The sequence below is a fragment of the Dermacentor albipictus genome, chromosome 7 (assembly GCF_038994185.2).
Source record: "Dermacentor albipictus isolate Rhodes 1998 colony chromosome 7, USDA_Dalb.pri_finalv2, whole genome shotgun sequence".
NCBI classification, from domain to species: Eukaryota; Metazoa; Arthropoda; class Arachnida; order Ixodida; family Ixodidae; genus Dermacentor; species Dermacentor albipictus.
The window spans coordinates 115,777,064-116,353,779 of NC_091827.1; the positions used below are offsets into that span (position 1 = coordinate 115,777,064).

The window sequence follows — 576,716 nt, forward strand, 5'->3', positions numbered from 1 at the left end:
ATGAACCAACTAGCCCTCATCAAGATCTTACTTCGCAATCGGCTCGTACATGAAGGGAGTAACGCCGAACTCCTCAGAAAAACGCAGTCTCTCTAAATTTTCCATCACCGTCTCAGAAAAACAGCACCAAACTACCTGGCACCGCGCTTCATGTGTAGCGGCAGCGGTCGGTTACTAGAGGTGACGTCACGAGGCGCACCGACCAATCACAGACGGAAACGAGACGCGCGAGCTGGGCGTGTCCGCTGCTGCACTTTTCTTCAAAATAAAATACATTTGCGCTTTCTTTCGCTCAATTTCGATACGATACTCGAATTCGGAGGGTTGAAAACCATTATGTACAGATGTTCACTCATTTTTTCTGGAAAACCTTTCAGCTTCCCTTTAAAACAGGAGTGTGAGTTAACGCATACGGAGAGGAAGGGGGCAGCACTAGGGCACATAGGAATGCGTAAGAATGGTGAGCAAGTATATATCATAAATGACGAGTTTAAGTAGCCGCAAACGGGGTGAGAGGGGAATCTGTGTGTCGCTATCGCCCTCTGCCGTACCACCCGCATGCGCCATCCCGCTTAGCTGCCGCGCCCTACGCCAGATGGCGTGGAGTGATTCTGTTCGATGCTTCCCGAGTGCGAAGCGTTGGGACGCTCGGAAAAACTATTATGTAGCAGGTATTGAGCAACAGAAAGCAGTATCGGAAGTTTTTCATGTTTCTCTACAATTTTTATTGAAACGTTTCGTCTAACTATAATATTTGACACGTTGAATAATAAATTAAGAGTAAATATGTAATTAGGCGGAACGAAAGAAAGAAGACTAATACTATCTTTAAGCGGTGCCAAATAACATTAATAACATTGGTTCTGTCCAGCTACGTGGCAATTGCATATTTTAAAATCTTGCTGAATCATAGTTTGGCACCTGTATACTTCATTGGAGAGTTTACTCACTAGAATGAAATGGCCGTTCCTCATAGGTCTCCCTATCAGTGGTGAGTGGAATACGGCAAAAAATAGCACCCAGTACGATTTACTTCACAGTATAAAACGATACTGCTGCCCATTTTGGCGGTGAGCATTCTACCGCCTGCGGCATGCGGTGCGCGTTCTTGCGCGTAATGTTGACGTGCCCTTACACACGATGCGCGGACCACACATGTACTGCCCATATGATGACAGCACGGTGGCGCCGGCATCGCGATCGCGCCTCGCATGTTCATACATTGTTATCGCAATAAAGCTTTCAGTTTCATGTGCGACGTCGCACGCAACAGTCTTCGTTCAAGCACGGTGCTGCTTATCATATCTTATGTTGCGGACCTTGGGAACTCATCCGTTTTTGGAGTCGTCCTGATGTAGCTTCGTGCTAGGAATAGTGTCAATCTAAGACCAACAGCAACATTTCAATAACAAGTGTGTAACAGGTCCATTTTGTTATTGACCTCACCATGGAGACAATAAAATAACTGAGTTGTCTCGTAGCAACATAGCAGATCCCTTTACCACGCGGTGAAGAGCATCGTCAAAAAGCCAAAAAACGACACCGTGACAGAAGTGAATCACGTATGTTAAAGCTGGCAGACGTCACCACAAATACTTCGTGAGACGTCAGCTTATTAAAAAAGAATGGGTATGAAAAGTTTAATCCACTCTGGAAGCCTGACAACAGTTATGGCGTCTATGTCCAGTGATGCGTCTATTTCCACGCACTCCTGTGACAATCTTTTACACAGATTGACATCCAATGTAACGCGAATCTTCTCGCTGCCAGCATCCTCCACGATAGGTACTGCAAATGATCATTTGTAAGAGCTAATAATACAATGCTTACGCATATACCTGTTTAGAAAGTCACCGGGATCGGGAATTGACCAACTGGCTCTTTAGATTTTGGTGGTATACATGACGTCTAATGCACCTCCGTTAGCTGAAACCACAACCCTATCGCCTGCGGTTTTCGAAGTCGGCGGCTGCTAGAAAGAATAAAAGTTTTACTGTTTTAACGAAGCAATGCACCGATGAGAAGGCGGCATGTTCAAGTTATAAGGGTAGGGGGGGGGGGGGACAAGAAAAAAAAAACAGCGCTCTTTTCCTAAGGATCCTATCTATTTTTCTTATTCAAATTCGTCGTCCATACCTTATTTGGCCTGTTCCGCTTGATTTCTCCGGTGTATTTGGGACCAGGCCCGAGCAGCTCTCCCTAGTGCGTAAAGTCGCCCGTTTAGCACCGGGAGATGAAGCCGGAAGAGTGATCTCCGAAGGCATCGACGCTCTAAAATGCTGTAATCCTCAACCTTAAAGGGTATCTGTACGTTGCGTAGCTTCGTATTTACTAGATAACTTGTTGTGTGTAGTTAGCGCCTGCGTGTGCCTGTTTTATCTTCTACGTCCTTGTGTTTTTTGAGCCACAAGAAAAAGTTCATTATGTTACACCAACAGGCCCAAATATCTACGATGATGGACGTCCATAACTATTGCGCATGAAGGGTCTGCCGGAAGCTCAGAACTAAGTGTTAGAGCTAGTGAATATGTAAAGACTACCCGGTTAACATGCATCGGCACTGGAAAGAGTCTCATGTGGTTTGCTTATCTATACATTGGTGTCTACTGATTCCAAAGATACGCTACCGCACTACCAGTGGGCAAATCTGAAGACGTGGACCTAGTATCTGGTGGTTAGCTACCTCTGACATCAATGTTGGAAAGCTCAGTCTGTGATAGGCGCACTGTCGGTTAATGCTATAAAGTTATTGGCGATGTTGAGGAAATTAACGCAAATAATACGAAAATAGCCCTGTACACAATAACAAATGCATGCTAAAAGGTTGACTTGATCAGTGAGCATATTATTTATGCGGCGATGAGTGGAACAATTAACTATTCGCTGAGGAAACCTGAACATAGGTGCTGTGTTTTGATTGTTGTAAAGTCTTGGCGATTACGTCCGTCCATTTTGTGGTGGCGCCATCGCGTTGCACGCTTTGTGAGTAAGGGCACATCGTGTTTATGCCACTTTCGAACCACGCGCCCGCGGGCTGCCGCTTTCTCTCTGCCCTCCGAGGGAGCAAAACAGCAGCGGAAGCGTAAGACACTTTTTCTTCTCTCCGCCCCCAAGTGGGCCAGCGGCGCACCGGATTGGTCTCCTTTGGCTAGAACTCGCGTCCCCACTCTCCTGGAGGCTCTAATCTACCATGGTAGTGGGGCGTAGGGAGAAGCTCTCGTGCGGCGAAACTGCGCGTATCTAATTGCAACTCTCCCGGTCACTCCTCTACTGACCGGCCTTGCCGAAGGTCTCCGACTCGAAGGGGGTGCTACCTATTCGATGTTTCTGTTCTGAAATCTACGCCAAAGAGATGCAGGTCACTTCACGTGCGAGGCCATATTGCGCCAGGTCACTTCGGATGCTACAGCTGTAAACATATGGTCCTTTTAGCAGGTTTGTTGGCAGCCATTCACTTGTATAGCGGCATGTGACCACGTTTTAATATACACTCTAGTATTGTTTCTTATCCTTGAATTGCGGGAGCCCTGCTTATGCACACCGCGACTATAGGGTGTAGCAGTTAGTCAACGCCAAGTTAGGCGCCAAATGAACGCCTGCCTTCTATCAGTCTTTTCCTTGTGCGGTGCTGTGTCGCTCCTATTTGAGAAGAGACATGCGTTCGCTTCGGATACACATGCGCACATGAGGCTGAGATTAGAGCTCACATCCTCGGACTTGTGCGGCTGTCTAGGTGCCATCCAGTTGAGCAGCGCTCGATAGAGACAACAAGATGCATGATTTACCACACACTCAAGGAAACTAAACTACAAGCGGTCATTTGTTTTGTTTTCCGGCCGTTGGTCGCACAGTGCGTAGAAATCAATCTGTAATAACCCGTAACGCTATGAGAGATATACTAGTATGTTAATTTTGGCACAACAAATCGGCCCAATAATGGCATAAACCTTATTTCTATCAATTTTATTGCTAAGGTATGAATACCGTAGTAGTGATTTCGAACATGTACTGAACAAAGTTTATTTCACTTGTAATTTTCACTCGATAACTTTGTCCCATAAACTTTGGTGCTGGTGAAGGAATGTGGCTGCTCGCATTTGCGAACAACGCATGCTGGCATCGCCGCTGCTGTTGACATGAATATTAACCACTTTAGCCTCTTAAAATGATTGTAATCGGGTAAGTTTGCGTCAAGGGCGAAACAGACGATTTGCACGAATGAAGCCAATCCTCGCGTATCTTGAAGATTAGTTGTTACCGCGCCACAGGCTCATGACAGTGCGAGTGGTTCCGGTCGCAGTCATAATGCGCTCTTGCAGCTTCGCCATCATATCTGGTGTAAATACGATGCCGTGACTAAGGTGCGGCTTGCTCTCTTCCCAACTCTTGGTGAATACCCTGCCGAATGCCACCGAATTTTGGGTTTTTTGCAAGCGTTTGACCCAATCCGGTTTGTCTTCGTCAGATATGGCGGCAGCTTCCTTCGCCTTCTGCTTATCATCTCGGTCCACGCATTCCCAGACTCCCCGGTGTCGCGTCTCTGCGCAGATCTTCTCAAGTAACTTCCGATTCCGTCTCAACTTCTTCCCGTGCTCGCCTTCTTGGTCTAAAAAGTCAGCGATCCTCAGGACTGACGTCTTGTTCTCTTCGACTAGTTCTTCGTACGTGAGAAAGAGCACGTTGTCGTCGAATCTCCTCTCGTACCAGGAGAGGAGGTCAGTGAGATAATCACCGCAGAGTGCACGGCCTTCGACGAACTTTTCGAAGAATGCTGGGAAAGATTCGAAGGCTTCGTTAACGGTTCTGCCCTGAGAATTACAGAGCTGCTCGAAGAAGAAGACACTGCAGTCGTACGGGTTTCTTGCGACGTAAATGTACTTTGCGGAGTCCGCTCGAGGAACGAGGTGAAACGGCAGATGGGTGCGGATGCTTCCGGGTCTTGGCATGGCCTGTGCAGCCTCGGAGCCCTGCAATAGCAAATAAATGAAGATAAGTACATCGTAAACGCATCATTCTGTAGTTTCTTGTAAGAATCCCTAGGGCAGTACAACTACCAACTGCCAGAACACTCTCAAGCTTGTGTTGTGACAAGAAGAAACGATCCTGGTTGATTAAGAAATAGTGCGGTATTGCCAAAGGAAGTCACACTGACTTCATAAAGGACGAGGTAGCCGTTAAGGTGACGGGCTCAAAAGTATTTAATTCTTCTGTGATGGGACATATGTGTAACACCAGTTTTGTGGCATTTTGAGTTCAGAAAAATGACATTTCTGTTTTCTGTTTAATTTCTGCTTCCTTTGCAGTACAAAGAAAAATACATCTGCGCATCTTAATAAACACTACATGGATGGAAGCACTCTATGCAACCTCAGTTATTATGGTATTCGATGAATTGCATTTACCTTATGAAGAATTACCTGATATACCGTCTACAGTATGTAGCCTTCAGTAACAATGTGTCGCGAAAACCTAGAATAGTAAGAGAGATACCACAAGGGTCAACAGTTTGGCCATTATTGTTGATATTATTCACAACGATCTATATGAAAGTCCAAATTGCTAGTATTTTATTAGGTTTGCTGGTGGTGCCAACGTCTTTTTCGTGGCCAGAACACTTCCGCAGCTTAAGCAATTAGCTAATCAGTATTTAAATCTACTATCAATTTGGCTATGGAAAAATAAACTACAACTAAGTGTATGTAAAACTAACCACATTATCTTAGGACGAGGAAATACCTCTTTGAACGAAGATACAGCATTATCATTTAATGACACTAGGAGAAACGCGGTAGAAGTAAAGCAATTTTTAGCTGTCGTGTTTCAGGACTAGCTGTCTTAGAACACACATGTAAAAAAAGGTAACGAAATAACTAAGTAAGTCTGTAGGCTGGCTCTTTGAATTTAGTGGGCTGCTGTCACAGTGGTTTAAAAAGCCCTGTTGTACGCTATTTAATTTCATGTGATCACGTTGCCACTCGCTATGCACCAAGTAACCAGAATTTTCCTAACATAAATGTCATAGAGAAATGGGTCCTCGGAATTTTAGATAACAATAACTGATGACCGCAGGACTCACGTATTCATCAATTGCTTCTTAAACATGAAATTGTTAACGTAACTTAGGTATATATTTACAAACGAATAAAGCATGTAAAAATTGATTATATAGAAATATACCTCCACCACAGTATGCTCGAGGAGAAACACCGTGAGGACACCAGAAATCACAACTAATTCTTGTACACAGCACATAAACTACCAAATTCGCCTTCCTAAATGGAGCAGAGCAAGAAACTAACTTCAGTGAACGATAAATGAAAACATCTAAGTAGTTGTGTGTTACAATACAATTATGTGAAATATATAGGGTTTCTTTGTGTTTCTCTTTAATGTTTATTTATATTCTCTCATGTGTGCTTTAAATAATATAATTGCATGCATGAATGCATCCTATGCTAAAACTATTGTTCGATGAATTGTCTGAGATATCGTGTGCGAGAATTTTTTTTCTCATTAATGTTAGGTATTTGAGCGCATTTACACAGTGTACGTGAACAGTGCTTTATATATTTGTAAATTCCGCGTAGCTGCTTACTGTTTGCAATTTGCATTTTTAATTTGTAGATAATGGCATATTTGTGTTAGGATTTACAACGGAAGTACATCACGTTTCAATGCTCGTATGTCTGTTTGTCGGCTTGAAATGTTGACTGGAGCAAGTTCCCCCCTCAACATTTCAAGCCGACTGGAGCAAGTTCCCCCCTCGGGGTGTGCGCATTTAGCTCTTGTTCCACTTTCTTCTGTATTTGGAAAGAAAGATTAAACTTCTTTTATTATTCCGCATAACGGGGCGCTAAGTAAGCGGGCGCAAGTCGACAATGATAGCATTCAGGGCTCACGTTGTGGAAGTAATTTTGTTAAGAAAGCATGCGTTGTTTGGTACGAGTTGCTCCTGGGTGATGACGCCGGGTGCTGACGCGAGACAAACAGCGCCCGTCTTTGTATGTTTGCGTTATTTTCGTCTCGCATCAGACGCCGCTCGCCCCCGTCCTTTGTCAATCTGTCTGTGAGGGATAAAGTACACCGGGAGCCTGTGCTTTTAGCTCGGTTTACGCTGCCGCTAAGGCCAGCAAAGTTCCTCGACTACCTCACTGATCACATCGTTTCACTTTGTTTCGATTTTAGCAGTCCACTCTGCTAGACAAATTCTACATTCAAATATATCGACATGAAGAAAGGCAAACGTCTTCGCGTTCCAATGAAATTACCGATTTCGGTAAGTGATTGTCTTACACAATTTGGTGTTCAGGTAAATACACTATCCTGTTTAACCAAAATGACAAAAAATCCGATCCTAGTGTCCGACACAAGAAAACAGCGGAACCTCCTTTCATTGCGATATCAATTATGCGGCCGCCACAGGTGTGTACATGCTGTCGTCATAGCTGCTGTGTTTTGCCATCACCATGCTATGGGGGCTATTTATTCGTGCTGTGCCGCGTGTGATGGCGCATGCCCGGCGCACGAGCTGGGAATTGAAGGTCAGGTGATGTGCTGCGGGTGCAAGGGTCAGCAATTGAGCTCGATTGAAAAGGGGCTCTATTCTCGACACGCATGGCGGCTGCACGGCCGTCATTATCCGCAATGTTTACTCTCTGATTGGCTGTGGAGAACTCACGTGCCATAAAATTTGTGCCGGGAAACGGAAGTTTTGCGAAATGCCATTTTGCGTTTTCATCAAGATGACGAAACGTGACGTGGAGCTGCAAATATTATGGACTAATACATTTTTTTTGGTCCTTGGCAGATATATTGCGATGTTAGCGCTTCAAAAATAATGTGAGCGGTAGCGTGCAGAAGCCAGTGCAATGCATCTGCAATTGCGCGAATATGTGGTGGCGATTCAAGACATGCGCCACGCCAGCTTGCTGATTGGCTGAAGGAATATCTCATGAGGAGCGTCACAGGAAGGGCTGTTTCGTAAACGCCATTTTGACGATGCGTGACGTTGCACTGGGCTGCCATTGCTGAGATTTTCCGCCATAATTTTTGCTGCGACGAGCCGCGCGAATTATGCTAATGGGCAGCCATATGCAATGGCAGCCGAGAGGAATGCGTATGGCCACATTTTCCCCGTCGTTTGGCACCACGAAAATCTTTTGTTCATAACGCGTGCTCATAGTATTTGCATCGCTCTCGGGTGGTGTTGGCATTTGTGTTTGGGGCCATCATTTTTTAAAAGAACGCGTTTATACGAAATACTATTGGTTGAACATAGCAAACTTTCGGCAATGTTGTCCACTTTTCACTGCTGCATTTGTATTGTAATGAAGATTAATGCCTTTTCGCACAATCAAAAGACAACGGCCTCTTTCTAATTTATAAAAAGAAATGTACGCAAGGCGGCGCCTTGAAGTTTCCTCCGTCGGTGCGAGTAACTAGCGAAATGAACAAGAGATGGCAGCGCCGGCGCTTGCCTCTAGTAGATATCTCTGGCGCGCGCAACGCTATCGGTGATATTCGGCCGTTTCTCAGCCAGCCGAGTCGGGCTGAGTCACTTGCGTTTCGCGAGATAGCGATAACGTCGCGTGCGCGCATCACCACTGGTAGGTCGTGTATGTTGCCTTAAGCAAGAAAAGAAGCGCGTTGGCGCCAACATGCGATGACTCATTCCGTTTTCCGGGGACACGCATCCTAGCTATTGAAGCAGACGATGGCTTGTACGCTGCAGACGACGGAAGCGAGAAGCGTTTTCGACGGAATAATCATACGCTTTGAGATAGCTGCTTTATTTTTACTGCGGAGGAAAACTGTTTTGCTTTACCGATAACGCTATATTCAATGCCTCCATTTCAATTTCTTAGGCGAAACGTCAAGTTGGCGTCACGTTACGTAAGCAAAACTGGGCCACCAGCGCCATTTTGTTTGCGTCGCGCCTACGTCACGCACCGAAGAAAATGGCGGAATGTCCAGAATAGCGCCCAAGGTGAATCGAGAAGAGTTGTGCCTTGATGTGTCATGTGTTACCGCTGGCTTAGATCAGTGGTCACGCAATCTTTCAGTCTCCGAGGTTGCACAAGGAAATCCTAAAAAGCGCGCCAGCACATAACGATCGTTTCGAGACGAGCGTGCGTGGTACCAGCTGCCGAAACAAGTCATTCCGCCAGCGTTACCCGGCACTGCTGGCGCTCATCGAGTGAAATCGTTTATTGTGTGTATTTTGGTGGAGGTGACATACGTGCGTTATTGAGCGAATGTTTACTGCCGATTTGCACTGCGCATACCAACACAAGGCTTCGCTTAATATAATACAACTTTCAAATCATTGCCAGTGCTTCGCCCTTCGAGTGAAACTCGGAATCAACTGACCCAACAAATGCGAAATCAGTTCTGTGAATCCCGCAAGGTGCAGAGAATTTTATAGAACGGGATGATAATTGACACCCGCCAGCCTTGAAGTACGAATCTGTAAAGGACCTCCATACGCGTTTCTCAATAGCAAAGCCTCGCCGTTGAAGAAAAATTATTTCTGTTCCGGCAATCAAACCAAGGACCAACGCCTTTCCTCGACTGCTGATGTACCATCTGAGCTAACCAGGATGCTGGCAGCTTGCAGAGCAACGGCTAATTAGTCTTCTAATCAAAATATTCGGACACATCGCAAACAAGTTTTGCGAAAGCCCGCAAAGTGGAGAAAAGATTATAAAAGCGAAAAAAAGAATCGCGAAGAATTTTTTCTATTAGTGCTTCGGTGTGTGGAATTTGCCATAAACCTGCGATCCATGAGCCTGTAGTTGGTTAGCTGAGATGGTAGAACGACCATCCCGGAAAGGCACTCATCTCGTGTTCGAATCATGGTCGAGGACGAATTCTTCTCGTAAACTCTGAAGTTTTCTTTCTGTGAAGCCCATATGAATTTTCTTTGTACCTTCGTGCTACAAGACGGGCGGATGTTATTTCTTTCCTTTCAAGCACAAGGTGCAGCAAGCTCCTTCATGTTCTTCTGCAAACTGCTCTAGCCATTGTACAGATAACCAAATCTTTTCCTATTTGGAAGGAGTGTGGGCCACAAAATAACAATATCTCAGATCCAGCTCCACACGCATGAGCACAGGGGCTGATTGCTGTACAGATGCATGCATGTGTGTGCGCTCCGCAACTCTGTTTTGATTTTTCGGAGCCAGTTCAAACAAAAGACATTTATTTAGAAAAAATTACGAAGATATGATTCACGATTCACCCCCCCCCCCCAAAAAAGAAATATTTTTGATATCTGAAGCTAAAACCTTGAGCGAGGTTTTACTTTAGGTCCCTGTAATTGAGATCTGCGGCCTGTTGGCAATGGTATACTGCGTTAGTTATCAAGTTGCCAGATAGAAACCGGCAGCCATTCAAAACAGTCACTGTTTTTTGGAAATGTACTTCAAGCAGCGGTGTGACATATTTGCATTAGCAGAGTTCTCGACCCGGACTCCCTAAGCTGCTGGTTATCAGTGCTTCAAATTTCCCCCACCTCGATCCACTAATGTATGCGAGAACGATACCGGCGCACCGCACCGGACTGCGGAGTGTTCACCTTCTGCTAATTGAAATTGTGCGTTATTTCAATGAGTAAATTACCATATGAACTCTAGGCATCACACAATATTGGGGCCGTTACGCATGCCGGCTATTAGATGATGATGATGAGCCAACATTTATTGAGCCCAAAATAAATACGTGGTGCACGCAGGCACCAGAAAGGGTGGTTCCCTTGTTACGGGACCCATATGTTTCCAGCAGCTCCTGACGCTTCTCCGCCAGTGCGAGCTGAATCGGTAGGGCGCGGCTGGATAACAAAGTCTCCTATCGCTCGAGGGGTTGGGGATTGGGGGTGTTGGTAGGAAGGGGAGGAGGGGATCTTGAGTTCTGCGCACTTTGCGAAGACGTGTGGCAGACGTGTGTCTCTTTTGCAAAAAGGATATGGCACAGAACCTATCCCTAATGTGATTGTTCTCTAATAGCGAGCGATATGCCGGCTATTAGAGAACAATCACATTAAGAGATAGGCTTTGTGCCATTACATGTGCCTTCCATGCCATTAGCCATCACCGAGACTTCGTAGGACACGACCTTTAGTATTTGTACGTGATGAATCAGCCATGCGCAAAGGAACCACTCGGCTTCGATAAAAGAAATGTTCACTGTAGACTCTGAATTCACACCGCACGCTACAAAAGATTATCTCCGCGGTTATTACGATGTGCGTACTTCGTTCTCTGGTTGTAATATTTTCCTGTTTAAATAAATTTATATTTTTCCTTTAGCTTGAGGGCTAGCTTCTTCTTATGTTAGCGATTTCTTATGTGAACGTATGATACAGAACGGAACAACCTACCGCAGATGTTGAATGCAACAGCCGTTCGGGAAGTTTTGATTATCGTCGAAGGAGTTACGGCTACGAGAAATCTAAATGTTCGAAATGACAAATCATGGAGCGAAGTGCCACAAACTGCTACCCTTAGCACCAGGCCTGCTGCTTTCGAACTCTCCCCTTAAAACCCTCCTTTTCTTGTTCTATTAGACTAAGATGAGACATCTAGCACCCCGTTAGATGTCTCATTCATTTTTTGGTACATAACATTCACGCCTAGAAGCTCAGGACAATAAAGGTGGAAGGGAGAATCAAATGTCAATTCAATATTTATATATCTCTCTCTGTGTCTCTGGTCTAAGGACCAGTCTATCAGGTGGTCGTAATCAGTAATCAAAAGAGAAGGTGTTTTGTTTTGAGGCTTTATAACTGAAGCCGCACGTTCGATTTTGTTAGCCAATCAATCGGCAATGCCAGAAAAGGTACAACAAGAGTATAACCTTTAAACCTTACTCCTGCGCTCATCGCATGCCGACGTTAAGAGAAAGCAGGACCGTTTAATTTCTTTCTCAGTGTTCAAACAGCTTGCTTTTAGAATGAACGTATTATTAGTGTTGTTGCATTTGTTTCTTGTTTTTATCTGCAGTGACTTTATTATTGTGCATTTGGAATGAATGCTTTTGCTACAATGCATGACTGATTTTGTAACAGTATTGATTAGGCGCAGTCTGTGATTAATGTCATTCCTAAAATCTAATGTGGATTACTGCGTCTGATTTTTGCATTCCTTTCTTATGCTATGCCTGAATTTCATTATGTGTTCGTGCAAAAATTATTACGTTTATTGAACCAAATACTGCAGCTGCATTTGCGGGAATTTACGACAAGAGCGTGGTATCACTTCGTCCGGCTTTAAGGACCACTTGAAGCCCAATCTCACTCACTTTAGAGTGAATGCTGTGAACGCCAAGAATGTTCTCGTTTTTGTTTTTGTTGATACTGCCCTTTCCCGTAAGGTTGACGATGAACGCCGTTGTTGTGTTGTCGTCCTCAGGGCACCTCCTCCTTCTCAGCCTTACCCATACCAGAAGAACAAAAGCACAATAGATCGTTTGGATTGATGTCCCCGTTTCCTCCATCTTAGTGCAAAAGCACGTCGACACACGGAGCAAACAACAATCGTGACGGCACAACATACCTGTCTTGCATGAGAAAAAACCGGTATCGGTTGCAATGTAGCAAAATACTGTCACGGCGTCAAAAAGTAAAACAAGTTACATGTGATACGAACTTGCACTGACATCAGCGTGGTGGCCGGATTTGCATTCAAGCACGGTGAGAAGTTAAGTGATGATGTCACGTGGTAGACTGTCTACGCTGCCCACCGCCACTACTGACGCTCAAATTCGCATCTGTCGCGAAGTACAGCCAGAAGCCGTCTGGCTTGGGTCTGGCATGGGACACGGGGGCTGAGCTGTCTATTACGTGCGGCTGTAGCTCTGAGCGCTACCATTGGAGAAGGGACCTGCCGGTGCGATTACTGCCTCAGCTCGATGCAGTACTGCATCAACGCGACAAGTTGTCGAAGCATGGGGATCACGCCTGGCTCCAAAGCCGGAGGCGTGGCCGCGTCCAGGGAGTCGGAGACGTCGGAGAACGACGACTACTGGACCGTTGACGGTAAAGGAGCGGCCAAAGCACGCAAAGGCAAGCTGTCGCAGAAAACAGCTCGGAAGAACCCCTCGTCGGGTCCTTCCGAACCGAGAACAAGAGTGGCAAGTCGTCCTCGTCTGAGCCCGAAGAGGGCCTAGTCTAGGATTGTGCCGGCGGTTCCTCGGTGCCGGCTGGCGGCAATGGCAGCGGAGACGATGACGACGATTCCGAAGAAGAGGAGTTCAACGATGGCTGCGACGGGAACCTCGTGGGAGCTTGAGCTCAGTTGCCTACGATAGTGGTAGCGGCACCATTCGACCGAGGATCATCACCGTCTGCTATCTCCCCGTACTGTTAACTGCGTGGTGCAGTGCCGTGGGGTCTCTGTGCGGTGGAATGGCAGCGAGCGGGAAGCTGCTACTTCCGGCGACCTTCTGCGTGCACTCATAAGAGTGATGTCCAGGAGGAATACCGGACCAGCTGTGCTTGCGGTAATGGTTTAGGGCCTTCTGGTTCCTGCAAGACCTCGACAAGTCGGAGGCTCCACCACCTGGTCTGCCGCATCTTCGTGAAACGTACGTCCGGGAACCCAGCCAGGTATAGCGCCCTCGGATTCCTCGAAGACTTCGGTGACCGAACGTTACCTGCTCCGCCGATCCTCGTTCAGTACGGCAGTGTTCAAGGTTTTCCTGCCACCGGGGCCGCGATGCCGTCATTGCAAGCCGCCGTGGGCTAGTGCCATTATAACTTTCGCAGTGGTAGGGGCGGTATGGAAACTACAGCATCGGCGCCAGAATTCAAAGAAGCAGACGACAAAGTTACTCGTGAGCGCGAACGGTGGTTCGAAGCTCGGCTTGCCGCTCTTGAGCGCTACCTGCCAAGACTGGGGCCTGCTGGTTTGGACTGAGGGACTGCACCATCCCAAAGGATTTATAATTTTTTTTCAGAACGTTGCCAGAAAGTGCTGACTTAAAGAAATTGAAGTACAATATCTACAACTCTGCAGCAAACCAATACTGAAGTCCTCTGACAGCATTTGTGGCAGCATGTGAAGCAGCAACATGATATATACCACGAAGCTTACGCGACGATGCTAGGGCTACTGCAAAACTTCTGCTCACGAAGTCCAGGTATATCTCACAGCGATACATAATGTACAAAACGTTGTTTTTGTCCGCCTAAATGTTATATAAAGTGCAGTGAAAAACAGCGAACAACGTATGTTGCCTAAGCAGACGTTACAAAAGTAATTTTGTTCTTTTCAGGGCAACTGCTTTCCGAATGAGGCAGGAAAAGGTGCGGTCGAGAATGTGTGAAAAGTGTGAAGTCTAAAATCAATGGATCAAACTTTCACTAGTGTGATGTTTTCTTTATGGCAGTGTTAAAGGGTTGTAAATTTGATGCTTGAATTTTTCCTAATCTTAACAATATTTGTGAGACAGAATATTCATTATCTCTAAGAAAATATGTAATCAGCACTCACTCAAGTTGCATGCTATTTAAGAGGTAATGAACCTCATCACATTCAGGACAGTGCTTGACGATGCAAAACGGAATTTTGTGTTATATTCTTTGTAAGTAAAGCTACTATAACAATTGTTACACTTTATCATTTCATTAAGAACACATTACGCCAAGAAAAGTCTAGTCATTGCATTCGAATTGAAGAGCGGAACTGCGCAACATAACATTAGCAGATCGTGAGCTCTGTAGAGCGACGTATCCGCCTCTTGTGACTGTACTCTGTTGTATATCTGCAAATTATTATGAAGATGCTTTTGCAGGGGTAGCGGTCATTTACCACAAGTGTAGCAGCGTTGCCGCGTGTCACATCACGCTCGAGAGAAAGTATAACGTTAACGGCACCCTGCGCCTTTTCTAACGGACTGAATGCGATACCAGTAAAACGCGGAATGAATGCTGGCTCCGACACACGTTTTCTGGTCTTCCAGCGACTCGCTGCTTGCAAAGTCTGTCGTAACTAGCCTGAGGGCACTAAAGCATATAGCCAGCGTGTTTACTACATTCAGCCATGTACTGCTCACCGATCGACATGACCAAATGGCTCCCTTAAATATGCAAGCAAACACGCCACGCGACAGCAGCCCCAGTGCACCATCACGGAAAACTATCATGTATTAGGAGTTTTCATTTTTAAAATTTGCAAGTAATCGAACCGCCCACCCTACTCAGTTAGCATGTCGAAATGCGGCAAGAATTTAAAGACTATCATTGAAAGTATAGAAGGTATATACGATCCGCTATATATGCACAGTACACCTTGGTAAAAAAACATCATTTGCTCTTGACTGACTGCCTGTTATTAACAGGAACAAGGCTTAGTTTAAACGCGGACGTGCCCAGGAACGACCGCATAATGGAGTTTGTTCTTGTTCGACCAGCGACAAGTCACCTTTCCATCCCCATTCATTTTGCTTTCCTCGTTATATTTCTGCATTACAGTTTCAATTGGCTTCAGTGTATCTTGGCTTTCTACCGTGCTGCCCTAATAAGTTCCTTTATAACACCAAGGGCAGGATTTTGAGAATGAACAGCGTGGTCGAAAGCGCGACCGTTTACGGCCGGAGTACGTACGTTTTTAGCCATCTTGACGTAAACCTTGGACGCAACTGTACAGAGAACAAGGCCACGCTTACCTGCATTTCGAGGTGCGGTAGATGCGCCGCATGATCAATGAGCGAAGCTGGTGGAGCGCTCTCGTGGAAGATGTAGTAGATAATCTCTTGCACCCAGTCGCCACCGCTTTGGGGGAAATGTGTGACGACGAGGATGTCGTCCGGCGCAGGCTGGTAGCACAGCGCCGAGCGGACACTGTCCTCGGGGTAGAATTTGCTGATCGCAGCGCCATCCGCCACGTGATGGCTGCGGCTCTCGGGCATGGTTTTCTGGTAACATACGCAGTTTATAGCTCATATTTGTGCATATTTGAACGAATAATTCGCAGGCTTATAAATTAAATTCATAAGGCCCGTCAAGCCATACTATTTTACCACGTGAGACCTTTCAAACAGAAGCTCGAAAATTTCATCCAGATTCTAATGCCGGAGAAAGAAGACATTTTTTTTGTGCTCAATGGCTAATTTGAAGCAAGAGGAAAGTTATGTTTTCGTGGATTTCAGTGCAAGTACATGCTTCACCCACAAAGAAATCACATCTGCTGGTCGTGCTTTATGATGCGAAACCTCTAGTGATAATTTTCGTGTGACGAAGCTTGGTATTTGAACATCATACATACTGCATGACTGACTTTTCTAAAACGTAAGCACGCTGTATTAAGAGCTGCTTTCAAAATAGACAGCGCAAAAGAACAGATAGTGCAGATCTCACGCACTGTGAGAATCAAGGTTAGGTGAACCATTCCGTAGGTAGTTCGCAATCTAGTATTGCTTGTGGTTCCACAAGGCGATAGCAGATGGACCAACGTGTTTTACAGCATAAGCTATTGTGGGCTCATTCTACTAGCCGTTTCGATTGGCGCTGTTTTCTGCCGCCGCCATCGTAATATGAAATGGGCCAGCAAAGAGGCCCTATGTACTTCCAAAAGGTGTGAAAAGTCGCTTATACCGCTTCGCTGTCTCTAAAGTATCAGTTATCTCCCCCACTATCATATGTCCGTGAATCGGTTTCTAATGCTGACATACCTGTCTTTTTAGTCGAACGACTTCTGCGGCTTCCGAGGTTAGTTAGGCGGCCAATATCTATGTAGAAAGTTCACTTGCAAGTTTCAACAAATTTGATTATTCCGCAACAAGCGAAATCAAAATGTGGTTGCCCTTTACCAAGAGGAAAGCAGGTTTTTCTAATGACTAAGCTAGAAGTGCCAAACACGGTGTTCACAAACATCGTCTGCACATATAACGCCTAATTGTCGGCGCAACCTTCGGCAAGTAAGACCCTAGCTTTTATAAATTTAGTGATTCAAACATAAGCACTCCCACATCCTACATAAACATCGTGTTCCTGACGAATAGGCTCTGTTTTACATTACGTTCTGAGCAAAGGAAGGTGTGGTTAAAGAAAACATCTACAATCAATTAGCCATCGTACCTGGGTATAGAAGTACGGATCCTCCTACGAGTGAAGTGAGCGTACGTCTTGACTGAAGCCCAAATAAGAACGGACTCTTACTCCCTGTCACAGCTTCACGGGCACACTAGCTTTAAAGGTAAAAAGGACGCGTGAAGAAGCAATATTTCAAAAAACCGCGCTGTGTGAGGCGCACATGTGGCAGAGACAGAAAAAAATGAAAGCCAGGAAAGCGTACTGCCACACTGCAACTGACACGTGCCCTTCTCGGAGCAAGCCGAGGTTGACAGCCGAGTAGTTAATCAACAAACGTTACAACTTGCACGTGAAAGAATCGTTTTTTTTTATTTGAGTCCTGACTGTCACATTTTTGTTGCTATGACCCCGGTGAGCCAGTTCGTCGGTCAAAATGAGCCGTCACAGCTATATACGTGTACATTCGGCCCACATAAAGCAAAGCGCAATAAAAAATTACTTGCATTTTAGGCTTAGAGACGCCATTGAGAAAAATCACTGCGGAGCATTTCATTTTCTTAGACACCGGTAATATGAGTCGTTAACGGATTGCACGCGCGTTTTCAAGCATCAAACGTTACGCGCGTGAAAGAAAGGTTCCTTTTAACTTTGCCTCCATTTACTGTTGAAGTTCCCGTTGTAATTCGACTAATAGATCCAGTGAATATACATTTGACCCTGCGTTTTGCTAACATCGGTGCTAAATTTCTGAAAGAAACACCAATTCTTGTGATTTCAGTATAATAACTAAAATATTTAACGAATACCTCGCCACATGTTGCCATTCCAGTATGAGAAAAATTAAGCTAGGGATTCCACTCCAGACGTTAAGTATTCGTCATTCTGTTGCTCTGTAATGCTTACTACACAAATATATTCACAGCGTAACGCCATCCCACTGCCACTTGAAAAACCATTACGTGCATCCAGGCGCCCTCATAATCACCTCAGCATCAAACGCATATTTGGTAAAACTAAAGCTTTCAATTCTTCGGCTTTGCCACAAGCCATCGCACTTTGGAACGATTTTCTAGGTGCTATGTGCACATTTTATGAACTGAGACTCCATAGTGATGCATTCTTTTGTTCTGCTTACTGTTACTTTCCTGTGTTCTTGTTCATGCTCATCATGTATTTTATTGTAAAATCCCCATCACAGGCTCCAACCGGAGCCTGTGATGTAAATTTATATAGAAAAAAAATGTGCTGTTCAGTCACCGTAGCCCGTTGCGTAGCCGGGTGCTGTGGAATTCACCCGGCTACGTTTCCGCGTATGCTATGGGAGTGCCCAGCACACTACACACAGACTAACACCACGACTCTCTCGTCGAGGTTGCAGGAGGCTCTGCGGAGCTCCGCCCTCGATGACCAAACCTGGGCGACTCAGCACGCCCGCGAGGCGGCGGCGAGGCAAGCCCTCGACGTCCCTTCGTGGGAGGCGTAGGCCCGGCCATCGTAAAGTGCTGGTTCTACAATAAAAGTTTATTCCTCCTCCTCCTCCTCCGTCAGAATGAGAAATAAGAATAATTGTTCCTCTGCACAAATTTTGCAGCAACACATCATCTACAAATCATTGCATCACATCACTATCCAATAGCTGGTGCAAATTACTAGAGTGTAGCATTGTTGGTAACAGTGCACATATTCATGAGTTTAATTTATTTTTTCGCCACCACAACACGGATTTGGTAAATATGTATGATATAAATGCACATTATTAACATTTACTGACAGACTACATCAGATCAGTGAACTTTCTTCCCGACTGCGTGTTTTTAGATTTGTCAAAGGCCTTTGACGAAGTGTGTCATAAACGTTTGCTTTAGAAACTGACCAAATTAAAACGCCATCGTAACCTTGTAAAGTGGATAGAGTCATTTCTCATCAATCGTGACCAGTTCGTAGCAGCTAAGAGTCTCAACTCACCTTATAGCCACTTTCAGCCAGGCGTGCCCCAAGGCTTCGTTCTGGTACCTCTATTATTCTTTATCCGTAATAATGACTTACCTTCAGCGATAACATGCGATAAACATAATTTCAGATGAATGTGTAGTCGTTAGAGAAGTAACTAAACAACATGACAGCACCTCGCTTCAGGCCGGCCTTAATAAAGTCAGCAATTGGTGCCGATTGTGGCAAATAGAACTTTACGTCAACTAGTGTAAATTTGTGAGGGGATCCCGATCTATCGATAACCCACCTGTGTACTAACTGAGTAACATTGCTCTATAAACCACAAGTTCATATAAGCAGTTAGGCGTGCATATACCATCGAAACTAACGTGCAATCATCATGTTGAATACATTATTAACAAAGACAACCGCTTGGTGCCATACTTCCACCTAACTTTTCTCGTGCTTCATGACCTGTAAAATTAGTTTTATACATTCGTGTTAATGTCGAACTCAGAATGTACTGCAGCTATATCGGACTCCTTCGACGAAAACTTAATCCATTCCCTTCAACTAACCCAAGAAAGCGCAACTCATTTTATTCTTTTGAACTACAACCATACTGCGAGCGTACCTTCAATGAAATCAAAGCTGGGCCTTGAGTCACTGGCAACACGTCCAAGGATCTCTCGCCATCATTTTTTTTTCATAGGCTGTATTGCACCCTACTCTTTACCCAAAATCCACGTTGCTACTATATTACTTATCTCGCCATACTGATTATCATCATAAAGTTAGAACTTGTTCACGTAACACAATACGCTTTCTTACGCTTATTGTTTGCTACGTACGTCCAAAGAATGAAATGAAATGAACTTCCCGCTGATATTGTTTCTATTACTACCAATGACATTTATCGAAAAAGACTAGCTAACACTGCATGTTAACAAGTATTTGTAGAGGAGTGCTGGTTATATTTATGTTGCTTATATTTTGTCATGATAGTACTGTATCTATTACCATTTCAGCTAACATTGTTCCACCGAATACTAGAAAATATTCCGTGTGAACTGTTAATATATTTCCTCCCTATTTCTGTGTGACCCACTCCCCTGTATAACGCGAAAGGGCCCTGAGGACAAACAAACAAACAAACAAACAAACAAACAAACAAACAAACAAACAAGCAAATATATAAATAAATAAGTAATTTCTGTTGGCTTTATATGGTCATGAATAACAACATCGAGCCGCTCTCTTTCCCTTCTGCTCTCGTTTATATATGCTGTAACGCAGCTAGAAAAAGAGGTTGAAGAACGGAACGAGGACAACCTAAGGATGTGAATTCGCGCTACAATCATAACTAATTCTACACAAAATAAAAAGCGAAACCGCTTTTTACCACAAAAGAAAAGCGCCTCTATGCCATGTAGCTAGCCGTAATGCCATCGGACGGGCGTTGTTTCTTTACGCCTTGATCAGCAGTCGCCGAGTTCCAGTATGCTGTACGTGAGTCATTTCTAATGCACTCGATGGAACTGAAGAAGACGTTCTGTGGTCGGTAGACATCGAAAAGGAGGTGTCGTCGTAGTCCGATAGCGACTATCCGCGAAGGTTGAGCTGTGTGTGCGTCTGTGCGTCTTTGTATGTTCAATAACGTTGTTTCAACGCGGTACAAGTCGACTCAGGTTTCATTAGCTGATGTTTGTAGTACAATAGTGGTAATATATATATATATATATATATATATATATATATATATATATATATATATATATATATATATATATGTGTGTGTGTGTGTGTGTGTGTGTGTGTGTGTGTGTGTGTGTGTGTGTGTGTGTTACTCGGGTCCTCACCAAGTGCTTGCCGCTTCTCTGAATTGAAAGGTTGTGAAACAACAAAAGTCGAATAAAACACGGAACAAAATACACCACGCACGAACAGGCTTTCTCTGCGAAGGAAACAGCGGCCTTCAATGTAAGCCAGTGGAAAAGGCGGCTCCAATTCTTTTTTACAGTTTTGCCTTACTATTGCTTTCCTCTCTGAAGCCAGAAGCACACACGCCTCACATTTATAACTATACACATCCTGTCTACTTTGCATGATATGACCTTCCTTGTACATTTCCGGCCCATCTATTTCGGGCAACAGCCGCTTCTGTTCGGTATCCCCGGTGAATCACGTCGCGTCGCAATTGTCGTTTTGTACGATGTATAGTTACAGCCGAAGGAAAGCCTGCGGATTGTCGAAATTCTTGAGCAGTAACACTTTTCTATCCATCTTGAAATGAGATGGTTGGAACGTCTTGCTAGAAAATTTCTCCTAAAGAAGGACATTCCTGAAGGCGTGGTACGCACTGTGGCATTCTTCAGAAAAGTCGCATTACCGCATTCGGGAATGGATGCTGCAAGGGGTCTTCCGCTGCTTGCCTACACCCCAGTGCCAGTTTCCTAGAGTACCGCCATGTCCGAACTACCGTCCCTATCGAGCGCACCCTTCATGTAATTATTCAGGCGTCATTGCACGTTTTCGCCGCTGCAATGCAACTTCACTGTGCCGCCTTAGAGTATATTGCGACTTTTATGAAAACTGCAACATTTTAGTAGACGCTTTATTTGTTTGAGAGAGTTTAGAGAAAAAAACGTCTTGCATCCGGGGCTGATGTGTGATACCTTTCGGAAACAATGATCACAATGCTGGAGTTTCTCAAAATCAAGTTTAGACATGATGGAAAGCCATATCTGTTCGCGTCGCTCCCTAGTTCAGGGAGTGTTCTGTACGGGCCTTGCTCTGTACCTCGACCCACCTTCCTGCGATGTAGGCTAGCAAAAGAGACGCGCCTTTGGTAGACCTACCAACATTTTCTTTCTTTTCTCACCCTCCAGAGCGTGACAACAGCGACGCAATGGTAGCAGCAGCTGGCCTAACAAGTAATTTTGAATAACTTGCCCGCCTAGACCAGTAATCGTAATTGAAGCTGTCGTGAAAAGCTGACTTACTATTACAGTGGGAAATGAACACTCACAGTCATAACAGGAAATCCTGTTAGCCTAAGCTTTTGCGTATATTGTTTTACGACTCTCTCGCTTTATTCGCTTGGGCCTTTAGTTTATGGGATACCGCCAGATAGATAGAACAACTTTATTGGAGAATAAAACGCTGAGTGGTTGCAGCCCCTAGACAAGGGCCCCACTGGCTTCCGCACGCCGTCTTGCTTGTCGGATGATGGCCATTTTGACCTCTTCCTGTGAGCTGGACAGCGCCGCCTCCCATTGTGTATGATCCGTAATTTCTGTGTTTGTCTTTTGTGTATATGCCGCGCATGCCCATGAGATGTGGTCTAAAGTTGGCGTGGCTCCGCACCATGGGCATGTGTCCGCATATCTTTCAGGGTGAATTTTATGGAGAATGTGCAGGTTGTTATATGTATACGTTTGCAGCTTTCTCCATATAACCTGTTCTTCCTTACTGAAATTCTTATCTGGGGGTGGTAGTTTCATTCTATTTCCTCTGTGGTAGTTTTAAATTTCAGAGTAGTTCTGGTCAATCGGGATCAGGTCTTCAGAGGCGTCCTGTGAGCACCCGTGGTGTGTAGCATGCCCACGAGCTACTCTGTCAGCCTCTTCGTTTTCCTTGATTCCCTTATGACTGGGTGCCCATATAAGGTGAAATCTGGCTCGGGGTTTTATATCTCGTATAATCCGTTAGGCTGCGGTGCATACTCGTCCCCTGAGGTAGTTTCTTCATGCCGCTCGAGAGTCTGATAGGATGGTTATTTGTTGTTGGTTTGGTTCCGTCGCTTTGATAGCAAGGGCTATTGCGGTTTCTTCTGCTTCCACGATAGTGGCGTTGCGAGTGGAGGCGCTAATGATTCCTCTGCCCAAATAGTCAGTGATAGCAGCTACCGTTCTTTTCTGCCTGCCTGGGTATCTTGCCGCGTCCACGAAGCGGGGAGTTTGGTTTGTCGCCGTGTGTTTTCTCAATGTATGCAGCTCTGGCTTCTCTTCTGCCTGCATGTAGAGTTGGGTCCATATTTCTGGGTATTGGCGCCACTTTGATGCTGTTTCTGATTATTGTGGGGATGGGTTTAGCTTGGTTGCGTTTTTCTAGGAACTCGTGATACCCGAGTCTGGCAAGGAGTTTCCTACCCGTGGTCGTTTGTGCAAGTCTGTTTCTTTGAGTTATCAGTTGAGATTCTGCCAGTTCTTCGAATGTATTATGAATTCCGAGAGACATGAGTTTTCGGTTAAAGCGCATTGCGGAATTTGTAGGGCGATCTTGTATGCTATCCGTAAGCACGAATTGATCGCATCCCTCTCTGTTTTCGTTAGCTCGTAATACGGCAAGCTGTAAATGAAGCGGCTAACCACCAGACTTCTGATTAGGTGAAGGGTGTCTGATTCCTTCATCTCCGTCCTTTTAGTGGTTACCCGCTTTATCATTCTTGAGACTTGTGTTGCCGTCTTGATGAGGTTAAGCCCGTGTTGGCAGTGTTGATTTGATTGTAGCCACATGCTTAGTACCCGGATTGTGGTCTTCTCAGGTATTGCATCATTGCCAAGTCTGATTTCCAGTTTAAGGTCAGGGTCCGTCGGGACGTTACGATCCCCTTTCCCTCTCCAGACTCGTATAATCTCAGATTTCTCTGACGCGCATTGCATCCCTCTGTCTCGCAGGTATGTCTAGATTTCACAGGCAGCTGCTTGTAATCGTTCTTCTTTTTCACGTAGCGACCCGGTGACACACCGGACTGTAATATCATCCGCATATAGGGCATGCTGGATACCCGGGAAGGCTTGTAGTTTCCTTGCAAGGCCTATCATCGCCACGTTAAATAGCGTTGGCGAGATCACTGCGCCCTGGGGAGTGGCCTTGTTGGGTGCCTTGAAGGTCTTCATTTCTACTGCGCCAAATTTAATCTCAGCGGTTCGTTGGTTTAAAAAGCTGCGGACATAGTTGTATATCCGCTCTGCGCAGTTTGTTTCAGCCAGGCCATCGAGTATTCCTTGGTGGCTTACGTTATCAAAATCGCCCTTTATGTCGATGGCCATGACAACGTGTTCGCTTGATCTTGGTATATTTGCTAGGACTTCTTCCTTCAACTGTAGGAGGATGTCTTCAGTTAAGAGCTTGGGTCTGAATCCAAACATAGTGTCTGGATTGATTTCATTGTCCTCTAAGTAGTTTCGTAATCTAGAGTTCAGAATTCTTTCAAATAGTGTCCCAGACAGGAAGTTAGGGAGATTGGTCTAACGTTACTAATTGTTAATTTCTTGCCAGGCTTGGGAATTAAAACTATTTGAGCGTGCTTCCACTCCCTTGGAATAGTACCATGTTGCCAATGTACATTTATAAAGGTAGTATATGCCTCTAAAGCCTCATCGCTTAGGTTTCTAATCATGGAGTTAGTTATCCGGTCTTTGCCTGCCGCTGTGTTTCGGGTCATTTTCGCTATGGCAGCTCTAATTTCTTCGATGGAGATGGGTTCATCGAGATCAGGGTGAGGCGCCCCCCCCCCCGTATTTCGCCTCACAGGGTGCGGGAGATGGGTCTGTTCCGAAGCACTTGTTATATAGTTCTTCTTTGAGTTCTTGTTCCGTCCCTGGGTAAGTATGGATTAACCGTTCCACCGCTTTACAGGCCCTCGTTCTTGGGTTTGGTTGGTTCCATAATTTCTCTTAGTATGCGCCAAGTTTTTGCGGTACTCAGTGTTTCATTAAGGGAGTCACAGAAGCGTTCCCAATTGGACGTAGCTAGTTGCGTTGCGTACTCTTCCGCTTTGCGGGTGATTTCTGCAATGCGTACGTTTAGCTTCCGGTTCTGTGACTGTCGCTTCATTCTTTTTGTTAGTCATCTGCGTGCCTCCCAGAGATGCAGTAAGTGAGCGTCTATCTCAGGTATCTCACATGTGCGGGCTAATTCTTTTGTGACTTTATCCTTTTGTGTTCTTAAACTTTCACACCATTTGCCTAAATCATCGATTGTGGTGCTTTGTTGGCTTTGCATCCGGCGGTATTTCACCCAGTCGATAATTTTGGCTATTCCTATGTGTCGTTTGATTTTCCCAGTCCGAATTGAGGTGCTGATGATCTAATGGTCGCTGCCTAAATCGTTTAGGGTGTTTGTGCATTGCGCATCTTAACAATTCTGCACTATCGTGAGGTCAGGGGTGATGTCCATGCTCACACTGTTGCCCTGTCTAGTGGGCACTGCAGGATCCGTTATAATTGTCATGCCGAGTTGTTCCGTTTGTTCTAGAATGTTTCTGCCCTTAGCGTCCTGTTTTGGGTATCCCCAACTAGAATCTTTAGCGTTGAAATCACCTACTATTACGAGTGGTCTTCCCTTTACCGGCGGGCAGTTTCCTGGAGGAGGCTGTCAAACTTTGTCTTTCTCTGGCTTGGTGGACTGTAAATGTTTAGTATAAAGGCGCTCTTTTTTCAGGCCTTTATATATGATTTCTGTTAATAAATGCTTAACATGCGTGTCAGTAAAAGGATCATGTTTGATTGCGGTGATCGATTTCACTACCAAAGTAGCTATTGCTTTCTCCGAATCCGAGTGTGTGTACACCTAGTATCCTTAAGGTTTGGAGGGATCCGACTTCCTGAAGCGCTATGACAGCTGGTGGCTCACTCTGTGAGCTTACCAGCTGTGTCAAAAGTCCCCTTTTCCGCCGGTATCCACGACAGTTCCACTGCCAGATTTCGCAATTTTCTGTTATAGTTGGTTGATGTTTAGGTATGGTTGCTTTCCTGTGCAATGGCTACTAGCCCTGGTCTGGCCTGTGGCTTCTCGGCTCTCTCTCTAATGTTAGCTACGGTAATTTGCTTACGCACCGTTTTCATGAGTTCAATTTGCAGAGCCTGGAGTTTTTTGTCGGACTTCACTTCAAACTCAGTCATTTGTTGCGTTAGTTGTGTTATTTGGGCTGACACCTGTTGGGTTATCTGTTCTGCTAATGATGGTAACAGTTGTTGGAAAGTCTCTTGGATTTGTGTCTGGAGTGTTTCGACCGACTTAATCTAGGGCGCTTTTGGGGTGCTGCTACAGCTTGCCTCGAAGCTTGGTCTGACTAGACCGGTTTAGCCTGTGTGTTCTGTTGCTGCGACTGCATTTGCTTTAGTAGCGCATTCTCACGCTCTAGGTCGCCTAAGCGAACTCTCATGAGCTCTAGCTCTCGTTCTAGGCACGGTGTCTGTGCAGTGGTTTGAGGTGTGGGTTGGGAGGCAATTGCTGACCAGCTCACCTTGTTTTTGTCGCCTTCATTCTTCGGACATTGTTTCTTGTTCTTCTGATGGTTGGTGCTTTGCTTCTCCTCTTGTTTTCTGCCCTGGGAGTTGGATAGGCCTCGGGAGGTCGGCCTGGTGCGCGAGCGGGATCTCTCTCTCGAGTCAGAGTTCTCTCGATCCGAACTGAGCCACCTCTTCTTGGGGGTCCCTGTGACGTGGTTATGTTGTCTCGTGCGCTGTCTTCCCCTTTGCGGGACGCGCTTAGTTTTTTGGTGCACTCTTGTGCCGCTGTAGGATGAGCTCCCCCGCACAGGGCACACTTGGGCTCACACTCATGGTCCGCTGGTGGGTCACGGAGGCCACATTTCGCACAAGCTTTGACAGTTGGTGTTGGACAGACATCCGTCCTATGTCCTTGAATTTGGCATATCTTGCAGTATTCTCGAGTGGGTTGGTAGGGTATACATGGCGTCTCGTCACCGTAGTAATATACGTAGCGTGGCACGATGGGGCCATCGAACGTCAGCACTGCCATCCTCGATTTGCCAAGCATACGGGCGTAGAGTATTCGTACCCCTTGCGTCCGTACTCTTAGGTTGTTGATGAGTTCGTCTTCTGCAGTTCCAGGCTCCAGTCCATGTATGACTCCCTTACGGAGGTTGTCGGGATTGGAGATGTGTGTGTTCACAAAATGTCGGTTGCCTCGCAGCTCCAGCTCCTTGATCCTCAGGATCCCTTATGCTGTTCGTTCTTAGGGTGTGCTTGCTATGACGATGTTAGAGCCCGGCCGTATCCGCAGCAAGAAATCGTCTCCTGTGATGTTTGCAGGTCCGCCACACGCCTGGACTATGGCTCTGGATACCTCATGCGTCCGCACTTTCCGAATCACCAATCCTGGCTTTGGTCTAATAATGATTTTCATGTCATTCTTGGGTAGAGGGGGTGCTTTCCGGCGTGAGTGGCCCCATTCCGCCATGCGTCGCCTCATAGCTCGCTCTCCTGCAGGTAGTATTGCGTCACGGGCCCCGTCACTTGCTCCTCCGGAGCTAGGGCACCACCGTTGCTCTTGTGAAAACGCCACGCGCCAAGCGTCTCCGGCGCGTTGCTCCACCCCTGCTTTGTGGTTGGGGTGCTTGACCCCGCCATTCGACTCGGCGGTCCGCACTTCTTTTCTGATTTTCTTGCGAGTTCGTAGTGATAGTGCAATTTGCCACTGACCTTGCTTGCTGATGTCCTCGGCGTTCCCAGAGTTGGTGGTGGACTCCTAGTAATTCACCTCGTCAGGCGAGAGAAAGTCGTCATCAACACTCGTGACTGCCTCCGTTTGACGTTCGGAGTCCTGGTTCGTGTGCATTGGGGTCTTTGGTTGGTCCTCGTCCATAACGGGTGGAGTGCTGCTCGCCACGTAGCGGTTACACCGCGTACGGGCTCCTGGAGCCGCGTTCTCCGCACCAATTGTTAGGGTTTGCATGGCGAGTCGACGTGCAGGCGATGATCTTCGATTTCGGAAGAGTCGGAATTCGCATCACCAAAAACTTGCTATCGGCAACATCCTTACGCCTTTCGGTATACCTGGTCCAATTTCGGGAGTTGTCCGTTGAGTTTGGCCGCAACAGGATACAATCGTAAAAGCAGCCGTTGAGAGCGCGTCCGCACTGCTTGGCGCCACCTGGCGTTCCGGGATACCGACAGGAAATGTCTGTAATGCTCGTCTTGCAGTAAACTTAGTAACGACGTTATGAGCCTTTCGTTTTTCCGACGCACAAGAAATCATAAATAGTGCTGTCTCTTAGTGCGACCAATTCCAAGTGCGCTCAGTAAGTAGTAGTTGTCACTCGGCTAGTCCGGTCATGCTGAACACTTTCAGACCATCACACGTATGGCCCACGTGCCCAAACGCACGCTACAAATGCGGGCGTTGGGTGGCCCTCCTTCGCGTGTCCCAAAATATAGGCTGTGGTGCTAACCTAATATAAATGTCCCACGGCTTTATCAGTCATGGTGCATTAATTGTAACGCTCACCGTGAGTGCCTCAGCAAAAGCTTTTAACGGCAGAGCGGTATATAACGCGGTACATAATGCGCGGAGGGCACTGAGCGTTCCGAGATGAGTGACAGCTGAGGACCACGTTTAAACCACATACATTGAAGAGCACAATAATGCATGACCGATTGACGCGTGCCTATATTGGCGAAGAACCTTTCTTGATATTTAAATGGAAAGATCGGGGACCGAGCTTCTGGACATGTATTCATATTCAAAACAGCCCATCAGAGTTTACCGCCAATTTCAGTTCCGTCTTCCCTAACTTTGCAGAGCTTGTCTACTTTAGCGAAAGCAGACATAGTTAACGCGGCGTGCATTTCTCAAGTAAATGACCATATGTGTTAAGTTCTGAATATTTATTTGTACGAAATGGCTAGCATCATTTAAATGTAATATGGATTTATTTTTGCACAGTAAAGCTCCTGACGGCAGCTTTACACTTGCTTTACAGTGAAACAGGCAAGAATAATTTCTCAGCGGTTTTTATGTGGTGACGGTAGACTCGTTGACATCAAATTTTAGCCAGACAACAGTGAGGAACGTAGCATGCGTCGGAGCCTTGAATCGGCCGTATGACCACGGCATAGGTGAGAACGTGCAATCGACGCCGTTGTCAGTGAGGCCCGCACAGTATAAGTCAGCTCGCTCACTCGCTTCATCAAGCTAACGGTTGTGACTTCCGGATGGGCTATACTTCGTGGTTTTCATGTAGGCGTTGCATATGCTTGTTTTGTACGTTTACACAGCCACTTGCTGCTGAAGAAACCACCAGTTTCACTAGAGAGTAGACATGCGGGACAGCAAGCGACGAACATTGATTCGATTGACTACGTAAAGCGTGCCATGGTATTGCTTGTGCGGAAACATCAACGGGCAAATAAAAAAAGTGATGCAGATCCAACGCACATGTTGGAATGTACGTGAAGCGAAGGTTTCACGAATCGGGTAATGAAATGCTATAAATACGTCCATGTTATTGCTGCGCCTTTGGCAGAAATGTCAAGCACCTAAATTCTTCGCCGCACATTTAGGCTGCTATTGAACAGTGAGCCCCTCAACTTCCTCAAAGAGCCCAACTACCTCACCGAGAGAGAACGCGGTTTTCGTTCCGGTTGAAGCGGCGAGACAGTATTAGCGACCCTCACGCACTTCTTGAGCGACCATGTGGACAACCGCACCGCGCTGGATCTGATTCAGCTCGATTTCAGCAATGCATTTGTCGTGCAGGATGCCGACACTGTCCTCCCAAAAGTGAAGCAAGCGGTCATTGTGGGACCACTACGCGTCTAGCTATACCGTGGCCTGCACTACCGGAGTCTGAGCGTAATGTATCGTGGTGCCAGCTCCCCCTAGTTTGCGGTCTCATCAGAAGTCTCTCAGGACTGAGTGGCTGAACCAGCGCCATCCCTTATCTATGTCAACGACATGCAACAATCCCAACATTACCAACTTGTGCAGTAGGCCAGCAACACAACTATCCGACAGTGTGAACTTACAGCTGTTTATCAATGACATTGAACACTGGGCACTCACAAATCGCACGACGCCAAACAGTTCAGAATGTCGAGTCACCTGCTTTACTACAAGCAGGTGCGCACAAACAAGATAGTCGAGCCTAAATCACTTACAGCAACCGATAACGCCACCATCTAGGCGTCACGCCTTCGTTCGGAGTTCTCATTACACGCGGTCCGCGACGTCAGAACAGCTTGGCAAACCTTGGGCTTCGCACTTCGTGTCACGGTGCCGAGGTGTGGCGCTCCAAGTCCACTGCACCACGTTGGTACTTGCCCTGCTTTAATACTGCCGTAATGCCTCCCCCACATAAGCGCAATCTAGTTGGCCAACTTGATGGCGTCTAGCGCCGGACTTTAAGAATTATAGTGTTCAGACCCACGACAAGGTAGGCAGGCTGCACCCTGGAGGCTTAGCATCTTTGAGGTGGCGGACTCTGGAAGAGCATTGAAGCACGTTCACAGTCCACATGGCCTGCAGACTTCTTGATGGCTCCGTCCGCTACTGTGAGCTGTCTACCTCAGTGCGCGTTTTCAAATGATCCGGACAACCAGAGCCGCTTCACGGTAAGCCAATCAAGCATCGCGAGTCTGTGTTCCTCGATTCCTGTCAGAACTTTCTGTCCCTTCCGGTGGCCCTGCATCATCCCCTGCCCAATATACCTGCAGAGTCTCCGGAAGTCGTGAAGGCAGTCCCGCATGTTGTGGTTAAAGACCGGTGATAACGTTGCGCTTCATTCCCCCTTCTTATCCCTGATATCACACAAGTCTTGTTTTCCTATGACTCCGCCTCCCTCCGTCACTGACTCGCTGCTTTTCTTCTTCTCCCCTCCCATCATTGCTCACTCCATCAAGACCGGCTTCTGCCCCTTCTCGCACAATCCTGTCTTTGCATTCCATTCTACTTTTCTCGCATCCCATAGTCGTTCACACTTGTCATTATTTCTTAAATTGCTCATTTTATTTCTATATTTTTAAGCCTGTACTGGGTGGTAGGCTTCAACGCGCTCACGCTCGAATGATCTTTCCTATCTGTTTTGCCTAACACACCATCAAGTACAGGCTCGCTCTTCTGCGAAAAAAGTGAGGACACTTAACCACTGCTTAGCGCTTCTGTAAATGCGAAGGTATTATTGTCCAATTGAACGGCGCTGAAAGGTCCTTGGAGTTTTCTGCCGATAGTACTGTACCAAAGCACAACGTGCTGCCCGATCCAGCAAGCAGCATCAGTGTGTGGTGCCAACACCACTTGTAACAGAAGCGCTGATGTCTATGTCATGACGCATCACAGCGATGACCTCTCCCCTCAAACAACACCTGGTGCACTCTTGCTACTGCACGTGTCCTCGTTCGGCCGCTCTGCCGAGCTCTACTCCTTCGACGAGCGCTCGTGGGCAGAGCTAGAGCGAGGGTGGCGTAACGTCGTGGCGATGCCCTCTCACCTACAAGAATACCTGGTGCACAAGCATGGAAGCAGATGTGTCCTTTCGGCCATTCTGCTCTTCGAGCCACATCTCCTCACGTGGCGTCGCAGCCAATGCGAACTCCGTTGAGGTGCACTCGTGAACTCTATTGGCATCGAATGGCAATGCGAGCTTAAGTGTCGTTTCGGTGATAAAAATGACACTCGCCGGTTTTTTAAATCAATGGGCCAATTGGTGTTTTCGTATCTGTAAACTTCAATTGTAGTTACTTTTACCAAATAAAATCCGGCAGATTCCACGCCCTGTGGGAATCGATGTTATGCGAAGTAGTCTGCGGTGAGCCTACCAAGTTAACGAAACGACCACGAGAGTACCACGACGTATCCAACTATTTCATGACCTAAATCACGAGCATGTAATGACATTATTTGTTTGTCATAATCTATTATTTGTTTGTCATAAACTCTTGTCGTACTATGCCAATTGTGTTACATACCAAGTTAACAAAATGAGCATGAGAGCACCAAGACATAGGCAGCTGTTTCATGACCTACATGACACACATATCATGATATTCCTGCCATAACCTATAATTTATCTTCGTCATACACTCCTCACATCGTATACCGATTTTCGTACCTAGAAAGTTAACGAAACGACCATGAGAGCACCAAGATGTAGGCGGCTGTTTCATGACCTACATGGAACATAATATTCATGTCATGATCCGTTATTATGTTCGTCATATGCTTTTGTCATACTATGTGAATTTTGGTACGTACTGTTCGCTCGGGGCCGTGGCTTTAGGGGCAATGGCCAGCTAAGGCTCTCAGAAACGACACGGAGTCATTGTCACTGTGACGCAAAGTCACAGTGTACATTGAATGATGTATTTCATTGGCCACTGTGGAGCGTTGGAGGAAACGCTTCAAAGAAGGACGTGAAAGTTGCAAAGATGATCCAAAATGGGGCCAACGCCACCGTGCAATCCCTCCTCCTCCCCCCCAACGCAATTGCAAAGGCTGATGAGCTGAATACACAAGAACGAAGGATAACCATTGATGAAATGGTAGAGCGTGTGAACGTCAGTCATGGTTCGGTTCACACTATAATTCATAAACATCTTGGTTATCGCCTCTTGTGTGCGCAATGGATGCTCAAGATTTTGAACCACCACCAGAATACGGAGAGAATCGGTGCTGCCTTGACTCATATGGTGCGGGAACACAATGTGGGTGACGTCTTGTCTGCAATTGTCACCAGGGACGAATCATGGTGCCACTATTACGAGCCTGGAACACGACGGCAATGCTTACGGTGGAATCATTTGGATTCACTGTCCCCAAAGGAAGCAAAGGCCGTCATTTATGCCGGAAAGGTGTTCTTGACTTTTCTTCGATCCTCAGGGGCCATTACTGACCGAATTCGCTAAAGCTGAAGAGACTATCAATCATTTCCGGTTTTGTGAAACGCCGGATCTGCTGCGTGTTGCAATCAAGAACAAACGAAGTAGAAAATTGACAAATGGGGTCATTTTTCTCCACAACAATGCCCGTCCCCACTTCGCTGATGCGGTTAACACAAAACTGGCAAGGTTCAAGTGGGAAACGCTGCAACATCCGCCATAGAGCCCAGAACAGTCGCCTTGTGACTTCCACAATTTGGGTTAATTCAACAAACAGCTCAAGGGAACCAGATTCGCGTCGGACGATTACGTAAAGGAATAACTTACAGGCTTTTTGAAGCAGAAACCTAAGGAGCTTTATGAGACGGGCATCACGCGACTCGTTAGTCAGTACGGCAAATGTCTCAACGTTCGTGGAGACCACATTTAAATAAAGGGCCCCCGTTTGTCATACATTCGCATCGACTCACATTCATTTACCTGGCCCTCGTATATTTCACAGAACTCCTCATTTTTGTATGTGCTGTCTGTTGCGACTTTCGGTGTTATTACTCGGTTCAATTTCGGTGCAATTACTCACAATACACAAGCGGTGACAGCTCCTCCTGCGCAATAGATTGCAACGAAGGAGAGCGTCATTGAGCATTTTCTGTGGCCGTTGCACATGTACAGAAGCGTAAACAATTTTCTTGAATGACAAATTTTCATTAAAATATTTGTCAACTTCCTAATTTCACGGCCTTTACATTTGCCATATCAGCGGCATGGACTGCTTGGCTGGCTTCGAACTGATATAGGTCTAAATTTTGTGGGATATTTTCTTTAATTATGAAATATACAAAAAAATGAAAGTATTGATATCACTTACTTCAGGCACAATTTTTGAACACACGAGTATGTTCTGTTATGAAAAAATACATATTTTACTTGTGTTGGCAGTGCATAGCGTTCAAAAATTCATTTGCCGCATCTTTGGTAATTGCAATCCAGTTATATATAATGAACTTGCTCCCTCCGCAAATTCTATGAGAAGGAGGCGGAGCTGGAATGTGAGCCGCCCCACCCTGCCCCCCCGAACGAAATTTCTAGCTATGCAGTTGCCTACGAACCCCTGTTACGGGATTCATGGTTAGGAAAATTCAGCGGAAACAGAAGTAAAAAGAAGGAAATGCACGACACAAGCGCTGACTTGAAATGTGGTGAATCAAGACAGCTAATTGGGCTTGTTGGAATGTTGGCATCATGACCACGACATTTCAGCCCAAACACATTTCCACATGCATTTTCTTCATTGTCCGTTTGTTTGCGCGGCATTCGCGTAGCCATGCATCCAACAGTCCAACAAGACCATTAAGCAGTGTTGATTCCCGTTAATGTACCCTAATCACACGCGAAAGTATCCCCCCACTGACTACGACACAAAGACAACAATTTGTCACGAGAAAACCAACAAGTACGGCTAACTGCTAAAAGCAGTGGGGCACGCTTGACTTTTATTTTATTTTGGACTACCTTACCGGAAATACGTAGAACTTCTTGGGTGTGCGTCGGACCTGTGAGCTTTCTACGCTGTTGCCGCACAGAACGGCAGGCCTGTGCGGAATCTCAAAGCCGGTACTCGCGTACACAACACGCTGTCGCGACTGAGCACGCGGGTGAGTTTTTCGTTCGCTCCTGCCAGTGTCGTTGTTCAGCAGCGTAAGCAGCAACACCTGGCCCTGTTGTTGCGGAGGCTGAAGTAATCTGGTAGCCGTGCTACACTCGATGCGCAAGCCTTAGTGCTAGTCTCGGTCGACGCTACTCAAAAGGATCTCTCAACGTGCCCGAATACTAAATACATGAACCTTTCAGGTTGCCTGTTAGACAGCTAGACTGCCTAGCTTAGCGGTGATAAATGATCTAAAAAAATTGTGGCGGACATTTGGGCATCTGCACCAATGTCAGTCCGGTACAATGCGAAGACATCAGCATATATCGAACGAACGAAGAGCTTTGTGACTAAATTTTTCACATAATGGAACACGTCAAGTTCTACCTGATAAGGTCCACGTTACAAGGCTCTCTCTTTTGAAAAATCCCTCACCCAGTGTCCAATGCCATGCCGGATTATGGGGCTATGGTCGCGCCCTCGATACTGGAGCGTTGGACTGGCGCTTAATACTGGAAAGTGCTGGGTACTGGTGCGAGAAGCAGCTCTAGAGCGAGAAAAATACGGCACCTGGCTGCCGTATATATTTCTTGAAATACTGAAGCAAAAAAAGAAAGAAAGAAAGCAAGGAAGAAAGGAATAAATAAATAAATAAATAAATAAATAACTAAATAAAGAAAGAAAGAAAGCAAGTAAGCAAGAAAGAGCATTTTATTACAACAGAAAAGAGAAAACGTAAGAACAGTTACGACCAACAGGAGCCGATTCTCTTACAAGCCCAGTAATTTATCAATACGCAACGGCGGAAAACGCTCACATATAAATAACTTACCATGTCAGCACCCAGGCGCCGGTTCAATTGGTGCTTAAATGTCTCGCGCAGATATGTTAGATGCACTTTTGCCTCGCAACTAAATACTGCGCATCCGTCAAACAAAACAAGTTATTAGTCACATTGAATAATATACCTGCAAGTGCCACACCACTAATATTTTTTTTACCATTGCTATTTTGCCCTCAAAAAGAATGCAGAACCTCTACTGGATTTGTCTAGGCATGCGTGACCATATCCCTAAATTTCAGTTCACGCACCCTAAATTTCAATTTGGCCCGCCCAAAAATTAAGTTACTCCACCCTTCAATTTGAGTTGGCCTACGTCATAATTTCCTGACAATTGCGTCCGTTCCTGAGAATTGAGCATGCTCTCAGGCAAGAAGAATAGGCAAGAAGCAGATGTATGCCTTAAGAGACAAAGCCCGCAATATCATTACAAATATGGATAAGATAGTTCCAATGGCTGAAGAGTTCTATAGAGATTTATACTGTACCAGAGGCACCCACGACGATAATGGTAGAGGGAACAATCTAGAGGAATTTGGCATCCCACAAGTAACGTCGAAAGAACTAAAGAAAGCCTTGGGAGTTATGCAAAGGGGGAAGGCAGCTGGGTAGGCACCCGCCGTGGTTGCTCAGTGGCTATGGTGTTGGGCTGCTGAAGCTGGGTAGGATCAGATAACAGCAGATTTGTTGAAAGATGGTGGGCAGATTGTTCTAGAAAACCTGGCCACCATGTATACGCAATGCCTGATGACCTCGAACGTACCGGAATCTTGGAGCAACGCCAACATAACCTTGATGCATAAGAAAGGGGGACGCTAAAGACTTGAAAAATTATAGACCGATCAGCTTACTGTCGGTAGTCAACAAAGTATTTACTCAGGTAATCGCAAATAGAATCAGGAACGCCTTAGACTTCTGTCATCTAGAGGACCAGGCAGGATTTCGTAAAGGCTACTCAACAAGAGTCGCTATTCACACTATAAGTAAGGTGATGGAGAAATGTGCAGAATATAACGAACCCTGATATGTAGCTTTCATTGATTACGAGAACGCTTTTGATTCAGTCGAAACCTCAGCAGTCGTGTAGGCATTACGGAATAAGGGTGTAGACGAGCCATATGTAAAAATACTGATAGGTATATATAGCGGCTCCACAGCCACCGTAATCCTCCATGAAGAAAGCAACAAAATCCCAATAAAGAATGGCATCAGGCCGGGAGATACGATCTCTCCAATGCTATTCACTGCGTGTTTACAGGATGTATTCAGATACCTGGATTGGGAAGAATTTGGGAGAAGAGTTAATGGAGATTACATTAGTAACTTGCAATTAGCTGATGATATTGCCTTACTTACTAAGTCAGGGGACCAATTACAATGCCTGCGCACTGACCTGCACGGGCAAGGTAGAAAGGTGGGTCTAAAGATTAATGTGCAGGAAATTAAAGTAATGTTTAACAGTTTTCGAAGATAACAGCAGTTTACGATAGGTAGCGAGGCACTGGAAGTGGTAAGGGAATACATCTACTCAGGACAGGTAGTGACCGCGGATCCGGATCATGACACTGAAATAATCAGAATAAGAATGTTGTGGGTTGCGTTTGGCAGGCAACCTCAGATCATGACCAGCAGGTTTGCCATTATCCCTCAAGAGTAAAGTGTACTACAGCTGTGTCTTACCAGTACTCACCTACGGGGCAGAAACCTTTAGGCTTACGGAAGGGGTTCTACTTAAATTGAGGACGACGCAACGAGCTATGGAAAGAAGAATGATGGCTGTAACGTTAAGGGATAAGAAAAGAGCAGATTGGGTGAGGGAACAAACGCGGGTTGCTGATATCTTAGTTGAAATCAAGAAAAAGAAATGGGCATGGGCTGGACATGTAATGAGGATGGAAGATAACCGATGGTCATTCAGGGTTACGACCTGGATTCCGTAAGAAGTTTGAGAAGTTTGCAGGGACAACATGGCCACAATTAGTACATGACCGGGGAAGTTGGAGAAGTATGGGAGACGCCTTTGCCCTACAGTGGGCGTAATTAGGATGATGATGATGACGGAACACTTTGTATGTCTCTCTATGCAACACTTTTGTATGCCAATTTTGTGTGCCTTGTACAAAACACTTTTCCTTGATTTTGTATACCCAGGTACTGCTGTTTTTATAAGTTTTCAACAGTTAGAATATTCTTACAACTAGAAAATCAACATTGATGTACGATGCTTCATCGGTACAGTTTTCTTTTCCACTTCCTGGCAAGGGATGTAGCGCTTATGAATGTTCTTTGTCTAGCTGTTTCACTTTTGTAATGATATATCATGGGCTGAGATTATCAAAAAATAAATATTAAATAAATAAATTAAATTAATATTAATAGATAAATTATGCCTGATCGAAGACGGGTTGCTAGCGTGTAGACGGACTCAGCGCGTACGCCAGGCTTGATGTTTTGTGGAAGGAAACTATTTCGGTGCGGGCGCCTTGCGAATGCTAAAATGTGTGTATTTGAGCCTCACCCGAGCTTTCCACAGCGAAGCTGTTGGCCTCTGTTAGGTCGGAATGTTTGTTGCCCACGTCCATGGGTAAAAATGTGGGCCGGTCCTAGAGGTAGTAGAATACTGGGCCGACCCGCGGTGGAGGCGAAGCAGGCTTCAAACACTCAGCAATGTAAATGAAAAGTGCATACGTTCTTTGAAAACATGCATACAACATACAGAACAGCTGTCGCTTCAGGAAAGAACAAACGCAAAACAAGCATCAGAACCACATAATTGATGATAAGGCGCTCCTGATAACAATACCAACCACGTAGTGCTCCCCGCATACGTTTCCTGGTAAAGATTACTGTTGCGCAAGCTTGCATATTGACGTCAGCTTGCAACATGGGCAGTGTCATAACTAGCCTTTCGTATATGAAAAAACAAGGCTAGCAACTGATTTCATTGCTGGTGCAGTACCGCTATGGGTAGGCAAGCATGGTTTTCACTCCCGAGGAGCAAGCAGCATGAATACGAGGAGCTGCAAAGGGGAAAAGAAACGTCGATGGGACCAGCGCCGACCAATTGTCAAAATAACTATTACTCAATTCGCTCTAAATTATCATTACCAACCAACAAAGATTACCAGGACGAGGATTCGATTCTCTCACAATCCCTGTGAATTAAAGTTTGTGAACAGGGATGAAGTACCTCAGACAGGCTGGCCAACGTTTCGATAGGAGGACCTATCTTCGTCAAAGGCGGCCTCGTCATCCTCGGCGTGTTAGTTTTAAAGGGTTAGTGCAGTGACGTCACGTGCGGGTGTTGTCGCTGGCGGCTGGTTTTAAAGAGAGAGATTACAAGAGGGAACAGGCGCTGTCGTCCGACGTCTGTGAGCCTCATTCTCAAGACGACGGGTCAAGAGCGTGAGAGTGGGCATGCGGGGAGAAAAGAAAAGAAATAGAAGCACAAAAAAAGCGAAAAAAGGGGAAAAAAGGGGGGGGGGGGGCAAGGCGGCACCAAGACACAAAAAGGGGGGGGGAGTGAAAGAAAAAGAAAGAGAAAAATGAAATTTTAAGAAATACGCGGCCTTGGGAGCGTGTTGGGGATGCGAAAGGTTAGGAGGTATTCAGGGGGAGTCGGCGGCATGTTTTTGAGGCATTAGAAGGGCCGGTCAAGTGGTCTGTGCGCGAGGCGCGAGTAACACAAGAGACAGAAAAGAAGGAGAAAACCCAGACACACACACACACACACTCAAAAAAAGCATGAGTTGAAAGTGGCTTGAGTAGCATAGTAGTAATAGGTCGAGTAATTTTGAAATAGTTAAGGTGGCGACGAGGAGTCTGCGGTGCAATGTATGGGGTGACTGAAAGGCAGCGGCATGGTCTTTCAAGGGGCACTGCCCCACGCGCTTAACATAGGTGTCGTTACGGCGGCATCCAGAAGGCGATATTCTGGGTTGAGGCGCCGAAGAAGGCATATTGACTTCGGAATGTGTTGTCGAGGTGGTTTAAGAAAAAAAAAAGATTAAAAAAAGGGGGGGAGGGGGAAGGGGGGGCGAAATCGGTATAACAAACAGGAGGGTCACGCGTGCAGAAGCGGGCGGGGGCAAGTGTACATGGATGAAGGGGATCGTACAGTTGGTATAGACGTAAAAACCTGAATGAGTACATTAAATTGAGTAGTAGGCAGAAAAAAAAAATTTTTTTCCTTTTCTCGAAATGGAAGAGTAGGTGAGGTTAAGAATTAAAGTTGACTGGTGGCCTAATGTGTTTTGTGTATTGGTTGATGATATGAGAGTTTCAGATTTAAGTTACAGCTTTTAAAGATTCTAAGTTGCCGCGTGCCAAATTAATTCCTGTCGGGTGTAGGCAATTAAACTTGTGTATGAGGTATGATTCCGTATACTTCCTTTCGCGAGGGGAACGGAAATTTGTTTGTAGTATATAGAGCCTTGCTTTGTCAAACATATGTCCATGTTCATTAAAGTGGCTGGCTACTGCTTTGGGTAAATTGTGTTTTGTGTCCGCGCGGTGACCATTGAGTCTTGTATTGATTTGTTGTCCAGTCTCACCTATGTATTGTTTGCTACAAGCAGCGCATTCTAGACAGTAGACTGCGTTGCTTGATGTGCAGGTGAAAGCCGAAGTTACCTTGTGTGTGTAATTCGACGCTGTACTTTTTACTGTAGTAGTGGATTGAATGTGTTTGCATGTAGAGCACCTGGGGCGGCCACAGGGATTGGTTCCCAACTTCTTCTTTTTCTGTTTGGCGTGCACAAGAACATCTTTAAAATTAGTGTTGCGTCTGTAGGCCACTCTGGGAGGGACGGGAAAAATCTTAAGTTTCTGGTAGCTGGTGAGAATCGGGTAGTATTTACTTAGGATGTTATTCACGTTTGGGAGTGCGTTTGAGAATTTAGTAGTAAGAAGAGGCGTTGTTGTTCTTGTGATCCTCGGGCGGGGCTTGAGGACCTCGGCTCGATCAAGTTTGGTTGCAGCGATGTAAGCTGTTTGAAGGTCACTGTTTGGGTTGTTCCTGTTTGATAGCGTTTCTTTAAGGTGATCGAGTCTATCTATGTAGTCTTGGTTTTTAACGCAAATGCTGCGTAGTCGTGTGGCTTGGCCTTTAAAGATGCCTTGTCTGCAGTGTCTGGGATGGTGGCTGGTATATTCTAGGTACTGTTGTTTGTCGAAAGGTTTCCTATACAGCGTTGTATTTAGTTCACCATTGTCAATGTATATTGTTGTGTCTAGAAAGTTTATGCGCTCAGTTGAGGATTCTGATGTGAATTTTATTGTTGGGTGAACAGAGTTCAGAAAGGCTACATATTTATCTAGACTGTCTTGACCGTGTCCCCAGATTATGAGTATGTCGTCTATGTATCGTAGGTATGTGTGGGGCTTGGTGGTGCAGCGCGATAGGAAATTTGTTTCTAGAATCCCCATAAATATGTTCGCGTAGGTTGGTGCAAAAGGCGTACCCATGCTTGTACCATGTATCTGTAGGTAGTAACTCTCTTCAAATTCGAAGTAGTTATGTGTTAGAACTAATTCAAGGAGAGACAGGCACAAGGAAACACAGTGCACAACACTCTACTGAAGTCTACCTGTCTCTCCTTGAATTAGTTCTAACACATAACTACTTCGAATTTGAAGAGAGTTACTACCTACAGATACATGGTACAAGCATGGGTACGCCTTTTGCACCAACCTACGCGAACATATTTATGGGGATTCTAGAAACAAATTTCCTATCGCGCTGCACCACCAAGCCCCACACATACCTACGATACATAGACGACATACTCATAATCTGGGGACACGGTCAAGACAGTCTAGATAAATATGTAGCCTTTCTGAATTCTGTTCACCCAACAATAAAATTCACATCAGAATCCTCAACTGAGCGCATAAACTTTCTAGACACAACAATATACATTGACAATGGTGAACTAAAGACAACGCTGTATAGGAAACCTTTCGACAAACAACAGTACCTAGAATATACCAGCCACCATCCCAGACACTGCAAACAAGGCATCTTTAAAGGCCAAGCCACACGACTACATAGCATTTGCGTTAAAAACCAAGACTACATAGATAGACTCGATCACCTTAAAGAAACGCTATCAAACAGGAACAACCCAAACAGTGACCTTCAAACAGCTTACATCGCTGCAACCAAACTTGATCGAGCCGAGGTCCTCAAGCCCCGCCCGAGGATCACAAGAACAACAACGCCTCTTCTTACTACTAAATTCTCAAACGCACTCCCAAACGTGAATAACATCCTAAGTAAATACTACCCAATTCTCACCAGCAACCAGAAACTTAAGAAGATTTTTCCCGTCCCTCCCAGACTGGCCTACAGACGCAACACTAATTTTAAAGATGTTCTTGTGCACGCCAAACTACAGAAAAAGAAGAAGTTGGGAACCAATCCCTGTGGCCGCCCCAGGTGCTCTACATGCAAACACATTCAATCCACTACTACAGTAAAAAGTACAGCGTCGAATTACACACACAAGGTAACTTCGGCTTTCACCTGCACATCAAGCAACGTAGTCTACTGTCTAGAATGCGCTGCTTGTAGCAAACAATACATAGGTGAGACTGGACAACAAATCAATACAAGACTCAATGGTCACCGCGCGGACACAAAACACAATTTACCCAAAGCAGTAGCCAGCCACTTTAATGAACATGGACATATGTATGACAAAGCAAGGCTCCATATACTACAAACAAATTTCCGTTCCCCTCGCGAAAGGAAGTATACCGAATCATACCTCATACACAAGTTTAATTGCCTACACCCGACAGGAATTAATTTGGCACGCGGCAACTTAGAATCTTTAAAAGCTGTAACTTAAATCTGAAACTCTCATATCATCAACCAATACACAAAACACATTAGGCCACCAGTCAACTTTAATTCTTAACCTCACCTACTCTTCCATTTCGAGAAAAGGAAAAAAAAATTTTTTTTTCTGCCTACTACTCAATTTAATGTACTCATTCAGGTTTTTACGTCTATACCAACTGTACGATCCCCTTCTTCCATGTACACTTGCCCCCGCCCGCTTCTGCACGCGTGACCCTCCTGTTTGTTATACCGATTTCGCCCCCCCCCTTCCCCCTCCGCCCCTTTTTTTAATCTTTTTTTTCTTAAACCACCTCGACAACACTTTCCGAAGTCAATATGCCTTCTTCGGCGCCTCAACCCAGAATATCGCCTTCTGGATGCCGCCGTAACGACACCTATGTTAAGCGTGTGGGGCAGTGCCCCTTGAAAGACCATGCCGCTGCCTTTCAGTCACCCCATACATTGCACCGCAGACTCCTCGTCGCCACCTTAACTATTTCAAAATTACTCGACCTATTACTACTATGCTACTCAAGCCACTTTCAACTCATGCTTTTTTTGAGTGTGTGTGTGTGTGTGTCTGGGTTTTCTCCTTCTTTTCTGTCTCTTGTGTTACTCGCGCACAGACCACTTGACCGGCCCTTCTAATGCCTCAAAAACATGCCGCCGACTCCCCCTGAATACCTCCTAACCTTTCGCATCCCCAACACGCTCCCAAGGCCCCGTATTTCTTAAAATTTCATTTTTCTCTTTATTTTTCTTTCACTCCCCCCCCCCTTTTTGTGTCTTGGTGCCGCCTTGCCCCCCCCCCCTTTTTTGCCCTTTTTTTCGCTTTTTTTCTGCTTCTATTTCTTTTCTTTTCTCCCCGCATGCCCACTCTCACGCTCTTGTCCCGTCGTCTTGAGAATGAGGCTCACAGACGTCGGACGACAGCGCCTGTTCCCTCTTGTAATCTCTCTCTTTAAAACCAGCCGCCAGCGACAACACCCGCACGTGACGTCACTGCACTAACCCTTTAAAACTAACACGCCGAGGATGACGAGGCCGCCTTTGACGAAGATAGGTCCTCCTATCGAAACGTTGGCCAGCCTGTCTGAGGTACTTCATCCCTGTTCACAAACTTTATATCACAGTGTGCCATCCCATCTGTCAGCCCCTTTCTTGTTTTCGGTCTCACAATCCCAGTAATTTACCGATACACAAAATTTTTGTCCCGTACTAAACGTTTCCTTTGCATTTGTCAGGTTCTCCAGAACGTGCCACAGCATAAACAGGTAAGGATGCTCCTATCTCCAACGGCGCTGTCACTTTCGCAACTATGCTGAAGACTCATCTACGCATGCGGACCACGGGTAGCTGTAGTTTCCTCATATCAAGCCATCTCTGATTTCGTTGGCTCTGAAAATGCCAAAGATGTCGCCATGCTCCGGTCAGAGGTTACTTCTTCATCATCATCATCATCATCATCATCATCCTGGTTACGCCCGCTGCAGGGCAAAGGCACCTCCCATACTGCTCCAACTACACCGGTCTATATACTAATTGTGGCCATGTTGTCCCTGAAAACTTCTTAATCTCATCCTCCCACCTAACTTTCTGCCGCCCTCTGCTACGCTTCCCTTCCCTTGGAATCCATTCCGTAACTCTTAATGACCATCGGTTATCTTCCCTCTGCATCACGTGCCCTGCCCATGCCCATTTCTTTTTCTTGATTTCAACTAAGATGTCATTACCTGGCGTTTGTTCCCTCACCCAATCTGCTCTTTTCTTATCCCTTAACGTTACACCCATCATTCTTTTTACCATAGCTCGGTGCGGCGTCCTCAATTAAGTAGAACCCTTTTCGTAAGCCTACAGGTTTCTGCCCCGTAGGTGAGTACTGGTAAGACACAGCTATATACACATTTCTCTTCAGGAATAATGGCAACCTGCTGTTCATGAGCTGAAAATGCCCGCCAAACGTACCCTAGCCCATTCTTACTCTACTGATTATTTCAGTCTCATGATCCGGATCCGCAGTCACTACCTGTCCTAAGTAGATGTATTCCCTTACCACTTCCAGTGCCTCACTACCTATCGTAAACTGCTGTTCTCTTCCGAGACTCTTAAACATTACTTTAGTTTTCTCCAGATTATTTTTTAGACCCACCCTTCGGCTTTGCCTCTCCAGGTCAGTGAGCAGCCATTACAGTTGGTCCCTTGAGTTACTAAACAAGGAAATATCATCGGCGAATCGCAAGTTAATAAGGTATTCTCCATTAACTCTTATCTCTAATTCTTCCCAATCCAGGTCTCTGAATACCTCCTGTAAACACGCTGGGAATAGCATTGGAGAGATCGTATCTCCCTGCCTAACGCCTTTCTTTATTGGGATTTTATTGCTTTCTTTATGGAGGACTACGGTAGCTGTGGAGCCGCTATAGATATCTTTGAGTATTTTGACATACGGCTCGTCTACACCCTGATTCCGCAATGCCTCCATGAGTGCTGAGGTTTCGACTGAATCAAACGCTTTCTCGTAATCAATGAAACCTATATATAAAGGTCGGTTATATTCCCTACATTTTTCTATCACCTAATTGATAGTGTGAATATGGTCTATTGTTGAGTAGCCTTTACGGAATCCTGCCTGGTCCTTTGGTTGAAAGAAGTCTAAGGTGTTCCTGATTCTATTTGCGATTACCTTAGTAAATACTTTGCAGGCAACGGACAGTAAGCTGATCGGTGTATAATTCTTCAAGTCTTTGACGTCCCCTTTCTTATGGATTAGGATTATGTTAGCGTTCTTCTAAGATTCCGGTACGGTCGAGGTTATGAGGCATTGCGTATACAGGGTGGCCAGTTTCTCTAGAACAATCTGACCACCATGCTTCAACAAAGCTGCTGTTACGTGATCCTCCCCAGCTGCCTTCCCCCTTTGCATAGATCCTAAGGCTGTCTTTACTTCTTGTGGCGTTACCTGTGGGATTTCGAATTCCTTTAGGCTATTCTCTCTTCCACTATCGTCGTGGGTGCCAATGGTACTGTATAAATCTCTATAGAACTCGTCTGCCACTTGAACTATCTCATTCATATTAGTAACGATATTGCCGGCTTTGTCTCTTAACGCACACATCTGATTCTTGCCTATTCCTAGTTTCTTCTTCACTGTTTTTAGGCTTCCTCCGTTCCTGAGAGCCTGTTCAATTCTATCCATATTATAGTTCCTGATGTCCGCTGTCTTACGCTTGTTGATTAACTTAGAAAGTTCTGCCAGTTCTATTCTAGCTGTAGGGTTAGAGGCTATAACACATTGGCGTTCCTTGATCAGATCTTTCGTCTCCTGCGATAGCTTACCGGTTTCCTGTCTAACGGCGTTACCACCGACTTCTGTTGCGCACTCCTTAATGATGCCCATGATATTGTCGTTCATTGCTTCAACACTAAGGTCCTCGTCCTGAGTTAAAGCCGAATACCTGTTCTGTAGCTTGATCCGGAATTCCTCTAGTTTCCCTCTTACCGCTAACTCATTGATTGGCTTCTTGTGTACCAGTTTCTTCCGTTCCCTCCTCAAGTCTAGGCTAATTCGAGTTCTTACCATCCTATGGTCACTGCAGTGTACCTTGCCGAGCACGTCTACATCTTGTATGATGCCAGGGTTCGCGCAGAGTATGAAGTCGATTTCATTTCTTGTCTCACCATTCGGGCTCCTCCACGTCCACTTTCGACTAACCCGCTTGCGGAAAAAGGTATTCATTATCCGCATATTATTCTGTTCTGCAAACTCTACTAATAACTCTCCTCTGCTATTCCTAGAGCCTATGCCAAATTTCACAGTTCTCCTCAGTGGGCCTAGAAAAACTCAGAAGCTCATAGAAAATGCTCCTGTGCTATCTCGAGATGATTTCTGCCAAGTCGCCAGGGTGGGAAACGAGTCTCAGGGAAATAATTTTCACAAAGGAGCAGTTACGATTTCAACGCGCAATTGAGATCGTAAAGAAGTCCGGCGTTAGAAATGTTTCTGTTTGTTCCCACCCAATCATATGAGTGTTCTAAATCATTGTGCAAAAGTCAATTATGAAGAAAGAAATAACATGTGTCGATCGAGGCTGCCAGCAGCTTCTTTCAATGCAAGGACAATAAATCGATGCTATCGTTTCTATTAGACAGTCATGAAGAAAGTCAACACGCCACGTCGTCTTCCGTAGGAATAACTACTTGCTAGTAGTGAGAACTAAGCTCGGGATGCTATGGTTTTGTTTAAAAACGCAAGAGGCTTTGTTTCCAAAATTAATGCAATGAGAAGTTCATGCCTATGCAATCGCGTGCGGTCTGTTTTCCGGAAGCCTCTACATCACGGCGATCCATATTTCTACATAAAGGGAAAAAGGAAAAACAGCGCCAGTCTTGACAATGACTTCACTAAAACATGCTGCGAGTGCAATTCAAGTTGGGTTGTAGCTTCGATATAGTATTTTTTGCGATGATGCTTACCTTTTTTAACTGGAAATATACTATTCCCGGGTAAAAAGCGTATTCAATGAAAGCAGAAAAGATAGCTTCCGTTCAATTTTTCATCGCCTTTTCTTTATTATACTGATTCTGTTTTCTTGTGCTCATGTCTCTTAATACATGGCTGTTGAATAGTGAGTCAACATTTATTTGGGCGACGTTAATCTTGAATGAAAATAGTACGTTCTAGTAAATTTTTAACAAGGAACTCTTCTCCTATATAACGCATAAGCGGCCCACACCAACGCCAGGTATTCAGAAGATATTACTCAACGCTCGTCCACAACGTCATGATGTGGTTGCTGCCTCCAGCCGCAATATTTAGGCGCTCTTCGAGCTTCTTGATCATGTCAGGTGTAAATATGTCTTCTCGGCTTAGCCGCGTTTTGCCTTCATCACACTTCATGCCGAACAGCCGTCCGAAGGTCACTGAGGCTTTCTGCAGTTGCTTCACCCAGTCTGGTTTGCCTTCATCAGGCAAGGCGGCTGCCTCCTTCATCTTCAGCCTCGTGTGCTCCTCCACACACTCCCAAACACCCTCGTATTGAGTCTCGGCGCAGATCTTCCTCAAGAACTTTCCGTTTCGCCTCAGCCACTCACCATACTGGCCTTTCTCGTCCAGGAAGTCGGCAATCCTCAAAACTGTTGTCATGTTATCATTTTTCAAATCTTCATACGTGAGAAATAGGACGTTGTCGTCGAACCTTCGTTTGTACCAGGACACAAGGTCGGTGAGGTAATCACCACAGAAGGCTCGGCCCTCAACGAACTGATCAAAAAACGAGGGGAACATCGTGAGCGCCTCGTCCACGCTCTTCCCTTGGGCGCTCGACATCTGTTCAAAGAATTGCGCGCAGCAGTCGTACGGGTTTCTCGCGACGTAGATGTACTTTGCGCAGTCTGCTTGAGGAACAAGGTGGAAAGGAAGGTGGGTGCGTATGCTTCCGGGTCTCGGCATGGCCTGGACAGCATCGGAGCCCTGCGACAGTGTTGGAATATACGAATGCCGTAGATTACTAAGCGTAAAACACTATTAGAAGCAAATAAACATTAAAACTGGTAATCTCCAGTAGAGCGGCTGACGTACTGAACACATTCCTAATTGAATGGCAGGGACGCGGAGAGGTAACTTGAATAATGGTACAGTTGTGCAAACGGCGCTCAACTCTTATTACACCAGCAATAAATTCAAAATCAAGAAACGGGCTGACAGATGGAATAGCACACTGTGGTATGCAGGTTATCAACAGGGATAAGGTGCCTCAGTAAGGCTGGCCAACACTTCCATTGGAGTACTTATCTTCGTCAAAGCTGAAGATAAGTCCTCCTATCGAAACGTTCACCAGCCTTTCTGAGGCACCTCATCCTGTTTATAACCTTTATACCACAGTATACCAGTAAGAACCTCTTCATGGCAGCAGGGGGGGGGGGGGGACACATTGTTGTGGGGCTAAAGAACATGCACATTAACAAGGGTAGAAATGGTGGCTTGTCGGTGAATAGTCAGGAACACTTTTTACGCAGCATGAAACGTAATACGGACGGAAGAAGATACCTAAAGAAGAAAAAAAAGAACAGCACTACCAGCAATAACAATGTTTATTATGGAGACAAGACCGCATATACACTACAGGCACCGTAGCAGGCATACATCACGTTGAAGCGCTAAGAAACATGCGCGATTAAAGTCAACTATCGAATCATATTTGTGACCAGGGTTAACCTACCAAAACCAATTGTCAGCACTGATGCAGAAAAAACTAACTTCATCAGAGACAACGCTATCGACGGCTTGTAATGCACAAGTCACCAAGTGTGTCTATACGCTCTGCCTCAATAATTAATCAGGCGAAATCTTCTTCATATCCAACAACAATGACGCCTTTATCAAGGAAAGTTTGGCAACGACATGCTTGTGTATAGAGGTCGGTAAGCTTATCACGTGGCAACTTTTTGGTTTGTTATTGTGCTCTCTCAACCACTCATTTATGAACCTACTGCTTTAGTCCACGAATTGTTTCCCCGAGGAGAGCAGAATACCAGAAATTACAAATGCCTTGCAATCTATGAAATACTTTTCATTCGGTTTTGCGCAATGAACTTTTTTTTTTTGTCTTAGGAAGATTTCTCTTCACACCGGGCCTTTTAGGCTTACTGAGTACCAAAAAACCACCCTAATGTTATCGTGGAGTGCCGCCACCTTGAGATTATGTGAAAGTTCGTGAGTATAGGAAATCACGGCTGTGCTTCTCGTTCCTGTACTTGCACCATAGTGAGTGTCAGATTCGCCTGAATTTCAGCGATTGCATTTCAGCTGCTTCTCTGCTACAGGCACTAAAGCATGGTCTGGATAGCCAGCTTCATTCAAGCGTGAAGTCTGATTCTGCAAGCTGTACTTTATTAGATGAGGGCAAGATTTCCTTAATTAGTTGCTGCGGCACATTGTCACAATGCCTTTCTTGGTTAGTTTTAGGTGGTTAAAGCGATAAGGGAATATTCATTTTTTAGCCCTGGAGCTTGGCACCAGCGTAACTGGTTGTCGGAACAAACGAGTTTCAAGCCCGCAAATCTAATGGTTCCTTCAATCGGCCATTCAAGTGCCACTTCAAGAGTATTAAGACAATCGCGGAACACATTAAACACTTGCTTGATTTTGTTTTGAAAGCTTTCCCATGAAGAGTCAACAAAAATCTGGCGCTCACCTAATAAGGCGTAGCTTCATGAATCAGACTTCATGCTTAAGGGTGGTCTATCTAGACATTTCGAGACCAGAAGCACCTCAAAATAATTCGCGGAAGTTCAGGCCAGACTGACACTCAACACCGGCAAAGTGCACGAACGAGAAGCAAAGCCATAATTTCCTGTATTATCTAACTTTCACATAATCTCAAGAAGCTGGCACTCCGCGATAGCATTCGGATGCTTTTTCCAGTAGCCGAGGACTTTGGAAGGATCTGTGCGAAGAGGAAGCCTTCAAGGACAGAAAAATTTGAGTGCTCAAAACGCATAAAAACAAGTTCGTAGATTGCAAGTCATTTGTGATTTATCGTATTCCCCTCTCCTCTGGGAAACAATTCATTGGCCAAACCAGTAGGTTCATACATCAGCGGTTGAGAGAGCGCAAGAAGAAAACAAAAAACAAAAAAAAAAGCTGCCGCCTGACGGGTTTCCCGCCCTCCATACCCAAGCATATCGTTGCCGACCTTTGCTTGATAAAACCATCCTTATTGGTCGATATAAAGATCTCATCCTCATAATACTTGAGGCAGAGCATATAGACGCACTTGGTTATTTGTGCGTTAGAAGTCGTCGAGAGCATTGACCCCTAAGAAATAAGTTTTCCTGCGACAGCGGTAACGATTTCCTCTGGTAAGTTGTCGCTGACCATAAATATGATTCGATAGTTGACTTTCATCGCGCATGTTTGTTAGTGCTTCCATGTGATTTATGTCTGCTACGGCACCTGTAGTGTACATGCGGTCTTGTCTTCATAACAAAGATTGCTATTGCTTGTAGCGCTGTTTCTTTTCTTTTTATATATGCCTTCTTGCGTCCATCTTACATTTCCCGCTGCACAAAAAGTGTTGCTGATGAACTTTAACCCGTGGTCAACGTGCCGCAAGGTTTTATAGAAAATGCGTGGCAGACGCTGAGAACCAAATAAATTCAGCAGTAAAACGGGATAAGCTTGCGAGATAGACCCATGGATAGGAATTCCGCATCAACCTGATACTTTACCTGAATAGACCACAATTTGACAAAAGTGATTTGGGTGCGTAGGAAAAGAAATAAATTGGTGTGTAAACCTGCGATTTGCGAGCGGCCGCTGAACCTACCTGGTTACTAGGTGTGTAATATTCTTAAGCTGCATGATCGCTAATATTCCGTGCCCAAACTGCGGTTCTTCGGTGTATCTTTTTTTTGGCTACGAAAGTATTGCTCATGCACTGGTCTCAGTTTTCATTCGTAGCACAGTGCTAATCTTAAAGTTTTATCTAAAACAAGAATGGCAGGTTTTCTATTACTTCTCCGTAATTCACCCGAATGAAATTAGTTTTATGTATTGCTGGTACCATACGTGGTAAGGCACACCCTATTAATTATGTATATAAAAGAGATTGATTGTTCGACCTAACAAGTGCACTGGTCGGCGCTGTGGAAATAGTCAGCACGTTTGTGGTAAAGCACAGAGAAAAGAGAACAAAAGATACGGTTCATGAAACGAAACAAACACAGAGGGTTCGCATGCGCCGCAGTCAGTACACATGTTTCATAAATAGTTCGTGATATGTCATTGGAATTGTTGCATGTATAAGTTGCGCAAATTAGCTTGTGATGATGACGTGGCAAAGCATTATGCGCATTGTATCGTAGCAGAGTGTATGCCACGCGTGGGCACGCCAACCTGCCACATGCACGTGCGCAACTACAGTCACAAAAAGAAAATCATGTCAAATAGCCATATTGCGAAAGCTTCACCTGCCTCGCAATGAACCCGTTTACCGTCCTCGATACGTAGTGTTCAGTACTTGTCGCGTGACTGTGCAATTCACCTGGCAGGATGATTATACACTGCCATTTGCGATTAAAAAGTGTCTGGAGTGAAGAATGAGCTCAAGGGCTGGTTGGTTCGGCCCACTTTATCGCTGCTTTATAACGGTACCGTTATAAAGCAGCACCGTTATAGCGGTGCTGCTTTATCAGCACACCGCTATAACGTGGAACTTTGTTTGCATCCCTAGACGCCATTTGCTGTGATTTTTACGCTGTGAGTAGAGTAGTGCAGAATCTGTTAGCCCATAACTACGACATACAAAAAGAACACCTATGCCCTCCCCCCCCCCCCCCTAGGATCGCTGTACTAGGTCATGCATTCCCTTAGAAGGAACGCTTGCCGAAATATCTCATTTGTCAGAGTAACACTCGGTGGCGGTTTACATTACCATTTATTTTTGTGCTGCTCTCTCCCTTGTTTTGCACGCTATCTGTGCTTTATCCTACTGTCGTTTGCCTTTTTACATTCCCCTAGCTCTTGGGTTTCTTCGTCGTTTGTTGGTCGGACTATACTATTTCAGCTTCCCAGGTATCTGTTCTTAGACCCCTTTTTCACCGATATACCAAACAGCCCGCAATGTTCATCTTCAGGCAACTATCTTTGTCACCGAATAAGAACGATAAGGCAAAACTACACCACTTGCATAGCATGAGGTGCGGGTATCGAATTGAAAGGTTAATGTGAAGCCTGTGATATGCAAAATAAGGCACAGTCAGCAGAGATTGCTTGAGTCAGGCTATATTTCATGCACTTAATCACGGTATGCTCAAACCAGACTTTTTTCTGTGTTAGGCATATGGTATTCATACTGAACATTGAAAGAAAAGCCTTTAATGGTCTGCTAGTCGCTCAAAACGCGTGCACTGAGTGGACGTCATGTGATCTTTAGAACTGATGATATCATATTGACTAGCTTTTGTTTCGCGCATTTATTTACCCTGCGAAATACTGCTAAGAAATACCAATTTTCTTAACAAGAAGGATGCTTTTCTGGAATTTACTTTGCGGTGGGCTAAGCTCATGAAATTTATCACCTGAAAAATGTGAACCGATGCTCATCCGCTCGTTCAAAGCAAAGGACCACAATGTCTACCTGACCACATACATATAGGCAAGGCTTCGACATCATTTGTGGTATTTTAAAACCATGTTGGCAAGTTCTAACTGAACGGAAGTCAATTCAACTAGCATAGAATTAAAGAGTTGACACCAGCTGGGTTCATTTTTGTCTCTTTGACTATCGCGATCTGTGAGAAGTCTTTGAATAAGTGAATGCGTGAAAATGTCGACATTCACTTCTTTTATTTACGGTCGCGTTAAACTCCGGCATGAGTAACGGTAAAAGTTCTGCGGGACGATTAAGAACCCAGTATTCAATGCGCACCTTGAGACTCTTCCGAGGCGCGAATGTTATGGAAGAATCTAAGGATGACGGTGAAGTCCGGATCATATCAACGTCTACCATCATCTGCGCAGCTTTCTTCAACCATATATATCGCTCTTTAGACGTGATGTAAGGGTTTTTTCGGATGCAGGCCTTGTGGAACCTTGTGAGGCTTCATTCTCTTCTGATAACTTGCAAATTTTACAAATTCAGTACACTTAGTTGAAGCATCCCCCACACACTTGACAATCCACAAAGGCACTCTGTCTACTCAGCAGTGCTCTTTGCCTTGGTAGTCGTTTGAGTAAGACCACGGCATATCCATATAGATGATCTATCTCATGCCTATTTGTAACTCGTGGAGACCGAAATCATAAGTCATAAACAGGATAGCCAGTACCTAAGTATTACCTTGGTTAAGGTAGAAGTCGTCGTTAAACACCTGCTGATTAGAGGATACCACTTTCGCCTTGCAACCTTGAATACGTAGCTCATTTAACTATACTCGTGGACAACTTTCAGTGGCAATGAAGGGAAAGCTACCGAGGCTAAGTGTGCACAAGTGACAGCGCTTCCGAAAAGAGTCCCACGTTTTAATCTGCGTCATAAGGCAGGAGCAGAGAAAACAAACACTTTATTAGCAATAGTCAAATAAGACAGAATACACCACTTAGTGTAAATGTTTACTTATTTTTCGGCTTTTCCCTTCCGCGTCAAGGAAAACGCGATACCGTGGCACGTGGAGGCTGCGTCAATTCAGCCACTGTTCCAAGCAACCAAAAGCCCTGTCAAACGCTGCCGGACTACTTGGCGTGGTAGCACTTGTGCAGCAGGCACGAGCCCGTAGCTTTCACTTCATTGCCACAGAAAGTTGTTGGCGAGTATAGGTGAGTGACATCTGCTTAGCATCTTGGAATTTATTATAGACTCAGAAATGCCACCGTCTACCAAACCTACCACATGTCTTCCTTCCACTTTGATGAAGATATGAAACAAGCTAGAGGAAGTTAAACAGTCTTGTTTTGTTCATCGGATCGGTACGATCATTCTCGTTTGTTAGTTTTTGTGGACGGCGGGAGGCCTTGGGCATCGTTGCCTAGGTTATTCGCCCGATTGGCTGTAGCACATCAAGTTGTCTGTGTGACTTCTACGGTTGCTTGGTTCTGGCTGATTACGGCTGCACCAGTTCGCGTCAGTCAATCTTAAGCGATTGCTCGAGTTAGACTTGATTTGATACCATCAAGTACATGGTTCTTCTGAAACCACTGTATGTCACCTATAAATTCAGGGGATCAATTCAGGGCAGGAGAATGCAGTGTATGCATCAGCAAGGCTACCACTTCAGAAATTGAAAGAGTAGGCCCAGCTAGCATGAAGAGGCGGCATTATTCTAAAAAGTTGTCGACGAGCAAACTCTGAACCTAAAGTAAAGATGTCTAGAGACCAGATTGTTGGCGAATTCATGTTTATGGCCGCGCGCCATGTACCCACCATTTTGGTGTATGAGCAGAAATCATGGGTTAATGAGCAGTTTATAATTGGTTTTATAGTGCTTATAACTGCCTATTTACGTCATTTTCGCCTGTATATACATATTTTTGCTTTTAGCAACAAAAGTGCTTTTTCGGGGGCATCTTGTTACCGCGATACCAATTATAGAAACACTGCCAGCCAATTTTCTTCGCCGGCAATGACGTCAATGTCGCCGTAAGGTTTCATATAAAGTGTAAACGCGATGATATCGTGGCCGCCCGCTTTATGCAGTAGGTGCGAGTTAATGCTCATGGTGTCATAACAAGTTCATTGTGAGAACTTGCTCATAGTGCCAGAACAAATGGATCGCACTTGTTGGCTGCAGTATGCCTATTGACACAAAAGCAGTGTCTCGTCTTTTTAGCTAAATCCTGCTATCGATGAACGCTACGTCATTTTCACACCATGAAAATGGCCCGCACGCTTTTATAAAGTAGAATAGGTCGTTGCTTGAGAACAGCTTATAGTGCTTATTTCTGCCCCTGTATTAGCTAAAATGAGGCTTTACGTGCATGTCTTATGCGCCGAAAACCTACATTCTTAGTACCTAAAAATCGAGCTACTAGTGATGTCCCATCATTTACTAGGTTGCTCGGGGATGTCGCCAGGAATTGTTCCACCCACTGTTTCCAAGAGTTGCCTGCTTCTTCTATAATGTAAGCTGGCACCACTTTTGTGAAACACATTTGACGTAAACAAGCATGTTAGCAATATTGTCTCCAGAGCGCGCCTTCTTGCTAGCAACATATTTAAATATGCAAGCCATATGTTCGTACTTGATGACCTGCTGGCCAACGCACTGAGCTGCACAAGTTTATTTGTGATCTTTTCGGCACTTGGGTACCTAATCAGCGGAGTCGCCAGTTGGTTCTTTTGCACAATTCGCCGTAGCTTGTATCTCGAAAGCTTTGATAAAGAGCCTCACCTCTTCCGTCCCAGACGGAATGCTTTTGGTGCACCGGTTCAACAACTAGGTCATCCAGTTTCTCCAAGCGCAGGGTAACCTTTACGTGATTCCTTCGGTGAAGTACAGCACTACCCGCCTAAGACTTGTCCAGAACTAAGCTCACTAGTTTTGTCTAGCTCAGTTCGCGGGGTGACTCCGCAGCTACCTTATTTCGGGCTTAGTGATCGGAGAATTTATCATTCTCAGCACAGATCTCACCAAGGGAGAACGTCGCCCACATAATAGATTCGAGAATGGGCTGCGTTACGATACGTGGCGTTCCTAGCTAAAATAATAGAATACAAAGCCTCACTGGGAACCTAACGTCTATCATATGTGTCTCCTATATTCCGCCTTTGTGTTCTTCACTTCCTTCGTCAAATCCCAGCATATTTCCACCTTTTACTGAAGGACTCATACCGTGTCAATTTATTAATTTCGTCAAATGTTCTGAGCCATTTCGAGCAATGAACCAAGTTAATTTGTCACATACGAAATTGAAGAGTGCAAGCAGAATCCCTGTAACCATTGCTTTGGCCGAGCGCTCGATTCAAGAGTACACAACAAAGCATTTTCACGCTAAGTTGATATGTATAAGAAACGCAGACTTGAGCAGTTGCTAACAGAGTTAGATTAGCAAGGGCAAATGGAATGACGTGACCTAAGTGAGGAGAATGTATTGGATAGACGAAGATTTCGGAATAAGTCTGGACCAGATTTTGTGGCTGTTTTCACGTCATTTAGTTGTTTCAACCAGCTCAAGTTCAGACGCTTCTGTTCAATGATACGTTGCACTAACAGGAGGTTGGACTACTTTGCCCGAAGAGGAGCTATTTGAGCGACTTCTATTATTACGAAGTAGTATACAAGTTTTCGTTACAGTACGTTTCTCTGGTGTAGGACAATTGATGAGTGCTCACAAAACCAACCTTACTGTGGACTATCACACAAGTCGTTTAAAACCTAGATGCATAACATGCCTTTTATTACGAAAAACACAATCATCGCCTATATTTTGCGACTACAATAATGTCAAGCTTACCTGCAATTCGAGGTGAGGTAGGTGCGCGGCCCGTTCCATAAGAGGAGACGGTGGCGCCCTCTTGTGGAGAATGTGGTAGATTATCAGTTGCACCCAGGTGTCTCCGCAGAAAGGAAAATTTGTCACGACGAAGATGTCGTCGGCTTGAGGCTGGTAGGACAGCGCCGAGCGTGCATTCTCATCCGGGTAGAATTTGCTAATGAAGGAACTGCTCTCGCTCTCTCGGTTACTGTTCCCTGGCATGGCTTACTGCAAGACAAAAGAGTTAGTTCAAATTGCACCAAACAAAGTAAAGATAATCAGGCTTTTTATAAGATGTGTGATAATCTACTGCCTCCTTACAATAAGAGTATATTACATCGAAGGTACTAGTGGTACTAAAATAATTTTAACATGCCATACACGTGTTTTGACAGTGTCCTGAAAAAAAAATCCTATTTCATTTTGTGTGATTGTATCTATAGAAAATGTGGGAGCGACTCTTTGGGTTGATGTGCAGACGAATCTTGCACTACCACATTTATTACGGGCATAATTAAAATTGGTTGGAAATGTTAATCACCACCTAAATAAATTAAAAACACGAAAATTTGTGTTCACATTAACTCAAAGAGTTCCTTCTTTCCTATACACACAAAAACGGCAAATGAACAATTTTATTTTCAAGGCACTGTGAAAACACGCAAATAACGTTTAAAGTCTATTTGCATTGGCACCTTCGGTATTAGCAGGCACTTGTTTCCACCCTGTTTCGAGTTGCTCTATTTATTTTTTTAAGTTTCCCGCTGGTACAAGCAATCTTATATTGGGACAAAATTGGCTGTGTTACGAATTTCTAGTGCACAAAACGACAAGAAAGTGCACTATTACAGCTTCTGCAAGAAAAAAAAGAAAACGAAAGCGCATAGAAGCGCTGTACCTCATTTTTAAAGAGTAAATATGAACCAGACAGTAACATATTAAGCGAGGTACCTTATGAGCAATGTGTGGTTACGAGAAGGTTTCAAGTGCAGCAGTGAAGTAAGCGCTTCGGGAAAAAAAAAACGCATTAAACACGCGCTCGGAAGCCTTCTGTGCACTCTTAACTGCCCTGTTTTACCGAGGTGTAGAACATATTGCGGACGTGCGGGCCAAGTTAGAAAAGGTGTGTGGAATATATTTCACCTTTTAGACCTAATACGGGTCGTCGTACATAATTCTGAATACGCGTTTTCTGAAAATTCCTTACATCATGTGAGCTTCGTAGTAGGCATCCACGATGTCAGAGCTGAGCTAAGCCATTCACCTTAGGTATATTTGTTACGTATAAGGTTAGATGAAAGTGACGTACAAGGAAGATTCAAAGTCATTGGGATAACTGGGACCTGTATATGTAATCGCTCTGGAGTGTTATAAGCTTTTCCCAACTAAAAACTGCTATGCGGAACTAATTGTAACCGAAATAAGATTTACTAAAAGCAGGTGGAATATATGTGCGGATGTGCAGGCAAAGTGACGAGTGTAGATAATATACAGATTTTGTGCAGCAATCTTTCAGGAGCTGCTCGAAGACGCGATACAGCCGCTATTCACTGTTTTCTAGGCATCCGAATGAACTCTAAGACACATTCAATGTATATTTCGTCAAAAAGGGCATGTTCAGAATGTTTACAAAATCGAAGTTTCCTTATTAAACAGGCAAAACCTGTTTGAATGCGATTAAAAGTTACAGGTTGGGCAGTGTCACTTGAGCCATTGGTTTGGTAGAAGCATGGATTCAGCATGGATTTCAGTAAGGACGCTCTTGTGAAACACAATTATTTGAACTCATACCTGACCTTCATCAAGCTGTTCATGACTGCATAAAAATCGATGCCATATTTATTGACCTTAAGAAAGCATTCAATAATGTTCCCCATTCTCGCATAATGATGAAACTTATCCGGCTTAACATACATGGTAAAACTGTTAATTGGATCTCAAGTTTTTTCACCAGTCGCTACGAATTTGTTTCCGTAAGTGATCAGTTTTGCGATTTAGCGCAAGTTAAATCTGGCGTTTCTCAGGGCTCCATACTTGCACTAATTTTATTCTTAATTTACAATAATGACATCAGTCACAACATGACTTCAACATTTCGATTGTTTGCAGATGACTGAAATGATTACCTCTGAAGATACTGAATGGCAAATTTTTTTTTCTAAAAGAAAAACAACGACATTTACCGCAGCCAGTAACGTTCAGTTCATATTTTATGAACAATATGTGCATACAGAATGTGTCTACGTTAAAATATTTGGGAGTCCTTTTAACTTCTAACCTTACATGGAATGATCACATCGAAGAAATAATTTCGAAAGCAAATAAAATACTTCCATTCATTAGGCGAAATTTGGATTTAGCAAATCATTCAACTATTAGCTCAAACAGCAATAGTTCGTTCAAAAATGGAATACGCTTCCATCATTTAAAATGAAAATCAGGCATACCTAATAATCAAGCATGAGTCAGCAAAATAAAGCACCACGTTTCACCACTAATACCTACTCCAGAACATCCAGCATCATGGCTATCAAATGGTCGCTCCAATTACCCTCTGTTGAAAAACCACGACTGTTAGCACTGCTGTCCCACTTCCACAGATTGTATCATACCCCATCATCCTTTACAGCATCGCATATCAAACCCCCGCAAAGAATTTTCCCCTGCCTCGACGATCCCTTAAAAGTGCGTCCCATGTTTGCGCGTACGAATCTCCTTCGGCAATCACCGCTATTTCTTGCTAATTATCACTGGAACGAGCTGCCAAAAGAAATTCCTTCTATACACGATCATGACTCGCTTGTAAGCCATATGAAACGCAGTTTCAATACGCACGTCTGGTAAAAACAGAATGTTGTGCTTTTGACCCACTGTAAATGCATTTACATTCTTTGCACCAAGTTTTTTTTGTCAGGTTGTATGCATTTCTTTCTCTTTCTTTCTTCTTTATTTTTTCTTGTGTTCGATAACGTATACTACGGTATTCTATATTGTCATAGCCGTCCGCTTGTGCCTGAAATATCTTGTTGTTATCCCCCCGCCCCCTATGTAATGCCCGCAAGGGCCTTTAGGGTATCTGAGTAAAAAAAAAAGAAGTGCAAAAACGTGTCAGAGAGCTAATCTACCAAAACCAAATGGAATAAGTTTTGTCTTCAGATTTAGAACACAGGAGGTGAACAAGACATGTCGAGTGAGTAAGAAAGGCGTATATATACGAACGGTTGAGCTCTTCAGCGTGCCCCTGAAGAGATCGCGTCCGTTTCCCACGGCTTGCGGACCAATCAGTGCTTCACGGCGGCTTTCAGGTGGATCAAGGCGGAAATGTTGTATCAGACCTGCAGAAAGGACGGGTAATTGTCATCGCCGTGTTGACAACTTGCGGCTAAGCGCATTCTGCAGAACCTAGTTCTGCTACCACGAATTTCGAGAACCGCAAGAAAATTTATGAATATTATACAGACTAAGTGCATCTTGATGCTAGGAATACAGCGTTGTTTGTGTTCTTTTGAATTATGCTGTATTTGTCACCCTCCAATCAGTAACTAATAAACAATATAAGCTTCTATTATCTGTCATGTAAATACTGGATGTAAGCAATCGAATATCGGCCTTCTGGAATACGAATCGAGAACGAATAGCAAGTATTGAATATCAACTAAAGCAGCACAGGCGCTCGTGTTTACAGCAGGCATATCTATTTCGGTATAATTAGGAAAGCTCTCGCATTGAATAGACAGTCAACTATCAAGGACAATTAGGGTCGCTTTAAAAACAAGGTCACTACAACCGTCATGACAAGGACTGCACGAAAAGCCGCTTGACACCGTTAGAGCGTAGTGGCAAACAAGCTTCCCAATAGTGACAGGCTGCTATGCGACCAAATTTGCAGAAATGCAAAGCAAATAGTTGAAGAAAAAGCAAACGTTATGGAAACGGAAAAGAAAATGCGCATGATGTATTTGTGTGCCCTTGGCACGACAGAGGGCATGTTACAAGGAAAATAACCCTACTTGTAACGTAAAAGATAAAACTGCAACATGACTGGACTGCGAGAAAGACTAATTGGCAGTTGAGAAGCAAAAAAAAAAAAAATGGTACGCGACCCTTATCTTTGAATTCGGTGCCTCTCAGTCGCACTCGCACCTCCACACTGGTGTTAACTTTAGGCGAGCGCAAGGCACGGACCGAACTGGGAAGTAGCTGTTTGCCATTAAGTATCCGATTAAATGTCAAGCCACCCTCTTGTATGTGACGTAATTAGTGACGCCATTACTTGTGCATTCTACTTCCGGGTTTCTCAGGAACTTCGCCAAAGTCGTGTTCACGTGGCGAGTCTCGAACGTATACGCTTCTGTGCGTGGTAATCAATTATTTTTAATTAGTTCTTATCATTATTTGCAGACACTTCAATACCGCAACTTCTCACTAAAGCTCTGATACATCTATAAGAAAACCCATGAATTTTGTACTGTACTATTTTTTCTATTTTTTCCAACATACTTTGAACTTTCTCCCCAGTCGTCTCAGGAGGTGGACCGGAAGTGCTGCTTAAGAAACTAGAGTGTCACTCGATGCTCGTGCAACTATACATAGCCGGATGTCCCGTATTGGACGAAAAGACGGGGTACCAAAGGGTGCGGTTTTGTAAGAACGCTTCCACGTATTTGCTGGTCAGAACGATATCAAACAAAGAAACCGACTTATGAAACCAATATTAGGAAAAAGAAAGGATAGGGGAAATTTTTGTAAGTCTTGAATAAATGTAAAAATGACAAGCTCAAGCAAAATGCAAGAAAAAAACAACTTGCTGACAGTGAGAGCCGTACCCGCAACCTCCGCATTACGCACGCGCTGCAATACCAATTGTACTACGGCGACGGCAGTTCCCACGTCCATGCATTCTTGGGTATATTGCCACAGAACTGCTTGTTGGCCAAGTTAGTGCTTGCTAAAAGACATGTCTTTGCCGCAATTGCACACACAAAAGGAAGACACGGGCGGCCGCGCGTGTTGTCTTTATGTGTCTTCCTTTTGTTTGTGTGTTCAATTGCGACAAAAAGATGTCTTATTCTTGGGTATTTATGTTTGTGTACAAGATCTAATCCAAGGAGTGTGAAGCAGTGCCATATTTCCCCCGCAAAACTGAAAACAAAGCTTGTGTTTCCGATTTTGTTTCTGCATTGCTTCAAAAGCTTTGTTGCTGTTTTACTGTTGATAAGCATAATTTCCTGCACTTAGCAGATAAACAACAGTAAGCCGATTTCAACAATCGGTTGTTGATATTGTTGATTTTGATATTCGTGACTACAGAACAGTTTATTCAGGAATACGAATAATGTATTACAGACCAACTATTCGTTCTCTATTCTTCGATAAGTCATTCACCCTATCAAAAATACAATAGTATAGCTAAGGTCCTCTATAGCCTGATGGAAAATTCGCGGTTTTTCTTCAACTACATGGACATTAGAGAAAGACAAAAACGTGTAAGTAAATGATTTACATCAGCTTAGGTTATATTAGAGCATTTCGAAACACCTACGTTCCTAAAATGCACTTCACAGTTGTAGCGTGAATTTTAGACTCTTTTCTGTCCTATTTGAGCGACACGCTTCAGAAAATATTAGCAACACAACGCACTGTAATGTTTCATAATATCACACTGAAAAACAGGGTCTGTCGATGACAGATAGCAGATTTATCCGCCTTCTTTATTCCATTGGCATTCGGGCAATCGGCAAGGGAGGAGAACTTTAGAGTAGGCACTACCTGGACCCGCTCTAAGCATGCTTCGCCCAGTCATGAACATGAACTGTATAAACCCCAATAACTATTTTACGATAAATCAGCTTGCTCTAACGTATTCAATAAAAGAACGCGTCACTGTTTACTGTGCAGCGGCCGCTAAAGCAGCATTGACCGGACTCCCCTCCCATCCGCGCTGCGGGCTGGCCCGCCCCGCTCTCCTTGGCAGGAGCCCTCCGTGTCAAGCTTTGTGGCGAAGCTTACGAAGAACGAACATGTACAGCACAAGTAGAAGGTGAAATTGAATAATTATATACAGGCATACAGTACTGAAGCTTCCGTTGTTGGCGTGGCGTCTATGCCGACAGCGTAGCGGCGGCAGAGCGATCCCAGGCAGCACGTACTACTGCAAGATTGCTTTCGCATGAGCAAACCTCGTGCACACCCTCTCCTACTTTCTCTCATTGTATATATATATATATATATATATATATATATATAAACCTGCGTTTCGTCCAGAAAGTTCAACATCATTCACGTCGCGCGATGAAATTGGAGGCCCTATAAGGTAAAACTCCAATCAAAGGTAAATATAAGGTAAAATTCCAATCTTCTGACGTCTAATCTGCGTAACCGCCGACGCAAGCGTTGGGCGGTGACCCCCAGGGTTGTCAGGGCAAACCAATAAAACACTCTCCTCCTTCATAGAAGGTCACTTTACTTGCTTGAAAAACGAATCACCTTGCTTACACTGAGAGTTTTGTCTTATCTAATTGGCTCACGATATGCGAGGAGTACGTTCAAGCGGAGAAGGATTCGATGGAACCGAGCTAGTGCACTGAAAATCACTAACTAGGTGAATAGAGTGGTGCCGGCGTCTGCGGTTGGTACGTCTTTCTTTACTCAGCTTGCGAGGGCTGGTCGAAAATCGCGGCGGCATGCAACGGAAGCTTAAGAATGTCGCTAAAACTGATTTTCAGCAAAGGAGAATTGGCAGAACGAGCTCGTAAACGTGCCGAAAGTGCTCGAAAACGATACATGGCCTCGCAAAAAAGTTTTTTTATACGTAAATAAACCAATGCTCTCCGGCGAGTGCTAGTAGCCAGTGCCTGAGCGATCGGTGAGCGCCATGTTTTATTCCTTTCGGAACGGGGCAGCTTGCAGCTATTCAGAAGAAAGTTCAGTTTCGTTCGGCATATTAATGTATCTTTAACGATTACACGTCACTTTGACGCGGCTTGTTTTCGCGGTTTTGTGACATCGCGTGACAGGCAGGTGAAGTGAGTGCAGCCCGAAAACTTTTGACCAGTGGTCGAGGGCTAATGTCGAAAAGGCGTCGAATCAGAAATAAAAATTTTTCTTTTGTTCGGTCAAATCATGCATAATCAGTGTGTACACGTCGTATCAGATGGGGTGCTATCGCGGTTTTCGTGACGTCGCGCGACAGACAAGCGAAGTGGGGGTGGTATCAAAAGCGTGGCAGTTTGGGCGAGTTGGTATGTCATGACTGTTTTAGGCTTGTAGCGCAGCTCGGAAGTGCAAAAAAGGAATGAGGTAGGGGTAATCAAAGGCAACGGGAAACAGATTGATATAACAGATATAAAAGATATAACAGACATAAAACAGATATAAAAGCTTTTGACCAGTCGCGGAGGTCTGATTGCAGAACTGGAATGGAAAAGTCTGGAAAAGTTTTACGTTAAGCGCCCCAGATTACACAAGCTTCGGTGACAAGAGACAGCGGATAAAATCATCAATAACTTTCGAGAGACTTCCGAGACATCCAAGCGCATATTGCGCTTTGCGATAACATTTGTTAGTCGCTGAAACGCGGTACGTCAGCCGATGAAGACAAAGAAGTACACGCGTCAATCCCCCCTCCCCCCCCCCCACTTAAAAGCATCGTCCCGATGCCACAAACCTAAGAGAGCGAAACACAAAAAGACACTTATAAACAAATGTAACAAGAGAACGGCAAAAAGAAAACAAAGTCTAAAGCAACACAGTCCGAAATAAAAAAGGAAGTTCAAAGGTGAGCTACGCAAAGTCCGAAAGTTCATTAGCGCTGGTAGAATTGCTGAAGGCGCACAAGGTGGACTAATTCAGGTCATGAGTGGCGCCGACGTAATAGGGAAACGCCGTCTGGCACAATCTCATAGTCGAGTGCGTCAATGCATCGGATTATCTTGTACAGTCCGAAATAGCAGCGTAAAAGCTTGTAGCTTAGTCCTCGTCGGTGTATTGGGATCCAAACCCAAGCGCGGTCGCGTTTGGGTTTGGTTTGTAGCATCGTCGAAGGTTGTAGTATCGGCTGTCGGCCTCTGCTGCTCTTGATTCGTAGGTGCGCGAGCTGTCGGGCGTGTTCAGTGCCCTGGAAATAGGTGACGACGTCAAGGTTTTCTTCGTCGGTGACATGTGGCAGCATGGCGTCGAGAGTCGTCATCGCGTTCCAGCCGTAAATCAGCACGAACGACGTGATTTGTGTTGTTTCTTGCACTGCCGTGTTGTAAGCGAAGGTTACGTAAGGCAGGATGGCATCACAGGTCTATTATCGACGTCGACATCCGTTGCTAGCATGTCGGCACGAGTCTTATTCAGGCGCTCCGCAGGACCGTTCGTCTTCGAGTGATAGGCAGTTGTCCTCCTGTGGCTTGTCTGGCTGGATTGCAGAATGGCTTGGCTGAGATCCACTGTAAAGGCCGTTGCTCTGTCGGTAATGAGGACATCTGGGGCGCCATGTTGCAGCAGGATGTTCTCGACGAATTTCGCCACTTAGGCTTCGCTGCCTTTTGGCAGTGCTTTCGTTTCAGCGAGGCGGGTGAGATAGTCCGTCGCCACGACGATCCACTTATTTCCGGATGTTGACTTCGGAAAGGGCCTGAACAATCTTCCTGAAATGGTCGGCAATGAGGCTCGATCAGCTGCAGTAATCCCGCTGGTTTTGTCGTTGGTGTCTTGCGTCGCTGACAGTCTCGACATGTCTTGATGTAGCGGCCGACGTCGGAGGTCAGAAGCGGCCAGTAATACTTTTACTGTATACTCGATAGCGTCCGGGGAACCCGAGATGCCCAGCGGTCGGATCGTGAAGTAGGGCCTGCAGTACTTCTAGACCCAGCGCTGAAGGAACAACAGGAAGGTAGTTGGTGCAGACTGGTGAGAAGCTCTTTACTGGTAGGTTGTCTTGAAGCAACAACGAAGACAATGCCCGCATAAATGCCCTAGGGAATACTTCGGTGTGCACTTCCAAATACTCGACGAGGCTTTTTAGCTCCGGGACTGGTCGCTGTTGTTAAGCGAAGTCTTCCGCGCTTATTATTTCAAGGAAGGTGTCGTCATCCTCGTCATCTTGCGCCGGCGCGTCACTGAGGATGCGCGATAGGCAATCGGTATCGAAGTGTTGTCGTCCGGACTTGTAGGTTACAGTGATGTCGTATTCTTGTTGTCTGAGGCAACACCACACCAGCCGTCCTAAAGGGTCCTTTAAATTAGCTAGCCAACATAACCTGTGATGATCGCTGAATACTTTGAACGGCCTGCCATATAGGTAAGGGCGAAATTTTGCTGCAGCCCGCGCGATGGTGAGGCATTCCTTTTCGCTCGTAGAATAATCGCCTTCCGCTTTTGACAGCGATTGGCTAGCGTAAGCTATCACCCATTCAAGTCCGTCTTTCCTTTGGACTAGAGCGGCACCAAGGCTTAGGGTAGTGGCGCCAGTCTGGATTTGGGTATCGGCGTCCTCGTCGAAGTGCGCATGTACCGGAGGCGACTGCATGCGTCGTTTGAGCTCTTAAATGCTTCGGCCTGCGGCGTCTCCCACTTACGCTCGACATCACATTTAGTTAGATGCGTTAGCGCCTCATGGATGCGTGAAATGTTCCTGACAGAGCACCTCTAGTATGCACACATGCCGTGGAATCTACGCACTGCCTTCTTATCGATGGGGAGCGGGAACTTTGCAATGACAGCTGTCTTGTGCGGATCGGGGCGGACTCCAGATTTGCTGACGGCGTGGCCAAAGAACAGCAGCTCATCGTAAGCGAAAAACAAATTTTCCGGTTTGAAAGTAAGCCCTAATAACTCGATGGCCTCTAGTACTGTCGCAAGCTACCTAAGATGATCGTTAAAATTAAGGGCGAAGACGACGACGTCATTCAAGTAAATAAGGCAGTCTACCACTTCAGTCCTGCCAACACGGTGTCCATGACGCGCTGGAACGTTGCAAGTGCCGAGCACAGTCCGAATGACATGCCTTTGAACTCGCATGGGCCGTCTGGCGTTAAGAAGGCGGTCTTTTCGCGATCTCTCTCGTCGACTTCTATTTGCCAGTAGCCAGACTTCAGATCCATCTACAAGAAATTATTTTGCGTTGCAGAGCCGATCTCATGCGTCGTCTATCCATGGAAGGGGGTACACGTCCTTCTTCGTGATCTTGTTCAGTCGGCCATAATCGACGCAGTAACGTAGGCTTCCGTTCTTTTTCTTCACCAAGACAACAGGAGATGCCGACGCGCTTTGCGACGTCTGGACGATGTCGTTGCGCACATCATTTCGTCAACTTGGTGTCTTATAGCTTCACGTTCTCGCATCGAAAGTCGGTAGGCGCTCTGGCGGAATGGTGGAGCGCACACTTCGGTTACTATGCGATGCTTGGCGACTTGTGTCTGCCGAATCCTTGATGACGTCGAAAAGCAGTCTTTGTATCGTCTGAGCAGATATCTGAGCTGTTGCTGCTTAATCATGAGGAGACTTCGCTTTATGTCGAAGTCTGGTTCGGGAATTACGGTCGTCGGGGTAGATGCGACAGAATGAGAAAGGACAAACGTATTGTTAGTTTCCAGAATTTGCTCGATGTATGCGATTTTTGTGCCCTTCTTGATATGCTTCAACTTCAGGCTGAAGTTTGTAAGCATCACTTTCGTTTTGCTCCGTTCAGGTGAGCTATCCCTTTTGCAAGGGAAATTTCACGGTCGAGCAGTAGCCGTTGGTGGCCCTCGATGACGCCTTCTACGTCTGCAGGTATTTTGATGCCGACAGTAATAACAATGTTGGAGTGGGGCGGAGTGCTGACTTGATCCTCGAGTACACTCCAGGCGGGGTGACGATGACAGCTCCCCGGCGGTATCGCTTGATCATCCGGCAGCGTTATCGACTTCGACATCAGGTCGATGATTGCGCCGTGTTGGTTCAGGATGTCGAAAATGACGTCTCGTGAACATTTTTGGAGGATAACGCAGGTAGCAGCGTAAGCATGGTCATGAACGGTTATTCTTGCTCTGCAAATTCCAGTAGGCGTTATTAGATGTCCTGCAGCGGCCCAGATTTGAGGGTCTTTCCATGCAGGCATAATTTTCTTAAAGTGGGTGGCAAGAGGTCCACTCATCACGGAGTAGTCGGCTCCTGCTTCCGCTGAGGCAGTGACTGCATGGTCATTGAGAAGCACGTCGAGGTCGGTGGTTCTTCGTCTTACGTTGCAGTTAGGTCTCGGCGTCGGATCGTGGCTGCGTCGCCTTGATGTGTGGCTGGTACGTCACAGCATCAGGTCCTTGTTCGGTGCGTTCTATGCTTCCAGGGTTCGTCATGAAGGCGGCGTGTCAATATCATGCTATCGAGATATTCTCTTCGGCGTCTTGTCGGCTACCTATCGCCCCGGGCTGGGCGATAGGTAGCGGTCTGGTGACGGCGAATGGGACTGTCGCCGAGGGCTGCACTGAGTAGAGGCGAGCTAGACTGCGATGTAACGAGGGCGTTCACTTTCCCGAGGGCGCGGTGCGTTGACGCGAACCCTCGCAGTCCCAAGGCGCGGTATGGGCATCGGCGGTACACAGGGCCGGCTTCCCTGCAGCGGTAGTAGAGAGGGATGTGGTCAGGGGCACGCCAAGTGTTTGTCTTCTCCTAGCGTAGCTGCGCTGGGCAACGGGTGGGTGTGATGGCGGTGGACGACAGAATTTGGGCGTTAAATGGTCCTGGTGCGGTCGTGGAGGGGGACCTTGACGGAGGGCGACGGCGGCTTAGGTCATCGCTTCTGGCTAGGGCTGCGTTGATTGTGGTTGCAACTCAGGAAGTTCGAGCAATCGCTGAACCTTTTTGACAATATCGGCGATTGAGGCCACTGGAGGCGGCGACCTTGTGTGCAACTTCTGCAGCTCTTCCCGCACGAAGGCTCTGATAGTCTCGCGCAGACCGTCGGTTGCCAGGGATTGAAATCCGGCGTAGTCTGTTGATCTTGTGGGGCGGTTGAGCTGCTGGTTCCGCATTTCGAGTGTCTTCTCGATGCTTGTGGCCTCGCAAAAAAACTCGTCGACGGTCTTTGGTAGGCTTCGCATCATTCCGCCGAAAAAGTCTTCCTTCATACCACGCTTGAGTAGGTGGAGTTTCTTCTCCTCGGACATTTCTGGGTCGGCATGGCGGAATAGACGGCATATTTCTTGCGTAAATATGACAACGTTCTCCTTCGCTAGCTGCACACGGGCTTCCAATAGAACTTCTGCTCTTTCTTTCTCAACAATGCTTGTGAAGGTTATCAGGAAGTTACTTCGGAACAACTCCAACGTTGTAAGGGTGGATTCATGGTTCTCCAACCATGTCATCGCCGTATCTTCCGAGGAGAAGTACACGTGAGGCAGCTTGTCCTCAGAGGTCCAGTTTTCGAAGACCGAGATCGTTTCGTATCTTTCGAGCCAGGTTTCTCGATCCTCCGATTAAGCTCCACGGTAGGTAGGGGGCTCCATGGGTTGTTGAAGCGCGACGAGGATACTGGGGTTGCCAATGTGGTTGTCGAGCTGGGCGCGATCTTCGTGCTCGCATCAGGCAGAAGTCTGTGCTCCAGGGCCAGTCCTTGTAGTCTGCCGCTAGCTCGCTGGTCTTGGGCGAAGTTGGCGTTGTATTCGGGTTTCGGGCTTGGATTGCGGCTTTGTGAGGGCGCTCGGTACACGAACATAGTGCACTTCCACCAGATGTCAGGTAGTAGTGACGGTGAAGAAGATAGCGAAACGTTGATTGACGAAACTAGTGTTTTATTGGGCGAATTCGTGCCCTTAAAAGCAAGCTACACTCGAAGAACAACGATGGCGGCGAACAAAGTCAGTGATCGTCGAAAATTTTATCAGCGGGTCAAGCGCGTCGGCATTTATACATCAGTCATCAAAGCTTCGAAAGTAATTGCGGGGACCTGCGCGTCTTCCAGAAAGTTCTACATCATTCCTGTCACGCCATGAAATCAGATTGCATAAGGTTCGATGACCACAGACAGCGGATAGAACCATCGATAACTTTCGAGCAACTTCCGATACATGCAAGCTTGTTCTGGGCTGTGCGATAACATTTGCTAGGCGGTGAAACGCGGTACATCAAACGCGGTGGCTGCACTCGCGGTGCCTTCGGGTTGTTTGTACCTCCCCACCGCCCCTCCCCGCCCCGCAAAACGATGTGGTACTGGGTGTTCGGTGTGTATGTGCAGAATTCACAATCACTATGATGTATACCCGGGTATGTTGCATAATAGAGTTCGGCGATCTATATCTCTGTCTGTAGTCTTCTCCATCTCCCTTCTTGTACTGTGATGCCATTGTGTAGGCTGGACATAATAACTGACGGCTTTTTTTAACAGCAGTGGAAAAAGACAGTACACAAAGACAACAGAGACCACGGAAAAAGTGCTTGTCCTGTTGCTTTTTAAATCTTAGTAAGCCTTGTCATTCCGCGCTTTGCGAAAATTAGCAGTCATACGAACTTGCCCACGTCTCCATACCTGTGTATCGTGTTTGACCATGCGGGGTAATACTTTAGTGTGCACCCAAATCTCCGAATGTACGCCAGTTTGCTTTTCGTACGCACCAGGATCCACAAATAAGAATGACACCTGCGACTTCGCGCAAATAGAGTACGCTATAGCCAATGGGTTTGTAAAGTGCAACATTAGAAATCCTGCATGCTTGTGCATTCCCCACGAAAAAAAAGGAATCTCTCTTTCGTCCTAAACATTGTGAGCTGAAAACCTAGCTTGCGAAGATGTAGAAACCCGTCATTTGCTTAGTCGTTAGTTTTCTATACGGAATTTCGCACCTGAATAGGGCATTGTTCCCAGTTTCCTTTCGACGCTTTTCACGCTGAGTAGGACACTTAAGAAGCTTTACGATAAGGTGAAGCTGAGGAAAACGTTTTACGCACATGATCCTTCAAAGTGCACCAAACCAGTTTGCAATCGTCACGACGTATTATTTCAGTTGCAAGGCAATTCAGTAGTAGTAAGAATTGTTTTTCTTTTTATTGCTGCGATAAACTGAAGGCCTCCGTGAGGACAGATTGAAAATGCCGCCACTCTCATCTCTCACAGCAGGAAGTGCAAAGCGGCCTCACGGATGTAACAGAGCAGCATGTGATGGGAGGCGGCGTTCAGACGGTGCTGTTATTCTTGCACGCTGATTTTGGCTTGTCTGGCATGAAGACGCCGGATCATAGTAGTAACACTGTCACACACTAAGTTACATGTTCCACAGACTCATCGTCTTGAATGTCGTCAAGGTAGCTACTGGTCAAAACAATTGTGAAACACTGGCTGAGCGGTTTGCGCTAATCTACCATAACTATATTGCACTATAAAACAGTCTGTCCTCCTGAAAATGCTGGACAATTTGCTGGGTTGCTCGTTGTAGCGTTCACGGGTATATTCGGCACGTATTGCGTGTGAGTCACAAGATATCTGCACAGCCATTGAAGTGACACGTGAGCTCTTCTGGCAGAGATCAAACAAAGAAATTAGCGAATAAATAAATAAGAGGCCTTTGTAACGTAAAAATATTTCAGAATATTGAAGATATGAAGTACAAAGGGGCTTTAGTATTTTTTGCTCTGACCCAATCTTGCGCAATGCATTGAGCAATCATGAAGGTGACGATATCGATACGATTTAAGCGAACAATCGAGAAGCATATCAATAGAAAAAGTCAAGCAAACGTTCAACAGTTCAGGCGCTTTCTAAGAATGCATAAGTTTGTGAATGTTTACTGAGGCGTCCTTCATCGCTCAAAGGTTCGGACTGGCGGTAGAATTATAATGCTAGAATGAACGGTAGGCACTCACGTCCCTTAGGCACGCCACTCCGACACGTCCGTCCCCAGCGCTCTACCTAAGACGACTCTTCCAGACAACATCGCCACGCGCTCTCACGACTGCACGTCAAGTTTCATCGTAGGCGCCAGCGCTCGTTTCTCCCCTGGCGGAAGATTTCACCTCGCACGGTGTAGGTTTCCATTGCTTCCCTTCAAGGTCGCGCTCTCGCTTAACTCGCGCTGCGTGCGAAACGTCTCTTGTTTGCGATGGCGCCTCATCGGAAGGCTGAAAATTGATGTTGTGTTGCTAACTGCCACAACAGCAATGTAAACGCGATAAGGTTAATACCACCAGTGTAGTCCTAACAATTCCTAAGAAAATGGCACCAAAAAGCCAGACGACAGACATGGATTAGCGCGGATGCACTGAACAATGCATTAAACAACTGACAAACGAAGAGATCCCGTTCAATGATCGCTCGTGAGTATATGATGATTTTACATAAAATCCACAAGGATTTCATGATAACTGGGTATACGATCCCTTTCTTCAAATAATAAATTTCAGTTGTTGAACCAGCGTTGTGCTGTCTTCTTTGTCGTGTTTAATTTGTGCGTACACTGCCCAACAATGGAAACTTATCTTGCGTGCGCTATCAGTGGTCGTAGGTTTACGCGTGCCGAGAAATTGAGTATGTGTGCGATGCATTGAACATGACCGCAGTTCCCTCCTGCATCACCGCTGCACCGATCAATCGAGTTGCTCGAAGATACAGGCTCGCGTCTTGGTCGCACCGGTATTGCTGAAGCAGACATGCTTACTAATGATTTAAACATCCGTCTCTTGACCTCTGTTAAGAAATTACCAAACTATTTACGCTGCTGCCCCTATCCGGTATTGTAGCGTATGTACTAGTTAAAGCTGTGTATGCACGTTGTATTTGCGCTACGCGGTGGTATATTTTGTATATTTCCGCAAGTGCCGATAGAAGTACGTGGTCGTCAACAGAGACAACACAAATTTGTAGCAGTAATTCTGTGGGAAACTGGAACAATAGCTTTCGGCAACACGCATCGTTTGTGCTGACGACTTTTCCGGCGACACATGCGAAGTCGTTTCGGATTAAGTGCTCCGCGACTCCTATGTAGCTAAGTAGACGCTGCCCTTTTGCCACATTGCAGCCACGAAAACTGTCGTCAACCGCACAGATGTTCTTAAAGGCAGATGAAGCGTGTGCATCGTGCACATGTCCTTCGAATGAGCCGTCCACACACAGGCTCACGCGCGCGCGGTGCGAAACCTGGGCGAACGCGTGCAGTGCCGCAGGCAACCTAGGCGGCGTGAAGGAAAAATCCGAGAGGCGCACACCCGCTGGTTGAAATTTTACCCCGCATACGGCGCTCTCACGCCTTGTGTTCCTGTATATGCTCCCATATACAGCAGCACTACTCACGCCAGCGCGGCAGCGCCGCTCCACGGTGCCGTTGTTGTCTGCATGACCGCGTTGTACCAACTGGCGTCTCGTATCCACACGTCCACCGTCCGGAATCGCGCGAAGTGGGGTAATCAGGTAGCCCGTGCAGAACCGGGATCCGGGTCCCGCAAGCTCCGCGCAACGCATGAAACGGAGTGCTCGTTCTACTGACATAGCGTAAGCGCAAAGCAGCGTGGTACTGTGCCTACAGGGTGAATCTGTTATTGCTATAGTGAATTACTTTCTTTCTTACATACATCATAATGAGAAATAAATAATCGGGTATAACTTCCCTATAACGTCCGTGTAACGTCCCGGGTATAACCGCAATTTTATTGTGAGCCACGTCCTAGTGGAAAACTACGGAGTTCGACTGCCTGCGGTTCTTACACTGCACACGTATTCAAGCGCGGCAGCGTTTTGCAAGTCGTCCCACTAAAAATGAGGTCGCCGCTGCCAGGACACAACCCGTGTCCTCGAGCTCAGCAGCGCAACCAGCTAGCGACGTTGCTACTGAAGCGGCACAACATTTTTGCATTGATCTTATGTTGCAATACTCCCGCCTTAGGTCTCATATATTTACCGCGACAAGTATTGCGGTTCCTCGAAAATGTTACGGTCCTCTACGTGATTGGCATCGCATATGAGAACGAAATGCGGAATGTTGTCCGAGGTAAAGAAATGCTACTCAATGACGGCGCTCGTCTGTACTAAGGTGAGTGCGCACGGGTGTGATTTATATGCATGGCCCGCTCATCTCCGGTATGGCAACTTGTGCGGTGTACTGGACTTTAGCGGCAAAATTTTCAGGGACGGCATAGTGCGGAGATTAATTTTTTGGGCTAGAGTAAATATTATGGTCAGTATAGACATCACTGGCGGTATCTAAAATCCTCGAGATGGGACTAGGGGGTGTCGGTGTACATATCGGGTGAGCAGTTAAAATCAATACTGCTCGTCGACAAAAATACACCACCGTGCTTTCGACATGTAGTAAAGGTTGCATGTTGCAAGCAAATGGACCCACGAGACCACGAGATGGCAACAATGATTCTCGTGTCTACGAAACCTTCACACAGTCACGGCGATCGCTCGCTCGCACGGTTACAAACAGTAGAAAATCATTTAGCCTCAGCGCAAAGCACGTCGCAGGGGAGCGGGTGATATGACCCAACCAAAAGGGGGCGCGAAAGCTGGTGAACAAGATGGTACTGCAGTTCAACAACAAGACAACCAAAAAAACAATAGTGGCAGTGTCTGGTTACTGGTTGATACAGCAGTATAACAGTTAACTCGCCTTGAAGATCATTTCGTGCACACTCGCCAACCACCAGCAATGCCATACTGCTATTTGAAATTTATTTCCATTTCGCTACACACAGGTGCCTTCTACAATGACGAGCAAGCGTTTTGTTGGAGCGTAGAAATCGTAAATCGGGTGTTTTCTTGCGAGTGTTATTTCGGCTACTTCGAAAATACAGAGACTTTCACTGCTGCACTTGTTGCAAAAATAAACATTACGCAATAAATAACATGAACATGAAAATAAAAGGCACAATATGGTCCTGTGTTCTGTTCCTTTTCAATACCCGTTCTTGTCAGCAATAAATTAGGTTCATCAAACAAGAAACTCTGGGAAATTACCACACTGTCAGGAGCTTAAGCGCACTAAATGCCCCATGGGAATAATTCGCATAAGTACATCATAGCTTTTTTACAGATATTGCATGCATTAGTCATTCTAGTTTTATGCAACCTGCACTTCTGCATAACGCACTGATTGAATGGCGCAGTGTTCATGCTTATTGGTTACCATAAATTCATGTTTTTTATGTCTGTGTATGAGCTGTGCTACTAAATATATGTGTTTGTCTGCACGTTAATAATTCTTAGGTCAGCTCGTCTGTGGATTCTCTGCATAGCAAACCATCTTCTTCATTAAAATAAATAACTGAAGGTGAATGAAGGCGTTTACATGGTTTCAATCCGATGAACTGCATTGAAACGCATTCTTTGAATTCCCCTGGAAAGCTACATATCTACCCTCAGCAAAGACCCCCACACACTTCTACAATGAACTTAGAGCCTTATCATAATGAAATAGTAAAACAGAGAAACGTCGACCAAAACTAAAAGGTTTAAGGCTTTCAAGATGTTTCGGCTTCCTTACCGTAGCATGGTTCACAAAAAAGTGCCTGCAAGAGGCACGCTTATCTCCATTTTAGTACGTGACTGAAGGGCCTATCGTGCGCAGGGGGAGGAAGGAGGAGGAAAAGAACTTTTTATGGAGAATAATAAGGATAGCAAAGAAGAGCACTTGCTCGGCTAAGGCCCGTTGTTGAATATTGCCATCATACCTGCGTAGAGTTTTTTTTTTTTCGTAGTCTGTATAAGAAGCGTGGCGATATACTCACGGGAACACCAATTTCTTCCTTCTGCTATTATGCTTGCCTTGCCCCAGTAATTGAAGTAGTAGCTTAGCGCATATGAAACCACGGACACAAGGAAGACAGACAAGGACAAGCGCTTGTCCTTGTCTGTCTTTCTTGTGTCCGTGGTTTTATTTGCGCTAAGCTACTACTTCAAATATGGACGACCAACTAGCCCAACAGTCACCTCTTCTAGTCCCAGTAAACCTCACGACTAGAAGTTGCCGCGTCTTCTGCAAGTGCGCTGTAGTGAACGTTATTCTTTCTGATGTTATGCATACGGTCTTTCAGTCGTCCTACACAATTTCAACTCGCCGATATAAACATGTAGCGTTCCTAGTTAAAGGACCCAATAGACGTAAAGCATGGCTGCGGTACTGATGATGATGATGATGATGATGATGATGTCTTTGATGAGTTTGGCGCTTACCCACTCGCGGGGATTGGCCAAGAGTCGGGCAGACTTTGCTTATGTGTTAAGAAAACGGAGGTAAATATCTGTAATTTTGTTACATGAATTTAGGCGAGGAAAAATCGAAAGGGTTCAGTAGAATGTCATGCTATGAAGAGGAAATAAATAGAATTATCTATAATATATAAATGAGGCAATAGAGGAGGAATGAAAAGAATAATACAGTCATCAATGAAATCGGTTTGATTCAATAATACATTTTTCTAAGGTGAAGCACACATTTCTGTGTGAGTGCCCAAGCACAGGCGCTCCGAAAGACAGCAGTACCGGAGTGTTCAATGGCAGGCCAAGCTGTCGCACTTTAATTTCTAATGTCATTTTCCTCATGGAGGAGAAACACCGGCATTCCAGTAAGTAGTGCTCAGTCGTCTCTAACGCATTGCAAAAATGGCGCAATGGGGATATTGCCAAACCAGATCGGTGCATGTAAAAATTTATAGGTGGGACTCGCCAACGTAGGCGTCCATCTCGTCTCCCTTTTATTCTCGCTTCATACTTCTCTTCTCCTGTCTCCAGGTTCCCGCGCTTCTTCATCTTCTATTCGAAGGCTCATACCGCTTCACCCTTCCAGGTTTCCTGTCCTAACCTATCCTGGTGTAATACTTGAAGACGTTTCCAATCGAAGCACTGTCAACTGAACTCTGTTCACCAATGTACCATAGTCTTCAATATTCCTTTCGGATTGGCTGTCTTTGTAACAGAGTAAGAATCATAAAATTTGGCACTGTATTCTGTTACTCCTTTCCTAACTAGAACGAGGCCGGTGACTTAAATGTCTGGGATATCTGAGCTATGTCTCTAGTCAATTTTTTTTCCATTCGTTTACGGTACCTTTCCTCTTGCGATTTTTGTTTCCTCTCCTCGACGATCTTGAGATTTTCTAACAGCCCCAGTTCACGATCCGCCTGAAGAATAGAGGTTTCTCCTGAAGAAGCGAACTGCGGGCTGCATCCCAAGCCACTGGTGTAGGAGCGATTGTGATGTGTTACAGCTGCTTCTAAAGAGCATTTCCATCCAACATGTAATATCATAAATCCTGATGTATTGTTTCACATCTCGTACATGACGCTCTGCAAGCCTATTCGCCGCGGGATGGTATGGCGCACAGAACTTGATTGATATATTGGGGTCTCGAGACACTCATGCTAGTTTTTCCCTCTTGAACGCTGGGCCGTTGTCACATACGATCGTCCTGGCTGTCATAAACACATCCCGTTGGAGGAGGACGATGACACTATTCCAATCTTGCGTTCCTGGCCATGCCGCGACCATCCTAGTGCATTCATCTATGGCCAAAAGGAAAGCTTGCCTTTTTCGGACTCCTTTTATTTTCTTATTTAGCTCGGCAAAATCCAGGTGTATAACGTCAAGTGGCATTATCAAGAGGTATTATCGTGGCGTCCGTAGGCTGCTTATATTTCACTTTGTTGACTTGACAAATGTGGCATGAACAAACGCATTGATTGACATCTTTTATGTGAGGACACGAAAATCTCTTGGCTAGCTTGTTGAAGGTGCGCCAAAATCTGTCGTGTCCTTCTGATTCTGGGCTACCGTGGTACGAATAAATCACCTTCGAAACCAGCGTTGGCGAGACTTGATAGCGACTTTCCATAAAAATCAATTGTTCAGTGCCTTTCCACAATTTTCCTTCATTGATTTCTTCCGATTGTTCTTTTTTGGCCTGTATCATCAATTTAGACAATGCATATCCATCAGTCAAAAGAGGTCCTGGCCTGTGGGAGATGGTGAAATTGAACTGCTGCAAGTAGTTCACCTATCTGGCGATACGTTGCTTAGGTTGGGTCATATTCAAGAGATGAGCGAGGGGCTGGTGATCGGTGAATAAAGTAAACTTCGAACCTACTAGGTACGTACGGAAGTATTGAATTGCATTGAGGACGGCAAGAGCTTCCTTTTCAATAGTGGTGTAGTTGACTTCAGGTGGCTTGAGGGTGCAGCTGTAGTAGCCTGCTACATGTCGCTTTTCTCGGCCGGATGCTTCTGGACATTTCGGGTAGAAGCTGCACCTGTTCCATAGTGTGAGGCGTTGCTATTCAGTTCAAAGGGTAACGTGAAATCTGGTGTGCGTAGAAAGGATCAGAAGAGATTCTGTGCACCAGATCACGGTAGACTCTCTCACATTCCTCAACGCACTCAAATGGTACTTCTTTCTGCGTTAGGCGTGTGAGGCATCTCGTTACTGTGGCAAAGTCTTTTATGAAAGGTCTGAAATCCTGCTAATCCCCAAAACACACGCAATGAGTGGACGTCATATGGTTTTACCAGTTGAGATATCCTCTCGACGGACTCTTTTTTCGTGCTTTTGGTAGTCTCATCAAAGACTCTTCCAAGAAACACAACTTTTCTTCGAAAGAATTACCTTTTCTTAAAATTAAACTTGAGGAGTGCCAAGCTCAAGGCATTTAATACCTGAGAAAGGTGTTCCTGATGCTCACCGGCTGTTTTGGAGCAGACGATAATATCGTCTATGTACACGTTACAAAAGATACCTACGAAAGGCTTCAGGACTTCGTTCACAATCTTCTGGAACCACGCTGGCGAGTTTTTCCAGCCGAAAGGGAGCCGGTTATACTCGCACAGATGGAAGGGCGTGATAAAAGGAGTGTAAATTTTTGTTTCCTTGGTTAGCGGTATCTGCCAGAAACCTTTGAACAAGTCAATGCGTGAAAAACTTCGGCAACCACCTATTTCATCTATAATCGTGTCTACCTTCGGCAGTGGAAATGGTATAAGTTCTGTCTGGCGATTAAGAACCCTGTAATCTGTGCACAGTCTGAAAGTTCAATCTTCCTTCGGCGCAATAGTTATGGGAGAGGCGAAGGGTGACACCGAAGGCCAGATTATATCGGCGTCTAGCATCTCCTGCAATTCTTGCTTCGACCATATCTTGCGTTCTCTTGACATGTTATAAGGTGAATTTCGGATTGCGATCTTGTCAGTTAATTCGAAAGGCACCTTGTGTGACTTGATCCCTTGGGACAGCTTCCTATGCATACCATTTCAGGGGGGGTCGTTGCAATATGCTCCGCGCACATGACCACTCGCAGGTTACGTTTTCTATCCTGCTGTGTGTCTTCCCTTGATAGTCCTTACACTAAAACCGCATCGTCCCAGTATACGTTGATCTTTAGTTTCTTTATATCTAGTCTGGATAGGAGAAAGTCGTACGTTAGCCCCTCTATCACCAGCACTTCACTCTCTATTTCATGACCTTGGAACTCGATGTTTACTGAGGCCCACTGATTATTCATTGTCACTTTCCCGTCATAACCTTGCATCCGTAGTATTCTTCCACTGTGCAGGTGACTTACACCTACCAGCTTGGCATTTATTATAGACACAGAAGCACCGCTGTCAAACAAAGGCATTATATGTCTGTTTCCCACTTTGACAGGAATGTGAAGCAGGCTTGACCGAGTTAAATAAACAGTCTCAGTTGTGGTCATTGGGTCGGACTGAGCACCCTTGTAAATTAGTTTTTTGTCGTCGGAGCCTGTTGAGCGTCTGAAAGTAGGGGGGCAGGGTCGTTGTCGACGTTATTCACCCGACCTCTGGGAGCGCGCCAAACCAAGTTCTCTTTGCTGTCTGCAAGGCGACTCGGTTCTCGCGGATTACGGCTTGGCCAATCCGCGCCGGTCCATCTGAAGCGACTGCTTGAGCTAGCGGTTATATTTTCTTCTGAAGTAGATGGTATGTCGCGAAGGCACTCCAGGAACCCGTCCATAGTTTTAGGTGATCGTACTTTAACTTGCTTCAGGACTTCCGGGTGCAGTTCGTGCATTATTAGTACTACTAAGCCAGAAGGAGGAAGCATCGGCTCGGCCAGCTCTTAAAGGTGGCGTTTTTCAAAGAAATACTCGACGAGGAACCCATGCTTGAATTTGAAATTTTGTTTCCCGTGGCGTGGTAGTGACGGTGAAGAAAACAGCAATACGGTGGAATACAAAACTAGCTTTTATTGGGCGAACCTGCGCCCACAAAAACAGGCTACACTTATAGCACAACGATAGCGGCGAACACGGTCGGCGATCCTCGGAAATCTGATCAGCGGGTCAAGCGCGTCGGCTTTTAAAGAACAGTCGACGAATGTTCCAGACTAATCGTTCGGGCCCACGTGCCTTCCACAAAGTTCTACACTATTCGCGTCAGGTGATGAAATCAGATAACATAAGGTTCGGCGACAACAGACAGTGGATAGAAGCATCAATAACTTTCCAGAAATTTCGGATACATGCAGGCGCGTTCCACGCTCTGCGATTACATTTGTTAGGCGGCGAAACGTGGTTGCCCGATAAAGATAGGCACACGTGTCAATACCCTCCTCTTAAAAAGCATCGTCCTAATGCTACAAATATAAGAGAGCGAAACACAAAAGGACACTCATTGAACATAAGTAACAAAACAACCAAAAGAAACAAAGCCCAAAGGTCAGTTTCGCGAAGCCCCAAAGTTCATTAACGCTGGGAGTACGGCTTGAGTCGCACAACGTGGACTATTTCAGGTCGTGAGCGGCGCCGCCATGATAGCAAAATGCCGTCTGGCACGACCTCATAGTCCAGTGCGCCAATACGTCGGATATCTTGTACCGTCCGAAATAGCGACGCAAAAGCTTCTCGCTCAGTCCTCGTCGGCGTATAGGGGTCCAAACACAAAAACGGTCACCGGGCTGGTACTCGCCGAAGCGCCATCGGAGGTTGTAGTGTCGGCGGTCGGTCCTCTGCTGGTTCTTGATTCGCAGGCGGGCGAGCTGTCGGGCTTCTTCGGCGCGCTGGAGATAGGTAACGACGTCAAGACTTTCCTCGTGAGTGACGTGCGGCAGCAAGGCGTCGAGCGTCGTCGTCGGCTTCTTGCCGTAAACCAGCTTAAATGGCGTGATCTGTGTTGTTTCTTGCACCACCGTGTTGTAAGCGAATGTTACGTACGGTAGGACCGCATCCCACGTCTTGTGCTCGACGTCGACGTACATTGCTAGCATGTCGGCGAGGGTCCTGTTCAGGCGCTCCGTGAGACCATTCGTCTGCGGATGGTAGGCAGTTGTCCTCCTGTGACTTGTCTGGCTGTATTGCAGAATGGCTTGCGTGAGCTCTGCTGTAAAAGCCGTTCCTCTGTCGGTGATGACTTTTGGAGCACCATGTCGCAGCAGGATGTTCTCGACGAAAAATTTCGCCACTTCGGCTGCGCTTCCTTAGTTTCAGCGAAGTGGGTGAGATAGTCCGTCGCCACGACGATCCACTTATTTCCGGATGTTGATGTCGGAAACGGTCCTAACAAGTCCATCCCGATCTGCTGAAAAGGTCGGTAAGGAGGCTTGATCGGCTGTAGTAATCCCGCTGGCCTTGTCCGTGGTGTCTTGCGTCGCTGACAGTCTCGCCGTGTCTTGACGTAACGGGTGACATCGGCGGTTAGGTGCGGCCAGTAATACTTGTCTTGTATCCTCGATAGCGTCCGGGAGAAACCGAGGTGCCCAGCGGTCGGATCGTCATCATCGCGTGCAGTACTTTTGGACGCAGCGCCGACGGAACAACAAGAAGGTAGTTGGCGCGGACTGGTGAGTTCTTCTTCACGAGTAGGTTGGTTTGAAGCGTCAACGAAGATAATCCACGCTTAAATGCCCTAGGGACCACGTCGGTGCGCCCTTCCAAATACTCGACTAGGGCTTTTAGCTCCGGGTCCCCTCGTTGTTGTTCGGGGAAGTCTTCCGCGCTTATTATGCCAAGGAAGCCGTCGTCACCCTCGTCATCTTGCGGCGGCGGGTCAATGGGGGCGCGTGAGCGGCAATCGGCATCTGAGTGTTTTCATCCGGACTTGTATGTTAGAGTGATGTCGTATTCTTGTAGTCTGAGGCTCCACCGTGCCAGCCGTCCTAAAGGGTCCTTTAAGTTAGCTAGCCAACACAACGCGTGATGGTCGCTGACCACTTTGAATGGCCTGCCATAGAGGTAAGGGCGAAGTTTCGCTGTAGCCCAAACGATTGCGAGGCATTCCTTTTCGGTTGTAGAATAATTGCCTTCCGCTTTTGACAACGACCGCCTAGCGTAAGCTATCACGTGTTCATGTCCATCTTTTCTCTGGGCTAGGACGGCACCGAGGCCTAGGCTACTGGCGTCAGTGCGTATTTCGGTATCGGCGTGCTCGTCGAAGTGCGCAAGTATGGGCGGCGACTGCAAGCGTCGTTTGAGTTCTTGAAATGCGTTGGCCTCCGGCGTTTCCCACTTGAACTCGACGTCACATTTAGTTAGCTTTGTCAGCGGCTCAGCGATGCGTGAGAAGTCCTTGACAAATCGCCTGTAGTAGGCACACATGCCAAGAAATCTACGCACTGCCTTCTTGTCGATGGGCTGCGGGAACTTTCAATGACAGCTGTCTTCTGCGGGTCGGGGCAGACCCAGACTTGCTGATGACGTGGCCTAGGAACAGAAGCTCATCGTAAGCGAAGCGGCACTTTTCTGGCTTCAGAGTAAGCCCTGATGACTTGATGGCTTCTACTACTGTTGCAAGCCGCCTAAGGTGATCGTCGAAATTTCCGGCGAAGACAACGACGTCATCCAAGTAAACGAGAAAGGTCTGCCACTTCAATCCTGCTAAAACCGTGTCCATCACGCGTTGGAACGTTGCAGGCGCCGAGCACAGTCTAAATGGAATAACCTTGAACTCGTAGAGGCCGTCTGGGGTGATGAAGGTGGTTTTTTCGCAATCTCTTTCGTCGACTTCTATTTGCCAATAGCCAGACTTCAGGTCCATCGACGAGAAGTATCTAGCGTTCCAGAGCCGATTCAGTGCGTCGTCTATCCGTGGGAGGGGGTATACGTCCTTCTTCGTGATCTTGTTCAGACAACGATAATCGACCCAGAAACGTAGGGTTCCGTCCTTTCTCTTCACCAGGACAACAGGGGATGCCCACGGGCTTTTCGACGGCTGGGTGATGTCGTCGCGCAGCATTTCGTCGACTTGTTCTCTTATAGCTTTACGTTCTCGCGGCGAAATTCGGTAAGGGCTCTGGCGGAGTGGTCGAGCTCACTCCTCGGTGATTATGTGATGGTTGGCGACTGGTGTTTGTCGAATCCTCGATGACGTCGAAAAGCAGCCTTTGTATCGTCGGAGCAGACTTCTCAGCTGCTGTTGCTTAATCATGGGGAGACGGATTAATGTCGTAGTCTGGTTCGGGAACCAGGGTCGTCGGGGTAGATGCGGCGGAATCCGACAGGACAAACGCGTTACTGGTTTCCAGAATTTCCTCTCTGTACGCGATCGTCGTGCCCTTGATGTGCTTGAACTCCCGGCTGAAGTTTGTCAGCAACACTTCATTTTTCCCTCCATGCAGTCGAGCGATCCCTCTTGCGACGCAGATTTCACGGTCTAGCAGTAGACGTTGGTCGCCTTCGATGACGCCTTCTACGTGAGCGGGTGTTTTGGTGCCGACCGAAATAACAATGCTGGAGCGAGACGAGATGCTCACTTGATCTTCGAGCACACTCAAGGCGTGGTGACTACGAGCGCTCTCCGGCTGCATCTTCCGGCAGCGTTATTAACTTCGACTGCAGGTCGATGACTGCTCCGTGTTGGTCCAGGAAGTCCATACCGAGAATGACGTCTCGTGAACACTGTTGGAGGATAACGAAGGTGGCAGGGTAAATCCGGTCATGAATGGTTATTCTTGCCGTGCAGATTCCAGTCGGCGTGATGAGGTGTCCTCCAGCGGTCCGAATTTGAGGGCCTTCCCATACAGTTTTAACTTTCTTTAACTGTGCGGCGACGGGTCCACTCACGACGGAGTAATCGGCTCCTGTGTCCACTAAAGCGGTGACTGCGTGGCCGTCGAGAAGCACGTCGGGGTCAGTGGTTCTTCGTCTGGCATTGCAATTAGGTGTTAGCGTCGGATCAGGGCTGCGTTGTGTTGAACTGAAGCTGGAACGTCGCGTCGTCAAGTCGTCTTTCGTCGGTGTAGTCTTGGCTTCCTGACTTCGTCTTGACGGCGGCGTGTCGTTATTATGTCGTCGAGATGGTCTCTTCTTCATTTTCGTCGGCAGCGGAGGCTCTTCGTCAATTCGTCGAACAGCAACCGCACCTCCATCGGTTGCTGCTTTTAGTTTTCCGGATATGGGCTCGCTGACCGGCCCCGGGCTGGGCCAGTGTATAGTCGGCGCTACAGAGAGAGGTAGCGGCCAGGTGACGGCGAACGGGACGGTCGTCGAGGGCTCCACTGAGTAGCGGCGAGGTAGTCGGCGATGTCATGAGGGCGTTCACCTTCCCGAGGGCGCGGTGCATCGACGGCGAACCCTCGAAATCCCAGGTCGCGGCATGGGCATCGGCGGTACACATGGCCGGCTTCGCCGCAGTGGTAGCAGAGCAGGCGGTTGTCGGGGGCTCGCCAAACGTCCGTCTTCCTCGCGTAGCTGCGCTAGGCGACGGGTGGGCGTGCTGGCGGTGGACGGCGGAATTGCGGCGTTACAGGGCCCTGGCGTTGTCGCGGAGGGGGACCTTGACGGCGGGCGACGGCGGCGTAGGTAATCGCTTCCGGCTTAGGTTGCGGTGATCGTGGTTGCACTTCAGGGACTCCAAGCCATCGCTGAACCTCTTCTTTGACGACTTCAGCGATTGGATCCACTTGGGACTGCGTCCTTGGGTAGAACTTCTGCAGCTCCTGCCATACGACCAATCTGATAGTCTCGCGTAGATCGTCGGTAGCCATTGATTGAACCCCGGCGTAGTTTGTAGAGTTCGTGCGGCAATCGAATTGCCGGTTTCAGATCTCGAGTGTCTTCTCAATGTTCGTCGCCTCACCAAGAAACTCTTCGACGGTCTTCGGTGGGCTTCTTACCCTTCCGGCGAAAAGTTCCTCCGCGACACCACGCATCAGTAGGCGGACTTTCTTCTCCTCGGCCATATCTGGGTCGGCGTGGCGGAACAAACAGCTCATTTCTTCCGTAAAGATGGCAACGTTCTCGTTTGGTAGCTGCGCTCGGGCGTCCAGCATAGCTTCGGCTCTTTCCTTGCGTACGACGCTTGTAAAGGTGCGCAGGAAGCCGCTACGGAACAGGTCCCACGTTGTCAAGGTCGACTCCCTGTTCTCAAACAACGTTCTGGCGGCGTCTTCTATGGCAAAGTAGACATGCCACAGCTTGTCGCCGGAGTGCCAGTTGTTGAATGTCGCGATTCATTCGTAGGTCTCCAGCCATGATTCCGGGTCTTCCAGTCACTGCTCCATCGAAGGTTGGTGGGTCCCGAGGTTGTTGTAGGATAACGGGGGACGCTGGGGCAGCCATTGGGGTTGTCTTGACCACGATCTTCTTTGACGTCTCAGGTAGAATTCCGTGCTCTGGGGGCAGTCCTTGCAGTCTGCGGCTAGCACGCTGGTCTTCGGCGATGTTGGTGCTTTCCTCGGGCTTCGGGCTTGGATCGCGGCTTTGCGGGGGCGTTCGGTACACGAACGCACAAGCACCTCCACCAGATGTCACGTGGTAGTGACGGTGAAGAAAGCAGCAATACGGTGGAATACAAACCTAGCTTTTATTGGGCGAACCTGTGCCCACAAAAACAGGCTACACTTATAGCACAACGATAGCTGCGAACACGGTCGGCGATCGTCGGAAATCTGATCAGCGGGTCAAGCACGTCGGCTTTTAGAGAACAGTCGTCGAATGTTCCAGACTAATCGTTCGGACCCACGTGCCTTCCACAAAGTTCTACAACATTCGCGTCAGGTGATGAAGTCAGATAACATAAGGTTCGGCGACAACAGACAGCGGATAGAAGAATCGATAACTTTCCAGAAACTTCGGATACATGGAGGCGCGTCCCACGTTGTGCGATTACATTTGTTAGGCGGCGAAACATGGTTGCCCGATAAAGATAAGTACACGTGTCAATATGTCTGTTTGCCACTTTGACAGGAATGTGAAGCAGGCTTGAGCGAGTTAAATACACGGTCTCAGTTGTCGTCATTGGGTCGGACTGATATTAGTTTTTCGTCGTCGGAGCCTCTTGAGCGTTTGAAAGTAGGGGGGCAGGGTCGCTGTGGACGTTATTCACCCACCCCTGGGAGCGCGCCAAACCAAGTTCTTTTTGCTGTCTGCAAGGCGGCTTGGTTCTCGCGGATTACGGCTTGGCCAATCCGCGCCGGTACATCTGACGCGACTGCTTGTGCTAGCGGTTATATTTTCTTCTGAAGTACATGGTATGTCGCGAAGGCACTCCAGGAGCAAGTCCGTAGTTTTAGGTGATCGTACTTTACCTTGATTCAGGACTTTCGCGTGCAGTCCATGCAATATTAGTGCTACTACGCCAGAAGTATGAAGCATAGGCTCGGCAAGCTTTAAAAGGCGGCGTTTTTCAAAAAAATGCTCGACGAGGAAGCCCTGCTTGAATTTGAAATGAAGCGCGGCGTCCGAACTTTGCACTGGGTTGCTTCGGAATGTCACCAAGAATTTTTCCTTCCAGTGGTTTCAAGAGTTGCCAGCATCTTCAACAATGTGCAGATCGTACCATCTCCGTGCAACAAACCCCTTAAGTTACTACACATATTCGTAATCTTCTCCTCATTAGAGTGCCAGTTGTTCTTCTCTGCGATATCTTCATAGAATTCAAGCCAACTTTCTGGACTTGAAGACATGCCGTCGAACATACCGGGTTCTACAAATTTAGTCACCGGCTTCTCAGGGTTTAGAGAGGTTATAAGCGATGTCACCAGTTAGTTTTGTTACGCAATCTGTTGTTGTTGCAGCTGAAGAGCTTTCAAAACGAGGCACACCTCTTCTGTCGAAGACCGTGATCCAGAGTCCTTTCGACGCATCGGTTGAAGAACTAATTCGTCGAAGATCGCGACACGCAAGTTCCCTTTCACAGCACCCTTCAGACGTAGTTCAGCAGTGTCCATGGAATCCTTCTCTAAAACCAGGTTCACGAGTTCTGTCGAGTTGTGTTCGCGAGGTAGTTCCACCGGTGGTTTGTCTTGCGCTTGGTATCTCGAAAAGATTATCTGCTCTGCGGAGGTCTCCTCGAGCAAAAATGCCACCCATATGTTGCAGTCAGTTGTCGGCTGCTCCAAAATAATGTAGCGTTTCTAGTAAAATGACACAATAGACGTAAAGCTTTGTTGTGGCACTGGCGTTCAGCTCGTCTCGATTTTATTCTCACTTCATTCTTCTCTTCTCCTGTCTCCAGATTCCCGCGCTTCTTCATGTTCTATTCGAAGGCTCATACCTCTTCAAAACATACTCTGCACAAGGAATTCTATAAACAACGCCTGGAATCTTTTCTGTCTTGAGATGGTCTTTTACGTTCACCGGTTCATGCTTGAACTTACGGGCGGGAGCATAGACCACGACTACGTCAACTGTTCCCATACGGAGGTTGCCAACGTCTAGCTTACCCCTGGCACATAGGAGACTGCAGCGGGGGCCCAGCTTGGCACAGCGCCCGATGAAGCACCATTGCACGCGCACTGTTCTACGGAACGAATAAAATTGACAGTTTACACATAACCGGAAGTTCGCAGCGCACCCAGGACAGGTCAGAGGCACGGTCACCTCTGGTGGAGCAAATCGTATGCGGTGCTTGTATCAGGGAAGAGGGAACTGAGCGTTTGCGGCAGGCCGGTTGATGAGACTCATAATTCAAGTCGCGACAGGTGCGCGTCTCCTTCCTAAGGACACCAAACGAAAGGCGGCCATTTTTGTCTCTACCAGCACGTCTACAAAATAAATACGACCACAGATTTCAGTTACCTGAAACTGAATGGATGTCTCTATCCTGTTCAGATGCGCCGAGAACGCATCCAAAGATTCCTTCTTCAGGATGCAAAAGCAGTCATTGTTATAGCGCAGCAAAATCTTTGGGAGACCGTGGAATCAAGTAACCGTGAATCAAGCAACCTTTCCATAGAGCCCGTGTCATCACTGACTCCATGGAAAGGTTAGCCGCCGTAACTGAAAATGGAGCACCCATCCCGTTTTCCGGCACTTGGTTGTAGATCACATCTTGAAACACAAAGTTTGTGTGTTAAAGGCAGAACTTCAGCAGCTTAGAGCGGGCGCGTCCGTCGGAGATCTGTCGCTGAGTTTATCTTCGGAGAGTAAGACAGCTAAGCCCATCTCCACCGCCAGATCCACGGGAACGCTGATGAAAAGTGGCGTCACAATGAAGAAAACTAATAACACTGGTCACACTCTCGGCAGTGGCCACTATATTGTCTCCTCTACCTTCGGCACCACAACTCACAAACCTGTGCCTATTCTTACCAGTGAAAAATTGCGACAAATTCAGAAGCCTAAACGGCCAAGCCACACCGACACAATTTAATTCGCTCGACAAGTGAGTGGACAGACTCAAAGAAGACATTTCAGCTACCACAACACACGGTAGCTATTGATTCAAACCCTGAAACAGATAGCAAACTCTTCCACATGTGTGAAGTGCGCGCCAGCCTGCTTAAACGCAGGAATGATTAACGGCACAACCACCACCTTCGTCGCAGGATCACAAAATTCGAGCGCCTGATCGAGCACTGATTACACTCTCGGTCTGGCGCCACAGCAGTGGGGACAGATATGAAACAGCATGAACGCACTTTTCGGTTCCTAAAAGTCGCGGCATTTGTTCCGACATTTGCGTGATCCCACGCATCTACTAATACATTGGTTTCGTACCATCTTGGCGATCTTCCTTTGGAAGTAGTGTCGTCATACAGATATCTTGATCTGAACTTGAACTGAACTTCAACTTGATATCTTGCCATCCCTATATCTTCAAAATTTACCTAGAATGATCACATTGAATCCACAATTGTCAGTGCCCATAAAACACTGGCTTATCTTCCTGGGAATTTCTCACGCGCTTCTCAGGCTCCTAAAGTTTTACTTTTTAAAACACGAATTCGTTCGAAGGTGGTATACACCGCCACTTTTTCGGACCCTTTCCATGACATTCTAATTGACTCGCTTGAAATGGCTCAAAATAACTCTGCACGTTTTATTATGTCTTATTATGCTAGAAATGCAAGTGTGACTAATACGAAATCGAGTCTGAAACTGTAAGCACTAGTATCTCGCCGTAAAATTTACCACTTGTCTCCTTTTCACCCCATATTTCACATCGTTCTCTACACGATGATTTCATCTTGCCTACCCAGTATTTATGATCACGCATTTATCACCGACATTATGTTGCCGTGAAGTTTTTTTTAGGACTTTACTTTCCAGTATTCATTTTTACGCAGAACTTCAGAGGAGTGGAACCTTCTTCCTGCCGACACTACTGAGATTAGAGACCGTCAACCTTCCAAGAATGTTTTAACTAACAGTAAAGAAATAGTTTTTTTTACCTCGGGTTCGTTGTTTCTTTTTCTTTGCTTGTGCTTACCTTTATCATCTTCTTGCGAGCTCACAATGTTTTATAATTTGATGATTTGTGTTGTATCTATTCACAGAAATGCTCTTTCGTTTTGTTTTACCACTGCCCTCTGTAATACTTCGCCCCTGAGGGTTCAATAAATGAATACATAAACGAGCAAACAAATAAATAAATACATAAATAAAAGCTACCCCTACCCTACCCTACATTATGTCTGCCTTACTACCACCGACGAGCTAAAGGCCTCATCCGCCAAGCATATAAGTCGGCGCTACATCTCCCACGGACAACCTCCACAGCAAAGCTACTCACTACAGGAACCCACAACACACTTTTCGGACTGTGCGAGACCTGCCTCACCTCCCAGTACAGTCACCTGACCCGCACTCTATCGGGCAGGGCTGCCCTCCACCACCTGAAAATGGGCATTCAGGCCTCGACCCAGGCCCTGTTCAACTCCCACCGCACATTCAGAACGCGTTAGAAATATGCCCCTCATCCATTATAAGGGACGCCATATGGCATGAACACGTGTCTTCTGCGCCAAAATACAGCCAGTACTGCAACTAGATTACGTCGTTGCAGCCGAATGGCCTACCTACAAGGCGTTCGCGCTGCCAGCGGTAAGTGGGACCGGCACCTCTCTCGCCGCTGCCACCATATTGGGGCCGAACTCCACCACTGGACAAGCTACCAGCACCGCCGGCGCGACATGGTATGAGGGCATGAGTGGCTTGTTGGGCTAGTTGATACATGGTTATACTAGGAGGATGCCAGCAAACTTGAGAGTAGAAAAACATCAAGAGCCAGACATAGACAAAGAGACACCTTCCTGTCTCTTTGTCTATGTCTGCCTCTTGATTTTTTTCTACTCTCAAGTTTGCTGGCATTCTACTAGTATAACTCTGGTATGATGGATCGCGTGGACACCGTGACCACGTTGGCTCCTTGGCAAGCGCCAAAGTGAGCTAAAACGAAATTTCAAAGTCCCGCCTGCGCTGTGGTTCCGATTGAGTGGGGACGTTTTCCAGCTTCGGGTGTCTGCTGGATAACACTTTAAAGCACTATAATAGGCCGTCGCTGCCTATGAAGGCGTCCGTCACGGTGGGCTACTGTTCGGTGCCGCAGTGCCGGAAATGCGCAACGGGACCCGGTATCAGCCTTCATACGTAGCGGCAGAACAAGAAGCTGCGTGACGCTTGGATCGCGCAACTTAGAACTGCCGAGCAGCCATCGGCTACAACTTGGGTGGGCAGCAAACACTTCCGCAGTGACGATTTTTGCTATGAAGTCGGGGCTGCTATGTTCGCGGAGAGTAGAAGAAAGCGCGCACTGGGATGCTTGCACGCGCGTGCTGCCCGGCTAATGCCATGAAACTCTTGTCTACGGACCTGGTGATGCTAGATACTGACAAGTTCACTGGAATGAAGAGGGAACGGTAAGAAGCACATTAAATAAATGCAATTGCACTGCCAATGTTTGTGTACATGCAAACAATAAATGTGCTGGATTAAGAAATAGAAGCAGTGGGAAATTTCTCGCTGAGAAGACCGATAAACGTACAGTGCGATGCAACTTGAGGAATGATATTGAAATGAGGGAGAATTTAGAATAAAAGAAAAAGAGGGGGGGGGATTGTCATGACGGCACATCAGAGGGCAGGCGCCGTAGGGGTCGGAGTCCATATACTTACAACGAATTTATTTTTCAACAGCAGTGGTAGCTTGCACGCCACAATGGTTGCTTGTGTAGTATATTATGGTCATATTCCGCGGCCTAAATTCACGGCACGGTACGAAAATGGGCTGGCCACGAAAGCAAAACATTGTGCGCGGACAGTAAATGCAGAAGCGCAGACGGTCGCTGTGAACCTGTGCGACAGCTCTAATGAGGCTTCATTCTGTTATGCTCGATTTGGTTATAGAGACAGCTTACCAGAAGCACACATTTCACACAGTTTGCTCTCCGTGACTGCCTACGTATCGCGCAAGAAGCTGGTTCGCAGGACTCCATCGCGCCGAGCACGCGCAGTGTGTGTTCACTACATATTTACTAAGGAGATAGGGCCTGTAAACCATTCTGTGCGCCCTGCTTGGCCGAGATGATTAGCTCGATAGTTAAAAAATTCCCTCAGTTGTAAAGTACGTACTTAGTGTCTAGGAGGGCTCCAGCATGGTGTTTTTCGTGAGCGCCGGCAGCTAACCGAATGAGGGTGGTGCCACGTACTACGCAAGCGAGGCGCTTTCGATAGATGCCGACTCCGTAAGTACTAGCCCCAATACTCGACCTCACCGAAACAGCGCAGGAAGCTGTGATCGTTCTAGCAATCACAGGACACTATACTGGCCTCACGGATCGCACATGACGGAATCAAATTGTCCGCTGTCAAGTTAGATAGCGGGTCGAACGCAGTGGAACACTTAAAACAAACTTAAATTACACCAAGAAGGTCAAGAAAGCAAGTTAAAAATACACAAAGTGTTCAGTTGTCAGTCCGTAAAAATGAGGTCCTGTCTCTACGGCAGGTGGGGCGAGTCTGCCCGTCCCACGTTTTTGGGACCGCGGTTTCCATCTCCGTCGCCGTCCCCCACACCCGGGAAACACCCGACACCTCGAAGCATCGTCAATCGGTCACTTTGAGGAGCCAAACGGAGGAAGTGAGTCCTTTCTCACTCGCACAGCTCAGAGTCCACGGAGGTCAGTGAGGCAGAAAGCAATAAAAGTAAGGAAGGCTCGCTCCACACTTGAAAGAAAAGTCCGGCAGTGCGTTCGCGATGCGCCCCCGCCAACCACCACACCGCCAGTACGATTTTCAGCAACTCGAAAGCCGCCATACGCTATTTTGGGAAGGGCCACATATCCTCAACCACCCTCCACCTCCTTTGTCACACCCCATGTCCCCTCCGAGAGATTGAACTGATCTGTGTACCAGCCCACTCCTTCAACCCGGTGAACGAGGCAGCCCACACTATCGCCCGACGATTAGTCAGGCGGGCCGTGGACGTCTCCAACCCGAGTCTGTGAGAGACAGACTGGTCTCATTTCACGACAGAACTAACCACTATCACCCCATAATTGGCAACTCTATCCACCACCTCACAAGACCCAAGAAATCATCTGGTGCTGGTCACAGACCCACTTTTTCCCCAACCCGGCACTATACTCTCACATATGCCCAATTCAGTACTCTCCCTCCTGCCTTAGTTTTCGCAATAGAGTTAAATTAAATCACCTAGTTTCGGATTGTACGGAGGACTCACCTCCTCCGGAACTGAGTCAGTTCCTTACTTCATAGCAGTGGGATGCTGTGCTGCTCCACTTTGACCCGGCGGTACTGGGTCGGCGGCTACATCGCGAATCTAGCTTTCTACCACTCAGGCCGCGCTTTCTTTATGGAAACTCGGTTTCTCAAGACGTTTTAGTTGAGCGTCGACGGTATCACGAACTTGATGTTTTTCACGAAACGCATGTGGGCTGGAAGTACAAGCAACGGTCGAAAACAATTCTCAATTATCAATCGGCCCATTCTAAGCTCGTAGAAAGAGCTGTAGCAGAAAACTGCGCCCGCTCTGCTCTAACCAGGTCCTCCAAACATCAAGTTTGTTATAGCCTCGAAGCCCAACTACGGCATCTTAACCAAGCTGTTTTTCATGAATTGTAGCCTCAGTAGTAGAAAGCCAGATTCGCGAGGTAATATTTGGTAGGAAGCTCAGGTGGAGGAATACGTACGCCCTGCACAGCGAAATGTCGTAGTGCCCTACTGGCATCAGCTTTCCGACCACCTCAACAAGGCCAGTGACAAGTACGCGGTATGAGTTGTGCTTTCAGCCAGCCCCGGAAAAGTGAAATATATCGGCGCGATGCTTCGATATATCGCGAAACGACAACACGCATAGGAATGCACTAAAATTTCGCATTAGGGAGTATCGTAAGCGTCGGGGCATATAACCACGAAAGTGTAATGCGGGCTTCACCATCAAGTTCCTCTAACGGATGTGGCATCAGCGTGAACAAGTACGATACACTCGCATTTGACAGGGATGTGACCATCATCTAGGAACGGTGAGGTTAAGTACTGCATCGTGGCACTAAAGAGCGCCGACAGAGAGCCCTTCAATAGTCCCAGCGCAGCGGAGCATTCCACGCGGTGTAGGCTTAGTAGGCGGTGTAGGCCTTCTGCTGAGGTGCGTGCACTGTTTCCGCACATGGTTTGTCTTACGCGTTACGGAGTGGAGTTTCAACATGCATGAGCAGTGCTTACACGCCGGCCAAAGCTTCGCTTGCGATGACATCAACCTATAAAACTGCTGCGCTACGCGGTGCAGAAAGCAAACGACGTCGACGGGAGAATATCGCTGTGGTCCGGCAAAACACATGCTTGTGCAAAGCAGAACGCCTTCGCGCACTCGCTGCCAACTCCGCCACTCGCATTCCTGAAGCTGAGCCCGGCGCAGCTCAACTGCCTGCACAAGACAGTACTGAGCCGCACCACAATGCTCGTACCTCCGCCGAAGCGACTCGGTAGCAGGACGCCGCTCGGCAACAGGACGCGTTGCGCTAAGTGGGCCAGCCACATGGTCGCCTACCCGCAAGGCGTGCGCCTTTCGCTGCAGCCTACCGTGAGTTCACCAAGCAAACGTGCCACAGGTGCTGTCAAGACACGTTTAGCTTTGTATTCTACCAGTTGCTATGAAACAGGCATCAACTGTATGCTTTTTGACATGATAGTACCTGTGCCTGTGTATTGAACAAGCTGTTGAATTTTTTTGTGCCGCCCTTTCAAAAAAGGTAGATGGAATATAATGAATACTGTGCCCGCGCTCTCATAATCGAATTATGTTGTGTTGCTCCGTAAAGAGTAAACTAGAAGAAAGGGGGTTAACCGAGGGGCGTAACGTAACGTAACGTAACGTAAAACTTATCGGAAACTGAAATCGTATGGGTAAATCCCATGGTAGTAAAATGGTTTGAGGCATACTTCTGTAACAGATGGCAGTTTGTAGAAATAGCCAATGAGCGCTCAGCTTCATTGCCTACTACCTCTTAGGTGCCCCGACAATGTGCGATAGGAACCCTGCTATTTTTTCTGTATATAAACAATTTTTCTAAAAATGCGCATCCACAGCTGGAGACTCACCTTCTAGTAGACGACTGTCTTTGTTTGTTCTTATTTTTTTGTTTGTTTTATCAAGGAAAAGCGTTCATGTCCATGCCTTGCTAAATGAGTCGTTAAATATGTTTTTCATTGGTGTGGGGCCACGACAAAGAAATTAATTTTCATAAGTCATTCTGCAGGAGTGCGTTATCCAAAACGTCACCATTAGAATACTATTAAAAATTGCAAAAAAAAAGAATTCTACCAAAACATTTGCGGAACTGCACAGCGACATCAAAATGAGGGGGCGTAAATTGTAACAAGCGTCTCGTGACATGACACTCAAGGTTTACACTGCCCTTGTTCCACCTGCCTTACAGTACGCAAATATAGTGCGGTCTCCGTGCGGACTAAAGGTAGTAAGTAAAATCGAACGAGTACAGCGCCTTGCTGGGAGCGTTTTTTTTCTCTGAATAGTAGCAGTAATATCTATTTCATCCATATTGTACAATATGCCACCGAGGAGAGGCTAAAGGAGGCAGATCAATCATGCCTCATGACAATGCCTTATCCCCGAATTACCTATCGTGGCACCGGTGGCGAAGGAAGAAGAAGAAGAAGCGCCGAGCAGTGCAGACGTGGAAGCATCGGCTCCGTTTCTTTTTCCATGCTCCGCTCGCCAATTTTGAGAGTACAACGAAAAGAAGCATACCACTGGATCCACGAAGCGACGGCGAATCGACTGACACCAAGATTCGAGGTGGGGCTCCTATTTTCACAATTTTACAGAACCTTTTCTGCTCCTAAACGCCGACTTGAGCTTAGCGGAGCTAAGCTTAGTGAGGAGTAGGGCCCTTGTTGGGCCTAGTAAGCCCACCTGCCCGCAGGCATGACGGATACAAGCATGGACGATGAAGATTTTTCTGGAAATGAAAGAAACAATGCTCAGGAAGACTTCGGCTGGCAAGTCGTGGCTGGCCGAAGATCACGAGCTAGCACAAAGGCTGTGGATGAGGAGAGCACATTGCCACGCAGTCAGCGAGATCATGGCGCCAAGAAAACCGCCGTCGGTGGAATGATTAAGAATCGGATTATCAGAGCTTCGAGAATGCCTCAACTGCCTGAGGAGCACAGCAAGATCATTATACGGCCTCGAGGAGGGCTCAATTTGAACAAGGTGAGCACCACCACGATTGGTTCTGCAGTCATTGAGGCGTCCGGCCTAACGGAAGACGAGGCCCGTGAAGATGTTGTCTGCCCAAACTTCACGCAAAATATCATCGTAGTCAGCACACCTAAGCCCGAACATGCTGCGAAGTACGTCAGAATCAAGTCTTTCAAGATCATGGCAGCGGAATACGAGGTAAATGCATACGAAGCGGCACCACATGCCACATGCAAAGGCGTCATCCGAAGAGTGGACATCAGAGACTCCCAAGCTATGATAACAAGAAATATCGTGCATGACTTGAACCCGCTTGCGCTGGCTGCTAAGCGCATCAAGACGTCGGAATCGGTCATAGTACTTTTCGATGGACTCAAAGTGCCCAATTTTGTCAAGTATGGATCCACACTAGTGAGATGCTACCTTTACAGGAAGCAATTCGACGTCTGCTTCACCTGCGGAAGGGTCGGGCACCGCTCTGATGTGTGTCCAACACCTGACTTTGTTCAGTGCAGAGGTTGTGGAACTCGCAACCCAGGAGATGAACATGTGTGTGTACCTAGGTGTAAATTTTGTGACGGCGATCACCCTACCGGCGACAAATTTTGTAAGAAAAGATTTCAAGTCCCTTACGTCGTACGACTCCGTCGAAGAGAGCGCAACAGGACTCGGTCGTCAACAAGAGCGCAGTCGGAGGCGCATCAGCTGGCACCCAACCATCGCCCCGAGGACAGGGAGCACTCGCGCTCCAGGAGTCGCACCAGATCCAGGCATCGTTCGCTATCCAGGGAGAGAAGGCGCTCCAAGTCAAGGGACGCGCAGGTGCACTTCGTGCAAAGAGACTCAATCCCTGGCGAGAAGACGACGCCAGGAACCACCTGGGCTGACAAAGTCAAAGGTATGGCGAGGGTTGCTGGGGGCGCCTCGACGGCTGTGGGTGATGACAATGATGCCAGAATAGAGCAATTAATTAAAGAAGTAGCCTCTTTAAGAAAAGCTAATGAAGAATTGACCATGCAGGTAGTAGAGCTTCGTAAAAAAGAGCAGTCAAGCCCTGCTAGTGTAGAGATAGATAGACCTGTGAGCAAAAGCAACGATCCAGGGGAATCCAGCTCCCCTGCCCCTAAAAAGAGAGCGGTGAGTTCCGAGGGTGATTCAGTCTTCTCAGCCCTCAGTGAAATAAAAGAGGCAATTAAAGCGTTAAGAGAGACAGTGGAAACGACCAACTTTAAAGTGGACAAATTGTGGAAATGGAGGCTAACGGCAGAGAAAAGACTTAGGAAAATGGAGGCGCGAGGGGATGACGACGATGAGTATCTGCCATCGGAGGCGGATAGTATAAAGTCCATTCCTGGATTGTCGGGGGCCACCACAAAGAGGAAAATAGCAGGTAATAGAAAGGCATCCTCACCTAATAACAATGGACAGTAATCATGGATTTAACGTGTGGCAATGGAATTGTCGTGGGTTCCAACACAAAAAAGCAGCACTGCAACAGGTGATCAGGTCATCTGAGGCCAGGCCAAAGGTAATTATGCTGCAGGAAACCTTAGCGGACGAAATTATGCTCACTGGGTACAAAGTTATATGTAGAGACAAAAGAATGGGGAGGGGGTTGGCGACCCTCATTGACAAAAAGTTGCCGTACATTGAGCATGAGATTCACCTTAGACATTCCAGGTTTGAATTTATTCTAGTTGAGATTATACTTAAAAGAAACAGAGGTAAGACGCAAAGCATTTTCTGCTTGAATATTTACAGCAGTCCTAACGACATGAGACAAAGGTTTAGAGCACTCTTCAACAAGGTGCTTTCGGTTGCCAAAAACTCCCCTCTCATTATTGGAGGGGACTTTAATGCTCCCTATCATACATGGGGATACGCTTGGAACACAAAGGGAGAGCAGCTATGGAGTCTTGCCATGGATCTGGGATTATGCTTGATTACTGATCCTGCGTATCCCACCCGTTGTGGCACTTCCACAAGCAGGGACTCCACGCCAGATCTTACTTTTGTGAACAATTCAAGAGGAGCCAATTGGGAAAATTCAAACTTGGATCTCGGAAGCGATCATTACATCATACACATAACCATACGCATACCGAGACAGGAAACAAGAATCTTCAAATTCACTGATTGGGATCACTTCAGAAAAATTAGGGCGAACAGAGGGACAGTGGGGCCTCCACATGCCGAGCAGGAGCCCCTTCAGACATGGGTCATCCAGCTCAGAGAGGACGTCAAGGAGGCCACTAAAGAATTCAGGACAGAGGAAAATATTGAAGCTATGGACAGCAGGCTGGCGCATCTGATTGAGGCCAAACAGGCTATATTACAGAGATGGAAAACGCAGAGACTTAACAGAAGGCTAAGAAAAAAAATAGCGCAATTAAACAGAGAAATTGATGATCATTCGAAGACCCTCGTGAAGCAACAGTGGGATGAGATCTGTAATTCGGCTGATGGTAGACTCAAACATGGAGGTAGCTGGAACCTCCTCAAGCACTTGCTCAACGAGAATGAAACAAGGACAAGCAAGAGAACAGCTATAGCTAAGTTGGTTCATCAGGAAAGCAAAGATAAAACAGAGAAAGATATCATGGATAGTCTCGCAGCCAAATATCTCCCACTTAAACAACCAAACGAAGGAGAGGAGAGCCCCGAGTATACGGGAGGCATATGTGAAGAACTTGACCGGGACTTCACTGAGAGTGAAGTGAGGGCCGCTCTTCACAGTCTTAATGGTAGATCGGCGGCTGGACCTGACGGAATAACTAACAAGATGTTAAGAAATCTAGATGATGCATCAATCTATTATCTAACTGAACACTTCAATGAATGTTGGAGAAAAGGGGTATACTCAGAGGAATGGAGGGTGGCCAATACTATCCTCATACCAAAGCCAGGCAAACAACTCACTCTAGACAACCTCCGTCCTATTTCCTTAACGTCATGTCTAGGCAAAGCTATGGAACATGTCATCCTAAATCGACTCACGAAATACGTTGAGCAGAACGAGATCCTCCCATACAACTTGATCGGCTTTCGTCCAGGGCTGTCAACTCAGGATGCTATGCTGCTGATCAAACATCAACTTATACAGGCTAGCCCAGCGCATACGAAAGCTCTTTTGGGGTTGGATGTGGAAAAAGCTTTTGATCGTATAAAGCATAAGGCAATACTTGACGTTCTCTCGGAGATGGGTTTGGGTAAGAGACTTTTTAACATGATTAAGGACTTTCTTAGAAATAGAACTGCACAACTCATGCTGGGTGAGCTTAAATCAGAAGCTAAGAATTTGGGAAATAGGGGCACTCCACAAGGGGCTGTGCTCTCACCCATGCTATTCAATTTAGCAATGTCCAAGGTTGCAAGAAATCTGGAGAAAATTGAGGGTATACGTTATGTGATATATGCCGACGACATAACCATATGGAGTGCCAAGGGCAATATAGGACAGACAGAGAACAGATTACAGGAAAGTTTATACGTTGTAGAGAACACACTGAAAGCCATGGGGTTGAAGTGCTCGGCAGCCAAATCAGAACTCTTAGTCATTAAACATTGCAGAAAAGGTCGTAAACCAAGAGGTTACATTCCGGAAGATGAGCCAAGAGTGTGCTTATATACTCATGAAGGATCCGCAATCAGGCTAGTTGAAAAAATCAAGGTTCTTGGGTATCACATAGACGGAAACAATACTAACTACAGAACAATACAACATATCTCGAATAAAAGAGATGAGGTCATTAGGTTACTAAGGAGAATTACCAATAGACACAGAGGCCTGGGAGAAGACAGCGCTTTGAAGATAATACATGCCTTTGCTCTCTGTCACTTCACTTATGTGGCTGGATTATTCAGATGGAAGCAGGCAGAACTTAACAAACTTAATGTGATGCTCAGGAAGCTTGTTAAAGTAGCTCTAGGAATACCCAGTAATGCTGCAACCGACAAACTCATGAGTCTAGGTGTGCACAACACAATGCAAGAAATTGCGGAGGCCCAACAGCTAGCGCAACACGAAAGATTGACAAAGTCATGAGCTGGCAGGAACATATTACAGGCAATAGGTGCAGAACTGAATACATCGAGGAGTCCAATAGAGGCTGAAGTAGAATTAATGACTGAAGTTAGGAGCAAGATCAGAACCAACCCTCTCCCCAGAAACATGCATCCAGAATATAATGTCGAAAGGAGAAAGGCAAGAGCTAAAGCACTCTTGAAGGAAATAGAGCAGCAGAACCAACTGGCAGCTATAGTTGATGCCGCCTGGGTGAACGGTAAAGAAGCCTATACGGCCATTGTATCAAATTATCAAGGGAAGGTGCAAGACGCTCTCACAATTTTTACCAAGGACCCCACGGTGGCGGAACAAGCGGCAATTGCTCTAGCCATCAGGAGTAATAAGTGGGCCTTCATTTACAGTGATTCAAAAACCGCTGTAAAGTGTTTTGATAAAGGCTACGTAGCTGGAGTTGCAGCTAAACTTTTTGAAAACATTGTGATTATGACAACTGAAATCCGATGGTTTCCTGCGCATATGGGGAAAGTGGACGATACTCGGGTAAACCTCAATGAGGTTGCTCATGACTTGGCACGAGGACTTGCTAACCGTGACAGTCACAACCGAGCCGTTCACCATCAAGCGAGGGAATCCAGAGATCATTTATTAACATACAATGATGTTACCAAACATTACTATTTAGGACGCAGACAATTCCCATTGCCACATTCAAAACTGAACAGGGCTCAGGCAGTCTCACTGCGCTTATTGCAAACGGGTACATATCCCACACCGTACACCATTATTAAAATATATCCAGAGAGGGAGATTACGATGGAATGCAATGATTGTAATGGCATCATTGGAATCAGACATGCTGGCGGGGTGTCCCGCGGCTCTCCCCAACCTCGTTGAAGAATGGACACAGTGGGAGAAAAGGATTCAAAGCCCATTGTTTCAGGACCAACTAAGGGCAGTCCAGAGGGCCCATGATGTCGCTGAAAGGCTTGGCCTGACAGTGCCAACGTGGGAGCGGCCCGCCTTGGCTTGAGAAGTCGAGCCTCCGGACCTCAGTACAATAAACGTTTTCACACACACACCGGTGGCGAACAGGCAAAGCACATAACTCTCAGGAACGCTGCCCGCCAAAAATTAATACCACAAAAAAGATAACAAAATCTACACACGCACTAATGATAAAGAACTCCACAAAATATTTAGCAGTAGACAGAAAACGCTGCGGCGAAAACAAAAACGTCATTAGGAAATAGGTAAAGATAGAACAAACCAATTGATGCCAATTTATGTTTCAAAATTATGCAGAAGGAAAAAGCATTCTTGCATTTTTCTTAAACATCGATACACTAATACTTTCTACAGCTATTTCCACAATGAATTGGTACGTATTACACAAGGATGAGATTTGGTGATGTAAACATTGTTTTCCATAACTGGTACTAGATCTGGTGGTAGGAAACGCGACAACACGTAAATCATATGTTATATCGCTCGGCAAATAAGTATTACTGAAAGTATCAAAATACTGCTTGATTTTATGTAAAATGTAAACTGCCAAACTTAAGGTATTGAATTGATAAAAGATTGCGAACATGACAAGTCTCGAAAACATTTGCTTCGACTGCTCGGCCTGCACACTATACTCGTAGGGCTCTTTCATGAAGGGAAGACAATTTAAAGGAATCAGTTTTATTGCACGTACCCCATACTATGTTATAGTATACAAGGTGGGAATGAACAAGAGCAAAATAAAATTGTTTCGTTAGTTGTTATGGAAGAAAATGCCCGATACGATAGATTACACAAATACATCTGGCCATTTTCGTTCTAATATAATTCACATGATCTGTCCACTCTAGGTCTCTGCGTAAACATACACCCAGAAATCGGCAGCTATGCCCCTGTTCAACACGCGTGTTTTTGAATTCTAATTGGATATGATAGCTTAATGGTTAGTTTTTTGGATGAAAATGCAGGAACTTCGTTTTATGCGAATCATACTAGCCGCAATACCACGCTCTTCCTTGCTGCGCTGCGCGCGGCCGCATAGCTACCATATGACGTCATAACAGCTGCAAAAGCGGAGGCTCAACTCGTGCGCTCGCTTGCGGCCGCGTAGCTACATAGCCAGGTCTCAGCTCGTGCGCTCGCCGGAAGGTGACCGTGACGTCACGCGCCGGCGCAGCGCCCCTAGCGGGAGGAGCGGGAGTCAGGTTGTGGCTGCGGCCGCGCGCGACCGCGTGAGTTGGGGCCCAGCTTTTCATCCGGCTGTCGTGACGTCACGTCACGTGGTTAAATGGTGGCTGCCCGGCCGCGCCCAATTGCTGAACTGAGTATTTGTAATATGCAACGCATAACAACTAAAATAAAGGCTCGTATGCTTCGCATCCTGGGCTTAACCTTAGCTAAGCCATAGCCATTTTTTTTACGTTCAATTGAAGCTGCTTGACAGAAAGCCAAATGGATAGCTGGTTCAACCAGGCATTACACTGCTGCTCCAATACATTGAGATTAGAACAAGAAAAAACTACATTTGTATTATCAGCATACAGCACAACGTGAGCAGTTAATGGAACGTTGACAATGTCATCAATATATATTGTAAATAAAAGAGCTCCCAGAATTGAACCCTGTGGGGCACCAAAATTCACCATACCGAAATTAGATTTTAAACCATGCATCTCTGTATACTGTGCCCGTTCAGTTATATAATTCTTCACAAGTGCATTTCCAAGTCCACGAATTCCGTGAACGTCTAATTCTTTTAGTACTATTGTATGCTTCACAGAGTCGAAGACTTTACAAAAATCTAGAGAAATCCGAACAGAAAGCAGTCTATTTTCAATATTGTTAATTATAGTATGTTTATATCTAACAACGCTGTTTGAGTCGATTTGCGGAATTGAAAACCATACTGTGGTTAACAAATAACTTTTTAACTTGTACGAAATCGTTTAGCCGATTAGAAAGTAAGCTTTCAGCTACTCTTGAGAGAATTGGCAGAACCGAAATCGTACGATAAGCGTTCCGGTCGTGTTTGCTGCCTCCACTGAACAAAACGGTAACGTACACCATGTTCAATTTGTCTGTGAATACTCCAGTGAGCAGCATTCTATTGCATATATGGGTAAGTGGGGCCAGCGACAATATTAGCAGCACATTTCATAGGAAAGACAGCAATGTCATCCTCTAAAGGCGTGCACGGGCTCCTAAAGGCATTAATGATCTTAACGACTCTATCTGTTGAAGTAGGTGACAAAAATATAGAATCGGCACTACAGGGAGGGAAGTATGAGTCTATAGTCCCGGTCAAATGACAGTTAACGCATGCATGGTATGCTCCTGCTGCTATAACGTGATCAAGCGTTAGGTTTATAAGCAAGTAAGACCGCTGAAAAAGTTACTCCATTGATCCTTAATTATGAGGGGAGGTCTTGTTTCTTGCTCTCTATCATTGAGTTGATACCTTGCCAAAGTAGTTTAGGGTTGTGCAAGACAGACGAAAACTTATTAATATAGAATAAAGACTTGGCGTTCTTTAAATCGGATTTTAATTTGTTCCAGAATTTCTTAACCTCAATTAGTTCATCCAGATTTCTTGTTGCCAAAAAGCCAGATAACATTTGATTTTTTTTGTTAATTATTTTCAAAAGTGCTCCTGTCATCTATTCTTTTCTAGCCTTCCTATAATTTTTTATATGTTGTGTCAGAAATGCAGTGTCATAGCATTCTAATACCTTTATAATAAATATATCGTACGCATGAGATGAGTAATGATAGTAATAAATAAATAATAGAAGACATCATATTATAAATCATGCTGTTCCCATCATAAACTCTCCGTGGGCGTGTGGGAGGATTCATTTTCACTTTCTAACACAATAATTCACCCCGCTGCTTGTTAGGACAAACCTCCCCAAATGTGCTTCAAGAATTAAAATAGCCTGGCAAAATTTTTTATCGACTGACCAATGGCAAACTAAATATAAATCCTGAATTTTCCTTGCGCCCTCCCTGCAGACTGTCACCCCGTTATTGTCAAGCATATGCTCTTGGATCTTATGTGCCTAGAGTTGATGCTTACATTCATTTCTGAGCAATACTATACTAGAGTAGAAAAAAACTAAATTCAGAAATATTTCACAGTTCAAACTCGCTCGCAATTTTTAAAAAGAAGTTAGAATCAGTTATGGTTTAATTTGAATTGCGTGTTTCTTTATTGCTTTGTATGACGAGCTATGTTACGCTATGTATGAGGTTGTATTTTTTATTTTCAGTGTTGTGAATACGACCACCCTGTAAAATCTCAAAAGGTGTCGCATTCTTGAAAATAAATAAATAAAATAAATAAGTACATGAATAAATAAATAAATAAATACAAGTATTTGTCTAATGCTTACTTTTTAATGCTTGTCTTTAGCGTGCTTGACAATTAGTTGGGTGTGCTTCTCAATCACCTTTTTTTGGCCAATCTTCAACGTAGGTACGCGCCATGTTTTCAGGCAACAAAATGAATTTCACGACAGCCAACTCCGTGTCTATTTCACGCTGGCAATTTGCTGGTGCCGAGTAAAGAACAAATGGCATGACTGTTATTCCCAGAGGCTGTCTGGCGTCATACAGGTGATCTTCTCGCTGTCCTTCTCGTCAACTCCATTTTCCACTACCCCGTCTTAAGGTCTATCGACAAAATATACTGTGCATTGCAGTGCCCGTCCAACGCGCCATCTTTCCGCGGGTAGGGGTACACATCCTTCATGATTTTGTTCTGGTGACGCCCATCGACACAAAAACGAAGAGTGCCAACCTTTTTTTCTTCGCCATGAGTAGAAGATGCACATGGGTTTTCCGACAGCGGAATGATGACGTAGCGCAGCATTTCGTCAACTTCGTTCATTATAGCTTGTAGTTCTCGTGTCGAAACACGGTGAGGGCGTTCTCAAATTTTACGCGATGCTTAGCAATTGTTGTATGTGCGTATGGCGATGAAAGGAATTGTGTTCCTTCAGGATATATTTGAGCTGTGCTTACTTATGCCTTGGAAGACCCGGAATTATATCGGAGGCTGGTTCAATAACGTGGAGCGTCATTGTAGGTTCGGCTGAATCAGAGAGGACTGTCGTATCTTTGACTGCTGTCACTCCTTCCACGCAGGCTATCTTGCTGCCCTTGTTCGTGTGTTTAAATTCATGACTGAAGGTTGACAGCATTACTTTCGTCTTTCCTCCTCGCAGTTGAGCAATTGCTCTCGCGTCGAAAACTTGAAGGTCGAGCTTTCGAAGTTAGCCACCCTCGACGCGCCTCCTACGTCTGCACCTATTTTGGTGCCGTCCTAAATAATGATAAAGGCCGCCCAACACCCATCGTTTCTACCGGCATTTTCTGGTGTTGCGTCACTCGGCGTCGTCGCATGAACGCCGCCAGAAAGAGCGACCAGCGACACGAACCGCACGCGGACGATTTATGATTGGTCTACGCTTGAACTCGGTACTGCCTCTCAGAAAATATGCACATGCAACACACCATGAAATGCGTTGAAGTACAACGCAATAGGCGGTTCACCCACAATTCCCTGCCCCTAGAAATGCAAATGAAGTCCATTATTTGGACACCTAATGCCACCAGTTTACAACCATCTGTAATGTAAGTAAACTGGCCAGAGAAAGGGTTATCTTGGTAATGCAAACTGAGCAAGAAAACTAGTTTCTTGTGGATCTATATGTACCTAAATTTTCCTGCGCAAGAAAAGTGTTTACTGCAATTGGCCGTGAATTAGTGCAGAGAATGCAATAAACAACGTGTAGGCCAGAAAATACAAGTGCATTCGATGAGAAACTGTACCTGTCTTTTAGAGACAGCCGAACGACGCTTTGCTGCGCTGATTCCCGGTCTCAAAGTGATAGGCAGAAGCTTCCTTTACCCGCAACTTTCCACGAATGCTCACTTAAGCCGTAGAAGGGGCACAGAAGAGCGCCGCATAGCTTCAAATGCGCGTTACGTGACAGCTGTAGGAGAAGGGAAAGAGAAAGAGGCATAACCTCTACCTGCCATCGGCACGAGGCAACAAAATACCCAGTAAATGACGCGAGCGTAAGGACAAATAAGCGATAGGCAGCAGGGCTGGTAATTTCTTTTTGCTACGTTTCTTTTCATACTTTATTTTTTCTCACTTTTTCTCCTTTATTTTTTTGTCATATGGAGAGCGTGGCTAAAGACTGTTGCACATGGTGCGATTTTCATCGCATAGGAAGTGCAGTTTCCGCCACATGCGGCGTAAATACCCGCCACAATGTCGATACCTCCCTACATTTTTCGACTGCGACCAACCGGTCGCACGTCACACCGGCTGCGATTTTTCGACGAAATGGCACCATGAGCTATTTCGCTGTTTGTTTCGGGAAATGACATCTCGCTTAACAAGTTCAACTGGCGGAGACGTAAACTGTCGAATCCGGTATGTAGCGCCAACACGCGAAGCGAGAATAAAAAGAAAAACTCCGTTCTCTCATTTCTATGCGTTCGTTCACCTACTACCTTGAAATAGGGTGCATGTTCACGTTTCCTTTGCATGCTACAGACCTTGCACTTACCACGCACCTTTGCGAGTTCCCATTACAACAAGGTATTCGATCCCCACGAGACGAAATTGCATTTTGTGGTCGTCACAATGTTGCTAATTGTTAAGGAGAGACGCTCCTCGTAATATTTTTTTGTTACTTGTACTAGAAGTTTCCAATTTAAGCTATATATATAGTTGTCTAAGCCGATTTAAATTGCTTCACTACTTTTTGTGTAGCTGTTATAGCTGTTCAGTTATGTTATGAACAATGGCAAAATGTTCTAATTATTCACACACATTATTGTGCTGCTGGTTATTTAGCTCCGTTTAGATCGCAAAGAGCCGATATCTAGCAAAACAGCGTGTACGACTACTGGAGGTATAGAACAATACTCGAGCATTTCCACAATTTTTTTTCACGACTATCTGAAATATAAATTTCTACTTTCACAACTACTACTGGCAGATATTGCAATTTCAACTACGTACCAGCAGTGTACATTTCTTCAAGAGTACGTATGCTAAATCTTCTTAGTATCAGACAATCATAAATGTGCAAAGTTATTTTCATGTCACTGGGAAAAAAATTGTTGATGTGTCCTACTTATTCTTTCGTAGTTGCAGTAATTCTAGATGCTGTTTGAATAGATAATGGCACTTAGCGATCTGCAAAGAGCTAAATAAGCTACAGCGCAAAGGTTTTGCAAAAATGAATCACATAATAAATTGCCCGCAAAATTGCTCTATTTTGCCATTGTGTATGACATAACTCATGAACTATAGCGGCTACACAGAAACTAATGATATGTGAAAGCTGCTTGTAATGCTCTATAAGCAGGTTGATTTTCAAATCTCCAGTACAAATATTTAATGCAATGTTTTTTTCGAGGAGCGGCTGCCCTGAAGCGGTACAGGAAAATCGCGCGTAGAGAGCAGTTTAAATAATGCCAACCTATGCAATGTCGTACGAAGCGACAGCAATGTACCCAAAGTGTGAACGCTGCGGTGAACACCCTAGCGTTGAGTTGCATTCTTTTTCTATAGCTTTTCCTGTCGCGCGTAAATTTCCCGATGCATCTTGAAAGGTTGCCAAACCTAACCTGCTCATTAAATTTGACATGATAGACGTGCCAGGTATCGTAATGAAATGTCAACCATTGCATATTTCAATCCGTCACTTCAATAAGCAACATCGTCAACTTGTTTTCGAATATTTCGTGCACATTAGATTGTATCTCTTCTCCGATGAAGAATTTCTTTTTGCCAACACAGATACCAATAAACCTTAAATATGTTGCCGACTTTGTATCCTTAAAGCACCTGTATTATCCCTTGCTTTGAACGGTAATTACCTATACCGTTACACGACATTATTGGCTTGCTATAGCGGCAGAGTGACAACGCACCCTGCCGCAACGTCAACTAAAACTCCTGCAACAATGTGAAACGCTGGCAAACAGCCTGTTTTATATCCCTTAAACAGTAGAAGGCCACACGTTAAAGAAAAAAACATTAAAACCATGCACTGAAGCAAGCCAGTTGCATCCCTTTCTATGAATGATTATAACCTTGAAGTATAAAAGTTTTTTGCACGTCTACAGCTAATCAAGTGTGCAGAAATATTGTTTTTTATAAGTTTATGACCACAAATTTATTGTGTACACCAATATAAGCATTCTCTTCCATCATTACTACCTTTATAAGTAGTGAAGTACCACTTGGAAGTACCATGCCACTTGGAAGACGGATTCGCTCTGATATTTTGAAAAAAAAAATTCATTTCAGGTATACACAATATGCCGTTGATCCAATAAAGGGCCACATATAGCTTTCGTTTTTTAATGACAGACTCGTTGATTGCAATTCTTGCCTTCACACAGACAACAGAAAAAACCATTTCAACAACGAATTGTTCTTCAGGTTATTCGCCTGCTACTGTCGCTATATCATTCTGCTGCTAACACAAGATGGAAGGTTGAATTACTAGCCGTGACTGTGGCATCTCGATGAGGCTCACAGGAAAAAAAAACTCTTGCACATTTATTTAGTTTCTCATCTTTCATTCAACTCTTCAATTTCCAAAGGCTCTTGGACAAACTGTAGGACGCAATACAACATTTTAAAGCAAAGGGCCGACTTGTAACAGAAGCACCTTTCCGAGACATGGAATGTGGAAAATATTCACTGCGTCAATATGCATCCTTCAACAGTGCTGCACAAATAAGCATGATAATGCATCGTAAGTACTCCATCGCGTAGTTGGTTCTGCAGATGTATTAATGTCAAAAGACATGAATGCTCATACTACACCATGTACACTGCAGAAAGAAAATATTTTTCAAGAGTTGTCTCATCTGCGAGAAATGAGGGTGCGGTAAGCAGCAGAAACTTTTATCGAGGCCATTTTGAATACCGCTTATGCAAGAACGAAGCGAGTACCTATTAGCAATATACTGAAGAAACAGCCTCCTTTACATCAGACAGGGCCTTGCACAATGTAAAAGAAAAAAAATAAAACGGTACCCGTTGCGGAGGCTTAGAGGTTATGGCGTTGCGCAGCTAAGCACCAAATCGCGGTCCCTGCCGCCACTGCCATATCTTAAATAGAAGGATACCGCAAAAGCACTCGTGCACTGTGCATCAATTGCACGTCAAAAAACTCTAGGTTGTCAGAATTATTCCGGAGTCATAATCTGATTATATTGATCAGATTGTGGTTCTGGGTCGTAACAATCCAGAGTGTAAATTATTTTACTAGAATAAGGCGAGCTGCTTTGTTTACTAAATATATCAGTTTGTCAGGGTAACCGAATGAGAATAATATTATGGAAGGTTGTGATTGGTAGGGAGAGTGAACACAGGAATTCGAGGGCAGGTAGTAATAGCATCGTCACCTCAAGGACGTGCAGCCGTCAGTTTCCCGAAGAAGAACGACGGGAATAGGACGGGGACGAGGGACGGCGTGAGGAAGGTGAACGAGAAGGTCGGCGACGTGGTCAGAGCGAGCGACAGTACCGGGCCACGGTTGTAGTGGTCGCGGAAGATGTTTCTGGTTCAACTTGGGTGGGCAGCTGGTGATGGTTTCGGGGTAGATAGCGCAAGCAGCACAAGCTTGTTCGAGAAGTCGTGGGCCAAGGACTTCGGCAATACGGTGAAATCTGTCGAGACCTCCTAATCGGAAGCACGTTGGCATGTCAGGCGTTCTCCACGCAATCGAATCGTGATGACTGGGAGCAGGACAATGGTGTTATCAAACCTAACCTACTCCTTAAACTTGATATGCTGAACATGCCGGCTATCGTAATGAATTGTCAACGATTGCATATTTCAATTCGTCCCTTTAATAAACACCATCGTCAACTTGTTTTCCAATATTTCGTACAAATTATATAGTATTTCTTCTTCGATGAAGAATTTCTTTTTGGCAACACAGAAACCAATAAACCTTAAATATGTTCCGCATTTTGGCCCCCCACAGCACCTGTATTATTACTTGTTTTGAACGGTAATTACCTATACAGTTACATACCATTACTGACTTGCTATAGTGGCAGAGTGACGACGCACCCTACCGTAACGTCAACTAAAACTCCTGCAACGATGTCAAAAGCTGGCAGACAGCCTGTTCTTATATCCGTGAAACGTGATACGAACATCGTCACACGTTGATGTCGCTCCCGCGTTTGGAAGGCGGGTGAAGTCGTGGGCGATGCATCGTCTTTTAGCACCATCGAAGCATGGACATTCAGCAGTAATTTCGTTGGCCATCAAAGAGTCTTTAAACACGGTCAGGTTAAACGCAACGTCCGCGATTCCTTTCAGACATGCGCGACCTCATCGGCTTCTGGCATCTTGACGTAACCTTTTCGGCTAAAGGCCAGCCCATCCTGAATGTACGTCAGGTACGACTCGGTAGAAGTCTTCACATGTGAGGCAAGTTCATTCTTGGCGGCGCGCTGGCAGCCTGCAGCTTGACCAAACAACTAGCGAAGTTTGGCCTTACATACGCTCCATCTTCTGAGCTCATCTTCAGTGTTATCAAGCTAGGCCTCCGCAGTTTTGTTTGGGTAAAATATTAGGTCCGCCAGCAGCAAGCTCGAGTACCACGTGTAATGTGCGCTTACGCACTCAAAGAGTCGAATCCCAATCGTTGACGTCGTCGCCATCAGCGCCGGAAGAGGTGCCAGGATCACAGGGTTTAGCCAGGACGATGGTGGGAATGGCAGCCGCCGCTGACATAGTTTTACCGCCGGAAGACTAGCCTAGAGTGGTGACTTGGCGACCACTGCGGAGCTCCATCTTGCGTCAGATCCCCAGCACTTTCACTAAGGTGTTACGTGAAGGCAGGTACAACAGGGAGACGTATTTATAATATATTTACAAGGAGAGCAAGCACTGAACCATGTGGTCGAATGCGCGCGCCAGACCAAAGGCGTGTTGTTCATCGACGCCCCTCTAGCGGAGTATTACCCTACCAGTATTACTACTTCTGGAATACCGGGTCACGGGATCGGTGTATAGCATCAACAACGAGGGTAGTGACATTTTTTGTGACGCACCGTTTATACAGAGCACATAACGCTGCAATGACCTTTCATATTCTACTTATCTACTTGCGTAGAGCATTCGTCAGCGACTGCTCATTAAGTGCAACCCTTTTATGATTTTGCTTCTATGAGAAAACGTGTGGAGACCAGAAACGTTTCATATGCGACGCATTGGCATAAAGCGTTGCAGCATACTGCTGCTATTTACATTACAGCCACTTACAACTACGACTACCTGGTGACTTGTAACAGTAAGCAATTTGAAGGTGAGCTAAAAAACAAAACAAAACATATATTTCAGTAAAATAGAACAGTGGTTCCGTATCACACAGTCACAGTGAATACGTAGAAACACGATACAGGCGGCACCACTAATACTTATGAAATTTAAGAAAGAAGAAGTGTCAACTTACCTGTTAAAAAGATCAGACAATAGAAACTTCAATGCCTGTGGAAAGTAGCTTCAACCGGCTCTTGTGGACGCTGATGAGAAAAACGGAGTATTCGGTATTACAATCTTCCTCTAATCTCCTTCCTAACATCTCAGCATTCTCCAGACTTTGTACTAAAGCACCACGCAAGAGAAACTTCGATAACGATAATATAGCGGCATCAGAATTTGTGCGAAAGACGCCGCACGCATTGGCGTATACGGCACAGTATTGTTGCTACTAGTAAGTGTCATGACACCGTAAGTTCATGGAGCCAAGCCCAGCAAAAACAAAACAAAAAAAAGAATCGAGAGAATAAAAGGCCGGCTGCGCGCAGACGTTCGCGCGCTTGCTTTTGTCGACGTGGCGCGAGCGCCAGCACGTGATTCTTATCGACCAATAGGAACGCTCAGTCCTTACCGCCAGCCCTCTCTGGAGGGCTCTGGGGGAAAGATAAATTGTTGCTGCCTTTGGTTTTATTCAGGGTGCTTAGTGGCGGCAGTATCAGCTTGAGGAGTTCAGCCAACATTTCTAGTTTCGCGCGGAAATGCTACGATAGCAGTACCTCGTATCTTAAGATACACGACACATTATTTCATATATCGCAAATGCAGATACTGATACACGTCTTTCCGGACCAATCATGATACAGATACAAGATATCCAAACAGTATCTAAAAGAATATGTAAGACACATGCATTTTTCCTACTGCCCAACACAGGTTGCGCACTCCAATACAAATTTAAACTTCAAAACGTTTTTAAATAACACGCGTATTATTTGATCCTAATCAAGACAGGTCTATAGTATTGTAACGTACACGTTTTTCTCACTGCAATAAAATAATTCTGTGGCGTCTGTCACGATGCATGGCAGCAAGCAACTCTGGGCGCCGCAACAGCTGCCTAAAAAACGCACTCCCACGCGTGAGATTGCATACATATTTCTTTATTTATTTTTCTCCAGTCACAGGATGTGAAACAGCCCTAATGTGACCTTCGGATATCTGCAATCTCGTGAGAATAATAAAGGAACAAAAATATGGGTACGCAATTTTGTCCAGGCATAGCGAGCGCAGAGTCATAACTGAACGCTGCACATTCTCATATTCGCGGTTAACTGGTATGTGTGCTTGATGCAGTTCATGCGCCTGTTTATGGCACAAGGAATGTGACGCTCAAAAAAGAGAGACCCAACTAAAAAGAAGTTATCGCACTGTCTGGGGTGGATAAAAACCGTCAAACACCTGGTGTACGTTCAAGCTGAAAAACATTTATATGAATTCTCCCTCACAATCAGAGAAAAGATTTTAACCTGTAGCTCGTCAAATAAGAATGAACCCTTCAACCTAACGCAGGCAGCAAAGCGACAACAAAGCGACGGAACGCTGCCCAATATCTCCTGATATATTCTCCGCCACTAGCTCAAAGGCTGTATATCTCCATCGAAACAAGTAAATGGGGGTCCACTGAGAGTGTTGCTGCAAACGCTGCACATCCATCGCTCTTGAATAACGGAGACAAAAATAATACATTCTTAAACAAGTATCAGCATGCCTCACTACAGAAAAATTGCAGCGGTAATAAAAAAAAATGGTACACCAAGTTTGTGGTATGATAAAATGCACTTCACGCTGGTAGCATTAATGTAGCTGAACAAGCAAGAACACTGTATAATAAGTATATTCGAGCGCACTTTTGATATTTAATTTACCATAGCATTGACGCACAGCCATCTTGGGCTGCTAACACTAGAATGTTTTCAATCTGTTACAAAGAAATTACAGAACTACAGTAAATTGCATAAAACCATTATAAATGGGTCTGTAGTGCGGTGTTTCATGATGACGTTATTCTGCTGGCGTTGTTTGTGTAACTTTCTAAAATGACGCCCGTCTATGAATTGTAAATAACTTTCAAAATGAAATCTACTATGAATAGCAGAAAGCACGGTGGCATCTGCGTCTTGAGACCATTCATCTAATTTGGCTCTCTGTTTGCAAAATCATCGTTATTTTTTATTGCGCACGCGCATTTCTGCTGCACGGTAGCTTAAAATATACGGCGAAAATTAGTGCAGATATGGGCTTTATCCTGAGACGTCTATTTGGCTCAGTGCATAGGGTCATGTGCGGTTGGTAACTGAGTTGTTCATAACTTTGTCTGCACTCTCAAGATACTATTATCTTATAATTACTCGGCCTGCAATTTTGTATAAGAGGCGCATTAAGTCCTCAGCTGCCAAACTGTAACCCTGTCACAAACTCCTCAGCCGATAATTAGAACCCGTGCAAAAGCACGTGCGAAGATCCATGATTTCATATAGGTCGCAAGAGTGCACTGGAAAACATATTTCGACAGATCTCACCTTTAGGTGGTAATCAGCGTTAAATAAAGTATTTATGTTTTGATCAAATGTCAATCCAAACGATATCAAGATGCAAACGCAGCAGTAATTACGCAGCTTTTTGCTTGAAACGACGCAGGTATAATTAAATTTACGCACTTCTCTGAAGCCTACTTAAATTATCCTAAACCGACTCCTTCACGTCTCTGTAGCTCAGCTATCCCCGTCAGGCTAACGCTCTGACCTGGATTTGACCATTTCACTTGTTTCTCGATATTCAGATGATTCTGTTGCCGATTTCTTCATCACTACGGCTGCAGCCAAATATTCCAGCTTGTAATTACTTTTTAGCATTTTGTTCTGCATGTTGGGCACATGCGAGTGATATGGGGCCAGTGGCAATTACCTATGCAATGACCTCAATTCTTTTCTCGGCAAGGCTGCAGCAAGCAGTATCTGCGATGTGTGGACATGAGGTAGAGAATTATGAAGTTTTTCTTGCAGCGTAAAAAACATGAGGACGCAGAGGAGTAAACAGAAACACACAGTACATGTGTGTGTCTGTTTGCTGTTCTGCGTCCTCGTGTTTTCTGCGCTACAATAAACACTTCAAAATGTTACACCAACAAGCCCGAATATCTGCACTAAGGTAAAGAAGTTTCACCTAAAAATAATTATATAGAAAACTAGCTCACGATTTCAGTCGACTTCATTACGATAAGTATTCAAGCAGTGTAGGGACAGACCTTACTGCTGAATTCCTTTGTTTAGCATCTGTAGAGGTTATTTTGAAATTTTCATTGCTTCGTTTCATGCGACAGAAACTGTCTCTTGGACAGATCCACTATGCTGTGAGCCACACTCGGCATGGCCAGCCATGACCATTGCGCATGACTACGATGCAGTGACAACTACAGAATCAGGAAGTAGAAATGGCGTTGATGGAACGGTGAAAGTGGTTTGATGGCGGTATATTGTACTTTATATTTTTCATTCACGCCTTGTGTGCACAAACATTGCCTTCAGTCATCAGTCAGGGCAAGCAAGCCTATTAACTGAGCTAACTGGTATTCGGGAGCGTCTTACATCGAATGAACAAGCCGTCACCACTCTTAATACACGATTGAATGCAATCCATAAGCTACTGCTAGAAATTAGCAGAAAAACCTGCCAAATTCAAACACTAGAAGACAAAATTCGGTCTTTAGATCAAGTAGTTATGAAACAGAACGAAAAAATAGCTGACCTTGAAGACCGCAGTCGCCGATCAAACTTGATTGTTTTTGGCGTCAAAAAGCAAGACGATGAAGATGATAAAACGTTCCGAAAATCGGTCATTGATGATATCTTTTCAAACAAACTGCAGCAATCATGCAAATCTATCGCGCGTATTCATCGTCTTGGAAGACAGCCAGGAAAAAGACCAGTTATCGTATATTTCCAAGACTTTTTGGAAAAAGAGGCCGTTTTTCGAAACGTGCGTAAGCTTAAGGGTAGTGGTATATCTATCCAGAATGATTACAGCAGGGAAACTCTGAGAAAACGAAAACTTCTTTGGGAAACTGTCAAACGGGATGTCGAAAATGGAAAACGTGCTTTTCTTATCAATGACAAACTGAAATTTGATGGCTGCGTTTATGCTTGGGATGACAGCACATCTCAACGAGTTGTCGTGAGCCGCGAAAACAAGACTTCTAGTAATGCGTGACAGAACACGTGCGCCATTTCTAAAATCTTGCGAGTGCTAAATTTCAATGCCAGAAGTATAATAAATAAGGTAGAACAACTTGAATGCCTTCTTTTCAGATACGACCCCCATATTGCAATTATCACAGAAACATGGCTGCATGATGGCGTTAGCAACGAAATACTGGTATCACATCACATAAGATTTACCGTCGGGACCGTGGATCGAGGGGAGGAGGTATTGCGATTATTCTAAAAAGCACGTTTTCAGCAGAAATACTTCCTCAGATCGAAAACCATGAGAGTCTGTTTTTGAAAGGTAATTGTTGGGGACATGTAGTTCTGGTATGCGCGGTTTATAGGTCACAATCATCCCCTCCCGAGTTCTTGTCCTCGCTGCGTGACTATAAGACTGTGCTGAAACCCCGGAAAATTATAATGGCGGGCGATTTGAACTTACCCGCAGTTAATTGGCTGCACAGGCCCGAGATGCAGCTGGCCGATAGCCCTCTTCTTGACATAATGTTTGCATGTGACATGAAACAAGTTGTGCTTGAAAACACGCGTGTCAATGCTGATACTGGTTCAATTTTGGATCTTGTATTTCTTAGCAAAAATATGACAGAGTTCGATGTCCGAGTGGAGGAGGGCATATCGGACCACAAGCTTGTGCTGGTCAGTAGTAGGCTTGATAGTTGCGAAAGGCAGCATGTTAAGCCCTGCAAAACTGTTAAAGACTTTATTAATGCCAATGATCAATCTATCCTTGATGAACTTTGGAAGCTGGTTGACAACTTACCAAAAACTGATGTTACTTCACTATGGCATGCGTTTGTGACCTGCGTTAACTACTGTATTGATGCCTTCGTGCCGACAAAACGTATTAAACCACAACGAAGAAACCCATGGATTGACAGAAAAATTCTGTATATAAAACGCAAATTAAAACGCGCCAAAAAACGCCGGAACAAAAATTCTTAAGTTATTAGCCACCTACAAATCCAGCTTTCAGACGCATTGTCTTTTGCCCGTCAAAAATATTTTTCCACTACTTTGCCTAATTACATAAAAACCAGTCCCGATAAATTTTGGCGATATCTTAGCAGCGCAAACACACATTTGCAAGAAATAAGGCAACGCGACATTGTGATCACCGATCCTCGGGAAATATCTAACATAATGAATGAATATTTCCATTCTGTGTTCACCCGCGGTGATAGAGCCATGGAGGCTCCTTCTTCTCTGTGCCAAGTGTCGGACTTCATATCTTTTGAAGGCGTGTTTTCCTTATTGCTTAATGTTAAAGAAAAATCTTCTGGGGGACCGGATGGCATACCAAATTCTTTTCTTCGCCGTTACGCCGAGCCTGTTGCACACATCTTAACAGCTGTCTTTTCTTTATCTATGACCACAGCGATTTTACCTGATGACTGGCGTGTGGGTCGTGTCATTGCAGTTCACAAGAAGGGTGATCGCCTAAGCATTGAAAACTATCGTCCCATTTCGTTGACATCCACGTGCTGTAAAACACTAGAACACATCATCGCTCATTATATAACTAATTTTCTTGAAAGTAATAACTTGCTCTCCCCATTTCAGCATGGCTTTCGAAAGAAACTGTCGACATCTACGCAACTTTTAACAACTATTCACGAAATCGCTCTAACGCTTGATTCTTCCGGACAAGTTGATCTTATCTTCCTTGATTTCAGTAAAGCGTTTGATCGCGTCCCTCATGGTAAACTTCTTGAAAAACTTACTAAGCTCGGCCTTCCTGCATTTATCATGAATTGGATAAGAGCCTACCTTTCAAACCGTAGCCAGTTCGTAGACGTTAACGGCCATGCTTCTACTGTATTACCAGTCCCGTCCGGAGTACCTCAAGGAAGCGTACTCGGCCCGATCCTTTTCCTAATCTATGTTAATGATATAACTAGCACAATTCATCCACACGTTAACATCAGATTGTTCGCAGATGATTGTCTTGTCTTTAAAGAGATTACTTGCCGTGATGATCAAGTTCACTTAAACACTAGCTTAGCCAGACTTCATGAATGGTGCACGACCTGGTCTATGACCCTAAATGCTGACAAAACTGTCTTACTTCGTGTCACGAACAAAAAGCAACCTATCGCATTTCCATATTGCATCAATAGTACACAAATAAAGGAAGTCTCTGAATATAAATATCTAGGCGTAACGATTACCAAAACTCTATCGTGGTCGAAACACATTGCGAACGTTTGTGCATCTGCCTCTCGAAAGCTTGGCTTTCTGCGTCATAAACTGAAAACAGCAGCTTCAGATTTAAAACTTCTAGCATACAGAACTTATATATTGCCAAAACTAGAATACGCCTCAATAGTATGGGACCCGTATTACATGAAGGATAAGCATAAGCTTGAAATGGTTCAGAGGCGAGCAGTACGGTTCATTTTTAACAAGTTTAGGTACTGATTCACCGTCAAAACTAATGACCGAAAACAATATCCCTACCTTAGAAGCACGAAGAACTGTGGCACGACTAAAATTTCTTTTCACGATGTACGACAAGTCGCTTGAATTTACATACATACATACAACCTTACCTGTCACGCGCGTCTCGACACCGTCACGCTCACAACTTGCTCCCTTTCCGTGCACGCACTAACCTCTTTAAAAATTCATTCTTTCCTCGTACAGTTGTTCAGTGGAATGATCTACCCTCAGAAATTTTCTCTGCTGATAATTTTGAGCAGGCACTACTCATGTATTTTGCACAATGATATGGAATGTTATTTTTGCCCCTCTTTTATTCATGTTATCGCCTATGCAAGTGCTTTGTTCTGACAAGAACTTGTTATTTTGATGTGATATTGACTATCCCAGTGCATTTTTATTATAGTATGAATATCGTCCTTTGCAATACAAGAATGCCAACTTGTTACTTTTTTTCTTCGCTCTTTTCCTTTTCCTGTTCCATATGTCTAGCACAAGAGCATATATTATTCTTGTCCTACATGAGTGTTTGCGGAAATACGCCCACCTGCTTGGTCTGTATAGACTGCAGTATGTACAAATAAATAATTGTTATAAATATATTCGTTGAACATGCTTAGTAAACGTGCACATTTAATATTTGTATGCATATTGTATATTTATCCTTCAGTCTACATTGTTTAAATCATACATCTTACAATCATATTCCCGCCTGCTATGGCCTTAAATTGACACTGTCTGTAATAAATAAATAAATAAATAAATAAATAAATAAATAAATAAATAAATAAATAAACAGGACCCTGTCACGATAGTGACACTATGACAGTGATATGAAATGCAGTATTTGGCGACGCCGGCGGGACGAAATACTCTATGAGCGGAACCTGAAGGCGAGGCTGATTGACCACAACTGACTGATTAGAAGGCATCACGATTACGATATGACAGCGATATCATGACCGTGGTTGAATATCGAGGGTGGCTATACAACGATGACATTCACAATCGAATGACAACCGCATGATTACGCTGGAATTAAGAAGGAATTACATCGATGAAACGACGAACGCGTTATGACTACGACAGCATGAAGACATTGGTGTGAAATTTCTGAAATGATAACGATGGTAGCGATGACAGCGACAGCGACACACGACGACAGCAGGATGACGAGGGCATGGCAATGGTGAGATAAGAATGACTGTACTACGACAATGACTTGACCAAGATGGCACGACGAGTGTCCGATGACGACGGTTGAATGACGAAGATGTAGCGACCACTAGCACATAACTAATAGCACAAGCTGGAGCACAGTACCAATGAGTGCGTCATCGTAAGTTTAAGGTTAAATAGGTAGAGAGATTCAAATTGCCCGAAGACGAAGAATACCAGTCGCATTTATAATTTAGTTACCTCGGTCATGGTAACGCATTTGGCGTAGCCATTTTATGCGCGTGCGAAAGAAAAAAACCCACTATGGGTTTTCCTGCCGGGCTAGGCAACAATGTGTGCTCTCAAGCACATGGCGAAGAAAATCAAACTATCAAAATGCCTAGCCGAGTGGTGGCACTAAGTTGACGAAGCATTTCATTTCTTGTGGGCGTTACAATCCGCCTAGCACGGAGCCTCGCTTATAGCCTGAAGCAGGTGCGCTGTACATGACATCAACAGTGTAAACGGCGTAAAAAATGCGCATTTATTTGTAAAAAGGCAGCGAGGCCAAATTGTGGTACAGCTTGCATGGGCCTGCTACTCCGCATTAGCGAAAAGGACGCAAAAGGCAAGTTGATAGGTGAATCAGGTGCGAATATACAGATCCCCCACGTTTCTGAATCTCTCCGAAAAACCGTTATACAAAGAGTCCTTTAGAATGTAAACTTTTGGAAAAATTGATGGCTGCACACAACATTCCTTATAAAGCTGGGTTACTCAAAAGCACAGATATTACATGAAAGAGAAATAACAAATTGTGGGGTTTTACGTGCCAAAACCCCTTTCTGATTATGAGGCACGCCGTAGTGGAGGGCTCCGGAAATTTCGACCAGCTGGGTTCTTTAACGTGCACCTAAATCTAAGTACACGGGTGTTTTCGCATTTCGCCCCCATCGAAATGCGGCCGCCATGGCCGGGATTCGATCCCGCGACCTCGTGTTCAGCAGCCTAACACCATAGCCACTGAGGAACCACGGTGGGTTTGAAAGAGAAATAGAAATACGTAGTCGTTTAATACTAAAATTGCCCTTACATTGCTTTCTAATTAATTATTTTGCAGCACCTATTGCAATTACGAATTGTAGCGGGTGAGTAAGCAAGGCGTATCTACTTGAGAATAAATCTGAAAATTATTCTGGAGATTGTAGCAAAACGACGGTTTGTTAAAAAAATGAAAGTACTAGAGCACTTTGCATTTAGCGTAAATTCATACCGAGATTAGCTTAAATAGTGCACCGTCCTGTGATGTCCTGCCAAGTGATCTACAGGCTGTCCGAACTATCGCGCAACAAGATTTAACTACAAGCAAATGCCACGTAGCTCGACAGCGCCAAGGTAACGTTTCTGCCAGAGCATCAAGATACTCCTATCATTATTTTTATATTCACCTAATTACACAATTAGTCTTACTTAACCATTTTCTTAACTATTATATATAAATGAAAAATGTCAATGAGAAAATTGTAGAACAGCATGAAAAACAGCCTATACAGCTTCCTGTTGCTCAATACAAGTGCTTTTCCGAGCGTGAAAGAAGTGCGCGAATTCACGCCATGTGTCTCGAGCAACCTGTCACGCGGCATTTTTGCTGAAGTTCATGCTAAGGCGTTCGAGTTCCTACATATACAAGTGACTACCGCGTGATATGCGTGTTTACCAAAATGGTTGCGTTCGGCTATACCATGCTCCTTGGGCAGGTAGTGACCGCGGATCCGCATTGTGAGACTGAAATAATCAGAAGAATAAGAAAGGGCTGCGGTGCGTTTTCCAGGCATTCTCAGATCATGAACAGCAGGTTGCCATTACGCCTCAAAAGAAAAGTGTATAACAGCTGTGTCTTACCAGTGCTCAGCTACGGGGCACCAACCTGGAGGCTTACGAAAAGGGTTCTACTTAAATTGAGGACGACGCAACGAGCTATGGAAAGAAGAAGACGGGTGTAAGGTTAAGGGATAAGAAAAGAGCAGATTGGGTGAGGGAAAAACGCGACTTAATGACGTCTTAGTTGAAACCAAGAAAACGAAACGTGCATGGGCAGGGCATGTATAAAGAGGGAAGATAACAGATGGTCATTAAGGGTTACGGACTGGATTCCAAGAGAAGGGAAGCGTAGCAGGGGGCGGCAGAAAGTTAGGTGGGCGGATGAAATTAAGAAGTTTGCAAGGACAGCATGGCCACAATTAACACATGACCGGGGTAGTTGGACAATTATGGGAGAGGCCTTTGCCCTGCCGTGGGCGTAGCCAGGCTGCCGGTGCTGCTGATGATGATGATACCATGCTCCTTTGTTCGTTCTCATGAAAACGCAGTAAATATTATGGTAGCATCAGTAGGTCATGTGCCAAGATTTTATTGAGCATGTCCGCTTGATGAGAGTGTCCAGTTTGCCAGTTCACTACTATATAAAAGCAGCCTAAACGCAAAAGTTTGCTTCGACAGTGAATCAGACAGGAGTAACATTACACAAAAAAATCCGACAGAACCTTTCTCACAATGAATTGCAATGATATTGCGCGTAGTATTGAATCGATATAGCGACACAACGTATGTTCACAGTCTAAACGACTTATGCAAGAGGAGTGTACTACCATGTGACAATACTCGGTGCCATCTAGCAGCGCCAGCTGTGCGAGCAAGGAGCGCATTTTCTAATGGCGCTGCCGTTCACATGCATGGCACGCCAGTGCGTGCAAACGCTGCGAAAGGCGCCGTATGGCCGACGGGACTGCGTTCTTGCACTTTTATTTTAAGCCCCTGGATATTCTAAAACTAGCTGAAGGTTTTGATCGTGCGCCATACTACGCGATTGGACGACGACTTCAGCCCGGGCCATTGCGGGGTGACGTTGGTGGCCGCTTGGGCAACATGTTGCGGAGGTGCCGAGTGAGAAGATTGGAACGGAATCAGAAGAGAACCAGGCTCTCTTCGGCTTGTTCAACCGAAGGGCAAGAAAAGCAGTGAACGCTATGAGGCCACGTTAAGTATGCTATGTTTAGCAATGCCAGCGCCACTCTTAGGTGCCCGCTCTCGCGTTGAGCGTTGGTATGCCTCGGTGTCGTCCCTCGGCGTAAGCGAGCGACCGTGCACAGTGAAGGATGATAGAGCGAACGCGGAGCGCAGCGGTGGATGAAATACAACGAGAGCGAGGAGAGCACTAGAAGGAAAGTGTACGAGGAGGGTGACACGCGGAGGTGCAGCGCTCACCTCCGCGTGTCAGCGACAGCGGCGGTACCGGCCGTGCGGGGGGAAAGAAGCCGGATGCTCGCCTTCGCGCATTGCATTCGCCGCAAGCGTTTTAACGCGATAGCGTTAAGGAGCTCGTGTCGCAGAAAAGGCGGTGTCATCGGTGTCGGCGTCCGCGGCGTTGGCCGTGAGCGATAAATCACGGCGGGCACTTCATAAATAAAAAGCAACTTCCAAGATGGGCTGGGTGGGAATCGAACCAGGGTCTCCGGAGTGTGAGACGGAGACGCTACCACTCAGCCACGAGTTCGATGCTTCCAAGCGGTGCAAACGCGCCTACAGTGAATGCGGTGTTGCCTTCGAAACGAGCCGTGGAAAGTTATACTGCGGTGTATATCGGTAATTATGAACATGTACCTTAGACAATTAGCAATTACACGAGTAGCGAAGTGCGTTTCCGCTACATTTCTTCTGCGCTTTCCGCACACGCAGAGCCATCTTGCGGCAAACACAGAAGACCCCCTTCTCTTCATGTACGGCGCTGCCCCGACAGATGGCGCGCCACGCGCGCATTGTAGCTGTGCGAGGCGGGTCGGGGCCCGGACTCTCTCTCCTGACAACGTTTCGCCTTGCTCCCTCTGCAGAATCAAGCGCCCTTCCTTTCTTTAGATCACTATCTGTCTATCTCTCTGCCCGTGCCGATCACGACGTTTGGCTGGCGTGCATCATTTCCCCCTCCGAGATACCGAGTTCTTTGGTTCGTTCGGCTTGCTCAGGCGCACGTTTCGTTGCTGCGCCGAACGCCGCGTTGCTCGACCATATGGCTCGACGCTCACCGCGTCCGATGCGGGGCGCCTCGTAAGTGATGGCTGCCCTGTGGCGCATTGTCTTACACCCCTTGGCGGGTCGACGGGAACGCTATCGCGTTCCACTGTTGAAGGCGAAGCTTAAGCGTCTTCCAATTTTTGCGGTAAAGATTGCGGTTGCATGAGCTGCAACTGGCGCGAAGCGCAACTGTGTGGTCGGCCTATATATAGCGCCGCGCATTGCGGCTTTGCCAGTGCGGCTCTGATCGATGCAATGAATAGCTTTATTTCCATCTACTTGATGGAGGAGGCTGCAAGTAAAAGCTGCTCCAGTAGGCAGCTTGACGAGGCCCGCAGCCCCCTCTACAGAATATTCGGCAACAGCATACATGCAAGCACATATGCATCATACATACATATATACACATACACATATGTGTACATACATATATATACACATACTCGTATATACTCTCATGAACCCACATACTCGCATTTACACATGCATACCCATATCCATACAGAGCCACTGGTGACTAAACCAAAAATACTTAGGGTAGCTTGTGTGGTTCTCGTCGTGAATGCCTCAACATATCCTCAACAATGCCTCAACATTGCCTCAACATATCGCGAAATGAAATCCCGCATCGAGCTGCGCTCAAGTTTCGCATTACGGAGTATCACAATCGTGACTGATTTTTGTCCCTTGCAACAAACCAGGAGGCACTGCACGTAGATGGCGCTAGTTTTAGGTGATCCAGGGGCTTCTTTCTGGACGCGCTGCGCTGTCTAGTGAAGCTGCCGACAATTCCGCGCGTAGAATCCGACCAGAGAAGCGTGGTGGGTCGGTGCGTGCGAGCACCGAGTATTCGCAAGTTCCGTAGACTATCGCACCACCCCGTGCGCAACGGCGAAATTTTTTCAAAAAGTATAGGAGTAACTGCAGGCGGTGCGGCGGTAGCTCATTTGTATGCTTTCTTCGTGGTGGTCAGTAGGCTTGATCCCATGGGCTTAATTGCATGATGAAATTCAAGAGCAATGGCATGTGCTGCAAGCGGAGTGCGCCTCCACTCGTTTCCTAAAGATGCCGCAAAGAAGAAAGGATGGGTAGTCAAGTCGAAAGTTGGCAAGCCGGTCAGTGCGCATTTCGTCGGAAGTGACTTCTTCTGGAGTCACGAAAGAAAACGAAAGTTCTTTGCTGATGTACATTTGTTTATTTGTTTTGTAACGGAAAATCGATGCATTAGTTAGAAAAATAGAGCCTGCGGCAGTGTATTGCAGCAGCACGAACAACGGCGGGGCTTTGATCCCGAGTATATGTACGTGGGCGAGTGTTGGAAGTGATTGCGCAGATTCAGCGTGCATCAACTCGTAATGTGTGGTTGCCGGGGTGTCTCGTTTCAACAGTAGCGCATGTTGTCGTCGTCGCTGCATCTCCTACTCCGCCGCACAGCCAAGCTCGAGCTGCGCACTTGTGGCCAGCGCCACGAAAAGATACGGGTATTTAAAATAGAAAATTACATGTTTGGAGCTCTATGACGTAGCTCTAGAGAAATGCTACAGTATATTTACATGGGCGGGTGCAGAGAATATTTGACCTGTTTCACCGGCAACAGCTCGCAGTATGGTCGCAGTTATGTGTCGTGCCGCCAGAACTACATTTGTTTACGTCCAGGGCCAAGCTCTAATTGCGCACTGGCGTCAGCGCAACGAGAACATATGAATGTTTAAGGCAATAATCAATATACTGTAGAAAAATGTTATGGCTTGGATGATACAGACACCAAGTAATGTGCATTGCAGAATATCAGTAGCTAATTAATATATTTAGACAACTTCTTGCAAAAAATGACGCTCAGTGAAAATAATTCTTTTTTTGGTATGCAGACCTACACGTGTGGAAGCCTGCTAGGCGACGACTGAAGTTGACAGCCGCAACGTTTACCTGTACGGCCTCATGACAGGAAGAACTTGTCTAGGATACAAGCAGCCCAAGAACGTAACAAACGTGCATCTGCAAGGCATTCTCAAGGTTTGTATAATTTGAAGACGTGTGTTTATACTAGCAACATTATCATCGGGCATTTAGCCCATCTGTGCACTATCTTCCAGAGAACTTCTTAGTATTGTTTTTACTGCACTGTGCTTTGTCATTTGCCATCATGCATCAATGGCAGTCTGCTAACAGAAAACAGTGACAGAACTGAAGGGTCTTGGCGAGTCAAGGCGGTAGCAACATTGCAGTAGATTTATGAAATTAAATCTTATTCATTAGCAACAGCACTAGTTTGCAGTAATTCACACACACACATTTCACAGTTATTAGCGTGTGTTAAGCTTGGCTGCTGTTCAGAAACTATCGTGGACTGAGCTTGGAGACAAGGAACGGTATCTGGATAGCACAGCAAAACAAGGAAAATACGTTTGCATGGTGTGCTGTCACTCATTGAATGCATAGTTTGTAACTGTTCATTACTACAGGTGGAGCAGTCGAAGCATAAAGCTACAGAGAACGCAGAGCTGGGGCTGACACGGTAGATAAAGAAGAATATGCAGTGGAGACCTGTCTCCAACTTTCAGCATCTGGCCATGACAAGAGTGTCGCCGAAAAATCTGTGCAGGTAGATTCCTTGTTCATTGTAAGCTGGAAGCTGAACCTTGCAGAGATGCTGTCTACAGACAAAGCTGTTCGAGCTTTCACAGGTGTTGTCAGTGAAAACGTTTCAGTCCATTTGCAATGAGCTGGTTATAATTGACAATAAGGCCTATGAGGTGTCCGTGCTTGAGCGTCTTGCACTTGTCTCTGTGCGCAAAAGACTTGTCTTTCATTTGATTGCTTGGATGCATTATTTATTATCAGCGAAACAACCGTGCACAGGCTCTTTCGCTGCACATTGCGGAGCCTTGCTGCAGTCTTGGAAAGTGCCATTCCTTGGTCCACAACAAAGGAAATAAAAAAAAAAACATGCCACTTTGTTTTTCATATTTCTCACGGGTGCTTGTTATTCTCAACTGCACAGAGGTTGAGACAGAAAAGAGTCACTGCGTTTCCAGCATAATACTTACGTACTCCCACTACACGGGAACACATAGTACTAAAGTCCATGTGGGTGTATTGCCTGCAGGTCTCATAACTTTTGTAACGAGTACTTTTGGTGTTAGGGCATCCGGCAAGGCTTGCTAGAGAAATGACAGGTGCTTCAGAAGCTGACAAGCTTTCAGGATGACTTCATAGTTGATAAGGTATTTCATGTAGATGAAATATGCACAAAGCTAGGGCGAGGTGTTATACTACCCTTTCTTGCGTTCTCTGCAGCAATTCTCAGCTGCAGGTGCAAGCAAAACACCGAAACTCGCCAGCGCACATGTTCACGTTGAAAGAGGAATCCAGAAGATGAAGGTATTCAAAGCACTCAAGAACCCATTGCCTTTGGAAATGACAGGGGTGCTTGACCAAATCTTCACTGTAATAGGAGGCATTTTAAATTTGTCGACACCAATACTTTCCCATACAAGGTTCTGCAAACCTTTACCATTCTTCAGAACAGACGCAGCAATGAAAAATTCGTGTGCTTGCAAATGAAGCCATAAGGTCTTTATGGAACACACCAGAACTTAAAGCAAACACGTCTGCACCGACTGTACACGTCCCTTCGACTTCGACCTCCCCACTGGAAAAAATTAAATAATTGGGGTTTTCCCTGCGAGAACCACGATCTGATTATGAGGCAACCCCCATCTGGAATCTGGACTCTCTCGACTCGAGACAACAGTACTTTGCCGATTGTGGCTTGGTGTTGCTTTAACAAGATATTTTGCCTTGCGAGTCGTTATGGGCGAGAGCGCAGCTTGCAGTCACTGTGGCGCCGAAGAGGCTATAGAACTTGTACTTTGCCTCTGTCCTCAATTTAGTGCGCACCGGCTGTGGCTAGCGGCCGTATTGGCAAGCATGGGCAACATGCCACTTTCAGAACAGACAGTCCGGGAATGCCAACATGAACTGTCGTCGCATGAAAAGTCGGTCAATGCTTTGTTGACCTATTTACGTCGCAGTGGCCTATTAGCCTATTAGGGAGACTATGATCCCGCTCCCCCCTTTTTTCATTCATTTCTTTTTGTCCCCCCTTTTCTTTCCGTCTTTATTTCCACTTTCCCTTCCACTGGTGCAGGGTAGCAAAGCGGAGGCTTTAACTGTGGTTACCCTGCCACTCTTTCTCTCATTTACATCTCTCGCCCCTCAAAATTTTAACTGAATCTACCGTTTCATAACTGTGAGCCACAAGTTAAAATCCTGCTGGTTTTGATGTAGTTTAAAATGTATGCTTTGCTGGCAAAAGGTGACACCTAAAGTGCAAGGACGTATGTTTATTTTGCTGACATTCTGCTGTGCCTGCTACTGTTGGCTTTATACACCGCAAGCAGCACTGCGAACACTACAGAGACTGTGGTGACGCTCGGTCGTGGCAGTACTACACGGATATAAGTACTAATAGTGCCGCCTTTGAACATAGAAATGAGGAGATTTTTTGATCGTTCAAAAAAAGCGGTCTCCTCTCATCCATTCAAGTAAGTCGGTGTCGAGCAGCATACTTCCACGTTTGTTTATTTGACATATCCCTGATAGTAAACAAAGCCAGTGCCGAGGAAAAAAACGCTTCAAATATACAAGCAGCCGCATAATTTTTACATCCAACACGCCGTGAATGTTTAGCAGGTAAAGCATCGCGCTGCTGAAATCGAGAAGTGGGTTCGGTTCCCAGCCCTAGCCGCCACATATTAGTAGGGAAGCTGCAAGAGCAAGAGCACTCGTGTACTTTGAGTTAGGTGCACGTTAAAGTACTTGAGGTGGTAAAATTCATCCGGAAACCCGCACCCACTACTGCATGCCCCATCATATCATGGTTTTGACATGTAAAACAACAAATTTCATATTTTCATTGTGTACATATAGGCCTAAGTTTATTGAGGTCGTAGATGTTGCAATGCCAAGGCAAAATATATTGCAAAAGAATATGCGCATTGCGCTGTTATTCTGCGAGGAAATTAAGATCAAGAACCGTTTAGGTAGTATTGCTTATGCTGATGTGTCCGTTGTTGTTGCTGTTTGGGATACCTCTGTATGATGTTGTTGTCATGAAAAATTACTTTCATTTTGCCAAACGTGTCGAATTGTTCGTCCTTAGGTCGCTATTTTAGTATAAAAATAGTGCTTGCCAACAAGAATTTGTGTAAGCAGTTCATCCCATGAGTTGCAAGCAGCTCTTTTCCATTACATTTAGACGTGTGTGATTTCACTTGTTTAAGTATGTTTGTGTTCAGAAAGAGGACATTGCGTGGGCTAATTGTTCGTGATATCAGCGAGAAAAATCCTTCATTCTAGGCTTACAAGCAACGAACACAGATTTATCCCCGGTTCTGCTTTTAAGTAAAACACTGTTTTAAGTAAAACATTATTTACCTTGTTATTTCATTCTCCGCAGTTGAATGAAAAATGAGTTCACTCTAGCTGCCATGTAAAGGGACAGTCACCCTGCCAAGCTTGTAGCTCAGTAGCAATTTATGGCCACTCCTTGTATGTCTTGTTTAAGGGTAATACAATCAAATTGAGATTGAGCAAACCATGTGAAGTTGGGACCATCTAGGGATCAGTGACTGTGCTTGATATTGAAAAATACTTTATTAGAAAAACTGTGCAGCAACAGAGCTCCAACAAATACAGAAATAAATCACTACGTAAAATGACCCGCATTTCCATTACTTTGTCCACCACAGTGCCATGACTACAAAAACTTGGGCCAGGGCCCTCACGACACCTTCATGTAGCCCCCTATCTATTTCGTTAAAGCAACAGGCAAAACAGGTGCAACGAAAGGGGTAAAGGTTGCTTTTGAGGTAGGCTGGCACATGACGTTGACGTTGGCAGGTTTCCTGCATCAAGAACATGCTCAGGATCCCTGCTGCGCACTTATCACTGTTATAGCTAGGGAGTAAATTTGTTCTCTGACCTTTTTGTCATTGAAACTGAATTCTAAAACACAATTAGTGTACTTTTCTTCAGTTTAAATTAAAAATGCTGAAGCCTATTGGCATTTCATTACTGGTATGATGCAAAGATTGAACACTTCTTTCTAGGGCAAGCTTATATCTTCTTGCCATGCGTCAATATTCGCTGCCTTTTAGCCAACAGAGTCATGTTCTAATAGAATTGCTTTTATTTTTTCCTATACAATCGTAGAATGGTTAGCGGAGTTTACTTCAGCTCGACAGAGACCTTGTAACCAGACACAAAGCAGGGCTTGACGTCATAGTACAAGTTCTGCCCCACTTTGATGTACGTAATATGAATACAAGCCAAGTCTCAAAGTAAGAGACTGTTAGATCCCACATAAAGTAATAACACGAACATAGTATGTTGCAAAAAACAGAGTATAAAAATGGTTAAGGTACAATAGTCTCGCAAACAGCAGTTGAATATTGTGTAAAAATATTTTACCAATAATGCTGATGCCACCTAAAAACAGAGCCAAAGTGAGACAAAATAGTGTGAATAGCTAGTATGCATGCCTCTCAACAAGTTAAAGCCTACGCGCAAACAAGCTCTTCATAATAGAGTGGTTGCTGCATGACTAGCTACAAATATAATTAAATGGTTGCTGAAAAAAGATCCTATTGGGAAAAAATGCTGCTGAAATATTTGTACATTGTAGACCCATAAAAAACGACCCTTCGTAAAGAAAATATCCCAGGTTGTAGCTTTAAAGATAAAACTGCTATATAACTAGGCTGTCATAAAGATTATCTGACATTTAACAACATTAGGAGCAAAAATAACAAGTTGTGGTGTAGGTGTTTCTTGCGAAATCGTGAAAAAACTTGCATTACTCATTTTGTTTCTGTATTGCTTGATAACACTTGTGTTCTAACTTCTAATTATTTCTGATGTTTTGCTTAGCAGACGGACAACAGTAACCTGAAGGTAACATTCAGTGGTTGTCAAATATTTGAATATACCAAATAGTTCATTTCCTCGCATGAATAGCTAGTAAGTAGTATTCAGTTCGTATTCCAAGCTTAAGAGTATTTCCATACACTTGAAATTTACACTATACAATACAAAACACCATGTAACACATTTACGCGATGACATCACAACTTAATTGTGCCACACAGTGTACAGAGTATCAAAGCTTTTCCTTTTGTGCAATGCTAAGGACTTAGACATGTACTGAGTTAAAGGAACAAAGGTAACGATGAAGCATATCACAAGACTGTATAGTGAAAAAAAAATGGTTGAGGGTGCACTTTTCTTGCCAAAACATTCACACTCCTATAGACTAGGTTGCTCTGGACAATTTTCTAGTTGGCAATGCCCATTCGAGTCATGCATGCTTAGCAAGTACTGGAAGAACATACTTGAAGTAAATATACTAACATGGATTTATATTTTGGAGGCTTCGGTGCGCCGCTTTATCTCTCCATAAAGAGCCTCAATTTCTGTTTTGCTGGTCGATGTGATGCGAACCCGAGGGCCTTGTGGTCTGATTTGAGCATTGGTAAGGTTAATCGAGGCTGGGTCAATGGTCTTTGCCACAGCTTCGATGATTTGTCTTGAGATGAGTGCATTGTCTGGACTGGTCAGCAAGATAGATGATTCGCATTCGGTGTTAGCGGTTTCAGTCGTTCCAGTAGAATGAGGTTGTTTGTCCATTTGCGCGTAGGATCGAGCGTCCCGCGAAGACTTGTTCTTGTCCCTAAGCAGCTGAACGTCTCCTTTGAGAGCTTCTTTTTGTAATGCAAAGTCAAACAATAGAGTTTTAACTTCTTGGAAGGCTTTAATCAGTTCAGAACATGTGTCCCGTTGTGCACCTTCTTGTTGGGCTTGAATAAACGCCTTATAGAAGTTCACTTCCTGAGCATGAATGTCTACTACGACTTGTCTGGTTCTCAGTCGTGATGCATCGGCGTTATCGCCGTTTAGACGGATGATACCGCAGTTGTCGCTCTATCGTTCGGGTGCGTCGCTAACAGCAGTGTGTTCTGCTTGTTTTTTAGTCACTGTGCTGTCAGTGCTTGCTTCTTCAGAGTCTGAATGAAGTGGGCTGCTTAGAGCCGGAGTCTTGCATTTTTAACGCGACAGCATTAAGGAGCTCGTGTCGCAGAAAAGCCGCTGTCGTCGGCGTCCACGGCGTTGGCCGTGAGCGATAAATCACGGCAGGCACTTCATAAATAAAAAGCAACTTCCAAGATGGGTTGGGTGGAAATCGAACCAGGGTCTCCGGAGTGTGAGACGGAGACGCTACCACTCAGCCACGAGTTCGATGCTTCCAAGCGGTACAAACGCGACTCTAGTGAATGCGGTGTTGCCATCGAAACGAGCCGTGGAAAGTTATACTGCGGTGTATATCGGTAATTATGAACATGTAACTTACAGAAGTCGCAATTACACGAGTAGCGAAGTGCTTTTCCGCTGCATTTCTTGTGCGCTTTCCGCACACGCAGAGCCATCTTGCGGCAAACACAGAAGACCCCCTCCTCTCTATGTACGGCGCTGCCCCGACAGATGGCGCGCCACGCGCGCATTGGAGCTGTGCGAGGACCGGTGCGAAGGGGGTCACGGCCCGGACTCTCTCTCCCCTGACAACGCTTCGCCTTGCTCCCTCTGCAGAATCAAGCGTCCTTCCTTTCTTTAGATCACTATCTGTCTATCTCTCTACCCGTGCCGATCACGACGTTTGGCTGGCGTGCATCATTTTCCCCTCCGAGATACCGAGTTCTTTGGTTGGTTCCCCGTGCTCAGGCGCACGTTTCGTTGCTGCGCCGAACGCCGCGTTGCTCGACCATATGGCTCGACGCTCACCGCGTCCGATGCGGGGCGCCTCGTAAGTGATGGCTGCCCTGTAGCCCATTGTCTTACACCCCTTGGCGGGTCGACGGGAACGCTGTCGCGTTCCACTCTTGAAGGCGAAGCTTAGCGTCCTCCAATTTATTATAGTGATGATTTCCGGCAAACTCTACTTGTTCGCTTTCACTTCCAATAAGGTCTTCTCTTGTGGAATCCCAATCATCATGGTCGCCCCACGTATTTTGAGGGTAGTTGTTGGGGAGTGATGATTCAGCTGATTTATGTTTAGTGCTTGGGCTTTTGAAAAAGTCTGCTTTGCTGAGGGGTTGTTTAGGGGTTGGCTTTGGTGTCCTTTTGCAGGGCTCAGTGGCTGCGCCACAACGCTGTCACGTAACATGCTGGCTTTCACAATGCAGATGATCACCGCCGTTGTTTGCCACGTGCTGCTGCCTCCACTGCAGATGGCTTGCATCGCGGGACCAACGAAGCATGCGCCATCACTATGCCGACACCCCAAGCAGATCGACATCTCACCTACGTTGCCTTTGCTGAAGAAACCTAGGCCGCCTCTCGGGTACTGGACTCTCCAACCGGCGTGGGACCACACATCGAAAGTGACACTATTAAGTCCGTCTACTATAAAGGAGCAGCAACCATCGCGACTACCTTGTGGGCTCGGTGGCTGCGCTACGACGCAGTAACGTAACATGCTGGCTTTCACCATGCAGGTCAGTGCTAAATACAGTACTTTCAGTAAGAAATGTACTGTTTGGTGCAGCTCCCGAGCCCTCAGTGCTGCCTCGCTATGCTAAGTGAATGTGTGTATGCTATCAGTCATTGCTGTTGCTGTCAGGCGATGTCGAAACCAATCCAGGGCCTAGTATAGCTGACGTTTTCGCTGAGGTGCAGACGCTGACAGTTGGACAAAGCACGCTAATCACTGACGTACAAGGTCTAAAGAATCAACTTTCGTGCACCGATGCAACACTAACAGATTTACGAATTATGGAACTGGAACAACACTACCAGGCACAGATACCCCAGCGAAGCGAATTAGAAGCTGTGTACGCTACTACCTCTGAAACTGGTCTCCTGGTATCTAGCCTAGAGAGCCGCATAGAGGATGCTGACAACCGTTCACGCAGAAGCAACTTAATATTGTATGGCATTCGTGACCCCAATCCTCCTGAAAGCTTTGCGCAATCGGAAGAACTATTTATTGATAACATTAAAGAGCACATGAACATAAGCCTCGATCCAAAAGAAATTGAGCGTGCACACCAGCTAGGACGCTATTCACCTGGCCGTAACCACCCCATCATTGCCAAGTTTGCATTCTATAAAACAAAAGAATTTCTCTTGTCTAATGGTCGCAAGTTAAAGGGGAGTAACTGCAGTATTGGCGAGGACTTCTCACCCGCTCTTCAAAATGCCCGCAAACATCTTGTTCTTTTCGGCAAAGCAAAGCAACACCTTTCAAGCTACGTTTCAAAACACTTGTCATAGGATCCAAACGCTAGGATCATGATGAATCATCTAAAACTGTAAAGGAGATTCACTAGCAATCAACGTGCAATAGAGGTTCGCTTAACCCTCACATCACCACAACGAATAATTTTTCTTTATCTGTTATTTTCACTAACGCCCGTAGTTTTCTTCCCAAACACGAAGACATATCAAGTCTCGTTTCTTCATCAGGCAGTAATTTACTTATTTTAACAGAAACGTGGCTAACATCGGAGATCAGTGATAATGAGGTATTATCCGACTTGCCAAACTTCGAAGTTCATCACTGTGACCACCTAGGAACGTGAGGAGGGGGGGGGGGTTCTCATAGCATTTAGCAAGCAATTGCCCTGTACACCAATCGCGCCTCCTACTGGCCTTGAGATAGCCTGGCTACTTATCCGCTCTTTCCCACAGGCTGTCCTGCTGGGTGTGTGTTATCGACCACCTGTTCACAGCCCTGATTTCCCTGGAAAATTAAACAGCATGTTATGCCAGGTTACTGCCGCACATCCTAACGCTCATATTATTTTATTCGGTGACTTTAACTTTCCTAATATTGACTGGCATGACCCATCTTCAGCAGCATCAACTAATGCTGAAGCTAGAGACTTCATCGATGTCTGTTTGAACTTTAATCTTTCACAGCTTGTTTCTGAACCAACACGTGCATCGCTTGGCTGTGCGAACATCTTAGATCTTATACTAACTAATCACCCTGACAGCTTATCATCATTAACCTTCCTTCCTGCTATCAGCGACCACAAAGTTATTCACGCTACCTTTTTCTTTTCCGCACCACGATGTGCAACATATCGCAAAACTATCAGCCTATACGATAAAGGAAACTTCGAAGACATTAATGACGAACTGGCTGCCTTTCTACCACACTTTCAATCTAGATTTTACGAGCGAACCACTCGTACAAATTGGACGCTGTTTAAAACTAAAATTATTGAATTAGCTGACCAACATATACCGAAAATTACCTTCAGTCCAAACCGTCGGAACCCATGGTTCTCTAACCATGTAAAGCGACTAGAAAATAGGCAAAAAAGACTTTTTCGATCTGCCAAGCAAAGTACAAATGTTAACACATGGGAAAAGTATTCTTCTGCCGAAAAAATGTACTTATCTGCTGTTCGCAGCGCCAAGCATACTTTCTTTAACATCGATCTACCGAAAACACTCAGAGACAAACAACCCCAAGAAATTCTGGGAAGTAATAAACCCCGCTCAAACTCGCGCCATAACTCTCGCTCACGATTCTGGAGATATCATGACTGATACCGACTGCGCCATATCGTTCAACGATGCCTTCGCCTCAGTTTTTACAAAAGATACTAGTTCTCCCCTACCATCAATGTCTAGTAACATAATATCTGTAATGCCGGCCATCGAGTTCTGTGTAGATGGTACCTCCAAAGTAATTGATAACCTCAAGTTATCTTCATCCACCGGTGTCGATGGCATTAACTCAACACTGTTAAAAAATACTAAGCATATCTCAGCTGCATTTTTATGTCTCTTATGTTCTCAGTCACTTTTAGCAGGTTACATCCCTTATGGGTGGGAAGTAGGAAAGGTCATTCCTATCTACAAGGCACGCAACAGGAATAACCCACTAAATTATCGCCCCATCTCCTTAACAAGTCTTCCATGTAAGATAGTGGAGCACGTCATTTACTCACTCATCATGGACCATTCAGACGCCAACAATTTTTTTCATCCTGCTCAGCATGGATTTCGTAAGGGCTTTTCTTGCGAGACCCAACTAGCTCTTTTCCTTCACGACCTTCATGCGGATCTTGACTGTAATAAACAAACTGATGCTATGTTCCTCGACTATGAAAAAGCTTTTGACAAAGTCCCTCACCGTCACTCATTACATAAAATTTCTTTCTTGAATTTAGACATTGATGTATTAAAATGGCTAGAAAGGTTCCTCACTAACCGCGAGAAATTCGTTACTATCAACGACCAGTCCTCCGTCAACCTCCCGGTATCATAAAGTGTCCCTCAGGGGTCTGTTCTTGGACCACTTCTATTCTTAATATGACTTACCCCTTTATGAAACTTGCAAAATTCGGATGTTCGCTGATGACTGCGTGCTTTATCATGCCATTAACAATGACACTGATGGAGACAATTTGCAACAAAATCTCAACCATGTACAGTCTTGGTGTGCCCAATGGCTAATGACTCTTAATCCAAAAAAAGGTAAACATATGTCATTTACTCGTAATCGTACACCATCTTGCCTTCTTACACAATATCCAACAATCGGATTGAAACAGTAAAATCATTCAAGTGCCTAGGCGTCATAATTTCCTGCGATCTTAACTGGGGCACGCATATCAACACCATAGTAACATCGGCGAACAAAACACTCGGATTTATTAGGCGCCACTTGCGTCATGCGCCTCAGGATGTCAGACATGCGGCGTACAAATCACTTATCAGGCCAAAAGTCGAATATGCGTCACCAATCTGGAACCCATATAAAAAATATCTCGTTATCGCACTTGAGCGCTTCTAAAATCGTGCGGTAAGATACATTCATTCATCCTACTCATATGACGTAAGCATATCATCTTTAAAAGAGAAATTTGAGTTAGAGTCTCTCGCACCGCCGTAAGATAGCCAGCGTTGGTCTCTTTCATGTTTTTTACAGTTCCCTTAATCGTGTGTCATACATCATTCCACCCGCAAGAATATCGCAACGCGCTCGTCATCCACTCCAACTTTTAAAACCACGCTCACACACAACCACTTTCTCTGCTTCTTTTTTTTTTCCCGAACAGCAGCTGATTGGAATTCCCTTCCCCACCATGTTGTATATACAAATAATCACCATGTGTTCATTGCTGAGGTTGCTTCTATTTTGTCAAATTAGTTACCTTTTTGTACAAATTCATCATCTACCGTACGTTTTTGATTGTATGCAATGTATCTACCTTTTTTCTAATGTTCCACTAGTTACTGAAATGATTTGTCCATTGCCACTGTTTCTTCTCTCCGGCCAAATTAACTGTTGCTTTTTATTCTAATTGACAATTTGACACGAATATGCACTTGTTTATACACAGTACCTACCACTTTTCAACTGTTTCGTTTGTTATCATGTTGAAGTTTCGTTACAAGTTGTACCCCATTCCTTATGTAACACCCCTGATAAAGGGGCCTTTAAGGAAATAAACTGATTTGACCTGACCTGACCTTCGCTGTTATTGTTGGGCATTCGAGGTCCTCCATTGTTTCTCATATGGGGCTTATTCATTTGTGTGCTCTTTGATTTAGATGACTTCCCAATTTTGTCGTTTTCGAGCTTCTTTCCCCACTGGTCGCAAAAAGATTTTCTGAATTTCCCTGTCAGGGTGGCTTCGCCACTACAACCCAAAAGTTGTCTGTGTTCTGCTGGACGGCAGTGCTGTTGACTTGCTTTGTGTAGGTTGATGGAGCCTAGGGCGCATATGGAGGGGTTCTTTGTTCAAAAAATGGCTGCCCCCATGGCTGCTGATTGAGCACTTTGTGAAGGGTTTTCAAAATGCAAATTATCGCTCTTCCACTGAAAATAGTGGTGAACTTATTAGCGGTTACGTTGGCCGGGGTCTCAGTGGGTATGCTGATCAGAAGATTATTTATTTATTACGAGTGATTAAGCTGGATGGATTCGGATTATGTGACAATGTGCTCGAGGTGTCTGAAGTGGCCTGTCTGAAGGGCTTTGCTAATTTGTAAAAATACAGCTAATTAAGCATTATACCTTCAAAATAATGTTGCAGTTAGGTAGCCCTGGGAGGAAAGATTATGTTCCGATAGTTGTTATTTCAGATTGGTGCAAATATCTTCAGATGGGAAGGGATTTAAATGGAAGTTCTTTTATAGTTGTGAAATCAACCATGTGGCTTCCACAAGGTAGTGATTAAAACCGGTGTAATTAAGACACTGTAGGTGCTACTCAGATTATTTAGGTATGCATTTGGTCCTGGAACATTCACGAACAACTTCCCATAGTTGAAAAGGGGATATGAAACTGTGTACTCACCGTTATTGACGATCTCTGAGGAGCACGCTGCACAAGGACGCAGCCGCGTCGCCGCCTGGTGGCCGTAGTATTGGGTCGGGCAGCAGTCTTAATTCAGAGGAATATGGTATTCCTGAGACGACAGAACACCTCTTGCACACCTGCCCACGATTTGATATACAGAGAAAATCGCTGACAGACGTATTGTCAGAATTTGTCGTTGTACGATTAACTGAAAAGGTTCTATTGGGACCTTCGCCTGATCCTTGTCATGAGCCTGGTCAAAGCCACCTAGAAAAAAAATGTAACGCCTCCGCACGCCGGTGTGACGTCACGCTAATCGGATGGGCCGGACAGTCGACGCCGTCGGCGTCTCCGCACCTAGGTTCGTTGCGCTTGCAGGGCGTCTCTTTGCGCGCCGCGAATACTATGGAATGGGAAAATTAGTGCTGTCCTTAAAGTCATAGAGTTTTCTACAAAATCACTAGAGGGAACTCTGGCGCTGCAGTCGTTGTCCTACCATGGGAATGATGGGAAATATATGGATTTGTCTGATCTTCGTGCGTGTGGACTCAAACGCTCTTGTGGCTTTGTATATTACGCTATATAAACCTTTTTGTCGTATATTTCGGCGCAATCTATATTCGAAGTGCAGAAGACGCCGGCAACGCGTACAATTGCTAATTATTGCAACGATTGAGCTTGTCCAGGTGGCCAAATCCAAACGCGCCAAGCGTCTCAGGGCACTGGCATGCCCGCGATAAATTCATAATGGCGTTTCATTCGCTTGTCGATACATGCTTCCGTAGCTTAATGGTTTCAACATTAGGCTTCTGTGCTAGAGTCCCTGTGTTCGAATCCTGCCGTCGGGTAATTTTAATGATGTTTATTTAATTATTTATTGCGCAATATACTGTTGAAAATGACGAGTTTACAAAGTCACAAAGCCGTTTGAAGCCAAAAGGACGAAGTTTAGGCAAATCCATGTACTTCCCATAATTCCCATGCTTGAACAACCACTGCCATTGCAGCTCCCGTAGACACTAGCGCCAGAGTTCCCTCTAGTAATTCTTGTAGGAAACTCTATGCTTAAAGTGACAGAAATCTATGGACGTCAGACTCTGGAGTTTTGCGAGACGCGTAGCGCCACCTGCCCGTGCGAAGAGGCAGTAATCGAGTAGTGCGAAGCCCGACTCTCTTGCTAAGTTGCCTATGCAGCTAGTGACTGCGAAACAACAATTTAACTAGATTTTGGTCAATATTGCGAGTGTTTTGCGCATTTAACACCCAGACAGGGAGCGATGGATTTCTGCGATAGTCGGAGGGGCCGCGCTTGCTGGCTCACTCTTCAGACTGATGGCGGAAACGACGGCAACCGGGATAGCTCCGCGCGCTACGAAGAAAAGCCGCAATCGACGCTACTGTTGTGCTGTAAATTGCCATGAACGTGAAGGACGGAATAACAACGTTCAGTTGTTAAAGGGGCCAGTGGGAGGGGAGGGGGGTGTCATATACGTCTGAAGACACCCGGAACTTGTTGATATCCTCGCATTCCTTGACTACAGCCGTGCGGGGGTGACAGAAGACCTATGGGCCCCGGGTGCCCGGCGACGTAGCTACGCCACTGCCTGTTGGGTAATCGGATTACTTGCATTCTCCACAACAAAGCGGCTCGCATGAGAAAGTGCGACAATTTTGTTCTTCTGTAATTGTGTTGCGTAGCCCTGACGGAGGGCCGTGGTCACCAAGCGAAAACTCAAGAATCTGCAGCCGCCACTTCACTGGTAACAGAAAAAACAACGTTGCGAACCATCCTGCTTATGTGCTATCGATATCTCAACAAGTGGAATGGAGAGATTTGGCAGGTCAGCCTAACGAAACCTTTTGGTTCATTTAAGAATTCAAAATCCTGTTCTATAGCATCGTTGTATCGCGAGCTCATTTCTACTTTCGGTATTCTGTACTGCGCCGATACAGCAAGCACGCTTCGCAACTTGCTGAGCCTGTTCGACTGCGTTTTTCAAATGTGAGCAATAATGTTGCTGTACCAGCACTGGATGTGTAATTGCGAAGTAACGCACGTGTGTAAAGAAAAATATTTCGCGTTTATTTACATTTATTGGTGAGCGCTTGTTGCTCGAAGGGTCTGCGAAAAGCTCAAATTAAGGTACTGAGCGATGCTGCAGCTCCTGCGAGAGATGCAGCGCGTGTAGGCACTGTAGGAAGCTTACTTTGGTTATGATCGCGCACTGTTTGCTGCCTTGGAAGACGTTTTCTGTTTGCTACCCTGGAAAAGGCTATGAAAGGATTTACTCCGTAAATAATTGCGAGACAAAACATTACTATAAAATACATAAAAATATAGGAGATACTTAAGTCTTGTGTTCAGGACATATTCAATAAGAACCAATTTGAAATGCTTAGATTTTTATGCTGATATGCCTATAGACAAACCTGATGCTCTCTGTACTTGCAAATTGCAGCACGCCGAAATAACACTTGAGACTGTATTTTATATTATACACGTACTTAGCCCTGCTGCGCTTCGTTTCCGTAGCGTGGATGGGTGGAAGAAGCTTTCCAGGTCCTTGATTTTTAGGAAAATGTACCTCAACACAAACGAAAGAGAACGGTCCATTGTGGCCTATGCACCTTCGCTTGCGCACAGCTCTCCGTGCACTACTCAGTTCATGCCAAGGCTGCGATGGGGGCGCTGGTGACGGGTTTTCCCGCAGCGCCGCTTGGGCAGAGTCTGAGGTGTATAAATGCATATGCTTCGGTTTCAAAGCAAGACACGTATAGCGGACGCAAAAATTAGGGGGAGACCCTGGTTCACTGCAGTCAACACCAACATAGAAAGCAACATTATTTCATTCCTTCCTTAGATTACTTGACTGGCGACATTTTTTCTTTTTGCGTGTATCGCAACACGACCGGCCTTATTGTGCTTGTGATGTTTGGTCGAGACTAAGACAAGCAAACTGCATGCTGCTTAGTCACTTTAACCTTAGACGGAAAGAAAGAAAGAGGAAAACTGCATATTGACGACACAGAATGTACTTTATTCACAAATGATAACAACTGCATTCAGAAACAAACGTTTTAAATCTTCCATTACAATTATCATTCTCACTCTCGCATTGCGTAAAACACTCCTCGCTGGACACACGAATATCCAGGTTCATTTTAATGTGGAAATTTTATTATTGTAGGTTCACGCACAACTAATTGTCAAATAGAATAAGCTTCCGTCTTTGTCGTACCACTTCTTGTGGTTCCTTTATTTCCACCCGCCTTGTTTGCACGCCTTTTGGTCTTCATAAAATGCTGAGATAATGGTGAAAAACTAAGTCAGAAACGAGAGGCCTACTCTCAGTCCTGAAGAAAAACATGCAATTGATGGATTGCAGTAGCATGGGGAGTTCGAATCATAAACAGGTAGCACAATACACTCAAACGCTAACATTTTAATTCGCCAAAATGCGGGGTTTAAATTTTGATAATGTAGGCAAATAAGTCCTAGCGACGCCACAGGTTTCTTTTTAACCAAACAACGTAGATGTCAGCACAAACATAGGTAGATGTTCAACAAAACAGAGCTTCATGAATAAAAAATAAATAATAAGAAACATATCTCAGGCCTTCAAGGTCTGCAATTTTTGGTCGTTCTTGGCGTTACGAAATTTGTCATTTTCTGTGCGGCACAAGTTGTTCAGCAGTGTATTCGCTGCAGCACTTACAACATGCCCATTACCTCCTGTGCAGGATGACCGAAATCACGCGCATCTACATCCTCAAAGTCATGAAGCGTAGTGAACACAAGGCCGACAAGAGTATCTTTCTGTCTAAGAAGGCAGGAAAATCGTACGGCATATTCTGGTGTCCTGAGCTTGTCCAATATAATTTCAGTAAAACGTACAGCATTAACTGCAACTGCTCGTGGAAACTTCAGGCCACCCCTCGTCGTCTTCGTGATTAATGCATTGTCAGGATCAATATAGATCGACGTCTTGCATCACAAGGCTTTCGCTGCAAGATGAGCATGTCAACTTTTTAGAGCTGCATGGGCACAATAGCCGGCAACGTAGGTTAGTGCCGGTAGCCTTGACGATTTTTTCTCAATGTCAGAATCGGTCACAGTGACGTGAAACTGGCCATTTCCTGAATTTACACTTGTCTCTAACGTGCTCGCGCTCGGTGGTAGTAGCATATCCCAATCTGGCAGGTCCAGAACCTTCTGCAAACGCAATTTCTTTTCAGATTCATATATCTGCCTTATAGACACGTGGTAATTAGCACCGGACAATTGCCGATACTTTCCAAAGTGATCCTTCAAGCTATCAGTTTGAAATTTGCCCAAAAGAACATACCCGAAATGAAGCTCTTCGAGACAGTATATGGCAAGTTCGTGCAAGGCGTGGTAGTGTGGCTGAAAGCTGTGTGCGTTTCACGTGTCAGGCGGCCGTTGTCATGTTTGAGGCTTCCCCAGTGATCAAGCCATTGAACTATTCTCTCTAAGAATTCTAGTTCAGGACATGACGATGAAATTATTCGACCTTGCATCTGATCTCGCAACCACTGTCCTTTTCTTGGCGTCTTGACGTTAATAATGTTCCACCAAGTCAAAATGGTGTCGACTAATTGAGATGTTTCCTTTGAATGCTGGAACGTTGCGACACTGAGAGCAGCAACAGTAGATTAGTTAAAAATAGTGAAGGCCAGTTTAACGTTCTGCCGTTTTATGTTCGAGGGGTTCGGTGCCTTCAAAGTGAGCGTTGGCGCTAGCTTCATGAGCTCATGCATTTTAGCTTCGTGCAACTCGCATAATACCATGAAAGATGCTGTAAGTATCTTTGGTTCAGCCTCATCACTCTTCGGTTCAGGAAAGTACATGCATTTGCCAATGTTTCTTTGATTCAGTCAGTTATTTCTTATACACTTTAGTATGTGAACTGGGTCCACCACGAAAAACAGGGGTCGTGATGGGTCAGCAGGATGCTGGTAAACAATGGTGACACTTGCCGTCTTAGCGAAGTAGGACATGGCTTTTCTGTTTATAGAGTTATTGTCCGAGATCACTGTGATTATTCTAAAACACGATGCTCCTAGATCAAAAACAATCTTCCGAGGGAAGTCGTGCAGTGCCTTAGCATTGATTTGTGCCACAGGAAGAATGTGTACAACATCCTTGTTTGAAGAAAGCAGGCTCTGTATCATAAATACGTGGGCAGTTATTCCTGCAGTCGATGAATTTACCGCAGCACCAGTAACAAAGCCAGTCTTGTAATAAAAAAAATGATTGAAGGTGGATCTCATGAATCATTAACGTTACAGTCTTTTCATGCTCTTTATATGTGCTTACAATACACTATGCATAGGAAAGAAAGCTACATTCTTGCTGCTCCGTTTCAGAGCGTACTTCGTACGATGAACACAGTCTTCTGATCGTATCAGGATGCGGCATCTTAAGCTTCATCAAACTTCTCAGGAATCAGTAGGCATGAGGTGAAATTGCGAACAAAAGGCTAGCAAAAACCAATAAATCAGGGGGATATGGGCCAGCATTATTCAAAACAATATCAACTTGACACTTCAAGAATTTAAGCACTTCCAAATACCATTCTTGCAACTCGCGTGCAAAATGTTTTCCACTTACTTTCTCTAGCAATGTCGAAACCAGTGTCAGTAGATGACGGGCCTTTCCAGAACGCTCAGTGCTGATATCCTTATGTGTCTGTTCGATCATGTGTAACACACTTTTGAATCTCTCAAGTCGAACAGCTTTTCAGGAACTAACACATCACCACACTTCCTCACAAGCGTTTCACCAAAAAATACTTCGATGTGCAGGTCTGTGGACACGATCACCGAATTACGGACTGCAGGAGCAAATTGAAGTGACAAGCCCAAAAAGAAAACCTTGGAGCCCTTGTTCAAAACTGTGCAGAAGTCCGAACTCTGAAAGCTTGGCAAGGCCTTGAGCAAGTCCGCAAAGCTACCAACCACATTTTTGGCGTTCTCTTCTGCTTAGGTCTGCTGAGAAAGCATTATTGCTTTTTGCAAATATGTGGCTTCCAAGCGCGCTCTTTTCGCACCCGGCGCTTCTCGAACGCACGCTTGCGGACGCGATAAATAGGCAGGGCAATTGGGAACAAGCACGGAACTGCAGTTTTCTTCAGACGGATGTTTTTCGTGGCAACTTCGACCACTTTTCCTGTCTTGACATCCGTGTAAGATGTCGTATTCAAGTAATCCGTTGGCAAGAAATGCTTTTCACAGAGCTGAAATAAAAAGAACAAGCCATTACAGGTATGAAGCTCGACGAAAACGTTGAATTTACAAGCGCGTCGACAGGTGCAGAGACCCATCTATTGTGCACGCGTGCACGAATACATTGCGCACTATGCTGACGAAACCCATTCGTCTGGAAACCCAGAATAACCACAGAGAGAAGAAATACTTACCACTGTGTACTTCGTTGGCGAGAAGTCCTTCCGAGGAACTGCTCTCGTCCATGCTTCCCGAGTGGCTCGGTCAGATGGGAACTTGTGCACTCGGACACTTGGTCCTCCGTCATAATTGGACTTGCAGTTTGGTGCGCAAGAACAGCCAGGCATCGTTGCGCTTCCGTGTACGACGAACCACGCACAATCGAAGAAAAGCAGTCGCGTTTACGGTGCAGCCAGCCCCACCAAAGCCACCAAGAAAATGCTCCACGCGTTGCCGCTCTAGCGTTGCAGCCACGGAGAAAATTTGTTTTCAGAACGCGCGCCGCATTGTAAAAACGCAGCGCTCCCCCATCCCCCGCTGCCATTCGACTCTTGTGACGTATTGACTAGGAGAGGAGGTGACGTGGTGGCCTTACATTTTTTTCTAGGTGGCTTTGGCCTGGTAGTCTGAAGGCGCTCAACAAATTGTATGAGAGCAGACTCGACAACAGACTTTGAAGGGTCTTGGAGTGTGGAAAATTCTCATTGCCAACTTCACCATCATAATGAACGACTTCTCTATGCTATCTTTTTTCTCCCTTTCTCATCTACTAACGTGGAGTAGCAGGTACGAACTTTGATTCAGGCCGACCTCTCAGCTTTTCTATCATAATAAATACCTCTCTCTCTCGCATATTTATAATTCTGTATTGTGTTTTTGTTTCTGTCTTTCTCCATTTTCTGTCATTATTCGCATTTCCATTTTCCTTCCCCTTAAAAGGTAGCCAACCCGAGATAGCCTCTCGTTAACTTCCCCATTTATACTTTGCCTTTTCTTCTCTCTCTTGGTCGACTAGATATATTTGTTTGATGCGTCACTGTTGGCACTGTCGATGCTTTCGATCTACCTTTCCACAAAGTCTATTTCTGGGACCTTCATCCGTTCTGAATATATGCGATGTGCTAGTTTCAGTACCATCATTGTTGTGTGTGACTATTTTTGCTGTCGGAGCTGTTATTACCAGCATAACGACTCAGAAATACAGGTCTACGCACTGTCACCATACCAAACACAATATATATGCCATACACACACTAAGCACCCTCGCTATCTTTCGTATTACTTGCGGTCGTCTGCGAAAGAAAAGAACCGACACTAACGCCCTCAAAAACAGCGTAGACTGCCAAGCTTTCCATAAATTGCCAAACACTGTTTTTAGCACACTGCATTCTCTGAACTAGAACGCCTCCACATACTTCGGGTGCGCAAGATGCTTTATTCCCCAAAGGCGAAAGTTTTACACTTTACAAACTAGAAAATTACTTTAAACCCTTCTTTCACGAAGAATGTCTCACGAACGTGTGAGAATGCAGCATACTTTCTATCACGTCACCACTTCGCCAATGTGAGGAATTGCTTCCTGATTCATCGGTAACACTGTGCGCCTGTTTGGTCTCGATATGCGCAGCTGATTAGATCGCTGTAAGATCGCGAATCTTTTCTGGCAGCAGGGCGGATATCAGCCTGGTCTCTCATTAGACTTCCGGAGCGGTTCATGAATCACCGTGCCGTAACTGTGGCTGCTGCTTCTCTAAGGCTATTTTCATCCATTTTATGCACCTCCTTTACTGAAGATATACAAATGGCGCAAATGGTTCTCTATGTTGTTACCTCGTGTTGAGATCGGTCACTTCTTTATTTCCCATCTGGTATCTCGGGCGACGGAGAGAAAGAACTACCACGGCGCACGAGGAACCCCTTGTCTCTTAACGAGGTGCATCAACTCTAAAGCAGCAGCTACCAGCCAACAGAAGCTTCATCAAGAGCAGCATCGCCTGCCTACTAAAAGCTGCTTCCTGAGCGCTGCTCCATCAGCCCGGGCGTCTATTGTAGAGCCATCTAGATTCCTCCAATTTGAGAGCACTTGCCTGAAGTATGGTTCGCGCAGGTCGCGGCCCAGTGTTACTAGAATGCATCACCAAACGCTTGACGCATTACGACTACATCGTCACCAACCCGGACTTCAGCTACATAACCAAGATCTTAGACATTCTCGTCAATCGACTAGCGGCTAAACTTAACTGGCCACTCAAGACTCAACTAAGTCTTCGTCTGTCACTTTCAGAAGTCTGTCAGTTTCAGCTGCTCGAGTCAAAAAACAAGAGTAGCTTAAGCCATCGCAGACACTCCGCCACACGCAGCCCCTCGCAGGCAACGCGCATTGTCACGATCAATTCCTTTGAACGTTGTTGCCTGAACGACTTCCTTCGCATGCCCTGGCTATTCGCCAGGTACAGTACGTGCTACTACTGGGTAAACTTGCCTATATCGCTGGCCGCATCATCGCTGCGGTCAGCGATGCTGCGCTAACTGCAGCTGGAGATCGCTGGAGGACTTCGTTCTGGAGTGGCCATAAAATAGGCGGATGACGTTTTACAAGAGGCAAATTGGCCCAAATTTTAACGTACTGTTGCTCTTGAACGGCAGTTAGTTTCGTATTGCAAGACCAGATTTGCACTTTTAGACTACGGCGTCTACCACCGCCTGTATACCCCCACCTTCAGCTCGGGCTGTGTATCGAGTGACAAGTACGAACGATGTTCGTCTAGGGTAGCAAGATCGATTACCTAAACTGATTTGATCCGAAACCAGTACGATGGTTACAGTGTTATGTGATTTGCGTGCGGTGCTGCTCTAAAACTTGTGTTCCTATCAAAGTGGTAAATTTATCAATACATCGGCGGTGATCGTTGTGGTTGTTGACCGATTTGGCTTGACTTCTATGAGGTGCCAATATGGCTATGACCGACACGTTAATTACCGGCTCCAAGTTAGACATCACCAAACTCTGGTTTATTGCCGGGCTCCAAAATTGCCGTGCATGCCTATGTGAATTTCACTTCTTTGGAGATGCGGCCGCCCGAAGTTTCAAAACGCACTCTTGACTTACTGCTAGGGATCATCATATTTTATCTGCCAAGAAGAAGGCAAGAAGTGATGAAATCTAATACGACCTCAAAGTGTGCTATTCAATGGAACATGCACGTACAGATGCATATCTGTTTTTCATGGCTGCTTTCATAGCTCACGTTCCCTTGGCAGGGATCCTATGCAAAGTGAGTGCGCATGTCATGGTCAGTTGGCACTCGACGACATAATCAACCAGCGCCTTATACGGTAATGGCTAGCGAGAGTATAAATATTGATCGTCTGAGCGCCGTTAGAACCGCACCTGTACCTGTGTGGAGCGTGATCCATGTCACGCCGATGGAGGTACGAGTGCTGCTGGCCTTGACTTGAGGCCATTTCAACTGTTTTAATACGAATGCATTAGAAGCCCCATTACGCAAAAATCCGGCGTTGTAGTCGGCAGCGTGACCGAATGTCGGTGCCGAAAATGGCCGACGCCATATGTCGGTATTCCTTTCTTGAGAAAAGAAAAGAAGTGTCAAGAAGTACTATATTTGACGTGAAATTTCGCAGTGAGGTTCCTGTGAATAAAGTTCAGCCTTTGATAAAGAAATTACGTGAAGTTTCGTATGGGTGCGGATTAAGCTCGAGGCTCCGGAGTGCGACATGAGCATGCTTCTCCGACGCAATGGAGGCTCCAGGGTTCTGGTTGACTAAATGCATAGGGTTTCTAAATAAATATCCTAGAGGGAAATGTGTCACTAGTGTCTACGGGGGCTCTCATGAGCGTTGCCTCAACCTACATGGGAATCATGGGAAAGTACAGGCTTCGGATTGACTTCAATCTTTAGAATAGTTGCATTTGCTTGCGGCGCAGTAAACGAAGCTATACTCAAATATTATCGCGTAACATTTAACTTTAATAACGCGACAGCGTCAAGGAGCTCGTGTCGCAGAAAAGCCGGTGTCGTCAGTGTCGGCGTCGGCGGCGTTGGCCGTGAGCGATAAACCCCGCAGGCACTTCATGAATAAAAAACAACTTGCAAGATGGGCTGGGTAAGAATCGAACCAGGGTCTCCGGAGTGTGAGACGGAGACATTACCACTCAGCCACGAGTTCTTTTTTTCTTCTTTATTCACGAGTTCGATGCTTCAAAGCGGTACAAAAGCGCCTCTAGTGAATGCGGTGTTGCCTTAAAAACGAGCTGTTTCTAAGGCACAGGCGTGCGTCGCTTGCTCAGGCGCACATTTCGTTGCCGCGCCGAACGCTGCGTTGCTCGACGCTCACCGCGTCCGATGCGGGGCGCGTAGTCGCTGCGCCGTAGCCCATTGTCTTACACCCCTTGGCGGGTTGACGGGAACGCTGTCGCGTTCCACTCTTGAAGGCGAAGCTTAAGCGTCCTCTAATTTTTTTATCCAAGACAGTATATAATGTACAACTTGCTACATAAACTAAGTATTACTTTGAGATGGAAGCATGGTTTACTATGGTTTATCACCAGCACACACCAGGGTATGCATTCTTGTGCGCTTCCGTTGCCGATTTAACGCCGGTGAATAATTTTTTATTTACTTTTGCAACAGCAATAACCATTCATGTAGTTATATAAAAATACTCATCAAGTATTTATGGAAATAAAAATTTTGTATTGTGAGAAAGTGTTGCGCCCTTGAGCGGTATGCTACAAGTGTCATCTGCTACGACACCTGATCGCTGCAAACGCGAGACGTTTCTCGCAGATGACAGGCACTTGCGAACTCTCTCCCTTTTTGAAGGGCTGCGTTGGCTGTAACGATTGCTGAAGTTATTCAAGTACTTTTAAGCACATCTGCTGCAGTGCTAGCTAGGATGCTAGTGGCCTCCTATGAGTATGCTTCATCATATTTTATATTGACGTGCCCCTTCCGAAGCATTACTGCGTGGCTTTGCACATGCCCGTTTGCGACACTAGACTACAGCCAGGAAACAGCAACCCTTCCTACCACAAGTAAGTTTGTGTTCTCAAAGTCCTAAAACACGCATTTCAATGAGCACATAAACGAGCAATGCATAATGAAGCCTTCAATAACATTTGATTGTCAAGCCACTATAAGTACAACTGTATATGTCTTGTATCAGTAGTGCCTTCTTCTACCTATTCTGAAGTTTTATAAAGCACGTAACGCTACAGCGCCAAGCGAACACACTTAACAAACCAAGGTCCAAACGCTCAAAACATGTACTTTCACCGTTTACGATGTCGGCACTTTCTTGTCAGGGCTTCGACACCACACCGCGACACAAACATCGTTTCAGTCGCTGGCCCAGCGTGCTATCGCCACTACGAGCAACATAACAAAGGCAGAGCGTGTTGCGTTGCACTGTCCCACTGCAGGTTATAGCAATTGTGCTTGGAGCGAAACCAAAACTGCCAAAAAATACTTGTAGACCAGTTTGCCAGTCAACAGAATGCCAATCCGAAGCCTGTACTTCCCATCATTCCCATGATGGTTGAACGATCGCAGCGCCAGATTTCCCTCTAGGTACACTAATATGAAACTCTATAACTAAATGTGTGTGCACGGCGCGTCACGTCCCAGCCGTATGGCTCACTAAACGTGTGCCGTAGTGCATGCGTCGTTGGGCTCCTGACGGCGAAACCAATGCGGAGGAGCTGGCGACATGTCATGAGTGCATAAAATGAAAACATTAATAGCCCATTGAACGCCGCTGAGTGGTCCTTGCAGTTCTGAACTCTTCGCAGGCAAGGGAGCGCGCTGAAATGTTTGGCGCGTTTTTATTTGGCCGTACCCAGGTGCAGTTAAAACGCCGGGAGAGCTCACGTGGAAAAGGAACGCGCAGAAAATTACATTTCACAAAAGAGGCTATAATGCTTTCGGATCCCCACACGTAATCAGTCTTAGGTGTTTATGCCCAATTTTTATTACGCTGGTTTGTTTTTTCTTTCTCTATGAAGTATCGGTAACATGGTAGCAGTGGTGGGGATGTTGCTACAGATGGCGTTAGCCTGGCATACCTGGTCGACAACTGCTCCACCTTAGCGCCTCTTCCTGCGCCAAGTATGTCACCACATGTCTATCAATCATGTCTCTCGCAGAAATTTGAGGAGAATGCTGGACACATCGGCTATCATTGCTTTCACAGCCGTGCAGTGAACAGGTGAACAGGGGTGCTATGCAGGATGCGCCGAATTTCTCGTTCACCTGAGTTTCACCCCAGTTTGCTCGACGGCACTCAGTGAACGGAGATAGCGCGGAACGCGCGAAAGCTACAGGCAAAAAAAATATGTAGGTAAAAGCCGCGTATGACAACATGAGAGCACCCTGCGCGAAACGCTGCTTCCACGTTTCAAGCGCAGAAGGCTGCGCAACGAAACGCGCCAGCGCCGCGTATTGTTATCAACGGAATATCGCAACTTAGCAATACCGACACTGTCCCGCTGTCTGTCTGCACACTTGCCGTGAGCCGCTTGCCACGCCTTTCCCGGGCTCGTCAAGGGCGTTCCTCCTCTTCGGGCACTATCTTTCTATCCTCCGTCGAATGCGAACAGGATACATGCGGCGCATTCTTCCACCTACACTTCCACTAAAACGAATACGTTAAAATACAACAAATAAAATAAGGAACATTTTTATTTCTTTAAGTATCTCTTTTTCGTTATCACTGCTAGAAATTTGTGATGATAAACGAAGATTGAGGAAATTATGAAATTTTGCACTTCTTGCCGCGAGCGGCGACAGTGAGGCGAAAGCTTAGAAGTGGTGCATTGAAGAGGATCGCACGCACGAGGGAGTTCATACGATGATAAGTCGCCTAGGGGCGCTAAAATGCTATCCTCAATAAAGTCAGTCATGATCCATGAAGGGTCATGGCCACTCTTTCTCTATTACGGGAATAGAAACGCAGCGCCATGGTACGGCTGTTCATCGCAGGCGCTTCACTAGGCAATTAAGGCCCCCGCTTTAACGACTGAAAACGACACATTAGTTATAGATACGGGAGCAACGGCTGGCTCTGCGAAATGGCGGTATGTTATTTTAGGGCCCATAGAGTTTCTCACTACATTACCTAGAGAGAAATCTAGCGCTGCTGCGCTGTGGTATGCATGGGAATGCCGGTATATTGTGGATTCGGATTGGCATCGTTCTCGTAGACACAGGACATCTTGAAGACGCGCTTGGCAAGTACCATTCCGTCTCTCACAATGATTTATTTCCTACTAGAACAGCACAAGAAGAGCTGTTTTAGTTTTATTATTGCGCGAAAACATGTTTTGTTTAACTATGAGAACTTATTATTCTGTGTACGACTACATGTTACGTAAAAAGTATCAGCGGGCCGCTAAAGTTGGAGAACACACGACAAGGTTCGCGCTCGCTTTGAAGCAGTTGGTCGCCTATTCTTGCTTTTCTTCGCTTGGTCATGTACGTGGGTGAGTAAAGATGTAATATGCGTGAATGGAAACATTTTATGAACATTTTACTTTGAGAACGCGTTATTTGCGCCGCCATATCCACGTTTTAGACGAAGCCTCTTACAACACCAGCCAACACGTGCCCCGCAGACACATATACCGTCATTCCCATGACGGCACGGTGCCCCCTTAATAATCTCCCATAGACAGTGGCGCCAGATTGCCCTCTAGGTGTTATAGTGAGAAACTCTATGTTAGGGCCCGTACTGACGCAGTTCAGTGAAAATGTACCAGTTTATCTTTGTGCGCGAAGCCTCTGCGATACATTGCGAAAAGTGCGTGCTTCCCAGCGACACAATTCATCGCTTGTCGTCGCTTGCCCTGTGAAGGTGCCTCTGAGCGCATGTACGCAGTATTTGAGTGTGTTGTACAGTCCAAGGTGCTTGCGGATTACCTCTGCTGGAGCCAGCAGCGATCGCAGATGGATATCGTAATGACACCGCAGCAATCGCATTTTGGCAGGTGAGGGCTCTTGTGTGCAGTGATGAAATCAGACTTCGAACGGAGAGAGGTGTTGGAACTGTTGAGTGCGCAGTGCTTGCGATGAAGAAATGCCATTGCAATGGGTCCAGAAGAGCGAGCTATTCTCGGACGCTGTTCGTGTTTAGGACGCTGTGGCTCCGATTCATCACCGATGACAGAGCAGCCATCTCAAACGACTGCCGCGATACGCACTTCTTAGCATCGTCGTCCCCCTCGGCCCATCGACGCCTTGCAAGCAGCTACAGTGACGTGCCGATAATTATTTACTGTGCGCTACGTCGCCACAATGCAGGCAATGAAACCGTGTTGTGGGCCCATCTCAGCCCGAGAAGATTTGACGGGACACATAGAAGAGAAATACCCACAGCAGAACGCTCTGCTGTGTGTGTTACTCTTCTTTGTGTACCGTCAAATTGTTGTGCGATCCAACTTCAAATAGCGCGTTGGTCTTCTTTGGTGCAGGACCGAGGAAGTATGAGCTATTCGACAACATGCCAGTGCCTTGCCACACAATTATAGAAGTCGGAATGTTTGCAAACAAAGCTTTGCTTTAAAATCCACCTGCTCATGTAGTACAAGCACTGATTGAAAGAACCGTGATACAAAAATAATGGTGAAGTCAATGGCCTGTGAAAAGTGTTTTTGTATATTGACACTGTTGACATAATAGGTGTTATACCGGCTTTAACCCTTTCGGCCCTGGTGTCCTCAAATGAGGACAAGACATTAAAGCAGTGGGTTGCGCGATAAACAGCAAAACGAAACAAAAACAGAAACCCAAATAACTCAGCAGGCATCTCCATCGCCATGGACATCAGTTCTCGTGCACTCGCGTTTGCCAGAGCACCGGCAAGAAACAACAAAGATGAAAGACGACAACGTCGAAGCTGAACCAAGTAAGTGCGTTTTCTTTTTTTTTTTACTTGTGAGGTTTTGTTACTGGCGGATTGAGAATTTGGGAGAATGTTTCTAACTGCCTATAGAATATATAATTATTTAAAACATCCCGCACGAATGCGTAGTTGAGTCACCACATGCATAATAATGTGTGTACTCATTTGAGTACACGAGGGCTGAGTGGGTGCCGCGTATCGCATGTTGGGCTAGGGTGGCGCCTTGAAGTAAAGCGACTTCTGTTTATTTTTCAGGCGCCCAAAATGAAACCTTACTACTTCTACTCAGTTCTACTTCCACTCAAGTTCGCCCAACTTGATAATAGAAATTTATCAGACGTGGGGAGAATGAAGAATATGACGAAGATGACGACTTCATTCCTGAAGAAACAGGAAACGATGACTGCGTCCTCGAATCGTCGGAAACTTCTGGATAATCAGATGAAGAGCAACCGTGTAATGAAATGTCATGGTCCAGAAGAGCCTTTGACAAACCATCTGCTGATTTTAGTGGAGTTTTTGACGAAAATGAGCATTGTCTTGACGAGCTGCCACTTCGGTACGAATATTTTTCGCGCTACGTGCCAAACAACGTGTTTGTTGAGCTGGCTAACAAAACAAACTTGTACTTTGTGTTCAAAGAAGGAAAACCGGTCCAAACGAATTAAGAAGAAATAAGGAAACTAATTTCTCTGCACTTGCTAATGGGAGTCGGTAAGTACCCCCATCTGCACTTATGCTGGAAGCCATCACTGAAAATGACACATTGCCAGTAGCTCAAGTATTGGAAAATAGAGATACCAAACGAAACAACGGAAAATTGACGTCAGCAAGGAAGTGCCAGCAGCGCATCTGGCTCCACGCGCACACATCGTGTGAACTCAGTAGCTCTTTGTCTTCATTGACGGGTCGGCTTCTTCTGCTTCTAAAACACCCCAGAAAATGCGGGCGACACTGCAGCCTCAAGATTAGCAACTTTTACTGCATCGATGTATATTTGTAACATGGAAAATAAGCTGTTACAAAAGATCCACTTTTGTCTCTTCTACACCCACTGGGCCCTAATGTCCTCATTTGAGGACATGATCCCAGACATTACATGATACTAAACACAAAGATTTTTTTCATAAATTTCGGTTTCTTATGCGGCAGAGAACCGAAATACCACGGTAGAAAAAATATCAGTGTGATAAAAAAATTTCAGGGCCGAAAGGGTTAATATTGTACTGAACAGAGCGGTTTGTTTCCTATATGAAGCACAACCTCCCATTACATGCTGTGCAGATAAACAAGCTCAGTTTGTTTTGATGTGGTATACAACATTCACTGTAATCTCTTTTTGATCCTAAAGAAGTGCCAAACACCACCTCATTTTCAAGCATGTCATAGGAATATTTGGCGAGACTATTTTACAGCTCCCCTTAGTGGAAATGTGGCCAGCCAGCTTTGCTTGGATGCCTTTATAGATTTCTGCACCTGATCATTGGGTGCTATCAAGTTGCAGAAGTCTATGCAACTGGTGCAAGGCGTTACGTGATTCTATACTCGGATACTACTTTAAGAGGCCAGGGAATCTGCACTTTAAAGGCAGGTGGACACAAGCCAGCACCAATGGGCACGCACTCTAGACTGACGTCATGCCGCCGAATGCACTAATACCTGCTCGTTGGAGAAGGACTATTTCTTTAGACGTGGAGGCAATCGGCTGCTGCACTTTGGCCATCTGGGCGGGGCCTCTTCTGTCTTCTGAAGTTGTATCCGACTGTAAAGGATCCTGCTTTTCATACAACACAAAAGCACAAAGTGTACAAATATTTGGCCTATGAAATGGATACATCAGAAGTCTGCTATGCAAGGGCTTAAGATGTGTGAAAATTAGTACATGCAATGATATGACATTGGTAAAGAATATGTGGTATCGAACATGCATGTAATGGCACATTTGAATTGGGGAGTGTTGAATTCATATGCACAGTCTATAGGTGACAGCATTATTCAGATTCAGATTCAGATTTATTGGTTCCAAAAACATGAGTAATTACATGACGAATATACAGACGAGGGTCCCAAAGTCAAAGAACTGTAGTGGGACCCTCGGTTAATAATAGCAACATTGATGGTGATATCAATAGACAGCGAATTAGTGTATTATAAAACATCTACAGATCAAATACATCATTACACATGTCACTTACAATCAAACAGGAAAAGCACGTTATAAAAGAAAGTCGGAAAAAAGCATGGGTGAAATACAAGAAATGACATGTGAGATAAAAGTCAAAGGTACACGGCCAGATCGTAGTTAAGTTATCGCAGGAAATGATGCTTAAGGTGATTTTTAAAAATTGCAAGAGAAGTGCAGGATTTTATGGTTGATGGTAATTCATTCCAAAGAGAAATTGCAGCGAAGGTCAGTCAGTCAAGAACTTTATTGAAGTCCTGAGGAGTTTCAATCCGTTGGAGATCCCACGCGGGGAACTCCTCCGGCAGAAACCGTAGGCGACACCCAAGTCGGGACGGGAACGTGGTGACGCTCCGCCAGCTCTTGGGCCCTCTGGACGGCCTTGAGGTGGAGTTTGAGGTCCGGGCTTTTGAGGGCTTCTTCCCATTCGGGCTCACTGGAGAGAGGGCCCTTTGGTAACGCGGTACATTGCCATAGCATGTGCGAGAGTGAGCAATAAAGTTCTGGGCAGTCTGGGCAATTTGCCGGGATTTCTGAGTTATAGTGACTTAGAAGGCCTCGTGACGGATACGAGTCCGTTTGTAGCATTCGAAACGCGGCCGCCTGCGGGCGTTCGAGTTTGGCGTGTGGGAGCGGGAATTTGGTTCTGTCTTTCCGATAGTGGGATGTGATCTCTTGGTAAGTGAGCAGCGGGTCATTAAACTGAATGTCCAGCCCCTCGTAGGCCGTGGGACCGTCGCGGCGGGCAAGTTCTCGCGCACGGTCGTGGGCCGTTTCATTGAGGTTAGCTTTTTGCGGGTGAATGTCTTTCCCCATGTGAGCGGGGAACCAGGAGAGGCACCGTTTGCTCTCCTTTGAGCTCGCTAGTAGTATAGGCGCTGCTTCTTTAGATACGTTGCCGCATTCGTAGGCCCGAATTGCGGCACGCGAGTCCGTGAAGACATAAGTAAATGTGGGGTCTGCCATGGCGATGGCTACGGCTATTTGTTCCGCTTTAGCGCTGGTGCTCGTTTTAACCGTAGCGGATGATCGTAGCTTTCCGTTGCCGTCCACGACCGCTATTGCGAAAGTGGATGTGCTGCCGTACTGGGCCGCGTCCACAAATGCGGTGGCTTCACGATCCGCCTCGATGCGGTCGAGAATCGCGCGGGCGCGGGCCCGGTGCCTACCCACGTTGTGTTGTGGGTGGACGTTTCTGGGAAACGGTGAGACTTTGTATTTGTCTCTAATTTCGCTCGGTAGGGTAACCGCGTGCTCGAGATAGGGAGACGGGGAGACATTGGCGTCATTTAGGATTAGCCTACCGGCTTTGGACGAGGATAGGCGGAGTATTTGCGCCATAGTCTGAGCCTCGATCACTTCGTCGATGTTGTTGTGCATACCTAGCTGGTCAACCTTTGCTGTACTTGCTCTTTGTGGAATTCCCAAGACCTGTTTGATGCTTTTGCGCATGAGTGTGTTTAGCTTCGTCTTTTCTAGTTTCGTCCAGTTGTGGGCAGAGGCGACGTAATTAATGTGACTCATAAGGAACGCGTGGTATACGCGCAGAAGGTTATCTTCGCGGAGACCCTTCCTGCGCCCCGAGACTCTGTGGATGAGTCTGATCATGTTTTCGGTTTTGGCGGTTAAGTGTTTGATCGTGTGTCCGTGGCATCCGGTGGATTCGATTAGGAGCCCAAGAATGCGTATGTGGTTGACTCGCGGAATCTGTTGTCCGTCTCTTGTGTGTAATGCGAGCGGAAGGTCGTCTAGAGGTGTTAGGTGGCGGACTCCTTGGCAAGGCTTGCGAAATAGTAATAGTTCCGATTTCTTTGAGGATAGTTTCATTCCTGTGTTTAGAAGGTACTCTTCCGTGGCATCAAGGGCAGACTGTAATGCCTGCTCCATGTCTCCCAGGGAGCCTCCCGGGCTCCAGATGGTAATGTCATCTGCGTATAGTGCGCAGTTTACGTTTGGGATGTGTCGTAGTTTGTCTGCAAGTCCCTTCATCACTATGTTAAATAGTAATGGAGAGATGACTGAGCCTTGTGGTGTTCCGACGGAGCCCAGCGCGTAGGGGTCCGACTTAAGGTTCGAGACTCGCAGTCGGGCTTCTCTGTCTTTTAGGAAGGAGCGTACGTACTGCTGAAATCTCTGGCCGAGGCCGAGGCCTGCCACAGACTCCAGTACGAAGCGGTGCGAGACGGTATCGAATCCTTTCGTGAGATCAAGGGCGAGGATGCCTCGAACGTCTCTTATTTTAACGTCGAAGATCTGTCTCTTTAGGAGTAACATCACGTCTTGGGTGGATAGGTGGGGTCGAAACCCTACCATGTTGTGTGGTAGGAGTTCGTGTTCTTCTATGTAGCGTGACACTCGGTTTTGAATTACGTGCTCGGCTACTTTACCCACGCATGACGTAAGAGAGATGGGTCGTAAGTTGTCGAGGTTAAGTGGTTTGCCGGGTTTTGGTATGAGGACCACCGTGGCAGTGCGCCATTGCGTTGGTACCTCACCTGTTTCCCACACGTGGTTGATGTCTTTCGTCAGTAATGTAACGGCTTGGTCGTCTAGGTTACGCAACAGTCGGTTGGTTACACCGTCGGGTCCTGAAGCAGACCTGCTGTTTAGACTGTGTAGCGCCTCTCGGACTTCTGCTTCCGTGAAGGCAGCGTCTAGTTCGGGAGTGGTTTCGCACTTTATGATCGGGTGGATGGATGGATGGATGTTATGAGCGTCCCCTTTGGAACGGGGCGGTGGCTTGCGCCACCAAGCTCTTGCTACTATGCTGCCTAATATCCTACCTAGGTTAACCCATGAGAAAAAAAAAACACACTATGAACTACCACGTCCAAATTTTCTGATACCCTATTGCGAACTGTGCTTTTGTACGTCTCCGTCCTTTGTCGTTTCCCCACTTTTCTTCCACCAATCCTCCAATCGCCTCTTACTGATGTCTATTGCGGACCTGTTTGCTTTTCCACTGCTCCCGCTGAACCCAAGGGCTTCAAGGAGGCCAGTGGTGCCTAAATCGACCGCTGGATAGATGTCTTCACATTCTAATAAAATATGCTCCGTCGTTTCCCTAGCTTTACCGCAGCAAGCACATGCTTCTTCTTCCTTCTTATATCTCGCTTTATACGTGCGTGTTCTAAGGCATCCCGATCTCGCTTCGAAAAGTAATGAGCTTCCCTTTGAGTTATCATAAATGGTTTCTTTCCTAATTTCGTTTTTTCCCCTTAAGTAGTTACTCATGGCAGGTTTCTTTTCCATTGCCGCCACCCATGAGATTAATTCAGCCTCTCTGACTTTCCGCTTGACCTTCTTTGTTGCTGTGTTGCCCACCCCACAGGCCGCATACTTGCTGGTAAGCTTCCTAGTTCTTTTCCTCCACTGTGAATCAATGTTTTGCCTGTACAGATACCTGAACACTCTCCCAGCCCATTTACTTTCCTCCATATTCCTCAGCCGTTCTTCATACTCAATTTTACTGCGAGCTTCCCTCACTTCAAAACTAGTCCAGCCCATATCCCCTTGCACAGCTTCATTTGTAGTCTTCCCGTGAGCGCCCAATGCGAGGCGACCCACTGACCTTTGGTTCCCGTCGAGTCCTGATTGTACCCCTGATTTAAAGCAAACAACCGCATTTGCAAAAGTAAGTCCTGGAACCATTACCCCTTTCCACATACCTCGGAGGACCTCGTACCTATTGTATCCCCATAGCGCTCTGTGCTTCATTATGGCTGCATTTCTCTTCCCCTTGACTGTTATGGTTTTTTCCTGTGTTTCCATATATCCGTTGCCTTCGTTTATCCATATACCAAGGTATTTATATTCTGTTACCCGAGGTATTTCTTGGCCCTGTATCTCCACTGTCTGTTCACTGTTTTCATTGAATACAATAACACCTGATTTTCTAACACTAAATTTCAAACCTAAATTGTTGCCTTCCTGTCCACAAATATTAGCCAGACGTTGCAAATCACTTTGGTTGTTTGCGAGCAACACAATGTCGTCTGCATAAAATAAACCTGGGAGTTGCTGCTCTATTACTGTACCTGCCTGTTTGTATGAGAGATTAAACCCGATATTACTTCCTTCTAGCGCCCTCTCCATCCTCACCATGTACATCATAAACAGCAGCGGGGATAAAGGGCACCCCTGCCTCAGTCCCTTGTTGATATGAACTTTCTCCGCGCTCCTCATCCCTTCCCATTCAACGCAAACAGTATTTTCTAGGTAAAGCTCTCTCAAAAGCTGTATACAATCGTTACCTAAGCCTTCCCCTTCCAGAATATCCCACAAAATGCTGCGGTCTACGTTGTCGTATGCTCCTGTAATGTCCAAAAAGGCCACATACAACGGTCTGCTTTCTGCTTTTGATATTTCAATACACTGAGTAAGAACAAACAAGTTATCATCCAAACGCCTACCTATTCTAAAGCCATTCTGAAGCTCTCCCAAAATGTCATTATTTTCTGCCCATGCTTGAAGCTTTAATTTGATTGCCTGCATTGCTAGCCTGTATATTACCGATGTAATGGTCAACGGTCTATACGAGTGAATTCTGTCTTTCTCCCCCTTACCTTTATAAATTAAATTCATTCTACTTTGTCGCCAACTGTTTGGTATTCGTCTATCTTTTAAAGTTTTTTCAACTGCTTTCACGAGAGCTTCCTTACTTTTTGGTCCCAGTTCATTTATCAGCCTAACGGGAACCTCGTCTAGCCCTGTGGCTGTGCGCTTAGGAATTTTCTCTTCCGCTTTCTTCCAGTTTAAATTTGTAAGCACTAGCTCCTTTCCCCCTTGGGTCTCTTTCATGCTCTTTTTCTCTTCAAATACAACCTCGTCCTTGCCTTGGAAAGATTCGGCTGTTACTTTTTGGATGTAATTTATTGCTGCTTCTCCTTCCAGTCTGTTTTCATCTTCGTCTAGGATATGTTGTTGTATTGTTGTTGATTTCCTGCCTAATAATTTTATGTGATTCCAAAATATTCTAGGTGCGGCCTTCTTTTTCTCACGTATTTCTGACAACCAACTCTCACTTTCACCTTTTAATTTTGCTTGCACCAGTATTTGAACCATAGACTTTTTCTCCCGGTATATTTCCCATTTACCGGTTACTTCATCCTGTGGCAACTGCGCCTTCTTTGCCTGCCTGTGCTCTCGAGATGCTTTCTGTCTTTCGGCGATCGCTTCTCGTATCTCCTTGTTCCACCAGCTTTTCGGTTTCTTTTTTCCTTTCCAATGAACGTGTTGTTTCTCTTTCCGTATTTCTGTCGTTACTACACTTAGAAGCTCACCATATTCCCACCCCTTACTTGGCGACTTGCCAATTTCTTCCTCCACTCTAGTGACTATATTTGCTATTTGTTCAGCGTTCAAATTTGGGCTGGCCATTTTGCTTTCGTTGCTCTCTTTCCCAACTACATATCCCATTTTCAAAATGATGCGTTTATGGTCACTCCCTATGCTGCTAAACCCTTCCTCATCGATGACCATTTCTCTCAACTTATCCTGAATTCCTTCTGTCATCAGACAGTAATCAATGGTCGATTGCCGGTTTCCCACTTCCCACGTGATCTGTCCTTCACACTTAGGCCCTGTATTCACGATCACGAGGTTATGTTGCTCGCAAAGGTCTAGCATTAACTTCCCGTTATTGTCGGTATAGCCGTCTAAATCCTCTATGTGGGCATTCATGTCACCTAATAGGACTATCTCAGCACCATTCCCGAAACCCCTAATATCAGCGCTTATGCATTCTACTAATTCTTTATTCTTCTCTGTGCAATTTATTCCGGTCCACAAATACGTAACTCCAAGCCAAGTTTCTTTCCCACTCATTGTACCTGATAACCAAAGATGCTCTTGACATTGTGAATTTACTCTTTTCCATTTGGCTCCCTGATGGATGAGCATTCCGACTCCCCCTCCCTTTCTTTCCGACTTAGTTCTGTTGCACCCTTCCCATACATAATTCTCAATAAGTGGCGGCTCTTCTGAGTCTCTAAGGTGCGTTTCTGTAACCGCATATACCCCTATTTGTTCTCTATGTAACTGCTCCTCAATCTCTGCCCACTTTTCCTTTCTTCTGCCGCCCTGCATGTTTATGTAGCCTATTGCATGGCGAGCTCTTGTTCTTGCTTTCCTCCTTTTCCTCTTATCGACGGCGATGCTCCTCTGCTGTTCCCCTAGGGGACCTTCTTTATTACTACCTACTCTGACCTCCCGAGCGCCCGCGGGCCCCCTAAAAAAGCAACAGCGCGACCCCCAAGTCGCCAGCCCACTTCTCGTGCTAGCCTGTAATTGAAGTGGATCCCATCTCGTTTAAAACCACCACAACTTCTCACTTCCCTGTTTACTTCGACAACCTCGAAGCCTTTCTCTCGGCTCATTTTCCATATTGCCTCATTGGCAGCCATTACGGCTCTTTGTACGTGACTGTCACGCACAGGCACCTCCGGCACCGTGCACACCACGATCTGCACCTGAGGGGATAGCTTGCGCAAGTCGTCCACCCCCTTCGCCAAGCGCTGGGCTAGTCCTGGCCCTTTCCTGTTCAGGACGTCATTTAGCCCACCTGCTACTACGACAAGGTTGCGCACGTGGGCATTTTCCGTGAGCTTTTCTTTTGCTCGCTCCATGACAGAACCCAGCGTCTGCCCTGGAAATGTCCCTACCGCCACTCTTTTGTCGCCTTTCACCCTCTCCACAATTGCTTTTGAGCACCCAGCCATGTTTGAGTCGCCAGCGATGATCACCCTTTCACTCTCTCCTACCTCTCCCTGCTTCCCGGCTTCCTGTGGCTGCAGCGTCGCCTCCCGCGGGGCGTGTTGCGCTGCTTCGCTATAACTACGCCGATTCACCGGCGGCGAGCTGACTACCGCTTGCCCTGCCACCCTGCCCCCGACTTCGCATGTAGGGTCTACCCTACTTTCTGTGCTTTTGCCTCCGGCTTGGTGTTCCGACCCATCATTCTCCGCTGCGCGCGTCTCAAGCGCACCGAGACGCCTATGCAGTTCTGCTCTCCTTTCCTTCTCTTCTCCAAGCTCGGCCACGGTTCTTACTAATTGCGCGGCCTGCACCGCTTCCACCTTGACCAACTCGGCGACTTTCGCCTGCAAAGCTAACCGCCTCTCCCGCTCCTCCTTCAGGTCTGCTTTCAGCTCCTCGAACTTGGCTGTCCAATTTCCTTCGAGCTTTTGGACTGCTTCCCTGACCTTTTCGCACAGCCTGCACGTAAAGCTAGACTCTTCCGCGTCTGCTAAGCTCTGGAAACTGGTCTCGTCGAGGGAGCACCAGCGCAGGCACTCGTCGCACTGCACTTGCTCCGCATCCCCCGCGGCCTTCCCTCTGTTTGGTTTCATCGCTAGGCCTACTTCCTCAGGCTCAACGAGCACGTCCGCCAAATCACTTCGAAGAGCTAGCTGAGATAGTTACATAGGCCTATCAAACAGGTCCCGCCTAGCACCCAGGCCCAACGAGGGAAACCGCCAGATCCAGACAAAGCCGGCACGTTTACCACGCTTACCACGAATTCAAAATTTGCGCCCCCGCTCCATGCAAAACAAAAGAAGAAAAAAAGACCACCTAGCCACGAACGAAGTCGCTAAAGCCTCGACACAGGAGCGTCCGCACGCCCAATTACTATTTAAATACAAAAAACAGCTAATAAAAACAGAAGCAAGCTCAAAGCATGCACAAAAACTTATGATTTCGTCGTCGCCACGGAGCTCCGAAACGCACGTCCTTCCGCCACAAAACCACCTCACAGTAATCATTGGGGTGAGCGACGCCTAGCGGAAGATACCGTTTGGCAATTTCTTCCAAGAAGGACTCTTCCGTTCCCCCTTTCCCTTTATGTGAGTGTAGAAGTCGGTCTAGCGCGTGACTTTGATTATCCTTCGTTTGGCAGTCGTCTAACATGCGTTTCAGGAGGTTCCACTTACCTCCTGTCCGCATGCGGCCGTCTACTGCCGAACAGAGTTCGCGCCATTGGAGTCTTGTGAGCTCCGTACAGTATTCGTCTATGTCTCGGTTGAGGATCGCTATGCGTTTGCGCAGGCGTCTGTTGAGACGCTGCTTTCTCCATCGCGCAAGTATCGAAGCCTTGGCCTCGAGTAAGTGTGCGAGGTGAGGGTCAACCCTTGGGACTTCCAGTTCCGTCTCTATGGTTTTCGTGGCTCTGGTAACGTCGCCCTTTATCGCAGAGAGGAGTTCCGCGAAGGAGTCATACGTATTCGTATCTTCCTTCCGTAACTTACGGAAGGTATCCCAGTCTGTGAGGGTGAAAGATCGGGGTGGGGCCGTCGTGTTCGGTATTTCCGTGCGTATGACGAAGTGATCGCTGCCCAGGTTCTCTTGCGTGTTCGTCCATATGTAGTTTGCAACATTTCGGAGTAACGTGAGGTCTGGCGTAGTATCGCGCTGCGTCGACGTACCCAATCTGGTGGGGAACCTGTGGTCCGTCACCAGGGTGAGGGACAGGTCGTCTATTGCGCGCGAGAGGTTGTTGCCGCTAGGTTTGATTATGGGGTAACCCCACGACGTGTGGGGGGCGTTGAAATCACCTGCTATAATGAGCGGTGAGTTTCGTGCCAATGACGTGGCTTTAGTGAGGATCGCGTGGAAGGATTGGTTGTAGTGCGCGAGGGAACTATAGACGTTTAGCACAAAAACACTTTGTTTTAAGAATCGGTTAGGGACGAGCTCGATTAGGATCGCCTAGATGCGACTGTTTTTTGGTGGGACGTCGTGAACGATGTGCGCGAGCTTTCTACTAACGAGCGTGGCGATGCCTCTCCTGGCGTCCCCTTCTCTTTTTGAGACGGTGCAGTACCCTGAGAGGGTGAGGGTTTCGCATAGGGTTTCCTGTAATAGTATTACGTGCGGTCTTTGGGGTTGAATTTTGAGGTACTGTTGCAGCGAGGATTTGCGTTTCGCGTAGCTAGCGCAATTCCACTGCCAAATTTCTAAAGTATCCCGTGTCGTGTTAGCCATGATGGTTTTGTGAGGAATTTATTGGCGCCGAAGGCTGCGTAGTCGTGTCCATTTGTTGTGGCTGGCTAGCTTTGCTTTTAATTTTTATGGCGACTTTGTTTTCGACAACCTCTACACGATTTGCTAGGGTACGAATACTTTGTAGGCTCTCTCGCGTGAGGCGCAGAATTTCATCTAGGGTGTCTTGCGGTACATTACACTCTTCTTCCGTCTCTGGGAGCGGAGGTGGTTTGCGTTTCGCTGTGCTTACTTTTACATTTGTCTCCTGGGGTGGTGCTTGTTTGGCAGATTGAAGGTTTTGAATCTCCTGTTTCGCGTCATTAAGCTGCGCTGTAAGCACTTGTATGGTCGCTCGGAGACCCGCTAGTTCCTGTCGTAGGGCTGTGACTATCTCGCTCTCATGCTCGGGCAATGAAGACCGCGTTACCTGTTTCATAGATGAGGCGTCCTGTTGCTGCTGCTGGTGGTGTTTCCCTCGCACTCGGTCGGCCCACGTCAGTTCGGTGTGGCCGGATGTAGGGCGCCCCTGGAGCGGGAGCGGCTGTTGCGTCGTCCCCTGGAGCGGGAGCGGCTGCTGCGGAGGGCGCTGCGGCGCTCGGGTGTCGGCGTGACTGAGCGACTCCTTGTGGTCGCTACGGGAATTCCCGAGGTGGCGCTCGAATAGCGGTGACTGGCGCCGCTCGGTCCTCGGGAGCGGTTGCGGCCGCGTTGGTTGCGTCTGCGGCGGCGTCTCTGTCGCACGATGTAAGGGGCTTGAAACTTGCGTTTGCAGTCCTTGTCGGCGGTGGGGTGTGGTCCACCACACAGAGTGCAGTGAGGAGTACACTGGTGATCTTCTGGTGGTGTTTTGAGGCCACACTTACGGCACCACGTGGTGCTGGGGTTAGGACAGACATCCGCGCGGTGACCGATGTTGCCACAGTTGTAGCAAATTTCCGTGTGCCTGCGAAAGAGCGTGCATCGAACAATGCTTGCTCCGCAGTAGATGTAACTTGGTACTTGCATTCCTTGGAAAAGGATTGTCACGGCTGTGGTGTTCTTGATTCTCTTCACCTCCAAGGCGTTGGGGTTGCGCTTCGTGACGATCAGTTCTCGGAGTTGGGAGTCGTTGAGCTCGAGGTCAATGCCTCGGACTACGCCTTTGCAGGTATTATCGGGTGGGGCCGGGTATACCGCGACCCGATACGTAGAGTCTTTCATGCGAATCTGTTGCACCGTGGCGTATGCTCTTGCGTTACGTTCGCTGGGGGTGCAGATGATGAAGATATTCTGAGTAACGTTGGGGCATATGGAGTCTTCCGTGAGGTCTTGAGGAGCCAGGGCTGCCGCCATTGCCAGGGCTTGCTCAACCTGCACTGGTGTGGATTTGGCCACGTTGAGACCGTCTCGGGGCCTCACGATGATACGGAACGTGTCCCTCGGTAGCTGAGGGAGTCTCGAGGTGGCGACGAGGCGCTGGTATGCGCTGTTCGGTCCGGCGGTGCGATCGCCGTCCCTTCGTCTGCCACGTGTACATGACGAACTTGCTCTTTGGGGTTGACTGGCCTTGCCCTTGCGTGCTTTGCGGTTATATGCCGCGATCCAGCCCGGGTCATTCGCGTCTTCCGGCGATATCGTCTCACCGGGGACGATTTCCATGTCGGTAGTAAGTGACTTGCGTTGGTCGCCCTAGGCCTACCTGCCTTTGCACGCCGAGGTTGAAAATTCCAACGCAGAAAATGTTGAGAAAGGGTCCACCCACCGAAATAAATCCGGTATCCACGGAATCCGTGTAACTTGCTGCCTTCGTTGGTGCGCAATTCACTTCGATTTGGGCTGAATAACCTCGCGAAATCATTGATGATATCGGGAGCCGATGTTTGCTTGTCCGCACTAGTCGGCGCCCCACTACATCCCCTGCAGCGAAGGAAGATGTTTTTTTGCCGTAATTGGTATGAACCATGGGTAATAAGAAATTGTTGTTAGCCGCAAATCTGGTCATATTTTTATTCTGCAAAAGGTTCCTGCTGTTTCCTGTCTTCATGTGAATTACACACACCGTTCATCTCGTGGGTAATCAACACCCACTGTATTCTTGCATATAGAAAGAACAAACAGGACAATGACGTGTACGCCGCATTAGTGTATTTTTCATTTACATGGTCCAAGAGTGGCACAGGTTGTCTTACGTTTTTGCTTATTTTGAAGAGACACCAAGTGCATGTTACAATTGTCCTAATATGCACAACACAATGTTTACTGCAATAATTTTATTCATGTTCTTGAAAAATAAACAAAATATTCAACTGAAAGCTCCTTTAATATGTGCCTTCTGGGGGCTCGACTGGAGAGCAGTGACGGAACCGATACTACTGTTGCAGAGCAGCCCTCTGGAGCTCTGCCACACTCTCAAGAGCACGTGCCCGGTGCTCGCCTACTGCCACCAGGCGGTCGAGTGCCTCCAGGAGCAGAATGTTCTGCAGAAAAAAAGTGAAATATTGGATTGAATCAACCGCATACAAACAATTATTTACAATGAAAAATGCTTATACTATTAGTACTAAGTGTCCTTAACTGTGGAAGCCTTTATTGTAGTATGCATAATAAAGCAATGCGTTGGGACAACGTTACTTTATTTGTCATAACGGATTTTCTTTAGCAGTGTCAATTGTCATGTTGATTAGTGTGCCAGCAGCTGAGGTGTCCCTGCACCTTCGCGAGTCTCTACTGTCAGCACCACAAATCTATTTTTGTTCGCCGCAAAACAAATGCCTCGCCCTACAATCCCGTCTTATACGATCTGATTGTATCCTCTGCCTACAAACATGATATTTTTGTCCCATTACGCAATTTTCTACCATCCTCGGCTATAGTTTTCTCTCCTTGACATCAATTCTGCCACGCTTATGTAATCACCTGTTATGAATTGGCAACAAGTGATTGAATACGTACATGGCCTGCCCAACGTAGCTAGTCTAGTAACGTTGGGCCTGCCTGCCGATTCCATTTATTTCTTAATCTTAACTAGCATATCAGTTGCCACGGTTTACTATGCCATTGTCTTCCTGCCTTAATGATATCTCCAACAATTTTTGTTACTTCGCTTTCTGCACAATCCTTGACATCTCAAGTTTCTTTGTTAACCTCCAGGTTTATGTCCCATATTGTATAACCGGTAGAATGCAATGATTCAACACTTTTTTCAATGATATCGGTAACGTGGCGATGCGATTCGGTAATGCCTTCCATGTGCTGTTCAACCAATGAAATTTTCGTATAAATTTCCTGCTTTATATCAGTACCTGCTATTGATATTTCACCTGGATAAAGATACTCTTCCATAAATTCTGTGGGCTTAATGCACTCATGAATTTCTGTTATCTCACCAAGATAGTGAAGGTTACCTTCATCTTTTCCATATTTTCGCGGGCCCACTTGCATGGAAAAGCACGAACACTCATTGGTTCTCAGCGCCTTCTTTAAACTGTTGGACATTCAGATCGTTACTACGAAAGTGACTTAGTATAAATATAATTATCGGCATTTTGTCGATGTCTCCTTCACTGTGTTGGTAGCGAGTTCCATCGTCGGTACCACCACCTTGCCGCATCGTAGCTATATAGGCTCTCTTCATTTTGCACACACTATGTAATATTCGTGACGCTCGCAGTCACGCAGAATGGATCAACTGGGTGTACTCGCAGAAGCAGCACCGGACAAGTTGTTTCTTCAGCGTTGTGCTGTGAACAGTAGGTGCGCGTCGCAATCTGTAAAATTGCCGAAGCTATTGGCGGTCTTACGGGGTGCACGGAAAGATTGCTCACGGAGGAACAGAACTATACAAGAAATAGTAGTCATCGTCGAGCCTGATCTTTGTGTCGCGCACTGCAAGCTCGTTGTACGAGTTTGTTTACACTGGGCCTCTTTCACGTTTAGCCGCCATGCTCGCCCGGTGAATGGATGTGATGACGCCACCACAGCATTCCCTCGTGGTATAATGCGAAGCGTACTAAATTACAAATTAGTCTAATGCACATTCAGTGTACATCTTGTAAGCTTTAAAATGCTTCTAAACCACGTTAACGTAACTAATAATATTGTACTAAATGCATTTGTTTTATAACTTGCTTGTGCTTGTAATGCACTCGGTGGAACGAGAAACAAGTGAAAGAAGCACGACCATGCACCGATGGTGTGATCACGTGAGCCCCAGTTTGTCGACCGCCCAGAAGGCAACGCCCAAGGAATGATAGCCAGCCAGAGTGAATCTAGATAAACCAATGAAACTGGAGGCTTGTCGAAAGGTAAACTGTGTATCGGTACCATTCATGCTTTCATCTTGGGGTGTCGCCAAAGCTCGTGAAGATCCCGAGTTTCGCCAAACTCGGTGCATCCTCCATAGCACCCCAGGTGCCTGCAACGCCCATTATCATCCTCAATCCTGTGGCCCTGACCTTGACTCATCACAGCCAGGTAAGAGTGGCCGCTTTCACAATCTTGAACGCTTTTGCAATACAGCCCACGTATTTTAAGCGTGCTTTTCTGCGGCACGTCAAGGAAGCTAACGTCAATTCAAAACTACATCGTGAAATTGCCAAGTCAGTTCAACGCATCTTTGTCCCTAACGGGATAAGAATACCGCGGTTCCTAATAGTTTGGGGCTCCGACATTTGCTGTTATCCGCGAGCCCACTTACGCGATATCCGTCCGTCAGCATGTTTCGCGCTCAATGCAACGAACCTCTGTACCACCAAAACCGCTTGCTGGATCTGCGCATCCAACTCAAAAAACATATGTAGTTTAGAAGAACTTGTTGTTGGGCGAGTTGGTACATATTAGTGAACCTTGTTTAACTGCGCGAACAAACGGACCACAGAGACAGCATAGGACAAGGAAGGGTGCATGGGATGGTGACAGGCGCTGACCCAGCACGCTCTCGCCACTTCAACCAACATTACAAAGGCAGAGAGCTTTGCGTTGCACTGTCCCACTGCAGGTTATTAGCCCCGAGAATTAGGAGTGGCGCCCCCTCGCGAGTGACGTCATGGCCAGGACGCCGCTCGCTCCGGCTCGCTCGGCTCCCGCGCGCGCTCGTTCCCTTCGTGTATACTTGGGGTATGGGTGGCTCGAGCCGTACGTATTGAAGAATACGTTGGCTTCTTTCAGCTGCTATACCTTAACCACAGTTTCCTCTTCAAAGGCGTGTGAGTCGAGAAACTTTGCGGCTTGGATATCGCAAGCTAAGTAGCGTTAAAGGGGTCTACTAGGTTTTGCAATGCATATATGCGCCGTGTCTATCGGTAAATTTTGACTAAAAAAAGAATATCTGCAAATTCAACGCGAGAAGTTGTGTATGATGCTTCGATAAACACTTAACATTCCTTTAGTATTTAGCTATGAGAGGCATTGCATTTTACGCGGAAGAAAAATTTGGTAATTGGCGTCAACATGTTATTCGATGTTAGAAAGACACTGCCCAGCGAAGCTGTCATCACGATTCCTATTACTCTGGTGTGTTGTTCTATTCAAATATGGCCATTCATTGTTGCGTAAAAAAATAGTTAGGCGTGCATTTCTTATGAAAAAGTTTGCTGCTACTTTCATCCCCCTCTGAAACAGGCCTCCAAAAAACGAATTGCTCATGGCTGCTAACACGACGGCGCGTCATGTAGAGTATTTACATAGTTAATTCACAAACACCATAGTAGCAATGACCTGAGAGAAAAGTTTCGTTGTTAAGATCGAGAGCCACTCAATTGAAAGGGATGAAATGTTTCATAGTGGCCCTCAGTAGCCTTTATCGACAATATGGCACACCCCTGATCACGTAACGGTAGCAATCGACTGTCCGTATGGCGAGGCACGCTATGTTCGCGAAACCCATCAGTTCACTACAACTTCGAATTAAAACCATAAAGCATTTTTTACAGCGTCATCTGGAATGGCTAAAGTATTCTCGAGCTACTACACCGCAGCTTAGATTGCCTACAAAAGGAAAATTCAAGCACCTTCTGTCTCACTATGTCTCGATCCAGCGTTATTTAATTATACAAACGGATAACAATTCGCTTCGTCGGTACATAAATTAAGGCTAAATTAAGTTTGCTCCAATCCAGCCGCAAACATCCATAAAGAAAGCACCACAAGCCTTGCATATACTTTCACTTGATTTCTGACCCTCCACCGGGGGAATTTTGATATCTTGAATATGACCCATACTACTAGTCAATGACGCTTCGACGTCTTTCTGGCTGCAGCTATGCGGTCCAGCAGGCATGCTTCACTAAAGAAATTGGGCCGAGCAGCCTGTGTCAGTTCGCCAAACAGATTCTACATCTATATTCCTCAAGCAACAAGCACCAGTAAATTTCTCAAGTGAGTTTGATTTGATTTGATTTATTAATTTCCATTTACACACACACATGTGCAGAGGAGTGGTAAATGGAGGTGGATAAAGGAAAAAAGCCGCACAGACGCGGCTTGAGGTAACCTCAACCCCTTAGGTACAATATGGCTGCATGGGGTAACACATCAAACGCCATATCAATTACATTTATATAGTGGCCATAAAACATTGCAGTTATACAATATATGAAAGAACAGTAAAATATTTCCACAATAACAATGCAAAACACACTGCGGCATTGAAATAAATAAATGATATACACTAGGTAACATAGACAAAAAAAGAGGAACATAACATACATTATTAATCATTAACAAACCCTCTTTAAAGAGGTGAGTTGAACGTGTAGCACGGAAAAGGGAATATATATTGGTACATTCCTAATCGTACTCTGTAAATAGCTGTAAGCCTTCATTAACTTTTCTTCAAGTTTCCGCCACTTAAAAAAAATAAACACGTGAAGAACCGCCTAATGTTGACAAGCAGGTAAAGAAGCAAGTGAGGCGTGTAGAATATAAGCTCCAGTATTAGTTAAGTCCCCGTGCTACTGCCGAGCGCTTCTGTGAGGAAATGCAAAAATTCGATATTATACCATGAACTACTCGTCGTGAGCAAACCTGTTTAAGCGGAATAAAATCAACGTGACTGCTGTAGAAGTCATATATAGCCAACTTTGTGACATACTTGTTGCAGCGCGGCAGGTATGGTATCATAACTGGATTCCTATAGGCTATGCTTTTGCGATTGTCTATGCGCGTATGAAAAACCCGCAATGGGCTGGTCTGCGTCGCTTCGGCTGGCACTGTAGCGTTGCCTTCGAGAGCTGCATTGTTGTCTAAGAAATTAGCTCTTTGAATAAATGTTCACAAAGGAAGACGTCATGAAAATATATTTGAGACGACCACCATAAGTATACAAGCAGAGATAACGAGGGTGAACAAACGAAAACACCGCAGAAAGCGCCCGGACAACGCCCGAACTGTAGCAGACGACAGGCGCGAGTCCGTGCCCTGACGTCACGGGAGCGGCGCTCGCAGCGCCGCTCGTGTTCGTTCTCAGGGCTAATAGCAATTGTGCTTGGACCGAAACCAAAACTGCCAAAAAGTAGTCGTAGACTTCTCCCATGTTGTCTCTGTGGTCCGTGTGTTCACGCAGTTGAACAATGTTCGCTCAAAAACATATGCTGTGCCTTTAGCTGGAATTTGTCATTGCCGAGATCCCTTAGCCTATCATCAGTTTCGATTTCCTTGAATGCTAAAATCTTATTCCTCAGTGTCACCACGAGCGCGTCGCCGATGCCGCAGCGTCTTTCATCTCCAGTCTAGCGTAAAGCTACCAATCTTTCAAGCAACAAGGTACTTTCCGTAAACCTCCGTCGTCTTATCACGCCTTTCTTTCCAAAGTTCTCGACCTCACTCACCCAAGTAGGCTTTAACTTCATGTGTGTCATACAATTGTTCGGTGTACCTGGACCGCTTCAGAACTACCGCCTTCCTTCCGCATGCTTTCCTAGCTCCAGAACACCTGCGCATCGCCGAAGCTGAGTACAAATATCTGCTCTAAAATTCATGGCCCGCCGCTTCCCCTGGTACCAAAGACAACGGCTGGTTGGAGACCTTGACGGTATTGTCGTTCCCTGAACGCCCGCACTGTTCTGCACAGGTATCCCGTGCGTCACACAGAATACTTCACCCACAACATACCAGGTTCCCACGAGTTTTATCTTCTACTCGACTTCTACTTCGTCTGTCTTGACTGCTTACTCCTCTTGTCTTGGAGCGATTATGACAGCTGCCAGTATCTTCCTCTACTTTCCAACCATATTGCTGACCACGGCTTACTGATCTATATACAGGAAACTACGCTTTGCGCACCTGTCGTCCCCTTTTATGAGCTGCCAAGTCTGAGCAGAATGACCTAAATTTTTGCGGGCATCGCAGCTTGCCCTACAAGATTATTCTCAGCCCAAAACCGCCAAATATTTGTGCAGCTTACTTGTCAAGCTTAACTTCTACCAGCGTGCGTTCCTAAAGCATGCGTTTCTCAGGATTCTATTCATGAGGCCTTGGCTGGTCTCAGAGGTGACATCTCCGTTGCCTTGAAACCACTTTTCACACAAGAATTTCAGGAGTGCGAAGATGGTCTGCGCGATGCCACAATGTCTCATCCAGGATGGCGTCCCGTGTGACTCGTCCCAGATGCCTCAAGCACCGCCATAGGAGCCACTCCAACGCAACGCGCGGACAAAACTGGAGCGCTTGGCATTCTTCTCTATGAAATTCGTCAACCGGAACCCAGCTTCTCCCATCACCTGTTCCACCATCACAACTATGACACCAACGAAGAGAAACTGTCATTCTACTACAGAGAGCTCCTATTCACCTAAAAGGCAGTTCAACATTTCCGCCATATTCTCGAAGCACAGAAGTGCCCCATCTATACCAAGGAAGAACCTCCCAATTGTGCCTTTTGTCAACGCCACGTCACACTTCTGCTGGTACAGATGAATGCGCTGTCGTTTGCCACGCAGCTTACTGCCGACATCATTAAGCGGGCAAGATACTATTATCAGTAATTTTCGTAGTTTAAATTGCAGATAGAATTAGCAAATGGACGAAGGAAAAAACGAACCGAGCGTGAACACTCAGCTGGTTATTTTGCAGAAGAAATCATATTAAAATACCCGGGAAGCACCACCTGGGCTGAGAAACCAACACCCGACAAAGAACGGATATTCTAAACATTGAAAACAAACGTTGGCTGCATTTGCTATCAATTGGTACCCGGACACGTGCTGAAAAGATAGGCACATTGTTTTTCCGTCGTAAAAATGAGTGGCATCCGCAATAAACAACTTTCCTTTAGCAAAAAAGTTGAGAGCTCTTGTCTGGTTCTTGCCTTCGTCCGAGTATTTCGTGCGCTACGCGAAGTATGATTATGAATAGATGGCAACTTGCCTAGCTTTCAGTTTTTTCTAATCTTATCAGTGACGCTATTTCCATTGCCTGCATCATCAATGCTTCGCCCGCCACTAATGACGTACTCGCCGAAGCTGTGACAACTGACGCCGAACTGCAGGAGCTGCTCAACGGCGGCTCTCCATAGAAGCCACAGCAACTTGCCGTCCCTTAGACAAGAACTACTGTCCACTACGAGATATCCACCTGACAACATATTTTCCGGGCCTTCAATGCATTTCTTACGTCTTCTCAAGCAGCTGGACTGCTATGTTTGGCTGTTCATACAGAGTGAATGTTGCACCTGGGCGCGCGACTGAATCAATGTAAATGTTCCAAAATTACTCGGTACGTCATTTCGCTCCTCCGAACAATCTACCATACCGCAGAACTCTTCCAACACGTCCACCTAGATATCATTATACCAGCAGGAAAGTTGAGATCCATAACAGTTATTATTTTGTGTTCTGTAAATGGCACGCTTTGCATGTCTTGGAAATAACAGAGTTAGTTTATCTATTATAAAGATACGATGTTTCCAGGTTTGTTGCAAAGGACATTGAAGAACACAATTCCTGTTGAACCCATTTTGTGAAGAATTCCGACATCAGTGTAATTAGGATTGTAGCTATGTTGCGACACACTGTGCAGCAAACGCCGAAGCGTGCATGCAGCGAGGCTCCTTTCTCACACTCCAAACTGCACCAGCTGCACGATGTAGCAGCTCCGCTGCGAAGTCCATACCTAGCGTTAGTTCAATTCCACCAAGCAGCATAGAAGTTCTAAAGGATATTTTAACACGACAAGGTTAAGGAACCCCCGTCGCAGAAAATCAGGTTTTGGTGCCGATGACCACGTCACCGGCCTAGAGTAAGTTATCTCCAACCAATAATCCCGGTCTACAAAGGCCCTCCATTCGGCACAGAGGCGTTACTGAACTAAGCGAATTTCGCAAAGTGAAATGCTTCCGAAAATTCCTAAAGTCATACTTACACGCAACCTAGAGACATGATAGCGTACGACTGTAATTTGAATATACGAGAAAACATATTTGTGTTACGCGGGAACTCAAACACAAACCTTTTTTTACCGCGACAGTGTTTTCCAGCTGTAGCTTTAGGTCTGTCTTAGTGGCGCGGTACACTCGGTTCCTTGAAACAGTAATGAACATACGTAAAAAACACAAAGCCCGTCTTCGTGCACAGTGTTCGCCGGCAGAATTTCCCAGAAAACGTTACGGTTACATGAGCTGCAGTTGCCGAGAAGCGTGCGAAGCAGTCGGGGATCTTTGAACGCTGTCGCGTTCCACTCTTAAGGGCGAAGCTTACACGTACTCCAAAATTTTTGTGTCACTGAGGAGTGAGCGTGAAAGTTTGCGGTAAAGAGTGTTATTGAAGAGCGGCACATAACTAGTGGCACAGGTGAGCTGGGCGTTTTGACGGATGGGTGGAGGTGTAAAAGAAAGCCCCAATATCCTATTACCACTGTGAGCGGCCAATCATAGGGGCCAGTACGTACCTGAGGGGCCAATCACGGTCCAGTGAAGTCGTGGTGCAGAGCATAACCAGCCAAATAGAGAATGAATATGGCTATAAACGAGTGTAAAACATTTAAAAGGACAGCATATTCATGATCACGCTTCTGTAGAAAACCAGCACCAGCAGCAAAGCAGAATACGCTTGGTTACTCATATATTAGCTCTGTGTTTAGTTCAGCTCTGTGCTACATAGGTGACTGCACCGTGCAGGCTAGCCACGTTTGCGCCTCCGCTCATTCCTTAAAACACCCAGACTACTTTCTGTTTCAATACCGAACACTGAACTCTATTCTGACGATATTCCTTCTGCGGTAAGTGGTGGCCGCACATGTGTTAGATACTGGTGCCAATCGCATACCTGATACCCAATGCGCTGCAACCACTCCGTTAGCATGTTGTCTTGCACAGGAACATGATGCCGCAGCTTGACATGTCACTCATTGTTATATTTGCAGCTCACGACGTAAAAGGGCTATTAAAGGTGCTCGCAAAAAGAAAGAACGAGACCACCACTAAACGTATAGCTCGTGTTAATATGGACGCCTTTGTAAGAGAAACAGAGCAGACGACTCTTGCTGTTTCGGAGTGCCTGAGCGTGGTGATTAATTGTCGTTGTGTATTTTGTTTCTCTTACTTATTGTTCATGGCAACAAATAAACCAACATTTCAGGTAATACGTACAAAATTTATTCACCATATTGATATAAAAATTATAGATGACGTGATCTGGGCCGTCGAATAATTACCCCTCAAACTTCGTAATGTAGCTACGCGCTTATAAGAATCCCGCTTCCATCTCAGGCACCCTGCCGAGGCAAACGCCGCGTCGCTATTGGCCTAATGACATCACGTAGGCGCTCGCGCCGACTGCACCGCCATTTACGCTTGAGAAGCGTCTACGGACTGGCAAGGACCACGTGTTGGTGCCGTTGTTCTTCCGTGTTGTTTTCGCTTGCGAACGCCTTGAACTAAATTTTCTAGCAACTGAGACGTCGCTTCACGGCATTTTCCTTCACCATGACCTGCTGCACCTTCGTATGCCAAAATAGTTGCAGCAGAGGCAAGAAGATCTTTTGGATAACGTCCGGTAAGCGCGAGGGGTTCAGGAGAAACAGATGAGTTCTTTGAAATGGGAGAAGGAATTTCAAACCAACATCCTCCACAGGTCTACGAGAGGTAAGGGGCGAGTCTCTCATAGTATTGTATGTGTCAGGCTAGAGTAATTTATTGCGCGCAATGGCGTAGAGCACCGTTCACTTAACATGTTGTCGTTTGTCTGGAAGTTTTAACACGATTCTTACGCCACGGGTACTTTGCTTATGTAAGCACTACGTGATCCTATTCTGTGCGGGAAATCGTTTTGTACGCCAACGGGCTTGACTTATCTGGCGCGCGAGGCTACGTGTCAAAACGTGATTTCGAAACTTTTAAGATTCAGCGCATTCCTTTTGACAAAATTCGAGGCTCGAGTAAGAAAACTCATCTTAGCGAAGCAACTTTCCGGCTTTTGTGGCTACTTACTGCCCTGTTTTACATCAGTAGCTTTGTTTGTCTCCTTTACTCGTGTTCGTTGTTGGTGGTCGCCCGGTGGATTTGCGATACCAAGGCCCAAATGAGAATTGTATGTGGTCTCCCGAAACCAAGTTACGGGGTGCGTTCGTCGCGCAACGATAGTATCATAGGTCTTTGAAACCTACGTGCTAATAGGCATGGGCTTTAAAATGTGGTAAAGTTAAGATGCGACGGTGGAGAACTCGCAGAAAAAAGCGTGCGTTCACCCGCTCGCTTGCTGGTAGGTTTAGTGATTTGCTCGTTCGTTTAGTCGTTGGCTTGTTCGTTCGTTCTACTATTAGTTGATATGGCTATTAGATCTCTGAAATGCACTTGCTGTAGGCCACTAAGGCTGGTGCGTTTAGTTACGGAACGTGACAAGTGGTGCCAAAATATCATCGATTGCATCATCTCACTTACCGCAGTTTCGGCCGCGTATAGTGCGGCAATTCTTCATGCGGTCATCCATTCACTATAGTCATATCTTGCAAATACCATTTCGGAGCGAGCGCAACTGTCCTCAATACATGCACCTTCGTGCAAATCGGTTCGGCAGAAGTACGTGATTTGGCAAATGGACCAGCTAACGCTCGATGAAATACATCTTGTGATGAGTCACTAGCCTCAAAAAATAATTTTTTCAACGTAAACTCACTACGCTCTTCTTTGAGACAGAGTGAAGTGCTGATACCACGTTCCCGCTTTGAGAACGGATGTTAAAAAGTTACTTCATTCTCCATGTACGCACAGTCCCTACTCGATGATCGGCCGTGTGTATATCTGTCCACTTTTGAGACATGTTACTGCGCTTAGGGCTAAACTGAGCAACTTCATACACGTTCTTCGTGTAATATCAGGACTCAGATGGGGCCCCTCTGAGCGAAGTTTGCTCCAAGTGTACCAGGCACTATTTGTGGGCTACATACGCTATAGCATGCCTGTGTTGTCTAACATGGGGTGATCTTGTATACGCACGCTGGAGAGCCTTCCGGCACAAGCACTACGAATATGTCTTGGCTTGCCACGCTGCACGTCAACTAAGGGCACAATAGCGGAAGCGTGGGCTTGTCCTATCGACATATACAGGTCTTGTGAACCTGTGCGAACCTATCTTCGCCTGTTAACCAGACACTCACACCATCCACTGTCAACACTTCCAAGCAACGCCTTGACTGTGCTTTTTCTAAAGCTATTGCATGTCACGCAAGCATTGTACCTGCAAGATTCCAGGCCACCGACATCCCCGTGACACCTCCATGGACATTGCCAAGACCACTAGTGAGGCTTCAGATACCCGGAATTAGGAAGAAATCTCCCGTTTCCCCCATTGGCTTGAAGCAGCTCACCCTGTCCCATATATTTACATCATATAGTGGGACTGTACAAGTATATACCGATGGTTCGGTCATGCCATCTGGCAAAACGTCCGCATTTGTCATCCCACAACTTGGAATTACACAACGATTTCGGTTAGACCACAAATCGACATCTACGGCTGCAGAACTTGCGGGAATACGAGAGGCTGTCGATTTTATGAGAACGCAGACACCCCATAAATGGACCATATTGTGCGATGCCGAATCAGTGCTACAGGCGCTAGAATACTTTTTAAACAAAGGACCATACTATCTGCTCGTGCTGGAAATCGTCGAACTTTATCACAGTGCCGAGTTAAGTGGCCACGTGATTACCTTTCAATGGATGCCTGGCCATTGTGGTGTCTTTGGTAATGAACTCGCTGACAGTGAGGCAGTGAGGCCTCCTCTTCCTCTGATGAAGCACGGATTGCCTACTCGCGACCTGACACCAACTCCATGATCAAGGCACTCATGCAGGACCTTACAAAGGCTTACAGAGCCCACTCTGATAATATTCACAGACGTCTACATACGATTGACCCAGACGGTAAATTCTGTTTGCCCCCGAAGCTTACACGGAGCAAAACATCATTGCTACACAGGATTCGGCTCGGCGTTGCTTTCACCCGTCGCTACACATCCCTCATCGGCCAATCGAACAATCCTGATTGTGTACACTGCCAGATGCCCGAAACACTGCAACACGTACTGTGCGACTGCCTAGCACATATGCTGGAGCGAAGGACGTTAGACAGTTTCCTAGCCAGCGTTGGCAGACAACTACTGTCGGAGGAAGCTATCCTCGGCCCATGGCCCGACACTGCAATTTCAGTGCGTGCAACAAAAGTATTGCTGAAGTTCCTGCAGGACACCAAGCTCGACGAGCGGCTCTAGCGAGGCAACTGTCTCATGTACATAAGCACTCACCACTTCTCTTATCATCATCATCCATTGCAATACTTTCACTCCCCTTCCCTCTTCCCCAGTGCAGAGTAGCAGACTAGAGCGCACTAGCTCAGGTCGACCTCTCTGTCTTTCCTCATGAATAGGAATTCTATTCATATTCATTATTGAGGCACGACAAACATAATACCACCAGCACTCACCTCTGAACCTTTGTGTTTGCATAGAATCTTCATAGAATCTACAGCACCCACATTCGTGGCACTGTAGCTTGTAATACTCTATCGAACCTTAAGAGCAGCTATTGTTCGCGCCCTCGGGCAGCCTTTGTGCGTCATATCTGATACGCGCCTCGAGTTCGCTCGGTAATGATGGCGTGGAATATTTACGTTACTGAGGCTTATTGAGGCCAGGATATTGGCATTCGATCGTAAACGTGTTATTTACAACCATTCACAACAAGACCTTGTGACAAACGCTTGACAAATGTTGCGTACGAAATTGTAGTGCACGTACGCGGTACATTCGGAGTCGTCATGGTGTGGCATTAGCGCTTGTTTAGTTACTTCTGACAAAAATAGTTATAAAAACAGGAAAAAAAGCGGCGGTCACCAAATTTTTGTATGAATGTCAGGTACGTGCGATGCACGCTTTCTCGACTTTATTGGAACTTTTGTGCTCACGCCACGCTGGCCGATAGCTAGCGTCTGGTATACCTAGCGCGGCATGGCAGCAATGCACGTTGTAGGGGAAGTGCTTTTGGCGGAGGACTTTACTGAAGACCTGGGTTGGCGGACAGTGCCCAGCCGAAAACCTAGAGTTATGACGAGGCCTGCATTGGTTTATGGAGGGTCACAAAGCGAGACGCCTGATGGATGGGGCGCAGGTGAACGGCGCGGAGGCTCTGCAATCAAGAATTGCATTGCGAAGGCGTCGCGCATGCCACCAATGACCCAAGAACACAACAAAATAGTCATTCGCCCACGGGTTGGACTGAATTTGGAGAACGTTAGCTCTACAGCGGTGGGCAAGGTGATCGTTGAGGCGGCAGGCCTCAGCATCGAGCAGATTAGGGAAGATGTTATTTGCCGTAACTTTATGCAAAATATCTTGGTGGCTAGTACGCAAGAAAGGAGCAAGGCTCAACGACACGTGAGACTCAGGTCAATCAGAGTGGCGGACACTGATTTTGCAGTGAGTACGTACGAGACGGCCCCACACACTACGTGTAAACGGGTCATTCGCAATGTAGACATTATGGATGGCCCAGCGACACTTGACCTATCCGCTGGCAATGGCGGCCAAACGAATCAAGAACAGAGGATCAGTTACCATTGTTTTCGACGGAATAAAAGTGCACAATTTCGTCAGATATGGGCCAACCCTGGTCTGGTGTTTCCTGTATCAAAAGCAGCGCGATGTTTCTTTGATTGTGTCAAGGTAGTTTTGAATGCCGAGGATGTGGAGCTCGGAACCCTGAAGATGTTCACAACTGCGTGCCTTGTTGTAAGATTTGTGGTGGACGACACCTGACTGCGGGTAAACAACGCAGACAACGATACCAGCTTCCCTACGTCATGCGTGTTCGGCGGCAGGAGAGAGCTAGGGCGGAGCAAACGGCGGAACAGGAGGCACCCGAGATGGTGCTGCAGGTGAGCTCCCGGCAAGGCTCTACGGGGCGCTCGCGCTCTAGGAGCCGCTCCAGGTCAAGGCAGGGGCCATCGTCTGGGATTGAACCACCAGGAGCCGCTCCGTTTCTACGGAGGCGCGGGTGCGCTTTCCTGCAGCTGATGGAGGCGGCGGCACAGCTGGAGGCCAGACCACCTTGGCTGACAAGGTAAAGGGCGGCATCGACGCCGGCCGAGTGCGTAAGCAGCGCCAGGAGCATGTGGAATGCAATAGGGATAGGTATAGGATTGCGTCATTGGAGAGAGAGAATCATAGCTTAAAATCAACCATTGACGAGCTCATCAAAGAGATAGCTGAACTTACGAACGGCTTACCTTCCGGTAACTGCGGTAGCTTAGGACAGGCTAGGAGACATGATGAGTCGGTTAAGGTACCGAGGTCTGTGGAGGTCGCAAAATAACATGGCTGAGGAGGAGACGCCTGCTCCGAAATATAGGGCCATATTCTCGACGGTGCGGATTCAGGGCAAAGTCGCTTCCGAGCTTAAAGCAATGATGGCGACATTGCAATAAAGTGTAAATCAGATCATTAGTAGACTGGAACGGAGAGAACAGCGGAAAAGTATCATGGATCAGAGATTAGGCAAAATTGAAATATATCTAAGCGAGATGGTGGTCCTTATTATGGAGAGGCAGTGCACTCGGACGCTAGCCCAGCAGGCTATGTCGCCGAGTGGACTTGAGCTAAAAACTTGTTCACCGAATTTCCGTGGTCAAGATGGCTCTATTAAATAGTTGATTTAATATTTGGCAGTGGAATTGTAGGAGTTTCAATCATAAGAAGGCGTCTCTGCAGCAGTTTGTTAGAATGCCTGGTGTGAAACCTCAAGTTATATTACAGGAAACACTGACGTCTAACTTGACTTTAACGGATTTCAAAGCGGAGGTTAAGGATAATGAACAGGGCACAGGACTGGCTGCACTCATTAAGAGGAGATTGACGTATATTATACAGGATCTTCACATGGCGGATTGCAAGATTTAATATGTTATGGTGAAGTTATTTTTAGGTCGGCAAAGGTCATGTCAGAGGAGCATTTACCTGCTTAACCTGTACAGTAGCCCCCGGGACACGAAGCAGAGTTGCAAATCTCACTTGACCAAGGCAACCAAACTTGCTAAGGATGCGCCGGTGCTTATTGTAGGGGACTTCAATGCATCCTATAATGTGTGGAAGTATGTTTATACCACTATTAAGGGGGAGAGTCTATGGCAGCAGACGCTAGATTTGAATTTAACACTGATTACAGATCCTTCGTATCCCACTAGACATGGAACGTCGACATGTAGAGATTCGACACCTGACCTCAATTTTGTTCGGCGGGTCGTGGATTCGTCCTGGTCCATCTCTAATATAGATTTCGGTGGCGATCATTAGTTACTAATGATTATTTTGGTAGTGGCTAATAAAAAGTAGCGCACATTCAGGATGGTTGACTGGGATGCCTTTAGGAAACGAAGAGCACAGAGACTCAAAATGAGGGAAATGAGTTGACCTTGGAACAGTGGGCTAGTGAGCGTAAAAGTGACGTTGAGGCGCCTACTAAAGAGGTTCAGATAATATAGAGGCCGAACAAATGCATAATAGCCTGGCCCATTTGTTGGAAGCGAAGCAGTCGATATTAGCGAGATGAAAGCGTCAGAGATTGAATAGAAGGCTTAGAAAGCGAATACTGGTGGTCAATCAGGAAATTGAGGACCATTGTCGGGTACTGTGCAAGCAGCAGTGGGATGAATTATGGAATTCGATTGATGGTCGCGACAAGAGGGGAGGAGCCTGGAGTTTGCTCAGACATTTACTAGATGAAACAAACACTAAATCTAACCAGAGGAGTGTGATAGGTAAGCTGGTCCATTAGGCGTGTCGGGACTCCACGGAGCAGGAGTTGCTGATGGATTTGACGGAGATACCTTTCGCTGGAGACCTGGCACCATACACCTGACGTAATATTGGAATATAGCGGGGACGAAAATACACTTATTGATGAAGAATTTAATGAAAGTGATATAAGGATGGCGCTGCAGAATCTTAATGATCGATCGGTATCAGGGCCGGACGGCATTACGGATAAAATGTTACGAAATTTAGACGACGGGTAAATTGAGTTCCTTACGCGGGAGGTCAATAGCCGATGGAGGGAAAGCTCTTTCCCGGAACAGTGGAAACTTTCAGCTACTGTTCTGATACCAAAACCGGGGAAGGCCATATGGCTTGAAAATCTCAGGCCCATTTCCCTGACACCATGTTTGGGGAAAGTCGCGGAGCATGTCATTTTAAATAGGCTAGCGCGTTATGTTGAGCACTCAATGATAGGATTTTGGCCCGGCCTCTCGACTCAGGATGCTATGATCAGAATTAGCATCACCTTCTTGACCGGCAGAAAAGGGATACTAAGGCACTAATTGAACTTGATGTGTAAAAAGCTTTCGACAAAATTCATCAGTCTTTCATTCTACGGGTGTTATCGGACTTGAATATGGGGCAGCGGCTTTTCCATTTTGTCAAGGCTTTCCTTATGGATCGCACCATCACCGAAGTACACGGCTGCCGCAGGAATACACCGAATCTGTCGTAGATATCGTCGGAGATAAGAGTTGATTAATGTGTCGCGCTCGTTCCTTCTGTATTTGCATGCGTGGCCATTTGCTTTGCGCTGAACCCGCTCTAAGTTAAAATTAGGGGCATACCTCAAAAGAACCGCTCATGAAGCTAATTGACACTGTTGGTAGGACTGGTGAAATGATTAGTGTGCCTGTTAGCCAACATCCAATTCAATTTATGAAAAGCCAATCGCGAAAAAGAAGTAAAAAAATATCTATATCAGTTTGTCTGGTGACAACTGCGAGGCAATTTTCTTTAAAGTTTATGGAACCTCAAACGTCGATGATCTGCCCTCAATCTAGACTGGCAGACAGTAGTATTTCTCAGACATCTGCACCCGAGCTGTAGCGTGTTTCGGGCCTGGCGATCAGAGGTAATTCTAATGTAAACTGGAAATATGTAATACGTTTATTATTATGTAATAAGCATATGTGAATGAGAACACTGACAAAGCTCCACCTGTCCTTATGGCCGACAATGATGATCCTGCTGAAATCGTTTGCACAGTTTGAGTTACATTTTTATCGGCATTTCGCACTTGGAAATAGCCTGTGTTAAAATCATGTTCAGTGTACAATTTTATTCTCATTGAAATTATCGGACACTAAAGGCGCATTTTACCTGCGCCCGGCGCTCTCCTGCCGCCATTCTGTCCCTCGGAATGTCCAACTGCGAGATGACTGAGAGGATCAGTGAGGGTGCGAAGGCAGAAGAGGAAGAATGCGAGCCGCTCCATGGGCACTGCCTTATTGTGCGCCAAATGTTGCAGGTCACGTGTTGAAGCCCCAACTGTTTGTAGAAATGGAAGAAACTAGAAAGGAGCACGATATCACGCAACCAGCCTACTCAAGCGAAATCTCCGTGAAACTGCCTCCTCAGCATTTTCTGCGTCAGAATGTAGGCCGAATACGTGAAGCTGTTCTCTGTGCGTGAGCCTTCCTTCATGCCTCGAGGGATTTCGCAGAGCGTGCTTGGTTCCCGGCAGGTTTTAACTTATGCTAACGGTCATTCGGGTGCTTTGTCACCCACTCTGTGGACATTTCCTTCCGATTCTGTAACTTGGGTTGTTTGCGGGAACCTTCTGTCCCACTACAACGTGAAAATGTTGTAGCCACCCATCGCTGTCGACACCATGGTCTTTTTGGAAGGATGTGCACTTAGCGTGGGCAGCTTGACAGTGCAAGAGATTAAATCTTACCCTGACATGATCCGTCATTGGGCCGACATCAGGTGGCTTCAGTTTTGTTACGTTATGTCCCCGTCTAGAAGATATGCTTTCCTCTCAGTGCCACGCCATGGCCGAGGTAAAGGAGTGCGCGCCTCTCTCTCTAGAGGAGGAGAGCGCTTGTGTCCTCCTCTAGCCCGGCCAGCGCAAGGCAGCTCATACGCCGCATACAAGGTCTGCGTGCTGATGCTCGCGGTCATGTGATTCGGATTCCATGGCTTAGGATGAGCACCCCTTGTCGCGCCAACACGGCGCGTGGCTTCATGCCCATTGTGTTCCCCGGCGCTTACAGTTGATGGTTCCTGATCTGGAGGCAGAGCAGTGCCTGTTTAAGTACGAACTGTCGAGTGATGGTTCAATTTTGCTGTCGCTTTGAATGTGTCGCCGTTGCGGTGGAAGTGCTCCATTTTTACAGCTGATTACTGTTATGTTCTGTACTTTTGGGCTGAGCAAATAACCTTTATTCGTCTTGAAATACATTCCCTTCTCGTAAGCTTCTATGAAGCCAGCTACCGAGGCTTAGATAAGAAGCGCTGTAATTATTCTCTTTTTAGGAGATAAAATATCGATGAGCTCTTTGCTACTGCCGCCACAGGCCACGTATGTTTGAACTATGTCTGGTATCTGCCGATCCAGCAGGACAGAAGCCAGAACCCGCAGAGTGGTCGAAAGACAGAAGGAAAGCTTCGCCTTATAGTACCAAAGTCTTGTCAGTAATAGTGCGTCAAAGTAGGAGCATGATGACCTTCTCGTAGCCTCCAGTTTGGTCGTAGACATGGTGGACCATGTGCAACCGCTGCTCCTTTAGTTTTAGAAGATGTTGGCCAATTGTCGTTGGCCCTCCGTCTTTGCTTACGTCTCAATAAAGCACGTTGCTGGTCTATTCGCTGAATGTTTTTTTTATCAGATTTGCTGCGCAGTAATAAATACGGACGACAGAAATAAAGTAGGCGTGCAGTCCAAACCCCGATGTAAGCCGACAGTCTTCATGAAGTTTTTAAGGTGGGCGCACGCCTCAGTTTTTAGTGTTATGGGAACGATTTTAATGAAGATGTACGACCCAGTCGGAGTCCCGACTTTCTTCCCGCGTACCTCATTAAAAGCCAGTTCATGTACTTTATCATAAGCTGATTCCACTATTTTATGTACTTGCCTAGGGGAGCTGACTTTAGTTTGTGTAACTTTTTAGCTGTATAGTGAGTTGTGACAACAACTTTCAAGAAACACCGTGAGTGTGACAGTAAATGGTTATTTTATTTATGCAAGAAGTTGAACCAACAAGACAATAACAATACCGAGAAATACAGAAATATTCCAGCAGTATTCATCGGAAGGAAAACGTGATAATAAATGCTAAGTGCATTTCCCATTTTTATCGCAACATCGCGAACACGGCACACGCACATCGTAACGAATTTAAAGAGTTCATCTTTATGTGTTTCTGATGTTATTTTTTCAATATTAGGCAGCATTGTAGCGCCACTTTATATAGCTCTTTATATTTGCTGCAATCTGAGGTAAGAAGGCGTACTCCAGTTAAAGATAACACTCATTTCATGTATACTTATTTATTCAGGAAATATAAAATTCGCACTTGAAAGTAATTCTTGAATTTCTATTTCTGTCATTCCTCGTTTTCAGCACAACGAAAACTACCGAGCATGAACACTTCCCCATCCCTAAGGCACGAAATAAACACATGTCACGAGTATGAATACACAAACTGACAGAAACGAACACTATTACGAAATTACAGTATTGCGAATAAATGAATGAGCTTATTGAAGTTATCACAGAAATGCTTGTGTTGAGTCATTCAGCCATTATAGTAAAGCGTTGTGTCCCATAAATGTCCATTTGCTCTAATATGTTTCAATGAAGGATTTCTGGTTTTCACTCTTTGAGAAAAGAGTGGGAACCTGAGGCAGTAGTAGTATGAAAATAATTCCTCATAAAATACTTGTCATTTACCTTTCGGCGTCTATTTAATGCTCTTAAATAGCACGTTTTCGCTATCTCAAAGTAATGGAATGAATATTTTGACTCTGCTGTAAAAAGTGGCCAGATAAAAGAAAAGAAACTTGCATGCTTTGCGCATAGTTCACTAAATGAGCTTGAAGCAAATAAACATCTGCTGAGAAAAATAATAGCGTATAATCTTTGCATAGGATAATAGCATAATATTACAGCAGAATATTAAAGCAAACAAACTCTGCAGAAGTTGGAACTAAAGGAAGCGAGCAAATATTTTATGACATTGCTTCACACTTTGGCAGTACTTAATTGTCAGCAATAAAGTAATCATTCTACATAAATGTTACTCCCTATCGCGATTAGTGAATCGTTCATCACCGCAATCGGTTGATTCTGAGCCATGAATCACATAAAAGCAGCAGATTAAATGAAAGAAATGATTGCATATAAGTGGCATGGAATTCTTCTGTAAAGGAAACTTACGTACACTCAACGCAAAAACGCAGAAATAATTCGACTAGCTTATTTTTAGTATCATCCCTGTCTTCCTTGTTTCTTCTCTATATTTGCGATCTCAAGAAGCCAGTTGGCTTTCCAATCTGCACCAACAGTGTCATAAACTGTATCGCAGCGTTTTGCTCAACACCAACACAATACTCCCGGAAGACGGGCATCGTTACAAACACATCATCGTTCAGTGGAGAGGAGTCAAACTATCGAGACCTTGTGGCAATATTAGGCCCGATAGCGAGTTACAGCAATGCAGTCCCACAGCTTGCCATTGGCTGCCAGATGTTTCCCACCATTTAGCCAAACGTCTTCAAAATATCGCTTAGCGGCGGCAGCATAGACTTTGTCTTTGGTTTCTGGACGGGGTCAAGGACCGGCAGCGACTTGCAGCCCTCTCCACCCGGTCGGTACTTTGTGCACACGGCGTCCAGGATCTCGCCCGCGTATTGGTGCACGATGCCTTCGGCGTAATCGATGTGGTCATCCGAGCAACTTCCTCGAATAGAGTCCTGGACACACTGCTTGTATGTCGCGAACGTGCTGAAATAAAACGCGTAGACAAAAACATTACACCGCAGTTAACGCCATCCGCGCCTCCCTAGTAATGGGCGCGTGTTTGTATGGGTAGTTCACAGCGCCACTCTGTGGCAGCAAGAACGTTATGCACCTGACAGGCCAGCCTCTCGGCGCTCTGCGCCCACCCCCCTTAGGTAGTCTGTGCTTGGAAATTATCCCTCAAGCTCTCGTTGCTCGTCGCTCGCGCTAACAACCAACAACACCTCTCTACACACAGGCAAGCGCATGAGTATTATAGCGTTTGCATTGACTCGTATGCAAAATTGGTGTAACACTGCCAATCCCGTGTCGTATGAGAGCCACAAAGCGAAATCTTCTCTTCGAATAAGCTTTTACGAAGGCGATAATGGGGCATTTGTATTTAGCAATCGGGGCTAGATTTCGAAGGGATTATTCCGTCATGTCAAGCAGACGCCTCAATTTGTCATTAAATTTAAATAAATGTAAGTATCACCGCTCACATGGTACGCAAAGTGAACAAATGTAACACCTAATGAATGTGAATCACCCAACACTACTTCGTACCGACCATGAACCCTTCAGTACGGGGCCTCGCTTGTAGCGATTTGAATTAGCCGTGCAAATAAGGTGCACTCGGATTACACTGCGCCCTGGCGAATTATTCAGAAAAAAGAAAACAGTACGGCCATTGTACTAATTTGTACTAATTGTACATTGCACGAATTTTTCTGCATTGCTTGCGATAACCACGCAATTGCACTATAAGACCCTCGTAATACTATGAACTTGAACAATTACCTAACTTCGACCATTCAGGGCATAGCACTACAACGAAAAAGTACGGACCGGCAGTAGGACTGAGTTTCGGGCTACGACAACATCCCGCTCACTTAATTAAGGCATTTTTAGTTTAAACTCAGCCTAATGTTGTCTTTCTTTTCTTCTGTTTATATTTTAATCCTTATAGCAGAGTTTTTTCTGGAATGCTGAGACGGATTTGTGAACAGGATAATATTGCATTGCCCTTTTTATAAACGGAGTGTTCAATTCTATGACTTCTAGTTTTCTTTTTTGAAACCGTATCTCCTTTCGCCGAAATACACTTCTATGTGCTTTTATTTGTGGTGTGTCCAGCGACTTGAAATCAGTCACGCAGCATAAATACTGCTTCAAAAACTGCATCATGTCCGAAAGCAGCGATAAGATAGGAAAGAGTTCTAAAATCATGCTGTATTCCAAAACTCTGCTTCATGTTCGTAGCGAGGCATGGTTGCCTTTCTACGATTGCGCGTAATGCATAGATGCGCAGGAATTCAGTGATAAGTGAACGTAAGCGTTCCTCGTCGCCTCCTAAAATAGGTAACGAAGTAGTGAAGACATTTTTGTGTGTGTGTGTGTGTGTGTGTGTGTGTGTGTGTGTGTGTGTGTGTGTGTGCGTGCGTGCGTGCGTGCGTGCGTGTGTGTGTGTGTGTGTGTGTGTGTGTGTGTGTGTGTGTGTGTGTGTGTGTGTGTGTGTGTGTGTGTGAGCGCGCGCGGGCGCGTGTGTGTGCCGACGACATCATGCGACTCTGTGCTGTGAAGGCATCCATCCGCGTCAGCGAACGCTCTCATTGATCCCGGTGACGTTCACGTCAGCCGATGTTAATGAAATTTGGAAGAAGCTTGTTCAACTTCAACAAGCATGCCAGTGCGACGGCCACACAAGAGTCATTAGAAGTTACGCGCAGGTGACGCTGTGTGCGACTGAGAGCCCGTGTCCGATTTCCAAGTCAATTTTTGCTTCGCGTAAGCTAAGCTGCTTAAGTGCTTAATTTGTGTAATATATTGTGTAATAAATCGCAGCGATTTAAAATGTGTACGTGCAGTGACGAGCCACGCGCATGAACATTTTAGTATGTGACGCTAGCTATAACTACCGGCGTAGTGGAGTTTCTTTTTTCTCCATTTGCATTTATATTTGATATTTCCTCCGGCCGGTAGCCTTGTGAACTAATTAATCATTTATATTCCATAGGTGAATTTTCTATAGTCCAGGCGTTTCGTAGTGCAGCAAGCAAGTCCGTGTTCTGTTGTAACCCTTAAATCTTCAATTTTTGATCGCCTTCCTAACTTGCATTTCTTATTGGAAGTTGGTCGATCATCTGTAATTCTAAACAATATTCTCGCGTGTTACTCACTTTCCTCTGTTTAGTGTGTTTATTTGCGTAGTTCCTTTATGTTTCTCTCTTTCCTGTACAGTGCATTGTGTTCACTTGAACTCCAAGCCTACTTTGGCTCAGAACTTGGTTCGACCCGCAAATAATCACTTATATACAGCGATGTAATAGCTCCAAAGTGTCGGTTTGCGCTGGAAGCACAATGCACCACAGCTTGTCTTGGACATGAACAGTACACTCGTTACATATACACGGTGCAAAGCTTTGTACCACTGGTATTTAGACACTACGATACCTTATGTACAGCGTTTAAGTTTGGAATTTCATTAAAGGCGGAAAAACCAGGTTTTCAGTACTTGCTTCGTCTCGTAGTGTTGTGCACAAGCGGAACTGCATAGCTAAAAAAATCATGAAAAGAAAACAAGATGGGCATATTGCTTTCTGAAACTACGCAGCGTTGATTTCCCGGCTATGCATTACCAAATAGCCTCAAAATGGGCTTTATTACCCTCCCGCCAGGGGCCATGTTTCTAAAACGAGCAAATTTCCACCAATTCTTTTTACTGTGACCTTGCTGAACCTTTACCATAGGCAAATAAACCTAGAGAGGGTAACACCAACAGCAAGACCCCGAAGATCGCTGAACCCCTTCGTTTCTAGTGGAATCATACAGTGGGCCACAACACCCGCAAACAAGGAATAGGCCAAGAATGGCTGTTCATATGAGTGCGCGAACGGGATACCTTTATGATGAAGCACAACAAGAAAAAGCTGTTATTTCGCCAGTATGTTAGATGGGGACAACTCGTCGAGCGACAACTGTTTCAGAAATTACTCGCACGCGAATGACATTGACGTACTGAGACTAGCTGCAATATCATCGCAGGTAGGCTCACATTCGAGCGTCCTCTCACTCATTTATGCTCATTTCTTGAAACTGGGCGAGCACTGCTGAGCGCGAATACATTTTTGTACGTGCAAACAGACGTTCTTTAGGCGTGAAGAGCGCGATTGTAGGTCATCGTGACCATTTGTTACCCGCCGCGGTTGCTTAGTGGCTATGGTGTTAGGCTGCTGAGCACGAGGTCGCGGGATCGAATCCCGGCCGCGGCGGCCGCATTTCGATGGGGGCGAAATGCGAAAACACCCGTGTACTTAGCTTTAGGTGCACGTTAAAGAACCCCAGGTGGTCGAAATTTCCGGAGTCCTCCACTACGGCGTGCCTCATAATCAGAAAGTGGTTTTGGCACGTAAAACCCCATAATTTAATTTTTTTTGACCATTTGTTTAAGACGTGCTTTATAATTGAAAGAGCGAGTGAGAAGTGAAAGGTAAATAATAACTAAGAAGAAGTAAGAGAACCTATTGCTATATTGTTTGCAAACATTTCTGCAAACACGCTAGTGCTTATGCCCAAGTCTGTGAGGAAGGGAACCCTTTACAGTAACTTATCGGTATGTTAGGAAGACACTGAATACGTTTGGGCGAGTGTGAATGGGCGAGTGTGAATGGGCAAGTGCAGCCGAATGAAGTGCCACTAAGCGTAAGATACATAAATGAGGGCCGGCGGGAAATGGGGGCCACTGAGGGAATGACGGAAAGTGTGAAGGTATAAAAGTGTGAAATTAAACGTAGACCCATGCCCGTGCAGTTTATTCCAAGGAGGACAAAATATGTGAAATATGTTTATTCATAAGGTGAAATCACAACTAAACCTATTTTATTACTCAGGTTGACTGGCCAGAGTATGACCTCTGTTCATCTTTATTGTCATGCTTTGTAAGTGCAAGCATTCTATGGCGAGTACCCCAGCCCATCAAGCCAAAAGTGTAATGCCTTGCATCTTCATGAAAACACATAATTTGCAAGGACATTTCATCGTTATAACAGTGAAAATGTAGTTGGAAGCATTTAAGAGATGAGCAACAATTTCATCCGCCAAAAAATATCTGCAATGAAATACCCAGTGAGATACGTAGAAAATGCACAGGGCAGCGTATAGTAAAGATAGGTCAACTCTAATTTTGGGGTTGGTTCAAATTGAAATTTGGGGTTCGGTCAACTTAAAATTCGGAAGTGGGTCAGTTTGAAACTTGGGGTTGGGCCAACTTGAAATTTGAGGGCGGGCCCACCTAAATTGGGAGGTGGGTCATCATGAAATTTGGGAATGGCCAAATTAAAATTGAGGGCTTGCTTACGCTTATTTAGACAACTCCAGGGAAGATTGCACTTTTTAGAGCGCAGCTTTAGGAGCCCGCTCCTGTGTTGAGCGTCGCCCTCCCACGTCCTACCTCGGTGCAACCAAGCGAACAAACACAGCGACGGGTGAAAGAGCGAACGTGGAAACACGGCGTTAGTAGAGAGAACGCGAAGAGGAAAGCGGAGGAACCACCTTGAAGAACCGCGAGATGGCGCTCACGTCCGTGCATCTGAGCCTGCGGAGGCGGCGACAAAGAAGGTGAAAAGATAAAGAACCTGAAAGCTCGCTATCGCAAATAATGCTCGCCGCAAGCGTTTCCCGGTACAGATTCCAGTTGCATAAGAGACAGTTTCCGGGAAGCCACAACTGTGTGGCCGGTCTATATGTCACGCCATGCGTCACGACTCTGCCATTCGGTGCGTTGATGGGTTCGATGCCTCCATATATTGAGAAATAAGAACACTTATAGACCTGTGCACAAATTTAGCATTATCAAGTGTCGTAATCTTCAGTGAATTTTTTAAAGTTTATCTAGAGTACGTATGCACCCTTTGCATTTCGACGAAGTATTAATGAAATTGGTTTTGGATAATTACAGTGAAATTCAAAACACAATGATGTAATTTCTGATGTCGCCGATAAATCGCATGTCCTTCACAATAAAATAAATGAAACAAAATAATTAAATAAAAATCGCGCCCCTCGGTTAACCCCCTCTCTTCTCGTTGATTACATAACGAGGGTCTCGAATCCGGCAACGTTGATGCCTTCGGGTAGCATATGCGGGTTTATTGACCAGTTGCCTTCACCCAAAAGATCACGTTCTCGTGACGCCTGCAGCAAAAAGAATGTTCCACGTCCGCCGCCAAGGTCTGTAAGTGGTGGCGCTGACTAACGCTCCCAGGGTTCTACTAGGAGCACATAAATATCCAAGAAAGTGGATGGGAAAAAAGCGCTGCGGTAGCTCAATTGCTAGAGGATCGCACGCGAAATGCGAAGGTTGTGGCTTCGGTTCCCACCTGCGGCATGTTGTTTTTTCGTCCACTTGGAGTTTCATTTTTTTATCGTTTATTTATTTTCATTTATTAGGCACAAGTAATTTCGCCTATGTTGTCCTTGTGTCAGTGTTTGTTGGCTTCTTGTTCAATCGTGGACAGGCCGCCATTGGAATCTCAACCTGGCAACGTTTAACGTTAGATCGTTATCTAGTGAGGCAAGTCTCGCAGTGTTATTGGAGGAATTAGAGGGTGGTAAATGGGATATAAAAGGGCTCAGTGAGGCTAGGAGGACAAAAGAAGCATATAGTGCTAAAAAGCGGGCACAACCTGTGCTACCGGGGCTTAGCGGAGAGACGAGAACTAACAGTCAAATTCCTGATTAATAAAGATATAGCTGGGAACATCCAGGAATTCTGAAGCATTAACGAGATATTGGCAGGCCTTGTTGTGAAACGTAATAAGAGGTACAAACGGAAGGTCGTACAGGTCTACATCCAGTCAGTACATCCAGTACATCCAGTACAGGTCGTACATCCAGTCATGATGAACAGGAAGTCGGAAGCTTCTATGGGGACGTGGAATCGGCGATGGGTAAAGTCAAAACAAAATACACTGTACTGATGGGTGACTTCAATGCCAAGGTAGGCAAGAAGCAAGCTGGAGACAAGTCACAGGGGAAATATTGCATAGGCTCTAGGAATAGCTGGGGACAATTATTAGTAGAGTTTGCAGAACAGAGTAACATGCGGAAATGAATACCTTTTTCCGCAAGCGGAATAGCCGAAAGTGGACGTGGAGGAGCCCGAATGGCGAGACTAGAAATGAAATAGGCTTCACACTCTGCCCTAACCCTGGCATCATACAAGATTTGGACGTGCTCGGCAAGGTGCGCTGCAGTGACCATAGGATGGTAAGAATTCGAATTAGCCTAGACTTGGGGAGAGAATTGAAGAAACTGGTACAGACGAAGCGAATCAATGAGTTCGTAGTAAGAGGGAAACTAGAGGAATTCAGGATCAAGCTACAGAACAGGTATTCGGCTATAACTCAGGAAGAGGACCTTAGTGTTGAAGCAATGAACGACAATCTTATGGCCATCATTAAGGAATGTGCAATAGAAGTCGGTGGTAACTCCATTAGACAGGATGCCAGTACGCTATCGCAGGAGACGAAAGATCTGATCAAGAAACGCCAATGTATGAAAGCCTCTAACCCTACAGCTAGAATAGAACAGGCAGAACATTAGAAGTTAATCAACAAGCGTCAGACAGCTGACATAAGGAACTATAATATGAGCAGAACTGAACATGCTCTCAGGAACGGAGCAAGCCTAAAAGCAGCGAAGAAGAAGCTAGGAATAAACAAGTATCAGATGTATGCGTTAAGAGACAAAACCGGCAATATCATTACTAATATGGATGAGATAGTTCAAGTGGCTGAGGGTTTCGATAGAGATTTATACAGTAACAGTAGCACCCACGACAATAATGTTAGAGAAAATTGTGTACAGGAATTAGGAATACCAAAAGTAACGCCGGAAGAAGTTAAGAACGGCTTGCGAGCTATGCAAAGGGGGAAGGCAGCTGGGGAGGATCACGTAACAGCAGATTTGTTGAAGGATGGTGGGCACATTTTTCTGGAAAATTTGGCCACCCTGTATACACAATGCCTAATGACCTCGAGCGTACCGGAATCTTGGAAGAACGCTAACATAATCCTAATGCATAGAAAGCGGACGCCAAAGACCTGACGATTAATGACCGATCAGCTTACTGTCCGTTGCCTACAAAGTATTTACTAGGGTAATCGCAAATAAAGTCAGGAACACATTAGACTTCTGTCAACCAAAGGACCAGGCAGGATTCCGCAAAAGCTACTCAACAACATACCATATTCACACTATCAATCAGTTGATAGAGAAAAAGCGTTTGATTCAGTCGAAACATCAACAGTCATGGAGGCATTACGGAATCAGGGGTTAGACGAGCCATATGTAAAGATACTGCAAGAGATATATAGCGGTTCCACAGCCACCGTAATCCGCCATAAAGAAAGCAGCAAAATACCAATAAAGAAAGGCGTCAGGCAGGAAGATTCGATCTCTCCAATGCTATTCACAGCCTGTTTACAAGAGGTATTCAGAGACCAGGAGTGGGAAGGATTTGGGATAAGAGTTAATGGAGAATACCTTAGTAAATTGCTATTAGCTGATGATATTGCCTTGCTTAGTAACTCAGGAGACTAATTGCAATGCATGCTCACTGACCTTGAGAGGCATAGCAGAAGGGTGGGTCTAAACATTTAATCTGCAGAAAACTAAAGTAATGTTTTACAATCTCGGAAGAGAACAGCAGTTTACGATAGGTTTACGATACGACATCTACTTAGGGCAGGTAGTGACCGAGGATCCGGATCATGAGATTGAAATAATCAGAAGAATAATCATGGTTCAGATCATCAAGAAGAGGTTGCCATTATCCCCCAAGAGAAAAGTGTATAACAGCTGTGTCTTACCAGTACTCACGTACGGGGAATAAACCTGGAGTCTTACGAAAAGGTTTCTACTTAAATTGAGGACGACGCAACAGGCTATGAATAGAAGAATGAAGGGGGTAACGTTAAGGCATAAGAAAAGAGCAGATTGGGTGAAGGAACAAACGCAAGTTAATGACTTCTTAGTTGAAATCAAGAAAAAGAATTGGGCATGGGCAGGACATGTAATGAGGAGGGCAGATAACCGATGGTCATTAAGGTTTACGGACTAGATTCCAAGGGAAGGGCACAGCGTAGCAGGGGATGGGAGAAAGTTAGGTGGGCAGATGAGATTAAGAAGTTTGCAGGGACAGCATGGCAACAATTAGTACATGACCGGGGTTGTTGGTGAAGTATGGGAGAGGCCTTTGCCCTGCAGTGGGCGTAACCAGTCTGATGATAATGATACGACTAATAAATATCGGGCCCCTCGGTTAACCCCCTTTCTTCTCATTGATGTCCTTCACAATGTCATATATGCCATACACATGTGAAGCGTGAGAAAAAATGTTCTGCAGTGAGTTATTGACACCTAGTTTGTTAGCATCGAAACAGGTCCTTATAGGAAGGACTAAAAGGTACGAAGGCAGATAGGTTAGCCAGTGCAAACACAAGCTGGACAAAAAAGCTCAAGCGCACAAGATGAATTACGAGAGCGCAGATTTGAAATAAAACGGAAACATGTAAGCAGAGCAACTCGATGCCGCGCATTGCAGCAACAGCCCGCATGTTAAGTAGCAGAGCAACGCCATAGTGTTGAGAACAGTCTGGACTGTGGTTGTCTTCCCGGTCAAGGTGCAATTACGCATGCCTAGATTGGTTGCCTATAGAAACCAGGACCAGGCCAGTCACATAATTTATTTCTGATCATCTGGCTACCTCTGAAGTTTACGGTAAAAATGAAGCCATGTTTCCTGCAACGTAACTTTTATACTGACTTTGAACAGTTACTGAACAAATCACAGCGCTAAGGGCCTAGGTTAAACTGTGTCTGGTATTGTCTTAGCGGGTGGTATTTCTTTTCCATTCCGATACAACAATCGCCAGAAGGTGTATGGGTCATATTGACGAAGTTTTCTGGCCATGTATGAATGTTATCTTATATGTCAGTGATGACGAAGGAAATAAGTGAAATGAAATGCATATTTTAAAAGTTTTCTCTCGCTTATTGATAAAGTATACATATAGCGCTTCCGTTAAATGTCTCAGCTCTCACCTAAACACAGCGACAATCGTCCTAATTGCGTTCCGCAAGCCAATCGTTTTATGCTTCTATCTCTTAGGACAGCTTTAAATTCAAATATGTACAATTTAGCGCAGCAAATTTATTATTTCTTTTCATAATAATGATGGATGGCTGTATTTCCATTGAAGCTACTGTCGCTTAGCTGTCTAAATCTTCCTTTAGATAACTTGTCTATTGTAGACTAGCAAGAAACGCTCGGGAACATAAGAACTTATAGCTAAGGTATTGAACATACGTGTGTTTTGCCGAGACTTGTACGCGTCGCAGAAAAACAAAGTAATCGATTACTTCTACACGAACTTTTCATGCCATTGCCAATATACTGTAAACATACCCAGTTGGAACCTTGAGAGCGTCCTCTGCAGGCCTTTCTACATAGTTTATTTTTAATAACTTTTGCTTTTTTCAAAAATTCCATTGGTTTTTGCCGCGAAGGCACTAACAGTGACACTTAGAACGGTCTCGATGTGCCCGCTGAGCTGTAGGGCAGTGCTGCAACGTAGGGGTATCTTGCGCACAAGATCGTCGTTACTCGGCATCTGGGTTCCGCCGGGACTTAAAGACGATGCTCCCGGTTGGCGCATTGAAAAGGTGCAAAAAATTATTAGAGATGACATTCTGGCAATACCATCCTTACTGCCAGTCGCTATAGAGATATACGAAAACCGATTCAGTTCACCGACCGTTCTCTGATGGAGAGTCAGCGTTAGGACCTTAAAATGGCACATCAGCGAGGCAGCTGTGTGACACGATCTGAGACTTTCTACGGTTATGCTTGCCCCCTAAGTCTTGCTCTCGAAGCTTGTTACATATTGTCTTTTTAATAAAGTAGCGAATTACATATGATCGGTTACTGCGAAAAGCTATTGAATTAAAATGAGCGTTAACGAGTAAAAAAGAAATTGTCAAATTCCAAAGTTATAAACAAACGTAAAAGATTACAAGCAATTATTTATATGATATTCATTACTAACATGTCTGGTTGTGTTCCTGCTATTGTTCTTGTCTGCAATTTTACATAATTTTGATTATAAAAGAAACAGTTCAATGAACGTGCAGAAGGCGCACTGACAGGCTCAATTTCTGTCGGTCAACACCGCGTGAAGTTGAAGCAAGTTTATGCAATATCCATATATTGCCATTTTTAAAGCTGCATTTACAATAACACTGCAGATGCTGCTTATCCGCTTTTTTATTTCCGGTTCTTTTTTGTCGTCTACTTACTGCTTTCAGAGCTTGGTATATAATGTGTTGAAGGCATCGAATAAAATTACGGCCTGCACTTTATATTATCTTTCATTGTAAATAAATATACTAATTTGAAGTGTGTACTGAAAAGTTAATAGTGCTTTACTAGCAATCGCGTCTATGTGAGTGTTCCATGATAGATACGATGAGAAATGAACAATCAGATATCTTATTGTTGATACAGAAACTATGGGCACGCTGTTTAATATGTAATCACGTAACACCGGTTTTACTGTAGTTCTGAATCTGATAGCTTTGAATTTATTAGTGTTAATTTTGATTTGCCCCTTATGGCACCATTTACTGAGATGTCTAGATCATACTGAGGGTAAGAGGTGTCCTCACGGTTAGTAGTTTGTCTGTAGATGACGCAATCGTCAGGAAAATGTGTTACTATGGAACGGATGCAATTATTATGATGGTTAATATAAACTACAAAAAGATAAGCCCGAGCGCGGAAGCCTGCGGTACTCCAGATTTCACATGTATTAAGATGAACAGTCATTAACAAAAAAATGTGTGCTACTGGTTGGTTAAAAAGCTGGTAATCTACCTCATTATTCTCGCATTTGTGTTAAGATCTGTCAGTTTATGAATAAGCCGCAACACAGGAACAGTGTCACAAGCCTTCGCGAAGTCTACAAATATGGCACCAATTTCATGGAAAGAATGAATGGAGTGATGCAAGTATATAAATAATTAAAACAGTTGCGTTTGGCAAGTTCGGTAATGTAAAAATCAACGCACATTGATAAAGAAAAAGTTATGTTCTCTAAGAAACTTCGTTGCAGTAGACGAAATGATGTGTTTAAGAAGTTTGCAACACGTGCTGCTCAAGGAAATTGGTCTGTAATTTGGTTTGTTAGATGAGTCACCAGATCTAAATGTCGGAAGTACGCGAGCTCCTTCCCAATAGCTTGGATGCACATCGTGCCGATAGATTGCTGAAAAAGGGTGGCTAAAATGTGACATATTGCAGGTTCGGACATTTTAATAAGTTTAGGGCCGATGCTGTCAGTACAAGGAGCCGAGTTAGTTGTAAGACGAGTTAGTGGAAGTCGAGTTTGTGCGTTACTCACCAGCAGGCGTAGCCAATCTTGTGCTTTTGCTGAGCGACCTCGGAGCTCGTCTCCAGGATGGCGGTGACGTTTCTGTTGCACTGGTGTATCCTCGGTCCGATAGTGTTCATGCATACCACGTACTTCAGGTAGTCTGCGAGAATACGTAAGTATGATAATCGAGATTGCACAAAAAGACTACACGCTAATGTTACTGAGATTTTGTTTAATACTTCTTCCAGTTTGATTGACTGTATAGCAGCACCGAAGAAGCTTTTTCGGGAGCTATTGATAGCCTAGGCTACAACAGATGAATTTACGTTATTCGGGTAGTCTGCCGGAAGTAAAAGTGTAATAATCAAGAATGAATAAAGAAGAGGGGCCGTACTATTATTCGTGATATTTTAGGTGGTGTAGTTGTTATTTTTGCTTTTCGGTATTGAGCACTCAAGTCGTGGTTGAGAGGTTGTCATGCTACCCATAATGAACTGACGAGGCTAAGTAGGCCGACAAGGACTGGATGGCGTAGCTTAGGTCGTGACATGGCCATAACGCTAATCTATAAATCACGGTACATTGGTATAAAGATTGCTTACAGAAAATATTAGTCTAGTTTTTTTATTGAACAGCGGTTGAGTCATTAAATATTCTATTGGGCATGAATTACTCGTGAGCTCAACAAATAATCACGTTGAATTTTAATGCAACAGTTTGAAACGCATGCCCAGTGCACTGTCACATTGGAAGTGAAAAAAGCGACGATTTATTTCACCGAAACCGGACGTGGGCGTCTCCTGCCACCAGGCACCATTGACGTGCACACACGCTATATCACCTCACTGCTTAAAACGTTGTCTATTTAGCACTGCACTTTGCAAGAGGGAAGAGCTGGTTATCCTAAGTGTCCAAGAGAAGTGGATAATTATAAAAGTACATTTGGGAGCTTTCGACGACACAGTCAATGCAAGTCTTTCAATTTCCGCACTCAACTAAATGGTGCACTCTTGAGTAGTTTCTTATTACAGGTGATCGCCTCTTTCACTTTCAGTGACGTGAGCAGTCCCTTTCATCTTGTCAGAAGTAGCACTGCACTTGCCCCATAATATGAACAAGCCGCTTTAAAATGATGCAATTACATGTTTGTGGTACTATCGAGCCACTCAGGGTACGTTCCCTAATTACGTAGTCAACCGTTACCTAAAAAAGGAGCAAAAAATGTGCAAATTTTTTTTCATATTCCTTAAAGATCAACATGTGATCCTGGTCTTCAGTATGGCAGAAAATCAGGCAATCTCAGGTACAATTAAAATGGATTTCAGAACAATGCTGCTATCGAAAGTCGAGTCACCCCATGGTATTAGAGTAGAGTACCTTTATCCTATCAGAAATGTACGTTTACGTAAGTAGGTGGTGGATATGGTGGTAAAAGTGCTGCGTGACTGTTTCTTCAATGGCTCCTTGTTTTCTTGAAACCACACAAGGACAGCGTGAATATCTCAAATGAGAGAACGACAGTTGCAAGTATCTGAACTCGACTGCACTTCTCATGAACTATTCACACCTGGATTCTCAATGTCGGTCCTTGAGATAGAGCCGGCTTCCTACATCTTCATATTGTCACGTGGTCGTGACGTCAAAGAACACAGTAGCAATACTGTGAAAGGCAAAAACTAGCTTTTATTGGGCGAACCTGTGCCCACAAAACACGCTACACTTAAAGCACAACCCGAGCGGCGAACACAGTCGGCGATCGTCGTAAATCTGATCAGCGGGTCAAGCGCGTCGGCTTTTATAGATCAGTCGTGGAATGTTCCAGATTAACCGATGGGACCCGCGTGCCTTCCACGAAGTTCTGCACTATTCGCGTCGCGCATAAATGCAATCAGATTACTCATGTTGCCGTGAAAGACATTGGAGGGAACCATCGATAGCATGCCAGAAGCTTCTTTTACATGCAGGCGCGTCCTGCGCAGCACGATAACATTTGTTAGGCGGCTAAACGTGGTCGCCCGATAAAGATAAGTACACGTGTCATTACCCCCCTCTTAAAAAGCATCGACCCGATGCTGCAAACAAGCGAAAGTAATAAATAAGCACTCGTAGCAAAGAAAACAACAAAATAAGGAAAGTTCGTTAGCGTCCATAAAACGGTTTAAGACGCACCACGTGGACCACTTCAGGTCGTGGGCGGCGCCGCTGTGAATGCGAAATGCCGTCTGGCACGACCGCATAGTCCAGTGTGCCAACACGTCGGATGACCTTGTAGGGTCCGAAATAGCGTCGCAGTAGTTTCTCACTCAGTCCTCGTCGGCGTATCGGGGTCCAAACCCAAACACGGTCGCCGGGCTGGTACTCAACAAAACGTCGTCGGAGGTTGTAGTGTCGGCTGTCTGTCCTCTGTTGGTTCTTGATCCGTAGGCGGGCGAGCTGTCCGGCTTCCTCGGCGCGCTGGAGATAGCTAGCGACGTCAACATTCTCTTCGTCAGTGACGTGGGGCAGCATGGCGTCGAGCGTCGTCGTCGGGTTCCTGCCGTAAACCAGCTTAAATGGTGTGATCTGTGTTGTTTCTTGCACTGCCGTGTTGTACGCGAATGTTACGTACGGCGGAACGGCATCCCAAGTCTTGTGTTCGACGTCGACGTACATCGCTACCATGTCAGCGAGGGTCTTATTCAGGCGCTCCGTAAGACCATTCGTCTGCGGATGGTAGGCCGTTGTCCTCCTGTGGCTTGTCTGGCTGTTTTGCAAAATGGCTTGGGTGAGCTCTGCTGTAAAAGCCGTTCCTCTGTCGGTGATGAGGACTTCTGGAGCATCATGTCGCAACAGGATGTTCTCGACGAAACATTTTGCCACTTCGGCTGCGCTGCCTTTCGGTAGAGCTTTAGTTTCAGCGAAGCGGGTGAGATAATCCGTCGCCATGACAATCCACTTATTTCCGGAAGCTGATGTCGGAAGCGGTCCCAACAAGTCCATCCCGATCTGCTGAAAAGGTCGGTAAGGAGGCTGGATCGGCTGTAGTAATCCCGCTGGTCTTGACGGCGGTGTCTTGCGTCGCTGACAGTCGCGGCATGTCTTGACGTAGAGAGAGAGAGAGAGAAAGCAAGGACAGGAAAGGCAGGGAGGTCCACCAGAAGAGTATCCGGTTTGCTACCCTACACTGGGGGTGGGGGAAAGGGGAATAGAAAGAAGAAGAAAGGGAGAGAGTAAGCACAGAGTACGTGTGGGAGGGACACTATGCACAGGGACACTATAAACGGTCTCTTAAACCTGTGTACCTCAAGTATTGCAGTAATGCACGATTCGCTTTTCGTGCCAGTGACGGGTGTGGCCACGGTCCGAGTATCTTTGACTCGGTGAAAGGTCGTAAGTCTAGTCGGTGTAAAGTTTCCTGCAGAGAGAGGCGTTGTACATCGTAGCGGGGGCAGGTACACAATAGGCGTTCGATGGTCTCCTCGCACCCACAGGAATCGCACATCGGGCTCTCGGCCATTCCCAAACGAAAGGAATATGAGTTTGTGCATGCTACTCCCAGCCACAAGCGGTACATCAAGGTTGCTTCACCGCAGGAAAGGCTAGATGGCACTTGTAGGCGTAGCGTGGGGTCCAGTTTATATAATCGGCAGTTGAAGGCACCTGAACTCCAGACATCTTGCGACTTTTTGCGTGCATGTAGGCGAAGTTCCCTGGCAGCATCAGACCTCGCCAAAGGTATGGAACGCCTCTGGGTATCTTCGTGGGCAGACCGGGCAGCCTTGTCTGCTAGGTTGTTGCCGACAATGCCACAGTGAGCAGGAATCCATTGAAATGTAATGGTGTGCCCTCTTTCCAGAGCATGGTGGTGTACTTCCCTGATGTCAAATATCATCTGCTCGTATACCCTGTGACGTAGTGCAGACTTGATGCTGTGAAGGGCTGCCTTAGAGTCACAGAATACGACCCATTTCTCTTTGCGGGCTGTTCGGTGACGTATATCATAGCGGCATGGAGAGCTGCAAGTTCTGCCGATGTCGATGTAGTCGTGTGCGACAATTTGAATTTAACTGTAACCTTCTTGGCTGGAGCGACGAATGCGGCAGTTGAGCTGGCACGTGAGGTCGAACCATCGGTATATATATGTATGCGGTCATGATACGTCTGGTGTAGTAATAGGAGCGTAAGTTGCTTCAGAGCCGGCGATGGATGATTGGACTTTTTTGTAATTCCAGGAATATCAAAATTCACTTGAGGCTGTCGTAGGCACCACAGGGGAGATGAAGGCTTTGTCGCCGGTGTAAAAGACGACGGTATGCACTCTTGATGAGCGCTAATCACTCGTGAAAAGGTCGCTTGAGGTCTTTCGGCTGGTAGGGAGGTCAAATGGTGGTCGGGGATCCTTGACAGATGGCGAATGTGAGCTCTGAGAGTGTCGACAACTACGTGTGTCTGGATCATATGGTCCCCAGCGATGGCAATTGTTGCTGCTGTTGACGTGCACCGAGGCAGCCCTAAACACGTGCGTAGGGCTTCACCTTGTATGCTCTCCAAGGCGCGAAAGTTCGTATTGCATGCATTTGACAACACGGGTAGGCTGTAACGTAGGAGTCCGAGAAACAGTACCCTGTAGAGCTGCATCATAGAACGAACTGGTGTACCCCAGTTTTTGCCGCAGAGAAATTTATACACCTGAGCAATGGCAACCAATTTCTTCTTTAGATAGACGCAGTGAGGGCTCCACGAGAGGTTGCGGTCAATGATTACACCCAGAAAGCGATGTGTCTTAGAATAGGATACCGCTTGACCATTAATTGAAACAGGATACGATGACATTTGTTTGCGCGTAAAGCCAACCAATGCGCATTTTTCAGTAGACAGGCTGAGGCCTTGTTCTCGTAGATAAGATGCCGTCATGGTTGCCGCCCGCTGAAGCCTGGCTCGTACCTGAGGTCGAGTCACCGCAGAAGCCCAGATGCAAATGTCGTCGGCGTATATTGAGACGTGAACTGACCGCGGTAGGTACTCCGCTAGTCCTACCAAGACGAGGTTGAACAGAATGGGGCTCAACACTCCACCCTGCGGCACACCATGCCTGATGTAATGTTCCGAAGTTGGGCCGTCTTCAGTCTGTAAGAAAAAGCACCTCTCAGTTAAATAGTACCGAATCCATTGATACATCCGGCCACCAACTCCAACAGCCTCAAGCGAGTTCAGTATGGCGTCATGGGCGACGTTGTCGTATGCTCCTTTAATATCTAGGAAAAGTGCCGCTGATAGGCGCTTGAGGCTTTTTTGATTTTGGACCCAGGTTACGAGGTCAATGACGTTGTCGATGGACGAGCGACCTCGACGAAAGGCCGTCATGGCCTCCGGATAGATGTTGAATTGCTCTAGGTACCATTCCAAGCGAGCAAGAATCATTCTTTCCACCAGTTTACCGACGCAGCTCAAAAGCGCAATCGGACGGTATGAAGAGAGCTCAAGCGGAGACTTTCCAGGTTTCAGAATGGGGATCAAGCGGCTCGATTTCCATCGTCTAGGAACGGCGCCATTCTGCCAAGACTCATTGTAGTAGCTGAGCAGTTCATCACGTGCGTCATGTCCAAGGTGGCATAGGGCAGCATACGTGATGCCATCAGGTCCTGGTGACGACGAACGCCTGCAGGTCGCCAACGAAGCATCGAGCTCTTCGAGTGAAAAGAGCACGTTCATTTCTGGTACACGTGCCTCAGGGATGTCATTCAATGCTGCGTCAGTAATGGTGGCCGCGGACCCAGCAACCCGTGCACAGAACTCTTCAGCCACTTGATGTTCCGAGCGGAGTTGATATAGGGCCAGAGCAGCAAAGGGCTTCCTTTGATGCGGAGATGAGCGAAGTCCCCTAACAGTTCTCCATATGTGCGAGAGCGATTTTCTGGGATCAAGCGACTGACAGAAAGTTTTCCATCGCTTGTCATCCAGTTTATCTGTACGACGCTGTACTTTCTTCTGTATGCGTCGTGAAGCCCTCAGATCCAAGACGGACTTCGTGCGCCGATACCTCCTCTCCGCCCGTCGGCGTTCCGCACGAAGCCTCTCCAGTTCCATATCTGAGTCTGTTCGCCTTGCTGACCTTGTGAGCGAGCAGATCGACGTTTTCAATGTCTCTGCGATGGCATCTTCGATGGTGTGTGAAAGGCCTTCTCGACATGCGTCATCCATATCCTTCTTAAACTTTGTCCAATCAACTGTACGCAAGACAGTAGAGGAGCGTTGCTCAACTCCTCTAATCTTTATGTATGTTGGAATATGGTCACTTCCATGTGTTTCAATGTCCGTAAACCAGTGGACGCTCGAGGCAAAGCGCCGTGACACCAATGTTAAGTGTCAACTGTGAAAGGCAAAAATACTGTGAAAGGCAAAAACTAGCTTTTATTGGGCGAACCTGTGCCCACAAAACACGCTACACTTAAAGCACAACGATAGCGGCGAACACAGTCGGCGATCGTCGTAAATCTGATCAGCGGGTCAAGCGCGTCGGCTTTTACACATCAGTCGTGGAATGTTCCAGATTAACCGATGGGACCCGCGTGCCTTCCACGAAGTTCTGCACTATTCGCGTCGCGCATACATGCAATCAGATTACTCATGTTGCAGTGAAAGACATTTGAGGGAACCATCGATAGCATGCCAAAAACTTCTTTTACATGCAGGCGCGTTCTGCGCAGCACGATAACATTTGTAAGGCGGCTAAACGTGGTCGCCCGATAAAGATAAGTACACGTGTCAATATCACGTAAGAACAATGCTACGCTATTAAAAAAAGTTAAACCATGGGGCGACTTTTATTTACCATCTCGTATCGGTTTGTTACGGAAGTGCATCCTACGTGAATTAAAGACTCGGCGAGGAAACTATTAACGTAATTAGCAATGCTTGTTTCTGCTCATGACACTACTTACACAGAACATATACAAGCAAAACCTTCAAAGGACACACCTCCGGTATTACGTGAAACCGTGTATATAACTCATTACAGATGTACCACAATCAGTGATGAAACCATCAAGGTATTCAACCCTGAATCAGGTATGAGGTATGTATCAGGTACAGGCCACAGTGATTCGCAAGAATCATTTCTCAGAAAAAGAATTGTTTATAACATTTCCAAAGCCGACCATTCCTTGGCATCGAATTAGTTTTACCAATATTAGATATTAAATTATTCTTTATTGTAGTTTGCGCGATACTTCTCTATGTTCTAATGAAACCCCTCACTTCTGAAGTGAATGATGACATTTGAATGAATGCATGAATGAATGCAGGAATGAATGTTGATTAACAGAAAATATAAAGATCTGTATACGAGGCTAAAAAAAGGCACGAGTGTCAGTCACTTTCGCAGTAAAGAAAATGCTCAAGCACACACAAAAAGCAAAATACTTCAAGTGAATAAATCCATTCTAACTTGAAAATACATATAATGCATTTTAAGAAATGTTGAATGCTATTTGCAATTTCAAAGTAAACAATCATTTTTGAAGCGACAACAAATACGCGTTAACTTTTTAAAAATATTCCTCTAGGTGGTGATTTGTTTACAATAGTGTGTATGGCAGGTTGATGATTTAGAATATCTGCAACAAGGAATGATTGATTTCGCACGCCGTAAGTTGTCCGCATCTTGCTTTTGTTCTGTGTTATGTACCTCGTGTTATATTTGTGTTCTTTGGGAAGGTATTTCCTGAAAAAAGGGGCTTTTAATAAGCCTGATATCTTGAAATAGTGCCATGGCTGTTTTTTGTTAATAAGATTTTATACTGTTAATATGCTATCCTTCTTGAAAAAAGGAGCATAGTGGCGTCTACAGGACGCATCCTGAATTATACGCATCATGCGTTTCTGCAAGTTTAATAAGCTGTCGATATTAGTATTCGTCGTGGTACACGAGAAAAATAAACAGTATTGGAGGCGAGAACGCACAAGGCTATAGTGCAGTTGCTTCTTCAATGGAGAAAGTAATAGACGCTTTAATTTTTTAATAATGCTGATGGATCTTGCAATGCTAGATTTTATTCTGTGGGCACGCCTGGACCAGTTTACGCTTTCTTTTTTTCAAACGCAACACCAAAGAACGTATTCCAAGGAGAACGTAGGATGCATTCATCACGCAATTCTATTGCTATGTTATGATCAATACACTTGTTACGATGCCGAGAAGCAATGTATTTTGTCTTTTTAATGCCTATTTCCAACTTATATACTCTAAACCATCCTGAAAGATTACTGAGCCAAATGTTTGTTTCTTGCTGGAGACCACACATGTTATCACGAAAAATAAACACATTAGTGCCATGAGCATAGGTGGCTGTGTCAAATGTTAGAGGCTTGTTTGTAATATCATTAATGTTTAACAGAAAATGAAGCGGCCCAACAATGGGCTCCTGTGGGACAGTAAATTTGATGTTAACCAGTGCTTACTTGGAGTGACAGATGTCGGTGCACTGTGGTCGGTTGGCTAAGTAGGTTTTGACTAGGTTGGGAATGGTTCCGCTTACCCCATAATCATTTAACATTTCTAGTAAGATATCATGCTTAATGGAATCAAACACCTTTTCGAAGTGCGGAAATATTTACCTTGTATATTGCTTCTCTTCAGTGTAACGTATTATTCTTTCCCTAATGTGTAGCAGCACCATTTCGGTGCATTAGGCCCAAAAAATGAAACGTTCCTTTCCTTCAAGCGCTTCCTAACCTTACGTGAGGCCTCCATACAGCGAAGGACCGATGGAGGAAGCAAGCGTGCTCTGCAAGCTCCCTTCACCCATCCTCACGTAAGGAGCGCTTGCCGCATGCCTGGGTTCGAGATTATCTCTTAAAAGCTCTACGCGAACACCATTATTCAATAAAAGATGTTGTATCGTCGCACAGTCCTTAAATTGAAGAGCTAATATAGAGAAGCGTGGACGCTTTCTTCTAGTTTTGTTTACTAAACTTAAAAAATGTAGTGCATTACAGTGCAAAACTTGATGTGCTCCATCAATGCTGGCACGCCGGTGTCGTGCAACCCCTAGCAACACTTTCATGCCGCACGCGTGACTGAAACGAACATGCCTGGCAAGACACGCCTGGTGCACGCGCTTATCCGCAGGTGGGCGACAGCGCGCATGCGCAAGCAAAGGTCACGTGGTTAGGCAGTTAGGTGAAGCGCTCGTTCAGGGCCAGGAGCGGCGTAAGGACGCATGAAGATAGCTTTGGAGCTACCTTATGCCGAGGAAGCAGTAAGGAAGCCTTCTCCATGGGCCCCTCAGTAAGGAAGCTTTCAGGGTGACATAAGGTAGCCTCACCGCAATGAAGGCTTCCTTACTGAGGTAAGGAATATTTCATTGTTTGGCCCTATTAGAGTTTTTGGATACCGTACGGTTTTTCTGTTATAGTGTTATTTCGGGTGCAGAAATTTAAGATTCCGTGCTTAATAACCTGCTCTATACCTTTCGGAAAAATTGGCAGAACTGAAATCGGCGTGCAGTTTCTCATGTCGTTCCTGTATCCCCTTTTAAAAATTACCTATACTGGGGCAATTTTTTTATTTTTCGGGAAATTCACCGTTACACAATACTAAATTGCGCGTGTATGACATGGGTTTGTTAATATGCATCGCCACAGATTTTATTGGCGCTGCCCTTACGCCATCCACATCACATGCTGTGGTATTCTTTAACATCAAGAAAAAGCTATTTATTTCCGCTTGAACTGTCTGTGAACGTAGTAGTCACCTGCTCATACTACACGGAATATATGGCCTATATTTTGTGCTATCAATGTTGAGGCATCAGATTCATCGCGTTTTAAGAAATGTTGATTTAACATCTCTGCCAGTGATGACGCTGTGAGTGATATGCCTTTACGAATGACTCCAAGAACGATCAAAACTGCTGGTTTAATTAAAGTGTCATCATTATTAAGTATTTCAAGCACGCATTGCACTGCCTACAAGCCACACTTAGTGCATTTCGTGATTTGAATATAAGCAACCTCTACATCTCAATGAAGTTTGTGTTTACATGTTGTCATGCTAAATTTGCACATGTTAACTCGCGCATTAACACGAGACGTGAGAAAGGCGCACAAGGGAATGCACTGTAAAACATGGTTATAGTGACCGGTAATTTAGAGAATCCTGTGCCAGGATAGATTGGCGGCTTGCACACGTGGCTATCACAGAACGGCCTTTACACTCACTAGCATGCTGGGGATGTCCGACGGTGCACTTCTCCTGAGTTACCGCAGTGATGCCATCAAATATGAGCTGCACCATTCCCTTGGAGATGCCGTTGAGGCAGTTCTTGATGTAATCCTGCAGGCACTTGATGTCGTTCTCGTCGGACCTGCGACATTTTCGATAGAAATTATGAGCCTAGTACATCTGACACAAATAAGAGACGGGACCGCTGTGGCATGCATCAGTCCATGTAGGGTGCTACTTATTGCCCCTTTCGCGCATCAAACTTCTTAGCTGTGAAATTAAGTAGATATGTTTGCTTTGCGCTACAAGCGGAGGGCTCACCTCAATACTGCACTCTTAGTGAAGTCGTGCATAACGTCCTCGGTACAAGCGTTATCTTCTAGGTTCAGCCCAGACCACCACATATAAGCGTTCTATAAAGCAAGATCATGCGTTTCAAAACGCGGCCTACCCGCTGGTCACGGATGTAGCGGCGAGTGAGCAAACGCAGGATTTGTATGCAGCCCTGCAAATTCGGCACCCGAAAAGCGTGTTGACGCGTTGAGAGGGTGCTTCAAAGCAAAAGCTGAAGAAGTGGTGAGAGAGATCCTGTGAGGGAGAAAAATAATCGAAATGCAAAAGGAGAGATCGAATAGACCAGGAAAGAAGTCGTCGCCTCTGTACGTTGCTTTGATGGTGGAGGACGAGGAAAGACTGCACCAGCCGGGAAGGAGCGAAACATTGCGTGAGCACGAATTATGGTCATATCTTTGCACCGGCAAACTTATGCGACGGTGTTCGTGTTGTGAAGTCTGTCTGCGTCGATGAACGCACTCTGTGATCTCAGTGATGTTATATTCTAGCAATGTTACCATAAACTGCAAGAAGCGAGTGCGACTTCGACAACTCATCGCAGTGCGATGGCCACGGTGGATCGACGGCCATGTGCGCTGGACCATCGGGCCCCAGGAGTGCGTGCTGTACAGCTGCAAACCAGTCTCAATTCGGTATGTTGATTTTTCTGTACCATACTGCTAAATGTTTAATTCATGCCACTGCATTACTATGAGTCAGCAGATAACGAGTCTTGGTGATTTAAACATCTGAATGTGTAGTGGTAATGCGAACTGGTGCATAGAAGTTTTGGCGTGTGAACGAGCTATAAGTGCACACGTAGTTCCGTTGCGGTTTCCTCAAATTGCATCACTGCTGTTGGTATTTTTCTTGCGTATCCTGTCGTTGAAATTTCATAAGGGCTTCCGTTTTATCGCTCCTCTAGTAATCGCGTGTTTCTAACCTTGAAATCTTCCCTTTCTTATCCCCCTCGTCGACTCGGCGAAATGAATTCATTGCTTATCGCAGGTTAAGTTCGTGGAACGACGACTTTATACTGAACTGCTTTCTGGTGTGTTACGCACTTTCCTCGGTGTAATGTGTTGATCTGCGTGGGTTTCTGGCTTTCCTGTTCAATGCGTCAAGGTCACTAGAACTCAAAGCCTAATGCAGCTCGTAGTTGCTGGACATGAAAACAGCCATTTAACTCCGGCGACGCAGCAGCACCGAAGTGTTGGTTTGCGCTACAAGGAGCATTTGCCACAATATCTCTTGGAGAGGAGCAGTACACTCGTTACTTGCAGAGGCGAATGGCACTGGCAAAAGTTCTACGGTGCGATATCTCATGACGAGCTAGGACTTTGAAGTTCTATTGCAGTCAAAAAAACCTGTTGGTTTGAGTACTTGCGTCGGTTCATAATCTTGTCAGAAAGCAACGCTGTATTGAAAAAAATGTAAAAGAACGAAAACACACCAATAAGTTGGACATCTTGCTTTGTCTAGACGCGATTGCTTTGTTGTATCAATTTTCGGCTATGAGGTACCCACTATCCCAAAATAGGCCTTAATAAGACCTTTCATGTGAGCTTTTGTTTCTCAAATTATCACATGTCTGCAATTTCTTCTTATTCTCATCTAAATGTATCTTTTTTTTGTACACAGGGTTAAAGCAGCAGAGGTTGACACTAATAACAACGCCATCAAAGAAAGCAGAACCCCTGCTCTCCAGTGCAACTATACAGTGAACCACAACACTGGTAAGCGAAAATAAGGCCCAGAATGGCTGTTCATTGCAATGCGAGAAGATTATAGTCTGGTGGTGATGCACACGAAGAAAATGGTGATATTTTGCCAGCATGAAAGTAGGGTGGTGCGCAGAAAGAGGCAAGTGTTTACAATACTGCTCGCATGCGGGGGCATTGAAACAATTGCACGAACTGTATTGTGATTACAGCTAGATGCACTTTCAAGAGCTCTCACTCATTTGTGCTCATTTCACAAGAGTGGGAAGTCACTGAGTTTAGGTGAGTGTAAAATGAGTGCCAGTGCAGCTGAATGCCAGTAAGTGTAAGTGGTATAAATGAGTGCCCCTCAGCGCCAACTGACAATGTGGGCCGATTAGTTCTTGCTTGCAAGTGTGAAGAAATATGACTGCGAAATAAACAATAAGGCCAGGCACATTGACTTGATTTCAAAGTCGACAAGTATATGTAAATGTGTTTGTGCAGAATGTGGAGAACGCAGCTGGAGCGCATTTCGCTCGCTTTAGTTGCTTGCTCAGAGCATTACGGGCGTTCGTCTATTGCCATGGCTTGAATGCTTCGGTTACACTATGCATGCACTTATTGTATTATGACTAAGTAGAGATGTAGTTTGGTGCTAATAATTCCAGTGACATTTCAAACACAGTGCTGTAACCTCAAACATCGGACACGTTCGCATGTTCGCAATTTATGCGTTATGCACATGGGATACAGCATGCTCTGCTTTCTGTAAGCAAATCAGCGCCACCTAGTTTGTAATCTTAGGATGAATAGCTAGTTGAGCATGTTTTAATGTAAAAGGCGCCCAGACAATGACGGACAAAGACAGAGACACGCACACAAAGGACACCTTTATTTTTTACTTCTAACGATGTTTAATCAGGAACAAACGACACTATTTTAAAGAAGGAGCACTATCACAGTTCATCCGTGCACATTCGCGTTCAGGTAATGCAGTTGTGTTTGCGATAATCAGATTAATGCAACTCTCACGCATGTATTACCTGCCAGAATAATCATTTTCGCCTGAATTACCAATCTAACCCATTTGTCACGGCTTCTGGCTACCACATTGCAGGCGTGAAAATATGGCTTACATTTTCAATCTCTACAATAACTTCCAGGCAGCCCTCTCTCATTTCCAACATTGTTTTGATGTTACCTCGGCCTATCATTCAGGCATTCCTAGCTTCGCCTCACGTACTTTCTACCACACGACAAAGAGACTTCATAAGCGAATCCTGATCGAGAGTCAACGTATATATTCGTGATTTGTGAAACAGGCCGGTGCCTTGCCAAAAAGGCTTGGTTATTCTGCAGAGCCCTGAATGCTTGCACGGGGCAGAAAACACCACCTTCACATTAGCTCACTTGGCAGTCTCCTTCAAATTATGCAACATGTGGTGTACGTAAGTATGACGGCTATCTTTTCTTCGTGAGTTGGCTCCATGGCCAGTTGACGGGTCCTCGACTTCTTCAGGATCTTTTCTCCTACGGAAACTGGCACAAGTTTTGGGTAGCCTGCCTCTTCCAGTTGTTCAATCTATTTATGAAAACTTTCCGCAGCTACATACGGAGAGGACTTCTTGAGAACGTTATGTAGGCACATGCTAGCAATTTTGCGTTTGACTAGCTTGACCATATTGTCCGTCATCGTATTCGTGTCGTTAGCATCAGATAAGTTTTATAATGCTGATAGGTGCTCTTAGAGGAAGGAGGAATAAAGAAAGGAAGACAGGCAGGTTAGTCAGTGTAAATACAAGCGACCTACACTGCGCTGGGAAAGGGTGTGAAGGGAAGGAGGAAACAGGGAAGCCGAGATTCAAAATAAAAAGGGAAAGAATGTGCGCACATCAATACGATGCCATGAACTCTAATAACAGCCCTCGCGTAAATAAGCAGGACAACGCAAGGGTGTTGAGCACAGTCTGGACATTGGTTCTCTCTCCAAACAAGGTGTAAAAAAGCGCAGTCAAATTTGGTTTTCTAGCCATACCACAGTGAGGGCAGTCACATAAAAGAATTCGGATCGTTATGTCGTAGGATCGCAAGTTTACGGTTAACATTGAGACCTGTTTAGTGCAAGATCACTAATATATTCCCCTGGAACAACTATTGAACAAAACATAGCCCTAAAATGGTCATGGTGAAACAGCTTCTGGAATTGTTTAGCATTCAGTGGAATTTCTTTTTCATTCTAGGTACGACGATCGCCTAGAGGTCCAGAGTCATCAGGACAGAGAACTCTGAACTTATACGAAAAATATCTGTTGTGTTTGTGATGACAAAGCAGTTAAGTCAAAATGAAACACATATATGAAAAGGCTTTTGTTTCTCTTGTTTGCAATGTACACATAAAAGACTTCACTTGCATCTCTCTGCGTTCACCCAAACTCTGCGGAGTGTGCTCCACAGGACAAAAGATTTTTTATGTTGCTTGGCTCCCAGAGATGTTACTCAATTCAAACATGCGCATTTTCTTGCAGCATTTTGATCGTTATTTGTTCATGCTAGTCATGAATAGCAATATTTTCATTAGCGGAGAGCACTTTGGTGTTCCTCAGGAGATAACCTATCTATAGAAAATGGGACCTTACATTAAGTTTGGCACGCACGTGTGTCATGTTCCTGATATTAAAATTACGTGTTATTTTACATAACCTTGGTTATAAACAAACTTTCTTTAATGAATGAGAAATTGACGGCTGATAGACCCAGCTTTTTTTGGTCACAACCTCATGAAGTTATTGCAAGTTCATGCGTTATGCTTTATGCACATTTTAACAACTATAGGAAAAAATACTGCCTATCTGCTTTTCTATTGCCTGTTACAACTTGTTTTTTTTTTACTTTTTACAGTCAGAGCTTTGTATATAAGTCCTCATTCTGTGTTAAGAGCCTACAGGGAAATTATGCTCTACATTTTTTTGTATATTAAATAAATAATTTTCATTTAAAAATATTTTCTGTGCCTAAGTCTGCATGAATGCACAGCATGCTTTTAGACTGCGTGCACTGATTAAATGGACATTGAGCTAAAGAATACTTCAAGTGGTAGGAGAAAAACTTATAATTTAATAACTGTATGTGGGCGCAGCTGATATTACAAAGTCAGAGAAACTCAACTAATGTGCATGATACCTGAATTCAAACTCAATCTCTCTTTCAAGATAATTAAGTATGGGATCATGCGGTTCATCTAACCTGCTTGCAACCACTTCCTGGCACGCTTAACTCAGCCTGTCACTCGGCACAATACCGTCGTGCCTGCTTAATACAGCGTGTCGACTTTATTATTGTTAGCACGTTGTTCTTCCTTTATATATGATCATAATTAAAGTAATTTTTGCATGAATACGGCTCGCCTTCCGCACCGAGAGTTGCTTGCACTCCGGATATAAGGAAGTGGTCACTGCGTTGGGGCTGATTACACAAATGTTCCACAAGACAAAATGGTCAAATCGCGGTTATTTCAAGTTCATTATGCGTCGGAGCCGTCGACTTGCAAAGATAAGAATGGAGCTGTTGACAACTTCGATACACCGGCAAAATCGCACTTGTTTGACGACAGTCGGCACGATAACCCGGTGGCAATAGAGGTTCGGCCCCGCCTGTCACATTCCGACGGATATGCAAGAACACTTGTGTTTCGTGTGTGTGTGTATTAAATAACCGCAGTTGGTCACAATTAGTCGCGAGCTCTTCATTGCTGCGTCCCTCGTAATCGACAGCAGTCTCGGGATGCTAAGTGCCATAATATAAGTTCTTTAACCACACCTTGATTTATTTCCTCCCTTCCTTCTTTTAACATCAACGGCACTGCAGGTAATGGCCACGGTAGCCAGCCGCAACGTCACCTGCGCCCGGCAGGTAAATAGGATAAAACAAGCTAGCGTGTCCAAAGCACTGAAGCTTCCGATATTTGCAGCACAATTATGGTAGGCTCACGAATGGAGACACTGACGCGCCTTGCTGCTTGAAAATGAACACTGAATCCGTAACTGCAACGGAGCGGCATAAAAGGCATGGTTCGAGAGCATTTTTTACGTTCTCACAAAAGCTATATATGTCAGTGTTACTGACGGGGCATCCCTGTTGCGGCCCGCGAAAGTGAATAGAAATATTCGTAGGTTCAACAAACTTAGACGCGGCGGCCAAAATCCACCCAGCTTATTCGACGTCTCAGAATAGTGTAGCCGTATTGCCGTTATACCGTCGAGGCAGCGCAACTTTGAAGCAAGTGCAGTTACCTATAGGTACAAGTGTGCACATTCGCGGTGGATCATATTTGATTCTGGCTGGTTAACGAGGTTGAAAGTTTCTCGGACAAAGCCAAGTTCCAGGTTGAACAGCGACTGCAGTGAACAATCCACAGGATAGCGAATGAAGAAAACAATGAAGAAGAACATTCACCTGGCGAAGGAGTTTGCTTTCCGTGCAGCTCCCATGCTTCATAATTTTACCACTTTTAGCCTTTCCACCGCACATGCTAGCTGCTGAAAGCGCTAGTTTTATACTGCAATTCATTTAAATGCATCTTTATTTTAACCAACCTCATGAGCATTTCCAACAGTTACACAAAATATATGTATAGCACACACGATCACCGACGGTGAACAGTCGACATAAAATGGCCACCTCGGAAGCCCAAAAGTGTGTACAAATAGCTATGCCAATCGTACGTGTGAGCCTAGTGAGATGGCGTAGTGGTTAGATGGTTCGGTTGTCACGCGATGTATTTGGGTTCGAGTCCCAGTGTGTTTGTGTTTGAATATTTGTGGGATGAGTTACCAATTTCCCATATAAGCTATAGCTATCAAATCTCGTGCAGAACGACACTAGGTGGCACCTCTAATAAAATGTTTTTTTTTTTCGTGAAAGATGCCCGTTGGGCCGCATAATAGTGAGCCGCATAATATTTGAGCCGCCTAGTAAGCCAGAGAAATTTCATCTCAAATGTCGCATAAAGATTTGGTGTTATTCAAGAAGGTTTCTTAGCAGCCCTTCTCTGCACTAGATGGGGCCGTTTATATGCGGGCCGCAAATGCAAGAGCAGCATAAAATAGGCTGCATACGCAGTAAGCCCCTTGGAGTGAGCCGTTTATAAGCGGCAAAATTTTTATCTACTTTCCGCATTATATGCGTTGTTTTAAGCCGGAATTGACTAGGAGTGCAGTCAAAATTTATTTACAAGTTTCCAAAGTAGCGTCATGGTAGAGTTAGAATTTCAAGGGGTTCTGCAACTCTGGCGAGATAGCTTGTCGGGGGGCACACCAAGGGCGTCATCACGATGTAGCGATTTCCGGCAATGGGCGTGATGTCAATCTGCGGCACTTTAATCGCTGTTAAAGAAAGCGCGTCAAAACCGAATGTTCAGCTTCTCGTCAGAGCATTCGCAGGCCGGACGAGGAAGCCCATCTGCGCTACCTTTTGTGAAGAAAGGCCCGCCTGTGCCTGTACCGACGTACACCTCACTACTAGAGCTCTGAGCGCTCTGAGAAGGATCAAGGAGCTTTGAAAAAACCAGGCGAATGTGTTTTGAGTGGCCAATTTTGATCATCCGAGCGTAAGGCGCGCCACCGGAGCGCTTTGGCGTGCTGTAAAACGATAGTTGACTGCACCTTAAATGGGCTGTTGGAGTATTATAGCAGTGGTGGTGGGAATTCTAAATTCTCAAGAAGGTCGACGTTCAGCTGTTCAAGCGAGGGAACATGTCAGTGGGGCGGCTGCCCATTCCTCCAAGAATTAAGCAGGAAAAGATTATAAAAGGATCTTTATATGCAAGCAGACGTGTGGATCACAGATTCTAGAACATACTGGAAACCCCTTTTCTGCGAAACCCAAGCTAATGTCACTTTAGTCATGACCGGCTCTATAATTCAAGTTCAGCCACATGTAGTCCGGAAGCTCCTTGTGCCATCTTGGTTCCATTCTGAGGGGGAAATTGGACTAGCTGTTCATTTATGGCGCACTGTTATTAGTATTGACATTCGATAAATAAACGTGGCACAAGAAGCATTGATTATTATTGCGAAATAATTTACAAGTCTTCCAAAATCTGTACATGGAAGCATGTACAACTCAGGGACAACTGAAATACGTCAATGAGCTCAATGTTTCTTCTAGTTGCAACCACACGATGACAATAGGCAATGAAGCCAGGGAAAGTATAAGGAAAAACAAGTGTTTTTCCATATCTGGAAATACATAATTAAACACCAAGTCAAATTATTATTGAAGAGATGACAACATACCGCGGAGAGCTTAGATTTCTTTGTAGGACTGGCACATGGCAAGAAGTGAGAGCTCAGTGCTACGCACTGAGAGAAAATGACAAACAGCGCATGAGAGAATGATGAGAAGCATATATCAATATTACTGCGCAAGTCCATTTTGTTACACTTTGTTATTAAGTACACTGTTTGCGCACATTGCTGTGGTAAGTGTTCTGCATAGCTAAGTGACTGGGAATAAGAGGAACAAACTGAGATGTGCAGGACATGTAATGCGTAAGATGGTTTACTTATGGTCAATTAGAGTTTCAGAGCTGCTGCCAAGATAGGGAACTTCACTCGTGGAGGACAGGCAATCGTATGGTGTGATGGAGTCTAAAAATTTTCAGGTGTAAGAATAGGTCATCTGGCGCAAGAAAGGGGTAACTGGACACCACTGGGAGAAACCTGCGTCCTTCAAAGGAGATAAAATAGGCTGATCTTGATTGTGGCGGTGATGATGATGACAATGATGACAACCTGTGCAGTGGAAATATTCCGAGGCAAAAAGTTAAAATAAACACAATTTTATGTGACCTACTTGCAGGTTTCTGCGAGTTCCTCGGCGCCGACAGGTATGTGAGGACCGCTGGCGAAAAAGAAGAGGCTCGCACTGCACTTCTCCATTGTGTCTCGGTCGCAGCCCAACTTGGCAGGCCGACACAATGTCGAGGACAGCAGTAGGCAGGCCAGCAGAGCTGTTTGAAGAGAGCATTAGAATAAGACGTCTCGTTCGGCGGTACGACAGCCACGTGCGTAGAGCAGTGCTGCTTACCCAGAATGGCTCCTAGGCGAGACGTGTTACAGAAAAGGTACCTTACACGAACTAAAATAGCACAAAAGATGGCGTCCACTTGCCTTTTGATTGTCGGATTTAAGAGCTGCTTACAAACGCAACGCTAAATCTTAGCACAACTTTGTCGATATAACTTTGGCTAACCGGGGGCCATTTGCTGGTTGCTTGGCGGTGTTACGTCGATGGGTCGTCGGTGTATTTTAATATAATTGACTAGCGAAGTGGATCTCCAGCACATGCTGAATTTAGATCACTTAATATTTATGAAGAATGCAGCCAAGAACAGTAGGGAATGAAGTTAGCTTGAGAGTAGTAGCCTTAAAATACGCTTCCATTGAACAAGCTCTTAAGTAGAATGTCTTACGCTTTGACAGAAAACAGAAAACCTTCTTGAATCTTCTACGTATGTTTAGGACGACGAAATTTGTGATGCATGGCGTCAAGGAAAAAAGTTGAAAAAGGGTGGTCTGAAGGAACGACGCCAGGTAAAATTGTAGGATGGCCTGGCTGGTGTTGCGTTTCAGCTATTGGTACAAATTCAAGTATTGGTCATGTCTTCTCAAAGATGTTTTTCTGTATTGGAGTCCCATTGAAGATGCATTATGACCCAAAGGAAGCATCGACTCTACCGTCATCATGTGTTTCTGCTATGGGAAAAGGGCGGTGGATCAAGAACAACGTTTACTAGAGTACATCGCGTGGGATTAGTAATGCCCGTTCCCTAGTACAGACATTACCAGAAAGGAGCACTTGTTGCAGAATGATAATCCACAGCTGGGTTCAACTTCGCGTTACTCTCTATATGACGATAGCTTGGAAGCAGCGTTGAGAACAGTGAACCATTGAATAAAAGACTTTTGACGGCGCAGGTACTTATCAATAACACATGCCTAATTAACAGGAACAGTTTGAATCCTTTCATGACGAAACGACTGTGATGCACTAAACACATCTTCACAGCCGTCGATCAATGCCAATGATTGTCAGAATACACAAATTCATTGCACAAATAACATTATCAATTTAGACGCACATGTATTACTATTCACAAATAAAACAGCCAACGTATTCTGTAACCCATAGGCGCAAAATTAAGTCTATGGTCAAATGTACGCCTGATGTCTCCTTTGATTTTTTACAGATAGGTTGTGCAGGGCAGTATTTTTGTTGAAGTACGTTCGACGTATTTAGTTTTCTTTTGCTAGCTTCACGTTAAGATACGTCGGCTAAGCCTGATGAATAGCTAAATGCATGCTTCGACACAGGTGGTAGCACACCATAATTCCAGTTGATGAACGCACACAACGTGCGAAAATATGCGCAAGTAAGCAAACCTCTACATCATACTCCTTCTCACTAGATTGCGCAATTCCCACTAATATAACGAAATTGTATAGTTACTCATTTCAGTATATATTATCTCATTCGACTTCACCTAAGTGAAAAATAGAATTTCCTAACGGCCGGTAACGTGACGCTGGCACCTACAGCAGAACATTTTCGGTCATTTAAAGGAAACGAAATATTCCACGAATTTCGGTAGGTGACAACCAGATGCACCACGCTCCTGATGATGTTTATGGGCCTCACCTCGTGGTTGGTAGAGAGTCACCTTAGCTGCTAGATTTATTCAAGTTTCAGATCTATCGCTATCTATCGTTTCGGCTATCTGATGTCAATCTTGGCTTTCGTATTTAAAACCTGAAAGACTATATTGTAGCATTTCCAACACTTTACCAAGGCTATCACGCACCTACATAGCGCCGCACGGGCCGCACCGGAAACACACGACGGGCTCTGCAACCAAACATTGATTGAATGATTGACTGATTGATTGATTTTTTACGTCACACTACAAGGTAAGAAGAGGCGGGTGTAAATGCTCTTCAAACGATGGCTTGAGAGTCCTTCGCCCCGTTTGTCAACAATTTCAGCCACTGAAAGATAAAATTACTGCAGGAATTCAATATTGGACTTGTCACATAGTGCGTAAGCATTATTTCCAGTCGCTCAACTTTCGCTCATGCAACGGATGAGTTAAGAACACCGCGACTCACTGAGCCGATGATGAGGCAATGCTGCAAGTATTGCAACGATATGTTGCAATTACCCAATTCGTGAACCTAATTAGTCGGAAGTAATCGTATTGGTTGTAATTAATTAAATCTTACATAATATGAATAGTGGATAAGTAATGTGGTATGAATTAATCTTCATTGCTTTATTCTTGACTGACTTAACTAATTTCGTAATTATTTTAATGAGGTTTAGGCTATCGTAATTGTAAGCTTTAGAAAGTTTAATGATGCGTCGTTAACAAATCAAAATTATGCCTAATTATTTTATTACGATAATTATTGTTCATTAGGATGTATTACTTAACATCAATTATTCTTGATTAGTGTAACTACTTGACCTTAATCATTATATGTCGTTCTACTGCTTTTGATTACCTTCAGTTATACATCATTATGTCTAATTGATTTCATTGTAAATATTCTAGATTGTGCTTCCTTAGATTCATTAATCTTACGGAGTCTTAGTTACGCTTAACTATATTTTTGTAATTATTGCTCTCAGATTTCTGTTTGTCTTAATTACGCCTAATGTCTGCTCAGTACTCACTACATAAAGTCATAATATGAAATAAAGGTAGTTACGTGTACGTAGTCATAAGCCAATCTTATATATACTCCCATTGAACCCCGTGTATGCCTACGGAGTGCGTCGTGTCAGGCTTTACAGACAGAGGGATGGACAGATTTGCGAGGAAAGTAGCAATTGAATGCTTACGCATTAAACAAAAATCAAATGGATCCTCGCTGAACGGTATCTGCGAAAAATATGCGTACCATTAATATGGAAGTCGGCGTGGTGCTGAATGGGTTGAGCTTGGCAATGATGTGTCTGAGGGTTAAGCTGCTGTAGCACACGTAAATTATTGTATGTGCATGTGGGGTAAGAGCAGAGAGGTGCACATATATACTTTGACAAACATATGCATTCCATACCACACCGACCATCGCATAATAATGCCCAAATTTTGCCAGTTCTCGTTCGGGGAGGTTCCGCCTAATTTGTTTGCGACATTCGTGGAGCGATATGACTGACTCATAAAAGCCGTCATAGGCTTTAATGACGCATGCGCCTGCATGGGTAATTATTACACAAGTGGCGCATCCTCTCGTACTGGGTCTCCTTCAGCGACCGTACATGCTCATCGGTCGTTTGTTTACCAGGGCGTCCCATACTGCTTGCTATCCCTATCTCAGGATAGCCTCACATACATCTGGCCTAGATGCAGTACCTCTTTTCTACGCATTACGTATGGTGATCGGCCAAAGGGGACAACCTAGTAGAATGTTTAGGCGGCACGGCTATTGTTATTACGAAGAATCGCTCGCTACTCACTGTATTCCGAATGGCAGCTATCAACCGCGTATACAAGGGACTTAAACTGGGCATTCACGTCCTGTATTGGAAAAGAGGTTTTTTGGCTACACAGAATTTTTCGACAGACTCGGCATATTATGCTACGCATTCTTGAAAGCCCCAGTCTCCCTCGCTACAAACTTGGCCAATGCACGGCGAAGTTTGCCGCGCGAAAATTGACGCGCGACAGACCTCGTGAGGTACGTTGCGTGTATTCGCGGGTTTCTTTCACGCTTGGAAAAACACTTTTATTTAGCACGTATTGAGCGACAGAAGATGTATCGGAAGTTTTTCATGTTGCTATACAAGTTTCTCATTGACGCTTTTAATCTAACTTTGGATTTGAGAATTTGATTATTTATGATCTAGTTAGGAGGAAGCAAAAAAATACGAGTATCTCCAAGCAATCGCAAGCAAGGTTACCTTAATTCTTTCCAGTTACGTGGCGTTCGTATATTTTTAAACTCTTGCAAAATTTAGCTGGGACACGCTGTATACGCATCTGTGATATAGGACAGAACAGTTATTACGTCGCCGATAACAAGATTAGACTTTCTCTTCCTCTCCTAAACGTTCCCTCTCCTTTTTCCTTCCCCCCGTGTTCGATGGCATACCACGCTGAGTCCTCATTCACGTCACTGTCTTTCACTTCTGCTTTTCCTCTCTCTCTCTCTCTCTCTCTCTCTCTCCGCGAACACGCATGACCCGACGATGTGATATATCTGGATGTCGATCGGTAGTAAGGGTTCGCTGCTTGCTGCTTTGGCGTTATCACATGTAAGGTTTCGCCACGTCAAAGAATGTGTCGCCAAAAAAAGTATTGGCGCGATGAGGAATTGAACCTGGGACCGCAACGTGACAATAGACGTTCTACCTCTATGCCACCGTGGTGCTTGAGTAACTGCTTCTGCATTTGTCATGTTAACCACTGCTTTAAAAATGTTCGAGGCCTTTCCCGCCTTATTTTCTTCATTTGGACGTTTTGAAGGTCGCGTCTTGTGCAATTTACGCACATTCTGCCCCAAGATTTTGTCCTCTAACCTATAGAATGCATAAAACACTTGTAAACGTCTCTCTTGCTTGAATAGCGAGCCCACTAAGCTTACAATGTTTACCGCCGAGTTGTGCTACAGGTGACAGAATCTCCCGCTCGTTTGCACAAGATTCCACCTAGCACATTACAGCACGCGAACGTATACTTCTATTACAAGCCGCTCTTCACGTATTCTAACTACTGTGCTCTGAAGGCAGCGCGAAGTTTCGCGGAATGCACTTGCCGATGAGCTTTCTCCTCATGGATCGGCCATATCTTTAATACGAGAAACTGCATTTTTCATTCGTGTCCCCAGGCAAGCCAGATATTGAAGGCGGAAAAATATTGACGCTCTACACGCACCTATTAAGGGGAAGCTTTAGCTCGGAGGCTCCTATCTAAAAACATGTAAAAGCAGAATTGTTTTTCTCGAGAACCACTGCACCGAGTTTGACGAAATTTGTTGCATTTAAATGAAAAACTTAAAATATAGTGACGGTTGGTTTCGAATTTTCTGTTTACATTGTAAATTTTTAATTAATAATTGCCAGAAATCAAAAATTTTCAGAAAACGATACTATCAAGTTTACAACTCTGCAACTGAGCAAGGAAGAACGATATCACAATTACGTGAATTGCATCTAATAGTAGGTCTGAAGCGGACAAAATTTCAGTCTTACACATGAATCTTAAAAAAATTAGTAGTGTGGAAATACAGCTTTTTGCGAACCCTTGTATACGATGTAATATATTAACGTAAGATATAATTAGGCATACCGAATTTGTCCGTTTTGACCGATCTAATGGATGCCGTTTACAGGACCGCGATATCTCCTCTTGTTGCAAAGCTATTAAGTTATAACCATCGTGCGTCAATTTTTTAGAACATGCGAATTCTTTGAAATTCTTTCGAAAAAAATCAGGCCCTAAATCGAAATTCCGCTTCCAACAGTCACTAGAACTTAATTTTCTCTGAATGCTACACATATTATTAAAATCGGTGGGTGTATTATGTAAGAAAAGCCTTTTTTGTTTTACGTGTATTTGAATAGGCTGCATCGGAGCTGGGCCCGAGCTAAAGCTTCCCCTTGAGTAATAAACGGAGACATTCGTACGTATTTTCAACAAAATGGTACATCCGTAAATGCGGTGACGTTCAAGCACCTATAGCAGCAAATCAGATATGTAAGCGATACCGAATATTTTAAGAACGTTACTCTAAGAACATATATTGTTTTTGTTACTATAATAAAAAGCAAGCGCCGCTAACATTAGTACGCTAGCTAGCTGGGCGAGTCGGTACACCTGCGTGCTGTAAGTAATAATAATGCAGCTAAGAATTTTCAGCTTTTGTGATATGATTAGCTTCCGCCATGTCACGTGCAGGTCGTCTGTCAAAATCCAATAATATATTGCAATTAAATGTTTGGGCGGGTGTCACAGGAATAAGTGAGCTTGGTCGTTGTTCACTTCTTGACATCCACGTACTCCTTCAACCTCCAATAAAGTATTGACCACTCTGGCATGGATAACAGTTATCCACGAGTTTTTCGCGATCTTCAGTGAGCGCAACCTGAAAAAGTGCAAATGCAGGAGTTTGCTCACTGCCATTCCAAGCCCTAGGCCATCGTTGACTCCAGTCCTGCGAGATGTGATACAGGAGCAAACACCTAAGGCTCTCCCGTCCTCGCGAGCTCCGCCGCCAGCGCCTGCACCTATCTCCTACGCCGAATCTGTACCACGGACTCTGTCGCCGACATTCTCGCCACCCATGCCGTCCACTCTACCACCACGTCGACTACGTTACAAGCCAACATTGGACCACGGGCGCACCCGACAATCGCCCGATATGTTTCTATTGTGGCATCCCTGGTCACGTGGCACGCTTCCGTAGACGTCGCTCGTAGCTTTGCCGAGCTCACCAACCCATGCACACTACTACGCCCCTCCAGTTCAGTTCTTCTCGTCGCCTCCCCAATCACCTGCGATTTCTCCACTCCCCATCGACCCGCGCCGCATCGCCTCTCCCCATCATCGCCACTCGCCATCTCAGCAGCGCCGTTTGGTTTCCCTAACTTCCCACTCCTACCAAACGGCACAACTAGTTGCCGCAGTTCCCGATGTAGGAAATACATCCTTGCTGAACAGCAAAAGGCCTCGCTCTTCTCCGACGAGCGTTGTCGAAGCATTTATAGACGGAATTGTTGCACTTGCACTTGTCGACCCAGGGGCCGCCATTTCTGTAATTAACAAAGAAAACTTTTGTTTTGCTAAGGCTTATATCACACTGAAAGCAATTTTCTGCGCAGCTTGTGTTGACATGAGGCAGGGTTCATTTGCCCTTTACCCCATGTTCCCCTTTCCTTTTTATTTTTTTGTTACGTGTGAACACTGCCTTATATGCAGACTTGACACAAATAAACCCAGCTAATAGCGCTCTTTTCATCTACATCATCTTCTTCCTTTGTTATTTTTTCTTCGGTGCAACTCTTTCTAAAACATAGCTATGCAACAATTCGCCTAGCAAAAAGTTTTCGAAAGTTTTACGCTTGCTCATGAAAGTAATGACACCCTTGTCCGCACTGTCGCTCTGTACAGCAAGTGCGCAGCAGATTACCCTTGTTGCGGCTTGCACTACCTGCATCACCATTCCAGTACTCACGTACAAAGCCGAGTGTGTTGTTCTGTCTATACGTTCAGACGACGTGATCTTGCGGTGGGACTTCCTTTCGGATCACAAAGCCGTTATTGACTGTTCTGGCACCGAAGTCCAACTTTTCGCCATTTTCTGAGGAACAAGTAAATGATCCCGACTATTCCGTCGAAAAACTGTTCGTTACGGATGACACTACAATACCTTCGCACGCTTCGGTGATTGCGCCCGCCTGGTCCAACTGCAACCTGTCCGCCGTACATTTTCTTCTTTTTGTCCGCGTGTTTGTAGCGCTACTTTTTTCAAATCTGCAACAGATGCCGTTGCCTTTTTACACCGTCCCCTATTTTTGTTCATTGACAATGTTCACTTCCCTTCGCTGTCATGACTGCCAACGAAGGCTTCGCTCATATGCTCGTGTCCAACGATTATGCGTCTCCCCGCACATTGCGTTGCGGTGAGTGCCTTGAACGTCTTGTGCCCATTGACTCGGTGACTATCTTCAGCGCACATCTTGGTGGCACCTGTATTGAGATCTGCTCACTGGCTTGTTGCCCTACTTGCTCCCTGTATACGCTGGAAGTCTTCGACAGCTCTATGTACCCTACTGAGGCCTATTCAACGTATTAAGACCCACAACCTGCTTCGCAAGTACTCATCGACGTTCGACTGTCAACAAGTGAATTTGGGTTGCATAACGACGGTCTATCGTGAGATCGATATGGACATCCATGCTCCACTGTGCCAGCGACCTTATCGCGTACCAGGCACGGAGCGCCGTGTTATTGAAGACCAAGTCAGCGATATGCTTCAGCGCGGAGTTCAACCTCCTAACAATCACTGGGCATCCGATGTAGTCCCTATAAAAATAAAGATGCATCCATCCCATATTGCATGGACTACCGTCTTCTTAACAAGATAATGCGAATACACGTGTATCGTTTGCTGCGCATTAAAGATGTTCTGGATGTTTGCAAGGCGCGGAGCACTTTTTCTCACTCAGCTTAGGTTCTCGCTGTTGGCAAATGCCCATGTCTCTGGCCTATAACCCCGAAACAGGTTTCCTAACACCAGATGGCTATTGTGAGTTTATCGTTTTGCTATTTGGCCTTTGCAGCGCCCCTGCTGCTTTTGAACGGAGGATGGACAATCCGTGCGCTAAAGTGACAGAGCTGCTTTTGATATCTTGGTGACGTGTTTGTCTTTTCTCCTGATTTCCCCACTCATTTGCGCCTTGTCGAGCAGGTCTTGCAATACTTAACGCAGGCTTTCAACTAAATATGAAGAAATGGTGATTCGGGGCCAAATAATTAACGACACTCGGACACCTGGTTTCGAAAGAGGGCAATTACCCTACGCTTGGAAACGTCGCGCCGTCACCTATATCCCGAAACCCATGTGCCTACAAGAACTCGGAAGCTTAATCGGGATCTGCTTATACTTTCGTAGTTTCATCGGCAATTTTGTTACTCACATTGCTCCGTTGATCCAACTCCTGTAAAGCGACGACAGTGCCCTTCCTAGAGGTTCCCCAACTTGCGATGGCACGTTTACAACATTGGGCCATCTGCTCACATCGCCACCCATACTGCGTCATGTCGACCCCATAGTTCCCACAGAAGTTCACACGGAGGCCAGCGGGGCCTCCGTGTGAACACATGGCGCTGCGCTGTGCTCGATCAGCGCAAAAGTGCATACGGCGAATACATAGTAGCCTATGGGAGCAGGACACCAACCAATGGTGAACTGAATTACTCTGTCGCAGAAAAGTTGTGTTTAGCTATCATTTGGGCCCCTAGAAAATATACACCATACTTTTACGGCCGTCCATTCGATGTCATTACTTACCATCCCCTCCTATGTTGGCTGTCTACATTAAAAGACCCATGAGGTACTTTGCGCGCTGGGCCCTCCGCTTATAGGACTTCAACATGCGCGTTGTCTATCGGACTGGCCGTATGCCCCCCAACGCAGAGGCTCTCTCTCGCCTGCTCACATCAAGTGACACGACATGCCTTTCCGCCATGGATTCGATATTTTCGTCACCAGCACTCGTATATATGGCTGGTGAGCCGTGCGATGATTCGTGCATTGCTGCTTTTTCGGACTCCCTTTCGGACTCCTCGGCAACTCGCCCTTCGCGTGCTTTCCACCGTCAAGCTTCCCATTTTGCTGTACGGTATGGACTGCTCTACCGTCGCAACCATCCTTCTAAGGCTCGCAAGTGGTTGTTCGTTGTAGCATACCCACCGTGGCGATGCTGTTGGGCTGCTAAGCACGAGGTCGCGGCATCGAATCCCTTCCACTGCGGCCGCATTTCGATGGGGTCGAAATGCGGAAACACTGTTGTACTTAGATTTAGGTGCACTTTAAATAAAGAACCACAGGTTGTCCAAATTTCCCGAGCGCCCAATTCAGTGTGTTCCATAATGATATCGTGGTTTTGGCACGCCAAAGCCCATACTTTTTTTTTTTGCTCATCGTACCTGGCCACCACTGTGCAGATCTATTCTATGCTTTCCATGCGGACACCAGTAAGCACACACTCTCCTCTTGAAAACTTACTCCGCGATATGCTTGCACTTTTATTTGCCCGTAATGTACACTTTTCTCCAGAAGTACATCCGCTCATGTTTAGCATGCCAACGCCGGAAGTCTCCTGCTCGCCATCCTTGCAGCCGCTTCCGCGCCCCTCTCGGCCATTCCACACCGTCGGCATCGATCTCTATGGCCCTCCACAGCGCTCACAAGGTGGGAAACGCTGGATTGTTCTTGCCGGGGATCACCCGACTTTTTATGTGGAAACAGCTGCCCTACCAAACGCCACAGCCCGCAACGTTGCGTCTTCCCTCGTCCAACACTTCGTGCCTCACCATGGTGTGGCCCGAGAACTTCTAAGTGGCAGAGGGCGTGTCTTCCTTTCCGATGCAGTTAACGCACTCCTTATTGCATGGCGTACTGTCCATCGCACCACTTGTGCTTATACCCAGCAGACTAAACGCAAGACTGAGAAGTTTAATGACACGCCGGATTCTTTAGACTGGCCCTGGATACCTTCGACCTCCCCTGGTCTTTCCTTTAAACTCCTCTTGAAGTACGACGGTCTCTACGGTGTCATGCAGCAGACGTCCCCTGTCAACTGCCTAGTCGAGCCGCTCACGCCGTCCACTCATTTAAAGCGCCGGAGATGCGAGATGGTGCGTGTATAACGACTCCAAACGTACTACGATCCGGTCATCCTCTCCTCCGCTTGAGTCACCAGGATGGCACTTGTTTATACGGGTGGGGAATTGCTAGCGCATCATCAACGCCTCGTTCGAGAATGGAGCTCACGCACTCGGTGCCTGACGCTTTACCAACCAACTTGCATGTTTGTCCTTCCGGCTTCTAATTGAACCGCGTTACATTTTATTTTTACATACTTATTCGTGGGCCGGCGCTTTGAATTGTGTTAGATGAATGCTGACCTTTCAGACGCGATATTTCCTTAGGCTAAGTGTGTTTTGGCACGACACACATGTGGTGCGTGGTTTCTGGAATGGAATTCAGGAGTCAACGTTGGCATATTATTTGCCTCAGGCTCTCCTCTATGATACAGACATCTTGATTTTCACACACCCAGGGCCACGTGTCACGTTGATATATGTAGAGCTTGAAAGTACAGTGCCATAATCTCGTAGGTCGTCAATTTGTGTACTTTGTTTCATGTATGAACTGACATTTCAGAACTGGAAGGAAGCGCAAGGGATTTATCTCTATGAACTGTGCCAGAAAGATTTCAAAGAGCAAACCGCGGGGCATGATAAAAGCCGCATCTATAAATTATACTATAAGTTAAGTGGAATAGGACCTTATTTGTCAGGGGAAATTGCCAACCTGGAGGAATTGGCCATGAATTATGTGGCAGAAATGTGGGAAATGTGTATACTTCGATATTTAAAACAACTTGAAGCAAACGTAAAGTATACCGGGGGCAGTAAAAATGATTGGTAAATCTTTAGATAATTGAAATGCAGGTGAATAGAAAAACATAAAAAACTAATACATTCAAGTAGGCAAGCAGAGAAAGACGAAATGGTCTCATTTCAGCAATAAAAGCGCATTGAATGAAGCACAAGGTTAAGTGCAAGTATAACTTCTTAATGGCTCATCACACTTTCTTGTGTGTGTGCTGAAGAGTCAGGGCACTAAAGAACAGAACAGAAAGCATGAAGTCACCTCCAAGACGATAAAGTCGGGTTTTGAAGGTTTTTTCTTGTTTATATATATAAGAAAGAAAGGAAATCATTATCAAGAAAAAATTTATTCGCTTGTCATATTGCCTAGGATATCCCTAGGAAAAAAAGAAAGAAGGTGTCACGCGTATGTTAACGCCTGGTACGCTTGCTTGAGCGAGCGGAAGGAACACACGAACGCCAGATGCAGCACACACGTAACATTAATTCAATAGGCTATTTTAGCAACAGGAACACACGGTAACATTCGACTTATCGCTCACGGCATGCGTCCTCCCTTAGTAAGCTTACCGCGCACACTACCGCGTTTACAAACGTCTGTGCGGCGTTTGTCTATTCACTGTAGTAGGAGCGCTTACAGTACCGGTACTGTTCGACGCGAGTATCGGCGTCCCCCGGTCTGTGGTCTGTCGATGCGATCTGGTCGTCGTCCGTCGTTGTTAGTGTCCGGCGTCACCGATGCCCCAGCCGACGTGACGACGGCACGGTCCCTGAGGGGCTGTCGCGCTCCGGCAGAGCGGGGGCTCGTGCCGGCTGGCGCTCCCGGTGCGCGCCGGCCCAGCTTGGTTCTCCGGACGGGATGGTGACTGGCTGTAGCCAGCCTCCGCGCGTCTACGTTCAGCGGCAACAACGCTGACGTGTCTTAGCAGGTAGGTCCGGGCCAGCGGTGGTTCCAGGGACGTCGGACATCTGCTCGCCGAGCCTGGTACTCGGGCGGGACGTCGATGTGTCGCCTAAGATCTGGGGCAGGACCCAGACAGGCGATCTCCGGCCGTCTTCTCTTGGAACGCTGCGCCCGGTCACCACGTCCTTCTCTGCGCGTGCCCCTTCTCCAAGATGGCGACTCCACGCGCTCGCTCCGCTCTTTCTTCCTCGTCTTCTTTCCTTGTCCACGCTTGTCACTCCTGACAGCCCCAAAATCTAATTATGTTCTGTACCGAACTGGCCTTTACCAAAAGGCAAGGAACTTCCGTGATTTCTGCAGCTCGACAAACTATGGGAGAGCAACCGTCTTGCACAGTGGACACGCTATCATGCCAAGCAGAAATTGTTTCACGTGCACATAACCTCCGCATCGTGGGGGAAAATTACGAATAAATTGCCAAGCCGGAGCGTTGGCTCACATTTTAGGAAGACAGGCTGAGCCACCACGCTATAAGTGAGCCGCATTCCGAAAAGAAACTGGTGAACTTATCATGTGCAGTGGGCGTTTTGAACCACCACAGCAGACACACACAAAGAGAGCCTATTCTACTGAGATGAGCATGGACAAACTAGAGCGGCTCTTTTAACTTGTAGCGCCGGCGCGAAAACACGAACACGGGAAAACGCACAGTGCTATTGCTGTATACAGAACTTTGTGTTGTCAAACGTGACTGCTGTGTCTGTGTTGTTGTGCCGTTACTACAACTAATTAGACGACCAACCAAAAGGCACATGTAACTTATACCTTATATAGCATATTGTAAATATTGTTCTGGTTGACTATGGACTGTTGCTAGTACATCTGATTTGGTCCTTGAATGGTCTCTGCTATAGCACGCGTGTTTTCTCTTGCTCTGGGTTGACATTTTTGCGACTGTTCTGTATAAACGAGCTTAATCCTAAGTGCTATTCGGTGTTAGTGCAATGCATAACACTTTCAACGAACTTCAGTGGCAGTATTTCTGGGCAATAAAAAACATTGCTGGTAGCTCAATCAATTTTGCATCTGGCCCTCAACTGCACATTTCCGCAGCGCCAGTAGTTAGATTCCAAGAGGCAACGGGGTTATGCAGGTTTCCTTGCCTTTAATGCCATACAATAAGAACAAATCTCATGATCAGAGACTGAATTAGGGAAACCTATACCTTCATCAGTTCCCTGCGCCATTACCCGGTCGCCTTCAGTAGTACTACATGCAGCCGGAAGTCACTGACTGAATTTCGCTCTGAAAAGGAATTCTAGTGTTAGTGCGTAAAATAAATACCTGCCTAGGAGTTGTGCCCAGCGGCGACATCGTGAACAGGACGCACGACGGAAACAGTACACTCAGGTTTTACCTTCTACTTGCTGCTCTATTAAAACCTACAGGCTATAGAATGACCTCGACTTCAACTTTCGTATTTGACAAAATGTGCTGCTCCAATAATGTAAAAGGTTCTGCCAATCCACGAAGTTTGATAGAGAAAGGCGAGAGAAATCGCAGTGTCATTTGCCTTCATAATGTAGCCGCTGGGATAAAAGCTTATGAAAGGAGGATTGAAACATAGGATACGAATCTGGCATTAGGAAATTAGCTCTTATATGACCAGATACTCAGCCCTATCGCATAACAGTGCAGATGCGCTAACCTTTCGAACGTATTTATAACAAAGATGATCTACAACGACCACTGTAAAATTAGTTGAGTGGCGTAATTTAGAGAAAATTAGGACTGATGCCAAAAGATCCCGCAACAAGGCTGGGCGCGAAGTGTGGCAGGCGAAGATAAAAGGGCGACTCCTGAATGCAAGTGACTATGATAATGCCGCATTTTTCATTGCTTTTCTAGGCGTCTTTCCCAGTGACGGCATTCGACAGTTTGTTGGTAACGCAAGCTTCTGAGGCCGAATTTAAAATGAAGTATGTTAGGGCGATTGCATTAGTACGATAAATGCCGCTAACGTGAATTTGAGCAAAATGAAAATCGCTAAATGCATTAATTGCCTAAATAAATGTTGGGTAGGCCGAGGAGAGTTCGTGGTTGCGGTATTTATTTAGGATTAATATGTTGTACAAAAATCATATCAACTGTGGCCGTTACCAATCATAAAACAAACCAGACTAACAAATATAAGCTGTTCGGGAGGATCTTTCACGAGGTTCATATACCTCGCTTTGGATGGTACCATATGCAGTGAAGACATAAGTGCAACACAGGAGTTATTTATTAGTCTTTAAAAGAGTATTTTCATTCGTCAAAAAATTTCATGTTAGGCGGCTGTCGTCGCTTGTCATAATAACTGACTAGCGTTTGACGTTATGACACATTGTTCTAGGAAGTTCGTTGTGATGTTATACCATATCTTACAAATTTTGTACTACAAATTTAGCTATATATCTATGTAGATTGCTCACGGATTGAAATACATCAATTTAGGGCTACTATTGAGCATACATTAGCTTTCCCCGGCTGCGGTTCTTGTCACAACGACATAATTTTGGCTCATACACTTAAATAGGAGTCTGGGTCACCTTTGGTGACCCTATTGCTAGCAATATGATATGATACTCTCGAGTATTTTGCACACATGCAGGGTTCTACTAAATGCTCCCTGTCGCGTTTCATTGTGTGGGCACCGTACATATGCGGAGCCTGCATCTTTCAGAAGTGAAAGAGAGAGGGGGGCTTAGGCAGGAACACTATAATACAAACTACAGCGCAAATACGAGCCTCACGCTCAACATTTTCAAGAGCGAAATGCTTTCTCCTTACTTTGCACATATTCATGGTATGGTAGCGTGCATTCATGAGCTCCGTAGGAAGCTTCACTACGTTGCGGAAATATCACTCGGAAGAACACTCGCTACCATATAAAAATATTCGGGATGCTGAAGAAATGGCATTATGTGCGACCTTTAGGTAGCTACAAACATCGGACCGTATTAAAACAAAGTCATTACTCTATAACTCCTAATGAGAGCAGGTACCTAAGAAGGCGGCCGCCAGATGGCCGGTCACTTTTGCAAGAACAAGAGGCCACTCAAGTAGTGTCTTGAGGTGCACCAATAAACGTGTTCTCACCTAAGACGGAAACGACGTTCTGAAACTTCTGCATTCTTCCGCTCAAAATGTAGGACCTGCTCAGTCGATCCCTAGAAGAAGAGATAAAAAAAGCTGAAGATTCCGATAACTATGCGCCACGTGGGTTTCGACACATGCGAACGCTTACTTTTCTGTTTACGCTCTGTCCGTGGCGTGGCAGCTCTTATAGGGCCGCGCGTCCTCGTGGTCGGCGGTGAAGGCTCCAGTGATTCACGGTCGGACGACTTTCGCTCTTTACCTTTTCGTCTAGTCGTCCTTGTCAGATCACTATCGGCGAGCGCGCGCTCTTTTTTTCAATATCCGTGCAGCGCTGCTGCGGCATGCTGCTGCCGTGAACTGCTTATAAGTTGGAAGGCACGGCTGCCAAGAAAACGTGCCGAATTCCCATAGCTTTTCGTTGGTAAAAACTATTTCCCATCGGACGGACGTCTTCGCTAATGATAACACCGACATCACTTCTGATAGACATTTTACAAGGAAGCTTTAGCTCGGGCCCAACTCAGACGCGGCCTATTGAAATACATGTAAAACGCAAACACGTTTTTTCCGCGATAACCCCTAGACCGATATTAATGAAATTTGCTGCATTTGAGGAACTTAAATTATATGGACTGTTGCTAGCGGAATTTCGATTTAGGTTCAGAATTTCACTAAAAAGATTTTCTAAAATTCGAAGTTTCGCAAAATAGAACAAAGGTCTTTGCAGATTCATACTCTGCGTAAAAAACAGATATCGCGGCTCTGTAAACGGTATTAATTAGATCATACGTCATTTGATATCTTACATGAATTTGTTACATTGTTTACAAGGGTTCTGCAAAAGTTGCATTTCCATATTAGAAAAATTTTTGAGATTCATGAGTAACATATGAGTTTTGTCCGCTTTAGTTGTACTATTAGATGCACTTCACGGAATTGTATCGTCAATCTCCGTTGCTCAGTTAGAGTTGCAAGCATGACAGTGTTGTTATTTGAAAATTTTCGATTTCTGGCAGTTCTTTTTTAAATTGACGACCTATATCAAAAATTCGAAACCAACAGTCACCCGATTTTAAGTTTTTTTCTTTTAAATGCAACAAACCTTGTCAAGTTTGGTGCTGTGGTTGCCGAGAAAAACGAATTCATCTTTTCACGTGTATTCAGATAGGAGCACGCGAGCTAAAAGCTTCTTCTTAAGAACAACTTTAACGGAAGAACGTTTTTTGAACTTTTTGTGGTGTGGGCCAAGATGAGTTTAAATGAAGACTAACAGCACTTTTCATGTGACGTCCTTCACTTGGTCCATCTTTCTGTGCCGGGCCGAAGTCGGCGCACTTCTACACGAAGCCAAGCACACGGATTTGAAAGTTAAAGTTACAGGATCGAATTCACAGACATTTTCGTTCGCAAACAGTTTTCGCTAGGTCCGGGCATGCTTTCCCGAAAATGCCTAAGATCACGCTTGGCTGACGCCTGCACTGTGAAGCAGCTCACGCGTAAAAACTTTTCAGTGAATTCGGCACCTCGGGCCTATAGTCACCAAAGCTCTTTAAGCTGTAGCTCTTCGTTAGGGCAGATTGCATTCGAGATAATATAAATATATGCAGAGTGACACGTATAGAATAGGCTTGTTCAATACTCTGTAAAGCCCTCCTTATATGGCATAGGTGGTCTTTCCCAACAGCATAACGAAACAAAAAAGAAAAGAAACTGGGGGCCGTGTTCAAAAATGTTTTTTTTTTTCGTAAGCGTTTTTTGCTATTAACCGGTCGCCTTCGAGTACAATGATTGTCTGCAATCCGTAAACGCAAGAGAATGACTCCCAAGAATACGTGCTGTAGCAAAACATTAGGAGCATGCAAGGCACGAGCGTAATCGACACGTACGCTAATAAAAAATGCCAGTAGGATGCTTGTAATTCCAAGCAAAACGCTAATAACGCAAGTAGTTAATGCATCTCACAGACCTTTACCAACTTGTTCCTAGGTATTTACTAACGCTAAAGCCTTGGTGCTGCAGTCTACGTAAGTTAGCAACCGCTACTTTCTCCTCTTCTCTTGCATGATAGTAATCTCGGCGCAAAAATTGAATGAACAGTACTTTCTTTCATTAGCATACATTACCTGTAGTGCAAAATTTATTAACCTAAACTTTATTTATCCAATCGTATAGGTCCTCGCCGGCCCAACGTGAGCTCCCGGAATCTTTGGCGTGTTTGTTGCTACTCATGATATGACCGTGCCTGTTCGAGTCGGTTCGTTTCGTTGTGCAGCACGTCCTCTCTAATCACGTGTTATGTGTGTAGATAACCTACAGTTCATGCTTCTGATGTGTAGAAATATGTATTAGTATAATGAGAAGAACATGAACATGTGGTTCTGCTTCTTCATTTTACCGCATTATGCTTTGAAATGGGAGCGACGTTGTTATGAGCCGAAGTTCCTAATTGCGTGCCCGAGAACAACACAAGTGAAGTTTTGAAAATCAAAATGGTGATACGGACAGTTACTAGGCCCAGGGGTCGGTACAAGAGCACCATACTTGTTGCTACTCTTTTCTATTCAGCAAATTGTTACACTACAGTTGCTAATCGCAGCCACTGACATGTTAGTGATATACGTAGCGAATAATTAGTAATCCAAAGTTAGTAACTACTGCAATCTTTTTACGAAAAGTGTAGTGTTTAGGCCTAAAGAACACAGACATATGATTCACGGTGGAATATCCTGCACTCTCAGTTTCATGAAACTATTTGTGTCCGGCCGCCCTTTCACCGTGTTGCGGCTATTTCGGGGGTTCCGCTTAAGTTGCGTGCAACGTGAGCAGGTTTCTCGTCTGGTGCTCCTTCCAAATATCACACTCTTCTGAAATGCCTACTCTCTCGATTGCGGCCCCACTTAGCTGACGTCGGCTGTACGCCCTTCACAACAGTGCATGGTTTTGTTAGGACAGCGCAGGCAGAATTAAATGACTTCCAAGGCCCGCGCCGAACGAACCAGCTCTATGCGGGCGTCCCGCGATGTCGGAAAGGCTGTTGCTCCGGCAACGGGGTCACCTCAACCTCGTACGCGCTGGACGTGCACTCGCGCACGAGGGGAAATGAAAACTAGAACGCGGGTAAGGGCACGGCCAGCTTTGGCACCGTGCCATATTTGAGTCAGTGTCATGCAGGTAAACTGCACCGGCTAGTCGTAGCACATTGCGTACTCCAGAAAGAAAAAAAAAAGGCGGTGTCTGTGGGAGGGGGGTGACAGGTTTTGAGATTAAGCACAGCACATGGGGAAATTGTCATGCGCATACCAACTCGCGGAAGAAATGGCGAGTCAATGAAATGAGCTGGATAGTGTGCTCAGCTTAGCCTTTCACATATTGCGAACAATCATGTTTTTGAATGTCCGCAGGGCCTATTCTACGACTTATGTAATTTCTTGTACGTCGCGCGTGACAAGGTGCAGCCATCAGGCCTAAATTTTAAGACGGAGTGGTCTGTGTTCTATCATTAATTGCCATTCAGCATAGAAAATTTTGGTGCGGATAATTGCGAAGTGCTGTCTCCCGGCGTAATATCTAAGTAAGGGAAGAAAAGATAACTGCGGCTATTACGGCTGGTAAACAAGTCTGGCGGCCTCATCAAATAGCCAGCAATCCCAGGCGAGGAAAATATTGGCCCCTAAATTTGAAGCTTCGGTAAAAATTCCTCGGCAAGGGAGACCAAAACGACCACTATTTTTCAGTATGTGCGGTTTGTTTATATTCACATGAAAACATCAGTCTTAATACTGTGCTATGGCGCGTTCCCGCCTCACTGTACAACAATATGCCTATATGAGAGAGAATATACAACACGGAAATTCGCAAAAAATATGCATCACGTCCGCGTTCATTTCTCCAAAAGGAGCCTGTCATCATCTTCCAATGAGAAAACTTGTTTTTGTTTTCACTGTGGGCGTTCTCGTTTTCTAGCCTAATATTCGTGTGTTTGCCTAGCAGCCACGCAGCGCCTCTCATTACGATGTATCTCTGTGCATCGCCCACAGACACACCTCGTGTCGAGTCTTCCGTTCAACCATGCCTGTTTCAGAAGATCGGCCCCTCCGCAAACTCTTAAAAAAACCCGACAGTGGAGAATTTCCCCTTGCTTGTTCTATTTAACGTTGGCTCAGTACCGCTCTCGCATGCCTCGGCATAAAATTCAACGCCCTTTGCACGAGCAGAACGCATCGCATGGGATGGCGGCAGTCGCCCTTGTGCGAGATCTCGTTCAATGCCACGCGTCTGCGCTCAACAGACGGCCGATATTGAATCACGAGCAATAACGAATTAGTATTTCCGTGCATAGAATTTTCGATAGTCTTTAAGGGGCATCGGTGCACTTGTTTGTGACCGCTTATTGAGGCGGTCTAGGCCAAGCAAACTTCAGGGTGGATAGATAGTGCTGTGTGCATTTATATTTATTTTTTGGCCCATGAGATAGTCTTCCACTGCGGCGACAAAGCACTTGTTCTGTGCACACGGAAACCATCACGATGAGGTCGTTAGGAATACTTAGAAATATGTTTGTTCTATTACCATTATACTAGTCAGTCGTTTCGAAGAGGCAGTGGAACAATGGAGGCTTATTCCGTCTGGGTCATGCCGGTCCATAAGAAATAAGGATTTCGCATGCTGGGTATTACAATCCTCAATTCGCTTCCAAGATTGCTTCGTAGCACCTTATTTCTAAGCGTTCTTTACAACGCACTGGACACGTTGGATAAATAATACAAGCGCAGATGACTACGAGATCGCCGATTTCATAGCCGGCTACACTCACTCGATGGGCACGGTGCACAAAGATGCGCTTGCGATAATATTTTGATCAATGCTCGAGTTGTTCAAGAGGCCCAGATTTATGCGCAAGACGTCGTCACCTAAAACTGGGACCACAATAACGGATGTTTACATAGTGCACCAGTGACAACATTCTATACGTGTTTTTTTATCTACCGGATTTTTTCTTGTCTTTAAACTCACAGCGCCCCGAGGCATTACAGTAGGAAACATTGCACTGCAACGAACGGATCGCTCGCATCTTTACGGGGAAGAGTACGCCTTCGGCTAACAGCGCAATGTTGGCCTAATTTTAAAGGTATACTCTGCGCAAAATATGAAACGTGATTCATACCCGATGTGGGGACCCTTAGCACCCGTCCCACGTTCGCGCGCTATTTGAGATCTTATCCCGGAACGATTGCTGCTAAAGCTCTCTTTAGTCCATATTTGGTGTTGTTTATGCAAACGCGTAGCCAGGAGGCCGCGCTCGGGTTACGGCGTGAGCCGTGCGGGGGAACAGTTCCCGGAAGAGGGCCGCCTTCTACTCGGCATCGCCCTGGTGCAGCATGCCAGGTCTCACTAGGCCTACTTATATTTTACGCCATTCGTTATCGGACATTGGGACACGCTTATTCACACTCTCCTTTGAGCTAGTTTGCCTAAGCATGTTCCCTTTTATGGTGACATTTGCTTGCTTGATGGCCCCGTGCGGTGTAGCGCAGTTCATGGGAGCGTGTTCCTGTTTTTCCTGATTCTCAATAAGTTGCAGCGCCAGTGTCGCGACTAAGGTAGCCCTCTTACGTAAGATAAGTTTCATAAATATATGACTCGTTATTCTACAGTACGTACCACTGTCAATGGCGCGGAGAAGCAAGTATTCACTCGCTTCTGTTTGCAGTACATAGCGTGAAAGCTATGGAATAAAAGAAAAGACAAAGAAAGAAAGAACGGCCACTGGGCGCATATTTCTTTTTTTATTTACTAGGACAGTGATTCACGTAGCTACAGCGCCGACAGACTGTGGCAGTCAATTTGAATTGAATTTGTTCTCTTAAGTTCACAGACTACGCATTTTATCATACTTTACGTCAGAAACTACGTATTTCGCCACAGAAGTTTCTGCAAGGGGTCGTAAAAAGAATTTAAGGTTTTTGTGAAGGCAGGTATCATCAGGATCGTACAGCCGTCATATCGCCCAATATTTCTGGGCTGCACGCTCTAGAGAATATCGAAAATGAACGCGTGAATAAAGAGATCACGAATTCTGCGAGGTCATTGTCATTCTGCTGCGGTGACCGAGAGCACAGGTGCCTTCTCAATAGGTCGAATTCATACATAAGTATTGATGAATGGTATGAATTATTTGTTAAATAATTATTCAGACGCTAATTCACCATGAATGCCAAGGGCAGCCTGATGTCATTCATCCACTTGCTCGGCGTCGAAATTTTAGGCAAGAGAAAACTCTTTCTTCTCCTCAAGGTGTGCGTGCAAGGCAAGCCCTTGGGGACGCTAAGACAATGCTGACTTTGATTTCTCTATTGAAATACATGCGTAACCGAAGAATAGTCTCAATAGACAACATCTTGGCATACTATAAAAGTATGTTGCATTTTAGCGTAAAATATTTATGGAGGGCAATTCTATGAACTGCTATTTTATGGGTATTATCTCCTACATGTTCCAAAGATTTCAGAAAATCAGTAAGTATAAAAAACTTTGACCACAAGTTTACAAATTCGTAGTATTGCACGAGAAGCATTATAGGAGTTTTGTAAACTGAGTATGTTAGAGCATCTTACGCTGTCAAATTTGATATCTATGTTTACCACTAATGTGAAATGATTGGAGTGATTACACATTTTTTGCAAATGTCTTACTCCAAAAATGGTGTCGTAATTATGAATGGCGCTATAATACATCTTATTGTGATTTAGATGTATCAATATGTGCCGTTCAGAGCACTGGAATATTCTTATTACTCACAGAGTTCAAAACTTGACACCGATTTCGATATTCAGTAGCACTCTCGCACGAAAATTGACGGCCTATATAAAAAATCTGCTCTTCATGCCAGATTAAGCCTTTTCTTTCAAATGCTGCAAACTTCATCAGTTTCACTTCAGTGGATGCTTAACAAAACAGTTTTCTTTTGCAGTCCATTTCTATACGGTGGGGTAAATCTTCCTCTTTATCCTAGGACAAGAGGACCCACACGCGTCAGAAACTCGGTACAGATTCTTGCGCTAAGTTAATTTTATACCGAGATCTGCTGGCCGATATAAAAAACTCGTCGGGAGAAGCGATAATACGCGTAATTATAGGCGCGACTACTTACACCACACTAGAAGTGATAGTGAGAAAACCCATATGGCGAACCGATGACTTACCGCATTGTGAGGTTGCGCTCACATGTGCTCCCCTGCGCGAACCGTCAAAGACTAAGTGCGAATCCAATGAGCGTCCACGTGTGCCCCGTGTTTGTTGGGTTGTGAAAAAAAAAGACTTTGGATTTCATACTGTAAATAGTTGCAACCTTCATGGCGAGCCACGGCTGTACCTAAGCAGCAGTAACCAGCATTTTTCATGTCACTCGTTAATGCTCCGAAAACAAGCGACATACGTTCCAGACGAAGTATGTAAAGCAGAAACGAAACTTCACTTTGACGGCAAGCCACTGCGACGCGGAGACTGCGGAGTTGGAAGCGTAATATTCTGCGAAACACTTTATCAATAGAGAAGAAACGACGTGATATGAGCCATCAAAGATGCTTTCGTCAGCTTCATAGGCTCAGCATTTACTTCGTGTTACGCGTTGTCTCTTTGTGCCACAGCTGAAAAGTACAATTAGCGCATGGAAAGTGTAGAAATTACACATGCGATGAAGGAATGAATGAAGGAATAAATGAATGAATAAATAAATGCTTTCTACAAGGAGACGATACTACGACCTTATTATGTGGAAAAGTGTGGTTGGGATAATGGTGTCGACTCCTCCAGCAGTGTCGACTCCTCCTCACGCATAGTCCCTGTGGATATCTCCTGTTTCTGTGATACTCATCAAAACACCCTAGACCTAGACCCTCACATCCTTACTCAGTGCTTACAACTGAGCGAGTCATCAGACCAGTGGATGCGTGTCGATAGCGATGGCTCGTATACGAGCCTCGATGCCAGGTTATCAGTTAATGCTTGCCGCCAGAAGCGCGGTAAACACATACAGACAGAAGTTTATCGGCATATATATACTTTCTGCCTCAATCTGTAGTGTTACTCTGATGTTGGAAATGTGTTGGAAATATAGACATTCATTCATTCATTCATTCATTCATTCATTCATTCATTCATTCATTCATTCATTCATTCATTCATTCATTCATTCATTCATGTTCTGTGTGGCAACTGGTGTAACATGTGTATCACATCTTAGCGATAATGTTTCACTGCAGTGTAGGCTTAGCTAATATTTTTGTAGAAATGACTGAAAAATCACCTGGCGCATCCAACGCATGGGGCTGCCTGGGCGCTTCCGCATTGATTATAATTCTACGTAACACTTCAACTAGGCAATAACATCATTCATTCAAAAAATAGCTATTGCGGAAAATATCGATTAATGAGTGTATGTAACCTCCATATATTAAAAGACGCGAGGACTGCTCCATTAATGCGTACTAGTAAGTTGTTCAAGCCGTAATGCCTCCTAGCCACAATCCTTTCCACAAGCCCCCACTTTTGAGCAGATTGCCTTAATTTTTTTTGTTTATGTAGTGTAACTACAGGATGACGCTTTCCTTTACATATCACACCACCCTTTGCGTGTCCCGCTTGCTGGACGCGTCGCAGTGAGTAGTAGTATTTTTATTTTTGTTTCTGCGTCAGCCAACCATTTTGGGAGGATTGGCCCACTTCATGGGGCAAACTTCCCTATAAAGATCCATTTTAAGGTTGAGTTGGATAGCACGGAACCGTTAAAGTTTTTCCATAATAAACTTATAGCATATAAAAGTTGCGAGTCTGGAGCAGAGTTCGCAATGCTTCGTTTTCGTAAGCGCTCTCTACCATTGGTTGACCACCTTCGCTAACAATATGGCCAAGCAGGGAGTAAATTTAGTGTTTTCTCGCAAGCTTTCGGATCTGTGCTCACACATTTCTCGAAACAGGGCAAGAAACCACGTTTGCACGACACAGCACAAAAACCGTTTCACGGCATGTGTCGCATGGGTGGTTATAAGTTCCCTCTCACATGCGAGAGAGTTTACAAACGCAAACCGGTCGATGTATTCATGACCGGCTGCGTGAGTACCTGTCCTCCTTGGGGTCCGATGACAGAGAAAACTTGCCTCGCCATTGGAATGAATGTGGCTGTTACCCATGGTTCAGCAATGTAATGAGTCTTGGTAGAGGCAAAGGCACAGAAGAGCGAGAAGAGTTGGACGCGCACTACACCAGGTTATTACGTGACGGCTGCATTAGTACAATCTCGGTGCGCTTACTTGAAAAAGAAATTGCTTTTTTAGGTCGTTCGCGAAAGATATGGTATATTTTGTTTTCAGTACCCTGTGATTAGTGATGCTGCTGTTCCGCATGCTCTTCTGGTCTTGCTGGGACTATGCCGTTTCTAATAAAGCCAAATTGACAGTTCAGTCACTGTGGTGTGAACATCTCTCCTTGTCCTTCGTTGCTTGTGACTGGTTTTTCCGTCATCTAGCTTCAGGATTTACTGGAATTTGTTTTATGATGCATTCTAGCATAAGAGATTTTTATGAATACGGGGTCTGAAGGGCGATTGCATGTGAAGCATTTTAACTAAACAGAAATTTGAGGTAAGCAACATTTCTCAGGCAAGAGCGTCCAATGTGTAAGGGAATATACTAGCACTCACACTCTTCTTGCTAAATACACACGACACAGGCTTTCTCGATGGATTACTTCAACTACTATGCTCTTTTTTTTAATACATTGAAATGAAATACACACTTTCTCGTACATACATAAAAGGGTTGCCCGCACTTACGTAATGTTGTAGAACCGCAATATTGTCTGCTACATAGATCAAAAGAAAAAAAAACATTAGTAGGAGTGATAGAAACAGTTAAGAAATGTTCACATTCACAATGCACAAAATAACAAATTTATCGTATTGAAGAAGCTTGGTGTAGGTAAAAGATTGCTCGGATTTAACAGGCCAAATAAGACAATGCAAGTGATGCTATACTGAATGAAGGCGGATTATTCTTATCCATAGGTTATCATTACATTGCACAGAACCACAGCTACCGATAGTGCTTCATTCAGCCCAATTAGGTCCAACTGCCACGATTGGCAAACTAAACAGTGACCTCGTGGTCAGCAAAACAGCGTCACTCCCACTGAGCCACTACGACCGGTATGGAAAATACTGACAGAGCTCATCCTTTATTTGTGATAATCTTTGCATATTTCAATCGACCTCGCTTTCATTCCGCTTTCAGGAGCAGTACGTCGCCGCCGCAAGAACCACGAATAAAGCGCCTTGAAACAACGAAACGTTTATTAAGAAAAAGAAAGAAACATAGACAAATTAAGAACAACGTCCGGACAAGCGTTCCAGTACAACGGCAGTTATCCCACATCTCCACGCGACAGACCTATCGTGTATTCGGGCTTGCTGTGCTGGCCTGCGACAGTCTCCCCAGTGACCATGATTGGCGTCGGTTGATGAAGCCACGGCCACGCTTGCACCAACGTGTGCGCAGCATGTGACCAGTCAGCCAGCGCCATCGATGCAGTCTCGTCATCTGGCGGTGGCTGCCAGTCCGAAAATTTGATGGACAGCCGAAGGCCCCCACCTCGACCGATGATCCCGATACACTGCACTCCCTTATTTTGGAGATTCGAACAAGGCGATTTCTCTAAATATAATAATAAAATTCAAGCATGTCGAGATGAACAGACGATTTAGAAACGTAATTTATCGTTTATTATTTGAGTGGAGATAACAATCAGCAAACGTTTTTAGCTGTCGCCCACAAATAATTCGTCGTAGTCATCAGTATACGCTTGTGTTGCTTCTCCGGGTACCATTACCCCGATATTTTATGTGGCTATAGTAGCGTACAGTTTCTGGCTTTTATAAAGCTTCGCGAAGCTGCTGGCCGACTGCTCATGAAAGCGATAGAATTTATGCTTATTGATAACGTGTATTCAAAATAAAACGGGATCATCGAGCACAATGAAGAAAACTGATGCCGTGCTCCTTGAAGACTTTTGCCCTTCTATTTCGGTGTGCTCTACCTGTGTCGGTAGTACGGTTCCTCCTTAAAAGACTCGTTTCTCTGCTTGTCTTCTGGTTGTTGGGCTGGAAACATGGAAATTGCAAGGGTACACACAGAACAGCTTACCGCCGATGCCTTTGTCTTACTAAGGCAAGTTATACCTTGTCCCTGCGAAAGTTTCCGTCTTGTCTTGATTAGTAGAGTTACAAGTAAGTGCTAACGGTATCTCTCCGTTCTAATGCTATTCGGATATCTTCCGAAGTCAGTCCTGCTCTATTAAGCATGGCATGAAAACGAGAAGACGGATTCAATGCGAGCTCGAGAGTAGGGCCAAACTCGGCAACCTGACCTCCGTCCATCACGAGGATCCTGCGAAGAAAAGAAAGGAAAGATAAGAAAGTTTAGCTGAGTTCCACAATGCGAGCAGTGCAGTTCGCAACGCATGTTAGAATGTTCACGGGAACAACGTTACCAATTCTAAGTGAAGCTCCTTCATGTTGAACAAACTTGCTCTAAACTATAAGTTGCACTCTAGTATGAGTAACATGAAGACATTGTTACAACAGTACTTGGAATCATGCAGTAACATAGCCATTCTCTCTTTATTGCCTAAATTTCTTTATAGTGCGCATGAAAACACCTTGCCACTATCAAAACCACGTCGCATATGTTGCAGGCTTGAAAATTAATAAAGCTTTGCTCATCTTTTCGACCACTCCCAAAGCATTTAACGCATCTGTGCTTCCGCGTGCAATTGGTCAATATAATGACCTTCGTGATGATTTCGTCCATATTCATGACCGTGTGGCATTTCTAAACAAAATACTAACCATCTATGACGGTTTATGCTAACCATACGATCACTTGATCACTTCATAAGGATATCATGTAGACCCACTCAAATTTGCATGATACCTAGTAATATTTTATTGATACAGTGTTACACCCAAATAACACCATATGTACTAAATTTACTATTGTATATAATATCTGATTCTTAAATATTTTGTTTGTTTTTGTCTTCTTGTTAAAATTTCTTGTGTAGTCCGCCTCACGTAATGCTACGTGGAGCCTCTAAGGTATTATTTATTTATTTATTTATTTTACAAGTACTGCCAGCCTTGTTACTAGGCCTTAGGCAGGAGTAGGCATTTGCAACAATAAAAAGTATGAAATAAGATGAAACAAGGTAACAGACACTGAAAAAGAATCTTCATAAGAAACAGCATAAGAGAAACCTTTTCACAATTATGATTTCACTGATAAAAACGAGGGATGAACGAGGATGAACACTATGGTTCATTCACAAAGTGCAGACAGGATGAAACCGTTGGACGGTCGACAGTTGTGGCAGGTAATGCGTTGCATTCGGAAATCGTCCGCGGGATAAAAAAAAAAATTAATGCGTTGGTCCTGGAGGAAAAATCTGTAACCTTTTTGTTGCCATAAGAGCGCATAGAGCGGTGGCTAGCCGGTAGAATATATGATGTTTTATCTAGTCCTATTTGATTGTTATAGAGTAAGAAGAAAAATTTCATTCTGTCGCGGTAATGCCTTATTGCAAGGTTTTCCAGTTCTGCAGCTTCTAGAAGAGATGATGTGGATGTGGAGGGGATTGTAAATAAAATACGGTAATAAAGAAAATGCAGCTACACTTAATGGTCCTAATGGATTAAGACGGTTCTTGTAGACCAGTTCTGTGGTTCACTTACACTTAAGTCTCCAAGCTTCCCAATAAATACATCCTAATTATATGTTGGGAGGCGGAGGTACATAATTACGAATATTCTGTGAGGAATATTTTATGCACAGAAATTAGGTTCTTTTCAATAAATTTCGCAATTTTATTTTATTCCAACAGATACTGGTGTCATTTATTTGGAGGTGGTTACACCTTTTCACTTAAAAAGACAATCAAGAAAGGAATTTAGCCGCTCTAAGTTACGGGCTGGTAATTTGTTTCCGGTATATATCTATGTATGCTTGAGAACTTCCATTACAAGTTGTCCACATTTTTGTTGCAGATATTCCTATAAACCAGCTCAGCTCCTTTTTTTGCTTTCAGAGGAACAGAGGTTACAATGCGGGCTTACTGGTACGGTATCACGAAATACTAGAGCAGCGCAACAAGAGAAACGCAGGAGCAGGCGTGAGCGTGTGTTATAGTGCTGTTGTTGGGCTTCGGTGCCATTTGTGTCACACCAGTATTTCAAGCGCGTCTTGGGTTCGGGTCCTTGTTTACGATCACTCCCATTCTACGTCGAACGCTGAGTCCTGTCGTCGGAGCTGTCGTCAGTACTGAGAGCATTTCCGGGTTCTTGATTATAACACCGCGTCGCGAATTCACTGTTGTTGGCAACGGAGGGTAGCGACGGTGCAACGAAGTTTATGCTCCCAGCTTCGTGCGCACAAACGAACTCTCCTACGTCATTTTGCCTGGAGGCGTGGCAAGCTTTCAGTATACGCTAAACTTAAGCTATAGCTCTAGTTTGGCTTCGATGCGAAGTTTTGCTGGTCTAGCATGGTTTCGCCTCCACCATTTCCTCCTCCGAAATCGAGTCGCACTTTGGATTGTGTGCTTGTCCTCTGGGGGTGCGTTCGAACCACGCTATACCCGTTCGGTTCTTCGATGAAGTGCGGATGCGTGCACTCCTTAGCAGTTAAGACGCAGCAAGGTATATGAGAATATCTAATTGGATGGACTCTTTGTGCAAGTTACAACTACGTTAAAGCTATCAGCACGTAGCGTTCCTTGCGTAGTGTGGGACATTTAATAAACACGATGGCTGAACTATGCATAAGTAAGTGAAAAATATCATAGGAATACCGGATCATGCATCATGCATCATCATCACAGCACGTACGAGCACAGAAAGGTGGCGACAACATAGGGTGGTTCTAAAGCCGCGTATCGCTTTTACTGGCTTCATCACGGGGACAGCGATTGAAACAGTAATCACCTATTTACTTCGCATGAATACAGTCTCACATGTTATAACTATGAAAAAGCTTTAAATATACGCGTTTTAGAAGGCTTAAGGTGACTGTATGAAACAACTAACACGCCACTGGTAGCACCTAGTGCTTGTTTTCGACATTTCATTATGGCGGCCACGTTCCTTTAGCTATCAGGCGTGTGTGCGAATAGTAATGCTGCGTACACTGTGTGCACGTGAAAGGGCTTGTGTGTACTTTCCCCTTGCAGAAAGAATTAGTGTAACTTATACTAGACCATACGTCTTTTACTCTATGACAGTATGCTCTTGCGGCTTGTTTGTGTACAGTGCTCATTGATATGTTCTTCATTTTTTCAACCCTCAGCAGTGTAGTCGACATTTTTGATAGTCGTCTCTAAAAAATTGTTTCTTCCCATTTCTTTACATTTGTCAAGTCGAATATAAGTTCTTTCGCTAACGTAGCAACTACGTCCTGTGTGCGTTCCTATCAATACTCATAGGTACGTAAGCACTTAGTAACTCGTAAAAAATTTTAGACCTTCAGGAACGTTGTGACTTTTTACTAACTTTTTTTAACAGTGAATGTACAATAAACGATGATATAGGTCGTGCACCGGTCGAATACCAATGCTGCGTTCTTTTGTTTCGTTGTCACGAAACAAAATCACGGCTAAAATTTTGGCATACTAAACGCAAAGTTGCGCGATCGGATCCAGGCCATGCCGGCTGCAGTACAATGGCGGGGAAATGCGAAAACGCCCGTGGTGCTTAGATTTAGGTTCCCGTTAAACATGCCCAGGTGTCGTAAATTTCCGGAGTGCTTCACTACGGTGTGCCTCATAATGACATCTTGGTTTTCGCACGTAAAACCCCATAGTTATTTATTCTTCCCTTTGTACTTTTCATTTACATAGAGAACTTGAGAAGCTTGTCTACAGTCTTCATTTATTGGTATTTGCAATACATGTGCGCTCCTATCGAATGAATATTGAACAAGAAGCACGAGTAATAAGCTCAGTGCTCCATACCTGTGGTGATCTAGCGCAGTGTCCAGCCTGTGTGCGATGGTGACCATCGTGCTCTCGCTGAAGCCTTCTCGCAATGCCCTCTGTACCAGCCTGTCCGTGTTGCCGTCCATGTGAGATGTGGCTTCGTCGAGGACAAGAATCCGTGGTTTTCGCAGCAGAGCCCTTGCGAGACACACCAGCTGTCTCTGTCCAGCACTGGCGCAGATAGAGAGGACACGTTCACGTAGTGAGCGCACTGTACTCTGCATCCAATACGGCTGATTATCTAATAAAAGCTTAATCTTCAGGTATTATGGTGACGAGGAGTAAAAGACGTCTGCGCCCTCTTTCTATGGTCTTCCGCTGGGTGCTTCGTAACTACAAGGATATTAAAGCTCATGACATTGGATCTCTCGCTGTCAAATAAAAAGACATATTTAACAAGATAGAGTTATTTCACGTGAACAACTTATTTGCAAGCATCTTTGGCAGATCTAGGCTTGGTGGTAAGGACCTCTGCATTCGTGGGCAGTAGGACAAACGTAATCGGTGGCTCATCAAAGCATTTAAACCAATTAAATACGTAAAAACATGTTATCACATAAACAAATTCTGCAGAATAAGTTTTCAGTTAGGTAGCGATCAATTAGGGTTAATGAATTGGCACCAAGCCTAGGACGGCGGAAGTGTAGGTGAGTCGATGATATTACGAAATTCGCTCGCGCAAGTTGGAATAGGAGATCACAGGGACAGCCCTTCGTCCTGCAGTGAACATAATATAGGCTGCTGCTGCTGATGATGATAATAATTCTTCATATGTCGATGAAACACTATCTGATACCACGTTTTTTTTATTTAATTTCACTTTTTAAACGTGGTCTTGATTCAGTTAGCAGCGCTGAGTTAGCAGCCATTGAGAGAAGGTGGCAGGCGTTACGCTTGCCTAGTGTCCTACTTTTCTAGCGAGGAGCGATGCGCAAGATGTCTTTAAGGAGCGGGTTTCCGCTGAAACAACCAATGTATCCTCAGTACTGCTGGTATACCCAACCATTTGTGCTCATATCAATGTTTACTGGCGTAAGGGACAAAGAGCACACTTGAGAGGAGACCCATTTTATGTCCCCAAGATTCGACATGTGCACTTAAGAGGACGATTCAACTGGGGGCCTTCGATATAATACGTGGGAAGGGGGCATCGGTTTTCCTCGGCAATTACTGAACCAAAATTGGGGAAGTCTCCTGCATTACTTGCATGTAGCGATTACTTGAAGGGCGTTTTTGATTCATGCCATCATATATCTTTATAAATTTTTTTAAAATAGCAAAAGTGAGAAAAACGAGAAGTGTCATGTTAATGAGTGCGTAAATCTGAAGTCAGAAGATATATCGCAATACTATCAATTCACTCTAAAAGTACATCTAATGCGGACACAATTTATTAATTATACATGATTCTCAATTTCACCGCTCATTCTTTAGTAGGATTTTGGCAGAATCCTTATAAATATCCCAGTAAATGCACTTTTTAAAATATGTAAATAATCCGATTTGGTTTTTCTAACGGATGCACTTTACAGAACCACGGTATCTGTTCTTAATGCAAAGTTTCCAATTTGACGCTTCTATTTGTTTTTAGTTTACACATTTTTGGCAATCTTTCTAAGGAAATCCAGGACACCTAAATAATAATTCCGCTGCAAACAGTTACTAGAACTTAATATTTATGTCCAACACATAACAGTTCATCAAAATTGCTCGAGGAGTTATCTCTGAAAAGCATTTCGGGGTTTACATGTATTTCAATAGTAGGCATTGCAGTTAGAACCGAGATAAATCTTCCTCTTAAGCGAGCCCTCTGATTTTATTGTGCCAATATATAAAATCAGTTTAAGTTCCATTGTTTCAACAAAGTTTGGGATTGCTGGCATCGCGATCGGCGCGAAATGGCGTTGCACTGCGCACTTCGTGCGCTACGAGTACAGCGCCGAAATTATACAGCGCGCTGAAAACGAGTGAATGGGTTGTTTTAGGATGGGATAAGCTTCCCCATCGGAAGGCACCCATTGCAATCCAAAACATAAAACTTACAATAGAAGTAGTAATTCTCTATATGTAATTGATCTTCTCTAGTGTACTGCATAATCAGCACACAAAAATATCCTGGTCACGGAAGAGGAGTGATGATCGATCGCCGGGACCCTTATAATCGTATTTCGTGCCTGTATGTTTCGTTTTCTACCAGCTTCGCTAAAGTTAGCCGGGACACCTCAATATATCAACACGCTTTGCCAGCCGTGTTTTTGAGATACCAGAGGATGAGCCAGCGCCTGCAGCAAGACGTCTTGGTCTCCGCGCCTTTAACAACTAGAAGCCTACGAGAAACAAGATGAAGCAGGGACAGATAACCGAAATACCATTTTTGCCGCCGCTCTGCAAAACACTTAAGCTCGCTCCACGTAGGTTCGCATTATTAGTTGAGAAACCTTGCAAACATTTGCAACTTACATGAATGTAATGGGCTTTCACCTACAATCGCAGGATATATAGAACGCGGTTCGATGCATTCGCATTCTTGCTTAAATTTTAAGTAAACATAAGAATAATTATGTAGAAACATTTTCTTGTAACTTGGTCACTCTTAACTGAAGGGTGCACAACATAGCTCCAAATCTTGTCCAGAGCATTGCTGAAAACCTTCTACATAGGACCGTGTTTTTGCAAGTGAGACCATGGGCCATGGACCATGGACCATTCGTTCGGTCGTCGTCAGCCGCGGGAAGCGGCCACGCTTTTGGTGACGTAGAAATGATGACACACTCCTGTCAATAATTTTGCTACCGAGAATGTCGTCTGCTAGGAACAGAACGCCAAGACAGGTATGAAGTTCGAGCTGTCATGAGCTCGCTGCGAGACCGGCTTCACATGGCAAGCTTGGTGAATTGGATAGGATTCAAACGGCGGCACCGGGTACAGAATGGCATGTATGAATTCAAGTAAATGTCTAATTCGAGCAAATTGCGCTTGCAATGGGAGCTGCGGTTGTAGCGTTCACGCTTCTCGAGGAGGAAGTAGATCGCGTGGAGATGTGAAATGTGTTTAAAATGATGGCAGAAAGTAAAGTGAATTCCGGCGTCGCCTTTGTTTCTCGGTGGTTCGGCCCCATACGCTACGACGGCGACCCGAGGGGGGGGGGGGGGTGCTCCTCCATAACAGACGGGAGGTTGGTTATATACCGTAACATTGAATTTGTGATATTTTGCAAGGCTTGAAGTTTATTCTGTCGTGAGTTTTCTCTAGGACACAGTGGCTACTGCATATTCGTTTAACATTCCTTATTTCTTGCTTTCATTGATTACAGAGAGTTTTTTCTGAATTTCGCGGTGTTTCATTTCCACTGAGGAGGCTATCGCCTTTGCAAACGAATCACTTGATAAAAAGAGATCGGGTACTTGGTGTTCGAATGTTCTTCTGCAAAAGAACGCGTTGACTTCTTTCTTCCGAATCACAGGAGAGACTAATGGGGACACGACCTGAGAGGGCGCTACTTGAAGAAATTGACGTAGAAATTAACAACCACACCAACGACGGAGAATTATTAACGCAATTGCAAGCGGGACTACGAGAAACACTAAAGACGACCCCGTTCCCTAGGAACATGCACCTGACACATAACCTCGAGAGACGGAAGGCAAAGGCGAAGGCACTCCTTCAAGACATAGATCAACATAAGCAGCAGGCGGTGTTCATTGACGCTGTCTGGATTAAAAATAGGGATGCGTATACCTCTGTCGTCGTAGACACTCAAGGTAACATACGGGATGCCATCAACGTCTATACCAAAGACCCAACAGTAGCAGAAAAAGTAGCAATCGCCTTGGTCATCCGGGCTAATCAGTGCACAAATATTTACAACGACTCTAGAACAGCCACACGCAACTTTACCAACGGATATGTGACATGGATAGCAGCAAAATTACTAGAGAAGGTCAACAGTGAGAGGATTGAAATCCGCTGGTTTCCTGCACATCTGGGGGTGCAGAAAACCTCGATGAGGTGGCAAATGAGGCAGCATGAGGACTTTCTAGCCGTGCTCTTCAAGACCTAGCAACTTACACTTCCCCCGGGGAACACAGGGATCGATTAATAACATATAAAGAAATCACGAAGCATAATTATTTAAGCTGAAGGGAATACCCATTGCCACACGGTAAGTTTTGCAGAGCCCAAGCGGTCACATTACGATTGCTACAGACAAGAAAATACTCAATTCCAGATTTTATTAACAGGATCGATCCGGAGAGGGAAACTCAAAGCAACTGTAATAAGTGCAATGGCATCATTGCACTTGACCACATGCTTTGGCAGTGCCCCGCGGTCTTCACAGACTGTGACAAGGCACAAGAATGCTGGCGCCAAATGCTACACAGCGAATCACTCTCTGACCATTCACGGGCCGTCCAGAAGGCCCGCGATGTGGCTGAAGGGCTCGGCGTGACAGTCCCAACGTGGGAGCAGCCCGCGTCAACCTAGGGTTGACCTTCAGGACCCAATAAAGTTCTTCATACCATACCATACCGGAAAAAAAAGCTGACGCGTTCTTCTCCAGAACACAGCTCGAACACCATGTACCCCATCTCTTTTCACCAATTGATTCACTGGAAGGACATTTGCGTCTTCAGAGCAAATAAGAGAGAGTGAAACGTAAAAGAAGAAACTCACTCCCCTAATCAACCAAAGCAAAAGATCGGGAGTGTTGGACAAAAACACTGTCACCAATTTATCACCGAGCAAGCTTCCGACAGGAGCAACCTAAATCCTGGCAAAACGTAACTTATTCAATGTTACCACTTATAACTCACACCTCCCCATGACGATCGCCACCCATGAGAGTGACATCCAGCTACCCGACCCCAAAGTGCGGGAACAGCAGAAGGGCAGCGGATTGGGCGAGTTGGTGTTCCATGGTAACAATAAAATGCAAACAGCGCTAGACGACTAGGCTGAAAACAAAGGACGCTAGGCGGAAAGCAAAGGAAATAATAAGGTCCAATAACAAGCGCAGAAGGGAACGAAACTTGTCCTCCGACGAAATAAGCGCACTGAGAATAGCGGAACAAGATACAAGCATTCTAACCGGCCGAAAAGGGCAACTCAACCGTTGTTTTGAACGTACAGCACTACGAGGAAAAGACATCCACCGTACTTAACAGCCAAGACTACGAGAAACTAAAGAAAGGACCCCACCACGAAAACCCAATCTGTACTGACTAAGAAGCTGGTCAGAATATTCCACACCAAACAGGATTCTCAATGTCGCTACCTAAAATTAATGTGTAGGAACGGATCCGCGCCAACTTATTACAGCTTGGCAAAACTCCGTAAACCTGGAGTCCCGTTACGGACAATCACGCTCTTTTCGTGCTCCTCACTGCGTTCACTACCCACATACTTGAACTACACTACATCCCCACTCAACGGAAGGACAGCCTCCCACGTGCGGGACTCTGAGAGCTTCGTCATACCCACATCAAAAGTACGTATCGAAAATGAAGAATGCTTGGTCCCTTTTGAGGTAATCTCTCTGTTCGCCGGAGTACCAGTTCAGTTGGCTATATCCGCAACTAGCATTGCCCTGGAACGCGACGATACACTCAACGAGAGAACCCATTTGAGTGTACACGAGATCTGCCACCTTCTCGAGCCGTGCCGGTCAAATACCTACTTCACCTTTCGAGGCAGCTACAACAGGTGGGTGTGAGGAACACCCGTGGGGGCTCAATTTCGTTACCATGGCTAACTTGACTGAGGAGAGTATCGATGAAAGAGCTCGGGGTATTTTTTAGCCGAAACAAATAGTTTTCCTCAGGTACAGAAAGGCTCAGGAAAACCTGCAATTCCACCTAAATTCCATAGACCAGGATATACAGTTCACATATGAGCGCGAAAAGAACTGATCGCTCCCATTGCTAGATGTACAAGTTACACGAAAAGACGGCGTTCTCAAATTTTCTGTCAACCGCCAACCAACCCACACGGGCCGCTACCTTCACTTGGAATCTAACAATCCGGTAACCCGCAAGGCGTCTGTTGTAAGTTTATTACTCAAAAGAGCCGAAGCGCATTGCTTATTGAAATCAGGTTAAAAAAAGGAAGCAGAACGGTTCTGAACGAACCTAAGAGCATCGCTACAGAATGAAGTTTACTCAAAAAGCCACCCGACAACAAAAAAAAGGAAGGAACAAACTACGTGACCTTCAACCGTTGACTTCCCAGCTACTACGGGAACAATTTTCTATCCCATAGGCCACAGAAAATTGAAAAAAAGAGGGCCTCAAAGTCTTGCACAAACCGATAAACACTTTCAATATCCTAAACTGATCCCCCCTGAACGGAAAGGCCATCCACCCAACGAAAAAGCTGAAGGAGTTGTCTATAAAGTGATCTGTGCCGACTAACCGCTGATGCACATCGGGGAAGCCAAAAATGTGAAAGAAAGAATGAGCCAACATGAGAATGACGTCAAATGATTCGACCGAATTCTCAGCCCCGCCGTCACCGAACATTTTGAAGACGCCGGCCACAACATTGTTTTCTAAGAAAACCAAATCCTTGAAATAAAAAGGAACTCATGAGAAAGACTGCTACTGGACTTTGTCAGAATACGGGGGGTAACATAAACCACGTGAAGGGCAACATACCCTATGTGCATATCCTAAAGGACGCCCAGCCAGGTAGATCCCCGGTATAGGTCACCAATAGCAATATATCTGTGCCCCCTCCCCCCTCCCCGGCAACCCCTTCAATGGTATTCCCGTGAGTGAAGCGCCCCAGCATCCGTCATCCCAGCCGACCAGCACCACCACAGCCATCGCAATCTTTAGCCTATTCCCGCTAGTCGTGAAAACGTTCCCAATCATGTGTGTCCCCACCTTTCGTGCTCCCCCTCCTCTTTTACGAAGGACCTTGTAAAAGCTGCACACCGACTTCACCGAAGAATATCCTCTGAAGAAGGAGCGGAATTGGCTCCGAAACGTCGGTTTAATAAAATTAGATCATTTGGCTGGAGCCACTCTTAAACTCCTATTCAGTTTTCCAAACCAGACAGGTAATTCTGTCAAAATGTTTAGCTTCAACTTTTTATAGGTGCATGCAGGAGAAAACATGGAAAACATATTCTCAAGCCAAGGCGAACGGTTCGTGGCACACATTAACCGGAGAAAGAAATCACTAATGAAAGTGCTCAAACACAAAAAGAACCCACACTTAGTATAATACAGGGAACAGTACAAGCGGCTCCATAAATCGTAACTGTTGCTAAGAGTTCCCGCTTTAGCTAGAATCAAAGTTCAACGACATGTGAGTGGCACAAAGTCAGTAGTGCAGCTATGGGTGTTATATGCAACTTCAACGTGTGCCCAATTTTGGAACAGAGGACGCCAAAGGCACACGGGAAGCGGGATCTCACAATTAGAGAAACGTTTCGCAGCTCGTTCAATCAGCCTGGTATTCGGTTTTCTAACCTGTACTGATGGATTCGAAGAACAGAATTTTAATTCTTTTTCAAACCAACGCAACAAACTATTCAAAACGAACTACTCGCATGGTTTCTAATTTCTTTTCGATCCTTTATGATTTGTGTCGGCTCGTTCATTTTGGCGCATGGCAGGGTGTACAGCCCAGGTATCGTTTTCTTTCAGCTTCATATGAGCGACTTGCCTCCCCCCCCCCTCATCGTGCATGCTCAAATACTCGATTATTAGTTGACGACGGTCCCGGTTTCTGCAAACCTAGGGTGCTATAACGTAAAACTATTCCAAACTTTTCTACTGCCATTCTGCAATCAGTCCTCCACGATACGTCAAAAAAATTTTTGGACCACCCCAACTTCGCGTGTCCGTCACGCGAAATCACGCATGCCGAGACAGCCCCCCATGTGATATGAGGTGTACACACTGATTATGCATTATTGGACCGAACAAAAGAAAAATACCTATTCGTGGTTCGATGCCTTTTCGCCATTAGCCCTCCGTTATTGGTCAATAATTTTTGCGTTGCACCCACCTCACCTGCCTGCCACACGACGTTACATAACCGCGAAAACCCACTGCGTCAAAGTGGCGTGTACGCGTTAAAGATGCAATAATATGCCGAACAAAACTGAATTTTCTTCTCAATAGCCGCAGGCTGCCCCGTTCCGAAAGGAATAAAAGATGGCTGCCGCTGATCACTCAGCCACTGGCTACGACACTGGGGTTACCAAACCCCACGCCAACGGCAAAGCTTATGGCTCAAGAAGTACATAATACCGTCAAAGAGATGTGGAAAGCGCAATGCCTCTCACAACTCAATAGGTTCGCACTGGGAAAACTGGGTAATGATCTGCTCGAAAAGATCCATTATAATCTGCCCTATGCGATAGACCAAGGGGAGGAGGCACCACGGCATGTGAGGAAACGCATCAACGTGTGCCCCATTCCGCCGAACATGCATCCCGCATATAACATCGAAACGATAACAGCAAGAGCGGAAGCCCTGCAGAAGAAATGGGACGAGCAACCTAACACCTTTTGCGTGGACGCTGCAGGTCCAAAGAATGCAGACGCCCAGTCGGTCGCTGCGAACCAGCGCGATCGCTGGATTGAGGCTCCATTCCGTTATGCCCCATTTGATTGCACACTTGCACAGACAGCCCACTATAGAAACATATTTCACATAGTTTACTCTCAGCGTTTACCTACCTATCACGCAAGTAGCCGGTTTGGGAGACGCCATCACTGCGACAGCGCGCAGTGGCGTTCACTGTACGTATTCGGTAAAGAGCTAGCGCCTGTAAACGATTCTGTGCTTTCAGCTTGCCCAAGAATATTATATCGACTGTCAAAAACTTCCCTCGTTTTGAGAGTACCTACATGAATGTCGAGGAGGGCTGCCGTGTGGTGTTTTTATTGTGCGCCGTAAGCCTAACCTATGAGCAGCGCGCTGCGTGATCCCTCATACTACGCAAGGGAGGCGCTTCCGACAGATGGTGACTCAATAACTCCTCGCCGCCAATAGTGTCATCCTGTTACTAGTGCTTCATGTTATGCGCCGCTGCAACAGCTATGTGTGTGTTTGCATAGATTTGGATTTGAAATTAGGGCCTTAGTTGGGGGCACATTCTTCTCCTATGCCGCCTCATGAATTCATTAAATGCAGCGCAACATAAAGACAATAGACCAGAACAATGTGAACGCACATAGCACTTCGTTCTTGTCCATTGTCAATTTTCTTAGCTGTAATAATAACGAATACACGCCAGCTCGTTCAACTTTCAGTGCTTATGTCCGGTTCATGAGCCAGTTTTTGTCCTAGAATATCTGCATGCCTATGTATCTTTTAATTTAATTTCTTGCCAATGGGCTTGTAACTCACGTGTCAATCTCCTGCTTCTAGAATATTGTGTGATGTGCAGGCCCTGACTCTCGTGAAGGCTCTCGTGAATCCACGCAGGCATGCAGGATGTTGTAACCTGCAAATCTGCACTGAAAATCTTGCTTTGATTGCTTTCAGTCAAGCTTTTCGGGGTGTACGATGTCTTGGAATGGTCCCCATTTGAATGGTGTTTAATATCATGCAGCATCATACTACTGTTACAGTGTTATTGTCACATCAGCATGCTAATATATGCGCCTGCCGTTTGTTTGTGTTTTCATAATTAGCATCTTCCTCTGTGTGTTGGGCAGTTGCATATACTCCTGGCGTAATTGTTCACCTCCTTATTGCATGGTATGGGCCTGTTGTGTTTCAAGTTCAGTTGCTCCTGTGGAGTTTTTGGAAGGAGCAGAAGTCATGTTTGCATCGCTTATGCTCGCTGGCATAGTATCTTACGATGAAGTACCTACCTCGTGAGGCAAAGAATGTCTGCCGCAGGCTGCAGCTCTACTCTCTCAAGGTACTTGTTCGTTTGCTCTTTCCCGTAGAGGTCTTCTAGCACGGTAAAGTTGGAAAGACCGGTCAGTACCCGACGCCTGTATTCGATGAGTTGTCTTTTTTCTGTGCTGTTAGTAATTCATATCATACAATGACTTGGACATAAGTGTAGCATCTGCGATATTTTATACTATTCGCTCCGCCACACTCCATAATTACGAGATTATTCTTTGCACTAGATGTAAAATTTGTGTTCAGGCATGGCGTAATTGTTTCACCCACGTGCTGACAATGCCGTGTTGATCTTAAACTAGCTGAAGATTTGGGGATGTTGACTGGCGGGTATAATTCGCTAGATATGTGAAGCACAACGTGCAATCTGGGGTAGTTCTTTATTCTAGCCTTGTTTCCGATGTCATTCTAAGCTGACTTATCAGAAAGTGAGACGCCAGACTGGGTAATAACGTGTGCTATGTTATCTAGAGCTTGTTCGGGCATTTTTGAAGTACAGTTTCCTTGCAATACAGATTTGTTCTTTTTTTGCGTGTATGCAGGTAATGCTTTCAAAGGGTGTGTCATCAGAAACGAGAAGCTTGTGGTTCTTTATTCAATAAATTACCATATTGTGCATACTTTCTTTAAAAATGCCAAGGTGATATGTTCTTGCAAGTAGCCCGGTACCTCTATACTTAAAAAAGGTATTAATCACAGAGGACATCGTTATGTGGGTTCACATGCCAATAAATGTGATGACGAAACTGGTATTAGAAACATGTAAGGCATGGATGCTTCCGCACGCTTTCTTACCTGTGGACATGTAAGAACCGCATATACTTGAAAGATTCAATAATTCACATAAGGGGATGCAACTAGCTGACTTCACTAGGCAGTTTTCATTTACTTTCTTTTAACGTGCCATCTTTTATTGTTTCATGTACATAAGAAGAGGGTGTTTGCCTGTTTTTTTTTTGCATTGTTGCGCGAGTTTCAGATGACGGTGCATTAAGGTGCGTTGCCAATATTTTATAACTGTAGAGCTAATTACCGCCCAAATCAAACGTTAATACAGGGGCTATAAGGTCCGAAACATATTCAAGGTTTACTGGTTTCTGTGAACGGAAAAAAGATGCTCCATCAGCCAAGAGTTGCAACTTAACGTGTATGAAATATTCGAAAACAAATTGACGACGCCTCTTATTCAAGCCATTGAGTTAATGTTATCGTAGGAAATTGATTACATTAGCCTACATGTTTCCCACGTCAACTTTAATGAGGGAGGTAAGATAGCCTTAAAGATTCATCGGGAAATTCACGCTTCAAAACCTGCAAGAAAAGAATGCCGTTAAACAGTCCCGCGTTCAGCACAAGTTTGAAACTTTGGGTACTTTCCTGCCTTGTTATTAGCCTTTGCCGAGGTTGCAATTATTTGAACTGCTCTGTACACGATATTTTTATGCTACTTAAGAAAAGAAAATTTTGACGAACGAAACAAACGTGAAAATGAACTTATTTGCTACGTAGCGTGTCAACGAAGGCATATAAATTAACGCATATAAACTGGATGCTGTTCTTGGCAGGTGTACACATGGAGGTCACAAAGAACGGCTAGCGATTTATTAATCACTGTGTGGTAACCAAGGCAAAAGCCGCGTTTATCATAGCACTTGGGCAGAAATCTTTTAATTTAGCTGCCCACACTTACATTCCTCGTTCGTGTTCACAAAGCCCAAACAAAGCAATACCAGATTCCCACATGCGCGAAAGAAGAACCGCAGATGCAGACAACGCATGGTCTTAAGCACACTACATATTGGAGCAACCTGTTAACTGTAACGAAAACTAGCAGCAATAACATCATTTATGCAATACACCTGTTGTCTTCCGAAACAGAAAACAGCTCAATTAAATTTTTTCCCCAGCACAGTGATAATTGGTGAAATTTGAGCCAGTCCGTGAACTGGAATACGGAATAGACCCCACATCGAAACGCTGTCTGAAACATTCACCATTATTTACTTTATGCGGTCCACTCAACACTGCACGCTTCATTTTATTTCATTTTCTGACCATGCAAGATGTTAGGCGCAGCAGGTGTTGAAGCACGACAAATGAACGAAAATACCTTGAATGCTCTTCAGCTAGATGGCTACCTTTTCTAATTATCGCCTAATTAGAAGCGTGCTCTTTGTCATGCGGCAGCAATTTATGTGGTCAATATTCTCGTGGATTTTTTATCGATTAGGAGGATTTGTTTTATACACCACACGCTATTTCCGTGGAACCTATTGCACTGATGAAAAATAAGACTTGTGGGAACTCCTTAGAGCAAACCTGTGCACGACTTGGAAGATAAACCGCATGCTGCCCCTCTGTTCTTCTAATTGGCGGCCTGCCTCTATCGATCATGAGCCCGATTCATTGTCCCGTAGTTCATTCACCAACTGCGTTAAAGCATATCGCTTCACTTGTTCAACTCTCCACGCAACAAATTGCTACAAATAGCAGTAAAGCAATGAAAAAAAAATACTGAACAAGACAATGTGGCGGACATATTTTTTCTCAAAAGATAGCACTGGCTCCTCTTGAACAGGCACTCGGTCCTGGCAACGCTGCTCACAAAAAATAAATTAAGTTTAGGGGTTCTACGAGGGAAAACTATGACATCATTATGAATCACACCATAGTGTTGGACTCCTGAATAATTTCGACGACCTAGCGTTACTTGGCGTACAGCAATTGTATGGTGTGCTGCTCTTTTTTTTTTCCATTGCGCTCTATGATCATGCAGGGTCCACGGCCGGGATGAAAACTCGTGACGTCTTGCTCAAAAGCACAACAGCGTTACCACTGAGCTACTACAGGAGGTGCCTAAGCGGCCAAAGAAAGTAACTTTGATTTGCCAATCTTGACATATGAGCATTGGCCTTTGTGTGCCAGCTACACGGTTTTGAGAATAGCGCTGAAGGTGCCAACAACATATTTGGCGCCCATGAGAAGATATCAAAGTGGCTCCGTACCTGAGGTTGCTGCCGCCTTCGCACACTTCCATGAAAATGTTCTGGGGCTGCCCGGCGAGGTCGGTGAGGTGGACTTTCTCCAGCGCCCTCCTGACTTCCTCGTCGGAGCAGGCGTACGTGGGATCCAGGACTTCCCGCAAAGGGCCGCGCATCAGGCATGGATCCTAGTGCCACAAACGGTCTTACAAGCAGTGTACATGCAACGGTGCGAAGTGAATGAACAGCTAATTGATTTGAGTTATTGTCACAAAATGATACTGATGATGTCATAAGGCTCGGTAACTATCTGGACCAGCTGAATATTCTACAGAGTATATTCTACTTTGTAGAATATTCTCAGCCCAATGTTCCATACGTGTTATTTCATTAGGTCCCTTCGGAAACGTGGCCGGCAGGGACGGGGCGCACCGCAACGTGAAGTTCTGCCACAGAACGAAATATTGACGCATCCACCACAACAAGCCGTGGTCTGAGAACAAATGGCTAGCTGGCGTCAATTGTCTTAACCCCTGAGCTACCTACGCCTGAAGGCGTAAAGAAAGTGCACATAGAAGTTAAAAAAAGTGATGGTTGAAATCTTCTAAAATACTTCCCGTTACACAGCCTCCATAAACGAGATGAAAGCAGAATCTCTACGCAATGATGTCTTATTGGCATCTCCTTTAAAAGAGTCCTGAACCACCCCTTGAGCTTGCTAAAAAAACTCTGTGGATAGCATGCGCTGCTGTGAATATCTCAGCCAAGTTTCACAGTCGTGCGCCACGTATGGAGCTCAAAAACGGAGCGCGAACTCACCTTTCTCTCAAACGCTGTGTTTGCAACATAAACCTCCTCTTCACTCCTTTCTGGGCACTTTAATTCGTAATATCGGGGATCCCATACGCGGCTGCAATTAGCCAGTAGCGGACGGACTTCAAGAGAAAAGGCTGTCATCATCTGTGGGCTTCTTCCTACCGTTACAGTGTATACTTTTTCATGAAGTTTATTAACAGTTTCAGTAAGCGAAAATCTTCTTTCGACCTTCGATAATAATTACGTACTTCCGGAACAAGCGGACTATCCTCTGCTGGCGCAACGCTCGGCCACAGCCACCCGCTTCAAAATTAAGGATTCGCCACTATGCTTATTGGTGTTGTACCCGGTGAGTCCCGCTAACTTTGACTAGGTTTGAACACTCAACTAGCCTCGAACCACGTGAAACTTAAGGTCAGACCACACGCGCGCATGACAGTGCACGCTCATAACTGGCTGATCCTGGTTAGACGTCTTGGCAGACTTGTTGATAGCGCATCAAAAATACGCAAGTTGGATGAGGCAACTATCCGTCGGCCAAGCTAGTCAAAGAGAAAGCCGGTCTGCACCACGTAGCACGGTCTGACTGGGACGTAGAAGCGCGAGCACGCAATGAAGCACTGCAGTGCGTAAATAAGCGCTGCTCATACGCACAATGGTTGCATGTAGCTGCGATCTTCTACGTAGCGTAGATACCACAGCCGCTACAGCGAGTCCATCGCCTGGACACACTGCGGTTCGCCAAAGACAACAGCGTTTGGCTTACCTTTGGCGCGTGTTGTGTAGGCGAAGCGTTAAGAAGAATCCCCGCTCCTCCTTCACAGTAAAGGGTGTTGAAGGAGCAGAAGCACCGCAAACCGCGTGTTTGATTGCCATTAATTCCTCTTCTACTGAATGCATTGGAGTACTTTTTCCAGCGAAGTATTTTTGACATAGCAGTTTTATTTTCAAAATAATTTCTACACCTCGATAAGAAGTGCTGGTTCAGGGCCCCTTTATAGTAAGGTGCTGAGGAATAGTCACCTTGCCTAATTGCGTTATTCATGTATGCTTTACATGCCTCTCATTCAAGTATTTTGCATACATCGCCTTAATATTCTTTCAAAATCTTTTATTAATCTTTTCTTCTTCCTTAAGCTTCTATAGCTGCCTTGTATTCGCATATATGGCTGTAAACCTCTCTTGCTTATCATTGCTCTTGAGTGGTTGATGCTTCCATACACTTTAAATCCAAGTGGTCCTGGAAGAAGCGCGTTAACGATGGCTCTAACAGGTTAAATACATTCGCATTCCATTAAGATGCGCTGAGTAGTCACCGAATGTATGCTGCAGCAGACATATGCCTCGTCATGTTGCGAATATTTGCCTCCATATGTTTATAATTTTGCAATTAGTCTTAGCCTCAAACAGCAAAGCACTGCTCTTTGTGCTGTACAAGTTCTCCCTTTTAATTTGCTTCTTCTTTTGCATTGCATTATTCTGCCACTTATTGACTGCACTTTGTTTACTTGTGTGGGGCGTCTAACTTCAAACAATTTATAAAATATTTCATAGCTGCTTTTTCTTGCTAACGATTACTGAGAACGGTTGCTAGAAATATATTTAATGCTGTCTTCACGTCTACTGTTTCATTTTTCCGTTCTTGTGAGCTATGGTTACGTCTTGGAACCAGCGTTTCTCGTTATCAGTCTGCTTCGTTGTTCATTGTGGCGGCCCTAGCAGGGAAGCATAATGATTTGCAGTGGCGCGGCGATCGAGCTGCGCACCAGCCCCGCAGCAATAAACAACTCCACGGGGCGTTCCGCGGGCCTCCCGTAAGTGGGCCGTCGTGAGTGCTGGACACCAGGCACTTGGACACATGATCCGACTCGCTGTGCCGAACGTCGTGCGCGAGCTCCCTTTTGTGATTACTTTGTGTGCTGCTTTCCTTTCGCACTAGGCCCGCGCACCGCACTTCTGTATGCACCTTTTCCCTCTTTTCTCCTCTCTTTCTAAAGTACTCACCACTTCCGGCGCGCCTCGCGCGCCCTCTCAATTCTCTCTGTTTTAAACAGAATAAACTATACCTTATTACCGAGAAGACGTGTGTCCATCTTGTGTCCATCGTGTCCACTTCGTAGAGCCAACACGGCTCTACGAAGTGGCGACCCGTAGTTTACTTCGCGGCATTGCCGAAGGTATTGTGGAGCCATGCACAGCAGCGAGATGCGACCAGACACTGAACCTACGGGCACGACCCAGCAACAAGGCGTCTCCGCGGTTTCTATCTGGCTCCCATCATACTGGGACCACAACCCTGCAGTTTGGTTTCTACAAGCGGAATCGCAATTTGTTCTCTCTGGCGCTCGCACGGAACAACGCAAGTACCACCTAGTTGTTTCGGCACTGTCGCCTACTGCTGCAGAAGAAGTTGCCAACGCACTGCTTTCTGGACCGCCTCCCACCACTCTATACAGCGATTTTAAGGCTGCACTTATCGAGCGCACAACCATATCGCAGCGAGCCCGCATACAGCAGTTGCTCTCCGTGCAGGACTTGGCAGACTGCCGGCCAAGCCAGCTACTTCGCCGTATGCGACAGCTAATGAGCGGCAACAAAACAGTCAGCAATGACCGCCTCCTGTGGGAACTATTCATGAAGCGCATTTTAGTAAACGTTCAGATAGTACTCGGTACAACCACTGTAATGGACCTCAACAGCCTTGCCAGTGTCGCGTAGCTGTCTTTACGTTTTTTTCGTTGCCTGTGCTGTGTGGCAGTGTTCCTTCCTTTCTTGCCGCTTTTCTCTCCAAACGTCTTTACGCGCACGAGTGGGGAGGCCGGTTGGGGGAATCTCACGCGCGGCACCACCCGTTCCGCCTGAGGGTCCAGCCGGCCGACCGCGTTGTCCCCCGCCTTCGTACTAGTGACAGAAGCGGCGTCTCCTAATTTCCCAAACAGCTTGGGGATGCTTCTCTACTGTTTTGTGCGCTTTCTCTTTGTAGACGCCGCTAGTTCTTCCTTCTAGTTCGTCCAAAGCCCAACGGATGTCTCCGTAGTTTTCTGTGCATCTTTACTTTTCTTTGGGTCATAATTCTTCAGGCAAGCGGCTGTCATCAAGTTCAAGCTCGGCGAAGTCCACCCACGATTGGCTGTGAGAATTTGAATCTGTGCAGCCTGATTGGCCCTGGTCAACGAAGAGTTCGTATTGGTGTTCTGTTTTGCTCTCTGGCGGGATGGTGTGACGTTTCCCGAGGGTCCCAGGAGTGTTCTTGCCGGAGACACCAAGGGACGAGGTCGTAGCGAGTGCTGCCGAGATGTCGCAGTTATGAATTGTAGAAATGCGTAAGTGCTTATGTTCGATTAACCAAAGTTCAAATAAATGAAATCAAGAAATGTCTACGGATCTCCAGTGTGCTCACTTCATCTCTCCGGCGCGGAACAAGTAGCGGTCAACATTCTACGCTACACCAGCTTGGCGGACAAAGTCATGGAGGTGGTGATGCCAGCGGTGTTCAACGTAACGCCATCAAGCATCACTGTGAGTTAAGTGCCGCAAACATCATCCTCCGCCACTTTTCCCATCGACGCGCTTTGCAATCGCCTTGAACAATTAGCTTGTGCTGCGGAGCGGCAGCGCGCTTCACCCCATGACGGAAGGTACCGCAGCTCGAGTAGATCATGGCGTACAAGGGAAGAACGCTCCCGATCTCAAACGCCACCACGGGTATGCTTTTATCACCATCACTTCGGGCAGAAGGCGCGCCTCTGCCTATGTCCTTGCGCATGGCAGGGAAATCAGCTGGCCGACCTTTAATGGCGAAAACCAGTCAGCGCCAAAGCAAAAGTCGCCTATTCCTTGCATGGACAGAACCACAACACAGCAGTACCTGATGAACACCGGGACGGAGATCAGCATTATTCCTGCGAAATGTTCCGACAGAACGACACCACCAACCTCCTACCTTCAAGCGGTTAACGGTAGCAGGGTACCTGTTTACAAGTCGCGGTCCCTCACCCTGAACCTTGGCCTACGCCGCATATACCGTTGGGTTTTCCTCGTCACTGACGTTCACCGTGCTCTTATTGGCGCTGATTTCCTGGACCACCATGGACTACTGGCCGATGTGAAACGCCGACGCCTGCTGGACACTGCTACGTCGCTCTCTGTTCATGGCGTCATTTCCTGTGACTCGCCTATAGTCGCTCCAATCACAACAGTTGCCGGTGATCCTTCTGCTTGCCTCCTTCAAAAGTTTCCCAACCTCACAGAACCACCCGACCGGACAAAACTAGTACAGCATGAAGTACGTCATCACATCCTAACAACTGGTCCACCTGTATATGCTCGCCCACGACAACTCGCCCCCGAGAAACTCAAAATTACCCGACCAGAGTTCGAACACATGCTGGAACTTGGAATCATGCGATCATCGTCCAGTAGCTGGGCGTCTCCGCTCCACCTGGTTCCCAAGAAATCAGGTGACTGGAGGCCGCGTGGGGAGTACCGATCCCTGAATGAAAAAACCATTCCAGATCCGTACCCATTGCCTAACATCCAAGATTTAACGTCGGCACTGGATGGCACTACAGTATTTTCCAAAATTGACTTGGTGCGAGCCTTTCACCAAATTCCTGTAGCAGAAGAAGAAATTCCAAAAACAGCAGTTACTACCCCATTTGGCCTCTTTGAATAGTTGACAATGCTCTATATCTCTTCTCCCCACCTTTCATCGACCCCATCCCGCTCCCATGTGTAGGGTAGCAAACCGGTTAAGCTAAACTGGTTAAGCTCCCTGCCTTCTTTCTCCACTTTTTCCTTCCTTCCTTGAGAATGTCAGTCGGTCTCCGATAGGCTGTACAGACATAACGGTTCATGGGCACAGTCGCACGTGGCCTGCCGTTGGTTTTCGCCTACGTTGACGACTTGCTTGGGGCAAGCTCATCCCACGGAGAGCACCTCCAACATCTCCATCAGCTTCTTGAGCGCCTATCAGCAAATGGTATCGTTTTCAACACTGCCAAGAGCGAGTTCAGGGTGCCATCACTTGATTTTCTCGGCTATCGCTTGGATAACAATGGCATCCGCCCTTTTCCTCACAAAGTGCAGGCCATCATGGAGGTCCCTAAGCCAGATTCAATCACTAAGCTGGACCACTTTCTAGGCCTGGTAGACTTCTACCACCGATTCATTAGAAACTGTGCTATGCTGCTGGTACACCTCGAGCGTTTGCTCTGCGGCAAACAATCGTCAACTGCACTGACCTGGAGCAGCACGGCAGATGAAGCCTTCAACTCTATCAAGCACGCTTTGGCCGATGCCACAATGCTATCTCATCCCAACCCGAGCTATCCGTTGTCGTTCATAAATGTGCCTCCGGCTCGGTGGTCGGAGCCGTACTGCAACAAAAAGTGAACGGTGGGTGGCAGCCCCTTGCCTTTTTCTCAAATCGCATGAGCCGACACGAACACGGTGTGGAATAATTAAGGCTATGACCAATGCTGTGGAAGTCACTTCGTGAGTGCGACTACAAAACTGCGTGAGACTCTTTCGGGCGGCGTACAGGGGCCGCGCACGCAGGAGCCTCGAAGGAACGACTCTCACTCGTCGGGGTTCTCTTTAAGACTGAATGTTTATTTTACAAAAGACATCGCAGTTACGAGAAGAGGAAGACAAAAAGAAAAATACCAAATCCAAATTGTTCGTTGGCCCCACCGATGCCTTCGTCGTTCTCGGAGGCGCCGGCCATTTGCGCCCAGAACGCGGTCCGCCGAAAACGCGGGGCACGGATAAGGTTGTGGGTCGAGGTGCCGGTTGGGCCCCCAACCACGGTTGCAAGAAACGTGCGACGATCGCTAACAATTCTCAACAACCTCCCCCGCAATGAGCGTCGGCTCATTCCTCCCCTAGTTCGTAGAGGGTTTGGACTGGTCGTGCCAGCGGCTTTCGGTTTGGCAAAGAATTCTTCCATGCTAGAACTCAGCCGTCCCTTCCAGCGAACGTTTCGACAACCCGGCATAGCTTCCACATCCGTCGCGGAACCTTCTCCTCCCTGAGTAGGACAATGTCCCCTTCCCATATGCTTCTCTCTTTGCTCTGAGCGGTAACAGGAGCAGAGCGAAGTTCTAGTAGGTATTCCTGTCTCCATCTTCTCCAGAATGAATTTTCAAGTGTCATCCGGTGTTGCCAGCCTCTTGTGAGCACAGCCTTCGTAGATTCGGTGGAGACCATTTCTCCAGTCTTGGGCAAACTTGTTATTCGCGCCCAATTAAGAAATGCCATGGCGTTAGGGGCAGAAGCTACTCCACGTGCGAATGAATGAACGTGAGTGGGTGGGAGTTCACAACCGCCTCGATCTGAGTAAAGATGGTGGTCAAGCTGTCATAATGTAAAGCACTTCTACCGATGACCTTTCGCAGCCCTGATTTTCTAGGGACGGAAACGTTTCTGGGACGGACCATTTCAGCAGATCGGGAAGGATTTGTTGGGATCCTTTCCAGTGTCAACATCTGGAAATAAGTGGATCGTCATGGTGACACACTACCTCACCCGCTTCGCAAAACTAAATTCTGCCGAAAGGTAGTGCAGCCGAAGTGTAGAAATTTTCGTCAAGAGCATCCTGTTGCGACATGGTGCCCCAGAAATTCTCACCACCGACAGACAAATGACCTTTACAGCAGAGCTGACCAGAGTCATTCTGCAATACAGCCAGGCAAGACACAGGAGGCCAACTGCCTACCACCCGCAGACCAATGGTCTTACGGAGCGGCTGAAGAAGTCTCTCGCCGACATGCTAGCAATGTACGTCGATGTCGCACACAAGACGTGGGAAGCCGTCCTGCCGTATGTAACCTTTGCTTACAACTCGGCAGTGCAAGAAACCACACAGATAACGCCGTTCATGCTGGTTTACGGCAGGAAGCCGACGACGACTTACGATGCCATGATGGTGTACGTCACCAATGAAAAGAATCTTGACGTTGCCACCAATCTCCAGCGCGCCGTAGATGCCCGGCAGCTCGTTCGCCTGCAGATCAAAAATTAGCAGAGGATGGACAGCGATAGCTGACACTACAATCTTCGACGACGCTACGTGGAATATCAGCCCAGCGACCATGTTTGGGTTTGGACCCTGATACGCCGACGATGACTCAGTGAGAAACTATTACGCTGGTATTGAGGACCCTGCAGGATCATCCAGAGCATTCGTGCACTCGACTATGAGGTCGTGCCAGTCGGTATTTTGCTATCACAGAGGCATCGCTCACGACATGAAATAGTCAGTGTTAAGCGACTGAAGCCATTGTACCAGCGCTAACGAACTTTAGTACTTTGCGTAGCTGAACTTTGGGCTTTTTTTGGTGATTGTTTTACTTTGAACTTTGCTTTGTTGTTTTATTACTTCTGTTTAATAAGACTCCTTGTTTTTCGTTGTCCTGTTTGTAGCATCGAAACGATGCTTTTTGAGAGGGAAGCATTGTCACAAGTTCTTTACATTTTCTGGGTGACTGCTTTTGACCGCCTAACAAATGTTATTACTGATGCATCCGTGATTAGTTCTGGTTTCGGTCCTCGGATGCGGATGGGTGCAGCCGCATAGTGGCAGTGTCCGGAACTACATGTGAACTTCCCTCACTGTGCCGATGGGTGGAGCCACATCCCTGGCAAGGCCTGGTGTTCGCGTTCTGTTGTCACCGAACCTTGTGCAATCTGATTTCATGCATGCGCAACGCGAATAGTGTAGAACTTTCTGGAAGACACGCGGGCAGCAGCGATTACTCTGTAACCTACGACATACAAATGTTGAAAAACCGACGCATTTGAGTGGCTGAACAGATTTCGGACGATCGCCGACTGCGTTCACCACTGGTGCCACTCTTTGAGTGTAGCCTGTTTTTGAGGGCACAAGTTCGCCCAGTAAAATGCTAGTTTTGTTATTCCCAGTTTTGCTACTCTCTTCACCGTCACTATTACGTCACAACTGAGGGCCAAGATGAACTTCTCCGAGGCAAGCGCAAACTTCACTTAAGTGCATAAGTTGAATCCGTTGCTTGCGGAAAGGTAGTCTGTCAGGGTTCTTCACGTTATCGTACTTGTTTCTGTCCTTAGCACGCCTTGTAATACAACGAGGGTAATTCCAGACCATACTAGGCTCTCGTACGGATGACCTGATGGCAGAAATTATTTCAGAAGGTGCCATTTTCAGTTTTCAATTATTATAAGGGCATGAAACATTGCTACTTTCACTGTCAGAACAAACATGACATCTGCATCTGAATACAGTTATTCTGATTTGAGCTAGCAGCATATGAAGAGAATGGCCCTCCATGGCTTGGTCATCTATTTAGGAGCAGCTTCACTGCCGATGACGAGCGGCCTCTTATTTTTATCAGTTTGCTATATAGCTTAAATGAAAGTGATTCGCACCAATGTTGCATGACCCAAGGCCCTTGACCGAAGCTAACTCCTGGCGTACTGTTGTGTGAGGAAGTGTATGCAACACACGAAAGGAGAGCATCAGGTTGCAGCCGCTGCCGTCTCTTGGCATCCTGTAGAATCATTGCGAAAGTACGAGTTCCACTAAAGAATGAACGCTGTGCCAATTTGCACCGTCGAAGTCGTAAACTAGGCTTATATACTAGGAGGTTGCGTGCCTTTCTTTTCTCTTTCCAACAAAACATTCCACCGCACTGACATATATGAAAAAGAAATTGAAGCATATATACGATATATTGACACATACGGAAAAGAAATTGCGACTCTACTAAGCAATGGCAGGAAGCTCGAGGATACGAACCTCAGAATAAGGAACTACTCCGTTGCTGCTCGCGATATTGCGTCGCAAACTTTGGAAGTTCTCGAAGTCAATAAAGAGGGAGAGTGATCGCCCTCGCCTTGTCTTCAACAAGCTTTTTGTAAATAAATGACGCTTACGTCTGGGACACAGATGCCAACTGCGCAATTCGTTTCAACATATCTGAAAATAGTGCACCACAAGTAGAAAATTTAGCCTCGGGAAGCCACGACGAATTTTTCAATCATCCGCCTGCCTTAGCGTAATCAACTAACCCTTCTCTGCCATCGCTCGATAAACATACTCATGATAACCCACTGTGCTTCCTTTATACAAATATAAGAAGCAGCCTCTCGAAGGCCGTCCCACTTTTCTCACTCATCAACTCGTGTTGTGGGTCGTAATCGCGCTCACGAAAACGTGGCGCACAGGCAATGTACTAGACGACATTTTTCTCACACAGGCTTCGTTCAATCTTTTCTGCTGCTACAGAGCGAATCGCAGAAGCGGTGGTATTTTGATGGAAATGAAAAGAGAATTATCATGTTTACCCATTATGATAACTACGTTCCTTGAGTGCGTGTGGGTGTAGTTAAAAGATAGCAGTGCTGACATTATTATGGGTGTTTTTTATTGCGCCCAACACATGGGCAGTATTATTCCTGAAGAGTTTTCTCGAATTTTGAGTGAAGATTGTAACCGATTTCCAAACTGTTCATTATTAGTAATAATTACTTTAATTACCCACATATTAACTGGGCAACGCTATCTGTCGCGGCAAGTGAAAGGGAATCTAACTCAATAGCTTCATTCATGTTTAGATTTCTCATTATCTCCACTTATCATGCAGCCGGCACGGCACACTGCCACATGCTCGAGTATTCTAGATTTATTCCTGACTAATGTTCCTGATATTTGCAGCAACATTAGTCATTGAGTTGGTTTCTACAATCATGACGTCATCCCTGGTAACAGTTTATCACCCTACCAGCAGAAAAATTATTACTAAGAAAGTCAAATGCTACAAGAGAACTAGCTTTTATGAAATAAACGCCCAATTATCTCTTTATTCAGTCCAAGTTCGTTATGAATACCTGTCCCGTACAATCGACCATAACTGGACCGCGTTCGAAAATGTGTTTACTGGCCTCATTAGTAAGTATATACCGAGCATAACAATTAGGGGTAACAGCTTTACAACGTGGTTCAACAAGAAACTGCGGCGCCTAAATAAAAAAAAAAGTGACTTTACAGGCAAGCCGGAAACTGGATGCTTTCATCATCATTGCTTAAATACAAGCAGTTCGACAGGGAATACCAGGCTCAGGCTCTGCTTAAAACCACTCGAGGTCACTTTTTCGACCATGACGTATGTTCTATGCTAACTAACAACCCTCGTAAGCTTTGGCAAGTGATAAACCCAAGCAGTCATCCTAATGTAAGACTTAGTGATCGCTCAGGCACCACTGTACCAGAGTCAAAGTGTGCACAGATATCCATTCCCATTTGTATTCACCCGCGAGGACGTCACTTCATGCCCAAAATAGGTACACGCAGATAATTGTTAGCGAATCTGGTATCGTACCATTACTTTATAATCATAAGGTATCGCCTGCATCTACTCACGTTGGATTCAACAACACGTTACTCAGAAGTACATCGCAAGGGACTTCGGGAATCTTGTGTGCTGCTTTTTCGCAAACTTGTGCCATCGGGCCAAATTCCTCATGAGTGGAAGACAGCCAAGGTCATAGCTGTTTTTAAATCTGGCGATCGCGCATCATCGCTTAACTACCAGCCCATTTCGTTAACTAGTAGCGCCTGCAAACTACTTGAACATGTCAAACATTTGCCACTCATAACATACCTAGAAGAGCCTAACATAATCTTTAAATATCAGCACAGCTTTCGCAAGAGATGTTCATGTGATGGACAGCTAGGTGGATTTACTCATAATTTGCTTCTAGAGATTGATGCTGGCAACCCTGTTGACGCCGTCTTCGCAGAGTTTTCAAAAGCTTTTCACCATGTTCCTTACCACAGGCCACTACTGAAACTAAAATATCGTAACATTCACGCTGAAGTCATTGCATGAATAAAATATTTTTTGTCACATCGAACTGAATTCAGAAATATCAACTACAACTACTAATTTATTCTAGTTACGTACGGTGTTCCACAAGAGAGCGTGCTTGCTCCTTTGCTTTTTCTAGTTCATATTAATAATTTGCGTAGCTGCATGACGTCCTGAGTAAGACTGTTAGCCGATGATTGCGTTTTCTACCGTAAAATTTCTACTGACACTGACCATGAGGCACTGAAATCAGTCCTAAACACATCTAATACATAGTGTTCAGACCGGCAAAGGACCCTTATATCTACGAGAAATATATGCATTTCATTTACACGCTCCTCGTCTCGCATTGCAAAGTCATACTCTCTTGATAATAGTACTGTTGAGCTTAGTACCACGTATACATACCCACGAGTTAAGTTATCAGTCTAATATAACATGGCAACATCCCATGAACATCACTCTTGCATCTGATAACTCCACGTTTGGATCAATCAAATAAGACTAAGAGAAGCGCTTTCACACTTGAAAAAGCTCGCGTATACTTCATTATTCATACCTAAAATTGATTATACAAGTGCCATCTTGGATCCAAACCAGGACTACATCGTACATACTCTTGAATCCTTGCGATGTCGTGCTGCTCGTTTTAAATTTTCAGAATATTTCCAGTACTCTAATGTTACATCTTTAAAGAAACGCGCTGAATTCGATCCCCAATCATTACGACGGAAACGCGCGCGCCTATCAGCTTTCATAAACTTTACCATCACGAGCATTTGCATGATGACAGTCGCCCACTGTCATTTTCGCTCGCCGAGATAACCCTCTTGAAGTCGAACGCCCAGTGTGTCACTCAGCTCTTTACGCGCAATAATTTATACCCGGAGCGATAGTTGAATGGAATAACCTACCAGCATACATGACTACTGAAGCTCACCGCGATGAATTTGAACAAAGGCGGCGTACCTATATCAAAACGTGAAGTCTCTCTGCAATGCGAAAATGTATGCCTTCTTAAGTTGTTTTCTGCGTTGTATTCCTCTGGTACCTTCGCTATCCGTCTGTTATTGTTTCCAAGTATTCTTTTTGAATGCCTTTGATGCATTCTCCGTTCTAGGTACTTCAATTTTCCAATTTCTACTATGTGCTAATTTGGTTTAATAGGGACATTGATTTCACTATACAAAGTAGTGTTTGCGTATATTGTCGCGTTTGCTGCTGTTATAACTGTCATAAGGGAATGTTCGCGTGCCCCCCCCCCCATGTCATACCCTCTTCCAGAGGGCATTTAGGGATATTTTAAATTAAAATAACATTTATATTGTTATGGGCACCGACTACGGTTGCTCTCATGTATTTTGTTCGGACACCGAGTTGTCCTTTGTTTTCCATTATATGTTCATGTGTCAATTGCAGCATAAGCCCTACACACAAAGCGGACTTCTGCCGCGGCCCGCATTCTATATAGCCGCGGTATAAGAAAGTTCTTTTTATTTTAAACAGAACAGCGCGTGTTTTGACAGGGACTAGGAGGGAGACACGGCACGGACAAGCGCTGTTGCAACTGAAGTTTATTAGTTGGAACGAGGAATAAAGAGCAGCTCCGAACGTCAAGAGAACGAAAAAGACATTCATAGATTCACAGTCAATCATACATGCCGCACTGATCGAAGGAGGTAACTGCAATCATCATATCCTCCCCCCCCCCCCCCCCGCTAAAAGTTACAGTTCTCTGGACGAAATCGATAAGGAGTGGCTACTGAGGCATGCGTCTTTTGACCAGGCTGTGTGCGCTACTTCGATGATTTCACGCGTTAGTTGGTTGCTATGTTTGCTTAAAACCTGTGCTCGAGCGAAGTCAAGGTGGCAAGTCCTGCTGTCAGCGTCTCTACAGTGGATGCCAAGATACCCTTTTACAGTATTATGCACATTGTTGTTGTGCTCCATCAGTCGTTGATTAAGGCATCTCCCCGTCTGACCGACATAAAGCCTGCGACATGACAAGGGAATGACATAGACAACACCTTCTTTACAAGAGACCAATTGATTTTCATGTTTGAAGCTGCACTCTGTTGGAACGAAATCGGTATTAACCATTCTGCGCATCTTCCCAAGTTTACCCGGAGCCGAAAAAACGACACACGCTCTGTTAGCTATCTTGTTTTATTCTGTGGGACGCATGATGAATATAGGGCACTACAGTGTTTTTTTTTTCTTTTTCCTTTCCTGTCATGGCATCTACGTGGTGTCCTTTTTTGTTCTTGCTCAAACTGCTGAGGATAGTTTGTGACACTGACAGTAGCGGACAGCGTTTGTCCGTGTTGTGTCTCTCTCATAGTCATCCAAATACGCGCTGTTATGTTTAAAACGGCTTACCAACTCGCACAAACGTCCGTTTTAATAAGTGATTTTTTTTTCTTGCCTGTGGTATAAACGTGATGACAGACCGCAAAGTCCGAAGTGGCACTGATTCTATATTGACGCCATCAATGCATATTGTTCCAGCAGAGGGTCTCAAGACACGGAGCAGTGCCATCACAAGTGACGACTTTCCAGCTCCGGTGCGCCCAACAACGCCAACCTGTAAAATGAGGCAGCACCAACGTTATTTGTGTTTGCCCGTTGATTTATAACATCTAAGATCACAAGATTTGGCAGTATTCTTCAAAAGAACGTTTCATCACAACACTGAAGCAACCTACTAAATCCTATTCCTGGAAATGTGCGAAGAATGAAATCAGCAGGCTTGACATAAATTGTAGTCTGCTCCAACACTCTGATAGATTTTGTCAATGATATTATCAATGTATATTTAATGCTTCATTTTGCCTCTACCTAAACCTTACTACTTGAAGTTATTGCCACAATCTTTTCTTGAGGCTTTCCAAGGGGCTACATCACATAAAAACCGCCTACCTGTATGGTATTCTACGTCACACTGTAACCTTCATATCTAACATAAGCTACAGAAACGTGAAATTCAAAGTATTTAACGGCAAAAATGACCTCATCACACCTTACGTCATTTTATAAAAGCGAATGTACTACCCGTAATTGATCTTTTATAATTTAGCTTGTATTAACTGTTTATGGAAAATTTTGTTCTGACAGTGTAGGAAATAACAATGGACTTGTTACATCACATAAAGCATTAGATCAGCAAATTTTGCTGCTCCTCAAATTATATCGCAGCGTTTCTGATAAGTTACCATTTCTTTTTCACCGGGCATATGATGTCAAGACAGTCCAAATGTTTAGAAAATTTGAGAAAGTGTACGTGCTGCTATGTATGCAAACTCACAAATGTTTCCTGGTTTTATTTGTTAATAATTATGTTAAGATTTGTGACCGCAGCCCAAAGGCTGCGGTGACTTTTGCATGCGGTGTATTTGCACATTTCGTAAGAAAACCGTGTTTCCTTATTATTTATGCGATGGCAGTGTAGATCGCTGATTTGTGTACGTTGGTCCTTTGTTCTATATTATCACATGAATACGGAGAGGTTCCCGCGACTACGTCCCGCAAGTAAAGGCAAATTTAGGGGTTTTCCTTGCGAGAACAAAGATACGGTTACGAGGCGCGTGGTAGCAGGGAACTCCGGAATAATTGTTACCACCTGTGGCTCTTTAATACCTACCCACTAGGCGCTACAGGGATGTTCTTGTATTTCGGCCCCATCGAAATGGAGCCGTCGTGGCCGAGACTCGATCCCGCAACCTTAGGCTTAGCAACGCAATGCCAAAGCCTCTACACCACCAGGTAGCGCGAGTGCGTCAAGAAGATATATTGCATTTATTACCAGGCTGTAAAATTTTTTACGCCAGTTGGGATTTCTTTTAATGAATTATGGTTTGACACGCTGGCTGAAGTCATCAGGAAGACAATTGCTTCTTTGGTGAGTGGCGGCCTTCATCGGCGACATTCGTACTAAGTACACTGATCATATTGTTACATTGCAGTGACACTGAAGAACACAGTAGCAAAACTGTGAACGACGAAACAACATTTTATTGGGCGAAGGAATGCCCACAGAAGCAAGTGACAATCGAAGCATAATGATAGCACCGAGCACAGTCGGCGCTCTCCGATAGCCAGATCTGCGAGTTAAGCGCATCGACAAGTAGAGCGTTCCAACGTAATCTCTCCTCCCCGCGTGCACCTCCCCCCCCCCCCAAACAGAAGTATACTACACAATTCGTATAGCGCACACAGACAGAATACAAAGGGCTCGGTGACATTCAACAACGGATAGAGCATACATACGAGAAACTTCTGATACGTACAGCCGTGTGTTGCACCTAGCGATTACGTTAAATATTTCTTAGCCGGTGAGAAACGGTCACTGGAGAAACAAACCAGTACCCGGGTCAATATTTCAGAAATATGAAAACGCACCAGCGGAGGGAGAGAATGTTTACACCCATGTTAGCCGCCAGTGCTGATGGAGAAATTGAATCTTTAGAGTGTGTAATATAAATGAATCAGCAGAATGAAAGAACGCCTTGTTCCTATTGTATAAATGAAAAAAAAAACTGTCGTTCAGCACAAGGCGAAAGAATGTGTACTGTTGCATCGCTCGACGTCAGCGCACCCATTCTATGGTCAGCAGTACCAGCGCTTACGTGCTGGCTGAAATTTGCTCGATATTAACAGTAGTTAAAGTGCATGCGCATGTTGCGTAGTTCAGAGGTCTTAATGGTGTGGCTACTGTATCTCGGGTATACACGGCTATATCTTGAGCGCACAATTTGGGGTCGCTTTCTGCGAATAAAACTTTCCCCGTAATGATATGTTTTCGGCACATGAGATTAAAGAGAGTATTTTTTTTTTTTTGCAGAGGGCAAAGTTAGAAGGCTCAGGTGCATCTGTGGGCAAAGATTTCTGCAAACGTACGTGGGAACTGCGTAAAAAACCTACGAATTTAGGAAACTATAGCAAATAACCCTTCACAGTTCGTCACAACAAAGTTATCATCAATGGAAACACGTATGCCTACTGTGCAGCCACCGACAGCGTCCGGGAAATTTATCCGTCCCTAAATTTGTACGAGGCCGCAACTGAGTCTACAGTCACTTAGCTGAGTATTTCTTCGTAGCCATATGTTTCACGCCAGAAAGCGCAAGGCTTATCCATACTCTTCACTGAATGCACTAAGTGCACTTAACAAATGTGTAGATTTGTCATCAGCCATTGAATCTTGTTCCACTGATATTGTTATCACTACTGAAACGCGGCAGTGTGCAAAAATAAGCAGTGAAATATTAGATTGCGAAAACCCTTATACTCTGTACCGATATGACCGCGGCGTTCGACCAGGAGAGGGAGTATTGATAGATATCAAACATGTTCTTAATGTCACAAAAATTTCTGCTTGTTTCCTCACTAAAACTTGTGTGTGGACCGGTGATCATTGCAAACAGCGACTTTATTTTCTGTGCCTGTTTTAGACCGCCTGCTGCTTCTATTTTTTTTGTCACGAACTTCATAATGCAATTAATAACTTTATTTTAGATGCCCTACGTTATCTGTGGTAATACTTGGGGACTTCAATTTTCCGCATGGTGTGTGATCAAATGACTACGTTACTGTTAAGCAAAATTCCCCGCAACTTCCGAATTTTTTAACCTTAGCCACGATTTTCATCTCACCCAACTTGTACACTAGCCCACGCGTTCTACATAGACTTCTGCCAACACATTGCACCTTATTCTTACCACTGTACCCAACTTGGCTTTACCCCTAACGTTCCTACAAGGAATAAGCGACCATTTAGTGATCCACTTTACTTCTAAGGCGCATGTTACCAGTAAAAAGAGCTAGAAAATTATACTAGATTGCAATAGAGCCGATATTTCTTCAGTAACTGCCGAGTTCGTGTTTTTCATTAGAAACTTCCTCGTGCACTTCTCACAACGAACTGTAGATGAAAACTGGTTTCTGTATAAAAACAAACTTCTCTCTTTAATTCATCGCTACGTGCCTAAAAGAAGGCTACCTTCTAATCACCGTTCACCGTGGTTTAATAGTTCGCTATTTTCGCCGCACCAATGTTACTAATCATCCTCATAACTTGTTACATCATCTATACATTGCCGATGAATTTTTTTCTTCATTAGGCAATGCCAAACAAACATTTACAAGCAATACTCTTCCATCGTTTCTGGTTTCTAACCCACGAAAATTTTGGTTTGTTGTCACTGGAACGAAAAAGAATGTCATGCAGTTAATTCAGTCGGACGTGGATGTTTTGCCTCACGAGTGCTGTATTAGGTTGAACGACACTTTCTCCTCATTTTTTCAGCAGTCACTTGCAACTGCTGTGCCACTCTTATAACACGCAAATTTTTCGCCTATGGATTAAATCTTTTTTGACTGGATAGGCGTTGGCAAACTGATCAGTAATCTAAACATTTCTTCGTCTTGTGGCCCTAACTCCTTAAATTCAAAAATGCTGAAATGCACTGAATGATTTTCATATATTCTTTTGTCGAAGATTGTTGACCGGTCTTCCCAGCTTTCTGCCCTGCCCAAGGACTGGAAGGTTTGAAAGGTGGTTCCGGTTCATAAATGATGTCACGTCCATTCCGATAATAATTATCGTCCAATTTCCATAACATGCATCCCAAGTAAAATGCTGAAGCACATCTTTATTCACAACTGATTACTTTCTCGATATCAACTCTTTCTTTTGCAACGTGCAGCACGGCTTTGTAATATTCTTTTCCTGTGAAACGCGGCTCCTTTCATTTAAGAACGATTGGTTCAATAACGCGGATCAAAAATTGACTGCGACTGCGTATTTATGGACTTCTCGGAAGCTTTACATTTTGTTCTGCTATTTACATTCTGTTCTTTACATTCTGCATTCGTACCTCCCATTCGACCATTAGGCTGTTCGCGGACGATTATGTGATCTATCGCAGTATAACTAACCGTAGTGATTGCAGTAAGCTACAGCACGCCCTGGAGGGAGTATCAAAATGGTGCAACGAATGGCTAATGCAGCTTGACGGAACTAAATACAAAAGTAAGCGCGTCACCCCTGGCTCTACCTCTTGTGATGTAATTCCATATTCTATCAATGGTGCTGCCCTTTCGGTTGTGAACTCCTATAAATATCTTGGGCTGTATGTTACTAGCAACATTTCATGGAATATGCATGTTGAATATGTCATTAACAATGCTAACCGAACGTTCGGCAATTTGAGACATAACTTTGCATCAGCATCCACCCCACTATAGCTTACGCTATTCGAAACACCCATCCGCCCAAAATTAGAATATGCTTGTGCCATAGGGGACCCTGCTTATGTCAATCTTGTCATTTCCCTTGAAAGCATTCAGACCCGCGCTGCCCGTGCTATTCTCTCAAATTATTCACGTCATTCTAGCGTCACGTCCATGCAAAGAAAAGTAGGGGCCGTATAGCGTAAAACTATTCCAATGTGTTTTATTCAAATGTACTGACGTCAAATTTACGTAACCACCGACGCAAGCATCGGGCGGTGACGCGCAGGATTGTCTGAAAAGACCAATCAAACTCTCTCCTCGTTCATAGGCGGTAATTTTTTTTTACTTGAAAAACAAATAACATTGCCTACACTGAACGGCTTGTCTTATCTAACTGACTGACAGGAGGCGAGGAGCATGCTCAAGTGCCGAGGGACTCGATGGGGCCGAGCCAGTGCACTGAAAATCGATAACCTGATGAAGAAGATGGTGGCGACTTATGCGATTGGTCCGCTTCACCTTACTTAGCTTGCAGCGGCAGGTAGAAAATCGCGGCAGCATGCGAGGGAAGCTTAAGAATGACGTTAAAGCGGATCCTCAGCAAAGAAGAGTTGACAGAACGAGCTCGCAAACGTGCCAAAAGCCCTCGAAAAAGTTACGCAGCCACGAAAAATGTTTTATTAAACGCAAATAAACCAATGCTTTCGGGTAGGTGGGAGCAGCAAGTGCCGGATCGATTGGCGGCAGCCATCTTTTATTCCTTTCCGAGCGCCGCAGTATGCAGTTATACAAACGAAAATTCAGTTTTGTTCGGCATAATGACGCATCTTTAACACACACACGTCACTTTGACGCGGTGAATTTTCGCAGTTATGTGACATCGAGTGAAAGGCAGGAGAGGTGGGCCTGCTCCGAAAACTTTTGACCAATAGCCGAGGGCTAAACGAAAAGCCGTCAAATCAGAAATAAGTATTTTTGTTTTGTTCGGTCCAGTTATGCATAATCGGTGTGGACACCTCATATCAGATGGGGAGCTATCGCGGTTTTCTTGATGTCGTGTTACAGACAAGCGAAGAAGGTTGCTTCAAAAACGTTTTTGACCAATTGCGGAGGGCTGATTGCAGACTTGGAATAGAAGACTTTGGAATAGCTTTACGTTATAGCACCCTCGATCTACCTAATTGATGGTGACGTCAAACGTACTTTCATCTCTGTCTTTTTCACAGAATATACTACGTTAACCTTTTTTTGAAAGAAAATCTTCACCGCATCAAGTTACATCTCGTCTCGCATCAACCATCAAAACAAAATTGAAGTGCTATATTCTTGAACTAATTTGTGCCTTCTTCCCTTTTACGAAGACGTCTCATTGAATGGAATCGCATTCCCATCTCCCATCTCCACAGTCTCAATTTTTGATCCCAGTAACTTCAATATCGCCATTCCAAGTGCCCTATAGTTTGATTTTATCCTTTTGCCCTGTACTGCAAAAAGTGTGTATTTTCACCACGCATTTCTGTTGTGCATACTAGGCCTTAAAATACATAATATAAATAAATTAATAATGTGAGCAGAGAGAGGCACATGGGTACCAGAAGCCATTTCGTGCTAAAGCGTATAGGACCTGTTTACTCCAAATATGAAAAGACATGAAAAAAAATGCGTATGTTTTTTACTTGCGTTTCTGACAGAAAGGTCCTGTTACTGTTCACGGACATAGACAAAGCCCACTTGCAGAAAAATGTTCTAGTTATGAGAAAAATTTAATGAGAATCTGTGTATAGTTCTGCCTTTTTTTATGTACTCATTCATTACTCGTTATTCCAAGTATCACTTATACTTTTACTAAGTATGGACGATTAAAACACCACTTGCCTTTTCACCTGAATCCACCCTGAAGGACACATTGACCAGCACATTCGGCGAAACTTCGGGTTGGTAGGATGCCGTGTAGCCATCAAAATGGAGTTCCCCTTCGGACGGCCAGTCCTCCTTGGCGAGGGTGTGTGCGTAAGAAATCGTGGTGCTGAAATTCCGTGAGTTTCTCTTTCTTTCCTTTAAATTGTGATCCCGCAATGTGCCATTCTGTAGAAGTTCAAGGATTAAAGTGTGGTTATCCTGACGTTTCTTTTAATATTCATTGAATAATTATGGAAATGCCTGGAGTAACATGAAGGTATGGGTATTGGGAGAATAATAAAAAATTAGCTTGACTGACAAATAAAGAGAAACGATGGAAAGAGAAAATAGAAAATGGAGGGAGTCTAACCATGCTCGAAACGAGTTTCTTATTTTAGACCGGTGAAAGGGATGGGGAGCAAGCTTAAGCTAGGTGCTATATCTTCGACATTTTAGTTTGAATAATGCCTAGAGTAAGCACAAATGCTTGCATAAGACAGCTGGTGGACCTATTTGAAAGAAAGCGATTGCATGTGTGAGAAAAAGTAAATTCTAGCGAGTGCGTGAAGCAGGGGCGTTATAGCGTAGAGCCATTTGAAACTTTTCTATTCCAATTCTGCAATCAGTCCTCCATGATTGATCAAAAAATTTTCGGGCCGCCCCCACTTCGCATGTTTCTGACGCGACGTGACGAAAACCATGAAAACGCCCCATCTGATATGATGTGTGAATACTGATTATGCATGGTTAACTCCAGTGAAACACAAATAATTGTCCCAATATTTTGTCCAAAAAATGACCAAAAGTTTTTGGGCTGCGCCCACTTCACCTGTCTGTCACGTGACGTACAAAACCGCGAAAAATCACCGCGTCAAAGTGACGTGTACGCGTTGAATACGCACTAATATGCCGAACAAAGCTGAATTTTTTTCTGAATTGCTGGAAGCAGCCCTGCGTTGAAAGGAAAAGAAGATGTCTGCCCGTCGATTGCTCTCTCAATGGCTACTCGGAACGGCCAGGGAGCATGGATTTATCTGCGCACAATAAAATATGTTACGTGGCAGTATAACACTTTCTAGTCATTTCGGCACATATACGACATGGTTCTGCCAACTGAACGTTGCTGAGGATCCGTTTTAGCGGAATTTGTAATGTTCTCTTGCACGTCACCCCGATTTTCGACAAGTCATCGTAAGCTTTGTAAGGGGAAGCGATCAATCGTTGGAGCCAAGTTTACCCTCTACATCCGGTTATCTACTTTCACTGTGCTGGCTCGGTACTAACGAACCCCTCTACGCTTGAGCGTGTGTCTCGCCTCTTTTCAGCCAGTTCTATAAGATCTGCTCAACGTAAGCAATGCTATTCGCTTTCAAAGAGAAAAAAGTGACCGCCTATGAACGAGGAGCGCGTTTAACTGGGCCTTTCAAACAATGCTGCAGGTTACCATTGGATGCTTGCGTTGGTTGTTACGTAAATTTGACGTCTGGAAATTGGAATAAAGACAGATTGGAAACGTTTTACGTTACAAGGCCCTAGGATTCTGATTTGAAGCGCAACATAAAATGTATTGCATAAATTACCGCAATATTGTTACTTTCTAAAAACCAGAAAAAAATGATGTTCACAAATCTGTAACGCTAACCAAAAACAAATATTGGTGTTCCGTAAGCTGCATTCGTTAGCGTACTTCAAGTGGTAAAATTTTATGCATGCACTTACGGCTTACCTGAATTTGTTACAATGTTACAACCGTTTTGAAAAGTGTTACCTACATAGCAGGAACGTAATTCGGAGGGGTGTAAAATGCCTTACTTTTGTCCGCTTTCTGTGTAGTGTAAGGTGAGAATTAATGAATTGTGACATCTTTATTTGCTTCGTCACACAGTTCTAAAACATAGTTTTCGGGAAGTTTGGTAAAGTTAAGGAATTTTTAGAAAATTATGCGGCCTGAGTGAAACTGTGTGTTCTACAGTGACTATATATTACCTTTTTCTTGTAATTATAATAAACCTCATCCAAACCGACCTTGTGGTTGCCGACAAAACGATTTCTCTGGACCCATGCATTCAGATGTGCACCTCTGAGCTAAAGTTTCTTATAAAAAGCAAATTGTAAATATCCTTCAAAGAAGCGTCTTACTTTCAATCGCCCTACGAGAAAAATAATTTCACAGCAATTATATCCTCAAAATCGGCATGCCAAAGGAAGTAATAGACGTCCTGAGAAATTGTAACAAAGTTGCCTTCCGCTATGAAATTCGTGTTGGCTTAATAGCGATTTGACTCAACTCCTAAAAATGAGCCAGAAAATGGCAAAACCAGTTTTTCTTTGCGTTTACATTTCAGGGTGTGACTTCCTACCTGATTTGCGTTTTCTGAACTTTTAACATTTATCTAAAATTTCAGTGTGGGCCGCAGGTGGCGGCGCGCTTCTTTGTACATCTGCAATCTTGTTCATCGAAGTTCAAATTACGAATATGCCAGAAATGAACTGCGCTGTCAAGTTGGTGTACATGATTGATATCACAGGGATTCCTCGTTTCTCAGTAAACCCGAAGAAATTGCTCAGATTCTGCAGAAACCAATATAACAACGAAAAGGCCTATGAATATCGCAACCGTCTTGCCCAAATGCGCAGGAAGTGGATAAAAATATACAGTTTAGTAGGTCAACAGTATACTGACTTGGGCAGATCGCTATATAGATTTGCGAATGTACTCTGCTTAAAAATTGGACAAAGGTGATGGCATACATGTGCCCTAGTAACTGTCAGGAAGCATTTCAAATAGGAATGCTGGATAAATAATGCTTAGAGTTATATCGATGGCGCTCTTTAGGTCCCATGCTTCTTAACTGAACTCTTGAACGCGATGAAACGTTATCACCGTAGCTCTCGCACTTCCCGATATTTCACTCAATTGTACGAAATGTGTCCCATGCATCTACGGGACTTGAAAATTTTCCCTTGACAAATTGTCCTCATCAGGCGATGTCAATGCTGCGTAACTGGTTTTGAAGGAAATTGTAATGTGAATTCTTTCAATTTATTTCAATCAAAAGCCCACATTGTGAACAATATTTGAAAGCATTTGAACATTCTAGCTGCTTTGGCTGTTTTCTAGATGTTTCTTGATCAAAACACGAAGAATACACTTCACACTATAGCGTCAAGCTATTCCATCATGTTTCAATTCCCTCTGCTTCTTTAGCTCTCAGCGACTGGTCAAACATCTTTGAGGTCACGCCTACTTCACCAGTCTATCACGACAGGCCACGAAAATGTCGACGATACCAATTGATATCACGAGTGCACAGTAATTATGCATAATAAGCCGGAACATAAGAAACACATTTTCTATGATAATACGCATTTTTCGTCGTTACATTTCTGCTATTGATCAAAATGTTTAGGCCTCCGCCCAGTTAGCCTGTCTGTCATGCGACCTAACAAAACTATGAGACCTAACCTCTTGAGAATTACGTGTACGACACTACAGATCTATAATGTGCCGAGCAAAACTGAACTTTCTTTAATGGCTAGAGACCCCCGTTTCAAAAGGAATAAAATATGGTTGTCCGCCGTCTGCACTAAAATTGCATATTGAGCATGCAGGAGAATTGATGTCTGTGTGTATAATAATTTTTGCATGACAGTATAACTGAGCCCTTTCGACCATCTATGCGATATCGCTCTGCCAACAGTTTCTTTTTGCCGAATATCACTTTTCGCGGCATTTTAAAGCTTCCGCTTCACGCCGCCGCGATGTTCGACCAGGCACCGGAAGCTAAGCAGTTGAAAGCGGAACAATCAGCGGTACCGGCCCCCCTTTCTCTCCCGGTTATCTACTTTCACTGTGCTAGCTTGACCCCACCGAAATCTTCGAGGCTTGTGCAAGCTGCTAGCCTCTTGTCAGGCAATCAGATAAGAAAAACATGTCCACATAGGCAGTGCTATTTGGTTTCAAAACAAGGAAATCTTGCCGCCTATAAACAACGAGAGTGCTTGATTGGGAGGTTCGAAACGGTGCGGGAAACCGCCCGATGCCCTCGTCGGTGATTAGTTTATTTTGAGGTCAGTACATTGAAAGATAGTCACGTATATAATATAGTAATAACCCTTATGGCCCCAGATATAGATACAAACTCTACTAATTACAACCCTTTCTATGTGAGAATATGAAGCTTTGTATGAAGCAAGTTACAGGTTAGCCGGAAAACCGAGGCACCCATTGCGATAGCATATTATTATAGGAATATACGAAGTAAGTACAGTACTTTTATCGGCTGTGTAAACATGTAGACATTCGGTGTCTAACTAAATTGACAAGCGTGGTCCAACGCGCATACAGGCAAGCAGAAACATCTCACTCGATGACCGCTGACCCCAGACGACCTATGGTGACGCTGCCCACAGCTTGAAGCACAAATGCAATCTCTGTACAACGCATTCAGAAAACTACTTGATCGTCTTCCGAGTGAATACACATTACTACACCATCCCCAGCAATAATCGGCTCAGAGGGCACTCAAGGCACTCAGCTGTGCATAAACAACCACCGTCGGAGTACAATGCCGGTATTTATATTGACTGGGAATTGTTTGGGGAAATACACGGACAGATAGAGGGAGACTGGCGCCTCAGTGTCTGGTCCTACAACAAATGTTACGAAGAGGAAGCATGATGCACACACGTATGCGCAACCATTCACATGGGCAAAAGTTAGTTTCATACTTTGGGCCGATCCCGGCATAGTGAAAGATGTTGAAGTGTTACGTAATGTGCCGTGATCATAGGTTGGTAAGGACTAGGATTTGAAGAGAGAACGGGCAAAATTGGTCATGAGGAAACAGGCCAGCTTGGACGCAGTAAGGTTAAAAGCATACAAAATGGAAGCTGCTACTTACAAACAAAGTTACAGCTTCAGAACAGAGCAATGATGGTGACATTGAGGTAATGAATGGAACAGTAACTAGGCGGTCCTCAAAGGCAGCAATTGAAGTGGAAGGTAAGGCAGCAAGGCAACCAGAAGGCAAGCTATCGCAAGTAACAAAGTACTTAATAAAGAAACGGCAAAGGATGAAAGTGTCTAACTCAAGAGATGAGATAAGATAAGATAAGATGAGACACGAAACTGTCAAAATAGACGAACAAAGAGGAAATACGGGGTATTCGAAAATATAACGCGAGAAAGACTGACCAAGCCGTGAAAAATGGACGCATTATGAAATCAGTGAGAAGGACACTCGGCATAGGACAAACCAAGGTGTATCCACTGAAGTATAAGCAGCGTAATGTCAGCAATATTCTTGAAGGTATAGTAAAACAACATAATAATTCCCAGCAGACCTGTACAGAACTCAGAGGAGCCAAGGTGCCTACATTCGAAGCTTTAATAAGCAGGTTCCAGAGAGTCATTCTATAACCACCGATGAAGTTAGAAGGGCTTCGCAAGACATGAAACGGGGATAAGCGACAGGACAAGAGGTCCAAGAGGTCTGTAAGAATGCAAGCATCACACCAGTCCAAAAAAAGGAAGACATTTAAGATTTGAAAAATTATAGGCCCATGAGATTACTTCCACTATTATTTAAACTGATCACCAAGGCAATTTCCAAAATAATAGGGGCAACACTGGACATTAGTCAAATAAGGGAACAGGCTGGCTTCAGGACGGCGTACTCTACAATGGATCGCATCATTGTCATTAATCAGGTAATAGAGAAATTCAGAGTACAATCAGCATCTTTGATAGATTTCATAGGTTATGAAAATGCATTTGATTCAGTAGAGATACCCGCACTCATAAAGGCATAACGTAATCAAGAAGTACAGAATGCTTACGTAAATATTGTTACGGGGTTAAAAACAGTGAGACGTATATTTACAGGATATTTACAATAATCGTAGCGGCTGACACGATGGTAGACAGAGCGCGAAGTCCAGAGCGTCGGCTTTTTCCGACCAAGCTGACAACATTTTCTTCGTCAGCGTGTCACATGAGTCCCGGCGGCGGAAGCACCGGCTCGGTGCTGGTTAGGAGGCGGGCGAGTGATACAATTTAACACGGGCGACATGGACCACGTCGGAGTGATGCTGAGCCACGGTTGGCTCAAGAGGGGCGATTTCGTATGTGACGTCAGTTACTTTACGCAAGACACGGTAAGGGGCAGAGTAGCGTGAAAGTAACCTCTCCGAGAGGCCAACGCGTCGTGACGACGACCATAGGACAACCAGGGTGCCCGGCGTGTAATGGACGTCACGATGGTGGGCGTCATATAAGCGCCGCTGATTGTCCTGCGACTCCACAAGTCGGCATCGGGGAGTATGGCGTGCTTCTTGTGCTTTGAGTGTAGCTTCATGGGCGTACTCGGACGTGCAATTCAGGCTAGTAGGCAGAATGGTGTCGAAAGGTAGCGTAGGGTCGAGGCCAAACAAGAGGAAGAATGGAGAAAAGCCGGTGGTATCATGGTGAGACGAATTATAGGCGAAATTAACGAACCGCAGCGCAACGTCCCAGTCGCGATAGTCAGCGGAGACATACATAGACAGCATGTCGGTAAGGGTGCGGTTAAGGCGCTCGGTTAGACCGTTCGTTTGTGGATGGTAAGCAGTAGCAAGCTTGTGTTTAGTGTGCACGAGTGCAGAATGTCGGTGATAACTTTAGAAAGAAAGTACCGGCCTCGATCGGTGAGGAGCTGTCGAGGGGCGCCGTGGTGAAGGATGACGTTTTCTAGGAGGAAGTCGGCAACATCGGTTGCACAGGCGGTCGGAAGAGCCCATGTGATTACATATCGGGTGGCGAAGTCTGTCGCTACAGCAATCCACTTGCTTGCAGAAGCAGACGTATGAAGAGGGCCTACAAGATCAACACCTACAGGGAAGAATGGTTCTGATGGTAAGTCAAGCGGGTGAAGGCGACCAGCAGCTAGTGTGGTCGGCTTTTTGCGCCATTGACAAAGGTCACACGCAGCGACATAACAGCAAACGTCACGGTATAGACCAGGCTAACAGAAGCACCGACGAACGCGGTCATAGGTCCGTGACAGGGCAAGGTGACCGGCAGACGGGACATCATGAAACTGGGTGAGAACAGTCTGACGCAGATGCTCAGGCACAACGTAGAGTCGGGCAGGGCCGTCCGGGCGCATGTTAGAGCGGTACAATATACCATCTTGGAGTTGAAACTTGCGAAGGGAAGGATCGGGCATTCATCACAGATACGTACGCGCCAGTGTCAATGAGAGCCGTAACAGGCACACCATCCTCGTTCACTTCAATCAGGTTCCGATGTGTAGGCAAAATTAGAAGAGGATTTTTGCATCGGATCGCTTTGGCAGCATCACCTCCAGGTGCTGCACCCCTTAGTTTTCCAGAAGGGTGCGCCGGGAGGAGCTAGGGGACGGTGATCGGGGAGATGGGGGCGATCGGCAGAAACGGTGACGTGGCCAAGGAGAGCGGCTACAGCGGGTAGGACGAGAAGTATTGCCAGAATTTGCTGGCTGCGTTTGAGGGCGAACCGAGGAGCAGCATGGGTGCCGTGGGATGGGTGGGAGGGCCAGACGCTCGAAATCCACGAAGACCGGCAGTGACGTAAGATATGGCCGATACGGCCACAAGTGAAGCATATAGGCTTGTCGTCTGGAGTGCGCCATTCGGCAGGATTGCCATATTCACGCTGCGGGTGCGTATGAGAGTGCTGGACGGAATGTAGGCAGGTCGATTAACTGAGCAGGCGTTGGTCAAGCCAATGTTGGCCAATTCCTGGCGCACGACGGACTGTATCAGTGAGATGGTCGCCTGGCAATCGCCGGGGCCATGAGTTGGGGTTGTGACAGAAAATGCGACTTCTATTTCACGTCGGATGATATGTAGGGCGTCTTCAGAGTGATCGGGCGTGGGCGAACTGCGGAGGTCTTCACAGGTGGGCGTAGCAGCCGTGTTGGGAAGGCGGGGAAATGATTGGGCAACGCGGCGACTCTTGGCTTCTTCAAAGCGCCGGCATTGGGTAATGATAGCTTGCGAAGTGGAAGAATTCCTGAAAACAAGGAGGTGGAAGGCATCATCGGCTATGCTCTTAATGACATGTGCAACTTTATCAGTTTCGGACATCTTCGGATCCACTTCGCGCCACAGAGCGAGCACGTCCTGGATGTACGTGAGGTAGAATTCAGTGCACGTCTGGACAGGCGAAGCGAGGTCTTTTTGGACGGCGCGCTGACGTCCAACAGGCTTGCCAAACAAATCTTTCAGCTTCTGTTTACAAATGTCCCAGCTGGTAAGTTCCTCCTCGTGGGTCTCAAATTAGACGCGTGCTGTGCCCGCCTGGCAAAATGTCAAATGAACGAGCAGGATGGTCTGATCCCAGTGGTTGCTGGAGCTCATCCGCTCATATAGTTGAAGCCAGTCTTCATCATTAGTGTCGTAGACGCCAGAGAAGGTTCCTGGGTCGCCGGGTTGTGCTAGAATGACGGTGGGCGTGGGTGCCGACGGGCCCGAAGCATCATCGCTTTATGCTGGCATTGTAGGTGCAGCCAGGGGTGCCCGCTGCGTAAATCCGTCTTGATAATGATCCCGCAAGCTCCACCAAAAATGTTACGGGGTTAAAAACTGTCAGACGTATATTTAAAGGACATTTACTATAATCGTAGCGGCTGACAAGATGGTAGACCACGAGCGAAATCCAGAGCGTCGTTTTCTTCCGACCAAGCTGAAACATCTTCTTCGTCAGCGTGTGACAATGTCTTCGAAGATATCTACAGAAATTCCATAGGTACGTTAATTCTAAAAAAAAGTAGGAAGATACCTATAAAGAAAGCGGTCATAGAAGAAGAAACAATCTCTGCAATGCCTTGAATAAGTATTCAAGCAATTAAACTGGGAAGGCATTAGAGTAAAGACCAACGGCGAATATCTCAGCAACCATGCTTCCAGATGGCATTGTCCTGTTCAGGAACACAGGAGACGAGTTACAGCAAATAATTGAGGACGTTAACAGAGAGAGTGTAACAGTGGCTTTAAAATTCATATGCAGAAGACAAAGGTAATAATAAATAGCCGGGCAAAAAAGCAAAAGTTCAGGATTGCCAAGCAGCCTCTAGAGTCTGTGAAGGGGTAAGTTTACCTAGGTCAATTACTAACAGGGATCCCTGATCATGAGAAGGTAATTCATAGGATAAAAATGGGTTGGAGCGCATTCGACATTGTCAGCTCCTGATTAGAAGCTTACTATTATCATTGAAATTTAAGGTGTACAATCAGTGCATTTTAACGGTGCTGACATATGGGGTGGAAACTTGGAGTCTGACAAAGATGGTTGGTAACAAGTTAATGAACGCCTAAAGAGCGACGGATGAACGCCTAAAGAGCGGTTTGGATAAGAGAACAAATAGGTGTAGCCATTTTTCTCCTTGATATTAACGGAAATAATGGAGCTGGGCAGGTCTAGTAACGCACAGGATAAACAACCGGTGGACCATCAGGGTTAAAGAATGGGTGCCAAAAGAAGGGGAGTGCAGTCGAGGACGGCAGAAGACTTGGTGGAGTGATGAAATTTAGAAATTCACGTGCGCTAGTTCGAATCGGTTGGCGCAGGAAATGGGTAACTGGGGATGGCAGAGTAAAGCCTTCGTCCTGCAGTGGGCATAAAACAGGCTGATGATGAATCACGCAGGCTGGTACAAAGGTCACATCTCGAGGAAACAGTCTGCCACTGCCTCTTCCTCTCCCTCTTGCGCGTACGGTCCAGTGAAAATTAAGTGTAAGAATATTATCTATATGGGAAGTGCTAGCCTATATTTGCCGTTACAAAAATTGCAGAAAGTAATACGGACATACTTTCCTGGGGAAGCTAACTTCACATGCTTCTGGTCAATGAAAATCACAATGTGGTACACTTTACAACCACACATTCTCTTAGATGGGCGTAGCTTTGACGATTTCTTGTGTTGTGACTGAATTCTATCAAAATTCGCAAGCGTTCCTCCGCACTGAGTCTGTGACGTTAAGCATGAAGCACGACGGCGTGTTCCGTACTAAGTCGGGAGCGCTCGACGTGCCGCTTGCGGTGAATGTCGACGGATACCGGGCACTGAAGTACGGGGCTGGTATTTGGATAGGTGTCACATATTCGTGTTACGCATATTAGATAAAGAGATCGCGGAGTCAAGAAAATTATTTACACAGACCAGATTATCTGTAATATCTGAGCTCTGATTTGTGAATTGGCTAAACAATAAAAACTGCACACGTAGACTGAATGCCCCTTGCGGACATCTTTGTGCAGTAGAAGGCAGTAGGCATCAACACCATTAGTATGAGTTATGACGGGTTCAAGAAAAAGTGTCTAAGTTTCCCTTCGGCCAAGATAAATTGATGGGTTGTAGGTTCTTGAGAACGTAGCCCGTCTTTTTCCTACTCGAAGGGTTCTGTTCTCTGCCACGCGTTTCCATTTCTAGGTTACTTTATTGCTTCGCACTCACCTCTGGAGGTAGCCGAGTGTATTCCAAACAACGTTCGAAAGACACGAACGTTTGGAAGAAAAGGAACACTCCCGAAGAAACGGCCATGATGAGCAGAGGAATCTGTATTGAGTAAAAACGCAGAAGCGCCATATTATTCAAACAGACGAAGGAAATCACTAGCGATGCAAGAGTTATCTAGCAAATCGCACTGGCATCCCCTTCCGTATTCGTGCATTCTTTTTCACGAGCGTGTTCTCTATTAATGTGCTTATACAAGTGTCGATGTCACTGTTGATGTATAGGAAACGCATTCGCGATGATCGCTGCTGGGTTTCGACGTCCCTTGCAAGTATAGAATTGTGTTATAAAAAACCTGTGTCCAGAATTGACATGTGTCATGTAAAATTATGCATGGAAAAATAACAAAAAGAAAAAATTACCGACGATTACGTTACTTCCTAATGCGAAATTTGAGCGCAGCAAATAAGCTGTTTCACCTTTTCGATAGATTGAGGCAAAGAAATCGAGCAACACATGTATGCGCTATCACAGAATTTTTTTTTTATTTTTCACACGTATTCCTTTAACAAAGACTCCACTAACAGTTCTTGACAGTCATGAAGGAAGCTTTGTGGTCGGAGAAATAGACTGATATATGTTCGACTTGGTACACCAAAGCTTGATTCTCAAAGACGAGATCTATACTCATGGCTCAGAAAGAACTGGCAGACAATTTCGCAGTGGCGAACGGCAGCGGCAATTTCGGCTCGGGCGGTGCACATATACAGATCCGCCGCCACCGATCTGGCTCTCTGATTGCCACCGCACAGGGCTAACGGCAGCGGCAATTTCGGCTCGGGCGGTGCACATATACAGATCCGCCGCCACCGATCTGGCTCTCTGATTGCCACCACACAGGGGTTGCATTGGAGGAGGAGCGAAGAAAGGAATTAAGTTCGAGCCGGCGCTTTGACAACCGGAGACTAGCAGGAAGAGGGGGGAGGGGGGCGGCGTGTACACCCAGCGGCAAACGATGGGGGCAGAAGCGCGCGCAGCAAGCGGACAACACGATAAAGGGAGGAGGGAAGAGATAGCAGTGACTGACTGATGCCGCTGACGCCGATAGTGAGTCAACCCCAGCTGCGGAGTTGGTTTCAGGGACAACGCCGCCGATGCCGACACAAACAATATGATACCCTCGCTTCCGCAGCGCTAAGAACCAGGTCTAGCCGTGGGAAGGTGGTCACGTATTCGTCGATGTGCCGGGGCCTACGTGAAATAACCGGCGCGTCGGCAACTGAAGAGCACCCTATCCGCCACACAAGAACAGGGGGGGGGGGACCCTTTCCTCCTCTTTCTGCATGGCGGCGACGGTGTTCTATGCAGTCACGTTATCTTGACTCTCTAGCGGCGTCAGCGGCATCCAGCGGTATCAGTCGGTCGCTGCTAGCGCTGGGGGGATGAAAGGGGGGCGGAGCTGGTTACGAGGCCGACGACAACGCCGACGACGACGCGAAACCCAGGAACGGACGCCAAAGAGCTGCGCTCTAAAAAAAAAGCTGTTTTCTCACAGCATCCTACTGCGAATGCCAGCACTGGCACGGTTGTTTCCATGCGCTGCGAGTCTGGCTGCTTATCAAGCGTGGTGCATGATAGGCCGTACTTGAATTTGGCTAAAATATTTCATTCTCACATTACATTACATTCTGCGTTGTTTATAAAAACATTCCATAGGCTAGTTTCTTTCTTCCATGCAAATTGTTGCACGGCAATTTCTAATCCCTCCCAGCCTTTAGATTTGTAACATTGTACTTCGTTAGGACGCCTCTGTCCTTTTCTTTCTTACACAGTTTACAGAAAACACATTTGGACAAAATGAGAGCAACTGGCGAAAAACGCCCAGATGCGTTTGAACGCTTCCTATAATTTAACCTGAGGTATTTAGGCGCCGGAGAACGCGAGGCAACAAAAATTATTTAAATATTTCGTCACGGTGCAAAGCAACTCGACATGAGTTGCAGCACCGATGGGCCTCTCGGTTTAGTTCGGCGTATTAATGTCCTCGCTGGCGAAGTTCCTGAACAATGAATGCCACGGTTCGCGCAGTCAATTGCTACAGGAATGGGGCAGACACGGAAACACAAAGAATCAAACTCGGGGCGCTTGGCTCTTGAGGTAAAGCACATAGCTTATGTGACGTGTCGTTCAGGAAAACCTAAATTATTTGCGAATATAAAACTAACCACCAAAGAAATGTTGCCGAGCTATTACGCAGCACAATTTAGCCATAAGACAAACCATAATGTTACAATGCGCTTTCTTAAGGAATGCATGTGGAATAGTTGGAAAATGAATGCAAGATCAAAGCTTCCAATCACGGAAGGTCACAGAAGGATACGATTTTCGTATTTATTAGTGAGCTCTCCGCCGCGCTAGCACGGATTTTTGTCGAAACGTGACACATGACAAGAAAAACGCGGCATTTGATTATGGGAAGCTACGAGCACATAGTAAGCACCTGTACGTATTTTAGCCATTATATTCTCAGGGTAGTGGGAAGCTGCGCGGAATTCGGTTGCCGAAGAGTGTTCTCGTAATGCATTCGCCATACCTCCGTATTTTTCAGGCGAGAAACTGGATTGTTCGCACACACGTCCGACGTGCCTTGAGTCGATTCGATAACATTATTACTCCTCGAAAGTGTGTTTCGAAAACTTCAGTGGTATTTTAGAAGTTTCGATTGTGACATGCAATATGCCTAGACTTTTGAAATTTACCCAGTGTGTATGTGATAAAATCCACCTAAAGACACTAATTAAGTATATTTTTCTGTTGTATACGTACTGTTGAATGCAAATAGAGCCCCCGCTCAACAATGCAATATAAAATATTCCGACAGTCTCCTTTACTGTTCCAAAACGCAAACATCCGAAACACCCATGTATGTGGTGCACTACGAGCAGGCGCCTCTCTCGTGCGTTATCCGGGACAGCCCGTGCGAAATTCTTCGGCCACCGACATTGCAGTGGTGGCACGTAGCACTGACGGTGAAGAAGGCACTCAAACTGTGAATGACAAAACTAACGTTTTATTTGTTGAACCTGTGCCCTCAAAACAGGCTACACTCAAAGAACAACACAGTCGGCGATCGTCAAAAATCTGATCTCCTGGTCAAGCGCGCCGGCTTTTACACTTGAGTCATCGAAGATTCCAGAGTAATCCTTGGTGCCCGCGTCGTCCCTAGAAAGTTCTACGCCATTCGCGTCACACATGCATCAGATTACACGAGCTTCTGGGACAGCAGACCACGAATAGAACCATCGATAACGTTCGACAAGCTTGCGATGCATTCGGGTACGTCCTGCAGTGAGCGACAACATTTGTTAAACGGTGAAAAGCGGTCACCCAAAAAAGATAAACAAGCGCACGTGTCAATAAGTACTCATTATGCAATAAAGAGGTGAGGCGTGCTGACGGGACGCAAGAGTACAGAAGTGGACAACACGAATGCCGACTGCCAACTGAAGGGAGCACTAAGGCGAAAAAAGAAAGAAGACCCAAAACTCATCTGTGCAAGCTCCGGAATGCCACGTGTCTACGTGAGAGATAGCTGTTAAGGCACTTAACCTCTTCCTTATGTAAGGTAATCGAAGGCTGACTCACGCACGCACTCCCACCATTATAGATATACCATGCCTCCACCATTCTTATCTTCATTCTTATTCCTGTGCAATATCGCGCATTCATCTAACTCTGGCGTGCAGTTACAATCATGGCAATGTAGGGAAAGATTAGAAGGCGATCGACCGGTTAACGAGCTCTTATCTTCCATTAGCATCTGATTGATACACCGTCCAGTTTTCCCTACGTAGAACTTGCCACAGATAAAGGGCATTTCATAAACCATACCCATACGACAGTCAGTAAAACTGTTGTTCTTATTGTGCTTCACTGGACAAATATCTGTTCTTTTTTTCCCTTTAGCTGCTCCGTTTTCCTCTGTGCGGCAGCGCATATCTTACCTGGTTTATTGGAAGCCGTGAAAGCAACATTAACATCATATCTACTAGAAACTTTTTTTAAGCCTGTGCGACACTGAATGAATATACGAATAGCCACTACTCTTTTCTTGCTATTACTGCTTTCTGTAATCACGTCCGTCCCTCTCGATACCGACTTCTTTAGGCACTCAGCCACAGCGGCCACCGCTACACTAGGATAACCTGCTTCTAATAGGCACCGGGCCTGCGCATTAAAACGGGCGCTCATTTTGCGCATGCAGGATCTGGTGAGGGAAGACTTAAGGCACGACATGGCAATTCCGTTTTTTACTAATTTAGAATGCTTGGATTGAAAGTTTAGCAACGGCTTCGAAGATCTTGGGGAGTACTGCCAACAAACGTGATTTTGTTCGAAGGCCAAGGAAATATCAAGAAACTGAAGTATGCGTCGCTGAGGAAATTACTTGGTAAACTTTGTTCCTCCTCCATCAAGTTTAAATTGCTAACTTACTGAGGTAGCAGCGGAATCGAATTCTTCCCTATTGCAGGAAATCAGGTAATCATCAACGTACCGAAATATCTTGATAACGCTATCACCTAAGGCTTTCTCTAAGCAGCTGTCAACCTTACTTAGGTAAATATTGCTAAAAATAGGGGCAACCTTTGAGCCAATACAAATGCCTGATTTCTGCAGAAAAACGCCATCGCTCCACTCAATCAGCGTCGACTTCAAGTACATTGAAAGAATTTGTAGAAAAGCTATCGTGGAAACACAGCATCTATCAATAAAAGCCGACTCTTACACTTGCTCTTTAACGCACTCATTTACGGAATTTAGCAGCCAACCATGCGGCAAGGAATAACACAGGTCTTCAATATCCATTCTAAAAGCTGTAAAATCACCAGGATTTTCCTCTCTCAAATACTGAACTAGCGCCTGAGAATTACGCAAGCAAAAGGGGTCTGAAAGAACTAGTGAAGCTAAGCAGGTCTGTAGGTAACTAGCGACACAGACCTGCCACGTCCCTTTCTCTGACCCTATAGCACGAAAAGTGATTTGTTGCTTATGGATCTTCGCCGAGAAAAAACAGTCCTAAGGTGAGGGATTTTGCTTTCTTTACATTAGAGACAACCGTATCAAGATTATGTCTTGACAGGAAGTCAACCGCACGTTGCTTAACTGCCGAATGCTTGAGTTTTACTAGCTGTAAATTCGTTTCTAATGCTGAAATCGCGTTTTCTGAAAACATGTCATCGGGCATAATTACGAAATAACCTTCCTTGTCAGATATTACTTGTTTAAGTTTATGCTCCACAAGGTAATTAACTAATGGTCCGACAGGGTCAAACGTCTCAAAATGAGAATTTGATTGTTTAATGCTAGAAATGCAATCGAAAATACAGCGCGAGCGTTCTTCTTCCGTGACGAACCTCGTTATGCAGCGCGGTATGCTTAAAACGTCAACGGGTTTCATGTTAGGCTTAAAACAATGCTTAGGACCTAAGGCAAGGGTTTTTCTATGGGTATCACTTACGATGGCGTCTTCATGAACCAGTATGTTATTTGACGGTGAATTATTCGAAAGCTGTTTCCTCTTACTTTCTTGAAGCTCCGGGAGTTTCATCCTCCATAGGAAGTCCGCGTGTTGCATGGCTAACGTATTCCAATCGGCTGAAAGTCGGCTGTCACGTTTGTTTCCGCTCGCACGGTATATATTTATCGATGCGTGCGAAAATAAAATATATAGTTGAAAGTGAAGCGCTGTGTCTGTGTATCTGTTTCTTTCTTCGTCCTCGTCCAAGTCGCGCTTGTACACTCTACCATGGATTCTAACCAACTAGCCCGCCAGCGTGTTTTAACCAAGTTCATTTCTAGTACATCGGGCATTCCTCCGTGGCATCTCGTTGAACCGTGCCGCATCGTCCCACTGATTGCTTCGGCAACTTGCAGAGCTCGCATGCTCGGCTTCTGCATCCGACACAAGGTTCTGCCACCCGAAATTCTCGCATTATTCGGGTGCTGCCAACCTTCGATCAACCACGGGATTCGAATCTGCAAACTGATGCGCTCGGAATGGCAGCGACAAGTGCGGATATACAGAGAAAACTTGCGGCTACTTCTAGAGCCTACAACGAGTGGGAACTCGTGGCGACAATTCTCCCGGATCATCGACCGCACGACGGAATTCCTATGGCTGCATGCTCTTCCAAGCCTGAGACAGCGACTACAGAAGAAACCTGCAGCATCGACGAGCCAGGTACACATCGTCGGTGAGGTGACACTGCCAAACAAGGTACAGCAAGTACTCAAATGTGGGCCGAAGTTCGCGACTCAGCCAAATAAGTCTGCTCCCGATCTGTTGGCAATGGTACGCCAAGTGTCAAAGCGTGTACCTGAAGCCGAGTCGGAAAGGTGTGTATCAGAGGCTGTGGATGTGCTTACGCGGTCCCGTCCCCTTAGCGAGAAGTTCCCCTTGAACAGGACTGTTAAGTTCTTGAAAGACAATGCGCTCACGCTCATCTCTGCAGATAAGGAGGGTGGTTTCGTGGTGATGAACAGGACGCTGTATAATTCAAAGGCTCGTGAAGCCATTTCGTCAACTTTCAGGGTCCACAAGGACGTAACACTTAAGAAAGTTCAAAATGAAGCTAAGAAGCTATGCAGAAGCTTCAAACTGGATGGCTTATCCCGGTCTATTGAAAAAAGCACGAAGGGGGACCTTGAATTGTTTTTTTCTGCAAAAACGCATAAGCCGGAATGTCCCCTCAGAGTGATTGTGTCTGAGAATGCTACTTGGCAGAAACATGTAGCGACCTACTTACAAAAGCACTTAAAGCTCCTGCCAATCGACGACCCATTTTTGGTGACTAAATCAGAACAAGTAGTGGATTTCTTTAAAGACTGTCAAAACAGAGATATGGTCGCTTTTTCTATTGACTTAAAAGATCTGTACTATTCCCTCCCACAGAATGACGTGATGCAATGTGTATCTGATAGCATTGACAAGTTTGGGGTGGTTCGTTTTCAGAACGCTTGTGGTTTAACTAGCGACAGATTTTTAGAACTTCTTCGTTTTTATGTTAACTCGACTTACGCGACTTGGGAAGGAAATGTTGTCAAACAAAAAGATGGCATATGCATTGGGTCATGTATTGCTCCCTGCTTAAGTGACTTGTTTCTAGCTAACCGTGACCAGGTTCTTGATGAACGTCTAAAAAATGACACCGATGTCGCGAAAGTGTTCAGATTCGTGGACGATTTTCTAATCATTCTAAATAACAAATCGCACAATTTTGACTCGCTGGTTTCAAAAACCGTAACCTCATTCACTAAAGTGTTGTCCCCTTTGTCTTTGACATATGAAGTCCCCATAGGCAATTTCATAAGGTTTTTAGACTTGGGTTTATACTTTTATCCACAAATGACATGCTGGAGTTATCAGCCGAGAGGCAATAAGCCTGTCCTACCATTTCATTCTGCTCATTCAAAACTTGTAAAACGCGCAGTAGTGACATCGTGTTTCAACAATTCTTTGACGAAGTCATGTGACCACAAAATGGAAGCCAGTCTCAAAGAGCAGGCCAAGCGCCTGGCAGATTCTGGTTACCCGATGCGCATGCTAACTTCTGTCGCGGAGGGCTTCAGCAAAAAATGCAAAAACGCGTCAAATGCAAGTAGTACCAATGCTAGAGCAAAGAAAGTTGCTGTGGTGCCATACATTCATTGCATTTCTCATAATCTCAGAAGAATAGCGGCGAAATCGGGAGTAGACGTAGTTTTCTCTGCCCCTGAGCGTCTACAGAAGCTATGCAAACAGGTTAACACAGAAAATAACAGAAGGCTCTCATGTTCTACTCAACATCCAATCGGCGTAGGGGCGGTTCCAAAGGCGACCGTCTCCCAGAGCCGCGCAACAGACCTTTAGACAATAGCTCCAATCCTCCTGGCATGCCCAGTTGATGATTGATTGTTTAGTTGCATACAAAATACAGTTCCACAGTGAAAATACAAAAAAATTGAACAATTCTCATTATTGATGACTTTTCAAACAGGCAAACAGCCGAAATGCCTGATGTATGCGGTGCACTACAACCAGGCGCCTCTCTCGTATTTTATTTCGGACCGCCCGTGCCAAATTCCTTGCCTGAGTTCCGACATTGCAGCACTGGCAGGCTGGCGCCAATGAACCTAAAGTACCAGGGAAATCAACTTTCAAGGTAGCCGCATTCCCCTTTTCTGTTTCGCTCCTCCTATATGGAGCGCCGCCAGCACTCACAAAAGGCTCCAAACTTGTCCAGACGCGCGAAACACAAAGGAATTAAAAATTGTGCACATCCTACGCACTGTGGGAATCAATGTTGTGCGAAGCATTTCTAAGGATCCTGGCTATCTAACATTGATTCCGCAAAGCGATGCCTAACGGACAAATGTGTTTTCACAACTAAGTAGTTTGCGTCGCGAGCGTACGCGTCTGTAACTAGAACAGCGCGCCGACGACCATGTTGATGATGATGGTAGGGTGGTATATGGCTAGATTTCCACGTCAGCAGCTCGATATGAGCTGATACAATGGCAATTGGTAGTTTTTACATAGGTAGCGGATGCAAGTAAGTATAGAAACGCGGTATTTGAAATCATTTGCAATCACATATTAGGTAATCATACGTACCTATGGCTGTGGGATGTTAAGTCGACAATCGTATGTGTAATTCGGCGGAGAAATGTGAAAACATCATTTACTTGTGTGATTATGAAGTTGGTACATTGTCGCAGTTTCCACGTAGCCTAATGTGGTGTGAGAAAAGTGCTGGAGAAAGGGGGCAGGTCCCAGAGAAGCTGCAGTGCAACGCGGCTCCTCAAAACACGACCTGCCACAATTAAAAAAAAAACAAAAAAACGAGAGAGTCACATCCGGTTGAAGTACGAAGTTTTCGAAAGGGCTGGCTGCTCTTGGAACTACAAAACTAGGTTTGCGATCTTGGCCTTATGCTTAGAGCACGAAACTACGGTGCTCAACGGCAGAGGTTTTGTTGCTCCATGAGCCACACATTATTTTCTTTTAACAGAGGAGCTGTTCAAAGTCGAGATTTCGCCGTCGGGCGTCATGCAGGGGGGAGCGCGTGCCGGGGGAGGGAGGAGAGGAGGAATATAAGAGCAGGTGTTGCGCCGGCGCTGGCGCTTTCGCCCCATGGATTCCATTCGAAGCGAGCGGCTTCGGGAGCTCGCACGAGAGAGCGGCAAAGCCGGCGTCGCGGGAACGTAGAGCTTCGAGAGCGAGAAGTGCAACCCAAGCGCCGGTGGAGGCAAGCCAATCCCCACTTTGAAGAGAAAGCCACCCAAGCCAACCCCCAGCAGAAGCAAGCTAATCTCCAACTTCGAGAGTAGAAGGCCGAGCACAGACGTTGACAAACAGAGGTTCCTCTCACGGAGGGTGCCGATGGACGGCTCAAGAGAGAATTGCTCGACCGCGAGTGCGACTACAGCTACAAGGCGTGTGCTAGACTGTGGTTTGTTCACAACCTCACGCAACTGAATAGTGTGCAGAATCGCGAACCGAAGCTCGAATCTAGGAAAATGACGACCACCGGATAAAAACTTTCTTGAAAATCACGCTAAACACGAGTTCAAACTTGAGTTTTGACAGCTTTCACTGAGTAGAACGGGCTTTGTTTTTTTTTTAGTTAGGCGAGACAGGAAACGACCCGTCGTGTTTGCTTAGTGGCTTTGTTGTTGCGCTGCTAAACACGAGGGGACGGGATCAAATTTCGGCCAGAGCAGCCGCATTTTGTTGGGGGCGAAATGGAAGAAGACCTGTCTGCTCAGATTTAGGTGCAAATACCCCGCCCCCCCGCCCCCCCCCCCCCGGTGGTCATAATTAATGTCGAGTCTTCCACTACGGCGTGCTGCAGAGTCATGGGATTTTACGCAAAATTCCATAATTCAATTTTTGAGACGGGAACCGGCTCACCTGCCTACCTACCTACCTACTTAAAAGTTCCGAGATTTTATGGCGAACTTTGTCGCGTGTGACCGATCTCGCAGGTGTGCGGATGTTAGGTGAGATGTAGTCGCGAGACGCAGAGCAGCACAGCAAAAATACTTTAATCAAACCAAACTCAAAGTCACGCAAGCCAAAACACAATGAAGAACATGCACTTAGGCCACCGACTTAATAGTCACTAAACACGTCCCAATTGCCGGATAGATCAGTCCTTAGCGTCTTGTACGCGAAAGTCCGGCAACCCCAGCCTATGGCTGCGCACTAACAGAAAGGACCGTTCTTACAGAGTTTTGACGTCGTACGTATTCTGCGAGTCCGGTGCGTGTCAAATCTTCGTCATCGCCGACGCCGTAGAAGTTGCCGCCTTGATGTCGGCCCGTCAACATGTGCGTCTTTGATGCCGGTTTCCCGAACTCCATTGGTGATGTTGCACTCCGTCCTCACTAGTTAGGCCTAACCCCCGGTTCCGCCGCTATTTCTTCGAGTGGCGACGAGACGCCCCGGGGACTATCGTACGTGCTGGTCTGCCTCTGAAGGGGGATCCTTCTGGAGTGCCCGGCACTGCCATGAGAGGCTGCAGCAGGTCCAAGGAACCTCGCTCGAATGTCGCCGAGGTCGACGGCGAGATCCTGGATCGCCAGCGTCACTGGCTTGACCGAACCTGCGTGGCTCCCATCGCCAGTGCGATGTTGCCGCTCCAGCCTTCTTGGCCCAGAGCCACGTGGATAATGCCAGCTCAGTGCCGCTTCTCTCCCGATAACAGCTAGGGTCACCTGCCTGGAGGGCTCGTGCCGTTCGGACTGGTCCGCGCACATCGTCCTGTTCCTTTCTTTTTGCGCCGCATGCCTCTAACATATGACAGAATGAGGCAAAGAGCGATGCGCACTAAACAATACGCATAGATTGGTTATGAACGGCTAACACGAATGTCCAAGTGTTAGCTGTGGTGCGGGTTACGCGCCTTTGGTACCGATTTCAATCTGACCGAATTGCTTGGAGGCTTAAAAGTTTTGCCTCGTCCTTCACATATCAGTGTAAGGGAAGTGTTATAAAACGTGGCTTTTTTAAAGCTATTGCGCTTTTCGTCGATGTTCAAGTGCTCACCGGATTTCTAAGTATAAAATGGTGCAACCGAAGGCGGTGTGATGATGACATGGTGGCAATGTGGCTAAAATTCTGAAGTGATTACGATGGTATAGTGACGGCAGCGCGACGACGACGACATATGGTCAATGGTAAGACGGCAAGCGTATGGCGATGACGGCGTGAATACGACTGAATGATGACAGTGCAATGGTGATTCTGAATTGATGGCGATTGTAGCGTGACGACTACGGTAAGAGAACAATGAGATGTGGCAACTTTACGATGACAATGGCGAGATGCCTGCTGTTTGACTGCAGTGGTGTGAGATGACGCGACGCCAACGGTATGACAAGGACCACATGGCGAAGCTGAAATCCATGGCGCTGCGAATGTACGTATCGATGACAACACGATGGCAATGAAATGAAAACACCCACATATTTATTTCAATGACGAAGGAGCGGGAACGATGAAAGGACAACGTGCACAATCGGTGGGTTTCGTTGCCCGTGATAATCAGAGAGCATTGCCATCTGGTCGTGTTCCACGTCAGCAGAAAACTGAGCTCTGCGTCACCATGACCAAACTGTCATCTCTCACTGGTTCAAGCAGACGCTCCATCGGCTGTGCTTCAACCAGTGGAAGCATTCTGTAACGCACTGTCAAGCGCTATGCCTGCGCACTGAGCAACTTTCGTGGCATCGCATGCGCTTCTCTCTCATCTCTGGCTTATCTTGCCCGGGGCGGCGCTAATCACTGGAAATTGAGCAACGAGCTAAGCAAAACCAACGATTTGAAAATAAACCGTCGCTTGATTTGTGCTACATTTACTATTAATGCTCGTTTTGAAATTGTATTCCTTACAGTGAATCCTTGTTTTTGTTGGCGCGCATCACGCCACATGAAAAGAATTTGGAGCCTTTTGGGGATGCTAGTTGGCAGTGGGGTAACGTAAAAGTACCACACGACCGCAGTAAGGCACTCAGGCACACGAGGCGTTCGTTTGAGGGATCTCCAGCCGTTTGTACGCAGGCGCGTGTAAGAGCCAGTGCGAGAGAGAAAATCTGGAGGCTTTTGCTCCTTGAATATGTGACTCTGCCTAGGCACTACGGAGGGGGTTTCTTAGCGCGCGTTATAGTCGTTTGTCCCTAGGCGTGCTGGCGCTGCTGAGTGAGGTAGCGTTTCTTTACGCTCGGACGCGCATCCGAGCCCTAGCTGCCAGCACGGGTAAATAGGTGATGCAGCGGGGACTAAGACCCGCTTTGGCGACCGCAGGGCCTCGTCTACAGCCCCTACTGCTCCCCCGAAAGAATCCGTGAAGGTTTTTTGAAGGTAGAGTGCTGTAAGAAGCAAGAAACCTTTAATCCGGCATGGCCGACTCGGCACGAGTGCGGCAGGCGTGAGAAAGTCTGTTTGACGTACCTTCAGAACCAAAGTTCTGGCTGGTGTTGCAGAAGTTGCGGGGTGCGGTAGTGCTGAACTTAGCATCACAAGTTCATGGCTGGACATAATTATACTTATTATAAAAACGTGTCATGATTTAGCATTATTGGCGGTGCCTCAAGGACACTAACACGGCAACCGGGACACGAAAGCTAGAACCCGGACTGCTCCGTGGGTTGGGGCTCGCCGGGGCCTGCGCGTGCGAGGGGTGTATAAGATCGGCTGTCCGCGACAGCAGACAGCCAACTTTTTATGCGAACACCCCCTTGCACGCATCGCCCTACGCGGCTCTAACCCAAGGGCCGCACTGCTTCCAGCTCTGATCCCCCCGCTACTCCTTGGTGGCCTGGAGATCCTGCTCTCCCTGCTTTATTATAAGCTCCGGTGCTCTCCTGAGACCTCCGTTTTCCGGCTACATGTGCCCTCCTGGAGCAGTGCTTGTAAGAAATCGAGTCTATTGTCGCGACGAAACAGGCGATCCGCGACTTATACAGCACCATTCATAACTTTGCCCCTTCAGACACAGTGATCTCCAAATGGGGTTTTCGTGTCCACTGCCTCACCGCGCGGGGAGCCAGCGTCGGAGCGTAGACAAGCTCGACCCCACTGCGCATTGCCGGCATGTCTCGGCTAGAAATACATACAACACGCGCTAAGAAACCTCCTCCGTAGTGCCTAGGCAGACCCACATATTGAAGGAGCAAAAGCCTCCAGCGCCCTCTCTTACTCGCGCCTGCGCACAAATGGCTGGCGATCCCTCAAATGAAGGTTTCGTCTCAGGCAGGCGTGATGACGATAGAGCCTGAGGATGGGGACGACAGCGACCAGACGAAAAAGTGGCACTACATGAAACTTGTTTATAGGAAGCTTTCTACAAAGGGTACTCCAACCGAATCCCGCACTCGCATGCCCTCTCGACACGCTGCACTATCTACAGGCGCTCCCTACAATGACGCGCCTGGCTTCCAAGAGTTGTACCGCGCCGGTGCATGCCAACACTGAAAAATAATGTCATTCAACGCAGGCGTTCGTGGCACGGCGCACACAAGGGCCGGGCTGCCTGAGCTGGAGGAGCCGCTGTGACGTGGGTTTGAGTTCACTCAGCACAGTAGAAATTGTACAACATTTTTTTCTTATTGAAGAGCGTCCTGAAGAAGGACACACCCACATTTCTAGACACTTAACAACGGGATCCGCCCACAATTTTAGACTGAAGTGCTTTCGCGATGGTCATGCAACTTTAGAGGGTACTGTCAATGAGTCTTTGGTGTATTTTTGGTTAGATAGATAGACGCAGAGTACTGTCCTCATTTTTACAGTGCAGAATATTTGGGATCGGCCCAGAATATTGGCTGGATAGATGAATGGACGGAAAGTGGCCAGACAGTGTCGAGAACGCTGTTCGAAATAACATTTGGTGACACCACACTAACGCGTCTGATAAGCCCAAATTGTGCCGAAGTATCTACAGCCACTGATAACACTTGACGTATCCCATATTCTTTATAAAGCTAATCGTGCTTGGCGCAATAATTTTTTTTCAATAAATTTCAACCTTCCAACTCGAGGTGGCAAGATCAAAGCTTCCAGTTGAGTTAGGGGGCAACGAGGAACTAATATGTGTCAATGTTTGTAAACGGAAAAATATTGTACCATTCCTCTAATAATTTGGCCAAAATCTTTTTTTTCTGTCTGTCACAAGAGTGTGTCAATTTTCATGTGTAAATTCTTGAAGTTAGAGACAAAAATTCATTGATTACAAAGGCTGACATGTAGCCGAAAGGGATCACAAGGGCTACTTTGTTGAGGAGAAGAGGTAAGAGGAGAATATAGAAATCGCAAGGAGGGGCTACTTTAACACATACACGAAAGAAATGGCGACAGAGTGTCACACTCGTTTTTAGAAGCTAATTGATCTGCGAAAGTAGTTGCGTGACCGTTTGCTGCTTCAAGATTATTGCTTATGAAAGCAGTCGATCGGGGTGACACACGAAGTGATCAGACAAACACGCAAACAGCGCACTCATCCGCGGACATGAACGCACACTCAACTTGCTCATTCGTCTATTTAAGGCACGTAGTCCCAACAAATAATAGAAGTGCTTTCGTAGCTTGCAACCCACGCTGCCCGCGAATCGAACTACCAGTTCCATTCGCGGGCAGCGAATGGAACTGGTAGTTATGGTAGGTATGGTGTCTGGATCGATGGTATGGTGTCTAGGTATGGTGTTATGGAACTGGTAGTTATTGGTAGGTACGGTGTCTAGCATGCTTGTCTACCAGACGAAAGTGGTGCGTTGGAGGCAGTGTTACGACCATCTCTTATGGGACACCGCAGCGAGACAAAATTATTTGAACGTACTTTGCAAGGTGTGCTGACCACCGTTGTTCCTGTTGCTGGCTCTAAGATTGTCCTGAGCGGATTATGTTTTAGCTGCACTAATTTAAGCTGGGCTACTTCAGCATCCAGCAACATGAAAAGATAGGGCTTGCGTAGTGAAACTTTTGTGGAAAAGATCGAAATAGTAGAACAGAAACACATATAGAGCTACTATAACAAAATTCTGCAGTCAAGCACCGGCCATAGATAAGCCAACAATGTAACACTGAAAACCTGCAGTTGAGGATATAAAAATATTCTGCAAGGCACATATTCATCGTTCTATATGAGTGCTTTAGTGCGTGTGTTTGGTGGAGAGGGCACAAGGAAAAGCATGTAACATTACTCGTTACAAATTTAGAGCGCCAACAAACAGGCACGTATTTCATATGCTTGCCGAAACACTAGATGCGGAAAACATTATGACTTGTTGTAGGACTAGTTTGTGTTTGCTTAACATATTGTAGCGGGAAGACCCAATTAGAAAGAAGAGAAACATACACACGTCACAAGCACCTGTGATTTGTCTGGCCCTCTTTCTAATTGTGCGTTCGCACAATATGTCGTTAACCAGTTATAGAGACTTGTTGAGGCCGCATAAACCAAAGGCTGCGGCCGAAACCAGGCCATGCCCCCTCACAAGACTTAAGATTAGCAAAAATAAATTCAGCTGACTGACATGCAACAAGATGGTGTGCTTTGAGAGACTCACCCCCATGGAGGAACTAAGCGCCAGTCCAATGCTGCTAGCGTCGTATGCTGCACTGGTGCTCGACCTCTCTGTGAACGTGACGAAGGCGAGCGTTGCCAAGATGACCAGAAGTCCACACATGCCTCCAGAGAATCTCACAGTCCGCATAATGTCAATGTACGCTGACAGTGCGCGCATCGTTGCGTCGATGAGCCGGTAACCGTGAACACAGAAGCGTTCTTGCACTCCGTACGAGCGAACGACCGCCATTGAGTCACATGTCTCCGTCACGTGCTGAAGAAGGCGAGAGTACTCCACGCTTTCAATGCGTCTCGCCGCATTGGATGCCTTGGCCAGATAACCCTGTGACAGACATGGGAATGTTTAATATGCGTTGAGAACTGCTCGCACATATCAGTGGGCTGCCATACCAAATGTTATTTACAGGAATTTACTTTCATTTATTATATATCGGCGCCTTGAAGGCAGAATGATGCTGCAAAAAGCACTCTGTTGCATTTTAAACAATTCTGACCTGACTAGCCGTCTTTGAATTCACGCCTTCTTGTAAAGGCCTTTGCTATACCCACAGGACTCTAGGCAGTGGACACCTGTTAGCGTAATTATTGCAATCTAATTTGTGCTAATTTTCTGTAATCCCTTGTGTAACCTCGGCAGAATGCTTATGCACGGCCATCTCATTCTTGCCTTAAATGCGGGTCTTCTCCTTATGACTAATTCCACCACCGCTATCTCCTAGACTCCAGTTCTTTACTCAGATTCTTCTGTACTCCCTGCCGCGAGGCCACTCCATCGTCTTTGGATGAAAGCTGCTTTTTCTACAAGAAGCAGCTTCGAACACATCGGATACCGCTTATGAGCTCAAGTTGAGGTGCCTAGAGCACTAGCCTCAGGAGTGGTATGTCCATGGGCGAATTATGGCTTGACCACTTGTTTGAATCTTTCTTCCACATGGCACAGCTCAGTTCTCCTTCGGGAGAAGTAAACAAGGAATGGAATTCTCCACTGTTTCAAGTGTTTTTTATCAGAAACGCGTCTAAGGGCAAATTAAAAGTCGCCGAGCATGAAAGTGCAAGGGACCAAAAGAGGTGTTCGAGCACACATCCAAAACTAGGCTTCAAGTAGTAAATAAAAAGACATTACAGAATGATGAAAGAAAATTTACTTTTCGGATCGCTAATATCAAACTGAATCAGTGCTCAAGAATTAAACCGGCCAATGTTACGTTTGCCAAACATTCTAGTTTATTTCGTGTTAGTGAATGCATTTCAAATAGGACATTCGGAGATAGTGAAGGGGACGCTCGGAAACAGGAAGACAGAGGTAAAAAGGAAAAGGTTAATTTCAAGTGATCTACATCGGTCGAACAAGGGGCCTTTTTTCATTGAACAAGTTTCTTTTTTGAACAGACTAGCCAGCGGCCTTCCTGGTAGTTAAAGGATCATTGTTGTTGGTGCGCGCGTGTGAATGACTTGCCGTCCGCTGGAGTGACCCGCCGATCACGACGTCGATGCAACATGGATGTGATATCAACCTATCGGGAACAGACAAAAACCGACTGAAAGTTCTGCCAGCTACGCGAAGCCGCTCGTAGTCCTTGCCGACTTTTATATGGCTGTTGCCACGATAGTCGCCAGTTCAAGTAATTTTCTCCGCCTCAATATCTCACACTGGTGCGTTAGCAACTTGCCAGCTTTCTACACCACTACTCTGTTTATGCTCGCTGTTGCTCTTAAGGAGTGCTTTTAATGCCCACTGACAACATGCCACCATACCTAGCGCAGCTTATGAAACTCTTGAAATAGAAATATGCGTTAAGTGCACAGTGAAATAGACCGGGAATTCCAAAAACGAGCTAAGGAACCAATGTACTCAACAAGCCTTTCAGCACTCTGTTCGATGCCAATACAACGAAGCGCTCAAGAAAGAAAAAAAAAATGATGCTGTGAAGAAAGAAAATGCCTCTGCCACTTCTTAGCTTAGAGTGCATGAACCGCGACTAAGTGCCGTTGAGTCAAAATTTATTAAGCTTGAACAGTAATCAGAGCATAGGAATATTCACATCAAGTGCGTTACCTCCGCAAAGCCGGAAGTTTTGCTGGCTGTGCTAAAACAAACTGGTTATGCTGTCTGTCAACAAATTACTGAAGTTGATGTAGATGCTTGTCAATGACGGCCAAAAAAGGATGCAGGACCGCATAACATAGGAGCAAAATTGACCTCTCGACTGAAAGGAGATGCTTCCACAGAAAATGCACAGCAGACACGGCTATCTGTTTTTGATATCAGTTTTGATAGTGACACTCTAGTATGTTTCAATTAAGACTTATACCTGGAACTGAAAAAGCTATTCTTGCAGATAGTCAAAAAGTGAAAGCAAGGCATTATATATATACACGGTCAACGGGCGTAAAATATTTGCCGTAGAAAGAGATGAATCAAGATTTCTTGATGTACCATGCACCAAACACTTTCACACGGCAGACAAACGCAACTTTTTGCCTTCCTTGGTACATCGCCGAGCGCGGCTTCGGCATTGACACTGTCCGACCTAACTGATGACTACTGGCGCTTTTCCAAATGCTAATCTTTCTCCCATTTAGACGTGCAGTCGGTTCACAATAAGGGCGATGAACCTGATGTCTTCGTTCCTGCTTTTGAATTTTGGTTTTTATTTAACAATAGTAAGTGAAACACAGCTTCAAAGAAGCCCTTGGTACCGAAAATTCTTTGCTATATCAGACATTACTTTAACGATGCCTCCCCAAAGGGAGGTCTAAAATCGGGCATATTCCCGCCTCATGAACATAACATTACCACATCACCCATGAAGGATTCTAATTTTCATCTAAATAAATAACTAGTATTGTTTCGTTTCTAATTCAATTTCCGATATGATGCACATGCATTCTGTAACGTAGCCATTGTATAAATCACTATCATCTTGTCGCCAATGTGAATTTCTTGTTTAGGGGGCACTGACCCCATCAAGCCTTTAGTGCTTCTTATATGTAGTCATGACAACTGTATCTTTACGTACTGTTGTAAAATGACTTTGACTTTGATGTTGACCCAATGGGGCGACAGGGTGACCGTTCTAATCTTTCACCTTGGAGGCATCTATGGCTTGACCACTGTAAGCCACGAAGATACCTATGGCTTCATATGCTAATCAATTCACGATTCGTAAGACTTACAAGGAGCAAAATGAAAATTGCTGCTGCCAAGCCTCCCAGAAGGCCTGCTGCCAATGACTGAAGTCCCGTCACGGCAATCTTGGTAACTGCCACCGGAAGCGTCTGCATCACCTGCTTCGTGGCCATAAAGAGGCGTGTATCGACATGGTCCAGATCAGTAGAGAAACGATTGAGCACCCGGCCTCGCGGCGTACCGTCGAAAAAACCGACCGGACTGCTCAGCACACGCCATGCCATCTCGCGGTGCATTTGGCTTGACAGTTGGCGGAAGCCGAGCGCTAAGAAGAGGGCGCCGAGGCTTCCAAAAAACACTGCAACACACACAACACAAAAAGTGTACTCAATTTTCAGTGCCATTTCTATATTTCTTTTTTGTCCTTATTCAATGGTTTCTACATACAAAAAAAATAATGAACTTTGAAGAAAAAGCCGCACAGACACCCCTTCCTGTGCCCTTCACACCATTTTTAGATATGGCCGCGGGCTGCGCGCATGGAGCGCAACAACAACAACAAAAAAACAGATGTGCGAAGAACACATACAAAGGAATGGAAATTATTTGGTTTAAAAATGAAATTTCAAATTACCTCTACGAAAACCAATGGACAATAAATCTAATCTGAAGTTTACAACTTATGCACGTATAACAAGCGCTGCGTGTATAAAATCACTAAAGAAAATTTTGACCTGTTGACATTGTTCACAGTAAAGCCTTCTATTTTATACATGCGCAATAGTGTTGACTTTTTATTAATGCTCGTAAAATAAACTTAGTTCGAGAACTGAAACTTCCCGTAGCTTAAGTCCTCGCGCCTGATAGCGCGATAGATCTCCCAGGACCTTCGCAAATGATAACGAAGTATTGTTACGCATAAAATAAAGAAAAAGGTAAATAGATGTCTTTGTTATTAATGATATGGTGGTGGCTGTGGTATATCTTTTCAACTGTTTTTCAATATGCGCCATATAAGTCACAATAACTACCACTAATACTACTCGTTTTTAGAGCGCATCATTAGGGCGACAACTCCTGGGTTGAGAGTCAGCGTCTCTCGAAGTAACGGTGGGAACGCCCTCGTTCTATTGCTCGCATGTTTGTCGTCGTCTTCTTCCTCAGATGGCTCCTATGCCGTTCATCATCTCAGCTATCATATACTCCCATCGCACTTGTACCCCCTTCTCGCGCCTTCATCGTTACCTTCTTCGTCAGCTGGCTCCTGTAGCACTCATCATCCCAGCGATCACATACTCCTCTCGCCCTCATGCCACTGCTCATGCCTTCATCGTCTTCTTCCTCAGCTGGCTGCTATGCCGCTTATCATGCCAGCGATTCTATACTCCCGTGACACTAGCGCCATTGCTCGTGCTTTCGTTGTCCTCTTCCTCCTCAGCTGTCTCCTATGCCACTTATCATACCAGCGATCCCATACTCACGTGACGCTAGTGCCACTGCTCGCGCTTTCGTTGTCGTCTTCTTCTTGAGCTGTCTCCTATGCCGCTTTTCATACCAGCAATCCCATACTGCCCCTCGCTCTTCCAATGCGCAGATGGCACTTGCCCACTGTGTGTCTGTGCACTGATTTTTGTCTCAAATTCTTTTTCCTCAAATATCGAGACACGAACAAACGTGTACAGCTGCGCTCAAATTTGTCATTAGGAACCATCGTAATTATCGTACTTTTTACAGGAAAGATGTTTATGCGGACCCTGTGCTGTCGATGTCGGACTTCACTAAAACGGGGCCACATGACCTAGCGGGAAATAAAAAAAAAGGCTCAAAAGAGTGAACGTGGTTGCAGTGACACTTTCCCCTGTCGGTATGCTATCTTATACGCTAGTCTTATACCGTTGTCAAACGGTGGATTTTCGGTGATCCAGCCAGGTGGGCAGCAAATTTATCGATGATTGGTTCCACCCCACCTGCTCTGGTTGCTCAGTGGTTATCGTGTTGGGCTGCTGAGCGCCAGGTCGTGGGATCGAATCCCGGCTACGGCGTCCAGATTTCAATGGGGGCGAAAACACCAGTGTGCTTAGATATAGGTGCACGTTAAAGAACCCCAGTAGGTCAAAATTTCCGGAGTCCTCCACTACTGCGTGCCTCATAATCAGAAAGGGGTTTCGGAACGTAAAACCTTATAATATGATTTTAAGTTTTTTTGATTCCACCCTGCCGCGATGGAAACAATTGTTATGCTGTCGGTTTGGGGCCAACGAACAGTGCCCGGCCATCGAAACGTGGTAGTAAGAGCGCGTGGCTGCCAGCACTTCTTACGCCAGCAAGACGAGATGACTCGAGTCGAGACGGGAATAGACGATTCAGGTGCCGCCGACCACGTATGGATTCCGCCAGCACCTGAGCACCCAAGACGTCCTGATCCAATTGCACGAACTAGTGATTAAAAGAGCAACAAGGCACGCGCCCCGTGACATACTGGCTCTGGACCTCAAGGGGGCCTTCAACGTGTCCTACGCCAGCGTGCTCGAGAACCCGCGCAAGACGGCGTGTGGCCGCAAGACCTACGGCTATGTTAAAGATTTCCTAACCAATAGCACGGCAACTATCCGGGTAGGAAAGGAACGGTCAGAGCCTGTGGAGCTCGGAGACAGGGGTACCCCACGGGGGTCGGTTCTGTCGCCTCTGCTTTTCAACCTGGCTCTCCTGCGCCTGTTGGAACTACTCAATCAGATCGAAAGTGTGGACCACGCGTTCTATGCCGACGATATCACGGTGTGGACGAACTGCGCTGGGTCCGATGCCTGGGAAGAGGAAGCCCTGCAGAGAGCAGCAACGACCATCCACGAGTATGCAACGACCTGAGGCCTGAGCTGCGCTCCCCAGAAATCGGAGCTGCTCATGGAACAGCCCGGAAGACCAAAGAAAGAGCCGCCGCCGAACATAATTATCACCGTCTACGGCAGAGAGATCAAGCCAACGCAGCAGATTCGGATACTGGGCCTGCGATTGCGCAGCGAGGGCAAGGCGCATGCAGCCGTCAACAAAATCAAGACTACATCAAAGCAAGTCCTGAGCATGATCCGGAGAGTCACCAACCGGAACAGAGGGATGAAAGAAGAAGACGCACTGCGCCTGGTGCAGACCTTCGTCGTGTGACGCGTAACGTACCCCGCCCCGTGCCTTGCGAAGCTTGCGAAGGTGCGTAGCTTGCGAAGGTGAACCGCGAGACGCTGAACACGACGATAAAGAAAACAGTCAAACTCGCCAGGGGCATTCTAGTGTACTCGTGAACGCACAAGCTCCTGGAAATAGGTGCCCGCAACACGGTGGAAGAGCTGGTGGAAGCACACCTATCCCACCAGAGAGCAAGGCTGAGCTGGACAGAGCACGGTCGGGCCGTCCTACGCAAGATAGGATGGCAAATTGAACATCAGGCGACAACGTAGCCGCTCTCCACATCGTGGAGATACATGATTAAGACCAAGCCCCTCCCCCGGAGCTTTCCCCCAGCCGGGGAGGAATGACGAGAGACGCTCTGTGCGGGCCAAGGGACTGGCTCGACAGCTGGAAGAGGACCCCGACGTTCTCTACGCGGACGCCTCGCTTCCGAAGCACGGCACCAGAACAACGGCGGTCGTCACCACCATCGGTAAACTGGTCACAGGCGCGTCGATACAGAGGACGAACACAGCCGGAGAAGAAAAACTGGCCTTGGCCCTCGCACTCACACAACCGGGAGTGAGGACCGTGGTCACAGACTCTAAGACCGCCTACGCAAGATACCGCAAGGGGAACAACTCTCCCGCGGCACTAGTGATCCTCACCAAATGCAAATCAGCGGGATGGGCCGTTGAACTCGTGTGGGTCCCGGCTCACTCGCAAGTGGAAGGCAACGCACTCACCGACTACTATGCCCGAGAACTCTCAATCCGGGCCGAGGACGAGCCAGAGCTACCACACCCCGTGACAAGTTACAAAGAAATCACCCAAATGTACAGAAGCGGCAGATGTAGGCTTCCCCGTCCGCATGCGCAACTCAGCCGAATGAAGCAAACGATCGTGCGACGCACGCAAGCGGGGTCGCTAGCGCATCCTTTGCTCATGCACAATATGTTCCCTATCAGAGCATGACACTTCATGCCCGTTTTGCAGACGATCAAAAGGCACTATAGCACACATCCTTGCAGACTGCACTAAGCTCAAGAACCCCCCACTCTCCCTACCTCCCACCCTCCCCAGTCCCAACCGCCTCGAGCGATGGGAGACCTTGTTGTCCAGCCCTGACCTACCGACCCAGCTCGCGCTGGCGGCTAGGGGCCAGGAACTGCTTGACGCACATGGGACCTGAGAAGAAGGTTTCGCCCGAATGGTGCCAGCGCGCTCCAACCTTTAGTAAGGGCTCAATAAAGGTTGATTCTCTCTCTCTCATGCTGGCACGGGATTTTCTTTCTTCGCCGTTTTCTTCTCCGTTTTTGCTGGTCACGCTTTGCTGACCATATGCTGGCTCACGACATGACCGAGGAACTTCAGTTCTTCGCAGCCGAAATTGTATGTTTCAGGCTTTATTACGAGATTAGCCGATCCAATCGCTTCGAGTACATTCCGAAGGCGACGAAGGTGTCTGTCTAACGTTTACAAAAAGAAGACGACGTCATCGAGATAGACGAGACAGCTTTTCCACTTGGGGTCAGCGAGAACGGCATCTATCATTCGCTGGAATGTGGCTGGCATGGAACAGTTCCCGAAAGAAAGTAATCTAAAATGGCGTTCTCTCTCGCGTCCCGCTCATTTATTTCAATTTGCCAATAGCCGATAATGAGATCGATAGTGGAGAAATACTTCGCACGCTTCAGCCTGTCCATTGATTCGTCGACGCAAGGGAATGTGTGCACGTCTCTCTTTGAAGATGTGCCGTCCAGCTACATGAACTGGCACTGGATTTCAAGGCAGCATCAGTTTCTTGAGCAATCCGCTCCAGCCTCCACTAAAGCATTGATTTTTCGATTGTCGAACATTACAGGAATGTTCAAGGAAATTATTCCGGAACCAACACGTACTTTCGTCGTCGATGTATCGTCGGTCCGCGTGCTCTTCAGTTGGTATCCTTGAGCACATTCAGTCTCAGCGGTCTCGCACCCGAAGGTCGCTGTGGTTAGTTTTCCCGGCGCAGGCTGGGCGACCAACCCTGCACCAGGCTGCTAGAAGCGTACGGCAAGTCAGAGAAAACCACCACGGCAATGGGGAGCATGACTGCTGTCGAGCTGATGAGGATCCCGCTACAGGGCAACGTATTCTTCAACTTCAGGAGCACGTTGGCTGAAGCCGTATCGCCGAGAGTTCACTGAAAATCCGCGAAGTTCGAGATCTCGATATGAGCCCTGTCAGTAATCATGCCCAGCTTCGCCACAGTGAAAGCAAACGGGACGGCGATCAGGTGCCCGCCATACATCTGATTTGCTTGGGGACTATGACGTTGTAGTACGAGGGCAATAGGACGGACTGTAGCACGGCCTTTAGACCCGGTGAAAAGGGCGGAGGAAGGTGGGGCGGATTGAATCAAAGCTTGCCAATAAGACATACAGTTGCTGTCATTTAGTATAGCTCGAGCTTCTGTGTTTAGAGGTAGTTCTGGTAGCGCATGCTGGACTTACTCAAGGACAACGCTATGACAAAGAGCTGTGAGGCTGTGAGGGCACCGACAGCTTCCGAAGTTCTCCGCGGATGACGGAATGGATTAGCTCTCACAAAAAATTGACGTGGACGACGAGAACTCAGAAGAAGTCCATGAGTTAAATATCGTTCGCTTGTCTTTCGTATGATGGTGCCTCCTGCCGAAGAGGCTGTTCATTGGTGACGGCCCCAGAAAGAAATCCTGAGGCCCTCTTGGGAGGACTGCATACAAAACTACCGAAGAGCTGCTCCGTACTGCGTACATGATGTACCGCACCTTCTTCCCTTCCGACATGCTGTGGTCGGCTCGTCGAAAGAGACGCGTCATGTCCTCGACATACCTTGTCCCACCTTCGTTAAGCAGTTGTATATGGCTCTGTAGGTCACGCTCAGCTTGCTCGCGGCGATCACGGCTCGCATACGTTTCAAGAAGCTAGCGTTTGAATTGTTCCCATGACGATAGGGCATCTGTAGGGTTCTCATATGAAACATGCGCCATCATTAATACTGAAATATACGTTCTTCAGTTTGCCTACGTCGTCCAACTTGTTTAACATGGCGACATGTTTATTATGCACAATCCAGTCTTCAACATCCTCATGTATGACGCGGCTGAAAGGATTTGACGGTCGCGTATTAGGTAGCGTACAATGATTCGGCGTTTTGCCTTCCACACCAATTGGGTGGTCGGATCTCCCATTTTTACTGGGAGCAGTCCAAATTCGGTGGCGTGCCCTCGGATCTTTCTGCTGGCGCGTTGCACAGGCGTGATACTCAGTACGGGGCTGGATCTTCTGCTGCTCGGAGGGGCATTATGCATAGATCAGACTGCTCCGCACCTCCATGAGGATGTCACAAGGAAGCGCAAACAGAACAACAGCCAGAGGCGAAAAGCGTGACGCGAAGGAACGGTTCTACAGCTGGTATGGCATCTTTTCTTTGCTGTCTTCTTCTTCACTGTTTTTGTAGGGCATGCTATGTTGACAGTTTACTGGCTCAATCACGCCACTCTTGGTTGCGCTGTAACACCACCCCCTCCTGGAAGGTCGCCATCTCGGCGTTAAATGTAAGGCAGGTGAACTCACGGCAAAGTAAGGCTTCAGCTGCGACACATGCACAACGTCCGTGGGGACACGCGTGTACAGCAGAGCGATGTCGTAGTTCACATCACCAAGGTTACGCTATATCGTGTAGGGCCCTATGTAGTGTGGCAGCAGCTTTCATACAAGCCGACGCAGCGACGTGGTGTCCATATGAGGACCACGGAGCCAGGAACAAAATCGAACATCTCTATGTCGCCTGTCGTACCGGCTCTTCTGTGCGGCCTGAGACTCAGCCGGAAGCCGGCAATTTGGCGCGCCGTATGAGCCCGGGCGAAGACGTCATCGCCATACTTAGTGAGAGTGCTCGTCGAGGAAGAAAGCAGTGTGTAAAATGACAAAGATGGTGGTGGCCGAACAGGAAGTAAAAGAGTGAAAAGCCAGCGGTCTCGTGGCGGTAGGATTTATAGACGACGGTAACCAAGCTTAACGTGCTCTCCCAATCACTGCGCTCCTCAGAAACACACACAGACAGCATTTCTCTCAACGTGCGATTGATCCGCTCTGTCAGTCTATTTGTCTGCAGGTGGAGAGCGGTGGAAAGCTTATAATCGCCAGAACAGGAGCGAAGTTTTCAACTACTCGGGACAAGAAGGTGCGGCCGCGAACAGTGAAGAGCTGCCGCGGTGCACCCTGATGGAAGATGACGTCATGTAACAGGAAATCTGTCACTTCAGTTGCACAGATGTGTGCGAAAAGCTTACGTGATCGCGTACCAGGTCGCGTAATCAGTCGCAACAACGACCCGCTTACTGCAGATACTGAAGTCCAGAAAGGGCCGAGAAGATCGACACCGCCGCAAAAGAAGGATTCTGAGGGCATATCGATGGGGTGAAGGCGTGCAATGGGCAGCACCACATGATTCTGGTGGCGCTGGAAGAGCGCACAGGCGGCGCTCATTCAGGAAGCAGTGAGTCAAATTGGAAAGAAGGGTGGCGACCGAACAGAAGGCAAAAGTTTGAATAGCCAGCGGTCTCGTGGCGGTAGGATTTATAGACGACGGTAACCAAGCTTAACGTGCTCTCCCAATCACTGCGCTCCTCAGAAACACACACAGACAGCATTTCTCTCAACGTGCGATTGATCCGCTCTGTCAGTCTATTTGTCTGCAGGTGGAGAGCGGTGGAAAGCTTATAATCGCCAGAACAGGAGCGAAGTTTTCAACTACTCGGGACAAGAAGGTGCGGCCGCGAACAGTGAAGAGCTGCCGCGGTGCACCCTGATGGAAGATGACGTCATGTAACAGGAAATCTGTCACTTCAGTTGCACAGATGTGTGCGAAAAGCTTACGTGATCGCGTACCAGGTCGCGTAATCAGTCGCAACAACGACCCGCTTACTGCAGATACTGAAGTCCAGAAAGGGCCGAGAAGATCGACACCGCCGCAAAAGAAGGATTCTGAGGGCATATCGATGGGGTGAAGGCGTGCAATGGGCAGCACCACATGATTCTGGTGGCGCTGGAAGAGCGCACAGGCGGCGCTCATTCAGGAAGCAGTGAGTCAAATTGGAAAGAAGGGTGGCGACCGAACAGAAGGCAAAAGTTTGAATAGCCAGCGGTCTCGTGACGGAACGGTTTGCAGGCGAAGGTAACCAAGCCTAACGTGTTCATGGAGGCTGCAATGGAGCGGTGCACAGGCTGCAGCGGAGCGGTGGACAAAGGGGTACAGGCTTGGCCAGTAGAAGTCGCACCGTACCCGGTCGTAAGTGCGCGAAACACCAAATAGCCTGCAGCAGGGGCGTCATGCAACTGCTCATGTCCGTAGGTCGAGAGGTACAAGGAGTAAAAATCTCGGTTCTTCAAGGCGTAAGCTGCGATGGAGGAGAACCTCATGACGGAGCACGAACATGGGTAGCAGGTTGCACCAACGTCCGGCAGCGGCGCGTCAGTATTGGGCGACCCGTACTCCAACTAGCAAATGAACCTGACTCGACGACAGAAGAAGCTGACGAGGGGAGAAGCGGTGACCATAGCCGAGACCCCTATTCAACCAGCCGCCAAACAACAGCAGCCGAATAATTCGCATGCACCAGGACCACGCTCTAAGTGTCGCCGGTTGCCAGCACTCCCCAAGAACGATTTTAAGATCGTGTTTTGACCTTTCAAGGGTCGTATTGTCAAAGATTTGACTAACTACCAAATTTCCAAAGCCGTGGTGATAGCCTGTCAAGACCACGTCATTCCTGGTCAGGCTTGGACCACGCTCCAACATCATACTTGTTTCTACACTTCGCCTGCTGACCGGATTTGGTGCTTGGTCCACCTCCACGTTAACGCAACACTGCATCAGGTTAATGCGTACGTGGCAGGTCCAGACGCAGTCTCGCGTCGCATAATTGATGGAATCGACCCCATGACACGCACCGAAGAGTTCATGGCTCAACTGTGTATACGTACTCAAGGGGTAGAGATTCTCCACGTTCGGATGCTAAGTGACACCAGAACCACGGCAGTTACCTTCATCAGTGAGTACATGCCCACCTATGTATACTACTACTAAGGGGAGACGCCCTGTTACCCTTACAAGGCAATGATGCAGGTATGCTGAGTATGAAACCTCAGCGGTCACCGCTCTGTGTGTGTCCCACCCTTAACATAGTGATCTGCTACATGTGCGGCACCCAAAAGCCAACGGAAGGGCATGACTTGACTGCACCCTGAAATGCGCCGCCAGTGGGGAATCGCACGCTACTGGCGCCAAGGAATGCAAAAATTGTCTCAAGCCTATAGCCAAGAAAGCCAAGGTTCCTGCACAGCCAAGACCAAGTTGCAAAGACCAATCACCCTGGCGAAAACAAGGACGTAAGTCGTTCAGCTCTGGATGCGAGACTTCGACGGAGTCGCGGTTCCCTTCCAAGACCAGAGCCCTCGGGCCGCAGCAGCAGCCGAAGAAACCGAAGATCCAAGCTAAATAGATGCCTACAGCGCCACACAACACCCAAGAGGTAAGCTGGGCTCGAGTTGTATCTCCCACTGCTCCTTTTACAAAACACCCAGAGTATCAGAAAATCATAGCCGAGAATACACAGCTCTGAAAAACCAACAACACTTTACAACAACAAATTAGTGCTCTCATTGCTAGGAGTAGTAAGCTGGAGGGAGCAGCTAATCCTACCCCACCACAACCCACAACACCCCCATCAGGCATGGAGGCCATGTTGCAAAGCAAAATGCAATAGCTGCAGCAAATGCAACAAGAAATTCAACAGCAAGGATCTATGCTTAATGAAACTAATTAGACCACAATACATGAAGTGCATGAGCGCGCAGATGCAGGCCCCTTGTCCAACTCCAGAGCTGCGGCCTGCCGCCGCACTTCGAACGCTAATGATAACACTGACACAGAAAGCGTGGATGATAGCAATTAGGCCGAATTCTTCAGAGCAACTTGACATACCACAGTGTAATCGCCGTGCATTCCGCAAGTGAGCAGCAGCTTTCCAATACTTTGTACAAAATCACCTAAGCCCATCGGACATAATCTTCTTACAAAGAGTGGGCTCCCGCACAGTAAAACTATGGGGCCGCTCAATGCCAGTTAACCTCGTGTCACAACGCTGGTATCCAAAACTATAACTGCCACTGCTCATTATTTACATGGCCACACAGAAACTAATCACAGAACAATCGTGGTTACGACCCAGAAAAGGGGCAAAGCCTATACAATAGTTTTAAAAGTGTACAGTGTCCCAAAAGACAAACACGATACTTTACTACCCTCTTAACCCTCGCTAAAATTATTGCGGGCACCAAAGACCAGCTAGAGGTTGTCCGAGATTTCAACGCTCCCGATGCCACGTGGGGCTATCACTCGGAATCGCCTAAAGGAGACGGGCTCCACAACTTGGCGGAAAAGCTAACACTACAACTAGTTACCCTACCGACAGCACCCACACGTTTAGGCAACAGTATCAATATAGACACATTTCCAGATTGCACCTTCACTTACAGCATTAAGCGAGTACCTTGTACCAGCCTAGAAGAGAACTTCGGAAGCGATCATTATATCCTTAGTGTACACATATCATCTCCCAAGCTCCTTAGAGTACCAGGTAACACCATCCTAACGGAATAGGTTGCCTTCCGCTCCCATCCCCTACCTGACCATATTCGAAACAATGTCGAGGAATTGACTCAACACATAAAATAGGCCCGCGAGCAAAATTCAAGAAAGCTCACGCACATGGTGGAAACACCAGCAGCAGACCACGACATACTGCATTTGTGGGAGAGCCTCAACAGCTTGCTCAGACGGTGGAAAAAACAACGCTTCAACCGCACCTTGTGGACAGCGGCCCTCTCAGATGAATCCAATGCTTATGCAGCCCAGCTAGCTACCGAAGGACGGGTACAATTATGTAGCTCTTTACAAGATATTTTTAGCACAGCACAAACGTGGAGAGCTCTGCGTAACAAGCTGGAACCCGGCAAATCCAAAACGGCTATGAGTAGAACACTACAAAGAATAGCGGATGAGTTCACGGGTAGAAACGAAGAGCTGATCCAAGCCTTTGTCACCCGCTATATGGGAGACCAATCTCACCCGCCTTGTAGCACTCAGTATAGCGGGGCACCAAACCCTGAACTGGATGCTCCGGTCACAAAAGGAGAAGTTTTTGCAGCCGGACAAGCAGCAAAAAGAAACACGGCACCGGGGCCAGACAAAATTACAAACCCATTGATTAGGATCCTCAGTGATGATATCTTGGACTGTCTTACACATTACGTGAACCAACACTACTGTGAACAAGGTCACGTACCTTTAGAGTGGAAGAAAGAAAACGTCATAACCACACCTAAACCTAAAAAAAAACCAGCAATCGTGGCCTTGCGCCCCATCTCGCTCACCCCTTGCACGGGCAAACTGTATGAAAGAGTCATAAAGAGCCTCCTTCAAAATTACATTGAATTCAATCACCTTTTCCCATTTACCATGCTAGGCTTCAGGGCATGACTGTTCACACAGGACACCTTTCTTCTTCTGAGACAAGAAGTTTCATGCCGCATAGCTAAGGGTAGCGAATACCTAATTCTTGCCCTCGACCTCAAGGTTGCTTTCGATAACATCTCACATTAGGCTATACACAACGAACTCAAGGCCGTAAGGTGCGGTGAGCGAATATTTGCAATGTCAGGTCCTTCCTCACTAACCGAACAGCCACAATAGGCAGTGGACAGACCCGGTCAGATCCTATAGACTTGCCTAACAAAGGACCCTCTCAAGGAGAAATAATATCCCCACTCCTATTTAACATAGCTATGAGCAGACTCGCTCATGCCCTAGAGGAAGTCGCGCAATTAGGCTGCACCTTATATGCGGACGATAAAGTCATTTGGGATACTTTCAGCTCTATAGCGCAGAGAGAGGAAATGCTTCAGGAGGTGGCCGACATAGTCTCTAGTTTCGATAGGAACAGCGCACTCAGCAGCGCCCTGGAAAAATCCAGCGTTATACAAGCTCACAATCTTTCCCTATAATATGAATGGACAAACAAATCTCAGCGGGGGCGCCTACCCCATTGCTGAAGTCACCCGAGCCTGAATTCTGGGTTTTTGGGTACAAAGCAATGGCAAGGCTACACACACAATCAAAAATTTACGCACCACAACTAAACAAATCTCTGGGATGATGCATCAAAGAAAGAGACATTTTAGGCTAGTCCAAGCTTTCGTCCTTAGTCGTATGTCGTGCGCACTGGCTTCCCTACCACCACCTGAGCAAGTCCGAAGAATTCCAAGTACAAGCTCTCATTCGCAGTGCGTATAAAGCTGCTTTATGGATGGCTATATAAACTCCGACTGAGAGGCTTTTGGCATTGGGCCGACATAACACTTTTGCGGAGCTCCAAACTGCGGCAGTGGTCTCGCAGAGAGACCGCCTCAGTACTCCTGCTGCAGGCCGAACTATCTTAGCCCGTATAGGAGTCCCACGCCCTATAAATACAGGAGATGCTATGTAGGATATGGCTAAAGAGTATAGCAAGCAAATATGCAGCAGACCGTTTCCAAGTATATAAATCACGATACCCACCCAGGTCGTCGCTTGGCGAAGGTCGAATGGCTACACCACCACTTGGCACCCAAAGCACATGTAATATATGCAGATGCTGCTATATACGCAAAATCCCGCTATACAGCAGAAGCTGTAGACCAAAAAACCTGCCCTTCATCACCGCATCCTTAACCACATCTTGCATAACATTTGCAGAGATTGCAGCCATAGGCCTATCAATCGCTGAGGCGATATCGCGTCTTGAACAATCACAAAACACTGTACTCACTGAGCTTTCAAACATACGTAGTGCTCAGACTAGCATCGAAAATCACGTCAGCACTCTTTCCCTGAGGGTTGATGCTTTAGAAAATATAGTACACACAGGTCAAGCAGGCGGAAAAATTTCAGAACCAGGCTGGAACGATGAAGTTACTAGGCTTTCCTCCGAGATTAAAAACCTCACAGAGAAGTGCGATGACGCAGAAAATCGGTTGCGCAGGTCTAACTTGATCTTCTTTGGTATCACAGATGCGGCCGGTGAAACCTGGGAGCAATCAGAGGAGCATGTAATCTCTTTCTGCTCGGAGCATCTTGGTGTGTCGATAAATGCTGATGATATAGAACGTGCGCATCGAATGGGCCGCTTCCAAGAATCAAAAAACCGCCCAATCATTGTCAAACTGGCACATTTTAAGGTGAAGTCAAAAATTCTGACAGCAGGGCCGAAGCTGAAGAAATCAAAATTTTCTGTTCGTGAGGACTATTCTGCGCATGTTCGGTTAGCCCGGAAAAAGTTGTACCCTTTTGGTAAGGAAAGGGACGCCACGTTCAAAATACGGTACGACAAACTGGAGATCGACAAAAAACAATACATATATGACGCCAATACGGATCGCGTAATCGAACTTTCGTCATAGCGGTCACCACCCGCTTCCAAGGTTCCTTATAAACAGCTAGCTCAGCCTTCGCAAAGCTCCCACGTCACTCCATCTTATCGTAAAATGGCTGTCATGTTCACGAACGTTCGCAGCTACTTACCAATGAAGGAAGCTGTGGAAGCGCTTCTTGATGATAATTGCTCGGATATTGCGGTCTTTACCGAGTCGTGGCTTACCGCAGATATTCAGGACAGTGAGCTGCTCGAGACTAGTAGAACGTTTAGTGTCTACAGACTTGACAGGGCTGGCCGAAGAGGAGGTGGTGTCCTGATTCTCGTTAAATCAACGGTAGTCTCACACTTGGTACCCGTACAATGCAGCCTTGAACTACTATGTATTAACCTGTCCCTTAAATTTGGTAACACCTTGCTTATCGCCTGCTACCGTCCGCCAGATTTAGATTGCTCTTTTGTTGATGAGCTGTATTCTGTCCTTTTCCACCTCCAAACCCGCTTTCCGCGAGCGAACTTGGTACTATGCGGAGACTTTAATTATCCGGATATAGACTGGGAACTGTTATCAGCATCTTCTCGTCAGTCGAAGCAATTTATTGACTTAATTCTCACCTTTAATCTGTTCCAGTCTGTTAGAATCCCAACCCGTGGTACCAACATCCTTGATCTAGTATTTGTCTCAAAGTCTGAGTTATGTCAGTCTCTCTCGTGTGCTAGTAGTGGCCTTAGTGACCACAAACTACTATTTTTTGATCTGGCTATTCCCATTCCCACCCGCAAGCCATCTTTAAAATATATTCGCGACTATAACAAAGCCGACTATGCGCAAATTAACCTTGAACTAGAGGCGTTTCTTTCTCACTTTAGTAAAACTGCTCACAACCGAACCGTTAATAGTAACTGGTTACTTTACAAGCAAAAAATACTTTCGCTCATGGAAACATATGTCCCGCTGATCTGTATTCGCGGAGATGCTGATAAGCACTGGTTTTCTAACGGCCTTCGACGGTTGTTAAGGAAAAAAAAACGACTTTTCCGAGCTGCCAAAAATTCTGCTTCTGCTTCAAAATGGGACAAGTACTTTGAATGCCTCCGGGGTTATGCAAGTCTTTTGAGGCATTCCAAAAAGAAATTTTTTCATAAAGACTTGCATAACATTATTCGGAATAACCCTAAAAAGTTCTGGAACATCCTGTTGCCAAACCGAAACTCGCCTCAAAACATAATCTTGCACGACCAAGATGGCTCGCACGTCGCCGCAGAGGACTGCGCAGATGTCATGAACACTTACTTTTCTTCAGTTTTTACTCGGGAACCAGTGCTGAACGTACCCAGCTATCCCAGTCATAATTTCAGCCAGATGCCTCCAATTTCCATTTCAGTCGAAGGCATAGCTAAACTCATTGATAACTTGAAGCCATCAAGCGCTCCCGGGCCGGATGACATAACTACCAAGATACTAAAAGGTACAAGAGATATTTCATGCCAGATATTACAAATAATTTTCAGTCAATCACTTTCAAGTTCAGCTATTCCAAATGACTGGACATTAAGTAAGGTTGTCCCGGTTTTCAAGGCTGGTGACCGCTCTGATCCATCAAACTATCGACCGATTTCATTAACATGTATTGCTTGTAAAATGCTCGAACACATCGTATACTCACAAGTCTCCTCTCACCTGGACAGGAACTCCTTCTTTTTTACCAAACAACATGGATTCCGCTCTGGATTTTCATGCGATACCCAGCTTTTCGAGTTTACTACCGACCTTCACCTGAACTTAGATTCATCTTTTCAAACTGATATCATCTACCTGGATTTCTCTAAGGCCTTTGACCGGGTTCCACATCAACGTCTTATTGCTAAACTCTCCTCTCTCTCGCTGGATCCCTTAATATTGTCATGGATTTCTTGCTTCCTCTCAGACCGCACCCAGTTTACTGTTATCGGCAACCACCGCTCCAAAACCTCCAAAGTCATTTCAGGCGTACCGCAAGGCTCTGTCCTTAGACCACTCTTATTTTTAGTCTTTATCAACGACCTTCCTACAAATATCTCCTCCACAATTCGCCTTTTCGCGGACGATTGCGTTCTTTATCGTCGCATAACTACCACCTCTGACCAGAGACTCCTCCAGAAAGACCTTGATATAATAGAAACTTGGTGCACCACCTGGCTGATGAATCTAAACATATCCAAATGCAAGAGCATGCAAGTATCTCGAAAGCTTTCCACCTTTAACTTTTCATACTCGTTAAACTCCACTGCCATATCACGTGTTGAATCGTACCGATACTTAGGTGTTGTTATCACTGACAAACTTAACTGGTCTGAACACATCGCAAAATTAGTGGCAGAGACATCCAAAACACTTGGTTTCATTAAGCGTGCCCTTTCTTTATCCCCCAGTCATATCAGAAAACTCGCCTATGAGGCGTACGTTAGGCCGAAACTAGAATATGCCAGCTCAATATGGAGTCCTCACCAGCAATATCTAATCGAATCACTCGAAAGCATTCAGAATCGGGCTGCTCGTTTCATCGTTTCCGAATATAATAGACGGGTTAGCATTAGTGCCATTAAATCATCCATTAATCTTGAATCGTTAGCTCATCGAAGGAAGATTTCACGGCTATGCCTGTTTCAAAATCTATACTATAATCGCCCTGACCTGAGAACCACCCTTTTAGTGCCACCCATACGGACATCACGACGTCTTTTCAATTCTATGAGTGTACAACGCATAACTGGTTCGACAAACACATTTAATAAGTCTTTCTTACCCTTGGCGATTGAAGAATGGAACTCGATTCCAGAACCATTAGTCAATGAACGTGACAACTCAAAATTCAGGCAGCTAATATCGGCTCACTTTGCCAAATAATCTCATAATCGGTAAACATTTCCTGCTTTTCTCATATATCCACCGCGTATTTCACTTTGTGGTTCTTCCTTAAGATGGGACATAACATATATGTCACATTTTCTGCTTTGACTTGTGTGTATATATATGTGTATTGAATTGCATTTTTTGAATTGAATATTGTATTGAATTGAATTTTATATTGAATTGTATTGCAAACCTTTTTATTCAATTGCAAACATATGAGGAGCTCAACTGCTTGCGTGTTCCTTGCGTCTTTGCCTTCAACCGCGGTTCCATAATAATGTATAACGTTACTTTGCCTGTCTGTCTTTTTATTTCGCTTTATAATTATATGACCACGTGAATACTTCTCTTGTTAACCCCCCCCCTTATGTAATGCCCAATAGGGCCCTTAAGGGATAATAAATGATGATGATGATGATGATGATCCAAAATGAGGAGAGCAGAGGCCACCCCTCAACTATAGTAACTGACTCTCAAGGGGCATGGCGCTTATTATGGCAGACCGTTTAACATCTACTACCCTTAGGTTGATAATTCGTAACTCACAACACTGCCACACTGTATTATGGAGCCCAGGACACTCAGGCCTCGTAGGCAACGAATGAGCTGATACTGTAGCTCGAGATTTTTGTAACCGAGCGGAGCAGCCCAGCTCACACGCCTTGGCTATGCCGAAACACCCACGCGAAATGTTGGAGCACTACCATTTGACACGCCAAAAAATACGCCTCCCTGCACAAATCTTTAGACGGGGAAGAGGCCACAAACCTCAGAAAAATCAAGGCCAATGTTTAGCCACACCTCCTAAATCTTCACACGATCTACCCTACACAGCATTCAGCTAGATGCTCGTGGTGCGGCGGTAGGCCAACTTCCCACATTTCGTGGACGTGTGAAAGAGTGCCGCTAGAGTTAGCTATTTAGCCTAACAAAAACAAACAACAATCATTAGCGAATCAGTGGGAGGTACAGCTTCCCAACTCGTCCAGCAACTCCAGCGTGCGGCCAAGGCCAGTGGAGCCCTGGACTAAAGTAGCCACCCACCGCTCTTGGACCCCCTTTTCCCCACTCCCTTTCTTAATAATGTTTACGATTACCACTACTACTACTGGGCAACCGCACAGCTAGGGGTGGAATTTGGCAACTGCCAAAACGAATATCAGGCACTCCCGTTCGGTGGTTGAAAAGTTCCTCTCGGTGGGTGACAGGAGGTGGCTGGCGTATGCAATTATATGTTCATCGTTACGCTGCCATTGAACAAGTACAGCCCCACCTCCATGGCCACTGGGATGCGGGTGTACTTTAATGGCGGTAGATGGATCAGATCATAAAGAGCTAGCAGTAGGGGAGCCGTGAGCATGCGTATAAGGGCTCAAAAAGCTTTGGTATGAGCAAGGCCCCGTGTGAAAGAAACGTCGTTTTTAAGTGAGTTGGTCGGTGGGTTGGCAGTTTCGGCTCTACACTAAATAAAATGACGGAAACATGAACATAGCCCAACAAACTTTCTTACATCTCTTGATGAAGACGAAACAGGGAAGTTCTGGAAAGCGGGAATCTTGTCAGAGTCGGTTTGAATGCCAGCGGCACTGAAGAGGTGGCCGAGAACGGCAATTTGACGACACCCAAAGTGGCCCTTGGATGAGTTAAATTACATTCCGGCGCGTTGGGAAACAGCAAGAATAGCCGATGGACGTGTTACATGACTCGTGACAGTTGGTAAAAGGACTATGACACCGTCTAGGTAACACACACATGTGCATCATGTATAGCCACGAAGTAAGGAGTTCATAGTTCTTTCGAAGGTTGCCAGGCATTACAAAGGCCGAATGGCATAACCTTGACTTGCTGGAGGACGTCATGTGTTAGGAAGGCAGTTTTCTCATGCCCCATGTCATCTACCCAATCGCATATGCATATGCCAATAGCCTGATCAGCGCTCTACCGATTAACTCCTTGGCTCCACGCAAGGTGTCCGAGGCCTCAATTTTACGCGGCAAGGATCAGACATCCTTGCGTGTAATTTTAACGCGATAGCGTTAAGGAGCTCGTGTCGCAGAAAAGCCGGTGTCGTCGACGTCAGCGGCGTTGGCCGTGAGCGATAAATCCCAGCAGGCACTTCATGAATAAAAAACAACTTGCAAGATGGGCTGGGTGGGAATCGAACCAGGGTCTCCGGAGTGTGAGACGGAGGCGCTACCACTGAGCCACGAGCTCGATGCTTCAAAGCGCTACAAAAGCGCCTCTAGTGAACGCGGTGTTGCCTTAGAAACGAGCTTTTTCAGGCGTGCGTCGCTTGCACAGGCGCACATTTCGTTGCCGCGCCGAACGCTGCGTTGCTCGACGCTCACCGCGTCCGATGTGGGGAGCGTAGTCACTGCGCAGTAGCCCATTGTCTTACACCACTTGGCGGGTCGACGGGAACGCTGTCGCGTTCCACTCTTGAAGGCGAAGCTTAAGCGTCCTCCAATTTTTGTTGAGGTGTCTGTAACGCAAACAAAAGCGCCAACGGCCGTCCTTCTTGGCAAGGACAAGAGGGGACGCCCGCGGTCTGCAAGAAGGTTTGATAACGCCTTAAGTCAACATCGTATTGAATTCTCGTTGTATGACTTGTCGTTTAGCATGTGAAACACGGCACGGCCGGCGGCGCATCGGATTGACGTGTCAGGTCTAAATACCATGGGAGACAACCGATGTCTGGGGCTAATGGGCGGCCGTCAAAATGAAAAATGTAGCTGTAAGCAGCTCAATTGTGCCGGAAGAAGATTAGCTTCAGTCATCTTGCGATGTTCGTCGGTTAGAGTTGTAGAATTCGAGAATCCTCTAGAAGGTGGCAGAATTTCAGCGTCAAGAGGCGATATCTCGCAATAGTTCACAGGCGAGGTGTTGCCCAAAGACATGCCTCTGAGAAGAATTTCAATTGAGCAGTTAAAATCTTGTACGGGGAGCGAAGTCTGATTGCCGGTAACAGTGATCACGGCATGTGGAACGGCCAAATTTCTTTCAAGCAGTATGCCAGCTGTGGTACTTAGTACATAGACACCGTCAGTAACCAATGGGAACGACAGTACAGTGACGTAGATCATGGCTTGACGCAACAGGCGGATGTCTTCGGGAGGGCACAGCTGTGGTGCTCTCCGAGCAGCCGCGAGGCAGTGCAAGCTGAATGGCACTAGACGCGCAATCAAAGAGGGCTGCATAGGACGATACAAATCTAAGCCGAGTATAACATCGTAAGGGCATTTCAGTAGAACGGCAAACAAAACAGCCGTTAGGCGCCCCTGGATAACAATGCGAGCAGTGCACATAGCAAGCACGGTTCGCGTTCCTCTGTCGGTGACGCGGAGGGTGCGTTATGCAGCGCGTGCGAGTACTTCGTCGTTCCTTCGGCGGCCCAATTCGGCACTCATCACGGATACGTCCGCGCCAGTGTCAATGTGTGCTGGGACACTGACGCCATCGACTAAAACGTCCATCAAGTTCTGTTTGGTCGGCAAAGTTAAAGAGGGTTTTTCTGCTGGTTCGTGAAGGCATGTCCCCTCTGGAAGCTGCATCGCTTAGTTTTCCGGAGATGGGCGTCGAGGCTGCGCCGTGCACGGTGGGCGACGAACGCTTGGTGATAGCGACCATGGCCGACGGGCTGTTGGCGGAGGGGACTGGTGACGTCGTAATGATGACGAGGGACTGTTCCAGGGTGCACGAGAGTCACCGTTCGGCTGTTGTGGTGTCAATGGAAGCTGGTAACGACGTTGGCTCTGTTTGTGGCGATAATAATTGTTAAATGGTGGTCGCAGAGGCGACACAGTACGGTTCGTACAATGGCATGCAATGTGACCAATGCGCCTGCAGCCAAAACAGATAGGTCGATCGTGTGCACTTCACCACTCAACTGGATTTCGGTAGCGTGTAGGATGCCGCCGACAAGTCGATGGGCCTGGAGCCTTAGACACCTGTCAAAAGACAACGGCACATACGGAATGAACTCCAAGATTAGCGAGTCCTTCGTGAAATATTGCCTGCGAAAATAGTGCGGTTGGCAAGTTGTTAGGCTCATTGGGGCGGGAAAAGGGGGCTGCAGGTACCATGGCCTAAAGTTCTCGCTGCACTATCCGTGTCAGGTCATCTCATGATAATGGTCGCTGCACTCCGAGCCTGTCGTTTCAGCTGCATATCGCAGCTTTGTCCGGCACACGTACGAACGGCGTTGCAATGAGACGGCTCTTGGCCTTCTGAAATCGTTGATAGTCTTTTATGGTGTCCTGCAGCCTTTCACAATTTTTCCACAATGCCACAATGAAAGCATCGTCAGCGATCCCCTTCAGTACGCGCCCAACCTTGCCTGACTCAGCCATATTGTTTTTGGCCTTATGGCGCACAGCCAGCATGTCATGAATGTAAAAGACGTATGATCCTGTGGGTGTCTGGGCATGGGTCGCTCGTTCTTTCTTAGCGGTGCTCTTCTGCCCGGTGGGACGTTCCTCAGGCTCTGTCTGCACGTGTCCAGTCGTTAAACTCTTCCTCATGGTTGTCATAGTACACCTTCGCAGTGCCTTGTAGGTAGAATACCAAGTTAGCCAACATAACCATCGGATACACATTGTTGTGGGTACTTACACGCTCATAAGTGGTGATATGGTCTTGCACGTCAAGTAGTCGGTGCTGCAGAACGTTCCTGGATGCCGCAGCAGAGTCAGCAGAACCGTCGGAGCCGTAGGCATTGATCTGGGCCGCGACATGTCGGGTCCCGTTTTCTAGATAATGTTCTCCAGCCCGAGATGACGACCACTGCGGAGCTCCGTTGTTGTTTCTCGTGGGTACCCCACACGTATCACCAATTTCTTACGTCGGAGTCAAATGTAAAGATATACTGACCATATTTAAATGAAAGACAATGACGCATGAATAAGATGGCTGTCGAGAGTGATTCCATCTCTACGCGCCAAATCGTGTTATCTGACTTGTAAGGAAGGGGTTAAAAGAGGGGCGCAATATTTATCAATCATAGCATAAGAAGCCAACACCGAAAGCCACGAAGGATAACACTGTTGAGGTCTACGGAGTTCTAGGGTGTTCCCAGGGTTAGTTCTAGCCTTAACACATAAATACCCCAAAAAGTGGATGGGAGAACTGCACCGCAGTAGCTCAATTGGTGGAGCATCGCACGCGCATTGCGGAGATGTGGGATTATTCCGCACGGGCGGCAAGTTGCTTTTCTATGCACTTTCATTTCCCTGAATTCAAAATTTTGGTACGAGAATTAGTAAGGACAAGTCATTTCTCTGGGTTGCCCTCGGTGTTTTTGCTGGCTGCTTATTCTCTGACTGGTGGTTGCGCCGCATGAATATATATATATATATATATATATATATATATATATATATATATATATATATATATATATATATATATATATATATATATATATATATATATATATATATATATATATAGAACTTGAGTGGTGCTACAAGGTAAACAGAACAAGTATTTAATTTCGACAGTTTCGATCGGTGGACCGATCTTCGTCAGGGTTTTTTTTTTTGTAAACCCTGACGAAGATCGGTCCACCGATCGAAACTGTCGAAATTAAATACTTGTTCTGTTTACCTTGTAGCACCACTCAAGTTCTGTACGTTTGAAAGGTAGCCTGAAGAAACCCTCTTTGCCTACTATATATATATATATATATATATATATATATATATATATATATATATATATATATATATATATATATATATATATATATATATGTGTGTGTGTGTGTGTGTGTGTGTGTGTGTGTGTGTATTGTGACACGCTGACGAAGATGTTTTACTCATAGTTGGAAGAAGACGATGTTCTGGTCTTCGCGCGCAGCCTACAATCTTGTCAGCTGCTATAATTATTGTAAATATTCTGTAAATACCTGTTTGAATGTTTTGCACGCCGTAACATTTTTGGGGGAGGTTGCAGGATCATTATCAAGACTGATTTACGCAGTGGGCACTCCTTGGCTGCATCTACAATGCCAGCTCAAGGCGAGGATGCTTCGGACCCGTCGGCACCCACGCCCATCGTCATTCTAGCACAACCCCGCGACCCAGGAACCATTTCTGGCACCGAGGACACTGATTTTGAATACTGGCTTCAATTATATGAGCGGGTGAGCGCCAGCAACCACTGGGACCAGACCATCATGCTCGCGAATCTGATATTTTACCTCGTGGGCACGGCACGCGTCTGGTTTCAGACCCACGAGGAGGAATTTACCAGCTGGGACATTTGTAAACAGAAACTCAAATACTTGTTCAAACACAAAAACTCGAACGCTGTCGAAAAAAACCTCGATTCGCGTGTGCAGACGTGCACTGAATACTATCCCACGTATATCCAGGACGTGCTCACTCTTTGCCGCAAAGTGGACCCGAAGATGTCCGAACCTGATAAGGTTGCACATGTCATTAAGGGCATAGCAGACGCCTTCCATCTGCTTGCCTTCAAGAATTCTTCCACTGTGCAACCCATCATTACCGAATGCCGGCAGTTTGAAGAAGCCAAGAGTCACCGCATTGCCCAGCCATTTCCCCGCCTTTCCAACACGGCTGCTCTGTCCACCTGCGAAGACCTTCGCAGTCCACCCACACCCAATCGCTCTGATGACATCCCGCATGTCATCAGACGTGAAAGAGAAGCCACATCTCCTGTCACGCCCCGAACCCAAGGCCTCGACAATTGCCAGGTGACCGTCTCATTGATACAGTTCGTCGTGCGCCAGGAATCGGCCAACATTGGCTTGACCAACATATGCTCAGTTAATCGACCTGACTACACTCCGTCCAGCACTGTCATATGCAGCCGCAGCCAGAATGCCCCAACGTGGTATCGTAATCCGGCCGAATAGCGCAGTCCAGACGACAGGCCTATATGCTTCACTTGTGGCTGTATCAGCCATATTTTACGTCACTGCCAGTGTTCGTGGAATTCGACCCCCTGGTCCTACCACTCATCCCACAGCCCCCATGCTGCTCCTCGGTTCGCCCCGCAAACGCAGCCAGCAAATTCTGGCGACACTTCTCGTCCTACCCTCTCTAGCCGCTCTCCTTCGCTACATCGCCGCTTCTCGCAATCGCCCCCATCTCGCCGATCACCGTCTTCTAGCTCCTTCCGGAACACCTTTCCGGAAAACTAACGGGTGCAGCACATGGAGGTGATGCTCCCAAACCGACACGACGCAAAAATCCTCTTCTGACCTTGCACGCACACCGGAACCTCATTAAAATGAACGTAGGTGGTGTGCCAGTTACGGCTCTGATTGACACTGGCACGCACGTGTCTGTGATGAATGCTCAGCTCCGGTATCGTCTCAAGAATGTCCTTACTCCTGCCCCGTCACCTGCGGTGCTAGTCGCCGACGGTGGAACACCAGCCGCTGTTGGCATGTGTGCGGCTCGCGTGAGTGTCGCCGGACATCATACATCTGTTTTATTTTATTTACTAGAGCAGTGGCGCTCACGACCCCATCCTGGGCCTTGGCTTTCTGTCTACACATTCCGTTTTGATATACTGTTCTGCTGGTGTTGTGCAAATCGCTCCGCTGCTGCTATTGACCCTCCCTATAGTGCTCCGATATGGCTATTTTCCACAGAGCATATTCGCCTCCCTCACCGTGCGGTTACCTACATAGGTATCTCCCCGTTCCGCCTGTACCAGACGGGGACAACATCCTATCTCCTAATCAGGATGTCCTGCTCTCGCATAACGTCGCTTTTCCTCACACCGTCATTACCATTTCGGACATCGCGTCCTGCCTTCCACTTGTGAACTTTCGACTTTGCACACAAATACTCCCGCGCGGAATATCCCTGGCGCAAATAACGCCGGCCAGAGACTACAACATTTCGGCTTTAACTTGCAACGGCTTCTCGTGTTCAACTCTTGCTTCGCGCCATGACCCTTCAGGCTTGTATGCCCTAACAAAAATGATTGCTCCCAACCTTCCTCCCCAGCGTGCTAATGAACTACGTTGCCTCCTTGCCTGATACTGGGACATATTCGACCTTGGAGAACGCCCTCTAGGACAAACATGTGTCGTAAAACATCGAATAAACACCGGTGATGCGAGCCCGATCCATCGGCGACCCTACCGTGTCTCGCCCTCTGAGCGACATATGATCCAACGCGAAGTTGACAAGATGCTTTCTCGAGACATCATCGAACCTTCTCGTAGCCCATGGGCATCCACTGTTGTACTAGTTAAAAAGAAGGACCAAAGTTGGCGATTTTGCTTCGATTATCGACACCTCAACAAGGTAACAAAAAAAGACGGCTATCCGCTACCACCTTCGCTACCTTCGCTTCGGCTACTGGCAAATTGCCGTCGATAACATGGACAACGAGAAGACAGCTTTTATTACTCCCGATGGCCTGTATCAGTTAAAAGTGATGCCTTTTCCTTTATGTGATGCCCTGGCCGCATTTTAACGAACGATGGATGCCCTCCTACACGGTTTCAAGTGGTCCATCTGCCTCTTTTACCTGGACGACGTGATCGTTTTTTCTCCGACCTTTGCGACACACCTCGAGCGCCTGTCGACGATCCTATCTATTTTCTGTCAGGCGGGGCTACAATTAAATTCGTCCAAGTCCCACTTCGGCAGTCGTGAAATTTCTGTGCTCGGGCATCTCGTCGATTCTTCTGGTGTACACCCTGATCACAATAAAATACGGGAAGTCAAACACCTTCCCGTGCCAACATGTGCCAAGGATGTTCGCAGCTTCCTGGACCTTTGCTCCTACTTCCGCTGGTTTGCCAGAAATTTTGTGAACGTTGCGCGCCCTCTCAATCAGCTCCTCAAGAAAGAGGCCGCATTCATTTTCGGCCTTGAGCTAGCTGGTGCTTTCACCGAGCTGATTGGACTGCTTACCTCCCCGCACATTCTCGCTCACTTTGATGCGTCAGCTCCAAGCGATGCCAGTGGCCACGGTATTGGAGTTATCTTGGCACAGAAACAACAAGGGCGAGAATGTGTTATTGCCTACGCCAGCCGCCTTCTTTCCTCTGCGGAGAGCATATATTCTGCCACCGAACGCGAGTGTGTGGCTCTCGTTTGGACAGTAGGAAAATTCCGGCCCTATTCCTACGGCCGCCAATTCCCAGTCATCACTTATCACCACGCTCTGTGTTGGCTTTCGGCCCTCAAAGATCCTTCAGGGCGCCTTGGCCACTGGGCTCTGCGCCTTCATGAATACAACTAATCAGTTGTATACAACACCGGACGGCTACATCAAGAAGTTGACTGCTTGTCGCGCCATCCTGTCAACCCTCCTGACGTGTCTGTGGCCGGCATACCTGTCACCGTTCTCTCTCTGGCTGCTTTTCGCGACATTGGAGCCGAACAACGTCGGGACGCCTGCTTGCAACAGCTTATTCAACGGCTAACATCAACGACGCCCGATCCTTCACTTCGCATGTTTGAAGTTCAAGATGGTATATTTTACCGCTCTAACATGCGGCCGGACGGCCCTGCAAGACTCTTCGTTGTGCCTGAGCATCTGCGTCAGACAGTTGTAGCCCAGCTTCATGATGTACCGACTGCAGGTCACCTTGACGTGTCACCGACTTATGACCGCGTTCGTCGCCACTTCTTTTGGCCTAGTCTATACCGTGGCGTCTACCGTTATGTCACTGCGTGTGATCTTTGTCACCGACGCAAAAAACCGACCACACTCCCTGCTGGTTGCCTTCAACCACTTCGCGTACCATTAGAACTATTCTTCCGTGTAGGTGTTGATCTTTTAGGCCCTTTTCCAACCTCTGCTTCGGGAAACAAGTAGATTGCTGTAGCAACAGACTACGCCACCCGATAGCCAATCACATGGGCTCTTCCGACAAGCTGTGCAACCGATGTCGCCGACTTCCTCTTAGAGAACATCATCCTTCATCACGGCGCCCCTCGATAGCTCCTCACCGATCGAGGCCGCTACTTTCTTTCTAAAGTTGTCAATGGCATTCTACACTCGGGCGCGACTAGACACAATCTTGCTACTGCTTACCATCCACAAACGAATGGTCTAACCGAGTGCCTCAACCGCACCCTTACTGACATGCTCTCCATGTATGTCTCCTATGACCATCGCCACTGGGACGGCGCGCTTCCGTTCGTTACTTTCGCCTATAATTCGTCTCGCCATGATACCGCAGGCTTCTCTCCATTGTTCCTCTAGTTTGGCCGCTACCCTACGTTGCCTTTAGACACCGTTCTAACTGCTAGTCTGAATTCCACATCCGAGTACGCCCGTGAAGCCATCCTCAAAGCACAAGAAGCACGCCATATTGCCCGACGCCGACTTGTGGAGTGCAGGACAATCAGCGGCGCTTATATGACGCCCACCATCGTGACGTCCATTACAGACCGGGCGCCCTGTTTCTCCTTTGGTCACCGTCGCGACGCGTTGGTCTCTCGAAAAAGTTACTTTCACGCTACTCCGGCCCTTAGCGTGTCTTGCATCAAGTAACTGACGTCACGTACGAAATCGCCTCTATTAAGCCAACCGTTGCTCAGCATCGCTTCGACGTGGTCCACGTCGTGATCCATGACGTGGTCCAAATCGTATCACTCGCCCGCCTCCTAACCAGCACCGAGCCCGGGCTACAGCCGCCGGGGGTCCTGTGACCCGCTGACGAAGAATATGTGTTGATCATCGTCGGAAGCAGACGATGTTCTGGTTTTCACAGGCTGTCTGCCATCTTGTGAGCTGCTAGAATTATTGGAAATATTCTCTAAATGCATGTCTGACTGTTTTTAACCTCTTAACAGTATATATATATATATATATATAGAGTCATATAATGAGAAGCCAACAAACACTGACACCAAGTACAACATAGGGGACATTGCATGTGCTTAATAAATGAAATAAAGTAATGATAAATTAATGGAAATTAAAGTGGATGAAAAAACAACTTGCCGCAGGTGGGAACCGAACCCACAACCTTCAGATGTCGCGTGCGATGCTCTACCAATTGAGCTACCGCGGCGGCGTTTCCCCATCCACTTTCTTGGGTATTTATGTGTACTAGTAGAACCCTGGGAGTGTTAGCCAGCGCCCCCACTCACAGACCTTGGCGGCGGACGTGGAACGTCTTTTTTGCCGCAGGCGTCACGAGAACGTGATCTTTTCGGGTGAAGGCAACTGGTCAATAAACCCACATATGCTACCTCAAGGCATCAATGTTGCCGGATTCGAGACCCTCGTTATGTAATAAACGAGAAGAAAGGGGGTTAACCGAGGGACCCGATATTTAATAGTCATATAATGAGAAGCCAACAAACACTGACACCAAGTACAACATAGGGGAAATTGCGTGTGCTTAATAAATGAAATAAAGTAATGATAAATTAATTGAAATTAAAGTGGATGAAAAAACAACTTCCCGCAGGTGGGAACCGAACCCACAACCTTCGCATGTCGCGTGCGATGCTCTACCAATTGAGCTACCGCGGCGGCGTTTCCCCATCCACTTTCTTGGGTATTTATGTGTACTAGTAGAACCCTGGGAGTGTTAGCCAGCGCCCCCACTCACAGACCTTGGCGGCGGACGTGGAACGTCTTTTTTGCCGCAGGCGTCACGAGAACGTGATCTTTTCGGGTGAAGGCAACTGGTCAATAAACCCACATATGCTACCTCAAGGCATCAATGTTGCCGGATTCGAGACCCTCGTTATGTAATAAACGAGAAGAAAGGGGGTTAACCGAGGGACCCGATATTTAATAGTCATATAATGAGAAGCCAACAAACACTGACACCAAGTACAACATAGGGGAAATTGCATGTGCTTAATAAATGAAATAAAGTAATGATAAATTAATGGAAATTAAAGTGGATGAAAAAACAACTTGCCGCAGGTGGGAACCGAACCCACAACCTTCGCATGTCGCGTGCGATGCTCTACCAATTGAGCTACCGCGGCGGCGTTTCCCCATCCACTTTCTTGGGTATTTATGTGTACTAGTAGAACCCTGGGAGTGTTAGCCAGCGCCCCCACTCACAGACCTTGGCGGCGGACGTGGAACGTCTTTTTTGCCGCAGGCGTCACGAGAACGTGATCTTTTCGGGTGAAGGCAACTGGTCAATAAACCCACATATGCTACCTCAAGGCATCAATGTTGCCGGATTCGAGACCCTCGTTATGTAATAAACGAGAAGAAAGGGGGTTAACCGAGGGACCCGATATTTAATAGTCATATAATGAGAAGCCAACAAACACTGACACCAAGTACAACATAGGGGAAATTGCGTGTGCTTAATAAATGAAATAAAGTAATGATAAATTAATTGAAATTAAAGTGGATGAAAAAACAACTTGCCGCAGGTGGGAACCGAACCCACAACCTTCGCATGTCGCGTGCGATGCTCTACCCATCGTGGATGCCCAAGAAAGTGGATGGGGAAACGCCGCCGCGGTAGCTCAATTGGTAGAGCATCGCACGCGACATGCGAAGGTTGTGGGTTCGGTTCCCACCTGCGGCAAGTTGGTTTTTCATCCACTTTAATTTCCATTATATTTATCATTACTTTATTTCATTTATTAAGCACATGCAATTTCCCCTATGTTGTACTTGGTGTCAGTGTTTGTTGGCTTCTCATTATATGACTATTAAATATCGGGTCCCTCGGTTAACCCCCTTTCTTCTCGTTTATTACATAACGAGGGTCTCGAATCCGGCAACATTGATGCCTTCAGGTAGCATATGTGGGTTTATTGACCAGTTGCCTTCACCCGAAAAGATCACGTTCTCGTGACGCCTGCGGCAAAAAAGACGTTCCACGTCCGCCGCCAAGGTCTGTGAGTGGGGGCGCTGGCTAACACTCCCAGGGTTCTACTAGTACACATAAATACCCAAGAAAGTGGATGGGGAAACACCGCCGCGGTAGCTCAATTGGTAGAGCATCGCACGCGACATGCGAAGGTTTTGGGTTCGGTTCCCACCTGCGGCAAGTTGTTTTTCATCCACTTTAATTTCCATTAATTTATCATTACTTTATTTCATTTATTAAGCACATGCAATTTCCCCTATGTTGTACTTGGTGTCAGTGTTTGTTGGCTTCTCATTATATGACTATTAAATATCGGGTCCCTCGGTTAACCCCCTTTCTTCTCGTTTATATATATATATATATATATATATATATATATGAAGTGAAAGAGCATGGCATGTAGAATGATAGGGTAGTGGCGTATTGGAGGAGTAGTTCGTATATCGAACGTCTGAAATTTGCATCTGTCAAGTACCCCTTGCAAACCATTCAAGGCGCCGGACTCCGGTTACGTTTTGGTGGCAGCGGTCATGTTAGCACGCAGCAAGACGCCCCCCATTACGATGCCTTCGTGCGCATCGGTGCCAAAAGCTATCAGCTTATGTCGGCACTGTTATCGGACACATTCAACTGGGCAACGTCTCTTCAGCTGGCGTCGCCAGCAATAGGCAACCGCTACGGCCACCTCGGGCTTCTGATTCCCCATACGATATTTTTAAACATTCACTCTGCCGCTTTGTATTTCACTCGCCCCCTGCCTGCGTCCGACCTAGCGGCTTTCATCGACTGTTGAAGCAAGCCTTAGTGCTTGCTCTCCGGTGAGAACTGTTTAGTCCAGCGTATGCCTTCCTCCGAGAATCGTATCGCGGACGTCACTACACGTTTGAATGCTCGTGTCGCCTGATTCCACTGATCAAGCTCCACCTGTCTCGCCACCTCAATCCCACTTTCCCAATTCCCTCACCCAGGCAACACCGCTGACCCTTGCCAAATCCGCCTAATATTTACGGTAGCACGTCATGATACGCTTTTTGCATGCAGTTTGAGACTGTCGTTGATATCCACTGCTGGTTACCGGACCACAAGCACAAATACTCGTGGCTCAGCTTCGTTCTACTGCCGCTGAATTGCTAAAGTTGGTCCCGGCATCAGACCGTCTCAACTACGCAAGCCTCGTGTCAGCACTCTGAGTCACACAATGGTGAATCCCACCTTCACCACTCACGTCTTACAGAATTAGGGTACGTTCAGCAAGGACACTACCACCCGCCAGAGTTCGCTGCTCATGCGAGCGCCTCTCGTGCAACGGCCTTGCTGGCTGTCCGAACTCGACTGCTGACTTCAATGATACCAAACCCTTCATGTACGTCATGAATGACCTCAGCGTTCAACGTTTCGTCTGCCTTGTCGCCCGCCTACTGTTCACACTGCCTTAGCTCTCGCCTTGGAGGCTCACATAGTGGAACGCTCCACTGAAGTGCCCCACCCCACCATTTTTCAAGTCAACAAGCGTCAGCACGCAGCGCCAGTGACTCCGACGCATACCGTCAGCGCTCTCCAACCATGCGCTGTTATAAATGCGATGTGATCGGCCATTACAGTAGAAACTGAGTGCGTCTTACCCCTTGGTCAGAAACATCCACCGAGCGCCGGACCCCCAGGTACGTCCTAAAGTTCCTCTCCTGTCACAGGAGCAGAAAGAACTACACCTTCTATGGGTGTTGTCGGCATCACTTTCAGATTAGTTATGCATGTAATCTACAACAGCAACTTTCTTTGTTCGGGCAGTGTGATTGACGTCATTCGAATTGGCTCTGTACTTACACAAACCCTACTCTGCCGTGGTCAACAGACGCAAGAGGCATCCAGAATAGGCCGCACGGATGGCTTAGCGTCTGAAATATTTCCGAGCGTTGTGATCACATGATTTCGTCAAATAATTATGAAGAGAAGCTTGCAATACAGCGCGTTTTACCGGTTTAGAGTGTGTGAATCAGATTGGAAGCACTGGCGTATTGACCCTCGGTTCGTAGCTCCAGCAGACACTTAGTCATGAGAAAAGAAAGCATAAGTGTAAAAATTCTAGTAGTCTATGTGAAGCGGAGACAATACAGCATATCTTGTTCCCTTGCAGACGATTTTCAGTTATAAGTAAACGACTACTCACAATCCTGGTTCGCAATTAGGGCCTAAATTTACCAGTGCCTGTGATACTATCTTTTGGAGCCTCCAATAAAGGGAAGCTGAAACGGTTTTCAATTTGCATGAATTGCTGGGATTGGGAAGAACATACCTAATAATTTACGGTTCCGAATTTTTTTTTTTTTGTTAACATAAAGGGCGGAAATCGCTTTCTAAATCACCCGCGCGGACACGCCCCCATCGCTTCCCGGAGCGCCGGGTGAGGTTGTTGCCAGAGGAGAGAACCGGCGAGAGCGACGTCATGGGCATGTGACATGTGCTCGCAGGCCTCCTTCCGTCCTGCGCTTTACTGAACGACGCTACGAGAGATCTGCCGCCGCCGCCGCTCACGTTTGTTTTGCGATTTTCGTAAACTGTTCTTTCCTTCTGTGCAGCGTGAGCGCCTACAGCCAAGGGCGCCCAACATGCCCTCGTTCTGTGCAGCATTCGGCTGCGCGAACACAGGAGGGCGAGACGATGTGGTGTTTCACATGTTCCTGAAGGACAAGAAACTTGCAGCGCAGTGGGTCCGTGCGGTGAGGAGAGATAAGTTCGTGCCGACGAAATCAATTGGCTGTGTTCGGACCATTTCCGCGACAGTGACTATCATCGGAGCTTGACAATGATGCGGGCAATCGGTATTCCAGTTAAATCGGCGGGACTGAAGCCCGGCGTTGTTCTGTCTATATTCTCCTACAAGAGAAACACCTCGCCACCTCCAAAAGCGGCCTTCGCCAAGAGGAGAAAGCGTGAGGTCAGGGTTTTAATGTGCACACGGGCAATTTTTTACCAGATGATCACCTTAGTGTCGAACAAACGGTCTACGACGAAGCGAGGTGGAGGCACAGCGGGGAATATGCACCTACGTGCAAAGTGCTTGCCGTTTTCATCCTGTTTTGCCTCTCCGCTTTGTCACGGAACACTGTACTACAGCTGTTTGTTCGGCGCTATTCTGATACGGTGAAATAACTGGCCGGGGGTACGCTTGCGCATTCAGTGATATTTGTTATTCGTCCTACCTCAGGGTGCCCACAGATTTAGCTGTTCAGCATTCGTGTTCAAATCGCACGACATGAGGTGTTACGGTAATATTTTCATGCTCGCGTTAGAGTAGTTTAACTCGGCGTGTAAAAACTTCGTTCCGTAGATTTCGCACTCACAGCTTGCTACCAGCAGTGAAATGCCGCAAAAGCGAGCGTCGGCACAGCCGCGCCCGTGGGAAGGCGAACGGGCTCACATAATGAAGTAACGTTGTGAGGTATTGAAGTTATCAGCGTTCGACGTGGTCTAGCCCAATACAGGCATCGCTGCTTGGCGAAAAAAATTCTCTTGGCCTTGTTCCTAGGGAACTAGCTATGCATCATGCATGGGAAAATTATTATTTGAAAGTAATTATATTACATTACTCATTACTGTCTTACTACGCTCATTGATCTGAATTACGTCACCAATTACCGCCTTAAAAAAGTAATGGTATTACTTTACGATTGCTTCCAAAAAGTTTTCATGCATACAAGAAGCAAAAAGCAAAGTGTAAAGGGACGTCAACCTTTCTTTAAGGTAACATACACTTTCATTCCCTCTCCCCATGTTTCTCAACGACACCTCACCACATTACCAACGTTCTGACGCCGTACACAGCTTAGCGTACACAGCTTAACGGTGCATATTTAGCGGAATTACTAAATTACTTTAGCCATGAAATTACAGACCAAATATTTCACATTACTATCACTAGACAACTAATCCATCACATAAATTACTGAAAAATATTTCAATTATTGTAAGTAATCCAACTGCTGTCATGTATACTGATATGCTTAAATTCATGACATCCATGCCTTGCACTCTCTCAGATAGTAGCAGAACTCCTTGAGAACCGAGCCCCTGATGAACCTGTTCCACTACCATCACCAATCAAAGATTTTGAAGCAGCCAGTGTGACACAGACATATAATGAAGAGTTTGAAGCTAAGATTTCCAGCGCGCGAGAAGGTGCACACATCGCTCTCGCTGTTGGCACACTCAACATCGTCGTTGCCGTTATCGTTTTCCGTATCGGCTGTGGGTTCAAGCATGTACGGGGAAAATACAATCTGTCGGAGACAGCGAGAACGTTCCATCTTTCAACTCAGCTATGAAGCCAGAAGAGCAGAACCACGTGCTACCAGAGAGAAAGGAATGGTGCTACGCTCTGAAATGGAGACATGCGGCGGCGCCGACTGGCGACTACCGCCAACGACGTCACAGCGGCCCCGACCAATCACAGGCAACAGCGGCGTTCGCGCGATGCCCTGAGGTGCTGGTGCGCGTTTCCTTGAAAAAAAAAAACAGCCGCTTGCGTTTGTTTCCGCCCCCTTTGAACCAGACATTCGTGTTCAGGGGACTCAAAACTGTAGAATGCCGCAGAGAACTCATTTTTTTTTGGTGTTTCAGCTTCCCTTTAATGGGTTCCGTCACAGACATTTTTGCTCGGCAGTCCAAAATCACCTAATTGAAACCAATCGATTACCAGGTTAGACTGATCTTTCTCCCTCCCCACCACAGCCTAATTTTATATAATATTATTAAATATTTTATAAACGGTTTTCTTCTGATTGCTTTATTTTCACAACCAAAACTCTAGTTTCTAAGCTGGAATGTTCAAATCTCTTGCTTTTACACACCTAATTTAACCCTATGATTCATGTCCGATCCCCCACTGTGGGCATGTGCCACAGCCACTCAGGACAACTAAGCTGCACTGTCTTATCGTCAACCGCAACCAGCTAGCAGATAAACATGCTTTAGCGAAAATCCCACGCCGTACGAAATTTAACTCACAGGGCTTTTGCGTGTCTCGATTACATTTCCACATATAGGCCAAGAGGTACGAAATGCTATTTTTAGCTTGAGTTGCGCCCTAAGAGGCAGCGATTGTACAGAACTCGCAGCACGAGTGTACTTGGTTGTGCCAGGGGTGGCACGAGGGTGTTTGCCTGAGTTGACTCGGGAGTACCAGTCAAATGGTAATTAGCTTCACTGTAAAATGTAGATTTGATCATTATTGCAAAAAAATCAGTGCTTCAGCTTATAAAAGTATACCGGCAACATACAGCGTTATTCTGTAGTTACATTATCACAGCAACTTCCGTGCAACAGCTTGCCTTATGAAAAATCTCCTTGTGCATTGTTAGTTTACACGCCCAAATGTAATATCAAGCAAGATAGCGAAATGAACCATTTTATATAGTAGGTTAGAGAGCAGCATGGCACGTACAAATGTAAGGCGCCCTTTTTATGTATAAAAGAAGTCCCATTTGGCAGACGGGGCAGTCAGCTAAAGTCAGATTGCAAAGTTGACTGTGCTGTTCAATTAAAAGCCCAGCAACGTGTGCGTTAGATATTTGGCGCTGATACTTTTACAAAGAACCACAAAACTGAATATTCATATACATACCATCTGTGAGACAAAGGGCTGCGATCCCAGTGACCCAAGATCTCGCAGAGTTCTCTTGAACATTTGAATCTGTCCACTGCTTGATCCAAAGGAAATATAACCCAACTGCAGCCGCCCGTAGGACAAAGCTTACCAAGGATAAGGCAAACCAGGGCCTACCCATGCGCATTGAGGACAGCAAGAGATCCATAGAGCTCTGAAAAAAAAAACGAATACACCTTCTGCTAGAACACTGTTCGAATAAATTAACATTTTACCAATCATTAGGGGTGTGGGACTCGAGCGACAGAAATGCTAATATTTCTCATACGACGTGTCATATAGGGAGCACGCTCAGCGTCGTGCACATCGTGAAAGTACACGTAAGTGTCGTTGCAACTTTGCAATTACAGACCACCGCAACCGACAATTTCACGCACTCGTGTCGACTTGGAAACTGCAGAGCAGGCACAGAGCGCCGGGATGCAGTATCCAGCTGGAAGAAAATTATCGCGTCGAATTCGTGAACACCTATGAAGGCTTTCAGAAGTGAGAGGCGGCAGTGATAGGAAGAAAATCGCGGGAAGGTAATAAAAGAGGTGAGTGGCGTCTTTTTGCGCATGACTGATGTTATTCCGGGGCATGGAGTAACATAAACACGAGTACCGACTCGTCTGATAAAGCGTTTCAACTTGTGTACCGGCTGGCTAGGTTCGTGGCGGCGCAAATTATAGATGCAGCGGAAAATCCTCACTAGCACCCGGAACTACATCAAGGTAAATATACCTCGTAGCGAAGCTTCCATAGAAGTAGCCCATACGTTCAATACATGGCGGTTCATCGGCGCTTCATGGGGCTTAGTGCCTTGTCTATATGGAGGGAACACTTCCGGCGGAAGAAAAACAATGTGATGTCATATCCGTTAAAACAGCAGTGACGTCATTTTGTTCTCAAGTGCGCGAAATTTGTTTTGGCTGCCTGCCATTAGAGCTGTATATTTAAATGCCCTGTCATTCAAATTGATGCGTGTTTCGAGCTTTGAGCGCGGAAAATGATTTAAAGAAAGCTCAGTCGTACGGGTGTTGAAATCGCACTTTTGAACGGAACATACTTTCATTGGGGACCGACGAAAGCTCTAGGTCTAGAGTGCTGGTTCTCCTGTCGGACGGCAAGCCTGTGGGCCTGCGCAGTCGCACGAAAACAACTAAAGTTAGGAATTCTTTGGCAATAGTAACTAACTAATTTTGACTGAACAAGTTGGGAAACGATGAGCTACCAGCGTCGCGCAATTCAGGCAAACGTTGACAAGCAAAACAACAGAATGTGTTGGGAGTGCATATTGACAGGTGTATTTATATTTATCGGGCGACCAGGTTTCGCCGCCTAACAAATCTTATCGCACAGCGCGGGACGCGCTTGCATGTATCCGAAGTTTCTGGAAAGTTATCGATGCTTCTATCCAGAGTCTGTTATCGCCGAACCTTGTGTTATCTGATTTATTCGCCTGACGCGAATGATGTAGAACTTTGTGGAAGGCACGCGGGTCCGAACGATTAGTCTGGAACATTCGACGACTGCTTTATAAAAGCCGACGCGCTTGACCCGCTGATCAGATTTTCGACGATCGCCGACTGTGTTCGCCACTATCGTTGTGCTTTAAGTGTAGCCTGTTTTGTGGGCACAGGTTCGCCCAATAAAAGCCAGTTTTGTCTTTCACAGTACTGCTACTGTGTCATTTAACGTCACTACCACGTGACATCTGGTGGAGGTGCTTTTGGTTCATGTACCGGACGCCCCCGACAAGCCGTGATCCAAGCCCGGACCGTAAAGAGAGCACCAACGTAGTCACGGACCATCGAGTAAGCCGTCGTCTACAACAGCTGCCCCCGGAGCACGGACTGCTTCCTGAGAAGACCAAGAAGATTATGGCCAAGGCAACCCCAATGGCAGCCCGAGCGTCCCCCATCGTGCTACAGCAGCCCAGGGAACCACAGACGTTTCGCGGTTCCACATTTGATGTTCCTCTCCGGCGGCATCGCTTTATCTTCCGACAGCGTTATTGACTTCGACTTCAGACCGATGACTGCGCCGTGTTGGTTCAGGAAGTCCATACCGAGAATGACGTCTCGAGCACACTGTTGGAGGATAACGAAGGTGGCAGGGTAAGTCCGGTCATGAATGGTTATCCTCGCAGTACAGATTCCAGTCGGCGTAATCAGGTGTCCTCCAGCGCGCCGAAGAAGCCCGACAGCTCGCCCGCCTGCGGATCAAGAACCAGCAGAGGACCGACAGCCGACACTACAACCTCCGATGACGCTTTGTCGAGTACCAGCCCGGTGACCGTGTTTGGGTTTGGACCCCTATACGCCGACGAGGACTGAGCGAGAAGCTTTTGCGTCGCTATTTCGGACCGTGCAAGATCATCCGACGTATTGGTGCACTGGACTACGAGGTCGTGCCAGACGGCAATTCGCTGTCACAGCGGCGCCGCTCACGACCTGAAATTGTCCACGTTGTACGGCTCAAGCCGTACCACCAGCGTTGACGAACTTCGGGACTTCGCGTAACTGACCTTTGGACTTTGTTTCTTTCCGTTGTTTTGTTACTTATGTTTAATAAGTGTCCTTTTGTGTTTCGCTCTCTTTGTAGCATCGGGACGATGCTTTTTAAGAGGGGGGTATTGACACGTGTATTTATATTTATCGGGCGACCAGGTTTCGCCGCCTAACAAATCTTATCGCACAGCGCGGGACGCGCTTGCATGTATCCGAAGTTTCTGGAAAGTTATCGATGCTTCTATCCACAGTCTGTTATCGCCGAACCTTGTGTTATCTGATTTATTCGCCTGACGCGAATGATGTAGAACTTTGTGGAAGGCACGCGGGTCTGAACGATTAGTCTGGAACATTCGACGACTGCTGTATAAAAGCCGACGCGCTTGACCCGCTGATCAGATTTTCGACGATCGCCGACTGTGTTCGTCGCTATCGTTGTGCTTTAAGGGTAGCCTGTTTTGTGGGCACAGGTTCGCCCAATAAAAGCCAGTTTTGTCTTTCACAGCACTGCTACTGTGTCATTTAACGTCACTACCACGTGACAATATTGTAACAGGTGGACTTGACAAGCGCGCCTTTCTGAACACTTCAAGAGCTACATTACTTTGCAATCAATAGTGGTGTCAATGCCCTCCTATCACCCTCTTACAACGGGCACTGGAAATATATATTTATTGATAATGATAAAATAAAATTCAGTTGCCTTTTCTTTGCTTGTCACCTATATATAAAACTGATAAGGAATCTTATTTTCGTTGAATGAAGCTAACCCTGCCTCGCCCTAATTAAAAACGCCTTTTTCCTTTCCCAGTATTTGTTCCCTCCAAACACAGTCGCACTGCTGTCGCAATCGCAATCGTAAGTCGCAATCGCTGCTCCCATTACCAGCCTTGCTGATATCGGTGACACGCTGTTCTGAATTGCTTTTCAGCCTAATCTTCACGACCTATTCGGATCGACCTTAGCTATGTCGCCTGAAGAAGTACTCGACTGAACGAAAAAAGATAGCATTGTGTATTATTTGCGAAACCTTCACGATAGACCACTACACGATAATCGCCAAAGTTTGTTTTTAGGGTATCCCAGATGTGTTACTTAACCTCATATGATCCTATTTAACATATGGTCATCAAGAGGTAGTACTGAATGGTGAATATTTGGACAGTAAAACTATTCGTGCAGGTGTTGCTCAGTGCGGCAACAATATTGCGGCAACAATATTACACGCTGAGCAACACCTGCACGAATAGCGTGGCATATTGCGGCAGTAAGCGCAATAATTCATGGCGTGAATGAGTAGTTCCTGCTGCATGGAAGTCCAGCCGCCTTGTGCCTCTGCTGAAACCAGGTAGATCACCCCTAGGCGTGGCGTCTTATCGTCCCATTTCTATGGCCAGTTGTTTAGGAAAGGTGATGGAGAAGATGGTGCTATCTGGTGGCGGTGGGATGCATCTGGGATGGTGGTATCTATAACACTGCAAGTTATACCCTGACGCTATGGCAGGCTTTCGACGCGGACGCTCTTCTGTAGACAACATCATAGATCTTGTATCATCTGTTGAGGACGAAAAAAGCCTCAGGAGGCTGTCAGCGGCGATGATCCTGGATGTTAAAGGCGCTTATGGCAACGTAATCCATCAAGCCATCCTGGACGCCTTGGGCGATGTCGGATTAGGCGGCCTTGTTTTTCGGTGGATATCAAGCTTCTTGAAGGATAGGTCATTATTTGTGCAAACGGAGGATGGTGCGCCATCACAACACAACACGTACCGTGGCGTGCCTCAAGGCGGAGTCTTGAGCCCCACTCTATTTAACCTCGTGCTCATCAACCTAGTTCGTACCCTTCCTTAATCCGTCCATGTGTCGATCTATGCAGACGATATATACATTTGGTCATCAGGACCGACGTGTGCCCAGGTGCGCGCCAGACTTCAAAAAGCGGCCGCATTAACATTATGTTATCTTCGAGCGCGGGGTCTGGTGGTGTCCTCCGAGAAGTGCTCTATAGTCGCTTTCACGTGCAAAGCAATGCAACCGTACGCCATCTGAATTTATGGAAAGCCTACGAGAAAACGCACCGCTTTCCAGGAGTGATAATAGATCGAGACCTCTCCTGGACTCCTCATATCTCCTACTTAAAAACGATATTAGTCATGATAACCCACGTGCTCAGATTTCTTGCGGCAAAGTCATGGGGTGCGTCTGTGAGTGCGATGCTCCAATTGTATAACGCACTGTTCCTCGGTCTCCTGCGCTATTGCTTACGTGTACTGGGTGGGACCGGTAAGATCAACCTCCGTGCCCTTTAGTCTGTACAAACTCAAGCTCTGCAAATTTGCCTTGGGCTCCTCAAATGTACATCCATGGCAGCAACAGTAGTCATCGCGCATGACCACCCCATCAATACGTATCTTCAAGTCGACATTTTGAGGGTGCATAGCAGGCACTTCGCCCAACTTCCTTCGTATCATCGCGCCTCCCTTCCTGCCGCTCGACCTCATTAAGCGTTTATCAAGATTAGTGCCGCCAACCATGGAACTTTACCGTCAAACTTCACGCCTGCAGCACATCCATCTCTACCGCTGTGGTGCCCCCATCCATTCCAGGCTCTTCTTGGTATTGCCGGTATCAAAAAGAAAACGGATATGTCAACTTTCGCCCTCAAACAAGCCGTGATTTCCGTGCTACATCACAAGCACAAAGGACGCATCCACGTTTACATGGACGGTTTTGTCTCCTCTAAAAGTTCAGCTGGAGCACTGATGATTCCCGCAGAATATGTCACCCTCGAGTTCAAGACATCTCACATTGCATCATCGACAGCTGTAGAACTCGCAGCTATCTGTGCTGCTCTGGAGTTCATTGTTCAAAAATCAGCACATTCGTGGTCTATCTTATGTTACTCAAAGGCAGTTCTCCAATGTCTCATGTCGCCTTTCAACCACAGACCAAATGTGCAACTAGTCGCAGACATCCGACTAATCCACCATCACCCAATCAACAAGGGACACAACATCATCTACCAGTGGATACCGAGTCACTGCTGAGTTTCGGGGAAATGGCAGTGCGGATGACGCTGCCCGGTCGGCCCATGATGGTGCCCAGATTATACCCATACCACTGTCAAGAACAGATGCAGCCACAAGTCTTCGCTCACTCGCCCGCGAGGTTACGCAGAACCTGTGGAACACCAGTGAATCCGCGAACGCACGTCTCCACAGATTGGATCCACGTCTGCAACTCCGCCTACCACCAAGGTCACCACGAGCGGAAGCAACACTTATGTGCCACCTGTGGGTCGGCGCGGCATTCACGAAATCCGGTTCATTCTGCATTAGAATGGCCGACAGCCCTACTTGTGACACCTGCGGCTACAAGGACACGATTGAGCACCTTCTTTGTGACTGTCCCCGTAACAAAGCGCCAAGAAAATTGCTTATGAGCATGCTTCAAAAACTGGCCAATCGCCCCTTGACAGAGGCAAAAACTCTAGGACACTGGTCCAGACGGGCTTCGGCATTTAAGGCCTTAAGGGCTTTGCTGAAGTTTTTTGTCGCGTGGTTAGTTCCGCGCGGGGCACGAGCACGCAGGGACGGACCGAAACGTACGGCCTCTTGCTTGGACGAAAAAAGGAAATGCCCCTTCTTTATTGAGCCGGAACATATATAGAGAGACACACACAGGTCACAGGGGGTGCCACACTCTGGTGGCAGCCTAACAAACGGGGCTGAACTGTGGCGACCTCTACATCTCCCCCCTTGAAGCATTGGAGGTTAGACGGGAGCGATTCAGGAAGCCAAACACGTCAAAAGTTTCACAAGTTCAAACGGCGCGGTGGAACAATAGGCCGGCCGTAGCGTGTTCGTGTCACACCGTCACTGCGGTCCCTGGCTACAGGGGACTGTTGCACAGACTGTCCGAGGGGGACCGTTGATTCCAGGATGTTGGCAGGCCGAGGCTCCTGACAGCGAATTTGCTGCAGTGGTGGTGGTTCCTCTCCGGAGGCAGTAGGTCCAAAAGGCACTAGGTGACGCCGGTTGCGCTGTAAGGTGCCACCTCGCTCCGTTTCGACCACGTAGCTTCGTGGTCTTTGCCCCGCACTGAGGACCGTAGCCTGCACTTGATCAGGTCACACCCAGACACGCTGTCTTGTTTTTAGTGGCGGTAAGTCTCGAGCTCCATGATGCCTGTTGTACTTGTCGGCCTGCTTCTGCTTGTAAGTCGCATCCTTCGCGACGACTTCTTTCATTGGGGGCCAGTTGGGACATAGCTGGGAGCCTTGCTTTGGGACTCTGGTTCTCAGTTGACGTCCCATCAACAGCTGGGCTGGACTAAAGCCGTTGACTCCTGGAGTATCCCTATAGCTGAGCAGAGCCAGATAAGGATCCTGTGACTTGCAAAACAGGTTCTTGATAGTACGCACCATCCTCTCCGCCTCTCCGTTCGATTGAGCGTAGCGTGGACTGCTGGCCCTGTGGTTAAAGCCGTATGACGCTGCAAACGCCGCGAACTCTTGCGACGAGAACGGTGGGCCGTTGTTTGACCTCACTTCTTGCGGGATTCCATGGTGGGCAAAGATGGATTTGAGAGCGTCAATGACTGCCTGAATTGTCGTGCTCCTCAGGGTCACCACCTCAGGGAGCCTTGAGTAATACTCCACCACCAGGATGAACATCTGGCCGTTGAGGTGGAACAAGTCCATTCGAAGGAATTCCCAGGGATGTTCAGGTAGGGCCGTGGAGAGCAGGGGCTCGGCAAATGTCACGCGGGTGGAAGCGCACTGTTCACAGTTGACGAGAGAGGCGGTGTCTGTCGAGATACCGGGCCCGAGCTAGGGCTTTGGTCCTGTTGATGCCCTGATGACCTTCATGCAGCAGCGTCAAGACCGCTGGCCGAAGGGACGATGGGATGGCTATCCGGGTGCCTTTCAGCAGAACTCCGTCGCAGACAGAGAGCTCGTCTGCCACAGAGGCGTACTTTGAGAAGTGCAGTGGTATCGTGGTCTTTTTAGGCCAACCATTCTTTGGCCTATAAGTTCGATGTCCTTTGTTAAAAGTCCGATCGCTTTGCACTCGCCATCGGACTCTTGCGCCTGTCGCATGTCTTTAGGGCTGAGTGGCAAGTATTCCGACGTGGAGCCGACTACCTGTGCTGCAAAAAGCTCGATAGTGTCTAGAGGAGTGGGTGGCTTCTAGGTGATGTGCGACAACGTATCGGCTGTGGCTAGCAGCTTTCCTGGCACGTGCAGCATGCGGAACCGGTATCACATGGTCTTCAGCCGTAGTCTCTGAATACGAGGCGGCCGCATGTCCAGTTCCATCTTGCCCAGAAGCGAACCGAGTGGCAGGTGGTCAGTCTCGACGTCGAAGGGGATGCCACAGATGAACTCGTCGAACCTTTGGGTAGCCCACGTCGTTGCCAAAGCTTCTTTTTCAGTCTGGCTGTAACGCTGCTCGGTATCGGTCATTGACCTCGAAACGAACGCGACTGGGCGGTGCTCTCCTGAGGGTTGCGTCTGTAGCACAACTGCGCAGAGTCCGAATGAGCTTGCGTCTGCAGACACCGTAGTGGCGTACGACGGGTTGTACTTGGCCATGCACCTGTCTGACATCAAGAGTTCCTTGATTTTCTCGAATGCTGCCTTTTGCTTGTACTGCCACACCCAACTCGCAGACTTGTTCAGTAACGCTCTCATGGGAGCTGTGACGTCCCAGATGTGTGGCAAGAACCTGGCAAGATGGTTCACCATTCCGAGCAGTATTCTAACGCCCAGCGATGTCCGTTGGAGCTTCCATGGCTTTGACTGCTTCGACCTTTCCCGGATCTGGCCTGATGCCCTGTGCTGAGACGACAACTCCGAGGAAGGAGACCTCGGATACCCCAAAACGACACTTGTCCTGGTTCAATGTGATACCTGCTTTTGCAAGAAGAGATAGCACCTGGCTCAGTCTGGCGTCATGTTCCTGGCGGGTGCGTCCAAAAATCAAAATATCGTCTATCATATTGGCGACTCCTTCTTGGCCCTCCAGGATTCTTGCCATCTGCTTTTGGAAGTACTCTGGTGCGGAGATGATGCCAAAGAGGAGCCGGCAGAAGCAGTATAGGCCATATGGGGTGATGAATGTCGTAAGGTCTTGGGAGTGTTCAGAGAGCTTAACCTGGTGGAAGCTTGCGGTCGCGTCCAGCTTCGGAAAAACTGTTGCATCGCCGAGGAGGCCAAGGACTTGCTCGACAGTTGGCAGAATATGTCTTTCACGAAGGACGACCCTGTTGAGTTGTGTTAAGTTGACGCAGAGGTGGAACCATCGCCTTTCCGGACGACGACGAGACCCGAGCACCATGGTGTTGGCTTGTCGACCCTACGGATCATGCCTGCGCTTTCCAATTTGTCCAGCTCACGGCTGACTATCTCGAGCAGCGAGATGGGGATTCTGCGAGGTACGCTTAGCGAGAAAGGTACGGCATCGGGTTTCAACCAGATTGTACTGCTTGAACTTCCGCGAGCGGCATACTTCGGCAAAGTGACCTTTCTTTTTGCAGAAGTTGCAGGTGCAGCGACGGGCCGGGCAGCCTGAACGTGGATGAGGCGCGCGGCCGCAGAATTCACATGTAGACGGCTCGCGTGAGCGCTCTGCTTGCGGCTGCGGCGAACGAGGCTTAGCGGCGGAGCGGCGTCGAGAGGGGAACTTGTTAGCTTTTGCGGCGTCGAGGTTGAGCTCACAGGAGGGCTCGGTGTGGTTCTGGGGCATCGCCTTTTCCCCGTCGGCGTCTTCGGATTGACGGGCTTGTGTCCAAGCGTCCTGGAGTGTCAACTTCGCGTTGCGGCACAGCTGGCCCGAGAGACGGGAGTTGCGGCGGCCGATGACAAACCGGTCGCGTACGAGTCTTTCCTCGACAGCAGCGGACGGATAGTTACAGCGCTTAACCACCCTGCGCAGTTGTGCGTAGTACGTGTCGACGCTTTCGCCGGGTAGCTGACCACGTCTGTGGAACCGTGACGATTCGTAAAGCTCGTTTGCTGGGTGCACGAAGCGCTCAATGAACAGGTGGCAATGGCTCGGTATGAAGCGAGCGACTGGGCGTCGAGCTAAAAGGTCTCGAGAAGCGGGCGGGCCTCCGGGCCCATGCAGTACAGTAGTGAGCGTACCTGCATGTCTTCCGACGCTTGCGTCAGTCCTGAGACCGCTGTGTAGTCTTCGTAGCGGCTGAGCCATGTCGCCCACGGTGGCGGGTTCACGAAGTCGAACGGTGCCGGCGGCTGGAAGTTGACGCCGTACGGTTTCGGCGGCTCGCTGGTCTCGAGGGACATCTTGGTGCCTTTCTCTGAGGTGAGGGCTAAGGCAGGGGGGCGTTATCCGGCCACTTCTGACACCATGTCACGTGGTTAGTGCCGCGCGGGGCACGAGCACGCAGGGACGGACCGAAACGCACGGCCTCTTGCTTGGACTAAAAAGGGAATGCCCCTTCTTTATTGGTCCCGAACATATATAGAGAGACACCCACAGGTCCCAGGGGGTGCCACACTCTGGTGGCAGCCTAACAAATGGGGCTGAACTGTGGCGACCTCTACATTTTTAGGGACATGCGAATTGTGCGAACTCCTTTGAATGTTGTAGCGCGTAGTATCGCGTTACTGTGTGAATTTTCTGCTTTCCATTTTTTCCCTCTTCTTCTTCCTTCTCCTTTTATTCCCTTTACCCCTTTCCTCAGCACAGGGTACCCAGCCGGTACTTACACTGGCTAACCTCCCTGTCTTTCCTCCCCTTTGTCTCCTCCTCCTCCTTGCGGCAACAACTTTTTAATTTATATATTAACGTCATTATTGTTATTAATTGCAAATCCGCTTCTGTTGCACATGCAGACGATATCGGTCTATTTTTAGAGGAAAATGCGTATCGGACATTCGAAACCAAGCTACATCATTGGTCAAACCGAAATTCGCTCCCTGTCACTACTGATAAAACCCATGCTGTGTCCCGCGGATCGGCCCGGCATTGCACTACCGTTGGGACCGGCTCACGTATGCGGAACGCTCGACGTCTACTTCACCTCCACCGTGGGTGGGCCTGGTATTGCTTTATGTTCGGGACCGGCCCAAGTACGGTGAGTGCCTAGTGCCTGCTTGACCTCCACCGGGCGTCGGCACGGCATTCCACTACTGTTGGGATCGGTCCACGTCTGCGGAGTGCTTAACGCCTGCTTCACCTGCGCCACGGGTGGGCCCAGTAGTGCCCTATGTTCGGGACCGGCCCACCTACGGTGAGTGCCTAATGCCTGCTTCACCTCCACCGCGGGTCGGTACGGCATTGCACAACCCTTGGGACCGGCCCACGTATGCAGAGCGCTCAACGCCTGCTTCACCTCCACCGCGGGTGGGCCCAGTATTGCCCTATGTTCATGACCGCCCACGTACGGTGAGTGCCTAATGCCTGCTTCACCTCCACCGTGGGTTGGCACGGCATTGCATTGCTGTTCGGATCGGCCCATGTCTGCGGAGGGTTCAACGCCTGCTTCACCACCGCCGCGGGTGGGCCCACTATTGCCCTATGTTCGGGATCGGCCCACATACGATCAGTGCCTAGTGCCTGCTTCACTTCCAGTGCGAGTCGGGAGTGCATTGCACTGCCGTTGGGATCGGCACACGTAAGGGGAGTGCTTAACGCCTGATTCACCTTTGCCATGGTTCGGCCCGGCATTGCAATACCTTTGGGCCGACCTGCGGTGGAGGTGAAGAATATTGCTTTTCGTTGGAGAGCTTTGACTTTTGTCGGCTCTCGCAGCCTTCCACCTTCACAAAGTGGAATGGTTGTCGATTTTTTCACACTTTTTGAATGTGGTAGTTATCGGCATCTCCTGCGGTGTGAAGGCTAGTTTTCTCATCGAATCGGTGCCCGCGCGATTAACCCGAAATGAAAATGAGTTCAGTTGTCACACCATCTATTCAACGAGCACGCGAATTGCTGTTGCTTCGTTAGTTCAACCTTTGTTTAGAATGTTCCAGGTACCAGGAAAGGAATCAGGTTCGTAGTCAGGTGGTCTGTATGCTCGTGGAACGAGGTGCGGCCGGAGAAAATGCGTTACGTTAAATGTTTCCTTTCGCTTCATTATTACCTCGAGTGACGGCTCGCCGTGACGCAGGCAGATCCTAGGAACCATATACCCGCGATATGGGTTAGATAAGGTTGAATATAAAATAATGCGAAACAGCGTCTATCATCACACCCTGCAATAACGTTTAAACCCATAAGCAATATCACCGTAGCCCGTTATCCTGTCTGGATTTTCCCTAATTGTAGAGCAATTTTCGTGCAAGATTGGCAACTAGAAACAGGACTCGCAAAGAGTTGGGAAATAAGCGACCTACTAAGACGAAGAGCCAACGCAACAGCAAAACTGGAAGGAAAAGCGAAAATTTATAATTTTAACTGTTGTTCGGAAAGAATATCTGGGGATCAACATCTTTTTATTTAAATAAGAATAAAGAAAACGCGGCCGGAAGTGAAGAATAATTCCGTGTGTTTTGGAATGAGGCTTCTACAGTTATCAAATGAACCGCCCGAAGTAGCCACTTCTCTGGTGTGCTAATGAGAGTGATTTTCTAACCTACCGCGGTAGGCCCAGTGCGTCTAGAACCGCAGGGTCCTGCACTTTAATAGGCGGTTATATGGGACTGGTGAACATGAATCGTTACGCAACTGCCCGAATAACAACACGAGTCGGTATTCGCACTTAATTCGGTATAGCTGGAAATGCGAGATCCGAAAAAAATGTGATTGTGCCGCATATATATATATATATATATATATATATATATATATATATATATATATATATATATATATATATAAACGAGAAGAAAGGGGGTTAACCGAGGGACCCGATATTTATTAGTCATATAATGAGAAGCCAACAAACACTGACACCAAGTACAACATAGTGGAAATTGCATGAGCTTAATAAATGAAATAAAGTAATGATAAATTAATGGAAATTAAAGAAGATGAAAAAACAACTTGCCGCAGGTGGGAACCGAACCCACAACCTTCGCATGTCGCGTGCGATGCTCTACGAATTGAGCTACCGTGGCGGCGTTTCCCCATCCACTTTCTTGGGTATTTATGTGTACTAGTAGAATCCTGGGAGTGTTAGCCAGCGCCCCCAGTCACAGACCTTGGCGGCGGACGTGGAGCGTCTTTTTTGCCGCAGGCGTCACGAGAACGTGATCTTTTCGGGTGAAGGCAACTGGTAGCATATGTGGGTTTATTGACAAGTTGCCTTCACCCGAAAAGATCACGTTCTCGTGACGCCTGCGGCAAAAAAGACGTTCCACGTCCGCCGCCAAGGTCTATGAGTGGGGGCGCTGGCTAACACTCCCAGGGTTCTACTAGTACACATAAATACCCAAGAAAGTGGATGGGGAAACGCCGCCGCGGTAGCTCAATTGGTAGAGCATCGCACGCGACATGCGAAGGTTGTGGGTTCGGTTCCCACCTGCGGCAAGTTGTTTTTTCATCCACTTTAATTTCCATTAATTTATCATTACTTTATTTCATTTATTAGGCTCATGCAAATTCCACTATGTTGTACTTGGTGTCAGTGTTTGTTGGCTTCTCATTATATGACTAATAAATATCGGGTCCCTCGGTTAACCCCCTTTCTTCTCGTTTATTACTTAACGAGGGTCTCGAATCCGGCAACAGTGATGCCTTCAGGTAGCATATGTGGGTTTATTCACCAGTTGCCTTCACCCGAAAAGATCACGTTCTCGTGACGCCTGCGGCAAAAAAGACGTTCCACGTCCGCCGCCAAGGTCTGTGAGTGGGGGCGCTGGCTAACACTCCCAGGGTTCTACTAGTACACATAAATACCCAAGAAAGTGGATGGGGAAACGCCGCCGCGGTAGCTCAATTGGTAGAGCATCGCACGCGACATGCGAAGGTTGTGGGTTCGGTTCCCACCTGCGGCAAGTTGTTTTTTCATCCACTTTAATTTCCATTAATTTATCATTACTTTATTTCATTTATTAAGCTCATGCAATTTCCACTATGTTGTACTTGGTGTCAGTGTTTGTTGGCTTCTCATTATATGACTAATAAATATCGGGTCCCTCGGTTAACCCCCTTTCTTCTCGTTTATTACTTAACGAGGGTCTCGAATCCGGCAACATTGATGCCTTCAGGTAGCATATGTGGGTTTATTGACCAGTTGCTTTCACCCGAAAAGATCACGTTCTCGTGACGCCTGCGGCAAAAAAGACGTTCCACGTCCGCCGCCAAGGTCTGTGAGTGGGGGCGCTGGCTAACACTCCCAGGGTTCTACTAGTACACATAAATACCCAAGAAAGTGGATGGGGAAACGCCGCCGCGGTAGCTCAATTGGTAGACCATCGCACGCGACATGCGAAGGTTGTGGGTTCGGTTCCCACCTGCGGCAAGTTGTTTTTTCATCCACTTTAATTTCCATTAATTTATCATTACTTTATTTCATTTATTAAGCTCATGCAATTTCCACTATGTTGTACTTGGTGTCAGTGTTTGTTGGCTTCTCATTATATGACTAATAAATATCGGGTCCCTCGGTTAACCCCCTTTCTTCTCGTTTATTACTTAACGAGGGTCTCGAATCCGGCAACATTGATGCCTTCAGGTAGCATATGTGGGTTTATTGACCAGTTGCCTTCACCCGAAAAGATCACGTTCTCGTGACGCCTGCGGCAAAAAAGACGTTCCACGTCCGCCGCCAAGGTCTGTGAGTGGGGGCGCTGGCTAACACTCCCAGGGTTCGACTAGTACACATAAATACCCAAGAAAGTGGATGGGGAAACGCCGCCGCGGTAGCTCAATTGGTAGAGCATCGCACGCGACATGCGAAGGTTGTGGGTTCGGTTCCCATCTGCGGCAAGTTGTTTTTTCATCCACTTTAATTTCCAATAATTTATCATTACTTTATTTCATTTATTATGCTCATGCAATTTCCACTATGTTGTACTTGGTGTCAGTGTTTGTTGGCTTCTCATTATATGACTATATATATATATATATATATATATATATATATATATATATATATATATTTCTGTGTAATGCTTCCAGAGGCGATTAAAGAAGCGCTACTAGAAATCTTTATTTGCCCCCTTCTCTTGTGTACTTGTTTTTGGCAGTGTTCTTCCTGCGCTTCAGTCATGCGCGAGTCCATTTGATGTAGTTCCTTCTTTGCTACGTAAAAGAGAGGTGTATCTCACAGGCGTACCTGTGAGGTAGACCTTATTTCAATTCTCTTTTGCGGGTTTACGCGTCTTTATGGCGAATGGCGGGCATTATTCACATTTCTACTAGTAAAGGTACCTAACCCCATCATTCGCATAGAAACTTTACCTTGGGTTACACCCCCCCCCCCCCCCGAAAAAATATGCTGGGTACGTGCCTGTACAGGCAGCACATGCAATCTTAGCACTTGAGGCCGTGCAGTGTAGTGCCCACGGGCTTTTCGAACATTGCGAGTGCGTTAGGCAGGCCAAAATACATGACCCTAAATTTAAATAATGCATCGAGCGTTACAAATGCTGTTTTTTTCTGATAGTCAATATACAGTGCAATTTGCCCATAATCTGAATGCTCATCGGCAGACAAGAAGCCGCAAGAAGGCTATCAATCACGCCACCAATTTGAGGGAATGGAACACGTCTTTTTCAATAATGACGTTTAGGCGGTGATAATCAACCCGGAATCGCCACGCACTGTCTTTGTTTTTCACCAATATCAATGTTGCTGCGCAAGGGCTGGATGATCCTTGAATTATTCCTTTGCGTAGCATTCCTTCGACTTGATCTCAAATCATCTTGCGCCCTGCGAGCGAAACAGGTTAGCTTTTTTTTCTCGAGACGCTTCGGCAGACTTTCTATTAATACAACGACATTAAACAGACCATCTGTTGATACGACGACGACGACTTTTAGACGGAGTGATCAATGGCGGGCAGTCGCGCCGCGCGGACAAATACTGATGAGCCTTTCGCAAGGAAGGCCACGAACGCCTGACGCTCATGGTCACTGAGTAATTTAGCCGCCATGTCAGGGACCTTGGGGAACACAGAGCGTTCTCCAGTGTCCGGACATTGCCGAATCACTGCCATGGACATTGGCGAGTCTTCTAGAAAGGTTGCAAGCTTTAGGCCTTGAGGCAGTACCACCGCATCAGTAGTTACGATTTGTCGCTCAGAGCATGGTACATTCATTTAACACCGATCCCATACAGTGAAGATCCAACAGATCTTTCTGTAGCAATTTCTCATGTACATGACTCCCTGAAACATCAAACTACTTGCGAGTACAATAGGGAACGCAAACACGCATCGAAGATAAAGCGGGCACTGCTACACCCTCAGGAACACAAAACAAATTTTCTTGACATGGTTAGTCTTCGAATATTAAAGATGGAAGACCTCCACCCACACTGAGTTTTTTTGTTGGCAGTCAACTTTGCACCACAGATTAACAAAATGTTGATTCCTAGAATCACATGTTGAGTTGAGTGAGAAAGAACAGTAGATTCAGTGTTAAACAATTTCGCAGATACACTTTAGCCGGCTTACGTGTAGGTATGCGAAAACATCATATGGTTTGCAGACTTCGGAAGGGCGTGAACATCAGCGCTATAACGTAAAGCTATTCCAAAATTTTCTATTCCGATTGTGCAATCAGGCCTTCGCAATTGGTCAAAAAGGTTTTTCAATGACTGTCACTTCGCCTATCAGTCACGCGACGTCAAGTAAACCGTGATAGCTCCCCATCTGATATGACGTGTACTTACACATTATGCATGACTCAACCGAACTGAAGCAAAATATTTATTTATGATTCCACGTCTTTTCGCCATTAGGCCTCTGCTTTTTGTCAAACTTTCCCTGACGGCGCGCACTTCACCTGCCTGTCACGCGACGTAATGAAACCGCGTAAACTCACCGCGTCAAAGTGACGTGTACGCGTTAAAGACACATTAATATGTGACACAAAATTGATTCTTTTTTTTCTGAATAGGCGGAGACTTGCCCATTCGGAAAGGATTAAATGATGATTGTCGCTGATCGCTCAGGCTCTGCACCTTGCACCTGCCGGGGAACATGGGCTTATTGCATATAATAAAATTTTCTGCATAGGCGTTTAACGGTATCGAGCAGGTTCAGCACGTTTGCGGCCTCTCTCTACCGACTCAGCTTAGCTAACGATCCGTTTTAGCGGCATTCCTACATTTCCGCTGCATGCCACCGCAATTTCCGATCAGCCACAGCAAGCCAAGTAAGAGAAAGCGGACATATCGCAGACGCCGGCACCAACCTTTAAATCCGCTTACCTACTATAAGTGCGCAGGCTCGGTCCCATCGAATCCCTCTACCCTTGAGCGTGCTCCTCGCTTGTTGGCAGCCAATTAGAAAAGAAAGACCGCTCAATGTGGGTAGTGTTATCCGTTTTGAAAGCAAAGTGACCTCCTATCAAACATAAGAACTTTTTATTGAACTGCCCTATGCTTGCGTCGGTGGTTACGTAAACTTGATAAGCCAGGAGATTGGAATAAAAACATATTGAAATAGTTATTGGAACTTTATAGGGTCAGATTGTTCATGTTATACAATCGTGACATTGTGTTTGCAGCGGTGGCGTAGAGGTAGAACACCCGCCTCGCGTGCAAGAGGTCCGTGGTTCGAATCCCGGTGCCGGCAATTTTCCACCGGATTAAAAAAAAAAATCCGCGTGTTGATAAAATTGCACAAACAGGCCTGGAGTGTGGTCTGATCCCAGTGACCAGAACCGGTAACGCACTCCCTCACCAGAGCAGGATTGGCCACCCTGGTGCAGTACTTGGTCACAACCTCCTATATGAACACAACAATCAAACCCCGGCCCTCAGTCCCCAGCAGCTGCGCAGCAACTGACCACGGCGGCAGTCAGACCTGCGACGCAGCAGAGGGTGCTAAGAATCACTGGCTCCGGACAGGCCGCCATTCGAATATGAACCTGGCAACGTTTAACGCAAGAACGTTATCTAGTGAGGCGAGTCTAGCAGTGCTATTGGAGGAAGTAGAGGGCAGTAAATGGGATATAATAGGGCTCAGTGAAGTAAGGAGGCCAAAAGAAGCATATACAGTGCTTAAAAAGCGGGCATGTCCTGCGCTACCGGGGCTTAGCGGAGAGAAGAGAACTAGGAATCGGATTCCTGATTAATAAGAATATTGCTGGTAACATACTTGAATTCTATAGCATTAACGAGAGGGTGGCAGGTCTTGTTGTGAAACTTAATAAGAGGTACAAAATGCAGATTGTACAGGTCTACGCCCCTACATCCAGTCATGATGACCAGGAAGTCGAAAGCTTCTATGAAGACGTGGAATCAGCGATGGGTAGACTGAAAACTAAATACACTATACTAATGGTCGACTTTAATGCCAAGGTAGGCAAGAAGCAGGCTGGAGACAAGGCAGTGGGGGAATATGGCATAGGCACTAGGAATATCAGGGGCGAGTTATTAGTAGAGTTTGTGGAACAGAATAATATGAGGATAATGAATGCCTTCTTCCGCAAGTGGGATAGCTGAATGTGGACGTGGAGGAGCCCGAACAGCGAAACTAGAAATGAAATCGACTTCATACTCTGCGCTAACCTTGGCATCATACAAGATGTGGACGTGCTCGGCAAGGTGCGCTGCAGTGACCTCAGGATGGTAAGAACTCGAATCAGCCTAGACCTGAGAAAGGAACGGAAGAAACTGGTACGTAAGAAGCCGATCAATGAGTTAGCGGTAACAGCGAAAATAGAGGAATTCCAGATCAAGCTACAGAACAGGTACTCGGCTTTAACTCAGGAAGAGGACCTTAGTGTTGAAGCATGAACGACAATCTTGTGGGCATCATTAAGGAGTGTGCAATGGAAGTCGGTGGTAACTCCGTTAGGCAGGATACCAGTAAACTATCGCAGGAGACGAAAGATCTGATCAAGAAACGCCAATGTATGAAAGCCTCTAACCCTGCAGCTAGAATAGAACTGGCAGAACTTTCGAAGTTCATCAACAAGCGTAAGACAGCTGACATAAGGAAGTATAATATGGATAGAATTGAACATGCTCTCAGGAACGGAGGAAGACTAAAAACAGTGAAGAAGAAACTAGGAATTGGCAAGAATCAGATGTATGCGTTAAGAGACAAAGACGGCAATATCATTACTAATATGGATGAGATAGTTCCAGTGGCACCCACGACGATAATGGAAGAGAAAATAGTCTAGAGGAATTCGAAATCTCAAAGGTAACGCCGGAAGAAGTGAAGAAAGCCTTAGGAGATATGCAAAGGGGGAAGGCAGCTGGGGAGGATCAGGTAACAGCAGATTTGTTGAAGGATGGTGGGCAGATTATTCTGGAGAAACTGGCCGCCCTGTATACGCAATGCCTCATGACATCGAGCGTACCGGAATCTTGGAAGAACGCTAACATTATCTTAATCCATAAGAAAGGGGACGCCAAAGACTTGAAAAATTTAGACCGATCAGCTTACTGTCCGTGGCCTACAAGCTATTCACTAAGGTAATAGCAAATAGAATCAGGAACACCTTAGACTTCTGTCAAGCAAAGGACAAGGCAGGATTCCGTAAAGGCTACTCAACAATAGATCATATTCACACTATCAATCAGGTGATAGAGAAATGTGCGGAATATAACCAACCGTTATATATAGCTTTCATTGATTACGAGAAAGCGTTTTATTCTGTCGAAACCTCCGCAGTCATGGAGGCATTACGGAATCAGGGTGTAGACGAGCCGTATGTAAAAATACTGAAAGATATCTATAGCGGCTCCACAGCCACCATAGTCCTTCATAATGAAAGCAACAAAATCCCAATAAAGAAAGGCGTCAGACAGGGCGATACGATCTCTCCAATGGTATTTACAGCGTGTTTACAGGAGGTATTCAGAGACCTGGATTGGGAAGAATTGGGGATAAAAGGTAATGGAGAATACCTTAGCAACTTGCGATTCGCTGATGATATTGCCTTGCTTAGTAACTCAGGGAACCAATTGAAATGCATGCTCACTGACCTGGAGAGGCAAAGCAGAAGAGTGGGTCTAAAAATTAATCTGCAGAAAACTAAAGTAATGTTTAACAGTCTCGGAAGGCAACAGCAATTTACAATAGGCAGCGAAGCACTGGAAGTAGTAAGGGAATACATCTACTTAGGGCAGGTAGTGACGGCAGATCCGGATCATGAGACGGAAATAATCAGAAGAATAAGAATGGGCTGGGGTGCGTTTGGCAGGCATTCTCTCATCATGAACAGCAGGTTGCCATTATTCCTCAAGAGGAAAGTGTATAATGGCTGTGTCTTACCAGTACTCACCTACGGGGCAGAAACCAGTAGGCTTACGAAAAGGGTTCTACTCAAATTGAGGACGACGCAATGAGCTATGGAAAGAAGAATGATAGGTGTAACGTTAAGGCATAAGAAAAGAGCAGATTGGGTGAGGGAACAAACGCGAGTTAGTGACATCTTAGTTGAAATCAAGAAAAAGATATGGGCATGGGCAGGACATGTATTGAGGAGGGAGGATAACCGATGGTCATTAAGGGTTACGGAGAGGATCCCAAGGGAAGGGAAGCGTAGCAGGGGGTGGCAGAAAGTTGGGTGGGCGGATGAGATTAAGAAGTTTGCAGGAACGGCATGGCCACAATTAGTACATGACCGGGGTTGTTGGAGAAGTATGGGAGAGGCCTTTGCCCTGCAGTGGGCGTAACCAGACTGATGATGATGATGATGATGATGATGATGATGATGACATCGTGTCACTTCCTCCCGATTGGCTGAGCCACCACTTGGCCAAGGACGCACGCACTAGGCCTCACCTTCCATGAGCCACATAGCGGTGACGTCACATGGGCAATGACGCATGCATTAGGAACACCTTTTGTCCGCCGGAACCATGGAGGCACGTGGCGTCACGGAAGCGGGCAGGTTTTGCACCTGGAGGCCCGGGTTCAATTCGCATCCAGAGAGCAATTTATCAGATGTCAATTCGAGCAGTTTGTGATAAGTTTTAAAACGAAGATATTTATGCGAACCCTGTGCCATCCTTGTCGGACTTTACTAAAAATGGCCCACGTAACCTAGCCGGAGAGAAAAAGAAAGAGTTGAACAGGGGAGAATGGGATGACCCCTTTTTTCTTGTGAGAATGCTATCATATACGCTAACCTTGTACGGTTGTCACAAGGTGCATTTTCGCTCATGGAGCCAGATCGACATCAAATTTATGGACGTTTGATTCTGCCCTGCCGCTAAAGAAACAAATGTTATGCTGGCGGTTTGCGGCCAACAAACAGTGTCCAGTGATTAAAACACGATACTATGAGCCCATCCCTGCCGGCATTTCTTGTGCGAAGAAGAAGTGCTCGCAGCCACGTCACATTTCATCCCCGCTACAACTTTGGGAGTGCCATAAGTAGTGCGTACTCCTGAGGAAGAAGCTTCCTACCACGAGCGTCAGCGTTGGCTCTTGAACGGGCTCGTCGTCATAGGGCCGAACCAAAGCTGCGGGCCGGAGATGTCGAGTTTAAACGGGAACGGTCTTTAAGCATGCTCAGGATGCGAAGCGCGCAAAAAGAAAAATGCTGTGAAAGAATGGCGAAAGAAAACATTTATAATGTAGACTGCTTGCGAAGTTTGACTCGCATTGTGTAACAGTCGGTGTAAGTAACACAGCTTCGCTGTTCGACCATCTTTAAGGACTACAACGGGCGGTGAATTCTTTTACGGTCTCTGCCATAGGCCATTTTTGGTACCATATTCTGGTCACGTCGACGCCAATGAAATTGACCGATATAGGACATATAGTGAGTTTGAGTTAAAATTCCACCGTCCAAGGGGACAGTTAAATTAGAAACACCGACCAGATATAATGAGTCACAGCTCACTTCACGAAAACGTGTCTGAAAACGCATATGACTCAAACAGTTGCAGCCGCGTCGACTAAAGACCTGGCATGGTTAATAAGCAACTGCATCCTATTCTTCACTATAAAGGTAGTTGGTGGTATTTCAGTGGGCCGGAAATATTTTCCAGTAACCTCACCTCCATTGGCTGTGCTGGCTAGGTTTGTGGCGTGAGTGACTTCAAGCGGTGCCCTGGAGATGACCTGGTGCGACGCTGAGGAGATGGTGACCGGCACGCTCAAAAAGCTACTGAAACTTGTTCTTTCTTCTCCAAAGTAGCTTTCTAGGCTTGACTTAAATGATGATCTGGGAAGTTACCTATTAAAAGGGAGTCGAATCAACCCTGAGTGTCCAAGATACGACCACTGTGCCCCGCAGACAGAGTTAAGTACTTACAGCCAGATGGTGGAAGTTGAAGACAGTACCTATCTGTAACACCTGGTGTGTCACCCCTGTAGCACAAATTCAGAGTGAGTAACTTCGGAAGGGTGATGAAATTCTTCAGCCACCACCGAGCGTTGAAGGTAATAAATGTTTTATCCAGTCATAGGCAGTGGCTGACCTTCGTGAACGAGCGTTGCGTGGGTACTGATCAAAGCGTCGGTCAAAAGGACCGTTACAGAATTGTGTGGCCTGGCCATAATGCCAAATTGCAGAATGCATAATGTGTGGCCTGGTCCTTATAGCTGCGAAAATCCGCCACGCTTGTCGAGTGCTGCCAAAAAGTAGAGGGGGTGCGCAAACAGCGTCTCGAAAAGCGTGGGTGCTACAATGTAGCCCCGCATATCCTGCTTCTTTGGCTTGGAGGAGCTCCTCAAGGAGAATCTGCGAAATGGTGGATGCCAAATCTGTTGAGGAACTCGTGTTAACACTGGCCACAACCGTTACGTTAGACAGCCGTCTAAATTTCGGTGTTAAATGACGAGTCTTCCATGTTTCAAAGATTCGGTTGTGCCGTGTCACGCCCGATATCGTGATCAGATGATCTTTTCCTATGAGCAAGTTATAGACGTCTTCCGCGCTTCCCTTTAAAAGGTGGCCTACCTTATGCTCTTCTAACATTCGGGAGTTCATGGTCTTGCAATGTTTTAAAACTTCTTCGTCTCTCCGGGGACCTGAAGTTCTCAAGTGAAGTTGATTCCGCTGGTTTCTCGTTAGCACCCGAGTTGCGGAAACACTTCTTGATTTCCACAACAAAGCAGGCCCACGTAGTTAGCGGTTTCGCATGGTTGTCATATGAAAGGGTCCCCTTGTCGGTCAAAAGGAAAACGACGTTCCTAATTTGGGAGTATGCGTTCCAGGGGTTGTACTAGTTTGTCTTCCAAAATGGGTCAGACACTTATCATCTTGCACTGCTTTTGCGGAAAGTGTGCGTAGGTCTCGATAGACCTAAATAAGGGCTGTCCCTGCCGATGCAGTACTGGCGACATCTTCGTCTCTAGAGCGATGGTGGCCTCTGAGAAAAGTGCGGCAAGGGGGGAGCTTCTACACAGGTCTTGTACTCACGGTTCTGTGGTAGGTTTGGTAGGAACACCGCACAGCTCCACCAAATATTAGCCCCGTAGCGTTTACTTGAAAAAAGCAAGGCACGTAAATGGGGATGGTTGGTGCTTTCCATGACTGGTACAGCGGCAGCCAGCTGAAGCTCATCTTCCTTAACTACTGTCTGTCTTCATAGTCCTTGGCGCTCTTTCATCACACTGCTGCGAGAGCTCGTGATAACATAGAGAGCTCAAATAGTCACTCAAGAAGGTGCGAGGTACTATCGAACGCGGAAGTTCGACTTCAGAAAACATGTTCATCTACCCTATAAAGCGAACATTGAAAAAAACCTAAAATTTCAAAAGTTCAAGCAATTGGTGACCATTCATGAGAAGTTTATTTTAGATGCACACTGGGTCCTTTTTGTGAGTATTACTCTACACACATTGAAATATTTGCTTACGCAGGAAAACGTGAAAAATCGGTAAAATCTAAAGACAGATCAACGGAGGGAAGAAGGAAACTGCAGGAAGTTAAACCAGAGACATGCCCGGTTTGCTACCCTGTGATGGGAGAGAGATTTAGGTTTCTAAACCAAGATAGGGGACAGATAAATAGCGCTAGTTGCGTGCACACTTGAAGACGCACAGCAAATCTGTAACGTTAGCAGATACTTGCAGACATCATGTTTTGCAAGGCAGGGAAGCTCATATGAGTGCTGTGCTTTAAGAATTCTATTGATTCCTTAGAGATGGTGGACATGATCGAACAGTCGAGAGGCAAATCTTGTGGGGATGGAGATGTGCACCGGCGCCTTTGTGTGGGTTTTCACCTGTTTTTCGTCCCCGCGCCTCAACCTTTTTACTCGCGACTCACACTGCGCCAAGCCCCACTTAAAGGAAGCACAAGCCAACGGAGATTGTCAGAGCTCTCGCGAATGCGTCGAAGGGTTATCGCCAAAGAGCAGCATATAGCTGTGGGTAGCTTTCCTAGCCCTGTGTAGCGGGTGTCGCAGGAAGCCATGCTGCCGCAGCGACGCGCCAGCAGCGCACCTGTCTACTTTTCAGCCATGGCAGGGGGAGCTCTTTTATTTTCTCGTCGGTCCGGGACCGGGCATTCGTGTAGTATGGGGTGTCGCCAACACAAATAATGAATTTCTGCAAATTTTTTGCAATATGTGTTTTTCTGGCGTGCGTAACGCTCGGTGCTGCTCTTCCCCTTTTTGACGGCATGAGCTAGCTTACGAGTGCTTACGTCTGACGTGGCCCTTTGGCTTGCTAAGCTGGAACTAGCGGAGTAAGATGCTCCTGTGAGATGCGATAGGGCCACAATCCTAAGCATTCCCTTTACAATTTACAGGTGCATCTAGCCAGGAGGTACAACGAAAAACTACATGGAAGTAGACACATGTCAAAAAATAAATATTTCGTAGTTACAAAAAGTGAATTTGCTTTAAACATTTATGTCTACATATTCTGCAAAAGATTACTAGACAAACATAGAAGCAAGAAAATACACACATTCATAGTAAGAAGTAGGCTATGAGTGGGGGAGCTGCTTCTTCGAATGTGTCTTGCATTCTGAAAGAAGTCAGCGCAGGGACTTGACATACACCTTTTTGTAAAGTTACCCTCGGGGCGTTAGTGAAAATTCTCAAGAACGAGGAACTTGAATTCAAGCGTTGATCTTGTATATTGAGCGTAAAATAAAAAGATGAAACCTGGTTATCATATAGCCCATTGCAGTAAGGAACACAGGCTCAGAAATTTGTGAATCACGAAACTAACCCTTCATTGGCTTAACCTGTGCTCACAAGAGCATATGAGAGTTGAAGTGCCACAATAGCTGCGAGCGACGTCGGCGATTGCGGAAACCTTATCTGCGGGTCGACCACCTCGGTAATTAATACAGGACTCGTCGAAGGTTGTCGCGTAATCACCGGAGCGTCTAGCATTTGCGAAAAGATGCCAGCGCGCGTCAGCTAGATGAATGTCTTACACTTAAAGTCAAAGGAATGTCTTCTGGTACTGTGTCGGCACCAGTGAAAGGAAGCCTTATGCCGGCGTTGTAAATTCGCCTACATCACGGTGCAACATGCCCAAATGAAAGTATTTCGCACCACCATACGTAAAGTTCTATCTGCTATTGCCCATCATAGAACAATGTGCCCCAACGCGTAAAATGCTCTCAGAGTACCGGCGTTTTCACGTGTTGTGCGATATGAGGGGCTTCCTGGCTTTTTCGTGAACGTGTTTGTAACACGTCGAAAGTCAGAGGAGCTAAGACACATAACAGCAGAGACATTTCGTGCACTGTTTTCATTGCCCTATCTCTCCAATGTAGGCATTGATGCCTACATTTGGCAGACAGGCAAGTGCATAAAAGTCTACACTCGGCAGACGGGCAACTGCATCAATGATGCCCTGTGCTAGCATAAGAATACTTTAAAAGGAATTGGCTAACCTCCCTGTTTATGCGCGTATTTCTGCTTGTCCTCCTTAAAGGGGTGGAGACATCAAAATTTTCGTTCATGCGTTTGTTGATTCAAACGTTGCGTCATGCCTCAGGGAGCACGATACACACAGCGGGATTCATATATATCCGATAAATAATTTAATAATCGCATTATTATACCGAGTGATTTCGGTTTCGGTTTCTGGGCTCCGGGGAATGCTATGACGTCACAGAGGAGGAAACGCAACATGGCTTGGTCACGTGGGCCACAAAAAATAGTGACGTAAAACTATGCTGCGTCGTCTGCTCGCGCATACGAGCGCTCTGCCAGCAGAGGTCAACTGGCGATTCGAAGTGCATGTCGCGATTATTATAATTATTGCGAAGAGCGACAACAACGGTAAGAAAATATTGCGGCTTGTGAGAGTCGGTGATTCATTCCGAAGCGCCGTTAGCGTTAGCTTCGCAGTGAACCGGAAAAGGCTTAGCCACGATATCGGCGGCGCCGAACGATCAGAGGCGGTGAAGCTGCCGTCGGTGCACAGAGTGACCACTCCTTGGACGCCGATTGGCCGCTTCGCCGTACGGCTGCCGCACAAACGGGTCCCGGGCCCGTGCTCTCTACGACTAGGAAATCTCGCCGTTCGCAAGCAAAACCGCTGTCGCACGGGGGCCCCCGAACGGCAAACGGCGTGCGGCGAGTTTCCGTGCCGGTATCGTGGACGAGCCTTCACATTGAGAAAGGCCAAGCGAAGGACAGACCGCTCCGAGCTGCCGAACTATGCGACTATGCGAGGAGAGAAGCGGACAACACGAACGCCGCATATCCTGGTCCCTTTCGGAGTCGGCCGGCTACTGTTTTACACTCAAACGTGCAAAGGCCCGTCGGCACGGCAACTCGCCGCACGCAGTTTGCCATTCGCGGGCCGCCGTGCGGCGTTCCTGTTGTCCACTTCTCTCCTCCTGTGTCCGTGTCTTCACGCCTTACCCCTTCTTTGCATTAAGAACGGATTTCTATATGCCTGTAGCTCGGTCATAGTGGAGGCTATGCTCGGTCGCTCGGCTCAGCAGGCTCCGTAATCGGCATTTCATCGCAACTCATCATACGTCACGTTTTTGTGCTGGTGTGCTATGACGTCAATATTTTCGTTCCTCCTCTGTGACGTAGTAGCTGCCGCGCTAGCGATGGGTCTCGACTACGAGAAGGAGTTTTTAATCACTTTTTGGAGCTGAATTAAAATTATTTTGAAATGTTTGCAGCGTCCGATACCTCGTTCGGGGTGTCCTTGCATACCGAAGCAGCCTACAACATGCTTTTTATAGCCTCAAAATTTGGTGTCCCAACCCCTTTAAAAGAAACGCTGACCTCTCATCTTTCAGCGCATTGTAGATGTTTTGGGTCCAAACCTGTCTTCATAAAAAGTGACATGATCACCAGGCGCAAAGACAGAAGGCCTCATGAACTTGCTGAAGCCTTCCATATGAAAAGGTCGCACAATAACTGTGTATCTGTGCCATCTGTCATTTTGTGAGATTGTGAAATGTACTTGTTCAGTAACAATTTCTAGGTGACAGATTTCCTGCGGGCGCTGGTAGTTGGTTTATTCATGTTGTAATAAAGCAGATGCGTCTCGTGTTCCGTATAGCAGCTCAGAAACGACGACGACGGCCCGTGCTTTGACTTGCGAGAGGGCTCAGGTTGTTCGCTTCGGCTAGGCTGCTGCATATCTGCTGTTTCTCGCCTGTAAATAAATATCATTACATTTGGTGGAGATTGCTGGGATTCCTCAAGTCCCCCTGGAGCTTCGCAATCATACGTTGCCCACCATCACCATGACTGATCCGAGCAACGTACCGACTGTACCCATGGTGAGCCCTGTCACTTGCGCCGGCATTCTCCGACAGCGCGACCCGGCCATCTTTTCGGAGACCGGAGAACATGACGTCGAAGACTGGCTGTCCTCCTATGAACGTGTAAGCGCTCACAATACGTGGGACGACCGGTCTACACTGAACAGCGTCATATTTTACCTTGCTGATGTCGCGAATGTATATTTTAAGAACCACGAATCTAACATTTCGAGTTGTCCGCATTCAAGACACATTTCGCCGAAGTGTTTGGCCGCCCCGCTGTCCTCAAGCTACTCGCCAACCAGCGTCTATGCCAGTGCGCACAGCAACCGGGTGAGAGCTTTCCCAGCTATATTGAGGATGTCTTGGATCTCTGCAGCCGTGTTAATCCAACGATGGCGGAGGACAAGAAGATTAACCATATTCTGAAGGGTATTGAGGACGACGTGTTTCAAAGGCTGCTGGCCAAGAGTCCAACCAGCATCGCCGTACTCTTCAACCTGTGTCAGAGTTTCGACGACTTGCATCGCCAACGTAACATCGCTCGCCAAACCGTCCCAAAGGCTGACTGAAACTCGGCCATTGCAGCTGCCGCGGGCCATACCGATCCTTCTACTCTCGTCCTTCAGCTCAAGGATTACATACGCGAGGAAGTGGCCCACCAGCTGTCGCTACTGCCTCACAGTCAGGAGCCTGCCCCAACACGGACTCCGGCCGTGCAACAAGCCATCCGAGCCCAAATATCTGACGCAGTTACCCCTGTTCGCCCTCCAGCAACTGTGACGGTGCCGCTTTCCTATGTTGACTACCCGCCACTATACGCGTCTCCGACGGCACCACTATCTTATGCCGACTACCCGTCGCGGGTCACTCCTCATCCGCCGCTAAACTATGTTGCCGCGGTCGCATGGCCACCGCTGCCGTCATATTCGGTCTCACCTACAACGCGCCGCGTTCTCCCTGCTGCCATTCCACGACAGTCACCACAGCCTCTTCGTCGAGCCGACATGTGGCGCACGTCAGACAACACGCCTAATTGCTTCGCCTGTGGCATCGCTGGTCACGATGCATGTTTCGGTCGTCGTAACATGTCCTCGCACCATGATGTCTTTGACCAGTTTCCCTCCTCGCCACAACATCTCGCCTACGTATGCTGCCAAGACGCCGCTGACTCGCCGCTGAGAGCGGCGGGTCAGCAGCGTCATTTTTGTCCTCTGTGAGGTCATTAATGACATCACAGAGGACATAAATGAAATTTGGACGAATGCAACCGTCCCATTAACTTGGAAGACTGCTCTCGCAGTACTCATCTCCAAACCTGGCAAAACACCTAGCGTTCACAACTTGAGGCCCATCTCGCTTACATCCTGTGTGGGCAAGGTAGCGAAGCGCGCTGTCCTGAATCGGCTCTCCCGGTTCCTGCAGAATAATGACATTTACCCCTATAGTATGATAGCATTCAGACCAGGCCTACCCATACAGGATATCATGAAACTGATTAAGCATCAAATCATAGACAACTCTAGCGACACTCGGGCTGTTTTGGGACTTGATCTTGAGAAGGCCTTCGACAGCGGTCTACATTCGCATATCCTAGCCTCGATATCTTGGCTCAATCTGTGTGAGAGATTTTATAACTATGGTAGATCGTTCCTCTCGGATAGGAAGTCTACCCTCCGGTGGGCCGATCTCCAATCACAACTGCTTGAACTTGGCGAGAGGGGCACCCCACAGGGGTCAGTCATTTCGCCCTGTTTGTTCAGCATAGCCATGGTCGACCTGAGCAGAAAGCTTCTCGAGATTGAAGGCATCAAACACACTATGTATGTTGACGATATAACTATATGGTGCAGAGGAGACAATGACGGTCAGGTTGACGGAGCCTTACGGGAGGACATAGACACTACCGAAACCTATCTCGAACCCACCGGTCTCAGATGCCCCTCTTGAAGTTGGAACTTTTGCTGTTTAGTCCCAAGAAACGCGCTCCAAGGCCCAAGGGGTGGACATCGTTAGAAGACAGATACATTAACCTATATACAAGAAACGGTTGCCGTTTCAATCAAATTCAATGAAATTTCAAATTCAATCAAGGTCTTGGACATGATCGCTGAGTCAGAGGGTACAAATGGCACGACTATAGGCAAGCTAATTGCTAAAACTGAAAGTGCTGTTCGTTTAGTTCGGAGGGTATCAAATCGACATCATGGGCTCAAGGAGGATAACCTCATTCGACTAATGCATGCCTTCGTTCTGTACCACTTTAGATACGTGGCAGCCATGCATCGATGGAAACGGGCAGAGCGGAATAAATTGAATGCGCAGCTTAGAAAGATTACTAAGCGGGTTCTCGGGTTACCCATATGCACTTGTACAGAGCGCTTAATTCAGCTTGGCATTCATATCACTCTTGAAGAGATTGCAGAGGCCCAGGAGCGCGCACAGCTAACTCGCCTCACAGCAACGAATGCAGGGAGATCCATCTTGCAGGAACTCGGATATCACCCGGATAGAGTAGCGAAGGAGTTCTCTGACGTTCTTCCGCCGATTCGTGAGAACATTACGGTCGCGCCAATACTTAGGAACATGCACTCCGTTCATAATCGCGGTCGAAGGAGGGGCAAGGGCGGCCAACCTCCTTAGGCAAATACACAGTGATCAGCGACAGGTCACCCACCGTGGTTGCTCAGTGGCTATGGTGTTGGGCTGCTGAGCACGAGGTCGCGGGATCGAATCCCGGCCACGGCGGCTGCATTTCGATGGGGGCGAAATGCGAAAACACCCGTGTGCTTAGATTTAGGTGCACGTTAAAGAACCCCAGGTGGTCAAAATTTCCGGAGTCCTCCACTACGGCGTGCCTCATAATCAGAAAGTGGTTTTGGCACGTAAAACCCCAAATATTACTATTATTAGCGACAGGTCAGCTTTGTGGATGCCGCTTCTTGTAAGGGACGTCGGGCATTCACCATCGTCACTGTTGATGGTCGACAAGGAATTACCAATGCTGCCTCGGTTCGGACGAGGCACTCCGAAATAGCTGAACAAATGGCTATTGTACTAGCCCTGCTGGATAACTCACGGGATGTCATCTATAGTGATTCAAGATCTGCAGTCAGAGAATTTGAAAAAGGCACCATTTCCAAACAGGCCCTCAGACTTATTGGGGGCGAGGCAATCACGCACCACTTAATTTATTGGTTTCTCGCACATCAGGGTCAGATAAAGGGTGCTCCTCTCAACCTGAACGAGTAAGCTCAAGGGCTGCGCGTGAACTTGCCCACCGCGCTATCCTCGACCAATCGAAAGCCGATTCCCCAGAGAACCGGGACACGGCCTCTACCTACAAGGAGACAATGAACACAACTATCTAAGCCGTCGAACCTACTTTGTTCCTCATCCGCGCCTCAATATAGCTAAAGCATTTCCACTCCGTCTTCTACAAATGAATGCCTATGCCAATCCGTCACTTTTACATAAAATATATCCCGATACTTACACCAATGTTACCCGCCATGATTGTGGAGAAATAGCCACGTTAGACAACATGCTCTGGCGGTGTTCCCGGTCACGCTCTCTCATTCGCTAACAGCTCGGCCAGATGGGAGGCGGTTCTCCGCAGCCCTCTTCTGGCTGACCAAATCTGGGCTTTCCAGCAGGCGCACGATGCGGCCGAGAGGCTCGGGCTTTCGGTTCCCACGTAGGAGTGGCCCGCTGCGTGAAGACTAACGATCTGCAGGACTTCGTTAGAGTTTTACCATACCATACCATACCATACCATACCATACCATACCAAACTCCATCTTTGCCTATCTCTCACGTGACGTCACAAAAACCGCGAGATGTCCCCTCTGATATGATGTGTACACTGATTATGCATGATGAGACCGCACGAAAGAAAAATAAATATTTTTCATTCGACGCGTTCTTCGCCATATTACTTTGCCATTGGTCAAATGTTTTCTGTCTATGCCTCCTTGGCCTGTCCGTCACGCGACGTCACAAAGCCGCGAAAACTCATAGCTTCAATCTGACGTGTGCGCATAACACACACATTAATATGCCGAACTAAATAACTTTTTTTCTGAATAGCCGGATGCTGCCCCGTTCCGAAAGGAATAGATGTCTGCCCACCGATTGCTCTGGCACTAGCTACTGGGAGCGGCCGCGGAATATGGATTTATTTGCGTATAATAAACATTTTTCCGCGGCATAGTAACGCTATCGAACCCATTTGGCACGTATGTGACATCACTTCGCCAGCTATTCTTTGCTGAGGATTTGTTCTGGCCGGCATTTCTAACTTTCCGTTGCACGCCACCGCGTTTTTCGACCATCCAGCGCAAGCTAAGTAAGGCGAGGCGGATCAATCACACACGCCGACACAACCCTTTCAGCCGGTTATCTATTGTCACTGTTGTGGATCGGCCCCATCGAACCACACTCGATTTGAGCGTCCTCCTCGCCTCTTGTTTGCCAATTCGATGAGGAAATCTGCTCAATGTAGACAATGGAATGCGCTTTGAAAGCAAAAAAAGAGTGACCTATTAATGAGGAGCGCGTTTCATTAGGCTTTTCAAACAACGCTCTAGGTTACCGCCCCATCCTTGCGTCGGTGGTTACGTAAATTTCACGTCAGCAGATTGAAATAATAACAAATTAGAACAGTTTTCAGTTATACGGACGATGGTTACACAACGTAGGGCGACTACGTAGGCAGCAAATAGAATCAACGACGACATTCAAGAAAATTGCGGTTGATGTAGGCGCGTCTTACACTGAGCGATTACTTGAGTTCTTATATGAAAAGCGGTCTCCAGAAAACGCATAAACAAATGAAAATGTACACATATCACTATTTTTCAAATACAACATTGTCGTGAAGAGTTTTGTGTCAGCGAATACCGTGTCATAGGAATGCAGTGCTTCATTTTCACCGTAAATGCATAGCATTGTTTGAAGTTGCAAGATCTCCTCTCGCTTTCTTTTGTTTTTGACGCCATGACACTTTCACTCAGCCTTTAGGAAAAAAACATTAGGAAAATCGCTAAATCCGAGGTATTTGCGTTGACGGCGAAAAAAGAACTCAATGGTACGCATTGCGCCTGATAAATAACCTGGCATTTTTGAACTCGGCAATCTTTATAGTAAGACGGCAACAATGCGTGAGCCTGCTTGCTACTTTGAAAGTCATATTGACAAACAGATGGGAAGGAGGGTACATATTGAAAGGAAAGATTGACATACAGTTGTGGATGTCTCAACTTCGTCAGCAGTCACTCTACCTTGGCCGACGTTATTGCCTTTAACCTGCTTAGATGTCCTGCAAAAGTAAAACAGGGCTTAATACAGTAAAAATGCTTGGGATTGGATAGAAGGGAAGAAGAATGAGCGAACCGCTGAGGAAAGTTTATTGTGCACATGACATAATATAAAGCTATGCGGAAAATGAGAAAAGAGCAGCAAGCAATATGGCTTTCAATTAGAAATAAGCTTTAATTTTAACTTTTCAAGAATACCATTTTTCCCCTATTGGAGACCGTGATGACCAAGAATTTCATGTGCGCGCACTTGTGCGGTCACCCTATCTATAGCCAAGTAATATATAATACGAAGCATGCGCTAAAATTTACGTTTAGTTTTGAGAGGTCACCTATCCTCGGAAATCTGGAAGTCTTGTCATTGAAGACAAACATTGGTATTTTTATATAAATTCAGTCTTCGTAGCCTATTGATAATGCGGCCATTGGCTTACCGGAACAGGTGCTCAAAATCATCCTTCTGGGGATCCTTTTCACACCTGATTGCATCCATACATGTTGCTTCATGCAGAAATTCGGTGATAGTTGGGAAGCAGCGAACTTGTCTGTCAGCCACAAGGAGTATTTTGTCCATATGTTTCAGATATTGCACGTGATTGCAGACGACTATCCTTGTCTGAAAGCAGAGAAGCGCCAGTTAGGGAAATTTCAATTCATCTTAAAAGAGTTTACCGTAGTAATCCATAAATACACGAGTAGTGAGTTTGCCATGCAGGAGCTATGAGATGTTATCACCCACACAAATGTGCCAATGTACACACATGCGGAGATCTTCGAAAAGGGCTAGGCGGCATAATGCATGCGAGAAGCTTGGCACCTTTTCTTGACTGGCGTCGGCTCGGCTACGCAAAAAATCATTGGGTGCCTGTGTCCTAAAAATCAAATTTAAGATTCATGGTTGCTAGTTTGCAATATGAATGATACATGAGAAAGAACCATTTGCAAAATCTTCGCTAAACTTCAGCTAGGTTATGTTAAGAATCAGGATTCCTGAGCTGTTTGGTTATTTTAAATCTTCGGGTAATTTCTTTGCCTCTGTTGAGTGCTTAAGTGCAGACAATGGCCTTACAGAGGCACGCATCAAAAATGGCATCATAAGGATGCACACATGAAAAAGAAGGGAGCAACCCTAAGCGTTATGACTGTAGTGTGATAGCAGCGATTTTTTTTATCTGACATTCATGGTTCGCACCACCTAAGATGACATAAAAATGATGGCCACCAACATCAGCATAATGATTTTCGAAGTGTTTCTCACATTTTATCAGTGTAAGTTTGTACCACGGAGATGCGCCAGAAGTAACGAAAGGTAGTTGTGCAGAAAAGAGGCGCTCAAATGTGCAGTCATCTTCGTTGTAGCTTGAAGTATTGTACTTGAAACGATAATTTAAAAAAATGGGCCCAGCACAAGGTTTAAGCTGGTTTTGCCATGAAAAATCTCAAATAAATGGCACTGAAGCACTTCTTCCTGATCCTCTGGCATTTCGGGCACAAAATAACTCCACCTACTTTATCAGTTTTCGTTGTTTTAAACACCTGTCTTGTGCACTTACCGTAGAATTCATCGCTTTTTCGCTCTTTCATTTTGCTCAAATTTAAAGGAAGGAGCTGGCAATCTCATGTTCATCCTTTCAGCCATTCAGCCAGTCATCCTTATTTTTTATACACATCCGTATATTGCCTTTGCTTGAAACATCTCAAGCAAAGGCAATATAAGCGAGCTAATGCGAGCTAATAACTGAGCTAAACAAGCGAACAGGTGCTGACCCGCTGTTCAAATGCTGGTACTAACGCACAACCAGCAGACAGGGACACAAATGTTTTTACGATCGACCTCTATGCGCTTTATTCTCAGATGTGACCCTTATTACTGGCCAAAAAGCAGTAAATCCTGGTTTACTTACCTTATTGCTGAGAATTCCACGTGGACCAATAACTCGCTCGAAAATATCAGAAGCCACGTGCACGTCAAGGGCGCTCAGTGTGTCATCCAGTAGGTAGATGCTGCTGTCGCTGTAGACCGCTCGCGCAAGGGCGATCCGCTGCTTTTGCCCGCCACTCAAGGTTGCACCCTGCCACAATGTATCGACGTGCAAAGAGGCCATTTATTATTCGCATCCAATCTAATTATGTATTGGGTGAAGTTATGAGGCAAAAGATTTATTCCACATTATGTGGGTAAGCTAGCGAGAAATACGGCGGGTATGTGATCCCTCTCCGTCCCGACTAACACGAACGATAAGCAGATAGGGGAAGGGGGAGTACTACGCTACTTCGTTGTTCGTACTTAACCCATTAGAGACCAGTTTCTTTTTTTCTTTCTATCTTGAAATAAATCTAATATATTAACTTACCTTTATACTAATAATTCACATGCAAGAAATTATTACTCTTGCCTAATTAGTTTTCGAAATATAGCCCGTGACCATAGGATCACACTGGGCCCTTACGCTACAGCAAATTACGCGAAGTTAAAAACATTTATTTCAAGCCATGAAACATCACAAAAACATACATGGCGAATAGTCGAGCACTTATTTAGTGTGATATGGCTTGAATCATGGAATACACATGCCGACGTCATACTTTGGGCATTGTGTGTGCACCACGCTGTTGCAATCATCTCATGCACACCTCTACGTCTTGCCATTAGGTATTGGTGCAACAAAGTGGGCCACTTCGTCGTAGCGTGTACCATTCAGGACATCACCAGTCTTTGGGATTCTGTGTTGACCAGGTCCTCTAGGCTTATTGTCCCATGGCATCAGGTACAGCTTTATGCAATTTGCCTGCGGAATTCCGCCTGCGTGACGTTGAACCCTGTGCTCCGAATTAGCGCCCAAGCGTTGCTGATAGATACATAACAAAGTCAAGTGAAAATCGGCCACCACCACTATTTGCCACGGATTGCAATCCAATAGGCGCCTGCATTTGCATCCATCTGGTCTGTACCTCCTATAAAACTTGCGCTAAGCAACAGTGTTTGGATGGGACACCTTGATTCGCTTCTTCTCAACACGAGAGTACCTGTCTGCAGATGACATTGGCTTTACGCCGTGAATGGTGCTTACGATCGGTACTACAGAACTCTCCATCCAGCGGACAACAATTATCCCATTGTCGCTCAGCACGGGATCTTCGTGCCTGCGAGGTTGGTGCTTGACGAATTCTGGTCAAGCGATAGGGCACACTTTGGGAACACGGTTCTTCTTCACTGTGCCCGTGCCTTCGTAGCCATGTGCCTTGAGATGCCTGAGTAGCTGCATGCTTGTGAATAAATTATCAAAATAGAAAAAGAAAGGGAAGTCGTGCGCCTCCGCTGCGAGTTCTTCCACCATTTAAAGAAGTGGTGCCGCTGCTTTTCCGAAGTCCTTTTCATATTTTTTCAGATGTTCCGGGATCCCTTGCTTGCCTTGATACACTTTGAAGTTTACAAGGTATCTGTTCTTGGCATTTAGGCACCATACTTTATACCTGAAGCAGATAGGCTTTCCGTGCATAAACTGTTTACAGCCATCACGACCATAATACTCGATCATACTTTCCTCATAGCTCAGGTGACGCACAGGTTGAAAATGCTCCAGAAACCTTGCATTCAATAGTGCCATCAATGGACGCAACTTTGCCAACTTGTCACTAACTGCTAGGCTTGCATTTGGCACAGTGCAGGAATCGCATTCTCTGAACGAAGTGATTTCTTCGCACAGCTTTGTAGGCCATCGTGTTTCGCATATCCGTGCCGCTATCCCAATAGCACATTTTCCCTGGCAAGCGGTTATAGCCGGACAAACGAGCACTCCAAGAAAACGTAATTCTTCTTTGGTAACCTCCGGATCGGACATATTCAAAAATAACTCGTATGTTCTTGTTTGTTCGACTTGCAGCTCCACGACGGCTTTGTCAAAAAGTTCGGACAACTCAACAGGTGAAAAGTCCCTGTAAGCAGCAAAGTTTGGGTCGGGAAATATGCCAAGGCTTATCTGGAGATCACCCTTCGTTCACTTAGAAACAGTGGATAATTTTGCAGGAATGGCCGCATCAACTACACAAGAAACCTCTGATGTACCATCACCTTCCTCGCCGAGGTCATCACCGTCCGAGTCGCATCCACCACCGTCCGTCAGAGAAAACAGTTTCAGCGCCGGCTCATAGCAGCCACCTGCTTAGATCGTCAATGAGCCCACCTGAGTCTTCATCGGCCGAGTCTTCATGCGAATAGGTGCTAGCCTCTGGCGGCTCGATATAAATCACTGACACGTCGACATATTCCTCCACGACTATCTTCACTATTTTTTCCACCATCAACCTATTCAGACAATAAAATAAGAAATAACCACTGCGAGAACGCGCCAGCAGCCGTGCAAGAGATGAGAATGCAGTTAAAAAAATAAAAAGTTAGGTAGCGCAAAGGCCCAGCGTGACCATATGACAACGCGCAAGATAACACGCTCGTTCATGGATAAATCAAACATTAATTTTTCACAAATGCTCATCGTAGGTCTCATATTCAAAGAACAATACGGAAGTAAGGATATCTGACTATTGCTTAAAGAAGTACTGAAAAAAAAACACGCTTACCCCTTAGAGCAATGCATGGCAACGCTGCTCCCAGAGTAACACTTATTCGGGCCTTTGCGAGGGGCTCCCACAAAATGACTGACAGCTGCTGCCACTTGGTATTCATAAAGGGAACTCTAATCTGTAAAACGGCACGTCAAAGGCGATTTTGGTGCCGTTTTGTTAATCGTAAATAATTGAAACTCACTGTGCAGACTACTGTGACCATATGGTCACGCTGGTCTTTAACCTGTATTGCATTCTCTGCTTTCTGTTAGTGCTAGGAACATTTCAATAGATGTACAGAATAGCTTTATATGGAGGCACTCCTCAACGACGAGCTTGAACACATCCGTGACCGATGCTTATAATGCACTGCATAATAGGGACTAAATAAGACGCTCTTTCACCTGAGCACAACATGTGCTTAAGTTTGCCAAGAGCTCCTTATTACAGTTCATGCAAATACGCGTACATTCTTCCTTCCCTACACCGATATCGAATTAACAGAGCAATTGATTGCGCTTCGTAGGCACAAATGTGTAGAGTTCTATTAGCTATGATGTCACTAGCGGAGTTCCTCAAGAATCTATTCTTGGCCCTCTTCTCTTTCTGCTCATCGTAAGTGACGTTTTGTCAGCAATTACGCACCCTTCATTCCTTCTATACGCTGAGGACTCAAAACTCAAACTAGTGCAGAAAACATAGACTACACTTAAAGACTTCCGAAACAATTCTATTGCGTTATACACTATAAACACACCGCGTGTCATTTATATACACCTTTCGGGATGCTCAATTTGCCAGGGTCAATGAAGTGAAAGATCTTGGTTTCGTTAAATGTGCGAAACAACGTGCCCTTTGCGTTCTTCATATTGTCTGTCGCATATCCAAACTTCAACTGCCATGTTTCTGAAATTGTGCTGCACTGCATGCCTTCTGCTACGAGGACATGTCTCTGTAGTTTGGAGTGGAACAATAAAATCTATTTCCGACTTCATGTAAAGCGTTGGAATAAAATACCATCTGGTTTTAAGAACAGCCTTTGCCGTTCTGGCAACCATGGCCCTGCCCTCTAAATTATACCTCAACTCTTACCTCTAAAATAGGGATCATTTATTTCCGACTTGTTCTTACTCCATCCTCTTAATCCTTTGCAATGAGCCGTACAGGATAATTATACCATGCTAAGTTGCACGTTTTCTCCCTGGCTTTGTTTATTGCACGATTGCCCATGGCTCGACCTCACGAAACATGAATTAGTTATTATCCCTATATTGACGCATTTCCCAGTTATATTTGCGTGTTTTTTATAAATGAAATGATCTACCTTGCATGACTGACTTCATTGTACGGCCACCTCTTCAGTAACATTTTCCCTATTTGTTTGTTTCTCACATCGTCTCGTCCACCACATTTGTCTTTTTTTATAGTTAGGCACCTGTAATAATTTTAAGCGCACCGTTGCGAAGGCTACGTAGCCGTTCGTAGGACGTATAATAAACATTTGATTGATTGAATATTTGATTGAATGATATAGTGAAAAGTATTATTGTTATTAATATTTTTATTACTTTTATCTCCATGCACTGACATTAGTGCTCCAGGCAGTTTGGCCGTGCTTGGTCCAGAAGACCTGGGCTGCAGACGGACTAACGCTCACTTAGCTTTCTTACTCAAGATTTTAAATCACTCATTGATTGCAAAAAAATCGGATAATGTGAATATAACAATTCCATGAAAAATCACGAGGGCGTCTAGACATCTTCATGTAACTACATTTGGCGCCTCAGAGAATTCATTGGCTGAAGTTGCAGGCCTGCAACGAACTCTCACGCAAGATTGACATGCTCCGTGGACATTTCCACGATTTCATCATATCCAGCTTTCCTGGACACGTACGGACTAGCGCAGCAAGCCACCCCGGCACGACGCCAGCGCGTTTTCAATGGAACGATCGGGTTTTTCACGAAAAATAAAAGCTGCAGGTTGGTTATTAAAAAAGGCAGGTGACAGACGTGGCAGACGACCCAAATGCAGTGATCACGCTATGGCACGTAAGAATTTTATTCCCACAGCAGTAAAAGACTTAGCAATGGAAGCCTATGGAAACGACGGAACCTTGTACTCAATTTTCAAGGCAAGAACGGTGCCTGTGATAAAACTGCGGCGTCTATCGTAATACCCAGCGCAGCGTGTGTAGTCCGGAGATTGTTGCCTATCTCGACTCTCCACACATGGCGTAACATTGTTCCCAAAAGCGTTTTTCTAACAATGTCCTGAAAATTCACGTGGTATCTATAAAAACATGAGCGTACCGCTAGGCGTAGCCTCTGAAGCCGTGGCCGAGTGGCAGAATCGGGCGTGCCTTTAACCTCGCATCGCAGTGGCCGTGGTTCGATTCCCACTTCGCACATATTTTTGAAGCCGCATGGGACCTAGTTTTGTAGTCTCTCACTAGATGGCAGAAACACAAAACCCAAGGTTTGCTCTCGGTTCTGCTTTTCCAGTGGTGCTCTTGCAATGTTATGTTTTCTAGTTTTTTTTTCCTAAAACATAGCAGTGTTGTGTTCATTTGTTAAGTCATCGCTTTTATGAAGATTTTATTCATTGGACATCACAACTAGAAGCTTGCGCATAGCTTTGTGTTCTGCAAAAAAAAAAAAAAAAAAACTTTTGTGCTTTGTAGTGTGGACCCTTGGAGAATAAAATGGCTATTCTTTTGCGTTCTTCTGGGAGGCCCGCTTTCTTGGACTTTCGGCTGTCTCTAATTGCACACATTCCGAACGAATGAGGTCTGCATGGGTCACAATGCCACCCGGTGGCCAGTGCCATTCCTGTGCAACATTCGTGTGGAACAAAGGGTCTGCTAGGCTGAGTCGCTGCCCGAACGTTAATTACTTCTAAAGATTCATCCAAATAAGAAATGCACCAACTAGGAGATGTGCAGCGTCTGGAATATTAGCTACTGTTAATGTGTTCCCTACAGCCAAGTGGTACGAATCCTAAGGTTTGGCCGCAATAAAACCATTTGAATAAATGTCCCGTGCTGTGTCTGTTCTGGTCGCTCTACAGAGAAGCTAGCTTGGCTAGCCGTCAGTATGTAGGTTCAACATATGGCGTCGCTCTTTCGGTGCATTTGCATTTAATGCGCAGCATTCATTGGCGTGTACCCCAACAATTTGGCAGCAAAATCGCGCAAAATTGTGCCTGTAACGCCAAAAAATTTGACGAATTTTCCATATAAATACATAGGTCTTCATAAAAAGGGTTGGGGTGGCCAACTTGAAATTGGAAGTGGCATCAGCATATATTTGGGCGTGGTACAGCGATGGGTCAAGTTGAATTTGGTAGTGATATGGGAGTGGCCCAAGCTACATTTGGGGTGAAATGGTAGTGAGCCAAGCTGAATTTGAGGCTCACATGGGGGTGGCCCAACCTAAATTTGAGGCGATATAGGGGTGGGCCAGCCTGGATTTGGGAATGATGTGGGGGTGCGTTAACCTGGATTTGGGGATATGGGGGCGGGCCAACCTAAATTTGGGGGGACATGGGGACGTCTAACCTAACCATGGGGGAGATGTGCGGCTGGGCCAAGCTGCATTGGGGGCTGATATATGTGTGGACTAACCCTAATTAGTGGGTGATTTGCAGTGGGCCATTCTAACCTTCAGGTGATCGAGGGCTGGGCCAGCGTTAGTTTGGGGCTGATTTGGGGGTCATCATCATCATCGTCATCAGCCTGGTTACGCCCACTTAAGGGCAAAGGCCTCTCCCATACTTCTCCAACAACTCCGGTCATGTACTAATTGTGGCCATGCCGTCCCTGCAAACTTCTTAATCTCATCCGCCTACCTAACTTTCTGCCGCCCCCTGCTACGCTTCCCTTCCCTTGGGATCCAGTCCGTAACCCTTAATGACCATCGGTTATCTTCCCTCCTCAATACATGTCCTGCCCATGCCAATTTCTTTTTCTTGATTTCAACTAAGATGTCATTAAATCGCGTTTGCTCCCTCACCCAATCTGCTCTTATCCCTTAACGTTACGCCTATCATTCTTCTTTCCATAGCTCGTTGCGTCGTCCTCAATTTGAGTAGAACCCTTTTCGCAAGCCTCCACGTTTCTGCCCCGTAGGTGAGTACTAGTAAGACGCAGCTATTATATACTTTTCTCTTGAGCGATAATGGCAACCTGCTGTTCATGATCGGAGAAAGGCTGCCAAACGCACCCCAGCCCATTCTTATTCTGATGATTATTTCCGTCTCATGATCCGGATCCGCCGTCACTTCTGCCCTAAATAGACGTATTCCCTTGCGACTTCCAGTGCCTCGCTGCCTATTGTAAATTGCTGTTCTATCCCGAGACTGTTACACATTACTTTAGTTTTCTGCAGATTAATTTTTAGACCCACTCTTCTGCTTTGCCTCTCCAGGTCAGTGAGCATGTATTGCAATTGGTCCCGTGAGTTACTAAGCAAGGCAATATCATCAGCGTATCGCAAGTTACTAAGGTATTCTCCATTGCATTTTATCCCCAATTCTTCGCAATCCAGGTCTCTGAATACCTCCTGTAAACACGCTGTGAATATCATTGGAGAGATCGTATCTCCCTGCCTGACGCCTTTCTTTATTTGGATTCTGTTGCTTGCTTTATGGAAGACTACGGTGGCTGTGGAGCCGCTATAGATATCTTTCAGTATATTTACATACGGCTCGTCTACACCCCCATTCCGTAATGCGTCCATGACTGCTGAGGTTTCGACAGAATCAAACGCTTTCTCGTAATCAATGAAAGCTATATATAAGGGTTGGTTATATTTCGCACATTTCTCTATCACCTGATTGATAGTGTGAATATGATCTATTGTTGAGTAGCCTTTACGGAATCCTGCCTGCTCCTTTGCTTGACAGAAGTCTAAGGTGTTCCTGATTCTATTTGCGATTACCTTAGTAAATAGTTTGTAGGCAACGGACAGTAAGCTGATCGGTTTATAATTTTTCAAGTCTTTGGCGTCCCCTTTCTTATGGATTAGGATTATGTTAGTGTTCTTCCATGATTCCGGTACGCTCGAGGTCATGAGGCATTGCGTATACAGGGTGGCCAGTTTCTCTAAAACAATCCGTCCACCATCCTTCAACAAATCTGCTGTTACCTGATGCTCCCCAGCTGCCTTCCCCCTTTGCATATCTCCCAAGGCTTTCTTTACTTCTTCCGGCGTTACCATTGGCATTTCGAATTCCTCTAGACTATTTTCTCTTCCATTATCGTCGTGGGTGCCACTGGTACTCTATAAATCTCTATAGAACTCATCAGCCACTTAAACTATCTCATCCATATTAGTAATGATATTGCCGGCTTTGTCTCTTAACGCATACATCTGATTCTTGCCAATTCCTAGTTTCTTCTTCACTGTTTCTAGGCTTCCTCCCCTAGGAGTTGGGGGTGGGCCAACCTAAATTTGAGGTGATATAGGGTAGGGCAAGCCTATGTTTGGGGGAATATGGGGGGGTGGGCCAGCCTGGATTTGGGGATGATATGGGGTGCATTAACCGGGATTAGGGGTTATGGGGGTGGGCCAACCTAAATTTGTGGGGAAATGGGGACGGCTAACCTAATCATGGGGGTGATGTGCGACTCGGCCAAGCTGAATTGGGGGGGTGATATATCTGTGGACTAACCCTGATTGATGGGGGGATTCGCGGTGGGCCATCCTAAACTTCAGGTGATCGAGGGGTGCGCCAGCGTTAATTTGGGGTGGATTTGGGGGTGGGCCAACCTAGATTTGCAGGTGGTATTGGAGTGGGCCAATCTAAATTTGGTGGTTTGTGGAGGCGGGCCAATCTGTATTTGGGGGTAATGTGGGGTTGGTACTACCTAAATGTGGGGGCAATGTCGTTGTCGGCCAATCTGAATTTCGCGGCGATATGGGGTTGGGCCTGCCTAAATTGTTTGGTGCGTGGACTCGAAATTTGGGAGCGATTTATTCAAATTCGTGGGTGCCAACTTGAAAACTAGTGGTGGCCCAATTGAAATTTGGGATTGAGCCAACTTGAAGTTTAAGGCTGGGCGAAATGAAAATTGGGCGTGGCCAACTTCAAACTTGGGCGTGGGCTAATTTAAATTTGAGGGTGTGGCTGCTTGAAATTTAGGGGTAGGCCTACCTAATATATGGGGGTGGGCTAATTGAAATTTGGCGGCATGTTTACGAATACTGAAAAAATTTTTCGCCAAAAAACAACACACACAACAAAGAAGACGACACCCCTGGCGCCCGGGGTGACGTCGTGTTTCTTGTGTGTGTGTAGTTTTTTGACGCGAAATCTTTTCAGTATGCAAGATCACCAACTAGCCCAGCAGTTAACTCTTCTCATGTTTACGAATAGTTAGACAAGACTAGTGGTGTTCCTGAATCCTTTTCATCATCGGAAAGTACGGACATTAAGAATTGTTAGCCAATACTCCCAAGGTGAGTTACCACTCGACCCTTCCCAGCACAATGGGCTAATAGTGTCACAGGGGTGCCCTGATCGTCAGGAGTGCGACGTTCAATGTGGAGATCCACAAGAAGTTATCGCAGATCGAGCTGACCATTTTCACACCAATGTCATCGCTAACACTACTCGCTCGTGGTAGACGCAACACAAGCTTACAGCGATCATAATTCAACTTTCAATCGCACGCTAGTCGACACGCTAGTCGACCTGCATAGGGACCTTACTGGATGTTTTACTGTTTTGTTTCATCGTTTTTCACGAAGGTCTTCTCCCGCAAAGAGAATACATTTTTTAGATTGACGAGACAAGCAAGAACATAACTCATACGAAGCAAATGTATAAATGGTTGTAGTGATTTTTTTATAAAAATAAGTAAGTAAATAAGATTTCAGATGGTATTTTTTCGACCGGGCATGACAACAATTTCTTCCCGCCTGTCACAGTGCTTTAACCGAAAAAATAACCATTTTTTCAAACGTGTTTCCCCAATACTACATGGGCTAAACGTACAAAAGTGCGGTGCATGGGGACAGCTTCAAAGCCAGTCTATTTTGTGTACCGTTGTTGATATTGTAGTAATGTGGAGTTTTCCTCTTCATAAAAGCACAGAAAGGAAAATATTACAGTTGGTAGCTGAAACCAGCGATTTTTTTTTAATTTAAGAGTTGGTCTTTTTGGTTGGTAGATCGCTGTCCGATCACTTCAATGAAATTTGTTTGTGTGCAACTGCAGGAAAAACGTCGATACCACCGTTTATTGCCAGGACCTTTATGCCGTACACACACACAAGAAGGACACCAGATAATTGGCACATGCACTTCTATAAACTGATGTTGTTTTGCTAATTTCGGTGTAGTGAGGTGTCTGCGAACAGAGCATTTTCTTAGTATCAGTCCAGTGTTAGCAGTGAAAAGCTGTTCGGTCGACCATACCCATGAGGCGCATACTAGCCATTGTAACGCTTTACTGTAGGACAAGTGAAGTGCTAAAATCTTGGTGTGCCTTGCCCTTTCCGCAGCTCGTCCATCCATTATGTACGGCGACGATCAACTTTGTGTCCGTTAGGCATCCTCATGTTTAGCTTCACCACCGCGAGAGCGGACAGCGAAAGGAAGCTTTCTTGACAATCAGCGTCAGCGGGATTCCACCACTCGTAACTGCTGCAATATGCCTTCAGTGGCATGGCATGCTAACTACATCCTTAGTTTCACAATGGCTAGAGTGCGCAGAAAAGTAGAGCTTTGGTCGCTATCACTTCTACGAACCCATGTCAAAGCAGATATAAGTACGAGCAGGGGCTGGGCAAGCTAACTTCGGCGCTACCACCTGCCGCTGCCACCTTAGATTTTCGATGCATACCTGCTTCTTGTTTTCATCGCAGACGCATGCAGGACAAACGCGGGTTAAGAAGAAAATGTCAGTGCCCTTCCCCTCTGTGAAGAAGGATGACCAGCAAAGCTGTGTATGTGGGCCTCTTAATGGCGAACTCCACCTCCACTGCGCGTCGGCCCACCATTGCGCTCTCTTCGGGAACGGCCCATGTATGGGGAGTGCTCAACGCCTGCTTCACCGCCGCCGCGGGTGGGATTGATTTTGCACAATCTTCGGGATCAGCCCACGTATGGCCAGTGCTTAACGCCTGCTTCACCGCCGCGGGTCGTGTCGAGTTGGGTCGCTATTTTACCATCTTCCGGATTGGCCCACGTATGGGGAGGGCTTAACGCCTGCTTCACCGCCGCAATGGGGCGGGTCGGTATTTCACTATCTTCCGGATCGGCCCATGTATGGGGAACGCTTAACGCCAGCTTCACCGCCGCCGTGGGTCGCGTCGTGTCGGTTTTGCACTGTCTTATGGATCGATCCACGTATGAGAAGTGCTTGACGCCTGCTTCACCGCCGCCGCGGATCAGTCCGGCATTGTACTCTCTTCGGGATCTTGTTCTGCACGCGTACATGATAGTGGAGAAAGTAGCCCTTAAGAGGAAGCTTTGGCGTGGGTGATCTTATCTAAATATATGTAAAAGGAGAATTCGTTTTTCTCGGCAACCACTGCACCATATTTGACAAAGTTTGTTACACTTTAAAGAAAAACGTAAAATATAGTGTCTGTTGGTTTCGAATTTTTATTTAGGTCATAATTTCTTTATTGAATATGGGCAAAAATCGCAAATTTTCGGAAAATGATACCATCAAGTTTACAAATCTGTCTTTCGGCAATGAAAAATGATATCACAATTCTGTGCATTGCATCTTACAGCACATCTAAAGCGGAGAAAACTTTTCTATTTCACATAAACCTCAAAAGAAAATTGGTAATATGGAAATACAGCCTTTGCAGAACCCTTGTACACAACGTAACGAGTTCACGTTAGATATAAATCGACATATCGAATTTGTCCGCTTTGAACGGTCTAATGGATGCCGTTTACAGAAGTGTGATATCTATTCTTGATGCGGATCTATTAATTTGTAAACTTCGCGCTTCTATCTTTTTCGCACTTTCAAACCTCTAAAATTCTTCTAACAACATTCAGGCCTCAAATGGAAAGTGCGCTTCCAAAAGTCACTACAATTTAGCTTTCTCTCGAGAATCCAGCAAATTTCAGTAAAATCGGTCCAGGGGTTATATGAGAAAAGCGTTTGGGTGTTTTACATCTATTTGAATAGTCCGCGCTGGAGTTGGGCCCGAGGTAGAAGTTCCCCTTTACGGCTTCGCTCTTTATAAAAAGGAAATGAAGAAAATAAATGCCTCAGCCGTCAATACTGCCGCCCCAGATTTTGTCACGATGGCAGCGTCACCATCGGCACAGCCCCGTGAGCACCTATCAAGTTGTTCCCTTTTGTTATATTCCTTTCCTCGGTGGCAGCGCATTGCCTTGATGCCAGTGATGTGCTATATCTGTACGATCATTGCGTCATGCATCGCTTCTGCAACCAAGCAAGCTTTCGATGGCACACGTTCGCTGCCATATTGAAATCAAAACTTTAAAATTCTTGCCTTCGAGAAAGCAGCATGAACAAAAATAGAACGCGACTATGCGGTCATGGGGAACGTGTTCACGGGGCCATACTATTGATGACAGCATCACAAAAGGCTAGATGTGGTCAGGTTGACTTTACAGGTTTAGACGGAATGACTGACGGGCTAGTTGCTTCATTGTCACATAAACAACAGCGCTTAAAGTTAGCGCAGTTTGTGTGTGGTTCCTCCTTTGTGTCCCTTCGTGAAGTGCTGTTCTTTCTGCGACTTTACAGATGTTCTTTTTCTGCGCCAGTTACGTCTTCCAAGAGAGTTTACTTGGAAAATTTTTGTTCGCATGGCTCTTACAGAAGCATGTTCAGTCGAAATTTTTTCGCTTGGCTGCATAATCTCAACGACAGGCTCCAAACTGCGCATTTATTTAGCCACGTAAGAACCATTACTGAAAATTTGATTAACATAGTTTTGTTAATTAACGCAAACAACTTCTCGACTTACTCCGCATCTAGAGGTTACCAATTTGAACACTCGAATGATAAAATGATCTTAGCATTGTTTGTATCATTTCAATAGTTTTGTTTCGTGCAGTTAAAAGCAGCCGGCATATTGATGGTGCTGTAGGCTTCTTATAAAGTAAGTGTGAAAGCTTGGCCGGGTTTTCTTGGCACAAATCAACTTCATGAGCTTAATCACATGTGCACTTCTGCCTCTACAACCGATTCTGCTACATTATACAAGAAACATATCAGTGGTACGGTACATCACACAAGGTGGGCGAGAACATGGTGCGTGCTCCCGATTATATTTCTCAGCGTTCATGGCATCAGGCTAGGCTTCCTGGCATCCTAATGAATAAAAACAGCTGCCTGAGGGAAAGCATTGGGTACATTTTCAGTACTTTGTAACCTATGGATCAGCGTGGACATTTACATTAAAACGAAAAGTACTGAAATATCAAGGTGACGGTTTTGCTGCATGTATTTTGGCTGTCTAATGTTAAGATTTAAAGAGAAAATGCGGTGTCTCTGTGTTCTGTGACAATTAATGCTGACATGAAATATGAGCTCCGACACAGTACCCGTGGTGGAACTGGCCTCTGGACTAGAGGGCTACATTGAACCACGAAATACTGGTTTCATAAATACCAGTAATTGGAAAGTGTTTACCTCTTGAGTTATCTGTATGTCGGCGCCGCTGTGCAGTCTTGGGGCCCTTTAACCACGAGCATTATGTTTCAGCTAAAATTGAAAGGAACAGTATTCTTTCTTTTTTTTCGGGGGGGGGGGGGGCTTTCTTTAGCGTCTTACCACTGTTCCAAAGTTATCCGTTCTCAAGATGCGCCTGCATGTGTTTCAAGTATCCAGTATGTTGTCACGGATTCAATAGCGAAATAGCGTTATCTTATCAGATTGCGCGCGTTAAGTGGATACTGGCTCATATTCTCCATCACATTTGACGATCCGAGATTGCACTGCAATGTACGAGCATTTTAATCTGACGAACCGACGCGTTGATCCGTAGATCGAAATCAGAGGAAGCACTTTGCGTGCAGCCATCGTTATGTTTGAGTGTTATTTTCTTTTCCAGCGCAAGCTCATCTTATAATTAGTAACATTCGTGACTAACTCTTTTAGACGTGTTTTGTTCTTGATATTACTACAACATGAGAGTATAGACGTGCTCCATCTTCGTTGAGAGAATGCTGGGAAACGGACTAGGCCTTTGCTTGCGTGTGCGTTTACACATTTACCGCACCAATTTATTTTTCATAACTTACTTTTTAACTTCGGGGCCTGGTAAATAAAGCACATCAACATTTTATTAACAGGAAGCCTTAATAACACAGAAAATTTGCATGCTTATTAGTCGGCTTTCACCTCATGGTAAGGAATTTCAATGAAGATGAAACGTTTGACAACGTTTGACAACATTTCAATGAAATGAAACTTTTGACAACGTTTCATTTGAGTGCCCCTTTGCAAGGTGATACAGACTTGCAGGTGGTTCGTATCGGGGGCCCTTGACAACCGTCAAACAAATAGTTATTCGGAATGCTTCATTTAAGGAAGGCGTCTTACCATCCTGCCTTTCATTACCGTTCGCAAACGCGCTTAAGAGGAAGCTTTAGCTCGGGCGCTCCTATCTAAATACATGTAAAAGAAGAATTCGTTTTTCTCGGCAACCACTGAACCAAATTTGACGAAGTTTGTTGCATTTAAAAGCAGAACTTAAAGTCTAGTGACTCTTTTTTTCAAACTTCCGATTTAGGTAGTGCATTTTTTAATAAAAATTGGCAAATCGGGAAATTTTCAGAGAACGATACTATCAAGTTTACAACTCTGTAACTCAACAAAAAAATGCTAATACAATTCTGTGAATTGCATTTCATAGCACATCTAAAGCGGACAAAATTGATACGTTACACATGAATCTGAAAAAAATTTTATATTATAGAAATACAGGTTTTGCAGCACCCTTATAAACAATGTAACAGATTCACGTAAAATGTAAAATGACATAGCGAATTGGTCCGTTACGAATTATCTAATGGTTGCCTTTTACAGAACCACGACATCTGTTCTTGATGCAGAGTTACGAATTTGTAAAGTTCGTGCTTCTATTTCTTTCAAACTGTCGAATATACGAATTTTTTTTAAACAAAAGTGAAACCGTAAATCGAAATTCCGCTTCCAGCACTCACTAAAACATAACTTTCTCTGTGAAATGCAGCAAATTTCATTAAAATCGGTCCAGGGGTGATTTCAGAAAAACGTTTTTGCGTTTTACATGCATTTGAATTGGCCACGTCGGAGTTAGGCCCGAGCTAAAGCTTCCTCTTCAGACGAAAGTGCTGCATGAACAGCGTCGTTAGCCCAAATGAACGAGCGACCGTAACTCATCTCACCTATATCGTTGTCATTTAGATTTAGATAAGAAATATATGTTTTAAATCGACGCCTCACGAATCCGAAAAGAGCTGCCCACGACCAGCCCCAGCTAGGATTATTTAATTTCGTAGTTTGCCCCAGCGACTAATAGTAGCTCACGAAGCAGAATGCTAAGTCTGGAAGTGGCAGAGAACGTGTTATATACTGTCTCGTCACCCACCGAAAATTGCATGCCACGCTGTTGGCCATTCCTAGAAAATTGTATATTGACGCCCAGACATTTGCAACACAGCAACATTGCTTTGCGATGGGAGAGTCCAGGTGAGAGGCAGGGTGGTTATGGAGATGAAGACTCGCTATTTTCTGCAGCAACTTAAGTATGAATGAATGAATGAATGAATGAATGAATGAATGAATGAATGAATGAATGAATGAACGAACGAATGAATGAATGAATGAACGAACGAATGCCTTCATTTATGAGAAAAAGGAGGAGCAAGCATCAGTTGAAGCACGCCTCAGCACATTAGAGAAGAAGCGGGGGACATAGAGAGGAAAATCTGGAGTCCGGGTGACAGGTCAAACCGCAATTTAGGGTAGAGAGAATATAAGCGATAGTTGGTGAAACCGGTTGAAGTCCAATATATATGTGTTATGTGGCGAGTAAGTGGTTCGAGTCACCGCCCGTTATCCGTCCTCTACGGTAGTATAAGCACCCGTCGTTCTTGGTAATAAATGTTTACTGAAAACCAATGTTGCCAATTACTTATTCCTAAGCCATACTTCGCCGCGTATTCCTTAGTTGCACGTTCTGTGGATTACAACTGCGCTGTCGCGACAAGTTACGACCATACAGTGACGCTTGCGGATGCGGTTGCCATACTCGTGACTCTTATTATTGCGGGAACGCTATAAACATGCGTTTACTGCACGAGATAGAGAAGAGAAATTTTAGAACAGCGTTTCTCACCTTACAAACGCTCAACGCAGGCACCCTTGCAGCATGTTACGGTGCGCGTCCCTTCAAGACAGACGAAAACGTAAGCACAAGAATGTGTTAGAGGACAGGGTGCCACGTTGGGCATCGTGCCAAACATATCCAAGCCAAGAATATGTTAACAATCATGCTGTTGTTTCTATGCAAAGAGGTTATATATTTAAACTTCTGGAATGACAGTCTAATCCACCGCCTACGGGAGCGCATGAAGCCACCGGCGGCCATATTGTCAAAGGGAAAAGAGCGCGGGTAGACTACGTGGCCGTGGTATACGCGTGGCGCTCCCTGTGCTTGCGGTTCTGCGTTGAAAAATAAAATTAAACGCCTTTGAGAAGTACATCAGTCCCCCGTTGCGTGTCGCTTGACGTTGAGTGTGGTTGACATGCTGTCGTAGATCGGCCGCGTGTCAATTAGCGTGACACTGATACTTCATTAAGGTCGCTGCGTGTTGTGTCTAGCAAGAGTGAGTAGTGTAAGAGATTACACTGGAGAGAAGTGGTGAGTGAAGTCCGTGAAAAGTACTTGAGGATAGCCATATTGAACGTCAACGCCGTGTTGAAGAAAGCCTGCGACTTCGGTCGCTCAGGTCGCCAGAAAGGCTTGAGTGGTAGCATACCGGTGGACATATTTGGTAACCACAGCAATAGACACACACTTTGCGGAGGTAAACGGAGGAAAGGAACCTAATGAATTGCCAGCCTTTACGAGCTCTGGCATAGTTTGAATAATGAATGCGGTGAACTATGACGCACAATATAGTATATACCAATCCAAATGAATCAGCCTGGTCACACTTGTGCGACACGCCATGGTGGCCTGCCACCAGGACATCATGAATTACCAGGGATGACAGTTTTCCTTGGGTGCTTGAGAATAAAAACGAGTACATTAGAGACGTCCGAGGGACGTTTCAACGGTACAAGAGCGCATCGCCACTCCCCCTCCCCAAACGAAAAACAAACAAACGCGAAAATAAGCTTGCGAATACGGGCATCATAAGATCGACCACTACGGCGCTTGCTGATCTTGTTCAGGATGACAACAGCGTTTCATTCAGCGTTTATTTCTGAGGAAATTAGTTGAAGTTAGGTCTATTTGCACAAAATAGTGGGCGTAATGGGGCAAACATTGACAGCATTTCATTAGAGGGTGCCTGACTACTCTGTGGAGATTACGTACAACAATGACAACAAACAACAAAGAAATATTCACTAACATCGATTCGCATATACGTGGGATCCTCAGAATTTTTTAGACTATGAATTTATATGTGAGAGTGACGCTCATTAATGCAATATTTGCATTCACAGTGAGCAAAAGCGGCTGTCGTGACCACGGTAGAATTGATTAAACTGCTTTAATCCCATGTACGTTATATCGTTGCCAACTTCCGTGGGATTGTAGTCGTCAAAATGGGGTACCAGCGACAGGAAAATCAGGAGGTTGTTGAATGGCAACACGCGGAAGCTTGCACAAGACCTCAGGGAAATAAAATGACTTTTTGAGCAGCGTTGTCAGGGGGCCATGCAATGGCCTCAATGTCTATTAAAAATCCTTCAAAATATGATCAGAGGCTGACAAAAATGAGGGCACTTTGGGAAAGGTGACACCGCTGGAAATCTTAGTAAAGCATTAGCCCAAATATAAAAGATGACCTGAATATAAGAAACCATAACGTTGACAGGATTCCAAAATTTTTGCACAAATAAATTGGCTGTTGAAGCAGGTTCAGCCGAAACGCGGTGGTGTGAAATAAGGCGAGAATGTCAGCAAGCGTTGAAGAGAGGTCAATTACGTAGACCCCAGCGCCCGGAAGCTGTCAGGCGACTGCACGTATAAGCGAGATGCCTGGTCATGAGTCGTTACAGTGTGATTCGTTTCTGAAATATTGGACGTGGACTCCATCACATTAAATACAGTGCATTCTACCGTGTCATCCTTCGACGGCTGGTATCGATTCTCGTGCAACGAGGATAGGAACGAATTGTTTCACGTGCCCCCCGGCTGTCGCCTTCCTCAAACTGCCAACATTCCTTCCCCTCCAAAGTCGCTTAGATTTTACTGGGTTGGGCTGCTAATCACGAGGTATTGGGACCGAATCCCAGCCACAGCATCCGTATTTAGATAGGTGTGAAATACGAAAACATCCGAGCACTTAGGGTTGGCCGCACGCTAAGGAACCCCAAGTGGCCTAAATTATTCCCGAATTCCTCACTAGGGCGTTCCTCATAATGAGATCGTGGTTTTGGCACATAAAAGCCCATTATGGTTATATATCACACGTTAAGGATGTCCTTGGCAGTCGTACAACTCTTGAAGACAAGTGTCGTCAGGAGTTGTGCGCGACGTCTTTGAGTATGTGGGTAGCCTTTATGGCGTCCGATACCTGATAGTTTACATAGCGGCTATATTATAAAGGTGGAACGGCAACATGGTAGAAAAGATGGAGAATATACACTCCCTGATTTATTACTGCACAATAATATGAAATAGTGGTCTTCTTCTACATACATGGATAACCGTCATATGAGATTACTTTGGAAATTAACTGCAAAAACTGTATATGTCATATCCAAGGGTGTACTTTACCTGTTGACCAGTAAATGTGACGTAATATTGAGAGCAGCTTCGGTTATAGCATGCTAACAGACGATGACACAGACTGAAGTGACGACCACGAGAATGGGCACGGGACACTAAAAAGGCGGTAAGGACAAGCGCAAACTTCTAACCGAAAGTTAGAGGCTTGCGCTTCTCCTTGTCGCCTTTTTAGTGTCTCATGTCCACTCTTGCGCTAGTCACTTCAGCACGGAATACCAACTAGCCCGGTCTCACAAACCTGCCTTCGAGGGCCAGATTTCCTTAAATATCTGTCAATTATATTTTTCTTTATGTCATGTGTTATATTTTTCTATAAGGCTTTGTTGTGCTGTTTTGTTGTGGTATGTTATATAAGGTATTTCTTTTAGGTGCACCACAATTTTTAAAATTTTCTGTGGCGGAAACCACAGTTCCAACCGTTGATCTAAATTACTCGATGGAGTGCCATTACTTCTACAACTGAAAATTTTATTGGAATAATTTACCTATTTACGTGAAAAAATATTCAATTAATAATTTTACGGCAGGTATATTAATCGATATGCATTGCCCTTCTAGTTGCGTAAAGAAAACAATGTTGTGTTATGCATTGAAGCCCAAAAATAGGTGACCAACAATACTTTCCTCGATCACCTGGGAAATAGATATATCGAAACTCGTGCTGTGGATAGAATTCGTCCTAAGTGGATACGTTTTGCGAACTCCCTAACTACAGTTTGTAGAACAATATACACGCCATGAAATATAAATACAAAAGTTTATTGATGTAGTTATGGTAATTATTTGAATCAGAGGTTTAATGTCTCGTATAATTATTGGCTGCGTCATCGAGTAACTTAGAACAAGAGCTAACATTGTGCTATCTGCCGCAGGCAACCTTATAAATTTTGGGTCTATTAAAAGAACAAATGGTACAGTGCAAAGGGAATTTCTATGAAACGAGCTGTTTTTGTTCCTGTTACAGTTCAAACTCGATTTAACGAAGTGATGACCATGTTCCAATTATTTTGCAAATCGGAAAGTTCGTAAAATTGAGAAAAATTTTTCAGTCCTTCGAAATCTGCAACGGACACCCCAAAACTACCGCGACATTGTATTTGCCACGAGCTCACGCCTGCGCGTTTGGAAAGTCTTCGAGGCCCGCCCAACCACCAGCACCGCTAGCGCCATGAAGTACGTACGAACGCTACCGACTGTTCGGTCTGTTCTTCGGTGCATGCAGGGACGCGGCGTGCGACCTCGTCAAAATAAAGCTAGTGCTGTCACTAGGGCGCCTGGATGTTTTAACACAATACCGCTCAAGCGCGCGCTCGAAGAAAAACCTGTCTGTGTCAAATTAGAAAGAGAGTTCCGCTTCTTTACTCACTTCTTTCAGGAAACACTTTGTAAAGTCGTGGTGCAAGTTAGTTTCGTTAATTCTGGTTGATGATTTGAGCCCTATGGGTACCTGGCGGGGAATGGAAATTTCTTTTCTATATCGGCAACATTGTAAAATCTGGCTTTCTTATATCGAGTTCGAACAGTATACAAACACCCCCCCCCCCCACCCACAGACACACGGTCTACTTATCTATCTATCTATCTATCTATCTATCTATCTATCTATCTATCTATCTATCTATCTATCTATCTATCTATCTATCTATCTATCTATCTATCTATCTATCTATCTATCTAGCTAGCTAGCTAGCTAGCTAGCTAGCTAGCTATCTAAATGCCTGTGTAACGCTGTACCACGGGCCCTGTGAGGTGAAACTGTTCCAATATGTTTTTATTCCAATCTCCTGACGTCAAATTTGCGTAACCGCTGACGCAAGCATCGGGCGGTTACCCGCAAGGTTGTCTAAACAGAGCAATCAAGCGCTCTCCTCGTTAATAGCAGGGCCGGTATTTTGTAGCGATGCCTTTTCCGATTCTATGCTTTTTCAGGCTTTTCGCGCTTGGCCAGTGGTCAGAGCGACGGTCTGCCCACATTATCAACGGGATCAGGCGGCCGTGTGTGGTGGATGATAAGAATAGCATAGAATAAGGCATAAGGCATCGCTACAAAATAGCGGCCCAGGTCACTTTTGTTTGCTTTGAAAGCGAATAACATTGCCTACACTGAGCGGCTTGTGTTATCCAATTGGCTGATAAGAGGTGAGGAGCATGCTCAACAGGAGCCATATTTGTTGGGGCCGAGCCAGTGCATTGAAAATCGTTAACCGAAAGAAGAGGGTAGTGCCGGAGTTTGCGATTGCTCCGTTTTCCTTTACTTAGCTTGCAGTGGCTGGTCGAACATCGCAGCGGCTTTCAGCGGAAGGCGCCACTCAAACGAATCGTCAATAAAGAAAAATTGGCCGGGCGAGGTCGTAAACGTGCCGAATGTGCTCGAAAACGTTACATGACCCCGGAAAAAGCTTTATTGTACGCAAATAAGCCCAGGCTCTCCGGCAGGTGCGAGTCGCCACTGCCTGAGTGATCAGCGGCAACCATCTTTTATTCCTTTCGGAACTGCGCAGCCTCAGACTATTCCGAGGAAAATTCAGTTTTGTTCGGCATAATATTGCGTATTTAACGTATGTGCATCACTTTGACGCTGTGAATTTTCGCGGTTATGTGACGCCGCGTGACAGGCACGTGAAGTGGGCGCAACTTTTGACCAATAGCCGAGGGCTAATGGCGAAAAGGCGTCGAATCAGAAATAAATATTTTTCTTTTGTTCAGTCCAATCATGCACAATCATAGTGTACACGTCATATGAGATGAGGAGCTATCGCGATTTCCGTGACCTTGCGTGACTTACAAGTGAAGGGGGGGGGGAGGGGGTGGCCCAAAATGTTTTTGACTAATCGCGGAGGGATGATTGCAGACTTCAAAAAGTTTGGAATAGCTTTACGCACGTACGTAGATTATAAGGTTGTTGCTGGGCTGTATTATATTTATTTATTTTATTTATATGGTCATACAGCTTAGACAAAAAAGAATCGAGGGTTGTACAATCGACAACCTCTCGTGGTAACTGATTCCAAACTCTGATAGCTTCCGGGAAGTATGAATACCTGAAGGTTTCATTGGGATACCTACACTCAGATAATTGTTTACTGTGTTTCGTTCTTGAAATTCTCGCGTTAGAGTGTACTAAAAACTTTTTTGTCGATTTCTACAGCATTGCTCTGGAGAATAAACAGGAAATTTAGTTGGAGATATCCAGCATGATCGCTAATTGTTGGGAGTCCGGCTAAGCGTAGCAGTTCAGTTGGGAAATCATGACGAGAGTTTTTTATTAGAAATGAATCTGGCTGCTTTTCTTTGTACGTTTTCTAACTTTGCTAAGGCACATTTAGTGTATGGGAACCAGCATTTGGCGCCGTATTCCATAATGGAGCGAATGAGTGCCGTGTACGCGAGTAGTTTGGTATTGGGTGAAACGTATCTGACGTCTGACGGAAAAAAGCGCTGAGAGTGATTTTGTTGACATGAATGACACGTGTTTGTTGCATTTTAGATCGGAAGAAATAATGATACCTAAATTCTTGTATTCTTCAACCCTTTGTAGTTCTCTTTGCTAAATTTGGTATGGACAGGTTAGTGGTGCTTTCTTTCTCGTTACTGTCATGCAGACAGTGTTTTCTGCATTTAGCATCATCTGCCATTGCTGACACCATTTTTCTATCTTTTTAAGTGAGTCATTCAAAACAACCTGACCATCCTTGGTCTGTATTGCTTTATAAATAATGCAGTCGTCTACGAGCATGCGTACGTACCATTGCGTCAATGCCATTTGCTATGTCGTTGATAAAAAGAAGGAGGAGAACGGGAGCTAAAACTGTGCGCTGAGGCACACCGGATAGGACTTCAACGTAGTCTGAGGATTGCACTTCAAAATGAACAAATTATTGACGTCGTGACAATATGCTTTTACCCATTTTTGTAATAATACCTTGTTCCAGAATTTCTTGCAGCTTATGGATTAGTTTTGGATGCGATACACGGTCAAAAGCTTTTGATAGGTCTAGAAAAGTTATGTCTACCTGTCCTCGCTTATCGATCCCTAATGCTAGGTTATGAATTGTCTCTATTAATTGAGTTGTTGTAGACAAACCACGTCTATATCCATGTTCGTTACAGTTAATTAGAGAATGACTTTCAACAAAAGTTACGATGTGTTTTATTATAATATGCTCAAACATTTTCCCCGCTGTACAAGCTAGTGAAATAGGATGGAAGTCTGAAGGATTTGTAGCACAACCTTATTTATATGTCGGAATAATTTTAGCTATTTTCCATACTTGAGGAACCTAAGATTTTGAAAAAATTCGCAATAAGTATTTGTAAACACATTCAGCATACCTTCTGAGAAAAGTATTTGGAATGATATCTGGGCCGCTGGATGTTTTTATATCAAGATTAAGTAATAAATAAAGAATTCGCGCTTCCGTTATAATTACGCCACACGGTACCTCACCTATGTTACTTGTCTGTGCGACCATGTCTGGGATAGTGTTAATGTCACTGTGAAAACTGATTGGAAAAATTGATTAAATTGGGTAGCCTTAGTTAAGGTTTCTGTTGGCAATAAGTTGCTCTTCTTCGGAACCCTAGATTTGAAATAGTACCAAAATTTATTAGGAATGAATGGATGAAACCACGCCGAAGACGCTGCAGTGCAATAGGGAGGGGTGTTATTGCGAAAGGGGATGAGTAAGGCTGCCTCCGTTTTATTAGCGAACGTCCTGGAGGCAGCTAAGTGGGGGCCGCATGACGCTTGTGGCTGTCGCAGAGCCGATCGCCGATGGGTGGTGCCGCCGGGTCCTGGAGGAACAACAGCAGTGCTCACCAGAGCTCGATGGCATGGTCCGGAGACGTGGTATCCGGGCGAGCCCAAGTCCGGAGAGAAGAAGGCCAGGGTTCCCGCTGTATGGTGGCCAGGGCACGAAGCCTTGGTGGGATGTAGAGGGGGCACTCCCAACACAGGTGGCTGAGATCAGCACGACATGTGCACATGGAACTGAACCCACGTACGGGTGGTGGTGTGCCACTCCTGTGGAAACGGTTCAACAAGTGAGGAGTAAGGAGGGTGCTTGTCTGAATTCTCCGAAACAAGACTGACTTTCGCCGGGTGAATACCTTCGATGGAAGCGAAGGTATAGAGAGTGGATTGCCCACTGCTGTGAGGTAGGCGGCGCGTCGTTGTTTCGTCGCATGCTTGTCTGCCATCGGGTCTGCTACCTCAGTTGTGGTAGCTAGGAGACGATAAGGAGTATCGGAGGCTCTGACTAGCGCGGAAGAGAGATGAGCGTGCGCCAGTCTATGAGCCTTCTCGTTTCCGGGGATACCGCAGTGCGCAGGGACCGAGTGAATAGTAACATCGCGACTGCATTCGCGGAGCAGGCGTGCCTGGTGCCGGATCTTCTGCAGTACGGGATCTGTGTAAATAACATTAGCACATGCCCGACGGGCAGCCTGGGAGTCTGTGTACACATGATGGTGAAGAGGGTCAGTTTGAGACGTAGTTGCGAGGGCCCACTCCAAATAATCTAGGACGGCCATTAGCTCAGCGCGTGTGCTGGACATTGCTTCTGCTCATATATGATGGCGGCGGGTCTGATTTTCATTTATCGGGTCGTACCACGCCATGGCATAACAGGTGTTACTAGCGTCGTTTGCAGGCAGTACAGCGACCGTATATACGATGCTTTCAGTGCAGGGGAGTGAACTCGTAGCTTTAGCATGCCTCTTGTCATATGCAAGGCACCGCATTTGCTGAGTAGGGTCCATATTGAGAGGAAGTGGCCTGCCATCGGTGACAGCCATGATTCCCCACGGCGGCGTGTTGTTCGGCCAAATGGGCATTGTGTGGACGTCATAGCCGAGGAGCATGAGTGTGTGTCGCATGGCATTCGTGTCACGAAACCTCGTCTCTTGTGTATAGATGCGCATGTCTACGAGCTCGGACAGGTTGTTGAGTTGGCTACAACTTTTGAGCGCTTGAGGCTTGTCTACCCTGGGAGTCCAGTTACAATGCGTTTAGCTTCGTTTAGTAACCGGTCGAGCGCGCGCATCTGTGTGCGGTTGACTGGATGCTACGGCAGCCCGTACATGATACGGGAGACAAGAAAAGCTTGAGCGAACTGCCGCATTTTACGTTCCCTTACTCCACAGGTGCGGGTAGAGATTCTGGGTAAAGCGTGCAGGATTTGTTTGCTGGTCTTCGTAACGCGTTAGAACCAAGTGTTCACTGTGCAGTTCTCGTCTAGGTGCATACCGAGTATTCGAATAGTAGATTTCCGTGTGATGTGTTGGTCACCAATGTACAGTTTAAAAGATTGCTTTTCTTCCTGCTTCCTAAAGGTAGACCTGCCACTATGAATGACGACAAACTGTTTTGTCTGGGGCAGTGTGTAAACCCGTTTCCATGGCATAGGTGTGAATAATGTCGAGAGCTCGTTGTAAGATGTCCTCCTGCTCCCCGTTGCACCCTTGATGCGTCCACACGGTGACGTCATCGGCGTACACCACGTGTTTCAGGCCCGGTACGTCAGCAAGGCGCTTTGGTAGCTGGTACATAGCTATATTAAACAGGGTCAATGAAATAACCGAGCCCTGGGGGACGCCTACGTAGTTAGTTCGTATGGCACTAGCGTAGTGACTAACTTCGACTTGGTAGCTTCACTCTTCAAGGAAACCCACTATGAAGTTGTACATCTTCCCTCTGATGCCAAGGGCACGTGTTTTGATCATGATGGTATTATGTGGGGTGGCATCAAATGCCTTGCCTATATCCACTGCGACAAAGGCTCGTGGGTGCACCGGATTAGAGTCGAGGACGTCTTGTTTGAGGCGGGCTTGCACACCCTGTGTTGATAGCCGACGGCGAAATTCATAGTGTGGGAGCCAATAGGTCGCGATCATCGAGGTATCACATCAAGCGCATGTTGACCATGCTCTCCATCACTTTACAGACACAACAGGTCAAAGAGATCGGACAGAGGTTGGATAAGGTATCTGGCGGTTTGCCAGGCTTCTGAATGGGCTTGACCACCGAAAACTTCCAAGTGGAGGGCAGTATCCCGGTAATCCAGACTCGTTTAAATTCTTCGAGAAGAGTGTGCTTGTGCTCAAGGGGCAAATTGCGTAGATGAGCCATGCCGACATCATCAACCCCTGGAGCACTACGAACGTTAGCACGCTGCAAGGCGTGCTCCAGCTCGACCATGGTGAAGGCGCTGTTAAGTGGTTCACTATCTTCAGAATGTGCGTCCTGGTATGTGGTGTCTGTGGGGCGAGATGTCTGCATTAAAGACACTTCTGCGTCCTGTTCGGCAAGTTCCTGAGCGCTGATGCCTTCGTGGAGGGCCACACGAGCCGCGCCGTTGTTGGTCTTGCGCTGGCCGAGAAGACAGCGCATGATGGCACAAACCTTGGACGTATGATTCTGTCCATTGATGGATTCGCAAATTCCTATCCAGTGGTCTGACGCGAGCATAGTCGTATATTCTACGATCAAACACTGCATTTTGCGCAACCGTGCTTTTTGGTGAGCAGCGCGACCAGACCGCCTGTACTGGGCGAGAATCCGGTGCCTTCTATTCAATAAGGTGAGCAGATGCCTATAAGCCTCTGGGTGGTCAGAGGGAACCCGTAAATGTTTGGTGACTCTTCGCTTCGCTGCGCATAGCTGTGATACCAGATGGGCAATGTTCTTGGCTGGAGACTGCTGCTGCAGTAACTCGCGGTATTTGTCCCAGTGTGTTATGTGGCTTAGCCGTGTAGTGGCGCCTGGCTTTATCTTCGGATTGGCATGGCCTGTGGGAAAGCGTATGAGGATCGGAAAGTGGTTGCTCCCCATGCAATCGTCCAGCACCTCCCATCGAAAAAGCTGCGGACGAGTACTCCAGGTAAGATCTGGTGATGTGTCTGCTTGGTGAACTGCCTGTCCCAGCCTCGTGTGTGCTTGAGGCATGTTGAGGAGTGTAAGCCCGTACTCCGAGGTATCTTGCATGATGCGCCGACCACGCGGGCTGCATTTTTTTGTATCCCCAGGCAATGTGCTGAGGGTTAAAATCGCCGCACAACAATATGGTGTCTTGCGGATAAATCTTCTTAAACTGGGAGATGAAGCTGAGATCAACGAGTGACCTAGTGGCCTTATTCCTTGTGTTCTCAGGAACCACGTTGACGCAAAAGATAAGCATTCTACGCTGTGATGAGACTTCTACCCGGCAATTGACATCGCTAAGAGTAGCGCTGCACCACGGTTGCGTGTCTAATTGCACGTGTGTAATTCCCCGTCGCACGTACAATGCTGTCTTCGTGGGTTCAGTGACTTTTACAGGTGGGGCGTAGTCGTCATAGCCGATTATGCTCAGCACAGGGCCATTGACTTCTTGAAAGGCAATGACCAAGGGACTGGTGTTGTCTCGCTTCCTGGAGAACCGGGTGATCATGTGAGCCCTCTTGTTACGAAGACAACGACAATTGCACTGCAGGACAGTTGCCCATGGTGATGATTTTGAAGAGCTAGACGTGGTGAGGCTGTGTTGTTTCAGCAGCAATGAAGCTTGCTGGTACCCAACGCTTACGCATTGCTGGTGCTCCTGTGGGTGTCGGAGAGGTTGTACCAAAATGGAGATTGCCGGAAAGCATAACATGCTCCATGATGGTGTGGACGCATGTTTCTATGGCCCTGTTAATAAACTGCTTGACGCTTTGACGGATGGACTTCTCTATTTGCGCCATACGATTCTCAAGACGCCACTCGAGATCGTGAAGTGTCGTTGGAGCGGGAAGATATTGATTATCGCTGGGAGGTGTAAGCACCGTTAACTGAGCTGGGTCCCTGCGCGTATGCTGCGCCACTCCATCTGAGGCAGGCTGTAGCGCAGAGGGCGAGAGTGTTGAGGTTGAGGGAAGCGCTGTACTATTACTGGAGCTGATTCTTAGGTGTGCGTTTGCTTGTCTAACTACAGCCGCGAAGGCGGCTTTTCCGCTAGCTTCTGACTGTGCAGCGGGGGGTAACGGTGGCCCGGTGTAGAAATTCTGGCGCGTTGCCTTTAGATCTCTAGAGGTCTAGATGAATTTAGTTCTGTTCCGCTCTCGGGACAGCGGTGCTGACGCCCCTCTGTCTGGCATTTCCTACGTGGCCTTTGGGCAGCCGGCTTGCGTTTTTGTTCAATTTTGTTGTTGACTTGTCGTCTTTTTGGACAGTTTGTGGCTGTGGCCAAGTGAGAACCACCACAGCTACGTCACTTCAGTGCTGCGTTCGGGCACTGTGTTCCCGTTTCGTGTTGCCACAGACCACATGTAGAGCCTCAATGCCAGTGTGTTGGGGCATTGCTCCTTATGGTGCCCGATCTTGTGACATATGTCACAAATGGCCACTCGTGCACGCTACGGAAAGACACGGATAGTAAAGGACCGAAGCCTGACCTTGTGGGGTAGGTTGTTACGTTCAAATGTGACCATGGCAGTACCTTTGTCCCCAGGTGGGCGTGTTTGCAGGATTTTTCACTTGCGGCAATCCAAGGAGTTCATTAGTTCCTCAGAAGTCATGTCCCAAGCATTTCTAATAATGCCTCTGATTAGATGGAGACCAATGGCTTCGTATATTTGAAAGGCCACACCCTGTCCATGGATTGGCAGGGACGCTACTGCGAGAAGTGCGTTGAGCACCTCGGGTGCGGCCGCGTCGACAGCTGATTGCTCTGGTTTAAGTAGTGAACCGAGAACTCCGGTATTTGGTCTTCCTTAGAGAAACCGACAGGAGCCGGAGTGTGGCGCGTTATGACTTTGTCTAACCGTATGAACTGCTCATCCATAATGCGGAACGGCTGCTTAGGTCGAAGGATGATGTTGGGTTCATGTGTACGCGGGCCACCTGAGCTCGGCGTCGCCGCGTCCGTCGTACGGTTCTGCTTTATCCGTCGAGAACGAACAAGTACCCAGTTGTCCTCTTCGTCCTGGCGACTAACTGGAGCAGGAGGCATGTGACGTGCGGCTCTCGCAAAAGAGTAATCCCTGGGTATACTCATGTACTTTCGTTCGGGCGTCAGCGTGAGTGAGCCTCGCAGACCTTTTTCTCCATTCGGTGCGGAGGAAATGACGCGAGCTTGGCAAAAAGTATTCGCAGACTTGCCTTCAATGCCATGCTGTTCCTCTAGGTCAATGAGTGGGGCGAAGGGGTTGGTGTCCGGCAGCAGCAGCACCCAAAAGGTGTAACAGCGGCGGCCGAATTTTTCGTTAAAGTCAGTGGCGCAAGCGAGGCAGCCTGGTTGTCTGGAATGTGTGGGTCCATGTCATCAGGCAGTGGTACATCGTTAGGGAGCACGGGCTGCTCCGGCGAGGCCATCAAAGCACGAAACTTGGACTTGGATTTTTAATGAAGTTATAAAGGTTTCATCTAAGTACTTTTGTTTAGCCGTTTTCACTGCTATCTTCAACGCGTGAGAAAGTTCGCTAATTGCTCTTGTAGACTTCAAGAAAGAAGTTCTTTTGTTTCTAAGTTCTCTGAGCCTTGCAATTCTACGTTTGAAACGTATAATCTTTCTTCATATCCATAGGTTCGTTTTCCCTACGGTCTTTATTTTCTTGTACATATAAAAGCGTATGTTATTATTATTATTATTATTATTATTATTATTATTCATAACTGACCTTTTTTGTTTAATTTTCTTTCCTGTACGTGTATTTGCATTTTTGATCTGCTTGATATTACGCATGCGCCAACCCTCAGGACCTAAGCTCGTTCTTGCGGGCGTTAACTAAACAATTCATTGATTAGTTGACTGACTATAAATTTGGACGGCCATCCGTTGACATTCACAGCACTGAACCTACGTTGGTAAGTGGGTACCAATAATTAAAATATTTCAAAATATGGCAGACCTTCAACAACTTCCAGTAAGCGCCGAGAGACCATCCTCGTGTGATAACGTAGGCAGTTAAAGCATTTAGTCACAAAACTTTCTTCTTCTGTAGACCAGTAATTTGGTCGGGTAGGAGTGGTGACGCCTTCAGACAGGAGCAAATTGTTCTACACTACACATTGACTTGAAGGGGCACAATTTTACACAGTAAAGCGGTTTATTGTAGGACGTGTCATAAAGTTCACGTAGAAGCAGTCCTCCCAAATTTTGTGTGCTCCTGCCAAATTGAAAGCACTATCGAATATGTTCGCAAGCAGGTATTCGAGAGGAGAGGTAGGAGGCGGATAGAGTTAAAATGTTTGCGTTGCGCATCTTGAGCTTTCGAACGTGGCATTTCTGTGCGCGCACGTGTGTCCATGGGAGTACTTGCATTTGCCTCTTTCTCTTTGCTTGCGCACTTGCTTGCGTTTTTGTGCATGAATTTCGTTGTGCGTGTGTGTGTTTCCGTGAGTGAATCTACTTGCGCCTACCTGAGTACGTGTATGTAGCGTGTGGTACATTTCCGTGCATCTATGAGTGCATCCGCGCCTGCGTGCGCATGACTGACATGCATGCATGTGCGCGTGTGTACGCATGTGCGCGTTTATGCTCGTCAGCAGGTGTGTTTGCAAGCGTCTTTTTTCTGCATGTGCATGTGTGTGTGTGAATGCATGAACGTCTTTAATGTTTGCATGCACGTTAGTGCGTGAGCACGTCTGCAGTTTTGCACATAATGAGCAGTTTCTGCGTAAAATGTTTCCTCGCACCTTTTCTCCGACTTCGGTGAGGTCCCCAGCCGGCAGGCGAGCCATGTCGTTGAGCAGACCACAGGCATTCATCACTCGCATGTAGGGACCGTAATCGAGTGGTTTCCCAAACAGGATGTTGTCCCTTACCGTCATGTTGTAGATGCAGGCACTCTGTGGCACGAACGCCAGCTTCCCCTGCGTTAGTGGAAGCACCGGGAGGGGGTGGGGGAGAGGGCAGGTTAAGGCTGCAAAACGTTGGACAGCTCAGTGATGAAGAGCGCGTTGTAGCATTTGTGTCGCGTACTTTCTTCTTTGGGTTGTGTTTCTTATTGCGATGGCAATCATATGGACACTCCAGGCGCATTTCTGTCATCGCCGTCGTCGTTAGGTTTCGTATAAGTGAAATCGTGTGAGGGTGAGCCGGCGAACGTGGTTCATTCTCACGTGGGCGAGCGAGGAACACGGCCGGGATGCGTACCTTCTCCTGTCGCGCGCGAAGCAGTGGGGTCAGGCGAGGAAGGAGGGGCGTTCTTCTCCGGCGGCTGCTATACTCCGTTTGAGACATCAGGCGCAACGCTGTGGAGCCTAGAGACACTTTTTGCATTAACTACGTGCCCACTTAGAAATAGTTTGATGTTGTTGATCGTCATTGTGTGAAACTGTTCGTTATAGAGGCTCAGTATTGAATGAAAAACGCTTTAATACTTCGAAACAAACAAACTGTTGTTTATGGTTATCCAATGTGGTGTTCTCGATCGTTTTTTAATTGCGTTTGTTTTCGGGTTTTTTATTGGAAGGCCCATGCGGCAGCCTCACGTGCACGCTCGCGTGAGCATACGCCTTTAGCGTGCAGCGAGGCATTGCATGGAGGGAACGCGCGTAGTTATACATTTTCGTCCCCGCACTTCTTGCGTAGCTAACAGAGCGTTGCACCTGATGTCTGAAACGGAATATAGGGTGCCTCGATGTAGAGACGGTTGCCTCGATGCGTAGTGAAGACAACCTCGGTGTCTACTACAGCGTTGGCCACGTGAAACGCGGACGCCGTAGCAGGCGCCTGTGGCGGACGCCGTGAGGACGCGTTGCCGGCGCTCGTGAGTCTCGAAAGTGATCTGCGGTGTGGCCAAAGTGCGCGCCCGTGCGGGCATCATCTTTGTCATGTCTGGCATCCAAGAACTGGGCGGCGTAGACGTAGCGTCGAAAGAACGTTTATTCCTGCTACTTGGCAGGCAGCCAACAGGTTACATACTGCGCGGGGTGGGCCCGTGCGAGCGGTCTTTTAAAGCCAGCACGGGCTACCCGATAATAGATAGCCGGGCAGAGAGCATGCGCAGACAGCACGCGATAACACGCGTGCTTGGTTTCGCGCGCACACAACATCTCCTTCCTCCTAATGAGCACAAAGTCCTTTTGCCACATTATACAATGCAACTAATGCTATGGCTGATATCTGTCAGGAGGTCGCCGGTCCCTCTGTGGATAGCGTCGCTCCCCTGGAGGGTCGGTCGTTGCCGCAGGGGCCGCAGCTGGAAATGGCTCGTTGGCGCTCTCAGGATCTCTGAAATCTGGAATAAAATCTTCCGTGATGCTCTGCTTTGGGCTGTCGATGCTGAGCAGTAGCTGGTCTTGATGACGACGCCAAATGAGCACCCCATGATTCGTTCTAACGCGAACCTTGTATGAAACGGGGCCAGACTGCTGAATGATAGTGCCAGGGACCCATTTCTCAGGACCTCTGTAATTCCTCACGAGGACCTCATCATTGATGTTGAAAAGTCGCTCACGTGCCTTGCGTCGCACCATATCGGAGAGCTGTTGCTGAGCCACTCTTCCCCCGACAGAAGGCTTGACTGCGTCGAGTCTCGTGCGCAGTCGTCTACCTATGAAAAGGTTTGCTGGAGTTTCTCTTGTAGTCGCATGCGGCGTGTTGCGGTACGTCACCAGGAACGTCTGTAAGGTTGCCTGCAAGGAGTCTTGGGGTCGTCCTTTCCGCAACGCAGATTTCATTGTCTGTACAAATCTCTCCGCAAGGCCATTCGTGCTTGGATGGTACGCTGCACTCACGATATGACGACCACCGAAGCCTTTGACGAAGCTCTTGAATTCTTCGGAAACGAACTGTGGTCCGTTGTCGGTCACGATGGTCTCGGGTACGCCAAAACGCGAGAACAGGTCTTGGAGACACTGAATTGTGTGGTACGCCGTAGTCCTCTGCATGACATAAACTTCCGGCCATTTTGAGTGTGCGTCCACAGCAACAAGGAACATTTTGTCTTTCATGGGTCCAGCAAAATCCAAGTGAACTCTTTGCCACGGCGAAGTCGGCCATGACCATGGATGAAGCGGAGCCGGTGCTGGTTCGTTCCGTTGCTGTTGACACTCTTCACATTTCTTCACGTGTTGCTCTAGGTCCGCGTCGATACCAGGCCACCAGACGTAGCTCCTCGCGAGTTCTTTGCATCTTACGATACCGGGATGACCCTGATGAAGTTCCTCAAGCAAGAAGGCTCGGTGTTTTGAAGGCACAACTACTCTCATGCCGTACATTAAACACCCTTGATGAACTGTGAGCTCCAAACGCTTGTCGAAGAAATGTTTCAACTCCTTCTCAGCGACATGCGACGGCCAGCCAGCACTTGTGAAGTTCAGTACCTTGCTTAGTAATGGATCACGCCTCGTTTCACGAGCGATGTCTTGGCCTGTGACAGGCAGCGTTTCCAAACGAAGCGAATAAAAAATTTCGCTTTCTTCTTCTGATTGCTTTTCGCTGCTGTCGAGCGGCAAGCGCGATAAACAGTCTGCTTCCGCATTATCGGAAGATTTCTTGAATTCAAGAGCATAGTTGTAGGCTGACAGCGTCAGCGCCCAACGCTGCATGCGGGCAGCTGCCATCGCGGGAATGCCTGTTTTCGGGCCGAGAATTGTTTGCAGTGGTTTATGGTCAGTCACAAGCGTGAAGAACCTACCGTAGACGTAGAAGTGAAACTTCTTTACGCCGAATACGAGGGCAAGGGCTTCTTTCTCGATCTGACTATAGTTCTTTTCGGCACTTGACAAGGTGCGGGATGCGTAGGCAACCGGTCGAACTGATCCATTTATCATTTTCTGCGAAAGAACTGCGCCTATACCGTACTGAGATGCGTCGCAGGCAAGTTGAAGCGGTCGCTTCGGATCATAATGGGCAAGAACTGGAGGGGAAGCCATAGCTGCTTTTATCTCCGTGAAAGCAAGCTGGCATGACGCATCCCACGTCCACTCCGTTGTTTGCTTTAGCAGCCTGTACAACGGCTGTGCCAAAGTCGAGAGACGCTGAACAAACTTGCCGTAATAATTGACCATCCCAAGGAATGACTGCAGTTGCTGCTTGTCTTTTGGAGCAGGCGCATTTAGTAGTGCCAGTACCTTTTCAGGCGATGCGCAAACACCCTCGGCGTTGATGACGTGGCCCAGATAACGGAGCTCTCGTTGAAAGAACGAGCACTTATCGCGCCGGATGCGCACACCGCGTTCCTGCAATCTTGACAAGACGGCTTCCAAGTTACGGAAGTGCTCTCGCTTGGTCTTGCCTGTGACCAGGATGTCGTCAAGGTAGCAACTGACTCCTTCCAACCCTTTCAGTATGTTGTCCATAATTCTTTGAAATATGCTTGGGGCGGACGAAATGCCGAAAGCCAGACGGTTCATAGTATACAAGCCCTTATGCGTGTTTATCGTCAGTAGTTTCCGGGAGCCTTCCGCCATAACTACCTGCTGGTAGGCCCTACTCAGGTCTATCTTCGAAAATTCCTCCCCTCCTGCAAGCGCTGCGAGAAGGTCATCTATCCGAGGTAGCGGGTAGCGGTCTACTTCTAGACAGGGATTGACGGTGGTTTTATAATCGCCACACAGTCGGAGGCTTCCATCCCTCTTCACTACCGGTACCAAGGGCGTTGCGTATTCGCTTGTAGCAACAGGCGTTATGATGCCAAGCTTCTCCATTTTCACAAGTTCCGCTTCTACTGCACGTTGCAGAGCAAAGGGAACGCTTCTTGCCTTTACAAACTTCGGCTGTGACCCTTCGCGAAGGACAAGCTCGGCCTGCTCTTCCGTGATGGTACCTAGCTCATCCTTGAAAAGTTCGGAATGGCTTTCTAGCATGGCTTCCAGCTTTTCTTGCCAGTGCTTTGATATTTCTCGAGAGAGACCAAGGTGATTAAAAAAAACTAGGTTCTTCCAATCCAAACGAATATCTTGCAACCATTCTCTACCGAGGAGTGCCGGTCCTGTAGAGTCCACGACGTACAGGGGAAGCTCCACGCACTGGTCGTTGTGGCGCACGACGACTTTCGCCAGACCCTTCGGTTTTACTATGGCCCCAGTATACGTGCCCAGCTTTAACGATGCTGGCTGAAGTCGCTTACGTGGAAACAACCTCTGGAATTCGCGCCATGATATGACGGATACGGCTGCGCCGGTGTCAAGCTCCATCGTCAGTAGGACACCGTCAACGTTCACGGGTACAGTAAATGGGTCTGCGTTGAATGATTTAAGTGAGACAGACGACTCGTTTCGGACGGACGTGAGCATCTTCACACGTTTCCGGAGCTTTGCCTCCCTAGCTTTCTTTCCTTTCCTGCAGGCGCGTTGAATATGCCCTTTTCGGTTACAATTGTAACATGTATCGCCGATATGAGGGCATGCTTCGCTAGAGTGATTGGGTGACCCGCAACGGAAGCAGCTTGCCGACATCACAGACTGCTTTTCGCCTCGAACCTTATTCACTTCGTACGCCGGGGATGCGCTGTTATGCGTGAACGCCGCGCTAATCGTTGCAGTTTCCATGGCAAGAGCTCTATCTACGGCCTTTTGGAAGGTTAGCTTTTTGTCTTCCGTGAACAACACACGCTGAATGTCCTCGCGGAGCAGGCCGCAAACGAAACAGTCCCGGAGCGCTTCATCCAAGAAACTTCCAAATTCGCAACTCTGCACCAGCCTTCGAAGTTCCGCGACAAATTCGGTAATGGACTCACCGCTTCGCTGTGACCGCTTGTAAAATTTAGCACGCTCTGCGATGACAGACGACTGCGGTGCCAGGTGATCGCTCAGGAGTTTCAGGAGACTGTCAAACTCTCGTGACGACGGTGCGTCCGGTGCCGTCAGCGACTTGAGCAGCGCGTAGGTCTTCGCGCCGATGAGACTCAGGAACGCAGGAACCTTCTTTGCTACTGGAACATCGTTGACCAAAAGATAGGCTTTCAACCTTTCCTCGTACGAGCGCCAGTCACTCGTGGTCTCGTCGAAAGGTTCAATGTGGCCGATGTGACTCATGACTCACTTGGAAGTTTCAGCTGCCGTGATGCCAGTTTCATGAATTTCACCGCAGGGAAATCTTCGTGGCGGGAAGCTTTTACACAGAGGCCAGGTTCTTCACACTGCGAATTCCGTACGGCGGTCATCCCATCCTCGTCGCCAATATGTCATGTCTGGCATCCAAGAACTGGGCGGCGTAGACGTAGCGTCGAAAGAACGTTTATTCCTGCTACTTGGCAGGCAGCCAACAGGTTACATACTGCGCGGGGTGGGCCCGTGCGAGCGGTCTTTTAAAGCCAGCACGGGCTACCCGATAATAGATAGCCGGGCAGAGAGCATGCGCAGACAGCACGCGATAACACGCGTGCTTGGTTTCGCGCGCACACAACAATCTTCAAAGCGATTTGCGATATTTCCAGAGTACGTGTAGTGATGGTAGCTTCGTATGCGCTGTGCTCTCGGCGTTTTGTTTGCTTCGAAGCGAGAGATGCACAAAAATCAATTCGCTTGCTGCTGCGCGATTCCTCACACCAGAATTTTGAAAGCGAGTTTCCGCGCTCATTGGGCGAGATGTCATCATGTTTTCCTGTGCACGTGTAATGCGGTGCTCGTTATTTTAGTTCAAGCACGCGAGCGGGCTCGTTGGTATGAATCCATGATAGAATGTGTCAGCGTCACTGAAAGAGGGCGTAGAAAGTAGCATACACAAAAGGACAGCGCCGTCTCTTTGTGTGTGTTTCTTTCTACGTCCTCGTTAAGTCACGTTAACACATTCTATCATTGTTAATTTAGTTAGTATGCGAATGTTTTCAAGTTTATAGCGTCGACAAAACTGCTATTCTTACTACGTACAGCTATCTACTAATTTCTTATCCCAATCGGTGCTTCGCCTTTCGGGCAGAACTGAGAATTTTTTGTGTGCGCTGCTCCCTCCTTTCTGAAGATAATCATTAGTGGCAATATGAACAGTTGAAAAGCGCTCACAAAACGCGCTATGAAAAAGGACTGCGCTCTTCCAGCAGCTATCCCGCTGTGCACTTTGTCTACTCTGTTCTTGGGTTCTTTTGCGCTAATAACAGGTTTTCCCCCAGTGAAATAGTACCATAAGTAGAACCTATGCGAGGGACGATGACCAAGACGGACACGATGATCTAAACCAGCCCTTCACGGCCAGCGAGCTCGAAGACTCCATACGCAGAATGAACACCCGTTGCGCACCAGCGGTTGATGGAATCACGGCCGCGCACATCCAAAACCTTACCGAAGGATGCAAAAATACTCTTCTGGCGGAGTTTAACCGTATATGGAAAGAAGCAACTCTCCCACGAGAATGGCGCCACTCTAATCTCAAGCCTATTCCGAAACCGAGCAAACCACCGAACTGCCTGCGAAACTCAAGACCAGTTTCGCTCACGTCATGTCTGTGCAAACTTTTGAGAGCATGGTGAACCCAAGGTTAATATGGTGGTTGGAGGTAAATTGTCTTCTGCCTCACACTCAGCACGGTTTCCGCCCTGGTCTTTCTACTCGGGATATTATGATCCGCCTAAAAGAGGACGTGCTCGACGTCTCGTCCTGTGTGTCCTCGCATAGCTGTTGGGGTGGACATCAGGAACGTTTTCGATAGCATTCCCCACGGCTCTATCATGCAGGTGATACAAGAAATGGGCATCAAAGGCAACATGCATAACTTTATATCTGCGTTCCTGAAAGACAGAACGTTTCAAATTCATGTTGGCAGCGACTTCAGCTCCTATCATCATAACGGGGTTGGAGTCCCACAGGTAGCCGTAATCACTCCAACATTATTCAACATCGTCTTAGCAGCTCTTCCTGCAAAACTAGAGGCAATCACAAGCATTGAGCACGCTACCAACGCAGATGATGTGACGCTGTGGACTACGCGAGGTTCCCTAGGAGAACAAGAGGAGACCCTGCAGACGGCGTTGAATACCATAGAGAGCTTCACGAGGGAGATAGGGCTTACACTAGCACCGGAGAAGACCGAGTTTGTCGTTATCCATGGTGAAAAAAGGTCAAAGTCAATGGTCGAGGGAAAAGCCAGCGTCCATGTCTCGATCGGACAGGCACCGATTCTAAAGATGCAGGTCATCCGCATACTCGGAATGTTTTTAGACGAGCAGTGTATATCTATAACGTGGTACAATCAAACAGTAAAGGTCACCAAGCAGTTCACTCAAATCCTCCGCAGGATTTCCAAGCGCACAAGGGGCGTTCAAGAAAAAGAAATGAGACACTTTGTGCAGGCTTTCCTGCATTCTCGCATGTATTTATGGCGCCCCTTTTCACCCCATCACACAAACACAGCTACATTCTCTGGAACGCCTCAACAACGAGGCAAGGAGGGTAATGACAGGATTGCCAAAGTACACGCCACTCCCTGCCCTCAAGAGCTCCAGCACTTTGGGTGACATTGCTGATCTTATTTCAATGCACGGGCATACTCATATAACACGCCTCAAGTCCACAAACGCAGGAAGGGCCACATTGGTTAAAATTGGGCATGACATCTCTAACCTTCCGGCGCGTACGGATATCTCGCCCTTGGGAGCACGTGCCAATTGCGGATCCCATGCCACTGCCGAAGAGCATGGGACAATATCAATTGTGAAGAAGACAGGCCGACGCCAAAGGCCATAAGAAATATACGCAACAACTACGTGTGTGGGGCAACGACAACTCTGGCAGCTGCCATATAGTCTACGTGGATGCTTCTATCGGTGGACCAGAGGAGGAGCCCGTGTTCACTACGGCGTGGACAAATATAGAAGCAACCTAATGGGGTAGTAAACTCCACCTCACCAGACATGTCGTTCCGAGCTCTACGGCAGAACTGTATGCCATCCTAGATTTTGCCAAGCATGCTGAACACACTGCCAACTAATTTCCAAGAGATGCTAAGCACCACTACAAAGTGTTTACGAACTCTCACAATGCCTTTAGAGCTTGCCAGGACACTCGCACAACCACTGCTGTGGTCCAACAACTCCGCCTCCACGTGGGTCGTCTGCGTGACCAAGGTCATGATTTTCAGTTACACTGGATCCCGTGGCACACGGGTGTACCAGGAAATGAACGGGCCCATCGACTAGCGCACGCCACGCTACTATCCGCGCTGTCGAAACCGCCCGAACGATTACTGAACAACGTACCTGAAGACACGGAAATAGACTGTCAGTGGTACGATCCCGTGGAAGCAATGGCCGAAGCCAAGCACCACCGACGCAGCTATCTCTTCACTACATCCAATTCCATGGACATTCCTCCCCTTCCCTCCCAGGCTGTTACTCGTCGACAGCAGGTTCTTCTCCGGCAGGTACAGACTAGCACCCACCTTACTCCCTTCCTCGTGCAGCATTTTCGCAGAAAGGAGGACCCTCGCGGCCTGGAATGTTCGCGCGCGGGTACCTGCAGCCCCTGCAACACCAGGGTGGACCTCGAACACCTAATCTAGGACTACCCGCTTCATTCTGGCCTACGGCAAAGGGCCCTTGCTTCGCTCCCAGCGGAGTGGCGACCAACCTCCCTACAGACCTGGGCGCTAGCGAGACACTGCAGTGCTGTGACTGCCAACGAGCTCTGGCGGTCACTCTACGAATTCTTGGATGATCCTGAGGCTCCAGCCACTGGGACCAGGCTTCTTCATCTCGAGCGTACCAGCGAAAGCATCAGACCCATTATGTAGATAATTAAGTCTCCAATTATTTACCTTACCTTCTCACTCCCGCCGCTCCCCAAGCCAATTCACCGCAGGCCTTTAAGGGCAAAAATGTGAACACGGACGTATAAATGACAAACCCTAGAATCGCCAACGCCTTTTTTCGTGCATCAATGTCCAAATGGAAATATAATTATACGCCTTAAATTCAATTAGCTGGGCAGTGTCTGAGAACTTCATCCTACCTTCGTTCAAAATAATACATGCATTATAAAACTTCGTGGTGAAGTTTAGGTTTCCAGGAAAACTTGTACACCTAGTGAACGTCTTCTTGCAGACTTTTCCAGCTAGGCGTTTTCCCCTGTATAAAGAAACAAAAAGTGAAGGGAACGCAACGTTACCAATAGCACCACATGTTCTTCGCATGCTTGTTGCAGCACGAGCGTCATGAGGTAAGTTTATATCGCTCTCTTGCGATTGCACGCATCACTGTAACACGACTGTAAATAACTAGCCGAAGTAGAAGTCCTATGTACGATGCATCATCTTATTTTCGATGTCGAGAACATGTCACCTTTCTTTGTGTCTACGATCGGATACATTTTTTTCTCATTCCTACACCTTCCTTAAGCGCCCATTCAGGAATGTCTTATGCAACCCAAGTCTGCGTTATTGTCACGCTCGTTCTGCGTTGTCAAGCTTACCCATGTTTTCCATTCACCAAGAACACAGCTCATTTCCGATTGAAGTGCAAGCAGCAGTGTGGACTTTCCACTGCCCACGGTTCCCACTACTCCCACCAATGACGCAGGCTCCAAACGCAGGTTGACGTCTCGGAGGGCCACATTTGGGCATGAGCCCCGAGGGGATTTCGCTCGCTCCCAGGCGAACGAGCAACCAGTCATGAACACCGATCCGTCTGAAAAAGCAAACAAACAAAAAATCAGATATCACACACAGACGGCAGTAAACATGATAAATTAGCCAAACATCTGTTTAGAAGGAGAGTGGCAGGGCGAAACAACATGTTTTTACAACATGGCCGGGCGAAATCGAATTTGTCAACAACTCGCAGCAAAGAGAACAGTTTGACGTAATAGTTCTGCGGAAACTCGCAAGGTGGAGAGAAGTAATGAGTAAAGGGAAAATCAGACATTCACCGGTTCGTAGCAGTTGCTACAAAGGGAACCCTTTACTTCCATTCTCCATTTTCCCTTTACTAATTACTTCTCTCCACCTTGCGGGTTTAAGCAGAACTATTACGTCAAACACTTGGATGTACGAAGCATATTGACCCTTCTACAGGTCAGGCATTGAATGTTTTCATAGTTACACGTAAGCACTTCTAAGCGAGATAAACGAATCATCGGCCCGAAAACAGCTAAAAACTTGTCACCGGAAATAAGAAAGCTGGTCTTACGTAGCGACTTCTTACGTGAGTCCGACCAAGTATGAGTGCAGTTAATTTTTGTTTGTGCGCAAGAAAGTAAATATGCTGTCGAGGGTCTGCGAAAGTCACGTCTTGTCGGAATGAATCACGGCGAGAACTATAAACGGACGCCGACCAAGGAGAACTTACTTAATTCGCCTTTCAGCCCGCTCACGGGAGCCTTCACAATGAAATATATATTCGCGAAATTACGTGCAAAATGCTCTCGTCTGTGCTGATTTCTGTAGATAGGATGCCGAGCGCGACATTTCGTCTTAGTGGCCTCTAATCAAAACGCAACATTGAGCTTTTATTTTTATTCATTTTTTACCCACAGTGCGGAAACAGCGTTACATTAGGGGGAGGGGGGCAGGTTAAACAGTATGCAACGTACATGGGAAAATGCTACAGATCAACACATAGCATGTAAGGAAGAAAAGTATTAGCTATAGTTATAGCAGATTCAAAGCGCACAAGTTGTGCATCGGTAATACAACAATAAAAAGGAAGCGGAAATTTTTATACACTTCAGGAGGGAAAAAATATGTCATTTGAAACAACTCTCACAGCGCCACCAGGCAAAGCATTCCATTCCTCAGCAGTTTTTGTAAAATAATAATTTTGTAAGCAACTCTGCATTGCAGGGCATTTATCAAAATTTCAACTTATGGGGCGCAATAACCTAAAACTATTCCAAACGGTTCTATTCAATTTCTGTAATCTGCCCACCGCGAGTGGTCAAAAACTTTTTTGGACCGCCCCCACTTCACCTGTCTGTCACACGACGTCACGAAAACCGCGACAGCTTCCCATCTGATACGACGTGACACGCTGATTATGCATGATTTGACAGAACAAAAAAAAATAGTTCTTTCCGATTCGACGCCTTTTTGCCATTAGCACGCGGCTATAGGTCAAAAGTTTTCGGGCTGCACCCACTTCACCTGCCTGTCACGCGACGTCACAAACCTGCAAAAACTCACCGCATCAAAGTGGCGTGTGCGCGTTGAAGATGCATTAATATGCAGAACGAAACTGAATTTTCTTCTGAATAGCCGCTGGCTGCCCCGTTCCGAAAGGAATAAAAATGGCTGCTGCCGATAGCTCAGGCACTGGCTACTCGCACCTGAGGCATAGCAGGCGTTGATTTGCGTATAATAATACTTTTTGCATGGCCGTGGAACGTTTTCGAGCCCTTTCGGCACATTTACGATCTCGTTCTGCCAACTATTCTTTGCTAAGAATCCCTTTTAGCATCATTCTTAAGATTCCGTTGTATGCCGCCGCGATTTTAGACCAGCCACCGCAAACTAAGTAAGGGTAAGCCGACCAATCGTAGACGCCGGCACCACCCTCTTCATTCGGTTATGGGTTTTCAGTGCGCTGGCTCGGCCTCATCAAATCCCTCATACTTGAGCGTGGTCCTAGCCTCTTGTCAGCCGATTAGATACGACAAGCCGCTTAGTGTAGGTAACGTTATTCGTTTTTAAGCTAACAAAAGTGGCCTCCTATGAACGAGCAGAGCATTTGATTGCTCTATTCAGACAACGCTACGGATGACCGCCCGATGCTTTCGTTGCCGGTTACGCAAATTTGACGTTAGGAGATTGTAATAAAAACATATTGGAACAGTTTTGCGTTATACGGCCTATTGTCTACGCGTTGTAACCAGTAATGCGGTAACAATAAATACTTGTTCTTTTGTATACCAATCCTCCAGTGGTATACCAAATAAAATCGGAACCTTCTTCGTCACCCTTTTATTGTATCCAGTTTCCATAGCCTCTGTAGAGCTGAAATGCACACCCTTGAGCTAAACTCTGCGGTCTCTCAAGCTGATAGCAGAATGATGTTTTTAACGTTTCATCAATTCACCTTTGCGCCATAAATAACATATAGCATCATCATATTCATCATCATCATCATCTTCTTCATCATCATCATCAATGTTCCATGCATAAGTCCCTGTAAATATTGGCAGTGCTACGCCAACAGAGCTACATTATCCTGCATAAATGTCGTGAATTCGTTGCAATGAATAAGGCGTGAAGCAAGTAAAAATGTAATACTTTCTCGACCTCGGGTCAATCTGCTCTTTGTCTGCGGCAAAGTTTGCTGTAACGCGGATACTGCAGTTTTTACCTGACACCCCAATACATGTTTGTAAATTTTAAATGTGGTATTATCTTCGAGCGGATCAGCGAACGAGAACCGGCGACGGAAGCTTCCGAGGACGCGTTGTCAGTCCTGACAGCAATGGCAGTGCTGCATCGGGAGCGCGTAAGGGCAGGGGCTGATTTCTCGTGCGGGGAATTGGGACGGCTTAGAAACTGAAAAAAAGAAAGACACCTAAGTACGGTATTCAATGGGGTCTTATTGCGATGACTGCCGCAGCGGGACTAAAATATATCGCCTACTACGAAATGAACCCACGCATGCAGCATATTAAGTTCCTATCCTGGGCGCCGCGTCAGCAGTAGAGAAGGGGTACGCAATACGTGAGACAGTATAGCGAAAGAGCTCCGCAACCATTTTGCTAACTGCCATACGTGTTTCCACTGCCGCTCTCGTTGGTCATAGTTTTCTGCGAAGTATTTGTGTCCTCAAAGTACAGTAAAACGACGACGAGAAGGGATTCGGCGTACACAACTTCTTTCTTCTGCCGACGGTCGGAAAGAATCAGGACGGGTACACGTGGGGCACTCGCTCTCATCATCCCTCTTTCTCTATCAAGTTCCCCTTCCCACTTCCTCTCCACTGACGACGCTTCACCGTGCTTTCTCAGGGGTTTGCAAAATTAGGCGTCATTTCCTTGTACAATTACTAATGCTGCTAGTAGTAATAGTTGCGCAAAAATACGCCTAGCACCGCATTTGGTGCCTAGCACGTGCGCCGATCCGAACGCCGACAGTGTCCATATCCGATGCACGGTGCCCATATTTTGGGAGTTGAGCTCGAAAGAAAATTTTCTCCGCCGATTGAAATGTCGAGACAAAAAGAAATATATATTTGTAGGCGAGCTACCTAAGATGGAGGAGCAGAAGAGTCCGGTTTGGACACGAACGCTTCAGCTGGGATGCAAAGTTAAAATATATTACGCCGTCTAAAATCAATAACTGCGCAGTTCTGAGTATTACTCATACCCTTGCACCATTTTTGAGCGGAGAGGTATGAGTTACAGACAGACTTCCACCGATATTCGCCTTTAAAGGTGTAAAAAACGATGCTGTTCAGCGCCAAGCACGAGGGTCATGCGTGCTATGACCTTGCAAAAAGACGAAGCATGGCGAAAAGTAAGTCCGAAGAATAAGTGCCAGCGGCGGCAGCCGCAAAATTGATCGACACTGCCCACTATATAATAAAAGGAGTTGAGCCCGAAAGGCGACGCATGATTGCGATATGAAATTAGTCGACAGCCGTACAGATTAGTGATAGTACTTATATCGGCCGAATAAACTCGTAAACATAGGTGTACTAACTGAATGAAGAAGCAAGCACAAACAATATGAGCCAATCTCAATCAATGATCGTGGAAACTCAGTCTCAAAACAATGCAGTGACGAAGCGTGGCAGCACCAGCGAGTGAACTGAGCTTCCTGCTGCCTCTCGAATCAACGCGAACTGAGTCCCTGTCGCAGATGGCGTTGGTACGGAGGCCCGGGTGTGCGCGTGCGGCCACCTGTAGTGGAACGCGCACCCCTTCCCTACTCTCCCCGTGAAGCCTTGCTAGAAACGGAAGACGGCGCTTCCTCCGCGCCTTCCTTCGTTGCGTGCACGAGACTGAGCCGCGATCTCCCGTTTAGCATCGCACGCCTTGCCTCGCACATGCAGCATGCGGGGCGCGGCGAAGATTGCATCCTTTGACGTTTTACGGAAATTCCAGGCGATGGCAGCGGCGACGCAGGCAGCAGAAATGCGCCTCGGGTGTCTATATAATTGCTATTGCAGTAAAAGTGAAAGCAGCAACTGATGGAGGTGCGCTTGCGGTTCTTTGATACGGCGAATATCGCTTGCTGCTGACGATGACGTTGCAAGAACCACCTCAACTATGCCGCAACGGAACGAGGGCATCGAGAAGACGCCTCGACTTTAAGTAGACGCCGCCTCATGAAATCCCGAAGATGCGAAGCCACTGCAACGAGACAGCACCACGAAGCTGTGATCCGACAGCACGGCCTAACCGCAACGCAAGGCCCGTCGACCTCGACGTGCTTCACCACGAACGTGAATTAACCGCTCCAGTTTGGCAGCGGAATCGACTACTCCGTCATCAGTGGATCATTTGCAACGCAATTTAGGAAAGTCGAAAATGCATGGAAGGCACTCAGGTTCAGACAGCAGATGGACACCTGATAACACCGATTTGTTGTCCTCCAACAGTGCTCGCGAGACGTAAGCCTCGGCATGTACTTACTCATGCGAGGAGAGCAGAATCCTGCGACCATCGACTTCAGGAAATGTTACACGAATTGTTCGGTGTGAAATTCAAGCACTGTCAATGCCACACTTTTATTGCAAAAGTAATTATATGGGCACTCCAGGCGCATTTTCGCCCGCGCCAGTGGTGTCCCTTGACGTTCCGTATAAATTCCAAGGGCGATAACACCGTCGCCGTGCGTCGTATGCTGCACATACGTGTGAATGCACGCGAACGAGGGAAGCAGACGACCGCGGCTCAATCGCGCGCGCGCGCAGGAAGGAAGCAGAGACCAAACGTGCTCTGTCCCGTCGCGCGAAAGGCTGGAGGGAGTGGCAGGTAGGGCGGGCGGGCCTTAGCGCATTAGTCGCGCAACGTTCGTGCGTAGGATGACTGCACACCACTTTAGAACAGAAAGCGGGCGGACTGCACCGTGAACCACGTAGTCGTCGCCTTCCACTGATGGCTAGGAAATTTAACGATAAGCGCATGCGTTACACTTTGGCGATACTTTAAAATCATCCCATTGCTGACGAGGTCTCCTTGCCGGGTCAGCCGTCTCTTGCTGGTGGTAGCAGCGCGTGTCTCATTTCACATACCCGTTTCATGCGTGGTAACACTGGGTCCATACAAGACCGTCAAGGCGCTGACACCAAATATTCCACACAGTGTGCCACTGAGACCATTTTATCATAACCGGCTGACAACGACGCAACCGACGGATGCGAGTTGTCGTCCCGCGACGGGCTCTCTTGTCGACGGCACCGACAAAATCAGCGTGCGGACCATGATCGCTCGACCGAACGCCAGGCGATCGGCCGTCGAACTGACAACACGATACCCGCAGCGCCTTGAGTTGAAACATGCCTTTGAAATTGAAAAGCCCAAGCTCCAGTTCTCTCAAGCCATGCACATAAAGTTTGAGCCAATATTGATCCTGGTTAGCAAAGGTTGGGTTAGGCCTGACCCCATCGAGTTCGTGCACGCGCTACAGATAGACGTGAACTTCAAAATGAGCAGTTACAGCTATGGAAACTGCTTCTATAGTTCAGTTTTGCCACTATACTGATTAGACAAAAACTATTGCTTGCTTCGCACGGTGCTGCAGAATAAGCGGCAAGCGGCGACACAGCTCTGTGCCAATACGTGTATGAAGGTCACGGTTCCCTAAGGCTGCCGGTGCATTTGCTACATAGATGGGTGTGTGAGTAAGTATTGTTAAGTTGACGCATTTATAATTACAAAGAAGAACTGCTTACCTCTGAATCTAACGACAAACAAGAGAAAGTGCTTTCGGTACCGTAGCATAAACCACCTCCTTGGATTTACCGATGGTGTCAGCGACGACATCCGCGTTTTCGCGCGAGAACTACACGGCCTATAAGTGATCGCTCATGCCGAGCACAGATTTCTCTAACGATGACTTGTGGCAGGCGCAAACTGGAGGGCTGATGATGTTAAAGAAAAACAAAAATCAGTAATTAAAGCCCGTATAGTATATGTGAATGGATCACTTTTGCCATCGTTTGAGTGACTCGGGCGCTCATATTGACTGGTCTCCAGGTGAAACAACGCGGCTGATATGAGCAGATATCTATGTTTTGCTACGTTTTGGCATTATTTCATGTCAGTGATGCACCTTTTCTACAGTATCCGAAGCTAACATCCGTCAGTGGCTGTAGATGTCGATGTAAACGAATACACCGCTTTGGCAAATCCGATGCGCAAGGCTGCATTCGAAGATTTCTTCAATTTGCGAAATGTCTAATGATCGCGTAAAAGGAATACAAAAAGTGAGGTGCAAGACCAGACGTCACCGGCACCAAACTCCAGGGCAGCCGCGTCGGCAGACGGAGCTTAGCGCGCCTTTATCGGCCGCGATGCTTGCTGAACAGCGCACTCAGGCCTGATCACCTAGAAGGTATTGAGTGCTACATGATTTCCAAAAGTGACATGCAGCCCCGGAATAAGCATTATTAATTATTCGTGATCCGCAGAGTCTGCAACAGACGCACACACTACATGGACGCAGTTAGCCAAATGAACCAGCGAAAACCCCAGCACCCTTCCAAAACTTTTCCAGTGGCATGCAGCAGAGGGCAGCACACGAACGTGAAAAAGGCGTGTGCAGTTCGCAGCCGGTCACTAGCAAAACGCATGAAACTTCGTTAAGCAGCGACACTCTCCTCCTCCGCCTTCAATCTCCCTTGTTTCTCTTCCCTTTCGTGCTCTGCTACCGTGGCGCCTCCTACAACGCTTGAGCTTTGCAGGCGATATTTTGCAGTGAACGCACGCGTAGCAAGGCGGTGCGCTGTTAAGCGTTCGCATTCGCTTTCTAGCTCCGAGTCAATGCGTGTACATGATAGAATTTCTATACGCAGGGTTATACAAATTGAGAGACGGCAGCTTCTTTTTTTGTGTGTTTTGATAACTATTTTACCAGCAGAGCTGTTCAAGGGCTAATTAAGCTTGAGTTCCATCGCTGCCCGGCGACCGCTCAAAGCTGGGAGCAGCTGTGCAAATGGGAGCGAAGAGGACGAAATGCGGTGAAAGACGGAGAGGCAACAGCTAGGAGCGCGCGTCGCGGCGCTGTTGTTTCGATGAGGAGGCGAGCAGTGAGGGGTTAACTGCGCCTGGCAATGGCATGTGCTCTGCCGTGCCCGTGCACTCGCAGTTGAGAAACGCGGCGTGCGGCGGCGCGACCAGATTCCGATCAGTGTCCGATCCAGCTATAATATAGGCAGACCTCGGAAGGTGCTCCCTCCCGAAGAGACGCGATCGTGAGGAGGAGGGCTGACCAATGATAGCCCACGCAGGGAGCGAAGAGGAGAGGCGTTTGTGTGCGACGCGCCGTTTAAAAAATGGCTGTGGCTTAGGTAAGGTTAAGCCCAGGATGCGAAGCATACTAGCCTTTATTTTAGTTGTTGAACCACTGTTTAGCCTGGTGAACTGCTGTTGCTTGGCTATATTTGGTTCGGCTAGACGAAGAAACAACTCATGCATTACTGCTTCGCCTTCAAGAGTGGAACGCGACAGCGTTCCCGTCGACCCGCCAAGGGGTGTAAGACAATGGGCTACAGGGCAGCGACTACGCGCCCCGCATTGGACGCGGTGAGCGTCGAGCAAAGGAGCGTTCGGTGCGGCAACGAAATGTGCGCCTGAGCAAGAGACGCACGCCTTAGAAACAGCTCGTTTCTAAGGCAACACCGCATTCACTAGAGGCGCTTTTGTACCGCTTTGAAGCATCGTACTCGTGGCTCAGTGGTAGCGTCTCCGTCCCACACTCCGGAGACCCTGGTTCAATTCCCACCCAGCCCGTCTTGCAAGAGTTGAGCCAAAGCCACTTCTCCTCTGTCGTGCCGTCACGGTGTGACGTGGTTTCAAGGCGACACCGGCGCGCCTGAGGAGCTGGGTTGAGCTCTCGTAATATGCTTCGCATAAAAGATAGAATGCGCTCGTCCCGTGCGCCAGCGGGAGCTTGCACGAGAATTCGGTCAAGGGATCGGCGGCGGCACCGGTGGTCGCCTACCCCGCCGCCGGAGTTTATGCAACATGGAGGCAGCTGTTGCTGCTTGAGCGACACAGCTGCTTGCCGACATTGCAGCCTACCGCTGCCACTAGCTTAGCGGTTCATGTCCGTCACCCCGTACGTCCTCCAAATGTAGTTCGCAGTGGGTGCTCTTCGATTTGAAGTATCCCACTGGCTCAGGACTGTCCGAGTAGAAGCGTGCACCAATGCTGATTGGCTATCTCTACTGCTTTCTTGGCCGTCATTACCACGTGAAATTAGTGCACTACAGGGCCGACCCGGGGTCGAGGTGAAGCAGTCTTTATGCACTCCACATACGTGAACCAATCCGAAATATAGTACAATACCGGGCACAGCCGCGGAGGAAATGAAGCAGGCTATAAGCACTCGCCATGCGTGGGCCGATCCCCAAGATAGTGCAATACCGGACTGCCCCGCTGCGTAGGTTCATTTCGCCATTAAGGGTCCCACATACACAGCTTCACTTGTCATCCTTCTTCACAGAGTGGAAAGCACCGAACTTTTTTAAGGGGTGCCTAAATAAGCGCTAACGCCGTACCATTACGACTCTGAATATATCGCTTCCGCTACGTTAAGGTGTGCAATATTTGTCAAGCGCGTTACGCACTATTTTGTCGCAAAGGTTGTAAATAACACGTTTAATATCGAATTCCAACATCCTGGCCTCCAGCAGGCCCTCAGCTGCCTATGTATATCACGCCCTCCTTACCATGTGAATTCGCAGCGCGTATCAGCTATGATACACAAAGTCTGGCGCAGGGCACGATCACTGTTCTGAAGGTTCGAAACGTGCGTGCTTGCCAATCTCATAAGCATGCGCAAAGGCTCAGAGGTAGGCAGTGCCATTATGTTTCTCGTGCCTCAAATTCGACAGCAATAGGCGCGGCCGATCATCGAGCCGGGATTCTGCGTACATAGGAAATGAAATCATCTTGGGTGGTAGCACGAAGCGACACGGACACAGACAAGAAGCAGACAGGACGAGCGCTAACTCTCAACTAAATTTGTATTGAAACGAAGAACACGCACACACATACTATATATATATATATATATATATATATATATATATATATATATATATATATATATATATATATATATATATATATATATATATATATATGTATATATATGTGGGATTGCAAACAACCGCAGCATAAGAACATGACAACGTACAAAGACATCAGTTAAACATATTAGGAAGTAGGGAAGTCAAAAACAGGAAAGAGAAAAGACGCTACTTCAGATTAACACACGTGTTGAGAAGATACTGAAATTCGCATCGGAAAGATAAGCTGCTATCTAAAAAACTATAATGTTGGGAAGATTATTACTTTTGCGTTTTTGAATAGGTTTTATATTGAAGTACTCTGTCGTATGCCTTACTAAAATCTAAAAAAAGGGCGTCGATTTGACCGTTACTCTCTATGGTTTTCGGGAATGTATCACTTGCAGTTAACAGTTGTGTTGTAGATAAATAGCCTTTTCTAAATCTACGCTGGCAATCTCTTAATGTAGAACTTCTTTCTAAAATTCTGGTGATATGATTGGCGATGACATGCTCAATTAGTTTTCAGCATGACGAAAGTAATGATATTGGGCGATCATTTTTTACCGACAAGGGATTGCCCTTTTGAAAAATTGGCACGAATCTAGCTGTCCTCCAGTCGTTTGGCATTTGAGCAGCTAACAAAGAAGCTCTAAACAGTATAAAAAGAAATCTACCAATAACTCAGCATAACGCTTAAGAAATACACCTGGCAGTTCATCTGGGCCGCACGATTTCTTTGTCTTGAAGTTTAATAGCATTTAGACCATACCACTGTATGAAACGAAGTTCGCTTTCTGAGGCTGAAAAACAATACAGACAGACCCACGTTTGATCCGGAAAAGACCCTGTGAAAGTACTTGTCAAAATGTTCAGCGATCTCATTCCTGCCTTTGTTAGTAGTTCCGTCAACCACTATTTAATTTACATCCCCCTAATTGTCCCTTAAGTACCCCCAAAATTTTTTCAGTGCATTTATCGTGAAACCAGGTCGTACTGTTTTAAAGTAGTAATCTTTCTAACTATGAACCGCTGATGCCTATTTGCTTTTATTGCACTGGTAAGTTGTGGCAAAGCGCGCTTCTTTTTGTGTCTCTGGTTGACGCGTACGACATGCTGCCACAGAGAGAGAGAGAGAGAAAGAGAAAGAAAGAGAGATGGCACCCCAGAAGTCCTGACAACCAACAGAAGAACTGCTTTTACGGTGCAGCTTGCACACGCGTTCGTACATAAAGCCAGATACGACACCGCAGGACAACCACCTACCACCCGCAGACGAATAATTTTAGAAAACGCCTGAATAAGACCCTCGCTGACATGTTATCCATACAAGTCGATGTCGATAATACGGTTTCGGATGCGGACGTTCCCTGGTTAACCTTCGCTCACCACGCAGCTGTGCAAAACAGGAACGCCGATCACGCCATTGAAACTGGTTCACGGAAGAAACCTGATGACGAATCGCGACGCCATGCTGTCACACGTTACCGACCATAGGAATCCGTGACGTCGCAGCCTATGTGCAGCGCGGCGAAGAAGCACACCAACTTCCCCACCTGCACATCAAGGGTCATACAATGGACGGCCAGCCGACACCACAATCTCCGCCGAGTGAAGCAGGAACACCAGCCCGGTGGCTGTGTGTGCGTTTGGACTCCAATACACCGCTGAGGACTAAGTGAGAGACTGTTGTGACTCTATTTCGGTCCCTAAAAGATCATCGCACCTGTTGGCACCCTGGACTATGAGGTCGTGCCATAGGCCATTTCGAAACACATCGGTGCCGTGGACCTCCCGAGGTCATACACGTGGTGCATCTTAGGGCTTTCTACGCCAGCTCACGAACTGACGCGCTTTGTTTCTTTGTTGTTGTTTGTTTCTTTGAGTCTGCAGTCCCATGCTACAAACTCTTGTGCAGCGACGGTTCTCGAATGTACCTATTCGCTTGGGTCCCACGATGCTTCCTCGAAGGACTGCCCCAGAATGAAGAAGGAAAAGGTGATCTTGAAGCAGAGGTATCGTCGAGAAGCTGTTGCGGCCATCAGAAAGCGACGCTCCCGGCGCCGTCGTACTTCTAAGTACGCTGATGCCGCTGTGAAGAGTACGCCCAATCCGACAACACCTCCTCCTCTGCCCCCTAGGCCTGGGACAATTCAATCTATATTGACACGTGTACTTGTCTTTATCGGGCGACAAGTTTTGTCGCCTAACAAATGTTATCGCACAGCGGGGGACGCGCCTGCATGTATCCGAAGTTTCTGGAAAGTTATCGATGCTTCTATCCGCTGTCTGTTGTCGCCGGACGTTGTGTTATCTGATTTCATCGCTTGACACGAACGGTGTAGAACATTTTAGAAGGCATGCGGGTCCCAACGTTTAATCTGGAACATTCGATGATTGCTGTATAAAAGTCGACGCGCTTGACCCGCTGATCAGATTTTCGACGATCGCCGACTGTGTTCGCCGCTTTCGTTGTGCTATAAGTGTAGCCTGTTTTGTGGGCACAGTTTCGCCCAATAAAAGCTACTTTTGTATTCCACCGTACTGCTTCTTTCTTCGCCGTCACTACCACGTGACAATATCTAACAAGGTCATGGTGGAGAACAATACAACCTGGTCTACACTACTAAAGCACCAGCCAAAGCCATAACAACTGCGGTAGTCACAGCCGATGACAGAGCTGATGCCACAGCCGGAGCCGGAGCTACGTCAAATGATACAGCTGCGCATGGCTGTAGAGTGCGTGGGTTCCTGACAAACTGCCCGAAGAAGACCGGCAAGTGGGTATGATGCTCCGGTCTCTGATGAATACTTTTCAAATGCTCTTAAATAACCTGCACACTCTGTCAGCGCGAAGTGCAATGCAAGTGCTGGATGCTCTCAATTCAGTACTTACAACTCTTGAGTAAGCATCATGGCTCATCCAGATCATTATATTCGAACTGAAGTCAGAACGGCGGGGGTTTAGCTTAAAAATATACGGCCACGCATTGGAATGTGCTACTGGCGCCCACCGGCTCCTCGGTCTTCACTGGTGACTTGAACGTGCATCACCAGCTATGAAGCACCAAGATTAGTTTAGATAAGACAGCAGAATGAGGGCATCCTAACGTATCGACGGAGCACTTGCTTTGACGAACATTGTTTAACTGCGCGAGCAAACGAACCACAAAGACAGCGAGGGACAAGGACGGGCGCAGACTTGCAACTAAAGTTTATTCTACAAGGTACACATATAAATACACACCCGACATACATCACTGCGCGTGCGCGAAAAAAAAAGGAAAGGTAAAAGAAAAGTAAAACCTTGTATATGCGAAACGCGACCTACATACGCTCGTCAATAAACCTAATCTCACTGGTATGTAAATAAACTGAGGTGTCACTGACACATTGTTGTCCCTTCTTTTTAATATGGTACGCCTCGAGTAGCTCTCTGGCTCGGCTATCTAAAAGTGTAACCTGTTTAACTATAACTTCCAAGGGTGCGGAACTAAGCACTCCATTTCCCACGTGGCTTGCAGTGTTGGAGTAGTATACCAGATACCTCTATCATGCGGCAAAGTTTACATTGGCCACACAGGAAGGTGTGTGAATGTGCGCTTGCGTGAGCACGAATTGTCTATTAGAAATAAAACGAATGGGCACCTGCCTGTCCACTGCCTGGCGTGCACGTGCAAGCCGATCATGAAGGAAACAAAGATTTTGTGCCGCTGCCGAGATAGCCGAGCCAGAGAGCTACTCGAGGCGTACCATATTAAAAAGAAGGGACAACAATGTGTCAGTGACACCTCAGTTTATTTACATACCAGTGAGATTAGGTTTATTGACGAGCGTATGTAGGTCGCGTTTCGCATATACAAGGTTTTACTTTTCTTTTACCTTTCCTTTTTTTTTCGCGCACGCGCAGTGATGTATGTCGGGTGTGTATTTATATGTGTACCTTGTAGAATAAACTTTAGTTGCAAGTCTGCGCCTGTCCTTGTCCCTCGCTGTCTTTGTGGTTCGTTTGCTCGCGCAGTTAAACAATGTTCGCTAATAGCTACCAACTCGCCCAACAACAAGTTCTACTACACTTGCTTTGACTTGACTGCTCTCAAGGCGCTTTGCTGCGTGCACACACAGTATTCCGTCTACCCCGCTTTCCTCGTTCTGTTCCCCCTTTGCTTTTCCCCAGTGTAGAGTAGCAAACTGGACGCCCGTCTGGTTGACCTCCCTGCCTTTCCTTTCTTTGCTATCTCTCTCTCTTGTTGTTTTTCCTTTGCTACGGGTACTGCTGTGGCTCACTTCTGTGTTTGCAGCATTGGTATGATGCTGTTTAACAGGGGCTGCATGGGCACGTGTATTTGTTTATCTTTCCCCGGTAACCACTTTTCACCGGCTAACAAATGTTAAACGTAATCGGCCGAACCTGGACGCGCCGGTATGTATTGGAAGTCTCTCGAATGTTATCGATAGTTATATCCGTTGTCTGATATCACTTAACCTCGTGTAATTTGACTGTATACGCGACGCGAGTTGTGCCGTGCTTTCCGGCAGGCACACGGGCACTAGTGATTATGCTTGAAACTTCGACGAGTCATGTCTAAAAGCCGAGGCACTTGACCCGCAGAGCAGATTTTCGATGATCTTGTACTCTACTCGCCCTAAAGTTCTGCTTGAGTGTTACTTGTGTTGACGGGGGCAGGTTCGATCAATAAAAAGTTAAATTTGTAACTCACGCTTTTGACAGTGCGTTGCAATTGCCCGTCACTACAACCTTACACAAAACAGCCTTCGTCTTTTTCAGGTAGCACGTAATTACGATGGGTACATCAATATCCACAACAAACGCCAACAGAACGATGGAATGTGTCAAAAGAAGGGCCTTGAATTCTTTCCTACCTTATCCATTGATGTTCCTTTATGCATGGATGAAATTTCTTGTATTTAGCCAGAAAGAAAGATCAACGTTTCCTTCAGTATTTAAGGCCCGTCGAACTGTCCTTATATTTCAGTCACCATAGCTTCTGATGGCGGTATCCGTCTCCTTAATAGGCTAGTGATATGGCCAAGGTTCGCGCAGCGCAACAAAAAATTGAGACATGAAAGGAACCCAGAAACGACATCGACTGGCGCTGTCCTTTTGTTGTTTTATTTGAAAAAAAAACCTTGAAAACAAGATTTATACATAGGAACATAATATTCCAAATGGCAAACATCATAGGTGACCAAAGAGAAACTCCATTTCGTTATCTGTAATATTCAAGGTAGTAGCACTTACACAACTAACGCCACTTTTCCTTATTGTACTGCCTATATTATATAGCTCTGCTTTGGATGATTTCATGACGACCACGGCATGACGAGAGTCGGAAGTCGAAAAGTCGACGTTGCAATGATGACGATGCAACAACCGCGATGATATTCGCATGACGGTATGACACTGAATGCATGAGGACGATGCAGTGACGATTGCAGCCTAACAACGACATCAGACCGATGAGATGAAGTCGAGTGAATGGTAATGGCGTGATGACGGTTGTATAACTAGACATGTGTGACGACGGTGGCATGAGAACAACGGCACAACGAGACTCAGACGACGAAGATGGAGTGACGTGGTGGCACGACTGTTGCGGCTTTACGACGACGGATTGACATTGGCAGCAAGTGTCTCACCATCACGGCATGACAAGGGCAGCCAAATCCCCATTGTTCGACTCGATGTTTATAATACTGTTAAGACGAAAGATTGACGGCGATGGAACAAAATTGGCGGTACAACGACGATGGCATGACGACATTCAGATTATGTTACACAATGAGGACAATAACGAAGCGACAGGATTAGGACGACGGCGTGACAATAAACAGTTCGTCGAAGATGGCGTGATGGTCACAGCATGACTAGTGTCGGATGACAAACATGGAATGATGTCGAATGAACGACTACGATGACATTATGACCACGACGATGCCAAATCAAGTGACCCAAGGTACGAGAAAGCTTGGGTAACTGCGTCCGTATGGAAGGCGTGAAGACCACGGCATGGCGTGCGTCAGATGACGAAGCTGGAATGACGAGGATTGAATGACCACGACGGCATCATTACAATGGTGTGACAACAAAACTATGATGACTCTATGACTTCAATGGCGTGACCACTACGGCATGACGACTGTCGGATGACAAAACCGGAATGACTGCAACGCAAAGAACACGATGGCATGAAGACCAAGAGCTCGTACCTAGTGGTTCAGGCTATTAGAGAACTTGTGCCAATTAGTGGGGGATGACGGAATGCCGATGAAAATATGACGACAGTAAAATATTGTGGAGTAATCAGGACAATGAAACAAGAACGACTTTATAACGACCAGGAGCACCTTCCATGTGACCCAGGGAAGTAGACAACTTGAGTCACTTGGTCAAGATGCCAGACAGACAGACAGACAGACAGACAGACAGACAGACAGACAGACAGACAGACAGACAGACAGACAGACAGACAGACAGACAGACAGACAGACAGACAAGCAGACAGACAGACAGACGGACGGACGGACGGACGGACGGACGGACAGACAGACAGACAGACAGACAGACAGACAGACAGACAGACAGACAGACAGACAGACAGACAGACAGACAGACAGACGGACAGAAGGACGGACGGACGGACGGACGGACGGACAGACAGACAGACAGACAGACAGACAGACGAAGGGACGGAAGGACGGACGGACGAACGGACAGACAGACAGACGGACGGATAGACAGACAGACAGACAGACGGACGGACGGAGGGATGGACGGACGGACGGACGGACAGACAGACAGACAGACAGACAGACAGACAGACAGACAGACAGACAGACAGACGGACGGACGGACGGACGGATAGACAGACAGACAGACAGACAGACAGACAGACAGACGGACGGATAGACAGACAGACAGACAGACAGACAGACAGACAGACAGACAGACAGACAGACGGACGGATAGACAGACAGACAGACAGACAGACAGACGGACGGACGGACGGACGGACAGACAGACAGACAGACAGACAGACAGACAGACAGACAGACAGACAGACGGACGGACGGACGGACAGACGGACGGACGCACGGACGGACGGACGGAGGACAAACAGACAGACAGACAGACAGACAGACAGACAGACAGACAGACAGACAGACAGACAGACAGACAGATGGACGGACGGACGTAGGGACAGACAGACAGACAGACAGACAGACGGACGGACGGACGGACGGACAGACAGACAGACAGACAGACAGACAGACAGACAGACAGACAGACAGACAGACAGACAGACAGACAGACAGACAGACGGACGGACGGACGGACGGACGGACGGACGGACGGACAAACAGACAGACAGACAGACAGACAGACAGACAGACAGACAGACAGACAGACAGACAGACGGACAGACAGACAGACAGACGGAGGGACAGACAGACAGACAGACAGACAGACAGACAGACAGACAGACAGACAGACAGACAGACGGACGGACGGACGGACGGACGGACGGACGGACGGACGGACGGAAACATAGATAGATAGACAGAATCATAGATAAACATATACAAAGGGTACCAGGCTTCAGAGCATCAAAAATACGGAATGGTATAAAAATGTGAATCCGTGTGACGAACCTTTAGGGTGAGTATTTTCTTCTGTGTTACAGTTATTGCACTTTTCTTCTTCCGAGCACACCTTTGCTATCCTTCTTAGTCCTTGTAAACACTTGGGAAAATAAAGACGGAATCAGAATAACCAGCGTTCTGTTCATACATTCATGAGTAAGAAAACGAAGTGAAACATTCAAAAGGACCCAATAAACCTGATTTTAACTCTTTGTGGTGCAAATAATATGAGTGAAAATAAATCCTAATTACACCGTATTCCTTACAATTTCACAATCAGAAAAGCGGGCAGGTGAAGAATAGAATCAGAATTTTTTTGGTAAGTTTTGTGAAGTTTAAAGAATGTCGGATCCATGCAAAGAGCTCACTGCATCAACTATTTTATGTCTAGCATGCTTGAAAAACACCTATACATCCACTAAAAATTATGCCTCGTTCCCCACGTTGTAAGCAACAAGGAAGTAAACCCACTATATACAACTGCACACTAACGCCGATCAAGATTACCCAATAAATTACCTTCCAATGTGTGCTAATAAAAGATTTTGCAGATTTCACTAAAGCTTGCAGTACAATTTCAATCAGAAGCATTCAAATATGTATGTGGCACATTTCAAAGACCGTTATTTGCATCAATGCTTTTGCTGTTCATGCACCATCTTGTCGTACACAATCATGTTCACAGGGACTTAAGGGTTAATACGACTTCCTGTTCCAAGCTAAAATAGCAAACACGTTAAAATAAGCGCAGCAAAAAATAGCGTTTATATGCGCACAAACACAGGAAAAAAAACAATGCAGGAAGGTAATTTACCTTTTTATAGAACTCTAGATTGTACATATATTAAAGCATACAGAGCACGACAAATGACACCGTAATAATGCATACGTATAGGTAAAGCCAAAATGAAAACTAATATTTTTAAAACTCTCTGTAACTCGGCAGATAAGTTAATGTTGGTCAGGATAATGTTCCAGAAAGGCCGTGCGAAAAACCATAGAGTGATCTTTCTGAAATAATTCCAATTTTAAGCGGAAGGTATTTGTTCGCCGATGCAAATCAAGTTACATGGGGATTGCTCTGCATTTATGGAGTAAAAATGTTGATAGAAAGTTGAAGGGATTTGCACACAACAGTTGATAAGATATTTAACTCTATTCTAAAAATGTGGAACTCTTGTAAGAGTGGCAATGTATGATGTATCCGTAGAGTGAAACAAATAATGCAGGACAGAAGGCAGTGTGGTGGTGATCAATATAGAGATGACGCGAACTACTCACTATGACTAGGAGCCTCATAATGTTCACTACATTGGCATTTGCAGGATCCAGTAGCGTCATTGCGTATATGCAAGGAAAGGAAAGTGAGGCAGTCATACGTATCTCAGGCTGGAACCGAGATAGCGTCGCGAAGAGTATCGTTGTCATCTGCCAAAAGAGCGATAAAACGTAAGACAGAATTGGAAGCAAGCATTGTAATGCCTACTTCGCTGCCACTAAGAACAGGAAGTGAATATATAACGTTAGCAAGTCTATTTCTCAGTGGTAAGGACAAGAGGAAATAAAGAAGAGTGGTAAGAAATGCTTCAAGCAATAGGTGACGCAGCCCGCAAATTCGATTCACCATTAAACTTTAGAGTTGCACACAGACAAATGAGATGTCAGCCCTGGTATGAAATTCAGTAACGGTAGCTACCGCTATTAACGCTTCCTAGTAAACGCATATCGTACATGAAAAGAACAAAACCTGCGAAGATTATTGCTGTGCAAGAAAAAAAAGAAGGTATATTGCACAAAATGCCAATAACCCCGAACTCATAGAATACTTAAAGAAGTACAGCAACGTACAAGGTACGTAAACATGAACAGCCAATATGTGCTTCAGCGAATAGCATTATGGTAAGCGCTGGCGTGTGTTCCCTTACAAGAAAACACGATTCGCTGAAAACGTTCCCATAGTCCTCAATGGGAATCAATGGAAGTGGTCTCTTCCAAAGCTACATTCGTAATTTAAACGATAAAATGCTTAACTCCGCCCGCCCACCGCACCTTCAGTGCTTCGGCACTGTAGCGAAATTTGATCTGACATCTAAATTGCCCCATTTCAGATGTCCAGATTCATCTCAAGTTACCTCTATTTAGTTTGTAACTTAGTTAAGATGAAACGGTTGCGGGATTCAGTAGAACATCGTAGGTAACTTTTAGCGTAAGTTTTTCTCAATAGGTATTGTAATTTTTTTTTGCTTTTGAAGGGGCCAGTACGTCTTTTTTTGCCCCGGTTAGGCTGAAAAGTTCCAAATCCTAACTGAAGGATAAAAATATCGCCATGTTAGTACTAATAAAAGAACGCTAGAGAAAACAGCGTTGGGCAAAATATACAAACACTGAAACAATAAGTGCAGTCCCTATTTTATGCACGCCAAATCACTCAATGGAGGTGGCGAGATAAAAGAGGGCGAAAAATATAATACGGCAAAAAAAAAAGGTATTTCATATAAAATTTTGGCTCCAGTATCAATTTTGGAAGCTATGCATGATCTTAGGAAGCTTTGAAAATTGCTAAAGTCTTTCCGTACCGCGCCAATTGGGCATCGGTGGCCTCCTAACGATAGTTTGAAACGTGCCTTTCGAGGAATTTCACGCTGCTCACGGGCACACTGCATTATCGATCGTGAAGGAGCAGAACTGTATTTTTGTTTTCTAAGCAGTTTGCTTTTTTCGCACCAGGCGGTGACTTTGGAACATGCTCGCAAGTTTCGCGATCGTCAAAGAAAAAAGCAAAAATGGCCGCCCCTTGGAACGGCGCGCCCAACGCTTCGAGATATCACAGATCTCGTAATTCCGTTGCGTCTGCGGCTGCTTTTATGAATGGACCTCCTGATGCTGTATATAATATGTAAGCCCGTTTTTTGTACATGTCATAACAACAATAAACTTGAACTTGAACTTGAATCCAGCATCAGCGAGTCTGAAGATGCTCATTTTCCTCGGACTTTCTGTGAGAGCGACAACGACGCAAATAAGCAAGGAACAACGGCAGCCGCAGCCCGGCGCGCCCAAGTGTGGTGCTTGCAGTTATATATATTTTAGCGGTATACGTGTTAATAATTTGTTTTGTATTTTCGGAGATGGTGCTTTTTAGACTGCGATACACGTTACATATCTCGTAATTTTGTTACGTATTTTTTTTACTATAATACAAGCGAGCCTTTAGAAAATTTTATCGATTTTATATCACAACCTTGATACTACAGATTTATATTTGCTATACCTTACATCGCTTTAATAAAACCAATATCTGTGAAAAGAGCATTCATTGTGCTTTTTGTTGATGTATTACATGAGACGCTGAGTGCAGTAGTTGCTTCAGAAAAAGAAATATCTATCGTAACGTACAAAAAAACCCCATTTTCCCCCATGTTATGGAAATAGTGAACATAGGCACAATATATACAGAATTTGTTCCAGGAACAGAACTAATCATGAATCTTACTTAGAACAAGGATGGAGTCGAGACTGAAAAGGAATATTTAATCAGATAATAACATACTGACAGTGCAACAGTACCATTGACAAAGCACCGGCATGTGAAATCATTAATCCCGTGTTTTGCCAAGAACAACACCTTTAAATATTCTTTCTTTCCTGGCACAATAACCGAATGCAATCACTTGCCCATATCGCTTCTTATTACCACCGATAGCATTGAACGTTTTGACAGTGCAACATGCGAAAGTTGAGAAATGTAGTTTTCTTTTTATCTTGTTTTGGTGCAGCTTTCTGAAAGTGTTCTTTCCCCCGATCATTGCGTTTGATTTATGCCTTCTTATTCTTGTTCTCCTTGTCGAATGCTTATTTTGTTCTCGTTTTTTATGTACTTCTGGCCCTTGTGCAAAGGCACCGATGAGGCCTGCAGTATTTTCTAAAGAAAAACAAAAAAAAGCATATTCTCACAACAGCGCTTGAGGACACAAGGAAGGAATCGTAGAATCCATCCACAAGGTTTGAGCGGAATTGCTGCTGCACTTCTGGACGCCGCAATTGGGCCAACTTCCGGCCGAAGGTTTCTTCCCAAGCATATAGCTTCACTAATCTCACACATGAGAGGAGATCGGTCATTTTCTCCAACCGGGCGTCGTAAAATTTGAAGATTTTTTTCTGAAAAAAAGCAATTTATATTTTTGGAGGTTAGATTTTGATTCGGAACATCAATGTGAGAGTAGCACATCGCACCAATTGACACAGTGAAAAATGCGTCAAAAATACCTTACGCAGCATGAGAAGCTCATGACACTCCAGAAATGTGCTAAGCGGTTAGCGCGATCACGTGTCTTCAGATCCATCTAATGGAGTACTATTAGCAAGCAACCTCGCAGCCCTACCATAGAAAGGGTTATGGTTTCCTAAGCTGCTTAACTGCGAGTGAGATGACCGTGCCCGAAGGACGAATTAGACAAACAGGTGCGCTATAACGTAAAACTATTCCAAACTTTTCTATTCCAATCCTGTAATCAGCCCTTCGCAATTTGTCAAAAACATTTTTGGACCACCTCCATTTCCCCTGTCCGTCACGCGGCGTCACGAAAACCGCGATAGCTCCCCATCTGATATAACATGTACACACGGATTCTTCATGATTTGACCGAACGAAAGAAAAGTAGTTATTTGCGGTTCGACGCCTCTTCGACATTAGCCCTCGGCTAGTGGTCAAAAGTTTTCGGGCTGCGACCACTTCACCTGCCTCTCATGCGACGTCACAAAACCGGAAAGCTCATCGCGTCAAAGTGACGTGTACGCGATAAAGATCGATGCATTAATATGCCGAAGAAAACTGAATTTTTTTCTGAATAGCCACATGCTGCCCCATTCCGAAAGGAATAAAAGATGGCTGCCGCCGATGGCTCAAGCGTTGGCTAGACGCACCTCCCGGAGAGCATGGGCTTATTTGCGTGTAATGAAACTTCTTGCGGGGCCGTGTAACGTTTTCGAGCACTTTCGGCACGTTTACAACCTCGTTCTGCCAACTCTTATTTGCTGATGATCTGTTTTAGCGTCATTGTTAAGCTTCCGTTGCATGCCGCCGCGATTGTCGACTAGCCACCGCAAGCTAAGTAAGGGAAAGCGGACCAATCGCAGACGCCGGCACCAACCTCTTCATCAGATTGTCGATTTTCAGTGCAGTGGCTCGGCCCTATGAATCCCTCTCCACCTGAGCGTGGCCCTCGCCTCTTGTGAGCCAATTAGATAAGACAAGCCGCTCAGCCCAGGAAACGTTATTCGATTTTCAAGCAAACAAAAGTGACCTTCTATGAGCGAGAAGAGCGTTTGATTGGTCTGTTCAGACAATCCTGCGGGTGACCGTCGTACGCTTGCGTCAGTGGTTACGCAAATTTGACGTGAGGAGATTGAAATAAAAACACATTTCAATGGTTTTACGTTATAGGGCCCCAGTAATTGCAAAAAATTCGCACAGAAAATCTGGAGTTTGTCGACATTCAATGTCAGGCGTATGTACGTTGCTTTATGGGTTATGAACGTTTACACCCTGTCTCGCATACGTTCGGTTTCCCCGTACAAGCGACCACGTCTACCAGAGAGGTCACCACAGCTCAAATATGCCCTGTTGTACCACATGTGAATAGGCATCGCATAGGCGCCTATTCCTGTGTTTTCCTTATTGGTATCTCCGGCAACCTACGCGAGGCATGGCAGAGGTTGACAAATAGCGAAGAGGACAGCCCGTGAGTGACAACCAACGCGCTGTGACGAGCCATTCGCACACCATGTCTTTGTCGGTCTGAGCTTCACTGCGTGGAGGCAAATAGTGGACACTGCTCGATATAATGGATAATCAGGCACTATCATACCAACCATTTCCAGGCCAAAGAAACTTCGCGTAGAAAGCCACATTTGTCTCCTAAATTTACTGAAGTCTACAGGCCTTTATAACAGTTCGTAGGAACGCCACCTACTACGCTCCTGTATACTCTTAGTCAATACCAGCTGATAACAAAGCATATATCACGGAAAATTGATCAAAACCGTCATGCTTAAGAGTGGCATAATGCAAGTGGCATATTACGTATGTGGCCTATTCTGCTCTTGCATATGCGACTGCAATTTAAACGGCCCCGGCTCGTAGTAGAGTAGGGAAGCATAGAAAACGGCCTGCGTAACGCCAAACCAATATCGGTGTTTCCGATCAAATCTGTTCAGCTGACTAAGAGGCTCAAATATTGTGCGGCTTAAGATTATCTGAGCCAATAGGATCTTTTTAATAAAAAAATTAGGACAGGTTCCGCTCAGAGTCTTCTTGCGCGTGCTTTTATACAGAGAGCATAGAAAAATATAACGAGAAATTCAAAACGTGTAGGAAACAAACATGGAAACATTGGGAATCCAACCTTAGTATGTCGCCTTGCAACCAAGCACTCCAAACACTGCCCTACATTACCAGTCTCGCACACAGGATTCGCATTGCAATTCGTGGATTCATTGGTGCTTCAGAGACTGTCGTTTTCTTTCGTTTGTTCCCCGCCGGAGATCATGCATGGCACGCATAGTTCGTATAGCTATTGGCGATGCTTCGGTTGCTAGTGAAAGTAAAGATGTGTTCAAATGAGTGGCATTATACGACTACCGCTTTCGAGAGCTTCAATGTCGGGCGCAAAAGGTGTAAAGGGCAATAATTACGCAGCATGGGAGATGAGCGAAAATAACTACTGCATCGCCAGGCGAATTTTACTCTTCGATGTGTTGCTCCTAATTCGTTGCGTTAAAGATTGTTCGCAGAAGTCACCTTTTAAATGTGAACTTGGCCTTCTCCGAAAAATTTTGAACCGGTTTAACGAAGTACAGTTAAAAGCGATTTGCTGCCGACGTGCACACATGGGACTATCGCTAACTGCACATGCTGCAAGGCGCAGCTCCCTCGACGTTAACGGAGATGTGGCTCTGCTTTCCTGAAACGTCGAATAAGCTTGCGGGATTGGGTCCGCACGAGTAAATTTTTTCAACCGACAAACATTTCTATTAACTTCCGTTGGCAGCATCAGGGATGCCCTGTCCGTAAGACTGGGATATCGAGCTTTTGTGTATGAGAGTACTTGGTAAGTGCAATGCTCTAGAAAAGCATGATTCATGATGTTCCGTTGTACTTAGTGGTTAAAGGTTTTTTAGAAGCAGCAAGGTTTTCAAGCAAATATCTGAAGCTTCTCTGCTTTGCACACACTAGCTCGTTCGTGTTCACCTCTGCACCTGTCAGGCGCGTGTGACGTGGCTGCTAGCTAGAGTGGCCGTACCTGCAGTGGCATTGAGGTAAAAAGAAGGAAGGCAGGAAGGAAATCAAAGCATGGTTAAACATTTATATTGTGGGATTTGGCGTCTCGGAACTGCATCGGATTATGAGGGACGCTGTTATTGAGAGCGGCGAAATTTCGGTTACTTTCGGTTTTGAATGCGCCCGCAAAGAATGATACAAGCATTTCAGAGCAAAGCTGTTAGCCTCTAGTTCATCGGGATTTTGCCTGTCCGCATGCGCGGTGCTCTCATAAAGAATGTGGGCCGATCCCGGAGGCTCTGCAAAGAAGCGGGAGGTGTACAATGTGCTAATTCTCCAAGAGGCATCACATGACGTCATCAGGTAGGTAACATCATCACTTGGCGTAGCCTCATTGCGTGACGTCACGTATGACATGATCACGTCAGCACAATACTTCATCAGGTGCTATTTTCATGTGACCATACCGCTATTCTCGTATATTCAAATTAGAATCCGCTTGTATCATGTCTTACTATTGCGTGTAAGTTCTAATTGACGAATTTTATGACGCAATTTGCTTTAAAAATTCCGTTCTTTCTATAACCCACTTGCGCTTGGCGGAGGGTCTGGGAAAATTATTACGTGTGCAGCGCTTCCCCCCACGTGCGTTCGCCCGTGATAAGCGTCGCTTGTGGTGGTGGTGCTTCTCTAACGTCGGCTAACGAAGGCAACAGCTTCGCCATACGGCTGTAGGCCACCTTTTACAGGGTGGAATAGAAGCGGATTTTTTGCATGTTATTCGCGTCGAAATGCGACAGGCACGGCTGAAACGCCAGTGCCACAGCGTTACCGAAACGAGTATAGTTGAAAGAACAATGATTATCCTGTTTAGAAATGAATAACCAGGTGGGATTTCGCCCGCGCGTTGAAGTTGACAGATTGTCAGCTCCTAGTCTCGAAATTCAATGGATCCGACGTAAAATGAACCTAAAATAACCGCGAATTTGTCTATTGTGTGTAGCGCTACATTTGTATGATCAGCCCCACAGCAATTAGCACTACCTGGAATGCAAGGGTTTCTCCGTACGGAAGATGAGCCATATTCTTGCACAAGCTGCTTTTATATATGCCAATATAAAAAAAAGATACCGTGCCGACTGTATTAAAGGGCACGCGCTGTAATAAGTGGGCAAGACTATCTTGTGCTATGCGTTAGGCAAAGTAAGGTGTGCCAGGAAGTGGTGGCAAGCAAGTGAAATGGAGTGCACGCCTGCGTACCTAACTGCCTCCAATAAGAGTTTGCAGTCTAATTTATGTATCGTACATTAGCCGAATGCCTCCACGTTCATTATATCAAATGCGCCCTATATATGCAGTTATAAAAAAATACATACGTTTTTCTCCTACACATCAAGTATGCTTTAGCGGATTATTCGACATCTACGTACGTGATCTGAAAGTTTGCTGCACATTCGTGCAAGCATGTTCATGAAGAAATAGGCACAGAGCATATATTTCAAGGAAGCGAAATAGTTTGTTTACAATAAAAACAACATACAACTTTCCGAGCCTTGAAATTCACTGTCAGTTCTAACACATAATAATGGCCTATAACGAAGCTCCGAAAGTAAGAAGTAAAACTGCAGCAACAAATACAATGGTACATAGTGTTTGCGCCTAAAGCTTTTATAATGTGAAACAAGCATAACGCATGGACCTGTATGAACTTAGTACGATTGTGACCAACATAAACTGGGCCACTCAGTTGGTCTTTTTCTCGTTAATACGAAAGTTTTCTTTATAACCAAGATTCAGCAGACAAGTAAAATATTAGGAACTGAACCCTACATGCGTTCTAAGCCTTGCGATATGGTCATGTTTTGAGAAGAGCTTCGGTAAAGTGCACTATAGAAAAGATATCTAAACAGGAACTTACACATCTAAGCGCTCGCAAAATTTTCTGAAAAGCTGAGCGTTCCTCGGAGCTTTCGCTGCGAGCAATGTATTGAAGTTGTTCTCCGGGGTAGGTGTCGAGTTTTGCGATTAAATTGGCATGGTCTATATTTCTTTACAGTTTCAATGGTAGCATGTAGGCCGTGGACCGGAATATTTTCGACAATACTACTGACAAATGAAGTGCATTTATTTTCGCGTAGAGTGTTCGCAAATATCAATGCAGAAAGTGAAGCTGACGACGTCGTCATTGGCGAATGGGTAGTGGTCGGGTCTGTAGTCGCCGTGTCGCAACGGCCTCGGTGAGGTTGGTGGTAGCGGGTTGGGGTCGACTGAACCGGGAATGGCGTTCTTCTGATCCCTTACTTTGTCTGTAACGCACTGACATTGCCGAGATTGCGGCCGCCACTGTGAAAGATGCTTCGGGCTAACAAGCGGCACGTCCTGCGCGTGCCAGCAGTCAGCAGTAGCTTGCGGTGCCAATGCAGCATTCTCGCCGACGTCTTGCGCGATGAGAGACGGAGGAAGCAGCAGCGGCCACGAAGGCTGGTAGGCCCGTGCCACAGCTAAGCCCAGTGGGGGTGAGAGGGACGCCACGTGACCACCGCGCCGTGGCGTTGCGCCGACGCCCTCTCCCATTAGGCGCCAACCACTGGCACGCGCCGGAAAGCTTCGGCACGCACCGAAGCGTCAAAAGTGTCAAAAGCGACGGTCGGGAACAGGGCGAAGCGTAACGACGCGCAGCGATTATGTCTACTGCCGATGCTAGAAGTTTGCCGACGCGCGGCGAAGCTGCGCCGACCTGCACCAATCAGAGGCTGCGACGCGTCACAGGCGTCAACCAATCGCAGGCTACGAATCCTCCGGCTAATATGCCTATGATGGCCGGCCATGTGAAGGCGCCGGCACCAACGATCGTCCGAGTTCTTTGGACGCACGATGCGCGCGACAGTGTTCCTGAAAGACAGTGTTGTAATAGTAGGCCGACAACGACACGACCGACAGACCGACGACCGTGGGTTGTGGCAGTGCGACGTGGATCCGAAGCGACTTCGAATGACGCCGACTACTCCAACCTGCCCACTGGGTTCCGCCAGGCTCCGTACGATCGTCTGCTAAAACAGCCTACCGAATCACGATTGCCGCAACATCTGTGCTTGTTGTATGTGCATTTTGTTGTGCTCAAAACGAATGGAAACACGTTCACGAGCTCCGAAGTCTCGATAATCAACACTCGCCTATCGCCGATGTTGTTTACGTTACGCGTAGGCCTAGCACGTCCATCTAGTTCGTAACTGGCGAGTGAACGAACTCACCTGAGAAACTCTGTCGAAGGAAATGAATTTTCAGGTCCGCTCGGTGCTGCAATGATTTAAAATATGCTACTCTTACTTCGACAATAATGAAAGAGAAAATAGTCTAGAGGAATTTGAAATCCCACAGGTAACGCTGGAAGAAGTAAAGAAAGCCTTGGGGGATATGCAAAGGGGGAAGGCAGCTGGGGAGGATCAGGTAACAGCAGATTTACTGAAGGATGGTGGGCAGATTGTTCTAGAGAAACTGGCCACCCTGTATACGCAATGCCTCATAACGTCGAGCGTACCGGAATCTTGGAAAAACGCTAACATAATCCTAATCCATAAGAAAGGGGACGCCAAAGACTTGAAAAATTATAGACCGATCAGCTTACTGTCCGTTGCCTACAAACTATTTACTAAGGTAATCGCAAATAGAATCAGGAACACCTTAGGCTTCTGTCAAGCAAAGGACCAGGCAGGATTCCGTAAATGCTACTCAACAATAGATCATATTCACACTATCAATCAGGTGATAGAGAAATGTGCGGAATATAACCAACCCTTATATAGCTTTCATTGATGACGAGAAAGCATTTGATTCTGTCGAAACCTCAGCAGTCATGGAGGCATTACGGAATCAGGGTGTAGATGAGCCATATGTAAAAATACTGAAAAATATCTATAGCGGCTCCACAGCCACCGTAGTCCTCCATAAAGAAAGCAACAAAATCCCAATAAAGGCGTCAGGTAAGGAGATACGATCTCTCCAATGCTATTCACAGCGTGTTTACAGGAGGTATTCAGAGACCTGGATTGGGAAGAAATGGGGATAAAAGTTAATGGAGAATACCTTAGTAACTTGCGATTCGCTGATGATATTGCCTTGCTTAGTAACTCAGGGGACCAACTGCAATGCATGCTCACTGACCTGGAGAGGCAAAGCAGAAGAGTGGGTCTAAAAATTAATCTGCAGAAAACTAAAGTAATGTTTAACAGTCTCGGAAGAGAACAGCAGTTTACAATAGGCAGCGAGGCACTGGAAGTCGTAAGGGAATGCATCTACTTAGGGCAGGTAGTGACTGCGGATCCGGATCATGAGACAGAAATAATCAGAAGAATAAGAATGGGCTGGGGTGCGTTTGGCAGGTATTCTCAGATCATGAACAGCAGGTTGCCATTATCCCTCAAGAGAAAAGTGTATAATGGCTGTGTCTTACCAGTACTCACCTACGGGGCAGAAACCTGGAGGCTTACGAAAAGGGTTCTACTCAAATTGAGGACGGCGCAACGAGCTATGTAAAGAAGAATGATAGGCGTAACGTTAAGGGATAAGAAAAGAGCAGATTGGGTGAGGGAACAAACGCGAGTTAATGACATCTTAGCTGAAATCAAGAAAAAGAAATGGGCATGGGCAGGACATGTAATGAGGAGGGAAGATAACCGATGGTCATTAAGGGTTACGGACTGGATTCCAAGGGAAGGGAAGCGTAGCAGGGGACGGCAGAAAGTTAGGTGGGCGGATGAGATTAAGAAATTTGCAGGGACGGCATGGCCACAATTAGTACATGACCGGGGTTGTTAGAGAAATATGGGAGAGGCCTTTGCCCTGCAGTGGGTGTAACCAGGCTGATGACGATGATGATGATGATGACTCTTACTTCGTGTGATGTGTGATGTGGTGAATGAACCGTGTGGAAGTTGGGTTGGTCAACCGCGGCGTGTTTCGTGTGGTGTCGGTTGACTCAAGTTTAACAGGCAAGCTCCGCGCTATTTCCAGTGGTAAAGATAACTTCCGAAAGCGAAATGCACTAGTAGCCGAACTATTTGAAGTACTTACATAATCAGCCGTGCCGCCTGTTTGAGCTGACACTGCGCTCTTCTATTTGGCAGGTGAATCCAGTTCAGTACAAGCTCACTGTACTCATTCACTCACTTCTTTCAAGCGCGTCCGTCTTTTGGGCTAGTTGGGGATAAATCGCTCGTGTAGCAATCAAGAACACTGACGCACTGAAGCATACGTGACAACGCAGTCATGTTTGAGTCAGTGTGTCGTTATAGTTGAGCATTGCAAAAGGAAATTTTCTGGTTGCAATGTGTGCCCTGTGCGCAGTGCATAGCAGGGCCTGCATCATGCAAGACCTATGCATGTAACAGCGTATACCACGATTGCTTCGATGCCCGCTTCAGAAGCAGCAAGTATTGAGTCAATGAAGCTGTAATTGATTTTTTATCTCACGTTTTGCTTATGGAAAGTGTAGGTGGTGTGAGTGCATTGTGGGGAAGGTAAAAAGGTGTCATCAGTGTTTTGTGCAGTCAGTATGCTTAAAATGCTGGAATCCCTTCAGCTTCTACTAAAATGTTTCTTGCTGCGATACTATAAATTGTAGTCAGGACAAAGATCTACTCAAAACCAAGTTACTAATGCATCTGCGCAGAATGCGTTTGATTAACAAGTTAACGCTTCCACAACAACATTATGCCGATGCACAGCATATGTGCTTACAATAAATACATTGCGTAAAGGTGAACGAGTGGGCCTTTGTGTGCCTTTGAGTGGAACTTTGTAGTAGCACCGTAATAAGTGCTGCCATGCGTTTCAGCCACAGCGAAACTGCTGCACATCCAACCTTCTTCCTTAGAGGCACTTCTATAAAGACTGTTCGGGCCCTTCCCATTCTGGGTGTAACATTTAGCTGTTCTCTCAACTTTTCGACATATGTCACCAGCACTGTATGTAAGCACCGGCCCCTTCTTGGGTTTGTGTCCCGTGTCTCCCTTCCCTGATGACCTAAGGTTTTCCGAGCACTCTACACTTTTATCATTCTGCCACGACTTGTGTACTGCTCATCAGTACAGTTCCCGTACCGAACTCGCGACGCTAACAAACTTAAGATTGTTCAACGCCGGACAATAAGCACCCTTTACTCCCGTCTTTTCGGTTGTGACAAGCTCATACCAGCCTTCGAGGATTGCCTCAAACCCCTCAAGTAGCACACCCTGCAATACCAGTGCAACATTGCACTAGTCTATACTGCACGGTGGTTGATGACTCTCTGGACAGCACTAATCTTTCTTGAGTTCGTCTGAACAAGTGGTCAGCACAGCCTGAGCCCTCATTGCGCCTCTATGGCCAGACACGACAACTCCATGATTATATCTTGCATGCAGAGCTTTCTCTCCATCCCCCTGGCGATTAGGATTCTCCTTCCTTGGAACCAGACTGAATTGGCACTCCTGTGTGTTGTGCACCGGTCAATTGTGTGCGTGTGTGCCGCGCTGTGTTATTGAGCAAGTGTGTGTGCACGTGGACGGGAAGGAAGTGTATTCTGCATCCTGCAAATTCCTGCTCTAGATGGCTGGTTATCAGATGCTCTACATACAGGCATCCACCTTCTCTTTAGTCTAGTGTGCGAAGTTACCACTAAGTTTATTATTATTATTATTATTATTATTATTATTATTATTATTATCACTACGACCACATTGATTGTGTTGAAGCCAGCGTGACATATAATTCAAAATATTTCTGGAGCTTTGGGGGCTCTCTCATCTAAAAAGAGTGTTAAAGATGTACGTCTTCTTCATGAAAGTAGTGGTGTTGTCTCGAACACTGCTGAAGCCTTTGCAGAACATTTCTGTTTGCAATTTGGTGTGAAATATGCTTCAAGTAACCTTCCTTCTCAGTCTGGCGCACTGTATGCTAACAGTCAATGAAAACCTTGTTTCCAAGTATACGAAATGCCTTAAACTTTGCCTTAAACTTTCCCTTTCTTGTGGTGTTGATGGTATTTCCTCCACAGAGCTTAACCCTTTGAGACGCTGGCTATACAATTGGGCACACCAGGAGCGTGCATCAATAGCAAAGTCACTGATGAAAGTAATGGTATTTAAGATGTGTTTCATACATCTCTAAACACTTATTATTGGAACTGTGCTGCAATTTTGAATAACGTGCAGAATGTTTTAACAAAATGAGTGGGAAGGTAGACGGCTGGGTGTTGTTACTCGGTGGCAGTATGTTGTATGTAGCGGGTTCACTTCTTTCATTGTATTGTACAATGTTGTCCTCCAGGCATAATTTTCAAGTGGCTAGATAAGTGCTTTTCAAGCTTTTCAAAACACGAAACAGTACATGTTCTCATATCTTCGGTTCCTGTAGTGAGTTCTTGCATGGAGTCGAAATTTTGTAAACTTGACAAAACTCGCTAAACAATTGAAAATTCTTAATATTTGCTGCAGCTGTACACTTTCTACGATTCTGAGGATGCAAGAAATGTGGGGAAAGAAACTTTTCAATCAACGGGATAAAGTGGTGTCTGAAAGGGTTAAGACGTATGGAAGCATACTTGTTCCTCGTTCTCACAAGCATCTTCAACAGTTCCCTAAAATCTAGTACCTTTTCTAGTACTCGGAAGGTAGCATGAACATTGCCCATGCACAAATCAGGTGCTGGATGTGCAGTTACACACTGCCGACCTATATCTATCCTCTTCAGTGCGTCAGGTGTTTGAATCGATATGGGATTCCTCGCTTTCTGTTAGTGCTAAGAGCATTTTAATAAATGAACAGCATGACTTTGTGTGCCAACAACTTACAACTATTTAAGACTGTCAACAGTGTTCACCACTGCATACTTCCAAAAAGACTATTTTCACTCTCATACTGGTGCAGAAGTAATAAGTACTCTTAAATGCTTCCAACACTATGGCATTCGGTTATATGCGAAAAACGCACCATGTGAAATTTTGATACACCCTACGCTATGCTCCACTCCTTAGGGTGAATTAAATGAAAGATCGTGGTGTGTACTTCGACAAAATGCTAAGCCTCTGTTCACATAGATAATTACACAACATGCCCTTCACGTTCTTGGAATTGCATGCCGTATATTGCATGATTTCCACCCACCTGATGTGTTTCTGAAATTCTGCTGTGTGCCTCCGACTACTAGAGTATGCCTCTGTAGGAGGGGGTGCAATGAGCAAATCTAATTCTGACCTCAATGAACCATTCCAAAATAAATTGATATCTATCTTAAAGCACCACTTTTGTCATTCTGGCGACCACAGTTGAACCTTCTCAATATACTTCAACTCGCACCTCTAGATTCAAGATTTAATTAATCACACCATTTGTTCCTGTATAAGGTGGTCCAAGACATTATAGATTCCTTAAAGCTTCTTGGTCATATGCATTTGTTGGTGCCGCAACAGTATACCAGGTAGCATTCGACATTCGTTGGCTGGGCTTGTTACAAGATGGTGCTAATAAGACTCGACTCCAAAACATACTTCAGAGTTCATTTCCTGTGTTTGTGTACCTGTAGATAATCACGTAGGATTAACGCCCTTTTACTTTTCCTCGTTTCCTTTTTTTCCCTATTTGTTTCTGTATCTACCATCTTTTTGTCTACTACATTCTTGCTTTCTGTACATTTTGTCTCAAATAGTGCTCGTTAAGTTCACCAGTACAATGGCTCTAGCTGTTCCAGGGCACTACAATAAAATTTTGAATGATTGATTATTATCGTAGTGTAAAATCGTGCATTTTATGTACGTACTAGAATACGATTTCAGTGCAGTAGCTTTTGTGCAAATAAAAAAATGGCATGAATTAAGAGAGTGCAATAATAATATGCTATGTGCCTGATCATATGCCTTGTGCTATTAATTTCTTCTGAGTTCTAATAATGGCTGGCTACTGTATGCAGTGTTGTGCAATAAAATATTATGCCAGAACAATTATTGTGTGCCTCGCAGAACAAATCGAATATATCTTTCTCAGTCAAAACATCATGGCAGGCTGAAAACAATAAACTGCAATTTTTCTTCTTGTTGTGAAGAAGTGTATAAATTGTGAAAAGGACCTGTTTATATATTTTTATACTATATAAATGAGCTGCTCCCATACATTCGAATAAGCGCTTCAACAGTACGACTTGGCAAAGGGAAACGAAAGACTCCTACTAAAGCCCTCTAATTCTCAAGCTTGTATTATCTGACGGTATGTCATTTCATTATAGTAAAGAAAGACAAACCTGATATGTGGAAACCAGCTACAATAGAACATGGCCCTTACACTGTGAAAATGTATTGTAGCTATACACTCAATGTGAAGGCCTCCGGATGCGCCGCTGATGCATCAAAGCAACCTAGAATATTAGGGGTGCTCCATGGGCTAGATTTGACAGAATCAAGAATTGTGGGAGACTTAACAGGAATTACATACATTTTAGCTACTCTAGTTTTTTTTTTGTGAGTGCTACAGTTGTTTCAATTCTTTTTTGCTGATTTTCTCAGAACCCACTTTTTCGCATTTCTTTCATGCACCAACAAGCATAATTATATTGACACCGATGCTTTATCTGTATCCGATTACCGTATTTCAACGGCTAAAAGATGTTTAACGTTATCGCTCAGTGCAGGATGCGCCTGAACGTATCGGAAGTTTCGCGAATGTTATCGATGGTTCTGTGTGTTGTCGATGAACTTTGCTAATCTGATTGCATACGCGACACGAATTGTGTAGTAGGTTCTGGAAGGTGCGCGGGCACCAGCGAATCGGCTGTAACTTTCGACGACTGACGTATGCAAACCGACGTGCTTGACCCGCAGATGAGATTTTCGACGATTGCCGACATTGCTCGCCGCTATCGTTGCGATTGAGTCGGTACAATTTATTTACCGTCACTACTACTTGGCAATATTTCCAACACAGATTTTTTCAGCGTGTAATAGGTATTGTGCTTCAAGACGCCAAATTCAATTATGCGATGGCTTACATGGATGACGTGGTTGTGTTCTCGAATACCCTGGAGGAGCATCTCTTGCACCTAACCACCGTTTTACAACGAATGCAGGCCGCAGGCATCACCCCCGGAAGGTTCAACTGGTTTCGACCAGAATAAACCTCCTAGGTTTCATTGTCGAGCAAGGCACATTCCGGCCTGACGAGGAGAAACTCCAGGCCATACTGCAGCTTCCACCACCAACAGACGTCAAGAGCCTGCAGCGCTATTTGGGCATGGTGGGCTTCTACCGCCACTTTATCCCCAACTGCGCTGACCTGACAAGACCTCTCCACCAGCTCCTACGGAAAGGTACCAGTTGGCAGTGGACTGACGTGGAGCAGGGATCATTTCGGGCTCTGTCGTCGGCTATCGCCGATACCGCACGTCTGCTGCTTCCCGACCTCAACCTGCCATTCACCGTGCAGACCGATGGAAGTGAGTATGGCATCGGCGCAGTCGTGCTTCAGAAGCACCAAGGAAAGCTTCACCCTCTGGCTTTTGCAAGTCGCACTCTCACAGGAGCAGAGCGGAACTATACCGTAACAGAGAAAGAGTGCCTAGCAATTGTATTTGCACTAAAGAAATTTGACATGTATCTGGATGGGGCTGACTTTACTATTCAGACTGACCACCAGGCCCTGACGTGGCTGTCAAAGCTACAAAACCCAGCCGGCCGTTTAGCCCGTTGGGCCCTCTCTCTTCAGAAGTATAATTACAGAGTAGAATACAGGAAAGACACCTTCAACAAGGTAGCTGACGCCCTGTCCCGAGCACCACTCTCCGGGGATGGCGAGCCGGCACCCGAAGTCCTGGCTGTGGCAGTGCCTGTGGACGCCTGGGGGACACTGATCTCCCGCCAGCAGCTACTCGACGCCCAGCTAAGCGACGACCAGTGCGACTTGATACGCAAGGCACTGGACGGCGCCAACCCTGCCGGTAGCGGCAACTACGACTGCTACATGCAAGCAGACGATGGCCTGCTCTTGCGGTATATACCTGCTGCCGATACGGATTGCGGTGAGTCCCCATTCCGCGTCGTTGTGCCTAGGAAGCTGCGCAAGCCTTTTCTAGAGTACTTTCATGACACCTGGCTCGCGGGTTATAGCGACGGCAAGAAAACATTCGAAAAGTTGTGTCGCGTCGCGACATGGCCGCACATGAGAAAGGATGTCTTCAGATACGTTCGCAAATGTCCTACCTGCCAGACCGTGAAACCGAGGGGAGGGAAGCCACCGGGCTTCATGCAACCAGTTGAGAGTCGATACCCATGGGAAATTGTGGCATGTGATGTCATGGGCCCATACCCCAGGTCAGCTAAAGGGAATCGATACTTGTTAGTGGTTACTGACCATTTCTCCAAATGGGTAGAGCTGTAACCGCTACGCAAGCTGGATTCTAAGATAATCTGGGATAGGTTGTTGGAAGCATTCACCCGTTTCGGTTTCCCAGCGCAGCTTATCACGGACAATGCCACGTATTTCACAGGCAGGATATTCGTGGACACTTGCAAAGCTCTTGGCGTGCAGCACAAAAGGACCACACCATACCACCCTCAAGCCAACATCACGGAGCGTGTCAACAGAAACCTTAAGACAATGCTGGTGGCTTTCACCGAGTGGCACAAGGACTGGGACGTTCGTATCCAGGAGATGGCTTTCGCCACAAGGACCACAGTAAACCGCTCGACAGGGTTTACGCCAGCGGCTATTCTTCTCGGTCGCGAGCTCCGTTTTCCTATTGAGCATGCATTCACCAACGGCTCTGAATTGCCAACTTGCAATTACTCCACGTTCACACAAAATCTTTCCAGCCACCTGGCCCACACTCTGAAGGAGGCCAGGGAAAACTTGGACCTTGCCCGCCTGGAACATGGCAACCAATACAACAAAGGCAGGCGGCCCTGGAGTTCGCGGTCGGCGACGAAGTGCTCCGCCGAACGCACCCACTCAGCGATGCTGCAAAAGGGTTTGCTGCTTCCCTCGCGCCTAGATGGGATGGCCCTTACGTGATCACGAAACGTATTTCTAGCTTGGTGTACCTACTGCGGGAAAAACATGGCAGCAGAGTAGTAGGGCCCGTCAGCTTGCACGACCTCAAAGCGTACTACGAGCGCCCATCAGACAGCTAACCGTGCTTCCGTCATTATACGAGTCCAGCAGTTAACGCGGCTGTGTCCTATATCCGGTATCTATTAATCGCGACGTTTTTTACATATGCTGTCCTTGTAGATATCCTCGCCTTACGCAGAATGCCACGCTACCACTCCAACGGGTGTCACCAGCCTGGCTGCCACGGCGGCCCATCGCAACATCACCTACGTCGTCGGTCTCTCAGCCAGGCGACCGATGTGCGCTAGCGTCGGTTGGGCGAAAAGCGCATTGTCTCTGAAAGAGCGCACGCCTTGAGCACATGCCAATTGGAGCCGTCACGTGCAGCTACGAACGACGCCAGACAGCATTCCAGCCCATCGCGTGCCAACTGCCCCGAACATTTTGCTTCGCAACAGCCGTGATATACTCGACTAGGACGATGCATGGTGCTATTGGACATAGCGTTGGACATAGCGTTGGACATAGCGTTGGACATAGTGTTGTTGCATAGTGTTGTTGCATAGTGTTGTTGTATAGTGTAGTTGCATAGTATTGTTGCATAGTGCTGTTGAACACCCAGGTGGGTGTCCGGCCTTGTACGGGGGGGAGTGTCGGGCCCTTGGCCCTCTCTGCAGCGCGCACGGGGAAAGCCTTTGAATCGCGCGCCACAACGGCACTCCTCGCATGGAGCATGCGCATCGATCGCGGTAGCGTAAGAACTCGCGCGGGGACTGCCGGGAAGGCGGCTGCCCGATAAGAAGGCAGGGGAGACGGCACTCGGGGCTTTTTGCGGGGCGCGGGCCTTGGGAGGCGCTAGTGGGGCGTGGCCCGTCTAGGTTTCTTTTACCGAGCGTGCTGCAGAGCAGGGGGAAAAGCGTCTTTGCACTGTGTCTGCATGAAAGAGTGTTGTTGTTCTTGTTGTTCGCTTTTGGGACTATCTGCGCACCTGGTTCGGTGCTTGCTTGCTTTTTGCGCTTTATGCATTCTGTTATCGCCCGAAAGATTGTGTTGGTTGATGGTTGGTAGCGGCCGTTCTTTCGCCGCTCCCTTTCGCTTGCATATTTTGTTGCCTCGCTGTTTTGCTGCTTGCCTCTTTGCTTTTGCTGCCTTTTGCTGCTTTGCTTCTTTGCTGCCTGCTTCCTTGCCTTGTTGTTTTCTGCTATTGGCCGCGAGGCTGCGGTAATTTTGAGTGTTACATTCTATCGTAAATTAAAGCGGTTTTTGTTCCTTGCGCCTTTGGTCCTTTGTCGTGCTGGTCGCGGCTCGCGGACCCCCTGAGCGAAGGCTGAGGGGCCTTCACAACACAGATTTTTTCAGTTATACTTTGCATGCCTAATTCTTACGTAGTTGGCTGTGCAATAAGCTACCAAAAAACGAAATGGTACAACAGTTTTTGATATATGGCATCGTCGGGCAGGTGTTTGCAAAGCGATCTTGCAGACAGACGACGCGCGACCGGTGATGTCGATATTTCGTGCACTATTGTTGCTTCAAAAATAATAACAAACTGTTGCAGCAGGCGTATATTCATTATTCAAACGTGTTTTTATATCTAAAAGCACATACTGATCACTAACTTATTGTTTAAAGCTTAGTCAAAGTCAGGCTGTTTTAGGCCTGACTTTGACGGATGAAGACGGAATAGTCCAGCAACAGTGCGCCGCAGCCGAGGAGCGAGCTTCGGCGCGCGTCGGAGCTTCTGTCTAGTTGGTGCGTGCCCTGTTCCTCCCACCCACGCGAAGCGAAGCGTTCGCTTGTCGGCGCGCGCCGAAGCTTGCCGACGCGTGCCAGTGGTTGGGGCATTACGCATGTACTGGCGCGCTAACTGCAGCAGTTGTTGCGTTTCGCACGCTTTCCTCTGACGAGGCGCACTCATTGCGTGCTCGTGACGCGGTGTAGCAGCGTCACGAGCACGCAACTTTTTTCAGGTGACCATGTGCTTAGTTCAATAACTTGCTGTTAGGACACCCCCTGTGAATGTCGTACATTTTCTACGCATGCCTCTTCCTGTATATATACACACGATGTGGCAACGCAATAAAATCTTGTTGGAAGTCAGCGCTGTGTATGTCGTCTATCGCTGTCCTTGTCCTTTGCGCTGTACGTTATTTTTGATCATGAATTACCAACTAGCCCAAGCAACCACCCTAGCCACTGGCAATATAGGTGCCGGTATGCTGCTATGGACGCCAACGTATTCGCTCATTGCTACCCGGCCGGAACTATAGGCGCCGCCAACTGAAGGCACAAGCCTTAGACGTCACCTACCCCGCCGACGAACATGCCATGTACGTGGACGCGGCGAAATGCGACTGTAACACATACGTAGCCTGCGTAGCGACGCCAACCACAACTCTCTTTCGACCTAATTCGACCTAATTCGACCAAAATTTTGACCTAATTGCTGTGTCATCACAAGCACATCAGATAGCCTACGTAGATGTCTTTAATTCTTTGTGTTGATGACTCCTGGGCCCTTTGCGACCGTCGTATCTTAAAGACAAAAACTAAAAGGTTCAACTTACAATGAAGCCAAGTAGTATATCGGGTAATTTATCTGTAGTTCAAATTTAAATGTAGAATATAGAGACGAAAAGGGAAACGATAGTGGACGAAAAGATAACTTGACGCCGGTGGGAGCCGAACCCACAACCTCGCCATTAAGTTTGCGTTGCACTATGAATTGTGCTACGGCGATGGCTATCAATCCATTCACTAATTTGGATATTTAGGTTAATACATTTAGCCCTAGGGTTGTTAGCCAACGCCTCATAGCCTCGCCTCATGCCTGGATCTGGAACATCCTTTTTCGCCCGATGGCGTCGCGTAACACGCGATGGGCAGTCTGATGTCATTACCCGCGTGCCTACTGACCTAAGATTATTACTCTAATACTCAGCCACTCGTTATAAAAAACATCACTTCATTGCACTATAAGGCGAAAGTAAATGCTGCCTGTCCAGTTCAATTTCATTTAAAATAAAAAGAAGAACTCAATATCATTACCCCTGACACCGACGCAGGTGGTCGGAAGGTTTCCTTTTGGCTCAACTCCGCGCTTCCCTCGCTTTCGAATTTGAGTAGTTTGTTGTTGCATAGTGTTGCTCTGGTTTTCATGGCTCGCAAAAGTTGCACAAACTGCAAGTAGCAGAGATTTCCACATCCACGTGATGTCGCTGGATGCTCGAACGGTCCACGCCACTTGGCCAAATGTAGCTGTAGCGGCAAATCCAGCGCTTTGTTTGGCTGCGTTTTTCCATGGCCGTTATTTAGCATTTTGTAAAAAAAAAAACAGTAAAGCCGTCAGTCGCGCGTGGTTTTCCACATTGACCTCACCGATGGCAGGTAAGGGTGGTGATGGCGTATTCAATGGAACCGCTCCCTGCTTTCGTTTATTCGGTATTCAGACCGTACAGATGTAATTTCCTCGTGGACTATGCATGTTATTGGCACGAAAGAAGCGCTGCGAGGTTTCTGGAATCATATTTGAACAGTCTACGTCGACTTAGTATTAGCATTTTGTGATAACGCAACGCTGTGTTGTGACGTCATCGCGGTCTTGAAAGAACCACGATTCCGTGCTGCGTTATCATGCCTCTCGGGCTTATATACATTCCTGCATACTGTTCAATAAACGTTCTTCGTTCTTCGTCCATGTCTGGCGTCAGTCATATCATCTGGCGACGAGGCACTTCGCTCACGCGAGGAGCTGGCTCGGCACTGCAGAAGCAACGTTCGACGCGGAAAAACCAGCCAGAGCACCCGGAATGTTCCTCGACCGTCGAGGTTCAAGGAGCATGTTCAAGGAGCACGACAGTCAACGGAGGTGTCGACAGAAGTCCAGCGCAAGTGCTGACGGGAGGAAGCGACTACTGCGGACGCAACGTGTGATGAGTGCTGCCAAAATGCCTTCTTACGGGAAAATAGCGGAGTTTGCTAAAACTCAGAACATCGAATCATACGTGGAACGTTTTGCACTTTTTGTCGGCGCAAACAAAATCGATGAGGAAAAAAAACTGCCTGCATTTTTGACAGTTATTGGCGCAGAAGCTTATGAGGTGCTGAAAAATCTTAGTATTCCGAAAACCCTAGCCGAACAAACGTATGCTGAGGTACAGCGGTACTTAAAACCCATTACTGCCCGAAAAGCCCTGTGATTGCCGATTGTTGCAAGTTCAATCACCGCGTACAATGAGAGAATGAAGGTGTGGAAGATTTTATTGTTGAACTGAAACAGTTGGCCAGGAAGTGCAACTTTCGCACATTCTTGCAAGATGCGTTACGGGACAGATTGGTTGCAGGCTTGCGGAATGAGGAAAGGCAGCGCGCATTGTTCACTGCAGAGAAATAACGTTTGAGGGGGCGTACACAATTGCATTGGATCGGGAGCTGACGGCAAAAGACGACGCTTTAATGCAAACTTATGTCTACATTCTTTGCAGGCTGAGAGTAAGAGCGCAAGGAACGAAAGAACGGCGAAGTCTCCTGACCAGGTGCCAGTAAAAGCCTCTTGTGAAACATGTGGCTGGAAGCACGAATCGCCGAAGTCTTGGTACAAAAATTTTAAATGCCACAAGTGTTCAAGAATTGGTCACTTGCACAAAATGTGCCGTAAGCCAAAGCTCCTGAATACAGTGGATGACACTGAGGACGAGGGAGAAAAGTTAGACCTGTACCATGTGAAAAACTTGACGCGATCAAGTTACGAAGTAAATTTTCGAGTGGAAGGCAAGCCATTGAGAACGCAGATCGACACTGGCGCGGCTGTTTGAATTGTTCCTGAAAGTGTGCACAATTCTATCTTTCCGCACGTGTAGTACGTGCCCACTAGCATGTCATTGCGCACGCTTACGGGAGAGAAGTTATTTTTGAAAGGCCACTGTGACGTATCACTCGTCTACGGCAATCAGAACATGAATCTGCCCGTCTTCGTATCGCGCGACAACGGGAGGCCGCTGCCGGCACTGCTAGGTCGCAACTGGCTTGAACGCCTTCAGTTAGTAGCAGCAGATCGGCCACATTTCAGGAGGAAGCCACGTCGAAGCACTGCGTGAAAAATTTTCTTCTGTGTTCTCGGGCACGTTGCGGACAGCACGTAATTTCCAGGCGAAAGTGGTACTAAAACAGAATGCTGCTCCAGTTTTCAGTCGCGCATGGTCAGTTCCCTTCGCGCTGCGGGAAAGAGTAGAAAAACAACTCAGCCAAATGGTAGTGACGGGCATGCTTCTGCAGGTCCCACACAGTGCCTGGGGAACACCGGTTGTAATAGTGCAGAAGGAAGATGGCAGCGTCAGATACGCGGGGATTATAAGGTTACTGTAAACCCAGTGTTGAAAACTGAACACTACCCGCTAACAAGACCAGAGGACTTGTAACCAACACTAGCAGGTGGAAAGCTATTTTCAACTATCAAACTTTCAGGCTTTTCTTTCGAGGAACCCGTTTGGGTTTCCTTTGTAGCAGTCATCCGACCATCAGTCAGCCGACCATCAGCCATTGCTGGGAATCCTTGGCCAGGACAAACCAACGCCCACTTTCGCCGCATTGCGCATGCAGCGATGGGCCATGACGCTTGCTGCCTACAGTTATCGGCTCAAGTACCGCAAAGGCAAAAACCTGGAAGTGGCGGATGCGCTGTACAGAATACCGCAGACTGAGAATGAAACTGATGTTGCAGAGGAATGCTTGGCAGTGTTCGAGAGCCTGCCGTTATATGCTGTGGATATTGCTAAGGCCACAAAGCGCAGCATGACGTTAAGTCGTCTCTGAATACACACTCAATGGCTGCCCAAATCAATACCCTGAAGAAATGAAGGCATATCACGTGCGCCGTTATGAATTGTCCCTTGAGCAAGGGTGTCTAACGTGGGGCACTTGGGTAGTATTACCGAATCAGTCGAGAGAACGCGTGTTCGACTTGATTCATGAGGAGCATCTTGGCAGCACTCGCATGAGAATGCTAGCCAGAAGCTTGGTGTGGTGGACGGGTCTGGATCAAGCCATCGAGATGTACGTCAGGAAATGCAAAATCTGCCAGGCAGTCCAACCAGCTGCCCAACCAGTGCCGCTCCATCCGTGGAGCTACCCATTGAAGTTATGGGCACGACTTCACGTTGATTTTGCACGCAACAATCTCGCCGTTCCTTGTTTTAGTTGATTATTTTTCTAAATGGGTGGAAGTTTGGCAGATGCCCTGAACGTAGATAGATGGTTGAGAGACTAAGAAATGTCTTTGCAGCCTACGGGCTGCCTGAAACGTTAGTCAGCGACAACGGGCCTCAGTTCTAGTCTGTTGAGTTCTCAGAATCTTAGAGCGCAATGGTGTGCAGCATGTCCGTGTCCCGCCATATCACCCCGCGTCCAATCCTGCGGCGGAGCGCACCATGCAGAAGATAAAACGGGCGCTGTTAAAGCAAGTCATGGAGCCTGATGTATTCTCTTGCGGTCGCTTCAGGAGTGTGTGGACAATTTTCATATCGCCTACATCAATGAACCAAGCAGTGTGACGGGGAAAACATCAGCACAGTTGTTTCTAAGGCGTCAACCGCACCCGAACCATTCTTTGCTCAAGCCCAGCTTTGTCGGTGACATGCGGAAAAAACAAGTTGACGTGAAAAACAAGCTTGATGTGTCGCGTGGTGCTGAACGTGGGTTTCGCGAAGGTGATCGCGTGTACGTGAAGGCGGTGCGAGGGGAACATACCTCTACGGAGGCACATGTGGTTCAACAGGTTGTGAGTGCTGTGACATATGTTGTGGAAGTGCATGGGCATGTTCGATTCAACCACGCCGACCATCTACGCCCATACCACGCTGTTCCAGCGGCAGCCCCAGAGCAACCAGTTGCAGCAGAACCGTCAAACTTTCGGCCTCTACTCAGCGGTCCATTACCTAATCTGATATCGCGCTATCAGAGAAATCTGATAGCGCGACGCTGTGTTGTGACGTCATCGCGGTCTTGAAAGAACCATGATTCTGTGCTGCGTTATCATGCCCCTCGGGCCTATACATATCCCTGCGTACTGTTCAATAAACGTTCTTCGTTCGTCGTCCATGTCTGGCGTCTGTCATATCATATTTACTATCAGTTTAAATGATTGTTTGAGCGTTAAGCAACCTTCGCGCTAATGCGCGGTGTTGAATTCTTGTCATCTTGATGCCTAGAACAGGAAAGAGAACAACGTACGCAAGTTTACGAATTGCACACATGAATCCAATGAATGAATGTACATTTCAAAGTCCACGAAGGGATAAAAACAAAATTTCGTGATCAAAACGCTACACGGGATTACTAGCGGCGCTATAAGCATAGAAAACCAAATTTAGCACATAAATTTGCGGCAGTGAGGAGTGGGGCTACGCAAGAAAAATATTGCCAGCGTTAATGCAAATTCAGAAAAGAGAAACGGAATTAACGCATACACTTATAGCTAGTTCACATTGCAAAACTTGAGTGCGCGTGTGCACTTTAGCGCACGTACATATGCCTAATAACAGAAATTTTTATCTGCTGGCTCATAATACTGTAGTGGCAGCAATAAAGCATTTATTATGCTTTGCACACGGGTAGTGAGAACAGACGTACCGAGTCGGCATTACTTCACTGCTGTGCAGCACGCGCACGTCTGATACAGCTCGTATGGCAGGCCGCCGCCACTTGTCGCCCTTCTATGGCCGTCGCATCCGCCCTTGTCGAAGTTGCGCTGGATTCTTGGAACTTCTAGTTACACCGGTCGAATTGAACGTAACTGACATCACTGAGAGCGTTCAGCACCAGATGGCTCCACAACAGGGAGGCACTCGCATAACATTGCGGGTACAAAGAAATGACGATAATACCACCAAATCCAATCGACTCCCCCCTCCAACTCGCGGCATGTTATTACACCTTCGACGATGGCGCAGTCTTTCCTCCACTCCGCCAACCCATAATTACTCCATAAAACGCACACACGCGACGACACTTTTCTTGGTCTATCCGTTCTTTCCTTTTGCCTTTCGCTTTTATTTCACTTTTATACTGCACTCCTCAACGCCGACAGCACTTCCCTCTCTTCTCCTTAAGCCATTTCTTCCTAACCCTCTGTCAACGCCAAACTTGCAGTGTTACACATAAACGTTCCGTTGCTCATTGGCCGCTTACATATATGACAAGCAGATTGCCATATTTTCTAACGTGCGCTGTCACTTGAAAGTACGCCTATATGCGGTGGCATGCATTGAACAAACGATATGCCTATTATACAAATGAGATTGTGTAGCACTAGGTGAAGAGTGTAGGTAAACACGGTTGCTTTATGCTCGTGTTTTTTTCTCTTCTCTTTTTATTAGCGCAAATGAACGTTAGTTCCCAAGGTTAATCTCCAGTTATCCTCCCTGAGGTAAATCTCCAGTTATCCTCCCTGAATTCTTTGTAGATCATTTCTTTTGCTCATTAGCATACTAAAATTTTGAGAGAGCAGACGCTCGGTATCTTTCATGGCATTATTTTTCAGTGGTGATTGCTATAATACCGCTACCAACGCATCGTTTCCGTATGAAAAAAAAAAAGGTTTTGCACTCTTTTCCTAACTTTTAGTTTTCATGCCGTTAGCAAGCTTGGGCTACTTGACTCAGTTCCTTGTCTGCAATTATCTGGGTATTTCATTGTTTTATTCACTACTTATTGAACATATAATAAAAATTTCAAGTTCACTCCGTGCTGTTGAGAACCGAACCGAATGCCTTTGTGGTTTTCAAGCACAGCACCTTGAGACTTTAGTGAGATGCGCCACGAGAGCACTGGTTATATTTCGCTCTTCAATGAGTCTCTTTAGCGCCAAGTTGGGTCATAGGTATGTCGCATGGTGCATGCAGCCAGCAAGTAAACAGTAGAGGAACGTAGCTAAAGTTCACACCTCATGTATGACCAGCTTCTGAGCGTTCACCCGCACCGGGGAATTTTTAGTTGCGCAATCCACTTGCGGGTTTCTTGCGGAGGCGATAGATAGAAAAGCCTCTGCATAAGGAAGGCGACTCGAAAACAGTGAATTAGGATTTGACTTCTCGTTCAGCCGTAGTACACAACGGATGCAACAGATGTTTCTGGGCTGATGTATGTCGACGACCTGGTGCTACTAGTTCATAATGCAACAAGTTTACAGAGACTTGCGAAAACCTGACACTGCAGTGACAAATCTAGGCGTTATGTTTAGTGCAGAGAAATTAAGAATTATAATCTTTCCAAAAAAGAGGAATAATACCATGGCATCAATTCAATAGCCAATCATCCCATACTCAAGAAATATAAGCACCTGGGTGTATACAAAAACTAAGGAAAGACAAATATAAACGAAAAAGGCCCTTTTCAGAGGGGCTCGTGCGTGTGACTGTCCTACTGGAAAGAATATATAAAGTGACAAATGCCTTCGGTGTTATTACTAGAGTGCACAGTCTCGCAAAACAAGCGAAGTGTGTCAGAAAAGCCCCTGTGTTTCTTTAAGCTAAGCAATGAAAGGTCACTTATGGCAGATAGATAAGCTAGTTGGAATTTAGAGAAAGACATGTTCAGTACAAAAGAAAAAGAATCACGGAGGATTACGATATTCCCTAATGCGAAATTTCATGGCAGGGCTATACGTGTTTTCATTTCGGTTGGTGCGGACAATCTGCCTCATGCGGCACATTATTAAAGGAGCCAAGAGTGGCGCAACTGCCTCGCCAGTCAGGAGATCGCGAGAGGCAGCGCGTGGGTGTGACTCCCAGCCCAGCCGCCGCAAACCAACCTCCGCTCACGCAGAGCATGTTTACATATATGGTATCAGTCTGCGCGCTTGCCGCATGTCATCGATAAACAGACGACGGCGCGCTACTCTGGCACCATCTCGCAGCAGTTGTCGCCGCAAAGCCCGTCTTGCATGGTACTACGCTTTTCTTCTGACACTTTCGCCATACTCCCGTCCTCCACATTCCGCTCTATGCTTTCACTGTAATCTACTCCTCTGCTTTCTCCCTCGAGCTCGTTTCGCTAACGCCGTCTTTCATCACCAGCAGCGCTCCGTGTTCGCTGTCATCCTTTGCTGCGCTCTTTGCTCGTTTACACCGAAGGATGCTGTGGAAAGCCATGTCACGGCGACGCTCAACGCCGGAACGGGAGCCTGGGAGCTGCGCTCTAAAATGAAAAGGGGTGCAGAGACAAAAACACCCCCCAAAAATAACCGGCACTCTACTTTTTCGGTGGATTTTCTTTCTCTACCCCTATTTTCATTTTTCCTGCACGCTGGAACATATATTTGGACAAAAGGTCTGCGCAGTTATGGACGAGGTAAGATGATAGTGGTTGCGGTTATACATGAACCATAGCACGTTCTTCTGTGCGGTTCAACGTTTTCGATATTGTGTGAACAGTGAGATCATCACAGGATGAAGAGATATTCGACAATGAGTTAAAGTGATTTAACTGACGTATTAAGTGCTCTTGCAACGTCGTCAACACAAAGAAATTGCAAAAGAGGAGCGCGGCTTGATGACGGGGGGCCACCTTGAGCTACGCTCATGGATGAATATCCGTCATAAAAGAATGAGAACTTGATCCTGAACCACGAATAATCAGCAATCTATACTGTAAATTCTGTAGTTTGCCTTGGAGCAACAACAATTAGTAGAAGTTTCTTGTCAATACTCTATCAAATACTTCAAGGGTCCTTCCACACCAAAGGATCAATATACATTTCTCTCAAAAAATTAAAAAAAACTTAAACAAGAATAAACGCTACTTGCGCGGCAATATGTCAGAATTATTAGAGCTGAAATATTTTGCTTGTATTTGCGCCCATGAGGGCCACTGTCCTTTCACGAAACGGTGGAAAACCAGGTGTTAAATATTTATTTGTGAAAAACAAACCGTTTCGCACATTAATTTATACTTTGCACTCTTGCGTTGTTTGTACATCGTGCTTTCATTACCAAAAGCTTAACAATATATTTTTGCTTTCGTTATCCCTTAAGACCGAGGCAAACATGCGCAAATTATAGCGGCTTTGTGAAAATTGTCACAAAAAGATATTATTCCGGAAGGAAACCTCGAGTTTTAATCATAGAATGATCATAAAACGTATTATCTTCTACAATATTTCTTCACCTTAGTGCTGCGCCGAAGATCTTCAATAAAAGTTTGGGTTTGACAAAAATCCTCCTTTGGCCTTTGTTTAGGCTTCGATAAGAAACTTTTTTCGTGAAAAAAAAAATTAAGTAGAGAAGCGGATATAACTAAGAAGCATAACTGATTTCTCCACAAAAATAATTTGCGTTCTAACCAAGAAAGAAAAATGAATGTGAGTCTCATCATTGCAGTATTTCTGTTTGCGCTTCGACTTCAACTCATAGCCTATTGGCGAGAAATACGAACGAGAGTGTTGCAGATTGTGGTGTGTCCGGAGGGGCATAAAAGCTATGATCACGAGGAGTTCAAAACATTCTAAATTCTGAATGTATGCCTACTTAATTTAAGGTAGACAGACTTTGAGCACTTGCCTTTTACTGGAAGTATACACATTCGGCCGCCTTCGCGAAATGTGGGCCACAAGTCGCTTACTTGAGCATAACTGGGAGGACATGTTGGGAGCACAGGTTAATGAGTGGCCGTGAAACCAGTGGAAAAACACGAATACATTTGGTGAATATTGTTGACAGGGCCGTTTGCTGAGCATGTGTCTTTAGTTCCGTTATATTTTTCTGCTATTAGTCTAGCTACCTGGGTCCAGATAGACACTAGTCGACAAGGTTCTTGCTGGGACACACAGCACGGGGCATTTAAGACGTGAAGCCTGAAGAAAGCCATGAGCCCATCTGTTTAATATTGGGGGAATTGTGGCACTTAATGTTAAACCAATGATAGCGTTAACTTTTCGACTGTGGTTGTTGTCGCTTTATATACGAGGTAATCATTCTTAGTTTTACTGAAGGCTGTTGATATCATAACTTTACTCCCTGGGGAGGATTAGTCAGAGAGGCGGGCATTACTTGCGCGAGAAATCACAACACATTCAACTAATTAGGAAGACGTTACTCATCAGCTGCTTAATTATGAGGTAATTGTGGGGTTTTCCGAGCTCGAATCGCAATTAGATATTGGGGCGCGCCGTAATAGGGGACTCGGATCAATTTTGACCACTATGGGATATTCACGGCACAAAGTTGTTGCTGCATATCTGCAAATCTGCTGCAAAGCTGTTGCTGCATATCGCCATCATCGAAATGCGGCCGCCGCGGCCGCGATTTGATCCCGCGACCTTAGCAGCGCAACGTCATAGCCGCTAAGCCACCGCGGTGAATCGCCTAATTATTTCCTTTGCAGCACATATTTCCAGTTATGAATTGTAGCTGATTAGTTCACTAGGCGTATCCAACTACGATGAATCCCCATTATGACATAAGTATGCGATCAAGCTCGTTGCTACAATGCACTGTTGTTAAACTGACTTTTTTAGCAAAACGCTATATTATCATTGAAGCACAAAGCGAACTGGAATGCGCACCTTTTTCGTACAACATTTCGGGAAATAATATATTAAAACTGGTGTCAACCTGGAAATCCTTAAAGGAGATATGTTTCCAGGCTCACCAATTAAGATTTTTAAATTGCGATATGTGCTCTAAAGTAACTAAATAAAATTCAGTTCATGAATTTTAGTTTATTAGCTGAATACGGTTTCAATATATCATGCAATAATGGTCACCTCTTTATGTAATGCAACTGAAGAAAAAGCATTATGCTGTCAGCCACAGGTGGTCTTTGACGATGACGTAAAGTCCAAAAGGGATGACCGCGCATGATATAGAAAGAACACAGTACGAAAAAAGAAAAGCATCGAAAACAATATGGTGGGGATAGAAGCAATTTTTTTTTACCCAGCTAATTCAGTTGCTCTGTGTGTGCCGCCAAGATGCTATGAGGTGAAGTCGAAGCGCGAACCGAAATATTACAATGGTGAGACTCGCATTTATAAATGTTTTCCGCGGAGAAAATGCAAACTACTGCGATTGAAATTTTTGTGGTGAAAGTTCTTAGGCTTTTCAATTATATCCGTTTTTCTGCGAATTTTTCCATGAACAACCTTAATGCATCTGAAACGTCTAAAAATACGGCAAAAAAGCAATTTTACCAGTCAGGCGTTAATTTTTGAGCCTCTGGTAGCACACTGGCGAAAAATAATATTTCAGAAGATACGTGTTAGCAACACTTTTTTTAAAGGTAATTCCAGGCTTCCTCTCCTGACCATAGTTTTTGAAAAATTGCCCGAAAACGCAATAATTTCTGCCTTTTTACCTACTTGCGAAGGATTGCAAAAAATAGTTCCGCCCGGAAGGCACACCACCAGTTACAAAATAAAATTAGTAGAGAGCTGTATGAAGTAACAATAGTAGTTTAAATAATCGTATAAATTTGGAAAAATCGCTTTGCTAACTAAATAATCAGTGACGCAGTGTGGAAACGTGACTCAAGGACCACGTCGAAAGAAAGAGAGACATCGTGTATCTGCTTCTTTCTACGTAGAAGACAATTCAGTCGCGCTTACTCATTCTATAATGGATTCAAACCAACTAGCCCGCCAACCTATGTTAACTAAATTCAACAGCACGGCGTCACACGAGAACAGGTAAACATGAACACATCTCGCTCAGTAAGCGCGGAACCTCGGTGTCAAAATTCTGCAGAAAGGAATCGCGGCAGCAGCAAGCACATCGACCTTCATGCATCTCTCGCTTCAACACGAACGAAACGTCGTAAGCACAGCGTGCACGAATCTACAGGCACTACGCGCACTCTCCAAACATATCAGATCGCTTTGAAGACTAGGCATGCACGGGCGCGCCATTCGGCCACGTCGTAGATAGCTTTCAAGACGCACGAGCCCCGGCAACGCGTCCGTACAGCGTCCGCCAAAGGCGTGTACTACGGCGTCCGCGATTCACATGGCCAACGCCGTAGTAGACGCCGCGACTGCCTCCACTCTGTACGGAACGATGGGGAAGAGTACTTCGTGGCACCGTAGGAGCCACCGGAATCCACCGGAGTCCACGCTTGACCCACCTGCCTCACATGCAACAGGAGAGGGTATCCATCCGGGCCGCGTTCCTCACCCGCGCTTGCGAGATTTATTTATTTATTTATTTATTTATTCATTCATTTCGTGTACCCTCAGGGCCAGGGGCATTATAGAGGGGAGTGGTTACATCAAATACAAAAAAGTAAAGTGCAGCAAAATATTTAGTAGTACAGAAATAGAGGGCTCTCGGTTATACAATGTTATCTGAGTGTTCTTGTAATGCTGGTTAATAAAATGAAATACAGTGCATACAGTGCAGTAATACAGTGTTACGGTAACACAAAACAGTGATACAAATGGTAGCACATAAATATGAATGAAATGCTCCCATTGATACAATGTTACCTAATACTGCCATAAAGTGCTGGTGGTGAACAATTGTAGCGGTAAAGGCGCGTAGGCGATTCCACTCAACACATGTACGCGGAAGGAATGCATGCGACATGGCATCGGTTAGAAATAATGACATTCCAACTTTGCTATTAACGCGATAGCGTTAAGGAGCTCGTGTCGCAGAAAAGCCGGTGTCGTCGGCGTCGGCGGCGTTGACCGTGAGCGATAAATCACGGCAGGCGCTTCATAAATAAAAAGGAATTTCCAAGATTGGCCCGGTGGGAATCGAACCCAGGTCGCCGGAGTGTGAGACGGAGACGCTACCACTCAGCCACGAGTTCGATGCTTCCAAGCGGTGCAAACGCGCCTCTAGTGAATGCGGTGTTGCCTTCGAAACGAGCCGTGGAAAGTTATACTGCGGTGTATATCGGTAATTATGAACATGTAACGTACCGAAGTCACAATTACACGAGTTGCGAAGTGCGTTTCCGCTGCATTTCTTCTGCGCTTTCCGCACACGCAGAGCCATCTTGCGGCAAACACAGAAGACCCCCTCCTCTCAATGTACGGCGCTGCCCCGACAGGAGGCGCGCCGCGCGCGCATTGGGACCGCTGCCAGGCGCGTCGCGGGACTCCCTCTCCCCTGACGACGCTTCGCCGTGCTCCCGCTTTAGATTACTATCTATCTCTCTGCCCGTGCCGATCACGACGTTTGGCTGAGACGACGTTTGGCCCCTCCGAGACACCGAGTTCTTTGGTTCGTTTCTTTCGCTCAGGCGCACGTTTCGTTGCCGCGGCGAACGCTGCGTTGCTCGACGCTCACCGCGTGATAGGTGGGCGCTAAGTCCGATGCGGGGCGCATCGTAACTGATCGCTGTGCCGTAGCGCATTGTCTTATACCCCTTGGCGGGTCGACGGGAACGCTGTCGCGTCCCACTCTTGAAGGCGAAGCTTAAGCGTCCTCCAATTTTTATGATCTAACCTTGATGAAATGTATTGAGGAGAGGAGATAAGTTCATCGCGAAGAGAAGGATGATAAAATATCTAATGAAAAAGGGAAAGTATAAGGCCTTCATGGCGAGAGGCTAAAGAGGGCAAATCAAAGTGTAATTTCATTACAGAAGTGCTGGCAGTTCGGTTATAATTACAAAAAAACGAAACGAGTTGAGTTATTTAATGAGTGAATTAGGTTTTTCTGAAAGGGATCCCAAAACGCTGCGGCGTACTCAAGCTTTGAGCGGACTTGTGACTTGTATAGCACGAATTTGAGGGAAGATGGTGCCTTAGTGAAATTGCGTTTTGTGTATCCCAGCACGCGGTTAGTGGTTTTAAAGTGGCACTAAAGTGAGAAATGATTTCTTCTGCATCAGTAAATTCTCGCTCTACAACAGCTTAAACACCACTCTTACAACGATAAGACGTTTAGTAAGCGAGAAAAAGCGCAAGAACGAAATACGGATGGCGGCGTCAACTTATGTTCCCGCACATGGGGCCTGTGACGTCTTAGATTTTGATAGCATGTTTTAGGGCCTACTAATTATATATAGCGGTACAGATTGACTACATTGTGTTCTATAGGAACCAACTATTAAACATGGCATGTTTCGGGAACCGTTAGTCAGCCAAGGTGACGCAAATGCCAAAACATACTTTGGAGTCCCTGACGTCACGCTCACGTACCGGCGTTGGGGCTTTAGCGCGAAATTCAAATACTGATACTTGCACCTCCATTTTCTTATCTAATAATCAAACTATTTTTTTGAAATGCCTGCCTGCAGTGTTCTCAAGGAATGTTTCATTAGTCTAATCTGATTTATTGTTTTGATTTAGTGTCCCTTTAATTACGTATAAAGTGTGCATTGACCACGAGAGGTTGCTAGTAATATGGATATCAATATATTTGTAGGATGAAACAGGGTCTAAGGGAGGTTATTACCGTAGTAAGAAGGCAACTCGTTAGAAATTCTGGGCACGCGTATATGTTTCCATTTTTTATATTTAATCCCACCGACCATGATTGCCACCAAGTAAAAATAGCGTTAAGGTTGGATCGAATAAGAGATATATCAGTGTCGCATATTATTTCCCGAAAGATTACACAATAATTGGCGAATAAATGAATGTTAAAGAAAGCACAAAACAGTAGATCATTTATGTAAATTAAGAAAAGGAGGGGACCAAGTACCCAGCCCTGAGGTACGCCGGACTGCACTCTGCTTGGTTTTGAGTTTGAGCCACTAGCAAAGACAAACTGTGAACAGTTAGAACGAAAGCACTCAAGCTATGCAAGCGGTCTGGGATCAATGTTAATTCGATGAAGCTTAAACATCAGAAGGTTATCGCACACTTTCTCAAAAGCTTTCGAAAAGTCTAAAAATATATAGTCGGCAGTTGAATAGGGCTCAAGAATGACGTTTAGCTTATGCGTAAATAAAAGTAGTCGTGTTTCACATGAATATGTCTTGCGGAAGCCATGTTGCGATGGTGAGAAGAATTAATTAGTTTCAAGAAAGCTAGCAAGATTATTGGCAAGTATATGTTCTAACATCTTACATGGAATGAATTTGAGCGAGATAGGGCTATAGTTATACGAAGAATGCTTGTCACCCGTCTTATGGATTGTGATCACGTCTCGATCTTCCATTCAGCAGGCAAAGAACCATTATGTAGCGACTGTTGGAATATCATTGGTAGAAAAACGGAGGAGTAAAAGCTAGTGCTTTTTGAAAATTTTGCGTTAATTAAACCGTGTCCTGGAGCCGTAGACGGTTTTCAAGATGAGGTATTTGATACGACGCCTGCTGGTTCAATGAATTTGGGGAACTTTGCTTAGTAATCGTAGTCGTGCGCGGATGGAAGAGTAATGCCTGTAGTTGGTGAAAAGTTGCGCATGAAAACATCATTAAGTGCGGACGCACATTCATAAGTTGGAATAACATTTCCAGAGCTGTCAATCAACGTTATCACGTCATCCGCCTTGCGGTTAAGGATGCCCCAGAATTTCTTGGTGTCGGTTTTAAGCACTGATGCAAGGTATCGCCAAGAAAGTGATCCTTGGCTTGTTTTAGTGCGGCTACATACTCATCTGCCGCCAGTTTGTATTTGGTCTACCAGTTTATGCTCGCTAAACGTATGGTGAATTTGTGCGGACGTACCTTTTGATAAGACAGGTGCTTGAGACGGATATTATACCATGGAGCGTTTAGATTGCATGCAAGGGTGCGCAGTGGGATGTATTTGTTTGTTAGGTCAGCAATTTTTACAGCAAACATATTCCAGTTGGTATGAACGCTACGGCTGCCGAAGTTGCTTAAAAACACGTCTAGAAAAGCAGATAATACGGCGTTGATAGCTTCGAAATTTTCTTTCGGGTTGTCTCGAAAAGATTTGAATTTTTTTCCGGTTTTCGCTTGTAAAATATTTATGTGAAACTAAAGTGCCGAATGGTCGATCAAGCCGGGTAAATACGTGATATCGGGAACTAGGTCAGGCCGCGATGTTAATAAAAGGTCAAGTGTGTTCTCAACGGATTCGGTAGCTCGTGTGGGTTGAGTAACAAATTGGCAAAGTGAAAAGACAGAGTGCCCGTCTAAGAACTCTTTGGCTAACGACGAAAAAGGGTGTAAAGTTGGAGGTTCAGTGTTCCACATTATGTGTGGTAGATTGAAATCGCCAAGCAAACATAAAGGTAATTAGGATGACGAGATGTAACAATGGTAATAAGATCGCGTATCTCATTTACGAAATTAGATGAATAAGTGGGGGAGGGGCGTAACAAACACCAATGATTATCTTCTGCCGATTTATTTCAATGATGGCCCAAACCGTTTCCAGGTTAGTATTGACATGAGTACACTGAGATGGCAAATCTTTAGAAATGGCTAAGATCACGCCGCTTCCCTGACGCATTCTTCGATCGCAACGAAACACTCAAAAATGGTTTTCAGGTTAAATAATTTCATTATCTTCAATCTGTGAATGTAGCCGCGTTTGGGTTAGCAAAAATATGTCGGCATTGCATGTCTCTAAGGCAGATGCTAAGGAAGTGCGCTTATTCATGATGCTTAGAATATTAGTAAAGAACACAGATAGGATGCATGATTCTCGTCCACATCCCTTCACGTTTTCCCAACTGGGCATGTGCTAGGAATTTACACGCCGGCCGTTATCTCGTGGTTAATATGGCGCATGCTCTTTGACGGTGTCTGCTGCCGGCTCATAGACGAACTGTTTTTTATTCATTCTTAGTTTGGTATACCTTAACGGGAAAGGGCATGGTTTGTGCTGGCTTTTAGCGTACTCAATTAGTTTTTTTACGGACATGACGGGTGACGGGCGAAAAATCTTACAGATAGAAATATCCATTTCTTTCAGCTACGCGCTAACGGAAAGTTCTTTGTCTTTTGTTTTCGTGCTGGTGAATTTACCTACAATTGGGCGACGCTTAGTGGGCGTGTAGTGACTAATGCGATGAGCGCCTTCGATTGCTGTGTCAGGCAGTCTGTCGATTACGCCGGTTAGTGCCTCTCGTATGCGTGATTCTGACTCTTCTCACGATTGGCCGATTCGCCAGTGAGCAGACTAATCACGTTCGTCGGCTCTCTCACATGTTTTCACTTATATGGAACCTCACCGCGACGCCGACGGCAGAAATGCGCCTGGAGGGTCCATATAATTTCTATCACAATAAAAAATATGAGTATTTGGTTCAACTCTGTATAATCAAAGCACAATATTGAGTCAACGTAAAAAGACAATGTTTCAAACAGAGCGTGATACAATCGATTTTCGGCAACCTTTTGTTTCGCATGTGGCTACCACCGTTTCGTGAAAAATAAATGGCCCTTTCAAGGGTAAAAAGTATCGTCCGTTCAAAAAATTTTGGGAATGCGTTAGGCAAGTAATGCTTATACCGTGTGTCCCATTTACCTTGAACGAATAATTTAAAAAAAAACAATCCAAGAGCTCTAGGGAAACATTACCGATGAGATAGTAACAGTAGTCATGCGTAAACACAGCTAGTATTTTTTTCATCACAAAATAATAAATATTTATGTTTTTTGGAATTACTGAACTTTCGATTATTCCTTGAATGACAAACACATCAATTATAAAGTTGTAAGCCACCTCAAACACCCGAATCAACCAGTTATTTCGTGCTCAGCTTTGTTTCGGTTTTTCCTAGAAAACGAAAGCGTGAAAAACCAAAACACGAAAGAGATACGCTTTCGCGTGCCACTACTCAAGCTTTCGAATCGAGTATACATTGATGCAGAGCTTTACTAACAGCGGCAGCTCGATACAGGGCTTCACGCTATGTGATGGTCGTGGCATCATAAGAACACGCCGCTGACTTATTGATAAGCGTGGCGGAGCCGTAGTGGGTGAGGGGAAATTTCGAAGCTTACAAAACCTGACGGCGCACTTCGGACTGTAAAATTGCTCACTTATCTTTTTCGGTAGATAAGCACGCCCACAACGTATGTTTCTTTTGTTCCCTTTACCAACAGAAACAAATCTTGTACAGGCTATGTTCATGTAATGCGTTTTGGTGTATCTGTAGGGCCAGTAGATGGCTGTTGTTGATTACGTAAATCATTTTTTTGGACGTGTCAGTTCGTAGATAATAACGGGAGATCTCAACGGTGCCACGCCAGTAACCTGCTCTTCAAGAAGACAGTCATGCGCTTCACGAATGATCAGACGCTAAAATGATCCTGGCTTTGGAAGCGGCGCACGGCGACAAGAGTAAGACACCCAAACTATTCCGGATGCACTATTGTGGAGGACGCCCTAGTCCGTCAACAATACCTAGAATGTACGAAGTCCTCTGCGAGACGGGTAGCTTCACAAGAAAGGGACACAGGATAATTACGGTAGCAGAAGAAGCAGAAACGGATGTTTTCGCATTCTTTGCTGCTAACCCTCACGGTAGTTTGGGCGACGCCAGCGCCGAGGCCGGAACCTCAAGGTAATCAGTGTGGAGGATGTAAGAAAAAAAGCTTATTACACACGTGTCATGTACATCTTTATCTAAAATTTTAACACCGAGATTCTGAATAAAGACTTCTTTGTGAATTGAATTAACCCGATGGGTGAAAAACGTGACATTCTCGCTCACGTGCTTTGTACAGATGAGGCTAATTAATTAGGAAACGCACAAATTAGTCTTCACAACACGCAATACTAGAGTGATAGGAATCCCCACTTGTAGATACAAACATGACACCAATGCAAGTGGTCATTTAATGTGTGGTGCAGTAATTTTCATTGCAACATCAACGGGCCCATCTTTTTTGACAACACACTAGTTACACAAAGCTATGCCAACGGCATCCTGGAGGGCCCCGTGGATGACGTGCATTGCAACATTCAACTGGCGCGCCTTCGGAGCATCTGGTTTCAACATGACTGTGCTCGTTCGCAAAGTACTAGTCAGTCTCGAGCGTGGCTCGACATGTTTTTCCTGGGCCGTGGATTGGCCGCCACGGACATGTACCCTGGGCTGCAGGGTCACCGGACACAACGCTGTACTTATTCTTGTGGAGCTACGTGACAGGTCGCATGTATATCAGCGAAACTATATACTGCCGCGTGAAACTATGTCTGCCACGCGATTCCAACGTCGTCGGTCAAAACTGCAACAGCACAAGTGTTGCAAAGAAGCAAGTACTGTATTGCTTCATAAGGTGACATGTTCGAGCATGTGCTATAAGTGGCAGTGGAAAATAACTGCTCAAAATTGATGTAAAACATGCCTGTTTAGTTCATGAGGTCACCCTATTACATAAAGACATCTACGCACAAATATAGATATACATAAAAAAAAACTGCGTTTATTTGCCTTTTTTTCGGAGTTGCTTCGTAGAGACAGAAAGGGTAAATGGCTGAACCAGCTATATGTTTGGATGTTTCTTTGTGGGCGGCTGAGACGCTTTACGTGCTTTTGATTTATTTTTTATTGAAGTAAATTCCTGAGTAGCTCTTTTCTTCTGAGAGGTGCCTTTCGTTTTGCGCGCTGTTTTGCACGCTCTTTTTTTTAACACTGCTTGAATTTCTTTTGTAACATTGTTTCATGATACGCGAAGTTTAAAGCTATCCCGAGTGCCTCGTGATCGAGCACAACATTCTTGCGTTCGCAGACGCTTGCGATAATCGCACCACGCTAGTTAGGCCACGCAACATCTCGAGCCATCCTACATGATGAAGCCTCCTGCGATGCGGCTATAAGCGAATGCAGCCGCATATCCTTCGAAGGTTGCTTGGAGACACTTGAATAGGGTGCGCGAGTGCGCATGTATTTTGCGTATGGCGTGTTTCTTGTGGCCGACGCACGCGGGTGCCCCGACAAACACGACGAACGCTCTCTGGCTCTCGAGCTGTCAGCTGAACTGCTCAGCGCTGCAGGTATCCTTTGTAAAAATTCTCTGCAAATAGTTTCCTGTTCTTATTCCTTTGTTCACATAGCAATAATTAGCGTATTTCTGGCACTTAATTTTTTTCTCGGAAGAAATGACTAGACACAATTCAACATGAGGTAAATGCATATTCGGAGGTTATTGAAGGTGACCTACAAATCTACAGTTGACACGTTTACGATTCAAGCAATAATGAAGAATTTCGCTGAGTAAAAGCAATGAATTAGGTAATACTTCGTGGTGAAAAAAATGCTGGTTGTAAGTGCACATGAATGCCGCTACGCTAGTGCTTGGTGCGATTTCCCTAGAGCTCTTATTATTTTTTCAAATCTTGGAGCAAGATAACCGGGACAACCGGTACAAGCGCAATTTTTCTTAATTTTTTTAGAGAAATTGATATTCTTTAAGTGCCACAGTTCAGACAGTTGGCCTGGAATCACCCTTACAAGAGAATACAAGCTTTCCATTTTTCTCGCCGTATAAGGTTCAAAATTTGTAAAATGTGCGTGAATTTCAGAAGCTGCGCCAGAGTAGACTTTCGCACTCCAAATTCACCGCGAACACGCGGACGATTGTTGTAACTCCTGGGGCACATCGCAGTGCGCTTAGAAATAATGCCTTCTAAGTGTTTGCAACAGGTTAGCAATGAATGTTTGGCCTACAATTTGCTATAACCAGTACTTAACCAGAATTCGAGATATGTAATACACAGATGAGTTACGATGAACCGGAAACGGTGCGAAAATCATGAGATTTCTAGGCTACTATAGCGAGTTATCGAGCTTACTATTCGAAATAGCTTCTCGACAGTATGCTGGTTATGCCGGCCGAACTAGTGCCTTTAGGGACTTCTATATTAAGCAGAAGGATGTGGATACCAGTATGAATTATGCCAACGAAATGTAACGGTGCAAAATTTGATTTTACAAAAAGCGGATTGTCTGCACCCGTGGAGACCAAAATCGGGTTAAACGCATTCGATGAATGCTTCGGAAAACGCTAAGCCACCAGAAGTCGGAATGTTGATACTGAGGCACCTGACATGAGCTAGCTGTAATGGATGTATTTCCGAATAAACATGGTTTCTATGTGAGGAAAGTTGTCAAGGTCGGCTATTCAAACAAAACACTCAGCTTAATGTGTTCTAGCATCCAACATGTTTCAGCGCAAGCTGGTATGGGCTCATTCGAATGGCCGTTTCGGTTTGCAGTGGTGTGCTCCACCACCTCCGCCGCCAGTGTCCAGTGTCCGTAGCAGCTATCATCGGGAATGAGAAAAAAAATAGTCAGTTCCTACCGAGATCAAACCCGAGCCTGCTACGCGGGAATCAGGTACTCCACCACTGAGTCACGCCAGCGCCTGCTAGCTTGCAGCGGAAGGAGTGTCCTACAAACGTGCACTAGCGCGCGAGGAGGCATGCGGTATGACATGTGCGCCGCCTATCGTCAACACGTGCACAATTCTGCATTGCAGTTGCATAATATTGCCCTAAGTACAATGTCACACAGCAGTTCCACAGGTAAGCATGCAAGGCCGTTAAAGCAGGTTTGAGGAAGAAAAATGAGCTTAAGGAGATCTATACAACAATGCTAGAAGAAATACATATTGTGTACCAAAATAAATCAGACTGGCTTGGTGTACATGTCACCGCCGCGTCTCAAAGGGGATGTCAATAATTCATCATCATGTTTCGCATCGTATCGTGCTACTAGCTTTGAAGTGTGAGATGCGCGCTGCGTATTGCATAGATGTGCCTCTGTCGCATTGCAGTTGCCATTACTACACCAGGTGGTACGCCATGCAGCAGTTGCCTATGTAGAGGTACTAGGTCTATAGAGAAGTAGTGAGGAAGAGAACGAAGATTATACATAGGTATAAATATTGATGTAGCGAAAAGCATGCATGGCATACCTGATTAGTTTGACCGCGCTAAATGACAGACACCATCCCGTTTGAATGGAAATGCCCTTAAATCGTCATCAACATTATTAGTTTCGTATCGTGACATTTTACACGGATGTCATATGTGCGCCGGATAGCATAGATACGTACACACTTTGCATTGTAGTTACATTGTATTCCACCAGGTGTGCCGACATGTAGCAGTTTCGAGTTAATAATTCCCGAACTATGCGGAGAAATGCATAGAAATGCATTGGCGTTCCAGTTACTTTGTTAACAAAACGTCGCTTTACGCATTCAAGCACTAAAATAAGCGGAACACCAATAAATTTGTCTGCAAAATACCAAAATGAATTACACAAAACTGGTTTCATCCGCCTTGCGAACTCCATGGCTAGAATATGTAAATTTCAATATGGGCCATAATGAAATTAGTTTATAAAGTTAATTATTTAATTTTTGGTAATTCGTCGAACATGCATTTCGATTCTTGTGCAAGTAGTGTCCACCGCTTCGAGTAGATGAGCTGGTCAACTAGAATTGTGCTATCGGCCAAAGGCAACCTTTAGGATTTTTGAAAGTGTTCGCTGAAACGCCATGTTGATAGCAGGGAACAGACTCGGGTACTCGGGTAATGTTTATGTATCGCCCTAAAGGCACACTTGCACAACTTCTATACACAGGGCAACGTATAAACATATCTCAAATATCAGTCAGAGGGAACAGGTGGGATTCCTCCCGGTAGAAGCTTGTGAGAATAAATACAGCTAGAGTACCGTTATGTAGCAGGCTTGAGAGAAAAATGAAATTCTATGATATAACCATTTCAGGGTGACAATTTTGCTCCAACGCGAAATTTCTGCCATCAGGAAAAGAGCCCAATGTTATCGAAGACTGTTTCAACACTTGGATTAGTTTTTTTTTTCGTTGAATAAGACGTGATTCCTGCGAGAGCAGTGTAGATTGAAATGGGCTCGAAGAAGTGAAACTTCGGTGTGCCTTTAATAGGAGCCGCTTTGCTGATCTTTTGTGCCAGTCTCGCTCTCTGTTCTTCACCTGTGCTGGTTGACACCCAAAGGGATGTGAGGTTTCTGACGTTGCCTTCTGCCAATGTGAATAGATGTGCTGGAGGCATAATTTTATGCTTATAGGGCCTTTGAAGGCTTGCCCTTGTTGCCAGAGGCTTTATGGTTCTTCCGAAGCCGCCGCACGCACTCCTCCTATGGGAAGCAGCGAAAAAGTTCCGTACAGCAGAAAAAACAAAATCCTCAGCGTGGTGCAAACGATTGCCAATGTTCTGTCTATTCTTATATTGTACGGCACAACGTCTGAGTAGTGAATTTTCGCAATTTTGAGGATGCCATTCGTCAATGTGGGGAATAGTTGTGCGAAAAATGCATACACGGCTACAGAATCGTTCTCCAAATGCTCCGAGATGACAGCAGTAGATGTAACTCAAATTTACTGAGGAGTAGTTCTTTGTGGGTACAGATATATCACAAATGGGTTAATTGCAGCTTTCATGTTCACACACTGATAAGACTGCGGGTCCTCTTCTACTATGAAACTGTAATTTTCAGAGGAATCCATCAGAATGATTAGTTCGTGTTCTGGTAGGCAGTACCTGAGCTCCCGCAAGGATCGTGCCTGCTCTTTATTGACATAGTGATGCATCTTTATCCGCTTCAGCGTCTGCAAAACATTTCGCAAGTCTCGTCCGCAGTCTACAGACTTGCTTAAAGCAAGCACCGCTTGCCTTTCGCCCATTGCTGCATATATACATCCTCTACACTTTGTTTTGGGGATGTAAGGATTTCCGCAGCAGAGCCTCAGTGTTCTCAGTTCCTCTGCAGCTCTCACACTTATCAAATATGCAGTTTTTACTCTTCAGTGCACGCAGTGTAGTGGCGAGTAGTTCTGCCCTGTATTCTTTCGGCCACCTGCATGAAGCAAGGGCTTGAAGTTCGAGTGCTCCATCCAGGCACAGACAGTGTGCATTCCGCTTGCACCTGCTAAAACGCAGTGCGGAGGCCTCAAATTTTTGAATTTAGAAAAGCCACAATTTAATCTCGAAATCTCTTTTCCACTCAATGCACTTCATTTAAGTTCAGCAGGAGCAGGCGCTTATGTTCATCACATAGCTAGTGCCAGTTTCCATGAAGACTGTAAGAAAGAAATGAGTCTTCATAAAACTTTCAGACATGACTTTAGTTGTTAACTCATTGGAGGGCCTGTTAAAGTTGTGTGCTGAGTAGCCCAGATTTCCACATGAAATTCTCTGCTTCACGCAGTTGCCATTCCGAGAACAGAAAGAAATGAGTGATCTCTTCTCTGAACAGTACATCCTTTGATAGCATCAGAATTAGTAATTTATTTTGCTTATGAGCTGCATCGACAACTTTTTGAACCTATCCATTAGTGATACGTAGTCACTTAATTTGAAATGCTCGTCCTTCCGCTCCGCAGAGGTTGATGGCTGAGGGAGGCCAAGATACGAACACATGCTTTTCACCACGTTCTTCGAAAGGCAACAAACTTTTTTTTGAACGTAGGGTGCCCTCAGTCTCCGCTCTCTCTTGAGTATAAGAAGGCTCGCCCCTACTGCAGTGAGCGTTTCATCGATACATTCAACACCTGTGGCTTCTACATACTTTGCGACCTGCCCAGACCATCGACGGCACTGTACGCCAGATGTGCCCGATCTGCGCTGCGGCCCTGGCCACACAGGAGGCCCTGCATCGTTATGACTAGTCGCGCCTCTAAGCCCCGCATATTTTTTGTTATTTTTTAAAGACTTGCCGCCTTCCTCTGGCCTCTGTCTCACGCATGTTTTTCTCGTCAACCCCCTTCCCAGTGCAGCGCCTTTGAGGTGACCTCCTGTGATAGTCAATTACGGCGCTGCACTTATCTTTTATAATTCCTTTTACAAGCCTCTCTCGCTCTCTCGATTTCTCCTCTTTAAGATCAGCTTTGCATGATGACCGCGTCGACCTTCTACAATTTATTTTATAGCACCGACCACTGCACCTCTAACACAGTCGTCCTCCTAGCACAAAACAGAGTGCTGCATTTCCACGAGCACGAAACTGATGAGTGTCGATCCATGGCAGTTATTTTTGCGCGCAAGAAAGGAATTAGATTACCATGAGATAGCTAGATTTGATGCGTACATCTTCATGTACAACTGGTAGTTTTGAGCGCAGATCACACTCACGTCTCTGGCGGGCTTGACCAAAGCATGATTAGTCGCCTCTCCACGTCACTCAGATATTACGCCTCTAGGAGATATTGCGTCTTCGTCTCTTTTGCTTTATGGCACCTTCTGGGACCCCGTGCGCATGGTGGATGTATTGACAGAAAAAAAAGGATTATAACGTTTATTTACATATCGGACAGCTGCGTTCCCATATTTTTTCTCTAACTGCATTCATCAACTTCTAAGAAACGTACATAAGCGGTACCTACTGAATAGAAAAATGTGAGGTAAAATATTCATTATTGCTCTCTCGTTCTTGATGAAAATTTGGCGTCATGTTAGTGCAGGTTCGCTCAATAGTGGTACAGAGTCGTATGTTCACCTGCCTCCATAAAGTGATTATTGACAGTGAACTATGCCACCCGCCTCTGTGCTCAGATAGAGGCAGCATATTCAGACTTTCCTCTGGAGAATAAGTTGCCTCGTTATGTTCCCAGTACCATGGATGGCCACATCGACATCAGCAACAATGCCAACATGTATAAAAGAGCTTCATCCGCTGACGCCACTTCGTGGGCTCGGTGACTGCACCACAGCGCAGCCACCGAGCTTTTCACTTACCTTTGCGATGCAGGTCAGTACATCGTATGCCCTCTTCGCTAAAAAATCCAGTAATTATATGTTGGTGCAGTTTCCGAGCCCGCACTGCTGTGTTACCATTGCCGTTGAGTGTGCTCACGTAATTCATTCTTTGCTCATGCTATCAGGTGACGTTGAGACTAACCCTGGCCCTCAGGGCAACGCTGCTGTACTCGCCGAACTACAGAAGCTAAACGCGGGACAGACCCTGTTGATTACGGAAATACAGGGACTCAAGACACAGCTGAACACAACAGACCAAACCATAGCAAGCCTAGACAAACGAATGGCCGATCTCGAAACGCATTACCAAACACTTCTTCACCTCAGAAACGATATTGAAATGATGCAGTCAACCATAATCGACCAAGCTAAAAAGATTAAAGAACTAGAAACACGCCTGGATGACGCGGAAAACCAATCACGTCGGAATAACCTTATTTTCTATGGCATCCCCGACCCTGCTAGCGCTGAAACGTGGGCTGAGTCAGAAAAACTAGTCATTGATGTTTGCCGCAAAAATCTTGATATAACCTTAGAACCTAACGACATTGAAAGAGCGCATCGCCTCGGAAATCATTCAGCCGATCGAATTCGTCCCGTAATCGTAAAATTCCTATCTCATAAAATCAAAGACGCACTGTTATCAAATGGCCGTAAATTGAAAGACACAAACTACAGTATTGGAGAGGACTTCTCCCGCACCGTTCGACACACGCGTAAACAGTTACTAGTTTTTGCCAAAGCCAATTCTAGCAAGTACTCCTTGCGCTTCAAAACCCTGCACATCGGCTCAAAACGCTATGTATTTGACGCATCACCCCAAGCCGTTAAGGAAATAGCATAGCAATTGCCCCGTCACAAAACTTTAACAAATCGTCGACCCGCTCCACCGCCCAATGTTCACTCGTTTTCGATAATATTCACTAACATCCGTAGTCTTCTTCCAAAGCGGGAACTCATATCAAAGATCATGTCGTCATACGGGAGCAACATACTAATACTAACAGAAACTTGGCTAAATAGTGACGTAACGGATACGGAAATTTTGGCCGATTTACCCAGCTTTGAAGTGTATCGAAACGATCGAAAAGGCAAACGGGGGGGGGGGGGTGTTCTCGTTGCCATTCATCGAGGCATATCATGCTCTGTTGTTGACGTCGCATCGGACATTGAAGCCATATGGCTCATCTGTCGCGCTCCCCCCGTAACAGTTCTGCTTGGCGTTTGCTACAGGCCCCCCCAGACTAATCCAAACTTCCCACGTCATCTGAACAACATCCTTCATAAACTTGTTTTCACATATCCAAAAGCTCGTATTCTTCTTTTTGGTGATTTTAATTACCCGGATATTGATTGGCAGAACATAGCTAGTTCCACAATAACGTGTCATGCAGAGGCGAAGAACTTCATCGAGTCTGTTTAAATTTTAACCTCACTCAATTAATTTCCCAACCAACCCGTGTCTCACGAGAATCAGCAAACACGCTCGGCCTGATACTAACAAGCAGCCCCGATAATGTATCATCCATCAGTTACCTTCCTGAAATCAGCGATCACAAAGTCATGCATGCTTTATTCTCATTTACCTCGACTCAAAAACAGACATCCGATAAAACGATACAACTCTACGATAAGGGTAACTATAATGCAATAACTGAAGAACTTAACACCTTTTTTCCTGAATACGTATCCGCATTTCACACTCGCTCAATTCATGAAAACTGGCTGATATTCAAGAACAAATTAAATCATCTCACTAATATGTTCGTACCAAGGATTACCTTTCATACTAATCGCAATAAACCATGGTTTACCCAGAACTTAAAACGACTCGAAAACAAAAAGAAACGATTGTTTCGTACCGCCAAACGAAACGACACGCCTGCCGCATGGGGAAAATACTTCGAGGCTGAAAAATCATACCTACTTTCTGTTCGTAACGCCAAGTACTCATTTTATCACAATGACTTACCAAACTTACTTATAAGAAACCCCAAGGAATTCTGGCAAGTTTTAAACCGAACACATCCTCCCGATATTAAACTGACGAATTATTCACATGAAGCGGTGACTGACCACGACTGCGCAGAAATATTTAACCATGCATTCACATCTGTGTTCACTACCGAACTCGACGCACCTTCACAATTACCACCCTTTAACTTAGATACCCGCATGCCAGCAGTCACGTTCGTCGAAGAGGGCATTTCATCCATAATTCATAATATGAAACTTTCATCATCAGCTGGTATAGACCTGATTAATTCAAAACTATTGAAAAATGTGGAATCAATTTGTGCATCATATTTATGTCTCATTTTCTCACAGTCACTCTCCTCAGGAATTTTGCCTCTTGATTGGAAAACGGGGAAGGTCGTTCCAGACTAGAAATCAGGCAACAGACTCGCCCTTGAATTATCGCCCCATTTCATTGACTAGTGTGCCCTGTAAAATCATGGAACATGTCATCTACTCACAAATCATAAACTTCTTGGACCGAAACCATTTTTTTCACCCTTCACAACATGGGTTTCGTAAGGGCCTCTCTTGCGAAACCCAACTAGCGCTTTTTCTTCACGACTTGCACACTAATCTAGACCGTAATATGCAGACCGACACCATCTTTCTTGATTTCGCTAAAGCTTTTGACAACGTTCCCCACCGCCGGGTATTACTAAAACTCTCAAAGCTGAACCTACCCCCTAATATTCTCAAATGGATCGAAGAATTCCTAACTAACCGTTCTCAGTCAGTCTATCTTAACGGCCATCTCTCTACATCTCTCCCGGTTATTTCAGGCGTCCCACAAGGTTCTGTCCTCGGTCTCCTCTTATTCTTAATATATATCAATGACTTGCCCCTGCATGTTTCCTGTAGTATTCGAATTTTCGCAGATGATTGTGTTATTTACCGCACCATTAATAACTGTCACGATCAATACACTCTTCAGACAGAGCTTAACAACGTACTAAATTGGTGTAATAACTGGCTAATGTCCCTCAATCCTAGTAAATGTAAACTCATGTCCTTCACTCGTCGTCACAATCCATATCTCTTTCATTATTTAATTTCTAACACACAGATTGAGCAAGTACAGTCATATAAATATCTAGGAGTCACCCTCTCTTCTAATCTATCATGGCAGGTTCATGTCGGTAACATCATTTCAGCATCAAACAAAACACTCGGTTTTCTAAAACGTCACCTTCGGCTTGCCCCACCACATGTTAAATTGCTCGCGTATAAATCACTTATGAGACCCAAATTAAAATATGGATCCCCCATCTGGAGCCCACATCAAGCATATCTAATCACCGCATTGGAAGCTGTGCAGAATCGTGCTGCCCGATTCATTCATTCCTCATACTCATATGACGTCAGTGTTTCATCCTTGAAAGCTACATCCAGACTGTCACCCCTCTCTTTTCGTCGTCGCATTGCTAGCCTCACCCTTTATCACAAATTCCTTTATTCTCCTCTCAATCAAGCACCGTATATCGCCGCCGCATCACGCATATCTCACCGCACCAGTCATCCCCTTCAAGTGGCCCGCCCACTATCACGTACTACTACGTTTTCAGCGTCGTTATTTCTTCGAGCAGCCACGGACTGGAACGGCCTACCCCATGACATCGTCGCCATCGCTTCAACACCTGCTTTTCAAGAACGCATAACAGATCACCATCAATGTTAAATCACCATCGCTGCTTGTTTTCCTCTCTACTAATGTAACCCCACCCCTTATGTAACACCCCCTGAAATGGGGGCCTTTAAGGAATAAAACTGAACTGAACTGAACTTGGGTGCCCAGTAAATAGCACTGCTCCACAGCAACACATGTCTTCCATTTGACGCCGCATGTCTAGAGACACAGATGTCAACTAAACACGTTGGCAGTTATCACGGAGACCAGTGAGAGTAAAGGTTCCCGTCAGACGTATATGTAAACAGGTGTCTGTTTACGCAATGAGATCAATGTACTCATGCAGGAGAGGAGAGTGATCGGTGCCAGCATCTCAACTCGCCCCAAAAATGCCGTGGCGTTGAACTGGCCTGCAAAGCTGCGGAATGGCTGAGACAACAGGCGGCAGAGGAGACTGCAGTTTGGTCAAAACAGATGGCAATTCGACCGCCACTGGTTGACGCAGAACCGAGGACTTAATCAACGACCGCGCATCGGCTCCACCAATGACAAATATTGGCTGCAGGTTCAATTGCAGAAAAAGATACATCACACCTATCGACATGGGTAAATTGTGTGGCTCATAGAAAGCGATGTGCGCTGTCAACGTTCAGCGCCAACGAGAGTACCGATATTTCTGCGGCAAAGTCGCAACAGGGAGCGTTGCATTACAGAAGGCCAACATCGAACATTTTATTCTTCCCTAAAACAAATTTGATGTGCTGAGGCTTTCCTCGGTGCTTACCAATGCCTTGTTTTAACAAATGCCAAATATTTTTATTTGTAGCACAGCACTAGAAGAAATACTCTCAGAAATATAATAAGCCGAACATTTTCTTTAGCTTCGCAATTTTTTTACAAATAGATTAGAAGCATAAATTGTCCATAACCATGTTTATACCAAGACATAGTTTCTCTCAAATACAACAAATACTTAGATTGATCCAGGAGATTGCGAGCTTGTTCTATAGCGAATCATGAAAATTGATGATTTCCTTTGTCTTTGAGAGTATGAAGCAGGCAGTGGAACATGAAAAATTCTGAATTATTTTAGTACGACGTCTAAACAGAACCTCTGTAAAGGCACAGGTCAAGTTTAGATGCTTAACGTACAAAGATGAATTTTAAATAAATTCATGTGTTACAGACAGTTTAATAAATGCGCGCTAAATTTGAGAGGGCAGCACGGGACGGAAATATTTTTCTCGAGAAATTTTTTCCCACAGTGCAGCAACTCACAAAGCGAACAGCCGCACATTTTAACAACCAAATCTGTGATGGTTCAGTTCCACGTCTGGGAGACATGGCATGAAAAAATCCTGCTGCATATAGCTGGATCTGGTTGACTCATGCAGACCTAGTGGCCACTTGTCACGACCCCGTTACGAAGGGGATGCCAATAAACCATCATTATTATCAACATCATCAATAGCAACCTACGATGCCACGGGCCAAGGAATGTGACGTGTGCGCCACGTAGTCTGGACATTTGTCTTTACTCTTCGATACAGGGTATGGCACCTGCTCCCATGGTACGGACCGCTGCTGAAGAAGCAAATCATGGAGCTACGGGCAAGACTGCAACCAGGCAACATCGGGCTATGCAGACCGCTGTGCAGAGAGCAGGACAAGCCGCAGCTCGCCGTCGACGCCGGGCGGGCATTTCATCGCGTCCTCGTGCAAATGACACGAAGTGATTTCGCCGCGAAGGCCCTGTAGTGCTTGGTGCGAAAAGCGGAGCTCCTAAGGTGCCGCTCCTCCAGCTTAGGCTATAACTGTGCTGCGTGTGTTGCGCTGGCCTGTAACTTTTGAGGTGTGACATCAGTTTTATGTTTTATCGTCCATCACGTATAACGGAATGTCTGCGAAGTGCCTGAGGCGACTAACATCCAGAACAATTTCCCTTGTGTTCCAAGGGAATTTCGGGTTACCTTTGTTACAGTTGCAAGACTACCAGATAAGAAGCAATACGGTGCAGGATTCCTGGTACGTAAGGACATAGGGGCAACAGTGACGAATTCCACAGCATTAATGAGAGGGTAGCAGGAGTCCTAGAAAAGCAGAATTGTAGGTATAGAATAAAGATAGTACAAACCTGCGCTCCAGCATCCGGTCACGATGATGAAGAAATAGAACAGTTTTATGACGATGTTGAATTACCGAGGCGAAAAGTGCAAACTCAGTATACTGTAGTCATGGGCGACTTCAATGCAAAATGGGGAAAAGATGGGCTGGTGAACAAGCAATTGGAAACTACGGTGTGGTTTCTAGGAACACACGAGGGGACATATTGGTTGAATTCGTAGAAAGGAAGAAGGGCAGCGAATAATAAACACCTTCTTCAGGAAGCGTCGTGACAAAAAGTAGACCAGGAAGTGTCCTAACGACGAAACAACAATTGAAATTGATTTTATATTTTCTGCCGGTCTCAGCATAGGCAGAATGAAGAAGCGTTCGTTAGGGTATAGTAGAGTGATCATAACGTAGGGAGGGCTAGGGGTCACATCAATTTGAAGAAAAAAAGAGTAAAATTGGTCTTGAAGAAACAGGCCAACTTAGGCGTAGTAAGGCTAAAGCAGACCAATTCAAGCTGACACTTGCAAACAAGTATGCAGCCTGAGAACACAGACATGAAGATGACATAGAGGCGATGAGTGATGCCGCAAGTGGGTTGGCTTCAGTAGCAGCAATAGATGTGGGAGGTAAGGCACCAAGGCAACAAGTAGGTAAAGTAAAAAAAAGTTCCTAATAAAGAAATGACAAAGAAGGAAAATGTCCAACTTAAGAGACCGCATAGAATTCGCAGAACTGTCAAATCTAGTCCGGAAGGGGAAAATAAGCGATATTCAAAATTATAACGCAAGAAAGACCGAGATACAGTGAAAAATGAGTGCAGCCTGAAATCAGTGAGAAGGAAACTTGGCGTCATACAAAATAAGATGTATGCGTTTAAAGAAAAGCCGGGTGATATCATTAGCAATCTCAAGGATATAGTAAAAGCTTCGGAAGAATTCTATACTGACCTGCATAGTACTAAAAGCAGTCACGACACCTCCATTCGAAGTAGTAATGAAGAGGTTACAGAGGCTCCTGCTATAAATAGCCAAGAAGTTAGAAGGGCCTCGCAAGGCATGGAAAGGGGAAAAGTGGTAGTACAAGATGGAATAACAGTCGTTTTATTCCTAGATGGAGGAGACATAATGCTTGAAAAACTAGCGGCCTTGTATGCAAACTCCCTATCGATTTCAAGCGTCCTAGAGAACTCGAAGAATGCCAACATTACACTAATCCAAGAAAAAGGAGGCGTAAAAGAATTTAAAGAAATACAGTCCCATTGCCTTACTTTCAGTATTATATAAAATATTCACCAAGTTAACCCCCAACAGAATAAGGGCAACACTGGACGTTACTCAACCAGGAGAAGAGGCCGATTTCAGGAAGGGATACTCTACAATGCATCACATCGATGTCATCAATCAGGTAATACAGAAATCCGCCGAGTACAATCAGCCTCTCTATATGGCTGTCATAGGTTACGAAAAGGCATTTGATTCAGAAGAGATGCCAGCAGTCATACAGGGATGACGTAATCAAGGAGTACAGGATGCTTAGGTAAATATCTTGCAAGTATCTACAGAGATTCCACAGCTACCTTAATTCTCCACAAGAAAAGTAGGAAGATACCACTAAAAAGGGGTCAGTCAAGAAGATGCAATCTCTTCAATGCTATTCACTGCGTGCTTGAAAGCAGTATTCAAGGTAATAAACTGGGAAGGCTTAGGAGCAAGGATCAACGGCGAATATCTCAGGAACCTTCGATTTGAGGATTATATTGTCTCGTTCAGCAACACTGAGGACAAGTTACAACAAATGATCGAGGACGTTAACAGAAAGTATGTGTTGAGTTGATGATTGATATGAAGATGACAAAGATAATGATCAATAGCCCGGCAAGGGAACAAGAGTTCAAGATCGCCAGTCAGCGTCTAGAGTCTGTCAAGGGTTTTACTACGACAATTTGCCTCCCGAGGAAGAAAAAATATTTTCTTCCTCGGGAGAAAGATGCTATAAGTTTGTTTACAACTTGATGCATTTATATAGGCGACGGCATTTAATCAACCATGCACAACTAAAAGGGAGACTAAAGACAAAAAAAATGCTTCAACTGTGTTACTAAATTACTGTTCAGCAATTATTTTTATTTCGCTTCTACTGTTTCCACAAATCGCGCCTTTGTATCTCGGTTTGCGTGTGGGTCTGGCCCTCCGAAACGCTTAACCGCAAGCATATCTTCGTGCTTTGCATTGTAGCACATTTTTTTTTTATTTATTTGCCACCTGTGTTGCTTTTGACAAACGTGGGGCCTAGTACTTAAAATTTAGATAGCACCTTTAGTGCAGTTGGGATAGTGCGCCCTAATAAGATAAACATTTTCTTCTGTCCGTCACTTTGTTAGCACATTTTTTAACAATCTTAGTTTATCTTCTTTTGCGGCTTCGAGAAATTATAAGTTTGCTTGCTTACATTGCACAAATACCGAACACTACCTGTCACTTTTTTTTTCCTTATGCCTTATTTAGCTTCCCACGTGGTAACTATACAAGAAAGTAACGCTAACCTAAATGTTCCTAATCGTAGCACTCTGTACAGTGAACTATTAAAGTTGTTAGGCACAATAAACGGGAATGTTGTGCCCTCTCAAATAAGATTTGCCAGGAACTTTGACCTCGACCTTGCAAGTAAACGCTTTGAGTTGTTTATTGAAATGTCATAACTCTTTCTTAGTAAATAATGCCTGTTCATTATACGATGTTCTTGCTGAGAAAACTTGTGTGCCGTATAACAATGTTTTCTGTATTGCACCACGTACTCACCGCATCTGCTTTGCTTTCTAAGTTCTTTGTGAGCATTTCTTCAATTGCCCAAATAAAACAGTTCTTTCTTTGAGTAATTGAGGTGTCCGCCTTCAACACAATAGCTATGATGATCACGGCAGGAGATTTGTCCCTTCTCTTAATACCACAAAGAGTATTTTTGCCTAAAGACGTTTTCCGGGTATCTGTCAAGAGCGTTAGTGAATTGTAGGAGAGGTAATGAGCAAAAGACTCACCCACATGTTGCTTTGCCATTTCACGGTGAATGCGAGAGCCAAGAGAGCAGCCAACTGCCACGCTGCGCAACAGAGCACAGGGAGCGTGCCAACACGACGTGACAGTACATAAAGAGTCAGCGGGAAACACAAAACACCGACAAAAATCCTTGGAAGATTTAACATGGTCACAGATAACCGTGTGCAGTCAACTGCTATAACAGAGATGAGATGTGCTGATGAGTAATTACGCAGCGTAGTGGGATCCATATGTATTATCTGCAAAGAGAAATATGCTCACTTATTGAAAATGCAGCGGCTTTCTTCTGTAGCAGAAAATCAGTTATCATATACTTATTTGGTGAAAACAAAGAAAATTACTCCGCGAACTGTTTTCTCACAGCTGTTTGTACATGTATCACTATCATGATAACATGTATAATAGTAATAAGGCTTCTATGGAAAGTTGGCTTCTTGCCGTGACAAACAATTACGCTTGTTCTCATCGCTATATTTACCCTCCAATAGGCGTCGTCTATATGTCTGCTTCTTTGGCCCCACTTATTCGCAGTGACATTACACACCAGGATGTCATACATCTCCTGTATTAGCGCTAGGGCAAACAGTGCAATATTTGAACCGTACCATGAGAGTAAAACTGCTAAAATAGCCTTAAAAGGGCTGACTTACCAGACCTCGTACGTAATAATCAAATTATTAGTGGTCTTTAAGCTACAATGAAAATGACAGTATTAGGTATCGTAGGTACCAGTTGTAACATTATTCTACAAGGTTCGTAGCTCCACTAACAAACACAAAAAGTTGCAATTTCGCCCGGCGTAGCGTCGAATGCCATAGGAAATTATTAGACATATATAAGATCAGAGGGTAGTAGTTTTATCGAGCGTCTAAACTTCTAATGATTGATTTACCAACTAAGTTACCAAGCATGGTTTCAAGAGCGCACAGGCAAGCGTTAATACATCTGACTCGATAAAAGTGGAAACCCGCTGTCAAACCGCTGGCGTGATCAGGAGCGGCAGCAGCAGTGTGCAAACCGGCCTTCATTCTGCATCTCGTTTCAACGTGGACTAAGCAGTCATAACATGGCGCACAGGGAGCTATCAGCCCTCCGCGCACATAGACTCTGTAATCATAGCATGTCGCGTGCAAGATGGGGCTTGCGCAGCTGCACTCGGCTTCGAAACTCAGCTCCGCTGAAGTAGAACGCACTCGCAGACCCCCTGCTATGGATTCCATGCTCATGATGGAATACAGCGCTCTTGCTCTCCCTGGCGCCTACGAGATCGACACACCATACTCGCCTCATGCTCGCACGCTTTCGCTCGCATTCAGAGCACATGGCGCGTCGCCACGATGTTATCGCACGTGAACTTTATATGGAACATCACGGCGACACCGGAAGCGTAAATGCATCTGGACTGTGCATATAAGTGCTATTGAAGTAAAACGCCGGTAACTTCATACCTTGGTGAAGACGGCCCCAGAAAACAGTGACTTTATCCGTACGCAAAAGCGTTTCGCGTGCTCCATTTCGATGCATCCCAGCAGGAATTCAGCAGCACAGCTTGCCGTGAAGAGTACCGTCAGCGTGGTTGTTTCATGTAGCGTTTGTGCTTGGAGTAGTTTCCTAAAACGTCCCATGGTTATCTTTGAACACACACACATTCTAAAAGAAAATTACACCCCAAAGGTGTACCTTTGTCAAAGAGTGCATGCATTTAGGTCAATTATACGATTTGTGCTCGCGAGATTTATTTCGCCTCGAGACAAAAATGCTGTAAAGAAATTGCGGCATGACAGGCAAAAAAATAGCATAAGATGTCACTACCCTAAACTATTGATTAGTGGACTTGTTCATGTCAAGTCAAGTCAAGTTTATTTACAATATGTAAAAAGTACAGTGTTGAAGGCCACCCTGGCAAGAAAGCTGTAAACATACAGCTTTACAAGGCCAGGGGGCCACCACCAGGCAACATCAGCATCGCACACATCCGCAGTACAAACAATAAGCTTTTGTAAGTAGCTTCATTAATACAACACGTGGTGTATATCCACTTCCCTGGGCATGAATAGATCTTTATACATGCATAATCATTACGACCGCATTGAAATTCAGGTGAATAACATTAGCGCCAGGGGAATAAGTACTGTTACACTTTAAAAAAAGGAACGTTATTAAAAGCAACAATGAAAAGGAAGTTAAGCAACAGTAAGGAATGTGCACATGCAACTTACAAGGAACGAAATGATTATACATGTGATGAGTACATTCTGAATAGGTATGAAAACCAACTAATTTACAAATTTCAAACAGTCAAACAATTTCAAACAAGAATGTGCACGTGCAACTTACAAGAAGTGAAATGAAATATGTATTCGAAAGAACCTTATCGGCTACGCATCGTCACTTTCAGGGGAAATAGGATGCTAGCGAATTGGGCTAGACAATGTTAACCTTAGTTACAGCACCGTAACTATGTTACCATGCCCTCCATAATTGTTGCTCCATCCGGTGTCGTTAAGCTTATTGATGGACTAAGCATTCATTCTGCTCCCGGATATGACAGTATTAACTCGAAATTCTTAAAAAACACTTCATATTATTCATCCATCATACTATCCAAACTTTTCCAGCAATCCCTTGACCATTGTACGCTACCTAATGAGTGGAAAATAGGGAAAGTGATTCCGGTGTATAAATCCGGCAGCAAAGCATCCCCTAATAATTATCGTCCCATTTCTCTCACCAGTACATGCTGTAAAATGCTCGAACATATTATTTTTACTAACCTGGTTAATTTCCTTGAATTGAACTCATTTTTTACGTCAGCACAGCACGGTTTTCGGAAATCTTACTCCTGTGAAACCCAATTAATATCATTTACACATGCACTTCACCATATTCTTGACAAATCATCACTAGCTGATTGTATATTCTTGGATTTTTCAAAAGCATTCGACAAGGTGTGTCACAAACAATTACTTCATAAACTAAAAGAACTTAACATAGACGGTAACCTTTTGAAATGGATTGAATGTGTTCTGGTCAACCGCTCGCAATTTGTTTGTGCTAACGACATTAACTCCGATTTTACAGAGGTCCGTTCAGGTGTTCCACAGGGTTCCGTCCTTGGACCCCTACTGTTCCTAATTTACATTAATGATCTTCCCTCGCTTATCAACTCCCATATCCATCTATTCGCTGATGATTGCGTCATCTTCAGAGAAATTGCCAATGCTAACGATATTGAATTACTTCAGTCAGACCTTACCACGATAGGAAACTGGTGCAATGAATGGTTAATGGAGCTCAATATTAACAAATGCAAAGTCATGCGCGTTTCTCGGAAACCATCTACAATGCCATCATACTACATTAACAACATGTCGTTGGAATAAGTTTCTTCATATAAATATCTTGGTGTTTACATCACTTCTAACCTAAACTGGTCTCTTCATACTGAAAACATAATCGAAAACGCTAATCGCATGCTTGGCTACGTACGTCGCAACTTTTTCAACGTACCTACTAATTTGAAACTTTTGTTATATAAAACGCTAATACGACCCAAACTCGAATACGCGACTCCGGTATGGGACCCTGCTCATGAAAACCTAATCACTGACCTCGAGATGGTTCAAAATAACTCTGTACGTTTTATTCTTGCTAACTACAACCGCACAGCGAGTATAACTAACATGAAATCTAATCTTTGCCTCCCATCGCTGGCATCTCGCAGAAAAGTGTCTCGTATTGCCCTCTTCCACAAGTTGTACCATCACCATGCTCTACGAGATCACCTCATCCCCCATCCAATTTATGTATCCCGTCGCATTGATCATCAGTACAAAGTGGGTATTTTGTCATGCAACACTAAAAGTTTTTCACAATCATTCCTGCCGCGAACCTCGCGTGACTGGAACCATCTGCCCGCCGAAGTTGTAGGCCTTATTAATTATGAACAGTTCCGTGAAGCCTTAGCTAATATTGTATATACAGGTGCCATTTAAACGCTCATGTAACCAACTGTCTTTATCCTCTTTTTGTATTTACCACTCCCCCTCTGTAATGCCCTTGGCCCTGAGGGGTATAATAAATGAAATGAAATGAAAACAACGGCCCAAACCCAGCTATTTGACAATTCAGTGCCTAAAATTGTAGTCAAAAAGGAAAGTACAACAGCTGACGACTGTCTACAGCGGGATATGAAACAATCTTTACCTTATACGTCAGGAATCAATTTACTTTGATATTTTCTTCAGCATCATCATCAAATTTGCTTTAGGTCGTGGTAAAATCTTCACCGACTAAAGCTTAAGATCAGTTGGGTCTTTCGTGGCAGCGATGCTTCAACATTAAAAAAATTAAATTATGGGGTTTTACGTGCCAAAACCACTTTCTGATTATGAGGCATGCCGTAGTGGAGGACTTCGGAAATTTTGACCACCTGAGGTTCTTTAACGTCCACCTAAATGCTTGAACATTCGAAGCAGCTAGCCTGCAGAATCCAGCCGATTTCCTCGTACCGTATATCTCCTTTATTGTAGGAAGTGTTTTCGTCTCCGAGTTCGTGACACCGTCAAACGGTTCGGCTGCTTCCGCGGTAGTTCGTGAACTGTGGCTGGTCGCGGAATTGCTTCCGCTCTGCGCAGGAGCAACCTATGAAAGTTGTAGAACTTCCGGTGGCATAAGGGTCGATTTAATGCACATATCTGCACGCATGCCCACATGCGCAATTTTTCAAGCTTCGCCAACTATAAAGCAATTTTATTAGTATTTATTTTCTTTTATTTTGTCTGGTAATGATTTCAATATTTCATGCAGCTCTGGAATTTTACACGGGTAAAATCATTGCCCGAAAGTTTACGGAAACAATCTGTCGCTGCCTAAATTCGCCTGCGCTAAACTACTTGCAGTTGGCGTGACTTCATCGAGAGAATGATGCTTCGTGTGACATGCATCTTGCTTCACAATCGATTGCAAAAAAAAAAAATTGCAAATCATGCGATTCGGCTGAGGGGTCTAGTGTTGTAGATTTTGAAGACAAAAGTAGCACCTAGGTATGTATTGCTCGAGCCACACTTGAACTGCTTTTGAGAAATTGACAGGTCCCCATATGAGAATTCTCGTCACACCTCAGTCTACGTCGTAGGCAAGTAGCATTCGACAGTGAATCCAACTGGGAGATGATATGAGCCAGAACTTTGGCAATAGTCACGCCATACCACGTTCTCACACTTAGCCGACGTAGCACAGGTTTCAAAGGGGCTCCACGAAGGTCGTTTCTGCATAAGGGGCCATGTTGTTGTGGCCTAGAAACCGGTCAGTGCTACCGATAAGAAGCATGACCTACGTGCTTCAGTGAAGGTAATCGAACAATGTCCCTCGCCTTGCTGTGCAAAATTTGCTTCGTAACATTATTGTGATAACCCTTGTGATTGGCCAACATTTATTGACACAACTGGAAATTTTATATTCAACAAGTTCATAAAGTTAGAGAAAACTTCACAATACCGCGTTGTCATGGGCGAGCTAGTACGTATAGAATTCGAAACGATTTTTGGGTCAGCTGGTTAACGGTCTCTGTAGTTAAAGCAGTCACATAATTAATGTATAAATGGCGGTATATGGCATTACTCGCCATATTTTATGTCTGCGTATTGAAGTACCGCTTCATATCATACACAGAATTTCCACCCGTCGTACGTATACGTTGGTTCACACCGAAGGCCACGGAACCAGAAAACCGTAGGCACGCACACTAAGTCGCTTCGACTTAGCGCTGAACTGAAACTGTAAGCTAGAAAATTGAACGCTTAGGCTAACAATACGCAAGACGACAGCGAATCGTGCAACAGCGAGAACTGTGGGTAATGAGAAAGTTTAGGAGAATATTTATTATTTCATATCGCATAGATAATAATAGCCTCAAAGCGTTGGAAAAATAATTCTCCGCAGCAATTTGAGCAAGACAAAGCTCAAAGTAAAAAAGAATACTATAGAAGTGCTTATAACATCAATGACAAATTTGACATTTGTCCGGGGCCGACAATTCCTTTTGCTAACACCCAATATGACCAGGACGAAAATTCCGACTATTACTCATGTACTGAAAAACTGCCTAATAGACATAGGCAGAAGTTCGCCGCACAGCATCGATGTTGCTGTCTTCCACAGCAGCGTATGCTCAATGGCTCAATACATTTAAGCACTCAAACAGTTCAATGTTCTTTGCGATGACAAATGAGAGCGCGCCGCAAAGACGTGAGCACACGCCATCCCCAGCTATCAGTTGTGGCCTCTGGCTAAGCAGCCACAACAGCGCGTTTCAACGATTGCTAGCGTCAGCTCGAGCGATGCAGATAGATATAATTACGTTCGTAAGACTGCTACACCCGTGTCCTAGACATTTCCTTTGAAATTCGCATCTGCCACGGCTCTTTGGGCTTTGTGAATCGACTTACGCTTACTGTTGCGGAAATACTTAAGTTCGTACCGGTGCTACCCTTACTTATGCGCATTTTTTTCGACTACAGCACTCGTCTTTCAAGCGACGGGCATAGCAAGCCTTGTATATTACGAACAGTTTTAGATTTGTGAATGCGTTTTTTATGTAAGATTTTTCTTACGCCTTCATTATACCACCACCATCCTTCCTCTTCGCATTGTATCTCCGTCGTTCCCCCGAAACCTTTCACCAGCGTGGAGTAGCAGGCTAGAGGCACTTCCCTAAGGCTGACCGCTCCAAATTTCTGCCATTAAAAATGTATCTCTGTCTCTTTTCTTGCGCAAAATTTTGCGCCTAATTTCTCCTGATGAATTTCGCCTCAGGTTATGTTATCCTAAGCAAGCTGTCGCTAGGGCGTGGTTTGAACGACTTTAACTTCGCGCGCCTGCCTTAAAGACCCTGGATGACGCTTTCTGCAGCCGTTACGCACGCTACCTGAACAGTCGCTTCGCTTTAGGTGACTTCCTGCTGTAGTCTGCATTGTGTGTAGCCTAGAAATTGTTGACACGTTCTCGGAGGTACCCATGCATAGTGTGCGCTGTTTCCGTGCGCTTTGCAACTGTGCACGTCGCAAAGCAACAAAGCTACGATGGCTCCTAATTTTGCTCCTCTGACGCAGGTTACATGTCATCCATATCTTGCTTTTGTGTCGGAGTGCTTATCGTGCGCAGATTGTGCTCATGTCGTCCGTGCCTTCTGTATTTATCGCACGACCCACGAAAACCCGAAAATAAAATGCATGCCTCTGCAGCTCTGATCTGTCAGATGTGACAGGTGTGTGCCTGGAAATGTGACGCGGCGTTCCATGTGCAGCCGAAGTGCTGCTGTCACTTTATTCCATCAAATAGACGCGGTTGCTTACGTGTAGCATTTTTACTATTTCTTGGTTATTTTTGTTTGTGGTGTACCTGCATCTGCGATACAAACTACAATGTGCTTGCGTGACGTCACTTTGGTTGTCTAATTTAGGTGTCTTGTTCGCCTTCTGTAATGATTGTCTTTTCTAAAAACACGACGTCTGGAATGGGACTGGAAAAATCACGCTTTTTATTCCTTAGAAATTAGCGCTAGTGTAAATTTACATCTTACGCAAAACGGCTCTGCATATCGAGCTGAAAACCAAAATAGCTAAACGGGTTACGGTACGAGAATATTGCTATGATGCGCCAATATATCAGCATGCTCTCAGTGATGAGGGCCTCGCAGTACGTTAGAGGCAATTACAATTCTCCAACTTGCTCTGAAATTATGTATGTATTTTTTTCTTATCATATGTTCAACGTACAAAATTTTCCATCAGTGCACTGTTGCCTTTCAGATCTAAAAATACACATTGAAGTATTACTCAACAGTATTCAACACCTCCTATTGGGCGTTTATAGAACGCAAATATATAGCCACTCATAGACAGGCCGCACATGAGCTTCTTGTTATGCTCTACAAATATTCCTCTAAACATTCAGTACATATAACCTCAATACGCCTTCTATTACACATTTATAAAGGGCGAATGATGAGCCATTGTATAGACAGGTGGCGTTAGCAGATCTAAACACGTTCTATAAAAATTACTTTATAGAATCCAGTATCTATGACGTTAATACAACACACATCTTTTGTTTGTGAAATGGCATGTATCTATAGACAGGTTGCTTTACATTATATATATATATATATATGCTTTCTATGCAAACAGCACTATAGACTGCGCGTTCCTCTTGAGTCCCTTTGAACTCCATAGCAATTCATTAAGAGTGCAAAGGAACTCGAAATCCATTTTCGTAAGGGTATCTCATCTTCATTTTGGTCTCGTGTCTTGCACCACCATTGTCAAGCTGCTTCACCAACTGCTCCCCCCCTCCAAAAAAAAAAGAAATCTACGGTCCTAAAGTTTGTTTCATATTAACGTTAGTCTTCCTTCTCTCTTGACATAATTCTTTTATGTGATACCGACACTTCATAATACAGCCTAGATTCTGAGCTCCCCCAGCGCACTGATGAGCGTCGCCGACTAGAACGAATGTTTACATCTGTGGCACGAGGTCTTTATATAAACATTGCGTGACGTTTGCCTGAACATGAAGATCTCGTGCTTCTGGTTCTCGCACAGTTGAGGGTCAGGTGTGGTACACTTTGTTATACCCGTCAGACTGCAATTCATCATGCTAATTTGTGCCTGGGCGTTGGATGGCGCTCAGTTGTCTGGACATGGAGTCTCCAAACTCCAAACCTGATGCCCTACTCCCTGTTATTATTAAGAAAGACGGGGTTGATGTTAGCCCCGAAATGTTACCTGATGTTTTTAATGATTATTTCACAAACATTAGCACGTTGCCCACAAATAGCAGTGCCTGCCGTTATATTAAAGCCGCGCCTCATGACACCGTTTTTCTCCGGCCAACTGATGAAGGTGAACTTATCAGTATTTTTCACAATTTCAAAGACAGTAGCACGTATGATATAGATAACTTGCAGATGAAACCTGTTAAATATGTTATCGATGTAATTGCCCCAGTGCTAACGCATATTTATAACCTTTCACTCGCTAATGGTGTCTTCCCACGTAAAATGCAAGCTGCAAAAGTGTTAGCTATATTCAAGAAAGGTGATAAATCAGCTATGTCCAACTACAGACCAATCTCTATACTCCCGATCTTTTCGAAAGCTTTAGAAAAAATAATTTTTATCCGGGTATCTAACTTCCTTGAAACTAAAAACCTTCTCACTGACTCGCAGTATGCCTTTCGCAAACACAGATCGACTCAGCTTGCGCTTCTTCATCAGAAAGAATACATCTTACAAAATTTTGAGGACCACCAGCTTACTTTAGGGGTATTTGTTGACTTTAGTAAGGCATTCGACTCCATCAGTCATGAACTATTATTAAATAAACTTACCTACTATGGTATCCGCGGTGTCGCCTTAAAATTATTTCGGTCATACTTGCAGCATAGATGCCAATATGTGTTCGTTAACAACAAATCGTCCAAAATTTCTTCTGTTACGGCAGGTGTTCCCCAGGGCAGTATCCTTGGGCCTCTTCTGTTTAATCTTTACGCCAATGATCTCGTTAATATTGATCCCGATGCCAAATTCATAATCTATGCCGACGACACTACTGTCCTGTTTTCGTCCAATGATGCTTCGGAGCTAGTGTCAGTGGCTAACTCTTGTTAGCCACTGACACTAGCCTCTTGTTAACTCTTGTCTTGAATGTATTTCTGGTCTCTAGAAAATGGTCTCAAGATCAACGCTGAAAAAACAAAGGCAGTTTTATTTCAACCGAAGAATAAGAATATCTGTCTCTATAGGGACGTGGTGTTAGGGTCTTCTAAAATTGAACTCGTCCCTTCTGTGAAAACACTCGGGGTCTTTTTTGATGAAAATATGAGCTGGAGCGATCATATTGATTTTCTTGCAGTCAAACTCTCGCAAATTACTGGACGCGTTTTCGCTATTCGCTACATGCCTCCGAAGATTAAAATGTTAATTTATAATGCTTTATTTGCGAGCCACCTTCATTATTGCTGCCTTATCTGGGGCACCACATCTGTTACAAATATTAACCGTTTGCTTGTAATACAAAAGAAAATTGTTCGCGTAATTAGTAATATGCCCTTTGACTCCCCATCTGAGCCCCTATTTAAAAAACTTCGGCTACTTAAAGCCAGTGATATGTTTAACTACCGCCTTGCTCTTGGATACCTAAATGAAACCAAACAGAACTTAAGCCTTGTTTCATCTCTGGCTAGATTAAAACACAACATCCCATGTTATAACACCAGGTCCCCGGAATACTGGCATGTGCCGCATGTGCGTTCAACCTACGGTAACCAAATGACTTGTTACACTCTCCCCACTCTGCTGAATAATCTCAGATCTGCGTCCATCGATGTACGAAATTGTTCTGGCAGAGACCTGTATAATTTCTATTGCCCCAAGAATTAATTGGGTTTAACCATGTACCTAATGTTTTTCTTAAGAGTTTTGTGTATCTATATATCCATATTGTTTGTTTTTCCTGAGCTGTTTCATGTGTGAAGCGAATTGTTTAAGTGAGATCTATGTACTACATGCCATTACTCTTTCGTTTCTCCATTTTCGTTGTTCCTCTTTTCCTTTCATTTTCTTCTCTTTTTTTTTTCTCGCTCCTTGCTGTCTGCTGCCTTTTGGACCTTCTGGTTATTAGGACCAGTCAAGTTGCTTCTGTAGCAACTTTTTTCCTAATGCCTTGGCACTTTGTACCACTTGTTTCTATGAATAAAGGTTATTATTATTATTATTATTATTATTATTACTATTATTATTTGGGCCAGGAGACCGACTTGGCGGCCACTGGTGGCGCAGCGGGCCGCATAATATCTAATTAAAGTAATGTTAGCCCTATTGAATTTCTTAGAGATCTAACAGTACTGGACATAGACTATTACTCTACTTTAAAAAAAGATGAGCGCCTTTTTCTTCAAATAATTTGTAATATTTTTTTGTTTGCATTGATTTGATTACAAGTGCAGAAAAGGAGCGAAATAACTACTTTAGGATTAGGACCTAGCTTTTTTCGCCAAGGCCAGTGGGTATATTGACATGAACTAATAATATTTGAAGTTGCGAAGAAACTTCTTTCGCAGTTCCTGGCGGTGCGTAGTTTGATTGCCTGCTCACAGTAATTTCACGGCAGCAAGCATATCTTTAGAGGTCATTGAGGTAGTCATGGAAGCGTGACCATCATCGAGAAACAATGGTTATTTAGCTGGTTTATCTTTACAACTTCATTGTATCCATAAGTGCATCCTGACTGTTTGCATAGTGTTTAGCTTTCAGCAGTGTAGGTGTGAAGGACGGTTTGTGTAGCGTTCGCAAAAGTAAAATGTCGCAATACAAATGACAAGAAGTAGGTGTTGTGCGTCTTATTCTCTGACATGTGGATTCCGCTATTATATCCTGGGGAATTGTTATCATTTACGAGTGGCAAGAAAAAAATCACCACCGGTTTCGATGCTCCCTAATGGTACATTTGAAAAGAGCTGGATACGTGTTTTCATTTCGATATATATGGGCTGGCGCCGGCAACCTGTCTCTCAGAGAAATGAGGCGCGACTGCCTCGTCATCACTTTGGCAAAAAGAATTTTGAACAAAATTCCAAACCACCACGTACGATGTTGGACGCCGGGCGGGACTTTTCCAGCCATTCGTGATGGACAACTCCGATGGTTTCAGCTGACGCACTTGCATTTTTGAGACCAGGGGCGTCCACCGCTCATGTCATGGCGCCTATAGTGTCATGGACTCCAAGTTTTAGACGTTTTTGTCCCATCGGGGAATGGTCTGGAGACCGCCGTCGACGCGACGGCCTCAATAGTTGGCCTCTCTGAGGTCAACTGCGTTCAGCACATGCGAGGCCTCAGCTTCCAAGTCAAAGAGGAGAGCATGGCTTCCATAACTGTAATCGCCGACGCTGGCTCCTGTGTCATCGGTGCCCAGCCTTGGCCTGTCATTCCCTTTCGGCCCACAGGTCACCAACGTAGCCTGCCTGTTTTTGCCGTCCTTGGTTCTGAACTCCTTGTACAGCCACTGTCATCATACGGCAAGGTTCTGTCTGTCAACGCTGGCCTTATGATCAGACGACGTGACGTGCTCACGTGCACCTGCTTCATGCGGATGGAAATAAAGACCACAACCTCCGCCCCTAATTAGTCGAGCGTCTTTGGTCACTGCGTGACGTTTGACTACCGCGGCTTGCAACGCCTGTGTCGTCCGTGCGGCTCAAGCGACCACAACCGTGCACAGTGCCCCGCGGCGTTTTTTGGCCGTTGTGGCATCCACGGCTACGAAAGCGACGGATGTGACCGTTCTTGCCGGTGCTGCGGGGATGGTCACCTTACGTTCGTTTGCCCTGTGCGGCGTTCATAACTGGGCGATGCTACTGGACACCCTCCCCCTATTGCGGATGTCAGCTGCAGTCGCGACTGCGCACGACGGCGTAACGACAGAAACTGCCGTGACACCCCATGAACCAGTGTCGGTAAATGAAAGAGAAGAAGCATGCAGCTTGAGGAATCACAATACTCCATATGCGCCAGCCCTCCTCGACCGAAAAAGAAGGTCGTGCTAATGATGGCGTGGCCAATCACAACCCGCCATTTACGCTGGCCTCCCAAGCAGCGAAGGACACGCAAGCTGTGGCTCATATCGCCTCCAGTTCGGCTGCTACTATAAGTCCTCTTGATCATACCGAGGTTTTAAACACGGCGAAAACACCTGACCCTGCGGATTCTACGCTTGATACATCCGTCTCCATTAAGTTGCATACCACGCTGCATCCGATTGGTGGCGCTTCTGCAAAAGCCACGGCGCCGTTGCATCGGAATGAGCCCCGGCCTACGGAAGTTGTCAGCTACAGTAACATCGACCCCGCAGCGCAGCGCTACCAACATCGGCATCACAAAGTAGTTTCAGCCTCGGAGTTTACACTAACGTAGGACACTTACTAAGCCTGGGTGGACTCGACGTAGAGATAGCGGTCCCGTGAGACCTAAAGTATACCCACGCTTCAGCCTCTGGCTAGAACGGCACCCCGGGTCACCGCAACCAGTTACTGCGAAAAAAAAGAAATCTCGTCCTTATTCGGGAGGGTATAAGTGTACTCTGTGACGTGTCTTACTACTGGAATTGTACCCGGGGCGCCGACTTGAACGACAAGACCAGGTCAGTTTAATGACACTTTTTTTTGACAACGTTGTGGTCAAAGATGGCGGTGGCAGGCATGACATAACGGGGCAAATAAGAGACACGCTCTAGCGTTGGTGAAAAAGAATGAAGCAAATGACATGAGGCGGCTGGAAGGTGCGAGAAGCTGCGGGCATGAAGTCGGATCGAACGAGCCGAGGAGGCTCGAGCAACGAGTCCCGAGAGTGCTACGCGGGAGGTACCACAGGGCGGCGTCATGACGGGTCATCGAGCCAAGGTACTGGTGTGTTTTGTGCCTGGCCGATTCCTGTGCTTTCAAGGTTGCTGTGATCTCGGAGCTCCAGCACTACCAATGATTCTGAGCCACTACCCCAGCGGCTTGTCCCCGTGTCACCGTCCCTGTCTGCCCAACTCAAGCCATTTCCGCCGCGTACGCGGCCCAGCGACGGTTACAACCACACGTGAGTGAACTCAGTTGGACCGTATGTCTTGAGGCCCGAACTTCGTGCCTTAGTCGGCGAAGTGCGGGAATCGTGCAATGTGCCGCGTCGTAGTACTGTATGCATAAGAATATAGCCTTAATTCGTGCTAAGTTTGCAACTTTGCATCAGTGCAGTGTTGTTAACTATATGTGCACCTGTGCAATTAGTCCGGCTATCACCTTCGATTCCTTCCTCACTGCCCCTCACGTTAAGGAACGTGAAGGTCCACTTTATTACTCTACATTACCTGGCATACGCGACAGGACTAAACTATCGTAGCACCTTTGAGAGTCTTAGTTTTTTCACGTGCGGTGGTTACAGATGGATGCCAAAAACTAATACGCATCGGTAAAGAGTTGGGATTCACAGGAAAGGCACTCCAACAGTGGATGGATGAGGAGCGTAGCTGGCAAAGAGAGCATCGTGCACAAGAGAATGAGGCTGACAAAGAGGACCATGCACGAAAGTTGGAGCGGCACGCAGGAGAAGCCAGCTGTTAGAACTACAACTGCGCGTGCAAGAATTGCAAGAGCAAAATCAAACAGTCGCAGCCAAGCCAAGTGATTGAGAAATATGCAATCCAGGTTTCCGAAGTCCCTAAAAGTTAATTCCAGCTTTCAATGAACCTTGGGATGAGCTGGACGCATATATTCAGAGGTTAGAGCGAGTGGCCACGCACGAAGGGTGGCTTAACAAGTGGGTCTGGTCTCTGAGTTTGTGTTTAACGGGGGAGACTCTCACGGTCGTTGGAAGTATGTCTGCTGAAGACGCAACAAACTTTGCGAAGCAAGCCAACACTGCTCCAGTGATTGCGCTATACTGAAGAGTGCTATGAAATCAAGTTTCCAGGGGCCAATCCCGAGAATGTCGAAACAGGCGGCAAATTTGTAGGCAGGCTGCTTGGTCATTTTGATCACTGGAAAGAGTTGGCCAAAACTGAATATACTGATGACGCCTTGAGAAACAAGGTGGTAGCGGAGATATTCTTGCTCGATGTGACCAGAATGTTGCCATCTTCCAAAGGAGCGAGGTTGCAAAGATCTTGACAGTTTGGCAGACAGATCGGATCACTACCTGGAATATCAAGGCTTCAGAAAACTGGCTAGAGCCCGAAAAGAAAAGGTGTATGTGAAGAGTGCAACGGAAACCAGTGAGCCACGAAGGAGTCAGGCAAAGCTCCATGGCGCTATATGCAACAAGACAGGACACAAGCCGTCAGATTTTTTGTCTAGGGCTAGATGATTTAAGGCTGCGAGTGGTTGGAAAGGGAACAAGACTGGAAATGTGCCGGAAGGCTTCACCAAACATACGAAGGACCACAACGAGACTTCGTGTTCCCTTTCTGGATCTGGCCAACCAACCCAAGAAGATAGGCTGCACGCACAGCACACACATGCTGTAGGGACTGAAGACAGCAGTTCTGAAAAAATTGCGTCAGGGACGCAAAGCACCTTTGGGCTGAAACTATGACAGGAAGGTAAGCCGACAGGAAATGGGCGTCGGGAAGGACAACCGGTAACTGTTTGCGAGATTGTGGTTGCGACACTGCTAGTAAAGCGCTCTCTTGTGCCAACCTCACTGCTCACTGGGGAAACGCGAACTGTCTATTTATTAGGTAGTTGCACACACCTTACCGAAGCTGAACTCCAAGTTGAGTGCCCATTCTTTAAAGGAACCGTGCGTGCCATATGTATGGAGCGCCCGCTCTAGGATGTGTTAGGCAATGTTAACGGTGCTTGGCCCCCTCTCGAGTTACCGGGTTCCACAGATTCGAATATGGAGCCTACCACGCTACATTTCCAAGGAAGTGCAGAGGGTGGTTCACTCGACAAGAAATATACCTACCCAGTTCTCTACAATCGTACACTTGCTGCGTCACGTTCCCTTACGACAAGGCTGCCAGTAACCCTTGTAAACTTGCTAGACGTCAGTCCCGATCCATTGGCAAATTTGCAGAAGGATGATTTAAGTATTAGTATTTGCTTCGCGGACGTGGGCAAGACTAAAACCATGCGATCTGCGCCTGTCACACTTATGCTCCTAAATGATATTCTCTTCCGGTGTTACAAATCTACGACAAAAAGAGAAGTGGAACAGGTTGTTGTTCCGAGATTCCTTCGGGGATCAGTCCTGAAGGTAGCACATCAAGGAATTCTCTCCGGTCATCAAGGGATAAAGAGAACGGCCGACAGGGTTTCCGAATAATTTTACTGGCCTGACATTCAGTACATGTCACCGTTTCATGAAATCATGTGACATTTGTCAGAGAACCATGCGAAAACATCTAGCAGAACGCGTACCTCTTGGGAACATGCCTATAACCAACACTCCTTTCCAGCGGGTCACTATCAATATTGTAACGACGTGGGACCGGCGAGGATGGGGAGCAGCAACACCAAGAAATAGACTTCATCAGTCGTAGAAGAAAATCAACAGCGTCTTCTTGTCCAAGCTTAACCTATAAACTCGCGCTGCTTCAGCGTCGTCCCCGCTGACGCATACCAACGGCAACATAGTTGTCATTTGCTCCCCCTTTAGAAAAGATCAACGTCACCGATGATGGTGACTTGGAAAGCAGCGGTAACGAACTGCGTAGTCTTGTCAGTCTTCATAGTACGGCTTCATACGAAGCACGTGAATGACGTCGGGTAAATACCGTCGGTGTTTTGAACAGTGAGAACCATCTGGAACGACATGTTGTTGACGTCACTGAGGCATCGGAGGACTACGTAGGGTCCGATGTATTTGCGAATGAGCTTTTCAGAAAGGCCACGCTGTCGAATAGGTGTCCAGACCCACGCGCCGTCGCCGATATCTAATGTTACGGGTCTATGCTGCAGGTTGTAGCATCTGCCGTCATAGTCCTGTTCGTGAATTCGCGCACGTATAAGCTGCCTAACTTCCTCTGCAGGTTGTGTCATCTCTTCAGCACCCACCTCGTTGCCATCAAATTAATGAGGGAGCATTGCGTCTTATTGTCGTAACCTCACGGCCGAATGCGAGACTGAAGGGTGTCTTCTGAGTGGTTTCTTGACGAGCCGTGTATGTACGCGAAGGTAACATAAGGTAAAAGCTCATCCCAGTTCTTATGCTGTACATCTACGTACATGCTTATTTATCAGCCAGTGTCCTATTGAGTCGTTCCGTCAGTCCATTTTTTTAGGGGTGATACGCCGTTGCCTGACGGTGAGCGGTACCACTTTGACGTAGAACGATATCTGAAAACTTGGCCATAAACGCAGTACCTTTGTCCGGGACGACTACTGGAGGAGCGCCATGCCTTAAACGATGGATTCGACAAAATATCGTGCCGCTTCATCTGCTGTTGCCTATTGCAAAGCACCTGTCTCTGGATATCTAGTGAGCTAATCCGTGGCAATGATTATCCACCTATTGCCAGCAGTAGACGATAAGGAAGGGCCCAGAAAATTTGTGCTTATTTGTGTAAATGGTGTGGCCGATACCCCAAAACGGTGCAGTAGGCCAGCTGGCTTGACAGATGGCGGTTTGCGACACTGACAATTCGGACATGTGTGAACGTAACGTTTAACGACCGCAGTAAGTCTCAGCCAGTAGCAATTCTGTCGAAACCATGCCAATGTGCGAGTGTAACCCAAGTGCCCAGCAGTCGGCTCATCGTGGCAGGCGTGTAACATTTCACGTCAAAGCCATGATGGAACGAGTAAGTAGTTGCCTAGTATCATAGTATCCCTAGGCGAAAAGTTCTTGTAGAGTACGTTGCGACGCAAGCAGTACGATGCCCGCCCTCTTGCAAAGAGCCCCGACACGCTGTTGGTTCGTCCTTCCAGGTAATCAATAAGGAGGGCCAGCTATTCAGTGTCATCCTGTTGCTGGCGTGAAAAGTCGGCAGTGTCCACAAGTCCCAGAAAGACCGTGTTGTTAGTGCTGCCGGTTCAACAGGTTACCGAGAAAGGCAGTCGGCGTCTGCGTGCTGTTTTCCCGACTTCTATGCGACAATAAAGTCGAACTGTTGGAGTCGAAGACTCCAGCGTGCGAGGCAGCCGGAAAGATCTTTGAAATTAATGAGCCAGCGAACAACGGTGATGGCTAACGACGGTGAAAGACCGACCCTACAGATACGGACGAAATTCCAAACCGCCCATACCATCGCTAGGCATTCTCTTTCAGTGGTGTAGTAGATAGCCTCGCCTCGAGATAGTGGTTACTGGCGTTTGCAATCACCTTGTTGCAGTCGCCCTGCCATTGTACGAGCACCATCCCCAGAGGACATTAGTAGCGTCTTTATGTAATTACGTCATGGCTTGATCATCCAAGTCTGCTAGTATGGGAGGCGCTTGCATGCGTTACCGGAGCTTGTTAAATGCCCCCTACTGATCTTCTCCCCATGTAAAAGGCATATCTTTTCTGGTGAACTGTGTTAACGGCAATGCGATTCGGGAAATATTCGCAATAAATCGCAAGTAATATGCACAGAATACCAGATAATGTCGCAAGGGTTTTTTGTCTGATGGGATTGAGAAATTAGCGACGCCAGCACTTCTATCCGGATCTTGTCGGACTCCTTGGCTACTGACGGCACAACCGAGGAACTGGAGCTCGTGCAAACCAAAATGGCACTTCTCAGATTTCAAAGTGAGACCGGTAGAGTGTATCACTTCAAAAACAGTTTTCAGCCTTCGTAAGTGTTCGTCGAACGTTACGGGAAAGACAATCACGTCGTCCAGGTACACCAGGCATGTTTGCCATTTGAGTCCGGAGAGCACATTGTCTATTAGACAGCGAAATGTAGCTGGCGCTGAACAGAAGCGAAGGCAAATACCTGAAATTCATGAATTGCAGCAGGTACCAAAAAGGCTGTTTCCTCACGGTCCTTCTCATCCACTGGGATCTGCCAATAACCACTTTTAAAGTATATTGCCGAAAAGTAGCACGCGTTTTGCAACCTATCAAAGGAATTATCAGTGCGTGACAGTGGATAAACGTCCTTCTTTGTAACCTATTTGAGCTTCCGATAGTCGACGCAGAAGCGCAGGCTATGATCCTTCTTTTCTTACTAACACTACAGGTGATGCCCACGGACTATTATATGGTCAAATAACGACATCTTCCAGCATCGTCTTCGCTTCTTGTTTATTTGCTTCGCGGATAGAAGTGCTTTGGGGGTAAACGATAAAGGTTTTGTCGAATGGGTCTGGCATCGACATTAGTAAAGATGCCATATTTGGCAAGTGGCGTTTGACCAACTCTTGACGCAGATGAGAAACAGGCCTGGTACTCATTGATGAGTTGAAGAAGGTGGTTCCGCTCAACGGCCTTTAACGTAGGATCACCATCTACTATATGCACAGCCATGTGGTTTGTAGAGGCCGCTTCCTGCGCTAAGTAGCAGTCTTGTATTTGTGTCACTTCGTCAAAATAAGCGGCAGAATTGCCTCTAGCAATGTGTTGATGCTCCTTAGTAAAATTGGTCAGCAAGAGCTCGGCGCTTTCCTCTATTACATTGACAAGTTCTCTGACAATGGAGACGCCGCTATTCAGTGCTAGTGCACTGATGTGTTCAGCTACTCCAGTCCCATTTTGCAGGCTGTAACAGTGCACGGTACGAGAGAGCAACTCCGCGTCCAAAATATGACTTTGCCCGCAGCTGTACGTAATAGAGGTTGTTGTTGCTTCTTAAGGGTGATATTATCCGAGCTTGTGGCAAACGTGACGCTTCTGTCACGGATGTTAATCACGGCGCCGTTCTCACGTAGGAAATCCATGCCCAATGCAAGTTCTTTACAGCACTCGTTAAGGAAGACGCGGGTGGCGACGAAGGTTGAACTGGCGATTCAGAGTCGGGTCGTGCATTTCCCGACAGGCGCCATTAACTCACCTCCGGCGGTTTATATGTTGTGCCCGTGCCATGGCGTCTTCGCCTTCCTTAGTTTGTGGGCGAGCTGTAAGCTTGTGATTTAAAAGTGGCAGCAAGTCTCAACAAGAGCGGCTACTTGGTGGCTGTCAATGCGAAAGATGAGGTCGGCACTGATGATGTCAGTTACGTCTTTCGTAGTTGGATCTGTAATCTTTGTCGTACTCATCGTTCTATTCGGCGTCTTCTTCGTGACCGGAGTCTTCACGTCGTCGTTCGTCGATAATGGGGGATATGGAGAAGTTAGAGTACTGGCAACCTCACCCCCGGAGGTCGCTGAGGCTAGTTTCCCCGTCGAGGGCTAGGGGATCTGCCCTAGTGACGTCGCTAAAACTGCGACGCGTTGGCGAATTGTAGTGCGTAGGAGACGGAGAAGAAGAACGTGGTCGGTGCAACGTCGTCGCATTCTGTGGCTGGCTGTTCACAGGAGCGTCGTTGTAAGCGCGTCGACCGTGATACGCATGATAGGCATAGTTGGCAGGAAAGCTGGCATGTTTACCGGCACGGTAGTTATTCTGTTTGTGGCAAACTCGATAGACTTGTCCAGCTTCGCAGCAATAGTAGCACACTGGTCGACGGTCGACAGTGCGCCGCAAATCAATTTTCCGACGCTGATAGTTCGGTGGCAACTCCCCATGCAACCAAGGAGTGACGTGCGCATGTTCAAAAATACAGGATTGTCTATGCTGGCGTGATCGGCGGGGCCGGTAGAGATGATGGCGGTGACGATATCGACTCTGTTTGTAGCGTAGGTGATGTTCTAGTTGTGGGTATCATTGCCGTCAACCTTGCGCTGATTGGACGGCGAACAGCCTGCGCATAAGTAAGGCGCCACGGCACGTTCCCACAGTCTTGCGATAAAAAAGCTTGCCGGACTTTCTTGGACCATATCAGTGACAGAAGATAACGCTGGCATCGATTCCGTAGGCGCAACAACAAATCCGAGCTGCCGAAGCTCTTGCACAACCTATCGGACAACTTCACGCAGAGGCTTGTCGTTACTCGCAGCTAGTACGGAAATGTTAGCCGGTGGGTTAATTATGTCATGCTGGCGGTATCGTTGCTGTACGGGTATAGGTCTGTAGGGCTGTAGGGGTGTAGGGGTGTGGGTATGTAGGGTGTAGGTGGCGGTATTGTTGCTGTTCAATGGGTGTAGCCCCTTTTGTGAACTCCGTCACTGTTGTCGGTGGATTTCTCACAAGGCCGGCAAACAGTTGCTCCTTCACTCCCCGCATGAGATACCACAGCTTTCTTTTTTCGTTGCATGTCAGGGTTTGCCCTACGGAAAAGACAGGCCACGTCTTCTGAGAACATAGCAACAGTCTAATTAGGTTTTTTAACGCGGATTTCAAGGAGACGCTGCGCAATTTCTCCTCATCGAGGCTTGAAAAGTTATCCCGCAGCTGTGAGTGGAAATCATCCTACGTGGCTAAGCTCTTCTCCCGGTTGACGTACCACGTATGAGCATTGTCCTTCAGATAGAAATAGGCACTCGGTAGTTTGTCCTCCGAAGTGGTCTTATGTTTGTACTTGCCTACGCGCACTAACTGGTCTAGCAAATCTAGGACGTCTTCAAAGGCATCACCATGAAAGCTCTCAGGAATAATAGGATTCTGCAGTGTTACTTGCGATGTAGCTGCGGTGGCCATGATAGTTGTAGGAGGCAAATGGTTTCTCAAGGCTTCTTGCAGGGGACTGGACTGATGCGCTAGTCTTAGCAGGTGACAACCGAACCAGTGGACAGGTGTTTCAATGCGCGGTGCTGATTCCGGGCTCAATCGTCTGCTCCGCGAAGGGGTGCCCAGCAAGAAGAATAACCTGCACCTCCACCAGTGTAACGATGTGGCATCAACGAGGATGCGGAGCAGCACCACCAAGTAATGCGCTTTATCAGTCGTTCAAGAAAACCAACAACGTCTTCTTCGTATCCCCGCGCTTTACCAGATAGCCCTCGCTACTACACGCGGCAATATATTTGTGCCAAATATAGTTGTGTCAATATTATCCGACCACTGTCCCCTACTTCCGCTAATGGTAACGGATTGGTTCTAACCATGGTTGACTTCGTAACACGTCACTCAGATGAAACTGCTTCGCCAAGCATTGACACGGAAAAGATTGCGGAGGCATCACTTACGATGTTTTCCCGCGTTGGAATTCCACGGGAAATAGTTATCGACTGAGGTACACACTCCACTTCACAACTCATGAAAGAGTTAAACCGGCTGCCTTCGTTAAGACAACTACCGACTACGCATTACCACCCAATGAGAAATGGTTTATGAAGCGTTTCAAATCAACGTAGAAACAAATTCGGCGAACGTGCCAAGAAAGCCCCAAAATTTGGGATAGATACTTGGCCCCACTGCTATTAGCATACAGAGAAGTCTCACAGACAAGCTTGGGTTTCACGCCTTTTTATCTTATTTGGCTGTTACATACGTGGACCTCTGACCAAAACATCTGGAAGAAGACACCAAAATGACGTACTGCTACGTAGTCGAGCATCAAGAACGGCTGCTGCAGATATGTCAACTCGCCCACGAGGAGCCTTGAAAAGCGAAAGTTACACCAAAACAATATTGCTACGGCATGAGCCGGGCGAGGAGAAGAGGGAGAAGAAGTGAGCTGGTGCAGCCTCAGGACGCCATCTTGACTTTACCATCCATCTCGTCCCTTGAATAAAGCTGGTTTAACATTAACCGTAACAGTTTTGTGGTGGAGGTGCTGGGTACTTCAACCAAGACGACGGAGCTGCTGCAGCAAGTGCCACGCCGGAGCCGACGCCTCGCTCGACTGCCTCCAACACCACTTGAGATCCCGATGTCCCACAGCAGCGACGAACAGCCTTCTCTGGCTGCTCCAGTGCGAACAACCGGCGCCTGGATGCATCAGATGGAGCCCCGCCCTTTCTCTGGAAAATTCGGCGAGGACGTGGAGGAATGGCTCACCCACTACAAGCGTGTGAGCAAGTACAACGGCTGGAACTCCATGACTCAGCTCGACAATGTGGTTCTGTTCCTCACAGACACGGCGCTAGTGTGGTTCGAGAACCATGAAGATACGTTCACAACGTGGGACAGCTTCGTTACTCACCTCACAGAGTGCTTTGGCGATTCCACCACGAAACGGAAGCGGGCGGAGCAGACATTGCTTCAGCGCGCTCAAGTCCCAGGTGAGACCTGTACTACGTACATAGAGGCGATCCTGAAGCTTTGCAAGACTGTCAATCCTCGAATGTCCGAAGAGGACAAGGTTGGACACCTTCTCAAAGGCATAGCCGAGGATGTGTACAATTATTTAATCGGCAAGGAGAGTCTCGCCTCGGTCGCCGACCTCATCAAGCATTGCCGCACATTTGAGGCCTTGAAGCTGCGCCGTATCACGCCAAAGTTTGGCAGGCTAGCCAATGTCACCACGGTGGCAAGCGTTGACGAAACCAACTACAGCTTTCAATTTGACCTTGCGGCAACTATAAGGCAAATTGTCCGTGAAGAACTTGAACGACACACCAAAGCGGCGGATGTCGAACAGCTTGGTTGCACTTCCAACCAACCTCAAGAACATGCATCTGCTGTGTCAGCATTGTCTGCCACGCCAGGCGTTGCAGACTGTCGAGTTGATCAGCTGCGACAGCACCGACGTACCTTTCCCGACGACATGACGCACGATCAACGAACTCGTCGAGCTACCACCACGAATCGCAATTCGGAAGATCGCGTTTATTATTCGCAGCGTCCCAGGGTTGACTCCGAGGCATACAACGTCGGTCGCGCATCTCCTGTATGTTACAGCTGTGGCGCCTCAGGACACATTGCTCGTTTTTGTCGCCGGCGCCGACAGACAACAACATATGGCCCACCACCAACTTGGCATAATTTTGAACGTGATAGTTACGACGACCGTTGGCCGATAGACCCTGCAAACACCACAGGCGCGCCACCTCGGAATACCTTCCGTCAGTATAGTAGAAGCAGTGGCTCGCCAGCTTCTGACCGCAGCCTGACGCCCCCAACCAGTCGCCAACGCCGTTCACCGTCACCACGGCGACGTGCTACGTCTCCACCGCCGTCGGGAAACTAGCCGGCGCGGCCGATGGAGGTAAGGTCGCCGGACAGTCTGTGTATCTGCGAAATACTCCTCTGCCTATTATGATGGTGAAGAACAAAGTGCGTGTGTTAATTGATAGTATACCTGCAACGGCATTAGTGGACACTGGTGCTACCGTTTCCGTCATGAGTGTGACTTTCAAAGAGAGGCTGGGTAGGAAAGTTATGTTCCCGTGGAATGATGGTGTGACGTTTCGTGGTGTCAGCGGAGAGTGCCTAGTTCCCCTTGGTATTTGTGTTGCAAGTGTTTTATTCGGAGGAGAAGATCTTAAAACAGAATTTCTCGTACTGCCGCGATGCACTCACGATGTGATTCTCGGGATTGACTTTCTTCAGGATTGTGGTGCATCCGTTAACTGTGGCACAGGCGAAATTACTTTGAATAGCGCGCTTCTCGCCACCCTTGCCGACACATCCTTACCAGTGAAAAACTATTGTGTTGTTTCGAACGATTTGCTGCTACCGCCTTGGTCGCTGTCACGTATCCCTGTCAATTTCGCTGCTGCCGACCTTTCATCGTTTGACGCGCAAGTCCAGCCACTTACGTCGAGCTGCGCAAAGAAAGATGTACTTGTACCACGCTCTGTCGTGAGAGTAGTGAATGGCGCCTCCAATTTGTGGGCTTTCAATTGTTCTTGCGTCCCTGCCGTTCTCCCGCGTGATATGAAGCTTGCTGAATTTGACGAGATTACTTACAGCTCCATTACAGTGCTAAGCGAGGAGGAGCAGTCTCATGCTAGCGATCCCCAAAGAAGCATTTCTGAAGAGCAGATCCTACGAATGATCAACAAGGCACTGCCCTCACATGAGCGCCGCGCTCTCGCACAAGTTTTGTGGGCACATCTTTCTGTATTCGATTTCGCACAAGGCGACAAGCAGGCTTCACTCCCTCGTTCCCGTGCTCGCCACAGAATTGACACCGGATCTGCGCACCCCATTCGGCAAAAGCCTTACCGCGTTTCTTCAGCAGAGAGGACAGTTATTGCTGAACAGGTGAAAGACATGCTGCGGAAAAGGGTTGTCCAAGAGTCTTCTAGTCCGTGGGCAGCACCAGTAATCTTAGTAAAGAAAAAGGATGGATCGTGGCGGTTTTGCGTTGATTATCGGAAACTAAATGCGGTCACCAAAAAGGATGTGTATCCGCTTCCTAGAATTGATGATGTCATCGACTGTCTACATTCCGCTGCCTACTTCTCATCACTGGATTTGCGATCAGGGTATTGGCAGATACCCATGCACCCAGACGATAAGGAGAAAACGGCCTTCGTGACACCAGACGGTCTTTATGAATTTAACGTTATGCCGTTCGGCCTTTGTAACGCGCCAGCAACATTCGAACGATTCATGGATACTATCCTCCGAGGACTTAAATGGGAAATTTGTTTGTGCTACCTCGATGATGTGGTGATTTTTGGCAGCACATTGAGTGAACATAACAGCCGTCTCAATCTTGTTCTGGATTGTGTCAAACAAGCCGGCTTGATCCTAAATGCCAAGAAATGTCGTTTTGGAGAAACCGAGACGTTAGTGCTTGGGCATCTGGTCGACAAAAACGGTGTGAGGCCAGATCCACGGAAGATTGAGGCAGTCAGCTCCTTCGAAGCACCGAAGTCAGTGCGGGAGTTGAGGAGTTTCTTGGGCCTGTGCTCGTATTTTCGGCGCTTCGTCCCAAGATTCGCCGACGTGGTGTACCCCCTAACAAGTCTTCTCCAAAAAGCCGTCCCTTTCAACTGGACATCGGCTTGCGACGACGCGTTCCGTCAGCTAAAATTTCTCGTAACATCAGGGCCCATATTGCGTCACTTCGATGCATCCGCACCTACGGAAGTGCACGCTGATGCCAGTGGCATCGGCATCGGTGCCGTACTTGTGCAACGTCATCAAGGAGCTGAACACGTTGTGGCTTATGCTAGTCGCTCTTTGACTAAGGCGGAACGCAATTACACTGTGACCGTGCAAGAATGCTTGGCAGCTGTTTTCGCTGTCCACAAATTTCGACCTTATATCTACGGACGCCCGTTCACTATCATTACTGACCACCACGCGTTGTGCTGGTTGGTGAATCTCCGTGACCCGAGTGGACGACTGGCACGTTGGGCTCTTCGACTGCAGGAGTACGACTTCGTTATTTCCTACAAGTCCGGGCGTCGCCACGCAGATGCGGACTGTCTCTCCCGCCTTCCTCTGACGACGACGGAGTGTGACGAAGACAATTTTGATGACTGTTTTGCTCCCATTTCTTCTACATTCCCAGACTCGATGACTTTCAAAGCAGAGCAGGAAAATGATATTGGTTTGGAACCTATATTTGTAGCCGCATCGCGTCCTGGAGCCACCGGTCGATTTTGTGTCCGTGACGGCCTGCTTTACAAGACCAATTATTCTGTTAAAGGCGCACGCTTCCTTCTGGTGGTGCCGCAGAGTCTGCGAACGGACATACTGAGAGCCATGCACAACGATGTGACCTCTGGCCATCTAGGATTCATAAGAACTTTGAACCGGACACAGGAGCGTTTTTACTGGCCCAGAATGCGGGACACGGTCAAGCACTACGTCGCCAGTTGCGAACAATGTCAACGCTACAAGCGCCCTACGACCGCTCCGCCAGGTCTTCTCCAACCTCTGCCGCCGCCTCGCCTGCCATTTGAACAAGTGGGTATCGATCTTCTGGGCCCATTTCCCCGATCATCTAATGACAACCGATGGGTTATCGTATGTGTCGACCATCTGACCCGTTACGCGGAAACGGCGGCCGTGCCATCTTCAACAGCTGCGTCCGTTGCAACGTTGTTGCTTCGATTCATTATTCTTCGACATGGTCCCCCCCGTGTGATCATTAGCGATCGCGGTCGTCAGTTCGTTGCGGACGCCGTAGAAGAACTGCTTCGTCTCTGCAGTTCGCAGTTCCGTCATTCAACGCCTTATCACCCTCAGACAAATGGGCTTGTCGAACGTACGAACAGAACTCTAACTAACATGCTGGCCATGTACGTATCTTCCGATCACAAGGACTGGGATGACGTACTCCCCTTCATCACCTATGCGTATAATACTGCAAAGCATGAGACGACCGATTACAGTCCTTTTTATCTCCTTTACGCCCGTTCACCGCTAAGCTGCATTGACACTATACTACCGTTTGACTTTCACAGCGAGTACTCTGTTGCCAAGACGCTTTGTCTTGCCGAAGAAGCCCGGCGTATCGCTCGTCTTCGTACTGTGGCATCCCAAGACCGATCGAAAGAGCGCTATGACAGCCGACACCAGTCTGTCTCGTACGCCAAAGGAGACTTTGTGTGGTTGTGGACTCCGCAACGTAAACGTGGCTTATGCGAAAAGTTTTTACCCCAGTACACGGGCCCATTCGTCATTGTAGATCGCTTGAGTGACTTGACGTACGTAGTGGCACGCTTGACGTCGACTGGTCGTCGGTCTAGCCGGACCCAGTTAGTACATGTTGCCCGTCTTAAGCGGTTTCACCCTACGCCTTCCGAGTGATTTGGACTTGCCCAGCGGGCTTCGTCTGGAAACCGGGGATTGCTACGGCATGAGCCGGGCGAGGAGAAGAGGAAGAAGAAGTGAGCTGGTGCAGCCTCAGGACGCCATCTTGACTTTACCATCCATCTCGTCCCTTGAATAAAGCCGGTTTAACATTAACCGTAACAATATTATAATCGCTAGGGAAAGGTGCGCCAGATTGCCGTGGGAGACAAAGTATTGGTGTCGCTACCATCAGAGAACAAGTTAATCCTAACTGAAAGGGACTGTTCATCGTGCTTGAGATCAGAAACGACCTTCATAAGGCCGTTCACTTGGGCACACGAATAAGTGCTTTTCATAAAAACTTGGCTGAAAAATATGAGGAAAGATGTCCTTTACTGTCAGCTGATCACGAAGCCACTGTAGCTGTCAGCACCCGTGAAGATGAAGGGAACGACCAGTCATTTATTGTACTGAAGCAGAAAGAAAGTTTTTAGGACGTAAAAATTGCCACTGAATCACTTGCTGAGCAAGCTCGAGAAGCAAAGGAAACATTGTCGTTCCAAGAAATATTCTCGGATGTAGCTTTAGAAACCTAGCATCTAGGATTCCAGCTAAGAGTGAGATAGGACACGCCGGTTTATATGTCCGGCAACATCCGATACCTCTTGCAATCGAGAAGGCTGTCGAAAATGAAGTGCAAGAAATGCTAAATCAAGGGATCATTGAACTGTCAAACTCTGCTAGCCAGTCATCGGTCGTGGTAGTAAAGTAAAAAGACGACGTTATGCGCTTCTGCATTGATTTTGGCCAACTAAATCGAATGACGATATTATACAACGAACCAATATCACGAGTAGACATGACCTTCGCCAAGCTGGGTAAGAGTCTGTGCTTTTCCGAGTTACACTTTACGAAAGGTATTGACAAGTGCCAATGCCATCCGATTGTAAAGACACAACAGCCTTTCAATCTTTGTCGGGGCTTTATCAGTTCCGATTTATGTCGTTTGGCCTTAGGACACCACCAGCTGTTTCGGCAACGCTTATGAGAAAAGTAGTGGACGGTATCCCCAATATCTACCAGTACTTCGACGACGTCCTAATTGCCACTGAAATATGGGAAGATGTTCATAATCTTAGGCGTTTCTACCAGCAAGTCAAAAACGCCTGTGTAACCATCAAGCCCTCCAAGAGTGAAGTTGGCTTTAGCTCCATGAAATTCTAAGGGCATACCGTCGAGAAAATTGAAGCTACAGAGCAACCAACAACTAAAAAACAAGTCCGTTAATTCTGGGGGCTAACGGGATGCTACCGAGGCTTCGTGCCAATTTATTCAAAAATATCAGCGCCCCTCACAGAATTAACCAGCGCCATCGACAAGCCTCGGAGCGGTCCTTCTACAACGCCACGGTGGTGTTCTGCATCCGGTTGCGTACGCAAGTAGGCAACGCCTGCTAGAGAAGCGCGTTACTCTACGATGAAATGGGAAGGCCTCGCCCTTGTCTGGGCAATCCAACAGTTTCATGTTTTGCTCTATTGCAAGCGCTTTTGTTGCAAACCACTCTCATACATAAACTCTGCCAAACAGGTGAACAACACTGAATTGCGCTGGAGTTTGTGGATAATGTAATATGACTTTACTGTGTAATACACCAACGGCAGTGACAATATTAGAGCGGACGACCTAAGCAGAGTTTTTTAGTTCTTCAAACTTATATGCCTATGTAACTGTCTTTTGCTATTGCTTATACACGAGTGTGTATTTTTTTCTTACTGTGTGAACAGTGTGCAATCTGTGAACTGTCTACTGTGAACCTGTGAACTGTGCGCACTATGTGTCAGTGCAATGAGCCCCCCAGCTACAAGCTCACTCAGCAGGGCGAAAATGTTTAAACTGAAACAAATTTCCTGCGTGCGGGGTAATGGGGCGCAAGACGACGACGGCGGACGCGACACGACGCGGGAATTGCAAGATACCTATTTCACTTCAACCTAGCTTACACAAAAAATGATTATATGCCAGTTTGATAATACGTCATTGTTAATAGGTGCTATTTACAGACACCTTCGAGTGCCTGAGGAACACCTTTTGAAAGTGCATGAGTACCTACACAGCAAAATTAATAACCGTACATAGCTGTTAATAATTGGGAATGTTATTCTAGCTGGGATAGATTGGAATAAGTTAACTATCGGCAACAGACATGCAAAAAACTGTGAGCGCCTGTTTGATATAAAGTTTTATTTTTCTTTATCACAGATTGTTAAAGAACCTACACGTGTCCAAGGAAATGCCTGTTCAGTACTTGATCTTGCTTTAGTATCGCTGTCTGTAACACCACACATACGGGTTAAAGAGGGGATTTCAGTTCATAAGATGCTGGTTCTAACTTTTTGTACTCTGCGTATGAGCGCTGGGTGTAAGGCCAAACCATCTTGAATAGCTTTCAAGGACTATAGTCGAGCTAATGATGCGAGTGTTACTGACTACTTAGAGGAAACCTTGGATAGTTTCTCAGCTGAATCATGCGGAGGCGTTAATGGCCTTTGGATAAAACTAAGAGAGGCTATAATGCATTGCGAAAATAATTTCATACCTACAAAATTCAAAAGAACTGAGCGGAAAACACCGTGGATCACGCGGAGCATAATTCACCCAAAACAAAAACTAAGAAGACGTTGAACAAAAGGGATAAATTCTGCGGAGATAAGAGAGCTCACTTGCACATTGAAATTAGAAATAAACGCTGCAAAGGACGATTTTTTTTCAAATAAGTTAACAAGTTTCATAAGGATTCAACCGCAAATGTTTTGGCGCTACTTATCGAAGCCAGAAGGCGTGAGCACTAAAATAGAAGTGGAAGGTTTGGTCATAGAAGACATGCGCCTTGTAGTAAATACATTTAATACCTATCTCCAATCCGTTTTGACACGCTGGCCAACCTCGAGTGCGCCCGTGGCAGGGACGGAGTTGTGATAACACAGTCCGGCATTTTAAACTTACTTTTGCAAATAGACATCAAGAAGGTGCCGGTGCCCGATAATATATCAAATATATTTTCGAAACGATACGCGCAGCAGCTGTCTCCCTTGCAGTATATATTTTCTGAATCGCTGAGTACAGCCTCTCTTCCCAAGAATTGACTATCTGCCAAAGTAATCCCCATTCATAAAGAAGGCAACAAACTATACGTGGAAACATATAGACCAATGCCACTAACAAGTTGCTGCTGTAAATTAATGGAGCACATAGTACGTAAAGCCGTCATGACATACTTAGAAGAAAATAACATACTATATCCTAAGCAAGACGGTTTTAGAAGAGGCTTGTCAACCATAACACAATTATTGGAGATAACACATGGCTTCGCATCAATAATTACCTCCAAATTCCAAGCTGATGCCATTTTTATTGATTTTTCGAAGGCTTATGATCGCGTCGTACACTGTAAACTAATCGAGAAAATAAAGTCTATCGGAATTGAACACATTGTGGTAGAATGAATAGCAACCTATCTGTCAAAGCGAACTCTAAATGTTACCATAAATAATTATGACTCGGACAAACTCGAAGTTTATTCAGGGGTACCACAGTGGTCCGTATTGGGGCCATTGTTATTTCTCATATACGTTAACGACATCGCTGGTTGTGCAGAAAATGGAGTTAAATTGCAGCTCTTCGCCGATGACTTTTATATATGCGTGCAAGGAATATTTATACATGCGTGCAAGGAATCGATGACCAGCTTAGACTAAATACTACACTAAGCAATATAGCCCGCTGGTGTGACATGTGGGGAGTATATGACCATAACTCATTGAAAGTCGTTCATTATTTTCAATTATACATTGTTGGGTAACGATTTATTACAAACTGGCATAGTAAAGTATTGATGCATAACCTTTACAAGCGCCTTAAAATGGAATATCCATATCGATAATACATGTACGAAGGCCTTCCGAACACTCGGTTTTTTGCGAAGAAAATTAACTGCACCGTCATCCTGTGTGAAACAACAGCATATAAAACTTTATTAAGGCCAATTCTTGAGTATGGTAGCATAGTGTGGAACCCGCACCAGAAAGGTCTTTCACAGAAATTAGAAAGCATTCAAATTAAAGCGTTGCGATTTATATGCCATAAGTATTCTTGACACGAAAGCGTAATTGCTCTTAGAAACCAAGCAGCACTGTATATCCTTGTTTCTCGGCGTCGTATGGCTGTCATGAAATTTCTTTTTATGCTATGTAATGACAGCATTAACAGAAATAAGCGAGATTACGTGCAGTCACCACACCGACACTCCAATAGAGCCTGTCATAATAAACACATCAGGCGGTATCCGACACAGTGCGGCAAGTTTTGATATTCATATTTTCCATGGGCAAACGAAATCCGGAATGCGTTGCCAAAGGAAATTGTAGAATCAGATTCTGTGGATGGCTTCGTCAAAAAATTGGAGCCATATTTCGGTTGCTCATTAAAGTATTTGAGCGCGTAGATTAAAGATAATGAGTTGGTTGAATGATTGGACAATAGTGCACGTGTGATTGTACACTGCCTTATCATTCCCAAATGTAAATATTGCAACGTTCTGAAGAGTGGTGTTTTATTGACCCCCGACAACTACAACAAAGTTATACTACTAATATTGCAGTTGTTTCGAGCACCTTTTGTTATTCCTTGATTCATGAGAAACGAAGAAAGTGTCGTGTGTTGAATACGAGTGTTGTACGGCAGTTTTCTTTTGTTTTCTATATTTTTTCTTTTTCTCTCTTTGTTTCCTTGTTTTCTCCATGCTCATGTGTATTTTTACAATCCACTTCCTTTTGGGCCTGTGAAAAGGCCTGCAGTATTGTTAAATAAAAAATAAAAACAATAAAATATCAGTTTCTTCACCGCCTTATTCATGGCCGATTCCTTAGGGTGGGGTGCGCCATTTCACTGGGCAATAAGAACAAGAAATAAGAGACACTCTCCAGGTTTGATGAAAAAGAAAGAAGGAGCAGATGACATGAAGGAGCGGGAAGCTTGCTTCTATTGTTTCATTTCATTGTGTGAACTTATTTTATCAAAATGCTTATGAATATTTTCATTGAACTTCTGAATTGATTCTTTAGCCCCACGTTCCACTGTTCAAATCTAGTTTTCCTTTAATTCTAACCATACGGATTGGCCACACCGCCATAGTAAGTATGTGGCAGTGTTTCGGATACGAAACGAAAGCTGTGGTCGCGAAGGCGGATCGGACGAGCCGAGGAGGTTCGAGCAATGAGTCCCGAGACGGCTACCCGGGATGTACCACTGGGCAGCCTCGTGACGGGCTATCGAGCCAACGCCCTGCCATGTCCTGTGTCTGGCCTGCTCCGGTGCTCCCAGGACTTCTGTGCTCTCGGAGTTCCAGCAATGCGAGGGATCCTGAGCCACTACCCCAGTGACCTGTCGCCGTGTCACCGTCACTGCCAACACAACCCAAGCTGTGTCCGCCGCGTACGGCGGCCCATCGACGATTTCAGAGTCAAACTCAGACGTGGTTCTATTTAGGCATAAAATGAATTACAGATATTTATGTATACAGAAGGAGGTCCCACAGTCAGAGACGGAATGGGAACCTCTTATTGTAGTGAATGTAAAAAAATTGATTAAAGCAGCAAAAATCACTAGCGAAATCAAACAATAAATACATTACAGGCAAAAAAAAGCACCAAACAAAGGAACCGAAAGCTACAATCAGATAGGGCAAAAGCAAAGGTAATTCAACAATCCTAAGCCGTTGTCGGATGGTTACAGGGTGAAAAATACTATAATAAACGAAAAAGAGAAAACATGAAGAAGTCGCATCTATTTTCCGCACTGTACGGGAACACCAGACGAGATGTTTATTGAGGAAAAATCGTGGACAGGTATGTATGATAGGGAGCAGGACAACAAAAAGAAATAACCACAATCATGCTGAATATGGCATGGGTGTGAGGAACGTTTTCAGTTATTTTTTGAATTTGCCAATTGATTGAAAGCTTTTGATTGCTGGTGGTATGTTATTTCAGAGACCATAGGTGAGCGAACCCAGTTGGACTGTATGCAGTGAACACGGCTTTGGGCGTTAGTGGGCGAGGTACGGGAACTGTGCAGTGTACGGCGTCATAGTATTCCGCGCATTAGAAGACAGCCTTAACTCGTGCTAAGTTTGAACCTTTGCATCAGTACAGTATTATTAATGATGTGTTCATCCGAGCAACCTATTTGACTATCACCCGAGTCCTTCCTCACCAAACCTCACGCGAACAGACCTGATGGTCCACTTTATTACACTACATGTATCTAAATATGGCTGAGAGCCTGAATATTATTTCATTAAACGCACAGCTGTTCTGAAATCGCATAAAACAAGCCTAAATTATCAGCGTGGCCCGCGATATAAATTGACATTCTTTGTTTCCAAGAAACAAATTAATTTACCATTGCACGTGTACTTCCTTTGAAACACACTTTCAACCTAGACTGCTTTTGTTTTTTCCTTGGCGACATCGCGTTCTAGTGGAGTTGGTATTAGCATTTGCAACAGATTTCTCTTGTGAGATAATCATGTTTTTTTTATGATGCGACAACGCAGGTATTAGCATTTAATTGTGCACTATACTCATTTATGTTACGCATTTCGTGCATCTATGGACCCGTGCAGCCTACGAAATTCAATCATTTCTTTTGGTGACATGGACGTGTATATATAGCACGGTCATCACGTGGTGCTCGTTGGGGATTTTAATTGCGTTTTAGACACACGAGTAGGGCCCGTATTCTAGGACGCTTCGGTTTTCAAAAAATTCAGTTGGGCGGTAGTGTCTAGTTTCGGTTGTCCGCTTAAGTAATGAAAACTAGAGGAAGAGTAGAGGCCCATGGGCGCTCAGGTCTTTTCTTTTCTTTAATTGAATATCAAAAAGCAAGAAAAAGACGCAAATTATGAAATTTCCTAGAGAAACAATAATTTCTTCATGTTATTTATGAGGATAGTGTTTATCATTACGAAATGTGTGTGTGACAAACTGGCTGTGAGTAATTTGCCATATTTTCTATGCTGTGGTTGACCCATTTATGCCGCTAGGTGGGACATCGTGCGCTGGCTTACCGTTTTCGAGGAACCGTTGCTTGTCCACTACCTTTTCACATGTGGTTTTCAGAATATTCACCCACCTCTTTATTTTTCGGCGGTTGGTATGGCCTAAGCAAACAAAAATGATGCTGACTGACGGCTGGGACTGGGTAAAGCTTTGTTCGTTGGCCAAGCACTGTTGGAAATTTCCGCTCGCAAAAAAAACTGCAATGCGCACAGCACTTTGGCCACAGTATCAATGCCGCTGGTGCGTTGCGGTCCCAAAAGAAGCTCAAGCTCCACAGAGAGGTGGTGCACCGTACCTTTTGCGAGCTTCAGTTGCGTCCTGAATTCTTCGTGTTCCATCTAAAACGCGTCTTGCCGATGTCTAGGTCACCATTGTGTCTCACACACGCTCCCTAAAAGCACTAACACAGGTGCCACAGCTATGACCATCGACTCCTTTTGGCTCGAAACGCCGATCTCGCGCATGCACACGGCACGCGCAGGCTCTGCCCACGGCACACGGCGCTCCTTATCACACCGAAGTGCCTCGCGGCCCTTCGCTTTGTAGCATTTAACTAATTCAGTTTCCACATGAATGACCTGCGCGCGACGTCTTCATAATATGTGTGCGCGCATCAGGCGAATGCGTTGCAACCAGGTGACGACCAATAGCTCCTCGCAAAGCGAATTCTTCGGAAACGAAGCGTTACAGAACACGGGCCAGCATATGCAAGGCCCGGGCTGCTGTCAACCTGATTGGAACGCGCGGGAGTTGCGTCGCCTCGTCTAGCACTTGTCGTTGCTGGATACATATAGACCTTTTCACGGTTCTTCATTTGTCTGGACGTGGCGACAAGGCGCGTCATAAAGCGGGTTAGACCGAGCCTACATGCCAAGCAATTTAGCTCACTATGTGTCATTCTTATGTGATAACTTAACCTTCATCTCGTCTGTATATTTCAGATCACAGACTAGTTAAACTTGAAGTTTGCTTCCCTTCTTCCTCACCAGTAAAATCTTGGCGCATCGATATCCGCGTGCTACATGGCGCGCACTTGCACTGTTGTTTGCAAAGTCATGCACGCATCTCTTTCTAGATCAGACCCAGAGTCATGGAACGTGCTCTAGGTGCAGTGGTGTCTGCGTTGTTCAATGGAAGGACGTGCACTCAGATGACGTATGTCAGAAGAGCTGGCGGATGCTGCCGCGAAGCTCCGTGTTGCACTTCGTCTCAATCAAGTGACTCCACTGATGTGTTCATGAAATCGTGAGCAATGGAGGCGTGTCCAACACCTCATCCCGGCGTCGTCTTTATCAGATGCTGCCTGGCGATGCAGACGTAATCCATGCGCACATCCTGAAGTTCTGCGCTATGCAGGAAATTCGCTTTTTAAAGCCTTTGCTAATTGCGTCGAGTCGAGTTTCGTCAATGCCAGCAATTTCACCTTCATTTGACCGCAGCCACACCGTAGCTTCGGCAGCGCGCCGCACCGAGCTCCGCCGACGCCACCGGCAAGGCGCATGCTCCTTGCGCAGCTGAGTCACCGCCTCATCACGTAACTTGCCACGCGCTTCGCTAAGAGGAGCGCCGCACTAGCCTCGTCAGGGCGAGCTTAGCCATGGATGAGAGCTAGCCCGGGCCGGCTTTTCTAAGCGTTGAGCGGGAGCGGGATGCTTTGAGCCGTCGTCGCCAAGCGGCCTCTCACCACTCCGCGGATATCGCCTGGCCAGCTGCTACACTGGAGATGGTCTGGAATGCAACAGGCGTCACACCGTTGATATCAATGTAGCGACCACGTCCGCGCTCTCCGCGTTGTGCTACCACGCTGCGCATGTTCGCAGCGCCTCTTTGCATGTCCAGCACTTGCTCTTTCCCTGTAGCCAACAGGCGTCTCACCGTCGAAAGATGCGGGTATATCCAAGAATAATCACAGTCCACCATCCACTGACCTTGGCACATCCGTCATACGTGGCTTAACAGTGATTTTTTTAACCCAAGTATAACAATCACGGTTAAATCATAGGTTAACCAAGTTAAACCAAGACTTAGCCAGGCTGAACCAAGCTGTCGTTTTCCAAATCCAGGGCTAGCTGAGCTAAGCCGCAGCCAATCTTTAGACAGCTGAATGCATTAGGTTCTGCGGCACTAAGAGCATTTCCTGTTACGTCGCCTTCCGCGCGTGATTATTCGCTCCTCCTAAGGCATCTTGAAAACATGGTAAGTACGACTATGCAAATACATCCTGGTTCTCGATAATCTCGTACGATGCTTAGTGGGCTGCCTCAGGTTCCACCTGACGTAGCTCACTGTCCTTGTGCACGACCCTCAGCTGATGACGTGAAAGCAGGATTATCATCCATGGAGCGTGGCTCGGCCCCAGCGCCGGACGGGTTGCCCGTTCAGTTTTATCCAACTTTCTGGGAACTTATCAGCGCCACTTTCGTATCTGTTATAAGCCGCTACGTTGAGAACCTTGAATTCCCGACTAGTTTTCGCGAAAGCCGTATTGTGCTGATGCCTAATCACGATCCATCATCAGTTCGTGCAGGTGAATAGAGGCCAATCAGGCTTCGCAATGTTGACTACAAAATATTCGCAGTTGTCACTTGACGCTTGAGAAGCCTAATGCCTTCAATAATAGGGCACCATCGGGCAAGCTCGAACCCTAGCAGAGGGATACAAAGTACGCGTGACCTAATGACGCCTATTTTCTCGGCACAAAAATTTGTTACATGCTACCAGGCGTAGGCTTAAATTGGGGAGCAAATTAGTTAAACGCACACGCATTTTACTCTATGGCTGTTGCATTTTATCGCCACCTACAACAGGCATATCCTGATGTTGACGTTATTGAAAACCGTGTTGTGGATACAATGTCAGCCTTACGGCTTCCTCTAGTGACCCCAGCGTGTCGCGCACGCTCGAATTAAGTGTGGTGGGTTGCGATAGCGGTGTCATTTCTGCCTGGCCACCTACACGATTTCATGTGCCGTCTAGGCTGGCAAATGCTCCCAACACGTCACAGACTGCAGCGGCGGGGCATAGTCCCATCTTCACTGTGCCCCAACTGCCCCCATCAAGAATCCAAGGGCGCTATAACGTAAAACTATTCCAAACCTTTCTTATCCACTTCTGCAATCAGCCCACTGCGATTGGTCGAAAACGTTTTTTGGCCACCCCCACTTCACCTGTCTGTCACGCGACGTCACCAAAACCGTCATAGCTCTAAACCTCATATGACGTGTACACACTGATTATGCATTATTTCACTGAACAAAACAAAAATAGTTATTTCTGATTCGACGCCTTTTGCCATTATTCCTCGGCTATTCGTCATCAGTTTTCGGGCTGCATCCACTTCACCTGCCGCTCACGCGACGTCACAAAACCGAAAAACCTAAACGTGACGCGTAGTCGTTAAAGGCGGAATAATATGCCGAACAAAACTGAATTTTTTTTCTGAATAGCCGCACGCTGCCCCGTTCCAAAAGAATTGAAAGATGGCTGCCGGCGATCGCGCCGGCACTCGCTACTCCCCCCTGCCGAAGAGCATGGGTTTATTTGCGTGTAATAAAACTTCTTGCGTGGTTGTGTAACGTTTTCAAGAACTTTCAGCACGTGTATGACCTGGTTCTGCCAAATCTTCTTTACTGAGGGTCCGTTTTAGCCTAATTTTTAAGCTTCCGTTGCATGACGCCGTGATTGCCGACTAGCCACCGCATGCTAAGTGAGAGAAAGCGGACAATTCGCAGACGCCGGCACCGCCCTCTTCATCAAGTTATCGATATTCACTTCAGTGGCTCGGCCCCATTGAATCCCTCTTACACTTGAGCATGCTTCTCGCCTCTTGCAAGGCGATTAGATAAGAGAAGCCGCTCAGTGTAGGCAGTGTTATTCGTTTTTCAAGCAAACATAATGACCTCCTACGAACGAGGAGAGCGTTTCATTGGTTTATTCAGACGGCCCTGCGGGTGACAGCCCGATGCTTTCGTCTGCGGTTGCGCCAATTTGACGTGAGAAGATTGGAATGAAAACATATTGGAAGAGTTTCACGTTATACGGTCCCAACAAGCTTGTGGTGCTAAGGAGCATCGTAGGCGGAGTATTTTGGAGGGCCGTGCTTGCTGGTTTCCGTGGCCTTGGCAGTTAGCCACTTTATTACATCTGGTCACTGCTCACGTGGCCACTTCGCGCGACGTTAATTGCTGCGGGTGCCTTTTGTCTTTGGCGTATCCGGTGCGATGCAGTTGCCCCGGGACATCGCCGCTGCTCTCTGTTTTCACCTCTGGAGTGGCCCTACATTGAACTACTATCGTTTCCGCCAGAGTAGTTGTTCTTTTTCAGGAAAGAGGAGTTCCTTTGACAGTGATCATGGCGTTATCTGTCAGTGGCTGATGGACGCGCATGGCTTAATTTTCGACCAGGCTGGTTCTTGTAACCAAGCCTTAAAAAGTATTAATTGACTATGCATGTAGTAGGCGCCCGTGATTTCTGTGTGCTCTCGTATGCATGACCATCTTTTCATATACCCACCTCATAGCATCCCTACAAAACTATGTAAACTCACATGATTATAGTACATAACCATTGTGTACGCTGTGCATATTGAACATAATTTTGTGTAAGGCAACATCCGTTTGAGTGTAACTGTGCGTTTCCGTCGGTCTATGTCGCTATACGTCATTGAGTGTGGACTCAGACACTTACTTCAAAATGTGCCATCTATACAATGTATATGTATATATATATTGTGTATGTACTTTGTATATGTTATCGTCCTGGGGGAATTGTGCCATCATCCGGACTCAGTGTTCGTGTGGGCTTTTTTGAAAGAAACTTTCTAAAACGAGGCACCCCAACGCCTCTCTAAATACGTGTAAAAGGAGAACTCGTTTTCCTCGGCAAACACTGCACGAAACTTGACGAGGTTTGTTGTATTTAAAAGATAAAATAGAAATATATTGAATGCTGGTTTTGAATTTTTTATTTAGGTCGTCAATGCTGTATAAAAAGCTTGCAAAAATTTTAAATTTACAAAATAAGAAACTATTAAGTTTACAACTTTCTTACTCAGCAAGGAAAAACGATATCACAATTTTGTTTATGGCATCTGATAGTACACTTAAAGGGGACAAAAGTTATTGTTACACATGAATCTCCAAAAATCGGTAATATGGAAATAGAGCGTTTTCAGAACGCTTGTAAGCAATGTAACAAACTCACGTGAGGTATAAATTGACATCTCGAATTTGTCCACTTTGAATGATCTAATGGATGCCATTTGCAGAACCAAAATATCTGTTCCCGAAGCACAGCTATTTATTTTTAAACTTCGTGCGTCTATTTGATCAAACATTCGAATTTGTCGCTTTTTTTAAAGAATTCAGGCCGTAAATCGAAATGCCGCTTCAAACAATGACTACAATCAAACTTTCTCTCTCAAATGCAGCAAATTTTATTAAAATTGGTCCTACGGTTATCTCAGAAAAATGTTTTTGCGCCTTACATGTATTTCAATAGGCCACGTCGGAGTTGGACCAGAGCTATATCTTCCTCTTAAAAGCGACGCTGATGGGTGCACCCGTGCCTCCCTTTGCGATAAGTGGCCGACCACGCTAGCCACCTCCTGCCTGAAGTCGTTGCGGATGACGAGGAATATTGTTTAGAACAAGCTCTCATTCCTAGTTCACTTTGCATGGGAATCGGTGCATATTTTTTTCTGCATTCTGTTGCTGCTGTTTAGCTTCCTGCGAATGCTACCGCGTACTTTCGACACGTTGCTGCAACTCCTGAGCCCTAGCATCACGAGGCAAGACACAAATGAAATTCCTGTAGTCTGTCATGGTGGCGTGGACTTTGTATTTTGTGCGACGCAGGACGACGCCGGATGAAAACACACGCTAACGTAACTGTCCGTGCGCCGCTGATTGGTTTAGCAGTTTTGCGACCACGCTGGCGCGACTGAAAAATCGAGCTGCGAGATACTGGCCCAAAATAGTCGCTTTTCCAGAAAAGCAACCATTTGCGACTAGTCGCGCGACCGCTGTCAGTCGACCGTGTTAATGAGCCTTAGGTGTCCCACATTTTTTTTTCGTGTCTAACTTTCGTTATACTCTGCTTCTCCACTTTTCGCATAATAATTTAACTCTAGCCTTCTCCTCCTCCACTTTCATCTTCGCAATGTGTTCGAATTTCATCCCCCGCTGCACTACATGTTCGGTCTTTAATCGTAAATATAATCCTAAATCATATATTTAATCCATAAATTTATTCATAAATTAATTCCAAAATCATAAAGTTGTTATGGCCACGCAAACGGCACACTGACATATCAACAGTTCTTATTTTCGAAATTATTTGTGAAATGTCACGGTGTATATTTGTTCCGTGCCTTGTATCACTTCTCAAAGAGTGGTGCCACAAGAAATCTTACCTTATTCATCTTAGGATCACTATACACATAAGACCAACTTGAAAGCCATATCCTTCGGAATTACGGCATCAAGAAATTACGGACTGAGGCATTATCGAGACTTCTTGTAGTAGGAACTAACGTTCCTTTGACAGATTATGGAAGTAGTACACCACCATCGCTTATTAAAGAGCCTAGATCCCCACGCCTGTGTTTAAAAAAAAATTAAAATCTAAATATACACATACAAAGCGTATGTTGTTCCAATTTCTCTTGGATGCGTTGAAGTTCAAATGAAGCTGATCAAAAGGCGCCGTTTGAGAAAACAACAATTTGTTAGCTCGCTTGAGCACACCAACTCCACCGCTTACACCGCAGTCGAAGTTATTTCAATGGAAGGAGCTTCGGTAAAGGAGTGCAACGTGGATATCGGCAGTTATTGAAGTAACTCATTTATGAACTCCTCCTGTAGTAAACACAATAACCAAATCTTTCAGGCGCGCAGCGCGCCAAAGGGGCAAATGCTGGGAGCGTCTGCTAGCTGAACCCAGCCGAGGTGCCGCCACCATCGGCGCCCGGCGGGAGCCACGACAAGGAGCGCTAGCATAGGAGAAGGAGAGAGGGGATGTCGTTACGCTTAAATAATTTAGGGGTTTTGCTTCAAATGCCTAGCTCTCTGCCAAGGTTGTCGAGAGAACGACGTAGCGGAGGACCCTGTTTGAAGGCTGCTGGTCAAACGTCCTCGTTCCGCGCACATGAATCCCGTGACGTTCCAATCTCGTGGGATTCTCCTATGGGCACTCTGTTTTCCACCGAGGAGTTGCAATCGACATTGGCAGCGTGCAGATGTTTCTCATCGCCAGAGCCTCACGGGGCTACATACGCACCTCTTGGCAACCTTGGTCAAACAGCTCGGCATGCTCTTCTATACGTGTACGATTCATGGCATGAATGATTTGATCCTGCTGCATGCAACAACAGCATCCTTGTGCCTCTGCGCAAACCAGGTAAAACCATTCCTGGACGTGACGTCTTATCGTCCCATTGCTGTGTCCAGTTGTCTAGAAAATTTGCTGGAGAGGTTAGTACTGACATGTCTAGACTGGTGTCTAGAACACTACGAGCTATACCCTTAAGCTACGGCAGGCTACCGACGCGGATGCTTTTCTATAGACAACGTCATAGGTCTTGCCTCATCACAGTTGTCCTACTTGTGGAAGGAGAAGTCCCGACGAGTATTCTCTTTGCTTAGTGCTTTGCTGCGGGCACGAAGTCACTGTTATTGGAGGTTTCAGTACTGGTCGCTGAGTAAATAGTGTGTTCAGCCCGAAAAAATCTAAGGAGACTCTCAGCGGCCATGTTGCTGGAGTTAAAGATGCTGACGACAATAAAACACATCGAACAATTCTGGACATTTTTGCCGATGCCTGCCTTGGTTGCCTTGTTTTTCGATGGATATTCAGCTACTTGAAGGACAGGTCATTCACTGCAAACAGAGAATTGCGTATCATCACAGCAGTTACCCTGGCCTAACACAAGGTGGTGTCTTGAGCCCCGCTCTAAATAACCACGTGCTCATCGACCTGGTTCATACCCTTGCACATTCTGTCCATTTAGTCCGTCTATGTAAATGACATATGCATTTGGTCGCCAGGGTTGCCGTGTCCCCAAGTATGCGTCAGACCCCCACAAACAGCCACACTAACATCAGGTAATCTCCGAGCGCGAGATAGAATGGTGTCCTTCTAAATGGGCTGTATGGCCACTTTCACGCGCACAGCAATGAGACCGCACATTGTCAGAATTATTGGACAGCTTATTACCTATGAGATGACGTGCTAGGAGTGATAATAGCTCGAGACCTCTCCTGTAGATAGTCCTGATTTCTCCTACTTAAAAAGCAAACTAGTCCTGATAACCCATGGCCTCAGATTTCTTGCCGGAAAATAATGGGGTGCATCTGAGTGTGATGCCCGAGCTCTATAACGCCGTGTTCCTGTGTCTCCTACGTTATAGCTTACCTGTACTAGGTGGGACCGGCAAGGCCGACCGCCGTGCCCTGCAGTCCATGAAAGCTGAAGCTCTACAAATAAAGTTTACGCCTTTGCAGGTGTGTATCCGCGGCAGCAACAATAGCCATCGCGTATGACCACGCCATCAATACGTATATTCAAGTCGTTGCTTTAAGGATGTACATCGGGCACTTCGCCGGACTTTCATCGCAGCATCTCGCCTCCCTTCCTGCCGTTCGACCTCATTCGGCGTTTTGTAGGTTTGTTGCCGCCAAGCATGTAACTTTACCGTCAAACTTAACGCCAGCAGCACGACCATCGCCACCGCTATTGTAATTGTATCCGCTAAAAACCTTTTTTGTCATTCTCGGCATCAAAAAGTAGATGGAGATGTCATCTTTCACCCTCAAACAAACCGTGCTTTCATTCCTAAATGAGAGGCGCATAGAACGCATCCACGTTTACACGAACGTTTCTGTCTCCTCCAAAAGTTCAGCTGCAGCAGTGGTAATTTCCGCAATATCTGTTACCATCAAATTCAAAACGCCTCACATTACATCATCAACGGCTGCAGAAATCGCAACTATCCGTGCTCATCTGCAGTTTATTGGTCACAAATCCTCAAAGTCATGGCCCATCTTTTGTGATTCGAAGGCTACAGTGTCTGCTGTCCCATTTCAACCACGAACCTAATGTGGAACTAGCCGCAAACATCCGACTACTCCACCGTCGCGCAATCGACAAGGGGCACATCATCCAGTGAATGATGATGGGTCACTGCGGCATTTCAGGAAATCACAGTGCGGATGACGCTGCCCGATCGCCTCACCATGGTGCCCATATTATACCAATACCACTATGGAGAACAGATGCAGCCACTACGCATCTCTCCCTCGCGCGTGAGCTTCCGCAGACTGTCATAAACACCAGAGAATTCACGAACGCACATCTCTACAGATTGGATCCACGTCTGCAGCTCCATTTTCCACTAGGGTTACCAGGAGTGGAAGCAACGCTTCAGTGCAACCTGTGCCTCAGCGTGGCATTCAGGAACGGCTAATCCTTCCTCATATGAATGGCCGACAGCCCGGCTTGCGACACCTGCGGCTGCGAGTAGACGTTCAAATACCTCCTCTGTGACTCTTCCCGTTACAATGCTCCTAGACAAGTGCTCGGTACCAGGCTACAAAAATTGGACGACCGCCCCTTCACACAAGGAAAAAAGTTTTACGACACTGGTCCAGATGGGTTTTGGCACTCAATGACTGAGGGGTTCTGCTCAACTTTTTAAGGGCTTGTGAATTGTGCGACAACCTTTGAAAGTTGCAACGTGTAGCATCGCGGTATTGTGGGAACATTTATAAATTTCTTACTTCTTTGAGCTTTCATTCCGTTCATTCCCTTCTCTAGCACAGGGTAGCCAGCCGTTACATACACTGGCTAACTTTTCTGTCTTTCCTCCCTATTCGTCTATCTCACTCTCTTGCGACATTTGTGGCTAATGTTGTCCCACAACAATTTTCATCTGCCTTGTGCGCCTTTACTTTCTTGAACACTGCCCGCTGAGTACTACCAGGCCATGAACGACATGCGCTTCACCAGCGTGACATAGCATTCTCAACAGGAACATAGCGAGCGCCGACTTTTGAACAATCAAATCCCGAGCAATGCAGATGACGATTATTGTTGTGGGCCAATATGAGCACATAAGGGCTGTAAACTTTTTAAAGTGTACACTTTAAAAGAGTTGCTCCCCGATCGGGCTTCTCCCACAACAATAATTGTCTTAAGCCTTGCTTGCGTTTCCCTTATCAGCGCATCTCTCGTTACATTCCTGTCGCGAATAGTGTGTAACGCTGATAATGCGCATGTCGTTGCTGACCTTAGGTAGCGGGCTTGCAACGCTAAAGAAACGAAACGCTGGCAAGAGAGATTACGATTATTGTTGTGGCACGAAATGCGCCCCAAAGGGTGAAAACCCTTTTAAGAATGTATAGAAAAGGTTGTTTGAGCGATCAGTGCAATTATGTGAAATGGGTTGTTTGAGCGATCAATACACTTATGTGAAAGGGTGATTGTTTGGAATTGCGCCATTTGCAGTGTGTATTTTGTTAGTATGCACACCACGTTTTGAAAACCGCAGTATTGGGCTAGTTGGTGTGCGCTCATTTTCTATGCGCTTTGGACTCGAAGACATTAACAGGGACGAAACGAAGGCTCTTCATGAAGAGCACCCGAAGTTACGCGAGGGAAGACAAACTGCCGCCTAGATTAATGTGAGATCCGAGCACATATCAAAAAGAACACAACGACACCTTGCGACTCCGTCACTATGAGTATAAAAGATTCACTCATAACGCGTAATCAAGTTTATGCTCAATATTTTTTATTACTGTGTTCTGCATGTGCATATGCCCATTGATTAATTAATTTCGGCATTAGAAGCCTGACTGAAGGTGTGTTCACACTGTTGCCCTTTTCTTCTTTCATTTCTAAAGCCTCTCGGACTTGCCTCGTCATTTCAGAGCGCAGCTCGTAGGCGCCCGTTCCTGCGCAGAGCGTCCGCGTCCAACCTCGTAACCGATTGAACGTGCACAGCGAAAGGTAGAAGCGAAGACGGAGGGCAGGGGGGATAAAAAAAGGCGACGGCAGCGAATTGCGTGGGAGGAGGGAGGCGCATGAGGAGGGTATGACGAAAGCGGGAAAACAAAAGCGCAGTGCTGAGTGCGAGGGGCTTTGCGGCGACGATGTTTACGAGATGGCACCAGAGTAGCGCGCGTCGTCTGTATTGAAAAAAAAAAGCACTGCATGAGCGGAGGATATCTGCCGCGGCTACTGTGAATCATGCCTACACGTCACCCACGCGCTTCTTCTTGCGATCTCCTGATTACTAAGGCAGCAGCGCCACACGTCGCCCTACTTGCAACGTTTTGTAAGCCAATCTATCGAGAAACGAAAGCACGTATGCAGCTGCGCTGATATATGCTATTAGGAAGCAGTGATCATTGGTGCTCTTTTTTTTCTTTTTATTTAGCAACAGATGTCGTCATGTAAAAGCTGCGTCTGCATTTGCAAGCTTTACATTGCATGGCCTGGTTGCCAGATACGGCTATCTGCTGGCTTGTGTATCGGTGTTTTAACAGTCTGTCGTTGAGAAAGCGTCTGGTTTGGCACACGTAAACCTTGTCTCACGTGTGCGGCATCTTGTACGACGCATTACATTCAGAGACTACATACTTTTGAACATGTTTTACATGACATATATTCTGCGCTCGACCTTTATGTGAAATAATTAATTAAAATTAAATTATTGGGTTTTACGTGCCAAAACCAATTTCTGATTATGAGGCACACCGTAGTGGAGGACTCCGGAAATTTCGACCACCTGGGGTTCTTTAACGTGAATTAAATTCCTGGCACCGTCCTTTTGTCAGCGCAGGAAGTAAGAGGGGTACGTCGTGCCTTTGTGCCGCCTTCCTTAGATGGTGTGATAGGTTATGAACGTAAGACAATGCGAGTTCACTTATGTTTATACTTATTCTTTGTGTCGAACTTGTCTTGCGATCTGCGGAGCCATTTGCTCACCAATTTGCATAATTATGTTGTCAGAGTTATACACTCTTCTTTAGTCTATCAATATGTGTGTTGAGGCTTTCTGCGACTGCGTGAAAGCAGGTTTTCTTAACTGCCTGTTTAATGACCGATTTTGCTATTCCTCTATTTATAGCCTTCAGTTGAAGCGAAACATTTGTTTTCGTACTGTCGTTTTACATGACATATATGCATGGTTATCTATTAGGCTTGTATTGAAGTGCAGGAATAGTATTGCAGAAGCGTGTGAAAGTCCGTGCGTGACAGCGAGTCGACGATGTGCCTCCTGGAACATGTTTAACGCGAACTCAAACTTAGTACAACTAAGTTTGCTATACTCGGCGCATACAACATATTCATCAGCATATCGGAAGCAACAGATTACACTTGTAACCTTGAGCATTTCTCTCAATCGCCTGTTTCCAGAAGCAAGATCTAAATCCAACAGCACCGGTGCTAAGCACGATCGTATGGCAATCCCTTCCTTCTGAATAAAAACGTCCCCCTCACATTTACTAAGCAGAGAGTTAGGGTATGTTCTCACTAGGTACAAAAAGTTGTCAGCATAGCATTTGTGAACGTCTTGAAACTTTGGCCATCCGTATTAGTTGTCGCTCTCTTCAACCATCTCAATTGCACCTTCTTTGGGTACGTTGTAACACAGGTAGATTCATGATGTTGATGGGGAAACATCGGATTGGCGTACATCTTTTGAGGAAGTTGAAGACTTGCCCACAGTTGATTATTCTGGACGGATCAGCAACCGGTAGGACTTAAAGACAGGCCTGGAGGTTCTTAGTGAGGCCCCATCGCCAGCTTCCTGTATTTTCAATAATTGTTCTGAACGGGTGACTATGGTTATGAATTTTGACTGAAGTGTCAATGTTCTGCAATCTTTCCCGTCATTTTCTACTGTTTTGAGTTCCATATAATGGGATATTTGAATGCTCTATTTTCTGTTCTTCTGCACTGCTCTTCCCAGAGATCTTCAATATAGCTTGCTTTGTCAAGGCATTGTAATCTTCGATGTTTATTATTGCGAAAGCGCTTGCTCTGTACAATATTAGAAGCTTGAGGTTTTTCTTTTTCAGAAACGTGATGGCCTTGCTTGTGCTCATTGTTCTTTGGTGATGAAAGCCATCCTTTTCCCCAAATTTCACTGCTTCCTTTTTGCACGGAAGCTTTGCTACACTCTAAAAACTAGGAAGGGTATCGCAGGAGTGAAGCGGCCGGTTCACTCTTCAAAGCGTCGTTTTACTCTCGCAAAATGTCGAGGAGAGTGAAATGCATTGTTCACTCTCTCACCAAGGAGAGAGTGAAATGTGCTTTTCACTCTCCCCCTTCAGAGAGAGAGAGTAGTTCTACTCTTGCGGCAATAGAGAACAAAACGTAGCGTGATCTTCTGCTTCAACTGTAGGTGGCTGGCCTCGAATATGGCAATGTATCATTCATGCACGCTGAGCAAAGAACACATCGTTTTGCTTCTAAGAGAACAGGCCGCCGCAGTTCAAAGGAATGCGTAGCGAGCGCTCTACTTTTTCACTCGGAGTTCTCCACCGCGCGCGCGCGCGCTCAAGATCGCGGAACAACACAGCACCGGAGAAAGGTGATCTTTTATTGTGTCTGTAGCTCTCAATTTACTCATCACGGCTTTTCTTTGAATGCCTCAACCGTTGAGCTTCCTGCTTCTGCTCCTCCAAGTACATTTGTCGCCGGTTCCATGTGCCTAAAACTGGTATCTGCAGCTCCTTTGTAATTTGAACTTTAAGGATGTCGCTTTCCTTCTATTACCTCCACAGACAATTCTCTGTGACATGCGAAGAATGTCACAGAAGGGAAAAAAAAAACACTTGTCAATGTCTGCTATGTCTAGCCAAGTGTACAAATTTAAGGACTTTCCAGTACTTCTAAACATTCCAGGCTTTTCAATGCCTTGAAAATGGCATTTTAGAAATAAAGGGTTTTCAAGGATCGCTACAAACCCTGGTTTCTAGCACCTAAATAATTTTACAAGCTTATTTTGGCATGGAGTTCGGAAATTCATGCTTTTTAGCTAACGCTGCATCATCTCTGTACATTGAAACCACGAGAGCGCAACCATTTTGGAGTAAAGAAAAATACTGAAAGCTTTTAATACCACTCTTTTTCTATGGAGTTTCGTATTGCCTAGTTAGGTTTACGAATGTGCCTGGTTTTGGTGGGCGTTTCTTCGACATTTTCTGTGAGAAGTAGATGACTAACCCCCGTATTCAGAAATGTATATTAATACAAAGCCCATGCTTGACTTTATATAAACGACGCCTGGTGCGAACGTCCCCCAGACGCTCACTGCCTTTCTTTTGGTGCGTTCACGACTTGCGTCATTTAGATCAAGTCAAGCATGGGCTTCAAGTTATGATGCATTTCTGAATATGGGGGTAAGCGTGCACTATTTCGGGCAACGCATTGTGCCATTACCACGGAGAGGAAACAGGGAAAACAAAGTTAACGCCCTATACTCCTAAACTTTCGCGTACCTGTGGTGTGCGTGTATCGTGGAAGAAGAAACAGCGCTAACACCAGGACGAAAAAAAGCATCGACCACACCAGCGCTTCGTGGTGTTGTCCATGTTTTTGCGTCGTCCTTGTGTTGCGCTGTTTCTTCTAAAATGCTCAACCAACTAGCCGGCAAGTCTATCCTGTGCATATATATTGAACACACGTATGAATGTAGATGGTCTTCGAAGCTTTTAGAACGAGCACTGCCACAGGATACGAGCAGTGCACGCGTAACAAGTGGACACATTACTCATTTAAACATGCGTGCCAATGCATGTGACGCGGCTATCGGCATAAGCAGTCTCCAAATGCTGGAATGCGTGCTCTTCAAAACGCTAACGATCCGCTGCTAATGCAGGACAACAGCTCACAGCGGACTGAACCAAACTCTAAACTAATGCACTTGAAAAGAACGCCTACACGGCAGCGTGAGGCACGTCGAAATGCCTGGTACTGGCATCGCAGTTGACCACATACGAATGGAACTGGCGGAAAAAATAAACAGAAATGCTCACCAGTATACACGCGACTTAAATTCACATACGTGGATGGTTGGCACGATACTTTGTATCCGCGTATTTTCGGAGAACATATAATGCATGGACTGGAAAAGCACTCGATCGTGAGCTGAACGGCACATTTGTTATTTTCCTAAGGTGACGACAAGCCGTGAATAGTTCTCACGTCGTCGTCTACGTTGTATTCCTCCGTTAGTCGTAGCAAGGAATGGAAATGATGCAAACGCAAACGTATTCCAGTACACAACAGCACAGCACACTGCAGAGAAACTCCAACCACCGCAGCCGATTCCTCAAATACATTTGGTATGTATATAAGCTCTAAAACAACACGACTGAGCGTGGTGGCTTTGTGGTGTAATGGTTAGGATGTGTGCTTTGAATTGTATAGATGCGAGTGTACGCGGGTTCGAATCCACGTCATGTATAGAGCAATGTGGTTCTCCATAAGTGTGTGATTCCCTCGACTATTGTGTTCTAATTAGATTATGTGTCTCCTGATTGTGAAATATGCGAAGATATTTTCGGATTAAATGTGAATTAGCTTTTTTTTTCTCCGCAGTGGCGTTCGGGACACATACGCATAGGCCGATTACGAGCCGTCACGACTCATGGTAGGCAGCAAATAGCCAGGAAAAATGACTTTAAAATCCTGCATAACATTGCTCACGCCTATTCTGAAGGCCGCTTGGAATCGGGCCACTGAGTCTGAGGAGCCGCCTAGAGAACGGTGTATCAGCGACCCTAATTTGATCTGATTTCCTGCCTGCATGCGTGGCCAGGACTTCGCTAAGAGGGTATTGGGAAGAGTAGTTGCACTCTGTTTGGGGGAGTAGAAGTACTCGGTCTGGTGGAGTGCCATTACCCCTACGGTGAGAGTATTACCACTCTGCGGAAGAGTACTAGCACTCCCTGTGGGAAGAGTATTATCACTCTGCAGAAGAGTACTAGCAATCCCTTGCGGCGGAGTAACAAAACTCTGTCAACAGGAGTTGACCTACTCTCTCTCAAAGAGGGTCGATCTACTCTCGAAAAGAGAGTGAAATATGGGACAAGCCGCTACTCCCTCAAAGGGAGTGCCCGGCACTCTCTTAGTTTTTAGAGTGTAGCTCAAAATCTCTGTCGTTAATGCTTCGCAGAACTGCTCAGTAATCAATTGGTGTGACCTTTGGCTGCAGTGCGTATTTGCGGTTCTTTCTGTAAACACCTGCAGCATTTGACTCGGAAGAGCTTGTCCTGTGAGGTTGATCACCCTGTTTTTTTTTCAGCTGCGCTACGTTTTTTTCTCTTCTAAGCAAGGCTATGAAATGTTATTTCCAAAGAGCTGCCGCTTTTTCTCCAGCGAAATCGTAGAAATACATTGTCATTGTTCCTGGGTGCGGATAATGCAGGGTTGTCTCACATTCGTAGATCCTGCTCACGCTGGCACCAGTGACGCTTGGAAAATTTGTTGAATTTTGTTCGATGTAGCGAGCGAAGGCGTTAAGCGTGGGGAGGTTTCCTCCCCTCCTTATCCTGTGCGAGGATGTTCCGAAGAGGCTCTAAAAATGCTCCCGACTACGGACTTGATTCTGCTTTGAGCGGAAGTGTAAAGCGGTTTGTGTCACTGTCCGTCACGAAACTTGTGGAGCTGACCGCTCCGTAGTGATGTCGCTAAAATGTGTTTGCCTGTCATTACGCCCCATTCCTGTCTTCGGCTTGGTCCTCTCGTTACTCGTGAACCAATGCAAGAGTGTAGTCGGCTGCATGGTCCCGTCAACTCAGTTCTCATGCTTAACAACTAGTGCCAGCGATGAGATCGTACCTTCACTGGTTGTCTGCGTACGATGCAGCAGTGCTACTTTGGAGTAGGAAACACTGTGAAAGACCTAGCTGTAGGAGTTGTGTTGCGAGCGTGCTATCAGGTGTAGAAGATGGTATGATGGTTGCCAATATTTGTGAAATCATTTTTTAAAGCGAAGATGATTAAACCGAGGTCAAATACTTTAGGGGGATGAATCTAAGAGCAAGACTTGGGAATACAGAAATTCGCTAAGAAATGAAAACATTAGGTGAAATAATAGGAGAACTCAGACAGAAGTTACGCCGCAAAGAACAAGAGTGCCAAGGGCCTCACACGTGTGCGAAGTCGCCAATAGGGTGTTGTGAAACGCTTGTAAGCTCGAAGAAATGGCATTAGACAACACGCATGTACGCACGCACGCACGCACGCACGCACACACACACACACACACACACACACGCACACACGCACACAAGCAACCACGTACGCACGCACGCACGCACGCACGCACACACGCACGCGCGCGCGCACACACACCCACAGAACGATTGTAAGCGACGCAAAAAAAGTCAGAAGCGCGGTGCGGTAAGGTCAAAAGTGACGATGCGTTGACGCCGATCGACCTCATTTATTTCAAACAAAGGTTTCAAGCGGCAAACGTGAGCCAGAGGTCAAATACGCGGATATTCTGCCAGGCTACGTGTGGGCTCGCTGCGAGAACAGTAGTTCAAGAGCGAATAATTTTAGGCGCAGAACATAAGTAAGAGGGGCAGCACACAGAGATTGCAATCGTTTCCTCGTTAGAGCTGCATGAGCACGCTGCAAATGCAGTAGCTGAAAGTGGGCAACAGCGCCCACATTCAAGAGGCGAACGTCAGTCAGAGGCGCAGCACACTGAGACGGCTGAGATCAAAAGCGCTTCCGCGTTACTGGCTAATGACTAACTGTGAAAGCGTAGTTCGAGCGACTACAAATTCAGGTTGTTAATAAGAGGCGCGTCATTCCATAATAGGGTAGCACCTCTGGCGTAGGACATGGCGTAGGTAATAGTTCTAACTGCTAGATGTTGCCACACGACCTAGGAACCACGGAAACACGTGACCTTGATTCGGTGCAAGTGCAGGAATCGCTGGAGAAAGCGCCACAGAAAGAAATTTTGACTGAGTAGAAAAAGGCATTCGTCACGCCGTCGTCAAAAAAGCCTAACGAAATCGGAAATAGGTATTCGACCCTTGTGGTCTAACAAAACGAAGCCCCCTGCTTACGCATCACGTGTTACGTAAGCGATGGTTATGGCGCAGAAAAATGCAGTGCAAGCTCAGGAAACGCTAAAGAGGGCGCCGGAAATGAACCGAGAAAACGAGTTGCCAGAGTTGGGGGTAGCGACCACCTGAAAAGGTTAGAGATCACCACTTCCGGCCCTACTGTCCGGGAAAACCGAAGATGCGAGGCTACAATATAATAATTGAGACGTAAGCCGTACTTTTTCACGATGCAAGCTTTTTTAGACAAAAGTGTTGGTCTGCAGCAATAGCATGGAGGCCGCAATGAAGCGAAATTACATCAACTGATCGCGCCTGACGCCTTTATCATGGTACGCGGATTGTGTCATATGCAAGTCCGTATTCTAAGCCGCTAGGTGCTAGCGACACTGGTTCCTTCCGACATTCAGAGAAACCTTTGGGGACACGCAAAACATGTCAATGTGTAAACGAGCCAGAGCACGAAGCGGCAGCGGCACTACATTTATATAGGCTCATGCAAAGACCACAGCTTTGTAAGGGCCCCAACCCTGATTTGGCATCCAGAAATTTGGAAAAAATTCAACGGGGAAGCAATCGCGTTCGGTACCCCGACACCGCGCGCATGCACCGGCAACTTTTGGCTCGCTTCGTACTTCCGCCTCTCGCCACTAGATGGCGAGAGCTTGCGTTGGCATTTAAACATGCACGTACAAACAACAACAAAGCACGCACCTATAAAGCGAGATATAAGAAGGAAGAAGAAGCATGTGCTTGCTGCGGTAAAGCTAGGGAAACTGTTTGATTAGAATGTGAAGACGTCTACCCGGCGGTCGATTTAGGCACTACTTTCCTGCTTGTAGCCCTTGGGTTCGGAGGGAGCAGTGGTAAAGCAAACATGTCCGCAACAGACATTAGTAAGAAGCGACTGGAGGATTGGTGGAAGAAAAGTAGGGAAACGACAAAAGACGGAGACGTACAGAAGCACAGTTCGTAATAGGGGATCAGAAAATTTGGGCGTGGTAGTTCATAGTGTTTTTTTATTTTTTTCATTGTTTAACCAAGGTAGGATATTAGGCAGTATAGTAGCAAGAGCTTGGTGGCGCAACCCACCACCCCGTTCCAAAGGCGACGCTCATAATATCCATCCATCCATCCATCCATTTGATGCAGTGGTACATCCGGCGATTAGGGGTGAGCACAAGTCAATGTTCCGCCTGCACCATTTTGAAGAAATGGTTCGGTCTCGTGTAAGGGTCACTAAAACAGTGGGAAAATATTGCGCCCGTTACACGCGTCTAAACGGTAGCACGCATCAATGCAGAGCCATTTTCCTGACTCGTGGACGATGCAGCCGTAGTGAAGGATGCGCTTCAAATAGACGTAGGTTTGCCTGATTCGCGGGAATTGCCAGATGATGCAAGAAGCGAAGGCAAGCAGATAACATATATTTAGTATGACCGCAGGGCAGGAGCGTGTCACCTTGTGCTAGGCGATCCATTGCTAAATTGCGCACGGGAAGCGGGGTTGACATGTAAAGCTCCGAGGTGCCGAATTCAACAGGGAAAAGCTGCTGACCGTTATGAGAAAAGTCAATGCGCTTCTCGTGCCCCAGAGAGAGCAAACGCATGAGGTCCAGTGTATCGCATCACATAAATACACTGTGTAAGTAGGTGAGGAAGACACTAGTGAATGAGGCAGGGCACTAGTGGTGTGGCAGGTAAAAGATACAGAGAAGGAACAGTCCATTCTTTATGCCAGTAATTCATTATGCAGTCGCGGACAGGCGTTAAGCGCTACGGAAGAAAGAGCGCGCGTGCAGGCTATTCCTGAATCGCTAGGCGACATTGCAAGTTCAAATTTGATTGTTCAGGCGGGTCACTATGCTTAACGTTCAATAACAGCTGCTATCAACATTTTTCAAAAGTGGCCTTCTCTTGTGCTGGAGCCTTGCCTTGTAGAAAAAGTATTTTCAGGGGCGTACAGAAAGGCGGGTCTCCACGGCAACGCCATGGCTCAAGTCAAAGCCCTCAACGCGGGAAATGACCTCGACAAAATTAACCTTGTAGCTTCTAGAGATGACAACTCCTTGGATGACCGTCTCCTCTCTGCTAGTCAAGCTCCAGACCGCCAGGCCTACGAGGGTCCTAAGTTTTTTTTTGTAACATCCATAAAGGTTAAAAAATGAAAAAAAAATCTGCTCCACATCAGCCACTGAACCAATCTGTGATACATAACGTTTAAGAACTCAGATTCCATCGCCTTTAAAAATTTACAAAACTGGGAGTGATTGAGCACACCCGATGTCATAGCATTAGCAGAAAAAGAACAGGTTTCAGAACACAGGGCCTGCCCAAGTATTTCCCATAGAGGGCCTACTCGTGAGTCAAGCAGTGAGAAAGCCGTGGCTTTCAGAATCAGCCCACTTCAGCAGCACTTATTTGCACTACGAGTCCTTTTTAGCTCCGCAGATGTGTCCCCCACCTCCTGCACCATTAATTGTGGCAGATCTTTATTAAGCCAAGTACACGTTGTACGTGGAGACAGTATTTTCCAATTTTCTAAAGAATTCCTCTCATGTTATCGTTCCACGCATGCTCTGGACTCAAGCATGCCGCACTGTGTGGACTGAAGAAAGGAGCTCTGTCTAATAAAGCTATTTACATTAGCAGACGAAAAGCTCGCGAAAGCTTTTTGGTACAAGCGCGCTTGGGCGATGTAGAGAAAGCTTCGCAGCATTATCTAACTCCTTAGCTGGGTTTGCCAAGCTGGGTCTATTATTGCGAGTAACTGAATATACTAGAGCGCGATAAATTCATTATATCGCATTACGCTGTCCTTGGAGGTCCCTGGCTTGTCGGCGGCATCCATGGGGCGTAGTTTAGATGCCGCTTGTCGAGACCGTGGTGGGGCAGCCGCCGTTGAACAATGTGGCCATCGAGCGAGACGTGAAAAGGTCGCACAGAATGACGATTAGCGAAATCCTACATAAAACGGTGGCCATTGATGCTCTCGTAGTAAAACCTATAAATCAATATTTGCAGCACTTCCATGTTCTGTTACGTATTGTTTGTATCCCGTACAAGATATGTGCCCAAAAAGTAGGGTTGACATCACTCAACGCAACAGCGATACATTTGGTGGATTTTTCAGATTTCCAAGGTAATTCATTATTCTCTTTGACGAGTAGTATCAAATCTGGCGCCAACCGAGGTAAATGACGGACTTTCCACTTGAAATAGCGGCTTCCAACAATTGCGGTATTTAAGGTATGCCACACAAGTATGCTGTCAGGACGATCCCTGTCCTTCGCCGACTGCTCATGTGTGTAGTGATGTCTAACGTTACTAAAGAGTAAACTGTCCGTCACGTTAGATGACTCTCGGGCCCCTACAAAAATTCTGGGGTGCTTTGAACATGTTTTATACAGCTGCCTCGGTTTCACCCGAAGAAGAAGCGCGGGACCGACTACGTCTCCCGATATCTGCTCGTACAGTATTCATAAATATAGATTGAAAATAATTGCTGGATTTAAGTTTAAGCTCATGCATAGCAACTATCGTAGTTTAGCAACCCACATGACGCACTTTACATACTACAGGCTTTGAATCATGGTGCCAGCTGAGCGCTTCAGTTACAGTAAGCTGTTGTACCATTTCCGCTGGCGTCTTACAGAACTGCCATTGCGATAGGTCTTCTGGTAATGTCTGCATTATTAAAACAATATGGATCTTTCCCCTATATACCGCATCAGTTGCAGCGGAAATAATCAGAATATTGTGAATCATATTAAAACCTAAATTACCCCTGCTTTGCGAGACACCTTGCGTATAGGCAAACATACGTGCCGAGCACTTCACGAAGCAACAGGTAAATAAGAAATGAAAAAAAGAAACTATTCAATAAAAGGGTACGCCGCTGCTTGGAAGTAGGGGAGACTTGTTAAGAACGCAAATAATTAATCCTATATTAATCAAGAAGCGACGCTCAAGCATGCTTCGACTGTTACTTATGTGATGGAGATCTCTATAAGATTTGTCGAAGTATTATTACACAAAAACTTGATGACTCCATATATAATGCACATTGGCATGTGCTGTTATGTTCTCGCAAATAAAACTGAAACGTTCCATTTTACCATCCCGGAACTGGAAAAGGTTCAGTGTAGTTCGAATTCCCAACATGTACTCATACCGTTTGTTGAACACACTCTACTTTTCAAAGAGAGAACACTTGGACTTTATTACAGCCTTATCATGTCTAGATCGTCGTGTTATTACAGTACCTACAAGAAACACCCATACATGGTCTATACCTCGATTTCGTACAACTCATAATATCAGACTTTGGCATACAACAGCCAGCTGGAGTAAAAAACAGTTGCATTCTTTCTTTTGTTGCATTGTTTGCTAGTCAAAGATTCAGTATATATATATATATATATATATATATATATATTCTGCTTGCAAATAGGTCATTACAATCATGAAAAATATTTTTGCAGCATTTACAGTGTATTTGTGTGAGTGATAAATATGTTGCACTATTTGTTGCAATTTGCAAATGCATTTTCATGTGCATCGTATTTCTAGTGGATTTGTGTGATTTATGAATATGTTATATTAGGCATTGTAATCTGCATGGTTTTCTTTTTTGCCTTTGTCAAGGGGTATCTTAGTCCTCTACCTCTGCACCCATCCCCTGGGCCACCACTGCCGTCGCTAACCCGTGGCGAACGCCGGATAATCGCCCCATATGCTTTGCATGTAGGTATCCCTGTCATTTCGCAAGGTTCTGCCACCACCGATCACAGGCGTTCGATGACGATCGACGAGCACCCTATGTACCACTTGATCCAAATGTCTCTTACGGACCCTTCGAGCCATCACCAGCTCGCTCCCAGACTGATCGCTGTCCTCACTTCGAACGCCACCGGTCGCCCTTCGCACGTCACCGATCGCTTTCCCCTATGCGTCGAGGACCCGTCTCTAACGAAGAGAGGAACTAGACGACGCAGTTCCCGAGGCAAGAGCGGCGCAAGTGTCGAGATGCCGAAGTCCTTCTCCTTTACCTGGTTATAATGATATGTGGTGTTTTATGGCGCAAAGGCCACTCATGACCAAGGAGCGCCAAGCAATGTTTTAATACAGTCAGTGATGTAAATAATGATCAGTGGCGTCGTGGTTGGCTATAACAATGGAACGTGGCGGTATAGGGGCCTAAAACTGTGGTAAAATAAATATATATCTATTAAAGTTGTCACAATGACTTTTCAGATGTTCTATGAATTTAAAAGACATGCTCTGATGGAATGAGGGAATAAAATATAGAAATACCTATAGCACTATTGCCCCAATGAGGCCCTTAAATGCAAGAGCCTGTAATTACGTGCTCTACAAAATGCTGCTATCGCAGCAGCAGCGTCTGGTAAGATGTTGTACTACGAAACTCTTCGGCCTGTAACTTGTAATGAATTACCATCTTGCAGAAAGTTAAAAACTGATTTTCTGTGAAAAAGATGGGTCAGCACCAAGCAACATTGCCGGATGAAAAGGAATGTTCTGTCGGTAGGAGAGAGGGAAGTGTTTTTTTCCTTTCATTTTTCCATTTCTCTACACTCCTGCAAGACATGGAGGACGGTTAGTATCTGGCCAAATCTAAACCATATGGGTGGTTCGCTACCGTTCAAGAGATAAGAGTGCGTACCATACGCATGACCTATCTTAAGGCGGCAGAAAATTACCTTGATTTGGCGTATTTTTGTTATCGGTGGTGAATTTCCTAATTGTGGCTCGATCAAATGGAGTTTAGTAGAGGTTTCGGTGTCCCAATTTTCTTGCCAATGCCGTCTAAGTTTTCTGCGCAAGGATGGCTTTAAGTCTCAGGCAGGGATACCTACGGAACAGTTACCAGCTTTCGTTGCAATGGATCTGGTAATCTCCCCTGCAAGCATGTTGCCTTTATGCCCGGGTACCCATCATACTATGACTGGCTGATTAGATGTATACGCTGTGCACATGAGCGAATATAGCTCAATGAGTACAGGATTGTTGCGTTTCTGGAGGGACATTATAGATGTTACGACACTGAGAGAGTCTGTGAATATAATGGACTTTTGCAATTTTTATATCTCGATACGTTTACCAGCTGTCAGTACAGCATATGCCTCAGCAGTGAATATGCTTGTTTCCGGGTGAAGGACGTTAGATTATGAAAATGATGGGCCGACAGGTGCATATAAAACGCCGGCATGCGACTTTGAGGCATCTATGTAAAATTATTGGCTAAAGCACTATGACTGAAGTCCAAGAAAGTGCATTTCAATGTGTACCTGGGTAGCGTTCTTTGTTATTACAATGAACGAAGTATCAGAATGAACGAGCTGCCATTGCCATGGCGGACATAGCATGACAGGAGCAATTCGAGGATTTTCAAAAAGTGAAACTTCTATTTCTTGATTGAGTTTCCGTACACGCAGTGAGAGGGCTTCTCTAACTGCCGGTCGCTTATTAAATAAGATTGCACATGCCATGTTGTTTACACTTGGGTAAGAGGGATGTTCACGGTTTGCATTTACCTTCCAAAAATATATAAAATTTGAGTATGACCTCTGAAGATGAAGCGACCACTCATAGCTTGAACGTAAACACTCTCCACAGGACTTGTCCTGATGGCACCGGTCGCCAGGCGGATACATTGGTGATGGACAGGATCCAGCAGCTTCAGTGCAGTAGGGCTAGCCGTTTAACAAACTATTGCCCCATAACCTAAGCGTGTTCGAATGAAGCTCTTGTGAAATCCTTCACCTGCCAATGTCATTGATGTGTTTGTCGAAAATGTGGCTACAGTCACCCTCGTCGATACCGGTGCGGCCATATCAGTTATGTATGCCAAGTTTTGCCGCTTGCTTCGTAAAGTGACGACGCCTTTATCTGGATTGTCGCTTCGAACGGCGAGTGATCAACCCATTCGTCCTACCGCAGCTTGTACTGCCCGTGTGACCATACAGGACGTTTTATACACGATTGAGTCCATAGTTATTTCATGGTGCTCTCACGCCATTATTCTAGGATGGGATTTTCTCTCACGCCACAATGCCATCATCAATTGCGCTAGGGCTGACATGGAACTTTCCCACCTTAGTGAGCTGGCCTCGGTCGATGTTCATCATGCTGCTAAAATTGTTGCGAAAGAAGACACCTGCCTTCTCCCGTGCTTTTCAGCATTCGTGCCACTCTTGTGTAGTAGCATACCTGACGAGACGGTCTTCTTCATGCCATCTCATCACTCTGTTACCCGAAAAGCGCTTCCTTTGCTCTTTGCAGCTCTTGACCTTACCGCCGGTGTCAACACGATGTCCATTTACAATCATCTTTCATTGCCGCTATCACTGCTCCGTTGCGAATGCCTTGGTTACTTCGAGTTGGTCGATTCAACAGGAATTGTCTACGTCCTTAACGAAGTGCCTTCTTCTGCCGTCCATGAACTGAGTGCCCTCTCCATCCCCGACTCAACATGGACTGGTGTGTTCAGCCCATTTATCGCCGAAGATCTGACACTTTCGCAGCGATCTCAACTTCTCACAATCCTTCAGCACTCCCATCGTTCTTTCGACGTTGCGCAAACATCTCTTGGCCATGCATCGACAGTCGAGCATCGACACTGGTTCTCACTCACCGCTGTGACAAAGACCATATCGCATGTCCGCTACGCAATGTCGTGTCATTTCAAGCGAGGTCGATGACATGCTCCGTCGAGGCGTCATTCAACCTTCACAGAGCCCATGCCCTCTCCCGTGGCACTCGTCACAAAGAAAGGCGGTTCCATCCGCTTCTCTGTTGATTTTTCACGGTTGGACAAGATCACGCTGAAGGACGTCGACCATTTATCACGCATTGATGATGTTCTGGATTGTATACAGGGAGCCGAGTTCTTCTCTTGGCAGAATTTGTGGTCAGGCTACTGGCAGGTTCCGATGGCAGTGGCCGATCACCCAAAAACTGGATTTGTCAGACCTGACGGCTTGTATGGATTCACCATCATGCCTTTCCGATTTTGCAACGTACCTGCTACGTTAGAAAGACTGAGGGATATTGTTCTGCGTGGCCTGAAATGAAAAATCTGTCTTTGCTATCTTGACGACATTCTGGTGTTCACACCCGATTTCGTAACGCATCTGCTCTGCCTCCAGCACATATTCGCTTGCTTGTCCAACTCCGAGTTGCAACTTAACCTGAAGAAGGGTCGATTTGCTATTCGTCAGCTCACAATTTTTTGCCATGTCGTGTCAAAGGAGGGAATTCCAAGGGATCCCGGGAAGCTACGTGCTGTTACTGCTTCCCCAAACCTACCACTATGAAACAGCTACGCAGTTTGATAAGCCTCTGCTCTTCCGGCGATTCGTTCGAAACTTTGCGTCAATTACATCGCCTCTCACGCAGCTCCTTAGTCGCGCTAGAGATCTCTTATCATGGTCTCCACAGTGTGACGCCGCCTTCACAAATTTGCGCCGTCTTCTCACGACACTACCCATCCTTCGCCATTTTGACCCTCAAGCGGTAACCGATATCCATACCTATGCAAGCTTTGTAGGCCATAGCGCTGTAATGCGAGAGCAACAACCTGGCCACACAGAATACGTCGTTGCATACGCGAGTAACCCGTTAACCAAGGCGGAGGCCAATTACAGCGTAACAGAAAAGGAGTATTTGGCCATTGTGTGGCCGCTTGGCAAGTTTCGCCCATAATTATAAGGCTGATCTTTTGATGTAGTTAGGGACCACTATGCACTATGTTGGCTGTCGACGTTAAAACACCCATCGGGCCGCCTTGCCCACTGGGCATTGCGAATTCAAGAATACAACATCCGCGTGGTTTAGTGTTCCGGGCGAAAGCATTCCGACGTTGACGCGCTATACCGATCACCGCTTCCACCGAAAGCCAGTCACGACTCCTCCTGCGAGTGCACATTGTCCTCTCTGGAATTTGACACTATCGCTGCTGCACAGCATTATGATCCCTGGACTGTATCTCTGTTCGACCTTCTCTCGGACACGTCAAAAATTCCAGCGTCGCGATAGCTTCGGCGCCAAATGCCTCATGCTGAGATTCGGGACCAGTACTGTATCGACGCAACTATGCCACAGAGGGACGCACCTGGTTACTCGTCATACCGAGAATCTTGTGATCAGCTCTGCTCCTCGTTCCACGTCGACCATCAGTGTGGCCACGCGAGAGTCTTCAACACCTACGAAAGACTTCAACATCGCTATTGTTGGCGGGGAATGTACAATTTGGTTCGTAACTTCGTCCTCTTTTGTCATGAGTGCCAACACCTATTGTTATTATTATTATTATCTTATACCCGGTTCTGATCTGATTATTTCCTTTTTTCTCCAAACACAAAACGTTTACTTTTAAACTCACACGCCCAAATTGTTAACTCCCTTGTTATCATTATTATTTTAGGCACCTAATTAAACCGCCCGATTCTTGGCCAATCCCCCACTGTGGGTATGTGCCACGGCCACTAAGGACAACAACAACAACAACAACAACAGCGCCACACACAAATCCGCCGGTGAACTCCTGCCTTTACAATGCTTGTCCGGACCCTTTGATCACGTGGGCATAGATCTCTACGGGCCACTTCCTTTGATTCCTACCAGCAACAGGTGGATAAGCGTTGCGGTAGACCACTTAACACGTTATGCGGAGACTGCTGCAGTACCGAATTCTACAGCGGAGGAAGTCGCCAATTTCATACTATGCCGTTTTCACCTTCGTCATTGAGGTCCACGTGAACTTTTAAGCGACAAAGGCCACGCCTTCTTATCTGAAGTACAGATTCTGCGCTATTGTTTATCGTAAATGCACTGCTTATCACCCACAGGGTGAATCTACCACGGAACGCTTTAATCTAACCCTTGGCTACATGCTCACCATGTATGTCTCACCTGATCACTAATTGGGACCTAGTTTTCCGTTTGTCACCTACGCCTACAACACCGCGGCTCAGGCCACTACAGGATTATCACCCTTTTACCTTCTTTACGGCCGTCATCCTTCGCACAAAATTGACACCATTCTGCCCTACTGGTCGGACCTATCGGAATGCCTGCCGATCTCGGAAGCCACCAGAGAAGCCGAGGAATGTCTTCGGCTGGCCCACCAAATCACCTCGAACGGCGAGAACCGTTAAAGTCATTCATGGCGCCCAGAACACGACCGCCACTTTTTTCGCGGGAGGCCTCGTTTGGTTCTCAGTGCCACACCGCAAACCAGGGCTCGCTTCGAAACTCCTTCCGAAGTACGACAGGCCATACCGCGTTCTCGAAATATAACCCGTTAATTACCTGGTCGAGCCGCTAACGCCGCCGTCCGACATGCGACGTCGTAACTATGAAGTCGTTCATGTTCAGCGTCCCAAGCAATATTACCATTCTACTGTCCTTCCAAAAAACTATGGCGCTAGTATGGCTCTTTTATTTCCACGGGGCCATTGTAAGTAAAATAATGAACGTGAGCGCAGAGTCAACACTATCGGCATCATCAAACGTGTGGCAGAGGCTCGAGCTAGGGGACTCTGCTCGGTGCATCCTATAACGAGCTGTCGCTACGAACCTCAATAGGTCTCCTTTATAATATCAATATCTAACAAAGGAATGCTGATGCGTTTTTCTCTGTTTATGTATCGTTGCCTCATATTAGAGGGAAGCTAAAATAAAATATGAACGAAGAAAGTTTTCAAGAAGACGACGAGGATAACGTTAAGGATGACGAGGATTAGCCGAAGACTAAAGAAGATAAAAAAGAAGCACTCAGTGAGGTGGTAAGACATGATTGGTGGAAAAGAGGAGAGGAAGTATGTGGTGAGGTGGAAAGCGATGAGCGGAGGAGAAGAGAAGAAGAAGAAGTTGAAGAGAAGGAGGAGGAACTTTATTATTGGAGAAACCGTTGCGCGGTTTATTCCAGGGTGGTTCCCTCTGACAGGGCTCCACTGGCGATCGCGGCTCGCCGGGCCTGGTCGAGGGTCGCCAGTTGGCTTCCCAGGTCCAGTTTGGAGAGTCTCGCCTCCCAAGACCACGTAGTGAGTGTGTGTGTTGTGACTCGTGGCGAAATTGCGTCGCCCGGACGGTCGGTGCCTTCGTGTGTTATGTGCGCGAGTGTCGCTTTGTGGTTGCTACACCAGGGACATGTTCGGGACGTATAACTGTCTGGGTAGATTGCGTGTAGACGAGACAAGTGTGGGTATGTGTTAGTTTGCAGGCGGCGCCAGTCCCTTGCCTGGAGTTTATTGAGAGCTTTGTGTGGGGGAGCGTATTGCGTTCTTCCGAGCCGTTGGTCCTGCAGTATTTGTTGACCTGTCGTTAATAACTCGTGGGTCGCTCGTCGTTCTGCCGGGGGCTGAAGAACGGTGTGGTCTGCCGCTCGGCTAGTGAGACCTCGAGCTGCGCAGTCCGCCTCTTCGTTGCCCCGCAGGCCTTCGTGCCCGGGGCACCAGACGATACCGTGGGTCCATTGTAGTGTGCGACCTAGGATTCGAATGGCGTGTATAGGGAGCGTTCCATTCAGGTATAAACTACAAGCCGCTTGTGAGTCAGTGAAGACACGGGCGGACCTTCCCTTGCTCTCAGCGTCGCGAAGTGCGAGAGCGATTGCTGCTGCTTCTACTGCTGCACTGCGTGTGGCGAGGATGGAGGCTGAGGCTACCAGGTTCCCCTGATTGACAACGGCGAGTGTGTATTTGAGCCCGCAACGTGGCGACGAGGGGTACGGGCTAGCGTCCGTGTAGTACGTATCCGGGTCTCTGAAACAACGTTTGTGCAACATGCGGGCACGCACTGCTCTTCTCTCCTGATTGTGGGTGGGGTGCATGTTCTTGGGGATAGGGTCTACTGCAATGTTCTCTCTAATGTGGTTAGGCAAGAGTTGTGTTTCTTCTTTGCAGTACTGAGGTGTCAGCGGGTACCCTAGCCGTTGAAGAAGGTGTCTTCCCTGTTGAGTCTTGTTGAGGCGCTCCCTCTGCGCTATGAGCGTGGCACTTGCTAGCTCGTCAAAGGTGTTGTATACGCCTAGCGCTAGTAATTTCTTTGTGCTTGTGCTTGACGGTAGCTGTAAGGCCGTTTTGTACGTTTTGTACGAAGAGAAGGAGTACGTGGACTAACGTCAAGGCTATAATAGGGCGAGGAAGGGCGAGGCACAGGGGAAAGAACAAAGCAGCGGAGGCTCAGCGAGTCAGGAACGCTTCGGCCGGAAGAGAGCGACGCCGGCTACTGCTCCGGTGAGCTCGTGTTCTATGGCTTCGCACCGCAGATTTCCTGCAGTCCCTGAGCCCGTTTCGGGGAGCTCACGGAGGATGCTACCACCTGCTATGGCCAGGGGTGTCTCCAGCGTGGTTGCCACTCATCGGGGTGGTGCCCCAACGCCAACATCAGCGGCAACACCCCCACGGGCGTTTGGACCATGAGCGTGTACGACGCAGCCAACGACGCCGCCAGCGACGCCAGCCCTAGCACGTCGATCCCCACTTTGACGCCGGCTGCGGGACCCATACCACGCCACATCCGCACCGAACCAAACGTGAACACGAACACCAACCACTATAACAGTACAATGCTTGTAGCAGTGTTACCGGGTCGTGTGTACTGATAGCCTTTGTATTTTGAGTTAGTTTTGTTAGGTTTGTGTGCAAGTGTTTGTGCCTCGTAGGTTATAATAAATGTGTGTCTGTGTGGGTACACCTGTCGCCTAGTCCATTCTTTCGGTCATATATTCTCCGGAGGAGATCCGTGACAGTCGTCTGTCTTGGGTCTTATGACAAGCACATTGATTTACAATCCCTGTTCCAGAGGACAAGAATTTGAAGGCATGTGTCACATAGAATGGAAAAAATAACAGCACCCTTCACACGATGGCTGCGCCTACAATGAGTTCAGCCCAGAACCGCGAGTCCTTGTCAGTCGTAAAATTAAATGTTTCAACGTCAATGTGAGTGGCTAAATTATTTGTAGAAGCAGAAAGTTATTGCTGTTGTGAAAATTCGCAATATATATTTTAATCTCACTGTGCAATTCTTTCTACTGAATCTGGAATAAAAAATTATGGGGTTTAACGTGCGAAAGCCGTTTTCTGATTATGAGGCACGCCGTAGTGGACGACTCCAGAAATTTGGACCTCCTGAGCTTCTTTAACGTGCACCCAAATCCAAGCACACGGGTGTTTTCGCCCCTATTGAAGTGCAGCCGCCGTGGCCAGGATTCGATCCGGCGACCTCGTGCTCAGCAGACCAACACTATAGCCACTGAGCAACCACGGCAGGTAATCTTTGAAACTTTAACTTCCGTAATTCTTTTTTTACATGTCTCCGGGTCACGTTCATCAAACATAAATTGTGCTTCACTCTTGAAACATGTCCTTGAAAGGGTCCAGCGAACAAAGTGCGCAAGCCTTTGACCACCAGAATTGAAGACTTGGAAACAATTGGACATGTTTTGCTACCTTGGAATGGCTTCCTAAAAAGGGCAGGAAATGCGCCACTGATAAGGATTAGCCACACCAGCGCACATGAAAAATCAGATTAACGTAAGAACGCTAGCTTATCAGAGCGCGGCTCTTAGGCGCCCGTTCCTGCGGCGAGCGTCGGCGTTTGCAAAACGAACTTAACGAGCGCAGCAGGGATGAATGAAAGCGAACGCGGAATGATGCGAGATAAGATGCAAGCCGTGTACGGTGGAGACCAATGAGAGAGGTGCCTTCCGTGACATTTGCGCTGGAAAATTGTCCGTGTAGACATCTCTCCGCTCGATGCCTACCCGTATCTGGTCTCCACCGGACCGCTCATTTCGTACTACCGCCTGCTTGCGTCAGCGCTTGCCTGTTCGGTTTGTTTGGTTTGGTTTCGTTCGCGCCTGTTTCGATTGTAATTGTTTGTGATTGTTTTTTTACAGTGATGAGCCTAAACCGAGGCGTCCTATTGTGAAGGTTTTTGAAGACAGTGCTCCATATCCAATTACGTACAATACGAACCCAAAATACAAGCATGCGTAGGCGACGCCCTGTACCTCATTCTCTTTGACTTTGGGACGCCACGATGCCACAAAAGACGAGATCACACGAACATGATTAGGATCAGTGGCAACGATGTCGTCACCTTCGTAAGAGATGAGTTGCATTAAGAACGAAGGACGAAGAACGTAAATACAGCAACCAGAAGCTAGCAGACGGAAAAAAAAAATGCACGCTACATCACGCACCTGCAGGGAGGAGCCGAGATTTTCCCGCTGTCACGTTATTGCCGCAGTGGAACGCCAACAGTTCGTCTGGCCACTCTGGCACAGATGCGTTTTAACACCAGCTACACGCCTCGGGCGTTTTACAGCTAATGGGTATGGGGCCTTCTGTGGCGACGATCGCTCCTATATGCTGCGTTGAAATTTTCTATTAGGGAATATCGTAATCGTCGGTGAATATTTAAAGAAAGTGAACACTGAACTATAATCTAAAACACATGTTCACACATCATTTTCAGAAAATTTACAATGTGGCAACATCAGTCTTTGCTCTCAAACAACAGCAAATAGTTAACATGGTGAAAATCCTTTACCACAGCATTTCATTCCTTCAAGACGTTATTGTTCAGTTTGGTACCCTAATTTGCTGGATTACACAGGCGCAACGCTTTAGCCTACATATGAAACTGCTTTGTACTTTTAAAAGTTCCCCTTCTAACAGGTATATGGCTAACTATGACATGAAGAAACCACTTAGAAAACAAGTTCTGAGCAACAAGTTTTTTTCGTATTTAAGCCTCATCATTCGATCATACATACAAAACAGAACACTTTCCGTTATGTCATAATGTAAAAGCGCATACCAAAGGTCGACAGAACAAATATTGATACTGCCACCTTTCTGTGCATATTAAGCCAAATAATGTGGCCGGTTCAACTTTGAGCTCGTCTTCAGGTAGCGGTTCGATCACCTTGTAGTGTGACAATATGACGTGTAACTCACCGGATTGAGCTGCTGGAAATCGAGAGCGCACCATGTCCGATGGGTGGAGGGTAACATACCCTTTGATTATCACATAGGCAGTGGCGTAGCCAGAAACTTTGTTCGGGGGGGGGGGGCTACGCCACTGGCCCAACACACACACACACACACACACACACACACACACACATATATATATATATATATATATATATATATATATATATATATATATATATATATACATATATGTGTGTGTGTGTGTGTGTGTGTGTGTGTGTGTGTGTGTGTGTAGCTGCACGTTGCAGCTCAGCCTCCTCCTTAAGCGGCAGCTTTAGCTCGGGTGCTCCTATTTAGGTACATGTAGAAGGGGAATTCGTTTTTCCCTGCAACCACTTAACCAAATTTGAGGAGGTTTGTTGCATTTCAAAGAAAAAGTTTAATTCTAGTGACTACTGGCTTCGAATTTTTCATTTAGGTGGTCAATTATATATTAAAAATTGGCCAAAATTGGAAATAGTCAGGAAACGAAACTATCAAGTTTAGAACTCCGTGACTCAACAATGAAAAATGATATCACAATTCTGTGAATTGCATCTAATAATACATCTACAGCGGACAAAATATATATGTTGCACATGAATCTCAATAAAATTTAGTATTGTGGAAATACGGCTTTTGCAGAACCCTTGTACACAACGTAACCAATTCACGTAAGATACAAATTGACACAGCAAACTTGTCCGCTTTGACTGTTATAATAAATGCCGTTTACAGAACCGCAATATCTGTTCTTCATGCATAGCTATTAGTTTGTAAACGTCGTGCTTCTATTTTTTCAACCTTTTGAATTTTCCTAAATATTTTAAGCTAAAATCAGGCCCTAAATCGAAGTTCTGTTTCCAACAGACACTAGGATTTAATTTCTCTCTCAAATGCAACCAATTTCAATAAAAGCGATTAGCAGCATTATCTCAGAAAAGCGTTTCTGCGTTTTACAAGTGTGTGAATAAGCCAGGTAGGATTGGGCCCGAGGTAAAGCTTCCTCTTAAACAATTTATCGAGGGATCAAATACATGAATAATAACTGCATTGTCATTGCCAAAGATGCTGCAAACGAATTCTTGAAAGCTACGCTCTGCAAATACAAGTAAAATATGTATTTGTCATAAAATATTATGCTCGTATGTGCCAAAAATTGTGCCCACATAACTGACGTCAATGCTTCCATGTTTTTCGTCTATTTATTAAGTAAAGAAAATATCACACGAACTTTAGAACTATATCAGTTCGAAACCAGGAAAGCAGTGCATGCCGCTGATATGAAAAATTAAAAGGCAATGAACTGAACAAGTTGAAGACAAATATGTCAATGAAACTTTGTCATTCAAGAACCGTGCTTAAATTCTTGTATATGTGCAATGGCCAGTGAAAAATCTCAATGACGCTGTCATTTGTTCCAATGTATTACGCAGGAGTAGCTGTCCCTTGTCGTGTATCGTGAGTAATTGCACCGAAGTTATAGTCGCGACAAAGAGCACGTGTAAAAAGCAGGAGTTCTGCAAGATATATGACGGCAAGTCAAATGAATGAGCCAACAACGGGGTACTTTATTTAAAAGTAGTCTTCATGAGAATTTAGACATTTGTCCTATTGAATAACGAGTTGCGTGATTCCCGTCTTATAAAACTCCTTGGGTTGCTGCTTCAAAAAGTCTGTATCTGGTTCCCTTGAGCTGTTTTTTCGGTTGCCCCAAAATGTAGAAGTCGCAAGGTGACAGGTCTGGGCTGTATGGCGGATGTTGCAGCGTTTCCCACTTGAACTTTGCCAGTTTTGTATTAACCACATAAGCGACGTGGGGACAGGCATTGTCGTGCAACAAGATGACCTCATTCGTCGATTTTCCTCGTTGTTCGTTCTTGATTGCGACACGCTGCCGTTCTGGCGTTACACAATATCGGAAACAATTGATAGGCTCTCAAGATTTAGCGAATTCTATCAGTAATGGACCCTGTCGATCGAAAAAAATGTCAACAACACCTTTCCAGCGGAAATGATGGCCTTTACGTTCTTTGGGCGTGGTAAATTGGAATGTTGCCACTGTAAGCTTTGCCGTCGTGTTTCAGGCTCGTAGTAGTGGCACCAAGGTTCGTCCCCGATCACAGTTGCAAACAAGAAGTCGTCATGCTCATTGTGATAACCGATCAGATGAGTCAAGGCAGCGCGAAACTTCCCCGTCTTCTCGCGATGGATAAAAATCTTGGGGATCCATTGCGGACCAACGAGCCGATAACCGAGAAGCTCATGAATTATGGCGTGAACCGAATCGTGACTGATGTTCAGATGGTCTGCCAGTTCATCAATGCTTATCCTCCGTTCCTGCTTCAGCAGCTCATGAACCATTGAAATTGTGTGGGGGGTGATTGCATGATGGTTTTGGCCCGGTCTTAGAATGTCTTTGCAACGTCCTTTGAACCGTTAAACTTGCTCCAACGCTTCACAGTAGTCAATGAAATGCAGTGTTCAACGTACACGGCAGTCATATGGTGAATAATTTCTGTTTTGGAAACACCTTTAGCTGTCAAAAACTTCGCGACACCCAGCTGTTCAACTTTTGAAGGGTCTATTATGTGACGCAACCATATTCAACTCAGTTTTTGAGAGCATTAAAGAACATTTACCTTCACACCTGTGCGTCACTTTTGTAAATAAGACATGCCGTTCTCCTTCGCGCATGCCCCACAGATAATGAACCGAACCATTATTGCGTGGTTAGGGTAGGCTCACTTTCATTTGACTCGCCCTCGTACATTACAAATGCAAAGATACAATGGGATATGCAAATGCGAAAATACGGCTTGATAAAGGACAAAAAGTGTCACTGGAAACAAAGTTCACTGCATGAATGCACAAAACCTCGCAACAAGATATTTAAGTATACGTATAAGTCTCCGATGAGTCTATGTACGTAAGAAGAAGTAACTGTATATAATGCGTCAAAGAAGGCAAATAAAGATGTTGCGCAATCATAGATTCACCGAATCCTAGATTCCGCCCCCATTCCATCAACTCCCCCCGATGTATTGCGCGCGACGGAAGGCGGCGCGCTTGCTCCCCGCTTTTCTCCTTTGCGCACACAAGACTGAGCCACCATCGTCGGCTCACCCATTCCACCTCCCCTCCTATGCTTTCACTCGCACATACAGCATGCAGCGCGTAGTCACGATGTTATCACGCTTGGACTTTATACGAAACATGAGGCCGACGGCAGGAATGCGCCTGGAGTGTCCATAGAATTGCTTGGGCAATAATATAATAAACGTATCCGGCAACTGAAGCGTCCCGTCACCCATACTTCCCGCAAAAGAAGTATCAAAATCGAACTTTCACCATGCGACCATTCGCTGCGCCGCAACAATGTATTTTTTTTCTGTGAGGCGGAGGCACCGAAATGCAAAAAAAAGAACGCATAGAAAAGTATGTTGGCCAGAATCTAATGCCCACTTCGGGCACCTGATGGGGCTACGGAAGGAATACCGAAGAAAACATGAGACGCTTGGTCCACTGAGAACCATACGCATACTGCTCAGTACCCTACAGCGGCGAAACAAGACTTTCCGGAAAGGTTAAGCTCAAGGAATGCGGTGCAATCCTTCGAGTCCCCACAGTGATGGCGGCGAGCGACCATTGTTTTTTTTTTCTCGTCTGCTAGCCAGAAAGCGTCCAAAACATTGTCCGGTGAAAATCCACTCGGCCAGAGCAAACCGAACGCGCACCGAAGTGCACCTCACGGTGGTCGAGGCATACGAGAAAAACGTATGTGCTCTGGCTGGCTCTGGCAGCCCGCGGGTAGGGTAGCGAGAAACAAAAAAAAAATATTGAAGAGGCTCAATGTGTCCTCGCGAATAAAAGTCAAAGTAGAAAAAATAAATAAGGACGTAGTTACTTTGGCTGGCTTTAGTGTCTTGACATGGATGTTCTGGCATAGGTAAAAAAAAAACGTTCATATTTTTTTATGTGACATGACGGCACAAATGAACCACCCCAACGCTTCGTCTCATTGGACCTCGCTGGCTGCTTTGTCAACTCGTCTGCTAGTGTGTTGATTTGGCTTGTCTCGTTGTATGTTCCTATGTAAGACTTGAGAAAAGTCAATAGACCTTTGGCGTCAAATGTTTATAACAACATTAAACCCACAAAGTTCCGCAATTGAAAATCTAAAACACAACTTCGGAAATGTGAATGCACCTTTCACATCAAGAGCTTATGAGATTTATACCCATAAAGTTTCGCAATTGATATACATGCGCTCCATAGATTCCGTGGCCTCAGTGAGATGCCGCGGCGAGCCCGCTCACCATCAAAGCGCCCTTGAAACTTTGTGCTCGGATGGGACTGCTTGGCGTTATGTGACTCCCGGTGTATGGGCGTTGCTACGAAATCCAGCTCGAGTTTGCAATCATGGCGGTTAAATGTCTTTTCGAGCGTTAAAAAGACTTTCTAGACAAATTCCAGCGTGATTTCCGGTGCCGGGGGTCGCTTTGGTCGGTGGTACATGGACAGCACGAAAAAATTTCGGGGGGGGGGCTGAATCCCCATAAGCCCCCCCCCCCCCTGGCTACGCCCCTGGACATAGGCAGTTAAAATTGACTAGCACAGTCACACCACCACTACTGCCAGGCGTACTGAACTTCGATTTCAGCTTCCAAATGTCAAGACATGATGACCCCTCTTACTTTGATCCCATCTCCTGCATTGGGTATCGTACCTAAACACATGCCTGTCTGTCACCTAGGAGTATATATTAACCAAGCTAGAAACTGCAGTGTAAACCAGGAAATTGTTCACAGTTGATGTTAGAATGGCGTAGTGAAGAACACCGGTATATATATATATATGTCAACACGATAACCAACTTGGCTGTATAAGTTTACCACACTAAGTTACATTCCCCTGAGGTGATAAGTGTCAAATGTTTGTAGACTACATCCTTCCAATATTGCACGTGTTTTCATTGACACAATATTGCCGCAGAGAGCTCTCCACATGCCAGGTACGAGCACTCTCGTGAGGCACCTTTGCAAGCGTCTCATCGCTAAAGCCCATTACTCGTCGCATCGCCATTAGAAGAGCGCCAGCAACGCCTCGCGCGTGGCGATACAGCGCGTGTCTCCCGTGCACGCGCTCACGGCAGCGCCCGAGTCTGCCGTCCAATGAGAAGCTACGGCGTGGCTCTTGGCCTTCGGGGCGCGGGAGAAGTGCGTTCGGCGGAGAGACGTGGTTGACTGTGGAATAGGCTGCTGTTAACTCCTCTTTTAAAAAGTGTGTGAATGCTTAATATTGAGTTTCCGGGCACAAGTTCGCTCACAATAAACCAGTGTGTTTAGTGTGCTTCATTGAAGAGTGCTACATTTCTGGTGGAGGTGCGGGGTATGATTGGAAGTCCCCAGTTCGTAAGAGAACGGAGCCCCGACCCTCAGCGATTGGAACCCAGAGAACTGACTCCAGTACACCAGCGCACAAGCCGCCGCATCCGAGGAGACCCACCCGAGTTCGGACCGCTTCCTGTTGCTGCAGCAGTGCGGGCAGCAGTTACCAGCGACGGTGCAACCATGACCAGCCCAGTGGCATCATCCCAGCTCATCGTGTACCCACCACGCACGCCCGAGACCTTCCACGGCGATACGTTCGAAGATGTGGAAGACTGGTTAGAGCAGTTTGAGCGAGTGGCAGATTTCAACGGCTGGGACGAGACACGGAAGCTTCGCAACGTGTACTTCGCGTTAGAAGAGTCAGCGAGGACGTGGTACGTCAATCATGAAGCGACACTCTCTTCGTGGGAAGAATTTCGGCGACAGCTGCTTGCCACGTATGCCAGCACCGATCGGCGAGAAAAGGCAGAGCACGCTCTGCAAGCCAGAAACCAGCGCACTAACGAAAGTGTCGGCATGTATATCGAGGATATGTCCCGTCTCTTCACGCGCGCGTATCCAAACATGACCGAAGAGAAGAAATTACGCCATCTGATGCGTGGCGTTAAGCAGGAGCTGTTTGCAGGACTCGTCCGCAACCCACCACACAGTGTTGCTGAGTTTCGCACCGAAACAACGACCATAGAGAAGGCGCTACAGCAGCGTTCCCATCACTACAATCGTGATGTCACCAGCGCACCGGCCGATATCCTGTCAGCAGGCCCAGGCAGTAACACCGAAGCACTAAGAGAACTGGTGAGATCAATCGTAAAGGAGGAGCTTCGAAAGCTGCAGCTACCGGAAGCCACGCCGACACTCTCGCCGCCGTCATTCGAGATGAAGTTCGCCACGCCATTCTGCAGCCAGGACGTGAGGAACCGCCTGTTCATCATGACCAACCACCACCCGTACGTCACATGCCAACGTACGCTGATGTGTTATGCCAACCGACCGGGCATTGTTCTCCATTCGCGACTCCCAGCAGCCGCCAGCCGACTCTGCGCAGTGGACCCCTTCTAGCAGAGCTGAGGCCACGAAAAAGTGACGTGTGGCGTGCACCCGACCGGACACCACTCTGTTTCCACTGCGGGGAAGCCGGACACCTATACAGAATGTGCCCATATCAAAGAACAGGTCTTCGCGGCTTTACGATAAATGCGCCTTGCCCCCGTAATGGCGAAAGACCCACCGAAATTCAGGACTACTTGACCCGACAACAAGATCCGGCTGCTAGATACCAACACCAGCCCCGATCATCAACGTCTGCACGCTACCGATCACCAAGTCCACGGCCATCCTCGATTTCACCAAGGCGTCGTTCACTGAGCCCACGTCCGGAAAACTGAAGCGAGCGACCTGTGGAGGCGAGGCCGCTGACGTTCGAAAAAGCCAACATCCTCCGTCAAGTTTACCGAGCAGCCGCGACAAACAGAAGCGGATGAATAAGATAAGCGAACAGAGTATTTCTTCAGACTTGCGCATTACAATAGACAGTCATGAATTGAGTGCATTAGTTGACACAGGTGCCGATTATTCCGTCGTAAGATATGCACTCACCAAGGAATTGAAAAAAGTTTTGATGCCATGGAGTAGACCCCAGATACGTACGGCTGGTGGGCACCTCATTACGCCCCTGGGTAGATGTACAGCGAGAATCGGAATTCGGGGTTTTTCTTACGTCGCTGATTTTGTCGTGCTGCCAGAATGTTCGAAAGATGTAATACTCGGAATGGACTTTCTCCTAACAAATGGTGCCATAATCAACCTGCAGAATTCTAGCGTGTCATTTTCTACGAAGCAGGCTATAGACATGCGAGAGTCGGAGGAGCTAGAACACGTTGCCTTGCGGATTACCGACGATGACATAACCGTGCCACCACGATGCAGCATGCTGGTTCGCGTAAGAAACGAAGCATTCGACGACTCGGAAGGTATAGCAGAGGCCAACGTCAAGCTACTGTTGAAAAAAGGCATTTGCGTAGCACGAGGAATTGTTCAACTACGCGATGGGTGTGCTGATGTATTGCTGACGAACTTCGGAAGTGAATTTCAGCACGTCGCAAAGAACACAGCCATCGCCTTCCTGCACGGCGCTACTGCGGTCACAGAAGTATGTAGCTTAGCGTCAAGGCCACCTGCTGTCCAAACTATGCATGACGCCGTAGCGTCAGTTGCGATCAACCAAAGTCTGACGCCAGCCCAGAAAGAAATGATGGAGGACCTTATAAATGAATTCGCAGAATGTTTCTCCACCTCGTCAAAGGTACGGCGCACACCAATTGTTAAACACCGTATAATAACAGACGAAGCGACCAGGCCAGTATACCAACATCCGTACCGAGTGTCACCGGTTGAACGAGAGATCATAAAGAGTCAGGTGCAAGAGATGCTTGAGGACGATGTCATTCAGCCATCAAACAGCCCGTGGGCGTCGCCGGTAGTCCTTGTGAGAAAGAAGGACAATACATTGAGATTCTGTGTTGATTACCGGAAATTGAACAGTGTGACCAGGCGGGATGTATACCCCCTTCCCCGCATTGATGACACGTTGGATCGCCTACGACATGCAACATTTTTCTCTTCATTAGATCTCAAGAGCGGATATTGGCAAATTGAAGTAGACGAAAGAGACCGTGAAAAAACTGCTTTCGTAACCCCAGATGGCCTGTATGAGTTCAAAGCGCTTCCATTCGGCCTCTGCTGTGCGCCGGCGACATTCCAGCGCATGATGGACAGTGTCCTCTCGGGTCTTAAATGGCAGTCATGCTTAGTTTACCTAGACGACGTAGTGGTATTTTCTGCAACATTCGACCAGCATGTCCAGAGGCTACGTTTAGTGCTTCAAGCCATCCGCTCGGCAGGCCTAACCATTAAACCGGAAAAGTGCCAGTTTGGATTCCAAGAACTTCGTTTCCTGGGTCACGTAATTAGCGCGCAAGGTACTGCTCCGGATCCCGACAAGACTGCTGCCGTTGCACGATTTCCAAAGCCTACAAACAAGAAGACGGTACGGCAATTTTTGGGACTATGCGCTTATTACAGGCGATTTGTAGAAAACTTCTCGAAAATTGCCGAACCTCTGACGAAACTGACTAAAGAAGACGTACCCTTCGTGTGGCATGCTGAACAAGAGGTTGCTTTCAATGAACTAAAGGAACGATTGCAAGCCCCACCGATCCTCGCCCACTTCGACGAGACAGCGGACACAGAAATCCACACAGATGCAAGCAATCTCGGTCTCGGCGCGGTTTTAGTTCAGTGGCAAAATGGGGAAGAGAAAGTCATAGCGTATGCTAGCCGCACTCTCTCGAAAGCTGAAACAAATTACTCTGCGACGCAAAAGGAGTGTTTGGCTGTCATATGGGCCATCAGCAAGTTCCGACCATACCTGTACGGCAGGCCGTTCCGTGCAGTCAGCGATCACCATTCTCTTTGCTGGCTGGCAAACCTAAAAGACCCATCTGGACGACTTGCGAGGTGGAGCCTCAGGCTCCAAGAATACGACATTACTGTCGTGTACAGGTCTGGAAGAAAACATAACAATGCTGACTGCTTGTCCCGCTCACCAGTGGAGTCGACTCCTTCAGAAGAAGATTTCCCGTTTCTTACAGCGATGACAGCTTCGGAAATCGCCGAGCGTCAACGGGCCGACACAGAATTGCTCCCACTCATCAAACACCTCGAAGGATACGACGTCCAAGTCCCACGCATGTTTATGAGAGGTTTATCGTCATTTTGTCTCCGAGATAATGCGCTCTACAAGAGAAACTTTGAACGCAACCAGGAAAAATTCTTACTCGTCGTACCGTCAGCCATGCGACCAGAAATTTTGGAAGCTTGCCATGATGAACCATCGTCGGGTCACTTAGGTGTCAGCCGGACGTTCGCCAGAATTCGTCTCAGATACTTCTGGCCTAAATTGTTAGCGTCGGTGCAGCATTACGTGAAGACATGTCGCGAATGTCAAAGGGGCAAAACACCACCCGTGAAACCGGCCGGACTTCTTAAGCCCATAGACCCACCAAAGACTCCATTTCAACAAGTTGGAATGGATCTTCTTGGCCCGTTCCCAACATCATCGTCAGGGAAGAGATGGATCGTAGTAGCGACGGACTATTTAACACCATATGCTGAAACTGGCTGCCTTGAGCGAGGAACGGCAGTTGAAGTTGCAAATTTCTTCGTTTGTAACATAGTACTGCGACATGGTGCACCAATGGTCGTGATTACCGATCGAGGAGCGGCCTTCACAGCTGATTTGATGCAATGTTTGATGAAGATGACTCACACCAGTCACAGAAAAAGTACTGCATACCATCCCCAAACAAACGGCCTGACGGAACGTCTAAACCGAAGCCTGGCCGATATGTTGTCCATGTATGTCGACCTCGAACATAAGACATGGGACGTAATCTTGCCTTACCCCACTTTCGCCTATAATACGGCAGTACAGGAGACAACCCAGGTCACTCCATTTCAACTCGTCTATGGCCGCACAGTAACAACCACACTGGATGCTATGTTGCCGGCAGATGATGAAAACAACAACCCGTACGACGTCGACGACTTCCTACAACGAGCTGAAGAAGCCCGGCAGTTGGCACGGTTCCGTATCCGCGAGCAACAACGTAGGGACGCAAGCTATTACAACCTGCGCCGCAGAGAAGTTCAGTACCACCCGGGCGACAAAGTGTGGGTATGGACACCAGTGCGTCGTCACGGACTAAGTGAAAAACTGCTTCGCCGATACTTTGGACCTTACGAAGTTATTCGCCGAGTAGGTGACCTGAATTACGAAGTCATCCCTCATGAGCAAGAGCGATCAAAGCGGCACATCCATGCGGAGGTCGTACACGTAGTCCGCATGAAGCCTTACTACGACAGGCAATGAAAACACATCTGTAGATAAATTTGTTCCATACGCATCGGGACGATGCGTTTTCAGAGGGGGACTAATGCCGCAGAGAGCTCTCCACATGCCAGGTACGAGCACTCTCGTGAGGCACCTTTGCAAGCGTCTCATCGCTAAAGCCCATTACTAGTCGCATCGCCATTAGAAGAGCGCCAGCAACGCCTCGCGCGTGGCGATACAGCGCGTGTCTCCCGTGCACGCGTTCACGGCAGCGCCCGAGTCTGCCGTCCAATGAGAAGCTACGGCGTGGCTCTTGGCCTTCGGGGCGCGGGAGAAGTGCTTTCGGCGGAGAGACGCGGTTGACTCTGGAATAGGCTGCTGTTAACTCCTCTTTTAAAAAGTGTGTGAATGCTTAATATTGAGTTCCCGGGCACAAGTTCGCCCACAATAAACCAGTGTGTTTAGTGTGCTTCATTGAAGAGTGCTACAATATGTCTATGGTTTTATGATGTAATGATAACTTGCAACTTCATTAGGTTTTCAACAACATTTTGCGGCTGCGTCTAGGCGTGAGGAGCTGTTAGGACAGCACGAGGTATATGTCAACCCAAATTAAATTAGGTAAAGTAATAATTCATGTAAGGAAATGCGTTAGTGTTTAGCTAGGTCGACAATTGGCGACAAGGTGGCGCAAAAACTTCGAGGCGCTCATTGCTACGTAGGGGTCAAAAATACGTGTGCTTGCCAAAACTAAGTGACATAGCCCTGGGTTCAACATAAAAAAAATTATTATATTCTTTCAACGCTTGCTTGCTTAAGCTACACCTGGTGTGGCAAAAATTTTTTTGAGAAATACTTACTCAAGAATCGGTATTCTGGCGATGAGACTTGTGTAATAGGCAAAATTACATATGATGCTCCACAGGGCATCCTCCCAGACAACATGGAGAACGCCGGTCATAAATCTCCGTGGTGAAGAATTTCCTGAATTCCTGGCACAAAAAAGAGTAAAATCTATAAATTTAAATTATGAATGAAGACAGATGCATAATTTACATTGTTGAAGAAATGCTGCAATAAGAAAGCGTCGCTACACGGAAGCAACTTTCAAGGCTTTCTAAGTCCGTGAAAGTGTGCTTGTATGTGCAATGTTGACACGTAAGCAACCTGGAGACTATGAACGATGGCTGTCATAGAATAAATTGACATCAATCGATGTAGCACTCTCAGCATGAAACGCGCTATCGTACTTGCATATGACTTAATTCCGCATTTATGCGCTGTCACTCAAGGGGAATAGCAAAGCAACATGCACGGCACCCATAATCTAGGCTATGGCGAGCTCCACAAAAATGGCGTAGATATTGTGAAACAAATGCTGCCTATTTGCAAGTTTAATAACGTGTAACACGATAATGAGGCTCAATTTTGCATTTTTGTGCAACTACATTATGATTAGTAAGTCAAAATATCAAATATTTTTAGCGCGCCTAGGTACAGGACATCTCCCTGAGCGCAGCCAAATCACTCATTAACAATGGTGTAAATTGTTCCACAAAACACTTCTCTGCTCAGTAAGCTCCTTTTTTTCAATCACATGTCCAAGAGAAGAAAAATAAAGTGTTGACCGAAGCCCTAGACATCATTTGTCCGGGTTTTTTATTAATCTTCAAATACGAGAAAAACAGGCATAAAGAAAAGTCGAGAGAGAAAGGCCATTAAAATTAGTGTACTTGCGCTGTGTGCCTTCTGAGTTTTTTGCAGGCAAATGAAAGAGGCGGTCGGGCTTGTGCAGTGAGATCTATATTGAGGGTAATGTAGGTACATACACTGTTTGAAATCGGTGAAGAGCGTTCATCAGCGGACGGCATCGCATGCTTTCAACAAGAAGAGGCAGATTCTCACGCTTGACTTTGGCGAGGCAAACAGAATTCCATATGTGTCTGAAAAAGTTCAAGAACTAAACGTTACATTTTATATCGGCGCAGTTGGTTTAAAGAAAATTGTTCTTATGTGCAAGATCTGACTACTTCTTGTACGCAGATCTAATAATATTGTATTAGCTGCGGCTTGTGCACTAGTTTCTATTTTTTTCGCTCTCTCGGTTTATTAAATCCTCAAGACACAGGCGTCATGTAACTGCGTAACACATTTGTAACATCAGATTCGACACTGTGGCGATCGTTTCCGCCTAAAATCCATATTCTTTTGCCTTCCTTTCTAGGTGAGAAATGTTTTCCCAGCGAGAAATCAAGAAATTACGCAGGTATGGCCTCACCTGAACACAGCCGTGCAGACAAGCCTGCGAAACACCGAATGTGTATCTTCGTTCTTCTCGCTCGTGATCTGAAATGTTTGTGATTATATAAAGCTGCTACAGTAGTTTAAATAAGAAATAACGATGAGAATCCATTCGTGTTAAGCACTTGTGGAACTGCTCGTTTTATTTCTGTTTTGTCTAAAGTTTGAAGATTGATCAAGCGGTTCTGGATCACCATGATCTGCGCGTTGCAGACACGTGCATAAGCGAGACGTAATAAGTAATGCAATCGCTACCTCCCTCTTGCTCCCTTCCTTCTTTACATAAAGTTAGTTCCATCTAAATTTGCTTCCCACGCGCACTACAAGAAACACTTTTTTAATGTATTTTCAGAAATAATTATTTTATAATTGTTCCATTGGAGTATAAAAGCGCTTTGGATAACTTTTCATAAAACCACATTCTGTATTTCTGAGCACTTTGATAACCAAGGCTCAGAACTGCGTCTTATTCAAACAAGTATATTTTTTTTTACAGATTGTACCCCATAGATAAAAAGAGATCAATTGTTTTCGCATGGGTACAAGAAAGAGCCATCCGTTATGTTCAAGTATAAAAATGTGTCATGTCATCGAATCTTTACAAGGGTACCAATAGACTGAAGAACCTACGCTTTGCGCTACTATGGAAGATTGAAATGGCAAGCTACCTATGCAGAATGGGCACCCCTACCTTCATATTGTCCTTAGGACACGTCAGAGGGGCTTGAAGGCCAGAAAAAAGGAAGCTTCCAGTCGCTAGGAAGACCACAGCCATGCCTGTCGCTATAAACCAAGGATCACTGAAGCAGTAAGGTAAATTCCCCTAAAATAGAAACAAGAAAAATAGACGATTATTCAGTGAAATATACACTTGCTCGTTTATTTTAGCAAAAATTGCCGGAATTCCAATATTGCACTTCCGGAATGAACGTTCGTTCTTAGTGCTCAAAAAATTTGCATACTTAGGTATAGTGGACGCCTGTGTAACACGGAGCCCTCATGATTTTTATAGAATGTAAGGCTGGATTAATAATATTTACGTTGCGTTACGAATGGTTGTACGCAGACTATAAGCTGCAGTTTTAATTTTTGTAATAGGTATGGCAAAATATCTATAATGGCGAGATGTAAGGTCGGAAACGAAGTACATTCCTTCGGCACATACACAGTGTCTCCAGTGCACACACACTTGTGGCACAAACATTTACAAGGCGCAATAACAGGGATCGGCCCGCAAAAACGGCAAAATAGGCTGAAGTGCATAGGCTCCGACTGCGGGGGGGACTCCGGGGCCCGAACCCCCCTCCGTAATTTTCTGGAGCGGGCAGAGCCCTCCCCGCCGGCGTTCCCGAAGCCTGCCTGCACCCCCACACCCGGAATGTCATTACAGTAATTTTGTCAGCAACATAATTTGAGGTTTCTCTTCACTGGCCTAGACATTCTCACCTAAAAGTTTGTTGAGGCAAATAGCTTACTGCATCATTGTCGGCGAGAGCGCGCACGGCTTTTAATTCACTTTGTCTATTTATTTCTGTACATGCTGTCAATAGGACAACCGAATTACAAGCACTAGTGGCGGCTGCCTCATCCATATTTTCTCACTTCAACATTGTTTTATATTTTCACAGTAAACACCATGCACATACACATTGTATCTTAACATGCGCACTATAAAATGCTTATTATATTTTTTAAGAGAAGGAGGTAGCCAAGTAAAAATTATTTGTAAAAGTAGGGATAGCCTATGCCAGAGAATGAGTATGTTGCTGCGTGTTCACCTCACTTCAAATTGCACTGCATGCTCTTTTAGCCCTGCAAAATACCTGCAGTCTTCAGTGACCCCTGCGGCAGTGTGTTTTATCAACTGTGTGTGAAATGCACGTGAATGATATGTGTCTCATGATTTCTTCTCTTTCTAGTAAGCAGTGCTAACGACTCATGAAAGAAAAAAAAAACTTTTAGAATATACATAATTTATAAGGGTTGAAAACATCGTCACCTGAAACCAAAGGTCATAAATTTATGCAGGATGTCGTAATTAACTACCGTGCACCCTGATTTAAAAAGAAGAGGAATCGCGTTACTGGAACAAAACCTAGAGCATTGTGTTTCCGTTAAAATGGAGTAGCTGCTCGTAACTGCTCGTAACATTTTCATTACTGAGATTTAATTAGGTAATTGTAAATAATTATCAAACTCGAGACGTACTATTCTAGTTATGAAAGTGTCTATGAGATACCTATATAGGCACAGACAAGGGACATCTAATTGCGTTATCTTTCGTGACGAACTCAATGCGTGCAAATTTTTTCGGAGTAATAAATAAACCCAGGGAAATAAGAATACGACGAGACTGCGCTCCCACCCGCATTATAAAGCAGTGGCCTCGAACAAGCTCCATTTGAGTTAGCCAGAACGAAATGAAGAAATTAAAAATTGGAGGACGCTTAAGCTTCGCCTTCAAGAGTGGAACATGGTAGCGTTATCGCACCCCGTTCGCATCGCCTACTCAAACGCGCTACGCCAGCCAAACGTCGCGATCGGCACAGATAGCCGGGCCCCGAAGCGCCATGAACGCGGACGCGATCATGGGGCGAGTGGCGCGCCACATGTCGGGGCAGCGCCGTACATTGCGAGGAGGGGGGCTTCTGTCTTTGCCGCAAGATGGCTCTGCGTGTGCGCAGAGCGCAGAAGAAATGTAGCAGAAACATACTTCGCTACTAGCGAAACGGCGACTTCTGTAAGTTACATAGTCATAATTACCGATATACACCACAGTATAACTTTCTACAGCACGTTTCTAAGGCAACACCGCATTCACTAGAGGCGATTTTGTCCCATTTTGAAGGTACAAGCTCTATATCTCGAGCCACTGTGTCTAAAGATAATAAAAGAGAGCCATGTCCGGGGTTTCAGGGTCGGTTACAGTGAGGTAAAATTGTTAGCATACGCGGATGACGTCGCTGTTTTTTGTGATGACAAGCAAAGTGTAAGCAATACCGTTAATGTTGTGACAAAGTATTGTAAAATGAAGGGGAGTGCGATTAATTGGGGAAAGTCGATTGGGATATGGTATGGACAATGGGAAGACACGCCTTCAATTTTGAAAAAAAAAATGCAGTCGACGAATATGCCTACCAAGTACCTTGGTGTACCTCTGCAACACCACCAGGACACCAAAGATTATTGGCAAGGAGAGGTCGCAGAAATTAAGGCGAAAACGGCAAGAATGGGTGGGAGAGAACTATCCATATTCACAAAAGCAACAGTGTGTAATGTGTTTTTAGCGGCCAAAATTTGGTATGTTTTACAAGCATTGTGCGCATCAAGAGTCAGCATACAAAGAATACGCCGGCAGTTCGCCATCTTCATTTGGGGTTCCGCATGGGAGCGCTCTGGTCACACTAATTTGTTCACAACAGTGAAAAGTGGAGGCCTAGGGTTGGTTCATCTCTTTTTAAGACAAGTCGTGTCGAGATTTTTGTTCCTACGTGATCAGAAAGATACATTCTTGTGCACAGTCCTTCGAAGATGTTTGAGCAACGCGTTGCCTCAATTCGTTGTGTCCTCCGATTACAGCACAGGACCTAGGCTCAGAGGCTTCCTGCGAGAAGTTGTATTGGCGTTTGACTTCCTACATACGCGCTTTTCATTGAATTACCTTGCATCTGTTAAATGGAAAAGACTGTACAAAGATTTACTTGATGCATCATTGCCTGTGCCCGTCTATCGTTCTATGTACCGCGTTGAATCCAGAGGAAGAAACGTGCTCAAGCGAGTGAAGCGGATGCCGATACGGTCATCCGCAAAAACCTTTTTCTTCCATTTACACAGTGGAACGCTCCCAGTGAAGCCATGGCTAAGAGAAAAGGGAATCTTTGTGCCGTGGTCTGTAAACTGCTCAAGATGCAGGCAACCAGAGACGATTGAGCATATCTTTCTTGATTGTTCAAATGCAATGTTCTTGTGGGACACCCTACAAAGAACGTTGAAAAAGGAATTACCGATGACACCGTACGGCATCCGCTTCTTGCCAACTGAGAACGCAGATATGCCATGTGACATGTTTATGGCAATATGTTTACATAGCCTGTGGAAAACAAGAATGGATGAGCGTCATGAGAGGCTTGTTATTCATCCTGCGAGAGAGCATTTCATTGAAAGTGTGCTATATCTGCGTGAAGCTTATAAAACGAGAACAGAACCACCCGCATGGATGCATATATTGGATGAACTAGCGGTAATCAAGTGTTTTTAACTATTCGCAAGGGCCCAAGAAGGTCATTGCTTTTACCTTTATGAAGTGTAGCTGTTTATGCCGTATGTGTACGTCGAAGAGCGGCAATAAAGAAAAAAAAAAGCTCGTGGCTGAGTGGTAGTG

The 576,716-nt window shown here is 46.1% G+C and overlaps 5 protein-coding genes and 2 pseudogenes across 12 annotated transcripts; 1 reads left to right on the forward strand and 6 right to left on the reverse strand.

Moving 5' to 3' along the window:
• Positions 1-4,026: 4,026 nt before the first annotated feature.
• Positions 4,027-17,174, reverse strand: LOC139047585 (sulfotransferase 1C4-like). Its single transcript, XM_070521446.1, has 3 exons — positions 17,075-17,174; positions 15,664-15,912; positions 4,027-4,967 (listed from the first exon to the last, which is right to left on the reverse strand). The coding sequence occupies exons 2-3, from the start codon at positions 15,904-15,906 to the stop codon at positions 4,248-4,250; spliced, it is 963 nt and encodes a 320-aa protein (XP_070377547.1). The 5' UTR covers positions 15,907-15,912; positions 17,075-17,174; the 3' UTR covers positions 4,027-4,247.
• Positions 17,175-46,466: 29,292 nt separating this feature from the next.
• Positions 46,467-136,643, reverse strand: LOC135913299 (sulfotransferase ssu-1-like). 7 transcript variants are annotated; one of them, XM_070521450.1, is made up of 7 exons: positions 136,369-136,641; positions 113,008-113,057; positions 110,237-110,306; positions 104,559-104,722; positions 59,114-59,229; positions 55,874-56,122; positions 46,467-47,392 (listed from the first exon to the last, which is right to left on the reverse strand). In XM_070521450.1, the coding sequence occupies exons 6-7, from the start codon at positions 56,114-56,116 to the stop codon at positions 46,679-46,681; spliced, it is 957 nt and encodes a 318-aa protein (XP_070377551.1). In that variant the 5' UTR covers positions 56,117-56,122; positions 59,114-59,229; positions 104,559-104,722; positions 110,237-110,306; positions 113,008-113,057; positions 136,369-136,641; the 3' UTR covers positions 46,467-46,678. The 7 variants fall into 7 exon arrangements, with proteins under 7 accessions (XP_070377551.1, XP_070377552.1, XP_070377549.1 ...); XM_070521451.1 differs by lacking the exon at positions 113,008-113,057; XM_070521448.1 differs by lacking the exon at positions 104,559-104,722.
• Positions 136,644-185,139: 48,496 nt separating this feature from the next.
• Positions 185,140-231,967, reverse strand: LOC139048126 (uncharacterized). 2 transcript variants are annotated; one of them, XM_070522626.1, is made up of 7 exons: positions 231,826-231,967; positions 229,910-229,989; positions 228,424-228,964; positions 216,452-216,608; positions 207,560-207,705; positions 197,387-197,519; positions 185,140-185,930 (listed from the first exon to the last, which is right to left on the reverse strand). In XM_070522626.1, exons 4-7 carry the CDS (start codon positions 216,535-216,537, stop codon positions 185,687-185,689), a joined length of 609 nt encoding a protein of 202 aa, XP_070378727.1. In that variant the 5' UTR covers positions 216,538-216,608; positions 228,424-228,964; positions 229,910-229,989; positions 231,826-231,967; the 3' UTR covers positions 185,140-185,686. The 2 variants fall into 2 exon arrangements, with proteins under 2 accessions (XP_070378727.1, XP_070378726.1); XM_070522625.1 differs by lacking the exons at positions 228,424-228,964; positions 229,910-229,989 and having other exon boundaries at positions 231,826-231,963.
• An 11,010-nt stretch (positions 231,968-242,977) lies between these two features.
• Positions 242,978-422,492, reverse strand: LOC139047899 (ATP-binding cassette sub-family C member 2-like). Its single transcript, XM_070522076.1, has 14 exons — positions 422,456-422,492; positions 419,190-419,404; positions 379,269-379,436; positions 377,799-377,980; positions 377,291-377,366; positions 344,759-344,954; positions 309,837-310,147; positions 306,640-306,981; positions 291,034-291,135; positions 280,532-280,741; positions 273,849-274,007; positions 259,785-259,948; positions 246,880-247,074; positions 242,978-243,263 (listed from the first exon to the last, which is right to left on the reverse strand). The coding sequence occupies exons 1-14, from the start codon at positions 422,490-422,492 to the stop codon at positions 243,098-243,100; spliced, it is 2,523 nt and encodes an 840-aa protein (XP_070378177.1). The 3' UTR covers positions 242,978-243,097.
• LOC139047451 (uncharacterized) lies at positions 353,055-354,601 on the reverse strand (annotated as a pseudogene).
• Positions 402,608-403,414, reverse strand: LOC139047452 (uncharacterized; annotated as a pseudogene).
• Positions 422,493-483,552: 61,060 nt separating the features above from the next.
• Positions 483,553-484,410, forward strand: LOC139047586 (uncharacterized). The gene has a single exon (XM_070521454.1). It carries the CDS (start codon positions 483,553-483,555, stop codon positions 484,408-484,410), a length of 858 nt encoding a protein of 285 aa, XP_070377555.1.
• The last annotated feature ends 92,306 nt before the right edge of the window (positions 484,411-576,716 follow it).

Bases quoted from the DNA above. Each gene is read 5' to 3' on its own strand.
- LOC139047585 (XM_070521446.1), bottom strand. From the start codon at position 15,906: ATGCCCGAGAGCCGCAGCCATCACGTGGCGGATGGCGCTGCGATCAGC. The intron at 4,968-15,663 runs GTAAGCGTGGCC...TTGCTATTGCAG, and splicing joins TACCGCACCTCGAAATGCAG to GGCTCCGAGGCTGCACAGGC.
- LOC139047899 (XM_070522076.1), bottom strand. From the start codon at position 422,492: ATGACCAACGAGAGCGGCAGTGGAAACACGTATGGCA. The intron at 419,405-422,455 runs GTTAGCAAAATG...TTGCTTTTTCAG, and splicing joins CAGTGGAAACACGTATGGCA to ACGGATCGGTGTTCATGACT. The intron at 310,148-344,758 runs GTATGTATATGA...TGTGTGTTGCAG, and splicing joins AGCCCTTTGTCTCACAGATG to TGTTTTTTGGAAGCCTCGGC.
- LOC139048126 (XM_070522625.1), bottom strand. From the start codon at position 231,859: ATGCAGAAGTTTCAGAACGTCGTTTCCGTCTTAG. The intron at 216,609-231,825 runs GTGAGAACACGT...CTCTTCAAACAG, and splicing joins GAACGTCGTTTCCGTCTTAG to CTCTGCTGGCCTGCCTACTG. The intron at 197,520-207,559 runs GTGAGTGTAAAG...GTATTCTCGCAG, and splicing joins CGGACATCCCCAGCATGCTA to ACTACCTGAAGTACGTGGTA.
- LOC135913299 (XM_070521453.1), bottom strand. From the start codon at position 56,116: ATGCCAGGGAACAGTAACCGAGAGAGCGAGAGCAGTTCCTTCATTAGC. The intron at 47,393-55,873 runs GTAAGCTTGACA...ACACTGTCGCAG, and splicing joins TACCTCACCTCGAATTGCAG to GGCTCCGATGCTGTCCAGGC.
- LOC139047586 (XM_070521454.1), top strand. From the start codon at position 483,553: ATGCAGGTCAGTACATCGTATGCCCTCTTCGCTAAAAAATCCAGTAAT.